General features: G+C 37.3%; 55 protein-coding genes and 7 long non-coding RNA genes across 126 annotated transcripts; 35 read left to right on the top strand and 27 right to left on the bottom strand.

Moving 5' to 3' along the window:
* Positions 1-14,171: 14,171 nt before the first annotated feature.
* Positions 14,172-14,686, top strand: LOC138134745 (uncharacterized). The gene is made up of 3 exons (XR_011160805.1): positions 14,172-14,438; positions 14,499-14,557; positions 14,648-14,686. It is a non-coding gene; the product is annotated as an uncharacterized lncRNA (long non-coding RNA).
* Positions 14,687-16,050: 1,364 nt separating this feature from the next.
* On the top strand, positions 16,051-31,341 carry LOC138134737 (uncharacterized). Of its 5 annotated transcripts, none has more exons than XM_069053211.1 (11): positions 16,051-16,200; positions 23,952-24,131; positions 24,182-24,379; positions 24,439-24,555; positions 24,631-24,678; positions 25,189-25,300; positions 25,352-25,611; positions 27,235-27,276; positions 27,567-27,816; positions 27,871-28,182; positions 28,651-31,341. In XM_069053211.1, exons 2-11 carry the CDS (start codon positions 23,969-23,971, stop codon positions 28,949-28,951), a joined length of 1,803 nt encoding a protein of 600 aa, XP_068909312.1. In that variant the 5' UTR covers positions 16,051-16,200; positions 23,952-23,968; the 3' UTR covers positions 28,952-31,341. The 5 variants fall into 5 exon arrangements, with proteins under 5 accessions (XP_068909312.1, XP_068909311.1, XP_068909313.1 ...); XM_069053210.1 differs by lacking the exon at positions 16,051-16,200 and adding an exon at positions 23,409-23,577; XM_069053212.1 differs by lacking the exons at positions 16,051-16,200; positions 27,235-27,276 and adding an exon at positions 23,418-23,577.
* LOC138134736 (prestin-like) lies at positions 16,822-22,976 on the bottom strand. Of its 3 annotated transcripts, none has more exons than XM_069053207.1 (12): positions 22,661-22,976; positions 21,734-22,026; positions 21,396-21,636; positions 21,239-21,345; positions 21,026-21,186; positions 19,506-19,617; positions 19,017-19,459; positions 18,727-18,860; positions 18,514-18,676; positions 17,855-18,459; positions 17,574-17,731; positions 16,822-17,526 (listed from the first exon to the last, which is right to left on the bottom strand). In XM_069053207.1, exons 3-12 carry the CDS (start codon positions 21,449-21,451, stop codon positions 17,396-17,398), a joined length of 2,070 nt encoding a protein of 689 aa, XP_068909308.1. In that variant the 5' UTR covers positions 21,452-21,636; positions 21,734-22,026; positions 22,661-22,976; the 3' UTR covers positions 16,822-17,395. The 3 variants fall into 3 exon arrangements, with proteins under 3 accessions (XP_068909308.1, XP_068909309.1, XP_068909310.1); XM_069053208.1 differs by lacking the exon at positions 22,661-22,976 and adding an exon at positions 22,171-22,189; XM_069053209.1 differs by lacking the exon at positions 21,396-21,636 and having other exon boundaries at positions 22,661-22,975.
* Positions 25,632-27,239, bottom strand: LOC138134740 (protein SHQ1 homolog). Its single transcript, XM_069053216.1, has one exon. The coding sequence runs from the start codon at positions 26,997-26,999 to the stop codon at positions 25,692-25,694; it is 1,308 nt and encodes a 435-aa protein (XP_068909317.1). The 5' UTR covers positions 27,000-27,239; the 3' UTR covers positions 25,632-25,691.
* On the bottom strand, positions 30,937-32,301 carry LOC138134743 (uncharacterized). The gene is made up of 5 exons (XM_069053220.1): positions 32,009-32,301; positions 31,847-31,959; positions 31,696-31,794; positions 31,509-31,610; positions 30,937-31,456 (listed from the first exon to the last, which is right to left on the bottom strand). Exons 1-5 carry the CDS (start codon positions 32,279-32,281, stop codon positions 31,360-31,362), a joined length of 684 nt encoding a protein of 227 aa, XP_068909321.1. The 5' UTR covers positions 32,282-32,301; the 3' UTR covers positions 30,937-31,359.
* Positions 32,302-32,490: 189 nt separating this feature from the next.
* vtd (RAD21 cohesin complex component verthandi) lies at positions 32,491-36,760 on the top strand. Its single transcript, XM_069053206.1, has 12 exons — positions 32,491-33,138; positions 33,193-33,376; positions 33,428-33,593; positions 33,650-33,812; positions 33,867-34,069; positions 34,235-34,455; positions 34,509-34,676; positions 34,727-35,068; positions 35,122-35,322; positions 35,372-35,500; positions 35,569-35,724; positions 35,776-36,760. The coding sequence occupies exons 1-12, from the start codon at positions 32,765-32,767 to the stop codon at positions 35,899-35,901; spliced, it is 2,433 nt and encodes an 810-aa protein (XP_068909307.1). The 5' UTR covers positions 32,491-32,764; the 3' UTR covers positions 35,902-36,760.
* A 122-nt stretch (positions 36,761-36,882) lies between these two features.
* Positions 36,883-40,034, top strand: CCT1 (chaperonin containing TCP1 subunit 1). The gene is made up of 7 exons (XM_069053215.1): positions 36,883-37,044; positions 37,170-37,411; positions 38,346-38,527; positions 38,601-38,865; positions 38,921-39,173; positions 39,226-39,316; positions 39,372-40,034. Exons 1-7 carry the CDS (start codon positions 36,972-36,974, stop codon positions 39,937-39,939), a joined length of 1,674 nt encoding a protein of 557 aa, XP_068909316.1. The 5' UTR covers positions 36,883-36,971; the 3' UTR covers positions 39,940-40,034.
* On the bottom strand, positions 39,562-41,006 carry LOC138134746 (uncharacterized). The gene is made up of 2 exons (XR_011160806.1): positions 40,499-41,006; positions 39,562-40,437 (listed from the first exon to the last, which is right to left on the bottom strand). It is a non-coding gene; the product is annotated as an uncharacterized lncRNA (long non-coding RNA).
* Positions 41,007-41,016: 10 nt separating this feature from the next.
* On the top strand, positions 41,017-54,208 carry uex (metal transporter uex). Of its 3 annotated transcripts, none has more exons than XM_069053202.1 (9): positions 41,017-41,754; positions 46,532-46,775; positions 46,933-47,595; positions 52,135-52,306; positions 52,368-52,706; positions 52,763-52,900; positions 52,954-53,216; positions 53,259-53,507; positions 53,561-54,208. In XM_069053202.1, the coding sequence occupies exons 1-9, from the start codon at positions 41,273-41,275 to the stop codon at positions 53,810-53,812; spliced, it is 2,802 nt and encodes a 933-aa protein (XP_068909303.1). In that variant the 5' UTR covers positions 41,017-41,272; the 3' UTR covers positions 53,813-54,208. The 3 variants fall into 3 exon arrangements, with proteins under 3 accessions (XP_068909303.1, XP_068909304.1, XP_068909306.1); XM_069053203.1 differs by having other exon boundaries at positions 41,018-41,754; positions 52,954-53,220; positions 53,275-53,507; XM_069053205.1 differs by having other exon boundaries at positions 41,019-41,754; positions 52,954-53,220; positions 53,278-53,507.
* Positions 41,764-43,853, top strand: LOC138134747 (uncharacterized). Its single transcript, XR_011160807.1, has 2 exons — positions 41,764-42,266; positions 42,318-43,853. It is a non-coding gene; the product is annotated as an uncharacterized lncRNA (long non-coding RNA).
* Positions 54,209-54,812: 604 nt separating the features above from the next.
* On the top strand, positions 54,813-70,942 carry LOC138134733 (probable E3 ubiquitin-protein ligase HERC1). 2 transcript variants are annotated; one of them, XM_069053201.1, is made up of 21 exons: positions 54,813-54,958; positions 55,021-56,925; positions 56,973-57,246; positions 57,299-57,605; positions 57,651-57,954; positions 58,010-58,475; positions 58,526-59,293; positions 59,343-61,063; positions 61,114-61,239; positions 61,661-61,832; positions 61,893-62,954; positions 63,006-63,538; positions 63,596-63,722; positions 63,775-63,882; positions 65,260-66,714; positions 66,769-69,369; positions 69,422-69,721; positions 69,769-70,007; positions 70,060-70,301; positions 70,357-70,510; positions 70,600-70,942. In XM_069053201.1, exons 2-21 carry the CDS (start codon positions 55,093-55,095, stop codon positions 70,801-70,803), a joined length of 12,996 nt encoding a protein of 4,331 aa, XP_068909302.1. In that variant the 5' UTR covers positions 54,813-54,958; positions 55,021-55,092; the 3' UTR covers positions 70,804-70,942. The 2 variants fall into 2 exon arrangements, with proteins under 2 accessions (XP_068909302.1, XP_068909301.1); XM_069053200.1 differs by having other exon boundaries at positions 65,260-66,717.
* LOC138134741 (alpha-tocopherol transfer protein-like) lies at positions 70,926-72,497 on the bottom strand. Its single transcript, XM_069053217.1, has 5 exons — positions 72,361-72,497; positions 72,152-72,311; positions 71,842-72,097; positions 71,682-71,792; positions 70,926-71,628 (listed from the first exon to the last, which is right to left on the bottom strand). Exons 1-5 carry the CDS (start codon positions 72,452-72,454, stop codon positions 71,371-71,373), a joined length of 879 nt encoding a protein of 292 aa, XP_068909318.1. The 5' UTR covers positions 72,455-72,497; the 3' UTR covers positions 70,926-71,370.
* Positions 72,498-72,848: 351 nt separating this feature from the next.
* Positions 72,849-73,972, top strand: LOC138134742 (methylmalonic aciduria and homocystinuria type D homolog, mitochondrial-like). 2 transcript variants are annotated; one of them, XM_069053218.1, is made up of 5 exons: positions 72,849-73,050; positions 73,114-73,271; positions 73,318-73,527; positions 73,580-73,802; positions 73,857-73,972. In XM_069053218.1, the coding sequence occupies exons 1-5, from the start codon at positions 72,906-72,908 to the stop codon at positions 73,919-73,921; spliced, it is 801 nt and encodes a 266-aa protein (XP_068909319.1). In that variant the 5' UTR covers positions 72,849-72,905; the 3' UTR covers positions 73,922-73,972. The 2 variants fall into 2 exon arrangements, with proteins under 2 accessions (XP_068909319.1, XP_068909320.1); XM_069053219.1 differs by having other exon boundaries at positions 72,852-73,050; positions 73,330-73,527.
* Positions 73,973-74,139: 167 nt separating this feature from the next.
* Positions 74,140-78,107, top strand: defl (Integrator complex subunit 7). Its single transcript, XM_069052811.1, has 13 exons — positions 74,140-74,311; positions 74,382-74,511; positions 74,564-74,848; positions 74,903-75,149; positions 75,198-75,378; positions 75,424-75,580; positions 75,944-76,149; positions 76,202-76,683; positions 76,735-77,033; positions 77,081-77,282; positions 77,329-77,622; positions 77,674-77,915; positions 77,966-78,107. The coding sequence occupies exons 1-13, from the start codon at positions 74,221-74,223 to the stop codon at positions 78,018-78,020; spliced, it is 2,871 nt and encodes a 956-aa protein (XP_068908912.1). The 5' UTR covers positions 74,140-74,220; the 3' UTR covers positions 78,021-78,107.
* Positions 78,040-81,070, bottom strand: Mocs1 (Molybdenum cofactor synthesis 1). Of its 2 annotated transcripts, XM_069052845.1 has the most exons (8): positions 80,726-81,070; positions 80,581-80,674; positions 80,363-80,530; positions 80,063-80,311; positions 79,809-80,011; positions 79,524-79,755; positions 79,300-79,385; positions 78,638-78,766 (listed from the first exon to the last, which is right to left on the bottom strand). In XM_069052845.1, the coding sequence occupies exons 1-7, from the start codon at positions 80,810-80,812 to the stop codon at positions 79,330-79,332; spliced, it is 1,089 nt and encodes a 362-aa protein (XP_068908946.1). In that variant the 5' UTR covers positions 80,813-81,070; the 3' UTR covers positions 78,638-78,766; positions 79,300-79,329. The 2 variants fall into 2 exon arrangements, with proteins under 2 accessions (XP_068908944.1, XP_068908946.1); XM_069052843.1 differs by lacking the exon at positions 79,300-79,385 and having other exon boundaries at positions 78,040-78,766.
* Positions 81,071-81,425: 355 nt separating this feature from the next.
* LOC138134504 (nuclear exosome regulator NRDE2) lies at positions 81,426-84,799 on the top strand. Its single transcript, XM_069052810.1, has 3 exons — positions 81,426-84,146; positions 84,197-84,393; positions 84,446-84,799. Exons 1-3 carry the CDS (start codon positions 81,569-81,571, stop codon positions 84,566-84,568), a joined length of 2,898 nt encoding a protein of 965 aa, XP_068908911.1. The 5' UTR covers positions 81,426-81,568; the 3' UTR covers positions 84,569-84,799.
* Positions 84,717-87,918, bottom strand: LOC138134515 (myotubularin-related protein 10-B). Its single transcript, XM_069052839.1, has 8 exons — positions 87,776-87,918; positions 87,676-87,718; positions 87,331-87,620; positions 87,150-87,274; positions 86,870-87,101; positions 85,978-86,344; positions 85,587-85,927; positions 84,717-85,532 (listed from the first exon to the last, which is right to left on the bottom strand). Exons 1-8 carry the CDS (start codon positions 87,830-87,832, stop codon positions 85,068-85,070), a joined length of 1,920 nt encoding a protein of 639 aa, XP_068908940.1. The 5' UTR covers positions 87,833-87,918; the 3' UTR covers positions 84,717-85,067.
* A 592-nt stretch (positions 87,919-88,510) lies between these two features.
* Positions 88,511-90,795, top strand: Dolk (Dolichol kinase). 2 transcript variants are annotated; one of them, XM_069052848.1, is made up of 8 exons: positions 88,511-88,651; positions 88,761-89,011; positions 89,374-89,594; positions 89,648-89,833; positions 89,896-90,105; positions 90,155-90,431; positions 90,484-90,561; positions 90,611-90,795. In XM_069052848.1, exons 1-8 carry the CDS (start codon positions 88,581-88,583, stop codon positions 90,748-90,750), a joined length of 1,434 nt encoding a protein of 477 aa, XP_068908949.1. In that variant the 5' UTR covers positions 88,511-88,580; the 3' UTR covers positions 90,751-90,795. The 2 variants fall into 2 exon arrangements, with proteins under 2 accessions (XP_068908949.1, XP_068908950.1); XM_069052849.1 differs by lacking the exon at positions 88,511-88,651 and having other exon boundaries at positions 88,877-89,011.
* Positions 90,796-91,015: 220 nt separating this feature from the next.
* On the top strand, positions 91,016-93,789 carry Aldh (Aldehyde dehydrogenase). The gene is made up of 4 exons (XM_069052847.1): positions 91,016-91,560; positions 92,027-92,272; positions 92,333-93,217; positions 93,268-93,789. Exons 1-4 carry the CDS (start codon positions 91,456-91,458, stop codon positions 93,571-93,573), a joined length of 1,542 nt encoding a protein of 513 aa, XP_068908948.1. The 5' UTR covers positions 91,016-91,455; the 3' UTR covers positions 93,574-93,789.
* Positions 93,790-94,236: 447 nt separating this feature from the next.
* Positions 94,237-98,002, bottom strand: Pi3K59F (phosphatidylinositol 3-kinase 59F). Of its 2 annotated transcripts, XM_069052812.1 has the most exons (10): positions 97,762-97,998; positions 97,519-97,707; positions 97,316-97,472; positions 97,117-97,266; positions 96,850-97,068; positions 96,117-96,570; positions 95,655-96,070; positions 95,039-95,606; positions 94,646-94,985; positions 94,237-94,586 (listed from the first exon to the last, which is right to left on the bottom strand). In XM_069052812.1, exons 1-10 carry the CDS (start codon positions 97,830-97,832, stop codon positions 94,355-94,357), a joined length of 2,796 nt encoding a protein of 931 aa, XP_068908913.1. In that variant the 5' UTR covers positions 97,833-97,998; the 3' UTR covers positions 94,237-94,354. The 2 variants fall into 2 exon arrangements, with proteins under 2 accessions (XP_068908913.1, XP_068908914.1); XM_069052813.1 differs by lacking the exon at positions 94,237-94,586 and having other exon boundaries at positions 94,699-94,963; positions 95,070-95,606; positions 97,762-98,002.
* Positions 98,003-98,277: 275 nt separating this feature from the next.
* LOC138134503 (arginine-glutamic acid dipeptide repeats protein-like) lies at positions 98,278-103,977 on the bottom strand. Of its 2 annotated transcripts, none has more exons than XM_069052809.1 (10): positions 103,520-103,977; positions 103,317-103,460; positions 101,831-103,263; positions 100,234-100,342; positions 99,794-99,995; positions 99,578-99,737; positions 98,970-99,229; positions 98,647-98,918; positions 98,471-98,594; positions 98,278-98,421 (listed from the first exon to the last, which is right to left on the bottom strand). In XM_069052809.1, exons 1-10 carry the CDS (start codon positions 103,717-103,719, stop codon positions 98,395-98,397), a joined length of 2,931 nt encoding a protein of 976 aa, XP_068908910.1. In that variant the 5' UTR covers positions 103,720-103,977; the 3' UTR covers positions 98,278-98,394. The 2 variants fall into 2 exon arrangements, with proteins under 2 accessions (XP_068908910.1, XP_068908909.1); XM_069052808.1 differs by having other exon boundaries at positions 100,234-100,354; positions 103,520-103,974.
* Positions 103,978-104,272: 295 nt separating this feature from the next.
* LOC138134532 (probable U3 small nucleolar RNA-associated protein 11) lies at positions 104,273-105,109 on the top strand. The gene has a single exon (XM_069052860.1). The coding sequence runs from the start codon at positions 104,365-104,367 to the stop codon at positions 105,073-105,075; it is 711 nt and encodes a 236-aa protein (XP_068908961.1). The 5' UTR covers positions 104,273-104,364; the 3' UTR covers positions 105,076-105,109.
* Positions 105,097-106,312, bottom strand: NANS (N-acetylneuraminic acid synthase). Its single transcript, XM_069052855.1, has 3 exons — positions 106,134-106,312; positions 105,512-106,078; positions 105,097-105,453 (listed from the first exon to the last, which is right to left on the bottom strand). Exons 1-3 carry the CDS (start codon positions 106,263-106,265, stop codon positions 105,097-105,099), a joined length of 1,056 nt encoding a protein of 351 aa, XP_068908956.1. The 5' UTR covers positions 106,266-106,312.
* Positions 106,313-106,331: 19 nt separating this feature from the next.
* On the bottom strand, positions 106,332-112,171 carry Upf1 (Upf1 RNA helicase). 3 transcript variants are annotated; one of them, XR_011160745.1, is made up of 8 exons: positions 111,102-112,171; positions 110,815-111,042; positions 110,589-110,768; positions 110,325-110,537; positions 109,882-110,273; positions 108,460-109,530; positions 106,960-108,038; positions 106,332-106,912 (listed from the first exon to the last, which is right to left on the bottom strand). XR_011160745.1 is itself a non-coding variant. In XM_069052806.1 (7 exons), exons 1-7 carry the CDS (start codon positions 111,279-111,281, stop codon positions 107,015-107,017), a joined length of 3,288 nt encoding a protein of 1,095 aa, XP_068908907.1. In that variant the 5' UTR covers positions 111,282-112,169; the 3' UTR covers positions 106,332-107,014. The 3 variants fall into 3 exon arrangements, 1 of the variants encoding a protein (XP_068908907.1); XR_011160744.1 differs by having other exon boundaries at positions 106,332-106,903; positions 111,102-112,170; XM_069052806.1 differs by having other exon boundaries at positions 106,332-108,038; positions 111,102-112,169.
* Positions 112,172-113,109: 938 nt separating this feature from the next.
* On the top strand, positions 113,110-114,895 carry LOC138135993 (sodium channel protein Nach-like). The gene is made up of 8 exons (XM_069055019.1): positions 113,110-113,270; positions 113,316-113,463; positions 113,514-113,644; positions 113,788-114,013; positions 114,070-114,250; positions 114,343-114,496; positions 114,556-114,656; positions 114,711-114,895. The coding sequence occupies exons 1-8, from the start codon at positions 113,131-113,133 to the stop codon at positions 114,893-114,895; spliced, it is 1,266 nt and encodes a 421-aa protein (XP_068911120.1). The 5' UTR covers positions 113,110-113,130.
* A 3,036-nt stretch (positions 114,896-117,931) lies between these two features.
* Positions 117,932-124,619, top strand: LOC138134529 (protein obstructor-E-like). The gene is made up of 3 exons (XM_069052858.1): positions 117,932-118,091; positions 123,416-123,835; positions 123,885-124,619. The coding sequence occupies exons 1-3, from the start codon at positions 118,052-118,054 to the stop codon at positions 124,187-124,189; spliced, it is 765 nt and encodes a 254-aa protein (XP_068908959.1). The 5' UTR covers positions 117,932-118,051; the 3' UTR covers positions 124,190-124,619.
* On the bottom strand, positions 124,285-125,890 carry LOC138134528 (uncharacterized). Its single transcript, XM_069052857.1, has 4 exons — positions 125,700-125,890; positions 125,396-125,641; positions 125,115-125,345; positions 124,285-125,063 (listed from the first exon to the last, which is right to left on the bottom strand). Exons 1-4 carry the CDS (start codon positions 125,745-125,747, stop codon positions 124,731-124,733), a joined length of 858 nt encoding a protein of 285 aa, XP_068908958.1. The 5' UTR covers positions 125,748-125,890; the 3' UTR covers positions 124,285-124,730.
* Positions 125,891-126,078: 188 nt separating this feature from the next.
* Positions 126,079-128,026, bottom strand: LOC138134523 (transmembrane protein 135). Of its 3 annotated transcripts, XM_069052851.1 has the most exons (10): positions 127,887-128,022; positions 127,590-127,757; positions 127,399-127,538; positions 127,225-127,348; positions 127,006-127,154; positions 126,898-126,952; positions 126,678-126,848; positions 126,470-126,610; positions 126,250-126,416; positions 126,079-126,195 (listed from the first exon to the last, which is right to left on the bottom strand). In XM_069052851.1, the coding sequence occupies exons 2-10, from the start codon at positions 127,752-127,754 to the stop codon at positions 126,147-126,149; spliced, it is 1,161 nt and encodes a 386-aa protein (XP_068908952.1). In that variant the 5' UTR covers positions 127,755-127,757; positions 127,887-128,022; the 3' UTR covers positions 126,079-126,146. The 3 variants fall into 3 exon arrangements, with proteins under 3 accessions (XP_068908952.1, XP_068908954.1, XP_068908953.1); XM_069052853.1 differs by lacking the exon at positions 126,470-126,610 and having other exon boundaries at positions 127,887-128,026; XM_069052852.1 differs by lacking the exon at positions 127,887-128,022 and having other exon boundaries at positions 127,590-127,880.
* A 260-nt stretch (positions 128,027-128,286) lies between these two features.
* Hsc70-2 (Heat shock protein 70 cognate 2) lies at positions 128,287-132,564 on the bottom strand. Its single transcript, XM_069052840.1, has 4 exons — positions 132,237-132,564; positions 129,090-130,241; positions 128,717-129,046; positions 128,287-128,663 (listed from the first exon to the last, which is right to left on the bottom strand). Exons 1-4 carry the CDS (start codon positions 132,408-132,410, stop codon positions 128,412-128,414), a joined length of 1,908 nt encoding a protein of 635 aa, XP_068908941.1. The 5' UTR covers positions 132,411-132,564; the 3' UTR covers positions 128,287-128,411.
* A 267-nt stretch (positions 132,565-132,831) lies between these two features.
* Positions 132,832-133,280, top strand: LOC138134541 (small lysine-rich protein 1). Its single transcript, XM_069052869.1, has one exon. It carries the CDS (start codon positions 132,996-132,998, stop codon positions 133,239-133,241), a length of 246 nt encoding a protein of 81 aa, XP_068908970.1. The 5' UTR covers positions 132,832-132,995; the 3' UTR covers positions 133,242-133,280.
* A 564-nt stretch (positions 133,281-133,844) lies between these two features.
* Positions 133,845-135,628, top strand: LOC138134527 (myosin heavy chain kinase D). The gene is made up of 6 exons (XM_069052856.1): positions 133,845-133,986; positions 134,351-134,470; positions 134,528-134,761; positions 134,816-134,951; positions 135,001-135,158; positions 135,232-135,628. Exons 2-6 carry the CDS (start codon positions 134,354-134,356, stop codon positions 135,463-135,465), a joined length of 879 nt encoding a protein of 292 aa, XP_068908957.1. The 5' UTR covers positions 133,845-133,986; positions 134,351-134,353; the 3' UTR covers positions 135,466-135,628.
* A 66-nt stretch (positions 135,629-135,694) lies between these two features.
* LOC138134508 (bone morphogenetic protein 1) lies at positions 135,695-192,473 on the bottom strand. 8 transcript variants are annotated; one of them, XM_069052818.1, is made up of 16 exons: positions 192,333-192,473; positions 180,908-180,970; positions 167,412-167,507; positions 152,864-153,041; positions 152,010-152,036; positions 149,651-149,862; positions 148,580-148,787; positions 148,314-148,522; positions 147,508-147,736; positions 146,087-146,283; positions 144,242-144,470; positions 143,787-144,190; positions 142,752-142,881; positions 142,450-142,631; positions 141,222-141,336; positions 135,695-136,396 (listed from the first exon to the last, which is right to left on the bottom strand). In XM_069052818.1, exons 3-15 carry the CDS (start codon positions 167,497-167,499, stop codon positions 141,257-141,259), a joined length of 2,373 nt encoding a protein of 790 aa, XP_068908919.1. In that variant the 5' UTR covers positions 167,500-167,507; positions 180,908-180,970; positions 192,333-192,473; the 3' UTR covers positions 135,695-136,396; positions 141,222-141,256. The 8 variants fall into 8 exon arrangements, with proteins under 8 accessions (XP_068908919.1, XP_068908915.1, XP_068908920.1 ...); XM_069052817.1 differs by lacking the exon at positions 135,695-136,396 and adding an exon at positions 140,922-141,063; XM_069052814.1 differs by lacking the exon at positions 141,222-141,336 and having other exon boundaries at positions 135,695-141,063.
* Positions 153,857-156,287, top strand: LOC138134542 (uncharacterized protein DDB_G0272530-like). Its single transcript, XM_069052870.1, has 7 exons — positions 153,857-154,031; positions 154,080-154,220; positions 154,334-154,945; positions 155,004-155,147; positions 155,363-155,503; positions 155,564-155,824; positions 155,883-156,287. Exons 3-7 carry the CDS (start codon positions 154,861-154,863, stop codon positions 156,122-156,124), a joined length of 873 nt encoding a protein of 290 aa, XP_068908971.1. The 5' UTR covers positions 153,857-154,031; positions 154,080-154,220; positions 154,334-154,860; the 3' UTR covers positions 156,125-156,287.
* On the bottom strand, positions 163,852-167,404 carry LOC138134545 (uncharacterized). The gene is made up of 2 exons (XR_011160755.1): positions 166,772-167,404; positions 163,852-166,722 (listed from the first exon to the last, which is right to left on the bottom strand). It is a non-coding gene; the product is annotated as an uncharacterized lncRNA (long non-coding RNA).
* A 216-nt stretch (positions 192,474-192,689) lies between the features above and the next one.
* Positions 192,690-195,254, top strand: LOC138134544 (uncharacterized). The gene is made up of 3 exons (XR_011160754.1): positions 192,690-192,953; positions 193,158-193,274; positions 193,673-195,254. It is a non-coding gene; the product is annotated as an uncharacterized lncRNA (long non-coding RNA).
* On the bottom strand, positions 194,027-223,800 carry Syp (synaptotagmin binding cytoplasmic RNA interacting protein). Of its 15 annotated transcripts, none has more exons than XR_011160749.1 (12): positions 207,831-208,124; positions 204,062-204,493; positions 203,729-203,970; positions 201,987-202,122; positions 201,152-201,507; positions 200,943-201,088; positions 200,782-200,876; positions 199,019-199,167; positions 197,950-198,015; positions 196,304-196,463; positions 196,132-196,232; positions 195,474-195,615 (listed from the first exon to the last, which is right to left on the bottom strand). XR_011160749.1 is itself a non-coding variant. In XM_069052827.1 (11 exons), exons 2-11 carry the CDS (start codon positions 204,489-204,491, stop codon positions 195,455-195,457), a joined length of 1,944 nt encoding a protein of 647 aa, XP_068908928.1. In that variant the 5' UTR covers positions 204,492-204,493; positions 223,580-223,800; the 3' UTR covers positions 194,027-195,454. The 15 variants fall into 15 exon arrangements, 13 of the variants coding, with proteins under 13 accessions (XP_068908928.1, XP_068908930.1, XP_068908931.1 ...); XR_011160748.1 differs by having other exon boundaries at positions 195,477-195,618; XM_069052827.1 differs by lacking the exons at positions 196,132-196,232; positions 207,831-208,124 and adding an exon at positions 223,580-223,800 and having other exon boundaries at positions 194,027-195,618.
* Positions 217,455-223,232, top strand: LOC138134509 (uncharacterized). Its single transcript, XM_069052822.1, has 7 exons — positions 217,455-219,151; positions 219,694-219,826; positions 219,877-220,042; positions 220,101-220,640; positions 220,691-220,979; positions 222,226-222,343; positions 222,401-223,232. Exons 1-7 carry the CDS (start codon positions 218,259-218,261, stop codon positions 222,662-222,664), a joined length of 2,403 nt encoding a protein of 800 aa, XP_068908923.1. The 5' UTR covers positions 217,455-218,258; the 3' UTR covers positions 222,665-223,232.
* Positions 223,801-223,937: 137 nt separating the features above from the next.
* Mpc1 (mitochondrial pyruvate carrier) lies at positions 223,938-225,007 on the bottom strand. Its single transcript, XM_069052866.1, has 3 exons — positions 224,608-225,007; positions 224,453-224,553; positions 223,938-224,397 (listed from the first exon to the last, which is right to left on the bottom strand). The coding sequence occupies exons 1-3, from the start codon at positions 224,736-224,738 to the stop codon at positions 224,225-224,227; spliced, it is 405 nt and encodes a 134-aa protein (XP_068908967.1). The 5' UTR covers positions 224,739-225,007; the 3' UTR covers positions 223,938-224,224.
* Positions 225,008-225,184: 177 nt separating this feature from the next.
* Positions 225,185-227,063, top strand: escl. The gene is made up of 7 exons (XM_069052850.1): positions 225,185-225,454; positions 225,504-225,637; positions 225,686-225,857; positions 225,914-226,213; positions 226,265-226,455; positions 226,505-226,706; positions 226,759-227,063. The coding sequence occupies exons 1-7, from the start codon at positions 225,383-225,385 to the stop codon at positions 226,957-226,959; spliced, it is 1,272 nt and encodes a 423-aa protein (XP_068908951.1). The 5' UTR covers positions 225,185-225,382; the 3' UTR covers positions 226,960-227,063.
* Positions 226,998-228,306, bottom strand: LOC138134535 (protein NDUFAF4 homolog). Of its 2 annotated transcripts, XM_069052864.1 has the most exons (5): positions 228,045-228,306; positions 227,702-227,987; positions 227,564-227,652; positions 227,295-227,517; positions 226,998-227,243 (listed from the first exon to the last, which is right to left on the bottom strand). In XM_069052864.1, exons 2-5 carry the CDS (start codon positions 227,844-227,846, stop codon positions 227,086-227,088), a joined length of 615 nt encoding a protein of 204 aa, XP_068908965.1. In that variant the 5' UTR covers positions 227,847-227,987; positions 228,045-228,306; the 3' UTR covers positions 226,998-227,085. The 2 variants fall into 2 exon arrangements, with proteins under 2 accessions (XP_068908965.1, XP_068908964.1); XM_069052863.1 differs by having other exon boundaries at positions 227,702-228,306.
* A 238-nt stretch (positions 228,307-228,544) lies between these two features.
* Positions 228,545-237,242, top strand: wts (serine/threonine-protein kinase warts). The gene is made up of 6 exons (XM_069052807.1): positions 228,545-228,858; positions 231,941-233,798; positions 234,087-234,783; positions 234,838-235,016; positions 235,070-235,341; positions 235,414-237,242. The coding sequence occupies exons 2-6, from the start codon at positions 232,118-232,120 to the stop codon at positions 235,840-235,842; spliced, it is 3,258 nt and encodes a 1,085-aa protein (XP_068908908.1). The 5' UTR covers positions 228,545-228,858; positions 231,941-232,117; the 3' UTR covers positions 235,843-237,242.
* Positions 237,243-237,363: 121 nt separating this feature from the next.
* On the top strand, positions 237,364-242,248 carry Rab11 (RAS oncogene family member Rab11). Its single transcript, XM_069052862.1, has 4 exons — positions 237,364-237,655; positions 237,993-238,114; positions 240,552-241,073; positions 241,123-242,248. The coding sequence occupies exons 1-3, from the start codon at positions 237,616-237,618 to the stop codon at positions 241,035-241,037; spliced, it is 648 nt and encodes a 215-aa protein (XP_068908963.1). The 5' UTR covers positions 237,364-237,615; the 3' UTR covers positions 241,038-241,073; positions 241,123-242,248.
* A 1,439-nt stretch (positions 242,249-243,687) lies between these two features.
* Polr1H (RNA polymerase I subunit RpI12) lies at positions 243,688-244,254 on the top strand. Its single transcript, XM_069052867.1, has 2 exons — positions 243,688-243,931; positions 243,985-244,254. The coding sequence occupies exons 1-2, from the start codon at positions 243,805-243,807 to the stop codon at positions 244,224-244,226; spliced, it is 369 nt and encodes a 122-aa protein (XP_068908968.1). The 5' UTR covers positions 243,688-243,804; the 3' UTR covers positions 244,227-244,254.
* Positions 244,255-244,373: 119 nt separating this feature from the next.
* CCT7 (chaperonin containing TCP1 subunit 7) lies at positions 244,374-246,476 on the top strand. The gene is made up of 3 exons (XM_069052846.1): positions 244,374-244,525; positions 244,634-245,544; positions 245,620-246,476. Exons 1-3 carry the CDS (start codon positions 244,520-244,522, stop codon positions 246,323-246,325), a joined length of 1,623 nt encoding a protein of 540 aa, XP_068908947.1. The 5' UTR covers positions 244,374-244,519; the 3' UTR covers positions 246,326-246,476.
* Positions 246,477-249,481: 3,005 nt separating this feature from the next.
* On the bottom strand, positions 249,482-259,854 carry LOC138134543 (uncharacterized). Its single transcript, XR_011160753.1, has 2 exons — positions 258,266-259,854; positions 249,482-255,278 (listed from the first exon to the last, which is right to left on the bottom strand). It is a non-coding gene; the product is annotated as an uncharacterized lncRNA (long non-coding RNA).
* Positions 259,855-262,590: 2,736 nt separating this feature from the next.
* LOC138134514 (RING finger protein 44-like) lies at positions 262,591-273,839 on the top strand. Its single transcript, XM_069052838.1, is given in 10 exon segments — positions 262,591-262,892; positions 262,895-262,924; positions 262,981-263,155; positions 263,205-263,332; positions 263,384-263,638; positions 263,691-263,902; positions 266,160-266,300; positions 266,365-266,906; positions 269,638-269,944; positions 271,999-273,839. Coding segments are annotated over 10 exon segments (1,917 nt in total). The 5' UTR covers positions 262,591-262,828; the 3' UTR covers positions 272,062-273,839.
* A 44-nt stretch (positions 273,840-273,883) lies between these two features.
* On the bottom strand, positions 273,884-274,843 carry LOC138134530 (3-oxoacyl-[acyl-carrier-protein] reductase FabG-like). The gene has a single exon (XM_069052859.1). The coding sequence runs from the start codon at positions 274,693-274,695 to the stop codon at positions 273,937-273,939; it is 759 nt and encodes a 252-aa protein (XP_068908960.1). The 5' UTR covers positions 274,696-274,843; the 3' UTR covers positions 273,884-273,936.
* A 1-nt stretch (position 274,844) lies between these two features.
* Positions 274,845-275,968, top strand: Roe1 (grpE protein homolog, mitochondrial Roe1). Its single transcript, XM_069052861.1, has 4 exons — positions 274,845-275,049; positions 275,099-275,279; positions 275,332-275,649; positions 275,710-275,968. Exons 1-4 carry the CDS (start codon positions 274,979-274,981, stop codon positions 275,812-275,814), a joined length of 675 nt encoding a protein of 224 aa, XP_068908962.1. The 5' UTR covers positions 274,845-274,978; the 3' UTR covers positions 275,815-275,968.
* Positions 275,969-275,999: 31 nt separating this feature from the next.
* On the top strand, positions 276,000-278,020 carry mus81 (mus81 structure-specific endonuclease subunit). 2 transcript variants are annotated; one of them, XM_069052841.1, is made up of 4 exons: positions 276,000-277,039; positions 277,098-277,521; positions 277,575-277,688; positions 277,742-278,020. In XM_069052841.1, the coding sequence occupies exons 1-4, from the start codon at positions 276,114-276,116 to the stop codon at positions 277,985-277,987; spliced, it is 1,710 nt and encodes a 569-aa protein (XP_068908942.1). In that variant the 5' UTR covers positions 276,000-276,113; the 3' UTR covers positions 277,988-278,020. The 2 variants fall into 2 exon arrangements, with proteins under 2 accessions (XP_068908942.1, XP_068908943.1); XM_069052842.1 differs by lacking the exons at positions 277,575-277,688; positions 277,742-278,020 and having other exon boundaries at positions 277,084-277,223.
* Positions 278,021-278,060: 40 nt separating this feature from the next.
* Positions 278,061-282,028, top strand: LOC138134511 (formin-binding protein 4-like). The gene is made up of 9 exons (XM_069052823.1): positions 278,061-278,244; positions 278,305-278,665; positions 278,717-278,792; positions 279,121-279,894; positions 279,954-280,087; positions 280,892-281,130; positions 281,183-281,310; positions 281,689-281,856; positions 281,908-282,028. Exons 1-9 carry the CDS (start codon positions 278,169-278,171, stop codon positions 281,998-282,000), a joined length of 2,049 nt encoding a protein of 682 aa, XP_068908924.1. The 5' UTR covers positions 278,061-278,168; the 3' UTR covers positions 282,001-282,028.
* A 480-nt stretch (positions 282,029-282,508) lies between these two features.
* RpS13 (ribosomal protein S13) lies at positions 282,509-283,346 on the bottom strand. The gene is made up of 3 exons (XM_069052865.1): positions 283,186-283,346; positions 282,917-283,044; positions 282,509-282,860 (listed from the first exon to the last, which is right to left on the bottom strand). The coding sequence occupies exons 1-3, from the start codon at positions 283,206-283,208 to the stop codon at positions 282,556-282,558; spliced, it is 456 nt and encodes a 151-aa protein (XP_068908966.1). The 5' UTR covers positions 283,209-283,346; the 3' UTR covers positions 282,509-282,555.
* Positions 283,347-283,495: 149 nt separating this feature from the next.
* On the top strand, positions 283,496-290,706 carry LOC138134500 (PHD and RING finger domain-containing protein 1). 2 transcript variants are annotated; one of them, XM_069052805.1, is made up of 6 exons: positions 283,496-283,956; positions 284,009-284,739; positions 285,735-290,017; positions 290,070-290,164; positions 290,215-290,343; positions 290,395-290,706. In XM_069052805.1, the coding sequence occupies exons 1-6, from the start codon at positions 283,747-283,749 to the stop codon at positions 290,524-290,526; spliced, it is 5,580 nt and encodes a 1,859-aa protein (XP_068908906.1). In that variant the 5' UTR covers positions 283,496-283,746; the 3' UTR covers positions 290,527-290,706. The 2 variants fall into 2 exon arrangements, with proteins under 2 accessions (XP_068908906.1, XP_068908905.1); XM_069052804.1 differs by having other exon boundaries at positions 285,735-290,023.
* Positions 290,707-290,754: 48 nt separating this feature from the next.
* Positions 290,755-294,152, bottom strand: LOC138134525 (lysosomal aspartic protease-like). The gene is made up of 7 exons (XM_069052854.1): positions 293,954-294,152; positions 293,780-293,900; positions 293,606-293,729; positions 293,378-293,496; positions 291,490-291,689; positions 291,075-291,438; positions 290,755-291,025 (listed from the first exon to the last, which is right to left on the bottom strand). Exons 1-7 carry the CDS (start codon positions 294,016-294,018, stop codon positions 290,864-290,866), a joined length of 1,155 nt encoding a protein of 384 aa, XP_068908955.1. The 5' UTR covers positions 294,019-294,152; the 3' UTR covers positions 290,755-290,863.
* Positions 294,153-294,305: 153 nt separating this feature from the next.
* Positions 294,306-298,027, bottom strand: Df31 (Decondensation factor 31). The gene is made up of 3 exons (XM_069052868.1): positions 297,868-298,027; positions 295,213-295,370; positions 294,306-295,137 (listed from the first exon to the last, which is right to left on the bottom strand). Exons 1-3 carry the CDS (start codon positions 297,891-297,893, stop codon positions 294,992-294,994), a joined length of 330 nt encoding a protein of 109 aa, XP_068908969.1. The 5' UTR covers positions 297,894-298,027; the 3' UTR covers positions 294,306-294,991.
* Positions 298,028-301,415: 3,388 nt separating this feature from the next.
* Positions 301,416-307,583, top strand: Pka-C1 (Protein kinase, cAMP-dependent, catalytic subunit 1). The gene is made up of 2 exons (XM_069052786.1): positions 301,416-302,869; positions 305,415-307,583. The coding sequence occupies exon 1, from the start codon at positions 301,796-301,798 to the stop codon at positions 302,855-302,857; it is 1,062 nt and encodes a 353-aa protein (XP_068908887.1). The 5' UTR covers positions 301,416-301,795; the 3' UTR covers positions 302,858-302,869; positions 305,415-307,583.
* Positions 307,584-309,190: 1,607 nt separating this feature from the next.
* Positions 309,191-314,288, top strand: LOC138135853 (uncharacterized). Its single transcript, XR_011161111.1, has 2 exons — positions 309,191-310,196; positions 313,891-314,288. It is a non-coding gene; the product is annotated as an uncharacterized lncRNA (long non-coding RNA).
* Dh31 (diuretic hormone class 2) lies at positions 310,486-346,899 on the bottom strand. Of its 5 annotated transcripts, none has more exons than XM_069054793.1 (4): positions 346,756-346,899; positions 319,298-319,414; positions 317,585-317,695; positions 310,486-310,936 (listed from the first exon to the last, which is right to left on the bottom strand). In XM_069054793.1, the coding sequence occupies exons 1-4, from the start codon at positions 346,872-346,874 to the stop codon at positions 310,801-310,803; spliced, it is 483 nt and encodes a 160-aa protein (XP_068910894.1). In that variant the 5' UTR covers positions 346,875-346,899; the 3' UTR covers positions 310,486-310,800. The 5 variants fall into 5 exon arrangements, with proteins under 5 accessions (XP_068910894.1, XP_068910895.1, XP_068910893.1 ...); XM_069054794.1 differs by having other exon boundaries at positions 319,301-319,414; XM_069054792.1 differs by lacking the exon at positions 310,486-310,936 and adding an exon at positions 313,376-313,656 and having other exon boundaries at positions 319,301-319,414.
* Positions 346,900-353,775: 6,876 nt separating this feature from the next.
* Positions 353,776-356,656, bottom strand: fsd (fates-shifted). The gene is made up of 2 exons (XM_069054787.1): positions 356,469-356,656; positions 353,776-354,975 (listed from the first exon to the last, which is right to left on the bottom strand). The coding sequence occupies exons 1-2, from the start codon at positions 356,518-356,520 to the stop codon at positions 353,963-353,965; spliced, it is 1,065 nt and encodes a 354-aa protein (XP_068910888.1). The 5' UTR covers positions 356,521-356,656; the 3' UTR covers positions 353,776-353,962.
* Positions 356,657-356,806: 150 nt separating this feature from the next.
* Positions 356,807-437,523, top strand: Liprin-alpha (PTPRF interacting protein alpha). Of its 17 annotated transcripts, none has more exons than XM_069054780.1 (19): positions 381,782-381,981; positions 389,658-389,915; positions 417,052-417,153; positions 425,930-426,094; positions 426,158-426,232; positions 426,298-426,411; positions 427,549-427,644; positions 427,748-428,035; positions 428,204-428,341; positions 429,164-430,108; positions 432,089-432,178; positions 432,383-432,537; positions 432,621-432,662; positions 433,248-433,446; positions 433,500-433,651; positions 435,685-436,158; positions 436,215-436,371; positions 436,429-436,545; positions 436,637-437,523. In XM_069054780.1, the coding sequence occupies exons 2-19, from the start codon at positions 389,757-389,759 to the stop codon at positions 436,718-436,720; spliced, it is 3,552 nt and encodes a 1,183-aa protein (XP_068910881.1). In that variant the 5' UTR covers positions 381,782-381,981; positions 389,658-389,756; the 3' UTR covers positions 436,721-437,523. The 17 variants fall into 17 exon arrangements, with proteins under 17 accessions (XP_068910870.1, XP_068910877.1, XP_068910876.1 ...); XM_069054779.1 differs by having other exon boundaries at positions 389,431-389,915; XM_069054769.1 differs by lacking the exons at positions 381,782-381,981; positions 389,658-389,915 and adding an exon at positions 356,807-357,423 and having other exon boundaries at positions 428,204-428,329.
* Positions 382,866-389,030, bottom strand: LOC138135847 (uncharacterized). 2 transcript variants are annotated; one of them, XM_069054785.1, is made up of 7 exons: positions 387,583-389,030; positions 387,000-387,451; positions 386,676-386,932; positions 386,363-386,559; positions 386,058-386,214; positions 385,859-385,998; positions 382,866-385,806 (listed from the first exon to the last, which is right to left on the bottom strand). In XM_069054785.1, the coding sequence occupies exons 1-7, from the start codon at positions 387,733-387,735 to the stop codon at positions 385,462-385,464; spliced, it is 1,701 nt and encodes a 566-aa protein (XP_068910886.1). In that variant the 5' UTR covers positions 387,736-389,030; the 3' UTR covers positions 382,866-385,461. The 2 variants fall into 2 exon arrangements, with proteins under 2 accessions (XP_068910886.1, XP_068910887.1); XM_069054786.1 differs by lacking the exon at positions 387,583-389,030 and having other exon boundaries at positions 387,000-387,467.
* Positions 437,524-437,582: 59 nt separating the features above from the next.
* Positions 437,583-438,453, top strand: LOC138135851 (acireductone dioxygenase-like). The gene is made up of 3 exons (XM_069054790.1): positions 437,583-437,856; positions 437,911-438,192; positions 438,240-438,453. Exons 1-3 carry the CDS (start codon positions 437,731-437,733, stop codon positions 438,372-438,374), a joined length of 543 nt encoding a protein of 180 aa, XP_068910891.1. The 5' UTR covers positions 437,583-437,730; the 3' UTR covers positions 438,375-438,453.
* Positions 438,454-439,889: 1,436 nt separating this feature from the next.
* Positions 439,890-441,190, top strand: LOC138135850 (acireductone dioxygenase-like). Of its 2 annotated transcripts, XM_069054789.1 has the most exons (4): positions 439,890-439,999; positions 440,063-440,198; positions 440,252-440,551; positions 440,960-441,190. In XM_069054789.1, the coding sequence occupies exons 2-4, from the start codon at positions 440,076-440,078 to the stop codon at positions 441,086-441,088; spliced, it is 552 nt and encodes a 183-aa protein (XP_068910890.1). In that variant the 5' UTR covers positions 439,890-439,999; positions 440,063-440,075; the 3' UTR covers positions 441,089-441,190. The 2 variants fall into 2 exon arrangements, with proteins under 2 accessions (XP_068910890.1, XP_068910889.1); XM_069054788.1 differs by having other exon boundaries at positions 439,980-440,198.
* The last annotated feature ends 4,990 nt before the right edge of the window (positions 441,191-446,180 follow it).

The raw sequence follows: 446,180 nt of genomic DNA, 5'->3' as shown, positions 1-446,180 counted from the left end.
AACTGCTGTTGCAAATAAATATACATATTTTCTTTTTGGTCAGCGATAAATAATAAATTTCGTTGGTCAATATTGTCGATGGGGAGATTCTTTTTTTCATTCATCAGGATTAGGTTTCGTCCAACGACGGGTGCGACATTGAGGTGGGTCGGCGCGGACCGCTTGTGGACTGGAAATAAAGGGTAATTTAATTTTCACCCGCCTTTGTTTATTAATCTCCAATTTCTTTTTTTTTTTAATTACAGTAGGTCCGATACTTTGAAGATGAGGGGACTCGTCGCAAATTGCGACAGAAGTAGAAGCCACAAAGGTCAGACGCTATTTTACTGTTATTACCTGATTGTTAAAAAAAAAAACTGGACTGGAAAAAAGTTAACCTACACAAATGAAAAACGGATGTGTGTGGGCTGAGTTCGAAATGCATTATTAATATTTCGAAACAGTTGAGGAAAGCAACTGGCTTTAAACAAATAATTTAATAGATTTCCTTTCGCGTTTCACGTATCAGATGCCAGCGAATAATGCTCCGTTGCTATTTGAATAAGCAATAACTCTCTGCTCTATTATCCGGAAGTTTGTTTGCAAAAATTGAACGCGATTTAGAGGCCGATTTCAAGTTGAATTGCAACTTGTATTGTCATGGTAACGGCACAAAATTGCAAGTTTGAGAAAGATGACGCATATTAGTAGTTAATGTGTAGGACAAAGATAGCTACACATTTGCGCCGCACCACCTATTTGTCACCCTGTGTGGCAACATGTATGGAAAAAATTGACGCTACTTGTAACTGCTGTTGCAAATGAATATACATATTTTCTTTTTGGTCAGCCATAAATAATAAATTTCGTTGGTCAATATTGTCGATAGGGAGATTTTGTTTTTTTCATTCATCAGGATTAGGTTTCGTCCAACGACGGGTGCGACATTGAGGTTGGGTCGGCGCGGACCGCTTGTGGACTGGAAATAAAGGGTAATTTAATTTTCACCCGCCTTTGTTTATTAATCTCCAATTTCTTTTTTTTTTTAATTACAGTAGGTCCGATACTTTGAAGATGAGGGGACTCGTCGCAAATTGCGACAGAAGTAGAAGCCACAAAAGTCAGACGCTATTTTTCTGTTATTACCTAATTGTTTAAAAAAAAATGGACTGGAAAAAAGTTCACCTACACAAATGAAAAACTGATGTGTGTGGGCTGTGATCGAAATGCATTATTAATAATTCGAAACAGTTGAGGAAATCAACTGGTTTTAAACAAATAATTTAATAGATTTCCCTTCGCGTGTCACGTATCAGATGCGAGCGAATAATGCTCCGTTGCTATTTGAATAAGCAATAACTCTCTGCTCTATTATCCGGAAGTTTGTTTGCAAAAATTGAACGCGATTTAGAGGCCGATTTCAAGTTGAATTGCAACTTGTATTGTCATGGTAACGGCACAAAATTGCAAGTTTGAGAAAGATGACGCATATTAGTAGTTAATGTGTAGGACAAAGATAGCTACACATTTGCGCCGCACCACCTATTTGTCACCCTGTGTGGCAACATGTATGGAAAAAATTGACGCTACTTGTAACTGCTGTTGCAAATGAATATACATATTTTCTTTTTGGTCAGCGATAAATAATAAATTTCGTTGGTCAATATTGTCGATAGGGAGATTTTGTTTTTTTTCATTCATCAGGATTAGGTTTCGTCCAACGACGGGTGCGACATTGAGGTTGGGTCGGCGCGGACCGCTTGTGGACTGGAAATAAAGGGTAATTTAATTTTCACCCGCCTTTGTTTATTAATCTCCAATTTCTTTTTTTTTTTAATTACAGTAGGTCCGATAGTTTGAAGATGAGGGGACTCGCCGCAAATTGCGACAGAAGTAGAAGCCACAAAGGTCAGACGCTATTTTACTGTTATTACCTAATTGTTAAAAAAAAAAAACTGGACTGTAAAAAAGTTCACCTACACAAATGAAAAACGGATGTGTGTGGGCTGAGTTCGAAATGCATTATTAATATTTCGAAACAGTTGAGGAAAGCAACTGGCTTTAAACAAATAATTTAATAGATTTCCCTTCGCGTGTCACGTATCAGATGCGAGCGAATAATGCTCCGTTGCTATTTGAATAAGCAATAACTCTCTGCTCTATTATCCGGAAGTTTGTTTGCAAAAATTGAACGCGATTTAGAAGCCGATTTAAAGTTGAATTGCAACTTGTATTGTCATGGTAACGGCACAAAATTGCTTAGTTTGAGAATGATGACGCATATTAGTAATTAATGTGTAGGACAAAGATAGCTACACATTTGCGCTGCACCACCTATTTGTCACCCTGTGTGGCAACATGTATGGAAAAAATTGACGCTACTTGTAACTGCTGTTGAAAAAAATATACATATTTTCTTTTTGGTCAGCGATAAATAATAAATTTCGTTAGTCAATATTGTCGATAGGGAAATTTTGTTTTTTTCATTCATCAGGATTAGGTTTCGTCCAACGACGGGTGCGACATTGAGGTTGGGTCGGCGCGGACCGCTTGTGGACTGGAAATAAAGGGTAATTTAATTTTCACCCGCCTTTGTTTATTAATCTCCAATTTCTTTTTTTTTAATTACAGTAGGTCCGATACTTTGAAGATGAGGGGACTCGTCGCAAATTGCGACAGAAGTAGAAGCCACAAAGGTCAGACGCTATTTTACTGTTATTACCTGATTGTTAAAAAAAAAAACTGGACTGGAAAAAAGTTAACCTACACAAATGAAAAACGGATGTGTGTGGGCTGAGTTCGAAATGCATTATTAATATTTCGAAACAGTTGAGGAAAGCAACTGGCTTTAAACAAATAATTTAATAGATTTCCTTTCGCGTTTCACGTATCAGATGCGAGCGAATAATGCTCCGTTGCTATTTGAATAAGCAATAACTCTCTGCTCTATTATCCGGAAGTTTGTTTGCAAAAATTGAACGCGATTTAGAGGCCGATTTCAAGTTGAATTGCAACTTGTATTGTCATGGTAACGGCACAAAATTGCAAATTTGAGAAAGATGACGCATATTAGTAGTTAATGTGTAGGACAAAGATAGCTACACATTTGCGCCGCACCACCTATTTGTCACCCTGTGTGGCAACATGTATGGAAAAAATTGACGCTACTTGTAACTGCTGTTGCAAATAAATATACATATTTTCTTTTTGGTCAGCGATAAGTAATAAATTTCGTTGGTCAATATTGTCGATAGGGAAATTTTGTTTTTTTCATTCATCAGGATTAGGTTTCGTCCAACGACGGGTGCGACATTGAGGTTGGGTCGGCGCGGACCGCTTGTGGACTGGAAATAAAGGGTAATTTAATTTTCACCCGCCTTTGTTTATTAATCTCCAATTTCTTTTTTTTTTTTAATTACAGTAGGTCCGATACTTTGAAGATGAGGGGACTCGTCGCAAATTGCGACAGAAGTAGAAGCCACAAAGGTCAGACGCTATTTTTCTGTTATTACCTAATTGTTTAAAAAAAAAATGGACTGGAAAAAAGTTCACCTACACAAATGAAAAACGGATGTGTGTGGGCTGTGATCGAAATGCATTATTAATAATTCGAAACAGTTGAGGAAATCAACTGGTTTTAAACAAATAATTTAATAGATTTCCCTTCACGTGTCACGTATCAGATGCGAGCGAATAATGCTCCGTTGCTATTTGAATAAGCAATAACTCTCTGCTCTATTATCCGGAAGTTTGTTTGCAAAAATTGAACGCGATTTAGAGGCCGATTTCAAGTTGAATTGCAACTTGTATTGTCATGGTAACGGCACAAAATTGCAAGTTTGAGAAAGATGACGCATATTAGTAGTTAATGTGTAGGACAAAGATAGCTACACATTTGCGCCGCACCACCTATTTGTCACCCTGTGTGGCAACATGTATGGAAAAAATTGACGCTACTTGTAACTGCTGTTGCAAATGAATATACATATTTTCTTTTTGGTCAGCGATAAATAATAAATTTCGTTGGTCAATATTGTCGATAGGGAGATTTTGTTTTTTTTCATTCATCAGGATTAGGTTTCGTCCAACGACGGGTGCGACATTGAGGTTGGGTCGGCGCGGACCGCTTGTGGACTGGAAATAAAGGGTAATTTAATTTTCACCCGCCTTTGTTTATTAATCTCCAATTTCTTTTTTTTTTTTAATTACAGTAGGTCCGATACTTTGAAGTTGAGGGGACTCGTCGCAAATTGCGACAGAAGTAGAAGCCACAAAGGTCAGACGCTATTTTACTGTTATTACCTAATTGTTAAAAAAAAAAACTGGACTGGAAAAAAGTTCACCTACACAAATGAAAAACGGATGTGTGTGGGCTGAGTTCGAAATGCATTATTAATATTTCGAAACAGTTGAGGAAAGCAACTGGCTTTAAACAAATAATTTAATAGATTTCCTTTCGCGTTTCACGTATCAGATGCCAGCGAATAATGCTCCGTTGCTATTTGAATAAGCAATAACTCTCTGCTCTATTATCCGGAAGTTTGTTTGCAAAAATTGAACGCGATTTAGAAGCCGATTTCAAGTTGAATTGCAACTTGTATTGTCATGGTAACGGCACAAAATTGCTTAGTTTGAGAATGATGACGCGTATTAGTAATTAATGTGTAGGACAAAGAGAGCTACACATTTGCGCTGCACCACCTATTTGTCACCCTGTGTGGCAACATGTATGGAAAAAATTGACGCTACTTGTAACTGCTGTTGCAAATGAATATACATATTTTCTTTTTGGTCAGCGATAAATAATAAATTTCGTTGGTCAATATTGTCGATAGGGAGATTTTGTTTTTTTCATTCATCAGGATTAGGTTTCGTCCAACGACGGGTGCGACATTGAGGTTGGGTCGGCGCGGACCGCTTGTGGACTGGAAATAAAGGGTAATTTAATTTTCACCCGCCTTTGTTTATTAATCTCCAATTTCTTTTTTTTTTTAATTACAGTAGGTCCGATAGTTTGAAGATGAGGGGACTCGTCGCAAATTGCGACAGAAGTAGAAGCCACAAAGGTCAGACGCTATTTTACTGTTATTACCTAATTGTTAAAAAAAAAAAACTGGACTGTAAAAAAGTTCACCTACACAAATGAAAAACGGATGTGTGTGGGCTGAGTTCGAAATGCATTATTAATATTTCGAAACAGTTGAGGAAAGCAACTGGCTTTAAACAAATAATTTAATAGATTTCCCTTCGCGTGTCACGTATCAGATGCGAGCGAATAATGCTCCGTTGCTATTTGAATAAGCAATAACTCTCTGCTCTATTATCCGGAAGTTTGTTTGCAAAAATTGAACGCGATTTAGAAGCCGATTTAAAGTTGAATTGCAACTTGTATTGTCATGGTAACGGCACAAAATTGCTTAGTTTGAGAATGATGACGCATATTAGTAATTAATGTGTAGGACAAAGATAGCTACACATTTGCGCTGCACCACCTATTTGTCACCCTGTGTGGCAACATGTATGGAAAAAATTGACGCTACTTGTAACTGCTGTTGAAAAAAATATACATATTTTCTTTTTGGTCAGCGATAAATAATAAATTTCGTTGGTCAATATTGTCGATAGGGAAATTTTGTTTTTTTCATTCATCAGGATTAGGTTTCGTCCAACGACGGGTGCGACATTGAGGTTGGGTCGGCGCGGACCGCTTGTGGACTGGAAATAAAGGGTAATTTAATTTTCACCCGCCTTTGTTTATTAATCTCCAATTTCTTTTTTTTTTTAATTACAGTAGGTCCGATACTTTGAAGATGAGGGGACTCGTCGCAAATTGCGACAGAAGTAGAAGCCACAAAGGTCAGACGCTATTTTACTGTTATTACCTGATTGTTAAAAAAAAAACTGGACTGGAAAAAAGTTAACCTACACAAATGAAAAACGGATGTGTGTGGGCTGAGTTCGAAATGCATTATTAATATTTCGAAACAGTTGAGGAAAGCAACTGGCTTTAAACAAATAATTTAATAGATTTCCTTTCGCGTTTCACGTATCAGATGCCAGCGAATAATGCTCCGTTGCTATTTGAATAAGCAATAACTCTCTGCTCTATTATCCGGAAGTTTGTTTGCAAAAATTGAACGCGATTTAGAGGCCGATTTCAAGTTGAATTGCAACTTGTATTGTCATGGTAACGGCACAAAATTGCAAATTTGAGAAAGATGACGCATATTAGTAGTTAATGTGTAGGACAAAGATAGCTACACATTTGCGCCGCACCACCTATTTGTCACCCTGTGTGGCAACATGTATGGAAAAAATTGACGCTACTTGTAACTGCTGTTGCAAATAAATATACATATTTTCTTTTTGGTCAGCGATAAGTAATAAATTTCGCTGGTCAATATTGTCGATAGGGAAATTTTGTTTTTTTCATTCATCAGGATTAGGTTTCGTCCAACGACGGGTGCGACATTGAGGTTGGGTCGGCGCGGACCGCTTGTGGACTGGAAATAAAGGGTAATTTAATTTTCACCCGCCTTTGTTTATTAATCTCCAATTTCTTTTTTTTTTTTAATTACAGTAGGTCCGATACTTTGAAGATGAGGGGACTCGTCGCAAATTGCGACAGAAGTAGAAGCCACAAAGGTCAGACGCTATTTTTCTGTTATTACCTAATTGTTTAAAAAAAAAATGGACTGGAAAAAAGTTCACCTACACAAATGAAAAACGGATGTGTGTGGGCTGTGATCGAAATGCATTATTAATAATTCGAAACAGTTGAGGAAATCAACTGGTTTTAAACAAATAATTTAATAGATTTCCCTTCACGTGTCACGTATCAGATGCGAGCGAATAATGCTCCGTTGCTATTTGAATAAGCAATAACTCTCTGCTCTATTATCCGGAAGTTTGTTTGCAAAAATTGAACGCGATTTAGAGGCCGATTTCAAGTTGAATTGCAACTTGTATTGTCATGGTAACGGCACAAAATTGCAAGTTTGAGAAAGATGACGCATATTAGTAGTTAATGTGTAGGACAAAGATAGCTACACATTTGCGCCGCACCACCTATTTGTCACCCTGTGTGGCAACATGTATGGAAAAAATTGACGCTACTTGTAACTGCTGTTGCAAATGAATATACATATTTTCTTTTTGGTCAGCGATAAATAATAAATTTCGTTGGTCAATATTGTCGATAGGGAGATTTTGTTTTTTTTCATTCATCAGGATTAGGTTTCGTCCAACGACGGGTGCGACATTGAGGTTGGGTCGGCGCGGACCGCTTGTGGACTGGAAATAAAGGGTAATTTAATTTTCACCCGCCTTTGTTTATTAATCTCCAATTTCTTTTTTTTTTTAATTACAGTAGGTCCGATACTTTGAAGATGAGGGGACTCGTCGCAAATTGCGACAGAAGTAGAAGCCACAAAGGTCAGACGCTATTTTTCTGTTATTAAGTACCTAATTGTTTAAAAAAAAAATGGACTGGAAAAAAGTTCACCTACACAAATGAAAAACTGATGTGTGTGGGCTGTGATCGAAATGCATTATTAATAATTCGAAACAGTTGAGGAAATCAACTGGTTTTAAACAAATAATTTAATAGATTTCCCTTCGCGTGTCACGTATCAGATGCGAGCGAATAATGCTCCGTTGCTATTTGAATAAGCAATAGCTCTCTGCTCTATTATCCGGAAGTTTGTTTGCAAAAATTGAACGCGATTTAGAGGCCGATTTCAAGTTGAATTGCAACTTGTATTGTCATGGTAACGGCACAAAATTGCAAGTTTGAGAAAGATGACGCATATTAGTAGTTAATGTGTAGGACAAAGATAGCTACACATTTGCGCCGCACCACCTATTTGTCACCCTGTGTGGCAACATGTATGGAAAAAATTGACGCTACTTGTAACTGCTGTTGCAAATGAATATACATATTTTCTTTTTGGTCAGCGATAAATAATAAATTTCGTTGGTCAATATTGTCGATAGGGAGATTTTGTTTTTTTCATTCATCAGGATTAGGTTTCGTCCAACGACGGGTGCGACATTGAGGTTGGGTCGGCGCGGGCCGCTTGTGGACTGGAAATAAAGGGTAATTTAATTTTCACCCGCCTTTGTTTATTAATCTCCAATTTCTTTTTTTTTTTTTAATTACAGTAGGTCCGATACTTTGAAGTTGAGGGGACTCGTCACAAATTGCGACAGAAGTAGAAGCCACAAAGGTCAGACGCTATTTTACTGTTATTACCTAATTGTTAAAAAAAAAAAACTGGACTGGAAAAAAGTTCACCTACACAAATGAAAAACGGATGTGTGTGGGCTGAGTTCGAAATGCATTATTAATATTTCGAAACAGTTGAGGAAAGCAACTGGCTTTAAACAAATAATTTAATAGATTTCCTTTCGCGTTTCACGTATCAGATGCCAGCGAATAATGCTCCGTTGCTATTTGAATAAGCAATAACTCTCTGCTCTATTATCCGGAAGTTTGTTTGCAAAAATTGAACGCGATTTAGAAGCCGATTTCAAGTTGAATTGCAACTTGTATTGTCATGGTAACGGCACAAAATTGCTTAGTTTGAGAATGATGACGCATATTAGTAATTAATGTGTAGGACAAAGAGAGCTACACATTTGCGCTGCACCACCTATTTGTCACCCTGTGTGGCAACATGTATGGAAAAAATTGACGCTACTTGTAACTGCTGTTGCAAATGAATATACATATTTTCTTTTTGGTCAGCGATAAATAATAAATTTCATTGGTCAATATTGTCGATAGGGAGATTTTGTTTTTTTCATTCATCAGGATTAGGTTTCGTCCAACGACGGGTGCGACATTGAGGTTGGGTCGGCGCGGACCGCTTGTGGACTGGAAATAAAGGGTAATTTAATTTTCACCCGCCTTTGTTTATTAATCTCCAATTTCTTTTTTTTTTTAATTACAGTAGGTCCGATAGTTTGAAGATGAGGGGACTCGTCGCAAATTGCGACAGAAGTAGAAGCCACAAAGGTCAGACGCTATTTTACTGTTATTACCTAATTGTTAAAAAAAAAAAACTGGACTGTAAAAAAGTTCACCTACACAAATGAAAAACGGATGTGTGTGGGCTGAGTTCGAAATGCATTATTAATATTTCGAAACAGTTGAGGAAAGCAACTGGCTTTAAACAAATAATTTAATAGATTTCCCTTCGCGTGTCACGTATCAGATGCGAACGAATAATGCTCCGTTGCTATTTGAATAAGCAATAACTCTCTGCTCTATTATCGGAAGTTTGTTTGCAAAAATTGAACGCGATTTAGAAGCCGATTTAAAGTTGAATTGCAACTTGTATTGTCATGGTAACGGCACAAAATTGCTTAGTTTGAGAATGATGACGCATATTAGTAATTAATGTGTAGGACAAAGATAGCTACACATTTGCGCTGCACCACCTATTTGTCACCCTGTGTGGCAACATGTATGGAAAAAATTGACGCTACTTGTAACTGCTGTTGCAAATAAATATACATATTTTCTTTTTGGTCAGCGATAAATAATAAATTTCGTTGGTCAATATTGTCGATAGGGAGATTTTGTTTTTTTCATTCATCAGGATTAGATTTCGTCCAACGACGGGTGCGACATTGAGGTTCTGTCGGCGCGGACCGCTTGTGGACTGGAAATAAAGGGTAATTTAATTTTCACCCGCCTTTGTTTATTAATCTCCAATTTCTTTTTTTTTTTTAATTACAGTAGGTCCGATACTTTGAAGATGAGGGGACTCGTCGCAAATTGCGACAGAAGTAGAAGCCACAAAGGTCAGACACTATTTTTCTGTTATTACCTAATTGTTTAAAAAAAAAATGGACTGGAAAAAAGTTCACCTACACAAATGAAAAACGGATGTGTGTGGGCTGTGATCGAAATGCATTATTAATAATTCGAAACAGTTGAGGAAATCAACTGGTTTTAAACAAATAATTTAATAGATTTCCCTTCGCGTGTCACGTATCAGATGCGAGCGAATAATGCTCCGTTGCTATTTGAATAAGCAATAACTCTCTGCTCTATTATCCGGAAGTTTGTTTGCAAAAATTGAACGCGATTTAGAGGCCGATTTCAAGTTGAATTGCAACTTGTATTGTCATGGTAACGGCACAAAATTGCTTAGTTTGAGAATGATGATGCATATTAGTAATTAATGTGTAGGACAAAGATAGCTACACATTTGCGCTGCACCACCTATTTGTCACCCTGTGTGGCAACATGTATGGAAAAAATTGACGCTACTTGTAACTGCTGTTGCAAATAAATATACATATTTTCTTTTTGGTCAGCGATAAATAATAAATTTCGTTGGTCAATATTGTCGATAGGGAAATTTTGTTTTTTTCATTCATCAGGATTAGGTTTCGTCCAACGACGGGTGCGACATTGAGGTTGGGTCGGCGCGGACCGCTTGTGGACTGGAAATAAAGGGTAATTTAATTTTCACCCGCCTTTGTTTATTAATCTCCAATTTCTTTTTTTTTTTTAATTACAGTAGGTCCGATACTTTGAAGATGAGGGGACTCGTCGCAAATTGCGACAGAAGTAGAAGCCACAAAGGTCAGACGCTATTTTTCTGTTATTACCTAATTGTTTAAAAAAAAAATGGACTGGAAAAAAGTTCACCTACACAAATGAAAAACGGATGTGTGTGGGCTGTGATCGAAATGCATTATTAATAATTCGAAACAGTTGAGGAAATCAACTGGTTTTAAACAAATAATTTAATAGATTTCCCTTCGCGTGTCACGTATCAGATGCGAGCGAATAATGCTCCGTTGCTATTTGAATAAGCAATAACTCTCTGCTCTATTATCCGGAAGTTTGTTTGCAAAAATTGAACGCGATTTAGAGGCCGATTTCAAGTTGAATTGCAACTTGTATTGTCATGGTAACGGCACAAAATTGCAAGTTTGAGAAAGATGACGCATATTAGTAGTTAATGTGTAGGACAAAGATAGCTACACATTTGCGCTGCACCACCTATTTGTCACCCTGTGTGGCAAAATGCATGGATAAACTTGACGCTACTTGTAACTGCTGTTGCAAATAAATATACATATTTTCTTTTTGGTCAGCGATAAATAATAAATTTCGTTGGTCAATATTGTCGATAGGGAGATTTTGTTTTTTTCATTCATCAGGATTAGATTTCGTCCAACGACGGGTGCGACATTGAGGTTCTGTCGGCGCGGACCGCTTGTGGACTGGAAATAAAGGGTAATTTAATTTTCACCCGCCTTTGTTTATTAATCTCCAATTTCTTTTTTTTTTAATTACAGTAGGTCCGATACTTTGAAGATGAGGGGACTCGTCGCAAATTGCGACAGAAGTAGAAGCCACAAAGGTCAGACACTATTTTTCTGTTATTACCTAATTGTTTAAAAAAAAAATGGACTGGAAAAAAGTTCACCTACACAAATGAAAAACGGATGTGTGTGGGCTGTGATCGAAATGCATTATTAATAATTCGAAACAGTTGAGGAAATCAACTGGTTTTAAACAAATAATTTAATAGATTTCCCTTCGCGTGTCACGTATCAGATGCGAGCGAATAATGCTCCGTTGCTATTTGAATAAGCAATAACTCTCTGCTCTATTATCCGGAAGTTTGTTTGCAAAAATTGAACGCGATTTAGAGGCCGATTTCAAGTTGAATTGCAACTTGTATTGTCATGGTAACGGCACAAAATTGCAAGTTTGAGAAAGATGACGCATATTAGTAGTTAATGTGTAGGACAAAGATAGCTACACATTTGCGCTGCACCACCTATTTGTCACCCTGTGTGGCAAAATGCATGGAAAAACTTGACGCTACTTGTAACTGCTGTTGCAAATAAATATACATATTTTCTTTTTGGTCAGCGATAAATAATAAATTTCGTTGGTCAATATTGTCGATAGGGAGATTTTGTTTTTTTTCATTCATCAGGATTAGGTTTCGTCTAACGACGGGTGCGACATTGAGGTGGGTCGGCGCGGACCGCTTGTGGACTGGAAATAAAGGGTAATTTAATTTTCACCCGCCTTTGTTTATTAATCTCCAATTTCTTTTTTTTTTTAATTACAGTAGGTCCGATACTTTGAAGATGAGGGGACTCGTCTCAAATTGCGACAGAAGTAGAAGCCACAAAGGTCAGACACTATTTTACCGTTATTACCTATTTGTTTAACGAAACAAACTATCCTTAAAAAATGGATCTCGTACTATAACAACCTATTTGATTGTTAACTAAGACAATGGAATGGGCGAGGTAGAAATAATGTTGCGTTGTCCTTAGTACAGAGTTGTTCTAGAATCTAGATGATTGCAGTCGAAGTAGGCCATGCCCATGTTACGAAATTTTTGCCGCTTTCATGTAAACTGTCAGTTTTTGTCGCTGTCACTGGCATTTTTTAGGTGAAAAGTGCGGTGATGAGTGTTTTATTTATTTGTTTTTTTAATTAACAATTGAATCCAAAAATGTTGCGTTGTTTAGCAACCAATTCTAAGAATATTGAGTTGTTTTGCACCCAGTTTAACTCCTGTGTGTGAACGATGTGTACTCACTTATTCACATCACTTTGATGTTTTTTATACGTTGCGGCAACCATAAATTTTACATTCAGTTTTTACGCCTACTTCGACTACAATCATTTAGAGTAACTCTGTATAAGGTTTCGTTGCTATTTGGAGTTTTTTTTTGTAGAGCGGCATTTCGTATTTTTACAAGGATAATGCAAAGGTAACTAGATGTAAATCATTTTATTCCACACTGTAGCTTTTATATGTATTAAAATTATGTAGTTTAATACACAATGCGTTCGTAAAGTTTGGAATAAATTCGATAAAACTGTAAGTATTAATTTCTGAGAAAAATATTCGAAGAGGTCAACTTTGTTTTTAACAAGTGCAAATTGTTCAGTACTTTACTTATATTGACAGCTTTTCATCTCCTAATAGTGACGTCATCAACATTTTTTTTCCAATGACAAGCGCCACTTTTTTTTCTTTTTCTGGTAGGCTTTCGTAGTAGCTACACAATGAATGAAAAAAGATTGGTACCTACCTTACATGACAATTTTTTTGAGAAAATGACAAATTTTACTTATAAAAATTTAACTTTTAATATAAAAATTTCTTTGTATGGGTTTATTTTAATAGCCCTGAATTATTGAGCGCAGTGTACAAAGTTCGGTAAGTGCCAAATACACTTACCGGCACAAAACACGACTCACTTTGAATTTTAAGTACATAATTACATAACATTTTTGTTTTATAATACAAAAATTTCCGATAATATTGCTGAATCTGGACAAGTGCCCCGAATGCTTGCAACGTTTCCACGTTGAATGGCAAGGGAAATCCTCTCGAAAAGGAATTTCTTTGATTTTGAATCGCCTGATTCCGCGATAAGTCGCTTTCCGATGACATAATTCATTGTCTTAGAAAAAAATTTTCGTATCATGTTATATTGATAAGTGTTATTTAAGTTATTCTTTGCCAAAGAATATCCGACATACAAAACATTAAACACAGCAAATAAGATTTTAATGAAAAATGATAAAGTAATTTTTTAGAAAAAAAATTATGTTATGAAAAATTGCCAAAATTTGAACACTACTTTGAATTAGTATATCGTATTGTCAAATTAAATCTTTTAACACCTAAGATAACCGACAAAAACACAACATGGAAGAAGCGCAAATTTTCTAATAATTTATTTAAACAAAACAATTCGGTAGCCATGGTGACCATAGCACTCCCGATCATTGAAAATATTCCAATTTAACTATTATTTAAAAAAATAAGCAAAAACATAATTTCAAAATTACTAAAAAAATCATGAGTCGCTTTTTGTTCCGGGAGTATAGTTGGCGGAAGGCAATTTCAACATTTGCGTTAAATTTTATTGTTGAACTTGGTTGCTTGTTTCGTCTTATTTGAGGTCAATGAAAATTTTTACATATCGTATTTAACATTTTTAACCAAGTTCATGGCGGAAAAACAGCTTCAATGATATTGTATTCTAATCGTGGAGGGAGAAAAAAGTCTTTTCTCCCTCCACGATTCTAATAGACCACGTGGCACGTGTTTACATCGTGTATGTGTATTCGTGTCCAATACCAACCGAAACTTGCAAAATGTACCAACTACAACTACCAAGTACGTATTATGACCATAACCTAACAACGTTCAACGGTTGAATGGGTTGAATCACAGAGGTTGAACGCAATTGACCACGTTGACCAGTTGACTTAGATCTGATCAATACGATTGCAGTCGGTTTCGGTTGCATTTGCACATTTGGTGCAATTTAGAACATAAAATTAGTGTTACAATTGTATGCAAAACAGGTGCTATTACGTTATTAAACTGCATTTGGTAATTGCAGTGTTCTTGATTGTAACGCCATCAGCCAAACGCCCGAAGAACTAAGTGAGTTTTTTCAGCGACGAAAAGTTAATTCTCTTATCTCTGTTTTTTATCTTTCTTCAGTTTTATTTGTAAAAGCCCTTTAATTGACGTACTTGTACAAATATGGAGGAAATTGATCAGTGAGTATATGTTATAATTGAATTGTACATTTTTGCTCATAATGTTGCTATTATTTTTTAAAAGTTACGAGGTTAATCATATATGTATAGGTGGTGTTTATTTTTTTTTAAGCCGCGAGGAAAAGGAGATTTGTCCTTACAACAATTCTCACCATATACGCAGATGCAAATTCTCATTTCATTTGGTCAGGTGTAGACGTAGTTATGGGCCCCAAAAAATGGTTCCCTGTGATTTTAACAGCACACATCTGGTGCCTGAGCCAGAAATTTATGTAAATAAATAAAGTTCTTGTGTGCCCACAACTACATGATCAATTTGTAGCATCATCACAAAGAATGTCCCGATAGAAAGAAAGTTGAGTCCAGAATTGTTCCACAAACCACAAATAAATTTCCAATAAGAAATGTCGCAGTTGTTGATGAAGAAAATTGGGATACTGTAAGTAATTTTTTTTGTAAGGTATGAGTTGGGTTTATGACTTCAGCTAATATACCTAGATGATCTTCAGAAAGAGGGCACTCTAGCGCCCTCAAGTGGTGTAAATATAATTTAATTAAACTTAAACACTGAATTTTGTTGTTTTTTTTGTGAAATATGCCAACATGTTTTAACATAACTTTATTTTAATTGTTTTCAGATGAATTGCCCATCATATGATCCCACCACATATGCTGAAAATCATGAAGTTATACGTGGGCGAGATGTTTTGTCAGAAGCAAAAAGGAAGACTTTTCGCATAAGTGAACGTCAACGACTGGGCGAGTTGAGTAAACAAACAAATCGACCAGAAAGAGAACATGGGGTTGAGATGGTAAAAATTAATATTTTTTTTTGTACCACAGTTGTTTTGAATATTTTTATAAATAGAATGTTGTAAAACTTCCTGCACATCGTCGGATCGCTGATGTAGTTGAAGAAACATTTGATTCATCAATGGCACGAGGAAAGTTGGAAACAGAGACTGGCAAGATATTTTTGCAATATGAACCAGGTACATCCAAAGACGATTTTTAAGACAAAATATTTGTTACTTATTATTTTGACATGCAAATTTTTGTTGTGAAGTTGTTCTTATGTTAGTGTGTTTTTGTTCTAAGGTTTTACTTGAAATTTATATTATGTAAATTACTTAATTTTGATTGCGTTATCGCGTTTAATTTTTTTAAAGGCCAGTGTTGAAATTGTATCTGGTTGTTTTCCATTTGTGTAAATGAAAAGAAAAAAAAATTAACACGGTACCCACAGTTGTTTTCCTTACATTAACCAAACAGACCAAATTTTAATTAACTTGAAGTTTTCATTTCTTTAGTTAACAAAAAATTCCATAGCATTCACCTTATTTCACAATCCTCTGTGTATAATTGTATTGTCATTATTTATCCATGGGTAGGGTGGGCAGAATAAATAGACTAGATATGTGGGCTAGATGGAATTACGCTTCACTTCCCGAAATACTAACATCTGCGGCCGCACCTGGAAAAGGTGTGCCGATAACTTTCGTTAAAACTCCATGAAATTTGTAAATGACATGCAGAAGCACAGTATATTCTTTTGATTTTTCTGTTACCAGTGTGTTAGGAGACTGTTACAAAAAGTTGAAACATCTCAAACTTTCGTAGTGAAACGAAGGATATGTAGATGCGTAAGTAAAATGATATAATTTGCATATTTTATTTAGTTTCAAATGAAAATGTGTTCTTGTATATGATTTGAGTTAAAAGCTGTACGTTGAGTGTAATCATTGACGCTACAACGGTCAGAACAATCTGAACCCTAGATAAAGAATCAAGATCTGAACTTTAAAGTTGCGTCATTATTACCAATCACATTTCCTAACAATGATGCCATTTCTGTTTGATTGTTGCGTAATGTGAATCAGTCATTTTAATCAGCATAGGGTGCGTTTTAAATAGGAAAAGAAAAATGAAGAAAAGGAAGGGAGATTTTTGTCGGCGGAAGACGCATTTTCTGACCATGACTAGATTTTTTGGCGATATTCGGCACACTGTTGGTCAATGTCAACTGTTTTCATAACATGAGGGAATTTGTCATATGTATAATATTTAAATAATTGAAAACCGGGCGTTATTTTTCTTTGAGCATGATTGGATTAAAGCTAAATAAATAACTGTCGAAATATAAATAATACAGAGAAAAAGTAGATTCCGGGGCTGTAAAACAAAAGAAAATAACCAAGTGAAAAATGTGAAAATTTTACGCAAGCGAAATTTTGTTGTAACAAGGATAATGAAAAAACTGTAACTAACGTGAACTAACTTTTATTTATACAAAATATAGAATTTTTTAGCGTTAACAAGACAAAAAAATAAATAATATTCACAATTAATAATTAAAGAAGTGTTGGACGCTGATAAAAGTGACAAAAATATATAAGTATACAACAGTAAATTAAACTTGTTTTGAATGTGCGTATTGAGAAAGGAGATAAAGATATGACTAACAAAAATAAACGCAATTTCTTTCAACATACTCGGCAACACGATAGCGATCTTGCTGTAAGCAACGCACGTTCGAGATTTCGTAATGGAGTACCTCGAAGCCTACTCTGTCCACTCCAGCGACTCGACTCAAATCGAGTACTGGAGCCAACATCCTGAACATTCCGTCGAGTTCGCATTCGTTTTCCTCCGTCACTGACAATTACAGAAAGTGAAAAAATTATTGCTTGCATATTGGATGAGATCGCACCCACAACTGTTGCTTGAGCTTTATGGAAACCTGATGAATAATAAATAACTGAATAACTGGCACCGTTTAAAAAACTCCTAGATAAATACTAGAAATCCTAGACGAGACGATAATACTTGACTTATTGCTTAGATCAGTTTAGTCCTTAACGCGTTACTTTGGGCGAAGAGAACGGCATCGTGGATGGTGGGGAATATCATAAATTTGCTCTCGATGCCTTCTTCTTGGTCGCAAATCACGAATTTCTCGTAGACCGGCCCTGGAAAACGAGTCAGTATGGAAAAGAGTGATAGGAGACGAACGTACCCGAACAGGCTGCGATGTAAAGTGCTATGTCCAACTTGGCGTAGTCGCTCTGTAGTTGTCTCAACTGGTCCACTCCCGAGGGATCCACGAAAGTCAACGCCGAGAAGTCCAAGATGATGCACCGGGTCAGGAGGTCGTCGTAGTCATCACTGACAGATCTAAAAAAAATTACAGAAGACATTTACAAATGTCTTTCATGGCGGACTACACTTGATTGATAAGGTGTTGTGCCATATGACATTGACATATTCTTAAAAAATGAAAAATAATGCCATCCTCACCTGGACGCCGACTCCTCCAGCCTTGTCCGCTTCCTGAGCAGACTGGTGGGTTCGAAGCCGATTTTCCTGCTCAACAAGTCCTTAAAGGCAGCTCTCGACGCGAAACTCAACCCTCCGGAGTACCGGAAGATCTTGATTCCAGGAATCTCTTGAGCTTTCTTGTAGCGTTTGATGTCAAGATAGAGGTCGGTGTTAGGAACTACCCCCAACAGACACGTGTAGGGTTTGTAGCCTTGGATGAAAACGCTCAAAAGTGAGACTGCAACCCCTGCGGCTAGACCGTACCCGATCTGGATGAAGAGGGTGGTGGAGAAGGTCACGATCCAGACGAGGGCATCCCACTTGCTCAACTTCCAGTACTTGACGATGGACTGGCACTGGAAGAGCATCCCCTTGAGAGCCACGACAATGATGCTCGCTAAGACACACCTCGGCAGACTTTCGAACAGGGGCCCGATCCAGAGCAGGATGACGAGGAGGATGCTGCAAGAGACTATGGAGGCGATTTGAGTGACTCCGCCCACGGCTTGTTGGATCATAGAGCGGGAGAGGGAGGCGGTGACTGGCATACATGCAAAAAATGACCCCATCGTATTGCTGAACCCCTAAAAATTGGTGACAGATTAAACAGGAACAAACGAAGAGGAGGGGTGACACACCAATGCCAACAACTCTTGATTCGAGTCCACCTCGTACATCAACTTCCGGGCGAAGATCAACGCCATCGACATCGTCACCGTGTAGGACACCATCGTGATAACAAAAGAATCGACGAAAACGGTGGGGATGAGCGAGAAGGCGGGCGGGGTAGCCGTTGGAAACCTATAACACTACTCATATACACTCCTACCACTTAATCTGAACAAGCCTACCCCGTCGGTATATGTCCCACTACTGATATGCCATATTCCGAATCCAGATTCAGGAAATAGCTCGCCGTAGTACCCAAAACTACCGCCACCAATTCGATCGGGAACGGTATCCTTGTCCGCTTAGCCAACATTGGCTGAAACAATAGAACAAAAGTAAGTACTTTAAGTCGCTAGACACAGCAAAGGCAATAGAAAGCTGTATTAAGTCGCGTAATCTTATCTTTAATAATACGTTAATCGAATCGTAACTACTAAATTACAACAATAAAAGCGTTAATAACATTACTTACCTTGAACAGTTCATTGTTGAGAATCAAGAGTACACAAGCGACCGCCGAGATGGCGCATGCGTATCTATTGGCGTTCGGTAACGCCATAACCGAGTCGTAGATGGTCAGAGGGAATCCGAAATTGCCTCTTCTCTTCTTTATCGGCAAACCGAACAGATCTTTCAGTTGAGACGACACCACGTGGAATGCTGAGGCGCACGTGAACCCGTTGACCAACGTCTCAGAGAGAAGAGTCGATACGACCCCCAACCGTAGCGAGTACATCATTAGTTGGATCATGGCCACTGTGAAAGTGACCGTTGTGGCGACTTCGACGTTGGTGTAAAGAGGTAGTTCCAGATTGGGGGACGGGGTCGTCACCACAGTGCCGTTTTGAAGGATCTCGATCGAGCTGTACTGGTTGACCACCTTGCCGGTCATCAGACAGACGATGGCGAAGGTGCCTGCAAATTGGTGATGTAAAAGGGGCGATCGGAGGCGGCGACTTACCGATCGAGACGTGGCGCGACGTGCCGAACAGGAAGTAGATCAGGACGGGGAAGAAGGCCATGTAGATGCCGACGACGGGGGGGACGCTGCCTAACAATCCGTACGCCATCCCCTAAAAAAATTAATATATGGTAATTTGATGACTCCAATGACATATTGTGTTTCTTGTGATTTATTCAAATTTAACTAATATTTTCTCGTGTACGTCGAATTAAATATCATTTTCTCAAATACAAGCTTGAGATTACGCAACTTATAATTTTGATAATCTGTTTTTTTATTATTGTTTGGTGCGGCATTATTTAGTAGATTATTCGAAACGTAAAAACCCCGTTTCCCGGATTTTTTGAATAATTCTTGTCATATTGGCTGGACTGTCAGTAAAAATATCAATTTGAACATTACCACGTGACCAACAAATAATAATTGAAGAAACGTCACAAAAATCGAAATTTTTGTTTTATTCCATATTTACTGAAATAATAAATATGATCTGTCACTTCTGACACAAACCGCCTAAGACGTGAACGAAAGATGTTATTCTTACAATAACACGTTATTAAATAATTATCTTTATGTAATAAAAACTAAATATCTTACAATAAACGACATTTAATTGTGGCTCAAATGTAATTCAGATAATCATAGTGACAATTCACTTGTGAATCTCATAGTAAACTGTTCCTAATTATTTATACATAAAAATTCAAAAATTGACTGCGTGACTGACAGAAAAGTTTAATTTTTGAATGTTAATCATGACAGTAAAAGCTGGTTTGCAGAAATTTTGTTTCCGCAACTGTGCGTGTTTAGTGTTTATCTGCGGGTTTTTCAATGTTTGCAAATTTTTAAGGTTTTTTCTTCAAAGGCCATTTTTTCTATTTAGAAAATTTTCAACTGTCAAGTACAAATCATCTAAAAATCAAATTTTTTATTTCAATCTCGCACCGCTGACTGGTTTAAAAAAAAGATACATTACTCGTGCCTCAGGTTTAAACATGATTGTCACATGAAATTTTGTTTCAGTTTTGTTTAGAAATTCTTTTGTCTCAAGTCAAATTTACAACTATCAAGTGTCAGATCTTTCAAACGTAAAAAATCAACTATTCAGTGACAAAGAACAATAAAATTTCATAATTATTTAGAGCAACTCTATGGCCATAATTTGGCAACACTATCACTGGTTAGAATTGAAATGTGTCGCACAACAACAAATTCATTAATTCAGTCAACAAACAACAACAAATTTTATCGCCAGTGAACTTAAGACGGGATATTTTACGCATCATGTTCTCAATTACTCGTGAGTAGCCCAATCGCTTCTGCCTATACGCCACCGTTTTTAATTATTCATTCAATAAGTTACAACAATATGGTAGCAGTTGATAGCGCCGTTGATTATGAATACAAAAAAACACCCAGATAAGCCACTTCAGATTGTAATAACCTTAGCTGATAAAAAATGACCTTTACCAATCGTCAGCGAAAAAATTTCCATGATGACCGCAAGAAATACACACCTGGGGTATATGCATGATGGCGACCGTGATCCCGCTGATGAGGTCCCCCAAGAAGTTCTTCCTGCAGCTGTACCTCGGCAGCCATTTCAACACCGGGATCGAATTCAGGACGCACGAAAGCGGTCTTATCTCTTTAATCTTCTTACCACACTTCTCCGTAACTACAAATTAAAAGAACAATCAAACGAACCAATTACAATCGGTGGACATTACACGTGGTATGCGGGGTCTCATATTCAGTGTCTCGGTTCAGATCCTCCAGTTGATAGACCGGCCGCCGCACGTTCAGCCCGTCGGTTCCGTGGCCGTTCTCGACGACGCTGCAAGCAAACACCCTGTACACCAGTCGAGCGAAAAACCAGGACCGTACCTGCCGTACTGACCGAAATTCTTCCGCAGCACCAACGGACGCTTCTCATCGCCCATTTCAACGCCAACTAGTCTCGGCTCTCGCCACAGACATCAATCATAAATCGGACATAATTTTTGATAAGGAGAACGACATGTGATTGATAACGAAGACACAACAGCCGCATTCTTTTTCTTGTTAAGTTCATGGCAGTTGGCGTATTTATGTAATTTTATTGTCCGGAGGCGTTAACCCGAAGTATCTTGGCGCAACAAAAATAAAAAATCAAATTTTGACCGTCAGGTGGCGCTGCGGAGTTCTCAAATCTTACTCAAATCGGCACCCCAACCGTTACTCACCCATTTCGATCGATTGCTTCCTTCTTCATGTCTCGAAACGTCTGCACATCACGATGGTTACCGACCAAATGACTGATCGACTGATCGATTTTTCCTTTATCTTCAGTCGATATCTTGAGCCGAGAGGAACAATAAGTTTGATACGTTTTGATTAACACGGAACGTGTGATTTTCACTTAAGTAGCAGATAAATCCCCTCCACTGATTGTTCGACTTAAGTACATAATATAATAATTAAGTCTTAATTGGTGCAATAGTTGGAATTTGTTTTATTTTCTGTCTGTCTGATCCGCCTGCAAAAAACACACGAACGATAAGAGTTTATCGTCGCGGACTGACATTTGTGGGGCATTTGTTACCGAGCACGCCCCCCACGACTTTTACTTTTACGGAGAACTTGAAAAAATTTAATTAAACGCGACAATAAAAAGGCGCACCTTGCTGTGGGGGCCACGCGACTCGATCAGAGCCAACCGACGACTGAATATTCTTCAGGCCACGTCGGACGACTCTGCAAGGTCGACCACAGCCACGATTGACACTTTTTCGTAATTTCGTTATCACGTTTCATTAGCGGTTGCTGTTGATCTGTAATTGTTGCGACTTTATGCCCTGAGCTGAGGTGACCACGCACCCATCGAGTGATCACTTCTTTCAATTGCACACCCCGTGGAATTCATGACGAATCACATAAACACAGCAAACAACCCCTCAAGGCAAGTTTTCGGGGCCCGGAAAAACTGAGGTCCGGCCCTGCCCATTCAAAAATTTCTGACAATGACATACAAATGAGGTAATTGTTTATCTGTTAATGCAAAAATGACGAATCACCTCGTTGGTGAACCTGTCCTATTACGTAAACCCACAGCAAATCACAAGTTTTTATTAGAAATCCCAAGCTAATTATCTTACAAATTAAAAACAAACCTTGTACGAGGACAGACTTTTTCTCTCGATTTTTAGGTTAGGACTGAAGGTCGTCGATTGTCAGTTGTCTCCTGTTTCGTAGTCGGCAAATTGGGCCCCCATGACTAGCGCATTTGAACACTATTAATACTTTTGCAATTGCGATTAAGTGCCGGAGAAATTGATCCGTTGCGAAAGCGGGTCAAACGCATAGTCGTTCAGATTGTGTTGTACACCCCGAGGAGACGATTGCATAGCTGGACTTGGCACGGAGTCACCATCCGCAGTGTCGTTGTCGTTACCGTCACCAAAGTATAAATAGAGACACATAACCGCACTTTTACATGCACCAAGTCGAGACCGGTAATGCAGAGTCTCGCAATACCCACACCCGCACAAAATCAGAAATGAAATGCGAAATTTACGCAAGTTCGAGTCCCAAATGAAAGAATTGGGTTGTTTTTAATAGTTGTATCTCTATCCAGAAGTTTTAATCGTGTTTCAATTTAATTTTACTTTGAATCATTACTTTTTCTACAAAAATGTATTTAGAGGGCTCAAAAAAGATGAACTTGACGGTGAATTGTCAATGCGGAAAAGCAAATTTTAATTTTGTTCTTACTTAATTCGTTTTACCAGAAATATCAAACTTAGCATCCAAAAAAATTACAGTATGAGTTTTATTCATTTGTTGCTGCGATTTTCCATTTTTTAAATGTAGGTGCAAGTATTTAAATTTGAAATTTACCGCTAATACTTCTAGAAGTAAGTCAGGTGTACTAGCGCATGCGCATAAGAAGTGACCGTGTAGTGTCGTCTTGTGCTTGTGCATGTGCAGTTATTCAGGCAATGAGTCAGTCAGTCAGTAAATCTAAACTAGCAGTGGTGTAGGTACTGTGTTTGGGTGCAGGATAATTGTGCATTATAGTCAACGAACGGTATGTTATTAAAAAGTAAAATGCATTTTATAAATAGTTAATGCGGCTTGCATATGACCGGACACAGATAATAGATACAACAAAGTGTTTTTAATCAACAAATTATTTTTAGAAAGTTACACGCCTTCAACATTAACATATTAATTGTGTAAAACACATGTTAAATAGTACATTTCCCGTTGGAACAAAACATTTAAACTGTTTTGTCAATGTACCAATCTGTACCAAACACAAAAAATTGATCTTTTCTGGCGTTCCATTCACTTCTTTATTTTATACCAGATTTATATTTATAGTACATGAGTCACTATCAATAGCCGGTGATATATACCATCACTAGAAAGTGTCCAGTTACGTCTATGAACTAATTTCAGAATAAATAACTAATAAAATGGAAACACCACAAGAACAAGTTGTGATGACTCCAAAATGCAAAACTGCCAATTCAACGACTCTTATAATCGAAAGACGGGCTGTGAATAAAACCAATGATAAAATGCATGTGGCTGGTGGAGAACACACCGGAATTATCATCAATAAGGAAACAACAAACGGTAGAATTGATAGAAGTCGCGAAGAACTTCATTATCACAGTAAATTTCAGAAAATGGTGTAACGTCTCCCCCACAGTTGTCTTTAGAATTCCGCGTGTTTCTCGTAAGCGCCCAAACTGGAAAAAACACTCAAGAATCTCGCGTTTTACGATTTTGGTTTAGGGAGGAACCAAATAAGACTGGAGAACAAGCGTCCATAGCACAAGATTTTTTCAAGGAATTGGTCAGCCCCCAAGAATTTCCCAGAGGTATGTATAATTTGCGTAAAACTATTAGGATTGTGGTATTAAAATAAATGGTTCTGCAGATTATGTAGGCTATATTAAAAAAATTATGAAATTGATGCAACACAATTATCAGAGCATCAATAAGCTAGAAGTCGAGTTGACACAGTTGGAGGAAGCGGCAGTTCCAACGAGACCACGTGAGTTTTTTTTTTTGCAGTAACGACACCTACATTAGAGTATTTTTCATTGGGTTAATTTTTAATTAATTATAGCTCGACCTGGTTATCTCCATTTCGAGCTAGCGCCAATGTGTAATTCAGGTTTGAAATTAGTGCAAATTTTGGACATGATTTTTTTTTTGTAGTACATAGTTAATTTTTGTTCTACGGTTGATTAACTTGTTTGCGTTGTTTTTTTTTTTTTTCAAACTGTAACTATTAAACAGCAAAATCAATTTTACGCTTAACTAAAAGCTAATACAATGATTTACATTTGCACATTTTACTGTATATGCAACAGCAGTACAAGCATTCGATTTTTGGTACCTACTTTAACCGTGATCTAATAAAATGTATTAATGGAATGAAAATAATCTTTTGTATGTGAACTTGCACAATTGTTACCATATGTGTGAATCCATGATTTCCATATATTGCGTTAGAACGTATAAATGTTTTGCAACACAGAAACAATGACGTCACTACTGTTTTTATTCGATTTTTAAGGCTACCATGTAATTCAAACAAACTAGACGGAGACATCACAAAATGCGAAATCATGAACTTACAATAAATGTTTCGTCAAGTAAATTAAAAAATGCAATGTTTTAGTGTCCGCTGACGAAAATTCTTTGGGTAACGTGATTCTCCTTACAAGAAACAAAGTCATTGAAATTATTGAATCCTCATACCCTAATCCTGTAACAATTCAGGATATAGCAAAGTAAGTAAATATTTCTTTTTGTGATATATTTATGTTTATTACATGAATAAGGGAGAATCAGTGGGATGAAGAAGAAGTGGCGCATCACATCGCCGAGTTGCAGTCAAGCAACATCGTTAAAGCGATGGATCATGGCGCTTTTACACGGCAGCAATCTCAAGATACTCAAGTGATTATTGTTAAGCAAATGCCGACCATGGTTAGTTCAAAGCAGCCTACAATAGCCATAATCACGGCTCAGTACTGCGAAAAGTTAGCTGTAGATGCAATGATAGAAAACAAGGAGACTTTCGTCAGATACACTACAGTAGGTAAGTACTCGACGTAAAAATAAAGAGAAAAGCGTTTTTATTAGGTCGTTAAAATTGACTTATTTTATTTAAACTTATAATTAGTCGCTGGTGGTGTCGCCACTGTCGCTAGAGGTCTCATCACTGTCGTCACTGGAACTATCGCAATCCGTATCGTCAGAATCATCCTCTTTGATGGTCAGATTAGCTAAGTTCCCTAATTTTTGGCACACGTCGTCTTCCATTTCTTGCAAATTTAATCCCAGGTCCGCTTTGTGAATCGTCGTTTGTTCAACTTGAGAAACCACTTCTTTCCATTTAATGCGATCCCATTTCATTATATAAACAATATAATCTTTAATAAACAAATTATTAAGGATGTAGCGACAACAATCGCCTTTTAAAAATATGTTGTGCATCTCAATCAGACACTTAATTATGTGTTTTTCACCTAAATTCAACAGCTGTTTCAAGTCTGTGAAAATTGTTTGGTTTAAGTCAAAATTGCGATACAGCGGATAAATTACACATCTTCTAAAACCACTCACAAGCGCATCTTTTGGAGTTTGAAAAACATCCAACCAACAAAACGACGCGGCAAGTTTTGCTATAGTCCAACCAGATTCAGATGAACCTTCAAATTGTGTAGTTCTTCTATCATAGCAGTAGGCAAATAAAATATCAATTAAAGAACAGTAGCAATAATTGATTTGTGTCTCACTAATGTTATAATGTTTATTTGGTAGATCTTTTAAAAAGTCTAGTTCTTGGTCACTGAATTGAATTTTATCTTCTTGTAAATCAACCCAAGGTGATTTTAAAGCTATAAGTTCCAATATTTCATCATTTTCAATATAATCACTTAAATAATGGTCAAGGTTGAATTTTCCTTGTTCATATTGTAACCGCATCTTATGTCTTTCACTCAGCTTAACTTCTCGAGGATCTACCTCAAACACATCTTTAAACTCTGATGCAATGTGATGGAAGTGCTGTTTTCCAGCCAGTGCAAAACCAAATTCTTCATCTAGTTTTTCTGAAGGTTTTTGCGTGTTGTCACTATCAATTTCGATGATGATTTTTCGGTCGGGATCTTCAGAATCAGTTACTTGAATTTTTGGCGTCAGTAATTTGGTGATTAAATCCAAATCCGGGAAGTGTTCGCCCGTTATGACTTTCTTCACACTGAATGTAAACTCTCCGGAATCGGAATTGAACGAACTTTCGGTGAAATCATCTTCGGCAAGCCGCCCTGGCAAGTGCAGACGTAAATAATAGGGACTGCTGAAGAAAATGAACACGTCTTCGTCGATGGTCACCTCTAAATCGCGTAAATTGCTGTATGGAGCCCTCACATTTATCGTTACTGTGGATTCGTTTTGTGATAGCTTAAATCGTGGTGTAATCATTGTAACAATGGTAATTGACACTTTTAGCACAGCTTTTAGGTTAACTTTATGACGTCATTGAGCCTCGAATGACGTTTGATAGGAGAATGGCGCCACATTTGAATTTTTTTTACATGGAAAATATAACATCTAATCACTCTTATACTTTAATTACTCTATTTTTATTTATCGATTATAAATTGTGTCGCTGTAAATTGTTTACGAACGTCTAAATTACACGTGTTGTAATGGATAGGTCCCACCAGCCCTACAAGCGACAGAGCGAGAACCAGATTTGGTAAGATTTACAAAAGAATGCATTCAAATGCTGGGGGATCACCTGTGATGTCACCATTTATTTGTGTTTGTACATAGATCACCATTCACCTGAATGTTTATTATGCGTAAACTGTTTGCAAAGTGCTTACTTCCACTAGATCACGAATTAATTTAATGCTAACACCCTAGACAAATCTGGTTGCCATTTGTAAAAATTTCACTGTACAAATTAAATTATCACCATACATGGTCTTTATAGGGGGAATGGATTGTATTGGCGAATTATTAAAAAAATATATATTATTCTAGGAGAATCCAACGTGTACACTTTGGGAAATATAGGAGCTCATCGGATTGTATGTACCAAATTACCAACTGTTGGACATACAAGGGAGGCAATGACCGCTGCTGGTAACACTACAACAAGACTATTAGGGACTTTCCAGAAGGTTGATTATGTATTTTTGGTTGGTGTGGGTGGTGGTGTTCCACACTACACTGATTATAACAAACACGTTAGATTAGGGGATGTGGTGATATCGCATCCTCTAAGCAAGAAGTGAGTTGTGTTTATTTAAAAAATGAGTGGTAGAAATGAATTACGATTTTACAGAGACGTGTATATTTATTGTGAAAGCGCCAAAGCTAGTGACAAGGGTTACGATTTTGAAGTAAAACATTACAGTCCCAGCAATTTCAGTTTGCAAGACATAGCGTCTCGTCTGAAATCATCAGATATTGGCGACAACGGAACTGTTTCACCATGGGTGAATTATCTCAGAGATGGCTTGAACACTCTCGGTTCTCAAATTGAAACTGATTTTAAACCCCCGAGTGTCGAAACCGATAAATTGTACATGACAATCGGTGAAAGAGATCTGATAGAAGTTGCACATCCAGTGCCACAAGATAAGACTGTTAAAAGGTAAATACATCATTGTTGTGTTTCTTGCTTATCTGTTATTTAATTTCTGTAATTATACTAATGTTAGTAACAAAAAACCGGAGATTAAGAGAAAACCGTTGATAACACCACGAAAATCTGTAATGTCTATGACTCGTGTCAGAACGACAAAGAAAAGAATAATTAGGTGGGTGGCGGTAGAGTTGTATTCACTGATTTGTCGTAATGCAATTCACATAATAGTATGTTTTACCACTAGATTTAGTAGTAAAGCAGTCAAACCAGCAGTAATTAGTATATTTCAATTTATAACACTTCGTAGAATAGACAAGGTCAAAGAAATTAGTATTTGTTTTAATGTACTGTTTCGGAAAGAACCGTATTTAATTTTAGGAATTTCTTTGATCGTACAGTATGACGCAAATATACACTGCCTATAATTGAAATGCTTGTGAAATGAAGTTATTTGAAGTTTTCGTGTTATTTTAGGCAGGAAGGATGCCCCAGAATCCATTTATCTACAATAGCTTCAGGTAGGCAAGTAGTAAGAGACGACAGGTTGAGGCAGCAGTTTGCGTCGGAGGTCGGTGCCCTCGCTTTTGACTGCGAATTTGACGCAGTCATCGAATCTGTCCTCGGGAATTGCAAGGACAGTTTCATAATCATTCGTGGAATTTCGGACTACAAAGATGGAACCCGGCGTAAAGAATGGCAACCGTACGCGTCTTTGGCAGCTGCTAGCGTAATGAAGGCTATTATCTGCGGCCTAGAGCCACCAACTAATGTTTAGTTTAACAATTAGAAGACCTAGGGACAATCGGTCTAATTTACGACACTTGCATGGGACTAATCTCTTCTATTATCTACTTGCGACGTGCAAAATCGCAAAGTTTACCTCGTACCTGTAGCAAAACAAATCAACTTCAAATGCGACGTCCTAACAGCGAAACTTCACAACATAAATCAAACATTTTACACCAAACCGAAAAACTAATATAAGTATAAGGATGTTATGGAAGTCCACGTAATAAATTTAATCAACAGTTAAAATTAAATATGATTTGAACCCTAAAATTCACACCCGCTCATGTGTTGTTTACACATCCATTCAAAACGAAACATCAAAAAAGAATTACTCGATTAAAATCCTCGAATGAAAAACAATAAAAACTGTTAGTATTAGAACAGCGATCGTTCTTTCTTCAAAAAACTGGTAAAGTTTTTACCGTAGAAAAATATTTTCACTCTGTTTCGTTTCAATTGATGATTATCCCATGAGCGAAGTGTTAAATTAGGGGTTAGAAAAACGTATTATTGAGATGGGTTAGTAATAATTTCACTGACCTGATTTAATCATAAATGTTCAAAATGACGGCCTTCATTATTCGTGCAAGCTTGTGTCTTTCGGATCAAAAAAGCCTGTGTTCGCACTAACGTTTCCGGATTTTCACGTATGTTTTTGGCCGTTTGCATCACACGGGCATGGTATTAACTGGATCATTCAGCATTTTTTTAAAGAAAATCCAAATCTGTACGCTGCGCCATTCAAGCGTGGAGTTAAATTACGGGGCCCAATTAAACGATTTCAATTTCGTCCGTTGTTAATAATCGACTCAGAAAATTTGGTAATTCGGCGATCTTCCGACCATGCCATTGACAAAAAGCAATCCTCCGAAATGGATCCCGATATTGAAGAGCTTGAACACGTTGGACATGGTAAAGATGTAGGTAATCCTTGTTCATGTAACGTGCGATAGACAATAAAAGTGAAAACACCGTCTTCTGATATTCAAATTTGGCTTGTAAAGATTCAGGTTCTATTTTCAAAACGTGGTCACTTCTTGGACGTCCCAGATCATGAGTTGGTGAATCAACTCGTTAAACTGTTGCCGAAAAAGTCCGCGAATCCGGAATTCTACGATTTGGAAATCGCTCCGTGTAAATCGCCGCGCTTCGACCGCATTACCTAAAGGTTCCCCATACAATAACACCATATCGGTTAATTAATTCGGCATTAGTGAAATTCACCATTTTAAAGAATTTTAAAACAATTATTAACTTCGGTTTAAAAATTGAACAGTTACCGTACCGTGACTTTTTAATGCTGATAACGATAACATTGGAAAAAGCGGTCGTTCTTGCTTCAAAAGAAACTGCAACCTTTTTATCGCACAAAAAAATTTTCGCTTGCGCTTTCGTTTCAATTGATGATTATCCGATGAGCGAAGTGTGGAATTAGGGGCTAGAAAAATGCAAAAAAAAACGATTAAAAAAGGATCAACGTATATTTAAAAAATGTTTATTTTAAAGGGTTCTATTATTGGTAATTAAATTTATTACGTGGTCTTCCATAACACCCTGTATTTATCGATGTTTGTGTTTTTGCACGTCATTTTTATTTTTAATTTATTCACTTTTGATAGGTACACAGATATCTTGAGATGAGTAGTTAACGTTACATAGTCTATGAAGTTACCATTTTTAGATTACTATAAAATTATTAAAATGTTGCTCTTATGGTGAGTAGTTTTAACGAATTAAGAGACTGGTTAGAGTTTCGTCACAAATTTACATATAGGTATTGATAGTAGGTACACGACTGCCAATTAGAGGAAACTGACGGCTAAAATCAAATTTTTATTGTGTTAACACAAATAATGTGATTTGTAGATATTAGATTCTACGATATTAGTGAATTATAACGAATTGTTCCACGTAACATTTCCATCAAAAAAAAGGGCGCGTATAATTTTCTTCAATTAACTTTTCGACCAATTTGATTGCTCATCAACGAATAAAACTTCCAGTGTACGCGCTTAGTATAAAAAAACTTTGCATTTATTATATAAAAATTGTGTTAAGTATAGACAACAATACAATTTGTTAAATGGCGATTTACCAAAAAACAAGAGAACAAAAAATTGTCGCCGTTTAATTAATTAATCACATGCTGTATTTTTATAAGTCCTTTTAAATTTGATTCCATTATCTACATTATATGGTTTTGTACAATGTTGTTTGTAAGACTTTTATAGGTGAATAGGTCGTATTTATACTTGCCATATTTTAGTCACGGAGCTGCATTTTTAATTTATTAATATTGTTTTTATTTATAATGAGTTTATTAAATTATTTTGTACAATTCATATCTTCTGTAATAAAGAGACATACAAGCATCAAGTGTTTCTTCAATTCATTTCAATCGCACGTGGTTAAAGCGACATCTTTCTGTTCAGGATTTATAGAAGTATTTTGAAAATTAAGACTCGAACAATCTCGGAAAATCCCATCGTTCCTGAGAGATCCATTGAATTAAAATATTTACCACTTATCATGTAGGTACCTACCTGCACAAGTAATTTGATATGCCACCAATTCCTTTCAAATACTCGTTTAATAAATATTGAACGTCCATATAGTTTGAATATGTTGCACACATTTCTCGTAACCTGGAACAAACACAGGCATATACGAAAAAAAATTAAAATATTAGTATCCTAGTAAGAAAGTTAACCGAATAGGGCTAGTACTGACTTCTCAGTCCATTTTCCATCCATTTTAGATCTAACATGTGTACTACACTTAAATTCGTCACTTACTACCTGATATTGTTTGAATTTTCTTAGGTCATGGCTAAAAAGAATTGTCAAGAGGTTTGAACTGTTTACTTTAAATTCAAATAAACTTTTCAAAACCGTGAGAACACAGATATTTGATATTTTCATTTAATAAGACTACCACTTCCGATTGCTTACTGCTTTTATTACTATCGCTGATTTCTTCAAATATTTTATCCATCTAGAAACCAATTGGTACGTATTCGGTTTACCACTTAACAATAACAAACCTCTTTTGCGATTGCCAAACACATACTGCACTTTAGACAAATGGATCCAAACGGTTTTGATTGAACGTAATTTCTTATTTCGTCTCTGTAAGGATTAATCACTTTTTTTGGGTTTGTCATGACAAAGTCACATTTGAGTGTAGATTTTCCCCTTGAATCGTGCGTGTGCTGCTGTTGATTATTCATTAATTTATGATTATTAGGGCATTCGTAAATTAACGATTTCCCGTAAAAAAAAAAGTTTAAGAAAGTAAGAAAAAATAAATAATTCATGTCAATAATGTGACAGGTCGAAATTTGAATTGAATTTTTATCGTAAGTAATAGAGGGTTACGAAGGGTTTTCTTTAATTGTGTGTTGAATTTCCGTTAAAAGAAATAGTTGTGGCGGGAATTTGGAAACTTTGAATTTAGAGCGTTTAGAACTGCGCATGGCCAGAATTGTCAAAATGCGGAGGCTTCAGTCGCCATCTTGATGGAAAAATAACAGTGCTTTTGCTTGTGTTTACGTTATAAACTGGGAAATTTTGTCTTGTTATGGAAATAATTTCCACACTTTTCGACGAGATCTACTCATATGTGCCCATAATTACTTAATCAAACATATTTTGTCAAGGTGAGATCTCCAGTGCATAAATTTCCAAGAAATAACCATTTCGGCGCCAACGCGCTTGTGTGCAGTACCGTATTGCAATGTAAATAACAGAATTGTAGGTCTGAGTAGTTATAGGGAGTAGCGTAAATCTAAAACGGAAAAATGTTTTACGCTCACTTCATTTTGGCCAAGAAAGGCCCCCTAGCTCGAATATGGCTGGCTGCTCACTGGGACAAAAAACTGACAAAAGCTCACGTCTTCGAAACAAACATTGAAAAATCGGTTGATGGTATTTTACAACCAAAAGTAAAAATGGCTCTGAGAACTTCTGGACATCTGTTGCTGGGTGTTGTAAGGATTTATTCGCGGAAAGCTAAATATCTTTTGGCAGACTGTAATGAGGCTTTTGTTAAAATTAAAATGGCCTTTAGGCCTGGAATGGTGGATTTACCTGAGGAACACAGAGAAGCTGCAGTAAATGCCATCACTTTACCAGAAGTTTTTCATGATTTTGACACAACCATGCCAGAATTAAAGTAAGCAAAATTTTTTTTTTTTTTTAAATAATAAATTATGGCGCTTTTTTTTAGTGATGTTGATATTGAAGCCCAGTTCAGTTTAAATCAATCTCGGGCGGAAGAAATTACAATGAGAGAGGATTATGGTAACATTTCATTAGTTACAAATGATGATGGATTTGGTGATATGGGGTTTGATACAGACGCCCCGGATCTCATGAGACACACTTCAGGTCTAGAACCGTCAATGGAACAAGTCAGTAAATAATTACAAAAGGGAAATACAACTTAAATGCCCTTGTTTTAGAGCAACCTACTTTTCAGTGATGGGGCTGTATTGGATGGCGTTGGTTTAGATAAAGAACGTGAACCAGTTCCATCCACCTCAGGTACTCAACATCACACTCCAATGGAAATAGATGCGTCAGTAAGAGATGACGGATTTGGTGCAAATTTAGATCAAAACATTATCTGTAAGATGATGAACAGTTTATATTGGCATTGACTTATCAATTTCTTATTTTTGTAGCTGGAGGTTTATTTGAAGGGGGCTTATTTGACGACGCCCCAATGGGTGACGTACCACCTGTGGATCACACAATACAGGATCCGCAAAATTTACCGCCTCCACCCGACAGCGACGATGATGACATGGATCATTTTGGAGGTCCGCCATCTGTTGGAGGGCACAGGTACTAACAACTTACGAAATGAGTGAAAACGGTAAATTATACGTTTATTTGTAGTTCTGACGATTCAAGACCGACCTCTGCCCTGGGGGGAGCTCCCACAATGCCGTCCCCTGCCCAAGTTGCACCTTTACAGCATCAGGAACAACATATAGAGCAACCAGAAGAGGCAGTGAGCACACCTTTGGAACAAACTACCTTGGTACAGAATGAAGAAGAAAGTTTCGCTTTAGCGCCAGTTGATGCGTCTGCTCTTAAAGGTAAATATTATTGATGAACCGTTATTTATCAACCATGAAAAACGTTATAAATTAATTTGTTATTAAAGTTTGATCTTAAATAAAAGTACTTACTTGGCGTTTAACAATTAAAAACGTAAAAATTGACGAAGTCAAATTTGAAGAAGATTCTCTTTATAATTGCAGGTTTTACGAAAACGAAACGTAAAAGAAAATTAATAGTAGATGAAGTCAAAAACATATCTGGTGAAGAAATGAAGAATCAGCTCTCAGACACTAGTGATATTATAACCACGTTAGATTTAGCTCCTCCCACTAAGCGTCTTATGCATTGGAAAGAAACAGGCGGTGTGGAAAAATTGTTTGCATTGCCAGCAAGACCTATTCCGGCTAGAACTCTCTTTAAGGTTTGACATTTATTAGTTTAATAACGCAAAGGTATATTGTGTCGTTAATTTAGAATTATCAACGCCATCTAACGTTACGCGCAATCGGAACTGAAGACTTTGCCATGTTGGGAGACGCGGATTCTTTAGCCTTGGATCAGATGAGAGACATTGAAGAACCATTGGCAGAACTTCCAACCCCAGCCAAACGAGGCCGCAAACGTAAAATCCAAGAAGATCCAGTATGTTCAATTTTTTACGTTTTTATTCTTATTGTATTGGCATTTTGTAGAGTCGAACACCGATGCATACATTGGAACAAGAGCCACCTCAAACACTTCAATTGCAGCAGGAAGAGGCTTTGGCGTCTATGATGCCAACACCGCTACCTCCACCTCCACCATCCCCACTGCCTCAACAACCTGCCCCTCCGTTAATGATGAGTCACGAAGACCCGCAACATGTCAGCATGCCCCCTCCATCAACTCCAGCTAGCGTAATGTTTCCCCAAACTCCAGTTCAATTGGGATATCCAGGTACACCAGCGCCCTCTGCGTTAGGGTATCCGAGCACACCAGCACCTCCCACACCTTTGCATCACATGGAAGAGATGCCTCATTTACCGCCAGATCAAGTAAATTTTGTTTTTTTTGAGGTTTTTTTGTTTTATTTCATTGAGTGTTACAGGTACATTCGATTCTCCAAGAACAAGAGAGTATGGGTGGATTGGTACCTCCGATGACTCCAGCGGCCGAAGATATTTTGGGTCACGGTATGGGAGCTCCAGCGACGCCACATCATGGATCGTTAGATCCGAGTTTGCCATTGGAACAGTTGGATAACTTGCAGCATCACTTACCCGCCATGGAAAATATGGGATACGATCAGGTTTGTATTGGGTGATTGTGCTGAAAATGTGTCATTGATCGGATGTCAGAATCAAATGCAGATGGCCAATATGGGTTATGATGAACACATGCCAGCGCAAACTCCAGCAGGAGGAATGTCTGAACGGGTCCATTCTCCATGGCAAGGTGATTACGATTTCCCGCCATCTGCCGGCCCAGTAAGTAAACCTTTTAGAGATTTAAGTAATCGTTACGGATTCGGAGTTAACTTAATTTGTCATGATAGGTGGAAGAACAGCAGCAAGACGAGACTGACGAACAGTTTGAAGAACGAGTTTTAAATAAGCGGGCTTACCAAATGTTTACAGTTGTTAGATCTAAACTTGAATCAACTAATCAAATTACATTAACTGAAATGTGTTACAGAAATACGAAGAAACAAGTTAGTACCATATTAATTTTATGTATGTCTGTGTGACAATATCTGTTCCAGGCGTCTCAGAAGTTTTACAGTTTGCTGGTGTTAAAGAAGTTCCAGGTTTTAGAATTAGAACAAGCAGAAGCATATGACGAAATATTTGTTTTGAGAGGTCCTAAATTTGACAACCCTGTATTGTAAATAACATCCTTTTTATCCGTACATCTTTTTTTCTCAATCTTTAATTATGTATTTTTTGTGTGACAACACAATGAGGGAACAAATTTTAAGCTTTTTACACCAAAGTATTTCTTTATTATTAAATTTTACAGTTTGCATACAAAGTAATATTTGTTTTTAGATACAAATGAAAATTTGTTTGTTTTATGTTTTATTTTTACATAAAAGAAACAAATTCTAGTCTGTTCGTTAATCTTACTTGTTTCAAATGTGACCTGATTTAAGTAATAAATGTATATGTATCACCTGTGTATATATACATGTATTTTTTCAGATGGCTTAGGAAATTATGTAGACTGTGATATTAACTCTACATTTAAAAAATTAATAATACGTGTTTCAGAATCAATTTCATTTTCACGAGGTATCAAACGTGCTTGATACGGGGGTTTAATAAAATACATGTATTTTTATTGAAACTAATGTACATAATGTATTATTTTATTATTCCCTCTGAACATTAATATTTTAAACAAGTAAGATGTATTTTCTGATTCATACAAATTAGGGTCAAATTAGTTTGTATAAAAACGTTATTTATTTACGGTATAGAATATTACAATGAGATAAAGTAATACAAAAAGAATTTGTATTGCTTACTTTTTATTTCTCTCTTTTTATTTTGTAAATTCATTGCTAGCTTTTAGGCTTAGAAAGTATGTGTAAGGTAAATTTATTGAATAAAGTAATGTTTAATATTGTTACTATACTGAGATTTTTTATTACCAACTATGTATCAATTTGTTATTTTGACTTTATTCACGGAGAACTTGTAGTAATATTAATAAAGAGAAACATGCATTTTTTTAACATTTCGTAATTCGTGTATATTCTACTCTATACCTAATTTTGCGCTATTTTACAGATTATTTTGCTTTGATCCGTTTTAGGAGACATCTCTATCTCTAATAGTACCTTTTAGAATGACAGAGCGACGATTGGCAACACTGATATTTGTGGTGTTCTGTCAATTGTCAAATAAATTGCCGATTTAAGAATTGCGGTGTGGTCGTTCCTCACATGTTCTAAAAATGTCTATTCTTGCAAGTCCTTTATCTGTTGCGGGCACCAGAACTTCTGGGGCTTCTGTCCGCACCCAAAATGGTAAGTTTATAACATTTTTTTTACTCCAAAATCAAACCTTCACTTGATCGGCAAGTCATGTGCGAAGCCTATATGACTAAGAATTGGAACCCTAAACCTCGTACAAAAAGACTCCGTATTTTTAGTGATGGCTGCAGCCTCCATCGCCAACATTGTAAAAAGTTCCCTGGGACCCGTGGGTTTAGATAAAATGTTGGTTGATGACATCGGAGATGTTACTGTTACTAATGATGGGGCTACTATTTTGCGCTTGTTAGAAGTAGAGCATCCAGCCGCTAAGGTGCTTGTTGAATTAGCCCAACTGCAAGATGAGGAAGTGGGTGATGGGACAACGTCAGTTGTAATTATTGCAGCAGAATTATTAAAGGTGATTTTCAATTGCATTTCACTAGGTAGTAAAATATATTAAAAAAATAATTATTCATTTGACCCACGAATTTTAGTCACTTTGCGAGGATGATATTGAAAAAGAAAATGTTTCCTTAGAAATTTTCAAATTTTGCCAGAAAAGTTTTATATGACCAACAATAAAATTGTATTTAAATAGTATATTGTACAATTAGTTATGAAAGTCATACTTTTTTTTCATGAATTTGCAGTTTGATTAACGAAGGCAGAGCCCGAGTTAGTCAGCAAATGAGTGAAAAAGAGACTTTCATAACGTGTTGTAGGTACACATTTTTTTTGCATATTGTTGTAAGTTGAGAAATTTGGCCTAAAAGGATTTGTGAAATTAAAAAAAACACAAATGCGTAGGTATTCATTGACAATGAATTGAATAAAATTATTATAAAAAAGTACTACTTTCATTACAATTTTTCGTTAAAAAAAGTGCTACTTTCATTACGATTTTTCGTTAAAAAAAGTGCTACTTTCATTACGATTTTTCGTTAAAAAAAGTCAACTTTCATCATCAACACTGGTGGTGTGTTTCCTTATTGTTTAAAAATTTAACAGGAGTAATAAATGTGACACTATTTATTTCATTGCACAAAATACGCTGTTATTAAACTAAAGCTGATGCGCGTTTTGCCAACAAAACTGCCAGCATCATTATCAGAGCGACGATACAAAAATACAAAAAAGTTTTGTATCGACGCTATGATGATAGGTTTTGCCGTCGAACGTGCGTCAGCTTTAGTTTAGTAATAAAGTGTTGGGTGTAAAACAGAGTGGTCCATTAAATTTACGTAACATCTGAAAAAGAGCAGAACTAAGGAGCATTTGAAAAAATAGATAATTACTTTATTTAATCGTTCTTACGTATTAATTTACAATCCATCCATATTATTTTTGTGCAGAATGCTGATGAATTGGTTAAACAAAAAATTCATCCTACTTCCATTATTAGTGGGTATCGTTTAGCATGCAAGGAAGCCTGCCGCTACATTCAGGATAATCTCACAATTCCTGTGGATGAATTGACCCGAGATTGCTTGATAAATGTTGCTAAAACGTCAATGAGTTCCAAGATCGTTGGAGCGTATCCTTTCAATAAATATATGTAGAAATGAAAATGATTTTGAATGTTCTTTTTTTCCTTAATATGTCATCAGTGATTCAGATTTTTTCGCAAAAATGGTGGTTGATGCGGCGTATGCCATCAAAGTTCTTGATTTTTCAAAAAATGCGATCTACCCCATTCAAGCTGTCAACATTTTGAAAGCCCACGGGCGCTCTGCTAGAGAAAGTATTCTTGTTCAAGGCTATGCTCTCAATTGCACAGTAGCTAGTCAGGCTATGCCCAAAAAAATTGTCCATGCTAAGATCGCATGTTTGGACTTCTCTCTCCAAAAAGCTAAAATGAAGATGGGAGTACAGGTGAGTAACCTTTCCAGTAATTTTTCAAAAATAACATCGTCATTATTTTTGGAAGGTTCTCATCAACGATCCTGACAAGTTGGAAAATATTCGCACAAGAGAATTAGACATAACAAAAGAACGAATTCAAAAAATACTGGCAGCGGGTGTTAACGTTATCCTTGTATCTGGTGGAATTGATGATCTGTGTTTGAAATATTTTGTGGAATGTGGAGCTATGGCCGTAAGACGAGTGAAGAAAGCTGATCTCAAACGTATTGCAAAAGCAACCGGAGCCGCGTTCCTTACGTCATTAACAAATATGGATGGTTAGATTGTGAAAAACTTTAAAATAAAAATTAAATTATGATTCGTTTGTAGGTGAGGAGTGCTTTGACTCTAGCATGGTGGGTGAAGCAGCGGAAGTAGTTCAAGATAGAATTTCAGACGATGAGCTGATATTAATTAAATGGTAAACTGTAAGAATCAAAATTGTAAGCTCAACTTATAATATGATGTGTTTTCAGCCCTAAAGCTCGCACCGCAGCCTCTATCATCTTACGCGGACCCAACGATTTCTATTGCGATGAAATGGAGAGATCTGTGCATGACGCTCTCTGCGCCGTCAAGAGAGTCCTCGAATCAAAGAGCGTTGTCGCCGGAGGCGGTTCCGTGGAAGCTGCGTTGTCCATTTATCTCGAAAATTTCGCCACAACGTTGAGTTCAAGAGAACAACTCGCAATAGCCGAATTCGCTCGAAGTTTATTGGTCATTCCAAAGACTTTGGCTGTCAACGCGGCACAAGATGCCACAGATCTGGTAGCGAAATTGAGGGCGTATCAGAATACGAGCCAAACCAAAGTAGATCTGGCCAATTTGAAATGGATAGGGCTTGATTTGATAGAAGGGACGGTCCGCGATAACAAAAAAGCCGGAGTTCTTGAACCCACGATTTCCAAAATTAAATCGCTTAAATTCGCAACCGAAGCGGCGATCACTATTTTGAGAATCGACGATATGATCAAGCTTGATCCTGAGCAGAAGGCGGATAAGAGCTATAAACATGCGATGGACAGTGGAGAGTTGTACGATTAATTCAGTAGTTTTAAGCGACTTTTCTATTTTTCACTGGTATTATTTAACACAGTAACTGGTTCATAATTGAAGTATCAATAAAAATTCACCTACTATATTCTGTTTTAATGATATACACCCTTATAAAAGTAGATATTTGGTAACAATGGTTAACTTATGCCGGTACAGCCGCTACCAGTTTAATTAACCAAGATTAAGGAGTTGAAGCAAGACAAAAAACATCATATTTGGGTAATTGCATTTAGGAGATTTTATATATTAAAAAAAAATACAAATTTATGATGTTATTCCATCATTTGCAAACTTCTATTTCATATATCTCGACGAATTACAAAATTTACTGTTTTTATATCGGGTGTGTCAAAAAGGGCGGACACCAAACAAGATGCCCTCAACAGATAAACATACAAAAATTCCTTTCACGAATACGTTTGAAATCCGTTTTTTCATCGGTGTTGAATATGATGAAATTCGGTGTGGGCGAGTAGTTTTTAAACGCTGCAACATAACATAATAGCAACGAAAAAAACACCATAATTTTTATCAAAATGAGTTTTACCGCAGATGAATATTGTATTTAGCTCTTGGTGTCGCACAAAATAACGCGGCATTTACACCATGCGTTTTCCAAACGAAGGCATCCTAGTGTGAATCACAGGTGTGAATGTGAATAACAACAATATTTACTGTACTACTGTATAAATACTTAGATTTAATTTTGTTTTAACATTTTAATAAGCATAACATGTTAGGTAACTGAAAAAAACCTGTTAAACATGATTTTTGTGGACTGTAATTTGTTGATCCCATAAAATGGCATAAGACGTTAGCACAGAAAAGAAATAATTGTTTCTCTTCTGTGACGTTAGTAAGATGCACATTGTTGCAAGGTTCAGCAGCAGGCTGACTCTCATTTTTTATTAATTAATAAATTTAGGGCCACGATTAAATTTATTGGTGTCCTTTTCTTATTTTATAAGATTAATTTTAATTAAAATGAATCGATGGTTTTATGACCTTCGACCAGAGACAGTTAAGCAAACAATCACTTTTGAATGGTAAAGTGATTCGACTTTACCAGCAGTGATTGTGTGGTTATATTTGTTTAAAAGAGAGACGCCCAGAGAAATAGACATGTTGATAAAAGTGAGAACAATTTTAAGCACCCTTCAGTTTACCGGTGATCAGTGTTGAATACCTGCGTGCCCTACGTAGTAACATTGCTTGTAGGGATTTTGTTTTCTATCGATTGTATAATTTTGACAACTGACGTTAATCATGAGGTTATAAGGAAACTTTTGTGTTTACTATTTTCAGTCGTGTTGCGAATAACATGGCGAGAGTGCCATGTACACTAACAGCAATTAAAATTATTATTTATTCAAGTTTACTTTTAAGTATAACATTAGCGGAGAGTCAAGATAAATTCCCACCTCAATTCGACAATTTAACAGTTGTTAATTTAACAAAAAATGAAAACTTCACAAACGTGTTGTTCGAAGTGCGCGGCAAGAATATTATTCCGAATTTACAAATTAAGACGACCACAAATAGAGCCGAAAGAAATACTCTGTGCATGGAAGACTTGAATTATCCCATCCGCGAAGTTGTCGCGGAGTTAAACAATGCCACTTACGAAATTTCAGTGCCGACAAGTGTGTCCGGCAATTTGTACTTGTGTTTACCACATGAAAATTCCGAATATAAAGGAAAATCGCCGGTTTTGCCGCCCAACATTTTCAGAGGAGGTCCCCATAGATGGTACCATCAAGGACAGGACATTGTCCTAAGAGTGCCCCTCGACCACACAACTGGGTAAGTCGCTTTCATATCGTTCCTTCCTCGACATCGCAGTTTATGTAATGGAGAAACCGTCCAAAATTAACAATCGTATCCGACTACCACCGTGTTCTATTCGATATTTTAACTGTCCCGAAAGAAAAATGTTTTTCAAGTTTGCTGGTTGCAGTCAGTTTTGTAAAAGTTTTTATTCCAGCAGTTGAAAAAGCGATTTTGTCCGAATCCAAATCTTGGCACTGATTCATCTTTCTGTGTAGACGCAGCGGGCATCGGGCATCCGCAAACGTCGGAATGCGTTTCTTTCTGGTTTAAGCCGGATTATCCACACGTTCCCGGCTACACCGCTAAACTGTGCATAGGAGATTGGCAAACCTACCTTGTCTGCTACTTTTTATCACCACAATAACTATTATTGTAGTCTGGGTAGAGTCGAAAAAGTACCAAAAAAAAAAAGAATGAAGAATGTTAACTTGTTTTGTCATCTAAAAGAAAAGCAAACATGGCACACTGTCATCCCGTAATAAAGAGTTAAGATTTATTATACATTTGGGATCAACTGTTTTTCATGTGTTTTTCAGTGATAAAGAAATGTCACCGGCAATATCCTTATGATATTTAATCAGTAACACCTCATCAATTTGGAAGTTCGCTTTAACGTGTTTTAAGATCTAATAATTTTAAAAAGGAAATGTGTAAATCGAATATGTATCATATATGTAAATAAAACAAGAAGGATTCGCCTTCATATTCTACATATTTTTTATTCAAAGTTCGTCACAGCCTTATTTTAGATTTTATACCTACATTTCTTCATTTTTAGTATCCGATGCATTACTTCTGTACCGTGTTTTTTTAAATTTTTCGTTCAAGATCCAATCCCAAGTCTAATAAACCAAAGTCGATCGAAACAAGCGGCCTTGCATTTTATGATTTGCCAAAAAAGTAATTTTGTTGATTGCTAAATATAGTACAAAAACATTAGCGAAATCAGTGCAGATAAGTTCGGCTAACAGTTTGTTGACATTATAATTTAACATTACAGTAACCACAATTTTGTGCATCGTTTTAATTATGGTGTCACCAAACACGCATTTCGTGTATGTGGTCCTTGATTTACAATGTCGACCGTCTGTTAATTATATTATTGTAAAAGTGCAAATCAAAGTAGCCCTTTACACTTGGTCTTCACCCATGACGTTGGGGCAAAAGTCGAGATAAATTCATTGATCCAACGTTTGACCTTAGCTTACAAACTATGTATATCACAAACCTGACATAAAATTTGCAATCGTTAAAACAAATGAAGTGTTAATTTAAGGGCGGGCTTATTCCCAGAGTGGTGACCACCCTTGTGCAAGAAGTGTGTCTACAACCCAATTTTTTTTTTTCGAATAAGCATCTTCAAATTATTTTAATCATGTGGGAACTCAAGTAAAATGATTATAATGAGTTGTTTATTACGAAGACTAAACTACAGGACGCACCAGAAGTTTGGAATAACGGAAATATTTTTTCCCGTTGAACATTCCAAAGAAAATCTCGGTTTTTCAGCCCCTTTTCGTTTCCGTCATTGCCATCTTTCAAAAATGGCAATCTGTTGCAGATTTGGATAAACAGTCTAAAGCAAAAATGTTTAAGTGAAAAATGGGAAATTTATCAGATATAAAAAATTAGGTCGTGTTATTTTTGTCTGTAATATTAGGTAATTATTTATTTATAATACAGTTATTAAAAACACAATTATTAAAAACAATTTGAGAATCTGACAGGAGTAGCATGCAATTTGAATCACTTTTGACAGATGACAGAGTAGTAGGACGTTTTAATCGTGATAAACATTTTTGATTGGATGAAAGCAAGCGCTCTGATTGGCTGAACACACACGTTTGATGTATGTATGTACAGTCGATGGACAAATAAAACTGGGACAAAAATGACAATCACATAAGTCAAAATTTACAAATTTGCATCGTTTAATTACGGCTTTATCACAAATAGGTTAACTTTGGTATGACATATTGTATAGACACTGACAAATATATTGACAATTCAATGGTCTGATTTACACAGATTAAATTTTAAGTGTCCCAGTTTTATTTGTCCACCGACCGTACGTGGAAATTAATCAAAACTATTCTGTTGATTACTTGCAAAGAAATCAGTTGTTTTTACTTTATAATGTTCGGCGCGAATGTGTTTTATTTTTCATGTAGGTATAAAACTCACCGTTGTTCATAAATCATGTAAGTTGCATTTACAAAACTGTGGCTGTTTTTCATACAAGTGCTATTATGGAATTAACAGAACTAATGCTTTTATGTAAAACAAGAAAAAAAAATCTAATAAATAACATCAAAGACAACAACAAACTTATTTATTTACATAAAGAAATTCCAAAATGAGACATTTTTTTACCTTTTCGTCCATAAATGCGATCGCGCGAAGAATAGTGTACGCTACATAAGGGAACGTTAAAAAAGTGGACTGTTTTTCGTTTTCATCGATTCTGTTGTATTGCACTTATCAAATCAACCTTGTAGCGTAATATATTATTGTATATATGTTTTGTAACACCGTCTGGGAAAATAAAACATTTCGAAGCACATGTATGTGTTGGCATGCTTTTTTCATTGAAATCATCGGTAACTGCCCTTCCCAAACCTCACTACCAGAGATGCTACCATCCAATTCTTCGATGGCCAAATGGTAGTCATCCATGTGCTTAATTTGTTAGGCGAATTTTTATTCAAGTTTGCTTGAAGTATCGTCTGTGAAGTTAAATTGGTTGGTACGATACTGTGCGGTATAGACGGAAAGTCGTCATAAGCGGGTTCCTAATAATTAATAAATAACCAAACAAAAATATAGGCTGTCTTATAGACTTCAATTTGCGACTTTTGAACTGATTCGCTGTAACCGGAAGATCGTAACAAGCGGGTTAGCTAAATCCGGTTTGTACTGTATTGTCAAATTAATGTTCATGTAGTATGTACGATCTTCGGCTGACGGTTGTGGAGATATCGATTTTTAAAGGTTAAAGCAGGGTGGTAGTGAAAGCTGTCACAAAAAGAACTTTAATAAGAAAGTGATACATGACTGAATTTCCATATTCAAATGTCAGCTAAGCAATTTTGACTATACTAAAACAAATTAATATAACGTCAATGATGGTTATTTTTAAACGTAAAAAATTAGTTGATTAGAATTTTCCTTTTGGAAGTCGGTACGCTAATCGTTCTTGGCACTCAGATTGTGGTGATTCTTCACATTTCATTCTTGATTCCTTCTTTTAGGTTCTTGGCACTTATACAGGGTGATTTTGAAAGTTGTGCAGATATTTTAATCACGAGCTACTGGCTTCATGTAGAACTCGGAAAAAATGTTTAAAAAATTCTGTGTCAAAAAATAAAATGACATTTATTTTTTGAGCTACATTTTTTTTATTGCTTTTAGTCTTCTACGTTGTCAAACAACCTCGTAGGTAAAATTTCGGCACAGTTTAAAAATACACCTGTATATCATATTTTATAAAACGCACACCAATGCGGTTTCCATGTTTTAAAGCATTTCCTATAGGTTACTTCGCATTGGCGTACATTTTATAAAACATAGTATACAAGGGTGTATTTTTAAAATGTGCCGAAATTTTACTTGCGAGGTTGTAGGACAACGTAGAAAACTAAAAGCAATTAAAAAAAAATGTAGCTCAAAAAATAAATGTCATTTTATTTTTTGACAGAATTTTTTAAATATTTTTTCCGAGTTCTACATGAAGCCAGTAGCTCGTGATTAAAATATCTGCACAACTTTCAAAATCACCCCGTATTGGTGGCGAGAGTTTACATTTCATTCTTGACTCCTTCTTTTAGTTGCTCGATTGTATTTGGTCGAGTGAAATAAATCTCGTTTTTGATGCAACTCTGTAAAAAATGTAATATGGGGTGCGATCGGAAGATCGTGCAGTCCACTTAATAAATTCCATTCTACCCTTAATAATACACGGATTTAAAAAGTTGTCCGTTTCAAAAACATGCATTTTAATTATGGATGTTCTTCAATTATTGTTCTAGTTTGATATCTTTGAAATGTCGAAATTCAGCCATGAGAGTATCATTTTCTTATTAAAGAATTTTCTTTGAAAATTTCCCTGTAAAATTGGAACATTACGGCACATTTCACATTTAAAAATCGATATACATATTAAGAACCGTCAGTACAAAGGTTATCGTGCTTCATGAGCATAAAACAATTTGATAACTTATCCAAATTTGGAAAAAAATAGGGATGATATTTCGGATACGGAAAAGGGTGGAAAAAAGTAAAATGATCGGAAAATGCTCAAAAGCTTAACGAGAAAGATAATATTCTCGACTTTCCAAACTTTTGTGTGTGTATCTGTGTCGTTCCACTGGCATTTAATTATAAAAATTGTAATTGCATTTTTTTTTTATGCAAATAAAATAGTGGTGGCCCTCGGTCCCCCTTGTGCGGCACACAGTGCTTGGCGCAGCCCTTTTAATACATTCCAGTAATAAATATTTGTGAAATCGTCCGGTGCACATTTACATAATTAATCAAACAGTGAGCTTACCAACAAAATTACCAGAAAGCCCATTCCCAGTGATTAGATTTTGTTTGTAAAAAAGTGCGTAGGATTTGCATTAATACAAAATGTCATCGTGTAAAGGGAAATCTGTTTTTGCTCATGATTCGTTATTTCATGAATGCGACCTGAGTAGTTCGTCCAATATCTCTTTTTTGCTTGGTGGAATGTAGCGTGTTCAATTTTCAGCGTAGGACTACGTAACAGGCGGCAAGGAAAAGGAACGCTTCAGATCCTGGGTATGCGTCTGGAAGTTCATCAGAAAGATGCCGAATTCGACGAAAACGGGGTACCGGACGTTTTGGCGAACGCCGAACACACAATCCGTCTCTTCGGTACCGGATTTGTCGAAGGCATGATCATCACATTTACCGACAGGAAAAGCAATGGGGAAACAACTTGCCAATTCCCGAAAAGTGGCATCGAATTTCCCGTAAGTAGGTCGCATAGTAGATAACAAAGTTTGACTGTTCGTTGTCCTTCAAAATTCGAAGTCAAGTGTTTTGTTATTCGAGAGGCGGCGGTGCGTCTGTGGATGACACCGCACTCGATCGAGTTTTCCTTCTGTAAACGTTGATCGTTTTATTCAGATCTTGGAAGATTCGTTCACGCCGGAAACGGTGCGAGCGAAGGTGAAGTTGCCCACCATGGGCGACGCCGACACCTTGTACCTGTGCGCCAAGGAGTCCAACGCGACCTTCTTCGTCCATCAGGGCGACGAAGTGTGGCTGCAGATGCGCAGCTACGAAAATCCCTTGCCCCTAGCTGTGACCATCCTGATCATACTGGTGTGCCTGATGTTCTCGGCCCTGTTTTCCGGCCTGAACTTGGGCCTCATGTCTCTGGATCGCACCGAATTGAAAATTCTCTGCAACACCGGTACTCCTCAGGAGCGAAAGTATGCCAGAGTGATCCAGCCTGTGCGCAATCACGGCAACTATTTGTTGTGCAGCATCTTGTTAGGGAACGTATGTGTCAACTCGATTTTTACAATTCTGTTAGACGGTCTCACATCCGGTCTGGTGGCTGTCATATTTTCCACCATTGCCATTGTTCTAATCGGTGAGATTACTCCGCAGGCGATTTGTTCGAGACACGGTCTCGCGGTCGGTGCTAGAACCATTTATGTAACGAAATTTGTCATGGCGTTGACGTTTCCGCTGGCGTATCCCGTATCCAAGATTTTGGATATCCTCCTAGGCGAAGAAATCGGGAACGTTTACAACAGGGAACGTCTCAAAGAACTCGTCAAGGTAAGGGAACAGGAAGAAATCAATAAAGAAAACCCAGTCGCAGCAGTCTAGGAACTTTTTTCCCTTGAAAAATGTTGACGTCAAGTTTGAACACAAACCATTCCTTCTGAAATCATTTTTTCTTCGAGATTGGGTGAAGTGGGGAATAGCCTGCTTCTGTGCAAATTTTCGTCGAAGAATTTCGCCCATCTGACAACTTGTCAAATATTTTTTAATAAAAGACATGCGTAAAAGAAAATTCACAGCTGCTGCGATTAGGTTTTTTATTGATCCCACTGTATCAATATATTTTAATTTTTTATTTAGTTCAAAACAATTTGATTAGTATGTTGTAGTCAAATTGGAATTTTTGTGTATTCTATTCTACTTACGTTACAGATAGGTAATGTTAGAATTTTATGTACAGGGTTACATCAATGACCACTTGAAAAACATGTTTATAATTTATCGCTTTTATTCTGTGATAGAAATCGTCGTCCAGTCTTATTGGATTTCCAGACGTGTATATTTTCATCCAATATCCGTGCAAAACAAGTAAACTGTGTCAGTTACTATTTTTATTCGAACGGTGGGGCAGGAATAACTGGTTGAAACGCGCTCATACTTGAACTAAATCATATTTTAAGAGTGGATCTATACCGATTGATCTATCTTCATCGGTATTACCTCATTATTGGATATTTATGTAACGCTACCTTTGTTAGGTAAGACGAGCGCATCTTTAGACCTTCACTCAAAGAAATAATTGCAATTTTTTATTTGAGCTCCTCTATCTCATAGTGATTGTTTTACAATGATTTTTAAATTGATTTCACCCAAAGACACCACGATTTAACATTTTTAAATTCACTGCTTTCTTCGAAATATTTGATCAAAAAGTTCAACTGACTGTGAAGGTACTGTAACAATAAACTTTAAGTGCATGTCTTTACGACAGACCTGTATATATTTCCTTCACCTACACCAACAGTTTTTTGTGTTATTTGTGTGGTTTAAATGTGACGGATATTATCGTTAATGTAATTTCCGTTAAAACTGGAACATTAAATTTACGATAATTACAAAATGGTATCATTCGTAATAATAAGAAGTTGGTCTGATTTCCGTTCTTTCATAAGTGCCATTTGTTTGAACAGCCTTTAATTTTTTGAGACTAGAATTACGTACGACAACGTTTTCTCGTTATGTTCTTATTCTTGCATATCAGTTTGCTCAAACAGTTCCAACTTAATCATTTATTATAATGTAATACTCGATAAAGTTTTATCTTTTGCGTTTTCTGCTTGATAACGTTTTTTGGTCTCAACATTGGTAATAACTCCTCCGAAGTTGATACACTAAAAGAGACACTGTTATCAATATGTAAACGTTGTACTTAGCATGCAACATGGTTATTTCATCAGTTGAAATATTCACGGTCACTCGCGAATCCGAAATGTTTTTAAACTTTCCACATTGTGCATCATGAATTGAGACTGGAATATCGCCAGATTTTATAGTATCATCGGTGGCCACGTTTAAATCGTAACATTAAAATCGGTTGAGCTAAATTATGAAATTCATAACAAGCTTATATCGCTAGTTGGCTAAATTTAATTTATCATGGAGCCTTGAACGAGCAGATAAATACACCATTTTTGTCATAATTATACACGACACATTTGCATACAACCAAGCTAGGATCATCATTAGATAGATATTCGATTGTGGGCTTTGTGTTGGCCACATTACATTTATCTTCTCAGTATCTGGTTAAAACAGCTTAGCCAGTACGTTTTCACTAATCAATACTTGTAAAAAGCAGGCGTGATAATATACTGGTAGAAGAATCGATCGAATTTGCGAACCCAAAATACCTTCTTCGGTGTGGAAGAAACAATCAAGTAAACAAGCAGTCGGTCAGAATCGATCGTCGTTGCACTGTGGACGAGATGATAGGAAATTTTTGAACTTGCCCAAAAACTAATTTCGGTTAAGTCTAGTTCATTAATAGATTGATTATTGGACTGGTGCCAGAAAAGAAATATTGTTACTCCTGGACAAAAAGTGCATGTTGTGTGCGCTGCAAGAATGTTATTTATTTTTTCAGTCGTGAAACATGTTAAGAGCCTTCGAAGCTGTACACAGGAAGTGTAAGTTTTGGCAGTTAAAGTCTGGATACTTCATTCATGGTTCTTGTCGGCGAAAATTGTAAAAAATGCATTTTGCGAATTGTTTTGTGAGGTATGTAGGTCAGTCTTTTGGCAAAAAAATGATTTCAAGCCGACTCACGCCGAACATAACTAGATAAAATATTAGTTGGCACACTCTGTCGAAAAGAGAAATTCGGAATGAAGGTGTGCCGTTAAAGTTGAACTCTCGCAATGAAATTGTGCTCGTAATGAGATGCTGTTATCAAAATATTTTCTTATCCCGTCGTTACATAATTATTTGCGAGGAGGTACGTTGCGAGACAAGATCTCGCGTTAAATTCGAGGAAACTTGTTATCGTTTTCCATCGGGAGTAATCAGTGATGTGGAACAACACTATTTTGTAAATAAATCATATAATCTTCCATTTCAGCGCGAAACGTAAGATTCTCCCACAGGTAATGAGTATTCGACGAACTAACGTTCTCCAGTCATGAAATCGTGGTGTCATGCCATCTAAAAATAGAACTTATTGGGCGATAAATCGTATACGGATTTACTTTTTAACGATATTGTTTGTTTTACAAATTAAGCGAAAGTTCTTCTGAAACGCTTTTGTTAACATTTTTATTGCCTCTTATTTTTCCCCAGTGTTAAGATGTTCAAATTGAAGCAAGATAACGCGTCGAGTTTTACTTGTTTGGTAAATGTCATGGTTGAACGTTCTCGATACAAAAAATTGTGTGCGTAACGAATATGATTACAAAACAAATACAAATTAGTTAGGTACCTACTCGTAACGAGCAACAGAGTTTACCAAAATTTCCAGAAAATGGCGTTTGCTAACTCGATTAAATAAACTACGTTGTGTAATGGATACCGTTCAGGATCATTTAAATTGAATTTAATACTTCATAAAAATAGCTTCCGTAATATTTGCCTTCGATTAGAGGTAGATCGTCAAGTTTTAATTTACGTTGTTTATAGTATTTTGCCATCAGTTTTCGCAATTGCTTTTCATCAAAGTCAGGTTGCGGTGGGGGGAGCAGTAAAACTTTTTTTGAACACACAAGGTTGGACGATATCCATGGATTTTGAAAATGACGTAAAAGATTGGATTTGTTTTGAAAACTGCAGAATTACAAGTCACGATTTTTCCTGAGTTTTAAACATACAAAACTAGAAAAAAGTAAAGCGGTGGGACAAGTGTGAATTGCAATTAAGCGATGATATCGTGAGATATCAAAGATAATTCTTTCAATAGGGTGTATTTGTAACATAATTATAATTTACGCACGCACCATTCGATAAATAAGATTCAATCACTTTAAAGTTTTATCATATTGTTGAAGATATTAACGACATATCAGTATCTTTGAGTAATTAGCCCCAAGTGTACTCACAATCAGTATCTCCCTTATCAATTCAATTTATCACGTGCAGTGGTCAATTAATGAGTATTTTTTTTACAATTATCTTAATTTTTAAACTTAAACGATCAGATTAATTTTATTTAAAAATTTGCATGTAGGTAATACACGGTTAATGAAAGTTTTGTTTAAAGATTGAACTGACTTAGTTTACGACCAGCTCAAATACATAAAACAATTAAAACATTATCTCAACAGCAATTTGTGACGAAACCTGTGTCACAAGATAAACTGACTAAAATTATAACAGTTTTTTAGAGAAATATTCGCCGACGAGTACACCACATGTTAGTCATGTATTTTTGTTGCAATAGACTTACGTTCTCACTTGTAATTGTTGACTCATAGAATTCGTCTTAGCTACTTACAATTCCATAATCATCAACATCAGTAGGTACTTGATTCTTCAAAGCAAGAATTAACTTTTGGGAAAAACGTTGGAAAAACCTAGACACAATCATCCGTTGTAAAGTCAAAATAAATAAATTCTCAGAAAAGTAGTTATATCTAATGCTATTCCCATGAATAGTTGATATATTTTTTGGATTTAATATGTGTTGACATTATTCATTTTCTATAAATTTTATCGGCGGTGGTGGTGTTTTTTGTCGTGTTTTATCTCGAAAATATGCTCCATTTTGTGGATGCTATTTCAGAATTCTGTTCGGAGAACTCTTGTTCGGCCGCGACACTCAAGCTGCATGCAAGAATCGAATACAGTTATTTTAATGTTCAATAATGAGTTGGAACCGATGCTGAACTCAATTCATGAATGCTAAACAGGCTTCAAACTACTAAATAGCTCCCCGCTGTTGCAATCTTTGTCATTGGTTGTCAAACAACCAAGAAATTGTAACAATAAAATAAGAAATGATTCTTTATTCTATTTAACAATAAGTAGGATAAGGCTTAGACAATTGTTTACGGTGTGATCTTTATTCCGTTAATAAATATTTATGTTTTATTAATTAATTGGCAGGTCACAACAGGAGAAAACGATTTGGACAAAGACGAAGTGAACATAATCAGTGGCGCTTTGGAGCTTCGCAAAAAGACCGTTTTGGATGTAATGACGAAAATCGAAGACGTGTTCATGTTGGACTACGACGCTGTACTAGACTTTGAGACCGTGTCGGAAATTATGAAGTCAGGTAGAAATTAATTGGTTCAAGCTTTTTGTTATTATTTATAATAAACAGCCTTCGATTTTAGGTTATTCACGCGTTCCAGTTTACGAAGGCAACCGTCAAAACATCGTGACTATGCTTTATATCAAAGACTTGGCTTTTGTCGATCCCGACGATAACACTCCGTTAAAGACTTTGTGTCAATTTTACCAGAACCCGTGCAATTTCGTATTTGAAGATGTTACTCTCGATGTTATGTTTAGGATATTCAAAGAGGGAAATAAAGGACACATGGCGTTCGTCCATAGGGTCAACAACGAAGGGGAGGGCGATCCCTTTTACGAAACCATAGGACTCATCACACTCGAGGACGTCATTGAAGAGTTGATTCAAGCTGAAATCATGGATGAAACCGACGTCTTTAGTGAGTGTTTGCGTTTTTAAATTGAACCAGATTGTGATCGATATTGGTTTTTACAGCTGACAACAGGAGTAAAAGGCGGAGAAATGCCGAAAGGAGACAGGATTTCAGTGTGTTTGCTGAACGCAGAGGCGAAGCAAATAGGATTCGAATTAGTCCTCAATTGACATTGGCAGCATATCAATTTTTGAGCACTGGTAAATTCTAACAATATTAGCAATAATGAGATTTAACGTGGAGATTGTCGTAGCTGTTGAACAATTTCTTCCCGCTGTTATTTCCGAGACGATATTAAAGAGGTTACTAAAACAGGACATCGTTTATCACTTGCGGAAAAACAAAGAATGGCGCACAGATCCCGCTTGTATCATCTACCAACAAGGAAAAAGTGCCGATTATTTCGTGCTCGTCCTAGAAGGTCGCGTTGAAGTAACAATTGGAAAAGAAAATTTGACGTTTGAAGGAGGACCTTTCACTTTTTTCGGAACTCAAGCTCTTATCCAAACGATCGGAGTTGGTAACATAGTTTCAACACAATTAAAAGGCTTAAGTCAGGAAGTACAAATTTCAGTAGAATCCCCGTCAGCTCCCACGTCTACTTTGGGAAGTTTAGAGTCATTAAATTTAGACGCCCTAATGCGTCACACTTTCCAGCCAGATTACACGGTTCGGGCTTCGACTGAAGTTATCTATCTTCGTATAAAGCGTAGTTTGTACTTGGCTGCCAAAAGAGCCACACTAATGGAGCGATCTCAACGTGACCAATCGCAAAGCAATGAACAATTTGATGAAGAAGTTGACAAGGTTGTAGGTTTCGCGGGTTAACCAGAGTAGAATGCTCACTTGAACTGTTGCAGCTTCTCCATTCGCTCGAGGAAGACGATACGGAAAGTGGAGGTCGGAGGACTCCGAGGAAACGGTCGTCCAAGAATTTACACGAGCCACAAGAATCAAATTTTAGTCCGAAAACGCAATCGCTTTATTGCAATGTAAGTCCCCCGCGCAGGATAAGTCAAAGGGATATTAACGGGTCGATAATATCGAGTCCTGTTGACGACTCTCATGTTGTCAAAGATGAAGAAGTTTCACTTCTGACGAAAAAGTCATAACAAAAACACTTCGACTCTGCAATGACAGGGTCACACGTGTACTTAATTTATTTGTTAATATGTAGCGTAGGGTAAAAAGAAATTCCGTACCTCTTTGTAAACAACTTCAGTAGGTGCATATTTATTAAACATTTTATTGTAAGAAAGTTGTTAAATTATTCAAGTTGATACTTACGTAACAAGTAGTGACAATTAATTGTAAGCTTTCATGAAGTAGAGATATATTTTTAGTTTGATGAAAACCATCCCAATTTTTCTTAATAATGTAGAGATAATAAAAATAGATATTTTAATAAAAGAAGAATGTAATCAAGTGGATAGGCGTACTTTAAACCCATGCCAAGTTGCCTAATATTTTTATATTACATATTTATTATTACAGACATGTTATTTACACTTGAATTCCAAAAAAACGATGTCAACTTTATGCAGTGAACATTTTGTGATGTTTTCTCTTGATATTTTACTTAGCTTTAAGTTACATTTACATAATTATTTGCTTTTGCTGTATTTTGTTTCGTTTCTTTGTTGTCTTATTAAGTTTAGTGTTGTTGAAAAAGTTCTCGTGAGGTCTTATGATGCGGTTTAAAATGTTATGAAATTATTGTTCAATCAAGAATTTGTATTGAAGTGCAAAACGTACAATTTTAACAACTGGTACCTAACTATAAACATAAGAGTATGTACTTATAATCAAATATCAAACTACTTAAGCCCTAACAACCTTAAAATAATCATTTACATGTAACGTAGCACTAGCGCTGTCAAATAACGAAACTGATAATTTTGTTACGTCAGTCAAAAGTGTATATTTTACATTTGTTACTTTTTATTTCATCAATGTTTTGTTATTGCATTAATAAAGAGATTCGAAAAAAATAGTGACTTTTTTATTGCAGGTGAGCGTGCGTTCCGTTAAAAGGAACAGAAATGTATTAAATAAAGTCTGCGACCCATTCAGGAAATCGTTCAGGACTTCAAGGTGTGGGAATTAATCAATTGATAAAATCTCGGTATATCGGTAAAACAGGAATCGACTTGCATCTGACATTTAAAACATTGACAGATGAGTGTTGATGTGACAATTACAGAAAAAATAAATAAAATTTTTGTGTTGTCATTAAGTAATAATTTTCTGTGTTGCAGGTAAGTTTATATTAAATGTTACGAATTTCCTTCCACTGGAGAACTATAATTTTCAATCTCAGACAATGCTGCCGCTGCACCAGCTGATCGTGGTAACACTAAAAATTTAAATAAAATTATTGACAACCCTCACAATGGAAAATTTGTCCGCTAATATCGAATTAGAATGGGTTGATCACACCAACGCCAGCTGGTCTTTAAAAGACTGTGATAGTATAGCCAACAGAGACCTAGTACACTCTATGTATGACTTGCTAATACAAAATAAGGAAGTACGCTTAATCCCAACCACTTTATCACTATTCAACGACGTTCAAATACTCCCAAGTTTTCAGTATGAAAGCGCCTCAAATGCCGAGCTTAATCATTACATAGCGACTCTGTTAACATCTCAGTTTGAATTGGCAAAAAATGTTTGTTCATCCAGTCAATTCGCGGTTATTTTAAAACAAAGACTTTTGATATTGAGACGGATTTATTATGCTTTAATAATAAAGTATCACGATAAGGATAAAAATGATCAGACAGTGAACGAAAATAATAGTTCAAATACTCTATCTAGAGAGAGCTTGTCAGGTTCGCAAGCTCTTCTAGAAATCGGCGTTAAAACAGGATTAAGTTTGTTGTTTTCGCTGCTGAGACAAAACTGGCAAGTAAGCGACATACTCAAAGTCCCGTCATTGTGTAATTCTGTTCTTGAAACTTCGTTTGAATTATTACAAAAACTTCCACCGCTATGTCTTTCAAACGATGTCCAACTCACAAACCTTGGCATCACTAGCTTGGAACAAGTTTCGGAATTTTTAAAGGATGCAGTACTACAGTCGGCCAATGCTGATTCACACGGCAAACTGTTATCCTGCAAATTGCTCCTTGCGCTCGCTTTACAACGAGGCTCTTTGAGGTACTTGCTCGATTGGATTGAAATGGCGCTAGACGCGTCTTGCAAAAGCGAAAGGATTATGTCAGACCCGTTTTTTAAAAACGCCATTTTGCAACTTGAGGGCGGCAAACATAAAACCAAGTCACATTTGTGGAAAAACGAAGATGATAAAGAAGTCGCAGTCTACGAAGCTGCGATTAATTTGATGGAAATATTGGCCAATATGGCGATCGATTTTGGGGGGGTATGTTCAGCGGTGGAGTCGACAAGCTCGGAATTCGAAGTCGGGGTGTACGAGAAGAGCGACGTCTACGTTTGGGGTAGTAACTCTTCGCATCAACTGGCCGAGGGTAACCAAGAAAAGATATTGCTGCCGGTCAAGTCCAAGATGTTTACTCAAGCGCAGCAGGTAGAGGCTGGCCAATATTGCACCTTCGCCATCCACTGGGACGGCTCGGTGAGCGCCTGCGGCAAGGGGAGCTACGGTAGGCTAGGTTTGGGGGAGTCCTCCAACCAGAGCCTCCCCAAACGCATCCTCCTCGACTCCGTCGTTAAAAAGTTGTCGAGCTCGAAAGGCAGCGACGGTCACACCCTAGCTCTGGCGGAGAACGGCGTCGTGTACAGCTGGGGGGACGGCGATTACGGCAAGCTAGGCCACGGCAACTGCAACACTCACAAACAACCAGAACGCATCACCGGTCCATTCTTAGGGAAAACGATAAAATACATCAATGCGGGTTACCGTCACAGCGCGGCTGTCACAGACGACGGCAAACTGTACACTTGGGGCGAAGGTGACCACGGCCGACTAGGCCACGGCGACAGCAACGGTCGCTACATCCCCACACAGGTGGCGGGACTGTCGGATGTGGGGTCGGTGGCTTGCGGAAGTTCCCACACTCTGGTGGTCTCCAAAGATGGGAAGACCGTCTGGTCGTTTGGGTCTGGAGAACACGGAAAACTGGGAACTGGAGATCTAGGCAAAGTGTACAGACCTCAGGTGATAGAGGCTTTGCAGAGTTTGACGATACAGAAAGTGTGCGCGGGGACGTCATTTTCGATGGCTCTCACCGCTTCCGGAGAAGTAACTCTCAAAAACCCAAGTAGACAATTTTTAATTTGAATTTGTAGGTGTACACGTGGGGTAGCGGTGCCATTTTGGGACACGGTTCGGCTGACGCTCTGTACTATTTACCGCTCTTCGTAGAAGACTTGGCCCCCCACAGGATTATAGATATTTCAGCTGGAGACAATCACTGTTTGGCTCTCACCGACGAGTACGAAGTGTTCGCGTGGGGGACTAATAGCATGGGGCAGTGCGGACAAGGCCACACGTGCAGCCCCATCACGAGACCGCTGAAAGTAATAGGTTTGGAAGGCGTGAATATTAGACAGATCAGTGCAGGTATCCACTCGCAACAAATTAAATTCTATCTCCTGAAAGCGTATTTTTCTAGGCACATCCCACTCGATAGCGTGGACCTCAATACCGGCAGAAAACCAACACATGACCAAGCACAAACCGTTTTGTTTAGATTTGCACGAGAAAACTTTCGATTTGTTAAAAAAATTTTTAGAAAAATACACGATTTCATTTTCTTACGAAACTCCTCCGCCGCCGTTCAAGACTGCAGCGGAACATCACCGATTTGCTTTGTTGAGTTTAAAGCTTCTCTGTACACATTTAAGTTTATGTATTAGTGGCAATTTGAGCGAAAATATTCTCAGCAAACACACCAAACAACTCAGGACGATTTTATTCAGGTTAGTTTACATCGTTTGTACCACTGATCCTAATCCTAATTACAGATTGGTAGATATTAAAACTCCTCACGAAATTCACTCTACTGTTATCGAACTGATAAACGTGGGAGCGTCTCTGCTTTTGCCGCAGCTGCACGAGAGGGTCGAGTTTCTTCACGAACATCTTCTGAAAGACGAAAATTTATCGCAGGGCCAACAGATGCTTTTAAATATTGTGTTGAATAGTTTGGAAGATCCGGCGCATATCGCGGCTCTGCTTCGTTGCAGCAGCGCACAAGAAATAAACAAACAACAACATTTGATCGAAACTTTGATGTATACTCTGCTTCAGTCCTTCAGTAAAATTACTGTGTGTATAATTTTTTTTGTGATATTTTAGCGTTACTATTTTTAATAAATTGTAGGAGGACACTCTGGAAAGTATAAAAATATACATGGAGACAAAGCCGAGTGGGGAATGGCGCAATAATGGAAATCCCAAGACTCTTCATTTGCAAAAGTTATTAAGTTCCTTGCAGAATCATTTGTTGGCTCACTTGGTCATAAAAGTCAAACAGACAAATAACTCGCACGCTTACGAAATACTGAACACTCACTTAAATCAGTTGTTCCCATTAATAATCAAAGTTTTAAACAAGTCCGCCGATATTTTGGAAGAACATCCTCCAAGTCTAGAGTTACTCTACAACGTTCTATTAGACTCCGTGGCTGGTTCAATGTTCCTAAAACTGTTGAGTTCCATTCTTTTGATGCCTGTTAATTTTGTAAAAAAATTGCTGCCCGACCTTTTGAATATTTTAGTACCTTTGGATCGATTCAACACACTTATGCCTCCAGGCATAATGAATGACTTCAGCACAGTTTCGTCGAGTAAGTCACGTTTGTAATTGCAAGCTCAAAATTGAAATAATAAATTCTAGGGTCTGAAACGCCAACTCTGTCGCAACTTGCCGATCAATCGTGGATTTGGATAATCGATTTACAAAGAACTTGCTCTCTACTAATCGGTCAGTGCTTGGGTGGTATCTTATTAGGAGAACCTCTCTCTTTGGAAGAAGTTTTTTGTCGCCACTGGCTCAACACTGAATTGTTTTCTTGCGGTATAGTAAACGAAGACATCGAAATTCAAACGGTCATCGACATGTCACATACCGCTTCGTTAAACTTACAAGACGCCCTTCTCATCAGTCTGGAGAACATGAATCCAACCGTACAAAACTACTGCAAGATGGCGTTCAGATTGCCCTACCAATATGACGAAGCGTGTGCGGTTGAATCTAACTTGTACGGAGAAGATACAGAGTTTTATCAGGCTCTCTTTGAGAGTTACCAGCTCGAGCTGTGGGATAACGACGGCAAACTAGCCGACACCGTAGTTCAGTGCTTTCTCATAACGTTGCTCAAACAAACAGGTTTGATCAAAGAGTCGCCGAGTCATCCTGCTTTTAAGGAGATTTATAAGTACACGTTCAAGCTAAGACAGAAATTAATAAGTTCCATGTGTTGTTACAATTACGAAAATGAAGACGGTGGGGGTTTCAACGACGACAATGACAGCGAACAGTCGGAGAAAAAAAACGAATTTGCTGGATTTCAAGAAGAGGACGGTGAGGATGAGCAGCAGAGGTTTGCCGCTACTTGCCGGAAAATACTGCAAAGATGTTTGTTTTTACTGATCTTCGTTAAAGGTTAGTTCGGTAAAGAGGGTTCGCGGGGCTTGATCGATGTCATTTTAAGGTTTGGAACTGGACTTTTCCGATGGCGGCAGCGGTTCAGACGAAGAAGTTGACGCCGACAAGAGCTACACAGATTTCTACAGAGACAGCCCCCACAAACACACTTTTAAGGAGTTCACGAAAATCTGCTCGCTTTGTTTAAGTTTTGTGTGCAACGAACCGGCCGAAAAAGTGCCGTTCATTTCGCGCGGAAGTAGCAAAAACAATTGGTGTACGGAACCGTTAATCTTCCACAAAGCGCTGCTAGCGCAGAAAAACCGTGCCCGCAGCAGACTCGAGAGTTTGGAGTTTTTGCACAAGTTGATCATCGAAAAAAAATCGTCGCCGACAGTGTCAAACATCATTCATCCGCAGTTGCTCTCCGGTTACTTCGGTTTTTGTAATTTCAAGTCGGAGGACATTTCCGCTCATTTGCGTCATTACTTGGAGAACGTTCAAGGGGCTCCTGTCAAGTTGCAACAAGAAATCAGAATCAACATGCACAAAATCGTCGAGTTTTTGATCAAATCTTTACATCAACAAATCAGTGCGGGTTTTGAAAATAAGCAGTTGTTGTTGACAACGTTGTTCACGTTGACCACAAAATATGAACCGGTTGATTTGAATTTCGCCATCAGAAAAACTCTGCTGTCATCGCTGATAACGGTGACTAACGATGACACTAACAAGACTGATATACTTAACGTTTCTGCCATAAGACTGATTCGAATTCTTGCCATGTGTGCCTGTGTGCATTCAAAAAGAATTGAACTGACCACGTTACAAAATATCGTCGATAGATTGCACGAACAGTTTATGTTAGCGATTGAATCTCACGACGACATGACCGAAGCGAGTTTGTTCTCGCTCTGTGACAAAAGCTTCGGCGATCTGTTGTTGTTCCTCAGGATAATTTCCTCCAGTAGACTGATCAAAGTTTTGTTAGCTTCCAAAAAGTGGTTGTACGCTCTTTTGTCGGTTTTAGACACTTCTGATTTGTTTTTGACATATACGATACAGTTGAAACTTCTTCGACCGAAGATGTTGGTTTTACAAATACTGCAGAACATTTTACCGGCACTCCAGTCAAAGTGGATATCGACGGATTTGAGAAAATACGTTGTCAACAAATTGTTTTCCCAAATGGGTAAAGAGTTGTGGAAAGAAACTACAAACGAGTCGCTTCCGGAGCACCTAGTTGAAGCCAATGACTTCAAACAAAACGATTTTATCGATAGGGACGAGGAAGAGAATATTCCCGTACACGACATGGGTTTCGATTTAGATAAATGTTACAATTGCATAATCGAAAGTAATCTAACTTTGGTTCACGGTTCTGGCGGTCGCGGTTACGGATTAGGTCTTCAAGCGATCCGTTCTGGTTGTTATCAGTGGAAAATATTGATAGTCAAGGAAAATCGTGGAAACGAAGGTACTTGCATCGGAGTTTCGAAATATCCGGTGAAAGATTTTAGTCACAGATCGACAAGCGATATGTGGTTGTACAGAGCGTACAGTGGTAGTCTATACCACAGCGGCGAAAGAGATACGAGTTTTCCGTGTTACACCCAAGGCGATTACATCACGATCGTTTTAGACATGGATGCGAAAACTTTGAGTTTTGGAAAAAATGGAGAAGAACCGAGAGTAGCTTTTGAAAACATCGACGCTCCAGAACTGTATCCGTGTGTTATGTTTTATAGCACTAACCCTGGAGAAAAAGTGAAAATCACCGATATGAAGGTTGGGTTTTTATTGAATGTGTTGCGAGTCGGTACCAATGATAGTTTTAGGTTCACAGCACACAGCGAGATTTATTACCGGGAGAACCTAATCTAGCACCCTTGCCGGCAGTCTTAACCGAAGCATACGTCACTTTAATTAGAAAACTCCATACTTCTAATGTTTGGACCGATGAGGTACGTAGCGATACGATTCAAAATAATAAGTAATATTTAAATAGTATATTGTACAACTAGTTACGAAAGTCATACTTTTTTTCATGAATTTGCAGTTTGATTAATGAGTTTATCAAGCAAATGAGTGAAAAAAAGAGACTTTCATAACGTGTTGTACACACTATTTTTTTGCATATCCAAGGAAATGGAATGATGCAAAAAAACTACTACATACTTTCACTACGATTTTTCGTGTAAAAAGGTGCTACTTTCACTACGATTTTTCGTATAAAAAAGTGCCACTTTCATTGCGATATGCAAAAATGATATTAAATACATTTTGTAATCGAGTAGGCTTTAAGTGACAGCCAAGAGTGACAATATAATAAGCGCCATCTGTCGGTGTACTATATTTAAATTTAAAAAATAATTTTATTTTTAGGTTAATTCTGCAATTATCGATAGACTAAATTGCATTGAAGATCTGTTTTCGAAAATCCACGTCCATAATGACGAGAGTTTGGAAACAGAAGATGGTGCAAATAATCGCGAAATATTTCTCAAAGTGAACGAGCTCTGCATGACAGTTTGGCCGGCTTTGGTCATAATCGGCGGTTAGCTTTAATATGTTAATGACCGTTTTGTTTTTTTTTTATTGGGTTTATTTTTATCAGGTTTAGACAGAGGTCTTAAAATTGGTGGATATTGCAAACACAAAGGCACAGGTAGAAGGGCCATCGTGTTGGGAATTTTAAAAAAGGGAATAACGACGGTTAACGTGCAGTGGGAATCAGACGGTAGCGTTGCAGACGTTTCTATTTCAAATTTGGAGCACATCGAAACACCCCCATTTACTAACGGTAAATTTTCTGGTTTAACTTCGAACATCTTACTACAAGTGGCACGACTCAGCGGGATAACCGACGAACTACCTTTCCCACAATGCAACTTGACACGAGACGAGGAAGAACTATTAAATGAGGAGAGTCACAACTACTCTAAATCAGATCCTTTACGGTCAAACTCTGACTCCCAGTTGCACAATCAGTGTTCGTTGTTGATTCGACAACCGGGACCTAGGACTATAGATTCATTGACCGACGAAATGGTATCTACGATTCTCGGAGAAGGGAAAAGGATAAGTGTGGAGAAAATAGTGGGCACTCAGAGCGAAGCGAATTTGTTGGACGTGAACGAAAAAAACAAAAGTAGAGGCAGCAATAATACGGAAGTAAAGTTACTGGAGAAGAAGTTGTTGGATTTGGAGGGCAACTGTCTTCAGATAGCTTTTCTCCAGTTTGCGGCGTTAAAAACTTTGGGAATTTTCTTAACATCTAATCTGTTTGCTGAATTGTTTTTGGTCGACGGTCAAGTCAAAGATGTGTCGAGAGATGAAAGTACGCTCAAACAGATCATGTTGGCGTTAGTCGAGAAGAGCATTCAACAGTGCAAGCTGAGAAGTGTGATTAATGCAGCGGAATTCGAACGTGCGCAAAGTGTTCTTCATTTGAGTTTTGTAAAAGCAATTAGTAATGAAAACGTAACTAATCCAAATGTGACAAATTATGCGGAGGCGAGTGAAGGTCCTTCGGTTTCGACAGAAGATTCGGGCGCACAAGCCAACCCTCCACCCAAACCACCCAAGACACTGAATCGATTGTCGCCGACTATGTTGACTTCGCAAAGGTCGTATCAGCCCAGACGGTTGATTTACCCCGAACATTCAGCGTATTTAGGTGGGAAGCTATGATCGAGTTGGTCTCGTGTTAAATCTATCTAACTTTTAGAATTTTTTGGATCGTTCTGTTCGCATCCAGGCTTCGATGATAATTTTAGAAGACGTTCGTATCCGCCAATAGCCTCTCATTTGTTAGAGATGGGTTTCCGACTACCTCACATCATGACCGCGATCAGAGAGACGAAAAGTACAGGCGAATTCAACGCCCAAGCGGTGAACATGTTGGCGGTTTGGATGTTGGAACATCCCCAAGCTGAGGCAAGCTCTGAAGAAGAAAATCCAACTGGACAGTCCAGCAGACAGAGATTTTCCAGACACTCTCAGGAACTTCTCAGACAACAAACTGTGGATTGTAGCGAGATTGAAAGGGCGGAACGTAGGAGTGGTCCGTTTAGAGTTAGGAGAGTATCAGATGTGGCAGTCTACGAAGATTGCAATAGCTTTCCACCGCATCGTGTCCCTAAGAGATGGATACAGAGGCAGCACATCCAGGACGAGGCTCAGTTTTCAGAGCGTGAAGACGCAACGTCGCCAGTTGAAGGGTTTTCGTTACAATTGAGTAGTAGCGCGGGATTTGTTAACGTAAGGCTCTTACGAACAGTCAAGAGTTTAAACTTGTAACGTGTATTACTGCTTTAGATTCAACGTTCGTGTGCAATTTGCCCTTATTGTGAACATCTGTCTCCCAATATTAGGGCTCACATGGAATACCATCATTCAGGATGCGGGGTGCTTTGGGGTCCAGGTTTCTGTGGAAGCGTCACCGGTAATATTTTGCCTTTAAATTTAGATCAAGATGATTTAAAAAGACAATTTAGGTTCCTATTACGTAATGTGTTACAAGTGTCAAAGAAAATACGTGCAGAAAAATCACAATGAGAATCATTTGCAAACGCAAGCTCCCGATATTATTTTCGACGAACACGGTAAATACAGATTTTATGTAATCCGTTAAATAACTATTTTTTTCTATTTTGTGTTCGTAACAGAGCTGTTACGATACCAAAAACAGCTGAAAGGGGTTATACAACGTGTCTCAGAAATAAGTACATTAATTTTAACTGGCAATAGAACTCGTTAATAGCAACAATATATTTAAATATTATATATTTTTTCCTAAACCTTATAGTTATCCAATTAAAATTATTGAAAGATTTGACACAAATTTCGTTACCCGCCTATGGGGATTACTTGCTTCGCCGTTGCCGATAAGCGAAGAACAAAAAACAAATGCAAGAAAACTTTCGCTTGTTTCTTGCGAACTTAAGTACAGCGGCTAATTGTTGCGCCCGTTGCTGTAACCTATAATGATAAGGGTGGAAGAGAAAAAAGGGAATGATATGGTAGATATTAAATGAAAACAATTTTGATAATAAATATTTTAAACTGACCCTAATGAAGCGCCCATACCCAAATAATGACCAAATGTCTGCTGAAGTTAGTGTATTAATCCGTAAAAATTCTCATGAAGTAATTAGAGTAACCAGTGATCACTGACCATTGCAAGAAGTGTTCAAAGTGACCTCCGTTATTGTCAATACTATAATGAAGGCGCCGACGAAATGATTCTTACACATTTTCCAGCATTCTTCTGTTATTGGAAATTGTTGTGACAGCATTTTCCACCCGTTTTCTTAAAACTTCAATTGGGATCGAATATACCAAGTGGCACGGAAATTCTCTAGACTGGAGGAGCACTCCCGACGCTTCACCATACACCACAATATCTATGTATTCACTACTCGAAAATAAACTCCCCATTTTCACAAAATTATAGCTTAAATCACAGCATCAACACGTAAACACCTGCCTTGTGTAGAGGACGAAACTAACTAAAAATTACGCCTCGGCCGCAGAACGGAAAAACTATATTCTAAAAACAATGTTTTGCGTTTATTTTACAAAAAGTATTATTTCACGGTCACTGTCATTGGGTTGAATAACTAGAAAATGCGAGTAAAAAGACAGCCCGTTCATTTATGGAAGAGGAGGAAGGGGAAATACTGAAATGAAAATTATAATTCGAAAAAATGATACATAAAAATTTTGTTATTCTTGACAAGAACTGCCACTGGTTAAAATTAATGTATGTACTTATTTCTAAGACACGTTGTATAAGAGCGATAGTACAATTTACGGCTCAAAAGGTGCAAAATAGAAAAAATAGTACAAAAAACTCGTTTCATAAGGCGTTTATTCCACGTCCTTTATAAAACTCGCGCTTCGCGACTCGTTTTATAAACTTGGACTCATGAAATAAACACTTATGAAACTCGTTTTTTAATATACTATTATAATTTTAGACACAACTGAGACTGACGTACAAGCAATGAAGTTTGTAATGCCCCAATGTGAAGATATCACCCAAATAAAATCATATTTGGGTCTGAACGAAAACGAATTTAATCTTGACAGCATCCCTTTTACAAACCTTGACCCTCTGGGTACGTCATCGGTTCCCAAAATAAGTAAAGAATCTGAAAATAAAAATGACAGTCATACTCGTTACGTCGGAAAGCAAGCCATGTCTCTTCACACGTCATTCGACAGGATATTAGCCCTGAAACACTTAACAGCGTCCATTCACATCTTGCTTTCCAGATCAGTCGTACTCAATGTCTTGTCCTTACTGTCAATGAGCACAAATCACGTGACTTTGATGAATCGTCTCGAGATGATCGGATTGTCGGACATACGAAAAGTTGTCCGTTTGATGACCCTCACAGCAATGAATCGTGTCGAAATTGTAAATATTCAAAACCCGGACGATTTCCCAACTTTCAAACTATCCAGTGTTTTCACACAACTGGCGACTCACCTATCACCCGAAGCCAATTCTTGTCTGAATCAACTGAGCGTCAGCATAGCGGCGCTGGCCCAGAACGACGTGAAATCTTCGAATTTGGTAGTCAACATGTGTACCAAAGATCTGATTATGTCAGCATTAGGTGTCGCTGTACCCAAACCGGCATTCGCCGTCACTCAGGCTTTAGTTAACATACTGTCGACGCACGGAGGCTGTTCGCTGCTAGACTTACCCAAAGAAGAAGTCGCTTCGAGTCCGTTGAACGATCCTAACAGTTTAGAACCTCTGACTCTCGTTAATGCACTGTCAGCGTACGTTTTGTCCTGTCGAGTGGACCACGAGAATCGCGAATGGGCAGCCGAACAACTGTTCAAATCAATCGCTAGCAAGATGCAGATGCTTTCGGGAGCGAATTCGGAGCAGATCAATTTTGCTGACTTGACGAATTTCTTGCCCAAAGAAAGCGTGGAGTATTTCGACGGACACGACAATAGAGTGTCGACTTTAGCGTGGCACGAGAACAGTAATAAATTGGCTTCGGCAGGTTACGACGGAACTGTTAGATTGTGGGTGTTCGAGACGAAAATCCAACTTTCACTGGACTCCACTCTGGTCTTCCACATTTCCGATGACATGTTTGGGAATGAGTTGCAAGGGAAATTAATCGGACATCTCAAGTGGTCTCCTTCTGCTGATTATATCGCAGCCGCCATGGACAACGTTATCAATATTTGGCCCTTGAAGAGATCCGAGTTGGACGTGGGCTACAAGGACTGGTTTATCGAAGATCAGAAGGAATTTATCACAGCTTTGACCTGGCCCAAATTCAAATCGAATGAGGCAAACGACAAGAATTTTTTGCTCGTTGGAAAAATCGACGGTTCCGTGTCACTGATCATAATAAACGAAGGAGAAAAACAAGTGGAGACGCTCATGAATTGTTCACTGAATTGTGGTCAGTATTGATTATTAAACGATTCCCTTAATTTATTTGCAAAATTTGCAGCCGTGGTCAAGGTCGACTGGAACAACGAAAGTCAACCGTTCGCAATTGGCTACCTGGACGGCACCTTAAAATTGGGATGGATTCACCAAAACAGTAACATCATAACCGTGAAGGCCCACGAGAGCGGGATTTCCAGTCTGGAGTGGGATCCCAAGGGCGTGATCCTCGCTACGATTTCAGCCGATTTGAGTTGCAAGCTTTGGCGAGAAAAAGAAGGAAAGCTTGTCTTGCTTCACACGTTGCTTCAACCCTACAAACCGGTCAGTCTAAAGTGGTCACCACTCATCGGCGAAAGCAAAAGTCCGCTCTTGTTGACAATCGGTACGTCGTACGGAAGCGTCTGCGCTTGGTCTTTACCGGACACCGATCACGAAGATATAATACCGCAGATGATGATGCACTCTCAAGGCCATGCATACAACGCTGTGACCGCACTTTCAGTGCACAGCAACGGGTTGTTACTAGCCAGTGGTTGTCCCAACGGAATAGTAAACATATGGTCACTACAAGACGGAAGTTTGGTTCAGACTGTTGTCGGCAGTGGCGGCGTAAACTCGAACGGCTTGTTTTGGTGCAGTTCTGAATGTCTGGCGGTTGCATTTTCGCGGTCGAAAGCTGTGGGGGTGGTAGAATTCGGTGTCAACAGTTTGTCTAAGAATTTATCTTTGACTTCGGCGCGTTGTGCTCTTATCAAAAATGGAATCAAGGGTCTAAAGACGGCACCGTTTTTCAAGACTCTGATCTTGTACCTTCCCAAGATAATCCTGGAACAGTTCAACATCGAGAAGTTGCCGGTACAGACTGGCACCCAGTTGGCTCACTCCACATATTTAAAGAGCTTGACATCTCTCGCGATTCTCCTAGAACTCGACAACGTCATTTGCTACAAGTTGAAACCCTTCAACGACCAGAACGATTCCGAAGTGTTGCCAGAAATGCAGTGGCTGCAGACTTTCAGTCTGGGAGCGCAGATCGCAGACAGTTTGATCAAAAGAACAAATCTCTCGGATCGAGTTATCAGTCAGTCTCAAGTTTTAGACAAAACTGTGAAGCCCTCCGCCATACAAAACTGTTTCTGGACGGTGAAGCAGGACGAGCAGATCATGCAGTGGGTCACCCAACGTCCTCAAGACTGGCAAATCGGAGGCAAATGCAAGGCGTACATGTGGGGCTCGGATCGTCACGGCCAGCTGGCCGAGTTGGGTTACAGTGCTTCGGTGCCGGCTCAAGTTGAGTCGTTCTCGATCGCCCGAAAAATAGTCTGCGGACAAAACTGCACCTTCGTGATACAATCCAACGGGACGGTTCTGGCGTGCGGGGAAGGTAGTTACGGGCGCTTGGGTCAGGGCAATTCCGACGACTTGCACTCTCTCAGCGTGATTTCGAGCCTGCAAGGGTTTGTTATTACGGACCTGGCGACGTCCGTGGGATCGGATGGTCACAGTTTGGCGCTGGCGGAGAGCGGAGAAGTGTTCTCCTGGGGGGACGGAGATTACGGGAAGTTGGGACACGGCAACCCCGACAGGCAGAGACGACCGAGACAGATCGAAGCGCTGCAAAACGAACAGGTGGTGCAAGTAGCTTGCGGGTTCAAACACAGCGCCGTGGTGACGAGCGACGGTAAATTGTTCACTTTCGGCAACGGAGACTTCGGGAAGTTAGGTTTGGGGTCGACTTCTAATAAAAAGTTGCCGGAAAGAGTGGTGGCTTTGGACGGGTATAAAATTGGACAAGTGGCTTGCGGATTGAATCACACAGCTTGCATTAGTAGCGACGGGATGACGGTTTGGAGTTTTGGCGAAGGTGACTACGGGAAGTTAGGTCTGGGGTATGCCACCATGAAGCTGATTCCTCAGAAGGTCGAGACCGTGTGCAACATCGGCATCAAGAAGGTCGGCTGTGGGACTCACCTGACAATATTTTTGACCAAAGACGGGAAAGTTTTTGTGTGCGGGATCGACAGGGTGCCGTGGCAGACGCTATTGAGAGAACGATCCGATTATAAACCCCAGCTTATGACATCATTGACCGACTATACCATCGAAGATTTCGCCATCGGAACTGAACACGTCTTGTTTTTGACGTCTTGCGGGAAAGTTTTCGGTTGGGGGATGAACAGCGAGGGTCAGTTGGGTCTGCCTCACGTTTCGCTGGTCCGAGAACCAGAAATCATAACCGAGCTGTCGGACAAAGGAATTCAGCAGATTTCTACCGGGCGGACGCACAGTGCAGCGTGGAGTGCGCCTCCCTTGCCCCAAAGAATTCCAGGTGTAACCAGATCTTTAACTTTCGGATTGCCAACAAAGATCCCAACACAGTACGACCATTTGCAAGGATTGCCGACCAGTTCGATTCAAGCGAGGTTGAAATTCCTCCATAATTTCTCCGACAAGTTGTATTCGTGTTGGACTTTCATGCCTTTGAGTAGTCAACAGTGTGACATGCAGCTGCCTCCACTCGAAGGTTTGATCTCGCCGAGACTGAGACCGCTTTTGGCACCGAGAGTCTATACTTTACCTTTCGTGAGGTGCATTGGAAAAACCATGGTGCAGGGAAAGAATTACGGGCCGCAGATCATCGTCAGGAGAATAAGCCAAGAAGGTACGTGCGCAATTGCGAATTATCAAATTGGGGTCGTAACAAACACTTTTAGGGCGTAAGTGCAAGCCAATTTTTGTGCAAGTTGCGAAACAAGTGGTGGATATGAAACCGCAAGATTTGAGACTGCCTTCGCGAGCGTGGAAGGTCAAGTTGGTGGGTGAGGGTGCGGATGATGCCGGTGGAGTGTTTGACGATACGATAACAGAAATGTGTCAAGAAATTACTTCTGGGGTTGTACCACTGTTGGTTCCGACCCCCAACGCCGTGAACGAAGAAGGGTTTAATCGAGACAGATATTTATTAAATCCACAGTTAAACACACAGCAGCACATTATGTGGTTCAAATTTTTAGGTAAATGGAAGTTCGTTTTTTAAATGTTTGTTTAAATAAAATTGTAGGTATATTGTTCGGTGTCGCGATTCGTACTAGAAAACCCCTAGCAATACCGCTGGCTCCGATGATGTGGAAGTTAATAGTAGGTGAACTCGTGAATATAGAGGATCTAGAAGAAGTAGACTGCATGTACGTCCAGAGTTTGCGTAGCATTAGGGACATTCATTTGTCCGGTGTTGCCGAAGAGAATTTCCACGACGTCATACCGCTGGAGTGTTTCGAGGGAACCAGTTGCACCGGAAAGGTATTACATACTTCATCTCTTTCTGTAATTTTTTTGGTGTTTTGCTTTCAAGATTGTACCAATAGTTCACGGTGGTCGAAGTGTACCCCTCACGTTTCACAACAGAGCTCAGTACTTTGAACAAGCGATCAAATTTAGATTGCAAGAATTCGATCTGCAAGTGGCAAGCATACGCGAAGGCATGGCTGGTATAGTGCCCGTTCCGTTGTTGTCTTTGATGACGGCAGATTATTTGGAACAATTGGTTTGCGGAATGTCACACATATCTATACCGATTTTGAAGAAAATAATAAGGTAGTCGGGACTCGTTTTACGAATTTTTAAACATCGGAGATTTTTTTGCGTTCAGGTATCGGGAGTTGGACGAGAATCACCAACTAGTCCAGTGGTTATGGAATATTTTGGAGAGTTTCACCGATGCGGAGAGAGTTTTGTTTATGAGATTCGTATCGGGACGGTCTAGACTGCCGGCTAATTTAGCTGATCTGTCTCAGAGGTTTCAGGTAAAAGTTTTTATACGTCAATCAGGTGTCTTTGTAAACAGTTTTAAGGATTTAGCGTTTAGTTGCGGTTTTTATTTTGATTTTTTTAGGTTATGAAAGTAGATAAGGCAGTTAACGGCCTTCCAACAGCCCAAACGTGCTTCTTCCAGTTACGATTACCTCTGTACACGTCGCAAGAAATAATGGCGGAAAGATTGCGTTACGCTATTAACAATTGTCGATCGATCGATATGGACAACTACATGCTAGCGAGGAATACGGATCAGGGGGTTGTTTCAGATGAAGAATATTAATTTGAAAAATTTAAGGCTGACTTTTAAAGTTGAGGTAACAAACTTTTTGAACAAAGAAGCTTTAGTTGATTTAAAGTGTTCATGTCGATTTTGTTGTTTTTTTTTACATAAAAATACATCAATGAAACAGTTGAAATAAGTTTAATTATAAAATAACCTACACACAATAAAATAGTCCAACATATAAAAATACTTACTTAAAAGTTAAGAGGGGTGTATAAAAATGAACCTATTTCAATTAAGCGTGAAAGTGGTTGGTAATGTCGATTAGCTAAAATAAATATCAATAAAATATTTTAAAAAAATGCTTTCATGTTATATGAAAAATTTTGCTTTTTTGAATAGTTCGACGGCAAGATAAAAAAAATTGTGTAGTATGAAGTCACGCGATTTATAGACTTCGATACCATGATGTAAACAAATCTCACGTCACGAAGAAAAAATCTAATCGTTTTACAAATCACCTAACTGCATTTTGCACAAGTGGGGATCAGTCTCAGACGTCACGGAATTTTTTGCGCAAGACAACAGATTTACTTTGGAATAATTCGTAATATCCGTTAAATTTTAATCGATTGTCAACGATCTAAAGGAACCTTGCATTCCAAAAAGTTGTTTTCCGTTCTGATTCTGAGGAGGTCGTTTTGACTCGTCGACTTTCCACTTGGATTGATCTGTGAAATAATCTCGTTTGCTGATCACTTTTTGCACCCAATCGTTTTTCATTTCTGACAATTTTCCAACATTTCCTCCGTACTCAACGGGCAAAACGTCTTTGGAAATGTAATCGTATAGTGTTTCCGAATTGGGGAGGTGAAAGTGCAGCTGTAACATAATTGTTAATAGTAACAAATTTCTAACGCTACGTGTAAATTCACCATTGAGGCGACTTCACTTTTCATGAAAGGTTTTAAGAGAGCCAGACAACGGTCCAAGAAAGGTGGGATGTTGAGAATGTGAATTTGTTTTAGTTTGACTGGATGAGCTTCCTTAAATCAAATTATAAAATTGATCATAAACGACAATATAAAAACATACTTGAGTATACAACATGTATTTTTTGAGGACGGGCAAGGTGACTTTGGTCAGGTGTCTCAGGGAAAAACCCTCCATGTCAAAAATAGGAACTTCTCCATTGTGGAATTGTTTTTCAAATATCATTCGAGTGTCGGCAATCATAAAAAACGTTCGAAGAGAAGCAACAAAATTATACTTGTCGGGGTCAGGGTCAGCCAAGCGGTAAATAAATAATTTATAATTCTCCTTTGTTGGGATCGGCAGTGGAACTATATCACTAGAAGAATGATGTCAAATGAATCTGACTAAAAAAAAAAAACAACCAACGCACAGAATTTTGAAATTTTCTTTCGTAGCGACATCTTCAGGATCACGGTTTCCGAATATTTCCGGTGCTTGAGATCGGATTGTAAAAAATAAGTCGATCAAATGTTTAGTTTGCTCTAAACTATAATTTAAGGTGTGCAGAAATCTCAAAAGTAACACGTCATCTAGAAAATGTATTTCTTAATTGGGATAAAAGTGGATGATTTTGTTTACCGATATTTTGGGGAAGATGCGGTTGCTTCGCTAGCCACTCTTTAATTTTTTCAAGATCTTCCTTGGAATTTTCGGAAAATTCTTGAGCAGGCATGATGCACACACAATTAACTGATGTCACTTGTAATTTGTATAGCGGCGAAGTGTTTTCTGTTGTGAGAAGATGTTTAAAATGGTTACTACTTGTATATGTTGCCCCACTTTCTCAACAGAAACAACTTTCTACAGGCTTTGAAGCAATTATGCGTTAAAGTACTCTAATGTTGGATAAGGTTTTTGTGCTTGAATAAAAGACGAAAGCGTATAATTATTTTTTTTAGATAAATATTAACTATAATTAATATTATTGTCTATATTTTCGCAGTTTCACTGTAATTAACACAACTTGTCCATATAATAAAATTATCAGGTGAATTTGTTCGTTATTCAATCAGTTTTTGAATAATTTTCAAAAAACCTTTTCCTCTACGACCTCAGTGACGTCACATCACCTTCATGACGTTTCTGTCAAAAACATGATGTGTCAAAGTATGTCTTGAGTGAATATGTCAATCCGAAACTTGTCTGTCTTGGGAAGATTGTCTCACAAAAAAATTAACAATGCTCTTTGGTCAACCAGACATTTTTCCAGAAAAACTAAAAACACAGAAGAACCATACGTAACTATAAAATCAAAACGTACTGTCAAAAGTAAGTAAATAGGAAAGAGAGAAAAATATGATGACATTTTCATGGTGCAATATTATATTTTAGATGAAACTAGATTGGCCCGTTTAGACCCGAATTTTGAACTTTTGGCGTCTACAACTGGTTTCCCTTTTATTTTACCTGGTAATGTAGGGATGGCATGGTATGATACTAACACAACAGCACAATCACCATATGACTTTGTTATGGAACAATTAGATGAAGTACTTATCTCAAAATGTTCCCAAAATTGAAACCACTCAACTCCAGAATGATTTTCAGCCTAAGACCATCACTGATGGGGATATAATATGCAGAATTCAGTCATGTCCAACTGTTTTACGTAAAGATGTCTATGATTTATTTCCTTATCGTGATCTTGAGACTTCAGAATTGTCAGTAGTAACAATTTCATTAAAACCAAATTTAAAATTATTGAGAAAGAATAATGAACTTGAGACAGAGCGTATGGCTCAGACTGTAAGTGAAAACTTTATATAGAGTATGGTACCTACTCAATTGTTAATTTTAGTTTGTTATCACTGCTAAAGGTGTGTGTGATAAATTGCGCAATGCAGGATATTGGGCTGATTTTATCAACCCTTTTTCTGGTAGGCCATATTTATATCCCACAAGTGGAGAGAAATTATATGAAGCAGATGAAAAATTTAGATGCTTAGATTTTCAAATATTTGACATACAGGATTGCAAAATTGTTTCAAATGAACAAGACTCTTCAAAAAGAAGATTTATAGGTAAAACTTAATTAATTTTATACTTTCTTGGTCATAATTTGTTCTAACTTGCAGGAAGTTTATTTACAAATGCTCCATCAAAAAAGAAGCATTTGAATGATATTTTTACGCAATTTTAGATTAATGTAAATTATTTGTTTTGTGTGAAATTAAAATAAAAATAACTGGAAGAGCAGATTTTTATTTTATAGATTTTAACGAAAAACGTATGCATATTTATGTATAAATAAAAATATAATATATGAAAAGTGTTTTTTTTTTCTTTTTTGAGTTGTGGAAGTTTCAATTTGTGAATTTGTTTATAAAGTAGTAGGCTTTGAAATTTGGGTAGTAGGTCAAATGTACTCGACTTGTTAGTGAGTTTATAGGTTATGTATAACCCTCAACTTATTTTTCCAAATAAGTTCCAAAACAAACAATGTTAAGTGTCCGTGTGAATACTTTTAATGAAAATGGGCTCGGAGAGCCGGAACAAGACGCAAATTCAGCCTTGACGGAACTCGATAAAGGTCAGTTCATTTTTTTTCACCGGTTTCGTTTTTTCCAAAATTATATCATCCAAATGTTAAATTTTTGAAGGTCTTCGCTCTGGGAAAGTTGGCGAACAATGCGAAGCCATCGTTCGGTTCCCAAAACTATTCGAAAAATATCCATTCCCCATATTAATAAATGCCTCACTACTAAAACTTGCAGATGTATTTCGAATGGGGTAGGTTCGCTCCTGACCTGTTGTTCCGGTTGCCTCAAACTCATATTTTTAGAAACAATTTTTTACGATTGTGCGTTTTACGAGTTTGCCAACAAAGCGAGAAACATTTAGACAAAATTTCAAGCGTTGATGAATTCGTCAGGAGAATATACAGTGTGATTCACAGTAACGATCCAATAGCACGCGCCGTCACTCTCAGAACTTTTGGTGCCGTCGCTGCTATCATTCCAGAACGACAGCAAGTGCACCACAGCATAAGAAGTAGTTTAGACTCTCATGATAATGTTGAAGTTGAGGCGGCAATTTACGCCGCTATTCAGTTTGCAGCACAGTCAAAGTAAAAGTCGTGTAATTTGTTAAAAAAATATAAACTTCATGTGATTTATTTTAGAACGTTTGCCGTTAGTATGTGCAACAAAGTGTCAGATATGATTCAGGGACAGTCTACTCCAGCCAGTATGAAATTGCAATTGATCCCAATCTTGCAATACATGCATCACGACACAAATACTGCTGCCATGGTTAGGACTTTATGCATTAGTTTGTTGCCAAGTTATCCCGCTCAAGATTTTGTATTAGTAACACTCAACACTCTTACCCAGTTGGCAACAGCCACTCTGGTGGATGTTCCAAGTCAAGTAAGATGACCAAAATATCACGAATTGTGCTGAAAGTCGTTGTTTTAGGTGAACTTACTTTTAAAATATTTACGTAATGACCCGAGATGGGAAGTGAAATCAAAGTGTTTGCAGTTTCTGTACCAGCTAGCTAAACCAGGCGCACATTTGTGGCCTCCCGGGGCTACAGATAATATTATCGATTTCACTTTGCACGCGCATCAACCCAAAGTGTTAACACTAGCGTTAGGTCAGTTGTTTTTTTTTTAATTACATATTTGTAAATTTGTGTTAGGAGTTATTCAGGTTCTGACCGAATCTCCGCGGATGTGTCACGATTATCGCGACAGCAGCTCCAAGTTGAGGGAATTGTGTACTAAAAACTGTTACTCACCTCAGCCAACTGTTGCAGTACAGTCCATACAGATACTAACACAAATTTTATGTTATTGGTGAGTCTTACGTTACGGTTTCGTTTTCTTTTGTTTTCAATAGAAAAACATTTTTTTGCATATTGATTATGAACGTTGACTTTTTTCAAACAAAAAATCATAATGAAAGTAGTACTTTTTTAAATCATTTTATTAAATTCATTGTCAAAGAATACGTATTATGAATTTCTGTTTTTTTTTTCATAAATCCTGTAGGCCAAATTTCTCAACTTACAACAATATGCAAAAAAATGTATTATACAACACGTTATGAAAGTCTCGTTTTTTCACTCATATGCTTGATTAACTCGGGCTCCGCCCTCGTTAACCAAACTGCATTGACTTTCGTAACTATAGTTTTACAATAAACTATTGGAATTTTAGTTATAAGGAAAAGATTGAGACTGAAGGGGCGGATGAAGTGATTTCTTCTTTAGAGACTTTGATCCTTTTATTAACGTTCTCAAATGACAAACATCCTGAACAGTTGAAACTAGCACTGAAGTGTGCTGTCAGATTGTGCGAATCCAAGAAAGAACATTGTGAAACTTTCGTAGAATTGCTCGGCACTAGATTGGACAACATTCACAGTAAATTCGAGTCACAAAATATGTTTCTGTTGTTACTGTGTTAACATTTTAGGCGATTGCACGATTATAATTTGCGAAACTCTCGGCGCAATTGGTGGATTAAAACCCGACACTCTTTTGTCTTTACTTGTCAACATATTAAATTTACTCCGTGCCCTTTCCGAAATCGAATCACCAACGGCTCAGCAAATAAGAATAAAAATCATGTTGTGCACGTTAGTTTTCCAAACTATGTCTGATTACACTTGGAACGAAGAAACCGAAAGCGCTATCTATTGCGTCGTCGAAAACAACAATCTTTGGGCAAATTATTGTATTGCTAGGGCAGCTGTCAGATACGGACACCACAAAATAGCACACAAGATATTCAGTCAACTGACAGAACAAGTGAGTTCGGAACATTTCCACTTTTGGTTGGTTTGTCTGAAAGAAATGTCAGAAGCCGAGTCTCACTTACTCAGTTGTGATGACATTTTGGTCAACAGGTTGGAGAAGTCGATTATTCATTATAACAAAGCAGTTGCCGCTTTGAAGGTAATCGAAGTAATCCGTGCGAGTGACAAGTATCATCACGTGTTATTTCAGGCTGCAAGTACCCCATCCCACAACCTTCAATTCCAAGCTGAGTACATGCGGATTCGTACAGAATTTTTACAATGTCTCATTCAGCTAATTTACACTTGTAACACCCTGTGCATCGTCCCACCACCCGCCATTGCGGCAACCATTGTGCAGAATACACGCGACGAGTACCAGAGACACGGTTACATAACCAATCAGTTGAGGAAGTGTGTCAAAGAATTTAGGAACTGCGGTGACCTTTACTGGAAGCTTTATCAAACGGCGTTCGATGCCGATCCCGCAACTCTAGAAAACATGCAAATGTGAGTGTTGCCAACTGTTCACGTCTAATGTTACGTCTATTTTATAGTTTACAGCAGATGTGTGTTCTTGTGGAGCAAGGTGTGGAGAGTGTTTGTGTCAATGGTGCCAAACTTAGAGACGAACCAATCGAGTTTGGGTCTCAGAATGTGAGACTGGAGTCGCAACAGCTCGTCAAGGGTTGCTGCAACGCTTTGAAAATAGCGCACGCCGTAGTGGAGGATTCTACAATGACCACGATAACACACAGGGTACTACATTTTGTTGTTGTAAACAGTGATAAAACTGGATTTGTAGCACGTCGAACTTATCAAGAAGATGGCTGAAGTATTATCGAATGCTTCGTTACCGATTCCACGGTATTTCTTCCAAGTGTTACAATCTACGAGTGTTAAATTAGCAATTTCTCCACAACCCCGAGTCATGGGGGAGTTTATCAGCGTGCAGGCCAATTCTCAGTTGGCGGTGAAGGTTGAGGGTGTGATACAACACGGTATAAAGCCGGGTTTGTTCAGAAAAATCGAAGAAGTTGTTGTGACGGTTACGTCTCAGATACAGAACAGTAGCAAAAACAAGGAATTGGATAACAAAGTTGTTGCGATTTTAGTTTTGACGGTTTTATTTAATTCGGTTTTTTTGCAGAATTTGGAACAAAGTTCGGTGCTAACTCAAGCCGTAACCCCACATAAAGATTTCTTCACGGCTCAGTTTTTATTAGCGTTTCCCAAAGGTGGTCAGTATTTATTGGTGGTCGAAGCTTCAGTGGTCGACGAGGATAGCAACACGTGGAAAACAGGACCGAGGTCAACTTTGACAGTGAAAGTGCCAGAAGAGGCGAAACTGACTCCTATCACGGTTCCCGGTATGGCATCCAACGCGAATGTGTAAGTTGGTTGTTATTTGATTAGACAAGAGTATTGTGAGCGTGTTTCAGGATATTGATGCCCGAGGATAATCTTTTCATCAGGCCCCATCAGAAGAAACCCTAGATGTAAAGTAAGCGACAGCTGCGTATATAAAATATTTATTCAAGTTTTATAACAAACAATAAAGACAAATCAACAGATTCAGATGAGGCCGACTCGTATTTCAGTGTCATCGAGTGGTTCACCAGTTTCGCGTAGTACGATTGGTCGTTTCTGGAAGTTGTCGCTTTTACCCCCGCTTTTGCTCATCAGCGAAATCTCGCTGATGACGATGTCATGAGTGACAGCTTTGCACATGTCGTAGACCGTCAAAGCGGCAACACTGACAGCCGTCAAGGCCTCCATTTCGACGCCCGTTTTTCCCGTAGAACGGGCAGTTGCCTTAATTTCGATTTGTTTCTTTTCGTAGTCGAGTTTGACGTCTACGTCGACTTTGGTCAGAGGAATGTTGTGACACAACGGAATGAGTTCGGAGGTCTTCTTAGCGCCCATGATGCCTGCCAGTTGCGCTACGCTAAGAACGTCACCCTTTTTAACGGTAGCTTGTTTGATCAACTCGGCCGTTGTGTAATTAATGCGGACTATTCCACGTGCCGATGCCGTTCTGATGGTGTCAGGTTTACTGGTAACGTCCACCATAATCGCTTTGCCTTCAGGGTTGATGTGACTGAGTTTTTCGGGGGGTTCGTTCGTCGAGTATGTTCGGACAGAGGCTTGAGTTGTTCTGGGGGTGAAAAGGAAGGGGATTTTTGTTGTGGGGAAGGTATAGGGAATTTTCAAATTGCGTGTCGAATGTTGATGAAAATGTACTGAAATGCAAAAAATATTTCATAATAGAGGAATAACCGTACGATCGAAAAATTAATAAATCCGATAAGTCATGAATTCATGACTATCATGGTTCAGTTGGCAGCCCTACTTATTGTTGTTGTCAAAAACTTGAGGGTTGTCAAATGCAGAAATTATTAAGCTGGCGCTGTCAACTCAACCGAGGCAGTCATGGCTTACTCGATTAATTTTTTTTTTTATCGCATTTTGTACTTTCAATCCATCCAAAACATACATTATCATTTTTATCAGGTCTTATGTATACTTTTGAACTTCGCCATTTATTATCTCGAGAACGTTATAAAACTGATTTGATTTTTAGATATAACAAATTGCGCTTTGGAACTTCTCAGTAATATCGTACTAGTTCAGTGCGTAATGGTGACTGTTACCTCATGTATCAAAGATCAAAACGATAACTTTTTTTAGCAATGAGGGGACGCCAATTATGCAAGCTCAACTGATTTCAAAAGGCAATAAAATCGCAGCGTTTTTTTGAATGAAATATATTTACCTTACAATGTAATTCATTTATTGCATTTAATTAGCCACCAATAAGAATCATTGGACGATTTTCCATATGAGAAAGATTCAGCATGCCTGCAATAAGTATTCGTATGCAAATAATTGTAAACATAAACCACAAACAAGCATGCAAATTCTTATGTCTATTAGTTATGTAAAATAAAGTAAACAGAAGTGTTTTTAGGTGATTTAAAAATGTAAATATTAACATACCTGCATGCTGTTTTCGTTTCCTTTTTACTGCTGCATTAATGAGCGCTACTAAGTCGTCTTCGCTACACCCACTACGCAACGCATCCCGTAACGAGATTTCGGTATTTCCAAATAAACAAACTTTCAAGTTGCCATCAGCAGTTACCCTCAGCCTGTTGCAAGACCCGCAGAAGTGTTCGCTCATCGACGTTATGAAACCGATTTGCCCTTGATAATCTGGAACTTTCCAGGCCTAAAGAAAATCCAGATTACAAATGTACCCAATTTGTTTACACTCGTTTTTACTTTAGATGTGTCGTTCGGTCCATTTTCTAGGGAGTGGAAGTTGGGAAATTCTTTTTTAATGGTAGTCACCATGTCTTTGTAAGACACCATTTTGTTAAATTCCCATTTGTTTCCCGTGAACGGCATATACTCGATAAATCTCACGTCCACATTTTTGTCCTTTGTGAAACTTACAAAATCTAAAACTTCGTCATCGTTGAAGCCTAAAAATTAAATGTAGAAAGTTGTGCCAAAGTGGTGGCTCGAGGGGCCACCTTTCATTATCACGCAATTAATTTTGACAGGGTTGTAGCCCAACTGGAGGGCTAAATCGATGCCCATCATAGCCCGCTCCCATCCTTTCCGTCTTGTGATGAATTCGTATCTGTCAGGTTTAAGCGTGTCAAGACTAATGTTGAGTATATCTAGGCCTGCTCTTTGTAAAGCTACTAATTGTCGAGTTAGAGTTAAACCGTTGGTCGTCATTGCTACTGCTTCAAGTCCTTTAATTTGTTTCAAATTACCTGAAAAATTTCGATGGCTTTGAGTTGGATTTTTCGCGGTTCGTCTTTTACCTATTATTGAGACTAGATCCCTTCGAACAGTGGGTTCACCTCCTGTTAGTCTGATTTTGGTCACTCCTTCATTCACAAATAGACGGGCTAAGTGAATGATTTCATCTGAGGTTAAAATTTTGTCGTTTGGGGTGAGTTTTACGCCCTCCGCGGGCATACAATACTGACCTACATTTTCACAAATTTTAATCATATTTACACAAATTCAAATGACATACATCTTAAATTGCATCGTTCACTTAACGATATTCTTAGATATGTGTGGTGCCTTCCGAATAAGTCTGTTAGTGGGTTTTCTGCTTGTTCATTTATCTGTGGAGTGTGTATAAAAAGTAATTTTTTCAGAAATATTACAAAACAAACCTTTACGCTGCCTTTATTTTGGATGGCTTCAACCGAAAAAGATCGACGACTTGCTTTCACTAAATTTTTCACATAAAATCGGAACATTTTACTTTATTTTTTTATGCTGGAAGTACACACGAGTGTAGCAGGTTATCAGTTTTGTTCTTTTTCAGTTTTTAAGATAATACTGATAGCACTGAGTGAGTGGTAATAACGAAAGTAAACATAATTAAAAACTAGTTTGACCTTGCACACATTATTAACACACATTCGTGTTGTTCAAATTACATATCATATCACATTAAACCAATTTTTTCAAGAAAGTGATAACTGCACCACATACAAAAACGTGAATAGGTCACTGAATTGTTAATGCCGGACGAAAATAAAATTGTTCCAAACTGAATTGACCTTTAATATTTATCCTCGAATCAGCTGATAACATAAACGAAACCCGCCAAAGTTCCAAAATTACATATTCAAAATTAAACCGGGATTCACAACGAATCGAAAAATGCATAATTTCCCGCCAAAATTGGATTTTTGACCATTCCATTACGTGGTAATTTGTGTAAAGAGTAAATTATCGACAAATTGTTCAGTTTCTTTGAAGTAAGTTTCGTATTTATTTATCTGAAATACAAATAATCAATTTTTTTTTTAAATTAAGTTACACTGTAAAAATGTATTCCTTGAGGATGAATCACAATGCAAAAACTGCATTTTTTGACTTTTTGAGTGTATTTAATTGGTTTTAGTTTAAAATGAAAAATTACTAAACAGTTGCTGTCATTGTAGTTGTATGTTTTGCAGCGTATAATTTGAGGTTAGAATTATATTTACGAAGTTAAAGCGACAAAAATGTCGCTGTTCCCAGCATTTGCGGCTGACGCAGAAGCTACACAATTTAAAGAACCACCTCAAGTAAATTGGCTTCAAAACACCAGTTTCCAAATAGATGTAACTCCACATACTGAAGAACCTGCTAAAGAGACTCCATCCACTCCAGATGACGAGCCCGAGCCGAAGAAACGAAAGAAAGAGAAAAAACACAAACACAAAACAAACAAAGAAAAGCGAGCTGCTGCTGAAATCACAGAATACAAAGAGGAAGGTTTTGCAATTGATAAAGTACGCAACAAAGAGTTCTTGACTGTCAAAACAATATCAAGACCTTCCGCTCCAAAATACAGTGTCAGGTATTACGTTAACAGTTTCAAAGCACGCCGCAGAAAAAAATTTAAAAGGTATTACCATCATGCGCGAAAAATCAATGATAAAAGTGACACAGAGGAGCAGCTTATAACAAAAAAGAATCTTGACGCCATGGGAGGAAGCAAAAAAGACGATAATTTCGCCGGATTTCAACAAGAAACAAACTTGTCACAAACGACAGCGACGTACAATCGGAAATTGACGGAAAATGTGCACGACATTAAGTTGTGGTTGGAATATGTGAAGTTTCAAGATACAGTTTATCAATTTGAAAAGACATACCGGAAGGGCAGTATCGCGAAAGGATTGCGCGTGTTAGCAGAGCGTAAACTCTCAATCTTAGACAAAGCCCTCACTCACAATCAAAACTGTGAAGAGCTGTTGAGGGAACGATTAAACGTTGCCGTCAATGTGTACCCCTCTGATGAGCTACAAGTTCTTTTGAAAGGTCTGGTAGATAAAGAACAAGGCAACATAATTTTATGGCAGGGCTACATAGAGTCAACTCAGTGTTCAATGTCACATTGTAACACCCCTGCTGTGTTAAATTTGTACATAAAGTGCTTGTCCATTCTACATAAATTACGCCGCAATTCTACAATGGAAAAAGCACAACTTGAAGAAAACATTTTAAAAATGTTGTACCAGTGTGGGTTGTTTTTGAAACAAGCCGGTCTGTTTGAACAGTTGTGGACGTTACTGAGATTATACCTCGAACTGAACCTTTCCGCAAGCGACAAGTCCAAATTTAATATCTCGTCAGGTTTCGAAGAAAAACAACTAGTCGAGTTCGAGGAGGTGGTCTTCAACTCACAATTACCTCTGCACGAGTTGTGGTTGAGGACGGAAAAACTGAGAGAGGCGTGCCACTGGTTACCCTTTGCAGAAGATGGTCAATGCGAAGATCCACAACGTCTGGTGTTCCCCGAAGACGTGGCGGAACTAATCCATCCAATCACAATGCCCGAAAACACTTTCAAATTGATAGCGACAATTCTCACACTAATGAAGATTCCTCTTCTGTTCTGTAGACACAGCACAATGCAGGACTTGGGTCTGGATTACGTCCCCTGGGCTCTCGATTCCATCGAGTCCTTGTTGCCAATTTTCTTACCTTTGTATCCGATCGATCTAAGAAACGACAATCTAATCATCGACAATCGACTATCGGTGGGACCTCAGTATTTAAAAGTGTTGCCAGGACAAGAAGAATATTTGAATTTCGTCCTGTCAACAATGAAAAGTTGTGCTGAATGCTTGACCGGTGACGATCGTACAGCTACGACAGTTTGGTGGCTAAGATTTCAAAAGCTGCTGATCATTTTGGAAAAAGAGAACAGATTCAAGCTGCCTCAAGGGTTCGGCAAGAAGATCAAATCTAACGTGAAAGCGTTGCTAAAGCAGGAGGAGAACAGAAGCAACATCATTTTTTATTGCGAGTACGCGTTGATCGAATACGAATTGGGAAACATTGAGACGTGTCTCAATATAATACGAACCGCCCTCTCCTTTAGTTCAAACAGAATGATCCTGGCTAGTACAGTCGACGAAGAACAAACCGCTCGCTGCTACCTTTACCGGATTTTGATTGAAGTTTATTTGAATACAAAAAAAGATTCGGAAGCTTTGAAGCACTTGATAGGATACGTTTTGGAGAGAAACGGTCCAGTGGACACCTTAAACGACGACGTATTCAATCAAGCAACTCTCAAGTTCAAACACGTAACACTGCAACTGTTACAAAAAGAGATGGACAAGCTTCCGGTTGCAAATCAATTTTTACCAAACTTTTTGACCGACTGGATCATTTGCAACGGTTGGTTTTTGTATCTGACCAAAGGTGCCATCCAGTGTGGCACGTTCATCGAAAATATCTTGTGCGAGCTGGAAGACAAGCAGCAGGGAATGATGTGGCAAAAAGAAGTTATTTTCGAGTTTTACGTCGCCGTCTTTTTCAAACACTGCACTCTCAATCCCGGATACGGAACTTTTAAAATTTTGGACGATGTGCTAAGTAGAGCCATCGAACAGTACCCCAACAATCTCTTTCTGCTGACGGTTCTCGCCAAAGAACAGAGCATCACGAGTTGTTCCGGCGCCCCCTGGTGGAAGTTGAAGTCTTTGTTGGTCAAAACCGGACGAGCCTTTCCGATACTGTTTTTGGTGCTTATAGGGAACCAACAAAGTGTGGCCGTTCGAGAGACATTCGTCGAAACATTCACAGGTAACAAAGTGTGGGACAAGGAGGACGATTGTCTAAAGTGCGTTTTTTAGGGAAAAAGTATGAGATGAGCGGAAGTCACAAAAACAGGATGTTGGCTTTATTCAGGCTCATTACCAGACCGGATATGTGTACGAGGAGATGCGGATTAGTCTGGAGGTTGTACCTGCAATTTGTCCACGCCCATTTTGATCCTGCGCTGTGCAGGAATGTCTATTATTGTGCGGTTGAAGAGTGCCCTTGGTTAAAAGTAAGTTCAACTGTATTTATTATAAGAAGTTTTTTTATCAATTTCATTTTAGGCGTTGTATATCGACGCTGCTATTTATATTCCTGCGGAATTGGCACAAATTCAGGATCTTCTGATCGAAAAACAACTTCGTCTTCACGTAACCCCCGAGGAATTGGATGTGTTACGTAGCTAATAAGTGTAATAACTGTGATAGTATTTTTGTAATAAAAAAAATACAGTGGAACGATCGCTTTTTGTCCGGTAACAACAGGTAGGTTGTAGGAAAAAAATTCGTTGACTTGGTTTTATTTTTGGATAAATTAAACAAAAATAACACTTGCTTCGTTAAAAAAATTAAATTAATGCATATTAATGTTGTACATTATACAGTGTAATAAAACTGAAAAGAATAATCAAAAACAAATACTGGGCATAAATTAATAATTAAATACATTAAATAAAACAAATTATTTGGTTTCCACTCGAATTGGACAGATTGCCTTACATACGTACATATTAAAAAATTTAAAGCTATTTGCTGGTGTTACTTTTAAATACCATCTTAACTTAAAATTATTCTCACAAATTATCACCGTAGGTAATGTTAGTTGAAATTAAAAAATGTTATTCTCATTAAAAAACCTGGAAGTTTCGCTTAAAAAATCTTAATGCAAATGTAAGACAGGCACGATTTAATCATTGTTTAAATTAAGTATGGATTGCGAATCCAGCAAATCTCCAGTAAGTAAAACGTTAAGAGGCAACATACCTGCGACCTGTCCACTATTTCGACTAAAGGGAAAGAAACTGTTCACCTTCCTTAACAACTCCAAATGTTCCTCTTTGTTCCTGTTCAACTTTCCGTTAACTTCCCCAGTCTGTATTTTCTCCTGCAATTCGAATATCTCCGCCACTATAAATCTACTACACAAATCTATTTGCGGTCTTCCCCCGTTGCGAATTTCTAAATCTGGTAACCATCGGAAGTAGCATTGCATCCAGACGTCGAGGTGAGAGACGCTGGTGGCGGGCCTGAGTACTCGTTTGAAGCTGTCGTCGAAGAGAGGATTACAGAACAAGGCGATGTCTTTCTCGCCGAACTGTTCGCTCCAATCCCACACGCTCCGTAAAATGAGCGAGCTGTGACCAGCACCGCCCTGCAAGATTTCATTTCTGAAATGAAAATGTATGCCGTGAAAAGCTTCACTTACGCTCTCGGCTATAATTCGGTCGTGCTCGCAGTTAAACAAAAACGTGTCAAAAATGGAAATATGGGCAGAGTCCCAGATAGTGGTGAGGTAAGTCTCGCTGAATTGGAAAGCTGTTGGGTACTGCTGCATTAATTGCCACACGCAGTCGAGAAACACCAAGAACACAGGCGATTGGTCGATGTCCTTGTTCAAAATGTGTCCTAATCTATTGGCGAAAGGGTGTCCCATCGCCACCCAATCTTTCTGGATCAACGACTGAAACCCGAACTTCGTTCGAAAATACGGGTCCAACATCAGCTGGGTCAGACTTGAAATGACGCAATTGAGGTCTTGACCGTTACCTGCAATGTCGGATTATAATATAACGCGAAATTAAACCGCAAGAGTGCACCTTCTTGCAAGACGACTGTCGACGTCTGATCTAATATTTGGTTGACAGCTTCGAGGGCTTTGGATAAACAGGTGGACACGTGACTCATCCATTTGGTCGAGTCGAGTAAACCGTAGAATTTAAAATCTTGATTTTTGAACGTTCGTAAATTTTCAGGTACACAAAGATCTCTAAGTTTGAGGAAGCTCGATTGGATTTCTTTTGGCGATGGACATTCTTTGCTGAGATCTATTATATATGGCTGCTTCTTTTCCGGGTGGCTCTTGCGGATATGTTCCAGTAACATATTTTCTTGAGTACGATCCTGGATTGTCGGCAAAAGATCGGCCATTCTGACTAGCGCGGCGCCTGTGGATGTACCCCAAACCTAACGCATAATTATTGTACCATTTTATGATGACGTAAGTGGTCAAGTTGGCATCACTGACAATTATTGACAATTGACCGTGAAATTGGTTAGACAATTGTACATTTTTATGAGATTGCTAATTTGATTAGTTCTTTTTAGTCATCAAAAATAACGGTTATCTCTCGTTTGAACAGTTATATAAGTTTACAACTGATGTATCAGTTAATTGATACAATAACGCCTACTATGTGTTTTTTAATTGTATAATATATTACCAAATTATTACTGATAAGCTTAAACTTTTTGAAGTAGAGCGTTTATATCGCTATCTCACTTCTTCCGTCAGATCCACGTACACCGTGTGGTTTTCATGAGTAATCATTTCATAACAATGTACTTATATTTATGTCAATTGAACTAAAAAAACAACACTGATAACAGTAAAAAGCAGTCAACAAAAGTTAACATTTTTAATGGACGACAACGTCTCGTTATCTCGTAAATAAGCGTCTCTATTGTCTGACTGTAAAATGCTTATCTTACCCATACTGGACAGCATCTATTTTGAAAACGTTCAACTGCCAATGTTAGAGAATTATCCATGAGAGACTGGGGTACAATTAAGGTGGACATCATTGCATGTGATGTTTGGAAATTCTCATTGACAACTGATGCCTTCCAATTTTTGCACTTTGTCCTCTCCAGTTCCTTTTTCCAGTTCTCTCTTTTGCGAAAAAGACATACTTCTTTCAATAATGAATTAAAACATGGCTCCCTAAAGTGTCAGACATTACATTTTGACATTTAAAATCATATGTCATACTTATAATCATAGGCAAATAATAAACTGTGCCTCTTTGGATAAGCATGATGCAATAGCGCATTTGTAATATTTTTACCGCTATCTTTCTCTCCATGTTTGAAACTGAATTCTAAGGATCTCATGTTCTAAGAATAAGAGACAAAAGAAATATAAAAAGCAATTTTAGATTAATTATCCATACTTTACAAATAACAAGCAATTCCTTGATTTTGCCTGACACATTTTGACCTGGAATTAATTTCTTTTTAGTTTTATCTCCAATCTGATAAATTGTATCAATGGAAGACAAGCATGCATCATTGGGACCTAACAGAAAATTTTGTTGGTAACAATTTTCTGCATCTCTATCTTCAGCACTGGCAAAAGATAACTTGAAAGTTGTAACTGTTAAAACGCCTAAAGTTGCCTTTTTTCTATCACTCAGTGGTGCAAATAACAACACTTTTTGTGCCTCACAAACTACTGTTTCACCTTGAATCACAAATCATGTCAATCAACTTTTAAGCCTTTGAAAATTTCAACTTACCATCGAGAAGTTTTGTCCTTTGTTCATCTGTGAGATTGACTGACTACAAATTTAAAAACATTACAAAAACCTCGCAATTAATAATGTAAGAGAATATTACCGCGAGCTCCTCCTCATCAATGTAACTTTTAAAGCGAGATTCTCTGAATTCAGTCATTTTGTCGCGCAATAATATTTATTTTTATGTTGAACAACTCCAGGTTACATTATTCGAAAAATAAATAATTTTGCCCATACCAGCACAATTAGATTTCTTGAAAAAAGAATTTAGAAGAAAAATGACGAATTGGTAAAAAATTTTACTATTTTTTGAGGTTATGTTTATGCCATTATACGATCAACTCCGACAATGCACGACACCAAAAGGTGTAGGCCGTGTAGGTAAAGCTGTGATTACGCTATACTGAAAAAGTGACAGCAAATGAAATTAATTTCTTGTCTACTTACTGATATTTTTCTTATTAACTCGTAACACCACATTTTGTCGGCTAATGCAAAATTTAAATTTTAAATTTTAGCGCTTTATTAATATGAGTCTTTTAATAATTTCGAACACATTTATTGCATGTTGGGTGTATGCTGACCTTAAGAGTTGTAGATTGACTTGACACATCTCAGCTGTTGGATCATAACAAAAGTCAGTAGAGGTTAGCTGTCAAAGTTAATTAAATCTTTTTAAAATTAAGAATCGTTTTTACTATTTTGCATGAATCACACTAATCTATCCACACAATATTTCTTCAATATAGTCGCATTTGGCATTACCTTTTTTTGATAACATCTTCAGGTTTCAATTATGCGGTCAAAGTTTAAAATTTATTTAATCTTAAGTTCGACGTGTGTCCGCTTTTGAAAAGTGCCTTTTATACCAACGAATGTAGTTAACGTTTATAATCTTAATACTAATGGTAAAAATGCAAATTATAAACGAGCAGAACGTTGCGCAGTTTTTGAAGAAACATAAAGTACAAACCAGGTGAGATTATTTCAGTAGTTCTGAAAATGTGGTTTAAAAAAAATCAAAATTAAATAAAGTTTTGCAAAGTGTAATTAAGCGAAAGTAATTTTTGTATACTTACTTGCAGGCCAAATGCAGGACCAGGTTTGTGGCTCACACTCTTGCTACCTTTGGCACTTATTATTTCTGCTGCAACACAACCAATAATATCCACTTCAACATATAAACTGTCCTCAATATTTTCTGTTGGGTTAATTTGCTCTTCTTTAGTGTTTCTATACCAAATTTCAAGCAATAAAAGACTGAAAATTTTCAATGCTTGGCTGATAGCAGCCTGTATCATAGTCACAGTCCTGTTTCGAATATGTCTTCACAGAGGTATGTTGTTAATTTTACCGGGTCTATTTATATTAATAAATTCGTAGTAGTGATGAGAGACCAAGTTCCATTATAATTAGTTCTCAGGAAAAATAAATGTGGGCTATTGTTCAACACATTTACAGTTATAATTTAGTTGTGTTATTTAGTTACAGGTCATTCTAAACGACGAGATTATGAATCCCCAATGTTTTTGTTAGTTTCAATAAAAAACAAAAATATGTGTTTCCTATTAGCACAAGTGTTTTTTAATAAAGCTCGCGCAATCACCCTCAAGGGCGTTTTAAATTAGAGTTAATCAATGTCATTAAAATAAGTAAAACATGAAGGTCTTGCATAATTCAAGATGAAATAATTTTTAGGGATGGCATTTTCAATATGGAGTGCAATTTTTTCTACAATACTCTACTACAAACTTTATATCTTCATCTTAGAAAAATTGCCAAAATGTTTTACTCTCGGTGAAGCCGCCGTGTGTACCCAAAGCTACACACTGTTGCTATACTTCACCCTCGTGAATGTTTTTCAACATGTTGAAAAAACCCCAACTACCGTAATGCAAATGTCGACTCTTACTATCCAGGTAGAACATTAAAATATTTTAAATAAATCTCTCGCATTTCAAATTTGAAACAGGTCGGCCTATTTGGAATATCTACAATAATATTTTTAACATACCTGTGCGGCATCAGAAGTCCTACGAAGTTTTACATATTAACGGGAAGCGTTTTTGTTTTTACGGTGCTCTTGCCGTTAGAAATTTTACTGAAGAAGAATGCACTTTTGTGGATTTTAAATTTATTTTGGGACGACCTCCAAACAGTAAGACACGTTATTACGAGTATTTAGATACCCAACCACAAACCTGAAACAAAAAATTTCAGAACAAAGTCGTACTATACTGGACCGTCTTTAGTCTTGTCGCAATTGTATCAGTCAACAAACGAATAAAAGAAGCCAAAAAAGCAACTACCGCTGTACGAAAAATCTTCCACGTTTTAACCGTAGCAGTTTTTGTACCTGGCCTCGTCTACAATTGTTCGTTTTTATATTTGGCAAGTGGTGTAATATTCGGAATATTTTTTTTGCTAGAGGTACGTCGTTATAAAAGCAGGAATTCCGCATGTTGACATAAACTTTCAGGTTTTAAGAATTTTAAATGTGCCACCTCTTGGACAAGCTTTGCAAAATGGACTTGTTATATTCGGCGACGAGAAAGACACGGGAATCATTGCGTTGACGCCGATGTATCTTCTAGCAGGTTGTGCTCTGCCTCTATGGATACATCCAGCACCTTGTGATGTTACAAATTCGGCCACTTTCAGTCTATTACCGTTATTAAGTGGATTGCTCACGATTGGAATCGGTGACACGGCGGCAAGCATTGTAGGGTCCAGATTTGGAACGCACCATTGGCATGGTAAAGTGTTGTTTGAAATGTTCTGTTTAATCAAAAATAAATCTTTTCAAAGGTTCCAAGAAGACGATAGAAGGGACGATCGCCTGTGTTGTTAGTCAACTACTGACGATTTGCTTTCTTATCTTCTTAGGTAGGTTGCCGTAGTTGTTTTCCATTCATTATTCATTTATATTTTGTAGATGTTTTAAAACTGCCAACTACTAAAGATCACGTTAAGACTGTTGTAGCGATTATAATGACTTCCATACTTGAAGCAAAAACTGATCAAGTTGACAATTTAGCGTTACCGTTTGTAATGTACTTAGTTCTTATTGTATAATCCCGTAATTTATTACAATAAAAGTTTTTACTATTGAATAATAAATTTTGTAGCAGCAAGTACATAATCATATCAAATTTTAATAAAAAAGGATATAAGCGGAATGACAATTCAATGTAATTGTAAATAGTCGAGTAATGTGTAGATTATGCAACACATAATACATCCAGTTCATAAATCAATTCTAAGTTATCTATATCGTGTTATGTAACTAATGAAATGATAATTTAACCAAATCTCGTTTCTAAAATTCTACAAAAAGTGCTATTAATATTACATGACGATAAATTTGTTATTATTCCAGTTCGGGATGTTAACCGTGAAATTTAAACGTCAATCCTTGAATGTCAAGTGTGATTAGTGTGAATGTCATTTTTGTTAAGCATTTTTTACAAAAGCGATAATTTTACTTATACTGATTATGAGACTTCAAAAACATATAGAAATTTAAAAGAATAAATTCTCGATTAAGTACCAATACGCTCCAAGGTCATTGGATAATTTTTATCTGTTGTGCTGCGCGTTCGCTTCTTTGCCTGTTTAGTTGGTTTACTTCGCGTTTCGTAGTTTTTGTTTAGTATTATTAATTCTTGTGCGGTGGAGTCACGACGCCGCTGTAGATATTAAAAGATTTAATACGCCTAGCAACAAATACTTTGAACAAAAATTAAATCAGTTTCGTAGTGACCACGTAAAAAAGACAAGATGCTGCGACTGGCTAGATCTGCCCTCACAAAAATTCAAAAATGCAGTTACTCACAATTAGCTGTACCTGCCCCACAAGAAAATCCAAATGTTCTCTATTCAGGGGTAAGTGAAGAGTCTATTTTACTTTTTTAAAGCGATGGTGTGCGTGCAAAAATTTAACAAATATTTACTTTATTGTGTTTTTATCTGTTTTTTACGCAGTACTGCAACATACCTACATAACGTTTGATTGCAATTCGGAATTATTATAAGGATCACCTTATCAAAACAGTCGCAAACAACGTAAAATGATGTAACATCTTGGTCGTTTTGAAATTCCTTTTTTTAATAGTTACGTTGGTGTGGAGAAAAATTACCGACTCGCCAAAATTTTTACCTCATTTCACCCTCTGAACCCTAAATTGAATTGTTATTAAATACAATTATACATTTAATTTTAATTAAAAACAATTACATCTAGTTAATCACACATCAAGTGGTTGTTGGTTTGTGTTTAAGCAATTAATAAACTGCTTTTTTAAAAGCCGGTTCGAGTGTTTTGCGCAACATTAATTCCGTTGTGTTAAAGGTATTCATTAACAATGAATGGCACAAATCAAAATCGGGTAAGACCTTCAAAACGATCAACCCCTCAACCGGGGAGGTCATCACCGAAATCCAGCAAGGCTCGAAAGAAGACATCGACATGGCGGTAGACGCCGCCTACGAAGCCTTCCGTTTTAACTCCCCTTGGAGGACAATGGACGCCTCCGACAGAGGCCTCCTTCTTAATAGACTCGCCGATTTAATGGAACGCGACGCCGCCTATCTTGCGGTACGTAATATGATCAAACGTTTATTCATCCGTTGCTAATAGGTCGCGTCGTTCTGACAGAGTCTTGAAACACTAGACAACGGAAAACCGTATCACGTTGCGTACCCCGTCGACATCATGGGTAGCATCAAATTTATCAGGTACATGGCAGGATGGGCCGACAAGAATCATGGAAAAACCATCCCCATGGACGGTCCTTTTATGTGTTACACTCGCCACGAACCTGTGGGAGTTTGCGGACAAATCATCCCCTGGAACTTCCCCCTCTTGATGTTGGCCTGGAAGATAGCCCCCGCTCTCAGTATGGGCAACACTGTCGTCCTAAAACCTGCCGAACAAACCCCTCTCACTGCTCTCTACGTCGCACAATTGATCAAAGAAGTCGGTTTTCCTCCAGGTGTGGTCAATATAGTCCCTGGTTTCGGCGACGCCGGCGCCGCCCTAGTCTCCAATCCAAAAGTCGACAAAATCGCCTTCACTGGATCCACAGAAGTGGGTTTGAAAATCCAGCAGATGTCAGGGGTGGGAAACTTGAAACGAACAACTCTGGAATTGGGTGGCAAGAGCCCCAATATTATTTTGGCCGACGTAAATATAGAGCAAGCCGTGGAACAAGCTCACTTCGGTTTATTCTTCAATCAAGGTCAGGTGTGCTGTGCCGGCTCTAGAACCTTCATCGAGGCCTCGATCTACGACGAGTTCGTCGAGAGGTCGGTAGAGAGGGCGAAAAAACGTACAGTTGGAAATCCCTTCGATTCGAAAACGGAGCAAGGGCCACAGATCGACGACGTCCAGATGGAAAAAATCTTGAGTCTCATCAAAGAGGGAGCCAGTCAGGGTGCCAAGTTGTTGGTGGGCGGCAAGCGGATCGGAGACAAGGGGTACTTCGTCGAACCCACCGTTTTCTCTCAAGTTGAAGACAACAACGTAATTGCCAAGGAGGAAGTAAGTTATTTTGAGGATATTGTATGGAAGTTAGTAATTTTTGTGTGCAGATTTTCGGTCCGGTGCAACAACTGATGCGTTTCAACCAGCTAGATGAGATCATCGATCGTGCAAATGATACCAATTATGGACTGGCCGCGGCGGTTTTCTCCAACGATTTAGATAAAGTCAATTATTTAGTGCAGGGAATCAAAGCTGGGACGGTCTGGGTCAACACTTACAACGTGTTGGGCGCCCAAACACCGTTCGGCGGTTATAAAGACTCCGGCCATGGGAGAGAAGCCGGACAATATGGAATAAGTCAATACACTGAGGTTAAAAGCATTATCACCGCTCTTCCAAAGAAAAATTCCTAAGTCATGACTGATAACCCCTGGAAGTAATATCCACTGTTATATAACTTTTGTCGTTTATCCAACGTTTATTGTTCTCATTATTGTTTATCATTGTATGTTTTAAGGTCGTGTAATTATAGGAGCCTGCTGATTATAAATTGCAAAGTGTGGTATTAACCTATCAGTTAACATTGCTATTTTTGTACAAATAACGAAATATATTTTCACCTAATCATGCACATTATTTGAATTTAGCCTCAAGATCCTCATATTGTGTGATAAAACAAATTAATATTTGTCCCTTTATTAAATTTATCAGGTTTGCAAACATTCCGCGATAACAGCTAAGAATATAAAAAGTAAAGTTAATAAATCGACACATAAGCTTGACACGTCAGGTATTGCCGTTATAAAAATACATTAATTATGAATGCACTAAATTATCCTTGTGCCGAGTCATCCAGACTATTTATATTTTTTGTGTATCAACAATATTCGAGTTTAAAAAATCTTTACGTTTATGTAACCGTATCAGTTTTGACTCGGTCAGAGTAAACAAACTTGGGCGATATAATTTCCGAAAGGATGACTTGAAGAATCTTATCAAACTGCATAATCGTTCTTAGGCAAAATCACGTCCTCATTGAGTGCATGTTGTGAAAATCGCCGAATATAAAACCGATCTCTTGATAATATTTATTTAAAACGCAAGCTTGTAAAAGATAAATAAAAAAACATATCTTTGACACATTGCAAATTGCGTAACTGGCAATAATGCCAAAAGAAAATTAAGAAAAACCGATTATTTTCTAATGTACTGCGTTATTTTATGAATGTGTTCGACTATTGCGGGCATAACAGCAGTCACCGAAGAGTCGATTAAATATTGGATGTAGTGCACAGCCTCTTCTTCGCCGAGATCCAAACGAAACTTTTCCTGAACTTTCTTCACAGCCTTGTCGGGCTCCAGGACGATGTCCGGTACGCTAGCGTCGATCATCAGCGAAAATAAATTCAGCATCAAATTCGCGTGCCTATAAGAGTCAAGAACGGTGAAAACAACTTTAAAAGGGCGTTTAGCAGATCAACAAACCTGCGCAAATGCAGAAAAGCTGTGTAACATTGCTTTCGGAACTCCTGATAATGTTCCGAATTGACTCCCCCCATCGCTTCCACCATTTCCTTGCTAAGCTTCATGGGTGGAGGTAAAGGTTTGGGGTCTCTGCCCAGAATATATCCAAAATCAATATGGAACAATTTCCCGCAAGGTGTCAGTAATAAATTATCTAAATGACGATCTCCCACCCCTAGCAGATACGTAATAACGCAATAACCGGCACAGGATCGTACGTAACTGTCCATAATATCCGGTGCAATACCGTAAGGGCCACTTTCTTGTGGATGATATTTTCTGAAATAATTATGAATACTTCCTGCAACACGTAAATGTTTATTATCGAAACGGGGAAAAACACGAAACTTGTACCTTCTGCAGCCACAGCTTCGGCTACACTTACAGAATCGATAAACTGGACGAATCCGTGTCTAGTGCTCGTCGCTAAAACCTTGTAAGGAGTTAGTTTGAGATCTAAATTCTCCTTTCGCAACAACTTATCCATTAGAGTGATCATTTGCAAAATCAACTGGTCTTGTCTCAAATCGTCGCCGTGTTTGAAAATGGCGACGTATTCTGTATTGTCAAGGGTTACCAAATGTAATTTGGAGGGCATAAGAGCAGACTTGAACAAGCTCGCCTTCTCCGGTATAATCCCTTTTATCGTTATATCAGGATCTAACGGGAACGGTATTGGTTCAAAATTGCTAAAATTAAATTTAAATGCGGTCGGATCGGAGAGTAACTGTTGAAGTTTTTCAGCTTTCTTTTTTCGATTGCCGCTCTCTCGTAACACAGTTTTTACCAATTTAACTAAAGTATCGATAAATTTTTGCTGCTGCGAGAGATTCGAGCGGTTCTTTTGCATTTGTAAGCTACCTTTGGCTAGAGTTTGTGAAAATGTCTTCATTACAGTCAAGTACAACTGTCTTATGACACCCTAAAAGAGGAAGATAGTGACATACAAGAATCGACAACTAATATTTACGTTTTGTTTTATTGTTGGCTCGGGATCTTCACATTCAATCAGTAAATACCAATATAAATAATTCGCAAGTTTTGCGTTTTTACACGCTCTCTGTATAAGAAACGCGGCTAAATCTTGTACCTCTTCTTCTTCGTTCATGTGATCTTGCAAAGTGTCGGTGTTGGCTGAATCAGTGTACACATTATGCAAAATATTTTCAGGCAAACTAGCAGCTCGCGGATCTGCGTCCACTTCGATAACACTATTTACGTTAGAGGAAGCGATTTGGTCGGCTTGATTATAACTCGACGACCGATGCATTACCGATTCGCTAGTTATCGTACTATTACTTTCTTTACTGTCTTTTTTCTCAAGTTGCGCTTCTTTTTCTTCGTTTGATATTATAATCTCCCTACCGGGAGATATCCTCGCGTAACCTAAACAATCACGTGAATCATAAACAACAACATCCCACTTTATTACCTTTTTGTATATCTTGTAAATTTTCATATTTCAGCGCTTGCACCAGCTGCAGTAGATACAACAAAATATCTTCATCTGGGGCTTGCTGCAATCGCGAAATCGCGTATTTCCTCACAGCCGGATGCGTGAAATTAGGAGAGAGCAGTTCGAGAGCGTCCTCCACGTCCATAGGAACCCATATTCTCATCATTGACAGTGCCTGACGGACTTCATTCTGCTGCGTCCAGTTGACGCATTTTAGGAATTTCGCCAGCGCTTTCTTCTGGGTGCTCAGATAAAAACGAAACTTCCAAACGTGGTCTTGTTCTTCGTTAGTCAAAGGTTTGGTGGAGGGGTAGGACACTATGTCGTTTAAAATGTCTCTGATAGCGGCGTTTGGTTTGGCGTCTTTATCGCAATGACCGCTTCGTAACGAACGAGCCAATTTGTGGTGTTTTCGTTCCACCAAATTTTCCTGTTTGCAAAATTGAAAATAAACAAGCAAACAAATTACACCAGCACATTATTGACATTCAACTTTTCCACAAACAGTACTGAGAATCCATATGAATGGAAATTACTTATTCAATTATTCTGACTTATTGGATTAAAATGACGTATTAGTTATGCAGCTGGTGCTTCTCCAGAGGCGAAATAGCAAAATTATATTATAAAAATCAACTAACAAAAATAATTGCATTTCGGGTGTATTGTGGGTTGCATACATTCTAGTTTGTCTAGATACATTACATACCCTCAATATTTCTTGGTCTGGAACCGTCACCAAGTCGCTCTGGGCCCGAAAAGAATGTATTTCTTCGCCATTTTGCTCGAAATACACCACATAATGTGGAATTCCATCAACCATCACTGTTGGAAATTCAATCATAAGATACATATATTCAGAGCAGCTCTTTTCATCATTATTGATCAGTCCCAATTCCCTAAACGTTAATCTATCAAGCCAGTCCACCTATGAGGCACAGATATTAAAAGAATCAACTTTCCATTTATACTGTACTTTTGTCATGTGACCATTTCTGTGTTTTTTAGTCAATTTAGTGAGTCTCTGCATTTGTTCCTTTCCATGATCTTTAGCTTTGCCTGAGGTTGTTGTAGGATAACTGCCATCTGCCTCACAGTTGGGAAACACACGTAAATCCACCATACCCTGCAATGCATGTTGTTGTTTTTTTTTTTACAATATTCTTGAAATTAACCTGTCTAAATAGTCCATGCTTGCTGAAGAGGGAAATTGTTGTGCCTCCTACTGGCCACAGTTTGTTAGGTCCAGTGCAGTCATAAATTGTTAGTGCTAATTGAGCAGTTCTAGGAAGGTCATTAAACTGAACTGGTAATGTAAGCCACTCATTCCAGCTAAAATGTAACATTATCATACATTCTACATTAAGAGATGACTAACCTCCAGCGGGATGTAAATGCTTTGTAGGAAGTTGACACTGGAAGAGCAAGGGGTTGGTTTTGATCAAATATTTGGCACATCACCATTAAATCTGAACAACCATCTGCACATAATCCTGAGTACTTCAGAATTGGGTCAGTTAAAAGTTTATCATACTCTGGTTTTTGGCGTTTACCCTCCAATGTTCCTCTACAATAAATTATTCGTAATTATGAATGTTCTTCCATGAGGTGGCTTACTTACATCTTAATTTGAATGCGATTTGAAAGTGATGAACTATAAACGTAGTAAAACTTGTCATTAAGTTCTTCCATCCTTTTTGAACTTGTACATTTATGATACTTAAATGTTGGTTAGTATTACTTTCATATACTTTTTAAAGCTAAGAAAACTACAAAAACAAACTTCCGTTTAGCTGAATCAGCTGTGCGCTGTTTTCTAAACACAAAACTGGCAGTATCAGTGACATTACACGGAACTACCAACACAAATACAAACATAAAGACACGAATTTCCCTGTTGCTTCCCTGTCTCCTTAACCCCTGTCACCCGTCTAGGTGTTTTGCAATTGCATTAAATTGAATGCGACTGAAGGTTTCCATTAGGATCACGCGAAACCGAGTAACGTTTCTTACTTCGTTGTCGCTACTTTATTTATTGTTTAAAATAAATTAATATTTTACAGTTTCTGCAGAAAACATTTAAAAATTGGAACAAAAGATTTGTTATCAGGATCATTTGGCATTAAAATAAATGGCACTTGCAATAATACGCTCTATTAACGTAATGACAAATAACATAATACTGCCTATTTACACTATACAAATTTACAGTGACAGTTGTTACACGATACGCTATTTACAGAGATTGCCCCATTTAATAATATGGCCTTCGTGGGTTGTTCTGAAAAATTGAAACTGTCAATCAATAACCGCTACACACAATCACTTACTAAAGGATTTGGCCTAAACCTGTATGCCAACATCATTCTTTTCCTGTACGCTTCATATTCATCTTCTTTGTCAGCATCATCGTCCCCTAAACCCAAACCTTGATTTTGTTCCCGTGACGCAGCTCTAAACAACAAAGCCAAAACTAAGGATATCTTCAGATCGATCAAATACTAACTTATTTATGGGTTCTACGATGCCAGCGCCGTTAGAACCGAGCCCCTGTCCCTGGGACCACCCCAATTTTTGCAGCATTTTAAAGCCGATATTATCCTCTTTAATTTTAAACTCTTTATAATCGGAAAAATTGGGCAATCGGCCTTCCTTATTCGCATTAGTTTTTTCCATGAAGCGTTTCAATTCTTCCGGTGGCAGGAAATCGCCGATATGATGTTTACCCTCGGCCTGACGAGTCAACTCTTGCGCCCAGAGCTGAGTTGCCATCATTTCCTAAAAATTCATTATTGCCTGACTGTTCTCGGGGAGTTCTTGACATTTTACTTTATCCCTCAATTTGTGTTCCCACGTTCCTCCTTCAATGTCTTCATCGGAATCGTAATCGTATTTATTTTTACCCGCTTGCTGAAGCTTCTCTAATTCCTCTCGTTTTTTCATCATATCTTGATACAAAAGGTTAATTTTATAGTGATCTTCTGCTTTTTTCCACTCATCTTCTGTCAAATTCGACGAACCGTATGTGTTTATAGTGTACTGTACCAGACCAGGATCACTCCTTGTTACTTTTGACAACATCACACCTCCTAAATGGGTAAATTGAAAACAGTCTTATTAATTTTCGTTTTATCTTAATCTACATACGTCTTTCATATTTTTTATCAAGTTAAAGTGTCTCTTCTATTAACTAAAAAACTAAATAAAACGAAAAAAACGTGTAAAAAGCTATTGTCGGTATGGATTGGTCGGCCGTAAGTACCCAGCTAAAAATAAAAAAGAAAAGGTCACAGTGATTACTAAAAAACGACAAAAACGACACTTTTGAAGAGTCTCTTCAATTTTCCCCCTTAGTGCACCTTGCTTATTAAGCTTATTAATTCGGACGCATTTATTTCATACGAACAACGAACAAATAATAAAAACAGGTGTCTTACCACACTGAGTTTGATGAATCAATGCTCCTGGTCTTGGCGGTAGGGCGGCGGGTGCAGTGTTTAAAATGACCGTAGGAGGAGGTATGGAAGGATCTTTATCACCCCATCTGCTCTTGCGTTTCCTTTTATTCGTCGTTTCACCTTCGTTGTCTCGCGGGCTCTGCACGAAAGAGTAACCATCACGACCCAAACAAAGAATTCACAATAATTAATTACATATGGTTCGCATCTCTTTTCTTGCTTCACGTTATGTTCATTGTCATCGTCGGTGGCCATTTCAGGTTCGTAAATATCTTCAGGCTTGTAGTGCACGTCTTTGGTTTCAGACATTTCCTTTTTAGCATTGATCTCTCTTTTGAACTGTTCGACAAGTTGCTGGTACTGCTGATAGGCGGCGGATTCTTTGTGAAATAGGAACCTATAAACATTTGAAATCGTAACAAATTAATCGTTGGCGCCATGCATTGAACGCAGGTTTAAGACCAAGTCCGTTTTGACTCAATCGCTTTGCTTTCGTCAATCAGATCTGCCCAGAGTGAATTGTTTGACGACAAGACAAACATAAAGACGGTGGAGAAAAAAATGCGATGGTAATGGCGAAAGCGTGCGGTATCATGACAATGGACTTAATCTGGTAGCGTGGTGTCCCTGCATACCACAGATTGGGGTCTTGAGTTTTGCGTTGTCTCACGACGTCCTCTATGCCTTGTCCGCATTGAGCCACCATGCGTCCCAGAGAAGCCATTGCTTCATAATCGGGAGTACCTGGGGGAAATACTTCACAACACATCACTAAAAGCCCCGCGCTCTGGCAGGGATGACTCGCGTGTGGTTTCAACTGACTGAACAATGGGCAAAACTTGACGGGAGTCGGGAGTCATCCCTGCAGCTAGGAATAGTAACACATTCAGTACTGCACTCCGGCTTATATGCACCTAAGAAATTGTCCTGAAATTTACTTAAATCTATCGTAAAATTACCAACCGTATTGGAACGTATGTTAGTCTAAGAATAACTTAGCACACTTAATACTAATTTTGTCCTGCTTTTTCAAAAATTCTGGTCTGTGTAACTTTGGCTCAAGTCCTGATCATACCAGCCTCGGGTCCAGTCAAATAACAGATTTTGCGCTCACAGTACTTGCAGAAGAAACAAAATCATGTCATCACGACTGTTTTAAAAGTCCATCTGATGTGACTGGACCGAATTTAAAAATAGATTTTTTTTGTAATTACTGGCTTGATCATTTATGTCATGTGATCACGAAAATTCGTAACTGAATCAACCATGGAAGTCTCGGTGATCTAATTGCACCGATAAATTGTCAAATAAAAGAAATAATAGAAGAAAAAACGTTCGGTAGGTGTTGGTTTTTAGATACGATTTTATTATTAAAAAAATGTAAATTTTCAAGAAAATTCTCTACACGGACATGTACTGCATGCATAAATTACAGCTATGAAACACGAATGCGAGAAAGGAAGGTTTCATTTAAAATGCATTACGAAAATGTTTCCGAGAAAGAGCCAATTTTCGCCAATGAGGGCTCCACAAAACGGGCGCTTCACGGTTAAATAATAATCAATACGCAATGTAACAAAAAACAATAACAACACTAAACACAAAAACAACAAACAATAAGGAAAAAATTCACGAATTTAATTCCAAAGCAGCAAAAAACAAGGAATTTTTTGACTTCAAATTCAAAATATCATTTGAACAAGAAAAATTCTTGGTGACAAAAACTTAAGATGGATAATATCCCCAAAAACCGCCCACACACTAGCGCTCTGCGGAGATCACTCAAACTACACTTTTGAACAGGCCGATTCTAGGGGCCGGTTATAATCATATTAATTGGAGAAACATTACGTTTGTTCTCCAAGGCTGACTCAAACAGAAATTTTTTTGATCACACAATAAAAGTACTCAACAATACGAAAAACACAATACACTTTAGTCACAACTGTACTTTCGTACTGTCGGTACCTTGCCAAATTTTCTTAATTCTTATAACGTTTGACTTCTTGTATAGGGTGAGTCTGTTAAAAGTAAAACATCAATTTAATTTCAATTCCTGGTGTAGACTGGTTCTTGATCGAAAAGTCGACAAAAAGTCTTCCAATGAAATTTTCAGTGACATCCACTTTTTTCGTGTGTGTACTCACCCTGCATATAAGCAGGACCCTAATTGGTAATGATTTTACAAAACTTAAACTAAACATAATACAAATATCAAAAAACGGCATTTACCTGCATTCACGTCTCGAAAGGGACCGCTGATGGGGGCAGGATTCATCATCGCCATCGTCGTGGGTGGCGGAGGAACGTTCATGGGAGGCATCTGATTTGTTATCGGTGGCGGTTGATTGACAAAATTGGGAGGTGGAGCTTGAAGAGTCGGCAACATCGGAGGCGGACAATTGACGTTGACGGTAGCAACCCCCATTCCCGGTGGCGGTAGAATCGGCTGAGCCATCAACGACGGAATCGTGTTGGTCACGGTGACAGGACTAGAAGGTACTACACCGACTGGAAGCGCGACCGAAATCGAAGACACTGAAGCGAAAGTGTTTTGGTTTTGCATATTGGGGGGTGGCACTCCCGTTGTAATGTTCTGAATGGTTTGGTTTGCTTGGAGATTCTGTAGAGTTTGGAGTTGAGGGGGTACGGTTTGTGGGGGCGGAATTGTATGCACGAGGATGTTTTGACACGATGCAATACTTTGCACCGTCAGGTTTTGGGGTAACGAGGGAGTGGTTATTGTTTGTGGCGGCGGGATGCTTACGGGAATGATATTGGGGGGCGGCAGACACGTCGACTGAACTGGAGTATTAGGCGGGGGGATATTGACGTTCGCTTCGGGTAGATTTGGGGGAGGAATCGACTTATTCGGGGGAGGGATGTTCTTGATAAAATCAGGATCAGAAATAGACTTATCTTCATTGGGGGTTGGTATAGCCAACAAGTCGAGCGGCTTAGGATTGGGTATTTCGTTCAGTTGTATCGACGTTGGCGTCGGAATATTTTGAACTTGTATGGGTGCTGGATGGGGGATGTTCAAAGTGTTTATGGGCTCAGGTTGGGGGATGTTTTGGACTTGAATGGGGTTTGGTGGAGGGATTGAGGCAAGTTCGACGGCTGGGACACACGGAGGTGGCACTGGTATGGCATTCGCCGTCGAGACTGTGACCGGTTGCGAAGATATTATAGAGGGTGGCGGTAACGTTACAGTTGTCAAAACACCTGAAGCAGGAATTGTCACGTTCACAGTTGGAGTTGACACCAGAACATTTCCTTGAGAACTTGGCAATAACAAAGCGCTGTTGACTTGATTTTGTACGATTTGAGGAGGCGGCACGTTCAGGAGTAGAGGGGGCGCTGCGATCACCGGCGCACTACTTTGTTGTGTGACAGTCGGGAAAACCACACCAGGTGGAGGTAAAATATTCTTCAGTAGGGGTTGTCCTGTGACGTTTTGGGGGCTGATAGGAATTTGGGGGTTGTCAAAATTGTGTTGAGATACTGGGTTGTTGAAGGACGTGTTTATAGTAATCTTTGGTTCGAAATTGTTTCCCTTGTCGGAAAAACGAGATATTCGAGATTTTAAATTGCGATCTTTTGGCGATGGTGATCGTCTTCTTTGGGACCACCTGCTATTTTTGTTAGCGTTACCACGTTGTTCGCTACAATTAAAATTAATTTACAAGGTCGTTCACGATATTGTCTTGCGTCTTACTTGTAGGATTCTTTGGCTTTAAAAGACTTAAGTTTAGAGTCCAATTTCTTGTCTTTCATTTGCTTGAAGGTATCTAAGAAAGAACCGTCGTTGCTGAATAAATTAAAACCAGCAGACTTCTTCACTTCTGGTTTCTTTGGTGGGCTAAAAGATTACCAACTGTAAAATCTCGACAAGACTGCACGATGAATTTTTTTCCATACCTCTTTGCCTGTTTCGATGGTGTAGGTGACGAAGCTTTTGTCGCATTTTCGGTGGTGTTTTTCTGTTTGGCTTCTAATTTTGCTTGGATTTCACGTTTCTTTTGCTCGATTACTTTTTCTTGATGAGACATTTGAGCAAATCGGTCATTGCGTGTGATTTTTGGTTGAAAAGGATCAGTTATCGCCAATTTTTTCGACATGTTTCTTTACTAAATTTATGTATAATATAAAAAGCCACTTTATCACTCGTGCTTTCGCGTTTTCGGAAAATTACATAATTACACTGGCAAAACAAGCGGTAACAATTAGTAAACAATACACTTTGACACAAAGAGGTACGCCATTTTTATTGGTGATGGGGATCATTTGATAATTTTGAAGGGCAGCGGGCAGCAACCTGTACATCAGAAGCATCTTCAAGAAAAATCAAAACTGTAATAAATCCAAGTGATAAATCAGTTGATGTATTTTTTATTAAACAAAATCATAAAATAAGGCCAAGGTTTTGCTATTATTAAAATGCAAATTGTACAACGTTGCCAATACATTACGTCGTACTTTTCTGTTGCGTTGAAAATGATACATGACAAACAAGATAAACTTCAATTAAGGAAAATGTCATTTTGCCACATAATTGTTTAATTTAATGACAACTGTACTTATTTATAACAAATAAAAGGCGAAACCTTAAAATGACAACAGCGCTCACGTCTCTAGAATGTATTTCTGGTTGCAGATGTTACACAATTTATGGCAGCTGCGCAGCTGTCATGTCATGTGAAAATTTGAGGTTAGATTTATTGCTCAGTTAACGTGTTGGTGGTTTTTTATTTTTTATTTTCACCATGTCCGTGTGGAAGAAGGCAGCGAAAGCTCATCAAAAGAGCCACAAAGAGCGTCATCAGCCAGAAGAACGCAAGCATTTGGGTTTATTGGAGAAGAAAAAGGATTATGTCCGCAGAGCGAAAGATTTCAATGAAAAGAAAGAAACTCTCAAGCTTCTTCATAAGCGGGCGCTCAATAAAAATCCAGATGAATTCTACCACCACATGATTAACTCGAAATTAGAAAATGGGGTGCATTTTGAAAAGGAAACTGAAGACGAGGACACGCCAGACCAAGTTCGTTTAATGAGAAGTCAAGATTTGCGGTACATTACGACGAAACGGACGCAAGAAGTGAAGAAAATTGAAAAGCTGCAAGCCCAGTTACATTTGGCTGATGTAGGTCATTCTGTTAAAAATAAACACATTTATTTTGGCAAGAATATCGATAAAGTAGAGTTAAAGAAGAAAAAATTGGAGCAGTTGGCAAAAACTGAATTACCATCAGTTGACTTGGATGATTTAGCAGAGGCGGCGAAAAAGAAAAAACACTTATATAATGAATTAGGAAAACGAATCAACAGGGAAAAAGAATTAACTGTGATCCAACAAAAAGTTGAAATGAAAAGACACATAGAAAATAAGAAAAACGTTTTACCGCCAAAAAGATTGAAGAAGGGTAACCATAACAGAGCACCAGTTTATGTGTGGAAATACGAGAGAAAGAAATAATGTCTTATTAATATTAATAAATTATTCTATGTAATTTTTGTTTATTGATTCATCTTCTGCAATATCAACAATAACACGTTTTCCGATTATGCTCCCAATTAAAGATGCGTCTAAGCCTTTGGGCTCTGCAACTTTGATTTTTAAGGCGTCCAGTTTTAATACGTCACCCTTCTTTAACTGTTTTGCTGCCACGATACTTTTTCCGAGCTTTTCAAAACAAGAAATTTCCGAGTTTTGAAAAACTTTTACGGGTTTTCCAAGAGCCACCTCCAAATCTCTAATCTTTTTAACCAAAGTTTCAAACTCTTTGGGTTCCAAAGAACATTTATGATCTGAACCCTTTTGATGTTTGTCAAGAGTAATGTGACGCTCGATTACCTACAAAGAATCACAATTATAAACACGTTCAACAAGACAACACATTTTGTGTTTTTACTTTTGCTCCTAACGCAACAGCCGCCAAAGTTACATCAATCCCGAGTTCGTGTCCCGAATAACCAACGACAATGTCTGGAAATTCCTCTTTATAAAGATTAATCACGTTAAGATTGACATCCGCGAGGGGCGTCGGATATGCAGAAACGCAGTGAAGAAGTGCAAATTTCTTATGGAACTCGGCGACGGTTTCGTACATTTTTCTGACACCCTTTAAATCTTGCATTCCTGTCGATATTATTAACGGAATATTAGTCGCAGCAGCTTCTTTAATTAAAATGAAATTGTTCGAATCGCCCGAACCGATTTTAATAAAAGGCACTTTGAGGGACTTCAGGAATTGTAACGAGTTTGAATCCATAGCAGAAGCCGTAAATAAAATGTCCATTTCGTACGCAAAAGCTTGAAGTTCGCGAAAATCCTCGTCACTCAGTTCTAAATATTTTTTGTGGTCTCCGTACGTCGCCCCCCACGAATGTTCGCTATTGTAGGGTCGGTTTAACGCGGCTTTGTTGAATTTTTCATCGAGACAGGTTTTTTGAAATTTGACGCAATCAGCACCACAATCCTAAAAAAATTAGTACCTAAACCTAAACGTACGTCTCAAAGAGTGTTCGTCTCACCTTGGCAGTTTTTATTAATTTTTTGGCAATGTTTACGTCACCTTGATGGTTTTGCCCAATTTCTGCAATAACAAAGGTCGGATGATCCTTGCCAAGGACGTATTTTGTTCCGATTTGTAATCGTACAGCCATTTTAGCGGGACCGAACGGACGTTATGAAGTGAATAATGGGTCTAATTACGATTAATAAGAGCCAACTCGGTTGGAAGGTTTTATTAAGATTGCGTTTAGAAGGAAAGGTTTTTCAAAATAGTACACCTGACATTAAATTTTCGTTTAATGTGTTTACAAGCAAAGTAATTTATATGGACAAAAATATACTATACCCCAAAATTAACCCAGGTGTTTCACTTATACCAAAAATTAAAATATGAAGTAACTAATAACTAGACAAAACAATAATTTTACAAGGATTAAAAATAGACACTAGAATTTTTTGTATTGATAATATTACTTCGTTAGTTTAAAAATATTCCGTGTGAGGGGACGAAGTACAAAAATACTCTTTCATACTTTGTTAGAAATTTATATTTAAACAATGTTCGTAATATTACCAATATGAAAATAATAAGGGAATAACTAAAAAAAATGAATGTTTGAAATAAATATGGAAAGTTTGTCACAGCAGAGGTGTGAAAACAATCATCTACAGGCTTCCTGGAGATGCATGTCGCGCTCTCACGATTGTAGAAGTCGTCTGATCTCATCACATAGGTGCGGCATGACATTGAACTTTCTCTGTTATTCAATCGGTATTCGACGTCATGGACCTGTGTGTGCTGCGTTACTGATAATTTGACAATCGACAATCAGATCAACCACTTACAAATTTTCATTAAACCGCTCCCGCGATTCTTGTAAACATCTCCGTGTAAACGTGATCAATATGGTTGGGAGAACTGGGCGTTTGGCGGATAGAATGCCGATCTGTCTCCCTGATAGGTCGAATCTTGCGACAATAGCCCGTCCATTTGCGACTGATACTCGGCCATGTACGGATCCTGGCTGAGTTCGGGCTGGCTAAGCCCCGGCTGCGACAGACTGAACCCCGGCTGGGACAGTCCGGGCTGCGACATGCCCTGGGTCAGCTGCAGACTTTGGCTGAACGGTTGCGTCTGCTCTTGGCTGAGCGTCTTGCCTTTCTGGCGGACCGGGGGCTTCCGGTTGCGCGGGTTTTGCTGTTGGCGCGCTTGCATGGCCTGCTGGTGTTGGTTGTAGAATCGCGGGGGGACGTCTGCCATGTTCATGAACACGCCCACCGGCACGGGAAGGTTCATTCCCGCTTGGGCTCTTTCTTGGGAAATGTAACTGATCGGATCGTGGGTGCGGCTGAATATATCCAACGGGACGGCTCCGCGGGGGTAATTGAACTGGCCGTTGATTGCCGTGTTCGTTCTGTCGTAAATCGAACCGGGTACCATGGCTTCGCGGGCGTCGAACATCGAAGTGGTCATGAAATGCGATCCCGGATTATCCGAATTTGTCAATTTCTTCGGCTTGGCGAACTGAATCAGAGATTCCTTCAGGTTCGTTAGGGGTCCTTCGACCAGCACCTTCTGCTCCTTGTAGAACGATAGCAGATGGTTCCACAGCGGTTGCTTCGACAGGACTTTCGGATTGCCGACTATTATAATTCCGTATTTGGCGCGGGTCAAAGCCACGTTGAGACGTCGAGGATCGTTCAGAAAACCGATTCCTTGATGTTCGTTCGATCGAACGCACGACATTATTATGATGTCTTTCTCGCGGCCTTGAAAAGCGTCCACGCTTGCGATCTCGATCTCCTGGTAATTTTTGCTATGGAGGGAACCTTGGTACTGCATGTACTGGACCAGGTACGCTCTCTGACCTTCGTAGGGAGTGATAACCCCGATCTGTTCGGGTTTGACGCCGGACCGCAAAAATCTGCAAATAAACACATTTTTCTTTCGTTTCTTAAATAAACAAAAATCGTATTCGCTTTGAGAACATCTGCTTCATACTTGACCGTTACATTAATATCGACAAATTTTGTACTTCACGCCTTTTAAAATAAACAATAATTGAAAAATAATCTTTCATCGGCTAAGTCGTTGCGTCAATCTTACACCCACTTGCGATTACAAAATGATGTACTCTTATCAAGAATCGAGATCAATATTTTCATTTTAGTTCTAACTAGAACTTACTGCAATCTCGTGAAATAATAAGAGGATTAATTTATCGACTATTTTACAAAAGAAACACTGATAACAAATTAGAACAATTTTTTACGACAACAAATTGTCAAAATATTATAGATCCGTTATTTGAAAAAAAAAAATCCTTTTGGTTATGGTAATCTTACCTGGTAGCGATCTTCTCGACGTTGGCGGCTTCGGTCCTATTCAAGTAACTGGTACCAGAACCGGCGATCTCCTCCTGTCCCTGAGTTACGTGAAAAAACATTGGCCTATCCGCGATCGGCCACGGAAAATCGATCTTATTTAATTTTCTCTCGTCAGCACACACCCCATTCTGCAAGCTCCCCTCGTAAAAGAAATTCGAAGGGAACCTCGACAGCTCTGGATGCATTCTGTATTGAACTTCCAAGCGGAAGGGCCGAATTCCCAACACGACTAGTCTTTCGAATAAACTCTGCGACAGTCCAGCTCTCGCGGCTTTCTTACACATGACTACTGGGCCCAATTGGCAATGATCTCCTACCAAAATCAGCTGTTTCACTCCCAGAACCACCGGTACCATGCATTCTGGTTCCGTGGCTTGCATACTCTCATCGATCAGAATCGAGTGGAACTTTAAGCGGACTAATCGCGGATCACCCGCCCCTACGCACGTGCAACAGATGACGTCGGCAGCTTCCAACAACTCCTTCTCGGCCAACTTCTTCAACATCCTGTACCTCTTCTCGTCCACGGAGCTCAATTCTCCGGTCTCGTCTTTCAGTTGTTGCAACTTCTGGAGTTCGGTGTTGGCCTCCATTTTGCGAATTTGATTGTGCAATGCCAAGAAACTCACGGGAGAATCGATTGCTTCGCGCGATTTCGCACACAATCTCACGACCTTGAGATTGGTCTTGTGGATCTTTTCGGTCAGTTGATCGACGGCTGTATTACTGGGGGCGCACACGAGGACGGGACCGCCGTTCTGCTTCACAAGTTGATAGACTATGGTGGCAGAAGTGACGGTTTTTCCGGTACCCGGAGGGCCCTGGATGAGGGACAGAGGTCTCTGAAGGGCGTGCTTAACGGCGTAGACTTGAGAACGATTCAGATCGGGTAGATTGGGGGCGGAGAAATGTTTGGGAAGGTGGCATCTGAACAAAACTTCCTCCACTTCGTGGCCGAGGAGCCGGTGGTAGATGTACGCGGAGACCGAAGTGTCATCGACGGCGAATTTTCGCAAAGCAAGTTGCATCCTGAAAAGTTCCGAGTCAGAAATTACTTCAGGATCGCGCATACCGACTTGTCCAATGTAACAAAAGATAAAATTTACGATTATAAATATTCCGTAATTATACTACGGAACCATATTACATAATAATATGAAGCTATAATTTTTTTCACATTTTTTTTCCAGTCAAGAATTCTCATTACGAATTTCTCTTTAAAACTGTAATATGTTTATTGTATGTACATGTATAAATAAAAATGCTATTGCGTTCAATGCGTAATCGATTTTTTCCCCCGTAATTATTAACAAATACAAAACCTTCAATGTCAAAATCAAGGTAACTGTGTAAGTTGTGTCTAAAGTTACCGTCATTTACCTGTCAAAACTGGTGCTTTTCCAAATGAAGTCAACAACAAAATTACTGTTACAATCGGTAGGTGCCCCATTTCCATTCTTCAACTCAATTCCTATATCTTCACCATAATTGTCAGGAACTTTGATGACGTGTCCCACACCCGCCCAGGATTTGTGCAGTTCACCCACATATCTGAGCCTCAACTCATCCCCATGCATTAATTTCATATCCCCATCAGTTTTAGCAAGGGTAAAATAAGCAATTGTTTTTTTGTTCAAACCAACATCCCATCTCACTTCTATATTTTCTTGAGTTTGGGACTCCTTCAGTCTCTTGTCATAATCTGCCTCTAATTTCACAAGGGGTCCAAAAATATTCTGATATTGGTAGCCATCCTCATATCTCAATAACACCTGATAAAAAAAAAGGGTTAAAAAATTGACATAACTGACAGGAAGATGTACTTGTTGAGGTTCTTCATCAACTCCAGGCCTTTCCAAGTCTTGAAAAGTGGCATCAACGTTGTCCTTCCACAACTCTTCAAGTTTATTGATTTGTTGAGCGGAAATTTGGCGGGCGCGCAGCTGTTCTTGTTCAGAGGGGATTTTAACAAGCCAAGTGAGGAAGCAGCGATCAGTGATGAGTGGCTTCCATTGATCTTGATCCCAGTTCATGTCCTAATACGAAAAAAGTAAGAAATGTGATGTGTGGGGTAACAAGCATATTACCTTTAGGGAATTTTGAGCAGCACATGGTTGTCTGCATAGTAACACCACAACAGAGTCAGCTTTAGCTGGAATAAAACCTAAAACAAACACATTGCGTACGCCACAGCTGTAGCATTCCAGGATTGTTTCCCCCAAAGGACCATCCTTGTGCAAGGTCACTTCCTTGTGTTTGGCCCTAACCTATATTTAGTGTTAGACAAGTGGATTTGTTAGGTGACTGATTTACCAGATGGTTGATTATGTGGCTGCCTGAGGTGTTCCCACGTCCATTGCAGAACCATTTCTTGCAGCAGTTGCACATGACGACGCAATTCGGCTCATGAATGCCGCAATATTTGCACGCGTAATTAGGCAATTCCTTGCTATTGAAGTATTCTTCATCTTCCTCTTCGAACTGCAATTCACCCAGAGTACTGGTGGCGCTTGCGATTTTATTGTTAATGTTGTTGTTGAGCTGGAAAACGTCATATGACACTGAACGCTGGGGCGACCTTGTGATGGTGGAGCACTAACCTGCACGCCCGATACTTTGGGGCCCGCGTGGTCATGTTGAGAAGCTTGCGTTTGCGATGGTATCGTGAAATCGGTGAATTCGCACTCCGAACCTTGGGTGTCAGCTCCGATCAAGTCATTTTCTTCGGTTTCCAAAAACGTGAGAGTTTGCGAACTGGGGCCGTATGCGTCGACACTCATGTTGGCGATTAACTTTATTCAAGCCAGATCAGGGAATTATTCACGTTTATTATGAAAACACTTTTAACACTTCAAATTATGACAAATCGACAATGCTTACTTTAAAATTTCTACATTTTTATCTTGGCAAGCGCCATATTTCCTGATTAATCATTTGTTTTTCTATCGTCATTGCTCCTTCCTTCCACTACCTACACAGTCGTACTGACGCGGCGGGAATTTCAAATCTTAACTTCCTATACTACGAGTAAAAATGTATTTATTTATAATTTTATTGTTCTTATTTGTAATCGGGGAAGTAGACGGCGCAGTTCAGACCGGAAGTACATTTTCATAGGGCCATCCCGTCACGTAGACGTAACTCAACCGAAGCGAGGTTTCTCAAAATCGAGACACGGTTCGATGTCGGGTTCTTACCGACGCTACCAATCCTCTACCAATATTCTATTTTGTGCCGAGCACAACGAAATTCCGATTTGGAACGTTTTTACTGTGATTTTTCATATTTGTCGGTGTAAAAACCAGTTTAGAGGAAAGTTGGCGACTTAAAACAACGATTTCTGTAATTGTTGCTACATTTTAATCCGAAATGAGCAAGTTCGACGACGTAATTCCGATTCGGAACGTTTTTACTGTGATTTTTCATTTTTGCCGGTGTAAAAACCAATTTAGAGGAAAGTTGACGACATCGATCTTAGTAATTGATATGTAATTGTTGCCTCATTTTAATCCGAAATAAACAAGTTCGACGACAAAATTCCGATTCGGAACGTTCTTACTGTGAACCAAATACTTCGAAAGATTTGTACGCGCTGTGGTACTTAGCCAAAGAACTGCGAAATTTTCCCACTATTTTCAGATTTTGCTCAATATCTCCTAAGATATGAATCTCGTAGAAAAAGTTGAACTTACCTTTTTTAAACTAAATTAAACCTACTAGAATTTGAGCCCTAAGTGAGCTCTGTACGTCCAGTAGTTTTCGAGATACACCTCTTCAAAAATTGCGTATTTTTTCCAAAAAGTGAAAAAGTTTTAGGTCTTTTATTTTGTTAAATATCGTAAAAAATACTCCTCCCATGAGAAAAGTAATGAACTTGAAGTATATTTATTTAGCTTTAATTTGAACTCCGACCCATTCCTACGGTCCACCGTGCTAGCACACTGTTGGAGATTCCACGTCAATGTGTCGATCCACCGTAGCTTTTCATAGACCGCATCAGCTTCTTCTAATAATGAAAAATTATTAACCAGCAGGAGAGAAATTCTACTTCTGGGTTCGGTTCAGGAGTAAATAATGACGCCATCTCAGACTAGTAGTGAAAAAAAAAAGATTATTCAAATATAAATTTAAAAAAATATTTGGGTGATAGGCAACCAATAAAACAACCGCGTTATGTAGTACGTCGATTTTAGATCTAATTTTTGTAACATTTTCAATCTAAACTGTTTATTTAAAATTTGTGAAAAATTATTAAATGATAACATGTTTGATCAATTCTCGGTTTTAGTATATGTTTAAATTTCGATTTGTTGTAAAAATGGATCAAATAAAATATTAAAATAACATGAAACCGCATAATGAATTATTAATACCTATTACGATAAAATTACAATTTGTGGCATGAGCAGGTTTTTCAAATCGACCATCGACAGTGAGTGAGTCATGGGAATTATCAAAGAATATTTTTTAAATTCCTCCTTACACGGTTTGCATTTCATAACTGATAAGAGATTTCACTGGACGGAAAGATTATTTTGGATAATTTGTGTTTTAGCATCATGGGTAAATTCTGCCAAGAGTACTTTAACAAGTTTAATTTTATTTTAACAGGGCGCTTCATTGGCATTGATGTTAAGTGCAATCGAGCAGTACCAGACACAGAAAATATCTTTTTCAGTGCACACCTCTTATCTAGACTGGAAAACAAATTTTCCATCGATCGTGCTCTGCGAAAAATCTAACGAAAAGATGGATGAAGCTAATGATCAGTGAGAGATATAAAAAATAATATTATTGATTTTTGTTTCTTGAAGGATATTCGGTACCATTTCAGAACAGTTACCCAAGTTGGAGCACTTCGTTTTCTTTGATGGCACCATGACAAACAAAGAAGTGTGTTTGCCTGGTGGTAAATTACGCGACACATGTATACTAGGAAATTATTCCGAATATATGCGCAAGGTAGAACCGTTTTCTCTATTAAATTAACAGCTGCAAACGTTTTCATTTAGTTCCGCAGCACTTGTTCGGAAGTAATTGGCTCATGTTATTACAACAACGAAAAATTTCCATGCTGCGACGAATTTTTACCGATAGGCACATATCACGGACCTTGCCTCGCCTTCAATTCCTTAGTTTCTGAGTACACTTCCTGAGATGAAACAAGACTGTGCCAAGTCACGTTTGACTTGACGACTAGAATTCACTTTATTGTATAAACACTTGGCACTTTTTTGTCTCAAGCTGTCATTTCAATCCCAATGTTTAATTAATGTGTATTTTTAGAAAATATTCAAACCAGAAGAATCTCCCATTTAAAATAACCCGCAGTCTGGCTTACGGTTACGGAAACTTAAGCGTCGAGCTTTTCCACGCAGGATTTTTTGTTTACGGCTTAAGTCAAGACGCAGTTCCCACTAGAGACAGTTCCAGCGAGTTTGCTTTAATTGAATCGTCCTCAGGCAAAGGCATCACAGACGATACTTATTACAAAACATTCTTGGCGGTTAAAGTAGGTTATCAAAATACGAGTAATTTAACTGAAGCTTACTAACTACTTTTCATCAGGAAAGCTTTACCGACGAAGATGCCAGATTAATGAATGTTGAGCACAGAGGGTGTCGATTTTACGACGAAAATAATCTGCGACACTCAAAAGTCTTCAGCATGTCAGCTTGCGAAAATGAATGTCTTGTGGAAGCGCAGTTGCACTTTTGCAACTGTACTGCACACACTCTTCCACATATCGGTAAAATTATAGTAAAATATTAAAATGACAAACATATGCTCTGCAATTCCAAACCCTGAATACCCCGTCACCCACAACATTTGTATTTCCAGATCAAATAAAAGATTGTGATTTCGACGGTTTACTATGTGTTATGGGGCGCGACGAAATTACACCAAAAAGTAAGACTTGTAACTGCACCAGTTCTTGTTTTGACGTAGAAGTGACTAATATTGGCTTTACAAAAACTCCATTGGACAGTAAAGTGTATTTACACATTTTGAAAATTTCTACATAATCGTATTGCTTGAATTGTTTAATTTTAGGTCGAGGGATAGAAAAAGTGTTGTTCGCATTGATTTCATCGTTCAATCTCCTACAATTCGCTTTGCCAGAACAGTAGTAAAAACTCCTTTATCTATGCTGGGCAAGTGAAATTTTAAAAGTTATGATCTCACGAATTAACACCATTTATGTTCAGTTTCAGTTGGTGGAACTGTCGGTCTCTTCATTGGTGCAAGTTTGCTCACGATCGTCGAAATCATCTATTATTTCATTATTCGCCCTCTGGGTACTAAATACAAGAACTACGAAAAAATAAAAAATGAATGCATGGACATTTTTGACCGAAAATACAACACCCATCATTACGACTTTGTCAATTGATTTGTCTTTTAATCTGAGTGAAGTGTGTTAAAGATCAGTCTTTTATTTTCATAAAAATGTAGAAGTTTCTAGACGTTGTAGTTAATGGAGCTTGCAATATGAAAATTTCAATTCTTCGTCACTGCATGAGCTCTCACGTCAATAACAACTGCTGTAAATCACATTTGCTGACTTTCACTGAATAAATGAATCATTGTAAGTAGACTTGACTTGTGTCGTTTTTCGAGCAGAGGAAAAAAGAAAACCATCTCTTGCATGTTTACCGGTTAAATCTTGTCGCCAAGGTCTTGTGGAATTAGCATTCTAGGCTTTTTGCAACGGTGGGATTTAATTTTGAATAATTCATGTTTCAGTTACAGACGGATACGTTTCATGGTCTCCAGAAGATGGGAATAGAGACAAGGCTAATAATCCATTGTTGGCTTTTATTAAACAGTTTAACAAGCACCGGCCTGCCGCTATCACGCGACATCCATTATTTAACCAAGATAACGGTTTCCTTGTAATAATTTGTTTTGCTATTGTAAGACTATACTTAGCTGCATCTCCGTGTGTAACGAAATTTTTCGATATTGACGCCAGTTACGTAACCGGCGTTAAAACAACAGGATTTATTCGTTTATCTCTGCTCGGCGGGTGAATAGGAGTACAGTAGGAAAGTCCATTGTTCTGGCTTGAATTAAAACGTTGCGAAATGTCGTTTAGACTGTTCAAAACTTCTGTCCTGATTCACAAAAGCAAAATTGGTCGCGGCCGTTTCGAAATTTTATTAAAGGCAATTAAGAAATGTTTGAATATTTCAGAATGGAACTGTTTCGAATTACAAGATCACGACGACTTGGTAATTAGCTAATTACATCGTTGCTAACTGGCAAAACAATGAACTGCAGGAAGAATCGTTTTGAAAATACCCACGGAAGATCTTGCTTCAAATAATTATGAGGAAATAAGAAAAACGAAAGTTTACAGCGATTGCCTTTGAAGATGGTGCAGTTAATTGGAGCATCGCTGTTACTTCGCTATTGTAAAAGATGAAATTCATTTCTTATTCGAATATTATGGAGGTTATTGACCACGCTAATTACCGGAAAAATACTAATTTTTTAAACAATGCACGTTACTTTTAACACACTCGAAACTGTGCCAAATTCAAATAGCAATAAAACACAAATTTACTATTTTATTGTACTTTCTACTGACAATGAGAATAAAATATAAGTATAAATAGCAGAGATATGCGAAATTAATTTCGCTCAAAGCTGTTTGACCTATTTGGGAAAATTATCGAAAAGAGCCAAAGTTTAATTAATTAGTGATTAGTCGAAACAACTTCGACTACTTTATGAGAAAGTAAAATATCAAATTTCAAGATTTGCTCGTAAATCTAGTATCAGAAATGGTTTTTAGTAAACGCCCATCTGTTGAAATATTAGGTTTTTTTATGGTAAATTAATCATAAACAAAATGACAAATTACTCTAGAACAAAATGATGACAGTTTTAGAATGCAAAAATTTTTTGAACAACCTGGGATAGGTTGCTAATTCTGACGAAACCTTGTTTCAATTTTTAAACAATTTAAATAATTTATGGACCCATTAGAGATACATTTCACCAATAGCAAACCCGTTCTAGTTCCAAAATTTTGAACTTGATGGCGTACCACAGAAGTTGCTCGAGGTCGTAAATTTTTTCCTAATCTCGTTTAGACAGTTTGGAAATAAATTTAGATTTTTCAAAATAAAAAAGTAGTTCTATTTTTAAATTTGAATAAAAACGTAATGTTTTTTTCTAACGATGATGATGTTAATCGGAAATGAGGTGTCTGTGATTAAATGCAGGTTTTATTTAGACACATCCTTATTAAATATCAAGGCCGTTTGAAAACACAACCGGTGATCCGTGAAAAATTCCATTTTAATTAATTAAGTATTGTATAGGTATTAAACGAAACAAAATGAATCTTGAGATAACATCGACGACATTGTGTGTCGAGATAAATCGCATCGACCAGAACGTAGACTAGTTTATTTATTTCTTGGAGTTGTTTTTCTACTTTGTTTTTTAGCGCGATCGTTACCAGTCAAGTTCTGGAGGACCGATTAGGAGTTGATTAATTGTCGATCTTGTCCATCGGACTCATTTTAATAAACAATTATGTAATATATCACCCATCTGTATTAGATAGTCGTAATTAATTGCGAAAGATGATTTCAAATCGGTTCGAATTTATGATTCTGAGGTGCGAGTGTTTGCTACTTTCTACGTGATCACCCACATACGAGTGCAGTATTTTGCTCAACCCTCTATCTAGAGAATATTTTTTGATAACTGACTACCTAGATGCAGTACGTATCAAACCCCCATCTTTGTGCAAATGTTTATTAATAATAGTGCAACTTTCATTGGAAACTGAGCAGAAAGTTTACCTGGTGAGCGGCTCGATCAGAATAATTACAATCAAACTATGATAATTATAGCAGAAATTGAAGTTAAAGTCACATGTAACACACACCATCAATTTTTCCGTTGAAAATGATCACTTTCGAGAACTCAACAGACGCTGTTTTGTCGAAAATGCTAGACCGGTTCTCGTTTATGCAAATTTACATCCTATTTATGGGTTTGCTATTGATAAAAGTTGTCATTAAGGTGGCGACCAAAAAAAAAATAATTAGATGAATCTTAATTGGTGGATCGTTTTCGTTTCAACTGGAACTTTCAACCTAGGTTTTTGAAGAGTCAAGGTTATGCCTTGACGAAGCCACGGAACGGATTTGTTGTACGATCCTGAGCCGATCACCCGTGAAGATTTGAAAGTTCAAAGTTAATGGCGTCGAGTTCCTCATTGATGGTTTCTGAGACGCAAAAAATCGCTGGAATTCTTTCTGTGGCATTTACGACGTTACAAATTACAAAATTTCGATGAATTACATCGCCGCGGGCAAAGGAGTTGTCTTCAAGACAGAGAGGTTATATCATCCTGGTCGCAGGAGTGAGGTGTGGTGGTGGCAGCCACTTTCGAAAGGGCCACCACTACCAAGTGCGGCTCTGTGTGGTTCTTCTGTCAAAACCAGAAGCTCTCGGCGGTGGCTCTTCAGTATCGGGCGAGAATCCGTACTAGTTCAATAGGTATAAGTGTAAAAAGTGCAAAGAAATGAAGAGTGAGGTGTGCGTTTTAGCTTTGGCACTCTTCGGTGAGCATTCTTAATCCAATTTATGTGATAATTATTTTTAGTTGCAATTTACGAGAAAATTGGCACAGATTTAATTAAGTGAGTGATCGTTTATTACTATGAAATCAGTCGGTTTCGACATTTACAGTGGATGAAAAAATAAGTCCTCTTCACGAGAAGATATTATAAATTTAAATTAGTGAAAGCAAAAGTCTTCTCCGTGTTTCAAGTAGCGCACTTCGGTGAACGCCAACAATGCTGCATTTAATTAGTTTAACAGGCCACACCATCATCTAATTATATAATTAACCGACTGAATTGTTGTATTGTATTGTTTACCTTAAAAACTTAAACCGAATTAGACTAAATCGTCCCAATTAATGTTACGAAATCAAATGAAATGGTACGGCGATTGTGATGACAAAATTCATTGAGCATGAAGAGAACTGTTAAGAATACTAAGAAAGGATTTTCGTAAAATTTTGCAACGGACAAAAGAAACAAATACATAATCTGTTAGCTTTCTATTTGTTTTGTTACGTTGTCAACCTGTTTAGTAATCTGACAAATCTCTCATCAAATAACAGACCTATGCTAAGTTAAGAAATTAAAAAATAACGGCGAAGGAAGTAAGATTTAGTTTCTTTACTACACCAAAGACCACTGTTATAATTCTTTTGTTGAAACTGCTCCTCATAATTTATTAATTTCAATTTTCATTATTATATAGCGTGTCCTCGAAATGCATGTCAAAAAAAATCGATAGTTGGTGACGATAAACAGAAGTTAAATACAATTTTTTTTTCTAATAAAAGTCTTTTTGTTTTTGAGATATTGGGGCATATTCTGTAACTGCTCCCCTAAATTTTAAAGGGCGTTAAATTAAGTTGTCATAGCAATGACCAATCAGGTCTTGAAATTTTAAACGACGCTAAAATTTTAACGCCCCTTTAAAAATTACAGAATACGCTCCATAAAGGATTGAAAATTGAGAAAAAAGAGTTAATAATACATACATATCAACTTCAAAATAATCGTTTAGAAAATTTTCAAAGATGATGATGCTAAAGACAAAAATAGTTAATACTTAAGAATTTAGAATAATACAGAATGTAGAGATATCAAATAATTAATGGTGACAGGAATGCATCAAAAGTATTAAGTAAATTTTAATGCATTCTAAAGTATTATAGCGTGATCTCGGTTTGCCATTTTTTTTAGTAATAGATAGTAGATATACATACATAACATTACATTTTTATAACTCAAACTTAAATTAAGTCGTGATGTAACGAAAAAAACGTGGAATTTGTTGCTGAAATGTCAATGGCAAAAATGTTTGATCTTTAAGGTGTTATAGAACCACAAGTAATAATAACGAATACATCATTCAACAATAATTATTAGTTAATGGCATAGTTCAATAGATTCATAATTGCAGGAATTCAGTAAACGCGAGAGTTATTAAATAATGAAAGATCTATTCCTTCCATTCTATTAATTTTTATGGAAAGTTTAGAGGTGTATGAAAACAAGCCAATTCCGGATTGTAATAAAATATGTAAATTACAAAAATAATGAAGTTAATTAATTATTCAGCAGATACATAATTATATTAATTAATTTCATTGATAAATGTATTCTTGACTTCATAAGGAACATTTCGACAAATACGTTCGTAGTCGATTTTTAGCCTTTAGTGATGTTAGAAAAAATAAACAACAACAGGTGGTACAATTCTCATTACTTTCTAGTCACAAAAAAATCGGTTGCATTTTGGACCTCGTTCATTTCACTATAAATAGAAAGTGGGAAAGACACATTTTCAAAATTTAATGTCAAATAGAAGAATATTATGAATAACCACTTTCACATGCAGTAAGAGTACACTATTCATTTTAGTATTAATTTTGTAAAAACATAAATCTCAAAAGTATCCATTATTTAGTTTGTTTTTGTTATTTGACACTTCCAATAATGTATTTACCTTGATGCGGTTAGCATCAATTCAACTCTCCTTGAGTCGCTCCTTTGCACGGGTGCATGCAAAATTGGTATCATAATATTTGTCTTAGCTTACTTCAGTTCCACCTGGCACAATGCCAAATGTCAAATGTCAAATAAAGGAGGAAGTTCGGAACACTTTGATCAAGATTTTTTTAATGTGACATTTTGTGATGCAATCACGTAAAAAAGGTAGGAATCGAAGACAATTAATTAATTCAATTGAGCAACTGTCATTATTAAAAGAGATGGGATGACCCGCGTTTATATAGAAATGCACACGTATGACATAAACTGAAATTACAAGTTACATAAACTGTTAGGTAAGGACAATTTCATTCGCATTAGTCACGGAAATAAGCTAAAAATAAATAGCCGTGTTATAAGAAAAACAAAAATAATTAAGGTTGACGTTGCTCATCTGGCCAAAGTTGGCTAAAGTGAAACTGAGAGGACTTTGTGGTATTTTGGGTGAGATGTGCCGTGTCGTTACAACGAGTGCCATCTTCAAATAAAGACTGTAATTAATAGCATGCGAGTCGACTAGAAAGTGACCCAGAGAAAGTGAGCATACTCTCACAATACACGTCTGGACCGATGCCATTTAGCAGTTTACACGCCCATTTTGCACCACCATATACAGACCGGACTTTTTACGAGTCCAGACCTCACGCCTTCGGCAAATCGCTTTTGATGAGAAGGCGACCAAGGATGATCAGTTGCCAAAACAGAAGATAAAACCCTGATGTTCCAGTGGAGAGAAAGTAGACCAAGAATCAGTGTGGCCGTGAACTTTCGACAACCACCACCGTGATCTGGTTCAGTGATCGTCCGTACACATAAGTTTCTATAATTTGCTAAATTCAACGGAAAAAGTCCACTTCGAGGTCAAGACCAAGTGTGTGCACCATATGTGGGCCAGTAGATGAGACTTTCCTGTTTTCGAACGACGACGTTCTCATTAGGCGGACATGCAAGAGGAATTAAAAGTAAAAGGATCACTCCGGCCTTGAAGATAAACGTTTAATTACGTAACGCCGTGTACCATTTTTACTGGGTTCTGTTCTCAGGGAAGTCAGAAATCCGCCCAGATAGCATAAATAACTTTCGTTTGGTAGAGAATTCATTAGGCCGGAATGTCGATGGTCTCCTATTCTATTTGCATCGGGAGTGATGTTCTTGCCCAATAACAATGCGAGAGAGCCGCTTATTATGGCCTATCGAATTTTAATTAGACGGTAGACTAGCCTTCAATTTGCGGCTAAATACATAATTGCTATATTATGAAGGTTCTAATAATAGGTATCTCTTGGCAGAGATAAGTGTTACCTGTATCGATACAACGATCTTTAAATTATGAAAAATTCGGATATTGATATCAACTGAACGTTCCATCTGTACGCGGATGGAATAATGGATTCGTAGGAAATACCGCATTTACATTTAGAATGTACAGTTGGATTGTTGAGTCATATCAAAGGACGTTAACCGCAATCACATGAAAATTATTCGCGAAGTTGTGAGAAATTGTTTGAGATTTGCAGTGGTGTCATTGTGTCAACGAGATTTATGTGGTTTTAGGAAAAACAGGATCAGAGAAGCGTGAGAGACGGTCATCGAAAGGTTAAAGTGTGCTCGTTTCCAAATTGAATTATGTAAAGAAGTAAATATTATTAATTATGATAAGCGTCAAACGGGAAAATTGCAAAACCAGTCAGTCGATAGAGTTGCAAGAGATCCAAATCGATTAATATTTGTAAAATTGGAAGATAAAAAAACAGCTTGTCAAATGTCACGTTGGTCACTCAATGATTTCAAATGTTGATGTGTGCGAATCTGCATGTTCTAGAACTGTTATACTTTGTGAATATTCACAGGGTTTTACAAGTCACGTCCGAGCTTAATTCGTCGATTTGGTCCCACGAGTGTGAGGCAATCTCGTTTGCCTTGTCGAGTTTGCAAATTTTAAAATAAAGTTTTTCGTTAATAGTGTACGAAATCAATAAAGTTCGCTGAAAACACTGTTATGCAGCCTTGAAGGCCACCTGAATGACTATGATTTCAAAGAATCTTTTACAACATCCAAACGAATATATTAAAAAGCAATAATCCGCATTGCGAGAGTTTTACAACTGGAATTCTTGTTTCGTCCTTATAATTACCCACGTTACAATGTGCTTCTAAGACATCAAACAGTTTTACAATTATTACATAAACGCTTGTAGCTGCATTATGAAGCCTTACAATTATGTAAAAATTCCGTGAGAGAATAGTTTTACGAACAATAAACAGTTAGAAAATGTTAATTTCAGAAGTGACGTAAGAGTATATTTTAGATGATGTGGTGAAGACAAGATGGTTAATTCATTCAACAGTTGATTTGTTGATCTCGATCCTTCGAGCCGGATTGTTGTTTGTTGAATGGCGAACTTGGTCCTTCGACGCGGATTGTCATTCTTCAGTTAAGTGTGTGGTCCTGGTCGCGAGACAAGTGCGTCAAATCGATTCGATCCGTCGTTTTGCCAACGGTGATTCAGCATTTCGTCACCTCGCGATGGTCCAAAAAACACACCATTAGCGGCTCACCTTTAACAACCAATTTACAAGAATGCACCTCGGTTATTTAAATTGTTCATTAAACGAAGATATTGCACATGATTAATATATCACGGATCGAATTTAGGTTGATTTTTTTAAAGGCAACTTTCAAATTTCAATGTTTGTGTTATTTACTAAATCAAAATTCCTGTTATCAAGTTACACATTTTATTTATTTAGACTTATGTAATACATTTACACATCAAGATTCTGCAAAAAAGAAAGTAGGATCATCGTTATGTGCACAATATACCCCGCAGGGACGTCAAAATTCAGGTCGTCTTCTTCACCGAACAAGAAAACAAGTCTTTTTATAAAAACCTGGAGAGGTTTCAGCCTTTTCACTATGTCTAGTTTCAACAGACAGTTCCACTATAAATCTCTTAAATGTAAACCGCCTATATTGGACGTTTATTATCATAACAATAATTACTGAAATATCAGAGAGAGTAGGAACTTAACATTTGCCGGTGGTAGATACAGGAAGGTCGCAAGTTCGTGACTGCACTCCACCCAAATTGCACAAGAACTCTTACTTTCAACTTTGACTTATACGGAAAAATTAGAAATTGTTCACATACTCAATAACCCCTTCTCATTCGACAGTCTTCGCCGTTAAAAACGTGCTTTTTTATCCAAGAGAAAAAATTACAAACCCTGAAATCTTTACGAAATGGGACATCACTTCTTGTTTGAATCCACAAAAATAAGTAAACACCTTTTTGGTCTATTTTTTTTTGTAGGTTATGTCAGTGCCCAGCAGTTGAAAGGAAACCAAGAAGATCCTTGCAAAGTAAAATCCAGATTGGCCGGAGACGAGACCTACTGCGACAGATATTGGGAATGTGTAAACGGTCAACAAGAATTATACGACTGTCCAAATGGTTTAGTCTTTGCTGGTAAAAACCGGGGAGTTACCGAAGGGTGCGACTACCCTTGGAGGTCCAATTATTGTGACGGCAAACAGCAAGCCAACCCACCAATTGGAACGGAACACTGCGACTGGCTCTATGGCATCTTCGGCCATGAAACTTCTTGCACCCGGTATTGGACATGTTGGAACGGAACCGCCACCGAACAACTCTGCATCGGTGGTCTCTTGTACAACGAACGCACTCATTCTTGCGACTGGCCCGAGAACGTTGAGGGTTGCCAAAAACATCGTAAGTGTCGTTGTTTCTTCATAAATTCCAGCTGATCCACGCTTTGCAGCTCTCTGTAACGACGACCCCAACGGAAACGTGCCTTTGGGAAAATCTTGCAACAGGTATTGGCAGTGTCAAGGTGGGTACCCCCGTCTGCAGAGATGTCCAGCCATGTTGGTCTTCGATCGTAGATCGTTGAGATGTGTCGTACCTCCAACTGAAGACTGTGACGTGCCGAGCACTCTGCCACCACCGCCTCAAGAAGAAGATGGCGAACTGAACATTCCCCAGAACAATCCCAAGAATAAAGCGGACTTTAATCTCCCACCTGGTGCTATCCCGGTACCGACCAAGAACAGACCAAGGAATTAGAACTGGAATTTTCGCTGCTTCGTCTTCACGTAAAATTTTATGTAGTTTTATTAACTGAACGAGAGAAATTTTGTACCTGAAACCGGGAGTTGCAGAAGCGGAACAATGGGTACAATTGTTGACTATTTCCTTGCTACATACTACACCACTTCTTTCGTTGACACGTTCGTTATGTAATGAAAATTAATTTATTTCTCTCTTATAAATTTAATCTGCGCGTACGTAAGTGCAAATTCAAACATACTTTCACTCGAGTTGTCTCTATCACCTTTCTCTATACAATTTCTTCTAGTGCCAGTATTTTTATTTTTCGTTTTCATTACTCTTTTGTTGTGTAACACGTTGTGAATAAGTAAATATTTAAGTTTGTATCTTGTAATAAGTTTATGTATAAGTGTAATCCATTGGAATATATTTTTAAAAAAGTAAACCCAACTATTGTTTGCCACCTGTATGAAATATTTATTTTCAAAATATTAAATCTCCTTCTAGTAATTTGATTATTTTAGGAAAGAAAAACTATCGCAACGAACAAATCACCTTATTTAAAACAATCAAAAGAAATTGCAAACTTTTCCAACTCCTTGCTGAGTTCTGGATCGTCCTGGAAATCTTTTGTCAGCTTATACGTCAACAACTCGTTTTTAGTTTTCTTGTTTTTGCTTCCAGGAGGTCTTCCTTGTCGTCGTTTACCTTCAGTAGTCGAAGAGCCAGCCTCGGAACTCGAAATACTCGAAATTGCAGTTTGTAGCTCCTTCGCCGAGTAACTGTTGCTACCATCGATAGAATCCGGAAGTGGAGGCAACTCTTTAATCCCACCCAATTGGGGGTTTACCATCAAATTACACTGAGGGAACCCAAACCTGACCAGAACCTAAAATGTTCGTACTCAACGGTGAAAAAACTCTGCTCTTCGTCAAAGTACCTGTGATATATAAAACTGCTTCTCCTGTACTCCCAGATTGTCCCAAGAATTGGCGACCGCCATTTTGATTTGTTGCTTAGGTGTGTTGGGGTACATCCAGTGATATAAAGTCCTGGTCCTTTTCGAAAAAAGAGATTTAGCCGCCTTTAAGATTTCCGCTTGCTTGGTCTCAGTTGCTTGCAGCTCTATGACATCTTTGAAGAATCCTTGAAGTTGATTTTGATCAGGCATCTGCAAACTTTGGTATCACGACGTGCTCGTCAAAACAAAACAAAAATTACATTATTTGGGCAGTACATTTTAGGGCGGCGTCCTCTAGGCTTTATAAAAAGTTTAGGAGAGGTAACTTCCGGTTTTTCGGTTTTTACGTTTCGGTTCGGACCTCGGGTCAGGTCGATGGGTTCATCGCACGGTTTTTGGTTGTAGCAAGTTTTTGAGTATGGCTGGATCAAATGGTAGAATTCCTTTTTGGGCGGGGAACGTAAATTTATGATGATGTTGGTCTTCGTCAGGTTTTCACATGTTAGCTGAAATTGGAGGTTAAGTGATTTTGGAATTAGCTTAGCGATTATGCGATCAACTTACTTCCTTGTTGTCGTATCGCTTAGCGAATAATCCTTCTGCGGTTTCCATTGAGAGAAGTTTCTAATTAATTATTTTCAAAAACTCGGAAACTATGATTCATGATCCGAATTTACGAAATAAAAATGTAAACAAACTTTGTTTTTTGCCCTACTAGATGAAGCATGTTGATCAGATTATAACGATACACACATTTTTTTTTTTTAGTTTTATGATGAGAATAAAACTTGTAGAGGACAAATTTAATTATGAAGAGAAGAAACAAATGTAGGTATCTAGAATACAATTTAAATGATATTTGACAAACTTAAAGAGAAAATGACAAAAATGGGTAATTTGGGGCTAATACAGGCTGCTAACCTAAAATTTAAAATGTCAACTGTCAATTTGCTTGTATATTTTATTTAATGTTTCTAATTAAAATTAACAGGAGCTTCAAAATTGTAGTTTTTAGGCTAATATATAATTTTTTATTACATTTAAATATAATTGGTCAATCCTACAAGTTATAAAAATTATATACTATACAATATTCTTAGTGATTCAAACCTACAATCCTCCTGATGCAAGTTTCAACATCTTGAGATAATAGTGTGGACACGTGACGGGAGCCGCAACTCTGTTGTGTAAAAGAAAACCATTGCTGACCATAAACAACAATTCGGTGAAAAAAATCCTTTCTGACCATTTTGGTTTTAATAAGTACTGTTTGCAAAGCATCTAGAAGAATCCGTATTAAATCTGTAGGTATAAAATGAAAAAAAAAAAATTACTTGTAAAGCGGTAATAATTGCGATTGTTAAAATGTTTATCGTAGGATTAATGTAATAAGCAATTCCAGCAATAAACCCGGCAATAGTGGCGTTAAGAGTTTTGGTACTTTGTGAAGATTTGTGAAGCGTGTAAGAAACAATCTTAAAAAAATATAATCGGAAATAATTAAAAAAAGATGATGCATTTTTTCTTATTTCAATACTTTACCCTAAACAAACCAGCATATGCACCAAAGACCAAACTAAATTTAAGATTATTTCGATCAAAAAGCGATCTAAATATAGTTTTAATGGGATTTTTAAACAGATTTGCAGTTCTTGAAATCAAATATCGTGCGTTACTTATTCCACATCCAATACCCAAATATTTAAAAAATTCCTAAAATATTATATTTTCGTTATAAAAATTAATAAGGTTTACAACATACAAGCACACAATCTTTCAATATATCATCATTTTTTAAACTGCGCGGCCTATAAAACCTGAAAAATAAATATTAGTAAACGAGTTATAGGTATAGAAAAGTTTAAAACACCAGATATTTATGGGAATTTTTTTCTTGTCAATTGTCATTAAAAGATGTGTTAAAAGAGCACTGGCAAACATAAATATAATAGTTTCTTTAACGGCGGAGCACTCGATAAACTTGAAATGATAAGCATTGTTAAATAATGCTTCAACTACCTAGAAAAAATCAAGAAGGATGTTAAGATGTCTATTAAAAATATAAAAAAAATTAACAATGTCTATTTACCATATTTAACCAGATTAATGTATTGAGGTGGCGATTGTCAGGATGCTCGAAAAAAATTGAAAGGCCTGACATAAGACCTGGTAAAAAACCAATGCCATAGTAGTAAAGTCGTCCTGTAAAGTTACTGTGGGACTTTTAATTAAAGCAACTCAAGAATTTTTATGTTTGACTTACGTGCTCAGGCATATGGTACTTGCCATCAGAGTACCAAGAGCAACTCCATACATCTGAGATTTGAGATAAGCCTTGATAACATTTTTAAAATAATTTTTATCATATTTATCAATTTTCCTGTGGTTGACAATGATTTTGACCTAACGATACGTCTTATAAAAGGTTCAAGTATTTCAGTAAAAAATACTTACTAGATAAATGGGCAAGTAAAAGAAGAATACACCTTTAACAAGATACCGCAAAATTATAGTGAAATTTGCGTCTACACAACTGTCGGTCCAAGAGTGTATTAAATTTTTGCACTTAACTTCGGGGCCTATTTTATCATAAAATAATGGTTTACTGATAATGACCATTGTCTAGAAATGTACAATGAAAGATGAACAGTACGAAGATAGAGAACGGGGTTTAAGAATTGGAGAAGCACCAAGAAAAGAAGGAAGAATATTTTATACTGCAGGTGACATAAGTGAAATTCGCAAACTCACCAAATGTGACGACGATACTGTCACTGTGACGATACTGTCACTGTTGGTTAATTGAATTGTTTATGCGTACTAACTGTTCATAAACCAGTTGATTAAAATCGTCGTACAGTTTTAGTTAAATTTTCTTTTGTGAAATACGATCAGTTTTGCATAAATATATGTATAACGTATTTATTATTCGAGGAATCGAAAACAATAAGGAAAGAAATTTAAAAGCAACTGGTGCTTGTTACTATTTATCAGTGGCATAGGTACGTTGTAAAAACATGATAAACCACGATTAGACAATGTTAAAATGAAAATAATTATTTAAGAACAATTCCTAGCAAAAATAAACGACGTTAAATTTCATATTTGAGATAATATCAGGATAAAATGTAGAGATAATAAAATTCAAACATTCAATAAAATGCCTTTATTAGGAAAAATAAATTATTATAACACAAACTGAGCTGTTAGCCGTAAATGCAATTCGATAGCGAAAATCTACAGACATTAAAATTTTCTAAAGCAAAATTTGTAAAGTTAATCGACTTCTTCAACGGTGGGTCCCTTGCCTCCTGCGCCTCCTGCACCTCCTGCGCCTCCTTGCGCCCCTTGGTGTAACTTCATCATAACAGGAGAACACTCCTTTTGTAATTCCTTCAGTTTATCCTCGAACTCCTCTTTCTCGGCCAACTGATTCGAATCCAACCAAGACAAAGCCGCGGAACATTTATCCCTAACGAGTTTCTTATCATCTTCGGTGAGTTTATCAGCGGGTGCGTCTTCCGTAGCCTAATCAAAAAGTGTAACAAACCCAACGAAAAATCTATTTCACAACAGTTTACCTGCTTGACGCTGAAGATGTAGCCTTCCAGTTGGTTCCTAGCGGTGATTTTTTCTTTCTGCTTCTCGTCTTCGGCCTTGTATTTCTCAGCTTCCGACAACATCCTGTCGATATCGGCTTTCGACAAGCGACCCTTATCGTTGGTGATCGTAATTCGTTCGGACTTTCCGGTACTACTGTCTTTGGCTGACACGTTGAGAATACCGTTGGCGTCCAAATCAAAAGTAACTTCGATCTTGGGGATACCACGTGGTGCTGGTGGTATTCCAGTGAGATTGAACGTTCCCAGAAGATTGTTGTCCTTGGTCATGGCGCGCTCACCTTCAAACACCTAAAGCAACATCAGCAATCTCTTTCTAAAAAAAATGTCTCACCTGAATCGTGACAGCATTCTGGTTATCTGAATAAGTAGTGAAGGTCTGCTGCTGCTTGCAGGGAATTCTCGAGTTCCTCTCGACAATCTTGGTCATGACCCCACCAGCAGTTTCGATGCCAAGCGACAGAGGGGCCACGTCCACCAGCAGCACGTCCTGGATTTGCGAACTCGTGTCTCCTGTCAAAATGGCGGCTTGGACGGCGGCACCGTAGGCCACAGCTTCGTCGGGGTTGATGGAAAGATTGAGAGGTTTGCCGCAGAAGAAGTCCTGGAGCATCTTCTGGATTTTAGGAATGCGAGTGGAGCCTCCTACCAGTACGATATCGTGAATCGCCGCTTTGTCGAGTTTAGCATCGGTCAAAGCTCGTTCGACCGGTTGCAGTGTCGATCTGAAGAAGTCCATGCAAAGCTCTTCAAATCTAGCTCTGCTGACTTTCGAGTAGAAGTCGACGCCTTCGTGGAGGGCGTCGATTTCGAGACTAGCCTCAGCACTGGAAGACAACGTTCGTTTTGCTCTTTCGCACGCAGTTCTTAAGCGGCGTACAGCTCTGGTATTCCCGCTCAAGTCTTTGTGGTGCTTGCGTTTGAATTCTTGGATGAAGTGGGTCACCAGGCGGTTGTCGAAGTCTTCGCCGCCCAAATGGGTGTCCCCAGCTGTGGATTTAACCTCAAACAACGAACCTTCGTCTATGGATAAGATAGAAACGTCAAATGTACCACCACCCAAGTCGAAAATCAAAACGTTCTTCTCTCCTTTCAGGTTCTTGTCGAGACCGTAAGCCAGGGCGGCAGCTGTGGGTTCGTTGATGATTCTCAAGACATTCAACCCAGCGATGGCGCCTGCATCTTTAGTAGCTTGTCTCTGCGAATCGTTAAAGTATGCAGGAACTGTAATTACAGCGTCTGACACTTTGTCTCCAAGATACGTCTCTGCTATTTCCCTCATCTTAATGAGAACCATCGAGCTGATTTCTTCAGGAGCAAATTTCTTGATTTCGCCTTTGTATTCAACCTGAATCTTAGGTTTGCCTCCATCGTTGATCACAGTAAAGGTCCAGTGTTTGATGTCTTCTTGTATTTTAGGGTCGTCGTATTTCCGTCCGATTAAACGCTTGGCATCGAAAACTGTGTTTTTCGGGTTCATCGCCACCTAAAACATTTTTTATGATAGGAATTGATAAAAATAACGGTGAATGATGAAACATTTTTTGAAAGTGTCCAGGCGGATTTGGGGCGTTTAGTTTAATTTTTCATTTTTTTAGTGTAATATTGTAAATATTTGAATCGTGAATATGATCTTGATGAAATAATTTTGATGTTGCGCCAACAAATGCGTGGGTGGTGAATTTGTGCGCTTATTTAATTTTAGACACGTGTTTTAAAATAGGTCTTAAAGTGTAAATAGAAACGTTTCTAGAAAGAATGATGAATCAAACATTTTATCACCTTTAAATCAATAATTCTTTTGAGGATGAGTGGAACATTCTTGAACAAATAGAACCCAAAAGTGATAACAATATGCCTATTGTGTCCATCTAAGTGTATTTTTTTTTTGTGATGTTTTATTACATTATTAAAAAAACAGAATGGGGTCAACTTTATTGCTGAATGTCATGGTTATAAAACTTGGCTGTAAATTATTTTAAACTTAGCATTGCTGGTAAATTATAAAAACTTAATAATAAATTATTTTGATTTACAAAGTAAGTCAACACTAATTTGACAAACAACTTGTCCCAATTTAAGATAGTTAAAACATATACAAAGGTATATTTCTGATTACATTAAAAGTAATAACTAAAAGATTAAAAGAAGATTATCAAGTACTCCACTTAAAAAAATTATTTTATTTTACAGGTTGAGTTTTTGAGCTACCTTAGACCATTGTTTTCGGTGACAGAAATCAAATATTATTCACAAGTGAGATAAAGTACTCACAAGTGAGTCAATTTGACAGCTGCCATTTTACTTGGGATAAAGTACTCACAAGTGAGTAAATTTGACAGCTGTCATATTACTTGAATGAAACTTCATTTCTTGGATTTTTGGCAATAGTTGCACCTGTAAGATAAAACGTCGCATATCACACGTGATCGAAATGCCATTATGAAACTCGTGAGAAGTGTCAAAATTCTCACTCTCGTATAATGATGCATTTCTATCACTTATAATATAATATACTATTAATTAAGAATTAAAAATTAAAACAGGACTCAATGTACATACTTTGGTTGTTAATCTGTTTGTTCTATTTAAAAATATTTATTTGAATTATTTTTTTTCCATCGTGATAAAGGAGAAATAAAAAAGTAAAAACGGTTTTTTTATTGTTAAACCAAATTTTTTATTAACTTAATTTTTTTACAATTATACTATTAACTAAATATTTATGTTTTGCAGTTTTTATCAACATTTTTAACTATATTGTCATAATCATAAACTTAAGAAACTGCCTACCAGATTTTATTATATTAATAAAAAAACATGTCATAAACTTATAATAAGAAAAAAACAGATGAATTGTGTTCAAATACCTAATTAAAGCTCTCATAAAAAAGAATACGTTTTTTAGGTGTTGTTCATGTTCCATAAATCAGAGTGACAGCATTGTACACACAACTTTAACATCTGTTACTCACGTTTCCTTTTAGAAATATTCATGTCATTGTTGCTTTTTAAAATATTAATCATAACAATTTACAGGCTGTTTACATTACGACCGTTATGGCATTCAGCCCACTTACATAACGTAATATAAGTTAGCGTAAGGAGCTCTTAATGGATTAAACCTTCTGCGATTATCTTATTTGGTCAAAATGTTTGTCATATTAGCGTTGGAGCAACTCCGCTCGCCAAATATGGTCCACGACCTTTCTCAACACGTAAAATTACCTCACGCAAGCACATTTTCTTGCCCAAGTAAGAAAATATTCCGTACGTTCTCAGCTTAGTTCAATGATTTCGAAAAACTTGTACAACTTCCTACGCAAAATTTTACAACAGAATTTCGACAATTCATTCAAAGGCTGCACTTTCGCAAATTCTGGCGGGCGTCCAAGCCGATTATTGGCGAATTTTTACTTTATCGCCTCGAAAATAGCCACGGGACGATTTTAGATTGATTCATCACCGAAGGGAAAAATACCTGACTCTTGGCGGCGTCCCCGATCAGCCTCTCGGTGTCGGTGAAGGCCACATAGCTGGGGGTTGTCCTGTTACCCTGGTCGTTGGCGATGATTTCCACCTTGCCGTGTTGCCACACTCCCACGCAGGAGTACGTGGTGCCCAAATCGATGCCGACCCCCGGTACTTTCCCCATTGTGCTGTAAGCGACTGTAAAACTGCAAGACTGAAACTTGACTAGTTGTATCTCTTCCACCGGCGGAGTCTCCCACCGAAGCGCGATACTCTAAATCTGTATTTCAAGCATTTGTCGAAAGTAGGGCAGCTGCAACTTTGGCACAAAATTTATTTTCTACGGGAAATTTATGGGGGACGTGTTAAACTCCCTCAAAATGACATATTATCACCAAATGGGCCCAACGAGCGCGTTAATTGACCAAATCGTCAAAACTTAAGCCAGTTTTGATACCACGAAAAAGTAGTTGTGTTTATTTTTTTCTGTGCGAATATCTGCCTAACAAGATGCACATGGCGGGTTTAAATATTTGGAAACTTACATCAATTCTGTTCGTCAATTATTAAATATTTAAAAGAGTAAATCCTCACTTAGGAATTTTTTTTTTCATTTCTCTACTTGTGCCAAACATGTTTTTTCATTTAGGTTCTCCACATTCACCCTGCCTTCCATAACAACGTTTGATCAATATTTATTGAACTAATTCTGCCGTAAAAATTTGACATCGAGTGGTAAAGTTCTTGTTTTTTTTTCTGTATTTGTGACATGGGTGGTAAAGGCAAGAAGAAGAAAGGTAAAGCTAAAAACGGTGAAAAGAAGAAATCCGTGAAGACGAAGAAAGGAGGCCGCAAAGGTGGAAGGGCGAAAAGTTCCAGATGTACTGTGGACATTTTTACGGAAGCGGCCATGGAAAACGCATATACGATTTGTCACAACGTTCAAGACCTATTAAAATCGAGAGGATTCCCTTGGCCTGATGCCCAGAAGAAAAAGAAGAAAGGCAAAAAGTAGTTAAATGTGTGGAATAAATGAATAAATTTTGTCGAGATATTTTGTTGTTTCTATTTGGCAGTACTTCCAGACGTTTTGAAATAGGAGAAAATATGTTGTGATATTTTAAAGAAAATGTTGGTTTTCAAGATGCGTTCAATATTTTTTACTTCGGTGTTTATATGGTTGTCTATGCAACAAATATTGAGTTTGTCGAAAAAAATAAATTAATTAATACAGGATGATTTACGAGGAATAATGAGCCCGACGGAATAGAAAATACAACCCACAATACATTGCAACAAAAAGCCGGACATCGAAGCGGTAAATGTCCGGGTTTTTCTCCTGATGAATTGCGGGTTGCATTTTCTATTCCGTCGGGCTCATTATTCCTCGTAAATCACCCTGTATTGAATGTTTAATTGATAAAGAGATTTGAAAAATGAGAAATCCAACAGTTTACAAGAACTAGCATGTTTTTACTTATAGAAAAATTGTTAAACTGCTCAAGGTTATTTTTGTTTCTACTTATTTGTTAGTTATACTTTTCACGAATTTCTTTCTGTTAATTTAACTAATAACATAAAAACAGTACCTACGTAGAACAGCGTTGGCATGCAATTGATTTAAAAATAGAAAGACGGGATCTATATTAATCTCCCGAGAAACTATCCATATAGCTGCGCTAAGTTGAGGTGAAAAGCAGACTGGTCCTAATAACATTGAAATTTGTGAACGGGTGTTGTTTTGCAATTGTCAGTAAGACGTAAGTAATATTTTTTGTACTTTATCGTGAAATTAGTTACTCTTACTCATAACACTTTTCGTTGAAATGAGATTTTAAATTTAGAAACGAATTTCCTGACAATTAAGTTAATACCTAAGTGAAGAACATTCTGGAAACTTTCGAACATAATATTTTCAATTGTTTATATTAATGTGTAGTCACTTATAATAAATTCTTTTGAAATATTTTTATAGTGTTTTCGTTTAACAAACACAATAATTTTTAAAATAATCTTGTTTACATTAAGCCGCATAATAACTTATCGCAGCACGAATAAAAGAATATTACATCGTTTACAACATTGCTAATCCCCATAACTATGAAAATCTTTTTCTGAGTTCAGAATATGCCTCTTCACGTAGCTTGCAAGGCCGACGACTCGAACAAACATGAGTACGACGTCAATCAAATCATCTTCCACAAAGGAAAACTTTTTACTGCTGCTGACGACGGCAAAGTTAAAGTACAATAAACACAGTTCTGTAGTTGACAAATCCAATTTTACAATTTACGCTTGAAGGTGTGGACTCCAGACTTGAAATTCCTTCAAGAAGTGCAAGCTCATCCGTGTTCGATATTTTCTGTAACTGCAAGCGACGACACTCTTTACACTTGTTCGAACGATGGCACCGTCAAAAGCTGGGACCTCAATACGCTCCAAGACAAGAAAACATTAGTCAAAGACGAGGAAGTAGAGTTTTGGAAAGTGAAGTATGACAAGGGAGTACTGTATATTGGCGACGATCAAGGCAATGTAATAACTGAATCCTTTAATTACAGTCTCGATTGTTAGTGTCTTAATTTTTAGATGAGAATTTACAAGAACGAGATATTTTTCGGATCAATCAATGTTGCCATACCTGTTAAAGATCTTGCGGTCAAAGAAAATCTCGTATTTGCGTCCAAAGATCATGACATTATCGTCACGGATTTGCATTTGAATGGTTTGTGTGGATTAAATTTCTGGACAATTTTCTTGAAATTGCGTTTCAGGAGAGAAACCGACTTTTGGTGTCAAGGCGACAATTGTAGGCAGAGGACCCATAATTTTAATCGAAGATAAGTCCATATTTATGAGTAGAACCGGAAGAGATATTCTTCTCAATCAAATTGGTGAAAATCAGCACATAAAAGAATTATCAACTGTTAGTGTAAGTCGATGAAGGAGTCGTAGATTGAGAAAAAAATATATTTATTTTGACGTGTTAACCTGGTTCTTTGTAGGAAGCTCACGACATGATCGTCAATGCAGGTGTTGCAGCAAATTGGGACGGTAAATGTTCGGTGTTCACCGGTGGTTGGGATAAAATTGTTAAGCAGTGGAAAGTTGAAAATAATTCTCTTAAAGCAGATGGTTCCTGCGCTATTGATTTTATTATAAACTCTATGATCGACGGTGAAAAAGGACAAGTGTACGTTGCTGGTAGCGATGGTCACATTGCTCGTTTAGATTTGTAGAGTGCGACAGTTTTACTGACGGCCGAGTTGTGTTCGTGAATTAAGGAATATGTGTTTTAAATTATGTTTTTTAGAAACTTTTAAATCTTGGCGATTGCTATGCGGATATATTTTTTAGAATAGTTGAATTATTGCATTATTAAAAATAAAATTTAAATGAAGACGGTGTCTTTGCGTCGTTAGTGGTAGAATTGGGGGGGTGTAAGTGTGTGCGGGTAGATGAAACACGTTGTAACATTTTGTGTTTTTAATTAGATCAACGAGATATTGCGCAAAACTCAAGTTTTATAAAACAAAGGTGGATTGGGCGAGCCCTTTGCTCGAAACCGCGAGGAGATCGCCTTCCGTTTCGAGCAGAGGGCGTTCGTGTCGACTAACTAAACCCTAAAATGTCCAGTGTGAAAAAAGGAGTAGGTTTACAGTGGAATACTCTTTATTTAGTCGAGCCTAGTCGCTGTGAGCATTTTGATACATTATGTTACAGAAAATGCGACCTCCTCTTATCCTTATACTTAACAGTACTTAACAGCTTTTTTTAATTTAACAAATAACATATTGATGGAGATGAGAATTCGAAATACAATCATGTGTATTTGTCGTTCTGAATAAGCAACAATTTTCGGATCATGTGGTACGGGGGTTTTCAAAAAAAAAAACAAAAATCAACAATCACTCGCCCGATCCGAAAACTATCGGTTAACCAGGTTCTTGTTGTTGCCCACCGCAGGCACGAACCGGTCCAGATTTGGATGTTGCATGAAAAATTACGGAACGTTTCAACTGATAAAGACCGACTCGTGCCACCAGTGACTATCTAGAGTCTCTACAACTCGTTATAACAAAGTGCGCGTACGCAGTTGCAGGTGTGGGTAGTATGGAAGCCGCGCAGTGCTCAGTTGGGTCAACTGCCAAAGAATTACCTCCCCCAATCCTGTGAAAAACAACAGAATGTCAAAAGTGGGGGAGCAGCCGCGACGCTGCAGCGCCCCCACGTCAATTAAGGCAAATAGAGACATTTTTGTTTGACAGTTGGCTGATGTGAGTGATTATATGTAAATGACAGTGACTAAATTACCTAACACCGTCACTTGGCAACTGCATATGTATGAATACATACATACAATATTTAATATCTATCGCGAGTGGATAATATTTAAAAATAATGATTTATCCTAAGTAACAATGTGTTGGCCGAGGCCTACTTAGACTGAGTGCATACGCTACTGCAACCAACCAAACCCACTACTTTCTTTACAGAAGGACTGTCCCAGCAAGCTGCGATCCTTCTTGTATTTTTACCGGACTGTCATCGTGACTGGTGGTCGAGTAGTATTTAAATCGCGGATGATAACGAGCGCCCTCTGGGAAAGGGAGGCGAACGTCACGACGTTTGCTTGAAACGGGGACGCAGCTTGCTCGGATGACGTTTGGAAAAATAAGGCAAACGGACAACGTTGCAGTATTAGGATAATTCGTTAAGCTATCCTAAAATACAGATTATTTATTTGCGAAAAAACACAATGACTGTTTGGGAAGACAATTACAATATATGCAGCAAATCATCAGTACTCTACTTGGTGTTCTGTTTATACTATACAATATACAGAGTTGACAGCTTCGAAATGAATCTCACTTACTTCGGGACCGGGTAAACCAAATTTGCTCAAAAACACACAGAACGTAGCATCAGTGTAAGAATTTTAACTTTAACAATCACTGTGTTATTTGCGGCGATTTTATTTATTTTACATATATTTTTACAATCATGTTTTACGTCAGCCCAGACGACTATATTTAACTAGTTTTTAGTACAACGTTTTCTGCAATGCCAATCAAACACAATGAAAATGTTATACTTTTTTTTTACACTCAATAGTTAGAAACATTTTGGTACCTAAAAAAATACTTCGACATCTTTGAGAACTTACGAGCTATGATTGGTGTGTGATGTGATTAAATTTTCTTTTGTAACAGATCACGGACACGAAGGGGGTTCACCAAAATGTTTCTCAAGTAGTGTATACTCAGTTAAATCACCAATGACTTCCGATCGTTGTAGTGTCTTAGATGACGGTCTATGTGCAGCAGCTTGCACTAATGGTAGACTGGATACGAACGAGACTTGTTCAAGTCTGTAGGAAGCCCAATAATAAGAAATTACAAATAACGCCAATAGAATTACATACTTTACAAAACGAATCGTGCCGACGACCCTTCGGCCGGTCCCGCATGAACGTCGCACGTATCCTATCTTTACTTGAATATCCTAAAATTTAAACGCAAGAGTGACTCAAGACAAAAACTTTGACTGTTTCTTGTAGACCAGCTCGCAAGATCGTCCGCGAGGGAGTGCCGAAGGGCGAGCGCCGATGCTACCAAATCGAATAGAAGTGTGTCTAATAAACAAGTCAGACTCAATTTAACTGAGCATATTCTGAATACATATTAATACAATATAGCTACATCAAAGTATTGTTTCCGAAAGACATCATGAAATAAAGTGCGTACATTTCGTCAGTAATATGTATTAGATTATAATAACTAATTGCACGAGTGTCTGACACACGATCTCAGTGTGACACTAACCGTCAGTCTCTGGATTATAAATAACAACATGTGAACAATTATGGGTCCGGGAAAGTCCCCGAGACTCGTATGTAAAGCAAATGTGATCTAACACGGCAGTAGATGTCGCAGACACACGCACTGGATCCTCTTCGCTACAACCTACGTCGCCATCTTATAGATCTACGCACCAGGAAGATGGATATTCGTTGTAAAAATAAAATCTAGAGCACCTGTTTTCAATTTTTTTTGTTTTCTTGTATATAACAATTTGAACGTCGATAGTTCAATAGCTCTGTTTGTGCGAATTTGTGCAAAACTATCTATTATTGCAAATGTATATTATATAAATATCGAACTTGTGATCAACGTAAAACCTATCGACGTACAAAATAGATTATTTTGCGTTTTGTTTCGATTAAATTAAGTCTCTAGGTTTAGGTTGTTTTCCAAACTGATTCATTCTTTCATCACCAACTTCCGTCCTCACGTAGTTCACGAACAATAACTCTTTTTTAACTACGTCTTGCGTATACATCGCACTAACATTTATATACTTTTATACTTTATTAAACCACGTGATTTGTTTAATTACTATTATTGTTTAAATATTGGATTATCGACATTGTTAAAAAATATCTTCGGGGGTGGGTTAGTGTAGTGAGTGTTGTTTTTTTCTTCACTGTTTATTGACTCCACAGGTTGCCGAGGCCGTTCGGTTTGCCGGCCAGCCGTCAGCAATACTGAGCTAGTGATTGTCCAACCAACAACTGAAGCCGACCCTGCGACGAACATCGCCAACCACCTAAACGACGGTGTTGCAAAAATTCGGTTATTGTCTTATTCGTTTTCGTACGAGACATGTTACAGATATTAGGACCTCCTGTGAATGTTCCACACGTCAATTAATTTACATTTTCCAAAAATCATTTATTCAAAACGGTCATAAAACGTCTGTTTCTAAATTCAAAAAATTTTCTAAGGTGGCTCGTTATTTGACATTACGCAATTTTCAAAATAAAGCAATGTTTGGATAATTTTTAGGCACAGGCGTTATTTTTATCTTAAATTAAATTGTTTATAATATACAACCAAAATTAATTAATCATTTTTACGGATAAGCTGTAAGATCGATTATAATAACGATCATGTTTGTAGGTGTTTTATATTTTGAGTGACAACGATGTAAAACCGGCGCATCCACCATTTTGATTTTGAAATAGTTTTTTTTTCTCTAAAAACGAAATTTGAAATTGAAGGATAATTGGAGGAGGCAATAATATTCCACTATCGTGCAATTTTTTTCAATTCTTATTGCATTTGATAATGATATTTCCTAAATTTAAATTGGTGAAACTGTAAATATCGTGTGATTACATAAGATTCGTGGAAATGGTCGAAATTCGCATATCACCAAAAAAACTAGTTTCCACTGCCTGGCGCGTGCTTATACCTGCAAGAACCTCACCTGCATCTCATCATTCAGACGCGGACTAATTTATATTCAGAAAAGCTGAAGAAAATCACAAACAAAACAACTAAGACTCACAACTGACCTAAGATTTCATAATTTTACAGTGTTAACATCTGATTTGACGGCTTTAACGGCTCGACACAGTTCGAATGATATTTATTTTTGGCAAAGAACGCTCATACGTCCCCGTGATCCTTCCTGGGAATTAACAGTTTAACTAACCGAGTGTTATTACTGTTATTGGCGAAATTCAGCTTTGAACTAACAAATTTAACAACAGACGCGTATGTAAAATTTTAAATAATTCATTACTAAATACATCTCTGTGTAAAGCGTGCCATAATGACGTCATGACTCGTACGTCGACGTCGCTTCTCTTTGACTCGTTTTTATAACATTTTGCGAATTTCGACCGTTTCGACGAATCTTATGTCTACCCAATCCCAATGTAGTTTATAAAAGAATTCACTAATCATCGTGCTCTAATTAGAATATACAAAATAGGCCACTTCCATTAACCCCACCACCAGGGCGGGGCAAAAACATTTTTCTCGCAGTCTACTGAGTGAACAGTTCAAACCAATCGATTCTTTACATTTGAAATTTAAAATCATTTCAATTAAATGTTGTTGCTCCAGTATGAATCATTTATTTCTATCTAATCTAAATTTTATGTTAGTAAAATAGAAAATTGCGTAAATAAGTGAAATTATTCAAATTTTAGTTTGAAAAGTATTAGCTAGAGATTGTAATAGACAAAAATAAATTTTGAGGTTAAAAAAGAATTAAAGATGTGCGAAATGAAGTAAGCGTCATATTATGTATTAAATAGCGTTAAAATTTGTCATGATCAATGTGGTAGGTATCTGTAAACGATTTTTGTGTACACCGCGTATGAACTGGAAGTGGGGTGGAAGAGAGGTGGTTTGTTGTAAAGTTTATTGTCCTTAACGCAAATACCGCACGAGTGAATGAAGATATGTACTTATCCGTGCATCGTAAACACCTGCGCCTGTCAATCGTTCCAACTTCCCCAACCCCGAACAGAAATTCTTTATCGTGACGACGCTGTCGAAGGGCGGCCATATTGCATATGCAAAAACATGATTTTTTTTGTAGCGCGACCCCGCGTTCGCCGAGGCCGCATCCGAACAACATTTATATGTAACAAACAACACGGTAGGCCAACTTGAGTTAGTCTGGTAAAGGTAACTAGATAAAACGTAGACGACGCGTCCGAGTGACCCTGTAAAATGAGCGTATTGCTGGCGGCGGCAGTAACCGTATGAGGAAAGAGTGCGGGTCCCGCGGGAGTTGAAGCCACCATCAGACACTGTCCACGCTGGCGTACCGCTCGCCCAGCTCCTCGCACACGTGCTGCGGGGGGCGCCTGGACGAGCCCGACGGGACGGGCAGCTGCAGGGGACGGTGCACGCCGCGTCGACGCCGCCGTCGCTTCCTGTGGCACAGCACGCACAGCGTCACCAACACGACGAGGATGGCGGCGATGGCGCACACGTACACCAACGTGTGGTCCTCCTGGGGCGGCTCCACGGTGCCTGCGCACACAAAACACGGTTCCTGGTGACGCTTCGGCCGGACGGACCGGCCTCAAGCGGGTCAACTCTACGCCAGAACGACTGATGTGGTGAGTTCGGCATGCGGTGAAATGGAGGGTGAGATGAGGCAGCGGTATAGTAGAGTAATAGAGACTCACGTGAGCGTGAGAGAAGCATGCTGTTCGGGAGGGCATCACGCCAGCCACAGCATCGGCAGCGTCGCCAAGAACAGTGGTGGCAGGAGGCTTACGGGACGCGAGGCGCGAGATACACCTGCACAACAAGACCGACCTGCCACCACTCGCTCACATATCAACAGAGATGAGAACAAGATCCACGTTCTGCACCACGTACGTTTTTTCTTCGATCACGAATTATATTTCTCATTCTAATACAAAATGGGCGGTCGTGGTTCGTACTCTCAGATTTCAATAAATCTGTTAGTTGCTCATAACAGAGTGGTGCACAGCATCTTCAAGTTGGTGAGGCATACAATTGGCAAAAACTCTTTTCATATGTGCAACCAACCGTTCATTAAAATTACTACTACATAATCTGGAATTGTCAATTCTACCTTTACATAAAAATGAAAGTATTTGAAACATTTAGTGGAAAGCAACCAGTCGAGTAACCAGGCATTGGCGACGATGAATTGATACATACATTTTTTTTTTAAGTTACTGACACTTCTGCAAAATTGTTTGTTCACTCATTATGACGATGGAAGATGTTATGCATGAATAAATTAATATTTATTAAAGAGGTCCTCGAGTTTAGAATTTCATATTTTTTGAGAATTAGAAAAACTATAAAACTTTGTACTGTCGTTCTTTTGGGTGCAAGTTCCTGATTCATTATTGACTTCAACTGTTAAGGCGCCATTAGGTTGGCACCAGTGCTAAAGTTACTAGCTATGCCGAAGGGTATTTTAATTTTTTATTGTGCTAGCTCTTTCTAGCTCCACCTCTGACTTATAAATTGTAATAAGTCTTCATTTAACTTGACCATTTTTATTTTGTCGAACGTCTCAAATGCCTAGTTGCACACTGAAAGCAACCAATACTGTTGGTGATACTGAAATATTTGACGGCAACACAATAAACGAAAAATGAATTCCCTAAGACAAAATGTTGATTTGTCAACATAAAGTGTACCATGCACTATTGCTCCTGAGCAATAAACCTATTCAAGATGACTACCGAGGTCGTTCAAATCTACTTGTTGACCTCTTGCAAAATCAACTCAATCGAAATAAAGAGAAAAAATGCTGAATAGGTGTGTTACTAGGCCGTATGTAAGATAGATTTTACTGAAAAATCGATTTTGCTTATAATGCAAATTTGGAATAAGATACCATATTATTATAGTAACCATTGCGTCACTCACAGTCGGCTTCGTCAGAATTATCATCGGCTCCGCAGTTGTTGACCATGTTGCACCTCAATTTGACCGGTATGCAGTAATCGTTTTTCTTACACTGAAACTCTTCACAGCTGGGCCCCTCCTGAACTTCGGTCCAGACGATTTTAAAACCCTGTGCTCCCACAGCCTTGTCCGCCGTTACGAAACTAGAAAAGAAGCAATTCTGAGGAGTTGCAAGTGCGGGAGATGAAAGAAAAAAGAGAGAGGAACGCTAAATTGGACTATTGGACCTCGGAAAATGCTTTGACCCACGATAATGTGTTTACCTAAATCGAACTGCATTAGATGTGGAAAGGTATTGCCATTTGTCCCCTGGTGATTTTTCGCCGCAGAGTTCTATGGGTGCAGTTGATAAGTCGGTCCACAGTCGCAGCACGGCGGCGGGACATCCACGGCCTAAAAATCACAACACGTATTGTCAACACCCTCAAAAACTCTCCCTTTTACTTTCACGGAGAGGACTGCAATTAATTCCGAAAACGGCAAATTAAGGGAACGATTTGCGTTCCGCGTGTTTCGTTGTTGTTTAATTTAGCACAAGACAAAAACCCCTTCTTTCTGGAGGAAAACAACTTCTCCCAAATGACACCAATTTAGCTTTAATCGTTCGAATTTGCGTAAAAAATTGTCTATCTGTAGTTGGTGGATTGCAGGGCACTTCGTCCCTGTCACGGATATTCCGCTCGCTTTTTCAGATTGGAATTTACGAGCGTATTTGGTGTCGGAGGCCACGTTTTATTTTTGTGTGTCGTCAGCACCGGAGAAGAGCTCGAATAGAGAGGTTATCAAGTACAAAGTCTATTTGGTTGAACCCCGCAACACTTCTCCAACTTGTCTTTTAAGTGGTCTTTTATGGAGTTGAACACTTGAGATTACTGTTTGAACTAGTAAAGACGGCAACTAATAACGTCAAACGTAGCTCTCGTAATTTAACAAACTTCCCCATTTACTATTAACCGCAAACTCAAACAACTCCGCGTCCTTTGCATCGACCAATATGAATAGTTTATACGAGCAGTCGTAACTTTAAAAAGCTTTCGTACATTACGTAATTGGTTTTCCTGTTTCGAGGGGAATTGTCAAATTTTATTAGTGCCGTGCCCGGAAGCCCGAATTCCCTCATTCGAAAGAAAATTTCTTGACTACATTCGAAAAGCACGGTCATCAAATGGAACAGCCTCAAAACTCCACGCGCCCTCTTCGGAGCATCAGAGCGCAAGTCCTCGCGACAAGCCTTCCACTTTCATGACCGAAAAATCCGTCGAGAAATGTTCATGATCCGACAAAGTGTGCACACTCACCTACGGGATCTCCTTCGACGGCAAACCTCTCAAAATTGAGCATGATTTTATAGCTGGGCCTGACGCTGACGTACCAGTTGCAGCTCTTCGAGGACAACCCTTTCAGGGGTCCCTCGTACTTCCCGGGAAACTTGGGACTGGTGATGACCCCCGAATCCAAATTACTCACGTTTCCCCCGCAATCGCCGAATATGGACTTGGCCGTTTCGAAGCTGTAGCGCGCTTTGAATCCGCTGTAGACGCCTTCGGAATCCGCGTGTAGGATTATCTTGAGGCCCATGGCGCCGCGATTCGACTCGATGGGACCAGGAGCCGTCATCCCGCAGTACCGTCCTACGATTTTCTCCGTGCCGTCTCGGTAAATGTTGTACACTTCTAACCAGTCTTCTTGGCATACGTATGCTCTGCGGGACGAGAGAAGTCACCCAAGAGATCACCACGACAGTACAACTCACCCATAGGAGCCAGACGTTGAATTCGCGGAGTCGGCACGGACTTTGAAATTATCAAAAACTAGAGTCACCTGTTCGTTGTTGGTGCCCAAAAACGAATAGGTGCAGTTGGTGTCACTGGGGTAATTGGAGGGGTATCTGGGCGAGTTGAATTCGCCCTTTTTCTTGCTAACGCTTCGGTATGTGAACGTGCAACTGCCGTCGGGTGCAGCCGTACCAGGAATTCGATATTCTGAAATTATCATAATTGTCTTGGTTTTATCCGACCATAATTTCTAATAAACGCAAGAAACACTGGCCTCTGTTTCGACTACTTTCAAAATTTGACTTTGTTAAAGAGGTTTTAAATAATTTATTTAGAATGTTTTATAACTTCTAGCAGAATGTCTAGGTAGTAGAGTGGTCTCGGATTCGAAAGTACATGTCGTAAAGATCCGCGTTAAACGAATTTTGCTTATGTTTATGTAGTTAGAATTCATATTCCAATACGGAATGTCAAGTCAGTAGCGTCGGTGAATCGAACCGTTCCTATGGTTACTGCTGCTGTTTGTATTCCGTGACGTTTGATTATTGTGGTAGTTCCTGGTCTTTCCTAATTATTATCTACTTATTAAATATTGATGGATTATTTCGTGCGTACGAACCATCGTTCTATTTTTTATGTTACGCCACTGGTATGGTTTGTCGCGCAGTATTTTGGTTTCGCCCACCTACTTTCGTACCCGAGACGACTATATCTTCTTTTTTCACCCAAGCAAAGATTTGAAACAACTAAAGAAAAAACGAAAAACCCCAATATCTGCAATATTTGAATTAAAATTGGTCCTATCTTTTTTAGCAGAAAAATCGAGTGATTACTGAATACTGTGTAAATGTTTTAACATTATTTTTTGCATTCTTTATATTCACTTTCATTTTTAGATTCAACAGCCATCTATCATCATATTTACGTTTCAGTGACCTTGTTATCTTTCAATTAAAAAAAAAAATGTCTATTTTGACACTTTTCACCAAAAACCATATCGTTCCTTATACAGGGTGTTATTGAAATCCACGGACAAATTTTAACCACGAGCTACTGACTTCATGTAAAACTCGGAAAAAATATCTAAAAAATTCTTTGTCAAAAAATAAAATATTTATTTTTTGAGCTACAATTTTTTAAAATTTCTTTTAGCCTTCTACGTTCTCCCACAACCTGGTAAGTAAAATTTCGGCACATTTTAAAAATACACCCTGTTTATCATATTTTATAAAACGTACACCAATGCGGTTTCCTTTTGAAGCATATTTCCTAGATGTTACTTCGCATTGGCGTACATTTTATAAAATGTGATACAGAGGGTGTATTTTTTAAAATGTGCCGAAATTTTAATTACGAGGTTGTGGGACAACGTAGAAGACTAAAAGCAATAAAAAAATTGTAGTTCAAAAAATACATGTCATTTTATTTTTTGACAGAATTTTTAAAATATTTTTTCCTAATTCTACATGAAGCCACTAGCTCGTGTTTAAAATTTGTCCGCGCATTTAAATAACACCCTGTATAAAATAAACTGTTGTTGTTTTGGTAACTCATAAAATGGTTGCTTTTTTTGTTTTACGTAACAGCGCTAGTGCTGTTATATTTCATAACCGTACTAATCTTTATTGTTTTCTATAGAAAGCAGGTAGGGTTTTGCAACTGCAACTTCATGGCAACAACGCTGGTAAGTAGGCGAAAACACTTTTTGTGCTGCATTTAGACATTATGCCTCTTGGAAATAGAAAGTGTAAATTGTTATTTAAAAAAATATCTTCAAGACGATTAATTTTACTAGATCACCTCAAAAATAGAACAGGACGTACCAGTCTCAAAAGTGTAGTTTGCTTTAAAACCTCGACCCATGAGGTCGCCGCTGCTAAAGACCATAACGAGTCGAGGACCATCTGATACCACCACAGAAGGTTTGCTCTCCTCCCCACACATCTCATAATCAAACTTGTCGTACGAATCTGTCGTTTCCTGACCTTTCAAATAGATCTTCAAGTAGCCATCTGAACAACTGAAATGCAAAAGTCAAATGTACTTTTAAAAATAGAATTTGAGTGTTGTGTGGGATTGTTTAAGCTTTAATGCAACGTATCTACAGAACACTAGAACAGGTACAAAAACGGAGCTGTGGGGATACCCATGCATCACCAACAAGTCGATAAAAGGGGTGTAGATTTACCAAACCACTAATTGAGTGTTGAAAACCACATAATATCTCAGGAAGCAAGTGATAACTAGAGTGGATGTTATTTAGGAGCGTCCATTAATCAAACGCGCCCATTAAAGAGAACTTCCACTAGGATATTTTTCCTTAATCACCTGGAGTTTTTACGTGTGTCAGTTGAGACAGATAGGGTTATATTAACGATTGTTTCCACTATTCAGACTTGTATTGCGGTCGTGAGAAGAAAAATACGTGAATCGATACATCAGCGGATGATATCGGCGCCACCCAAAAAAAAAGATTAACGAATTTGAAAGTTTAGGGAGAATTAGAATTAAACGGAAATCCACAACAACCGCCTAGAGCGAATTTATGATGCATCCGACGGCACCTTAATGTATCGGGAAAGCTTTTAAAGTCTGGCGTTAATGTGTTAACGGATCTTCGTCGAAGGCGGATGTCTCGCGGATTTTTGAATGTAAAAGTTTATGATGATATGGGGAAAATATGATGAGATATGAAGCCTAGTGTGTGCGATATTAAATATTAAACCAGATATCCGAGCGCATTCCTCCTGAAAGCGTATCGCAATATCGGAGGAGAGGAGCTCGTAACTCGGTTGTCTCGCCAGTAAGAAATCAATGTTGGCATAGTTGAAGTGGCACACCATTATCAACGTGCATTATTCGGAAAGCGAACTAGCTGTACGGCCACCTGAGTCCCTCGTTTAACAAACGATAAACCGCCAATTAACCGGTCAGAATCCTCACCAACCTCTGCAGTCACCTCCACAAAAAATACACCTGTCACTTCGATCCTAGCAGTAACTAAACATGAATAAACGCAAAGAAGACAATATCCACGAGGAAGAGAATATCGCATTGTCGACGAGTGCGACTTTTCAAATTTTGTTTTTAATATAACAGAAAGCAACGTGTGGAAGGACGGGTCGTGCTGGTCCAATTACGACCTACAAGCCTTTCATAACGCAGAAACACACACGGGACAGTAAATGGTGGTCGGTTATTGTTTGAGCAATCGATCTGAGAAGAAAAAACTTGTACTACTTACTCTCCTTTGGGTCCTTTCGGTATTTCGAATATCTGAAACTCGAGCCTGACTCGCTCCAAATGCTGAGAGTCCTGCATGCCGTAGATGAAGTAACGACAGACCAGTTTGGGCATGAAGGGAAACGGGTAGTTAGGACTGAACACGTACCCGCTGGATTGCTTCTTGCTCAAGATTTTCTGGTCACACTCTGTACCTCGTATATGTTCACCGTCGTTCTTACTTATAAAGTCTGCAAAAACACAAAAACTACAATTCTCAGGTGAATTACTTCTACTTGTTTATTCCGAAATGCCTGATTGGTCATCTTAGTGCGACACAGAAAGCAAACAACTTTTGTTTGTCGACGTAGTCGCTAAGAAAAATTCGGTGAAGTCGAATAACGCGTGACGGAACTAACCTACAATTCAGTCGATTTAGTGGCTTTAGTTCTTGCAAAGCGAAATCCAGAAGAAGCACGTATATAAAGAGGCGATCAAAATGCGCAAAGTACCACAATAATCTAGTTTACGAATGCCATCTATATTGTATTGGATTAGGATATCTGAAGTAGAAAAATTTGCTGGATTTATATGTAAATTCCGACTGCTCCGGATTTGAATATCATACGGAGATTCGGCGCTGGATCATTATTTCCTACTCATTTTTCATGCTAAACTAACACGGAAAGTAGGTGGGAATTCCGGTTCTTTCGGGGTGCGATAAATTGCTTCTGACCGAAGGGTAAAACCGATTTGACTTTAATTTCCCGATTAAAATGATCGCACAATAAAACATATCGAGATTTGTTCGATCCGGTCGTGACTGACCTAATTTGGTAAAAGAGTTTGAAAACTCAAAGATGCCCTTAAAGCCTCTATTCTGAGTATTGGCAGTGCGTGGGAGGGTGACGAACGTAACTAGAAGAGAAGACTCGGACGAGTAGATGACGAGATTGCGCTGCTGACCACAGTAAGTGCCTATTACGGCCGAACTGTTATCCTGACCGTCGTACACCTTCACGTAATCGAACGGACAACTGTCAACAGAAACAAAGTTGTTGATAAAGACGGTGACAGTTTACGGTGGGACTTACTGAGGACCGCCGAAAAACAGATCGAAATCCCTGAATTCCAAGCGTATCCGTTGACCAGGCACCCCGAGGAACTGATAGGAACAAAAGAGGGCCTTGGGGTAGGCGCCCGGATAAGTGGGCGACAGGATCATCCCCGTGGGCTTCACTCCGCCCTTCACCAGGAAACTGCACGGACTGCCTGCTACCGGAACACCAACCTCGTACTCCGCTGAAAAAAAAAACGGTCTTTAATGAGTCCCCCCACAGGAAAATTTCACAAAACAACATTTACTACGGCTTTGCAAAATTTTAATAATCCACTTCGTTGCGACTTTATGACCTCTTCGGATATTTTCGTCTCGCCCCCGCCCCTACGTTTTGGTTCTGCTGAGCGTCTTGCCGCAACATCTTTCTTCTACTATTTTTCAGTTTTTCAGTTTTATTCGACATCTGAGTGCCACTAAAACGCATTCTCCTGTTTATCTCCCGTCATATTTTTAAATTGTCGCATCTTTCCGTTTCCATTCGCCGTGTGTTTGTTCCTTTTTTTCCCATTTTCTGTTGAAATATCGATATTCGGATTTAATTTTCCTGTAGAGTCGTTAATATTATTACGCCCAGAATTCTTGAAATTTCTCCTTCTGTTTGTGTTCTTCTGGCAGTGTAATTTTCAGCTCCTCGAGTAACGCGGGCTTCGATCGCCTATTATTTTTTTTTTCGAACCTGTCGAGTTTTTGCGTGGCAAAGCATAAATTTGTATACAGTCCACGTCATTCCCTTAAGTGACATCATTATAAAACACAAAGAAAATCAGATGGTTGCGCACACATAAAAGCAATCGACCATTCTGCGGCCTCCGACGACAATAATCTAGGTGGGAAGATTATATCCCGGCGTTGTGTTTTTTATTTCGGCATCGGACATCTTTTAACAGTGGGAGAAACGAGTTTCCCGAGGATGATTAATTGCCGTCGGGAAAAACAAAAGATCGAGTAAGGAGAGCGAATTGGGGTGTTGGTTAGAAGCAGGAGCGAGGAACAAAAGAGGTGTCGACTGGTCCACCGTGCCGAGGAGAACAATGCCTAAACTTACAGTCATTGATAAATGTGTATCTGCCGGTGAAGAGGTCACTCGTTGAAACGTTCTTGTCGGTGTAAAAGGCGAGCGCAAGGGCGCGGTAAAGGGACACCCTTCGTCTGGGTCGAATCGGCCCACAGTACCGACCACCAAACGGAGAGTTGATCAGCTCCGCGGCGTCTGGTTGGACCACTTCGGAATATACATCCATGTACTCATGGACACAGCTGTGCAAAAAAAGACAATCAGCGATGTTGCCGAAAGGGCGCTGGGAAGTGTGTCGAAGAAGCCCATGCGACGAGACATGCACAAGTCAGACACTGGCGGATCGCATTCCAAAGGCGTTTTATTAGATTCGTATTATTACACAAATTAAAAGTCAGACCCGTCGAGTGTCGTACTGTATGAAACTGTGACTAAAAATAAAATTTCATTAAATCTTCCGCAGCGGCGTGTAAAATTTGCCGATATTTCATTCTGTTATTAATTCATTTATTGCATGTGAGAAAATATTGGCCAACCATTATGTTACATTTCATCGTAACAGATTACCTGTCAATAATGGTTGCGGCTATCTAAATAGATGATCGTGTCGTGATAGCACCGACACAGAAGTTCTTTCGGAAACTATTTCGTTACAGCACCGTTCTATTTATAAAATTGTTCACCAGGCAATTAATTCTCTAAATAATGCACGAAATAAACGGGACAAGTTCTAATAATAAAACTAATTAATTTCTGATCGAACTGTAAATAAAGAACATAGTTGTTCATCATTAGGGATTCAAGATCGTCCTCGATACAGGGACGTGGATAACGATCCCGCAGCCACTACAGTAGACACACAGACGAGAAACAAATGAGCAAATATTGAAAGAAGATTATGTCATCTTATTAAGAGTAAATTTGGTTTGTGGATGATTTCAATTCATGGAGCTAACAAGTGCACTCGATTAATCAAACGAGAACTTGAATGTTGCGTGTGATAAAATGGAACAAACACTATTGCTATAAATATAAAAAGGTGTGTGAATTTTGATGGAATTTGAGAATGATTTGTTGCGATTGATTACTTTGTGCAATATCAAATCTTGAATCTTGCAAAGGACTGAGATGTTATTTGTGTTTGTAGAAATAGGGTCAATACAGAAAAAGACGTTAAAAGGAAATAAATAAAACTGCATTATTTAGTTGGTTTTTAGACATTATAGTGAAGCCTAACGTCCATGCAACATTATAAAGTAAAAAACACCAATTCGATGTGACATATCTAAGCATCATGCACGATACATACCAAATCCAATAAAAGAGTCATACGATACCAATTTGAGAATTTAGGAAAAAGGAAAATCTAATTAAGGCAGCGTAAAAGCAGAGAGAAAAAATATTGACTTTCCAGGTCTCATGCATTTTTTCTTTTCAATTTATGATGCAAATTGACTGAATATAAAAAAGGCCACATTTTATAATGAAATTTTATTATTTGTTTTAAGTGGAAATTTATTAAAAATCATGAATTATGCAATTCTAGTGTGCGGCGATAAGAGAAAATGAACGTTTCAGTTTACATTGGACCAGTTGTTATTGCGTTGATATTATTACCTCGTAAGCAGCCATAGTAAGTTTTAAAAAAATCATCACAAGATATTGTATTTTCCAAGATAAAGCGACTTTGGCACCTGCCCACTGGTGATATGGTGATGCAATAAATTATGCACATACTTTAATACAGAGCAGATGAATTTTTAATAAAAATCTAAAATCTAAGTTATTTTGTCTTCTTGTGTTTTTTTTTTCTGTAATTAAAAGATAAGACACAAATTTTGAATTTTCTCTTCATCATTTTTGTCGTTGTTTACCAGTTTCTTCGTATCGATTTACTACAGAAAGTTTTAAAGGAGACGTCGTACTAGGGTTTGTTTATTTGCCGAGCAAAATTTTTCGTAGCATACTTTCTTTTTAAGATAACCCCAGAATCAGACGTACTCGTAGTTCAAAGGTTAGTATTTTCCATGAAACATTAGAGGCAAAAGTCGCCTCCAAATGTAACTCGTCACGACTTGGCCATCAGCAACATTTTCAACTCTTCGTAAAGACGTCGCGGTTTGTCACCTACCTGCTTCCTCAAAACATAAAATAAAAACATGTTTTCCCTTCCTTTTCGAAGGTAAAATTAATTAATGATTATTTTTTCCACTTAGTGCAGATTGTAAGCAACATACATACATTTGACAGGCAATTTTCGAAGAGGTAGATGTGCTGTCGAATGGGAAAAAGCGGCGTTGTGAGTGCTAAAGGTGCTAACTAGTTGGCATGGCGAGTGAAGGGAGTCGTCAAACACATCGAACCAGCGAGTAGTTCAGATGGTACTCACGCAGGGAGGTCTCCCACGGCAGCTCCACTGTGGCAGCGGCAACGGCAACGGCAACACAAGAACGATCAGTCAAACGGCACGTGCCACGCCACTGGCAATCTGCACGTGCAACGCACTTCTACCACGCACTCTGCACGTACACCCTAACGATAAGCCTTCGAAACGCTCAATCTTCCCTGATGCATTATCGGGAAATTTATTAGACAAATTGCAAAAAGTGAGGGCGGGGAAAGCGCCTCACTTCTAAAAGGAACCCAGGGAAGACGGAGTCAAAAATTGATTGTTAATACTGCGATTCTACTAAGTAATTCGTTTTAGTTTCTAAATAACTAATATTTTCATCCGTTCTCCCGGCGCATCCACCATTTGTGGATTTAATTTGTCTCTTAAGGTGTCAAAGGCGTATCGTTGTTTCTTTCGCTCTAGCAACTTATTCGAATTGTAACATTTACAAACCGTCCTATTTTACAAACTGCCGATTACCATGGCACAACCACAAATACAAATGCGTTGTGTTGCTACACAAACAACTACGATTATAAGCCCAATAAGTTACAATTCAGTACAGCCTACAGCCTAGACCGACCACTTCATAGGACGGTGTTGGTGTTCACAATCATCACCTGGATGCTCTATTCTCGTTCCAGACAGTTTCAACAACAACCAACCATCTTCCAAAAATAGAGCACATATAGAGTGCGTGCGATTCGGTGGAAAAATGTGATAAAACACAGAGCCTCAGTAGTGAAAAAGAAGGAATCAGACACCGAACCACCCAATCGCTCGCTAATTTACGAATTGACCACATTATAAACCTGTTGAAGGATTTAAATGTGGATTTGAATACTACGTACTCAGGTGGTGCCCCTCTGAGGGCGAACGAGGTGAAGACGATCTCGACACGCTGGCCAAGTCCTGCTAAGAAAGTGTAAATACACTGGCGCGAGTGTCCTCGAAGATTCACAAACTCTGGTGCTTGGAAGGTGCCGTTCAGCGGACCTCCTGGTCTGCTTACGAATGTCTGGTCACACTCTAAAACAGAGTAAACTGAATTACAAGACGTACTAAACAAAGACAATTATTCATAAGGTACGATTATCCACAACAAAAACTTAAAATTTTTGTATATTCCTGATTTTTCTGGACCTCAGCACTATTTTAAAATCCCAAATATCAAATCAGATATCTCTCTTATTAAATCTTATTTTAAGGGTATGCATTATCCTACTTTGTTGCATTTCACTGTCTTGGTGTGCAGGAATAATATTTTTGTTCTCTCATAATTGTAGCTAATTAAATACATTATTTCACTGTTTTTCTGTAAAACATAGTTTAATGAATAATAAATTATATGCACTGATATTACATTTTCAAATTCTAGTTCCAAAACATAACTCAAAGAAAAATATTACAGGCACCATGTTAATTATTTGAAGTTGTTCAGTATACTATTGGTACCCCTGCAGAACAATTCGCGCTGCCTGTCATTCTATATGCATGTGTTTTATCCCACAACTGTTTAAGTGAACGCATTTTCGACACAATTGTTTTTAATTGTTGTTGAAATTATTGATTCTTCTAACAATAAGATGAATAATATAATGAATTTTTAGACACTTTTTATTGCGTAGCTAAAACTGGTCACGCCTCTCCGTGTCTGTCAACAAATGTTAAATCTATCCGTGAATGGAGTTTACCCTTTTGCAAGCTTCTAGGGTAATGTGAAACGTCCTCTGTAACAAAATTGGTAATGATTTATAAATGTAACTAAATCACGTGAGACGTTTTCTGATAAATCGTTTCCGTTATAAACAAAGAAATAGATAAAAGCTTGTGGTGTTACCAACCATATCAGGAGTAGTAGGATTCATGCGGACGGTTACTAGATAGTATTTAAGTTAAAGCTGACAAACATTCAGTCATAGAGTGATATCCATTTGATCCATTTCACAATGAATTCGAAATATTTTATTTTTTTCGTAACATTATTCACCACGAATCATTGTCAGCAAATACCAACTCGTAAGTTTTATAACTGTCGTTTATTCGTTTTGCTCAAAAACAAATCAGCTTCAGGTTTACCCAAGTGTCTGACCGATGCAGATTGTAGAATTAATGCTTTTTGTTACGGCAACGACCACAATAAAGAGGGAAGATGCAGTTGCAGACGTAGTTTCATTCCAGATCCTGTAACTTACGACTGCCTACCAGGTATCCCTTAAACCATTAACCTAAATTTATCGAGTTATACATTTTATTAATCACTAATAGTTATGACACTTGATACAAGTAGATTTAATTTGACTCTAAAATGTTTATTGTAGTTGCAAGAAAAGTTGGTGACCCTTGTAGAATAGAGGCTCAATGTTCGATCCTTCTAGAAGGTATTTGCAATAATGGACAGTGCCAATGCCCTCCCGGTTTTAATTTTCAAGGAGATAAATGTGGTAAAGCAGGAGTTTTAAAATCTGCTGCTCCAATAATTAATGCAAATCTAGTCTTCATATGGATTTGTTTTAAACTATTGCTAATACAATCATTAGTTTAAAATGTTATTATTATGTAATTATGTTCATACACTGTTCTTCTTAGCATCAATGTGATCAAAATTATGTATAAGATAATATTTACAAATAAAAAATTTATTTGTACTCTTGACGCAGTAAATTTCATTGAAGACGTTAAATGGTAGAATCGCTAAAAAACGCTGATTTAATATGACTAATTATTTTATTTATTAATAATTTAGAGATAATTCTTACATCCGGGAAAAACCTAGTGGGGACTTTCGATATTTAAGAAAACAACCAGAGCACTCCAAATCGTGCTTCGATAATAATCGATCCTGTTGATGTCCACTACAATGAATTCAATTAAACGTTTTACTGTTTTTTTAATTTTGTTTCATTTGCATAAAGTTGTGCAGCAAACAGCACGTAAGTTTTCGTATTTCTTCCCATGACTCATTGCTTTGATAACATTTTCTGATTACAGCACTTTACGGAACATGTGACATTGATAAGGACTGCAAGAAAAATTCATTTTGTTATGGAAACAATCCTACCACAGCAGGAAAATGTAAATGTTTAGAAGGTTTCACGTTAATTACACTACATGGAAATGTACAATGCATAAAAGGTAAGAATTATGTTGATAAAAAAATGTTATCACTATGTTTTGCATATACATATGTATTTATTTTTAACATTTGTAATTAGATAGCAATAATCTCTCATTATGAAATAATTCGTTAATTTTGTGGGCTGCATAATTGACAAACTTAAGTTTACGGTGAAACCAGACAGACAATTTCAGTTACAATTTGAATGTTTTAATTTTTAATTGTTTTACAGGGGTCAAGTTAGGAGAAGCGTGTCAGGATGACATTGAATGTACACTAGAAGCTGGTATAGAGGCAATATGTGATAAGTCTAAAAAGTGCAGTTGTAATGATAAATCGCATGCCAAAAATGGCACTTGTTATAGGACGTCCAGTGAGTTTGATATGCCAATCAAACAGTTTATTATTTATTATTTATGGCAACAAATTTTAGATTTTGGAGAAAGTTGCATTACTGACCACAACTGTTTACTAAGCCCCGGTAATTATGGAGTCTGCGTTAACAATCGTTGTGCTTGCCGTATCAATCAAATGCTGTCAAAAGACAAAAGCCGTTGCTTATACCAAAAAAAACTAGGCGAAAATTGCGACTTTGATGAAGAATGTTCTTCAGTTTTGAATGCACAATGTTTGAAAACGTGTCAGTGCGTCACGGAGTTTATACCATCGACGGATAACACCTTATGTCTTGCAAGTGCGTATCAATACTTTTTCAACAAAACTGTAGAGCTTTAAACACTTTTGTACCGCAGTTGCCAGGCAGTTTTTTGACCCTTGTCAAACCGACAAGGAATGTTCTGTACATCTGAAGAACAGTATTTGCAAAAATGGACAATGCATTTGTTCACAGACTCTTCACATTGAAGGTAAAAGCTGTGTTGAAACGAAGATGGTTCCTACGTTACCAATACCAACAAGTGTCGCAGCTGATGCAACCATTTATATCAATTTACTTTTTACATCTATTGTTGTCACACTGCTGCCAAAATTGTAGTTAGCGTCGAATGCTACAAAAAAATGTTTTGCGTAATAAAAATTAGTAAATTTAAATTTTACACAATTCTTACACTTACATCTTGATAGATAGTTTTTATTTATTCTTATTACCTAATGTCTGTACGCTTTGTTATTAATATATAAAATAAAACAACAACATATACACTTTTTAATTTTCCTTTCCAATTAACGTTGACTGTGAGATGAGCAGATGAATAATTAATAATCATTGCACTGCTAGTGTAATAAATTTGTTTTAAACTAAAATTTGCATCGCCCTTAAAGGGTAAGGCATCTATTCTCCACACATATTATAATGTGTAATCTTATATTCGAAATTCATTACGCATTAAAAATTAAATCCCATACATAAATTTTTATTCCTTATTAATTTTAACTATGTCCTTAACTTTCCCTTTTTTAATTCTAAATTCCAACAAATTCATTAACGCAGAAGGTTCAATACTGTTTGCAGTTGAACAATGTTCTCTTACCCATTAATCCGACCATAGAGATAATATTTTCACGCTAATGCACCTTAACTTTGAGCAAATCTCATTTGCATGATGAAGGAGATAGTATCTGGGAGAATTATTGTAAGATGCATTAAAGTGTTTTGGACCGGTGCCATTGTAAACGATCAATGGCCGTTTTGGACTGACGCCATGGGAATGTAACTTTGTACTAAAAGTATAAAAGTATCGTTCGTCATTATTCTGGTGGTTCAGTGTACATAAATTTTACTCCATAATGATTTTTACTGATGTGTTTGAATGCTCTTCCTCATGGGATTTCAAAAGTAGCGGAAAGAAGCTCAAATAAGCTACCGTACATTTGAAAAAAAAATCGTTTGTCAAAAAAACTGTTCTTTGAGACGCAAATTAAAACCTGTAGTCAGTTGTGGAGGGAACGTTGTACAATCTTTGATGAGATGAAGTAAAAACTACAAAGAATGATTCATAAGATGACTTGTTCGCTATTATTTCATTAGTAAAAATAAATAAATACATTTTTTTATTTCATTAGTAATAGGTTTCCAAGCATTAATCAAATATGATACCACCATGGTGTCATCGCATAACGTGAGCACTCATTGATAAGAACTGACTCAATATTTTTGAGCACATGTTTGAAAAACTTCCTTTTAAATTCTTATCCATGCGAAGATGTTAAATCGGTCACGTGAAATCAGCTAATAATATATTGGGTGATTCAAAATGATTGTGGATAAGTATGGCAACTATGTACGAAAATTTATGTGGCAACTGTATGGATGGGGTAGAGTTGACATTTCTATGACAATTCATGAGCGTGCATTTGATTTTTTTTATAACATTCCACATTGATTTGACAATTTTCAAAATTGCGCGACTATGAACTGTCAAAAAAATATGAACTCTCTCCTACCCACCCAGTTCCCACATAAATTTTCGTACATAGATGCCATACTTATCCATAATCATTTTGAATCACCCAATTGGTTCGCATAAATTGAACTATGTATTTTCAATAGTGGTACAGTCGTTTTAAAAATTCTTAGGTGCCGTTTAAAGCAATTTGTAAGGATTGTGAATAGCAGACGTACGATTTCTTTGTTGCTCTGTCGTAAAACTTCTGATGCAAACTAACCATTCAAACAAAGCCTAATTTATAATGCTCAGCGTTGGTGAATTGTTCTGAAAAGAACTGTACCAGTCAAGCGGAAGGCACTATTTCAAAAAATTCAATTCATCCTCCGACAAAACAAACAATTCCATTTGTCTTTGTTCCAGCTTTTTAATTGAAAAAAATGTATTTTTCGCCACGAAAATCTCCGTCTAGTAGACGAACAAAAGTTTTTAGTCGGCTTTAATGTCGCTCATTCCTTGCATAATTTTACTAGGTGTGAATATCTCGAAACAAAAGATTTGCATCCAGACTTAAATTCATTTAAACTTTTAATACGTTTTAACAAGAAAACTTTTGCGTTTTATGTCATGTAAAATAAAATTGCCTTGTCGGAGATAAATGGCGATTTAAAGATGTTCCTTAAACTTTGGAATTTACATTCCGTTTCGGGGTTTATTTAATTTTTTCCCTTCGCGCTTATTATCATTTCGGGGGTGTTGATTGCGGAAATAGCACCGTACGATAATGATAAAGTAATTTCAGGAGAGCCGGGAGAGTGTTGTTGGTGCAAAGTCGTTTTAATTAAAGTGTTTGAACTCATTGAAATTCCGGGATGTAGCAAGAAGCAATATAGGGAGCTTCATGTTGTATACCCGATGTCGGTGCCTGTCTGCGATCAAGGGCGAAAGCGGGTCACGTGTTGGGATTTTTTGCGAAGGGCGAAAGGGGCGTGGCGCACTGATATTTCGCAATATTGACACCGAAGCGATTGAGACTTAAGGCGGCTTCTTCGCTTTCACGGTTGCTCACCAGAGAGTGCCCTTTTAGGTGGAGCCAAAACCCCGGAACCGCGTTCCAAGTTATTCGATATATTTAAGTAATTTTCAACACGCGACGGATGAAGAGCATTCCTCTTTACTCTGGATGCGGTGGTGTAGACGAGAAATGCGTTTGCCAGACAATTTCCTCAAGATGGCGATCCTCAACAACTTAAATACCTATGGCAACTGTGTACACCACATGTGCCGTCAAGCACACAGCTTTCACGATCGTCGCATTCCTCTCTACTTTTCATTTGTAATTTATCATTCTCGATAACACTGCTTCATTTATTGTTATAAAAATTTTACTAAAAACACGTCCCGAAACTTTCACAACTTTAAATTTATCATCAATGTTTTTAACAGTGATCTATACCAGGATTAATTTTGGACGCACTTTTAATTAGTTACATGATACTTCAAACATTCGGAGCTTTCCTAAAAACTTCAACAAAATACATAAGCAGGTTTAAGTGCAGACGTTTACCTCTTAACTGTTGAAACAACTTTTTGCCGTGTATCCATCTAACTTTTTAATTTGTCTCCTTGTCATTATAGTACATGAAAGAGTTCTTGCACAAAAATCCCACCAACGTTTAGAACAATTGGTTTAAAAAAATACAAAATATCAAAATTAAACACACCTAGATGTCTAAAATAAATCACAAAATCCGGCCTAGATGTCGTGTTCCCTTTTTAAATTAAAACAGATAAGGTGAATCATTTTCCGTTTATTTTATTGCATTATAATTTGCCTGGCGCATCCACCATAATGTTCTACATCGAACCGTACGGTACAGAAAAATTGATTTTAATAACACATTTAGAAAACTTTTTAATGTAATCAAAAAATGAAAGGTTTCCATATTAATATTTTTACATACAATAATTTATACAGAACAAAATTACAAATATCCATAAGTTAATTTGCTTGCGTCTATTGCAGTATTGGGGTCCTGAATTTTAACTTTGTGAAATCATCAAACATCTCCTCATCTACGTTTTCTGGTATATTTCAAAGGAAAAACGAAAAGCTGGCGTATATTTTTCCAAGTAAGTAATTTGATTACTTCTCTTAGTTTATCTCTCGTTAAATTTAACTGCCAACGTCTGCAAATAAATACCCCTCGCGATAATGTCCCGAACTAAGATTCTCAATTGATCGAAACGATTGACTGACACTTTGATTGGACAATTTTATGTCTTTCCAAACCGTCCGACTATTTGTCTCCATCTCGCTTTATCTTCAACCGTTTTGATACAGGCGCAGAGAAATGAGGATTATATTTGGCGGATCCCGGCTTTGATTAATTTCACCTAATTTATCTTTAACGATAACGAACTTTCCAACTGTATCAATTAAATATTTTTGCAAATGCTTCCGGACAAAGTCTCGTCTAATTTAGCCGAATTAATCGCGGTTTATTAATCAATATCACTAACGCCATCAAAAATTCCACAAATCCCCCGAAAATCGTCACACGCTTGCATCAATCAGTTCTGACGACACGAGCGACTTTCATGAAAGAGTTATCACGCAATTGTATCACTTAATTCAGTTACACGCACCCCAACCCGAAATAGAATTCCCTCATTAATTCTGGGCTCAAATCGATTGATTTTAATGAAATTTGATCGCGAAATGCACGAAGCGTGTGTAAAATTCTTCACGGCAGTTCCAAACTAAAGTCATAAGTCAGGGGCTGGCGGGACTTTGCTTAAAGTTGATTCACATGCTACCCCTCGGAAATTTCCAATGCAAACAACCGCCCGATATTGGAAAATCCAAGAGTGATTCAGCCCCTTTTCCGGGAGCGAACGCCCGGATCCCTGCACGTACGTCGGCCTTATCTCTTTCTGGGCAAGTGGACACCAAATCAGAGCACACAGTGATTTATAATTAATTCCGGCAATTACCGAAGCGAGAGTTAGCCGACTTTTAATTTTTGCTGTCGCCGAAAGGCTGCTGAGAAAACAAAAAATCAGATTAGAGCTTTCGAAAGTCCATTTTAAACTTTCAGCTGAACCCTCAGTAAAACCACATATTTATATTCAAGTGTAACGATCGGATGCTTCCTTATCAAACTCCCTCGAAATTAATTCGGTGAAAATTATTTTACATTTATTTAGGTGCTCGAATGAAGAATTTATTTTCACTGTACAAACAAAAATCGTGCACATGATCTGGGATAGATTAGATTAAAGTTGCGCATGTTGCCATTGTTCAATGAAACAATTTCAGTTGGGACTCGCTCAAGTTAATTATTTTCATGAAATGGTTTCAGTCGATTTCAGTTGAATACTTCGCGGCGATTGTATCTCCCTTTTCATATTGCACACAATAGATTTTTGATATTACTAGAGCAGAATAAATTAATTGGGTTTAGCCGATGCTAGTATCGACTTTTTTCGAAAGTGCAGTCGTCGACTAATGTTATCGAACCATCCGGAAAATGAAGCTTTTTGTCTCGGTTCCAACTTAATCATTCTTCTTGATATTGAAAATCGTCCTTATTATTTCAACCATCCAAACAAACTAATTTTGTTTACAAACAATATCTTATGATTCTCCCTCCAACGTAATCGCTCGATATTTCAAAACCACGTGAACTGCAATCTACATATTGGCTGCTACATTTAAATTGCACTTTATAGTCAAGGTTTAACACGAACAGAAACCACAAAGTTACGCGTGATTTTACCTGTCCTGGTACCAAATGCGCCATAAATTTATCCTAGACCTACTTTTCTTGAAGTTTGCTAAAAATGATTTATTATGATCTCACATTTCGTGATATTTCTTATTAAAACGTCAAAATCTAATCGATAAATCACTGTAAACCTCTTATCTTAGTAGTATCATATGTAATACACGAACTGTTTACGTAAAAACGGAAAAACTTGAGTTCTGTCCTGTTGTTATTTCTTGGCTGAGGTGCTGGAAATGAGTTAGAGTCACGCAGATACCCCAACCTCTTCAGAATTGGCTACAGGATCACAAATAACCAAAAATAGTTTTACATTTCAATTTTAATACCTACACTCCTAATATTATTACTGCTGTACATCTAGAGTTGAAACGGTAATGATAAAGAAGAACAAGTGTTGTCGGTGTTGATTTGTTCCTACCAAAACAACTGGGGTAAACAAGCATTTGATAACAAAATCCGGAAGAAACCTTTTTACGACGCCGAGAAACCTGCACCACAGCTCTAAAACACATCTGGAAAGCAAATATCCAAATAAATGGAATTTAACATGATTCGTCTAGTCCAACGTCAATATTTGAGTATACGTAAAGTTGGTAACAATCTCGATTGATCTCAATAAAAAATTAGTTAGTCGTACACAGTTACAATTTTATCTTGCCTAATATATAACCGGAGTAAAATGTGTTCACAGTTGAACGGTGATTAAATTATTAACAGACGACTGACATAATCTGTTGACAAATTTTAATTCGCATCACTGTCACTTTGTTCACGCACCTCAATCCATTGCCCAATGAGTGCACATCCATTGATTAGTTATTTTTAACCACATTATTTACCCTCGCCTACCGTTAATAAAGGACAACAGTTTCGTCAGTCTCGACAATAAAATCTCATTTCATGTCTCAAATCTCATAAATTATTTAATGTATCACAACATGTCCACCTATTATCCAACAAATTTCATTTCACTATAATCGTGACTATTATTAATCGCATTTTGAAACTTCCCTCGGTATATCCAGGCTTACGCTACACTTTAAATAGGTTTAATGATAATAACATTAATCGGGATCAAAATAATAACTCAGACAGTAATATTAGCTATAAAAGCTGCAATAAATCACTTTTTAACTCGCACTGTGTTCATAAATAGGTTTTCAAGACATTTTATTTTTGTGTGTTTGTTTAAATTATTAAATGTACAGTCGCGAGCAATAAATTTTGATCGTCAAGGTCATTCTTTGACACAATGGAAAATGCTCCATTGTAAAACAGTCGTAAATATCATAACCTATCATCATGTTGTATGACATTAATTGTCATTTTTTTTCTCATTTTTTTGACACTTTGTTGACATGGGCATAAACAGGCAGGGAAAATTGTTTAATTTGTGACAATCTAACCAAATTTTGAAATGACATTGACGACCAAAATTTATTGCTCGCGACAGTACTTGGTACGAAGCTGAATTAAGTAATGTCCTTTTTTATAACAAGATGATGCAATTTTTCATTGTTATCAAAACAGTCCATTTAATGTTTTTTAAAACTGTTCGAACTGCTCAAAAATTATTTTTAATAAGGTGCGTCATCTCCAGCATTACGTTATTTAATATAATTAAACAACTTTTAATCAGTGAAATCGAAACAACAGCAACCTGTTGCTTTGTAATAATTCAACAGTTTTATGACGAATGCAAATAAACTCATCGGTACTTTTAGTTTAAAAGATAAATAAATAATCATGTAACCTTTACATTTAACTGATGAGATCCCATGGAATGAAACAAAATCCACCCTGCATTTACGTTGTTACCTTAGGACTCGAGTGTCGGGGAGCTCAAAAGGTTAGGGGTTGTTGATTTTTACTCTTGACTAAGCTAACTTAAATGGATAATGGTAACCCAACAGAAAGCCTAGCTTTTGATGTTTGCACACTCTTAATCATAATTTTCCGATTGTCGGCAAAATCGTGTACGTGAAAAGTGAAGATGATTAATAGAACAGGTGGCTATCAAAAATATTTAAAGTGATTTGTTTAGAACGTAAACCGTTCATGATTCTTCGAAATGTGTTTTGATTGAAACTCAAAGTTCAAAGGAATATTGAAAAGCGGACATGCAAAGTCTAGGTGAACAGACAGGTGCAAGTGAAATAAAATATTAGACGTTGACGAAACGAAAGGTGTTAAATAATGCAAAGTAAACAAAAAAAAATGTGAATAAGGTGTCTCCCAGATATAGAAAGTTCTATAAATAGAAACGGTGAAGCCCAATATAGTCGATTATTTTAAGCTTAATTTCCTTGGGGAAGGTTCTGATCCAGTAAAAGATTACCGCTGTCTGTGCTTATTATATTAGAGATCTAGAATGGGGTCTAGAGCGATTGAAAATTTAATGTTTCACATGACGAAACAAACAATTTTTGGTGAATCGATAGAGTTGAGCCAGAACAGTGACATCCAGGAATAATTTAGTTTCAATCACATGGGAGTAGGGGATGGAGAGGAGAAATGAGCCGTATAGGAATGATGTTAAAATCGGCAAACAGTCGATAAAAACTGCAATAAAAATACACTTCGCATACTATAAAATAGTTTTATTTCTTCATTGTCGTCAATGAATACAAATATAAAATTTACAAACGACCAAACTTCTCTCTTGGTACATGGTCTACTTGTGGTGATAATTTCTCGAGGTACTCATCATCTATTGTCGAGATCCTAGACGTCCTAAGAGGTAAGCCACTAGATCGGTTAACACAGATACGACAGCGACAACAGCAAATAACGACAACGGTCTCTATATCACAACACCATCTCCACCGTGAGCATCACTTCGAGTCCTTGTGAAAGACATTTCGCGAGGACGGGGAAGACTTAGTGGAGAAGAGCGTTCGCTCTTACGTCCTCGGTCCCCCGATGCTCTGGCCGACGACGATGATGATCACAATGAACACGGCGAGCAGCACGAGGATGCAGCAGATCGCGACGGCCACCATGTTGCGTGTTGGTCTGACGGTTACTGGCGGCGGTGGAGCGCCACCGCCACGCCGGCTACCCGCGCGCCCTCACAGGGATGAAATATTGATTCGACGGCCCTTGGCCGAAGTTACAAGCCTGGGGCCGACGGTGACGACGTTGCCGGGCCGATCAAAAATCCGATTCGTACGGTTTATGGCGGGCCTTTACTGGCGAAACCCTGTACAGCTGATTCGGCAATAAACCATGAAAATCAAATAACGCCGGATCGGGTATGTGCACAGATAAAACACGACATAACTTTCTACGGGATGGGACCGCAACCCACGCGTATCTCCACCGTGGGATGAAACACCGACATCCAGACTGGATTTACAAAAATCATTCATGCCAACCATTTTACCTTTCACTTTCTTCCTTCCGCCAACAATCATTCATAAATATCATTACAAAGAAAAACAAAAAAATACATCTCAATTTATCAGCGACTCCACCTTCTTTCTTCAAACCCACGACCTTCATTAAATTTTTCTAGGCTCTTGTTTGCCACATCTATCTATTTCTTACGTAGGAAAGAATAAACACAACTAGTTATAAAAGTCATACTTTTTTTCACGAATTTGCAGATTAATCAAGCAAATAAGTGAAAAAAAGAGGCTTTCATAACGTGTTGTACACACTATTTTTTTGCATCTCGAAAAAAGTTGAGAAATTTGGTCTAAAAGGATTTATGAAAAATTACCAAAAAAAAAAATAGGTATGCTTTGACAATCATCTCCAAAGAGATGTAAAATGATGCAAAAAAGTACCACTTTAACTACGATTTTTTCGTGTAAAAAAGTACTACTTTCACTACGATTTTGCGTGTAAAAAGTGCCACTTTCATTACGATAGACAAAAAGAACAATTGATCTTATTTTTTTTCAAAAGTAAATCAGACCAGAAAAAATGGATTCGTTTTTAATGTATTAGTTCGTCTTCTGCAGTCTGGACAGTTCTTAGTTTTCTTTAAATTAGCTCTTGGGAATATCTCTGTAGAGTCAGCTAGTTTTCTTTCAGAAAACGATTACCCTCTTTCAAATTAAATGTATTCAATCGAAATTATTTCACGCTGAGTCACTACGAACTAGCCAAGTTTTCTTAGTCTCCACCTCCAAAGCCTCTTTCAGACATTTTAAATTTCTATTTCCTTTTGACGTCACTTCCTTTCAAGTGCCGTTCATTGATGTTACTTAAATCTACGCTTTGTGTATAATTACTATCCATAATTTAATTTTAAATGTTAATGGAGGTAACAGGCAATAAAAAGTCAAAATCGTTTGAAAAAAAAAGTTGTTTCAACGTGTCTAGGTAAATTTTGTGAAGGAAATTGTTTCATTGAATTGTTAAAAATGAAGGTGCAGGTGTGCAAGAAGTAAGTCGGCGTTTTCCTCTCTCGACGACGTTTGGATCGTTCGTCATTTCGGCTCTCCCTCAAGAGTTCGTTTATGTGGCGCAACTGACAGTAATTACACTCAAGATTTCCTTTTGCGGCCAAAGCTAGGGCGCTTCTGAATGCGCGTCTTCAGCGCGAGCACTGTGTAAGACTGGAGGATTACAAGCGTGGATTTGCAAGGGGGCACATATTGACGTCACCACTTTATCGGTTCGTAGTATAGCGCGGCGGTCCGGGGAGACGCCGCTCCCGACCTTAAGAGACTTGTTAAAGCGCAGTCACGCCACCTCTTAGTGGGGTGGGTGAATCCGCGCACACGAGATCCAGGGAAGATTGCACGCCACTTCTCCCACTGTCACCATAAATTTCTTTCAGATAGTTCTAATCATACGACGCCCCATTGTCGACGGTTCGGAACTAATTGCCCGATGCAATCTGCAAGACCGGGATTGAGGTTTTATATGCGAAGATTGCGAAGGAGAGTCGCGAACTAAAACGCATGGTGGCGCCATCGATCTCGCAGCGAAAAAGAAATTATACAAGATACGACGATAACTACAATTTTCGAGCTGAATTAATAATGACATGATGATCTGACCGGAAGAGATTATCTATCAATCACCTACAGATATTATAAAATGCCAATTAAGATGTTGTGTTATGTTAACAGAACTTGCAAAGCTAACCAAACGTCCTCAAACTCCACGTCATCGTTACAACTGTGTTGTTTCTTTTTTGTAGATTCAAATCAATTGTTGATTAGCATGTGTAAATTTTAGATGTTCGTCCTGGAGTTCTAGACGACCCTGTGTGCTCAAAAATAATATTAACTTGTTTAAATATTCATGACGGGGTGGCACAAGGACATATTTAAAGTCCCTTGTCGTTCATATTCATGATATATGTAAACGATTTACCTAAACATATTGTACAAGCCGGGCTGTATCTCCATATAGACGACAGATCACTGCTTTTAAGTCTAATGATATCAAGAAAAGGGGTTGGGCAAAGTAAAGCCGGGGGCTGCAGAATAGTACGCCTGTAATAAGCTTATGTCGTGTAATTCTCTCTGAGGAAATATCGCTTACCCTCTTTAATCGGATATCAGAAAGCAATGAAAATCTTTAATCTATCGGGACATCTTTTGTGTAGCAGAACCACAATAACCAGTTGAGCTGACACAATTATTCTAGTGGCGTTACGTATTATTTTTCATTCTGCTGATATTGTGAAAATTTTGTTTTTAACCTGTTATTTCAAATGAAATCTCGTGATCAATTTTTGCTGCAACCGTTCCAGCGTCCATATTTGGTAAAACCGCTGCTTCCATGTGTTGAAGTGAAACATGATGATGCGGCGAACGACTGATTTCATCCCTATTTGCAACATTCAGATAACAAGGTATGAAGCATTCAAAGCACCGATAACATGATAAAAGTTGTGCATCCTCGACCGAAACAGATTTTTAAAAGAGCAAGAGTCGGGATAGGGGTGTTCAAAATAGGCGAGGAAGGGTGTTCTTTTGTATGAGAAAAGCCGGACAGCACCTGTACACGGTTTTATCTTCGTTTAGCGTCTTTCATACGCGTCAACAACGGCTCAAATTATTTTTTCGTGGTATATTTTTTTGTTGCTTGGATTAAACACTGAAAAATAAATTGATACCCAGGGAGTGTATAACTGATTACATAATCATAGTAGCGGAAGTGTTGTTGATTAATTACTCACCACTGGTAACCTGAAGACATATAGCTTGGAGGCAGAGGATCGACAGAACAAGACTTCTCCCTGAGGTGTGCCGGTGTGCTGGGGCCATACTGTGTCCTGAAAAACGTCCAACAAACGTTACAACGTGTTGCCAGCGGTCATAATTTATCAATTAATTTACGACGAGTTGGACGGGGACAGTTTTTGGAGCTATTAATTTCAATCAATAGGGTGCGCAACGTATTTCCGCATAATTTATTCATTAACGGGCGGACCGAATGTGCGTTTAATACCGGCACACAGTCATTTTTGATAAACCACGAAATTAAATAATTGGATAGACGACACGTCGTCGTCGACGTGAATTATCACATCGACACCATCTGCTCCTTCTGAAAATACAACACAAATATTGGACAAGGGAGAGTTCAATTTCAACTCGAACAATATATAAACAGGATTTCTATTTGAAAGAAGAGATCGTAAATTTTAAGTTTAAATTGTACCTAGTCGCTTTTCGTTTTTTCGGCGATGTGTCTCGTACGATTTACAACAAACCAGATTTGTTTCAAAAAGTTCAAGAACGAACGGATCGTTTCAATACGAAACTACGTGGAAAAGTATGGGGTGTGTCAAAAGTAATTAACTTGTCAATGTGTTTAAGAAAGCAAAAGGAAAAAAATCAAATTATAACTTTAACACCCTTCGAGATTGATTAAGTTAAGGTCGACACGAGTTGTTTAATGCTTTTTAATTATGCAGCTGACAGATTGAAAGCATAAAACGACGACGTCAATCACGGAGGTGGTAGGTCAGTGGTTCATAATCGATTTAAACGTTATACCTATTTACGTGGCCATCGTTAATTTTCACCAACTGATTTTCATAAGATCTCGCTCACATCTACCAATAACGATGAAAGCTCTTCGAGTGTCCGAAGTTGTAACGATTACAAACAAGAGAATATTTCAAAAGTTGATCACAAAATAAAAGTTAATTGACCGCTTGTACGAGAGAGAGAGAGAACGAGCGAAAAAGTCCTAAAATTTATTGTGCTTAAACTGTGATAAGTGGTCCCTGCGTGCGAGTTATCAGTTTTGATACAAACCCAATTTACATAAATATCTCCGGTTTTCCAAAAACTAAGAGAAAGTTTACAACATGGATGAATTTAGTGCGATAAGATAGTTGTGATCATCAACGTAATCACGATGAAAATATTTAGTCGACCTGAACTAATCGAGTTTCGCGTCAAGAAAAAATCCATGAAATGTTTTAACAATCATCACAACATTATTGACTTTTATGTACAGATTTGTGAGTTTTGTAAACAAATAAAGCAAATATCCAGGCAAATTGATTAAATGATTAATTGAAACGTTCGCGAGCTGAAACGTATGAGCCAGGTCGTAAAATTCGACATAAAATAGTACTTAACTTTTTCGTTTAGAAAATAAAAAGGGTAATTCGGTAATTCCGAATTTCAATAGAGATAGATTCGACGTTGATTTAAGACAATCAAAGTGAACCAGTTTTTGAAAAGTTAGGACATTAATGGAATTAGTCCCATAAAATAAAATTACCGGCTTCATTTGAAAATGAGTGAGGGCATTCTCTTTTTAAATCCGGGGATTTATTTTGATAACTAAGTTTAGGGAGTTCGTGAAACAAAGAAAGCAAACTTTCCACCGAAATAAAACTGATAGCCAAGTTTTATCTAACAATTTTCTAACCTGCGAACTAATAGTGTTAGGGCAAAGAAACTTTGTCAATTACGAACATGAAACTTTCGACTCTCCGAGAAAATAAAACTTCAGTGTAAATACTCGGAGTGAAGATACACAGATGACAAAAATAATGTTAATGGAATAAGTGATTTTAATTTTCGCAACGCGGAGGTTTCATTAAAGTCTTAATGTAAAGAGACAAAGAGGGACGATAATTCATTGATAGAATAAAATATGACAGACGTGCCCTTCCATTTCTCGCCTAACGAAGTTAATTCGGTTAGAGACTGAGGTACTGCCATCTAGCAATGACACAATAGCTTAATGTACAGAATATTGTGGCAAATTAAATTGGGTCATCCATCGATTGACGTAACCGTAATCCCGATTGCAGGACGCACTTATTAAAAAAAATACGACCGCCGTACCAATAACGCAGTTATAAAAATATTAATAAAACTGTTTTATCGGATATCAATGAGGCGAAAGGCGAAATTTTTATGTTTACGGCTTGCAGGTGGCGATCCGCGCGAGGATGGGCGTAACCGTCACAGATAACGGAAAAAACCCGTAAATCCGATCCTGCAAAACGTCCTTTAAAAGGACGTCTCCGGCTCCTCGTAGATCAATAAGGTTTATCAAGTTTGGCGGAATCCCGAGAGGTGGTACTCTTGTATAACATACCTCGCGCCATCTCTTGATTCGTGCTACCACTTTTTGTTCGGACCACACCTCTCGACGAAGATATCGCGTGGAATCGTAAACATTGCAAGGGTAGGCGCGTTCGCTTGGTTGTCTAACCACCAGGGGATAGCCAAAAGCAAGTGGAGAACGTCTTTAATTCTCAAATTAAATTAATAAACAAATGGAAAGGAAATTTCACGATTCCTTCAAACAAAATGAAAACAAAAAAATGATTTTTAACTGGCTCTCTCTACTGGGCGTTCTTTTCTTGAATCGTTAATAATACATTTTAAAAAGGATAAAACAAACTGGCACATACGAGCATCGTACATCACCACTTGACAATAACCTCTTAACAAATTAAAAATGTTAATAAAACATTTTGCCGCAGTTGGCTGTATAAATAATGGTGGATGCCCCGGGAAAACATTGCAACCGTTACAGTTTTAATTACGATGCTTTCAACAATTTTCTGGTGCAGTTTTAGTAAAAATCTAAACCACGTAAACAAAACTTAGACAAAGCGCAATAAACACGACACGATATAGAAAATTGAGAAAATTTTGAATAAATCCAAACCTCACTGACTGCAAAATGTAATCAATAAACATTTAAAAAATATTTTTGTCGATGCTGCCGATTTGTACCCTTTTTGAACGGTCCGTCATTACCCCGACTGACTCTATATATTTTAATTTGCCGTCGGCTGAAATGGTGCGATGAAACAAAAACTACGTTCCGCATTGAATTTCAATTTCGAATATTATCCTTCCATCAAATGGCCGATCGGATTGAAATTAACATGTTTTTATGGTCCCTCGATGAAAAATCAAATAAGCTACACTTCGCAAAATGTAAAATTGATTCGTCAACGATCATGATAAAGCAATTCATTCGGCAACAATCAATTTAAAAGCACAAAAGACTCCCATAATCAACCGATTGATCGGTTTTAATAGCGTGGAATCACCGTGCTTTAAAATTAATTACTTGCCAGGAAATTGTGGCAGAGTGCCGCTAGATTTGGCAATTAAAAACATTTATTGACGATAATTGGTTTTCGAGTAGTAAAAATGTGTTGTTTTTTTTTTTAGTTGAAGCAGGGGTACGTCGATCGTAAATTATGAAACGTATGTTTTGGCTCATTTTTACATAAAACACGGTCAAAGATTGTATCGCATATAACCGTTAAAAAGCTCGGAAGTACCAATAAAACTTGGACAGCGATAAAAGGTGTGTGCATAATAAAACTGAAGACACATTTTAAAGGACCACAGTGAAGCTCCATCGAAATTATTACTTTTGATAGTAATCCATTTATAGAAATAATCATCAATAAACTTTATCACTAAGTAAAAATAAATATTTTACAGGTCATATATTTTTTATTCCAACTTTTATCACATGTTACAAAAATTGCATCGAAGGGGACAAATTAAAAGATTCTTTATAGGCCTCGACCACCATTCACTGGATTACAAATCTGATGGTCAATAAATTTTACGATCTTAATTAAAATAAATAAAGTTGCACTAGAATAATGGTCCACTTTTCGGGTTTATGAACAGTGGGGTAATTAAATTTTTTAGGGTCCACTTAGAGAGCTTTTTCGTTTGAGCTCCCTTTATATCACTGTACGTCTAAATTTTTTCAAGAAATGCACACAGAGTTGTCAGCGCAGTGGTGAGACGGATTAGAACTAGTCGTCCTCTCATTTTGACTTAGACTGCATTTGTTAAACTAACCTGAAAAAAAAAAACAACAACTGTATCAACCAAAAGAATCGATTAAGGTTCCTCGAGAATCGAAGATAAAAAAGAGTATGCATGGACCGACGGTAAATGGGCCGTCTGAGTGGTGACCGAGCGTGCTTAAGGAATTGTTAAATGAGTCAAAGTAAGCAATGACGACCTAAAGATAATAATTCTTTTGGGTGGGTGAAACCAAAACGCGCCCATCAGGGGTGATGACCCACGATCGGAGCGGTGTTAATGTGGTAGTGTATCATTAGTAGGACGCTCTCTTTGTCTGTTGGTGGCGCCGGCGCCGCGACGCTCTACCACGCCCCATTTGGGCCATTCACCGCCAACTCCGATACGGTTACGGCCGGTAATGCACTTTATATGTAGTCTAGATCTGTTATCTCGGCCTTGGCTAATGATGCCCTTTATGTTTTATATTAGCGAAAGCTGTCGATCCATGTTCGCTATTTGAAAGCTCTTCCAAGAGACGAGCTTAACGAAAACCGAAGGCTTTTATTGCCGCAACAACTGTTTGTTGTTTATAGTTTGCTTTTCCGATACGTCTTGTTGGAAGGCGCCTTTTCACCCCTGATTGCCGACGACGGCTGTTCGTTTTTATGTAAATATTTTCTTAAATGATTGCAGTTGAAAAACAGCCTTCATGCAAATTCGACGCCGACGAAAAGAATTTGTTTAGCACCGAATTTTCCAAACAAATAAATAAATAACAATCCTCACTTGAGAAAGCTCTCGATGATATCACCTGAGATAAACGTGATTTGAAAGAAAAAAACTGAAACGTTGACAAAACTTCGCAGCAAATGTCGATCGACTTTCTCGATTTCTTTGAAATTTTTCTAATGTAATGTAAATAATAATCAAAACTTCTATCACATCCTTGGGTTATCTCTTGCATTTATGTATTTAATTGGATCAAACTTGTTCCTACCCTACATAACCAGGAACATGCATTTATTTCAAGACTCACAAAATTTTTATTGGAACTCTCCCAATTTCATAACCTTGTGTTTACCCAACTTAACGTGAGTCTTATTGCAATCGTATTGTGTTCCATCTTAACTTGACCTACATACTGACGAAATGGGAATATCATATCCACAGTTTATTTCAATAGTGGTGCAGTAAAATTCGTATTGAAAATCAACAAGACATTATATTGTTGAAGGTTAAAGTCATTTTAATAACAGTAAAAAATATGTAATATCTTTTCACGTTCATGCATAACGGGTTTCTGTCTTAAAAACGACTCACTAAAGTAAAATTTTCGAAGAACTTTTACTCCTGTCGGAACGTTATAGATGTGAATTGGGGACTTGTCGTCGGGTTGGCACTACCAACCAAAGTAACTAGGCGCGCCAATAAGGTATTTGGAATTTATGACAGATCTCATTAACGTACAGTTCAATCATAAGTTTTAGCGGCCTTGAGTTTGACAATTCACATCCAAAACGTTTTTTTAATCAGTAATCAGGAGTTCTTATCAACGACTTAATAAAACAGTGAAAGTACTGTCATTTAAAATGTCTTTACTGATTGGAAAAAAATTAAGGTTTTCGTTATAATTACCCGATAAGCATCGAAAACGCTGACTTTTCAAGAATCTGTCATTACGGATGAACATTTCTATTAAGGAACTAATTTACGATTTGAACCACTGCCAACACTCCTATATATTATCTCCAAAGTCAAGTTACTACACGGCTCTGTTAGATTTTCTCGATTCTAATTAAACTCGACTATCCGCCCAGTTTAAATATGAATTGATAAGAAACGGAAATTCCCAGATCTGGAGAAATTTCTTTCGACTTGGCGGAATGAAGAAAACGTGATTGCTAAGCACGCCCTAATAAAACATTTATGAAGTTTGCGGAACCGGCTAGAAAGTGTTTTTAACAGTGGAAAAATTGCCGCTTAAATATCACATGGGTGTATATTCTTTTACTTTATTATGAACATCAATCTTGGCGGCGACCTTTTAATTTTGTCCCTTTATCATAGGGGAAATTACTTTTAAACATTGAAACGATATTTTTTAATGAAGGATCCGTAAAGAAAAACGATCGCTGTGACACCAAACTTAATTATTTTTGTATAAATTAATCGGAAGCTTCCCCTTCTGTCGCCGGATTACAAAGCCAAACTCCTACAGCTCGGTCAATATAAAAAGTACAAAAAAAATTAATAACCGCAATCTCGTGACGACGCCCCAAACATGATTTTCGTTAGATTCACGAATAATTGGGACAAAGGTCTTATTGTGTTTAGGAAGCTCCGAAAACGCGATCTTATCGGAGATTTCTGTGAGAATGTTGACCGAACCTGTGTAACAAATAAAGCTATGAATACAATTAAGAGGTTAATTAATTTTCGGTGGGTACGCAGGTAGGCCGTTATTCAAAAAGCCTGCATTAATACCCTCCGTCGTTTAAAAAGCACGCCGCAGGACCTCGCAGCCAGAGGCACAAAGAGCGGGATTATACGGATACCTCTTATTTACAAGTGATCCCAACATCCGCCTCTCCATCTAGTGGCGAATCGAAGTGATAAATTCAATTACCGAATTCCCGGGCACGCTTCTTGATTCCTAATCAAAGCAACTTGTCGTTGATTCTATTAAATTTAAAGTATTTTTAAAAGAGGCGGCGTTCCGCTGATTGAATCTTCGAAATTCAAACCAATAACGAAGGACTGCAGGAGAGGAAGTACATAGGTATTTTTGGAAGCGCTTTAAATAATGTCTCGCCCTGATGTTGAGTTTTCCTGGGATATTTACGACTCGAGACAATGGATGGTAAAAAAAGCGCTGGTCAGAATGCAGATACTTGCTATTTGTCTAGACGATAAAAAAGTTGTAACAGGGCAGAATAAAAGGAAAGGAATAATAAAGTTGTTTGGATTGTAGATTGGACGTCAGATCGACGTCTCAAGGTAACTCGAACACAAATTATCCAACCAATAAAATGATAATAGCTTCTTCAGCTCTAACTAGAGAGAGCTCGCTCCCGGTATGTAAGATTGACCAAAAATTATTTAGAATGAAGCGACAAATAATTGTCTCTGTACCGTACCAATTACCATCATCACGTCGATGATGTTTTTAACAGGAAAGAGAAAGAGGCAGCAACAATGTTGTCAGAAATCAAAGCTTATCGTGAGTCGTTTGTCTTCAACAGAAAGTTATTAAGTTGTGTCATAAAAACTTTAATACAAAAGATAAAATAACTTTTATTTCGAGTTTTATGTCAAAAAAAAATGTGGGATTTATTAGATGACTATTTAAGGACCCGTTACTTTTATGCAGACACTTTGAGTTCATATATTTTTTGACTAATTGCTTGGAACAATAGAAAAAAGATAACCGAGAGTTGTTTGAGTTTGTACCGAAATTTGAAACACTACGGGGTAGCAAAATGAATAACTGTTAACTTTGCTGTTGTACCGAATCCTTGAAATTAGAAGTCAATCAATTATTCAATCGAAAGACAATTGCCCCCCGCGACCAGTCAATTTTTCCATTACCAGAGTAATCCGTCACTGTCAATAAACAATGGCCTTTAAAAAAGGCGAACTTTTAAAGCCGAAGTGCAGTATCGGATGAGACGAGAAGAACCCACTTCGAAAGACTCGAAAAGAAGATAAGTTCAAGATGATGATAGATCATATAATAATAGCCATATTTAAAAACGCGTTAAGATATTCCAAGAGGCTCGCAACCTGCCCTCTCCTTCAACAACATGACGCTCTCGCAAAACTGGAATAATGAATAAAAATGCAAAAATCACCATATCATTATAACCTCGTTTACATTCCATGTTTTCCTAATTTAGTTTGACGACGCGACTTAAATTCGTTACGCTCTGGCGGAGAATCAACACCTGACTAGTTGGAGTTAAGCTCATTACGGAGCTTTAACTACCATTTTTATTAACGGAGCGCGCTTTAAGCCGACTTGTTTGCGGTGACGGATTTACCCCTTTTCATCGAACCTTCGGACAGGCCTGTTCAAATTGCGAAATCAAACGAATTTAATGTCAAGCAGATTTCTCCTAACGTTACAGATAAAATTTCACAATCGAAGGCTTGACTTTCGATGGTGTTTACACATCCATTGATAACGAAGCACGAAAAAAGAATTACCCGATTAATACTCGAATGAAAAACAGTAAAAACTGTTAGTAGTAGAACAGCGATCGTTCTTTCTTCAAAAAACTGTAGAGTTTTTACTACACAAAAACATTTTCACTTACACTTTCGTTTCAATTGATGACTATCCCTTGTCAAATTAGGGGTTAGGAAAATGTAAAAAAAAAAGATTAATATGTAAAAAATGTTTATTTCAAAGAGTTCTATTGGTGATTAAATTTATTACGTGGACTTCCATAACATAAAGTTTACTAAACGTTAGTTCAAATTTCTCTTGCTTGATTATCTATTATGTAATCCCACTTAATTTTTTTTATATGTCTTATCAATAATTTGCGGTCCTAACCGTTCCCATAAAAATTACGATCTATTTTTGTTTAATTGTTGTGAATATATTGTGTGAACAAAACAGCGAGATGTCCGTCAAACTCATCGCTAATAGTTTTACAAAAATGTACTTCTGTCTGCCAGTGTATTCCTCGGCATTCTCGGACTCCATCCCTTCGCTGAAATCCAATTTTCAATCTTTGAAGCCGCGGTTGTAGTAATTACCATAGGTCGTATCGATTGGTTGTCGAAATAGCTTTCACGAAGCGCTTGTTTTATTATTTCGTCAAGTGTCAAGCGGAGAATATTGCATCGGATAAGTAGTTACGTTGCGTCTAAAGAAAGGTCCCACCTCATGAATTATAATTGACTGATTTTGGTGCTCTTACGCCGACACCGCACAGATCAAACGATCGTTTTAGCACTCTCCAGCATTGTTATACGGCGGCACACTTATCTCCCCTAGGAGAAGCATCCAAGAAACGTTGACAAACTGCCAAGAAATATACCTAACAACCAGTGGCGGCTCGTCAGGGGTGGCAGGGTGGGCAGTGCCCACCCAAAACCAAATGACATATTCTTTTTAAATTTATGTATTTTAATTTTTAAATTTACCAATTATTTAATTGATGATTTGTTATTAGAAAGTAAATGTTTTTATAGGTACATCAAAACATTTCCAAGGCGAATTTTTGTCAGGGTAGACATGTCTTCCCTGAGAGGTGTTCGTTGAAATATGAAAGCTCTACGAGTATTATGGCTAACCGTGCGAAACTGCGAAAGAAAGAGACCGAAGTAGAAACGTTTGTTTAAGATTGAGTAATTAAGGCAAGACATGTCTGCCCTGAGTGAAAAGCATTCATTTGTACATACATTTTATTTAATTTCTCCCAACCTGTTCAATTGATTTATTCCAAATTTTGTGTAATAATATTTAGGGCTAAGATACATTGAAATAACTAGTAATTGTGAGAAATTATTCACTTAATTTTAAATAAAAAAAATATTAAAATTATTTTTCTTTGACCAAGATTTAATTTTTGCAAAACGCTGGCGTTATTCTTAAAAATATAAAAAAAAGTTATAAAAGAAAGTTGAATATCAGAGAAAAATCTTCAAAAACCTCCGCGACAGCATATGTCTAAAATAAACCATAAAGCTATTAAAACAATAATAAATAAATTCATTCGTATAATACTCGTAGCAGGCCAGACATGTCTTCCCTGTAACTTCGTCAAGAATCGGTACCTAATCGGTCACGTCCGCACAACTTAGTCGTTGGCAAGATCGTTGGTTTTCGCACAGTGTTTTCGTGTGGTAGTTCGTCAATTCGTCACGAAGAATTTGCGAGAATTAGTAAGAAATAACGGTGATTTGGTTAATTATTTAATGACAAACGCGTTTAATGAATTATCGTACGATGACAAAGTTTTTATTAAACAATTAGACAGGCGAACCCCTTCATTAAATTCATTCTAATCATAAATTTAATTCATCGTGTCATTGGCTGACGGGTAGTGAAATCAAAAGTAATTTTTTTTGCTGGCCCTGTCTTTTGTTCAACAATTCCAAATTAAAAAGCCCATCGTGTACGACAGGAGTCGATAATTTGAAGACGTTGCATCAATCGGTCGAAAAACACGAGAAATCTAAAGATCATACGTACGCGGCCTTAAAATTAAAATTATTTGGAAAGCAAAACATAGAAAATTCTTTAGAAAAGTAATCGGGAAATTAAAACGTCTCATCGATATGACAATTTTTTTGGGTACCCAAGAATTGAGCTTTCCGAGGTCACAATAAAAAAGAAGACTCGTCAAATCGCGGTAATTATAGGGAACTCGCGGAATTCTTGTCTTCTGATGATTCAACACAATAGATCAATTTCGACTAAATAATCTCAGTCAAATTTCGATAGAAAAAGAATTAATAAAATCATTGCGTAAAACGGATACATTTTTTGACCAGGTAATTGATTATTTCGCCGATCGATTTAATTTATAAAAAAATGCAACATCATTTTTTGTTTATTTAGAATTTATTTTATTTACTTTATTGAGAATTTATTTTTTGTTTATGTTTATGGAAAATTTGTTATTTTTGTTGACTCTATATTAACACTCTCATCACTTCCATAATAACAAATAACACTTCCTATTCCTAATTCCTTTCCCGGCAAGAGATTTTCTGAACCTTCCCGTAGGTTCTTGCTGGACACTGCAATTAGCAGTGACTAACACAGACATTCCTTTCCAGCAATTACAACAAACATAATAAAAAATGTAATAATAACATTAAAATGTCTGCCCACCCAGCCAAAAATATTACGAGCCGCCACTGCTAACAACCTAAGATATTCGCTGGGGAAATTGCAATATCACGCACTGTACGGCAAGCAACGACGGCTCGAATGTGTATTATTGGTTGCATATCTCCAAGAATACATCATAAACTCGTAAATACATAATGAAATGCATCTAAAATGTTAATAACACGCATAATAAACTTAATTCTACAAACAAAAATTTAACCAGGAAAAATAAACGACCCTAGCAGAGTTTCTTTTGTTTTCATTATGTCGGAAGCGCAATTTACTTATAAAAAGAACACCAAACAGAGTGGCGTAGTTGAATTAAATTGCGTCAGAATAAAACGGACAGCACTGTTTAGTTATTGAACGGAAACGTTTCAAGTGGTTTTTGATGGCGTTTGCCACGTTTCAAAGAGTTTCTAAAGACAGCTTATGACGCTATTCGACGTCGCTGACTCTGCTGTCATATCAATTTGTCTGTGACCACCTAGCAATGTGTCGACATCAGATAAGATCTTGTCATAAGTACGTGAAATATTGTCAGTCACTATTAAAAACGATCAGTTCGGTCCAAGTTTCCAATTAAAAATTTGTAGTGCAATAATCCAACTCACTACAGTACACTTTTATTCTCTAAAGTAAAGTTGTTATTGTTTTCTTCTTTGTCTAAAGAAGCTTGCTTGTTTGTAATTGATGTTTGCCAAAAATTATTGACCATTATTGAATTCCAAATTTTACGATGACTCAACGACGAGCCAATTTACGTCAAACAATATTGTCAATATCATAAATTCAATGCCGAAATTGGGAATAAGTGGAAAATGTAAAGAGAGATTACAGATTGGGAAGTGGCGAATGGGCTTTTAGTTTGAACTTGCCGACGCTGCGACTTTTTTAGAAAATCAATAAATTCACTTTCCAACATTATTACATATTTTTTTCAAATAATTCTTTTTGAACAAACGGTAAAGTTAAACTCGTATTTTTGTCAGTGTGGTTAAAACCCACGCGTCAGTATTGATGTAAAAATACTGGAAAAGTGCGTCATCAATAAAAAATAGTTACATGAGAAACAGTTACAAAATTCCTCGTTCAAAAGAATCAAGTCAAATTAAAAAGGCATAAAGTATTAAAGGAGGTACAATCTTATTATTAAACAACACATCCTGTATCTAGACAAATGACAGAATTGCAAATTTCTGTTTTGATTTTCTTTGTACTTCAACGGAACAATTTATAACAAACAGATGGACAAAACAAGTAATAAAATATTAACAGAGCTCCGCTGGGATTAAAATAATCTGTCCATCAAAAGTGACGTGTGTATTTTGACTAAATTACTAATCTTGTTCTAGTTTATAGAAACGGTTTTAATTGCTTGCATCCAATTCACTTACGTGACATATTGCTCTAACAGATTTTCGACGCTTTAGTGCTTTATATTGGAGCGAACTGACTTTGTAATTGTTCAGACTGTCTGAACTGTAAATGTGTCAGTTCTAACATTATGCACAGAATATTAGAATATTACCTAGTTTGTACTCATTGACAAAGTACTGTTTTAAAAATGGTAATAAATCGAACAACGTCGTAGTGAACCTTTCGATGAATATACGAACGTACAGATTGCAAATGACCCGTAAATCGATAGAATATGTGTCGGTTGGTGAATCTGAAAGATTTTCCCGATTCGGCGTTGAGTTGAATTTGATAAACAATCAGTCGAGATTTGTCCCGGCGCCTCCACCATTTTTACCGCTGCATGTTTTGCCTCTAATCCTTTTAAAATTTGACGGATTATTGGGATTTCTGGTTTGTTCGACGGTAATGCTTTGAGCCCGTTTTTTACAACTCGCAAACTGTCGCATCATTCCGCAAAATCGGAAAAAATTAATTCCTCCACGGAGCTTACGGACAGCTCCCGTCATAATGCACTGGCAATAAATGCGAAGCTCCTCTCCTTGGGGCGATGGCAGGCGCGGAATCGGCCTTTTATCCCCGCATTTAAATTTAGATTGGCCGGGCCTGATTTGCGGCGGAAGCCGTAGAGGTCGCTGCATTAGTCGGCGGCAGTGCTGAAACAGAAGGCGACTAGCGGACCAATCCTGAACTAAGCCCGGGTGATTTGTCGCATAATTTGAACGCTGGCTTTGTAATGCCCCACGAGCACGAACTGAACACGGCTAAATTGCAACAATCTCCCTAAGCTTTGAATAATGCAGGAGTCGACGGGCCGGCCGATGGAGGCGCGCCGCAAGGCGATATCGATACTTTCATCTTCCTTGGTTTTATTACGAGGCCTGTATGTGTTTACCGGCATCCGACCGATGGAAACTAATATATTCGAAGGATAACACGCAGGATTCGAGAAGCGGTTACGTCGTCTAACGCCGTGTCGATGCGGCCAAGTGGCAGGAAAATCGCGCGACGCCGGGATAATTGGAAAAGATTTGGAGAAATTTACAAAAAAATCTCTTGTCGTCGGTACTACGCTTTCCAAAATTTAATCACTTACGTTTCTTACTCCGGATTGCTAGTCCGACAATAACTTATCATACTTACCATATCGTCAGAGTCGGGGGCAAGGGCGGGAGGTAAACGACAGGCCCAAACCTCCGAATTCACCTGCAACAAACGAACAAAATCAGTTTGCGATCCAAAAACTGAACAGTCGCAAGACCCAATAGAAGATGACTGGAGAAAAATCTTCATTTAATCGACTCTTGAGGCAAAGTGAACAAATTACCACCTTTATTTCTAGTAACGTAAAGTCGGCGAAAATTACATCGACAGAAAAAGTCATTTCTAATCAAATATTTCCGCATTCCATCAAGATATTTCACCTCTTTTTACGCTATCGTGACTACAGTTTTCACATTTATGACATTATCTGACAAGCCCCAAATAAAACTATACAGACGAGGTGAGAACGGTTTTCCTGTGTAGGTATTTCAAAATTTCGCGTGAAAAGTTTGACTGTCGGAACAGATTAGATTTTTTCCACATTTTGCAGCTTTTTTAATTCTCACAGTTGAAACTAAACGGTGCGCACTGCCGCGACAAATCTCGAACCATTGTAATGTAGATGTGGAACCAGCTTAATACTGCATGTCATCTAATATCCGCATTATTCCTTTTTGTTATGCATTCTGAATGTAAATTAATAAGTCATAAGCTTTTGCCGCGATTCTGAATTTTCATACTGGTGGCTTGTTATTAGCATGTTCTTCTATCCCCATTTATGAATATTTTACAGTTCAATCGCAAAAATCTGATGAAAAATACACTTGCCAAATACTGATTTTCCCATCGAAAACTTGTCGATACTTTCCTCGCCGAGGATGGACTTAAGTAGCTAAGAAGACAAGTGACTGACGTAAAATCTTCTCTCAGGAAAGTCCGGCAAATGAAGTAGGTATTACACATTACAGTGACACCATAAAACCAGGTAGACTTAAAATCGACATAAAAAGAAACGTCAGGAAATTTCAAAACTGAAAGCTCTCAGCTTGCGGGAGAAAAGACGTCTTTCATTGTCATTACAGTGGCTTCTATAGTTAAGCCAAATAATTTCAAATTGTGGTAGCCAACAGTTGATCGCTGCATATGGTTATAATTCAAAATTCAGCACAATTATATTTCTGTTAAAATTCTGGTTTGACTGACATGCAAGAATTTAAATATAAAAAATTTGGGTCTTGCATTTGATGACGTGACTAGGAGAATGAGTTCGCATTGACGTTTTATGCATATTTTGGAATTTTCCGACCATTTCTACATTTTTTTTAAACTTTAGATGGAATTAAACTAGATATAAAACTTTCCTGAAGTACCTGAGCAAGTGATAGCAACAGTTTCTTAATCATTTCAAATACCACCGACCCCAAAAATGAATTCTAAGTGGAATCCTTTTGAATAAAATTTAAATACTGTAATGGGCCGACAAACTTCAATTCCTTATTTATTTAATAACGCATTCTTATGCAATATTGAAGATAAACTCGTTTATCATTATTTAATGGTACTCGTAATTCGGCTTGAAGTAACAAATTCACTGACAGTTATTTTGAACGTAAACTGTTATAAAAAATATTTATATTTTCATCATAATTACAGATAAAGAAATAAAGAATTATTTTTGAACTAATCTTTTTTCTGTTGATTTTTGGTGTACAACTTTATCATATGTGAAAAATTATGTTTTGACATTTTATTTGCAAACAAATAAAATTAGAATGAATCTTATTATAAACAATTAAGTACATCAAAAAGTAAGTTAAGTATATAAAAAAAGAAACGAATAAGAAAGAAAAGAATATATCTAAAGTCAAAACAATAGACTGATTTCGATGTTGTCAACTGTAAAATATGAACCAATCAACCCAAAAAGTCTCCAAAAACAATTTTCAAATTTATGCGTTCACCCGTATTTTACATATTAATTGAGCTTTGTCCACATTAGGGACATTTGCAAACCGCTAGTACCTTGATCTTGGTTTCTAACCTCACTTCTAAAGTTTCCAAGAAACCCATCTCACCCTCGTGAGGAACATTAATCCCGGCTGATTATGCAGAGCACCGTCTAATAGTGGGTCACATTTGGAACAGGAATTCGTTTGTACTTTTGCATTTTCTGTCAAAATGTCTGGCTTTTCAACCGAAATATCAAAGTGTGAATTGCCGCAACGTCGCCAAGTTGGGGTTGGGAAAGTTGAATTTTCGGTGACGTTGGCTTTCGCGGTTTTCTCATGGCCGGCGATTTTCCAGGAGGAAGCTCTACGTATATAATCCGCACAATTTTCTAGATGCAAATCGGAATTAAATTTCTCCCAGCATGCATAGATTCATGAGCGGAATTCGACGCACGTCCCGAAACTAGAAACAAATTTGTTATTGAAATGCAGACAAACAGCAGGCGGAATCCGCAGTTGTCTGAAGGTGCGGAGCGTCAGTTGCAGTCCTCCGATAATGAGAGGGATCAGCCCAAGAGCGGCCGTAAGAAGGGCGGCGGCGGCGGCCTATTGATCCACCCTCCAACCTCCCCTCGCCCATCGAACAGCTGTTTGACTACCCCATCACTTTATTAACTATTTACTCTGCTTACTCTACAGTCTAACAGCACCTCCACAACGCCGATACATAATCTCGTAACTCATCCCAGCCCATCTGCCCCATTTACTCTTTACCAGCCTAATTACTTCCATAGCCGACTCGCCATCGTGCAAATTAGAACACGTAATTATGTTTCATAAGACCCAGCTAAAATTTAAAGTAAATACTGCCGGAGACAATTTCTTCGCTGATGGCGGATGGAAGACTTGTTCAAATTACCAACAATGATTTTTAAACACACCTAATTAGGCGCGGAACGGAAATTCCGTAGGGAGGAGAAAAAACCGGCGCTGCCTTCTCGAGTTTTATTCCGGCTTCGTCCAAAATTAAAATCAATTCCTGTCTAAATCCACTTAATTCGGTCCGACCGATTAGATTTAAGGACAACAGTTCGAGAGTTTGCCTGAAGATGGACACAAGTCGAAACGTCGCATTTTAACCTACCATTTAATGAAAAACATGTGAAAATGAGAAAGCCGGAAAGTCGACCGAAAGGGGAGAAATGTGATAAAGCGTCTGTCACACGGTTGATTCTTCGGCCAATTTAAAAGCAAACCGTTAGAGAAAATGTTTAACTTTGAGATAAATTCAGTTCTCAAAACATTCAGCTTAAATCATTTGTCAAGAAAATCCCATTTTATCCCAAAGTTTTTCCGAAGCTTTAACATTCATTCTAGTTTGCTTAGTTTTGCCTGTTAAAGGCACTAAATACGAAACAATCGAAAACAATCAAAGAAACTTAAAAAATATACAATCGAATTGCTGTTGATGCTGATTTAATGTCACGCAAGATTACAGATTCGTTTGTCTTTTGGATAGTCATTTTTGCGTAATAACGAATTAAAATCGAATTAAAATACGGGAATACTTCCTGGATTAAGAAGTTGAGGACATAATACATTATTTCGATATTTTGTGATCACATAGATATTTGTAACACAATTGGTGAGACTGTGTAAACAACTAATCAAAACCTTAATTAAAATTAAACAGCAATTACTCCAGATACCATTTTACCTAATGTAAGAATTTTAAGAATTCATGAATGACAGACAGCGAGTCAGTTTAATAAATCAAACAGAATGAACAACAATCCCCCATTATAGTCCTTGATAAATAGAGGTATTGAAATCTAATTGTTTATTTTGGTGTATAGAACTATAATTGGTTGAACATTATGAACGTAATTGTTACGGTCTACCCCTTTCATCCCTCATCAAATTATATAAACGTCTCATAAGTAAGTGATAGTGATAATCGCAATACGACCTAAGCATGCATTCGTCTAAAGAAAATGAGAGGCGTTTATGCAACATTTTTTCGAAATATTTTTTTTTTGTTCGACACTGTCAAAATTTCAGATTGTTCTCCTGTGTGAACGGATTATAGGGAAAGTATTTTTTAAATGGGTCGATTATAACACAAAAATTTAGTGTAAATGAGCTCCACCATGTCAACTCTATCCTACCCACACAGTTGCTACATAAATTTTCATACATAGTTGCCATACTTATCCACAATCATTTTAAATCACACAATATCTTGACAGATAGCCAAACGACGTTCAAATTCTTTGAATACATTAGGAATAACCTGTTTCCTGAGTTTTATGTCTAACTCCCGTTCTAAGCCGTCAAAGTTATCGAAATGTCCTGATATGAATTTTTATTTACATCGAGGTATCCAAGAAATTATTTCGATACTGGATAGAAGCTAAAAAGACCTTTTAAAAATATAACATTTGACCTCTCCACTGCGCTGCTACTGGAAGGAAGAGAAAAGCATAATCTATGTCAAAAAATGACCATTTAGAAATACAAATTGATCTGTCGATGGATTGTTGCCAAAAATCAACGGTATAAATTTAAGGAATTTTATTCCTTCCTTTATACTCTTTATAGGAAATCATGCGAAGCTGTGCACCGCTAGTTTTATACCCATATGCATGTACAGTGTCGAGCAATAAATTTTAGTCGTCAATGTCATTCTTTGCCACAGTTAAAAGCGTTCTAGTGTGAACCGGATATAACCAAATATGTAGTTACATATTACGTTCCCTTTGTCAAATTTTAATGATGAAACGAGACGTACTATTCCGGACACGGAATCTTGGCCACAACTGACATTTAACTGACAAATATGTGTGAACTGGTCTTTATTGAATATAACCCTACTTTTGACTCGATAATGCCATTTTCCTGTTTTTCTGATGTCACAAGAACAACTTCAAAGTGATTTTTAATAATTGTCATTTATTAATGTCTAAAAAATGTTGGCCAAGATTCCGTGTCCGGAATAGTACGGTATATTGGAACAAAATTACTTACCTAATAAAATGATTCTTACTTTAAAAAAATTCGAGCCATGATTTTGAACAGTGACTTACCGGGTTAGGGCGGTAAGTTTAACTTACAGATTGTGTCAACAACAATGGTAAGTAGCTAGTAACAACCCGATTGTGCAAAAAAATTTAAACGGACATTGACGGCCAAAATTACTTCAGTCTAACTGCAGAAAAGCGGAGTACAGAATAGGATTCACATTTTCAAACTATGTATTTGTTGATTGTCTTGTGCTTTTAAATTTTAGAAACCAATTTAACTAATGTCAAAATTGTGATTTTTAAAGTAAAATGTAGTTTTCCGCAATTGATTTTTCCAAAATTATAAAATTAAATATAAATATGGTGGATGCTGCAGAAACCCTGTAAAATTACTTCAGCGATTACTTAGACTTCGTGAAAGACGTCGATACATTGTATACACCAATTTAAGTTCATCAATCATCTTAATTTATTTGTTGTTGCGTGTTATTGAGTAGTGACGTCAAGAAATCTCACCATAAATCTTAAACGAGCATCAACATAAATTCGGAAAGTTTTAATTGACCTATGCATTATAAAAGTTTCTTTTTATTTGATCGAATAACTGGGTAGAAAGATTTCCGTTGCAAATTTCGGGGTTCCCATTTAAATTTTAACCAACCTTCAGGTTTCAATCTATCTTTCGGGCAAGGTAATGGCACACAATGTATTTGTGTAGGTTTCCGCTCGAGCCAGTAACACGAAAAGTTTAATCTTGATCTCGGCTTTATAAATCATGAAATAATTTTCTTTTATTTATTCATCCCTCCACGGGCCGACAATTTAAAATCGGAGACTGATGGATGAGGCCGATCCATCACAACAAATTTAATAATTCCGTATCATTGAATTTTCGAGAAACAAACCGTTAGAAATTCCCACCAACAGTTGGTAAAACTGTTGTTTTATCCCCGGCCGACCGTTTTAAATGGGACTTTTGTGAATTTCGCCGGCATTTAAAGTTTAAGCTCATGCATGAGGCATTCATTGCTAATATAACATACGGACCTGTTTAACAATAGATCTTCAATTTGGAAACGCACCAAACTTTAGGTAATTAGCGGAACTAAAATCAAACTTTGCATTTTGATAAATCCGTCCCATTCTGTCGGAGGAACAAATCAACGCCCCGACCAGGAGCCAGGCATTTACCACTCTCGCAGATTTATTGCAGATAAACTACGTGACCCTACTTAAAATAGCTTATATCCAATTTATATAATGTGGCAACACTTATATGGAGATTAGAAGACCTTGGGGGCTAAATAATCCTTTTAACTTTAATGGTGACGAAATGTAACTATTTCCTTGTGATGTAATTGCGGAGCTCCTTTCTCATGCTGGATGACTGAATCGCCGCATCCCATTCGTATGCAAACACTTAAGACAATTCATACCGAAATCGCTTAAAAAACATCATATCGCGGCTCAATGCCGTTCAATTTTCGATTGTTGAAGGGATGGCTTTGTTCGCTCAAAAGATGGAGAGATTTACTGACGTAATTATGCCGCAACGAAAATGAAAGATTGAAGTTTCAAATAAAACTAGATAAAAGTTGTAATTGGAAATAGATCCAAAACTCGTTTAGACCGGGATTAATTATTCTTTGAACGGGATACGAATCGAATATTTCATTACCTGTCGGTGTTCCGATGTGATTTGTGCAAATTTTATTCAAAAATTCGGTTTCTCTTGTAAATTATTTTTGAATTCGTTACCGAACGGACGGATGTTTTGGTAATGTGAGAATCATTGTAAAGTTTGTGATTTTATTCGCCGTTCCGCCGATAAAAATTGACGTGTCTGAGATCGATTTTTCAAAATTTTCAACTACTCTGGGATTTTAATTTGTCGTAAAAAAAATAAAACCACATTTATTTAACAACGAAATTCTGTATTTTCAATTTTAATTACTTATAATACAATCATTAATTACAATAGTTCATTCATTGTAAGTTTTCACTCAAGAAAACAACAGTAAACCCTTTGAAATTTTGGAAGCCATATTTTTTGCATTTAGTATTTTTTTATTTTCCTTTTAATTGCTACATGATATTTAAAAAATGTCAAATATGTACATACTTTCTAGTATTCGAAATATGTATAATCTATTCCATCTTTAAAAAAAACGATAGGTTGCCATGCTTTAATTTTGTTAAATTGGCAGTATTGAGGAAAGTAGTAGTTATATTTCATTTCATTTTGGTTGTAAATCTTTTGTAACTAAATTTGAAGTGCTATGTTGCAAGATGATTCTAAAACAAAAAGTAAATAAAGTTATCAATAAATGTCATTTTGACGTTTTTCCAATTTATTTTAAATTAGACAATACAAAGTAATAATTTAAAGGGTTTACTACAAGTGCATAATGCCAAAAGTTGTATTTGTCGAGACAAAACGTGGTGTGTTGAAGGGCTAGAACAGATTGATGGATATCTTCAATGTGAGAACAATGTATTTGTATTCGATGAAATCCTGAACTGTATAATGAATTTATAGGTGGGAAGATCTGTTATATATTGCATAATTACGAAAAAGGGTCTGGAGGATACTAGAACTACAAAAAGAGGAAAATCAGAAAAGTGGAACCATTTTTTAAAAGAGATCTGAACGAAATTATTCGTGGGCTAAACATTAGAAGATGATTTGGAGTCTAATGATGAAGATGAAATAATGGAGGAGGTTAAAGTGTAGATGTCTTTTAAAAAAAGTGATTCCATTTTGGAGAACTTATCCGTTTTCTGTTTGTTAAACTAAAGCAAGCGTTCTTGAAACTCATTCAACGACTAAAGCCTCCACCAGATGTTTACATTTTGATTTGGATTTTTTTTCAATTGCTATTTTTAATAAAAATGCTGGGTTCTCTATTAATCTCTTGTAATACAGTTTCAATCGATTCGCAAAAAAGCGGAACATAAGTATGGCAACACTGTGCCTTCAAAATTTTCAAAATTCCTAACCAAACTTTTATTCAGATATACAGGATGAAATCTGTCAGATTGTCATGGCCAAGCATCGTTTTCTTAAAGTTGGAATACATTATATTTGAGAAATTCATGGACATTGTTCGTACCTTCATTTCCTGGAGTACATTTCTAAGAAATATATCTATTGTATCACATCCGTAGAAAGATAGAACAATTTTGGAATTTCACAGACACTTTTACAGACAATTCAAAAATTAACAACAAAAAATTTACCATAATAGGTATACAAAAATGCATATACAGTAGAAACTCGATAATGCGTCAGGTCCGGGACCAGTTGGGTGACAAATTATAGAAAATTCCATAAAAAATAAGTAAAACACATTTTGACGTATGTACATATGTACAGTGGCGAGCACGGAATTTCGCACACATTGGACAGTTATTATCTTAATTTTTTTTAAATCAGATACTGGCGGCATTTTCGTAACAGTTTAGGTGAAACGTCAGTCATGATCAGTGATCACATATGTCATGATTGATTATAATGACAATAAAGCTTAGACTAGATAGTTTTTTTTAAATGACATAGAAATTGGTGTACGAAATTCCGTGCTCCCAACTGTACCTATTGTTTTTATAATTTTTTTGCATATCGTAATGAAAGAGGCACCTTTTTACGCGCAAAATCGTAGTGAAAGTAGATAGCACTTTTTTACATGAAAAATCGTAGTGAATGTAGTACTTTTTTCGAGTTGCATACAAAATTTTATTATTCTTTTAAAAATGGTTTCGCATTTGCTTTTGACAGTTTTGACAAATTTTTCAAGACCTGTCAGAAATGTAACGTTGAATGTGTTGTCTAGGGCAACGGTTCGTTATCTGCTCATTTTGCTTTAGGGCAGTTAAGAGGAAGTTTACAAAGGAGAAAAATGAGAATTTATGACAGTTGAAAACAATAAATATACTTAATAGCGCTTTTTTCTGGTGGTTCATTACTAGTAGGGTTCATAAGGTCATACGGCAGTAGTTTCTCTATATTTTCATTGCCATTGTCATTATAGTTTGTTAAAAGAAATTGTTCATAATTTTTTGGCTTGAGAAAAAATGAAAACAAAATCAATAATCAATTTTCAAAATGCTCCCATTCTCTTAATTTTCAATGTATTTTTTTCTTTTACACATACAAATCAAGAACCTTATTTGTTTCATTTTGGAGATGAGCATTATTGCCGAAATTACGGAGCCATCATGCGAATTTTTTTTTTTCGCGGGCCTACCTGACGAACTATTACAACACCCCATTTTTAATAGTTATTTTTGGTTCTAGATTGCTAAATGCTAGATTTGCATCTTGATATTTTAAATCTCTGGTATGCTCTCATTTTTACATTTTTTTCAATGTGAAGATAGGTTAGAATTATGATCAAAATTCTATGAAAATTTAAAAACTATTTGACAGGAATTGTCAATTGACAAATGGACAAAACCAAATTTACATTAGGAAAATTTTCGTTTCCCGTTTTCTTTTTAACCAACTGTAAATTGTAATGTCAACATTTTTTATCAGTTCTCGGAAAAAATTATTTTCAAATTCATGATAGGTATAGCATAGGGAGAAATTTAGAAAGATTATTTTCATCTTGATATTATTTCTGGATGGATGGTATTGTTTCCTTATAATACTGGACCCACCACTCCACAAATTTCTTCATTATTCGCTCTTGAGAAGAATTTTCAGTTCGGTCCTGCTTGAGAATAAGTCTTTTTACCCCCTATTTGTCGGAAGTTGTGGCCTTTTCGAAGTAAACAGAGCATCGTGCGTGCTCAGAAGTACGGTAAGGAAAAAACGAAAAGGTGGCGTATTCACACGTAACAAAGCTTATTGAATGTAGATTTAAATGGTGCACTTAACTCATTTTCGCAAAAAATTGAGAGGTGGCCTTCTCGAAATAACCGATCAAATATTTGAAGTTTGAAAGTGCTATTTATCTCGAACTTTGCATTTAGACATTCGAAGTTTAGTACCCCTAAAATTATGACTATTCTCAAAACGCTTCCAACTTTCGAAACGTTTCTTTACATTTTTTAGGGAATGCCTCAAAGACAAGTAAATATTGTTCTTCTTGCAACCGATACTTTTAAATTCCCTCGGGGCTCGTAGATATATCCGAACAACTTGCAAGTTTTTCCAAAAGAAATTTAACTTATCTCACAAATTAAACCTTCAAATTATTAAATACACAATAGACCATACACCTGAGAATAATTTTGAAAGTTCTTCTCACGTTACTATAAATTTAACAACAAAAAATGTCAGCGCAAATGAAAAAACTTAGCTAGTAGCCCATTTAAAATCCTCATGAAAATACTCAGTAAAATAATATTTATATAAATTTATCCAAAATTCTACAACACGAGGAAAGAACTATTTTCAGTATCATTATTATTATAAAATAATCAAAATCTCTCTTCCAACTTAAGCTTTCATTACTACATTTACTTTTATTATTGCAAAAAAAAAGAAAAATCTAGAACATATTTACATATGTAAATAATAAGTAATGTAGTAATGAAAGCTTAAATTAGAGAGAGATTTTGATTATTTTTTAATAAGGACATCGTCGTCGAATAATATTAGATTTTCATTATTCAGACAAACTTTTTATTTTTCAAATTCGCATTGGTCATACATTATGCTACTTTTGGTTAGAGCGGTTTTCTGGTAAATCAAAACGACAATAAGGTACCTATTTATAAACAGTGAAGACCCCCGTGAGACTTCAAATAATTTAAAACATCTCTTCATCGATCAATATTATATCTTCGCGGTTATGAAAAATCAAACATAATATGTACTGGTAAAATTTCTTGTTAACCACAACATAAACGAAAATAGCCAAACACGTGCTCAAAACAATTGTCATACATACCATCAATAATTTTTGAACAAAAAAAAAAGAATGAATTAATTAGTAATGTTGACACCTATTTATTTATTCTTTAATCTGAGATTATAAAAACGTTTGGTGCAAATTTATTTTGAAAACATTGTAGGTGTTATTTTAATAAAAGTAAGGATAGGTAATGAAAATGACCAAACATGGGATACCTAATAAATAAGAGTAGAATATGGATGCTGAATTTAAAAAAGGAAGTGTAAAAGTACCACAACAAAGACAAGTTCAGTCTTGAGTTTATCAACGTGCTTCATAATTTTGAATGCAGGTCGATCGCTCACAAATACGATTATCGAGTGTCAACACGGTCTTTTTGTTAGAAAAACAAAATAATCCTGCCTCAGGTCAGCAGTCAGTAGCTGATTAGAAACCACGCCCCTTATCTTAACGCAAGTTGGTGCATGTCCTCGAATATTCGTCCACACAAACACGGCAACCCCTCGGCCGTAACGACCTCCTGGCCCCCTTCCCATGGAGACGGGGCCCGTAGCGGCAAAAAAGCGAAAATCGCGCGAGACCTCCGCGGCAGCGAGTCGATCCGCCGCCGCATCGGCTCGGCGCCCGCCAACTCCGCACCGGGACACGTCTCGCGTCCCATTTCCTCGTCCCAAGCCCCAGAACGTACCCTTGTGGACCAAAACGAGGGAAAGCCGCGGCTTCAGCGGCAGCCATCTTATCCAGCAGCACTCGCAACTTGGGGCAGCACAGCGGCTACGGTGATGTCTCGCGCGGTAATCTCTAGTCACAAACAACGGTGCACTCATCACACACTGGCACGCGGCGGCACGTTATCGGTAGACGTCAGGACACCCGACGGGTGACGGCCCGCCCCGCCCAGTCTCGTGACATCGCTAGACGGCCGCCCGCTCTCGCCCGACATGCAGCCGTCCCAACGCGCACCGACGGAATGGGAGCGGTCGCGACGCCGGCCAGGGCGGCGGCGGCGCGCGCCTCTCCGCAGGGGCGACGTCGCGACGCGCCAAACGCACCACCAGCGTCGCCGCAAAGGGCTCAAATAAGACTACCATTTTAAAATCTAATACACATGCAACTGTTTATTGAGACATACAATTCACCGCTACTCTCAGAATTAATTGTAGATGATCGTAACAGATCAAGTTCGAAGCTGGCGACTCCACCATTTATCAATACAATAACAGTCATCAACGGCGGATTTTTGGTTTACCGTGTGGAAGGTGGATTCTGCCATGGCGGTCGTCTACCGGAAGATGTTGCACAAAACCAGGTAGGTACCAGGTGTGCGCCTCATCTACCGAATACCTTCTACACCACCGCCGATCAGCTGGTTGGAGTGGTTGCAGTGAACGGCAATTGTGATACAATAGTCATAGTCTCATAGTATGTATTTAATTCTAATAAGTAGAGTATCATGTCAATTGATTAACTACATCACACTAAAGATTGAAAAGACAAATCAACTTTGTTACAGTGTACTGAAAAGAGACATGTCCGGGAAGTATCAAGTGAAAATAATCGATACACTACCCATGATCGGAAAAAATTCGACGATTCACTATCTCAGATCCTTCATGAGGCTCCGCTGAATGTACGTTTTTTTTAATTTGTTTTTTTTTCTTCATGAGGTAACTTTCGCTTTCATCTTTGGACTAATAATTCTTTTAGTAAATTCATTGTACACAAAAAATGTAGGTACATATTATGTATTTTGAAAAAAACAAACAATTTGTAGATATACTTTTAGAAGCATTATAAATCTAATATATTAATTTTGCTTTTGTAAAGATATTTCCATTTAACTTAACTTTCCAAATCTAACGTCTAACAAGACTTCCCTTCATTTTCCTTCGTGTAACGTAATTGTACGTTACTTAACCTGTTTTTTTTTTTAGTCAATTTTATACCTTTTCCATGAATTTATGTTTTGTTTTTCAGTCTACCCCCGTAGTTATTTTCGATGTAAGTGCGCTATAAGTCACTTTTCAGGTGTGTGGCCGAAATATGAAGCACGAGGCCTTAGCCGAGTGATCTAAAACAGACCTCTGCTATACGGCACTTACTCCATGGCACTCCTTGCAAGCGCGTCGTGCGCTAAACCCGTGCGTGCTACAAATGACATTGTTTATTGGGAGATTGGACCGATGAATAAGGTGTGTATGTATCGTTGATTGCATATCAATCAACATGTTTTGTAAAATAAAGGAATCTACATTAAAATATGAAACGTAGCAAGTAGCACAGCGGCTACAGTGATCTCTAGTCACAAACAACGGTACACTCATCATACATTGGCCACAGGGGCGAGCGACACTACCGCAAAGGACTCAAATAAGACAACCATTTTAAAATGTAATACACATACAACTGTTTATTGAGACATATAAATCATCAGTCCTCTCAGAATTAATTGTAGATGATATACATCATAACAAATCAAGTTCGAAGCTGGCGACTCCGACCATTTATTAATACAATACAGTAACAGTCATCAACGGCGGATTTTTGGTTCACCGTGTGGCGCGTGGATGCTGCGATGGCGGTGGTTTCCTGGAAGATGTTGCACAAAACCAGGTAGGTACCGGGTGTGCGCCTCATCTACCGAATATACCATCGCAACACCACCGCCGATCAGCTGGTTGGAGTAGTTGTAGTGAATGGCAATTGTGTTACTATAGTCATAGTATGTATATAATTCTAATACAGTATAATGTCAATTGATTAGCTACATCACACTAAAGATTAAAAGGACAGATCAACTTTGTTACAGTGTACTGAAAGGGACATGCCAGGGAAGCAAAAGCAAATCAAGTAAAAATAATAATCGATACAATTATTGTTAAAAAAAATTCAATAACCATGATATCTGAGCCTAACATTGCAAATGAGTGTTTTAGCTGTAATATTACCGTCTGGAGCGGAACTGTAATTGTTAATCCGGTGCCGGAAACAGAAGTATATGCTTGAACTCCTTAAATTACTGCTAAAATACATCACAATGCAAAAATGCATTTGCAGGAATAAAATATATAATTATATTATACATACAATAAAACTCACTCGTTTCATGAGCAACGGTCTAGTCAGGACACTGCATGAACCGAGTGCAGTCCCTCCATGCCCTGCCCGATCGGTGTCAAGTCCACCGATCGCGCTAAACAGTGCCAAACCCATGCTTCCATACAGTCAGTGTTAGTTAAAACAGCCAACAGACGAATTTTTTAAATTTACAAAACCACGACTATAACCGAATCTATGCAGTGATGTGACACCTGGGATGTCGGGTTGCAATTAAGTAATAAAAAGTAATTAAAAAAACACAAGAAAAAAATTAGAATAAAGCGCAGACCGCTCGTCCCGACCGTCAGCGCCGGGACGCCAACCTGCACCAAGACTATAACGACGGGCGACGTCCCTGCGATGTAATCTCCAGAGCAAGGGGACACATCACCCAAATAACATTAAAACATAATAAAAAAAAATAACTTATACAATTTAATTTTTAAATGAATTTCAAACGATACAGTTAAAAAATTTAGAAAAATCCAACATGGCATACGAAGTAATCAAATCAACAAATTATCAAAAAAAAAAACGAATGCAGATAGATATTATCAATGAATTATAATAGTATGGGGACACCATCAGCTGTTGGGTTCCTCTATGTAGGGCGCAGGCGCACACCAGCAGGCACTAGAGGGTGCGCCTACCCTTGCCCAGACGTAGGGCCACTCGCACTCAGTCCCACCGTGGGCTGCACTGTCCTATCACTTAGCTCCAGGACCCGTACGAATCCTGGTACCACGCCTGCTGCTCTCCGTTGACGTCCGCCCCCAGCGGCTGCTGCGGGAGGGGCTGGCTACCCCAGTTGCTCTGGTATCTGCGCTTTGTCTCCCCTTGGTTCTGGTGACCCCCGTCAAATTTCCGTTTACCTGCTAGAAAAACGTCCTTCAAGTACCAAGTTAACAACTTATCTCCACCGGCGGTTAAACCTTCGACCCCTCACCAGAGAATTAAAGCGGACGAAACGGGAAAGTTGTTACTTCGATTGACACCTGTTCATTTGTCGGCTCCTAATTTTATAAAAACTGTGCGACAGTGGAGTACAAACTGCCTCATATAAATTCAATACTGACGTCGTTCAGTTAATTCTCCTTATACGTGATCCATTCAAGGTATACATTATGTTCGAAACTATGTGATAAATTGATCATTAATCAATTTTCCGCGGTCGTTTACATCTGAAGTTTCCGATATTGTTGAGGACAATACGAAAACAATTATTTCGAACAATCGAAACCTGTTACACAAATCTGTAAAAAAAAACTTGAATCTACTTCCAAATTGTTAAAGCGTAGTACGCAGTTTATACGGTTTTAAATCAAGGTTTAACCGCCGCTTTACGAGAACAACAGGTCAATACTTATTTCGGTGTAGATTTAACGTACACAACATAATACAGGATTCTACTTTCAAGTTGGAAGAAACTGTTCTAACTCCATTCGCTGCATCACACACAAAAACTAAGCACAACTTAACAAAACTGAAACTGAAAGGAGACGGATGAGGATCGGCGGAATTGTTTTCTTTTTTGTAGTCTTTGGAATTGAATCAATTTACCTGGTAAACTTCCCTTGGCGCGGCCCACTCCACGAGCGGTTTGGCGTGCTGCCCCACGGCCCCCTGCTGCTCCTCCCCGGCCCGCTCTGTTGGCCGCCGCCCCACGGGCTGGGGGCCCACCGGCCCGGCCACGTGCCACCACCCCACGCCCACGGCCAGCCTGTCAACACATATCATCAATGCAAAAATTTCAAATGAAAATCGTGTGTTCATGTGTGAGTGAGTGCTCGTCGCATCCAACATCATGGGATGTAACCGTTCTTCAACCGGTGACATCCCATTTTTTCAGTAATTAATTAATAAAAAATAATAATCGGCGAAGAACGAATCGATTTAGGTTGGATCCTTTCTACCACTTTTCAAAACGGATGAGTGCAGTTGTGTGTTGTTGCTATCGCATTTGATGCCTCCAAACTAAAAGTTTCCCGTTTTTAGGATCAGTCGGATTCCTCAGGTTTTGTCGCTACCCACCAGCCCTTGAACCCGCTCTAATTACCCCAGAATATGGAAATTATGGGATAACACAGTTCGCAGGAGTGGCTGTGCGGAATTGATTTATTATTCATTAAAAAAAAAACTTTAAATCAAACATTTAAAAAAAATGTTTTGACCAAATTCATTTACGTTCATCTTGAGGTCTTATCGTGCGATTTATAACATGTGGCACACTAACAGCACTCAACAGGGAACGTGTCAAATGCATAAAATGCAGTGAAGCGGATAGGGTCTCGAAACAAGACAGAAATTTTGCAAGCACGGGACTCATAACAGTGGTCGTGAAAAGTAACCATTGACAAATCTTGCAATGTCACTTTCATTTGTCCAAGTAAAAAACAATCAACGAGGACGCTTATACAAAAAAAAAAGTATACAAAAGATTATGTTCGACTAAAATTGAATTTTTAAAATATATCGTTATAATATTAATGCAAAAAATGATGTCGGTTTTTATTTAGTTTCAAACAAAACTGAATAAGTTGTTTCCTTTTTTATATGTCCTTTAATTTTACAAATCCGATCGCTACTATGTTTGTATCGAAATTGTATTTTTTTTTTTTTGTTAATCAGTATCTATAATATATTAATTTGTATGTATGTAAAATTATATTATTTTTCGGCAAAACTTAGTGTGCAATAATAGATCAATTGTTTCAATGCTAGTGTCCATTTCTTCGTTTCGACCGAGCTAATTTGGGATTCATCCGCTACACAACACTCATGCAATGTACACGAGGTGGGTATAATGGGAGAAAGGTAAGTTTGTTAGTAAATATTACCCAGTTAGTTGTACGAGTAAGTTACATATGAGTCATGAGTTTACATGTAACACTGATAAAATTCATTCAGATTTATCCAGTTATTCGTGTTGATGTTACATGTTTTGGTGAAAGGATAAATCTGGTTGAACAAACCTACACCTGCATAATGTAGGTACGATGATTTTACTTTGGATTTTGTTGCTGTTCATAATGTGGACAAATTCATAGTACCTCCATAAAAATAAAATGCGATCACAGTAAAGATGAAAAAATAGAATCGGTAAGAAGCGACATCGATTTCAAAAGTACTATAAATTTGGGACGGTTCACAAGGAATGGAACAACGAGGAGATGAAACATTTATTGGTAGAAAGGATTGCAACAAACCTGATTCCCACTGCTAACTTCGTAGTACACGCTGGTCGAACTCAACGTGCCTCCTTCATCCAGTTCCTAAGTGTCAACATAAAAGTCAGTATCGTTCTATGACAACACTTAGCACTGGTTGCCTTATTTTTGATACGTAACGAAATGAAACGGGCTGCACTGTATACAGCTCGGTAAAACGGCCGTCGTCGAACAGTCCGATCCAACCAGTGCAGCCCGCCTCGCTCCTTCCTTAAACCTATCGATATGCGGAAGCTCTAGAAAAGGGTTATCCAAAAATCAAAGACTGGTATATAATAATGGAAGCTCGGCTACGGAGCATGGGGCCGCATATGGCGGCTAGGCCAAGCAAAGCAAATTAATATAAATAATAATAAAATAAACAAAAAAACAAAGCGAAAGCTTCTAATAAGCACTATAAGCGTAAAGCAAAGACACAAAGCGGATGCAAATATTTCAACGACACTGCTATGACACGAAACATGGACAGAGACTCAAGCTGCGGTCTTCTAGACACTTGCATTAAGCTCAACTTAAAAATATATATGTGTAATATAAATATTGATATTTGTATGACATAGGGTGAAAGGTTAGTGTCGGCGTGGCGGCGTCTCGTCCCTCGCCCCACTTTTGGATAACCCTGCAACTAAGAGCAGCGCATCATATCTGAGCCAGCCTACGCGCGGGCTGGCATTCGTGCATCATCTCCATATATCACCATCATCATCATCATTATTATCATCATCATCATCATTATCATCATCATCAACATCATTGTCATCATGACTCGTTCGTTCTCTGTGTTCGTGTATATCCGTCACTTTTCCCGGCGGCGCTGAATTTTGAAGTTGGCTCAGATATGATGGTGATTTGAATGTGGCAAGTGTTCGAGTTCAATTAGTCGACCATGCAAGCGGGCCGGGCAGTTAGGGGTGTTAGGTGCGGCTCGTTAGTGGCAAATGCCGACACTATGCCACAATCAAACTACCGCATTAATATTATAGAAGGAAATAATTAAAAAAATAAAAAAAAAAACAACAACGGAAAACAATTTCAATAGGCCACCCACCGGTTGTGGTTGCCGGCCTCTCCCTCGGGATTGCGTCGGCGCCGTCGGATAATCATAATAGTAATCTTCATACCGGTAATAGTCATCATAATAGGGGTCACTGTAGCCGCCTCGATAATCCCCGTACCCGTAATAGTCGTAATCATAATCTATAAAAGACAATAACAGTCCCAATTTAGCCAACTAAATCCAATCGAGATATTGCATGGAGGTTGTACTACTAGAGCATGCCGGGAAAAGAGTCAAGTAACGATTCTCGCCAATAAATAAAAATTTGCTTTGAATCACAATTACACAACACTACGCTAAAACAGAACTTGTTTCATCATTTGACTGTCAATGGAACGTGGCGCGCTGTTAGTGCGCCCTCTCTACTTGTTCACTGTCAACTACCAGGCGTTCGGAGAGAAGTAAAACAAAATAAGAGAATAAAGGTCAGTCCCTACACCACAGCGTGTACTTACCCGCTGCTCCTGGCTGTAAGCGCAACATTAAACAACACAAGTGACAGACAGATAGAGAAAGAGAAAGACAGGAAGTAGAGACACATGCATGTTAGAGTCGGAGCCGCGTGCAATGCTGTACGATGCCCTTGCCTTGCGGTGCCCCCGGCTGCCTCATGCGCACGTCCTATCACTCCTACGCTACTCGAATCACGCTCACGCGCACCATACACACCAACCCTCTATCGACTAGCACAATTAGTACAAAAAAACTCGACTAAAACAACGACTACAACAAATACGTTAAAATGTACAATCACTACATAAACTCTCAGACCTGGAATAAACAATTGTTTTAATCGAACAATATTATTGAACATTATTTATTAATAAACATCAGTAGGTACTCCTCGTCAACTTGCAGTCAGTCTGAACAAAATCACATAAAAAAAATTATTAAAATTCGTGTTAGTGGAATGCTGGAAATTTAATGCTTGTTAAACAGTTTTCTGGTGGGGGGTGGTGGTTAAAATTTAGCAGTTACTGGTTAATAATGGGCGGCTGTAGTGCAGAACATTAACCATTACAATATTAATGTTAATAAACAGGGACATGTGCCTCATACATTGATTTATTCAGTCATTTTTACAACTAAATTGCTTAAATAACACCATCAAAAACATTCGCTATTTTTAAAGCAACAACCAGTACATATCCTTCGCCCCAATATTCAACGTAATGGGCCTCACGGTCAATTGATATTTGGATTAAAAAAATATATTTAAAAAGAATCATTTTCCGTCCAAATCACTTCAACGAGAGTAGCTCATCGTTACATCAGAAGCAAATTCAAAATTGCTGTTGATGCTTTGTAGCCACACTTCACGTAGGGACGACAGACGCAATGTGACTTTGTAAAAAAAAACTTTTCAAATTGAAAGTGTTTAAAAAAAACAAAAACATTAGAAAAATATCATTTCAGTGCAAGAAACTGTACAAAAGCACATCTTCGAATATAATAACTCTGTACAACTGTGAAATAAAAAAGTGGAATAGTGTATAAAATATCTGAAGGGCACGTTTCACGTTTGCGAAAGAAACTTTAAAAAGAAAGACTTGAGCCACATTCCATCATTTATTAACACGATAAAAGATCATGAATGTATCACGATGTTGTCTTATTAAGAACTTCATACAAGTATTAGCATACTTTAAAAGTGTGGAATAGTTACTTGACTAACAAGCAGACTAAGGACCTCATCTTATTAATAAAAATGGGAAAGTAATCTGTTCTGAGGTGAGAGTACTCCCCGCACTTACCATAATCCCCACGGCCCATGGGTCCTCTCATACCGGCACCGCTCCTCGCACCTTGTCCAGGCTGTCCCCTCAGAGGCATACTACCTGGCATCATCCTAACACCGAAAATACGTTAGTATACGATTCGACAATTCGATTTCTCCTCTCGTCGAACAACTCACCCTCCACGAACTTGCATCATCTGCATCATTCGTCTCTCGCGCGCTCTCAAAATTTCTTCTTTTTTCTTTTTATCGGACGGAGGTTTGGCTAAAGATACTTCTATATTGGACCCTCCCATTTCTTTACCGTCTAATTCCTCCATGGCCTGGTACAAAAATAAAAAATCGGGTCTTAAATTGTCGATCCAAAGTCGCCACATTTATCTTACTTTGACAGCGTTCTCCCGATCCTCGAAATGTATGAACGCGTAATCTTTGATTTTCTTGACACGTTCTACTTTTCCGTACAATTCGAACGCCTCCTTTAATTTTTCTTCGCTTATTTCTTGCGTCAGATTTCGCACGTACAAGACTTTCACTTTAGACATGGTCTGCTCGTCCGGTTCCTCCTGAGGATCGGCCCAATCGACGATGATGTCGCAACCCCAGACCTTGATTCTTCCCGTGCCCAGGCGGCGTTTCGCCAACGACGCGGCTTTATGAGATTCATACTCGAGAAAGCAAAAGCCGCGATTCTTCTTCTTGTCGTCGGGGGAGCTGTAGATGATGACTTCCATGAGGCCGGCTGTACACATACAGAACGTTCTCGTTAAAAATTGACTGTCCGAACTGGAGAGGCGCATTGTCTGGACGAGCACCAAAGTCCACTGCACCGCGAGACCAGAATACAGAGGAACAAGAAGCTTGGGCTACTCGCACTGGACCTTGCTACCCTTCCGTGCTTGTAGCGGCCCTGCCCTACCCATTGCTCAGGCGCAGACTAACGCATTCCAGGGTTTAAGGGTATCTCAACTTACGTGCATGTTTGGAAAACTCTTCCAAGAGATCGTCTCGATCCCGGTTCTTTGGAATATAGCCCACAAATAACCGGTGATTGTTATAAGATATGGTTACGCCAATCTTTTTGCCTTTCCGTATCTCATAATCATTCAGCTGCAAGAACAGTGGAAGGGTAGCCAATTATGCCATGGGCAAAAGGGTGGGACGGGGCAGGAAAGGACTGAGCCCGGCAGCCGGCCGCCACTAGCTACTGATGCACTTTACCTGTTAATTTACCAAACTCTTCCAGTATCTCCTCTTTGCCTTTAGACTTTGGTATGTTGCCCACGAAAAGTCGGAGGTTCGGAACACTAATGTTAATTTTCAGGGTCTTCCCGGGTTTGATTTCGTGATTATCGAGCTGTGGGTCAAGAAATAAATATGCCAGAAATCGATTTAGACACCATCAAATCTTAAATTTAGTGTGGTATGCAGTCGGGCTGCTAAATGCCAAATATAAAAAAGGGAAACAAAAAGACCGTCAAAAATGGAAAACGAGTCGCCAAACACTTCCACAACACATCGCGTCGTCCTCGTCCGATCTTCCAACGACTTGTCGTTCTTCTATTGCAGTTTGGAGGAAAGTTTTGGTTAGCTGCCCGACAAGTTGAAAACTAAACAACTCAATTTAGTTACCAAAATTGACAATTTTGCACAAGGACCTTCAACATAATCAATAAGATGCATGTCTACTGGACAGGCATGCATGCTCAGCTTTCTTTTTCACTTTTTCGTTTTGAAAATCATAATTTTCGTGAGTAATTGCTGCCCGGAACCTGGAATGCTGAACTGTGCTCGAACACCACCGCTACACCCAAACCAAATTAAAATGTACACTACACCTGTGACTACCAGTGGCGTAACTAGGTATTGGCAACAGACACTTTGAAAAAAATAAAAAATAACCGATAAAAACCGAAACGACTCTTACGCTATCTTCCAACGCGTTTCATTCAATTTCCGACTTCGGTCTGTACGAACCATAAAAACAGAGAACATTCTTTTTTTCGGCGAATCTCGTAAAAAAATCTTTGCAGTGAAAAGTGTTCGGTCACGGTAACTTTTAATAAACGTTGCACAACATTAAAATAACATCCAAATCATCCTGTTTCCAACCGTGGATGAAATCGGATTTCGTAGAGCAATATCACCGTTAACATCGTAGACGGTGCGAATTTGCCATATACGCCAAACACCTAGTTACGGCAGTAGTGACTACTGATTGGAATTTAGATAATGACATGTCCGGTCTCAATTTTGCCCCCTTTTGCAAAGAGGAGACCTGTAAAGGAAAATTTTAAAATCCAGCCAAACACACCAGTACTTCTCTAGAGCCAATCGCGACACCCGCACTTTGCGTAGTGTCTGTGTCTGCATCTCAATTTGGTCGCGTCTAGGGCTCTGATGGAGGAGAAAGCTACAGAGGGAGAGAAGTATGCTCCGTGGTCAGAGCCGCTGCAACAAAAGTGAGTACTCAATTGCCGGCTGTGACAACAGTTGGCACACATCACTATAATAGAATTGCCAATTAAAAAAAAAAAGTTAGAAACGATCGGCTAGAAGACCACCCGGATGTCATCCTGATGCTCTCTCTGCCCGGACTACAGAGGACCACACAAAACTGATCCCCTGAAACCCGTCAATTTCAGGTCACAAGGTTCAAAAGGGTGCAATTTAAATAACTGTTCCTGTTTGGTCAGATCAAACGAACCAAATCAGTTTTCAAAAATGTACATATAGTGAATTTCCAAAATGCTATTTAGGGCCTTCAAGACAAACAAATCAACTAACCAATCACCGATTTCAAACTGACTGAAAACTAGTCTTATGATTACACAGAATAATAACTGAACTACTCTTACTACTTGAACGCCCCTCTCCATCACCTCAATCAGACATCTCTCTAAGACGGTCGCTTCCGTTAGAACAGTGATTTCTACACGACCCCAAACACCACTTTCACTTACCTTTTGGACGGCTTGCTGGGCTGCATCTCGTGTCGTGAACGTCACGAATGCATACCCCCTGTTCGTGCCCGTCATCGGATCCATCATCAATCTCAAATCCCAGATCGTTCCGCAAGCCTCGAATAACGGGATCAGTTCGTCCTCGTACATGTCCTTCGGAATCTTGCCGCAGAACACCTCACATCCAGCTCCAGGGGGCGAACCGTCCCAGCCAGGGGGTGGCCCACCGTACTTGCGTTGACCTTCTCAAACAAAACGAAAGATATTATTAAAACCGTCTCCACCCAGACTCACCACCACTGAAATGACAGACCTCTCTCCGTCAAATATTACCTGTGGTCACGTCCAACGTGTACCCCGTCCTGTCCAAAATCTGCTTGATCTTCTCTTCATCGGGTCCTTTGACTGGAGCCGGTGCGGGAGTTGTCGTGCCCTGACTCGAACCTGCGCGACTCTTCTGGCGGTAGGTCTTCATGACGCCGCACAGGTAAGCCGATTTGTTCGATACATGTTCCAGATTCGAATCGAGGAACTGGCCCAAAACGTTCAGGGCACCGTCAACGGGAAACTCCTTAAGAGCATCGAGAGCTCTCTCGTCGAGGTCGACATGTGCTAATTTACCAGTCTTGTATATCTCGTCTAACTTAGCCGCCACCTTCTCATCGAGGCCATATTCTATTAATTTTTGATAGTCTTCAGTTCTCTCGGGTTCCCCTTCAATTTTCATTGGCTCTTCTGATACTTCACCATTTCCTTCGGCCATAGCTAGAACAGACAACTGATTAAAAACATCGACAAAACGACGCGGTTCGGTCTCGCTCTCTTTCGCGCCAAAAACAACCACAACAAAATGCACAATGCCGCCTCGAGTCCTTGGGACGGTAAAAAGCGACTTATATTTAGAAAGATCCGTAAATACGATGTGTGCTATTTGCATATTATTTCAATAGCTTGATATTATCGCAACAAAGGAAAAAATTCTGAGTCACCTTCTAGACCAATTATGGTTTTTGCAACCGATAATGTCCAATAAGCAAAGTGACTACTACTGCATCCTGGTCAAATTATGTAATTTTTAGTCACGACTTTGGGAACCTCTGATTGATAATCCTATCGCGATCTATCAAAGTGTCAAAACCGACACTCCTCATTTCTCACTTTGACCCAACGCCCACATTTTGACCAACTCTAACTGACAGTTGTAACAATAGAAAATAGTATAAAATAACATTCTATAGTAGCGTAGAGGTGAGTGTTGTTACCGTAAAACTAAAATTAAAGCAATGTGTTATTATTGCATCATTAATTTATTATCATTAATGTTTGTTGACAATTAACGGTTCATATGACAACTGTTACTATGGTTATTATCCATTTTCAAAAGTCTACGACTATATCATGAATGAGGTTCACATCTTCCATATCATGGCCATAATTTTATGCAGATTTACAAAATGTCACGTTAGTAAACGGATATAAAGTGATAAACAATGAGTAATCGAATGCCTAATCGTATCAGCTAGCCTCGACAAGAGTAGCACATATTTGCCGCCACCTTGTCTGTGATAGTTTCCAAGCTCTCAGATACACGCCCATACCAAGTAATATACATTTATTTATCCGTTTTTTATTCAGATATGGGTTTTTCAGTATAGGTCAGATTACACGAGTACAACGGGATTAAAAGAATGAGAAATGTGAATATGTTCCTTCAATGAAAACCGTTTCTGTTTAGAGCTCGTTCGAAAAATCAATGGAGCCATGTTACCGAACAATCGCAAAAATTAAAATAAGCTCGTCCGTTACTGCACCTGGCAACAATTAAATGTTGATACTGACACCTTTAAAACAATACAAGTACTTCACATTGTTGCTTTTTTTAACCCAACAAATGAACACGAAGGAACACCAAGCCAACAACGCAACGAACTCGACTTAATGTCAAACCATCGTACAAAAATTAAATATTTCACCTAAACAGATCGTTTCTTGTAGTCTGACGTAAAACGTGGAGTGTGTGGGGCATCAACTTTGAGTAGCTGGTATAATCAACAACAAAACAATAACAAAAAAAAAACTCAGTTTATTCAGTGTTATTTATATAAATTTGGATTTCGTCCTAAATACTTTTAGAGAATGGCTGCGCTCAAATACACGTGGTTATACAAATTAAATCCTAACTAATACTGATAAAAAATAATATTTTTATAGTATGAGTAACAGTGTTTAATTGTAAACTTAATGCAACAGGTGCTGCGTAATTAAATTGTTAAAAAAGAGAACAGTTTAATGAGAAAAAAATCTGTTGAATAATAATCACGCTAAATCGGACAGGTTCGAGTTGTATAAAAAAATCTAAAAATATATTTTTTGCCTATACAGCCACTCCTTATACTTGTTCGCAGTAAACATTACAATCCCATGGGTTGCCCGAAATTAATTTTCTGTGCAAGAGTTCGATTAAATTTTTGGGTGGTGCCGCATTTTAAGATAATTTAAATGCTCGTTAAAGTGAACGATTCATTTAAGTTGTGAAAAATCACAACATGCAAAGACTTGGATTTTATTGCAATTTCACAGTTTTCAACTCTGCTTAGTTGGATCGATAACATGTTATCCCACTTTTTTACGTTTTATAATTCGTGTCGGTCGGTTAAAAACAATACTTTTAACACATCATACAAAAGTTCTTTAGTAGCATCAATTAATGACCTGAAAAATATTAGAACCCTACGATTGCAGCCAGCCCATTTTGTTCGTATTTTTATTCGCAAATACGTTGACCTTCTACCGTGTGGGTGTAACTTTGACAATTTTACCGGATTCGTAAGTTCTTTGAGGTCGACCCGCAAAAAGCACGATTTAAGGAAGCGAACCTGCGCCTAACCTAAAAAGAAACACTTTTGTTTATTTACCTAGACGAATTGCCTTCGACGCGAATATCACGACTTCCTTAATTGTAATTTACTAGAAAATAAGCAAACTTACGGATTTCGGATCAATCTTTAAACTGTCCAAACCTCAATGCGCGTCGTGTCTAATTTGACAAGATGCGGGGTCAGTTTCCACGGCGACAAATTGCCATATTTATCATATTTTCATTGTCGCATAACCGGCGAAAAGGGACGGAAAATTTCCACTTTTCGGTACGACCGGCATTTCGATTTTCCCGCGCAAAATTTAGCGACTTGCGCAAAGTGCACTTCACCGACCGGCTTTTGTTAACGGCGAATAAACAACGCTGCCCCACCGGAGAAAATAGAAAATTAAGCCGTTATCGAACCTTTCCAGCCTAGAAAACATTACCAAAAGCCATCTACACACTACCGGCAACTACAGAAAATTCACAACTACACAACCATTGTCGTACGACAACAAAACAACTCATATATCCACTGATCCAGCACAATCAGCAAAATACAGACATGAGGCGGTCAAAGGGTAACAAACAGGACCGGTCTAGCCTTACCCGTTCAAACGATATAGTAAAACGCACACAAAATTTACACAAAAAACCCTAAAAATAACATAAACTTTATATAATTTAAAATGGCGGCCGAGACTGCAATGGCAACGTCAACGTGACCCGGGTTTACACGGCGACGCGCAACTGTTCGGCCTCGAACCAATGCGCGTTCCGCGATATAAAGCCCGTATCACACTTGCACCATAACCAAAATAAATTATCGGGATTTTTATTTTGTTTTATTGCCGTCGATCTCGAAAAAAATCCGGCCCGTTGGCAACAGGAAACCGGCCAGATGCCGACGCAACAGCGATTTATTCGCGCGACGGGGCCCCCTTTTCGATTTTCGAAAAAACTAAAGGGTGTAACACACGGACGGGCGTCAGTTCGACGGGAAATGCACGAAATTGTTCAAAATGGGACGCCGGCATGAGTGCGTTTCCGTTGCTATGCCGGCCGGATCGGTTCGACATGTGAGCGACGCTTCAGCAAAAAGAAAAAATCAAAGCCGTTCTGCCTGGAATCCGTTGCCATTTTCCGAAGCGCATACGATAATATGCAGGACGGCGGTCGAGGAAATCCATGTCCGACTCGATCAAAATCCGCCAACAAAGGATCTTAAAAATAGGTACCTACCACTCACTTTAACTTATGCAAAATCACTTCACACTTTAACAAACACAACAAACATCGTTTAAAAATAAAAGAAACACTATATCGTTAACAAAACTAACTAGAATAATTGCTCGTAAAATATGTGAAAACAAAGTAAATAAATTAATGCGAAAACTTAAAACACAAACTTAATTTGGTCCTAGTTTTTACAAAAAAAATTAATAACGAATTTCGAGTTTTGATGTAGTACCGACTCCCGCGGTGTAATGCAATGTGCACTCTGCAGATTCCGTTGTTTTGCAAGCCGTCTAGTCGGCGCGTACTTGCTGCATTCAGGTTGCTCGCTCGCAACGGACATGCGCCTTTCGCGCTCAAATTGCAAACCAGTCTGGCATTTCGTACATTCTTTAAATTGCCTCCTATTCACCGTAATATTTAACGACTACGACATACCTTTCGTTCGTCATACGTCGACGATTAATCGGCCGACGCCAAAAATCGATCGGCGATCGATAGCGAAATTTGACGTCGCGGCCTGGTGCGTTTCGATTCGATTCCTGGCGGTACCGCCGCCGTCCCAAGGACTGCACGAACGATCGGCCAATTTAGCCAGCCGTCCGCCATCGCTGCCGCAAATTACGTGCCTGCATATTTGCTCATTATCGACAATAAAACAATAAGTTGGGAGCGCAGCGTGTGCGCGACGTTTTTGTGTCTCCCACGGTGGACGAAATTCGCAAGAAAACCATCTCGAATTGCGAATATTCCGTTCGGATGGTGGCCGAGCCGTTCCCGCCACTATACACGGAGCAAACAGGTTATTCTAGATTTATTCCCCGTATAAAAACTTAATTTCCAAAGGGGCGGAGGCGGTTAAAAATCTTATAAACTGGTTTGCGTGCGCTCCGAGTTCCAGCGGCGGCTCGTCCTGACTCGCCACGCCGCCGGACGTTCATTCATCGCTCGCTAATCAGCGTTATCGTTTTCAAAAATGTGTGGCACACGACGTGTGGATCGGTTAATTTTAGATTTTCCACCGCCGAGAACTTGGCTATTTATAGACTCTAAATAAATTATGCATACTTGTCTTTACACCGCTAAATACACCAGAAGGGTATCATTAATTCGAAGAGATTCTCGCTTTAATTAACAACTGACCGTAATTTATTGCTCTTTAGACCAAATTTTCAAATCAGTTCTGACACTCCCAAAATTTCAAACACGCAGTACTATCTCTCGAGGTTGTTTCTAACTTTTCGATTCGGTTTTATGTAATATAATAATTATGTCATAAAGATCAGTTAAGATATAGGTTTTATTTTTTTTAATCTATCTACAGTTATTACTCTTGTATTAGTCCCGTTAGCAAGGGTTATTCTTTGAATAATAATTTCAGTAAGAACGTGGAATTTAATTTCTACCTTGCCACAGAAGAGAGAATTCTTTTAATGATTAAAAATTTTGAAATCAAATGCATCAGGTGTTGACTAGACCTACTTTTATATTTTTTTGTTCGACACTGTCAGAATTTGAGAAATTTCTCCTGTGTGAGCGGATTTTGATAAATGTCACAACTTGTCAAAACGAAATGTCAAGCTAATTTTAAAGATTTTAAGCCATTTGGAGCGTTTAAGAGGCTCGTCGAACAAAAAAACGTTGTATTCAACTCATTCTTGTGTAAATTGGGTCTTTTTTGGCACTTGTGGGCCTGGCCCACTCATACCAAAAAACCCCCAATTTACACACGAACTCGTTAAATAAACTACTATTAAGATACAATATATTTTGCCATGTTAAACACATATTTATCAATATGTAGTTGCACTTTAAACTCTTATTTTCCCTCTTTTTGGAAAGTAGATCTTATTAAAACATTAGAACACTTCTCATGACTACCTCTCCAAGATCTTTTATTGACTTACGTCTTTCCATCTTTTCAAAATTTTTTGACCTTTTATATTCTTCCGATTATAAGTGTGTTTGTGATACCTAATACCATTATCCCTTCGCATCAATCGAGTTTCAAAAAACAGCTTAACACAACCTCAGTTTTTGCGTTGTTTGTGTTTTGTGGTTAATTCACAATCGACTCTTCAACGCCAACTTCGACGCCAAATTTAAAAAAAAACCTTATGTGAGGGTGAGTCAAGTTTTACCACCCGCACGATAAACCCTACTAAAAAATTAGTAAAAATTACGAAACGTTAAATGTGTGCAATCAATTTTCCCGTATCACTTCATTCAGAGCCATAAAATTTAAAAAATCGATTTTGAGCAAAAAAAATTTTTTTCTCATGAACGCTCATAATTCACAATTAAAATAAGTGGAATTTGATATTAAACTGTAAAATTTAGCTATGATTTATTATTGAATTGGGCGGTCACTTCCACAAAAGAGATTGACATGGGTTATTTATGGTACCATTTATGGAATTACTAGAAAAGGTCTCAACAGATGTTTGTTAGCTGTTTACCAACAATGAGGTTCTTTGAATTAATAACCGATGATGTTTTCATGATTTCAATGACACCAAGTTTTTCCTAAATGTTTGAAAAATTATATAAATTAATGTAGCGGTTATTGAATTAAAACGAAATATTTACCGTTTTTTTTTAATTTGAAATTTTTACAGAATGTTCTACAGTGATACACAATCATTCCTGAATTTTTTGAGAATTTAAATCGATTAGAAGTGGGTGTTTTAGATCGGGTGGTAAAACTTGACTCACCTGTAGGTAGGTACATACGTACCTACCATTTAATTTATTCCTTTTTACAATTTTCCTGACACTGTTTCCATAAAAAAAGTTTCATTTAGAAATTGCTTTTCTATAATTTGATAATTTGCATCAATTGCCGACCTTGACTATTTGAGAACTTTTGACTTTAACAAGCAAAACATTGTCGGTCAGGAGAGCTCTTTTCCCTGTTTAAATTTTTGGATTACGATGCAACAAAAAGTCATGATTTTCTCTTCATCTGCATCAGATAAAAAGACTTTTTGGCAATAATTATCACGAATTTCTCTAAAGGAGTGTGTAAACACCTGCGCCAGAGGCCTGAAGAAAAGTAGGTGTCCCAACAACCAAACGATTACAATCTTTCCCATCAGATGCCCCTATAATTTTTGATACAAAAAAGGAACAGGTTCAGACGATTGTATCAAATAACAAAACAGCCCGACCTCTCCGCCCTTTTGGCACATTTATCGATCTAGTCCGCCGTAAAATTCGCGAGTTATCTTCCCGCTGATCGTCCCCGCGAACGAACAGCACGTGGGTGTCGCGTCCGCACCGGTGTACATCCTCCGTCTCCTGAAGACCGATAAGCGACGCCAGGTGCGCCGCCACTGTCCTTAAACATTGGCGATGTTCGTCGTATGTCCGCTAAACCGAAGAAGGACAAGAGAGAGTGCGACGCGCCAGCTGGCTCGCAAAATCCCCCTCGGCCCCGCTTGCACCGAGCACTTGCCAAATGTAATCGCGAGGTGCCAGCAGCCAACAAAAGGGTTGGGTCTAGAGAGAGGACCGAGGACTGCATCCGCGCGTATCCTGCGTGTGAGCGTGTGTATTTTTCTTTATTATTATACATAGGCGTTCTCGTAACGGCCATCCGGCCGGGGACCTCCGCTCCTTCGTCCTTCCACGTCCGTAGGTTCCGCGAAGACAGCGGCGGCGCGTCCGATTTGCAGATTCGCTCGAGGATGCCGACGCACGGGCGCATTTTAAACTCCACCACGAGGAGCAACGGAAATTCAAACAAAAACGTCCGAGAAAAATAAATACAACACGGATTATTCTTTAAAATTCTGAAACTGCACTTGACTCGGCTGTTACAGAAATTGATGAGTAAAAATGTTCATGATAAATCCCAAACGCAACTGCCTTTGGCTCAGGAAAAAAGAATAATATCAACAGTCATCGCTTAACTTATTTTTAGATTTTATGTAAGTTCGGAAACACATTTCGCTGAAGCTGATGCAGAATTTAGAAAACAATTATTTCGGTGGTAAATCATGGGAACATCTCTAACAGAAGTGATAGATCCTATTACTTGGACGTTAGTAAGGAACAGTCCTTTAGTTTTACAAATACATACCACAAACAATTCGGCGATTAAAGTACGACATCTAAATAACAAAAATTACAAATGAAGTCATTTATAAAAAGCAGTATTAACTGTAATTCATATTGACATCCTTAGATGCAAATTGCATATTTTGCTACGGTGCACTTTATTCGCATTTTTAGGGCTGCTAAAAATTAAACCACTAACGGCCGTATTCACCAACGCCAGTTAACGTTAACTGTAGGTTAAAATACTTCGTTACTTTAGTTACCTATTGTTATAACAATGTTTTCGTATATTTTAACCTACAGTTAACTTTAATTGGCGTTGGTGAATACGGGCCTTAACTAAACATACCTACCTACTTTTTCTTCAGTTAGCTAAAATTTTGCATAGAATATACAGTTAATGACGGACGCTTAAATAGCTGTTAACAAACAATTATCTTTAAGTTTTGTTAAATCATCGATCAAAGCGTGAACAGATACTTCGCTATATTGTGTTTGATAATGTTGGTATATCCGGAACAGACTAAACCTAGAGTGTAACGAATGCAAGCCAAGGTTCCGGGCTTCAGAGAGATTTTCACACCAATCTTAATTTTGCAATTTGCAATAATGTTCGATTAAAATTTTGTCATTTAAAATGCAAGTTTTTGTCTTTCACTGCCACTCTTATACCATTTTAATTGATTGATCTTAAAAAAATCCTGTAAATCTGCCAGAGCAATTTTCATCTCATTCAGTACAGCGTTATTTATTATATACACGTGTTAAACTGATTACTACGAGATTACACACAACCACATTTGCTTGTCGGTTGCTCACAATTATCGCCAAAAAATTACAACTTGTAAACACCATCAAAACCGTCAACATCTTGGAAGTAGGAACAGTTAATTTATTTTGTTTTGGTGTTGTTCCAAGTCATAAAATAACAAAATGCAATAAAAAATTGGTATATTTGTCATCCGGCTAGGTACTTAAAAATTTTAAATATCAACATTGTCAATTAACAAATTTGCTTCATAATGTGTCTAGTGTTGTATCACGCAATATCAAAATATGTTAATGAATATATAAAAAGAGCACATTAATCCAACGAATAAGATTTTTAAAATCAATGTGTTATCGATTTTTCTTTTTCTTTTTACGACTATACGAGCATATTGCGAAAAAAAAAGTGTTACGTCGCTATCAATCAATATTATAAGAATTAATCTATATTAACTACCAAAACTAAAACTTCAAACGGAATGTTGGTGCATAAAATTGTTCATCTCTTACTACCATTGCAAATTTCGAATGAAGCATTACAGATAACAATAATTGTGGTTTTTCCAGTTTCTTATTTGACACTTCCAGTTGCTATTTTTAATAATGTAATGGAGAGAGATCATAATATTAGGGTAAAACGTCAAATACATATTTTTGTAACCACATGCATTTATGATAAGCAAAGTTGAATACAAATTCATAATAACTTTTTCTCTAATATAACTCTTTCATGTAAAAGATGCAGTTTACATTTACAAGATTTGGAACTTTCATAAATCATCGTGCAGGAAGACACCAAGTGATTTCAACGATCGACTCAGACACAAAAAGAATGTTTGTGGAATACGTTTTATTAGAGGAGAGTATTTTCTGAGAGATTGTATCAGTTTTGTTGTGTGGTTTTTCCGTTGGAGATTTACCAGAAACACCACTGACCCACTAGCGCTGCCTGCATCTGGCCAAGTTCGCGAAAGAGGCGATGGATCCGAGCCTTGTCAACGACCGGTTAGAAGGACCACTTGTTTCGTTTCGCGTTTCGGGGGGCAGAAATGGTATATGGCGTGTGGTTTGTCATCGCGGCTACTTGTCATCGATTCGCTTTATGGCTGCGCTCCTGATGCATTTAAAAGGAGTGGATCCTTTTAAAACCATCTTGATGGCATTTCAAAGAATATCGATTGTTCCGCTAGTTTACTCCGCTTTGGCGGTTAATTCGGTTAGGTTGGGTTTGATGCGCGATTCGTCGACAATTTGTAGGACACCGTTTTAAAGTTCGTCTACATTGGTGGAGTCTGGGAATCCCGAAATCTAACAGATAAGTTAGACGACGTTCAGCGGAAAGTAAAGGTTGTTATCTTATCAGAAGGAAGTCTCGATTATATTGCAGATATTTTCACTATTAATATTTATTTAAAAAATGGAGACGGAAAAATTTCGCAGAAATGATAAAAAGTATAAGAAACCATTCGACTAAAATCGTTTCGGCAGATTAATTAATGAACGGTTAAGAAAACAATTATCAGAAATATGTAAGACGGAAAAGTTAAATTCAGTTAGGAAAAGTTTTTAATGCATAAAATAATAAGACTTTAATTCCACTTTCCATTAAAATGTTATGTGTAATTGGTGAAAGTGTTCTGAACTGGTTTAAGGTAATTTCTGTAAAGATCAAGAAAAATAATTTATTGTTCAACCAAATTTCCATAAGTTTGCTATAAAATTATACTGATTAAACATACCTATGTGTATACTAAATAATTAATAACCAATTCTGAAAGATCAACAGTTTACTGATTCAGTTTGCTGTGATTTCAAGACACAGTTTGATAGATATCGCGTGTTCATTTATATTTCCGGTCAACGTTGGCGTTGAACAGTCGATTGTGAACACACCACTCGTGTAAAAACACAAACAACGCCAAAAGTGAGGTAAGATTTAAACGGCTGATCCGTTCACAATCTACTCTTCAACGTCAACTTTGACCGGAAATTTAAATGAACACACAAGATTGTACAATGGAACGAATCCGGACTTCAAAGTAGAGTTTTTTTTAAAGAACAATTGCGTAAAAATGTCTCCTTTTTGAATGTAGAAGATCGATTAAAGATCGTTTTACCAATAAATATGGATGAAGTCAGAGGTAAAAGTGCCTTAAAAATTAAAATGATCGAAAAGCTGGAAAAATGCCTCGTTTTAAAATTGAAATAAAGATTCATTATTGAAAAGATTGTTTTAACTAACTTACAACTACTGTTTAAAGCGAAATTTTTTCGTCGTTTTCCATCATAAGTTTTTCCATTTTTAGTCATTTTCATTTAATTAAGTGAAGTCTTATCGTATTTTGTTTATTCGTTAGTTTTAACAATTTACTATTATAAATACATATTTATTGATTGTGGTGGAGCCAATATTGTTAATTAAATAAATTCGTGTCAACAACAATGCGTATTATTAGAGTTTAACTGTTTTTGGTCAATTTTCGAAGTTTACCATAGTACGAACCCTTTATCTTTGGAATAAGGCTAATCTTGCAGAAACTGAAATACATAATACTACAAACTGACATTTTTGGTCTGTTTGTTTTTTAAGTAAGTAAACGTAAGTTAACACATACTTACAACAAAACAAACAAAAATTCTCTTAAGATTTAATCATTTTTTGGTTCGACACTGTCAGAATTTGAGAATTTTCTCCTATGTGAACGGATTTTGATAAATGTCACAACTTGTCAAAACGAAACGTCAAGCTCATTTTAAAGATTTTAAACGATTTGGAGCTGTTAATGGGCTCGTCGAACCAAAAAACGTTGTATTGAACTCGTTCGTGTGTAAATTGGGCCTTTTTTGGCACTCGCGTTTTAAAATGGCCCACACGTGCCAAAAAAGGCCCAATCTACACACAAACTCGTCAAATAAACTACTATTATAAAATAATATATAATGTAATGTAAAAAATATGATATTTGAGATTTGAAAATTTGAATTTATTCAAGTTTTACATCAATGATTAAATAAAATCAGTGTTTTACTATTACACATGACATAAAAATAGAAATAAGTATATAAACAATCAAAATGACGCAAATGCATATCTCGAATAAGTAGTAAAAAAGTTCATTGTTGAGTACAATGCAATTGTCAGATTTAACTTAAAAAATGTCTCCTTAAGATTAATTTTAACAAACGTTATGACAAGTGTTGACGGTACGAGTCTTTATTTTCATCAATCATCATATAGATACAACGTGAAGCCTTTTATAAATAAAATATTTTTGTTGCAAAAGGGAAGTGGTGGTAACCGACAAAGATAAAACAGCAGCTGACAGTTGTGTGCAAATGTCGCAAAAATTCAAATAAGCGGAGTCAAAGTCGCGTTTTCAGCATTTTCATAAATCGTCACACGTTTCGAACACGGTTTTTTTTATTGCAACCCTCCCCCAAATTAACAGCTCTAAATTTCCAATCGGCAATAAGCCAGAACGGTGAACTGACGCCTCGTTAACTGCCCAATAAAATTCCCATTACACGTTATCTAATGGTCTGGCTCCTCAATAGACCGTCTCACATTCGACAGCATAATGTCTGGTCGTGTTCTTGTGATGCTGTGCGCGGATTGCGTTGGGTCTACCCCACGTACTGTGTCTTAATTCAGTACATTCACCTTTAACGAACTTTCCGCAACTTTTATAGCGACGCAGACGAGACAGTTTTATATACAACTGGACCACGGCAGACCGGTCACATCAACCTCACGTGCGTACTCCTGTTCGCAAAAAAGACCACGCATAATCGTGCAAGGATGATACGCACATTTCGCACATGATCCATTGTTCCCCTTTTGCTGCTCCCATCAGACAGATAGGTACTGACTGGTGCGAAACGAGACGTGGGGAAAGTGGAACTTTTTCAAAATGGAACCAAAGCCGTGACAGATTTCCGTTTTGCAATTTAATATTGTCACAGGGAAAAAGATGAGAGGAAGGAAGCTCTTAAAACGTAACACATTAAAGGCTTCGTTCCTCGCAAACTCCACTCCCCTCGGCTTATTTTAATCACCATCCAAAAATAATTACCGCATCAAAATTAAATTAAACTCTTATCTGAACAAACTACTGAATGTATAAAAAACTGCAATCTTACAGTAATACGTATAAAACTACTCGAACAGCATGAAATTCCATGAAAGTGAGAAACTGTGTTAAGTTACAACCGTACAATTTGGCACTATTTGCAAACTTCAAAACGTTATGCATTGCTGATTTCATTAATAATCTAAGCACAACTGTGACCTGGGAAAGATGTAGGAAATGTTTCTCCAATAATGTGTAACTGTTTGTTTAATGACCCATAAAGTCTAATATGCTTTGTTGCTGTTAAAAACTTAAACCAATTAGAAAACATGCAAACACTTTGTGACCATGTTAAAACAATCAGGAAAAGCTTCAAGAATGTCCGAAACCAGTAATTTGTGCAAAACCGGCCAAGACTGATCCCAAAGTTGTACTGTCATTGTTGTAACCAACGACGCATGCATCTATTTTCATTAGAAAATTTTCACAGCTGTGCTAACTATAATTTATATTACAGTTATAACCGAAGTAAAATTTCACCCTAAACTAAAATTAAGCTGTAAGTGAAGTTTTATTGATTTTCTTGTAATGAATTCAGTGACAGTTTACAGTATATTGCCAGAATAAGAGACTGCTTTAAGTCGTTTTTTAGAATGATAAAATTGATTAAGTAAATGCATTTTTGAGCTGATGCTCTTTTCCTTCTTGTGTTGTGAGTTGTGACCGTCTCTGTAATTAGATCCTTCAACAAATTGCAATAATTCTCACTTTAGGATAATCACCGGAGTACCTAAATGAAATCAAATTATCTTATAAAAATCTGGTAACTTTTAATTTTAAGGAGAATTAAAAAGCGCCGTAATTTTGTTGCAGTAATATCTCGATTAACCCGATCACGACATCATTTAGTTTAGACGTGGTTAACATAATGTAAACAAATATAAAATTTATGTTGCATTGCGTTATATAGGACCCGGAGGCAGTTAATTAACGCAGTAATTTCTACATAAATTGTAATAATAATACAAAGAATGACAAATTATGAGACAGGTCACGCGCGTTTTCAGTTTGCGTATCGATTTTACCCGCCATGTTTAATAACTACGCTCAATATTTTAGCAGTGCCTAAAAACATAGCGTCTAATTATTAACACAACAAAGCATCATTCTGCTGTAGTACTTTCTTGTGATAAGTGTTCATTACGTGATGCTGTATAATTAATAAGTGAGTGTATATCTGGTTGCATATGTGGAAGGAACAAGATTCCGCAATGGTGAAACACCCAATGACCACTTGTTGACTCTTTCATTACCGCCCATCACCCACAACAATCGTAAACTACCATAGGTGGGGGTACATTGATGACTGTACCTGTAACGCCTGGTGGGTAGGGCAGTTTTAACGTAACCTAAGAATCTCGAATTGTGTTCAACCGTCAAAACAAAGAATTTCCGTGTAGCATTTCCGCCACCCCAACTCCGTGAAGATGCCGTGTTAACGTTGGATGCGTACAGTGTGTTAAAAAACGTGAAAATGTGGCGTCTTTGTGCTTTGAGTGTTTGTTTACTAGCGCTGGGCGTGATCGCACAGTACGAATGGCAAGCAAGGGATGCCTTCGACGAGGTGCGTCGTGCCATGGACAGGGTCAACAAATACAATTGCGAAATTCAACACGTTGGCGATTTGTATTTACCCGAAACTTCCGTGTCCCACATTCCCGACATCAAAGATGTCAATATCAATCCAGTGTTCCCTAACCGAACGCAACTGCTCCACATTCATAACATGGCCCTCAGCAGAGCCTTCTTCTGGAGCTACATTCTCCAGAGCAGATTTATCCGTCCTGCCATAAACGACACGTACGATCCGGGTATGATGTACTATTTCCTTTCGACGGTGGCCGACGTCTCCACGAATAAACACGTTAACGCCAGTGCGATTTATTTCTCCCCTAACGTGTCGTACTCTTCTTCGTACCGCGGTTTTTTCAACAAAACGTTCCCGAGATTCGCCCCCAGGACGTTCAGAGCCGACGACTTCAACGATCCAATTCACTTGGAACGCATCTCGACGTTGAACACGTTCATAGTTCAGGATTTAGGAGCCATCAAACCGGACACGAGTAACGATTACACCTCAGATTTCTTCAGGATAAATGAGTGGTACAAAAAATGGCTGCCAGACAATGTCTTTGATCGACATGATACAAAAACCACATATCAGATATACATCAGATACGCCAATAATACGAATGAAACGTTTACATTCCACGGACCGCCGGGGGCCGATGAAAATCCAGGACCTGTCAACTGGACCAGACCATATTTTGACTGTGGAAGATCGAACAGGTGGCTGGTCGCTGCGGTCGTTCCTATTGCCGATATTTATCCGAGACACACTGGTTTTAGACACATTGAGTATCCAACGTAAGTTGCCAGTTGCAGAGTAGATCTGCCATTAGTGACCGTCATTATAAGACCATTAAGTACTAAGACTGGGTCATTTACGACATCATTAAAAATGATGAACAGTAAATCATTATATATTATATAACTGCCATTTAGAACTGAAATGATCAATTAATGTATAATGGGTTCGTGGCGGTAGCTTCATTGAGGAATAGGGGTGGGTTATATTTGGTTGACATAACCTCAAATATAAATGTAGTACATATTGTCATCAAGAAATTATCTTGAACGGCATTTTTGATGAACTTGATAAATGAGGACACATGATAAGTTTAAAATAGTTGTAACTATATTTGTAACGACTTACACAGAACGGTTGCAAACAATTTATACAATAATTAGAGTTTCGAAAAATATTCAGATGGCGCTAGTTGTCAAAAAAAAAAGAAAAAAATATGATACCTTGTTTTTTCAAAATAGCATCACTTAAAAAAGACAACACATTCAAAAATAATGGTGAAAATTACATTTGTATCCGTATAGAAAATATAATATTGCAGCTACACCGCAGTTTCGGTAGTGGAGATGGATTATGATCGTATTGACATCAATCAGTGCCCTCCTGGATTGGGTAACAAAAAAGGAACAAATTTATTCGCAGACACAGCTCGTTGTAAAAAGCAAACGACAGAAGTAAGTTTTATTTGTCCAAATCGCGTACCGTCATTCATAATTATGTTTAGTGTGAGCCGATACACGGTTGGGGTTTTCGAAGAGGGGGCTATCAATGTCGTTGTAAACCAGGTTGGCGTCTTCCAATGCAAGTTCGTAGACCTTATTTAGGGGAAATAGTGGAACGAGCAACAGCCGAACAATACTACAACGGGTTCGATTGCCTCAAAATCGGATGTAAGCGAGTACCTACCACCGTTGTAAGTTTGATTTATAAGAACTTATTTTAATGCAGGGGTGCAAAAGATGCCCGTGCAATGGGAAAAAGCAACAACACCCGTCAGAAATTATTATCTTAACCAGTACATGGAATACCGCAACCCCGTGTCGGGTCCAGCGACGTTACGCCAAACTAAAATTAACATTCACAGAACGCTGGATTTCATTTTGGGCATGAACAAAGATAACTGTAGGAATTACAAACCAGAGGAGTTGATTCTCGACGGGGGAGTTCAATACGGCGCTTACGAATTTTTCCAAAACGAAGCCAAGATGGCGCTGCGACTCGCCAACTTCATCAGTGCTTTCTTGCAGGTCAACGATCCATATGAAGTTTTTTCAGGGAAAAGAGTTGCCGATAGGCCTCTCACCGAAGATGAGATGATCGGCGAAACTTTGGCTATTGTCATGGGAGACAGTCGCATATGGTCTGCAGGTACTTACTGGGAAAGGAACAAGTTCACTAACCGCACGTTATTCGCACCTTACGCGTACAAGGTACAAGAAAACACGCGGAAATTTAGCGTCGAGGATCTTGCCAGACTTAACAAATCGGGTACAGCATGAAGTTTAAAAAAAAAATCAAATAATTTCGAATGTTTTCAGATGAGGTGTACTTGAATAAACCGTGGTTTTTGTCGCTAAAGCAAAGGTGGTTGACCAACTTTGACAGTTTGGAAAAGTTCTACATGAAAATCAAGATTCGTTTTAATGAAACTGGAGAGACGACAGTGAAGTACGAGCGGTACCCCAATTTTTACAGGGGGGCCCAGCTGAATCATGGTCACTGGACGTCACCTTATTACGATTGCCAAGGGAAGAGGCCAATGTGGAAAATCAAGTACGCGGCGCCGTTCTTTGGCTGGGACAGTCTTAAGGTTAAACTAGAATTCAAGTAAGTTGTAATTTAGTTTTTATAAAATGATTTCAAATACAGGGTGTAATCAAAATAGGCGGAAATATTTGAAACCGTAGAGCACCAACACATTTGAACACGATTTGCACCGGCTGCAATTGCGAATTTAAAAATTCAAAATTCACCTCATTCCGGCGCGTGGTCGACGCTAATGTAGTGCCGAAAACGATTACCACGCAAGAAATTTGACATTGACACTGAATTGTGTCGAAAAAACGGACAAAACACTTTTACTTTTAGCGTACCTTATTCACAGTAAATGCTGAAAATATTGTCCTTGATGCGTGATGCACGCTTGTGCCCTCCGCGCCATTGATTCACGGACCCTATAAAAAACTACAATCTTCCCGAATTTGGGCACGAAGTATCACGACTCGTTCAGTTGGTTCTTCTACCGAATTTATCTGTATCGTATTTATTTAAATCCGAAGATCTTGGCGGCTAAAGCGTTGGAGTATTTCGTCCAATCCATCTTTCAGGGTACTTAGTTTTGGTTCCACCACTGCATAACTTGGCGAGCATAATGTGGTAGCGCGCCATCATGCAGATACCACATTCCTTGTATGGTGTCTAAGGACACTTCGTCCAACAACTCAGGCTAAGTATCACTCAAAAACCGAAGGTATTATTCACCATTTAAACAATTCGGCAAGATGTGTTTTCCAATTAAATTATCAGTATCACCAACAATAAATAAAATAACTATTCTGATCCCTATCCAGTGTTTGTGCTTGGACCGCATTGCTACCCGCGAGAACCATATCCGTTAATTCCACGTTTGCAAAATTTGGTTTAAACGATTTAATAACAAATACACGATTATTTTTAATACACTGCTACACTGCACCGTTTGTCGAGCTGCAACTAATAACTGACTTACGCCAACCGAACCTCCGATAAGAAGATCCTTTTTTTTGTCATACAAAAAGTGTATGAAGCGTGTAAAAAGCGAGAGTTCCCTTTTTCTTTACTATTGCTTTTGTGATTTCTACAATGAAACCAAGACAGTGGCGCGTCCACAATTTATTGTCTAAATTGACATGCCATTTGTTCACGTATCCTTACGTTTTTCAAAAAAACAATTTTTTCATTGACGCGGCAGTACTCATTACTTCCGTGTATTTTGATTACAGGCTGTGACTTAAACTAAAATGCCTCGACAAGTATCTCCGTGTACGCATCTTCAAACAAACAAATGTCTAACATATTTCGATTCTTTTCTTAGGGGAGTTGTCGCGGTAACGATGGATTTGTTAAAACTTGACATCAACCAATGCCCTGATAAATACTACATACCAAACGCGTTCAAAGACACTCATAAATGCGACGAAAGAAATTCATACGTAAGTTAACCGACGATTTCTTCTCTTCCTATTACATGTTGGTCAAATAATTTCCAGTGCGTCCCTATTTTGGGCAGAGGTTTCGAAACGGGAGGTTACAAATGTGAGTGTAAACAGGGCTACGAATATCCATTTGAAGATCTGATAACGTACTACGACGGTCAAGTTCTTGAAGCTGAGTTTAGTAATTTAGTTGACAATAACGAGACGCGTTTCGATATGTTCAAGTGTCGCTTAGCTGGAGCCAGCAGTGTACAAGTTAGCATGTTGACAGTTTTCTTATTAATATTTGTTAGTTTTGGTTTGTATGGTAGGCGATAAGACCAAAAAAAAACACCAATGACTAGTAACAAGGCTTTCTCAAAATTAGTGCCTTGTGATAAATCAAAACAGAAATGATATTATATTTTATTTTTTATTACCGTCCAATTTTTGTTGAACTGTACCTAGTTGTAGAGATTTGGTACAAAATGATGTAATTATAGATGTTGTTGTGTACTTGTGGCCTTCTGTTGTTAAGAAAGTACACTCTTGTAGTGTTTGATCGTACTATAGGCCGTGTTGCAATTTTTTTTTATTCGTTGGACGATCGTGAGTTTTATATAGGCAACTTTACAAATGTACATATATTTGATATTTTTGTACGGTATTTGTGACGAAAATACCTCAGTTATATTTTGGATTTTATTTTAGTGTTATTATTACGGAAGCAGAATCTGATTCCACAAGTGTTTCAGTTATGTGATTTATTTCTAATAACAAAATTTTGACATTCTACGATATTTTTATAAAGGGTGTTTTTTATATTTTTTTATTATATATCCGTCCGTTTTTGTAACATTTTCGTTCATAATATGTATTTTACTTTAATAAATTAAATTGGTATGAAGTTAATTTGTTTCATTTATATATTACCTTTCCACGTAAAATTATTTATACAGCATTACAACAGACGCAGCAAAAAGCATAAAATAAGACTCAGTGGCTGTAACACAGTAAAATAAAAACTAGTAGACAGAAAACGTTTTAAAAAAGTAAAAATTTTAAACGGGGCTGCGACGGTAACAGGAAAATGGGAAGGATTTTCTAATTGCTTGGAAACCAAGTTCCACTTCCTCCATTTAATATTTTTTAAATGTCAATTTAAGGGGATAGAATACCTCGTTAAAATGCCGTTAAGAATGAAACAAAGAGCAAAATATTTACAAAAGCGGGAAATCTAGATAGTTGACTTACCAAAAAATTTGATTTTCGTGAAAAACTTTTGAAAAATCCTCTAGTTTTGAATTTATTTAATGAGCATTGTCACAAAATGCACTACACAATTTGTTTTGTTACCCAAACAACCATTATTTGAATTAGCAACTAATAACACACTTCAGATCAGATATTTTCCTCCAAATAATTGTAAAGATACAGTAACACTTGCACAAACACTACATAAATGGCCAAGAAAAATATAGAATAAATTATAACAATCCAACTTATTATTTTCAAAATGCGCATCTAATTTTTGACATGAAAAAAATTTGACATTTCAAAAGTGCCAGCTTGTTCTTAGTCAACCTTAAACATGTCAAATGAAACACTCTCATATTTATTAGACATTTATTTAATTTCTAAAAATATACAAATATCTTCTTTTCCCCAACAAAAATAATATACTTCTACAAAACCATCAGTCATAGAGGTTACAATTTTGGTCTCACAAAGGTACATGAATTGAGCAAGAGGAGGCAGTGTAATCTCAACATTTCAATACAGATATAATCCCTTTATCTAATCACATAATACTACCAGCCACTTGACATACTTGATTTGATGATAAAAACAACAGTTTATTACAATTACACTATAAGGTTCCATTTGGATAATAATTAATTAATTAGTCATTTGTTTATCCTCACTTTTGGTACCATAGTTATAATTTACAAATCTAGTTAATTGCACCAACTGAGCAGATTCATTAGTAAAATGACAGGCAAAGAGCAACATATTTTGAGGTTCAACTTTCCATGCAAATCTCATAAACATAAGAGAATAAAGGCATAAAGCTATAAAAAAAAAACAAAATATAAAATAAAGTAATAAAAAGAAATCACATAATACCAAAGGTCATTTTTCCACTGATATATTTTGGATCTTTTGATATATCAGCTATACAAGCTATAGGTATACCCCAGTTTGCTACAGGCCCCCAGAAATGCGTGCTATAATATATTAGTAAGTGGTAAAACAAGTAAATATGCAAATAGTCTACAAACCTCATTAAATATTTCCTAAATTCCTTTGATTTTACCTGTTCAATCGCTTGTTTACTCAAGTTTGATATGCTAAAATGTTTACTATTCAATTTTGCCATAACTTTGGCCCTAAAAGTTGCAATTCTCGACATTTTCTTGAGCTTGAAACTTTCAAAAGCAATTTGCAATGCTAACTGAATGACCTACACAAAACACTTCAAGGAAGTCTGGTCAAAATATGAGTAATGTCAAGGTTAAGATAGGGGTATATTCATTTTCGTGTTCCTTCCCATTATTAAACATAGTTTACTTATTCCGCTTGAATTTTCTAAATTGTATTCTTGAACTTTTAATTCAAACACTCATTTTTTCGATTCAAATAAAATCATAAATGATTAATTTAATAAAACCAAAGAGAACAAAACATTTACACTTTTACAGATAGCTGTAGATTGGCGCGATTGGCGACTCTGATGTCCCCTCCACAATTTGTACATTGCGGGAAATTCAAATGCTGGCTATCATCACTTTCGTACAGTCTATCAATTTTCAATATTAGTCTGTCTCAATTCAAAATTTCCACCACCTGTTTAATTTCACTCATCCAATCAAACTACACTTTTGAACAGACAGGTTATAACTTATGCCGGTCGTGCTTTGAACTTATACATTTCGATTTCCTTCCTTAAAAATTAAAATTGTCGCCCTCTCCCCTCTACATTGACCAATCGAATCAATTTGACATAAATTTGTTTGTGTTGGTTTGAATTGAAATCTAACGATTGACGATTTAGTTATGAAGGAAAAAGCGAATCAACCCGTTAACGATTCAAATTCCAATTTAACGGAAGACTCTGGAGACGAAGGGGTAAACCAAAAGAAACTTGACTGGTCTATTGTTCACAAATTTGCTCCAGGATGAAACTTCCAGCGTTGGAAGCACTTCTACAACGTCCAGGAGCGCTACACCGACAAATAGAGTGCGTAAAGGTCGTCGGGGTAAAAAAAAGTACAACACACCCAAAGTATTGAAACCAATTTACAAATTCACGTGAGTTTACAAATTTGAGGTTAATTTTTTAACCAGAGTTTTGTGTAGATGTAGCATCAAAGAAGATCATGGCCAACCTTTGTTTGGAACCCAGTTTAATCATCATCTCAAAGAGGGCCAACCATTGATTTTTGCTGCTGTTGGAAGCAACAGAGTTACAATCTATGAATGTCCTGAAGGGAATGGTATAAAGCTATTGCAATGTTTTGCTGATCCTGATGTATGTTTTTTAAATTTAATTTATTTGGGTATTTAATTTTTTTTTCATATTTTCAGTTAGATGAAAATTATTATACTTGTGCATGGTCTTTTGATGAAGATACAGGAAAGCCTCTTTTAGCAGTGGCAGGTTCACGTGGAATTGTGAGGATTTTAAATCCTGTCACAATGACTTGTATTCGTCATTATATAGGTCATGGGCATGCAATTAATGAATTAAAGTTTCATCCTAGAGATCCTAATCTATTATTGTCTGTTTCAAAAGATCATGCTTTGAGGCTGTGGAATATTAAATCTGATGTTTGCATTGCAATTTTTGGTGGTGTGGAAGGTCACAGGGATGAAGTGCTAAGTGCTGTATGAGGTTTAAGTTATGAGTGATTTTTTTTTAACCACAAACTGTTTTAGGATTTTGACTCATTAGGTAATCGAATTATGTCTTGTGGTATGGACCATTCATTGAAATTGTGGAAATTAGATAAGGAAAGTATGAGGGAAGCTATTAAACAGTCTTATCAATGGAATCTTAATCGTAGTACAAGGCCATTTGATTCATTAAAAGAGCATTTCCCAGATTTCTCTACTAGAGATATTCACAGGTTGCCTTTCCTTTTTTTTCTAATTTTTTTCCACAAAAATAATTTTCAGAAACTATGTTGACTGTGTCAAATGGTTTGGTGATTTTGTTTTGAGTAAGTCATGTGAAAATTGCATTGTTTGTTGGAAACCAGGCCGCTTAGATGATGAAACTCTCAGGAAAGGTGAAACAACTTCAACAGTAATACACAGATTTGAATATAAGGAATGTGAAATCTGGTTTGTGAGATTTGCCATGGATTTTTGGCAAAAGGTAATTTATGACGCTCATTCTTGTAGCAAACAAGCAAAGAAATTTATTTTAGATCTTAGCTCTTGGTAATCAAACAGGAAAAATTTTTGTGTGGGATTTAGATGTTGCAGATCCTGCACATGCAAGATGTTACACATTGCAGCATCCTAGATGTGTGACAGCCATTCGTCAGACTAGTCTGAGCAGAGATGCAAATATTTTGTTATGTGTATGTGATGATGGAACAATTTGGAGGTGGGATAAAGTGGCCTAATTTATCCATTTTAATATTAACAAATTAGGTTTTACCAATTTACAAGTTTAAACTGTCAATTTTATTTTTATACTTACTATAAATAAACTATTATTTAAAATTAACTAATGTTCAATCATGAAAATATCATGTATTATCCTTTTCACCTTTTGCTGCTGCTAATTGCTTTTTTGGATGAGTAATTACTTTTATTCTAGGCACACTTGGTCCAGCAAATTTTGCCTTCACTTTTCTCTGTTCAGGAACATATATTTCATATACTTTAAAATAATTCAAAACATTGTCTAAAAATCATCAGTCAAAAACAATAAAATTAATTAACTGTGGGTGTTTACTAATAGTTTCTTCTGGAATAGCATATTCTTTTGCAATTTGTTCAGCAGAATGCAGCCTAGGATTTTTGTGATGATCAGTTATAAACTTAAGAGCATTTCTTAAAGTAGTTCTTCCTTCAGGAACTCTTTCAGGTTCTTTTACCCCATATTCAAAATCCTCTACTTGACTCTTGTTAACAGGGAGAGGTCTGTCAGGATTACTTTTTGGTTTTAATGTTGGAACCTGGAATAAAAGCTATTTTTTGTAAAATACAAATTTTACTACTTACAGGATCATGTGACTGAACATATACATCCCTTAAGTATTTATTTAATTGTTCGTGCTTTTGTTGACTCTCCTCAAACGCTTCAGGATATTCTTAAAATATTTTTTTTAATTGGTTTAATTATTTTAATATAAAACTAACCTTTCATCATACGCTCATAATCAATTTGGTCGCTTTTGTGCTTAGGAGCGGGTGTCGGTTTTTCCTTTGAAATTATTTTATGCGCTCGGTTTTCAATATTATAGTTTCGAAGTGGTCGCCCCATTAGCGATAGCACCTTTCCCATATTTGCGGCTTTTTGAAAATTTTCAGGTTATGTTAAAGCGTAATTGAAGAACTCGATTCAATTGACTTTGAGCAACTTGGAACTTATCATGCACACAACTTTAAAAAAATTAAATGGGTCACTTTTTACAGTTTAGTTAATCTAAAATAGTTATTTATTCATAAAAATGGGCATCATTTTTATATTATTTCCAGTCACATTTGAAAAAACAAAGACGTCAAACTTGTGCAAGAGAGATGCAATGCGTATTATGACCTTTTTTTGGTTTTTTAAATCTAGAAATATTTTAAATCATAAACGTAGTGTGACACAACTTAAAGTTATGTAGTAACTGTATGAAAATTCGTAAAAAGTAAATTCACGTAATAGATAATTAACACTTCATTTTGGACATGATATTTTTCATGAGAAAAGTTTAATGGTAACGTTAAATAAATTATTGATCTTTTGCGATAAATTTCGTACGCTTATGGTACAAGCGCTATCTTTATTGTGGCAAGCAACGTGCAACGCTACCAAATTAAGAAAAGGGAAGTAACTAGTTGGCGCATTAATTTCAACTTTAAATGGTCATAACTTTGAATTTTTCAATTTGTGAGTGATGCCAGTAATATAAATAATTATGGTTTGATAATAACAAGACACTGGAATTGTTTTTTTGTCGAGTAAAGGCCTAATTATTCTAAATAAATAATTTTCTAAGGTTGGCAGATTCTGGAATTTGACACTGTGTAAGATGGCTGGTATCTGAATCTTGGTAAATTGTCTTTGTTTTCATTACAGATTTAAGTGCCTTAAAAAGTGATTTAGCTTTAAATAACTGTACAGTTTCATGTAATCAAATGTTTGTTGTGTGGTGCGTGTGATATAATGTGGTGTAGAGGCCTCACGATGAAAATAACGTGTTAAGTGTTCATAAATTCCTCCACATAGAATGAGATAGATTGACAATTGACACTTCAAAATCTGTCAGTTCTTGCAGCAGATTCCATTTGTTTTACAAGAATAAAAGGTAATTGTTGGCTAGGTTGTTTAAATAAATTTAGCTGTGATGAGATGAATTGGTGTTAGACAGTAACAGATTAGATGTCACGCACAATGCCAAAGAATGTATGACTGGAATGCCGTGCGAGTGAGACATTTGATTGTAATTTGGCACATAGCTCTACTAGCGCCTGAAGCATTGTATCCCATGCACGTTGACAGATGCTATGCCTAATGTTTAACACCAAAATATTCCAACATTATCCTACGCTTCTAGTCCGCACCAACCGCCCCCTGAATTTATCTCGCATACCACAATTGTCGTACCGAATACGTTGATCTTAACAATATTTATTCATAGCCGTGCATTTTTATGAAAGCAAATCCCCAAACTGGATCATAAGAATGTAAATTAATCAATTAAAACATGCCATACAAAGACAGAACCACTCTTACTATGTCTTGCAAACCTCCTCACATAACAAGGCAGATAGATCCTTATTTGCTAAAATAGAAGTCACATGACATGATTGCTTCTTTTTTTAATGAAAAAGTGGAAGGTACACGTTCCGCAGTTATTTTTGAAGATAATTCAATATATTCTGACAATTTATCATTTTAGTACGATTGTTCTCGTGTGTGTATGCTGAAGCTACAGTTATAATTCCCTAGAATTAGAGATTCCTCATGGTTTATTTATGAACGTAACTATTTATTATTTCTATATTTAGGTATAATTTACACTTATTTTGATTCAGATTTGCTATTTTTCGCTGACCGATTATTCGAAAGTGTTTTTAAGGTGGCGAACAAAAAATTAACAGTAATCAACGTTGATTGGTCAGCAAACTTTTTTGTCATTCATTATTGGTGGTCATTACGTAATGAATTAAGTAGAAATTTACAGAATCATTGTTAAAACTTTGCAAATTATGAAACCGTAATTTGTGACTAAACGAAATAAATTACGATGAGATGTCATTATTGTTATTGACATTATACAGACTGCATATTTCTACGTGGTTTACGCATTTTTTAAATAGTTTTCTAAAAATATGTGTACAAACATTCACACTCTGTATTATTATTTTGCTTACGATTAAAAATAAGTCTTCGAATTTTACTGTCTCAAATATCAACAAACTTGTTTATGGGACAATAAAATCCGTATCTTCATTCATTTATCTTGGTGCATGGGTGAGCACGTAAACTGTTCAGGTACAGACTTGAATAAATAATTGTGGAGTGGGCGATTGATGTATAAAAAGGTTAAAACAAAGTTTTGTAATGGGAGATCGAAGAATTTCGTATAAAAGATTCCACGAAAAATTTATCGTAACTGAAAGTTTTACAGCTACAATAATAAAAAACGTACGCAACCTCCTTTGAAAATTTTACGTGATTTTAAAAGTTTTCCACGATGAATGTACGTATGTAATTATTAAATTGTGGAACGTTTTAATAAAGTTTTCATCGCTATTGTATAACATTTTTAAAATGACATTTTATTTTTGCGTTAATTAACTGTATTTTTTTGTAAAAAATTCTCCGAAAGAGAATAATCTGATGGTCAAAAATAGTGAAAATATGAAAAATCATGACATCGTAAGCGCTAGAGAAATCCACCGGAATTTAAAGCATTCTCTTCTCTTAGTAATTTGGACTTATCAAGCTAGGCTAGAGTATAATAGCTTAGAATGGATTTAAAATTTCAGTCTAGAATGCGATTAAATCGTGTATTAAATAATTGATAAGAAGAATTTAAGGAGGTGAAGTTGAAGATTACGATCATTCAGGAGTCAAATAATAAGATTAATTAGTAGGTAGTTATACGTATTTTTAATTAATCAAATGGGACCAACTGAATTTTGAATTGAAGATAATGATTTACATTATACGAGTTTTAAAAATAAATATGTATTAACAATTATTTTGATAACATATCGCATTATATTTTTGTTTCGATTTTTTTAAATACCAATAGTTATTTAATTTGTTATTGTAAGTGCATACATATTTAATTTTAATTTATATTAAAAACTACGAAAAAAATTAACAGAGATAATATTTTACTTTTGATTTCATAACGTTTGGAATTTCATCCTGCGTGCTAGTTTATTTTTAGTATGCTTTACCATGATAAAACGAACAAGAGTTTATTATCTAAAGACATGTTTTTTAATGGATTAGTTTTATTTAAATTCAATTTCCATTCTCACGAGACGAATACATATGATTAGCGACATTTTTTGATCTAACATATTTTATTGTATATTTTCAATAAGCTTTTAAATCGTTATTCACGAGCTTGGTTCAAACTTGCGAAAGTTGATTACTAATCGATTCAAATTTTTATTCAAAATTCTACGCTTCTAATATAGTGAAAGGCGTGTAGAATGATATAAACATGGGATATAACCCAAGTCTGTTATGTCCAATTGAATGAAAATATTTCAGTCAAAAGGTATTAATATTTCAGGATTAGGTATATACAATAATTCATATAATATTATATTTAACGATAGATAAACAACAACGACAAAAGGTGTCAGATGCAAAGATAAACCACTTCGTTGTACTAAATAAATAATCATTTAGATTAAATGCACTTTTAGAATAATGGAAAAAGTGATAGACATTTAGATGATTGTTAACGTTGATCGTTCAGATAAATGTTTTTTGGTAGTTACAGTGAAATATATCTATCAAATTACTTTCTAAAAATATATCTTTCATCAGTGCATTTTTCACCATTAGATATTTGAACTTAAAATTAAAACATTTGGTTTTGTTTTGCGGTTTAATTTTCTCATAAATTGCTATGGTGTAACGAAAAAAAAAAAAACAAGAAATCAAACTTATGTTGAAGCAACCTCTTGTTTGAGTTTGTAACGTTGAAGAATTAAAATGTCATTTTCACGTGCGTCTTTTAGGATCTCTTCCGCATTAACAGAGCGGCGAAGCATGATTTATGCATCCGTGAAAGCTCCTATTCTTCAATTTTTTGTAACCATCCGATCTTAAAATTTCCTACCATGTAAATCGTGAATATTCGCATGTCAAAAAATAGTTTGATTCGATAATTTCGACCGTGTTATTTCTCATTTCAGTTGTGAAGTTTGGAAAGAGTCGAACAGCTGCAAGAAGAAGCAGCTCGGGCAGCCTCCACGTCGATTTTTATATCAGAACCACATTGCAATGAATACCTATGTATGAATGGGTGTAGTCACAGTGCATACTCATGTGCGGGGAGCCATGTGAATCGCTAGTGTGTGGCAGGGCCCAGCATGGGCCAGCAGCCTCGGCCCCAGCTAAACATGAATCCCAGCGCGCCAGCCCGCTCGCCGGGCTATCATCAAAAGGCCATGGAGGAGATCCAGAACTCGCTGAGACCGTTCGCAAAGAGCGGTGGCGAAGCGGTCGGCTCCAGTGCGGCCAGTACCATTTCGAATTTCTCCGCGACCAGCGGCATAAGTTCGCTGAGTTCGACGTCAGGCACTAACGGCACCGACAAGGACGTTCTCCAGCTCAGGCACACCCTTTCTCAACTCATCAACATGGGCTACTCGGAGGATGTGTCGTTGCGAGCACTGCAACTCTCCAATTCTCGCCTAGATGGGGCTCTCGACTATCTCATGAAACAGCAGATCGATCCCGGCAACAAGTGCGGATACACCAAGCTGATACGTAAACCTAGTATAGAAAGGGAGCTGGTTCTGCCCAGGGGGAGTCCAGCTTTGGACAGTGGTGCCGGCAGCTCCCGATCGGACAGTCCGAGACTAACCGATATCCATTCGTCCGTCAGCAGATACTCTCCGAATTTCAGTGAACCCCCTCCGCCGCCTCCTCCACGTAATACTCCACCACCCCCGCCGCCACCGCACGTACCATCGTCATATCCCGCCTTGAATAACGTCCAGCAGTTGTTGAAAAGAATGTCACCCGCTCCGATCGTGCCGGCGAGGGCGCCTCCAGCCGTACCTTCCTACAATTCTCCAGCTCTCCAACAAAGAGGAACTAGTCCAGTCAGTAGTGTTTCCTCGTCTTCCGGTCGTCAACCGATGGTAGTCCAGAACGGCCCCCAAGTACAACAACAGCTTTCCCAACAAATCCAGGCTCTCAGTTTGTATCAGAGCAGCAGTGCCTCGACGGCGGAACCGCCTCCTCCTTACCCTTTGATCCCTCAAAGTCCATCGAACGCTCCTCCACCCCCGCCTTCTTATTCTGCTTCCATCCAGAACCGCCACAGCCCAACGCAAGACTTCAGAAAGAGTCCCTCTTCTGGCATATATTCGGGTTCAACGTCGGCGGGTTCTCCTAGTCCCATCCCGGTATCCACAACAACTCCTCCAGCGACGGCCAGACCCACCCCGTTACACGCGTGGGGCGCTCGACAGGCCAAAACGCAACCGCCCATCATCATGCAATCCGTCAAGAGTACCCAAGTACAGAAACCGGTACTGCAGACGGCCGTAGCTCCCACGTCTCCTCAAATTCCCACTTCACCGACGAGTACCAGTCCGTTAGTCACCTGCGCTCCACCTCCCTCGTACACCGCTTCCATTCAACAGAAAGGCTACACCAGCAGTCCCAAACCTGCGGCACCGTTGCCAGCCGGCGTGAGTCCTACTCCCGCCAACAATGCTACTTCAGTCATAGTACCGACAACAGAACCACCGAGTTACGCCAGTACCATGCAGGCCAAAGCTAAAGCTCAACGAGGTATGGGGTTGTCGCCGCATCCTCCACCTCCATATTTAGATGAAAGTCATGCTCAAGTTAACACGGTTGAATGCGCAATGTCGCCGAGAGCCTCACCCAATGTTCATCCTCCATTACAAAGGAAGTATTCACCGGTCGTGTCCTCGGAATGTGTGGCTTCCAGGTCAGATAGCCCCCAGTCGACGTCATCAGGGGACAGCAGACCGTCGTATCCGGATAATGGAGCTCCACCATTACCACCTACAGGTTTGTTTTGGTGTTTTATAACTTTTGTATTGTTATGTCAAAAAATACTGAAGTAAGAATGTAATTTGAGAATGTGTGATACGAATTCTAGAAAAAATAATTTATCGTTTGTAAGTTTATTGGTTAACTTTTGATAAAAAATGTGTAGGTGTATCTACTACGAATGTTTTATTGGATTATTAATTTAAATTGTTTATGTATAAATAATTGACTAATAATAGAGCTATTTAATGTCTCATAAGTTGAAAATTATTGTGTTACTAGTTTATCATTTAAATTTTTCTGCAGCATCGTCTTCCGTCAAAAACAACCACAACGCGGTAAATGGAAACGGCGAGAACAAGAACAACGATATCCCACCTCAGTTGCCTCCATATACTAAAATTAAACATCAATCGCCCATACCGGAACGAAAGAAAATTAGTAAAGAGAAAGAAGACGAAAGGCGAGACGGCAAAGTGAAAAATTATTCGCCTCAAGCATTCAAATTCTTCATGGAACAACATATCGAGAATGTAATAAAATCGTATAAGCAGAGAATGTCGAGAAGAATCCAGTTGGAGAACGAGATGACCAAGATCGGCCTCAGTTCTGAAGCGCAGAAACAAATGCGCAAGATGCTTTCCCAAAAAGAATCGAATTATATTAGACTCAAACGAGCAAAAATGGACAAAAGTATGTTTGTTAAGATAAAACCGATAGGTGTGGGGGCGTTCGGAGAAGTAACTCTCGTGAGAAAGATTGATACAAAACACTTGTACGCCATGAAGACGTTGAGGAAAGCTGATGTGTTGAAGAGGAATCAAGTGGCGCACGTAAAGGCTGAACGCGACATTCTCGCTGAGGCTGACAACGAGTGGGTCGTTAAATTGTATTATTCGTTTCAAGATAGTGATATACTGTACTTTGTGATGGATTACATACCTGGCGGAGATCTGATGTCGTTGTTAATCAAATTAGGAATTTTTGAAGAGCATTTAGCGCGGTGAGTATTTTAAAAAACGAGCTTTCGATGTTTTACGTTTCATAATACTTTTAGATTTTACATTGCCGAACTTACTTGTGCCGTCGAGAGCGTCCACAAGATGGGTTTCATCCATCGCGACATCAAACCCGACAACATTTTGATCGATAAAGAAGGACACATTAAACTTACGGACTTCGGTTTGTGCACTGGCTTTAGGTGGACTCACAACTCGAAATATTACCAACCTAACGGTAGAGTTTTCGCAAAACGTGCTATTTAGTTTTATTCGTTTGTGTCTTTAAAGGCGACCACAACAGACAGGATTCTATGGATCCCATCGAAGATTGGGGCGAGGAATGCAAATGCATGAAACCGTTGGAGAGGAGAAGACGCAGGGAACATCGATGTTTGGCACATTCGTTGGTGGGAACTCCAAATTACATAGCACCTGAAGTGTTGCAGCGTACAGGATACACGCACGTCTGTGATTGGTGGAGTGTTGGTGTTATCTTGTACGAAATGTTGGTGGGGCAACCACCGTTCCTCGCGAATACCCCAGCCGAAACACAACATAAGGTGAGAGAACGTTTTGTATAAACACATAAAGAATTGGAGAATGGGATTTTTAACGAGCGGTGTTTGTTGCAGGTGATTAATTGGGAGACGACATTGCAAATACCAAAGCAAGCGAATCTTTCCAAGGAAAGTACTGACTTGATATTGAAATTGTGTTGTAGTGCGGATAAACGTTTAGGTAAAAATGCTAGTGAAGTGAAGTCGCATCCGTTCTTCAAAGACATAGACTTTGACAGAGGTTTACGTCGTCAGCCGGCTCCGCACATACCTCGCATAGAGTACCCCACAGACACGTCTAATTTCGATCCGATCGACCCAGACAAGCTGAGAAATTCGGCGTCGCTCGATTCTAGCACGTCCGACGAACTGACGGACAGTTCAAAGCCATTCCACGGCTTTTTCGAATTCACATTCAGAAGATTCTTCGACGACGGAGGCGGTCCAGCTTTTAACAAAATCAATTTAGACGATAATGACAATCAAGGGTCTGTGTATGTGTGAAGTTTATCATAATTTTCTTCGAAATGTTCCGAGGTGGACCCTCTGAACATGGAATTTCGCAGGTTTTTGCTCTTGCCAACTGGAATTTGTATGCAAGATTTTCAGCACGAAATTCGCGTTTTATGTTTTGCTCTCGTGTTATGTCTGGTTAGTTTAAATGAGGACCAGCATGTAGCCCTTATTTAACGATGGTTTAGTGCCGGTTTCGGTACGTCATGTTTTTTCTCACGGAAGATGTGACTTAACGAAAGCGATGCTCGTTTTGCAACCAAAGCCTTAAAATAGCTGCCTTGTTCTATTTAAAGTAAGATGAAGGATGCCTTATCTGCTCAAATTTTCATACTTTGGTGAGACTTGAAGGATTTTATAGTACAATTTAATATTCACTTATTTGAATAAAAACTTGTATAGCGTATTATAAATTATTAAAAATTGAAAAGATGGTGCTAATTTTTATTCGTACGATAAATGTGATATCTACTGAATGTCTATAAAAATAGTTTCTAACATGTTGGAATGTTTATCTCCGTCATATTGCATTTATTTCTAATTAATTGTGAAGTGTATTTTTAAGTTTGTATTCAGCTTTACTTGTACTTAGAGCTTTTGACATGACTTACTTTTTAATTGCGGTGTCTCGTCAGCAACTTGTTCGTGTGCATTTAATTCAGCAAAATTGAAATGGAGGGTAGGTTTTTTTTGAGAAAAATTAATACATTGCTATGATGATGTTCAAGTTGTTCCGAAATATTTTTATGGATAATCAGTTGTATGCAACAATAAATTATTTTAATTGCATTTGTATATTATGTACAATACCCTAGGAATTTGTAAATATAATTTTGACAACGAAGTGAAATTGCAACATAATCGGTCTAGAGATACTAACTTCCTCTTGTGGGTTTATCTACAAGTGAAAATCTTAAGAAGGAAATTGTGACGTAGTTGAAGAGAGCAAGAAAATTAACAAGCACTGCCTTTTTTAACTAAAATGAAATGAAAACGTTATTAAATAATCTTGCAGTAAATCAAAATAGTTTTGTAAGAGCATTATGTTTAATTTTTTTCTCAGAAAAAAAAAATGCTGTGTTACAATTAGTTTTAACGATACGCTCATAACTTAATGCTTAGTTAAAATATTTATTACAATTCTCCCATTCTAAAATTAATTTGTAACACCCTCCTAGCTTAAGTATGGATTAATTTAGTGTATAATTTTTCTAGTCTATTGGATTTTTTTATCGTTTAAATATATTATTGATTTAAATGTTGTTTATAGGTCATAACGTTGTTCCTTAATTACGCAAGAAAATAGTAAAAATCGTATGCACCTAGGAAATTATGATTGGAGTGCCTACATAGTGTAAATGTGTGTAAATAATTATATATTTTTGGAAACACTCTGACTTGTGATTTTAAATCCCGTCGGTACGCCACTGGATCTATGTTGATAGACACGCCGCTGATTGACAATGTGGCATTTGAGACGCATGCGCAAACAATCGAAAATCTGACAGTTCGAAGGGGCGTTCTAATCTGCGAACAATAAAAGAAGAGTTGGTCGCCATTTTGTTCGTTATAAAATCAAAAAGATTTACCAAATTTATATAAAACATCTTGAACCGAAATTAAAACTTATCGGATGAAATGTGTCTGTGATATAAACGGTTGGGTGTAAATAGCGGTATATTTGTGATATGCACTAATCGTCTGTGTGTTTTTATTTTGGTATATTTTGGAGAGGGTGCGAAGGATCAGCTGAAAGAATAGAAAATGAGTACGAAAGACGATGAATATGACTATTTGTTCAAAGGTAAGGAACGGTTAATTTTGCCCTTTATTGTTAGAATTTGACGTTACGAACCTTGGAGGTAATTGACACTTGACGTAAATTTTGTTCCTGTGTATATGACAAGTCAGCAATGTCAGAGGTCAAGTTTTTAAATTGTTGCATGAAAAACCTTAAATAATCAATCGTAATGATTTAAATTGACTCCACGACCGTAGCCGCATTCTTGCATTCTCTCACAACGGTCACGAAATACATCAATTAGAATAATCAATGAAACTGTCAAGATTAAAGCCGTGTCAAACAAGAGATTCTTTCAAAATTCAAAGACACCGCTGTTTGTAATTCCGTCTATTTTCAGTTGTCCTTATTGGCGATTCTGGGGTAGGAAAAAGTAATCTGTTGTCTCGATTTACTAGGAATGAATTTAATTTGGAATCAAAATCAACAATAGGTGTGGAATTTGCTACCCGCAGCATGCAGGTGAGTTATTTGATTCAAAGTCGCACAACGTGAAAAGTTTGTGCCGTTTTCTTATTGCGCATCGTTCTCCCTGTTTAGTCATCTGTGGCGCATTCTGAAAAAAAAATCTGACTAATAGCCAGTTTGAAATATCAGAGATAAAGTAGTGGGGAAAACGCACAACAAAACTATTAGTTCCAGTTTAGATTTTATATTTATTTCAACATTTTGACGTGTGTCAAAACGACAATCAGCTGTGTAGAGATACCACTTATCTTTGATGGTGGTGTCATTGTTGACCTAGTGGCTGTGAAAGTTGCCATCAGTGCATGTATCACTTAAACAAATAGATTCATATATCATTTACCTGATTTATATTAAATGTGACAATACCCTCATTATAACATTCGATGAAAGCGTCAAAAAATGTTGTTTGTTAGTTAATTTCAAACTGTTAGGTATTGTTGTTGGCTTTGTTGAATTAGGTCTCAGATCTCAGTAAAAAAAAGTATACTACATTCAACCAGTAACTTATGCACTCTGGGGTTTTTGTGGCACACTGCTCTAGTTGTGAGTGACAAGTTTAAGTCATTCACCTAGAAATTCCAAGAAATGTTTCTTTTTTAAGTAATAAAAAAATTAATTTCTATGTCTCTGCTTTGTCTACAAGTGTTTATGCGTCATTTTTTATTAAACATTAAATTGAAATAGAATTTTTCTTTTCAATTGTTTACCTAAGTTACTGACGTAATACTTTTTCATACCTATAAATTAAAAATATAATGTATTGTGCTCGTTTTAATGTTATAAAACCATAAAAAGGCTAAATGTGACGTCAATGAAACTTTGATTTTAAGTACAGTTCCGGCCAAATAAAAGCGACCACTAAATTGACATTTTATGTCATCTTTATAAATTTTGGTAATTCAGGCTTTTAAAATGAAAGTTTCTGTGGTAACCAGATACCCATACCTGTGGCACAACATAACAGTGACGGATGATGTCAATTTAAAAAATAGTTTTTTATGTTATCTCCTAGGAGATGATTTTTCAGGTGATTTAATATTTAATTCCGATTTACAATAGAAAAAATAGCTGCACAGTTTTATTTGGCCGCAACTGTACATTTTTACATTATCGGCCATCTACACGTATACCTACTACGACTTCAGGAATAGGAACGTTTCCGTAAAGATAAATTTACTTGGAACTGCGTAAATATAAGTATAAAATATGCTTCCAAGTTGTTCATGGACTGTGCCGTAAATAAAATCACAATTTATTTATTCGAACATTTGAATATAATGTGTTGTCAGAAATTACGTAAACTTGCAATGCATTGAAGACAAGGATTTGCATCACTTAATTGAAACAAAATGAATAAATAAATAAATTGGAAGAAAACGCAGAGATAATTCTAGAGTTTCAATACAGCAAAAATGTTTCGTCACCTAACATTTAGATAGTCACCTGAATGAGAAAATTCTGGAATTGATATGAGTCATCGTTGTAGATCGATAACTGTGATGTTACATCACGATTGTCTAGAATGAAAAAAAAAAAGATAATTAAAAGAAACGTAAAATGTTAAATATGTATTGGCAAGGCTTTGAAGGTGTAGAATGTATGTTGATAATTTTAATTACATATTACTAAATATCACGATTTTGAGCGAAATCATGTTAAGGATGGCTTAATTTTCACTTGCTAATGATCACAAACGAACTAAAAATATCTCTTACAATTCTTTGTGAGACATATTCGCAAAATTTAAATGTTTAAATGATATTTTAAATTTAGGATCGATGAGAACTTGCGGTTTGGCTTTCTTATCTTTCTGTGAGAAACGTCCTATGGCTTTAATTTGGCGGTATAACAACCAGTAGCTGACATTAAAAAAAAAGACATTACACAACAAAGAGTAAATTTGAATAAAAGCTTAATCGATTGTAACATAAGTAATCGTCAATTAATGAATAATATTCAATGCACATTAAAAACCGAATTTTAATAACATTCATACATTTTTCTTTCATTAGAATTAGTGACCTACAATTGAAATTTGAAGTTTTCTGTGCCCTTCAAAATCACATTTTCAATTCGTGAATAAACATAATGAGAGGGGTATGTGGCCTCCAGTAATTCCACCTTGACGAAAATCGCTCAGCTATGCATAATATGTATAACGAGTTGTGTTTGACATGTTCGTAATAATTTGCTGATGCTACCGCATTATATTATTCCAAGAATAACTAATTATTATTGTTGTTATTTGAAAGAGTTTGTTTCTTCGTTCGAAACCTTCGCAGACCGTAAAATTGTTTGCACTAGTAGAATGAATAAATGAATCTGTATACATTTACCCACTTCGGTACCAGCCTAAACTTTTGCATAATAAATAGTACATACAGTTGCTATTTTAGTCTTGACTTTTGGCTATTGTGTCGATTTTTTTCAGGTGGACGGAAAAACAATAAAGGCACAAATCTGGGATACGGCGGGTCAGGAAAGATACCGCGCTATCACGGCGGCGTACTACAGGGGGGCCGTAGGGGCACTCCTGGTATACGATATCGCCAAACATCTGACTTACGAAAACGTGGAGCGTTGGTTGCGCGAGTTGCGAGACCACGCGGATCAGAACATCGTAATAATGCTGGTCGGCAACAAATCAGATTTAAGGCATCTACGCGCCGTCCTAACCGAAGAAGCGAAGGCGTTCGCAGAAAGAAACGGCCTTTCCTTCATAGAAACGTCAGCTCTTGATTCAACCAATGTCGACTTGGCTTTCCAGAATATACTCACAGAAATCTACAGAATCGTATCACAGAAACAAATCAGAGATCCACCTGAAGGCGACACGATCCGGCCACAAAACGTGGAACCAATAGATGTAAAGCCTACGATGAACTCGGATGGTGTCCGCAAACAGTGCTGTCAGTAGTGTACACACTGTAGCAATACACTAGCCCAAACACAGGTGAGGACGCAGCTTTATGAATCGCTCTTTCTGAAATTTGTTTTTGCAGAATTCTGCATCATGTAGTGAAGCCTCTGTACCACCCACCTGTGGCTATTTGTGTTTTGTTATTATTTACATAAATCTGAATGTCCTAATGCTAACATATTGTGACTTAGCGTGGAGCCTCCACATCTGTTTGCTGCGCACTTAGAAGCTGTTACAGTTTTTGTATACTATTATAATTTTCAGTAAATTTTTTCTATATAAAAATATAACTGTAGGTATTTAAGTAAAAATGTTTATTTATCTTTAATAATATATGCGTTAAGGCATGTGATCATATTTAACGATAGTTTTTTAAATTCAGGTACAGACCTAAGTTACGAAAATCTGTGTCTATTGCTAGATATTAAAACAATAGTCTTGGTTTTATGTTTCAATGAAGTATTGTTGTAAATGTGCTCTGTTATTTATAATTGAAAATTTACATCAATATAATAACCGTTATTCACTGAATTTGACTGTTGATTTGGTAAGTATGTGACAAGTTGTCTTGCAAAATAATTATATATTTTTTTTTGAAATTATACGTGTTTATTTAAAAACTATCATCTTCGGAATCGGAGAAAATTAGTAGTGACAGTACCATTCCAGTTTTTATTTATTGTTTTATATCTGTTGTCCTTAGTTTTTGCATAAATATCTTGAAAGACACTGTTACTTACGTAATTTGCTCAGGTTGAGGTATGATGGTGGTTAAAAATAAAGTTAACGAAATATACAAGCTATAAATTATAAAAATTACGTTTTCGTTACTATATCGTATAGTAGCTAGATACAGTTAATAGATATTTGAATTGTACACATGTAAGAACAAACAAAATAACGGTCTTTGTATGTAATATAAGCTTATTCAAAATTTATTATACATTTAGTTTTTAAATAAAACTTCTGTAATTCACCAAGACTTTTTTTCACAATTATAAATAACATCACATGGTTCCCGAAAGAATTCAAAACTACTAAATTGAGTGTTAACAGTTTCTGGATAATATTTTTTTACGAATATTTACAATCTTGGTATGGCTCATTTACTTATTTATGAGGCCCATCCTGTTTACTTTTACGCGTTTCAGTTTCTTGAAGAAATTCTACTGTAATAGCATTAAATGAATATAGTAGTACTACTGTAATTGCTGTAATTTTTTATGTTGTTTCAACACGAACAATTTATTTCTTCCTTTTCAGCCGTCGACGATCCTTTTATGGTGGCACTAATTCTCAGTTTATGCTGTAGAATTTGTAAGCGTTTCATTTCTATTTTGGGATACTTTGTTCATAAATTTCTTATTTTAAATTTTTTGTAAACTAATTTTCAATTGTTTTGTCGTCTGATTGTGTTTTACGATTCTTTTAATTCAAACATAAAGTAGAATTATTTTAGGAAATTTTGTGCGTCCTTTGTTTCTGGAACCTGGTCAAGGTATTTACTAGCAGAAGGAATTTGGTAAGTAAATAATTTTTATCCTATGAAGTAACTTCACTAAGGCCCGGTTTCTGGAAACATTTTATTTGGCCAGTTAGTTTACTCTCCGATAAATACAAAAATCATGTAATGTGATTGGTCACTTTCTAGCGTTTCTATAGCAACGCTTGATTTAACCGGCCGTTATGTTATAGGACCGTTCCAGAAACCAGGTCTAATTCGATTGTATTTTAATAAGCTACGTGGTGTTATCTTGGTTTCAGTTAAGAGCTAAATACTGACACCAGTGGCGTAGATAGCTTTTTGCTTTGGGGGGGTCCACATACTTTTGTATTAGGTACAGTTGCGGACACGGAATTTTAGACGTCAAATTTATGTCAATTCAAAAAGTGTCAATGTAAGCCACGCTTTACTGTCATTATGATTGACGTTTGAAACTATTTGACATTAGAAAGTTTTTCGCATCATCATTACAAAAATCGAAAGTGAGGTTAGTTGTACCTAAAGCCAGTTTTACATTTTTATGTCAATCGAATGATAAATCGTCCAAGATTCCGTGTCCGCCATTGCACCTATAAAAATTTGGTTTTTAATGTAGTTTGCTACATACAGCGTGATCAACAATGACTGAGTCTGTTGGCAATGAAACAATTGAAAAATATTGGTGTTTTTCAGTTTCGTAATTGGCACTGACCGAATGTTTTAACTTGACACGACATTAAAAAAAAATTAGGTTATGTCGGGTATGTTTATGCTAATACAAAAATGACCCTTTGATGGTAAAAAAATTGATTTTATCATTTTTCATTAAAATCGTATTTGCTGTGTTTAATGTTTTGTTTGTCGTATATTCTTTGGCAAAGAATAACTCAAATAACACTTATCAATAGAATATGATATACCAAATATACCAAAAAATTTTTCTAAGACAATGAATTACTTAAAATTCAAAGTGAGTCGTTTTGTGACTGTCAGTGTATATACTGAAAGAGTATTATTCAGTTGTAAAAGTATATGGATGAGCTCTGGGGGGGGTCCGGACCCCCTGGACCCCCCCCTTATCTACGCCACTGACTGACACCAACGAGTTTGCTTTTTCAAAAAAATTAAAACATTTGTATTGTTGGTTACATAATCTGCCATCACAAAGTTGGTAATTCTGTAATCTGCGGAGGTAATGAATTTCAAGGTTCAATGTTGGTATTGACAATTCCATGTGTTTAGGTTTTAGGTTAATTTTTCATTTAAGCAAAATAAAGGGAAATGAGTAGCAAGGATATTTTTGGAGCCTTTGGAAGTTTTTGCCCAGATTGTGGATCAATTTTACCTCCACCAAAAGAAAAAGGCGGAATAGTATGTTATACTTGTTCGAGAAAATTTCCAGCAGACGGTAATTATAATTGTTATAATTATTATTTACGTGACTTAATACCCCTTTTACAGTGTTTGAAGGCTATAAAGTTACTTATACCATTAATTTTAATTCCGGGCAAAAATTTGATTCTAAAAAAGATCATAAAAAAATTAAAGATGAAAATGAGGGTCCTGTCGTGGACCGAAAATGCCCTAAATGTGGTAACGACAAAATGTCGTATGCTACTGTCCAACTGAGATCAGCTGATGAGGGCCAAACTGTTTTTTATACTTGTATAAAATGTAAATTTAAAGAAAGTGAGAATTCATAACATATAATAAATCTTTTATTTAATAGTTCATCTTGTCTCTATTCACACCTTACTTAAAAAAAAGAATACAACTTTCGATTATGATTTTTTTACGGGTAAGGAAAGTTCAAATGACTATACAATTTGTTAGGGATTTTGTTCATAATCATAACGAAATTGGCAACACTGATTCTGCTGAAACGCCTAATTTCTGAACGTCGTGAAATCACGTTGTTGAAAAAATAAAGAAAGGATCGCTTAAATTTTAATAATTTGTGTTCACGAGTGTGTGTGATATTTATAATTCACCGAAAATGATGGTAAGCTTCACATTTCCCATTTATTTGTAGCTTAGATTCGTGCCGTTCAAAATGTATTCTTCTACCGGCATTGCACCTGCACCTAATTTTCTTAATTTTCACCAACAGCAACCACAGATTCTTTTGTTGAAAGAAGGAACCGACACTTCCCAAGGGAAACCTCAACTTATATCAAATATCAATGCCTGCCAATCAATTGTGGATGCCGTACGGACAACCTTAGGTCCTCGGGGTATGGACAAGCTTATTGTCGAAAAGAACGGCAAAGCTACAATTTCAAACGATGGGGCGACCATCATGAAACTCCTTGACATAGTTCATCCCGCCGCTAAAAGTTTAGTCGATATCGCTAAATCTCAAGATGCTGAAGTAGGTGATGGCACAACCAGTGTTGTCTTACTTGCAGGCGAATTTTTAAAACAAATTAAATCTTACGTCGAGGAGGGCGTACACCCACGCATTATAATTAAAGCAGTGAGACGCGCGTTACAGTTATGTCTAGAAAAAATTACTGAGCTTGCAATTAAAATTAATAAAGAAAATGCAGCTGAGTTTCATTCACTTTTAGAAAAATGCGCTGCAACCGCGATGAGTTCAAAACTGATTCATCAGCAACGCGATTTTTTTTCCAAGATGGTTGTTGACGCAGTATTGCTGTTAGATGAGTTATTACCATTAAACATGATTGGGATAAAGAAAGTTCAGGGTGGAGCTTTAGAAGATTCCATGCTTGTGGCTGGAGTGGCATTCAAAAAAACTTTCTCATATGCTGGGTTTGAAATGCAGCCAAAGGTCTATCACAACTGCAAAATCGCTTTACTCAACATTGAACTTGAGTTGAAAGCTGAAAGAGATAATGCAGAAGTCAGAGTAGATAATGTCAAAGAGTATCAGAAGATTGTTGATGCTGAATGGAACATTTTATATCAAAAGTTGCAGAAAATTCACGAGTCAGGGGCCAACGTCGTTCTCTCTAAGCTTCCGATAGGCGACGTTGCCACACAGTATTTTGCAGATAGGTGAGTGATCTGATGGTTGAAATATAATTTGGATGTTTTTGTTTTTACATTTTTAATGGTTAAATGTTAATTTAGGGACATGTTCTGCGCCGGCCGCGTTCCCGAGGAGGACCTCAAGCGCACCCTGAAAGCTTGCGGTGGCGCCGTCATGACCACAGTCAATGACCTCGCCGATGTCGTTTTAGGCAAATGTGAAAACTTTGAAGAACGCCAGATTGGCGGTGAACGTTTCAATTTCTTCAAAGGTTGTCCCAACGCGAAGACTTGCACCATCATCCTCCGCGGTGGAGCTGAACAATTCCTCGAAGAAACCGAACGATCCCTTCACGACGCAATCATGATCGTACGAAGAACGATCCAAAACGACGCTGTCGTGGCAGGCGGCGGCGCCATCGAAATGGAATTGTCTAGATTGTTGCGAGACTACTCCAGAACCATAGCCGGCAAAGAACAGTTATTGATTGGAGCTATCGCCAAGGCTTTGGAGATTATCCCGAGGCAATTGTGTGACAACGCCGGATTCGACGCCACCAATATTCTGAACAAGTTGAGGCAGAAGCACGCGCAAGGTCACTGTTGGTACGGAGTGGATATCAACAACGAAGACATCAGCGACAACATGGAGGCATGCGTTTGGGAACCGGCTATCGTTAAGGTGAACGCTTTAACGGCCGCCACTGAAGCGACTTGTCTGATTTTGTCAGTTGACGAAACGATTAAAAATCAAAAGTCGGGGGATGCTCAACCGATGGCCGGACGCGGAATGGGTCGACCGATGTAATTTATATTAATTCGAATTTCTTTCATATTTTAATTTTCTAACTTCGTCGATAATCTCACAAGTTGTAGTGGAGCCAAATAAGTTATTTTGTACTCTCGTGCTTGTTTTAATACAACACTGAAATCAGTAATAAATCGATTTAACACCCAAAGTTTTTTGAATCATTAGTTAACTAACTGTGTATCTTGCAAAGTCAGTGTCCCAGATATTTTTGCTACAGAATGTTTGTTTAGCGTACTTTTGTATTATCGGCCAAAAAAGCTTGTCAATTTATTTTCATCTAGTGTGATATAACATAGTTGATGTTTTTGAAAGTGTACCTAAACTAGGTTTTTATCTGTAACGTACGAGTACTTTGACTGCGAATATAAATCTTAATATACAACGTGTTTCAGAAATAAGGACAACATACATTAATTTTAACTGGTAATAGAACCCGTTAATAGAAACAATAGTGTGAATATCAAGTTTGGAACAAAATTCATGATAGCATTATGTGCTGGTTTTAAGAAAATCACTCGGACAGGTCGATTTTATTTAGAAAAATGCCATCCCGTGACATAATTGGTTCTTGCGCAATGACATCGTTACGATTTTTTTTAAATGACAACCTCCACTTTTTTCTTATCTTTCTGATAGATCTTCCTACTACCTGAACGATGAGTGAAAAAAGTTGGTACCTTACACAACAATTTTTTTGAGAAAATCACAAATTTTACTTCCAAAATTTAATTTAATTTTTTATGTAAAAATTTTAATGGACCTCAAACAAGAACAAATAAACATCAAAGATTAACAATAAAATTTAACGTAAATGTTGAAATTGCCCCCCGCGCACCATTTAGCACTCATACACACGAGTGTAAAGATTTTGTACACTGCCCCCAATAATGTCAAAGCTGATTTGTTTCATTACAGCGTGAATTCCCTCCCGTAAATCTTCTAAATTGTTTGGTCTATTAAAATAAACCCCCCGGTTATAAATACCCAATTGAAAAAAATTACAACAAAATTGAAGTAAAATCCGTCGTTTTCTCAAGAAAATTGTCATGCAAGCTACCAAATTAGGTAGTAGGAAAGTCTATCAAAAAGAGAAGAAAAAAGCGGGTGTTGTCATTTAAAAAAAAATAGGTGATGACGTCATTGCGCAAAAACCGATGACGTTATTTAAACAAGGCATGGCATTTTTCGAAATAAAAACGACCTGTCTGAGCGATTTTCTTAAAAACAGCACAACGCTATTATGAATTTTGTTCCAAACTTAATGTTCACACTGTACCGGTATATGTATTTCAATATATTTTTTTCCTAAACCTTGAAGCTATCCAATTAAAATTATTTAAAAACTCGCCACAAATTTCGTTACCCGCCTATGGGGATTATTTGCTTCGCCGATGCTGATAAGCAAAAAAGAAAAAACAAATAAGTACAAGAAAACTTGCACTTGTTTTTTGGTAACTTATGAACAGCCGCTGACTGCTGCGCCCGTTACTGTGACCTATAATGATAAGGGTGGAAGAGAAAAAAGAGAATAATATGGTAGATATTAAATGAAAACAATTTTAATAATAAATATTTTAAACTAACCCTAATGAATCACCGCTCCAATAATGACAAAATGTCTCCTAAAATTTGTGTATTAATCCATAAAAATTCGCATGAAGTAATCAAAGTAATCACTAATCGTTACACGAAGTGTTCAAAGTGACCGTCGTTATTGTCAATACAATAATAAAGGTACAGACGAAATGATTTTTCCACTCTTTCCAGCATACCTGTTATTGCGAATTGTATCAATTGGGATCGTGTACCCCCACAAGAAGAAGTCGCACGGAAACTCTCTGGGCTCGAGGAGCACTCCCGCACGCTTCACTATACACTAACACAATATCTATGTATTCACTATTCGAAAATAAACGCGCCATTTTCACAAAATTTTAGCTTAAATCACAGAATCAACACGTAAACACCTGACACCTAACACAAACTAACTGAAAATGTAATCGTCTTGTCTACCTCGGCCGCGCAGCGAAAAAACTTTATTGTAAAAACACGATGGTCTGCGCTGATTTTACAAAAACTATAATTTCACAGTCGCCGTCATTGGGTTAAATAACTAGACAATAGGCAGCTCGTTAATTCATGGGGGCCTAAAATACTGAAACTAAAATGATATTTCGAAAAAATGGTACATAACAATTTTGTTGTTTTTGACGAGATCTGTCACTGGTTAAAATTAATGTACATACTTATTTCTGAGACACGTTTACTATACAGAATTTTCAGTTCAAACTCACAAGAAACATTTATAATTTCAATCTGCAAAAACCTCACAAAAAATCAATATAAAAGTCATTTATCGTTCATGTCTCTGACAGAAACAAAAAGCTAGAAAAATTTAAACAAATTTATTCTCGACTAAGGTATTAATGAATTTGATGAAACACGCTGAATGTACTTATTATTAATGATTTTAAAAAATATTTTTTTCTGGGCTACCTGAAAATTACATTAAGAATTCTTTATTAGATTTATTTGTACCTAATTATTAATTGCAATTTGCAATTGAACAATTAGTGATGACACCAAAGGCTCGATGACTTGTAGTCTTACATTTTCCTCAATGTATACTAAAAGTACCTCCTCAGTTATTTCTTTCACTTCCTGCGTGGTTTCTATTATCACGCGGAACTTCTAAATCGTTGTTTTCGTAACTTACCGGAAATGACCTTTACTTGTCCTGCAAAGGTGCTGTTTCCTGACTTATTACATATCTAATCTATTTTTTTACCTCAAGCTAGGTCTTGGAATTGGATCATTGTTGTGATGTTTAATCTTAATTTAGCGTAGATAGGTCATTAGGTAGGTACTTTCTATGACCACGACAAGAGACGAGTACACTATGAAATAAGATAAATCACACTGGAAATGTTGCAAAAAGTAAGGGATGCATGTTACTGTCGAAAGAAACGGTGCCCATTTGTTGCATTAAATAGAATTCAACTTGGTGTCACTTGGCATTCCCTTACATTTGAAAAAAAAAGTTAGGGGTGGTTGCGCACTTCTGAGAGGAGATGTGCAAAAACCATATGCGCCAAAATGTGGGCAAGGAAAAACAAAAATCGACCTGTTTCGGGATTTTTTTACAAAAATCGCTTATGTCTAAGTTATAAATTTTATTCCAGTTAAAGTTTCCTATAAGAATCCTAAGAAACTGTTTTTGTAACTCTGCTTAAAATTTCACTGTGCCAAGTCTATCGTTAACCACATCGGTGTTTTCTTGTGTCACATTAGTTCTGGGGTTTCCGGTGACCACACAAGCATAAATTGCGGCGACAAATCTTTTTTACAAATGTAGGTACGTTGTTATCCTTGGATCTCGATTTTATTTATTTTGAAAGAAGGAAAACTTCAACGGACGATTAACCGGCTACTTCCTAGAAGCAAAAAAAGGCACCAATCAAATTTTACACATGCAAATATTGTTTTGTCGATAAATGATATAGGTACATATTAGTTTTTCATTTTTACTCAACGTTTTCATGTCAATAATAAATGCTAATTTGCAGCATAAAAAAAATATGTAGGTATGGTTCTGTCTATGATACAAGATTAGATGACATCCTGTTGTGCGAATGTTAAACCTCTTATATTTGGTTTTTAAATTTAAACGTTTTTTGAAAAAAAAAAACAGAATCTACTTCAAACTTAGCGATAATTTATTTGTACTGTTTAGTGTTTAATATTGGCAGTACTATACAGGTGTTATTAACACCTGCTTGGGGATCCCTTTTTAATTAATTATCAAGGTTGGTAAGGGACAGTCTACGCACTTTTTGCACCAATGATAAAAAATGATTTAAGTAATTTCTTTTATTTTTGTTGAATGTTACCCACCATGAAGTGACAACTGACGTCAAAATTGTCCATCATCGTTATTGCTAAACAACAAAGACTCGTAACTTCCAAGACATATCTGACATTGGCTTTGTTCGCTGGCAAATCTAGTTCAGATCGATAAATATGTATTTATATCTTTCACCACCTTGTATTTGAGTATATGTACTCGCAAAAGTTAGCTCAACTTCTAATATCACAAAATTCGGATGCAAAGATTAAAAAATAAGCAAGATACAGCGTCAAAGGTTTTTCGTCAGTTACCCGGTATATTTAATTAATCACAAGCTGCCTCTACCATCTAAAACTCAGGCTTGGCAAATTTTAATGGATTTTCAAAAACACACTGAATTATGCAGTATGGAAACTACCTATGGATTATGGAATAAATTCAGTAATTTCAAAACTAATGATGATATTTGTCGAAAATACTGAAACAGGTCAATTTTTATGTCTCATAATGCTTATTTTAAGTTGTTTCAGTTGTTCATGACATCATCCATTTTTGAGTTATGACGTCATCACAATTTTTTTTTAAAAGACAACCCTCACTTTTTTCTTCTGTTTCTGATAGACCTTCCTACTGCTTAAACGATGAATGAAAAAAATTGGTACCTTACATAACAATTTTTTTTTTTTGAGAAAACTACAAATTTTAATTTTAATTGACCTCAAACAAACATCTAAGGTTAACAATATGTAAAATGTAACGCAAATGTTGAAATTGTTCCCCGCCAACCATTTGGCACTCACCAACACTTTGTACTGTCGTGAGCACAAAAACTGGTCGTCAAAATCATGCTTTGACGCAATGGAAAATGCCCCATTGTAAAACTGTCGTAAATATCATAATTCATAACCTATCATCATGTTGTATGACATTAATTGACACTGATTGATTAATTTTTTTGACATTTTGTTGACATGGACATACCGAATTAGGCAGGGAAATTTTTTTAATTTGTGACAATCTAACCAAATTTTGAAATGACATTGACGATTAGAATTTTTTGCTCGCAACAGTACATTACGCTCAATAATGTCAGGGCTGATGCTGATTTGTTCCATTTGTTTGATCTATTGAAATAAATATTTTCTATTTTAAATAAACCCACACAAAATATTTTTTTCGAAAACTGATAAAAAAATGTTGACATTTACATTTACATGACCTAAATCTGTTGTCAAAGTGACTATTTTTTATTCACTGGATGTAAAAGTCTTTTACAATCTAGAACAAAAAAGACATTTACGTTCAGCAATTTTTGATTAAAGAAGAGGTCACAATTTCTTAGCTTTATATTCCAAATAAACAAATAATCACACTTTCAGACACGTTCTTTCATTTCTTAGAGCCACACCAATTCCTGAAATTCTTGTAAGCAGATTCTAGAAGACTTTTCCGGGACAAGCTGGAAACAGCACTTCGTACCGAGGACGCGCCACTATCTTGGTTTCATAATAGAAATAATAAAAGCAATAGTAAAGAAAAAGTGAACTCTTGCTTTTTACACGCTTCATACACTTTTTGTATGACAAAAAAGGATCTTCTTATCGGAGGTTGGGTTGGCGTAAGTCAGTTATTTATTAGTTGCAGCTTGCAGCTCGACAAACGATGCAGTGTAGCAGTGTATTAATAATCGTGTATTTGTTATTAAATCGTTTTAAATATTTTACAAACGTGGAATTAACGGATATGGTTCTCGCGGGTGGCAACGCGGTCCACACACAAATACTGTACCGGGAACAGAACAGTTATTTTATTTATTGTTGATACTGATAATTTAATTGGAAAACACATCTTGCCGACTCATTTAAATGGATTTAAAGAAGTACGATACAGATAAATTCGGTAAAAGAACCAACTGGACGAGTCGTGGCGTGGTAGTTATAGTTAGTGACCAAATTCGGGAAGATTGTGGAGTTTTTGCAAGGGTTCGTGCATCAATGGCGCGGAGGGCACAAGCGTGTATCATGAATCAAGAACAACATCTTCAGCATTTACTGTGAATAAGGTAGGTACTGTCGCGAGCAATAAATTTTGGTCGTCAATGTTATTTCAAAATTTGGTTAGATTCTCACAAATTTAAAAAAAATCCCTGCCTGATTATGCCCACGTCAACAAAGTGTCAAAAAATTGAGAAAAAAAATGACAATTAATGTCATACAACATGATGATAGGTTATGATATGTACGACTGTTTTACAATGGAGCATTTTCGATTGTGTCAAAGAATGACCTTGACGATCAAAATTTATTGCTCCCGACTGTACGCTAAAAGCAAAAGTGTTTTGTCTGTTTTTTCAACACAATTCAGTGTCAGTGGCGTGGTAATCGTTTTCGTTGTAGCTTTTTTTCCATTTCACTTTCGTTTGTTCTATATTAGCGTCGACCACGAGCCGGAGTGGGGTGAATTTTGAATTTTTAAATACGCAATTTCAGCCATCGCAAATCGTCGTGAAATGTCTTGATTATGATTGGTATTTTTTGGGTGGTAAATTTCAAAATTCGAAATTATCTTGTCACTTTCTACTACACAGAAAGTTTACCACAAGTTATCTATGTACTTACCTACGACCGCTATAGTACACTCAAAACAAAATTTTAATTTTATAGTAAATTGTGTGGCTGGTTTTTTGCACATTAAATAATGTCTATGTGGAACATATACATTTGTAAAGTTTCTTACCTGTTCGACATCTTGCAAACATGAAATTTGAATTGGTTTAAAATGTTTAAATGAATGATAACGTCTTAAAGGTAGATTTATTCTTTTGGATGTACTTTCAAAATTTTTGCTCATTACCATAGAAACATTTATTAATTCGCATTTTTGCCGCGGGACTTCTTACATTATTTTTACTAGATATAGGGCCATTAACCCATGAACCCGAAACTTCGATTGGTTCAATCGGATCACGTGTTTAGTTAATCTCGCATTTGATTACGATTAATTTCGCTTCTGTAAACAGGCCCAGAATATTTTTATTTTTCAAATAATTGAGCATTACCATTTCACCATAATGATGATTACAATAGGCCGTATCACGACACCCTTATTAAACTTAATCATGACTCTAATTTCCTTCGTGACGAATTCATCTCTTTTGGACAGGTTATACAGGGTGTTTGGTGTTTAAGGTAACAAACTTTTCTGAGATGCACAGCTAAAGGTTAAATGCTATAGATTATAGTGAAATTTTTTTAATAAACAATTGTCAGTGTCAAAATGAAGTAAAAAACCATACTGTACCACCCTAAAATTTGGACATATGGACCAGCTGTATAACAATTTGACACCAAATCATGGTTAAGGTTATGTTCACTTCACTTCCCGTACCTTTCTTCCGTGAATTCATTTTCAAAACAAATTTAATGAGAAATCAGGAGAAACCTTTTCGAATTTGAAATAAACTCTCGCTCGTTGGGGCGCAGGCTCAGTTACATAAAAAAATGTTGACACTCAATGTGACCAATCGTATTATCATGAAAATCACAGTTTGGCTCGTACCAACAAGACAACGTTTTGACAATTGTTTATTAAAAAAATTCAACTTATTCTATAAATGAACAACTTTTCTTAGTGACATTTTTTTCAATTTGCTTTTTTTTTATTATGCTGAACTAAACTGACTAAACTCTGTTTCCACTGTTTGACAGCCACTGTTCGTATCTGTAATTATTAATACCAAACTAATAAAGATTTGTAAAGGAAAATGCCTTAGCTGCCGCCTTTATAATTTAGAAATCCGGTGGATCTCACAAAAATTCTTCAAATTGAAAAAATTATTGCTAGAAAATTATAACACGTATCTACTAAAAAATGTTACTAGAATAAAAGTTTTATTTTGTCTATTTCTTTACATAGGAGAAGTTTGTTACCTTATACGCCAAACACCCTGTAATTGCATAAATCTATATCGTTTTATGTTTACTACGACTCTAGTAGTTAACGGCAACTTTATTAACGGTGTCGTGATACGGCCCAATGTCTTTATCTAAGAAATACCTTATTTAAAATGTAATTGTGCACATTTAATAAATTGTATTTAGGCATTGTAAAAAATAGTGAAAAATCAAAATTGTAGGAAATTTTCAACTTCTTGAGTGAGGACAGGTAGGTATTAAAAGATTTCACGTTGAAAAATTACGACCTGAAATGGTTCAAAGAAAACTCTTCCCACCGAAAGTATTAATCCCTACAAAAACATTTCTTAGAAAAAAATTTGGGTAGGTATTTGTTATTTATGTTAGAATGAGTCCGCTACAACTGATTCTCAATTCTACCTGCGCACGAATTTAACAAAACAACTTTAAATTTACTCGATGACTAATAAATTGAGGGTAATTGTTCACTTTAACTACTTCTGGAATTTTCGCGTTTTTTCTGGCTAGATAGCCTCAGGGCGTCCTCTTAGATCGTGTCCCACCATTCAAACCTTGTACAAATGCCTTTTTTTTCTCTCGTTATGTTTCAAGGTCGCGCCAAGTCTTAGTGTAACTAAAGGGTAAGGAAAATTTTCATTTGCACAAGGTTTGACTGGTGGGAAACGATGTAGGAGGACGTCCTGAGGCTGTCTAGCCAGAAAAAACACGAAAATTCCAGAAGTAGTTAAAGTGAACAATTACCAAATTGAGTTTTAAAGAGCAGAAGGAGCCTATGATTGAACACAACTCAAATAATTATATGGTATGTAATATTTGAACAAAAAATACGAGACTTATTTTCACGTAACAAATTACGTAATGTATTTAAAATCAAAAACTATCGTTTTGCCGCTTTCCAATAAAACGCAATCGCAAGTGTCATTGCATGAGACAAGTTTATACTCATAAATTGCTTTAGATATAAAATTTCTTTTGTAATCAAAGTTGGAGTGTTAATCATGTTGAATCGAGCCGGCTATACCTACAGATGCCCAATTCTACCTGCACCCAAATTTACCATAAACAATTTCAAATCCACTTGATGACTTGAGAATCCTAATAAATTGGGTACGGCCACCGCTGATGCAAGAGAAACCTTCCAGGATATTCCTCTGAATCGGTTCCACTCCTGAAAATATAAGATAATATGGAAAAGAACTTGATGCGAACGTGTGTTTAGTAATGATTTTAAACAAACTCCAAAGTCTCTTCGCAGCTTCAATGTAATTATTGACTTAAGACATAATTACATCAAATTTGACATGCATGGCTTACATCACTCGCAACGTTTTTTAATATTTTTTAGGTCTGTGACCGACATTTGGTGCGTACTCTCAAATATCCAGGAAGCAATGCATTAATTTTATCCACGTCGTTTGTTTATCCGATTTTTTTTATTTAACAATCATGAGAAATTCCATTAAAGTTTATGTTGCGTTAGATACACATGTTCTTGTGCCTGATAACGTCAGATATACGACTCACACCCGCTAGTTTAACACAAACAGAATAGTTTATTAAGATTAAGGAGCATTAATATTAACGGCTTGGAATTTGGAAAGGCATTTTCTGGCGCGACCGTAGCCCTTATAAATAAATCCCTACAACTAGTTTTTCACTGTTACGGTTTCTTTTATGTGCTTTCGACACTCCACAACATGTGAACCGAGCGAAAGCTATTGTTTGCAAGTCTTTTTATCACAGTGAATTATTCTATGGTCGTTTTTATGCCTGGACGTGGGCCAGCTAAGGGCAAGTGCTGTTTGTTAAAGAGATTTATTGTCCAGACGAGGCGTCACCTGACGACGATGAATAAAAAATAAAAGAACTTTGTTTGCGTGCGACGCTGTAATGTGTATTGACGAGCAAATGTTACATGTTCAATCAAATCCGGTAAAAATCTGGACTTTATCAAAAAAACAAGGTTTAATAATTACATATAAACAAATACAGGATGCGGACAAAGTCGCTGATGAATTAATAGACAAAGAAAGTGAAATCATCTATTGGAAAAACAAAACACGTTCAAAAATCGTAATCAAAAATCACACTCGCAAAACATTAATTATTAATGATAAGTTAGTGAAATGAAGTGGTCGGCATGTTACCAAATATGTATAATTAAATTGGTGCAACAAACAATGATAACTTTGTTTATTCCGTCGGTATTTATTGTTCGGCAGGACGCCCCAAATAAGTTGTTTTATGACGAAAATGTTCTTTGTTGACCCCATTTCCTCAGATAATTACTTATCGATTTTTTTCTTGGGCAAAAATAGTTTTAGGTAATTACTAATTAGTTCGCGGTGGCTGTTGTTCAGGTAATGCAACCTGCAACGCCCACAATTTGACCTTTCCGAATTAAGATTTATCAATTCTGGCTCCAAGATGTGGCAAAGATTATCGCTTGTCATAAACAAATACATTTTTTCTACTCCTATGTTTAAAACGCTATCTATTGCATATGTTTCCATGACGCTAAGTGATACCTTGACAAGTTGTGACTTTGTGCGCTTTAGTCACAAGGTGAAGTTAGCAACGGGCTTTTTAGTCACGCTCTGGTTTTTTTAATAGCAAAAATCATGTGACAGTGACACTCAAAATCAAGTTAGTTGTCACTTGACGTGTATCAGGTTCGAATTTTATGTTTAAATTAACGTTGAATAAGAAGTTAGATACGTGTTATATTTATTTGCATTGGTAGAAAAAGTATACTCGTAGTATGCAACTCGTTTATAAACTTATCTAGACATTCGTTTATTAAAGACTTGCTCCGCTACGCTTCGCTCGTGCCTAATAAAACTCGTGTCTAAAGTGGCGTTTATAAATCTTGTTGCATAATATACTAAAATGCGATTGCAACCTGGATCAAGGATGCCTTAAATGGTTTAGAATGATCACCTTCTATAAATTATAAAATACGAAATGTTAACTTATACATAATTATTATACCATTATAAAGCTTCTCAGGATGTTGATGTTAAAAAAAGTAAAGTTTTAGAGTTGTATTGATAGCACACAAAGAAATGTGAAATAAAGGTGATAATACAAACAGAAAATGAACTTACTATCTCTGCTGTGGGAGAGATGTAAAAGGGTAAACTCTGTCAAAATGTAAAAAAATAATTGGAAGAGCGATGAAGATGAAAAGTTGAGGTATATAAACTGCGTGTGAAAATTCTATCGATAGTCAAAAAATATGAAACGAGCAATAATGAAGTACAAAAGGGTATTGTATTGTACGATGATAAGAGTTATCGATGTTGCATTAAGCTTTAAAATGTGAAAACGTGATCAAGTGACGACTTTCAAAGAAATTGTTAACACTATGTACAAAACCACACGATACACGATTTCTTGGATACTTAACGCTTTCATAGTCGTTGCAAGACATTTCCATTATTAGCGTTGCACGTTTAACATTAAATTTAAAGAAAAAAGCTACACGAACAGTGTATAATTGAATTGCAAATTAAAAAAGATGTTTAAAAAAATTCGACCTTATCTGCATGGGTGAGCATGGAAAAATACGCCGTGCAGCGTTCCCGTTGCTGCAAATTCATTTATTTATAATTGCACATAATGGACATGTCTCTTTCGGGGCCAGAAATGCTGATGTCAATAACAGCTGCTTTTGCTTGTCGGTTTGTCCTCAACGTGCGAGCCTGTTTACAAATTATTATTTTTATGTCGTCGTAAATATATGTTCAACAATATCGCCGAATCGTTTTCTTCAAATGTAAATATGTACTTTTTATCTGTTTGTGAAGCGTATCGTCATTGCTTTTTATCGATGTTAAGTTGAAAAACAGTGGGATTATAGAGAATCGAAGCAAGTTCAATAAGCATGCCAAAAAAAACATTGAAATAACTGCGCATTTAGATTGTTTATCGCTGAGAAACATGTGACCCAAGTTTATATATAACGCTGTTTTTTGATAACTTTATCGCGACCTTTTGTAACTTCCTTCTGTATTTGTAAAATATGTAGGTATTTAAATGTTATGCAAATGTTGCGGAACTTGTTTACGTAAGACGAATCTAGGAACCATCACCTACGCGGCGATTTCCCCCATCACTAAGACTAATGAATGAGATTAGCAAGATTGTACTCACTCCGTTTGAGTGGCTGACGTAGGTCTCCGCTTCTGGAAATACCTGAAACGAAAATGATTGTAATAATTTGAAATAAAAAGGTGAACGTGGAAATATCTTGTAGAAACATCTCGTTGGATTGCAGTCATTTTTGTTTGAAATATTTGGCGGGGTTGGACCCCTGGGGTGGGAATGAAGGGACGTCGGGAGGGGATGGATGGGTTAAATTTAGGAAAAATATCTTGGGGTACAAGGATATTTTATTGTGGGATAGGAACGAGGTATCACAGATTCAAGGATGGAGATGACATATACATGATTTTTTTCCGTTAAAATACATATTGCTAATTAATGACTTTTCAAAAGTGAACATTATGAGATCCGAGATTCCTAATTAAAACTTAACGTAACCTAAAATTAGAGATCCTAAATACCCCTCTGGTATATAGAAACAAATAAATTTTGAATGAATTTTGCGCGTTCAACAAAAAAAAAATTAATTCAAAGGAACAAAAATAAGAATAGAATCTCTAATAATAAAAACAATTTTATCACCAAACTGAAACTTAAATTTTACAACAGTATTGCACATCACTGCAATTTGTTACTCAGGCATTTTGGAAGACTTTTGCATCTTGCTTGCCTCAGACAATATTGAATGATGATGAATTTGCGGTCGGTGTACAATTCAACGATAAAGTTTTAACGAGCGGTAAGAGGTGACTTGACAATGTCGTATTTTACAAAATAACGTTTGTCATGATGTGTGGATTTAGGATGTTGAATTGGACACCTTATAGCTAGAATGAATCTCCTTATCTTTATAGTGATTACACATTTGTACTGCGTTTTAACAAAAATACACGTCTTAATTGACGGTTCATTTAGATTAGATGTTCATTAAATTCTGGGTGGATATCAAAATAGCATCCAAAATATTTGTACTGTAATCCATACTGTTGATACCAATTGAATTGACATGATTACTGTTCTTCATACACCTACAATTACTTAAAGCTTTATTTTGTGTGTCTGAACGGAATTTGTTGCATTTGTCCCGTGTTCAGTCTTCCCTGTGGTAAAAATCCAAGGGTGGGAGACGAACGCTGCAAGTTCAGTTAAGGCACAAAGACTAGATATGGATGCTACCTTGCTATTGCAGAGTATTAAAAACTAAACATATATCGTGACACTTATTTTGAGCACTGCTCGCTCACAATCACAAATACAAACTCAAATTTCTCTTCTTTACAATTTTCAACAGTTTGAAAAAAATCACATTCAGAAATAGACTTAAGTAAAAGTTAAAACTATAATATATATCTACACTCTAATACAACCACTTGCTTTGTGGGTAGTGATTGCGTATCACAGTGCGGCTGAACAGGACAATCTCGGGAATTGTACGAAACCAGGACCATCACGATTAGTAGTAGTACCGTCCTTAGGCGTAATAAAAATAACCAGAATTTAGTATTGTCGTGTTCACTCGCTACCAACAGACTTAAAATTAAGTTTCAATAGTCCTCAATTGTTCACTCGTCGTAAATTTATATATAAAGATATCAAATGTCTCTTGAGGTGGCACCTGCGACTGGTCTCAGGTCAAGCCTGCACCTTGAGCAGCACCTTCAACTGATTCTCTATGTCGTGTTGCTCAAGTTTGGGCTGGCGGAACGGCAGAACGCGCGAGTGTGGCGCCTGCATCCAGTGCTGGGGCGGCGGGGGCAGTGCTGAGGGCAGTGGCGGCTCGGTCCACTTGCAGCCGGCGTAGTGCCCGGCCCCCGTGGGAGAGGCGCTGCTCCTTACGGGGCTGTGTCGGGGGGTCGTCTGCGGACCCTTGGGGCGACTGCGAGGGCCCCCGTCGGAATTCTTTCGCGCCATTGCCACACTAACACACTTTTTGACGGTTGCGTCTTTACTGCGGATTATGAACATTAAAGTCCTCGTTGTATCACAGACCGAGATGTCGAATTCTGCGTTAAGAACCCGCGGTTCTGCTCGGGTACGGCGCAATTTTGCTTTCACAAAATGGACGCGTCTGATTCGATTGCACCAAACAAAGGGTCATACGTCCTCACACAGCTGGGACGATATCTGGACTCCTCGGGAACTAGCTCTTGCTCGTGTCAATTTTGACCAACTTCTGACGGCTTTTTCACGCAAAATCCGCACTCACTCGCTGTTTCGCGAACTTTTCACGGACCACCTTGGTATCTACTGGCTTTCTCCTTCAACTACTCTATCAAAACAACAACGTTCCTAACATATATCTGATAGCTGCGTCACACGACTGCGTCAATCGATAATAATCTTGATGCCTTCTCATTGGCTCCCCCCCAGGGAAAAACAACTCGACGGAGACGGCGTCCACCACATCTCTGTTTAATCCACACCCACAGGAAGTGTTACACGTCCCCTCCATCGAGGCTCACTTTCTAGAACAAGGATCAACAGAAAACATTAGTGACGTCCACAAAAATTACATCGAAACGGGAATTTATCCAGGACCGAACTCGATCTTTTCCCAGTTTTTACTTTGTATCGTTCTTTTTTACACCCCATTATTTCCAAAACCGAATAAATCTCACTTAATCCGCTTCTCCTACCTTGAACCATTATAAATTTCGCAAAATGGAACCGATAAACTGTAGCGTTCTCGTCATGTGCGGTTTATTACATATTTTCTCGACAGGCCTTAATTTATTTTTAGTAAATGTTAATGACCCGGAGTACCGGAGGAGTTTGAACGAATTAGCAAAAAAACTAAAAGTTGTCTAGCAAGAAATAAATTGGAATAACGTTTTATAGACTATAAATAATTTGCACAGAGCCGTAATCACAAAATTCTTACGAAATCTGAACAATTCAATTGGAATAACTTATTTTCAGATACACTCCAGCATAATTATTTGTATTTTTGAAACCGTAAAATTTCTAAAATTATCACTCATGATCGTTGTTATTACATACTACGTTATGTATTATTGTTATTTAACTCCAACACAAATAAGCAGCTATAACATAAGATATTGCAAATAAAATATTTGGTAATATCTATTTTATATAAAGAATGTTTCTGCTCTTTTTGACAAAAACATTAAATGGTTTTCCCGGGGTGATTTTTTTTTGTCAACGCAATAATGGATAAAATAGCCCTAGGCTCTAGCACCATCCTAACCCCCTCTCTTCCTCACCAATGAAGTACAATGTACAATAAATTTGGTTTGGTATTTACTTGGGTAGTTGGGTATTATAGAATAGAATTGAACTTAAATTTGGCGGCAGTCTTGTTAATAAATTTTGTAAAACATAACTTCATGAACTGATTATAATTAAACGGAAGAAATAGAGAAATACAGACATGCAGATCAAGAATCAAAAGACAAACAAGCGAACGTTGCAAGTAAGAAATAAGTTGAAAATTATCTATATTGTTAAAGAAATGTCTTGTCACGTGTTGGCTAAGGTAATTGTAACAAAATGTCAAATTTGTACAGAAAATACAAAATGAAAAAGTGATTATCATAATAAAAGACAAGAATATAGTATAATTAATAAAATACAATAAGTATATAAGGATTAAAACAAAAAAAGACTTACTATTGGGAAAGCGAAATTCAAAGAACTCGCAGGAAATCACACAACTGTAGGTAACCACGTGCTAACCATGCTAACCTTCGTAAGCACAAAGAACCCCTAAGTTCGTAACTTGTCTCCCTCCACTGTAGTCGTAAAGTGGTAAAGTGGTGGTGATTGGTGAAGGATCAAGAAGTAGAGGATTTTAGGACATGTTTCGTGATTTTTCACTGATTTATATATTTTTCAAGTCCTTTTTTGCACATATACACACCACGTAAGTACGTGGTAAATTTATATCACGTAAGTACTTACATATTTTTAAAAACACTTAAAGAAAAGTAAAACAAATTATTATTTTCCTCAACTATTTATGGTAATTGCTGTTGCAGAAGCAGCAAATAAATTTACAAAAAAAAATAAATTAGAACGTTGAAAATGCGTCCTTCTTTTTGGAATTCCTGATTTATTACTTTGAAATTCCTGAAATCCTTCTATTTCAAGCTTGGTAAAAAATCATTGTCCCCTGCCTTAATCCGTCCCTGTGATAAACAAATCATTTGCCGCTGGCAATTCTTTCTAGGGTTTTTTGTTTTATCCCCAAGTAATGGCCGTCATGGCCACACTGTAACTCATATCTGTAAATAAAATAGCGAGCTCAATATCTAAAATTATACACCAACTGTTGTAATTTGGTTAAATTATTGTTGATTATTTGTATCGTGCTGTGCGTTTTTGTAAGTATAAACTTGAGGCTTTGATGGTAAACCAGTGAAATTATAGCAATTTTTTTAACATCTCCCATCCCCACCTTTCATCTTTGTTTGTGTTGGTGTTGTGACAGCTTAGGAGGGTGTACGTAGCTGATTTCACAATACTCAAGAACATATTTGTAGAAATTCGTAATTGTTCCCCACTCGTGTGCAAATAACATGGGGCGTAGTACCCAGCAGTCGTATTTGTGTCCTTATCAAAGACAGTTTGTTCAATAGTAGTGTATTGTGAATGTGCAATGCCCCTATTGGATCAATAGTGTACTACAAATTTATAAAATTACTCATTCTCTCTTACTCAATAGTGATAGTGTATATATGCTACAAGGTTGTTTCAATGTCTGTTGTCTCATTTGTGTAGTTACTGCAATAATTATGTTGCAGTTATTACTCTAATGAATTCCAACAACCATAACCAACCTCGAAGGAACTCCTCTTCCTTCAGTAGGCACACCAGCAACCATCCCAGTCGACCAAATCATGCACATGGCCACCAGAGGTGGCCCAATCGCTATCCCAAAGACTACAGCAGGGAATACGATAATAATTTTAATAGGGGGTAAGTTGCTGGATCCACTTTAGATCTCAGCTGACCTTGATTCCCACAGTGAATGCTCAGTACCCCCCAACACTAGCCCTAAGGATTCCAACTATGTGCATGGGTACCCCAAAGTACCTTCACAGCTTAGCCCGGTATTGAGGAACAGCCACATTCATTACAACAATGAAGCATCAGGTATGGAACCCTTTACCAATGTGTTAACAAATCAAGCACCTTTCATTTTAGGGCACCAACATCAAGACAGGCGCCACATTCCCTTATCGAATGCCCCCGAAAGGCGGCACGCTCCAGTTCAAAATTACCACAACGGCGGAGACAGGCGACACATGCCCAATTTGGGTGATCGCCGTCATATATCGCCACCCCTTCACATAAATATATGTGACAATTCCACAAACATCATCAGTAATTCTCCTCCTGACGTCATGCATCAAAGAAACATGATGGATTTTTCAAATTCTCAGAGGAGGCATGGCAGAGGTATAATCAGCTGTTTGATGTGATAAACGTAAGATGGTCTATCTTTTTACAGAAGTTCGAGTGAGTCCGGTCCATTTCCAGCAGCACTCGCCGCAGTTTTATAGGCAAGCAGGTGAAGAAAGTATTAAAAGTGAAAGTCCGTCCCGTAAACGCAGACGTTTGTCGCGTTCTGGCCATCATATTGAACTGAATGCTCAACCGGCCTCACCTCCAAGGAGGTCCCCTAGGCAGCATCCTCCTTCCACCTCGCATCATAACATGCAGGTAATTACATGCGTCGATCGTGTGATCGCGATTCTCAACTTAACAATGGAATAATGAACTCTATTTTTAATATATTTCATTATTCAAAGTGGGATAAAAAATATCGTAAAAAAACTAGGGCGTTTCAACAGATACGCAACGGTTAGAACGATCGGCCTTTGTTCAGTATTATTTTAATTGTACGAGTTCGTTCGTTTCGTCAAAATGCACACATGAACTGATAAGCGTTGAGATGTATTTGTCATTTGATAAATGGAATCGCAATCGAAGCATTCTACTAATTGTTCAGAACGAACCAGATAATATTCATTATTGCACGTCGCGTGCAATAATCATTCACTTTTTGCACTTGTTGCATAAATACACTATAAAAATTAGGGCTGGCAGTAAACTATTTTAAGTTACGGAATATAAAAGTGTCAAGTTTCTTTTATGGAAACAACCGAATAGTATATAAAAAATGAACATGATTATGTAATAAGTGCATATAAGGAGCTAAAGTACATATATGCCTTCACATTTTCGAAATAAATAACTTCAGATGTTTCATTTTCTAGGTGGATCAGGTGTGTTTTCTGTTCTATCAGTACATACTTAGAAATTTATTACGAAATAATTTATTAAAGTACAATACTTGAGTAAGCCTTTCTAAAGAATAAAAAATATGACGTAGTTTCAAATAGTCTAATTTAAATAATCTTCCAGTCTTTTTTTTATAAAGTAAGAATAATTACACTCAGTTTATCGTAATCACTGCCTCATGATGTTATCCACAGTTTACTTACGTAAATGTTGTCTCTTGAAAACTTGACAGTACGCAGTAGAACAGTTTTAGAATTTACTGTCGCGGCATTGATAATTACTTTTAACATATTATAAAAATAATATTGATAGATAATTGCATAGTGTGCAGTATTCAGTAATTATCTCTCAAGTCGAAGCTGTACTATTCCGTTATACGTAACTTAATCCGTCAAGGGGACGTAAGGTACACGGTTCACCCGAACTTAGATAAGATTTTTTTGTTGTATTGTCACGACTATTTCCAACGCCCACCGTCGTGAGGTATCAATAGGACGATCCTATTGTAACTGAAGATTATCTTTTTTGTCAAAGGTCAAAATTTAGTCACTCAAGTACGGTTTTGTTCGTTACTCTTTGGTATTATTCTCCACTTGTACGTTTTGATTTGATTGTTTTACTTAATTATTGCAGTATTTTGTTGTCACATAAAGCTTTAAAATGTTCGGAAGTGTACTTGTATTTTTGCAAATTCAAAATTTTTCGGAATTTTTCAAAACTAAGCTAAACCAAAATAAAGATTGCCGTTATAAATTTTACAACCAGACATTGATCCATCGTAATAAATGCGGTTGAGTTTTATCTGTCGCACCCACATCACGTAAACCTACGGTCCATGAACTGGAAAAATTGTTTCTCAACTACATATTTTAATTTGAACACTATTACGTAGACGATACTTATTTCAACCTCGTCTAGGGTTGTTTAGGTTCTTTGGATTTTTCGCCATGAATAAAAAATTGTTTCTTGTTTTTGTTGATATCACTGTTATTCAGAACTTATTTACTCATTTATTTATTGGAATACATAATGACAGCAGCATCAAGCTGTTTACATACACATATCAAAGGTAAGTCCATCAATGCGACGCCGACGTATGTATTTATAATAGCGTTATGTGATGTTTTTTGGAAAATCCCTCGGACAGGTCGATTTTATTTCGAAAAATCCCGTCCTGCGACATGCAACTTGTTTAAATAACGTCATCGGTTTTTGCGCAATGACGTCATCACCTATTTTTTAAAATGACAACACCCACTTTTTTCTTCTCTTTCTGATAGACCTTCCTTGTAGCTAAACGATGAATGAAAAAAAAAAATGATACCTTACATAACAATTTTTTTGAGAAAATGACAAATTTTACTTCAAAAATATAATCCAAATCAAATGGTAAATCTCTTGAAATTCAATATTATTATTTCTTCATCGGATTGTTGTCGTGTGACTCTAGCTTAATGGGTTTTTACTACAGTAATGCAGTCATGTAATTCAGTTTCAGTTTTGAACAGAGCTTTTGCTTATTGTTATTATGTATTTACTCTTTTTACGAAGGTAGAAAAAGAAACCAAACATGGAATTCTCATTCATTATACAAGTTGTTTTTATTTATCTTCTGGTTTTCAATGTGTATAAAAAAATTGAGTAGATAATTAAATAAATGTTTGTCATTCTGTAGGGGAGTCCTCCATTGCGGCGTCCCAGGTATCGAGATCGAAATGATTTCATCCACGGACACCACCAAACATTTCTCCCAAGTCCTCCTCCAGTTGCTCACGCCCACCCCCATCAGTCCACCGTGATGATGGACATCAACCAGGTTTGTGATTTCGGACGTTTAAAAGTTACAAATATTCTCTGTATTGTGCGTTTTATTTTTCCAGGTACCGGTGACAATTCCAATGAATCCCGAGGCGATGTGGAGCTACACCTCTCCTCCGCACATATCGTTATGTACGGCTCCGCCGGGTGCTCCCCCGCACATGCACAGTTGTCACATGCACAACATGTATCAAGCGCCCCACCAGCTCGTACCCCAACAGTTTCCCGGTTGTCTTCCACATCAGGGCTACGGAGGTTTTCCCACCCCTTCGAGTGCCCTTTCCGTCTCTAATCAGCACTACAGCCAACATCTCCCGCCTCAGAGACCGGACAGTCTCGAACTGGAACTTCTTAATGACCACCATTCCCACACCCACTCGGCCTTGCACGGACCTCCTTCCCTCCACGTGTCACCAATTCAGGTCACGCCACCGGCATCGTTGTTCTTGTCGGCGGAGACTAGAGGAAATCAATTGGAACTGTTGCATGCGAGGTCCAGACAACATAGGAATCCACGGTTGCAACCTCCGAGGACGCGCTGGCATCACAATGCTCCAATTATTTCGGCACCGGCGCAGTATTCAGGCTTCCTGTTACATTTCCTGTGAGTTGATCAAAAATAATTAAGAAAAATAGAATCAGGTTGTTGCACGTTTTCAAACAAATGCCACACTCTTCATGTGGAAAAGCACTTTTTTTTTTAGGTTTACGGATCATAATTTAATTTTTTTTTTTGCCGGTTAAAATTCATATTTACTTTCATTATACTTCATAATCCTTCTACTTTGGTACATCATTATACAGTAAAACTTCGATATAACGCTCCCGTTTGTAACGATTTCCCGCTTATAACGCTTCGATGGAAGGTGTAAAATTACGTAAACTAAAACCAGGAAAGAAACAACACGTACCATGATCTAATCGATTCTGCGAAAATAAATTTTTGCAAATTTTTTCTCCCCTACAAAACGTTTTTACGAATTTTCCCCTTGTGCTCAGTACTTTTCTTCCCCGGTCCTGTTAACATCGTATAAAATGTCTCAAAATTATTTTCATTAAAAGAAAAAAATGAATCAGCAATAGAGGTTGGAACGATCTACATTGAATCAAAAAGATTTTACTGCATCCAAAAATATAAGTGCGTCAACTTTACGAACGATACTAAAAAAAAGAAGTGAATTTGTTTCCATAAAGGAACCAGCCCTACAAAATACAATCTGCGAAATATTAAGAGCTGGAAACTACAAAATTGGTTCATCCAGACCAGGAGTTTTAACATGCCAAGTGGTCAGATTTTCTAAAAAAGAGTCCGGCAAATTTTTCCTGGTAATAGCGCTTTCCCGGCTATAGCGCTCTTTTTCTTCGGTCCCTGGAAGAGAGTTATAACGAAGTCTTACTGTATTTTCAAATGTTATTTTTGTTCTATATCTTTTTTAACACGTGCGCTGCGGGAGCTACTTTGCTAAAGCCGCCGTGAGTGCGAGGGGTGCTGTACGGGGGCGTATATATACCCCGTAAAGTTTTTAGATTATAGAGAAGACAGTTGAGCAGTTTTTAGAGTTTTTATTGTCTGGTTGCCTGTTTGAATGCACATGATTTAACGAACTAATATACCGATTTTTTCCAACATAATTTGTTAGAAAGGAAAAGTTTCTGATTGTGTTCTGCACTTTGTTTCATCCCGATACGATCTCAGGGAGATACACAGTAACAATTAATTTGTGCCCAATATGAGCGCGCCTCTCTTATTTCTGTTTTGCCGATTTTAATCTAAGCGGCGTGAAACGACGATCACTTCATGTCTTATGATTTTTTACATTGCAATTCTAAACGTTATTTATTGTCAGGTGAAGGTTTTTAAGATCCGCAGACACCCGGGGTGTCATGATTGGTGGGTCTACGAAGGCTTGAAGAAGTATTGTGAACTTTTGCAGTTACAATGAAAAGAAAGTTCATGATCCTTAATCTTGACTTAAGTTTAGTTACCACCTGTTACTCAGACGCCCCTGGGGTCCAACCCCGGTGGTTCGTAAGAGGTTAAGAGGACTTTAATTTATTTTAAAGGAAACTAATATCACACTACACTTAAAGGGGGGCCACACGAGAATAATATGACAAAAAGGGACACAATCGTGAAAAAGTTGAGAAGCTGTGTCCACAGGTAAGAATATTTGCCTGATTCTTGTAATTCCTTAATCCGTAATTAATTTCATCTCGTAATTTGTTAGATTCAATGAGTGGAATTTTTAAATGATTTAAATTTGTTTAAATTGATAGTAGCTATACCTATTTTTAATTTACAACGGTTCAGTAGTTGACAGGCAATGACAATGCAATGTTTTTGCAAATGTGTGCGATGGGTAATACAGGCGCTTTGAAAGTGTTAATACTCGTACACGCGAACAAAACTACAGACAAAAGCTAGTAACCAATAACTATTACGAGTGGCACAATAAGTATACTTTTTTTTCACTTTTTTATCAACTTCTCGACTTGTCATGGATTCCATCATTTTTTTTTCCCTTCACATTTATAAACAGTTATTCAAATTATATTATTGAAAAATAACGAATATGTAACTTCAGTACCAGCAGAAGAAATCATATTCTCGATGGCGCACTATAGTGGACTCACATGTCGTACCTCAGCCAACATGTTAAATATTTTTTCTTCAAACGTCCGTAAAATATGACATTGCACTGCTGCATTGATAAAGCAAAAGTGTCACGTCACTGTCATGGCATCTAACGAGCTGACCAGCGTCCGTGAAGTTATTATCTCCGCTGAGGAGCGTCCGTGAAGTTATTATCTCCGCTGAGGGCGTCCGTGAAGTTATTATCTCCGCTGATGACCGGCTGTAAAGTAAACTAGCTAAATCATGTGAAATTCCTACCTGATTTCTTAACATGTCTTAAATAATTTGTTATGAAGGTTTGAAGAAAAAATAGTATGTGTTATTCGGAGCAAAAACGGTTTTATGTGCTTTGGCATTTTTGCTCCTCATAATATAATATACTACATATTTTCTTTTGGCGTTCATTCTTAGTATGCCTTTCTATTTGCTCTTTATTGGTTTTTTCACCCTTGTTTTTTTGTTATTTTTTTTCTACCTGCTGTGTTTCAAATTGCTCACTTTCCCATCCATTTTTTATTTATGTTTTTTCCCCTCTCGTGATCACTACGCTTAACTGTTTCTTGCTCTGCTTGTTTAATAAATATTCTCGGACAATACAGCTCTGTTTATACTCGTACGTGCATACACATGAAGAGTGGTTTTTCAACTTCAGCAACAGGTGTTTTTTTTTTTTAATGAATACCAACGGATGATTTTTCAGCGCCATGTTTTCGAACCCGCCAATGTCTCCCTTCAGCCAAACCGATCTCAGTAGTTCAGATACGACGGAAACGGAGAACTACGAAGCTCTACTCAATTTGGCCGAACAATTGGGCGAGGCGAAACCTCGCGGTTTAGGAAAATTAGAGATCGAATCTCTTCTCAGCTATAAGTTCAACGCTGACACTCACCAGGGTGATCAAACATCGTGCGTCGTGTGTATGTGCGATTTTGAAGCCCGACAAGTGCTCAGAGTCCTGCCCTGCTCACATGAGTTCCATGCCAAATGTATCGATAAGTGGCTCAGAGTAAGTTGCATGTTTTTTTTTTAATGACGCTGGTAATATCTACTCTGGAGTTTAACGAATGTTGAGCCATGAGTACTTGTTATTCAAGTTTGTAATTTAAAGAGATATAATCAATCTGAGAGCAAGTGAACATTTTTGTCACGTGATTTCACGTCACGTCCTCACGTCATAGAGTGATCGTACAGTAACTGTGCGTTAGAACATAACGTGATGCCCTAACCCTAGTCAGCAAAAAGAAAATTTCTTCAATCACATTATACAGTGAGATCATTTAAATGTATAATTAAAGTAGGCTATGACTTTTAAGTTAGATTGGCAACACTGTTGATAACTTGATTTGAATGATCAAAGTGACGCTACAAAATTTAATACAAGATATGAAACTGCGAGTTCACAGTTGTACCCCTGGCTTGGACTTGGAACCAGGGAAAGGCACTACTTCAAACCAGGAGCTTTCGAATGACACCTAACTCGTTTACTTTGGGACTGTACTGACTACTCCCGCATCAATTGAAAAATATATACGTTTTTTGAACAAATTTAGACAATAAATTGTGGACGCGCCACTGTCTTGGTTTCATAGTAGAAATCATAAAAGCAATAGTAGTGCTTTTTATACGACAAAAAAGGTCAGTTATTATTACTTGCAGCTCGACAAACGGTGCAATGTAACAGTGACTAATTAATAATCGTGTATGTGTTAGTAAATCGTTTAAAAAATACTGTACCGGGAACAGAACAGTTATTTTATTTATTGTTGGTGATACTGATAATTTAATTGGATCTTCCCGAATCGTTTAAATGGTGAAGAATACCTTCGATTTTTTGAGTGATACTTTGAGTTGCTGGAGGAAGGGCCCTTAGACCGAAAGTCAAGTTACGCAGTAGTTGAACCAAAACTACCCTAAAGCTAGCGTGACACGATACTAAATTTCACAGAAAATTCTCTAAAAATGACAAAGACAGACTATGTTCCTGATCGTTCGTTGGTCCAGATCGAGGGTCTCTCTCATTTTGTAACAAATTTTCTGCAAAATTTAGCGTCGTGTCAAACAGCCTTTAAGGGTGGATTGCACGAAACGGTCCAACGCTTGAGCCGCCAAGATCTTCTGGTTTAAATAAATACGATACAGGTAAATAGAGTAGAAGAACTAACTGGACGAGTCGTGGCAGCTGGTGTCCAAATTCGGTAAGATCGTGAAGTTTTTTCAAGGGTCCGTGCATCAATGGCGCGGAGGGCACATGCGTGTGTTACGCATCAAGGACAACATTTTCAGCATTTACTCTGAATAAAGTACGCTAAAAGTAAAAGTGTTTTGTCCGTTTTTTCGACACAATTCAGTCTCAGTGTCAGATTTCTTGCGTGGTAATCGTTTTCGTTGTAGCTTTTTTACCATTTCACTTTCGTTTGCTCTACATTAGCGTCGACCATGGGACCACGAGGTGAATTTCAATTTAATACGCAATTTTAGCCATCGCAAATCGTCTTCAAATGTCTTGGTGGTTTACGGCATAAAATATTTCCGCCTATTTTACTTACACCTGTATGTAGATTATTGAATCAATTATTATCATAAAAAAAACCTTGCTACTATAACGTGACTGCATTGGTGTTTTTTTTTTTTTTCGGACTTTAGTGGTGGGCCGCTGTGCTACGTTCTAACGCAGAGTTGCCAGACAGTCACTTTTATGATAGTCAACTCTCATATAACGGTATTATAAAATGTTTGTGATGAGATTACGTGACAAAAATATTCACCGGCTCTTGTACTATTGCGGACAATGAATCTTGGACGATTTGTCATTCGATTGACATAAAAATGTAAAACTGGCTTTAGGTGCAACTAACTTCACTTTCGATTTTTGTAATTTTTATCATACTGACATGCCAAAAATAAACTTTCAAATGTCAAATAGTTTCAAACGTCAATCATAATGGCAATAAAGCGTGGCTTACATTGACATTTTTTGAATTGACATAAATTTGACGTCTAAAATTCCGTGTCCGCAACCGTACTAAACCAAAATTGATTGTTGCGATTGTTAATTTTCAGTCGAACAGAACCTGTCCGATATGCCGCGGGAATGCTTCAGACTACTTCAACACTAGTGATTAGATCCTCGAAAAAAAATGTCCCAACAGAAACAATAATCTCCTTTACAAATTTTGCAGAATTTGAAGTTTTTGTTCTGTCAGGTGCCATTAGTTTGCCAGTAATAGATTTATAATATCACTAATAAACAAAAATATATATGTGTTAACACTTCCTATTTTACTTATCTAGTAGATATCGTAAGCTTGAACTTGTTAGCATTTGTCTGTAAGATTTAGGTGAGCCACATTTTTGTTTTATAGTGTCTGTATTCATGTGTCAATGTCGTACACCTAATTCTTCATTGTAACTACCTCTAATAATACAGAGACGTCAAATTTTGCAATCAAACGAAACTTTACGTTGATTGACGTCGATCTGTATGTTATTATTATTATTATTATTTTTATTTGTTTACAGTTGCGTGAATGTACTGTGTACATGATCTTCCATGATATGTTGTTCGTTGTGTAATTTTTTTTGTTACTAACGTTTACGTAAGTGCTTATCGTTACATTAATTTTAGATAAGTTGCCTCTGTTTACATTGTATTTTGTAAAAGAGGCTTTAGTTTTAGTTATAATACTTTCTTAGCTTCATTCATCATTTCGCTTACCTGAAAATATAACAAAAAAAATGTTACGAATCTACGATGTCTTTGCACACATGCTTCAACTACACTATGCTATACGTAAAATTTGTTTACTTTAAAAAAAAACTATAGGGAAATTTGTACTTAATTATTTAAATTGGTACCAACACGTACTTTCTCGGTAATATTGCAGTACAATTCAACGCTTTTAATGTCATTTTCAACATTGTTAGAATAAATTAAAGTTTATCGAGTGGTAATTATTGTACAGAGAATAATTTAATGTAATAGGTGTGCCTTTATATTGTACAATTCAACATCTGCCATTCCGTTTGATTTGCACAACATTTTTTAGGAAGATATAAAATTAAAGTGGTATGCAGGACTGCCTCAAAGGCCAAACGGAATTTCTTTCGTGAGCTAAAGAATTGTTCTGTTGTATTATTTTTTATGTAATTTTTATTTATTAAGTTTTATTTTTTTGGGATTAATTATCTCTAATCGCACTGTAGTTTAGTTTATAATGAGACCTTTTGTGGCAGTTGGTATATTTACAACAACATTTCAAAATGGCCTTTATTTGTTATAAGCACCCTCGTTTGTTGTGGTTAATAAATGGATTATTGTCACAGAGTGCTTGGAAGTGCTGGCAATTTTTTTAGGTGGTTAAATGTCGCAGGTATTAATGGGAATTGTGAAAGGTTGTGATGTTTAGCGCGCTTTTTTTCGTGAAATTATGCTCGTTAAAATGGCTAAATTTGTTGTAATTGTTTATTTTGCTCAATTATGTCTGTATATGTTAGAAAGTGAAGTTGCTTAAAAATGAGCCATTTTTATTGATTGCGAATAAAATTGTTTTGGTTGATAGAAATATTTAAATTTGTATTTTTGTTTGGGTGTGACGTTTTATTGCAATTACACGAAATACTCAGTAGAGGGTGCCGTTGTTGTTCAGTATACACATATCTCAGACACAAGTGCAATATGAAAATCATTTTAGCATTTTTTCAAACATAAACTAGCAATATATAATATTCTAAGGCATTCACATTTAGCAATTGCTGCATAATCAAACTATAGATTGTATTTTTGTGAACGTGAATACCTAAGTGATACTTTTGCTTTTAGTGGATTTTAATATTTATGTATTCATAGGAGCTTCTAGTGGCTACTATACTAGTTCTTATTTCAATAAAACATTTAAAAGATATCTCTACCACTCTGTAATGACAATCCACAAATAACACACTCCAATAAAATATTTACTGACACCAATTATTTATTAATATGTGACAATAAATGCATAATTAACGAGGACACAGTAGTTGTCTTCCTCCATCCACAGGAAGAGTAGCTCCAGTTATAAAACTAGCGCCACCGCTAGCCAAGAACGCGATAGTTTTGGCAACTTCTTCAGGTTGTCCTGGTCTTCCGAGAGCATGCGTTGTCTTACATCTATCTAGAAATTCTTTATATTGCTCTTCTGACATTCCGCCTCTTTTATGCAATTCAGTTATCACAACTCCAGGGTTAACGCTATTCACCCTTACTTCTTTTGGAGCCAAATCCAATGCTACACACCTCGTAAATTGATCTAATGCCGATTTGGACATGCAATAAGACAGGAGGCCCGCTGAAGCTCTGAGGCCAGTAACACTTGAAACGTTAACGATATTTCCTTTGGTTTTTATCAAGTGAGGCACAGCCAACATCGTCATGAAATAAACTGATCTTACGTTAGTGTTGAACATTCGATCATATTGCTCCAGACTCGTGTTTTCAATCCCTCCGGACTCGATAATTCCTGCATTGTTAACGAGCACATCCAATTTTCCGTAATGTTTGATGGTGGCATCTATTATTTTACGAATGTCATCTTCTTTCGTTAAATCACCGGTGACTATTAAAGGTTTGGTGGCGCATTGTTCTGCTGTTTTCTTCAAGTTATCTAAATTTCGTCCTGCCAAGGCGAGTTTAGCGCCGAATTTTGAAAACGTTGCGGCTGTAGCTGCTCCGATACCGGAACTAGCACCGGTTACGAGAACTACTTTTTCAGAAAAATCCATTTTTCAATCACACTGTAGTGCACTCTTATATAACGATATGGAAAAAATAACTGTTCTGATACCAGAATTATGAGGACGCAATCAAATTTGTTGTTGAAAATGCAATCACACTTATCAATTACTAAAAATACAATTCATCGATAAATTCGGAACAAATTTTCCACGTAAAATCAAGATTACAATCTCTGGTTGGCGACACTGGTTTCATTCAATTGACGTAAGAAACTAACCTTATCAAAAAGTGAACGTTTCGGCTAATTAAGAAAAAAGTATTTTAATAAAAATGTCTCTAGTTGGTTTAAGGGGCATTTTAAAATGCGGCCAATTATTTAACGAGACTTTAGTGTTCAGCAGGTAACTTTTATCCAATGTTTTCTGATAAGTAGCGAGCATGTTTTTGAAGATCAATCACAATTATGAACATGAAGAGAAACAATGGTCCCGAGGGAATAGCGAAACACGAACGAGATTCACGGAACGCTCAAAGTAGTCCACCATCTGTTGACCAGCCAAAAGTTAATGAAGATATTGAGAAATTTAACAATGAAATTGCGCAATTAACAGAAAAAAATAATGAACTTTTAGTAAGGTATTGGTATTGCATAAAAACACAGTCATTAAAATTAATTTGAGCAGGACAAATATAAAAGAGCACTAGCAGAAGGAGAAAATTTGAGAAATCGTCTTACAAAACAAATTTCAGAAGCAAAATTGTTTGGCATTCAAAGCTTTTGTAAAGATCTTCTGGATGTTGCAGATGTTTTAGGCAAAGCTACTGAAACTATCCCAAAGGAAGAGATTAGTGACAAAAATCCACATTTGAAAGGTTTATATGAAGGTCTTAAAATGACAGAAGCTCAGTTGCAGTCTGTTTTTAAAAGACATGGACTAGAGCCTGTGAACCCTTTAAATGAAAAATTTAATCCAAATTTCCATGAAGCTTTATTTCAGCAGGTAAGATTTTGCAAAATGATGTAATTTGTGTTTATTTAGTGATTAATTAATGTTTTTCAGGATGTAGCTGGTAAAGAGTCAGGAACAGTTGTTGTGGTTTCAAAAATTGGTTACAAATTACATGATCGGGTAATAAGGCCTGCTCTAGTGGGTGTTTCCAAATAGGTAGTCTTATAATTATTGATTCTCATTTTGTACATTTAGACTTATGTGAATTGCGTACAGGAAATTTTTTGTTGTTTTATAAACTTGTGATTTCAATTATATTACAAGAGTCCATGTACGTTAATAAGATTGAAAAAATAAATTTTTTAGCAAGTGTCGTTTTTTATTTGTAGGTTAAGTGTACTTCGTAGTAGTTCAAATGTTCAATGCGAAGTGCGTAGAAAAATGCATAAATGTTCAAATATTTGAATTGATGCTGGTAAATTAATATAAACTGTATTTTCCACGTTTAAATTATCATGAGTGAAACGACTCGCAAACGAGTAACTGTGAAACCTAAACGTCCTAACCTGCTTTTTGAGCAATGGTTGACTGAATGGAGAGACAAAGCAAAACAGAATGAATCCAAAATGCAGTTTTGCTTTTCATTGGCCTTAAAGTCTTTGAAAAAATATCCCTTACCTCTAGAAACGGGAAAAGACTGTAAAATTTTAAATGGATTTGGGGAGAAACTGTGCAAGATGTTAGATGATAAGTTGATGCAGTATAAAGCAACAAATGGAAGTTTCAATTCTAATATAGTTGAATCACCTATTGAAACGAAAATTAAAAAAACTAAGGTAAATCCACAACAAGGTCATTCAAAAGAGTATATTCCTCAATATAGATCAGGGGCATTTGCAATATTAGTTACATTATATGAAAAAAATCATGAACAGGGTTTTGCAAGTTATTTAACAAAGAATGAAATAATTGCAAATGGACAACATTTGTGTAATGTGTCATTTACAAAACCAGAAGTTACCACAAGATATACAGCATGGTCAGCAATGAAATCTTTATTAGAAAAAAAATTAGTAACAAAACAAGGAAATCCAGCTAGATTCAGTTTAACTGATGAAGGAGCTGTTCTAGGGGATAAACTGTACATTCAACTAAAAATTGAAGAATTCCAAAAACAGGAAAATGAAGAAAAACCATCATGCTCAAATGTTTTAAGTATTGAAAAAACAGTCAATAGTGTACAAGAAGCTGCCAGCAGTTTGCAAAACAACATAAATAATATACAATCCTTAGATATTCCAATTGTCCCCAAAAAAACTAATTCTGTTTCACACAAAACATCAACAAATTCAAGTCAAAGCAGCATTAATAATGAAGCTGTTATATTAGCACCAAATTCTTTTGAAATAATTCTTTTAGTAGATACTCAAGAAGTGAGTGGGTAATGTGGGCATTTTAGTTGTTTTTTTTTTATATAAAGACCAGTTATTGATTTCTAGGAATAGAAACAGTGAAGATGATCCAACACTGGTAGAACTAAAAAAAAATAATGTTCAGCATGAAGTCAGAAACTTAAAAGTGGGAGATTATGTATGGATTTGTCGTGATAATACTTCTAAAGTTGAGCTAGTTTTGCCATATATTATTGAAAGAAAAAGAATGGATGATTTTGGCAAAAGTATTAAGGATGATAGATTTCATGAACAAAAATTTAGATTAAAGCAATGTGGTCTTCAAAAGTTAATTTATTTAATTGAAAGTTATGGGAGGAATGAACATGTAGGTCTTCCTATTACTACATTGTATCAAGCAGCTACAAATACTCTTATTCAAGATGGCTTTATTGTGAAATTTACAGAGACTGGAAAAGCAACTTATGAATATTTAGTCTGCCTAACGAATTTTATTATAAATTTGTTCAAGGTGGAGGTTTTTTCTGTTTTTTTTTTCTTAATTTTTCAAATAAATAATTTTAGAATAAAACTTTGGTAAGTTGCCAAAAAGAAGATTTGCCAGAATTAGCCGTAGATGATGATTTAATTCCATTGATGCACTTTCAAGATTTTAACAAAAGCTCCTCAAAAATCAGGGTAAGGTATTTATTTTTGTTAAAACTATATTTATTAGATATTTGTTCTTGCAGCATTTTAAAGTCAAAGAAATGTTTATAAAGCATCTTTTGCAAATTAAAGGAATGTCTGTGGATAAGGCTCTGGCAATTGTAGAAAAATATCAAACTCCTAAACTTCTGAAATTAAGCTATAGTGAAATGAATGAAGCTCAAGGGGAAAAACTGCTCTCCAATATTCAGTATGGAACATTAAGAAAGAATGTGGGTCCAGTTTTGAGTAGAATTGTTTTCCAAATATTTTGTAAAGACTTATATTAATACATTTTAAAATAAATTTAATTTTAAAATTTAGCGCTGTTCGTGATTGGCAGCTCTGATAAAGCAAAAGTCACTAATTCTATTTATCTCCAAAAAGTCGATAACTTAACCTCAAAAAATTGTAGTACTTCCAACGCAGTATTGTAATTTTATATTTACAAACATTGATAATTAAGTAAAAATGGATGCAAGAGTGAATGATTTTCTTAATGAAATTAACGAAATTGCCCCCTTAAGTGAAAACAAAGAAGAAAGCGGCAAGTTTTTAATCTTTTTACCCAAGAAAATTTTATATTCATTCTAATTTTACCTTATAGTTTGGGAGAAATGTTATGATGAAGACAGTGGATATTACTATTATTGGAATACTAACACTAATGAAGTAACGTGGGACATGCCTTCTGAGTATAGAGCATATAATAAAACAAAAACAAAGAAATCTTGTAACCTTTACATACCTCCAAGAACAGCACCTTTATTTCCTAGTACAAGTAGTTTATTACCGCCAGTTTCAGACGCCATAAAAATATATAAAATTGGAGAGTGTACAGATACTGTTGCTGGTGGTCCCCCTAAAGAAAGTAAAACTGTTAAAAAAGAAGTTGTACATAGTCCAAAGGAAGAAAAGAAAAAAGTAAACAGTAAGCCTTTTAGGAGAAGGAGTGATTCAGATGATGAGTAGGTTTTTTATAATTTTAATTGACTTGTGTCAAAAATTTGCATTTGCAGAAAAATTATTCTAATTTCATCTTATGGTGGTGAGAGTGAGTCAGAAGAAGAGAACCTACCAAAAGAGGATGCACAGGTTAGCACTAAGCAATATTTTATTTGCTTTGTTTTGTGTCATTTGTTGATTGTTTTCCACCATTTTTTGTTTAACTTTTTAAAATAATTTTATTTTAAAAGCTGTAATCGCATTTTGAATATCAACACATACATGTATGATGAAAAATCTGTTAGATGCAGCAGTATTGTTGCAAATGATCATAAAGTTTTCAATCTGACTTATCAAATATAATTTAGCCTTTGATGAATTACTGCTAGAGTTCTCCTTAGCAAGTTGAGAATTCGCAGTTTCTGAGGCTTTCTTTCCGAAAAATTAATTTTGTGTAACATTAATAAAATCATTGAAGGAAATCGATTCAAATAAACCACTCCAGTCGTCAACTCCGAATTCTGAAGACGAAGACGACGTCGACATTATATCAAAAATTCAAAAAAAAGCGTGTGAATTAAAACAGCTCGGAGGAGAATTGCCATCTGAGGTGAAACAAATTGTCAATAAAACAAAACTTGAAACCGCCATTTTGAAAAAACCTGAAGCCAAAGAAATATCAGGTTTCTCCCTTGTTGCCGGTTACAGCGACTCCGAAGAAGAACCGGAGGTGGAAGCGCCGAAACAAAATTTCTTGTTAGCGCCGCCACCTCATGAAAATAAAATTTCTCATAGTACCCTTTTCCCGGTGACTAAACCCATCGACGTTAAAGATTTTGGGGCGTCCCCGAAGATAACCGAGGGAGACGAAGGTTTTGATTCGAAAGCTTTTCAGCGTAAACGTCGCATCGGAGTAGCTTTAGTCAATACAGGAAAGAAATCGAAAATAGATGACGAAAACGAACGCAAAGGATTGGGATTTTCGAATGATAGTAACAGCGGTGACAATGTTATTAGCGGTGGAGGGAGTACCTATCCTGGATTTAAGTGTGGGGGTGTTATGTTTGTCAAAAGCGACGTTTTGAATCCCACGCCGGTTTCGACAAATGCCGGAGAAAATTTCGGGGAAAAACCGGAGAAGGTCCTGAGGGAAATTGAAGATACGTACAAAACGCTCAAGGAAAAATTAGGTTTCTTGAGCGAAGGACGAGAAGAGGTCTCTCCAGTACAAGTGATGCTCATTCAAATTGAGGTCTGAAGTGAATTAAAAGTTGAATGAAAATGATCTGATAGAAATTTTGTACTTTTTAGACTCTCTACACGGCCCTAAAATCTGGAGATTTAAAACAGAGTTACTTAAGAAAGTGGCTAGACGAAACGTGTTCAGATCTGGTGAAATTGGAAAAAGAAACCACGCCGGAAGGTTGGCTTCTGCAATGGGATAGGTACGAAATGTGTTATTTGTTAATTATAGTCCGAATTTTCGTCAACTTTTTATTACCCTGCGATTATCCCCTTCACCCTATCAGTCCCTTTTTGTTTCTCGTTTTTATTCGCCGCAGCTATTCTTCAAGATACCAACATTTTTACAGGTAAGAAATATTTTCTTTTTTATCGTTTAGATTAATTTTGATTAATACAGAAGCAGATCTTGTGCAAAAATGTATTGCGTAAAGATAATTTAGTTTTGCGATTTTTATTTATTGACTTAAAATCGAAGATGAAGTTATTCCGTACATATTTAACATCAGTGTTGAAGCTTTTTGAATGTAGTTAAAAAAATCCATTCAGGTTTGTAGATTTACATTCACGTAACAACCTAATTAGTAATTGTTTAGTATTTTATCGTCTTTCTTGTATTTTTATTAATCTTTTTCTGTATGTGTAGGACGAGAAGAACGATGCCGGCTTCAACGCACGTTTGGGGAGTGAAGAGGATTCTTTTCTTAAATTTTTATATATAACATTTATAAAAGTATTTTTTAAAGCGTGACAGGTATAGTATATGCAGGAAATAAACAAAAATTACGAAAAAACACTGCATTTTCCACTTATCAAAGATTACTAGAGGCAAGTTTCATCAATGACTCAATGAAATAACAGTGACATTTTGGTGAAGCCAGTCTCAAGACTTTTCTGGCGCCAAATTCAAACGTGTGCATTGCGTAATTCCCAATTACGCGCACATGAAAAATATTTTTTGACGAGTCTTAACTGTTTTCTGTGAGGTCGATTTGATGGTGTTTTAGGTCGCATAAGCGCTATTATTATCAGAACGCGGCGACGGGAGAAAGTCAGTGGGAGTATCCCCAAGCGGATGTTACGGTATGTGATGAGGCCATGGATATTTGCACTACTCCTCCTCCCAATGGAGCGGAGCCTACAATTCACATGTCACCTCCATTACCTCCAAACATTGCTAGCCCCAGTCCTCCCCCTCCTCCTACAATCAGTGATTGTAAGTCCAGCAATAATAAAAAGAAATGTGGTAAGGCGTTAATGAAAGGAGTCAAAGTTGGTTTGTAAACTTGACGTTGTAGATATTCCTCTGCCTCCAGAACCTAAAGAAGCAACCGCCGTGTTGAACGTGAGAACAGATAGATACGATAGTAACGGTGAACCTCTTCCGCCGGGTGTCGACGCCCTGGATGTGGCGGCGAAAGCGAAGGTTTGATTAGAGTCGATCAACATAATAGTTATTATGCAACAAGTGCAAAAAGTGAATGATTATTGCACGCGACGTGAAAATTGTCGCAAGAGCGATAACACTTTTTGCACGTGTTGCATACAACATTTTTTCTACGATCGAGCAAAAAAACGAGACAAAAACAACGATGAACAACAGTTCAGTCCTGTGCGTCGTGTGTGAAAAATGCAATAAACACTCACTTTTTGCACGATCGTAGACAAACTGTTGACAGATGCGTGCAATAAAGACTTTATTGCACTAGTGCAATTTAAAGGCACTTTTTCCACCAAAAACAATGCAATTAACTCACTTTTTGCACGATCGTAGAAAAAACAATTTACTTGAGAATAATTTTAGGAGAATGTCAAAGGTGACATGACTGACGTTTTGAACTCGTTTTATTCCGATATTGCTGCAATTGAAACCAGCAATTCACCACCAATTCCCAACGTTAACGAAGATGCCAAATTAGAAACTACCACAGACAACGTTCTGGAACCGTCAAAAAAAAAGAAGAAGACAAAAGTAACTAATCTTATTTAACAAATTGCTAACAGTTAATGATTTTTTTTTCAGGTGAAATTGACACAAGGGATAGCCATGAAAAAGAAAGGCGTTTCAAAACTAGTAGAAAAATGGAAAAATGTACAACTATCTTATAATGACTGAAAAATAAAGATTAGTAACCTTTATCGTATTTGTGGTCCATTTTTATTTATTGCTAAATTTTGTTACCACTGGAGCGGTCGAACCCATCTTCGGGGCCGGTGTCAATTGGGGCGGACCGAAGCCTCTTCCACGCCGGAGTGACTCTGGAAAGAACCGGTTGGGTATCGTCTCTCGATGCACGGGGTCTCGAAGAAGAGCATCGTTTTTTTGTCCAGCTCGGTTTTTACGGAGCCGCAGTCTTTTTTGTAGAGGGAGAGGAGAGAACGAAACGTACAAGTTTGAAGCGTTAACGAAAGTGGAAGAGTCGCGGCCGGCGTCGACTATTTATAGAAAAGTTGGGAGCAAGCGCGGCGCGAGCGAAGCCCTCTCATTGGTTGGCCAATGAGAGAACAGAGGGAACAGAGTGAGAGTACCCAGAACGAAACCGTGACGCAAACATCGCCCGGTGACAACTTTTAAAATTTTTACATAAAACGCAAAAACTAGAGCGCTTTGTTACAAAACAAAATTGAATTTCCAAAAAGTTTTTATTCTTATAAAACGTACATCTTAAAATTACGCAACCAAAGCTGAGGCTGTGCTAGACTCGTATTTCCAATTGGGCGCCAATACGCTCTTGGTCTTGTAATATCTTGCCAAACGATGTATACGCGATTCCACCAGAATCAACCTGAATTTGCTATCCTTGTCCTTACGGTTGCGTTCCAAATGTTTACGAATAGCGACAGCTTTTTTGATCAGATAGTACAAATCTTCTGGTAGATCAGGGGCAAGCCCCATAGCTTTCATGATGCGCAAAATTTTGTTACCAGTCACAAATCTGACTTGAGCAACGCCATGAGAATCCCTCAGAGTCACACCTACAAAAGAACGCAGCTTAAAATGAGTTGATTTAAGACAGTAGGTCATTATTTACCGATTTGAGATGGAGTCAAACCCTTTTTACCCAACTTGAAAATGTAATCTTTTACTTCATCAGGAGTGACCTTAAGCCATGTTGGAACGCTGCGTCTATAGGGTAACGCCGACTGGGCGATACCCTTTCTGAAAACGATCAAAATATGAGTGAACACGCCACGCGGTATTCTAACCTCAAAAATTAAACTTCTGACACGAAATTCGTTCGCATATGTGTTAAAATAAATTGCCTGCAACAAATATTCGTTACAATTTGTAATTACTTACCCAGGAGCGTGCATTCGACCCATTTTTAATCAAATATTAGCAATTCAACCTGCGTTCTTGCTACGGAAAACGAAAAGAGATCAAAAAGACTTTTATGAGTTGCTACGAATTGTCAAACTGCGCATGACCGTGGCTACGATTTGACGTTGCAAAGTTGGCACTAGTGCACTACAAATGTCAAATAATTGTAAGATAACGGAAAATACAAACATAAAATATACATTTTCTGGTCGGTGTGGAGTAATTAACTGTATTTAATGTACGGCATAGTATTGTACAGATAATAATAATTTTTAATTATTTCGCTAACTTCATTCGGTACTGGTGCTACGTTGTTAATGGCTACAGCGTAGCGCAGGGTGCTACGAAGTTTTGCTTTTATGTAGTAAACTGTCATGAGAAATCTTGTTTGTTATGAATAATAATCAAATAAACCGATTTTTGCTTTAACAAATCAATTCTTAAGTTTAATATTGTAAAATCTGTGAGTAATTAATCGCAGTTGGCACTAGCTGATTCATTACGAGCTTATTATGATTTTTCTCCAACTGAACCTGCAAAATGAGTGATGACAGTGATTTCGGGCCCCGAAACAAACGTAAAAGGAATATTCGCTGTTTAGATGATAGCCCCAACAGTACAAGCAGCTCCGCCAATACTTCTATTGTGACGACTTCAAGACGAAGGTTTAGACGCACACTTGTCGAAGATGATTCTGATTCAGACAGTGGAAGTTCAATTGAAGTCCACCCTAAAAGAAAAATCGTTCCGGTACGTACAAATGAATGCAGAGAACTGTTTCTGAAGTTGAATTTTTTTTTAGAGAGTGGTCAGCGATGCCGATTCGGACAGTTCCGGATCGGTGATAACCCAACGGTCCAAACGTCCCGCCAGAGTGGTCAGTGATTCAGAAAGCTCGGAGGATTCTGATCATGGCTTCGAAGGAAGCTCCAGCAGCCAATGGGAGACAGATTTTTCTGACGCTGAAACTCCCAAACCCACCACTGCCAAAGTACAAGACACTGGAGTTGACTCAGATTCGAGCGACGGCCAATCAGAAAAATGCCCGATCTGTCTCATTTCGTTCAGCAACCAAGAAATCGGTACGCCTGAATCGTGCGACCATATGTTTTGCGTCGAATGCATCCAAGAATGGTCAAAAAATATGAACACCTGTCCTGTAGACAGGCAGGAGTACCGCATTATTCTAGTTAGACGTAATATCAACGGAAGCATTTATAAACAAATTCCGATTCAACCGCCCAACCCTCAGAACGAGGTTGACATCGTCGAAGATCCGACGTTTTGCGAGGTTTGCGGCTTGAGCGACAGAGAGGACCGAATGTTGTTATGCGACGGGTGCGATCTTGGATACCATCTAGAGTGTTTAAATCCCCCGTTAATGGAAATACCAGCGGGGGCATGGTTTTGTAATGATTGCACTCCAGAGGACTTAGTAGATCCTGAAATAGAACTGCATGAGCTCCAGTTGCTTCTGGATGACGCCCACGAGATGGGGAGGCCTAGAAGCAGTCGCCGGACCGCGTCGTCGAGGTGAATTACACTATTTATTTCATGTTCAAGCTTTAACAAAATATCAAGTCCTATCCTGTACACTTAGTGTTCATTTTTCTGTATGACTTTCGACTTGAAGTTTTGGCAAATAATGTAATAAACATCCAGGCTTTTTGATTTTCTTTGTTTTCCAACTGCCAAAATCCTTAATCAAAATGAAAACCTTTTTTAACAAAGAAATAAAAACAATTAACTGAAGTACAGATTAATATTTTAAAATCAACAATTTTACAAATGTTAGAAAGCCTGGTCATTTTTTTTATTTAGAAAAAAGTTGAAAATTAATCTGCCTAGAAACTACGCTTAAAAGTTGAGCTTAAGTTAATCTTTTGATTTATTGCACGTTTTATTTTTTTCTGCTTGTACAAGATGCGTTAGAAATTTGGAAAAACTCCTTTAAAAAATTATTTGAAATTTGTGTTTTCACAATACAACAGTTTTTAGTGATATCGCGTTACTAAATACGGAACAACGCAATTTTAACAGAATTCTTCGTTTCACTGTTTTGATTACGTGAGCGATAATTTTTTTAAAACATAAATTGCATTCCGTACTTTTAGCGCACAAAACGTTGAACCTTTCAAACGTTTGTTTAAAAAAAAATCAAGTTACTAGCTCCATCTAGGCAAATTTTAAAGCTTTGGCTCGCCTGTGATACTCACACATTTCCATTTACAGCATTTCTATTTCCAGGTTATTAAATGAACTCATAGTCACAGATTTAATAGAATTTTTACTGATGCTAGAGATAGCGCACAATTTTGAAGAAAATTTCGAATAAAAGTTTTTAAGAAGTCGAACGTGACCAGTTTGTTGAACTTACAATTATTTGTGTAATTTGTGGCAATTTTTTTTCGAATTTATCAAAATAAATTACGGAAATTCCCGAAACCCGTCATTTTTATTTAAGCACGCTTGAACTTTTATCAAAACGCTAGACCGAAAGGAAGACAATAGTAATTTTTAATCGACAGATTAGTGCCTCGGACTCGCCATAGTGAGAGGGTGAGACGCCGGATCGTAAACAACCGAAACGTCAACCAAGCTTCCGCAAGTCCCACGGAACCCCCTCAGTCCGTTTCGAGTACGACGTCGCGTCGTGTGGGAAGACCGAAGAAGAAAAGAAGAAGAAAACCGCGTTACAGAGTGGTGTATCAAGTGGACGAGGCCACCGGCGAGACTGTTGCTGTGAAGAAAAGGGTGAAGCGACGGAAGAAGAAACGACGAAAGAGACCGGTGCAGCCCCCAAAAACTGCCAAGAAGAGACTGGCTTTGCAACTGGGTATGTGTGCCCCAAGACACCCCCAGCAAAGTTTGCCAGATGTGAGGGTACAGCCCCAAGTGAGCAATTTGCAGACGCAGCGTGTACAAGCTGGAATCCCCGCGTTGAGACTGTTCGGGGGGCAAGAGGATTTGGATTTCGTTTGGTCGGAGGACGAGGGGGACGGTTCGGGAGTGCTAGTCAGGAGAGGTGCGAGTCGACGAAGAACGTTGGTCAAAAGCGTGAGCGTCCCGAACTCGGTCTCGAGTAGTACGGATGTGTTGGGGAGCATTTTGGGCGAACAGTCCATGTTTCATTCCAGGAAAACGAAGTTTTCTCTGGGAAAAAACGGAAAATTCACGATGGAAACTTCAAACGATCGAGTGTTGAGAGAGTTGAACAGTTACGACCACTTGGTGAGGCGTACACCGACAACGTATTCTAGTGGTACTAGAAGCGACAGTGTACCCTCGTCTAGCGGTCGCAGAAGCTCGAGTCCTCATCAAAACAATGCGGCGCCAACATCGACGGTCGAAAACACCACAGCAACACACAGTTCCACGGGGGGCAACCAGGAACAGTTCAACAGCCCCCAAGACTACACCCAGACTAATTTGTGTACCATCTACGACGTAAATATGGACGACAAAAGAAATGACAAGAAGAAGCCGGAAAATGCGTCAGAGGACAACACTCCTCGAAGCGGTACTCCAGCGAGCGAATCAGAAATCGATATCTACAGCGACATCGAGACCGTCAGCACCAGTAAAGCCGACGAAGGCGATTTCAAGGCTCCGTCGCCACTTCCGACTACTCCAAATGCCGGAACTGACGACGACAACAACGACAGCGAACCAGACATGGTGATAGACACGGAAAAAACAAATCCCGAACCGGAAGAGAATACTAAAGAGGAAACGACTGTCACGTCAACGGTCGATTCGAACGCTGAAGCTGTTCCCGTTCCACAAGCGGTCACTTCGACTTCCGAGATTCAGTCCCAAGCGATTCAGTCGTCGAACCAACTTTTCGATGACAAAAATGTCGTCGAAAAGAATCACGAGGACGATGAAGACTCGGAAGATGGTTGTCCGAATTTCAGTATTTATTCAAAAGAGAGTATCACGATGGCGAAAAACACGGACATTACTCTGGGACCCGCCGAAGATGACGACCAAACGAACAACCAGGTAGGGGAGATAAGTTCGTCACCGGCTGACAAACCGGTGGAGCAAAATGTAGACAAGACGGAAAAGAAGCCGTCGATGAGCACTGGATTGTACAGCGATTCGGAAGATGAAAGCGTCGTGAAGAGGGGAGTGGAGAACTCGTTTGGAATCACGGACATACGTAACATGACCGAAGACATCAGCGAAGAAGAAAGAAGTTACACTCCGTGTCTCGACGAAAGACCTACAGTTTACCGGGAGGGAATCGAGGGTTTGGATACGGAGATGATTTCAGACGAGGATCGGAACGATTTTGACGAATCTCACGATTTAAAAACGGCGTCCGATGGAGACGCTCTCGAAATCAATGCGAAAGAATCGGAACTTGACTTCACGAGACCTGAAGATTATGAAGAAGGTGAGATCGTCGACAAGTTAAAGAACAAAAAGACAGAAGAGCCTAAAAAAGCGAAAGAGGAAGGTGGGAAGAAATCTGCCAAGAAAAAGGAAGACACTGATAAGGTTGGAAACAAGGAGAACGAGAATCAAAACAGTAACAAAGAATCTACTTTTAAGAAATTGAGCAAGAACAATAAGGAGCGTAATTATCGGGAGAAAGATCGGGAAAGAAGTAAGTCTCGCGAGAAGAGAGACAAGGATAGCAAAAAGGATAAAAAGAAGGAGAAACGGAAGGAAATCGAGCGTTACGATGTTAGAGCTTTGATAGCGGAAAAACCGAGACGGTTGAAAGATAAGTTCGGGAGGGATATTAGACGTAGTGCATCGCGATCGAAAACTCGAACGCCGAGTCCTCCTAGAAGGTCAGCGTCCAGAAGTAGGAGGTCGGCGTCTAATACTCGCCGTTCAGCGTCGAAAACTCGTCGTTCGCCCTCGAAGCGAAGGACCGTTTCGAGGGAAAGAAACAGGAAGAAGAGGCGACGTTCTAAGAATCGAAGATCGTTGTCTCGATCCAAATCGAGATCGGTCGAACGGAGGCGCTCTCGATCGAAAACGAAGAAGCGAAGACGGTCACCTAGTAGAGAAAGAAGGAGGAAATCGCGAGAGAGATCGAAAGGTAAATCCAAGAAGCTCAGAAGTCGCAGCAGACACCGATCGAGATCACCGACTCCGAAACGAACGAAAGAATGGAGCAGGAGACATTCGAGAGAATGGACACCGTCGTTGTCGAGATCGAGGAGTCCCGAACCGAGACATCTGACACCATCGTGGACGCCGCCGAGAATCATGGACAACTCGGTGAAACCGCACAATTTGACCGTGATCCTGACGAACGACGCCAACAAAAAGAAGAAAGAGAAGAAAAGAAAGACCGAAAAGAAGGTTAAAGAGAACGACAGGACGAAGAAGAGGAAACGAAACGAGAGGACGCCACCACCATCGAAAGAAGTTTTTGCGTCCGGGGATAATATCCTAGTTAGCGTGAGTTTCAACAAAGACAACGAAACGAGGGACGTATCTACTAAGAAAAAGAGAGAGGTGGAAGAGACCGCTAATAAAAAACCGAAGAAAGACAAAATCAAGAAGAATAAAAAGCGAAATAGAGACTTGACGGGAGTCAAACCTGTCGCTATAATAGATTTGGAGAGGTCGCCTTTTAAAGAGCTGACACCGTCTCCTAAAGATGTGATCGTGTTGAGCGACAGCGACAACGAGGAAGCTCGAAGTATGCAGAAAGGAATCTGCGACTCGTCTCAGCAGGTGGGGAGTCCTGAAAGATGCGTCAACAGTTATTCGACCGGTCCTAAAACGCCCCCAGAGCCTCAGGTGAAATTTACGCTGACTTCGAAGCAGACGCAAATGAGAGCGATCACAAACCCGCTTCACGAACCTGACGACATCGAGCCGGAGGGTGACACTCAGGAGGTGGTCGACGGGCCGCACAAGGGTCCGAACACTCCCCCGGAGCCGCCAAACTCACCTCCCAGTTCTCCGGACGCTTACGATCCTTTCGAACCGACAAAGTCCAGATCGCCGACGCCCGAACCCATACAAACAACGCAGTCCAACAGCACGTTGAACATGGACGATAACAGGGACGAGAGCAACACGGAGACTCGGACCGGAATAATCGAAATGGAAAAATCGGGCAACTCGATCGGCCAGACCCCCGACGCTCTGAAGTCGCACACACCACCGTTGGCGGACGTCCAACCGGCGGATTCGCAGAGCAGCATCCAAGTCACACCCGAGTCCAGCTTGGGGAAATCACCGGAGCGCTCCGCCAACACGACCGTGCAGACGCAAACCGTAACCGCGTCGAAACCCGTAGCTCAAACCATTCCGTTTTCGTCGTCCGTACCTACCTCGATGACGTCGACGCCGGTCAACTCGAGTTTAGCCCCGCCGAGGATCAACATACTAAACACGACGATCATAACGCCCCCCCACGTCGTCGCCTCGTCTATTCCGCAAAGGATCGTCCTGCCGAACGCGGTCAAGTCGAGTCCGGTGAAGATCTCGCCCACGAAACCGGCCATCAAGTCGACGCCGATCAAGCCGATGCCCTCCAAGGGGGCGAGGAAATCCAACAGCCGGAATCAGAACGGAAGCGACACCGTCGAGGCGAATTTGAGTTTCGACTCGCCGTACTCGCCAGGTTCCAGTGACTACGAGGATTTGTTCGAGCCGCCGGTGGAGACGGCGCCGAAGGCGGCGTCCAAGCCACCCAACAAAGTCGCGAAGTCACCAGCGAAGATACAAAACGCGTTCGACGCCCTCTTCGGGACTTCGCCGTTCAACAAAATCAAAGCCAAACAGGATAATAAGCCGCCGAGTAAATTCAATAAAAAACCACAAACTGTCTCTGGTAAAGGTAAGGCGGGGAACCGTTAAGGATTTTTGTAAGCATGTTGTTGTAGGTACAAAACAAGTGGGAGTTAAGCTGGATGAGGATAATTTGAAGATCTTGGACGAGTTGCCGAATTCTGCAGTCGAAATGCAAGTCAAGGATAAGGTACGGCGTAATAGTGGTGTAATAATGGTGTAAACAAATTTTATTTTCAGTTCTTGAAAAAACTTAACCGACAAGAAAGAGTAGTCGAAGAAGTTAAGCTGGTTCTCAAGCCGCATTACAATAAGAAACACATCAACAAAGAAGAATACAAAGACATACTGCGACGTGCTGTTCCTAAGGTATTGTGAGAATCGCAGCAATTCGTTTGACTCTGATTTGTGGTTTTGCAGATTTGTCACAATAAGTCGGGCGAGATCAACCCAACAAAAATCAAGAATCTTATTGAAGCTTACGTTAAAAAAGTGAGACACAGTAAAAAGGTGACCTCCAGCAGTAGCTCTGTCAATCCGCAAAAAGCTTAACGTTTAACGACTATTTTAATTTAATATTTGTGTACATATTATTTGAATTTAGAGACTCGTAAGGTTATTTTTTAAGAATTACAGTAGCAGATATTTTATTTATGTGACCCACTTCAAATGAATTTTGTGGACTTTTAAATGTATTGACCTTTTTAGTAAATATACTTCTGTATATTTCAATTAGTACGTGACTTACTTTTGTACCCAAAGTTCAAGTAAAAGTGAAAATTGTATTAACTGCAACAAACTTTATTGAGATGTATCTACAAGTCATCGAGCTAACACAAAAAAAACTATCACTACCATTAATCTTTGGAAATTATAAAAAAAGATACGATTAGGCGGCAACGGCAAAGCCAACTCTGTTATTTCCTAAATCAAATTCAGTGTAATATTTTCCAATGAATACATCCCCCAAAATCCACAGAGGTCCGTTTGGTGGGGGAATATCAATTCCCATAAATCCGGACAAGCAAATAGTTTTACCCATTTGCGACACCTGTAATTTATTTTAAAATTCGCCTCTCTCACCCCCTAAACTTGCTTACCCTCAACACGTAATCTTTGCCTTCCAGAGTGAAATTGTTTCCGCCTAGATTGAAGTCGATCACGGGAAGTTTGGGAATCAGATTGCAGTCGACCATATACTCGCCGCCCACGATGGGTGTAGCCCCGATGGCCTTGTTGATGCCCTGAACTTCACTGACGGGCCCCGCGATCAAACTGGTACCGGTGTCGGCTATGGCTTCGCATCCGTTCGCGCAGAACGTGTTTTTCCCTACTGTCAAACTGTCCATCTTGAACTGCCAGTACGCCTGTCGGTCCACGGGCAGATAAGTGAAGTCTCCTTTGTAATGCGCCGGATCCGAACCGCCCAAGATGATTTCGCCGCCTTGTGCTGCACTAGGGTCTCTGCACATTTTTCGTTTTAGTTTTTACTTTTACGAAAACGTTCAGACTGACCTGTTCAGATAGAAGGAAAATACGGGTTGCGCAACCAGGTTTTGCTGGAGCATGCTGTAAAAAACGGGAGTGACGCCATCCACGGAAATGCGGCTGTAGGCCATTCCCAAAATGCCGTCGAATTTGGCAGCAACGAAGGCCAATCCGGGCTCGCTCAACGCTTCGGCGAACGTTTGTTGTTGCACATCTAAACCGCCGACCTAGACGATTCGGACAATTACACATTTCGAAAAAACTCAAATTCTCAATAATAAAATAATTACATATCTGTATTTTACGTAACTTGGCTTGTTATACATATTTATCAAAAAAAATTTTACTTCCTATCCTCGATTCAAAAAAAGTTCATCCACGTAATCGCACCAAATATGTATGTTGAACTGGGTGTTCAAGTGCTTGTCAAAAATTTACATTTTTTCATTCTGTGATTGGCATTATCGCTTGTTAAAATAACGACATGTCCGACTCTCTCCGTTAAAGCTATTAAACTTTTTACCACTATCAGCACTATATGACATTCTATTATAATTGAATGTATTCTTGTCTATTAGTTACATTTAAATTTAACTGGTAACGTTCCTGATTATTATTTAACAAAATTACGGAAATTATGATTAATGCACACTGTACGAAGTACAATACACAGATAAAAACATAAAGAGGAAACCACTAATCAAGAAAATAATAGTCATTAACACAATATGTACAGAATTTAAGAATTTTGTTTGTCTGATATCACTTCCTCAATGACTATGTTATCACATTCTTTTATTTAAAATAAATAAATTCTAAACAATTATGCCAAAATAACAATAAAAAAATCAAAACATTCCTCGGTTTTTGCGTCTCGGCGTTGTGGTAAATATTTTGAAAAAAATGGCACAAAATATTTTTTCTATAATTGATTCAAAAAATTGAAATTCACGCATAGTTATCTGTGCCTGAAGTGGGTCATTTTCTGACGTGTATTTTTTTGCATTGTTAGTAAGATCGAAACCATAGAAACCATACAAAACAGTGTGTGAAATGCAATTTCACGCATACGACTATTTCTGTTTTTCATTTCACGCACTGTTTTTTATTAGTTACCTAGCAACATGGTCACTGCATTGAAATTTCAGAGTTCCTTCAAAAATTTGAATTTTTTGAATCAATTATAGAAAAAATATTGTTTATATTTCGTGTGCGAAGATGTTTTTGTGCATTCAAAGGCTTATACTGCCTCGACCTTCGTCTCGGCGTAAAAGACCTTTTCATGCACAAAAAACACTCTCTTCGCGCACTTAATATAAAAATAACTATTATGTGCCTATGAAGAAGACATAAGTATAAATGAAGATGTAATTTTTTAGTTACCTACTTTAAAAAATGAAAAGTTGTGTCATCTTTCAGTAGATGTGTGGCAAAGTTTAAATAGCGACATTTAGCTGTGACTATGATCGAATATTGCCAAATTAAAATATTGACTTTCAGATAATCTTATTGGATTTAAAATTTCCTGACCGTACCTTTTATAAAGTAGATATTCGTCGCATCTAAAAGTGAAAATTTGCCGGTAATAAAAAAGATAAACAAAAAGTGCGTTGAAAATTTTAGAGATGGAAAACTTGGAAAGACGTGTATTTAGAGCATAACAACACCACGTTGTTCTGTTGCTTTCACGGCAGAAAAAGAAATGGCTAGAAATGATACGGCAAAAATCGGAACTTTCACATTTGCAAACCCCAAAAAAATTGACGTTACATGAAAGTTTCATTGAAAACTTATTAGACCCTGTTAAAATTGAAATTTGTTTGGATAAATGTTATCTGTTATCGCCAATCCTCAAATTTAATTTCAAATACAGCTGGTACCAGCACAAAATGCAAATATTGAATCAGTTACTTACATTAACGACGTCGGTCGATAGAAACCCACTTAAACTTCCTGAGCCATACTGTATAGCGAAATCAGTGCCGTTTTTCTTGTAGGTCTTTGACTGGGATGAGTCATATTTATTGTGCAACACTGGAAAATTATTTGTATTAATGTCCCTTTCGGATATTTATAAAAACAAATATTTATCTTAGTGACCTGCGATTATCTGTGAACCCGCGTTTTTAAAATATCAACTTACAGCAGGCGATGTTTGTGTAATGGCATTTCTTCGAAGGCACCCATAAATTTGATGATCCTGTGTCAAAGACAACCTTGAACTTCTGTGGGGGGTTCCCGATCGAAATCGGGCCGTAATATTGGGCCTACAACGGAAAATCTTAACAAAACAACCACGCGCGTATTAAATAATTACATCTAGATAATTGGACAGAGGTTCAGGAGTTGGACCTCCATATCTCATACGGACTTGTTGGACATGGGTGCCCACTTCCTGTAAACTGCGCCTCGCCGATTTCACTTTATACAAAGGCACTCTGAAGAAATTTTTCTATTAAAAACGAACGCAATTATTTTTAATTCCATTTACCTGACAAATGCCTGAGTTGTAACGAGCACGCAAAAAATTAAAAATAACAAACTGCAGCGAATCATTGTTTAGAAACAACTGAACCTTTGCTCTGACTTTTGGGAGCTATTTGTATTTATAACTGGTCCCGCGATAATAAAAAGATAACAATGAACCAACAGTTTATCGTGGCGAAATTAATGTGACCGGCAAACTGCGGTATCGACAGGTACCAATACACGGACAGTAAAATTACTAGATTTCCAATCGATGGATGCTGTGATGTTGGCGATCATGTTGCCAGGCCTGTTAATCGGGGAAGGTGGAGAATTTTGAACGAAATCGAGTTCGCTTCGTCACGAAAGTAGAGAAGTTATTACTTATTACCGGAAACTAACTCTTTATTGCCATACCACTAATTAAATACAAACAGTTTGTACCATAGCAGTAAAACTCCAATCCGGAGAACCCTTTACAAAATACTGTTAGTTATCGAATTCACAACATATGTATAACTATGTTCAGAGGAATTTAGTATAAAATCAAAGCAGTATAAAATTAGTAATGTCTGATATGAACACATATTTAGAAACCAGTGTTAGTGAGGTAATGGCAGAGCTGGCTCCTAGAGATTCACCACATTTTACAATAACAAAATTCTTAAATCTTCTAGACACTCAACACGTGCCATAATATCTTACATTAAATTCACAACACAGGACAATTATTATTACTTATATCGAAAAACTATGTAAAAAAAAAAATGTATGTTTTAAGTACACAACTGCACCTCTAAATTGGCACCCACACTCTAACAATTAGATCATTAGAACAGAGCAACATTAAACTTTCCATATTGATGGGAATGTGTTAGTAAATAGTGTGCCAAAAGAAAACTAAAATATAAATGCATTTTTTCTAAAAAATAGTGGTGTCATGTAATATAACATGAAGTGCCATGCTAGGGTGCCAGCGCGCGTTGTTTTTCAAACCCCAGCATTACACAATTATGAAAACTAAATGATTAACTTAAAATTAAATTCGTTTTTTGTATTTTTTTTAAGCTGTCACTTCAGCTTCACCGTTCGATTCTGCTTCGGTGGTCTCGTCGAGCTTGGCTTTCTTTTCGGGAGTCGCCCCCTCAGCTGGGGCATCAGCGGTGGCATCTCCGCCCACGGATTTTCTTTTTATGCTGCACACTTTATCTGCAATTTCAAGCGCACCATGAGAAACATTCTTACCTCGACTCTCGGCCGCAGACCGAACAAGTGTCAACAAACCTGTGTCGTCTTCAGCCGTTTCCTCCTTCCCGTTCTCCTTCTCGACGGGTTCACCGTTTTCCGTGCTCTCCCCGTTTTCGGACTTGGTTTCCTCTTCGGCAGGAGTCGGCTCTTTGGTTTTGGTCTTGTCGACCTCCTCGGCGGTGGTTTGGGCGTCTCTGGTGGACAATTCGTTCGGGATTAGCTTTAGATTCGACGACAGTGCTCAGAAAAGCGCTCAAAAACCGACTTGACGATCCGCTCAACGAACCATGACTGTGAATTTCATACACATGCAATGACCTCCTTGCTGCCTACGCTTTTCAACAGCAACAATCGATTTTTTGCGTTCCAGTGAAAACTTGTCGTTTCCAACGCGAATCTAGAAAGCAGAAAATTTTCACGACGACTCAAAATTAACCTGGTGTGAACGCAAGTTTCTCGACTTGGGTCTATCTTCACAAAAAATTCTCTCCGACATTCTTCTAAACGCCGAGACGACATTCATTCCACTTGTGGCGCCCCGCGCCTTATCAAAAAGCGATTTATTTACACGTTTCGGACTAAAACGTGCTAATGAACTTGTGACCAGTAGAGATCCACCTTCAAGGTCATCGTTCAAGGTCGTGATGACTGAAGAATTTGAGCGGAACATTTCAAAAGGAAAAAAATCATTCAAATTGTTTCCAAACATATTTTTAACTCTCGCATTTTCACCTGAATTTAAACCGAACAAATGTGAAGGTACCTTAACCTCTGATCAGAATAACTGCCAAACTGAATTCCAAATTTTAAACTTATCTGAGAGCGTATTACACATTTTTGTAAAGATCACGAGTTTATCATGGAAATTACTAAAATAAAACACACCTAGAATGTATATTTGTACAAATATTAAATGCTCACGTTTGACAGATGATATTATTTTGACGTTTTAAGATGAATACGGTACGTTCATCTCTGTGATTTTTTTTACATTTTTATGATCGGTACACATTATATGTACGTATCAGCATTATAAAATACCACAATGTTTATCAAACAATGTCGTTAATGTTTACAATATTAGCCATCACTTGTCTTAAAATAAAAACGGCGTTGGGAACGGCGAAGACGTTAGTGACATCTTATTACGAAAAAAAATCAGATAAACCAGCATAATACGTGATTGATTGATTCTTATTTATGTGCGTTATCAATAGATAAATTTATACTACTCCGTTTGAGTATTTACCCACGACAAACTCTATACAGGTAATTTTTTAGGTGTTGCAAAGCGTCTTCGCAGAAAGACACAGAAGATAAACAAAATTTATCTTTGGTGGGTGGGAATTATGCAATATATTTGCTTTTGTCCGACGTAAGGTACAACTAAAGCGCTCGAACTCCACTAAAAGTGCAACACTGTTGTGATTCCCACTGTAATTTTGTATCGATCTGTGATTATTTCAGTACATTTTGTTATTTCCTGTAGAACCCTTTACTTTCAAAATCAATAAATTGAATAAATTTCAAAAGCTAGTCTACCGATTGTTCAGCAGTGTGAATAACGGTCAGAGCCTACTGACACTTCAATCTATATTTAAGTGCTGGATCTAGCCATCTGTCAATAATGGTAATGATCGCTTCCAGGGGGGACGAACGTTTAACCGATCCCCTTCGAAATTGACTCCGCCCAACATAACCGCGGCACGACTGCCGAGGGCTTTCGGTGTTCGTTGGGAGTTTCACGATTAAAAAGAAAATACTTGTTTGTTGACTTGAACGTGTCTTGGTTCGTTTCAGGTGCGCTTTAAAGATGGTCGGAGATTTTCTGTAGCTCACAGAGCACTGTGGCCAAGCGCCTAGCGCGCCACTTTACATTCGGGGGGTCCCGGATCCCGGATTCTAACCCCGGTGCCGCCTGGCCTTCCGCACCCATCCCGAATCTTCCCGTCAGTGTGGCTGAAAAGGCTCAGCAGCCCGCCCCCCTTCGGGGGGAATGAAAGATGTATCCTTTCCTTCTGTAGTTCCAAGTACCAAGTATCCAAGTAGTGTAGTTACGAGTCGTGAGAAGCCGACAGACACTGGTCCGCACTTCCGGGCCACGATTCCACGAAAAAATCTCATTAAAACGAGCGTTTTGTGGCGAATGTGCGGTCAAACGACTTGAATTAACCGGATCAAAAACTTAACGAATCCGAATTTATAATTTAATCAACGGCGTCCTTGATCCAGTGGCGCACGCGATTAGGCGACTCACCCTGTAGATCTAGTTAATTCGGGTCAGCGATTGTTTATTTACGTTTTCGAGGTAGGCGATCAGTCGATAAAACGCACTTAGCAAATCTGAAACGGTCGATTTCGTTGAAAATCTAATGGGAACGGGGTTGATTAGAGAGCACGGTGATAACCGCTTCGATAAGAGTGGAGAAACGGTCGTGATAATGGCGGAAAAAGCGCCAACTCCAGCGAGGAAAGCGCAAGGTGTGTGGCGCCCTTTGGTCGGTGCGAAGGGCGAAAAAGGCGAAAAATCGGTCGAAACGAGCGACCGAGCAGCGTTAACGAACCGGTCACGCCGGAATTACCGGCTTTTCTAACACCTTCCGTTCGCCATTTTGCCGCCAAAACAAAACCATGCCGATTTCGGCATTCGTCAATGAACGAGGCGTAAATCGAAAAAAAACTTGTACTCACTTTTGTTGGGCCGTCTTATCTGCCATGTTTTTGTATTTGTGTGGGGCGATTTGTCCAAAAAAAAACGAGCAAAACTTAAGAGCGTGCACACCAACGTGCGAAATGATAGAGAGAATACAAGACAAAAACGAGGAAAGGAAGCGCGCGAGGGGGCTCTGAGCCCCTGATTGGTCGGACGGCTCAAGGTGAGAGGGATCGGTTACATTCGGTCGAAGTCGGCGTGGAAATTTTTGTACTCCTATGACTAAATTTATTTTATTGCCGTTATAATTTTATTTAAATATAGAACTTGCACAATATTGATCGATACTGACGTTCGGAAAATGGACGCGGGTGCCCCGATTTGCCTCCGGGAGCGTTTCGACAGTTCACAGGGAAAAAACGAGTGCAAGCGTAGCGCCGGCTCAAGGAGGGAACGAAGCGCTTTTTTGAATTTCCTTCTCAAAACATCTGCCGCTCCTACCGGAACGTTTATCTCGATTTTTATCTTCCTGTCGGTTTATTACTTATCTCTAACACGTAATGTTCAAGAAGGAAGCTTCTTTCACCATTGCTGAAAACGCCGAGAACAATACCTCTAATACGGTTTTACTCGGGTTAACGCACTTTGTAAAACCTCGGAATAGGTGGAAGACAATAAAAAAAAGAAGGGGAAAGTGGTCTCAGGAAACAAGCTACATTTTATTGAAATGACCAAGATGAATCGAAAAACTAATAACTGAGAAGTGCATCGTTATATTATGCTAAGTTGTATAGTTGCACGGGAAAGGAAACCAATTAAGTCATCCGTTAACTTAATTTTTCACTTACGAAATAATGAAAGTAACTAACGTGCGCGTTGCTGTTGGTTGCTGCTTTGTAGACAGTCTTGGGTGAATTTAAATTAATTTATTTGTAAATTTTTACATATCTGACGGTTTCTTTGTCCTTGCTTTTATACTATTTCAGGAATTATTTACTTGTCAACTTTTTGACCTCCACATCGATTAATTGTTACATATGCATTTGATATACCTACATCACTCGTACCTATCCATTAAATAAATGAAAGCTACGGCACTGGTGGGTCATGGGTTACGTCGTTGATGAGTTCATCTTGTTTTATACACCAGAAATTACCTAACATATCCAACAAGTGTTTATTTTTCAATTAGAATCCAACTGTGTAAAAAAGATAACGAATTATTTTACATAATATGATGAAAGAATAGATTTTCTATTTTGCATTTTCAATTCTTACTTCTACAACAAAATCTTGAACAATGCATCAAACTAACGCGGCCGCCATTTCTATAAAAAATACTCGGGCGTTATAAGAATAAAAATCTACTCAAACTGTCTTGAAATTATTCGACTATAAGAACAATACCGAAGATTTTCCTAAAGAGAAGTTTCGAAACCGTTTAACTTTTAATTACCATTATATCAAATATCTATAATAAAAAGCAGTGATTATAACAATTAAGTACCTACATAATTACAGAGGTTCATAAACACTTGTAGAACTAAGCATTTAACATGTTCAATGTCCTACTTTCCTCTTCAATTAAAAGTAAACAATTAAAGTAGGTATCAATTAGAACGAAATCATTCTCAAATACTTTTTTTATTTTACACAGTCGTTTTTAAAAACAAATAGGTATACAGTTCTGAACAATTTGAGAGATCTAATTCAACAATTATAAATTACTCAATATGTTAAAAGTATTGCACCAAATATGTATGTGTATTGTAATAACCCAGATATCGCCAGTCTTTCGCCAAAATTGAAACATTCGAATTATCGAAAGAAACCCACGAAATTGAACAAATTGGCCATGGCGTGATCGTCATCGAAGCGGTAAAGCCCCTACATTGTGTGTTTTGTACAAAATGGCGGCAGACTAGCTCGGGATGCAAATCACATGCAAATGGTCAACCTGCGGGGTGGACAAACTTCGAAATAAAAATGCATAAGTCGGTGGGAGGACGCCTGTATTTATTTTTATGCATACGTTAATACATTCTCGTTTTCATTTACAGTGTTATTTGACGTGGGACAAGATTACATGATAAAGTAAACAGTTCAGCGGTGCTACTTCACATAACACAACAAGAAATTCATAACAACACAATAAATTTGTCTACCGACCTGTTGAGGGGGGTAGAAAAAACAGTTCCTCCTCTAATTGGGTTGGAACGAAAATATACAACAAATAAAATAACAACAACGGCTGCCCCGAACCTAAACCTGATATAACAGAACAAAGCGGCACCGTGTAACAAATGATATGATATTAGGAATAGACTAGACACTGTAAATGGATAGACCCTGTATATAGGATGTATCTGAAATACGTGTGTTAATTTCAACCAGAGAAAGAACTCGCTCTCTAATTCATTAAACTTTTCCCTATAACATTTTTACGAAAGAACATTACAAATTGATTTAAAAGTTGGAATAAAATAATCATCAAAGTGCATACCCGCCTGTGGGTAAAGGCGAAAATTTTCAGTTTTGATAGAAACGGAGCCTTGTCAAAAAGTTACATCGTTATAGAAAAAATTAAATAACGAAAATTAAAATTTTCATGGTTACAAAAAATTGAGCCTAGTTAATCACACAAAACGACGCGTTTGGTAAAAATTGGGGCGGCAAAAAATTTTGGAATACTTTTGCGAATTTTGCAAAATGTTATAAAGAAAAGTTTCATAAATTGGCGAGTTCTTTCATTGGTTGAAATTAACACACGTATTTCAGATAAATCCTGTATGTCAACGATAGAATTAAATGAAAGGAAATATAACCACATTTTGTGTTAAAATGTAAATAAATTGTTGCAGTGGATTAATTTACCGTGTTGGGTTATGCAACCAATAATACAGAGAATAAATAAAGTTTTCAAGGTTTTTTTCGTTTTGTATTCATACAACCCCAAAATAATATTCCGTGGACAAAAAATAATAATAACAACGGAGCGGTCCTACATTAATAAAGTTTTAGAACTTTAAATTATCGAATTATGTTATAAAGTTAGGTTTTGTGGTGTTTCCTGTATTTATTATTTTATTTATTTATCTTGTATGTTGCCATTGTAATGTTAGAACTGGGGTGCATAATTTTTGATAAAGTTATAAAGATCTTGTCTCCTGTGGCTGTTCTTGTTATTATGGCAAGGTGGGAACATGAATTGTGTAGAAAGGATATTATTAAAAATTAAATGTTAAAGAAATACAGTTTTGCAATCTTAGTTACCTGTTTTTCGTTTTGTCATGTTTGTAAAATCGTTAAAATGACAAACTTCTAAATTGTCAAATTGACATATTTTTTCTGTCGATTTTAAACGTCAAGAAATATGATACGTAAGGGTAAGTGATAAGAAGTATGGGTTCTTGCAGTTTTAAGTTTTAGTTTGCTGTGGTCGTCTGCAAGTTGTTCATCAGATTTGGAAACCGTCGGTGCAGGTTGTCTACGATTTGAAAATGATCATTGCGTTTTTGAATTTGAATCTCCCGGAGGTGGGTTCGCTTTCGCGTCGTTGTCGAGAGCGACGTTTTATCATCCGTGAGGTGGGGTCCTCTGTTGGAGAGTGCGGCAAGTGTGTAATTGACTTGCGACCGAGTGGCTGAGCTTCAATCTCCAAATGAAGTGAAAATCTGGGCACTTGGGTAGCCATTTTATCGTTTGATCAGTGGTTTTTTCACGTATTATCGCGGTGTATTTACTTTTTGCGTTGCATCTTTATCTGTCTAATCAGTGGCTGTGACTCAATAGTGCGTCTTTAATAGCCAATAGATAAAGAAACTCCAAACAGAAATGTGTGTGTACGGATCGTGTTGACACAGGACGAATCGCGACATCCGCTCTTGCATCCGAGATCATCCTTGGTGCTTCAGGCGGGGTGTAGAAATCAAACTCGAAGCCCTGGAAGGTTTACAAGTCCAAACCATGGGCAACAATGCCGCTACGGCGAACAAAAAGGTCGACTCTGCCGAGAGCGTGAAGGAGTTCCTCGACCAAGCCAAGGAGGACTTCGAGGAGAAATGGAAGAAAAATCCAACCAACACCGCCTGTTTGGACGATTTCGAGCGGATTAAGACGCTCGGGACGGGGTCTTTCGGGCGCGTGATGATCGTTCAGCACAAACCCACCAAGGAGTACTACGCCATGAAGATCCTTGACAAGCAGAAGGTGGTCAAGCTGAAACAGGTGGAGCACACCTTGAACGAGAAGCGCATCTTGCAGGCGATCAGTTTCCCGTTCCTAGTCAGCCTGCGGTTTCACTTCAAAGACAATTCTAACCTGTACATGGTGCTGGAGTATGTGCCCGGAGGTGAGATGTTCTCGCACCTGAGGAAAGTCGGACGCTTCTCCGAGCCGCATTCGAGATTTTACGCGGCCCAAATCGTGCTCGCATTCGAATACTTGCACTACCTAGATCTGATTTACAGAGATCTGAAACCGGAGAATCTTCTAATCGACTCGCAGGGCTACCTCAAAGTCACCGATTTCGGCTTCGCGAAGCGCGTCAAGGGCCGCACCTGGACCTTGTGCGGCACACCCGAGTACCTAGCCCCCGAGATCATCCTCAGTAAGGGATATAACAAGGCGGTGGATTGGTGGGCGCTCGGGGTGCTGGTTTACGAAATGGCGGCCGGATATCCCCCATTCTTCGCCGACCAGCCCATACAGATTTACGAGAAGATCGTTTCCGGGAAGGTGCGCTTCCCGTCACACTTCGGCTCCGACCTCAAGGATCTTCTGCGCAACCTCCTCCAGGTGGACCTCACCAAACGCTACGGTAACTTGAAGGCCGGCGTTAACGACATCAAGGGCCACAAGTGGTTCGCCTCGACCGATTGGATTGCCATTTTCCAGAAGAAAATCGAAGCGCCTTTCATACCGAGGTGCAAGGGACCCGGGGACACTAGCAACTTCGACGATTACGAAGAGGAGGCGTTGCGTATTTCGTCGACGGAGAAGTGCGCCAAGGAGTTCGCGGAGTTCTGAATTTTTTTATGTGTAAGTAGCCTTGCCATTTCCTCAGGCTATTGACGGACTTCCAGCCCTGTGTTTGTAAGGTTGGCGACTCTGCACCCCATCATTTCATTTCGTTTTAACACGGGGGACTCATCGAATCCAATACAAGTATTACGTGATGGAGATTTTAGTGTATATTTTATTGTAATTATTTTTATTTCTTAGTCATTGTAAATATTGTATAATAGCCGGGTTAGGTTGCACTATTTACATTAAATAGTGGGCAATTTTTTTTCTTCTTTTTAACACTTATCGAGTGCAGAGTGCCCAATCTAAGCTGTGAATTCGCATTATGGTACAAACCTACCTTTTAATTGTAAGATCAAGACCTCCGGCGACAGTTGCCTGTCTCACATTAACTTTCGACTTCCATATTACTCTGATTCAGTTATTAATAAGCTGACAAAGCATTTTAATTTCGATTATGAAGCACCCAAACACGTGTCCTAGTCACTACTATGTAGTTACTGTACAATTATTATTGTTTATAATAATTATTATCATTAATGTATACAATTACAATATAAATAGTTGGAAAGAAATTCTTTGTAATTTTATTTTGTAACTAAAATGTTTGACAGCTTAATAATGATTAGGAACCATTCACACAACATTACAAGACAACCTTTTACATGTGTGTAGATAAAAAAAAAAATTCTTTTTGTAGTGAAGCAAATGATCTGATTGATATTTTATTATTTATATTTTGCGAGAAACGGCAAGAGATGTTCAAAAAATAATTGTAAGGATGAGCAATAAAATTGTGGAAATCATAAATTTAATCAATGATCGGTCCCTAAAATCGACTGATCAATGGAGCGTCATAAAACAATAAATTAAGTCGTTGATAAATTTTAAAACGTTAATAGATTTAGGCGAATTTCTTGAAATTATTGAACCTTTCAAAATTGTGAGTGGTCACTGTTACGTAGAAATTTTGAAATTTATTCCTATGTATTTAGGTCGAAAGTGAAGTCAACTTTTTAACAAACTATCGTAGAATAGTTAATTACGTATTTCCTGATCCTTAAAATGTTCTTTAAAAGCCAACATTTCCAGAGCTCCACTTGCTAATGCCTTAAAAATAAAATAAAAATCTATACCGGTTTTAATAATGAGGTTGCAATTTGTCATCTGCACGTTGTACGTACTCCGCAGTTCGTTTAAATTTTGATAGAATAAAGGGAGATTCCAAATTTCGTGGGAAGCGATTACTATATTCCCGCCGTTGTCGCGACGAAATTACACCATTCTAACTTCCTGAGCTTTAAATTCTAACATTCGTACTATCATATTTGGTACAGGAAATGGATCATTGCGCGTTTTTCGGCGTGAAGAATTTCGAAAACTGGAGCAATTGCTACGTCAAATTTATTTTCGCGAAAAATTGCCCAACCTGTCCGTGCCGGTCGTTCACGTTTCAGACAAATAGGAAATCTGCGCCGACAAGAAGTATTTTTCGCGATAGTAAAGGAATTTACATAGGGGAAACCAGTTTGTTTGGAAAGTAGAACCTTTTACTGTAAGATCGCAAAATAAACAAACCTGCAAATTTATTCAAGATAAAAGTTGATCCATTTATGATAATTTCTAATTGTGAACGGACGCAGTGTAAATTCTTTGGTAATAATTTTTTTTTAATAATATTAATAGAAAACCGTTACGTAATCGAACCGGGGAGGAGGTGTTCGACGAGTTTCGCGAAACAGTTGCAGTGGGATCGGCATAATAGTAAACAGATTTCATCACTTCCAAACATGACAACTCGACTAAAAAATGTTAAAGTGAAATCTTGAATACCTTATGTGATATCGATTCAGATCTAACAGGGTTTGTGGTACTAAAAACTAGACAATTATGAAAAATGGGGGCACAGCCGTAGGAATATTTACTAATGACCAGATAAATAAGTGAACGAAAGGGAACAGTTATGTAAATTAATTTTGAAAAGATAGCAGGGATAGCTTAGCGACAGGGTAAATTATGGTGCAACCCGTTACAGCAACTGTCGAATTTTTTCTACGAATCTAGAGCGATCTGCGTGGGTTCTTTGAAAAGTTTCCTCTCGTTTGTGTAACTGGTCATCAAAGAATGAAACTGTCAATTGAATAAATAGGTGACACTTTATATAACCAGAAACGAGCAGAACGTGTTGGTTGGTTCAGAGTATTTATTTTTTCGGATCGGTTAAATTTACGTTTAATTTGTAATGAAATGAAAATTCAATATTTTTTTCTAGCGTTACTTTTAACTGTTCGTTCTAACTTCATAATTGAAATTGATTTATTTCCTCATGTAACAGTATTCTGTAACTGAATCTACCTATTACGTATTTACTAGGACTTTGCGTAACGTTTGTCACTTTAAACTAAAACACATCAAAAAGTTTACGTCGATTTGACGTCGTTCAGAAGCGACGCTGCTATGCAGAAAAGAATCAAATTAGCTTTTTTGTTTCCTCAGTAATTTCATAATGTTTATTTAATCTTGATGGGAGTGAAAGTCTAATACAGTGTTCTCGTTTCAGCTAGAGATTGAGGAAAAATTCAGGATTCAGGACACAGAACACGTTCAGTGACTGTTCTTGAAGTGTGTAGTGTTCGGCAGAATCCTCCACCCTAATTATATTTATTGTTGTGTCGAGTGGAGGTCCGAGTGCTGGTTCTTTTCTGCATTCGTTTTGATCGCGATTATTTGCGTTAATTGTCAGAAGAGTCGATCGGGGGAGAAAATTGAATCATTTTCATTGTGATAATTAATTTATTTGAGGAAAAACACCAACTGCACCGTATAAATAAACGGAGTTGATCGAGCAAACGCCTGCAACATTTATTTTTTGAACATTTACGAGCAATTCAGATCGACGCTGGTCCGTCCTTTGGTGGAAATTTATCGAGAATTGGGGCTCACGAGGCTGACGCCTCCGACTGCACCGATTTTTCGATAAATTCACACCTCGTGGAAAAGTCGACCAGTTCGATACGCGAGCAGTCTGTTGAATTTGCCATATTATATTTGTCAATTAGGTGTTTAGTTTGTAGTGATAGTACTGCGTACAATATTTGTTATTTTATTTATATCGAGAGCTACCGTAGGGAAATGTAAGAACTTTCCTGTTCTATCGTCACCCACGTTTGAGATTTCAGATTTGTATGTATTTTTAGTGTAGTTTATTTTTACGTTACCTGTGTTTGGTGCTTTGCGAAAATAGCTTTATTTCTATTATGAGATGTTGAATACATATACAGTGTTTAAGAATATGTCTTGACTATTCTTCATGGTACATCTCCTCGTATAGACAACTACTGATCATCTTTTCCCTTAGCGATTCGACCTTAAGACAATGCAGTGTTTCACAAAACCGGTAGGCGACATTTAACAGTGCGAAACTCGCCTCTATTTATAAAACAGACATCTATCCTAAATAGTAATGACACTTAATCGTTCTCCTACTCAGTCAGAATAACTATTTCGGTTGCAATGTGATTATAGAGACGTTCAGTTGGACGCAGTGGCGCGGTTCAAGGCCAATTCTGTTTCGAATTTTTCCAAGTGTCGCTACGACGAACATCTGCAGGGGTCGAATCGGCGTATGCGTTGCACAGCCGACAGAGGTTGGATGCACCCTCGGTTTGGGTCCAGGATGTAAAGCAAGCGACACGTTTAGTGCGAAATCGCGTAACACTCTCCGAACATTTCCACCCTCGAAAGGAAGTCTAGATTAGTACATTTGACTCCACTCAATCTTGATTTATTTAGTGCAAATGTCGGTACAAATTTGTCTGATGCAAAAACGTCCTGTTGTAGCCTTCCGTTTGGGGTTTGAAATGTTCGCGTAACGCGTTCCGCGTAGTAGCGTCAGCTGCTTTACATCCGACCAAGACCCGTTGATATTTTCGAGAACGTGTCCCCGGCGGACGGACTTGCAAGTGTTGTAAATATAATTCATGAAAATTCCTAAATCACGGCTTCGTTTCGATGTGCGACAAAAGTATGAATGGAAAGAAAGGAAGGTATGAAACCGACCCTCGGCGTTTGTTCCTTTCCATTGTACATCATGTAATCGTTAGAATCCGACTGCAAGTGCTTCTAGAGTATGTAAATGTATGTATTTCATCAACACTGTCACTCCATCGATCCACCACACCGCTCTTTATGGTTATTAATATTATTATAATTGATAAGTAATTGTGCTTTACAAGTCCCGTTGTGTCCAAAATGCGCTGATCGGTCTTAGTAGATAGCCTTTATAGGAATTGGAAACACATGTGTACATTTTATCTTAGATATAGGCCTTATTTATGGGGTTCGTGTAGCGAGGGTGCGTCTGTTGTGCAGTCCGCGGAGCGGACCGTCGACGCATACACGCACCGAAATAATATTCTAAAAAAATCGTTATCGTTTTCATCGTTTTTAATTGTTCCTCTGTTATCACATTACACGTTACCCGGACCTCATACTGGACGTTTCATAGTCGATCAGTAAGAGTACGTTATTAATGTATTCAGAAATTGAAGTGTTTTGCAGAGGATGTGGATTTTTATGTTTGTTGTATAATGTTGAGTTTACCTGTATAGATTTTTGTCCTCTAACTAATGCTACCTATGAAATATTGTCATTTAGCGCGCTGTTCTTTAAGAACCAGTTTTAAAATGTTGTTTTGAACAAATTAAGGAATAAAACAAAGACTATCCTACATGACGTCTTTCATTTCTCTTACCTCGCCGAATGTCGTGGTACGCATCAGTCAAGGGGATTTACCTGACGTCCCCATGCACACCCTTCAACTCGATGTGTTTCCTTTTGTTACGAAGGATTTTATCTTTCGCTACATGTTTTCATGTCAGACCAATTGCAACGACGACTTTGCCGGTGACGGTGATGGTTTTTTAACCTTAATGACGAACAAGTCGCGATGGGAATTGAAAAAAGCCAACATCTGCACCCATTGCGAAACTCGAATCGATCAAGAACTGCGAGTTTACGATTGCCTGATTTAATAGTTCGTTTCATCAGAACTTATCTACCGACCGGACCATCGAAATATTCTTATCAAATTCTACTTGATTTGTGTTTCAATGTTTATATTTGCATTCTTTTTCGCAACACTATTTTCTTAGCAAAAATAAATAGGATACGTGCGCACACAGAATCCATACATCTAGCTTGATGAAGTTCAGTTCAGATCCTCCATCAAATAGCCACGTGATATAATATTTGCCGTCTGATTGGATTTTGATACTGGGAGTTGCACGTGCCTTTACGTACAGCGTAACTGACTCTTTTGGGTTAAATTAGTGTGTATTAAATTACTCAAAGACCCTTTTTTTACAAGATATATTTATATTAGAAGAACCGCTTCCGTTTGCGTAACGAGTTTATTCAGGGTGGCAAGAGATAAATTTATTTTATTTTTTGCAGCTCGACATGTAAAGGAGACATTAAAAAACGTGATAGTCACGCAAATTGTAAGATGTGGGTTTAAGTTAAATAAAATGTCGCCTTTTGTTATTAAAATATACAACGTGTCTCAGAAAAAGTATATTAATTAGATGTTACATGAAACAATTTTAATAATAAAAATTTTAAACTGACCCTAATGAATCACCCATACCAGACCCAGGATAATGACAAAATGTCTCCTAAAATTAGCATATTAATCCGTAAAAATTCGCAAGAAGTAATCAAAGTAATCACTAATCATTACAAGAAGTGTTCAAAGTGACCGTCGTTATTGTCAATACAATAATGAAGGCACCGACGAAATGATTCTTCCACTCTTATTGCGTTATTGCGAATTGTTGTGGTAGCATTTTCCTCCACCCGTTCTCTTAAAATTTACCCTACAAGAAGAAGTAATCACGGAAATTCTCTAGACTCGAGGAACACTCCCACACTCTTCACCACACACTACACAATATCTATGTATTCACTATTCGAAAATAAATGCACCATTTTCACAAAATTTAGCTTAAATCACAGAAGCAACACGTAAACACCTCCCTTTTGGAGTCGCATAAAACTAACTAAAGATTTAATTCTCTACCTCGGCCGTAGAGCGAAAAAACTTTTTTTAAAACAATGTTTTGCGCTGATTTTACAAAAACTATTACATATTTCACGGTCACTGTTACAGAGTCAAATAATTAGATAATACGAGAAATAGACAGCTCGTTAATTTATGGAGAGGTAAAATACGGAAATGAAAATTATATTTCGAAAAAATGGTACATAACAATTTCGTTGTTCTTGACGAGATCTGTCACTTTTTAATGTTAATGTACTTGGTTCTGAGACAGAATCCGGTGATTTACGTATTACAAAAATTAATGTATTTATCTAACCGAGACAATTTTATTATTATTTGTATTTAGTCGAACAGAATTGTCGAGCACCGAAAAATGAGCGACACGTTTTATTAATAAGTACGGCGGCACTTGACAAAGGATGCACACAGGTTTATCATTTTATTTGTGTCACTTATCATAACCTGCATTTTTCATTTAGCAGTCTTGCGATTTTCAGTTATGATCCACTGCATATCATTTTGCATATTATTTTGTGTTTCATTCGAGGGAAAATACATTTTTTTTTGTAAAATTCATATGCTAACTACGAAGAAATATTTTGGATCGTGTACAGCTTGAATAAAAAACGGATGTGGTTCTGTTTGTATGTTTGGTTGCATATCGAACGTTTTAACTGTTTAGGACCATTTTGCGAGATTTGGTGAATGCAAGGGGCATGATTCATTGTATTATATTTGCATTACACGATCCTTATAAAAACATAGAATAACATAAACAGACTTGAAACCTAAACACGTCAAACATTACTGCAGGCTAATGAAAACAAACCACAAAGATCGACTTTCGTGTTTGCATCCGTGCCTTTATTATTTCAAAGAGGAATTTTTATAAAAATTTCGCATGTTTATGTTGTGTTTTATGGTGACAACAGGTGCTTCGACCTAAAGCGCTGCGATTTCGATGGGTCTCTATTAATAGACGAGACCGTGTGCTATATTGTGAGATTTCTGTTCTAATTTCGACGTTGGACAGCTCACTGAATCCGTTTTGTTAACGTAGCGAACTTCACCGAAACAACGGACACTGCGGTGAAATTTGTTTTAAACTGAAATTGATGGAACCGATCGATCAATATCTATCAAGCTCGATGGACAAGTCATAATTTGACTGGAGGATACTTATTTTTGCGAAACTATTTTCTCGTTTTTGTGCTTGGTTATTTTTGTTTGGTTCGCATTTTCGTATTGTTCCATCTGGAAACGGCAAAAACCAACGACAAGGTAGGTGATTAGTGTAGGTGATGAGGAAGTCTATTAGCGAACGGCTAATTTGAAAAATCAATACGTACGTAATTTTACACCAATTATTAAATGTTTTTTTATGGGCTAGTGGTTCAAGGATGAGTTCATCAATACTTGTAAATTGTCTAACGATGAGCCCTTAAATTTTTTGCGGAACAATGCTTTTTGTTCTAATTTTAACCCTGAAGGTCACCAGTGAAAAATTTGCAAGAGAGTTTATTTCGATTGCTGCTTAAAAATTGGCAGAGTACGAGCAAAGCACACAAAGTGATATTTTAAACTTTATTTAAATGAAATATAATTGCTGTACAATACATCTCTTATCTAACAAACAATAGATCACACGTTGAAAAATCAAGGTGCAGTTACTTCGACCTGTGCTTTATTTCCAGAAATATAGTCAGTATACAGAGGGTAGGGGAGGGGGTTATTACACATTGTTTTCCTTGTATCGTACAATTACTACGTCTAAGACTACAACGAGCGGGTCTCTACTATACACGACAGAAATGATAGAGGGGTTAAATTTGACATTAGGAACTGTGTTGGAAATTGAAGTATGTTAGTTAATTCTGTTGACCATTTATGCTTCTTCTTCGCTTCTACGCCTTCTGCCTGGACCACCGGCGAAGTTGGCTGCTGCCAGGCCCATCAGATGTTTGGCAGCTTGGGAACCGGAGAAGCCGCGGCCCAGGCCCAAATCCAGGCCGCGTTTCGAGCTAAAAAATTACATTCCAAGTTAGAATCGGCACAAACACGGTAATAATACGCGATTACGGTACATGCAGATTACACCCTCGTTATGGATTAATTCGCAGTCAGTTCACGTCGCTTAATGGCTTCCCGAATAGTGACTGATCCAAGATATACACATTAGCGATGTTAATTCGTGTGTGTGACAATCGCTTGAATATTTCAAGAATTTTTAAGCGACTTTGGAAACTTGTATGTACTTGTTTAATAGTGTCTGGATAAAAATTTCAAGGATGCTGTGAACAAAAGAATACTGCTTTTAACCCTCCTAAGGTTTAATTTGTAATTTAAGTACGGTACTCTTGTTGTCTGAATCATGACTTTGTCAGACACCAATTATTTTGATATCCTACTGCACTCCTTGTGATATTTTCAATTTAGTCGGGGTTAACTTGGATTTCTTTGGGTATATGAAATGTATTTCTTCATGATTCTCCACACTTGGTACATTAGAGTCATAGTTCTATTTATTTTTTGATACAGTAGTGGTTTCTTGAGCAGACTTGTGATAATTTTTATGGAAGGTATTTATTTATTTATTTATTAGATCTGTTTGATTTTGAAATCTATCAGCAAAGAGCTGACTTGTATTTGTTAAATTAAAAAAGAGTGTGTGCTTAAGACCGCACAACAGAAGTGAAAGCTTCTATGATACGATTGGCTTAAAAAAAAACGGGAACTGTCAGAAAAAGTTCTGTCAGATTTTATTAAATTTTTATAGTTTGAAACGGCTTTTTAGAATTTAGGTTAAAAAACTGCACTTATGTGTCAGAAATACTACTGTCAAACAGACACAAATTGACATAAATTGACAAATTAAATTTCCAATTCACATTAGGTCAAATTTCATTTCCCGTTTTTTTTGAAGCCAACTGTACCTACTCGTTACTGATTTTAAGTAATATGTACCTAGGTACAGTTAATTTCAAAATTATTGAGTACACCTCAAAAATCAAGAAGTCGATTTATTACAGTGTTTTCCACATGTAAAGATGCCTTTTTGAAATTTGAGCGTCATAGGTTAGGTAAGTTTGACAACATAAAATGTCACTGATATTTTAGAACACCATAATAGTGTGTATTTTATCCTCTGCACGGTGCTCTTAGCGATGTTATAATACGGGCTACCTCCGGATCGACCACCCTTCTTCTAATTTGGAAAATTGGAAAGAATGAGCACTTTCGCGTTTTCAGTTAGATCAGGCATTTTGTTTGTCAAAACTGACATTGATCATTGACAAAAAATGTAAGTGCATTTTACACTGTAGAAAATTAGGTGTACTCTATAATTTTGAAATTAACTGTACCTACCTATTCTATAAAAAATATATCATTGTGGATGACTTGGAGGAATAAGGAGGAAGGCATAAATAATTAATATTATTTAAATCCAATGCTGTTTTTAAATAAACATCAAAAATCTGCATGTTTCCATAGAAACTGCAAATACGTCCGCTTTTAGAGGTACACTCTGGCAAAATTTGTGAGGTTAGGTTTGGATGTTTAAATTTTATTTTCTTGACGATGATATTGAACACAACACAAGTTTTCATAGCAATACCAATACCCTGTATTATAATTTGTCCATTTTCCTCTTCACATTTTGCTACACAAATTTTTCCAATAGATGAAATGTTGAAGCCATATAATTTAGAATTACGTATTAAATCCTACATTCATCTGTAAAATTATAATATTTGTCGTGTCTTTATCGTTTATATTATATAAAACTATACAGGGTATTTCACGAGTGATAATGAGCCTAACGGAATAATAAATTCAAGCCACAATACATTTTCAAAAAAAGCCGAACATTTTAATTTCAGTAGCCAGTTTTTTTCGGAAATATAATGTGGGTTACATTTTAAATTACGTCAGGCTCATTATCACTCGTGAAATATCCTGTATTATATACAGTTACTCCTTCAGCTCTGCACTGAGGTCAGTCAGGTCACAACACAACGTACAATGAAAATTTAAAATTGACAAGTGACGCACAGTTAATTGTTTTTCGCTTTAAAAAAACTGACAAGAAGAAAGTTTTTATTTTAATTGTAAATTTTCAAAAATCAACTTCATTTTTCTTTACTACATATACTAGAAAAAAAAATATCTAAACGTACGGAAAATAGTTAGCTTCTGGCTAACTTAACTGGCAGAAACAAATCTATCGAGTTATCTTTTGCGACAAATTTTTACCAAATACATTTTGTAGGTAACGAATCAGTTGTACTTTTTGATTATTATATACGTCTACATTGACGTAACAAGTAACAATAAACTCGTTAATGTTAATGAAGCGTCGCAAAATGGGTGAACTGAAACACATTAAACGTATTCTTTTGTTGACGATGAGAAATGTAGCAACATTTCACGAGTCAACTTGAAAATAAATAAAAAAATAATTGATTACTTCAAACAGATTTATTGTTAGCGTAAAGTCAGTTCCCTAAGAGCACCGTCAATCCTGCAAGGAAAACCATGATTTTATTCTCTGCACGTGATCGTCCTCCTCTTCTCGTAACAATTATAAATAGTATTGAGATTACGCTTCTTTCGTCCTGGTCCGCAGGGAGAAGAAGCTCTAAACGCTAGACATCTCGTTAAATTCTCAACTTTTCCCGAACTTCCACGGTCAACTCCAAAACTTACAAATCGTTTAGCTACGCTCATATCCTCCTCGGAGCTGTAAACATGACTTTTTTAAATCTCGATTAGTATTTTTCGTGGACGCCACTCGAATCAACATTAACTGTACAAGAAAATCTGCACGGAAGCGTGTTATGTACATTTTATACAAGGACCTGTGCGTAATTACCGTTAAAGCGGCCATCGATTTTTCAGGTAATTAATTACGACATTAAATCGCCTTGAAACTATAATGCCGCATAAAATATATATTAATTGTATTTATTTATAGGACTATGGGATAAGGCGCACCACATGGCTACAATGATCCCGAGAATTAATTAAACAAAACGATACGTTTCGTTGAATTTTTGCTGTTGTTGTGATCTCTTGAGGAGGGGCAATGACGTCCGTCCATTCATCCTACAAAAGCTGGCGCCGTAAGAAGATATTTTGTATTTAATAATAGAAAATTCAAGCTAGCGATGGAGCGCTTTTGGAGAAGACAATAAATATGTGAACATGTTGGAATATCTGGCGCATTTATCTAACTTGTAAGCTTTATTGTTCGTGCAACAATGAAATGCAACGTGTTTTCAAGAATAACAATCTTATTATGTATGCTATTTATTATATTCAGTTTTAAATTATTTATATAAAATTTTATGTTTTTACTCCGGCTGATGCGAACTGGTCGACATTTTCTTTTTCAACCTCTCAAATCTCCATAATATTTGGCTAATAGTTGGGAGTTCTGAAGTTTTCCCGAATATCCTCTGTCCATTCCCAAATCTGGACCGCCACGTTTGATTGGCATTAAATTGGAACTGGAAATTCTTTATGGTTAGTGCGAATCATTTTTTGTGTTGTTTACAAAAAGGCCAATCACTAGACAGGACAGATTATCAGCAGAATATGTACAGCACATGAGTAATTGCAAAGACGATTTTTACGAAAAGTTAATTAACATGCGCCAGATATCAAATTCCACTTTTTATGTAAAGTAAAAAAAAAATGACGAAACAGGGTTGGTCTTCAAAGTTAACCTTCGATGTTATATTTTTCCGAAGTGATGTTTGCCCCGACCCCACGTTAAGGTATACTTAGTTACTGGCGTCAGAACGGAGTGGGATAAAAAATGTCAACACAGCATAATACTGTTATGTGAATCAATACCTATATGATTTCTTTTAGGGTTAGTGTGTATGTACATTGCGATCAGATAAAATTTAATCGAGAGTGGCGTGAAAATTCCGTATGTTTGTGATAGTTCTGCGCCTGTCGTTGTGGAAAAAATGAAGGGTAAAAACGAGGGAAACCTTCAACTTGACCATTCAGAAAGTTCTAGTCGATCGAATAAAAATTGTTTTTGTCTGTAGGACATGGAACAATCGTTGAAGCCGTTTGTTTTACGTTTCCGATAAGGGCTCCACGTGGGATGCAAAATTTCACTCGGGATAATTTTAAACGTATCGAATTTTGTTCGCCACAAAACGGAATGTATTAAGTATTATATGAGGTTAATGTGTGAATGTCACCCTAAAATTTGCCCCATACACCCTCTCACATTCCGGAATCTGCTGAAGTTCGCTTGTAAACGTAATCGTCGTCGCAGCTATTTCCATGAAAATGGAAGTTTTCCCAGCTCGGTTTCATTTAAAAAATATGGTTTTGCCTTGTAATCAGCGGGTTTGTTTGTGCACTTCAGAATCGTGCTTTTCATCAGATACTTTCATTCAACAGTGTCACATTTACATAACCTCTGTAATTACAATAAAACACTTTTGGGTCCCACGCCGAATGGATTCGAGTAAAAGTGAAAATGCGTCGGACGAAAACTTCGTTTAACCAATAAAAATGCAAATCGTATTTTCATCACTCAATTATTCGATAATTAATTATCAAAGAGCCTAAAACAGAGAGACCCAACAAACTTTTAATTAACCGCCGAGAATTGTAATCCGAATGAGACGAATTGTTCTGAATATGAACGTGGGCAGTGGTGAATTATTTTTGTAGTGTTGGCAACGTCAAATTATAAATTTAATAATATGTCGTAACACCGGCGTTATTAATGTGTACGTGGTAAATAAATTTGTGTGGTTATCAACCTTCTTTACTCGTCGAAAGCGTCTAAAACCATTAGTTAAGTTTTCATGGGTAATTACCAGGATGTGGGTAGGGACCCTCTACAATTTTGTTATGTTGATCATTCCGCTAATTAAAAGTGAAAATGGTTGGTCGTATGGAAGACGTAACAAGAACCAGTGGCGTCGACTTGAATGTCTCTCGTCGTCCAAATAGTACCGGAGCGCCGCCTCTGCTCCAGCCTCCTCTTATGAATATTTCCCGCATATTAAGGCCATGATACAGTTCGCCGCCGACTTGGAAGTTGCGTTAAATTTTGACGAGAACTCGGGAAGTTTCTGACGAAATCTCGTCCAGTCAGGATGATTTATTCATCCAGGTGAACTAATACCATCTCGGTCTAATATCGTCAAATGCAGTCACTTTAATTGAACTGGGGATTCGCCTTGGCGCCGGGATGACCCAACAAGTGGAACCGAGTTCATTGTAGTTATTAATGGGCACACGGCGAAATAGTTTTTTACTACAATATTTCATATTTTCAGTGTGAAGTCAATTTTTCAGGTTGGATGCAGTTTCGTCGGTTTCAAAAGAGTTTTCACGCCCGGACGCATCCTTTTTTGGGATGAACTTAAATTAAACCATTCGATACCATAATTGAATTCTCACTCAAAATGACGTCTAACCGCCAAGGGATATTCATCGTCCGCTACTGTGGCACGGATTTAGACGTGCCGCAATTTATTAAAAAATACTAAATTATATTTATAGCGTTATTCCTAAGCGCGATGTCTGAGAATTTGAAAAAACTGTCTGGCACAAATATTCGTATAAATATTTTATGACGGTTCCTCTCCTTGTAAATTAATCGACAACGGTTACGTCCCTATTTATTTAGTTATCTCTCGATGATCACCGATAAATTCTGGATTCATCTCCACGATAACATAAAAACATTTTTACTTGGCCGGTTTTTTATTATTTTTCACACCAATTTTTTTTAAATATAGACCAATACCACGAAACTGGAAATGTTTCTTAAAATATTTGCATTAAGAGCACTAGATTGTTTCTGAAAACTGAATGCGTTCGTGAATAGTAAAATACCCCTCGTGCTTATCAAATTTAAATTTTGCTGTTAACAGTTTCGCATCATCGAGATCCGAAAATAGCCAAGATTTTTATTGATTAACACGCATCGTCTGAGCCTTGGGCAATAATTTGCAAGAAATGGGGCAGTTAGAGGGCTTCAAGTAAATATTGTGATAAGGCTAACGTACGTTTAGTGCAAATTCGAAGGTACACATCGAAGGATATCGTCGCTATATACAGCACGTTCAGGACAAGTGCTATTATCGTTTAAGCTAACAGTTCCTTGCTTCACAATAGAATTCACATCTATACTATTAGCAGTGTGACGTCAGAGATTAACAATAATTATGGCGATAAGTAAAGAAGTTAATTTTATTATGTGACAATCGCGCTTCCATCAATTAGATCGAATTCCTGCCAAACTTTGGGAATTGACACTTGAGCTCCCTCCCAGATTTATTTCCGGGCTTTTAGCCATGTTTACTCAACAACAAAGAAATTTAATTAGTGGACTATCGTTTCGTATTTCCACATAATCGTTACTTTTAGTGACCCAAATAACATACAATTGTCTACACTAGTTGCGAAATTGATGAAAGTGCGAGTGACCAAGCATTTTTCCAATTATTCCACATTCCTCGGACGTGAATGTTGCAAAAATCTAGCATAACTTATTTCATCCATTAACTTATACCAAACAAACATATTTACATCAACACAAATTTATTGGTGTTTATCTGAACTTGAACTTTGTACAGTTGTGTGTGTGTCTTTTTTAGAAAGCTATTTCACGCATGGGGACTTACTTTTCTAAATCGTCGTCCGCAATCAGTGCTTGCCTCAATCTGGCAATCGTCTGGAGGAGGTATTCGGGATTTTGTCCTTCCATGGATAGGGGTGAATAGTATCCAGGATAACTGAAAAAAAATTGTCGATGTATCATGTTTGAAACGAAGCCATCAAGCTGGAAAATATGGCAATTAATCCGTCTCAAATTTATTATTAAACAAAGCTGTATTTATGGCGCTTGTAAAGTTTGATAAGTTTAATAACTTAATCTAGTCGAATTACAGGAAATGGTATTAATTATTAATCGAACAATTCCGTGAGTTTCCAGTGTCTTCAAAATTTTTAGATTCCTCGTCATATTTTGATATGTGCACGATTTAAAAAATATTTCCTTATAAATATAAATAGATATAATGTGAATTACTCAGCGACTGCGAATTTTTATTTTGAGAAGAGCTTATTTAAGCCAACGAAAAACATTACTTACGACATTGCGTAATTGTCGATAACGATTAATTGTTAATCCCATGTCATGTTTGTTTATTTATAGGTAAATTAAAAATTTTTAATTACAAAATTGCATTAGCGTAATTTAACAACGCATTTTTTATAACGGGGTCGGATAATGAAAATTGATGTTTACTGTGCTTCGAAAGCGACCGATTTTTAATGAAATAATTATTACGGCATTGTCGATATATGCAGATTACTAATATTTAATTAAAAAATCTATCATTTTCTACGAATGATAAAAACCAAATCGAATTTTCTGATGAACTATTTTGGTTGAAAAATGCATTCATTCTGTGATCTGTTGTAATCTCATTTTGTTGTAACACATTACCTTGCTTTTACCTACTGGGCCTCAAGATAAATGCGTTGTGTAACAACACGGTGCATTATATTATGTGTATTTACGTAAACTGCATTTTATCTTTATTGTAAATGAAATGAAGGATTTCCAACCAAAATTAAAACGATCGTGAAGTCGAGAACGCCGAGTAATTTTAAAATTCATTGTTCCCAATGGTTTAATTTATGGATAAGATAAAAATAAAAAGCTTTTAAACGTAATATTCATTTTATGGATAGAGTTGGTTTTAGTGAAAGATAATCTTTAAGAGTTCTGCTTCGTTTGCAGAGTGTAACAAGCTTCGTGTTTCGGAGGGTTTCCCGTTGTGGAATTAACTTAAACGTACAGGTAACAAAACAGATCGTCATCAGCGATACAGTCGATTTATAAATCCCACTTAAAAAAAATAAGCCGTTAAAGTAGGAGCATTCAATCGATAAACCATTAGCAAGCAACAAATGACTCCAATTTTAAATTATTTATGGCGAGTGCAATAAAGATAAGACGTTTTGTCTCCGCCGCGATTAACGTCGTTTTATAAATAGTTCGTTCTCAGAATCACTTTTCAATTTTCTGGACACCTTAAATTAATATTTCCTCCCCAGAAAATTGAAAATTTCATTTTCCATTAGACCAATTTAAAAAGTTACGATACAATTCACTTAGCGACTTAATTCGATTCGATTATAACGTCAAGTTGCCGGAGTGGAAGCTCGAAGGACAGGTAAATTATTTAGATAAATGGATGGATTGTTGTTGAGATTTGGAACAAAAAGCTGTGCATTTTGATTAAGTAGCTCGGAGGTACGTCGGTGTCGTTTGAATAGGATCGAGTACGTTGTGGGAGTTATTGAGAAGCGTTGTGGTAAAATACTACTACCTGGATGAATGGGGGGCTGCATAAGTCGTAGTCGCTTCAAACAGGATGATCCCTGCTGCGAGGAGCACCAAGAGGGAGACTCCATTGCTGTGAATCATTGATGGCTTCATCTTCCTGGAATTGAAAAGAGGCAATATTTATTTAAATCCGTCTTTTTGTTTGTTTTGTGTACGGACAAGGTCTGTGGGACGTCAAATTTTCTTCTTTATTTGTATTGTTTTTATTTTAATGCGACATGTGTGACGAATGAAGAAAACGCAGGAAGGGCTTTGTCTCCTAACTGTCCCAACCCCACTGTTTGTCTGCTAAACAGCAAACTTCAGTGAAGTTCGGCGGATTGTTTGTTTCACCCCTAAGCTTCTCACATCGTATTTAATTGAGACCGTGAAATATTGATGTAAATATAATAAAACCCAGGATTTGGCCGTTTATTAGATCGATGTCATAAAATATTATTAGAGTGTGAGGTCCTTGTTCACTTCATAAAATGACCTGGTGAGGACATAAATTGTTTGGATTGTCAAATCGGCGAAAACCGGCCAATAAAAATCCGCATTATAAGGATTAAGATCGGGATCTAACGCGCCGACATAATCCTGTCGTGAGCTTTCAGGAACAAGATGAGTGGACTCGCGTACGGGAAGGTTCGACATTTTTCATCTGACTTAATTAAGTTTGTTGCATTTGCATTATTTCTAGACGATGCTCACGGTGAAATCCCTCGACACGGACGTCTCTGTCGAACGGAGAAAAAGCTTTAAAGCTGCGATAAATATGTCCGTACATATCAAAGTAAACAAATTGAAGAGAAACAGTGTAAAAAATCTTCCCAAAAAAAAATACATCTTTTATTCATGACAAATAAATTTCAGGATTGAAAACGCACTAACGTTCTCATCTGTTTATATTAATAATTCAAAATATAAATACTCCAGACTTACTTCAGAGTTGAAATTAACTTGATTTTCCACCTAATTAATGAAAAAGACGAGATAAAATACAAATAATGGCTTCGCTTAAAGTTTTTAATTAGCATTAAACTTGTTTTACATTGTTTTCACTCAGCACCCAGTAAATGTGACAAAAATTCATTGAAAATTTTGTGAGTGCATTCACCAATGTTGGTTTCGAAATATGTAGTTTGGACCCGCTTTAAAGAAATCCACATCTTCGAGTGTTGAAATATATTGCAAATATTCATTTTAACTTTGCAAATAATTAATAATCTCAGCACGAAAAGGGCAAGTTTTGATTTGAGACGAATGAAAAATAGTCATTTCATGAGAAATTGACCACCTGCGGCTGCTAATTTTCGCAAAACATTAAAAATCGGATCGAGTTCCATCCCCTGCTTCGGTTTCCCTCTTTGCGTTTAATAAATCTCTGTGCGATTACGCAGCCTCGATTCATTAACCGAGACGATTTGAAGCGTTTTGTCAGTGGATATTTACGATTCCTCTCCTTCCCGTTCGCTTGAGTGTGCGGGAATAAGAATATTATAATTAAATGAAGCAACTTTTCGCAGGACGAATGCATCACGTATATCCTCGGGGAGCGAATAAATACGAACGGCGCGAAAGTTTATTACACACGTTCGAGTTCTCCAAGTCTCAAGAAAGTCCGATACGCGCGTAGGCGGCATCTTTTGCTAGTTTGTATGCACTTCCTAAACAGGAGTGCCATTAAATGAGCGCGATAAATTCACAAAATGAAATTGATTTCGGCTCGTTACGCACGGATTTATAATGAAGGAAAATCAATGGTAACGAGCTCGTCCAGGCGAGCATTAACAAAACCAACCTGGAAATTGCGTTTTATTCGCGCGTGGCGAAGAAACTTTGTTGGCCGAATTATCAAGGACTTTTTTTCGGAAGAATCTCCTAATTTATTGTACCTAATTTGGGCGTAATGTTTTGACAGAATTTGTAATTGACGTGAACTTGCCCTGCTTCGGAATAACAGCGCTCGGTATTGTGCCAGCTAAATCAAAACATTTACGAAAGGGTTGCAAGCTTAAAATAATACGTATTGGGATTTCCCGAGAAGAAATCACTTTGATGTCCGCCAATTACCGGACAGGAAATGCACGTTGATTAGACATTAATTTAGTGGCGGTTGTTATCAATTTATTCACAAACGAACCATTCAAGATTAAACTTGATTGATGTTCAAATATGTTTTTGCCCCAATTACGTGTATTCCAGGAATACGACAACCTGAATAACTTGTAATTAAAGTTTAAAAAATGAAATGAAATCGACATGTGGACACGGTCGTCATCGCCTTTTCAACAACTCGGACCAGGCAACGTCCGTCGCCAGGACCAGATTTGTACTTCTTTATTTATTTATTTATAATCGAAAATTGTAATGGAAAATTTGTTTCGGTATTGAAGTTTTGTTAGAGATATTTTCATATTTGGTGGCGGAAACAAAAGACTGAGAAATGTCACAAATTTGTATTGTCAGTGTCAAATTTCTCAAAGACGTTCGTGATTTCGACAGAAATGCAGCAAATTGGCAATAAGAAAGTTATTCATCGTCGAACTAGAGAAATAATTTTTAATACGTTTGATTATATGAGAATAACTTTTCCTTTTGAACCACTGACAAAAATTTTCCTTAGAATTTATTTTTTCAGTCTATTTAGCGAAAATTGAAATTTACCTAGACATTCCTTTTTACGGCGTTTATGAGAAATTTGACACTGATAATACAATTTTGTGACATTTCTCAGTCTTTTGTTTCCGCCACCAAATATGAAAATACCTCTATTTCTAATTTGTGCAACTGTGTATTCAACAGTGATGATTTTTTTGTGTTAGGTTGGCAGTAGTAAAACTGGTTGTCAGCATGTCAGCTGTCAATACTAGTCAACACTCATTGTCACATCCATTCACATTAAATTTAGATTAAGTAAGAAAAGTATACATAAATAGGTAATAAGAGTCGGTGTTGAGCTAAGTTTTGTAAGTAAGGTAATAATAATAGTCTGTCATTGAGTTACTAACGTAAGAACATCGAAAATCTTTGCTTGTAATCCATTTTTAATAACAAATAAAAATAAAGTAAGGCTGAAAAGAAAAAGATGACGATTGCAATACCTCGTAAAAAGAGTGTCATCACTCATCATAATTTTTTGAAATTTAAAATCATATTTTCCAACTTATTACACAAATAATTATTTCTTTAGTCTAAATTTTTAGCTTTTGCGTTTTTCAGCTACGGAATTTTCTACAAACAATTTCTTATTTAACTGATTTTCTTTCAAGCCTTTTCAGTATAAAACCGGCAAATATCTTGTACATGTGTTCACATATCGTGAATTTTTGGCTTTTGTGCTGTTTTATCAGCATTCACATTTCATAATGACCGTCCGATATTATTAATGCCAAGTCTGATATTAATAGTTCGTGTGTCCTATCTGGTGGCGTTCATGCCCATCTATATGGAGCGAGTAGATATTTGGCACATTTGTGCTATTTATTTTCACAAAATACGACTGTTCTATAATAATTAAGAAACATTGTGGATATATTTAAATTTATATTTAGTACTTTCAGTATAAACTTTGCATTGCTAGTCATGTGTGAATAAACGTATTAGTTTGATCAACTCATTCGCCTGCCAATTTAAATACTAAATTATACAAAATACAAACTGTTTATAATTTATTATTACGTTTAATTGGAATCGAAACTGTTTGCTCGCTTTCGACGATGCTTTTATGATACAAACGTCGAACAAAAATTACAATGTGAAACAGTAAGTTTTTGTTATTCGCTTTTATGCCTCTTTATTTATCCTCTTATTAATTCACTCAGTAGAAAGAGAGGAAAAATCTCTGCAAACCTAATTTACCGTTTGATTTTATTTTCTTCTTTTCCCATTTACTCAACAATAATATGCTAGAAGGAAAATGAAAATTTGTAATTTTCATTCAGTTGACTCGATACAATGTCAAGCAAAAGTTAACGGGAAATTGTTCAAACGGCAGGCAATTACACTACTTTAATTAATTTCTTGCATCAACGTTGCTCCAAACGTTGATAACATGTTAGACTACTACAAAAAGTTGATTTCACACAAAGCAAAGTTTGAATCCATCCGTTACTCTGCTTAAATTATTTATATTTTTCTGAGAAAAGCATCTCGGAACGCTTGTTTGTCTGTGATCATTATGAAAAATGTTTGTTTTCATCGACAACACGTTGCCAAAAAGAAATTAGCCCACATACAACAACGTCGAATTTAAAGTTAGGTTTATTTTAATTAAATTTTGATATTCGGTGTTCGAAAAGAATAGATCGTTTCAAGGAGACGTAATTAAATTCAGCTTCATCCTTATTAAGTCTGGAAGGGGCGGTTCGCGTTTTGCACAGTAGCATCACTTTATAAATAATAACAACGTAGCGCTATTAAAATGTTAATTTCGGAGAGATTTCAAAGATTTTATAAATCATTAAAGGGAAATTTGTCTCCAGACAATGAATTTTAAATAAAATTGGGTATTATATCAACACCGGGGAAGCGTCAAGTCAAAATTTCAAATAGCGTGAATTATTAAAACGAAATCCGGAGCCTGTTACTCATGAAACGGTAATTAATGAGTGGAAATGGGGGCTACAATGGAGAAATTCAAGTGGCAGTTATGTGTTACCGTTGAATCTATCTGTTATTTGCAATAATTGTATTATCTATTATTTAATTGAAATTTTAAATGTTTTAATTAGTGGGGAATATGCAACCAAAAATACACATGTGATGTCAGCGCTGTCGTAATTTGCAGCACCGACGTGAATATTAATTATTATTATCGAATTGTTCCGACATTATTCGGTTGTTCACTATGGCACAACAATAATCATAAAACAGAGTTTCTAAACAGTTTATTCGAGTATTAATACAAATTTCAGTTCTCTCCCGGCGCATCCACCAATTCCAACCAGTTCCGTTAATTGGTTTATAACGCTTTCGGTTCGATTATTTACCAAAGGATTTCGCTTAATATGAAAAGAAAACAACTAATTTAGTGTATTTTTGTAGACCCATTATCATTTCAAATGCACCCGAACGGAACCGTTTTGGATAAACTAGAGATAAAACTTGGAAAGAACAACAAGACAGTATAAATAATATATTAGCATTATCCGAGTCACATCCTGCAACGAAATTCGAATCTAATTTCAGAAATTAGCATTTCCCTTAGTGAAACAACGGAATCCGTTCTGGATTTTGTTTTTGGAATGCTAATTTTTTAATTTTTAAAGGGGGACCGAGATCTGGGAATTCGCCCAGAGAATGTACCCTGTACCACGTTTTTTTATCTCGTTTCGGGATCTTGTCAACAGTAACGGTTGCGGGTCATATGTCGGGTTTCTCGCGGGAATTGTCTCTATTTATTATTCAGTAATGTTTGTGTCTGTGGAAAGTAACACTGTCGAAGCGAGAGCCACTTGAAACGATCCCCACAATTGCGGCTTAGCCGTCCAAACTCATTTACAACAGAAATTGCATCTGTTTGTTATGGCAGACGCAATCAAACAAAACGGGCGTTGATTAATTTTTTTGTTTAATATTTGAGTGTAATTCGTCTGCTTGCAAATAGTTCAGGTGGCGGGCGGCGGGATTACGTCCATAATTCTTGCTTGTGTCCACATTTATCAGTTTTGCGTCAGAATTAAACTGCGGTAATCCCCAAAAGTAGTCTACGGTTGGACGAGGACAAAAAATAATTGAATCCTTTAAAGTCGATACCGAAGTCTTCTTTACTGTACCTACTAACAATTTAAACTCCTTTGTGTGATTCGAAATGAAATTTTGCGTTTGAAACTCGATAATAAATCGTGGTGAACATGTACAATGGGTCCAAATTGCCGGATGTGCCAATAAAGAATTTCGAATGATTCGTGGTCTTGATTGTGTAATAACTGGTTCTATGGAGAGAGACATTTATTGTTTTGGGGATGGAGCAAAAAATCTCTCATCACGTGGGGATTAAGAGCATAATATGTTGATTAAATATGTAACGAGTTTTAATTGGATCCAAAAGCGGGTTAAGCCGGTGAATAAAAAGGACGAGTGCGGTTCTACCGTATTACTTAAGTAACCGCAGCGAGTTCGGAGTTGTATTGACTTTAATGGTAATAGGGATTATTAAGACATTGCCGACGTGAAGCTGAACCTTTATGCAAACGGTGCGGTTGGAATCTTATTTGCTGAAATCATTTGGGACAGGGATATAATTTGTACTTATTATGTACAAGACGTATTTGCTGTAAACTCAGTTAAACAAGTTGCTAATTTTCAAGGTGGTGGCAGAAATCCTCCACACGTCAGGTGAAACAGAATTAGCAGCATTCCCCTAATAAAAACTTGGAAGCGAAGTTACAAGTTGATAAAATTCCACATTTATTAGATGTTCTCTGGGACTAGTTGAGTAGTTTTGGGAAAAAGTAACGTGAGACTTGTGCAAAACCAGCAACTAATTATAATAATTTGCTTTAAGTCGGGTGTTGTTGTTGACAATTTTAATTCCATGCATACAGTATTAGAAGAAAACTTTACTCAATTTAATTATTTAAATCTGTCTAATGGAGGTTGGCGGCTTTAATAGGCAACCTTGGATTAACACACGTGACAAGTTTATTACTTTGAAGGAACGATGGTGAAGTTCATTAGAACTCGCTGAATCAAATACCATTTAATTACGACATTAGGGATATGACTTCTTTCACTCGACGAATGTTTTATTGCCCCCTTTTAATAAAAATTGCAATTAATTTTGACGGGCAAATTTCAATTTGCCGCTTTAATGAAGTTCTTCATTTTTTATTTCAATGGCCGGTTTGTGTTTTTGGCGTTAATTGACGCCAGAATCCATGTTAATTTTCTTGCGGGTGAACATGTGCAAATGCGAATCAAATGGATTTGAAAGGTGGGTAATAAATATTTTATGGTGCAATCAATATTTCACGACGCATATGTGCCGACTTGAATCTGTTTAAAACTTTGTGCTTAATGTTTGTTTTAAAAGGAAATTCGCTCTCTGTGTGTGAATTCCTGAAAATCTTAAGTGAATCTTAAAAGGTACGATCTGGAAATTTGAATAATGTAGGAGTCAACGTTTCGTAAATTTTGATGCTGTCGAAATGCACATTCCCTAAGGAAGTGCAGGGTCTGCCGATTCCAGCAAAAATAGATTTAAATCCTAAAGGATCAACTTTTGTACTCTACAATTGGCAGTTTATCTTTGTACTTGCATTTCCGATAAAAAAAATATCCGAACTGTTCCCGCTGTAATATTCAGTACAACACATATTTTTCAGCTCAAAATTGTTGTTTTTTATTTTTTAAGGTAATGATCGAATACATAAAATTTAATTTGAGGTTTATTTTGTTTTAGTTAAATTTACGAAGGGAATATTTTACTAGAAAATATGGAAAAAAGAAGCACCGAAGCCTTCTGAATATTGAATGAAAATTTCAAATAATATTTGCTCCGTGCTGAAGAAAATACGGTGACTTAGTTTTTACTAGGGTTCTTTAATTAAAAGTTTACAATGAATTGTTAATAAAAAAATCACTTGGAACTGTTACATCTTTTGGGTTTGCCTTAAAGAAAATCTAATGTAAAACGTTCAATTATAAAATGAATAAAAATTGAAACATGTTATATACTAGAATAAAGAGCACAGGCTTGGCTAGATCCTTAGGGCGTGCCTTGATCCTGGAAGTGGGAGATCATTTTTCATGCACGTTTAATCAATTATAAAATCTTAATTTTCAAGTCGAGAGTTGCATAGAAGCAAATTCACCATTGAAAGAAACCTTATTTAATTATAAGTTTCCATTATTCCTTTTATGTCTGGACGCAAACTTTAACAACTTGTTGGACTTTGAAAGGAGCACCTTAGAAAACATATTTAACTCGGGCAGTGCTTTACTTTTACAAAGATAATTATTTCGAGTTTAAAATGCGTCCCATAAAAGTACATCGTTATAATAAATCAGGAAAGTTTGGAGTCCCGCAAGGATTTTGTTCGTACCCGGGAGATAAATTGTTTTTAATATATCCGTGTAAACATTTTTTGTGCAAATAAATACGAGGCGGGATTACGTATTCACGATAAAATAATTGGCAACAATGAAAACATGGCAATAAAGTTATTAATAATGAGCACTCGTGGGATGATTAGATAAGGTGTCTGCCGCGGATCCAGATCCGCAAATTTTTCCGTCGCGCTTATCGCGGCCAGACTTAAATTTGACAGAGTGGGGTGGAAGGGGGTTGATAATTTACTAGACGACGACAAATCCTATTCTGTTCCTATCAAACTCGAAACTTCCCAAAGGAAAGTGGCCGTAATGTAATAATAACGGTGCATATTTTCTTAAAATTATGAATGATGGATGCCCGTTGGATTTACTGTCAGGCCTTCTCCCTATCAATCTTCGCTAAATGATTTTCTAAAGTCGTGTTTGCACAATGAAATAGTCTCACCTGCACCGCGCCCATTATCAAAATTCAAATGGTATAGATTAAAAAATAAGCCCAGCAGCGAACTTTTCCGCGACTGACAGCCATAAATGACACAATTTACAAGAAATCCATTGCCGAGGGTGGATGATAACGCACCTCTTAACTTGAAGGAATATTGAATTTCGTCGACGTCGTTTCACCTCTCGGTGCAACATTCGATTAGAAAAATTGCGAACATAAAGGAAAATTGAACTTTTCCTGGGGCATTTCGGCGGGAAACAACAATTTTCCGATACATATTTATCGGAGGGGCTCGATCGCGTGCCACTATGACGGGGGGTTAATTTCTCGCACGACCGAAGCATCTCGCTCTGATTTCATCCCTCGCGCTCCTCTAATTCGATCATTTTTAATGGGAGTTGCGGTCTAATAAATTAATTGAGTGTTCTGTTTGGTTTCAGTTAGGGCATTAGTTGGCGTTAATCCGTCTTTGATTATTTTTACAGGCGAGGAAGGATAGTTGATAAAGTTTATCTTCTCGTCGAGTTGGTTGAGGAAATGGAATAAAAATAAAGTAGCCGCATATCGGAGGAAGTTATTCCATCATGTCGAGGACCCGGGAGTGTTACCTAACTTAAAGAGGTTTCGATGTTGTTGTGTCTGCGTAATTTCTCATCTCGGACGTTGCGGGGTGGATGGGGGCATCTGCCGACCGAAATGGGGTAAACTTGTCCGACTTTGATTTGTGCGTGTCGCCGACTTTTCATTAAAATTAAGTCTGGAAACGCTCTAATTAATAACGAAATGACAAAGTGAGATTCGGCAAATGGCAAATCACCGAGGGCGAGGTGGGTTTTAACTGCATGGAAGGAAAGACTTAACTGGAAAGTTTACAACTCAGTTAATCACCACGACTAGATCAATTTAAGTTATCAGCTGAAATCAGACTTTGTGTGATTTCAACACAGCGAAACACGTCGATTACAAATCAAAACTAAAACAAATATTAAAGGTCCAAAGAAAAATCTATTTTATTTGCGGGTAAAATTTATGAATCTTGTAAGGAAACATTCCCTAGAAAGAAGGTGCAGCACGAGAAAAAATAAAAACGAGAAAAAAATTGGTTATGTTTGAAGTAATCTGATAGATGACTGATAGTAAGGATGGAAGGCTTAGGTAAAATGTAGTTAGCCTGCAAAGTATTATATGCTAAGAAGAAAAAGAAAATATTTCGGATGGTTTGTTGGAAATTGGTGGACGAGGCAAAGCTAAGTCCAGCAACAGCAATGAGTCCGAAATATTGTTTTCGTACATTATTTTTTAGTTGATTGCAATAAAAATACTTGTAAAAATATTCATTCCCTTGTCAAAGTGACGTTTGATCCATAATAATTTTGAAAAAATGCGGGCTGATAAAAATTTCCTTAAAACAACCCTGAGTGTTGCCAGGGTGTTATTGATAACTTAACTCTTCTCGGTTGTTGAACGTTATTCATTGCTTAACAACATAGCGGACGAAAAATATTTTTCGGCCTAGGACGAAAAATAATGCTTTGACGAAAAGATGACGTTTTCGTCCAGATATTCAAACCTAAAAATATCACTTTATGATACAATCTACTAAAAAAAATATTTTTGTTTAAATTAAAGACAAAATGCTTTTATTTCTTTTTAATTTGTTTTCTCCTGTTGTATAAAAATTGCTTCAATTGCCGGAAGGTAGTTGCATGTTATCTAGATTTTATGCGAGGCTCTACCGCTTTTGCGAAGCCAGCGCCCAAGAGGGAATGTTTCCCTGTTATGTTGTCATCGAAATAAAAAAAGTGTTAATAAAAAATCATATGAAACTGGTATATGTATTTGAACGAAATAGTTTCTGTGCTTTATGCTTTTCTTATGTGTTGTTGGATCCAAACACAAAGTTGTGATTCTGCACGCAGCTTGTATTTTCAAATCAGGTTGTAAGTTTTCAGTATCTCAGTCGGAAGAATCTTTCAGCGAGTCTTAATTTTGTCATTCTTGTCTATTACGCCCACTTGTTTATGGAGTCGCCTTCGGCATTACAGTACAAACGCTCCAAGGTTCGAGTAAATACTTGACAAAGTCGAAATCTGAGGGCTTTCCAAGTTTCTGTTCCCTATCGATTGTATGCAAGACTCAATCTACCCTATATAGTTGCATCACATGACCGAAATTAAGTTTCGGTTTTATTTACTGGCTACATCTGCGGTTCGTTTGATTCAATTTAACCTGTCAGTGGTGCCTTAAAGCTTGTTTAGTTTGTAAATGGTTTGGACTAGTACACGAACGGTTTGCGCGTGCAAGTATGTGTGAGAGATTTGACGCTTGGAAGAACAACTTTTTAGTAAAACGTTGGATTTAGTTGGATAAAACAGAATTCCGCATGCGAGTTGTTTGACAAAAAAAACCTACAAGGCGTCACACACACGTGTAAGTCTGGCTTTGACCAATCAGGTGACAAATAAATCGATTCAATTAAAATGTGGTGGTTATTGCATCGTGGTAAGATTGAAACTGGAATTTAATGTGACAAGTGCGTGTGTGGTTGGCAGGGATGTGGAGCATTTTGTTGTTATTTTTTTAAATTAAAACTTCTTGTGTGTACTTGTGCGTGACGAACTCATTTCCCGATCCCATCTAGAAGTGAATTTAGAAATGTGCGTCATTTCGAAACAAAATTTTAAACATCCTGTAAATCCCGGAGGAAAGATGGCACATATCTCCACAAAAGAAATCACTTCATATTTAAACGGCTGTGAGGGTTTTGCGATTTCTCTCGAAATTTCAGGGAAATAAGTAAGAATTTTAGTGTCAATTTTACGTTCGCCAATTCAACGGGGGCATAAAGCGGATGGCTTTTGTACAGCCCGGAGAGGAACAAGAAAAAATAAGTCAAGGAGGCTTCATCCTCATTTCGTTGTGCTATTGTTCCTTATGAAAAACTTTACTAATATGATAAGGCAGCTCAAGTAATACGAGATGACATAAAAGAGAGCCGGCTGCCCGTTTTAGAAGTTTATCTCATTTCTGGTTTACTTTTACAATCCTATTGGTCCACAAGAATGGTTGGCTGAAAAGTGTCCCGGTGGACCGTTGTTCTTAACAGAGTTTTAACCGTTGACCATTTCGAATCTAATTCGGTTTGTGACATCCCCGATTGGGTTAGGGGCTTGTTTTGTCTATTACCTTGGGTTACCGAACTAGAAGAGATAAACATGCCAGATTATTCGATTCAAATTAAGGGATCAAGCGAAATTTCCCTCGAGTTTTATATTGGAAAGGAGACGGAGCGGCTAAAGGGGGTTGTTCGTCAGGATCAAGTGCCCGATGGATTTGAGCCGAAGTAATAAAACAATCTGCAGCGATGGCTCTTATTACACGTTACCTATTAAACTGTCACCTCTTGTCATGTGACAATTGTAACACCTAATACATTGATGCACCATCTCAACATCCACGTGCCACTCCAAACATTATTCATTAAAATGTTTCCAAATTTAATACGTACGAATACAGCCTAATAAATAACATTAGAATTTTCGTGGCACCTTTTTCTTTTTCTATCATTCACTATTTCTTCGCTGTATGAGATAATAAGGAGATGAAGAGGTTCCTTCAACTCATTAATGGGGACATCCTTATCTTGATGTCGACTAATGAGGAGGAGTCAAGGTGTTATGTTCTAGCTATTAATAGGTACACATCTTATAGTAAAACAGACATCCACGGAAATTACTAGGTCAATCACCATAATGCAGCACTTCCGTTTATAATACATACTCGTATCTCTTGCATTTGTCTTAGTCTATTGCAAACGAGCATAACTATAGGATGATCTTTTGATTTGTAAACGCTGTTCAAAAATCAAAAAACCATTGTGGTGCAAATGACTTATCTGTCACTGTGATAAGTAATAGGAAATGTCATGAAAAATGTACCACAATTTTTTTTTTAATTTTTGAGCAGCGTTTAGAAGATAATTAAAACTAATATCTATTCACTTTGATTGTGACCACAACGAAAAACATAGTAGGCGCTGTTTAGCTGTGTGCTGCATACGTTTTACACTAAATATTTGTGTGGTGTGAACATGATGTGAAAATGTCAGAATTGTCAAAACTTGACCATGGTAGTAAAGCAATGATTTTAATGTATTTATCAATATTAATAATGGAAATCAATATTTGAAGTAGGAGAAACTAAAAACGTCTGTCTGATTCTGTGATCACGTCTGTTGAAAAGTGGGGTTATATCCAGGTACAGATTATTTAACGTAAAAACTTCGAAATCACCTCATGCAATTCTCGATATTAATGAAGAACGAAGGAAATGGTCATTTGGCAATAAGACAGAACTTTCAATTAGCATTGATTTTGTTTTGATTAATACAAGTACGGGGTGATCAAGAAGGACTGTTTAAGTTGGTAACACTGGATCGCATTTTAAATCGTATAACAGGAGTAACTTCCGGTTGTTGGTGGCTTGTCGTTGTTAATGCTATACCTATATCAGATATTTGTCAAATAAACCAACAAAACATATCCAGTTGCAGTGTTATAAATAACCGAATTAAAAAATTTTCTCAATTGTACTGCCAACTTAAACAGTCTTTCTTGATCACCCGGTATTTTCAGATAAAAACTAATCAGACAGAAAGTTCAAAAAAATGATTTACAGGGGATGAAAAGGCAGAAGGTATCAAACTACAACACTCACTAGCCAAAATGTACAACAAAAAAGCACAAATAGAGTTAACTTTATCGGTGATGTTCGTCTTTGTGAGTTGTTTTCCCGTAGGCTTCAATAAATGTCTCGAAACAAGTCAATATTAACCGTTTAGTCCCAACTTTGAGAAGACGACGTGGCATTTTCTTTTTGAATTGTAAAATTTTGCACCAAAACGCAATTTTATAGATATGCGCACAGTGTACGTCGAAAAACGTTTGCGCAAGTCGTTCTCCGTTCTGTCTTCTGTGAGCGTGACGTTTCTGTCAAAATGGTGCCTCCGAGAGTTGCCAACTGCGACTGGATTTAGTGTTATCTAAAATTCCCTATCAATAACCTAGCAACTGAAAAGTTACTAGGGAGTGTGTTGGAGCGGCCGGTCCAATTTAGTTTATGACGCCGCTTCCAATATTCCTGTCGACAATCATCCCCGGTGCCGGTACGTTGGTGGTCTCTTTCACAATAGTGGGAAAGTCCCGCCATCTGGCTCATGCACATCTTGCAAAAGACCACCAGCGTACTACCCATGACGGAGAGGGGGTGCGAATTCACTTTTATACATTTTCGTTAGTTTTAAGTTAGTTGATAAGCAAATGTAGAACCAGAAACACCAATACATCTTTGCATTAATCTGAAGCATCTATCCTCATTTTGAAATCACGGTCCACATTGTGCGAAACCCCTACGCGTAAAAAGAAAACCCTATCGGACACGCAATTGGCGTGTCATAGGTTCAAACTCCTGGGTGCGGAAACATCCGTCAAACTTCGTAGGAGGCAATTGAACCGAAACATTTTTTGGTCCTTCGAGCCGGATGTGTATCAAAAAGTAGTGCTTCAGTGCAATCAAAGTCCAGTGCAACAATCGAGCGCCCTCGCAGCGAACCAGGATCGTAATCGAGATTGCGACGAATCCATCTGCAGGCCCAGAGGTTCCCGAGGCAGCGACGACACCCCCCGTAGAGCAAAGGAAAGTGCAGGTCAGTGGCTTCCTTCTCATCCACATTTCTTATCACTCACCAACCTTCCAAATTGTGTGCATACCTCAAATTGCGGTTTGAAGTAAAAACCATCGTTTAGTCAGAACGAATTTAGTCATTAAGGCGGTTGGTTACATTACATAACGTTCGGACATAACTTTCAAAATGCCTGAGCTATCATTAGCTGCATTAATCAAATCCAGAGGGGCATTGAAGGCCCGCCTCACAAAGTTTGTTTCGATGGTCGACGAGCTCAACCAAGAAAATCCGAATTTTGATCAACTACAAGTGAGATTTGAGAAATTCAAAAACTTAGAGAGCGAATTTGATAACGTCCAAAAACAAATCGAATTTGAGGTCGATGAAGGAGATGCGTTAGATGAGCAAATCAACTACCGCGAAGAGTTCGAAAACAATTTTAGCGCAGCGGTGGCTCGCGTCAACACAATTCTCAACGCGGCGAAATCGGAAACGCCAAACGCGAACACTCGTCATTCAAATCAATCGGTTACCAATCCGAATTTCGTACCGGTAGCGCTTCCGACTATGAGTTTACCTTCTTTCGATGGAAGCTGGGAGCAGTGGCTCTCATTTTATCAGAGATTTGATTCGCTAATTCACAGCAACGCATCTTTGTCGCCGATACAGAAATTTCAGTATTTAAATTCGTGCGTCACAGGAGAAGCCAGTAGCGTGATCAAATCTTTAGGCATCACCACCGAAAATTATCCAATCGCGATTGCTTTGCTGAAAGAAAGGTATGACGATCAACGTTTGATCATAAAAAATCACATTCGCGCGTTATTCGATTTACCTAACGTCACAAAAGATTCTCCCGCGTCTCTGAGGCAACTTATCGACAAGGTAGATTTGCACTTGAAAGTGTTAAACACGTTAGATGCGCCGACGGAAACATGGGATCTTCTAATAATCCATTTAATCGAATTAAAATTAGATGCATTTACCATGCGGGAATGGGAAACAACCAACAAAAAAACGATGCCAACGCTAAAGGACATGTACGCGTACCTCAAGGATCGCTGTCGCGTGTGGGAAGCGATCCAATTTCACAAAAACCCCGAAAAGAACCGTGACGTTCAATCCAAGTCAAATCCGCAACAGAAATCAAAAGCGCCGTTCACGAGATCTTCCTCCAACTTGGCTACGCAACAACCCTCGTGCAAGTTGTGCAATCAAAACCATTTTATGTATCAATGCAAACAATTTTTAAATTTGTCCGTTTCGGCTCGGATCGCCGAAGTCAAAAGATTAAAATTATGTTTCAATTGCTTGAGGAGCACCTCACATTCCGCGTCCCAATGCAAGTCAGGAGTTTGTAAAATTTGTAATAAAATGCACAACTCATTGCTCCATTTGACGGAACCCGCAGCACCTGTGACAACGAACGCGGCTGAAGACACCCCGATCGTAGCTAACCATCACTGTCATAGTTACGAATCGCAGGTACTTTTATCAACAGTAGTCATTCTCGTACGAGACAACACCGGCCAATATCAATCGTGTCGCGCATTGATTGATGTTGGGTCTCAATCCAACTTCGTAACGGTCGAAACTTGCAAACGTTTAAGGGTCAATTCGAAAGAAACCAACATCCGCGTCACCGGAATTGGTAATGCTAACGGCAGCATTGTCAATAAAATCGCCAGTCTGCAAGTCAAATCATTTCACAATGCGTTCGGTGCTAACTTGAATTGTCTTGTAGTACCGATCATAACTCATTCAGTGCCGGCGGAATCGATAAATGCAAGTCTCCTCCAAATCCCAAATAACATCAAGCTAGCGGATCCGCAATTTCATCGTTCCGGTCCCATAGATATTCTAATCGGTGCTGAAATCTTTTGGGACCTCCTCTGTGTCGGTCAAATCAAGGCCACCAAAGTGCACCCGGTTTTCCAAAAGACCCACCTGGGATGGATAGCCGGGGGCGCAATGCGTCTACCTGCCAAACTTCCGCAAAATTCCGTGACGAATTTACACGTCGTAACCAGCGCAGTGAATCCTCTCGACGCTCGAATTGCGAAATTTTGGGAAATTGAGGAAACTCCGGTTCACAAATCGCTAACTTCCGCTGAACGAGCGTGTGAGACACATTTCATCTCCACCGTTAAACGCGACAATGACGGCCGATTCACAGTCAGACTACCATTCAAAGACAATTCAAAACAGTTAGGGTCGTCTTATGACATCGCTTTGAAAAGGTTACACGGTCTTGAAAGACGATTAAAAAGATCTCCGGATTTGCGCGTTTCCTATCAATTGTTCTTGGACGAATATCAATCTTTGCATCACATGTCACCGGTAACAATTGAAGATCGCGAAATGTTCTCCAACGACGGGTATTTTTTACCTCATCACTCGGTAGTAAAAGAGTCCAGTGTTTCCACCAAATTGCGCGTAGTCTTTGACGCATCGGCCAAAACCTCTAACGGTGTCAGTCTAAACGACAAATTAATGGTAGGTCCGGTGGTACAACAGGATCTCTTTGCCATCATTACGCGTTTTAGGTTGCATAACATCGTGATATCCGCGGATATAACAAAAATGTATCGGCAAATACAATTGGACAAAGAGGACAGAAAGTACCAACGAATTTTATGGCGTCGCGACCCGTCCCATCCGGTTCAAGTTTACGAGCTTAACACGGTTACCTACGGCATGGCGTCATCGTCCTACCCGGCTACGCGATGCATACAACAGGTAGCGCTGGAAGAAGGCTCAAATAATCCCGAAGCTCAGCGGTCAATCATGCAGGACACGTATGTGGACGACCTGCTAACTGGAGCAAAAACGGTCCGCGAAGCGCGCGCGTTACGCGACAATATAGTGGCAATCCTTGACAAAGGCTGTTTCCCGTTAAACAAATGGGCATCAAATTGCCCCGAGCTATTGCCCACGTTAAGTGAAAATGAAGTCATGGTGAATTTCGATAAACATGGCGACTCCAAAACATTAGGTCTATTATGGAATTGCACACATGACGCGTTAAAATATTCCATATGTCAGATCCAGTCAGGAAATCGGGTAACCAAGCGACGAATCTTATCAATCACCGCGCAGATTTTTGACCCTCTCGGTCTTGTGGGTCCGGTCATCCTAATTGCAAAATTAATGATCCAATCGCTATGGTCGTTAAATGTTGGGTGGGATGAGTCCGTCCCAATAAGGATCCTGACTACCTGGGATTCATTCATTGCCAGCTTACCTGAATTGAATCAGTTGGAGATTCCTCGGCAGGTAACTTCGAATCAGAATCCCATTGGATTCGAACTCCACGGTTTTTGCGATGCATCCGAACGCGCTTACGGAGCATGCATCTATATCAGATCCTTAAACACCGCGACACCCCATCAAACCCGGTTACTTTGCGCTAAATCTCGAGTGGCACCCCTCAAGACAATAACTCTCCCTCGCTTGGAGCTCTGCGGGGCGTTGTTGCTATCAAAGTTAATTGCTAGCCTAAGACAATCTTTGAATTTGCCCATCGCGAAGACATGCTGTTGGACGGATTCTCAAATCGTTTTGTCGTGGTTAGCGGCCGAGCCAGCGACTTGGAAAACGTTCGTCGCAAACCGTGTTTCCGAGATTCAGGTGTTAACAAAAAATTGCGTCTGGAGTTACGTCAACACCAAAGACAATCCTGCGGACATAATCTCACGAGGCTGTTCACCCCGCGAATTGATTGATTCTCCATTATGGTGGCACGGGCCATCCTGGTTGTCAAACGAGGCACAGCATTGGCCGAAGTACTGTCAGACGAATCCAAACTTCGCCAACGATCAGGAGTTGCCGGAACAACGACGTGTGGTTGCTGTCGCGATAACTTCCGAGAAAATGTTACCACCAGATTTTTTGACTCGATTTTCATCGTTGCGCAAACTACAACGCGTGTTGTCGTATTGTTTACGATTCGCGGAAAATTGTCGAAAGCCCATCACGAAGCACACCGGTCCCTTGAAAGTGTCTGAATTACAAAGATCAATGCTTATCATTTTAAAAAACGTACAGTATCAAGCGTTTAGTACCGAAATCAAAAAACTCGAGGGCGGTCGTCAAGTCAGCAAGAAAAGTCGTCTGATATCACTCAACCCTTTCCTCGACGATAGCGGACTCATACGTGTCGGAGGTCGTTTAAGAAATTCCGGCGCTCATTCGGACAGCGGAACGAATTTTGTGGGTGCTCGTAATGAATTATCCGAACTTGGCGAAATGTTAAAGTCTCAAAAATTCGAACGCGATGTAATTGACCGGCTAGCCGATCGTACGGTCCGGTGGCATTTCATTCCTCCCCATAGTCCCCATCACGGTGGGATATGGGAGGCAGGTATCCGGTCCGTAAAGTCACACCTTAAAAGAGTGATTGGTCTGACATCACTAACATATGAGGAGATGCACACGGTATTAACACAGATCGAAGCCTGCCTGAATTCACGTCCTTTGACACCCATCTCCAACGACCCCAATGACCTAATCGCCCTTTCCCCAAGCCACTTCTTAATAGGTGATCTGCTCACTGCCCCCGTGGAGCATGACGTAACGCCTTTGCCCATCAACCGGCTGTCTCGATGGCAATATGTGGAACAACTTCGGCAGCATTTTTGGAAAAGGTGGTCCGTGGACTACCTGACGCAATTACAACCCCGCCGTAAGTGGAACCAGCGTCTTCCAAACATCGAAGTGGGCGAGTTAGCGGTCATCAAGGAAGACAATTCACCACCCCTTCAATGGCGCTTGGCACGTGTCGTTCGCCTACACCCAGGAAAGGATGGTTGTGTGCGTGTGGTGACTTTAAAAACTTCAAAAGGTGAAGTGACCCGCTCAATAAACAAAGTGTGTGTTTTACCCATGGCCTCTATGTGCAGTTAACCAGTGAGAGTGTTCGAACTTTTTTGAACTTTTAGTGATAGTGCCTATTTACCCATTTTTGTTTGTTTGTATTCATTTCGTTTTTTTTTTTTGTTTTTTGTTTTGTCGTTTGTTCTTTAGTCATAAGTTTCAATTGTACATGTGCACACCGATGTGTCATACATAATTGATTTGTATATACCGTTTAAATTTAATATTGAAGGAAGCCTTCAATGAGGGGCGGGATGTTGGAGCGGCCGGTCCAATTTAGTTTATGACGCCGCTTCCAATATTCCTGTCGACAATCATCCCCGGTGCCGGTACGTTGGTGGTCTCTTTCACAATAGTGGGAAAGTCCCGCCATCTGGCTCATGCACATCTTGCAAAAGACCACCAGCGTACTACCCATGACGGAGAGGGGGTGCGAATTCACTTTTATACATTTTCGTTAGTTTTAAGTTAGTTGATAAGCAAATGTAGAACCAGAAACACCAATACATCTTTGCATTAATCTGAAGCATCTATCCTCATTTTGAAATCACGGTCCACATTGTGCGAAACCCCTACGCGTAAAAAGAAAACCCTACCGGACACGCAATTGGCGTGTCATAGGTTCAAACTCCTGAGTGCGGAAACATCCGTCAAACTTCGTAGGAGGCAATTGAACCGAAACAGAGTGGTCACAATCAAAATGAATAGATTATATGTATAGTACATATATTGCCGTCATAACTTTTTATCTGCTCCACCCACATAAATTAACCAATGAGAATCAAAGCCAGGTTCAATCTGTATAATTTTTCATCACATCTGCCACGTAAAAAAGTTAAGGTTAGAATTTTGCTGTCAAGTCCACAATTATTGTTTTAGGTTTTAGGTTGTCCCTAGTATAATTATAAAATATTCGATTTTAAGAGATTGAATACTCGTACCACAGTAAGAAATTTTTAAGCGTTTTTAAATTTTTACATCTTGATCAGGTTAGTTAAAAGGAAAATATCTATATTTTTAACTTACTTTGTACTATTGCGGGCAAAAAAAGTGGGACATCAACGTCATTGTCTTGACTTTTAATGTGAAATAACCCTTACCTGATTCTAACCCTACTTTGAATTGATTGACGTTGTCATTAAGTATTGTAGGTTGTAGGGAATGATTGTAAGTAAGCACGTAGTGAATATTTATTTAAAGCAAAGTTCCAATCAAAATCTACCTTTATCAAAAGAAGAGGGCATTTGGAAAGGGAAAATAGGAGTATAAAATAAATTTTTAAACTGTCAGCTGGAATAGTGTAAAAAAAAATGACAATAAAGCTTAAACTACATCGAATTTTTCAAAACTGAGAGAAATTTGATGTCCCACTTTTTTTGCCCGCAATAGTACCTAACTAACCTTAAGTTCACAGTATTACTGTTCAGTTATTGCTTTTATTGTGCTTTATAATGAGGTCTCATCTCCGTCGTGTTTAATGAAATTTTCGTTTCGGTCTTTATTCTTGTTGCGCTTAATAAACATACCGAACACAAACTAAAAGTGCTCCTTTTATGTCCATATTTATTTGAAACGAATTTAAAAAGTTTAAATGTGAAATTTACGATGTTTGAAGCATTTACGACATAAACATAAGAGTTGCCCCGTTATAGTATATCTCGGAGAAATATAAAGTGAGTACTCTGTAAAAATTATATTGGTAGGATCAGGCATAAAATTTGCATGTCCTACACTAAAACTTATAGTCTGAAACAATTGCCTGGAAAAAATAAATTCTACACAAATAAATACATTTGTTTATAAAATACGGCGAGAAGAAATAATTAATGTTGCTTGATGTGTTTATATATTTTTTTAGACTGAACGTGGTCAGCAGTAAAATATGCTAGGTTGTAAAGCAGGTGTTTTGGGGGATTTACTGCTTAATCAATTTTAATCCGGTACGAATTAGTTAGGAGCTTCCTTTTTTGATTAACCCTCTAACCCTCCAGTATGAAGTGATGAACTCGGATAATTTGGTTAATTCCTTTTTTTAAATTTTAGTCTGTTTTAGAATTAAAATTACCATAATTGATTTTGATTTAAAATACTGAGTGATATTGAAACGCACGAACTTGCTTTTAGCTGTATTAATAATATAAAAGTAAAACATTTGCCGGCGAACAGGACCAAAATGAGTAGAAATATATATCAAAACAAATTTAAATATTCATTTAAAGTTGTATGAATGAAAATATAAGAACTTTTTTTTAAGCCAAGGTAAGGAATATAAAAATCACAAGCTATTCAGTACTTATACGGTGCGATCAATTAAAAAATAAATCGAGTCGGCTTGTTACCCATGGCAACCCATGCTATAGCATAGGCTCCAAAGCAAACTCGATTTATTTTTTAAATGATCGCTCGGTATAATTAGTTATTTTTGAGAGATCTCAAATTAACAAAAATGTACCAATATTTTACCAATTGGGTACGTTTAGAGCAGAAAATATGTTGCAATGTTTGCCTAACCAGTTTTTGATTAGTCCGTTTGTTTAATTTTTTTGTTGCAGTTTTCTTTTTTTTCAGATTTAATACGTAAAATTTGAATCTTATCAAACAATGAATTTTTTCCTCTGATTCTAATGGTATAAAATACTAAATTTCATTGTTAAATTAATACGTTTTTGCTTTTTACTTCAATAATTTATTTATTAATGATTTGAAATAACTCTCTGGAGTTCTAGACCTTGTGATATTCGAATTTGATACTCGAAGGAAAAGTAATATTCTTCCTGTATTTATTTCGCATCAGATACTGTTGCGTTTTACATAAAAATTTAAATAATATAATAAATAATAAATTTTTTTGTTCGACACTGTCAGAATTTGAGAATTTTCTCCTGTGTGAACGGATTTTGATAAATTTGACAACTTGTCAAAACGAAACGTCAAGCAAATTTTAAAGATTTTCAGCGATTTGGAGCCTTTGGGGGGCTCGTCGAACAAAAAAACGTTGTATTCAACTCGTTCTTATGTAATTTGGGCTTTTTTTGGCATGAGTGGGCCAGTTTAAAACTCGAGTGAAACGAGAGTTTTAAAGGCCCACGAGTGCCAAAAAAAGCCCAAATTACACACGAACTCGTTAAATAAACTACTATTACGGCCGGTTTCATAATCCGACCCTAAAGTCTCCTTTAATAAAATGCGCCTTTAAGGTAAATCCGACTTTAAAGCTAAAATAAAGGAGACTGCATTTCATAAACGCGGACTATCGAAACATTAGTTAAAATTTGCATTAGTTCGAAAACGAATCATCCACCGTGTTTACGTAGTCATTTTCCTAGGGAATTCTAGGGAATTTTACAGTAAACGTTTGAAAGTTTTGGTAACTCGCAACTGTTTTCCTGGGACTTTGAAATGTATTTCGAGTATTTAAATTTTTGTTTACATTCTGCATTTTACATTTTGCTAGTGGAGCAGCGCCAAATTAAAACATCCGATTAATAAAAGATTGCGACCAAAAAAGCCAAATCCAACTTTTCAAGTGAAGGAATAATTTTATAAATCTAAAACAAAACTTGTATAAAATAACATCCTACACTTGAAGAGAAAAGAGGAAAGAGAAGAACATGAAAGAAAAAAACTGTTATTATTAGACTTACAGATTGAATTAGCAAGAAAACAATTGAGCAAAAAAACTAATGAATTCATGGAATATCTTTATTTTCTAAATACCTATAAGTTTCCGAAATGTTGATTTATAATCAATTGAATTATTGGGTACCTACTAATTCACAAAAAAAGCAGCAATTTGTTGCAATGTACTAGCGAAATGTCACTTGTCATGTAATTGAGGTTATGTTCCCCATTTAAATCCACCTTTAACGAGATAAAAGGCCGCCAACGAGCTTTTAAAGTTAAAGTTAAAGTTAAGGAGTGAAAGACACCTTTAATTAATATGAAACACAATTTTTAGTTAAAGGTAGTTTTAAATTTAAAACCGCTTTTAAAATACATTATGAAACCGGCCGTTAATAAATTGTGTATATAAAAATATATATACTAAATTTTATTAACTAAATTAAAAAGACAAAAAACACCATTTTTAAAACAAAATAAATAATTATCTATTTGATATTTTGATATATTTCTCGCCAAAACACAACGTACGCCACTCAATTTCGTAAAAATTGCATAGCTTTGGTAAAAACATCAACCATTGAAATTGTTGGAGTTGATGAATATATGATTATATGGAACAAGTATGATGAAGCCATTCATTTTATTAAAAGTTTTTTCATAATAAGTGAATAAATAGATAGAGACGCCAATCACCCAAAATAAAAAAGAACTTAATAAATTAGTTTCGGTTTTTTCCGCTGCATCTAAATTTGTTTGTATCAACTTTACTTTATTAATTACTCAGCTATACTTGTACTTATTTTGTGATAGGTACTCTACGATCAAAAAACTTTCGAAAAAATTTCCCAAAATACATTTTCCTCCAAGTTTTAACCAATTTTCCTGTACCAATTACCAGAAAATCTTGGAGATTTTTTAGGTGCAATTTCAAGATTTTGTACATTTTTAATTAAAATCAGTTTAAAGTGTACGTGACATGTTGAAACTATTCGAACAATTCCGCTGGGGTCAAATCTGAAACGGGAAATCAACATGTGGTACAGCCAACCTACCCGGCTTATTGCACCGTCCACAATTTGCACTTTTAATTTAGAATAAAACTCACCACCATAATCGAGGGTCACGAGTGGTAGATTAAATTTTGATTAGTTCGCATACGGGGTTGCGTCCGAAATTGCTTTGCAAACGCCACACGGCTCTGCTCTCCCAATTGAATTGATCTAACTAGCCGTATCTTATGACGTCATTTGCCTTAACGATGCCATCCTTTACTGCAACCTTTGCCATTAAAATTTCCGCTATTTTTTTATTGTTATCCTGAGAGTTTTCAGGACTCTTTGAAGTTTTCGTAAGAGATACTGCGGTTGTTATGCATGGCTTGAGCCAGTGGAGCCGCGCCACATCAGGTATTTCAATAATTTAATAAAAATACATCTATCGGGTGTTGGTGGATGTTTTCAATCCGACTGGGGCAAATTGTCGTTATTGTGACGCGTGGGTGGCAGGAACTCTATTAACGTTTTTTTTTTTTCAGGAATTATGAGCCCGATTTTAATAATCTACATTCGTTATCAGTGCCATTGTGTACAAAGAGAATTCTGTTTGCCTTAGTGATGATGAGGATATTAATAAGAATTTCACCCACGAGAATTATTAAAAAACTTCATGCATTAGCGTTACGGTGAAAGTTGATTAAGGAATTTCGTGAAGTTTCGGATTTATAACAGAAAACTTAATTGTGGTCCTATTTTACAAACCTAGCTGCATGAGACACACATATCGTCTTTTTACAACATAACATAACTTTATATTACAGTTGAAGATACACAACAATATTTCTGCATGACGGAAGGAATTGTAATATTTTGTTGCAAGACCGGTTTTTTTTTTGGAAAGCAACATGTTTGTTAAAATTTAAAAAATTGTTTTCAAAGTATAATTACACAGTCAAAAGAATTACAAAGCCTTGTAAAATTTGCAACGGACAATAAAATCCTTTAGGGGCGAGTTGGAGATTGTACTTTTCAGCATAATTATTTGGAACATATTTGTAAAAAAAATTCACGATAAAAGAGCATATTCTGCCGTACTTTTTTATCGTCGGACTTTGAAAAAAAATCAGCATAACAGTGACGAGCCAATTAATTATTAAAAATTTTACATGAACGTAACATCGGACAAGGTAAAGGTAATAAATGTAAATTGATACGACACGTTATGTGCATGAAATATAGTGTCAAAAAGGAAAGCTTTCTGTCAAATGAAGGATAACAAAAGTTTGTGCGAGGATGGAATTTTAATCGTTGCTCTTTTAAGTGCAAACACGAGTGTTGATGTTTGCAGCGTTGCACAAGAAGAGGGTGTAATAGTGTTGATCGTATTTGAATAGATTCTTGATTGAACTGTGACGCAAACAATTTTTGTACCGTTTGATCGTAAAAAATCAAGAAACAAAATAGATTTCAGCGTTCCCGCATTCGCATTTTTGTCGCGATTCTCGTTTAAAAAATAAAATGTTGGCGTTATTAAAGTCCTTCTTGTATTATATCTGAGTACATATTTCGTAAAACGTAAAAAGATTCCCCAAACAAATTCCATTAAATAATTGTTTAAATTCCGAGTAGATCCTCGCCAGATAACATTTTTAAAAAGTGATTTGCATTTTTTCCAGTGTGCTTCTTTCGCCCCTAATGTTATTTAATTACGTTAGACGTGCAAATCTGAAATTACAAGCAGACGCACCTGAATCTACAACATCAAATTCAAAATCTTCACGAGCATTTAATTATAACATAAATAAATTAGATGAGTATCTTATATGCTTCGGGTTTATGAATTTAATTAAATGTATAATAAATAAATAATTTTGACGGTCAGAATCGAGGGCCGTAAATGTGTTAGTGGCTTTCATAAATTCCATTTAGATGGTAAATGTAATTAATTTTTAGTGCGGTGATCGTCGGATTTATATTAAAACTTCCAAAACCGATAGCCGATTATTAGGGGACGTAAAAATGCCTGTTGCTCTGACGATATCTGGTTTCGAAGAATTTTAATTGCGCCGATGCGATGAAGAAAACGCTAATTATAATCGTCAAATGTCAAGATCAAACATTTTTATTTAAAAACGCGGCGCTCATTATCAAGTACGAACCGCAAAAAGACCAAGAGTCTAGGAAACGTTCATTTGCTTTGAATCGAATTCCAATTTTGTTTCTTATTTTTGACAATTATATCAGCCCGTTGCTTGAGGAAATATTAAAGTGGAAATGTTCTACTGCTTTAGAAAATAAAAGGTTAATTATAATTTCCCGGAATATATTTTCTCTGTTGTTTAAGCGAAGGAAAGTCTAATAAAGTGGAAGACAATGATTACTTTAATTTATTTCAATTAAACAAATTTTAAATTAAATTACACTTTTACAACTTTTCGGACCCACTTTCTGCGTTTTACCCTAATTGAGTTTTAATCAAATTAACTCGATTTGCTCTTGCCTCTTTATTTAAAGATTTTGTCTTAACCGTTTGTAAATATTGTTGACTTGACAATTTTTTGCATAGTTACCTACTTATAATTTGCATTGGTACTCTGCCAGGTTTTCAGATACATTTTATGATTTAAAATTTATGAAAGTTAAAACATATTTAAATTTGTTATTTTGAATAAAAATTCTTGAAAGTAAAAATACTGACAAAAATGCGGACTGTAAGTCTGTGGGATCATTCCTACCTCTGAAAATTTTATTATCTACTTTAAATATTTAAACATAGTTGTAGGATATATTCCATACGTTATATTTATTAAAAATTGATGAAACCTGTTAAGCATCAGCGTACAAAAATAGTAAAAATATTTATGTTATAATGAAATATGGACATTTCATTTGGTTTGTTATAAATTGTTAGGGATGTAATGTAGTTTTGAATCATTTTGCTTCCAGCTACTATACATAAAGTGTCATATTTCCATTAAAATTTTCGTTTAATTATGAAAATTAATTACGACAGATAACAATAATGTAACGAAATCCTAATTTATAATCCTACAAATTTATTTCTTACAATAGGCGACACTTTCGACATCTTTCTGTGAAACCAACCCATCCGATGACACTGCCCCACGATTAATCACCCCCAAAAAGTAAGTGCTTTTTCAATGCACCAAACATTTATAAAATCGACATCGAAATCAATCATGAACGGCAGTGTTTACGAAAATTTCGCACGCCTTAAAATGGTTCTATCATAAACAAAACAAATATTAATAATACCTGAAGTTAGGGTAACTTGGGCGAAAGGTTTTTTCATCAAATAAGTAAAACACGAAGAAACTTTGCGCTCCTGGAAGCGTTTAACTTTCCCTTTATAAAGTTCCCGAAAAAATCCAGAGCCAGTCAGGTAATGCCAGATTATGAAGGTTTTGCGAAAATGGTGGATGCGCCGGGTTAGTCAATTATGAAATTGCAGGGCTTGATAATTTCATGCACTATTGGAGATGTTCTGCCCCCGTGTGGATTTATCATTAAAGATCAATGAGCATCGGAAAGGTTGTTTGTGCCAATTTTGGCCACTTAGAACTTTAATGACCGGAAATTGCTTTAGTGTTGACTTTGCCTGCGTCCAATTTTTTTACGAGGACGACTCCCCGGAAGCCCTCTCGGTTATAAATCGACTTTTAAATATAAATTGTTTAATTTGAGCGACGGCGAATTTGCAAAAATTGTGAAAATTCGGTGCGAAAAGTCATGCCAAAAGAGCAAAGCGTACTCACCACGTTATCACCTGTTGGTGGTGTCGGTCGTCGATGTCTAGTAGGCTGTGAAGTCGTTTGTAATGTGGGGTTGTAACTGTGAGGGCCACAGTATGAACGTGAACATCTTTTATAGGCATCGTGGCGTCCCCGCTTGCGTCCCGGCGCTCGCACCGCCCCCTTACCAATCAGCATCGGCCCGTTGAACACCACACTTATCACTATTCATCGATATCGTAATGAAATCCATTGACAATGCGTGACTAATTACATAGATTAGCGTGACATACGAGTCAACACTGAAAAGCAGGGGAGGCTTTTTGGATCATAGAAAAATTCCGGTTGTGGGTAGCAAGACGTCGCCGGAGGATCAAAATCTGCACCGGACGAGAACAAACAGAGAATTCGATGCAAGATTACAGAATCGAGTTTGACTGCCTTTTCCCCACTGTTTGCAAATTGTGCTTTTCGTGGTTTTTATTAGCTCACAGCAGCTGGCATTCAGCGTTAAGATTAGTTAGATAAAAGAGATGCTAAAATAATGTTATGATAAATTAATGTTACGGAATTCGAGACATTTTACTATTGTTCTCACGAGTCCTATTTTATGACAGCGATCAATGCAAAATAAATGTTTTAGTTATAGCGTCGACTAGTGGAACATTAATCAGAATTTATAATGCACGTTATTAAAATGAGTGTGAGACTTCTACTATATGATGGAGCTTTTAGTCAGAAACATTATCTCAATTTTATTTTAAAGTGCATATTGTCCTACTTCTACCTGGAGCTTAAATGACAACTATGCAGTAGGGATTAAACCTAAGAATTCAGTTTCACAATGAACTGTAAAATTTAAGCCTTAACTCAATTTATTTCAATTAATTTGATACATTTCTATAGCAAAAGCAAATAAAATGTTAGATATTTCACTTCAGAAATTGTAATAAAATTGAAATTTGAATTGCCTGGAGGGGTTCAATCTAGTCATCAACATAAAATTTGTGTATACTCACTTGAAAACAAACTATACAGAAATTTATTTATGCATGAGTGCATATGCATATTTGGCCCATAGTCGAATTTTAATATGTATTCTAAACAGTGGAATACCAATATGTATTACTGGAATTTTACTATGGTTTCGCAAAACATTAATTAATAAATATGCAAGTACCAAAATCAAGTGTTATCATAAAAGTAAAAATGAATGAATGAATTCTGAGAAGTAAATACTAAAAGAGTTGTGATGTTTGTGTGCAAAGACAGTTTTGTTTCACTTGTGATAGACATGATCGTTGATTCTGGGAAAACTAAATATAAATATGACGAAATTATGTAGGTGTACTACAATATAAGGTTTATGTGATAATTTTCTGTGTTTATTCGACAGACAATAATGATGAAATTTGGGTATTCAGCCAATTCAGATACTTTCTAATTTTGAAAGAAAGACAACTCACACAGAGCAATAAAATTATTTTTTCTACTCGTCCAGCGAGAGATTGGGGGAGATTTTAAATTGTATTAAATCAACCCAACACTACAAAATGCACTATAATACATTAATTAGAGCATAATTTCAGTTCAATTTTACGTGCGCGAGGTAGGTACTACTTTCTCTACGTAGAATTTAGGGATTTTTATGTCAACCAATCTCTCGCTGAACAAACTATATCATAAGTGAGTCTTTGTGAAACTAAAAGTAGTGTCACAAAGGAACTTTTTGTGAAACAGTTTTTGTTTTTTTTATACGTATTGCGTTGGTATTGCTGATTTCTATAACAGAGGTCAGTGAATAGCACGCTGGTCGGCGTCCGGCATCTCTAGTGAGCTCTTATTAACAATTAAAATATTTGAAATTTGACATCAATTTCACAGGAATACTGCCACACAAAAGTCCCTAGATTATTTCATAATTAGATTTTTGAGTTTTTATCGATCAAAGTAGAAAAAATAGTATATTGCACTCGTTTTATAAGACGCACTATGACACTCGTGTCACAATCAAGCGTCTTATAAAACTCGTATAATAATATACTAATTAGAAACTGTGTTAATATCGGGTGTTTTTTTAAATTTTACCTCGTAGTAAGCGTTGAAGAATCGATTGTGAACGCACCACTCGTGTAAAATGTAAGATTTAAACAGCTGATCCGTGATCCGTAACTTGTACAGAGTGGCTACGAAAATTGGATTCACTTTTCCACATTTGCCCAAAAGATGGAACTATAAGCAAAAATTAAATGAAATTGCTGGCAACATTGTTTTTTTTTACGTAGCTAAATGTTGGATGTAGTCAATGATCCTGCACTCTTAGAACTGCTGTTCTACCAGAACGACCTTCTTTAGAAGGATAATACCATTATAATATGTATTCGTTGCTCAATATTGAAATTCATGACAGTGACATTGACAATTATTGCTTAAAAATAGTGACAATTGCACAAAATTGTTGCCATTTATTTTTTTTATGCTTAAATTTTTTGTAAAAACCGCGACATCTTTTGGCAAAATGAAGAAAAGTGACTCCAATTTTCGTAGCCACTCTGTATAGTGCGTTCACAATCGACTCTTCAACGCCTACAATGAGGTGAAATTAAAAAAACGCCCGATATATTGCTCATAGAAGCTTTCAAAAAAATGTAAAATTTCAAAAGGCCACTTTGTAACAAGATGGTGCTTAACGGCATTACGAGCACACAATAAAAGGATCCTTAACCAGTCACCGTGAGACATGAAATAATAAAATAAATGATCTGTGAAATCTCTAACTAGTGGAAAATCTAGTGCTTCTGAACAGGGTTGTGATCACTAACTCAAGGAAATGTCACTTTAAATTAGGAGAAATAAACTTATAATTGGTGTTTTATTAAAAATTATTATTTGTTTTCTGGCTTTTTCTTTTTCTGACGTAAAAATTTAATTCTTGTAAGCTGACTGAAAAAACTAATTACGTTACCGAATATATTTTTTAAAGAGCTTTGCAACAATTATTTCAGCATAATGTATATGGAATGAGGGGCGGAAACCGAAAAAAAGTGGTATTGTTGAGTTTTAGCTGTTTAACATAATTTTTCAAATACTCCTCTATTTTTCAGATCGAAAAATAATGAATAAAGGGTGAAATCATTTTGTGCTCTCTTCCAAGCAATATACTTTTTTCAGTCCTCTGATCAAATACTATTTTTACTACTGTTTTTAATACTGTTTTTACTATAATATAATATTTTTATTATTAGTAATAATTGTACATATGTATTGTGTGTAAATACGAAAGTATTAATTTATCAAAAGTAAAGTATCCTCCGTATGGACTACTATATCATTTTTCAGAATAATTCTCAGTATAAATTTTTTTTATAGGATTTACCACACTCTAGTTGGACGATATTATTACAAAATGTGTACAAAATTGCGCATATTTCCAAAACAGCTGGTCCGATTGGCATCAAAGACAATCAAAAGTGATGCATATTTTGTAAAAAGAAACATTCACAATGGCGCTTTCTGGCAAAAGTTGTCGTAAACAAAGCAGAAATTATCGTGAACGAAAGAAAATTGTACAAAAACGTGTATATTTCCAAAATCACTCATTAGATTAGCATCAAAATCAATGGATCTGGAACTCTCACCAAAACAAATATTTTGTATAGAAAAAGATTGAGATCGGTGCATTTTTGCTTTCTTATGTTTTGAAGATTGTAAAATCAGAATCTGCATTGTCACCATAGTACCTCCGTTTTTTTGGGGAACATGGAAGTATAAAAACAACAGACTTCAAAATTTGTGACTTTGACTCAATTGTTGGATAACATAAACCGTTTTAAAAATTAATGAAAAGGAAGGAATAGATGTTGATTTTTTTATCTTTTTGTTTGTCCTTGTTACCTTCTTTTCTTTGATGTTGAGTAATCTGTTTACAGATTCACTAAATTTCAAATAAACCATAAAATGTTATATATATTGTTCATTTAATAGCAACAAAATTTTCGTTATAGTATGTCGTTAACATTGTACAACCCGTATGTTTTTTTACTGACACTTTTTCGAAAAATATGAAGAATTGAAGTGAGTTTTTACTGAATGAATTATAGTTCGTACTGATAAACCAATAAATAAAAAACAAAAAAAAGATGAAAACGATACTGTAATAATTCATCCTTTCTGGAATGAAAATTTAATAAAACAATAATTTAAATTACGTACACAGAAAAGAAAAGTTGTTGAAAATAATTTTGGCTACTAATAGCTCCATATCTACGTGTTTTGTTTTGAACTCAACCCACTTAATATTAAAAGGCAAACAAAACATTTATTTTCCCGGCGGTCCATTCTTATTCAACAACAGTGTATGCGTACTTTAATGAATTTTAATAAATGATGAGATGTAACTGTAAAATAAGCCTTTTGAAAATACAGACTAGCGGATTTCAGCACTGATCCAAAATTACTTGCACATTACTTTGTTAATCGAAACAGAGTAAATATTTTCCCAAGGACCAGATCCAATATTAACTTTCTTGACGGTGATACACATCTTCACATTTCCCGGACTAATAAATATTAAAGTACATAAGTGACGATTAAGGATTCGCATTAAATATTTACCGTGAAAAAGCAGGGAAACATTTCATGTGTAATGACATATGCGACCCAATTTATGCCAACATTTGTGTTTAACTTGTTCCGACGGTCAATTTTAATTAAAAATCTACTTTGCCAACTTTGAATTGTTGGAAAAGTCGCAACCATTAAGTAAATAGTCCAAGCAGGAACTAAAATAACTCTCGATTTATATTAATTGGGTAAATTTGATGTTTGATTAGTAACAATTATTGATGTTCGGGAGATTAGAACTATTTATTATATTAAACCTATTCAGAGCTTAGTCAATGGAACGCTTCCAGCATATGTTGTTATTACAAAATAATGGAATAATTTGACTGTCATGTGGAGTCGGTGCAATCAGCTACGTTCCCATGAATCTTTTTCAAATTTCACAATTATCTACTTCCCTTGCTGAATAAAAATAACTAACGTCAACTTGACTCCTCCTACTCCCATAATTAAAGTTCGCTTTCATTTATTGCATTATAAAATAAAAATTACTTAATTTTTTTCATTTCGTGAGCGCCGTCGACCGTCTGGTGACGATGAAATTACTCTGTTTATCAGTCACCCCACTACAACGTTGTCATTGTGCATTTATTCTGCATACGGTATACCGCGATGTTGCAGGACAACATAATAATGCCAAATCTATTATGATGTTTCAGTTGGGTGGGTTCGATCCTTTCAGGATCGCCAAATTAAAATGTTCACTGTTATGTTAGCCTGGCTACAAATCGAATTAGTCTGATACCGGGAGAACCCCTAACATATCTAATTCTATTTACTTCCCAATTTTGCGGTTCTCATGTTAACCTCTTACAAAAACAGTTTTTTCACACCTGTCCGTTCGAGTTACCTAGAAAATGATTTTTATTCGCAAGTTAGCCAGATTAAAATTGCCGTGTGCCGTCTCCGGTAAATATTATTTTCTTATTAATAAAAAATAAAATTCAGTAAAAGTGAATGTAGGAGAGTCAAATTAAAAAGTGGCGTGTCAGCATTTTGTTCTGGATGTTTTCAAACAACGTTCTACAAATTAGAGTGAATTTATTTTTATTCGATGAAAGCAAACCTTTTAAACGTTTCTTTCAGATTCCTTGAAAAAAATGTAATTAACCAAGCAATTTCGACTTGATAAAAATACGTCCACTGAAATATAAAGATGTTTGAATGAATAAACACCGGAAAAATTATTACTTTATCAAGTTGATTAAATTCATTTGACTTTTAACGGAGAAAAATCTATTTGTTTACAGATGTACTTCCGTTTTCATACACGAACCTCTCCTCGTAATGCGAAGAAACTGCGAGATAATAACTTTTATAAATCTGCTAATACTGGTAAACTTTACTAATTAATAATTTTTTTTGGGCTAAATGTAAATTTTGAAAGTATCCACATTTATTTGACCTTATGCAACATTTGTTGCGGGGGATTTAAATTAAAAAATTAAAGTAATTACGTGTTTCATTAGCTCCCCGACAGAGTTTTATTTACTTTTTATATTCTCTTGAAAAGAAAAACTGGTTACAGTTTTGATTAAAGTCCAGCGCTGTGGGATGACACAGAGAGTCTCACCAATCTAATTGTTGTTTTTGTATTATTGTTACTTCTGTGAGCAGTAAGTGAATTTCACTAACGATGAGTAAGTTAGTTTATTTAAGATTTAGTTTGTGGAATTTTTGTTTTCCTTGCTAATTATATACAAACACAGAACATTCCACGTAAACCCAAATTATATCGTGGTTTCGTCAACAGTTTTAAATTTTTTAGTATTTTTCTTTGACATGGTTTAACTACATAAATAAAATTTCTCGATAGAAGTATTAGTAAATGTGGACGATCAATATTCATATTCGACAATATGAATCCAGTCAGGTGTTAACCGGTTAATTAAATTGTTCAGAAAAATATGCTAAATTAAAAATGAATTTTTTTCCGAACGGTTTTGTAAACAACTGATTTAATATTTTGGAGACGGGTGCTTTTGTTAACTCTTTGCAGAAACGAAAATAAACTTTTAAATATAAACACAACTAAAGCAGGCTAATTTAGCAAATTAAATTCATGCTTTTAAAATTTGCTGACCGTTAATGAACAATTATTATCTGCGTCGAAAAAGGTAAAAGAGTGGCTAAGAGGAGTGGTGAATTAAAACATTTCGTATACATTCGTTACATTCTAGTCAGAAGAGAATGCATATTGGCCTCTATATACTGCGGAGACTTTAAACAAGAGAATGTAATCAATTGCAAACGCCTGAACGGCATCCCACATGACGCAGCTTCATTGCAACAATAAATCTGTAATTGATTATACCCGCTGGATCAGTTCGTTAATAATAACGCATCCCACGATGGCAATTTGGGTATTACCTGTGCGTTAAATCGAAATCGACGGTATTTCCCCCACAAAAAAAAACCAAATCAACTGAAAAAATTTATTTGTAAAAATAAATATAACACTTAAGCCATTAGAACTGAAATCCTCCCAACTTAAACCGAATGTTAGATCCTGTATGTAAAAATCGGGACTTGTTACCATCTAAACACACAGCTATCGGAACGGGGGTATGAAACGGGGTTAGCTTTGATCATCCATGCGAACATGGTTCTACTCTTGGTTGCACAAATATTCCATATTATGACTGTGGGGATAAAGAGGGTGCCACCAGTCTAGCACTTTAACATTGATCACAGGTTCCAGGATGATGAGGATGTTGCCGTTGCCATCTGGCGACGGTTTGGACCTCTGTATCTCAGATCCGAACCACAACTGCAGTTTGTAGGATCTCAGTTCTGAGGACAGGTTCAGTTGGGCAGATGTCAGTGTCAGCCCCAGTACCGGGACGATGGGAATGAGATGTTTGCAAGTAACTTGCAGGATCCTGCAGCTCTCGTCTTGGTTAGCGAACACGTCGTCTAACATCTCCAGAAGGTCGGGCTGATGGATTTCCTTCTGGGTTCTGCGATGGGGCGATCGGTGGACGTTAAGTTTCATTTTGAAATAGTAGAGGCACTGGCTGTCGGTCTTTTTGTGCCACATTAAGACGCACTGCGTCCTTTTCAAGATGTCAGGGTGCTGTTCCAATTTTTCGATGGACTTCAGGCGCGAAATGAAGGGTTTGTACATGAAATTTAGAGCCCTTATTACCGACGTTCGTATGCCGTATTTCCTGAAGAGGCACTCCGGATGGAGGCGCTCCGGCAGATTGGGAACGCTTTTGTAGTACCGTTTGTACATGGAAAACCAGAATTTTGCCGTCGAAACGACTTCGTACGAAGCTTTGCATATTCCCGCGAATCTGCCCACGTCTTCAGGTCGAATATATTCGGAGATCAGAAACCAAATGTCAATGGGATATTCGTTTCCGGTGTTGTCAGGTTTTCGTTCTTCACTGTTTGATACTGTTTTCTTTCTTCTGCGCGGTTCTAATTTTTGGATGACGTATGAAATGGTCCCGTCTTCGTTTTCTTGTTCGACAAAATTTCCCTCAAAATCCTCCGATTTTTCGTCCCAGTTTTTGTCGTCTTCTAGTTGCTTTAGTACTTTGTTGACATTGGTAGTTGATTTTTTCGTTCGGTTTTTGCACACTGATGAGTTGGCGAAGTCGTTGATTGTTACATCTACGGACAAATAAAATTTTTGAGAAAACGTTATACTTAGTGCAATGAACAATTTATGAAAGCCTTAGAATTATGATCTTGTTTAATAAATACTAACTTTGATCACAATGCAAGCTAATTCTATTTCTATTTGGGAAAAATCAAATATCTTAGACTAACACGCGTTCACTTTTCACTTAATGGGAATATCACATTGTTTTGGTGTATTTTCTATCGAGACAACGTTTTTGGAAGTTTGTACCGCTAGTGATAAAATTATCTTCAACACAATGAAACACAACTTAATTTCGCGTAGACTCGAAAATAATAAAATAAGTTTGATTTATATAATAAGTAGTATAGGGTGTTATGGAAGTCAACGTAATAAATTTAATCATCAAAAGAACTCTTTAAAATAAACATTTTTTACATATTGTTCTTTTTTTAATGGACGATTTTTTTTTAATTTGACACTTCGCTCATGGGATAATCATCAATTGAAACGAAAGAGTGAGTGAAAATGTTTTTGTGCGGTAAAAACTTTACAGTTTTTTGAAGAAAGAACGATCGCTGTTCTAATACATACAGTTTTTATTGTTTTTCATTCTGATAATTCTGTTTTCGTGCTTCGTTATCAATAATGGATGTGTAAACACATGAGCGGCTTCAAATTATATTTAATTTTAACTCTGGACGATTTTGCGAAAAAAATGATAAATAGAAAAAATGTTTAAGTCTTATTGGTCGTTAAATTTACTACGTGGACTTCCATGACACTCGGTATATTCTGCTCGAGTTAAAAAACAAAAAATATTAGTAGGTACAGTTGCGGAAACAAAATTTCGGGCAGTATTGTCAATGTTATAACATAAACTCTAAAACAACCTTTACATTAATAACCTCTCTTTTTACTCTTGTCATGTTTTTGTCTTTTTGACTTGCATTCAAAAAATTGTGATTTGTGGCATAATAACGGGTAGGCAACATATAAAAGCGATTATTTAATTACACAACTCAATTAAAAAAACTGTCAGCATGACTGACACCGAAAAGTTTAATTTTTGAATGTCAGTCATCATGACACTAAAAGGTGGTTTACAGAGACTTTGTTGAAGTGACAGAAAAATACTGCCCGAAATTTTAATTCCGCAACTGTACTTACTTACGTGATATTGCAAAATATTTTACTGCGGAAATATGAAGTACACCAAAGTTTTACTTATTAGTTTTTTAGTGATAAGACACTTTTAGTGTTTTGTGGATTTAAAAAGCATTGTGTCTTATTGGAACATGTCTAAAGTATTTACATTTTCTTAAAATCAAAAAACCATTTACGCTGATGATTTGTTCTTTGACCTTGAAATTACAAGAAAGTTTTCCTAATCGTAAATACTTTTTGATATCCTGATAAATGTAAGAACTTTTATATGTAATCATAAATCATAATTAAACTGGGTATGATGTTAAACAACGTAGAAACATGAACACAGTATGAAATTGTAAACAATGGTTACCTGCTAAACTAGTTGATGAATGTTTTTTGCCGGCTTTTTTAAGCTTGGACATTGTGGTGGTGTTGGTTGAATAATTGTCAAATCGTGGATGAAGTGCATGATAAAACTGGAATAGAAAAAATACTCAAATAATGATCAACGAGACCATCGCTATCACCAGCCATGATGGACTGGAGTTGTCAAAAATCTGTCAACTGTCAGCTGTTTCGGTTGTCACAATTTTCAAATAATTTTATTTGAAAGTTGTGCGATTTTACCATAGGTTCGCGTGCGCGTTTTAAATTGGTCCAAAGGGAGAATATATGAATTTTTAAGGGCGTTTGAATAAATAAAATAATTTTGAGTGGGCGCCATCTGCCGACGGCCCGATTGTAAATGCAGCATTCTGTGTTACCGACGTTAATAGGGCTTATTTGACATTGGTTTTAAAATGGCTGTCAGATCAGAAGTTTGTGTATGTAGCTAGGACGTGAGGGATGGAATTTGTAGGTGTGTCATAGTGAATACGGACTGATAATGTTAACATTTGAAATAACCGCAAATGTGACAATGTGCACGTGTTCCGTATCAGTCCGGTTAAGCGGTCGTACCGGGCGGTTTAGTTAATATAAATGTGAGGACGTTTCGTGAGGGGTTAGAACCGATACATGTAATTGTAGATATTGTATTAATTCCGGTGGGCAGTGCGTGATTGTAAATAGCAAGCATGTGGAACATGATGTGTGATGTGATGCCGACCATCTCGGAGGACAGCATCAGCCAGAGGAGTTCGCAGTTCTCCGGCGAGGATGCCAACTTCGAGCAACTCATGGTGTCAATGCTGGACGAACGGGATAAGCTGATGGACAGCCTGAGGGAGACCCAGGAGCGTCTGGGCGAGACGGAAATGAAGCTGGCGGACGTGGAGAAGGAAAGGGACTCCCTCCAGAGGCAGATAGCCGCCAATCTCCCGCAGGTAAGGAGGGCTAGAAGAGTGACATCTCGCGCTAGAGTACGACGTGTGACTCCGTTTCGCCGAGCGCTATGTCCTCTATGCACCGATTTGGAGCTTTATCGATTCCTCCCGGCAAAGCTCAAACGCCATTTTCATAAAGAAATTCCTCATTTTCTTACGTTTATTTACTAGTAAGACGTCCGTGAAGGCGGACCACCCCGGGGACGGTCCGTGCATCTATGAATTAACGATTGCGATGGGATCTATAACTCCGCCCTTAATGGTCTCTTCGACGGCCTCGCTGAACGCAGTCGTGGAGTTTTAGTAACCTTGGTTACCATCATACTGCCCTCAACTCCAAGTGCACTTGTCCGGATTACCCTTTTATGTAATTGGAGTTAACATTTATTAAACATAAACCATTGACCATTGCCGGAACCGGAAGTTGGCAAATGTACAAATTCGCAGACACAGAACGCGACCAGGATTACCATGCTCGACGCTTTACAAACCATTAAACTCGTAATCGAAAGAAATACTGCATTTTAAAACTTGATTCGATAATTGTTATTTCATTTGTGAATGAGTACAGTGGCTTGCACAGACATGTGGGCGGTCTGCTCTGATTCAACCATGTTATTTGTGGCCCGCTAAATAACACAACGAGATTTCGGCAGCTCGTTATGTATAATGGCTGTCTCCATAAAAATTTAAAAATTTTAATCGACATGTTCATTATACATATTGCTGAAGAATTTCTGGTCTTCATGCTCAAATGATCTCATTCGATTTAGACCCAGTGGATTGTTTTATTTTTTTTATCTCATGTAATGAAATGTATACCTATTTGAATACCTCAGAGCGTTACGTAAAAGCGTAAAAATACACACCGACTTAATTACAGATGAAATTTAACACATATAAATATAAATAAATGTCTTTGATATACAAAATACAGAATTTTGCCGTCTACAATAATTGTCCTCACGATTGATTCCAAATCCGAAAGACGGTTGGAGCCATTTTGTAGACACCCAACTGTAAAATACTTCACTTTACAGTCCAAATTCACCGGTCAGACCCTCATTGTTGGGGGAGAAATCAAGCCCACATGTATTTAAGCTTCGTTTAAGCAGCTTATACGAACAAAAATGATCGTCTTTAATGATCGTTTTTTTTTTGTGTACCAGTTTCGTCGAATGAGAATATTTTTTTAAATAGTTAACGAATGTATTTCATTTTTGGCTATTCATCATACTGTTTTATAAAATTTTAATCAGGGTGGTTTCACGTTGTTCATGCATTTTTTAACACAAGGTCTTTGAGGAAGTCAGATACAACATATCATTTCCTCATATTGTTAGCTAAATGTTAGTTGATAAACTTTAGCACGGAACATTGATCCTATTATACAAAATTGTTTTTATGTATTATGTATTTATTAGTGAAAGGATTTTTGAATTAACTCCACTGATTAAGAAAAAAAAAGGTTACGTTACTAAAAATGTTCACTTCTGCATAATGCATCTTTTATTTTGATTTTTTTGTTAGGTTTTTGATGTAGAGTTCTTTTGAACTTTCAACAAACAATGAATAAACGTATTGTTGCCAAGAATATTTTATTTCAATAAAGTCCAAACAAATGTGTTGTGGGATTTGCGGCGGCTACCGTAAATTTATGTCGAAAAATTTCGATGTTATTTTCTGTTGATTTGATTTATAACTTTTGTCAACATTTTTTGGGATTTTAAAAACATGTTGACGTAGCAGATTGCAAATATAAATTTTTAGTAATCGCGTTCCATTCTTGTTAAATAATTTTTTTCAATTACATAATTCCCGAGTTGAATTAGTACTGATTTAATATGTGGAGCTGCTTTCTGAGTTGTACGAAAGTGTCGAGTGAAACTCTTCCACCGTATATATATTTAAATGAACTGAATTCGGATTATCAAAATTTGCCAAAAACACCGCTTTCACCATGATAATTTGTGGCAATTCTTAAGCTTCTATTTTTAGTACTGTTGTTTCCCACAGAAGCCCGAAATAGAAACAACAAACAGCCATCCGACATGGCTGTCAAAGCCGGAACGGATGCGGTTGTTAATTCCCAAATGGCAGAAAACAATACGACAGATCAAGTAGGATTTCATTTCACTTCTAAACACTTTCATGGTATTAGATGACCACAAAAAATTAATAGCTGTATCATGGTTGTGATGACAATTTCTCAGGCTTTTTTTGTCGCCGTAATGGAGAAAAGAAACTTCTTTATGAATCTGATGACACTGTTTTAAAAATAAATTTATCATAATTTTTCTTTGTAGTGTCATCATCAGAAGGCAATTTATTCCCGTTCAACTATAAGGCCAATAAGAAGGCGAGGTTTCTAGCTCGAATACCAATATTTGTAGTCAGAGGTATAAACATCCAATATCACGGTGCTGACAGTGGGTATTTATAGTGATTAGGTGTGTGAATAATAAGTCATCTGTTTTCTTTTTTATGGTGATTCTGCGATTTTGGTGATCAGTCTGCTCGCATTAAATCTAGTTAAAGTGGGTACCAACATCCGTCGAAGCTGCCGTCCAATTTCGTAACGTTCGAGAGTTCAAAGCCTCAGCCGTTAATTATTAACAAAAACACTTCTTTATGAGTTTGTTTACCGATTTCATTTTAACGATTCGTGTAAACGCAGCGTAAGTGCGTAAGCTTCATCATTTAAACTGTCTCGAATTAGTCGTTTGTTGATGAGGACAGGAGCTGCAGTAGGGAATACATACCTAAAGAAAGTGGCCCGGTGTTAATACACCTAAAGAAGATAAATCGAAGGAGCGGCTCATTATACGTCTTACTCAACTGTGTGCCAATTAAACCCGTTGTTGGTTTAACTTTATTACGGTGGGCTAAGTGACATTGATAAATTCAGACAGCACAGGAATTCTGATTAAAATATCCCGGAAGAATGGGGCAAGAGCAGTCGGCATTCGCGGGGTGACATTTTTACTTGGCGAGTTACGTCTCTGTTAAGTTTTTTTCCTTTTTTGCTATTTCTTGGCATCTGTTGTGTGCTGCTTCAGCTCTCGACGTTCATTTCGTGGGTATTCACATGTTCGTTAATTTCTCTCTTTTTCTTGTTTTTCGCATCTGCTAAAACATCGGTTTGGTATATTTTTTCGCGGAAAGAACAGGACTCGAAAATACGCCAACAAGAAACTGGTCGTGATGTGACAGATATCGGCGAGAAGTGGTACATATTTAAAGATTTGATGTCACTTCAAAAAGAAAATAAGAACGTATTTATGAGGTATCGGAAATCGGAATGGCGCTTTTGTTATTTTTACGTCTCACTAAATTTATCTATTTCCAGTTGAGCATGCGGTTGATGCGGGTTCTGCTTCACTCTAAAACCATATGACAAACATAATCTACAGGCTTTGAGCGTTTCTGTTTTGAATGGACCAACGACGACGTCTCGAATCCTTTAAATCTGAAATCTGAACTGACGTTGATGTTGTGAGAGCTCGTCAAAAATAAAAAGAGGAATCGAGCGTTCTTCGTCTCGCAACCCGGCCACGTTTTCGCCGATGGCCATTCGGCCGACGTAAATAAAATGGTTTAGTTTCTTCCGAGTTGCGTGCGTGGGGGTTTGAGTGTTTTTTGATCGTCTTTAATTGGGTGAAATGACTGGAAGTCGTTTTTTAACGATTTAAATGTTGGTTGTTGTCGTGCACAAATAGAAAATTGCCACCAATCAAATCGAATTATGTAACTCGTAACGCGTGTGGGAAATTTTGTTTTTGTTTATTATACGGGAGCACCCCTTCCATTTTATTGAGGTAAGGGTTTATTGGGATGGTGAGTGTGGCGATACTCTAAAACCCGGATAACGTGTCATCTCTTGGCTGATCGTAAAGCGGAAAGTGTTTTACCTAAACTGTGGGTCCTTGCAGTCATTAGGGACCTCGTGATGATTGGGGGATATACTCGTACACGCTTGGTACTGCAATACGCCTCTAATAAATGAGGTAGACGTTAAATTTTATGTTACATATTTTTTTGTGGAGAAAATGCGGCTTCGTAAAGTTGTGGAGATGTTTGGTGAATCGTAAAATGAATACCAATAAAATTCGTGTCCAAGTTCATTGATCTTGCCTTTTTCGTAAGCTTAAATGAATGAAGATAACGAATCTTATTGATCCAATGTGTTTCCAATTTTAAGTTCATTATCACATGAAACTTGCTAGGAACAAATGAATCGTTGTTTACTAAAGAGTCGAAGGTTTTTCGAGTGGAATTCCGCGATACGATCATGACTTTTTATCTGTATTTTTTGTAGATGCTTTTTTTGCGGATACTACCTTGAATATTTTTGACCGTAATAGACTTTCCGAACGTTATTGGAATTTATGACGTTGTTATGATAAGTAGAACAACTTTAACGGCAACGCGAGGGGTAATAAATCCCTATTTAAATAATCTTATGATTAGTGCTTCCAAAAAAATAAGTTTTTTATTTCAAGTCCCGAAAACCGGTTGAGAGGATAAAGAGTCTTCTAAAGAGTATCAAGGATGATGCGCCTGGAGTAGCATTTTTCAGACGACAAACTAAACTTTATTTTCAAAGATTTCAACAGAAATTTAAATATGTAAAATGATCACTCGTAAGATTAGTTTAGACATTGCGAAACCTTCCAATGACATTAAAGTGCAGCTGTGTCGAACAAATACATAATTTTCAGTTGCAATATCACCGTAACTTGTTATGCAAAATTTCTGTTATATTCCCTTGTATTGTTGGTGTTAAATTTTTTATGGCTATGTAGTCAACAGCAGTCTGCGTCATCGTCATATCGACGTTAATCCAGATGTTTACATCAAATTAAAATATTAGAAGGAAAAAACTTAAAAACTGTCAACTGGTCTTCGCAGAATTCTTTTTGTGGTCAAGTTAAAATACGGAATTATTTTTATGTAACGAATATTTTTTGTTGGCAAAACTTTCAAAAAGTTCAATCAAACGTAATTTTTATGTCTGCCTCAGGTCATAAATAAATTTATGACATCACGTGACAGATGGGAATTTACAGTTTCGTGCAACTTTCTGGGCATGTTCCGTACAAGCGTCATCATGGGTTTTTCGCATTAATTGCTGTTAATGAATCTTTAATGGGGGCCAGAGTGATTCTTGTTGGAGACCATGAATGACTAAATTTTAGCCGGAACCGTTAACAACTTGAAGTGCAATAAAACATGTCGTAAATATTAAAAAGTGATACAGCTATCAGCAGACGTTTTGAAATTGAAATTTCACTATCCATGCCACCGTAGGTTGGTGTTATCAACCTGCTAAATTGTGTATTTCCATTGAAATTGAAACAAGTGTGTTGCAGTCGGTTTATTTCAACAATTGCCCCCTTAATTTGGTGTAATCGCTGCCGTGTCGAAGATCGGTGTTAATTGGTTAAATGGGCCACGTAGTTAATTAATTGAATCTGTAAATTTCGATTTCTGTTGTCTGCACGGACGAACCCGAAAAAAAAATAAAATAATAAAAATAACGATTGACAATTATTGTTTAAATTGTTCTAAGTAATTAAACAACCGGTTTTGTATTGTCGTAACAGGTTGCTTGTTTTTTCGATTATATGCTTAATGGTTGCATTCCAAGGTTCTGTAATTGTTACGGTAATGCTAAATACGCGGTGTATATTTTTTTCAATTCACGCTTGGACGATTGCAAAATTCCAGAAGTTGTTGCGGTTAGCTTCGCATTAATTTCAGATATAAACTCGGAGTATTTCTGATTAAAGTAATATTGAGCTTCAAGGGATGCACGGAGAATTTTCTTCGGTGCAAGACATTCCTTCCGTGGCGCATGGAAAGTCGATGAAATTTCGAGTTTTCCCCGGAACGCATCGGTGCGGTTTAATTATGCACTTTTATGTAATATGTAGTTGGTCGGGGTCCCGTAATGGTCATCCGTTACGTCTTAATTGCCTTGTTTATAATAAGGAACGATCGACCTTCCGGCCTGCTTCCTTGGACAGTATCATAGAGATAAACAAATTAATGGTTTGGTAGATTTGTAAATTCTGTTGCTGTCTAGTTTTCGGATGTTTTAGGGGTGATTTGCTGCCGCTACATAATTTTTGCGAATCTATATTGTAATCTTAAAACGGCGGTTAAAATATGGCAGCAGCTGGCAAGGCAACCATTGTAATGGAGTCACGCACAATGAGATGGTTAGTTAATATTTTCCCTGCATACCGACATTAAAGGAAACACGCTCCTTGCTCGTATGAATGAAATGGCGTGATCCCAGCTTTGGCATATGGGCACTAACTTAGGTTTAACGCGTAATAAATCAAGGGAGCCATTTTGGTCCCAAGTCCTTGCGATAAATTCGATCGGATGTGATAAATATCATCGGGGCTAAAGTGGTTGATTAAATCCCATCGACTTCCTAATTTATCTAACCGAAATAATGTTGTTTGGAGTGTTTGCACAATAATATCGGAAAATATATAAAGAGAAAATTTCGCGGGGACGACGTGAAACAATTTATTATCGTCATCCTTCGACCGTCGTGTGTAGTTTCTTCCAGAGCCAATTTGTAAAACTTTGCCGTTCAGTGTATTATCGATTCGGGGGTGAATAAGAAAACAAGCAATAAAAATTCAAATGTATTTTCGTGTATTTTTTTTTCCTTTCCCATCATTATTGGCCAGTTTGTTTGGTGGCATGTAATTAAATTGTCGTTAACGTGTGTACGACTCCCGAAAATCGTTGTTTGTATCATAGAAAATCGTTTTTTATTGTCGACGATAACCGTCCGTGAATATTTTGTCGGTTTAATTGAGAATGGATGAAGCAATTTATGCGAAACGTGAGATTGGCCGCGATACACTCGCTTTGCCCTATTTCTATCAAATGGAGGGTTAAATAGGGTAAAAGAAACTTCCGGTTGGAGCAGATCAATAAAAAGATGAACTCCGGGAAATATAACATCCTCAAATCTAACACAAAGGGATTAACCGTTCCTAATCAGAACGTCGACGCAAAAATGTTATTTCCGACATCTTTCAAAAGAAAAAAAAAAGCATTTCGTTAGCTGGGAAACAGATGCAACATGATAAGTTAACCCCTGACAGTCACATCGATCGAACTAAATTGAATAGAATGTAAATTTTGGTGCAGTAAATTAATTCCGAAAACATGATGTACAAAATAGCCAGAAAATGTAATAGAGAAAGCTGTATGCATTATGGTTTGATCAGCAGAGACAAGTGAATTAATAACTAATAATTGATTAATTAACTGAGTTAATTAATACTAATCCCATCGGGTGTTTGCAAGCCAAGTTTGTGGTTTGCACGTGACGTAAAATGTTTTCTACCAGTCGCTTGGTATTATCGAAAATCGTAGGTTATCGTCGTTCATGCAATTGTAAAATGCAGCTTGCTTACCGATAAAAGATAAAATGGAGTTTACCACTCTCCTGGATGTGAGTGTCTGGCAACTTATGTGTCGCGAGTGCAACATGAAATTAAATTGCTTTTAGGGAAAATTGCGGAGCCGGGAATGCAATTCAGGTAATTTTATATAGGCGGATGCACTACACTGGATTACCATCGTTTCCCGGTTTATCCCGGCGCCTCTCAAATAAATAATAAATTTCCACACAATGTGTGAGTTGGAATAAGTTGTGTCCTACGACATTAGCAGGCGACATCAATATTCATCTTGGCCATCACGTAATGCAATGTACGTTCTCTTTGATCACAGGAAATTAGGTTAGAATGTGATACATATTTATCGTGGAATTAATGGCAAACTGCATCCAGACGCTAGCGAACGTACAACGGCAATCTGGACACCCACCGATAAGCCATATAAATTGTGATACACGATGAGTTTAACGTCTGCATAGTAACGAGGAGCTTGTGCTGTTATACATAGATACTTTCTACACTGCACGAATATAAATTCGAATAGTTTAATAACTTTACCGGCAGCACGAAGCGAACACAGGTTTAAAAAAACGGCACAGATAGAAAATCGATTGATTAAATTTGATAAGTCTGATTTATATTGAATTGGAAGCAGACACTGGAAACTTCCTGGAATAACCGTTACAACCCTAAAATTATATTTATTGCTGATGGTGGAGTCTTAAATCATCGTTGCCTAGTCTCGGTTCGGTTAAGATAAAATTCGAGGTGTCAGAAATCGATTGTTGTCAACTGGTGGCAGATTCTTATCCGTTGCTCATCCGAAATTGATAATCTCAGCTAATTGTGTGAACGTAAACATTTGATCTTCACCTTATGCATACCTGATGATTCACGCGTTTTCATAAGCAAGAAGCTGGTAAACATTTCAACCACTAAATCAAATAAAACGTTTTAATAACATAACTTCACGGTGATAACGCTTAGAAATGTTCTTAGTGCGTCTAGGTGAGGTACGGTGAAAGATCACTTTCAGACGTCAGATTAGTTGACAGTGGAGTGGAACAAGAAATGTGCATTTTAACTTGTTAAATGTTCATCGTTCCTTTAGCATTTTATTGCCGTTCTGAGGGAAACTTCTTGGAGTTGGCAGATTTTGGCGTTTTCGGGATTATCGTATTTTGTAGCATTGTGTTCCATAAATAACCCATTTACTTGGTAACACCATTTCGGTCGATACACTTGTATCAACAATAGTAAAACACTCCACCCAAGAGAGTTCGCCGAAAAACTCCGTCCCCGTCTGCGTCTGGACGCAATAAACCACTTGTGGGTCATCAAAGCGTCGTTTCTACACCCCTTAACACGTTTATAGTTATTGTCATTAGCATACAGAAAGGCGAATTAACGAATGAAAAGTTTGCTAACAATTAACGTGTGTGTGTAGGAAATTCAGATTTCATTAGACAACAAACGAGTTCGTGCACAATGCCGTAGCGATAACGATACAGCAGCGCCGACTGTTGCTCTCATTAGGAGGGGACAATAATTAGTTAGAAGAGACGAAATCCGACCCTAAACAAGGCCAACCTCCGACAAGGAATCACGACAAGAAACCGAGATGAGTTAATCCTTTTCATGTACAGACGTCTGCTTGCACACAAAAACCATGCGGCGAAGTAGTTCAGCCATGAAGGGATGCTTCATAAGAAGCTTAATTAGTTCCGATTGAAAGAATTTAGGAAGATGGAGTTACATGTATCAGAGATGTTTTGGTTTCATTTGTACAACAAAAAGTCGAACGGTTCTACTTCAGTCGATTCGATAAGCGACTTGTGGAAAACCGCGAAAGAGTGTGTTCACCGTGCTTTACTAAATCTGGTGGTCACAGTGAGACGTTGGAATTTCCAACAGGAAAGTTTAACGTCTCACCACTGTTACTACATATGTATATACAATAACAAAATGGGCATCTTATCTAGAACATGCTGTTTTAAAAGTACGAGTAGTATTGAATTCGTTTTTTTGGGATAATTCATGTCATTAGTGACCGTTAATAGTAGGTATAAGAAAGGTTGCCTGAACTTGTTGAATGAATAACCAGTGAAACAAATCAGTCTGCAGTCGAAAATAAACGACTTCAGGATATTTGGGGCACCCGGTGAGGTAATTCCCAGAGAGTTGGCCATGATTTTGAAAAAATACGGTTTATAGTGAATTCCAAAAAGATCCGAACTATCAAAGTTCCGTCAAGTTGTCACACTGATTATTATTGACAAAGCAGTTCTAGTACTTTTCAATGTGCTTGGTTGACCACACTACAGCAATACAAACCCCGCCAAATTTTTATGACACAGTGTCAATTACAATTTGTCAACAATTTGAAAAAAATGGAAAAACAAAAGAGAACAGTACTTAAAGCCAGAGAAAAGCAAGCAATTGACTGTTCTAATGAGATTTTCTGATTTTTCTATTTAATGTTGCATGCCTTTTTAAAATTTAAACAACCCAACAACAGCCAGAATAAATTTTGATCTGACCGAAATTTGACAGAAACATCTAAATCATACATAACCTCGCATAAAATAAAGCATGGTACACTTTCAATCAAAAATTGTGTCACATCTTTCAGCCGGGTGCATTAGCAATAATAAATTGTGACACTTGACAGCACGGATGTTTATGGAATTCACTATTGATAAAGGAAAATGAAAGTACCTTTTCATAAGAATAAAAGTACCGCGTTAGCAACAATTACTGTTTGAGTTGGCAATAAAACTATGGTGACTTTTTTGCATCCCTGTTGGTTAAATTTGTCACATAACCGGAACTGACGTGAATTTGATAGATTGCCGAAAATTAGGTTATGTGTGATGCGAAGCAATGGTTTATGGAAAAATGAGGAGTTTTAAAAACAAACAAGTTAGAGCGAGGAAGAGGTTTTTTTTAAAGGGGCTGCTCCAAATAACTCCAATTTATCAATAAAAGATTACAAAAATCAAGACGATGAAGTTTGAAATTTATGTCAGCTGTCAATAATGGCAATGAAACAATTTCAAGAATTTTTTTTATTATCAACTCAAACAGCAATTGTTCCTCATGCGGTATTTGTTGTGTAGTTCTTTTTGATAGAACAAATGCTAAAAAAAAAAAACCAACAAACAAAACACCGGTTTGGAGAACCATGCATGCTTGACTTCCATTCCTTGTAAAACCACTTTTTAATATTGTTTTGTGACACCAGTGCGGAAAAGGCTTTATTAACGAGTATACAAGTTATGCACTGTTTTTTCTGTATAGTGTTCAAAATTAATAAAAAAAATTGTCAATGTTAAAATGACAAATTAATTTAAAATGTGAAAGTTATAATCGTGGTGGGATTTTTTAAATTAACAAATAATCAACAAAATTTTCCAGAACTTATACGATATGATTACATTTTCATAACGCGTGTTCAAAAAATTTTTGTGGTCAATTGGCCTGGTATTTGCTTCTGTACCTATAGCATAGTTTTATCTGTTGCCAAAAATCTCTTGTGGAAACGGACGACCATCAATACGTATTTCAGAAACCGCTGAAAGAGTTATAAAATGAACTGAAAACTTATCACAACAAATGAAGCTATGATCAAAATGAGATTATGCATCTGAAGGATTTGTCAACTGACAAAAGTGACTTTCGTTTGAAAAAGAGAGACGTAACCCCGCGGCCCGTTTGATTACACAATTATTTAAACACTCGTTAGGTACAAATTACGTGAAAAATTGGGTATACAGCCTGTCCTAGAACTGCCTCGCCATAGAAAACAGGCATGTGCCGATCGCAAAAGGCACTCCAAGACGATTAAAGTAAATTTTCCTGTAGCTCACATAAAGTTTCCAATTTCACCAGTCACAGAAGCTCGTCTTCAGTTATTACTAAAAAATCAGACAGATCGCTAGACAGCAAAAATAATTACATATTGATATCGCAACAATCAGCGAAAACTTTGCTTGGAATTTTGACTGCCAAACCCCGGCAACGCAAAATTGCGGTCATCCTACGTTGATGCTGCTCAACTTTGATTGGTCAAGTCTTTTCTCGATTATCGCTTCAGATATGACTTTTATCTTTAAAATTCAGATTATCACATTTACCCAAATACTCTCTTTTTTCTCTGGGGAGGCAGTTCTGGGACACCTGTATACGTATATCTGGGGAGAGGATGCTATTTTTTTCTCAGTGTTTTGTATAAATTACATCTCAGGAAAAATCATTAATTTAATTCTCTAGATATATGTACATATAATATACTATTTTTTCAAAAGCTTTCATCATTTACGCAACTTCACGTGGAAGTAAACATTTAGATTTGTGACCATAATACTTGGAAAAACTTGTTTTGCGTTTAAGAAATGTTTCTTAGTTGTTTGTATATAAATTCGCATAATTGGTCCAGGAGTTTAATTTGGATACAATCATTCCGCCCGGATGTGTCCCAATTAAACAGAATTCACTGTGTTTATCCGACTTTAGTTGAAAGATTTAACTAAATTTTCATTATAATTTCCAGTTAATTAGTGTAAAATTTATACCAAAAATAATGAAACTACAAATGTTATCATAAACCATTTTCCGTTGTTTTCGTACCGGATAATGCCTCAACCGATTGTAATGCTTTTACAGAGCATTTTCTTTCCCCCCGATCCATTCTCGCAAGCGACTGTTGTTTTTCACTTTAAATTTTGAAAACGAACACTCGTTCATTAATTTTATGTTTTTAATGCAACCGCCATTTTCCTGTTAGGTGCATCGTACGGAACATCGCTTCTGCATTTTCCGGTTCATTAATTTTAGCAAGTCGCACACACATTGTACACGAGGCGTGCATCTTTTAACGAACAACTAGTCAATGTATAACACGAGCAAATTCAGTGGTTTACTCTATATGTTACTCTGTTTTATGACAAAATAAAACCACTATCATTACAGTGTTTGGAAATTGCTTTCAACGAAAGATGTAGCAAGTACAAAATTTTCAACGGATACCTCTTAGCTAAGCTTTTTGTCTCCTGTGCTACGCTGTACTAAATAAGAAGTTATACAGAGTGTTAAGGAAGTTCACGTAATAAATTTAATCATCAATAGAACTATTTAAAATAAACATTTTTTTACATGTTGACCTTTTTTTAATCGCATATTTTTTTTTACAATTTGACACTTCGCTCATGGGATAATCATCCATTGAAACGAAAGAGTGAGTGAAAATATTTTTGTGTGGTAAAAACTGTACAGTTTTTTGAAGAAAAACGATCGCTGTTCTAATATACCAAGGGAAACGATAATAATTTGCGCTATAAATTCAGGAATGTTACTTTCCGTTTATTGTTGTAGGCACAATGTTTTGACATACCGTATTGGCTGCAGAAGGTACTGACATGTTTTATATTGCATAGCTTGGATGGTGATGAGTTTATTTAATAGGCAGATGATCCTGGTTCCATTCGATTATCGAAAATAAGACTAATATTAAAGTTGTATATGTTTTTCTTCAAGTAACTCTTGTGATGTCCTCGAATTGTATTAGAATGATCAGAACAGATTTCTGCTTGTTCCTCGATGAGGTTTACCTGAAACATCATTGTATTTTGACATGACGGTCGTTATGGTGTCGAATCGTGGTGCAGTTCTTCGGCGGGGTCTTCCTTGTGTCTTTCCGTTTTGTCTGCCGATTGAAAAACGCCGTATTTGGCGCGGTCACTGACGCAAGCGCCATGTCCTTGCAAGGTCGCGCGCGCAGTTCCCCTTTCCTCTCCGTCAAGTCTACGCTACTACACGGAACGGATTCCCACCACCACCTGCCAGGTAAATGTGTGTAACACGAGAAATTTTGATTCATGAATTCTTCCACGCTCGATCGCCTTTCGGGCGCACCGGCTTTTTGTGCAATAATACATCAACGGGGAAGCTTTGATGTTTTGTTTGACGAGCCTGTCGACGGGGGAATTGTTCGGAAGCGAACACAGGAGCTGTTTACTTAATAACGAAAGAAAAACTTATTATTCGCGAGCTGCCGGAATCTTATTTAATTTTCAGCAGGGGATGGGGCGCTTTTACAATAGATACTTGGATTAATTGAATTTTATTAAAGGATTGTTGAAAGTTACACTCGATTCGGCGAAAGGCCGCAGTTTGAAACTAATCAAGTAAACAGGGCAAGGGTCAGTGGTGCGTTCGTCACCGTTCGGTAATTGTTTCTATAGGACAATGCAATCAAGCGAAACTAGTTTGTAATGATAAAATACGTAATCTTACTACCATCGTGGTATTTAAGATAGTTGTTGGAGTTCAAATGCAAGGCTCTAAAGTCGGCTTTTGTCAGTTTCATAAATAACTTCGCAGTCTACAAACAGACTAGATCAAGTCTCGAGATCGCAAGAATGATAATATTAATTGCAACCATTATTTGCACTCAGGAACACTTCCGTCTCCGCCGTCTCCCCACATCACGTTTTCACGACCACCACTTTGCCACTTTGGGTATTACCAAGGATATCAGTTTAATGCGATGGCTTTCCAGACCCGAAGAAACATGTAACATCGAGATTTGTTGTTGAAATAAAATAATGTAAAATAAGGTTTTATGGGACATATGCAACCAACGTTACACTTGCGTATGACACTTGGTATTTTAGTAAAAAGTTTTTCCTTGCCAAATTAACGATAACATTATCTTAGGATGGTTTACGTCGTTTTCTGTGTTTTGTATTTTGTTTTTATTTATGCTGGTTGTAGCTCACGAAATAAAATAAGCTTTCGGTAAAATAACAAGGATGTGGGCAAAAAATCCGTGCCTAGTTGGTTGGTGAATTTTGAACGGGGGCGTTTTGGAATTTGATGCCGTTGGATAAAAGCGGAGATGAAGAATGGAGCGTAGGTGGTCAAGTCTCGGGGCGTTATTTTTTCTTGTTTCGTAACAACTTTCTATAACTGGGTAACCGATAATGGTCGATATCCTCACAGGACGGGAAATTTTGGGGTTGTTCGACGATGAGTGTTGTATAATATGGAACGGCAACGGTGGCGGTTTCAGCTCTGGCCGCGTATCGAGGTCAGCGCTCCGCCGCCAGCTATCGACCCCACGTTAACTACTGTTCCTCATGTCTTCGCCCTATATTTCAAGGCTGAATTATGGATTCCGCGGTCTGTAATTGGAAATCGCGCTCATGTATGCCCTAGGATGTGCCTTTGATACGCCGACCGAACTATTATGTGTGTCTTCTGAGCAAGATTTAACGAGCTTTTCGATGTAACCGAACCGACATGCTTCATCGATTTGCGGTTAGACGAGTTCACTCCGGCGCGAACTTTTTTCCTAAAGCATCCAAGAACTGATTGTTTAATTGTTACGATGAATTAAAGTTGCAGAAGTACATCAGCGTTGATACGGGTGGACCATGCATATTTCACGTCAGACTCTAAACATAGAATTTGCGACCTATCTGAATTTTGTAACAGCCGTGTCGGGTTAGATCTCGTAATAAAATGTTCCTTGAAAATTCTCGAAACCGATCGAATCGAATTTTTATTTAATACGAGAGATTCCCGTTCGTTGTTTCTGCGAGGATTTCTGGCAAAGAAAATGGGGGAAGACGCGAGATATCAGTTTAATCAGTTCTGTGTTGCGATTCTCCAACAGTTTTGCCCATTCATCACACAGAAAGAGAAATATGTTGTTGGGAAACGAGTTTATTCAATCTGTTTTGTGATTATACGATTTTAGTGTGTCAAGGCGGTGATAATCGAAAACGGGTGTTCATGTTGGGTATGCGAGGGGATCGTTCGATAATCGGAGCGTGAGTCGAATAGACCACAGCATATTCTTGAGCATTTAGGAGGTAATTATTAATGAGGAGAGATGAGAAACAGAAGCAGAGACGCCGCAAAAATTTCATCCCTAGTTCGTTTCAAACATATTAAATTTTGAGTTTTATCAGGCAGCACTTAACTGAATAATTGTGTTCTGTCGTTGTTTTGTAACGTGAAAAACGACAAGTACTTTATACAGAAAACTGAAAAATTCCATTTTGGTAATAAATTGCGGCTGTATAGTGTATTGTGCAATTTATATACGCCTTTTGCGTCACTTCCACTCTTGTAATTTATTAATCTAAATAACTTTAATTCATAATCATCATAATTTAGGTGCCACGTTACATTAAGTTGTTTTTCTATTTTTAAAGTTTTATCGGTGTCTGACTGAATTGATAAGGTGTGTAAACTTCATCTGTACCAAGGACTCTCTTTTATTTGCTTTTATCCTTTGCTTCATCTAATATTTATTCCAAGAAAGTCGAACAGGTTATTCGTCCAATCACTATCAACAATGAGTTGAAATTATTCACTCGTTAGATCGTCTAGGTAAGAACGTCGCCTGGAAAACTCTTCTCCTGTTCTAATCAAATTAAGAAGAGCACTGAAGGAAGCTCTATTTTCTTTGACAAAAATTCGTAGGTCAACATCAAAGCTTTTCGAGTGCCCTCTTTTAGACGGGACGAGTGACGATGAAGGTCGATCAAGAGCATTGTTGAGGATTTGGTGTTGTGCATCTAGCAGCTACTTCCGTCTCAGAACTTCCCAGACCTTTTACGACACGTCACTTTCGAAAAAAAAAAATCCATGCGCCAGTAACCCTCCCCGATTCCAAAAGTCGGATTATTCGCCCCAGAATCAAATTTAAACTTACTCCGAAAACGTGTCCTATGTCCCTTTTGTATATGCGGGGGTTGTGCTGTGCGAATGGTGTTTGAATTTAAACGAGTTGATAACGTTAACGTTTCGTGTTTACTTTGCTTGTTTATTGTGATATTTACTTTGGCACCGGGGGCAGTGTTTTACATAATATTTGTAAAATGTGTTGGTACAGATGTAGGAAATATCAAGTGAAAATGTTCGCGGAGGTTTTTATGAAGCGTACGTAATTCCGAAGCGAGGTTGCTTCATCTTCGGTGATATTTTCACGATTTACGATCACGTTTTGTAAATCAATCATAAAAGCTGAATGAAAGTTCACCTAAACGAATCTAGTGCACCGATCGGCGCAACGGAATTATTTATAGGTCTAGTCACGTTTTTGCATTCTACCAGTGGAAGTCCGTTTTCGTTTTTGTACTTTTGCTATTCAAGTTTTAATTATATTTACTTTGATTTGTTTCGGTGCATACATTTTTTTGAAGTTGTAAATTTTTAGCCACAGTTTGACCGTTCGGGAATTGTTCATACCGGAACTGTAACGTTGGCGCCCTCTTCCGGATGGTAGTTTTATTGATTCTTGCAATGGAGAGATTCATACTGCGCCGAAGAAACGTTAGTTTAGATCTACGGCATAGATGGCGCGGCACTGATGGTTGAAATAATTTACTACACTACACATTTCATTTACTATTTTTATTTAGACAATAAAACTAGGGATATTCTGGTGTCTCTCGTTAACATAAATTTTAGATATGAAATTTCCAATCAAATTTTATTTTTCTGTGGATGATCGCCACACCTGAATCTGCTGGCGCGTCAAATAAGGTCACCGAATTAATAGATCTTTCGAATAGGGAATTATAATAAAATCGTATAAATCAAATTTACGATTTGGCCTTAGAGAATCATGCATCACGATTGATCGACGGGTTCGTGAATTTTCCATTTCACGGTATAGAAAAAAACTCAGATTTAAGAAAACTTGACATAATTCAAATTATAACGTTCCGACAAATCGGTGTTGGATGCGAATATTTTGTGAGAGTGCCCTGGATAAGTTTTTAACGAAGCGACATCCGCGAATTGATTTTTCTTTTTTTTTCTAATTAATTTTTTTTTTGCTTGGAACCGTAGGAAAGGTCAGTTGGATTAAAAACTGTGGAAGATAAAAGTGGATGTCAAAAAAAGCCGTGTTCCAGATGTTGTGGAACAGGCTGCTTAATTAAAGCTGAACGGTGTTGGACAGCGAAACGGATGTGGGCTAATGTTTAGAGGAATTAGGGGATTTTTTTTGTGGCTACGGTGATGAGAGGAAAAACTAGTGGCGCCCAACGTGAGGCATTAAATTCTCCCTTCGCAAAGTCGATTTTTCATCTTACTATGTTCTTGCATTCCGTTCTAAACATTGTTAAGTTTTATAAAGCAACAAAAACCGTTCCGTTGTCAAAGTGAACAGGCAACCGGGCTTATTTCCAAGCGTATTACTTTCGGTTCATTCCTGACTTTACCGGCTTTTGAGCGCCAATCTTGTAAGTAAATCTTGATTGTGGAGGGATAGAGAAAATGTTTCGCCGCTTCTCTGTCAACCTGAAATTTTAAATTGAATGTTATAACGGGAGTATTGCGTTCGGACAAAAAAATAATGTGCTGATTCCAATCTGTGATGTCATTTAAGATCTACATTTGTGTTGGTTGACGGTGTGTCATTTAATTTGCAGCCGGACACAAACATGTGTTGTGTAATTTTTATTTTAATCGAATCGTTTGACTGGCTTTATTGTGTTTTTTGATTAAACTGAAACTAATCGATTTTGATTGAATTTGAATTGTGAAGATTTGAGCTGGCCTCACCGCTTGAATCCCGTTGAAGTTCTGCGGTCCGGCTAGAATTTCCGCTCATTAAAGAATTCGAGAAGCTTTCTTATGCTATCCAAACCACTGAATTTAATTTCCTGCAAAACTTCAAAGTACTATTTATAGTGCATCATCATTTGTAAAGCTCCCATCGTCCAGCGCCCGAAACGTTCTTGTTAGAGATAACAAGGTCCGGGAGGAAAACTTGCACAGTACGCTCTTTCTTGGTAGATCGTCTTTGAAAACGAACCCACCATGTTTGTGCAGTTACTTTCCACCCTGAAACAATAACACTCGGTGGTCCCGCGTGCGCTTTAATCGCAATTTGCAATTTAATTCGGGCTTCCGGTATGCAGATTCCTCTCATTATGTGGCAATCTCATTACTGGCATGCCTCGCCAACGTTTAAACGTCAACTCGGAATCGGTGTTGTAATTTTTCTTCTTTTTGTTTCAGGTGAGTCGAGGACGGGACCGCTCCATAAATAATTGCGTCGACAATTTAAAGAACCCTTAAGGTCAGTCAGGAAAGTAATCAGAAGTTTCGTACGAGCTCTAGTGTGACCGTTATTGTTCAACTCCCAGAGATGGGACCTTGGTGAAGGCGCATTCTCATTTGTTTTCTGCTCGAAGGCGAAAATGTTATGCTTAAAGTTTTCGTCTCGTCTCATCTAAATGTAAAATAGATCTTTTTTATTGCTGATATCTCGTCGGCTCCATCTATGTCTTGTGTATGATAAGAGTTTAAGCTGTGATAAATTGCGCGGTTGCAATCTACTTCTTGCAACTTGGACGAGTAATTTATTTTGCGACAACCATCGGTCTTCTTCTGATTTCGCTCGCAAACTGTCACTGTACCGCCGGTAAATGCTAATGTAATTGCGCTAATAAATTAACACACTGGACCCTATAATTAAAATACATTTATGGCATTTTGTTCCGCAGGAAGCGTTTCGACCCTACGAAAGTGTTTATTTTTGAATTTATATCAAGAGACGAAGTGTAGGAAGTAATCATAAATTCACTCGAATGAATAGAGGAGAAATGCTTTTATTACCTTAAAAGTTGTTAAAAGTTGACTGTGACAGATTAGACATCGTGATTTGAAAGTTGAATTTAGTTTTTATTAGACGAGAACTAAATTTACTTTTGAAATTTAAAAGGTTTTGTTTTTATCGATGATGAAATCGTTAGAAGAAAATGAAATCAAACATGATTCGGTCCGTTCGGAATAGGTATGTAAGGAGATACGTATCGAGTTTAATGAAATTTGTATTTCGCTAAAGTGGCAGCTGTTGGGTGCTTCTTCATAGGGCACGGATCACGAAAATGTCAACGTCCTGGTGGCACGTGTTCGGTTTTCCTCAACGGACGACGTTAGAGTTTATGAGAAAATAAGATTGTACGTAGATGAAATAGAGACCTTTACGGTGGAAGGATGATTAAGCTTTATGAGAAATCTATTCCGTCGCGGTCGAAAGGCCAAATAGCGCATTTATTCCACTCAACCAGTCGATGGGGCGCAAAAAATAAATAAAAGAAACCCTCCACCATCTGGCCGGGCGAAGTATAACAGGGAAATTGTCTGGAGGAGACGTTCGATCCCTTCGGGACGCGACTCGCTTTAAAGAACGTGTCGAATTAAAAGCTGCCATGCGCTCCGTCGACTGTGTTAATTTAATTTATAACGTGTCTGGCTAATTACTCTTCAAACAACAAAAAAAGTCGCGAAATTAATCGCACGGCTCGGGAAGGAAAGCGAAGGGATTGATGAATTTTCCACGACGAGCTTTATCGGAGCGTGGAGAATGTTAAGAAGTTTCGTTTCGTTCGCAGCGTCGTTTCCGGTTTGCCAAACGAACGTATTTGCATCGACGGCGTTGTTTTAGGAGCGTCATTTTATCACTTATTAGTCGGGATAATAAAAGGCAGAAAGTGGATCGTGAGTTGAAGTTTTGGCGGTCGGTTTCGGGGAGTGATTAAAGACGGGACCATTCCACCCTCGAAAACATTGAATCGCACGCTCGAAATTACCCCGGAGAGAGTTATCCGACTTTAATGGCCATATTTATCGCTGATTTGTTGCATATGTAAATGAAACGGTGCGTTATCTGGGAAGCCGCCAAGCACCTGGGTGTGGCGTCGTTTTCTAACCGACGTCAATCCGAAATGATCGAGGGTGATGTATCCCGACGGGCCGGTTTTTTTTTTTTCTAGAGCCGACGATGCAAAACGAAAGCTCCCACTTGCGGCAAAAAGCTCGTCACCGGGAGATAATGGAGCGTTCTGGGGCGTTAATGATATCAGACGCCCCCGATTGAGCTTCGACAGTTTTGGAACAAGATGTGGACGTAATTGGGAACGATAACAATAACATAAATAACATCGATAAGTAATGGTTGTTGTCTTTAGAAATGGACATCAATGAGCACAAAGGGGGGAGAAAATGCTGCGACTGACTTGGCACAATGTGCTCAATTAGAAACAGTCGAAATCAATAGATGCGTAGTGGACTATTGAGTCAATTGAGGATTTCTAATCTCATTGAAACTTGAAAAGAGTAGAAAGATTTTAAGTCCGCACACTAATTGCGGCTTTTTAGTGAATTTGTAATATTTGCTGTGGTGGCTTCTTTCTCGAGTGGAGGTAACAGAAATGGATAATAAAGTTGGATTGAAGGATTTGTTTGTTATAAATGATGTTTCTGAATTCTTAAGTTTGATCAATAGGTAATTTGACAGTTGGAGGGAGCGGTTTGAATTGGACTCGAGTTCCTTCAAAAGTAAGAAGCAGATTTGTGTGCGATCCCGGCGCCTCCACCATTTGCACGACGGCCACGTGGATGTCGGAGAACAAAAAGGGGAAATCAGTCGGCAACGCTTCTGGAATGAAATATAGGCAATTATACAGTACTTTGATTAAGCGGAGGCGACGACCCTCCAGCACCATTACTAGCGGTGTAGCGTTGTGAACTATGACCCGTGAATTCCCCATACCAATCGTGCTGACCGGCTACGCGCTACCAGCACGACACTCTTGGGTTTTGCGGTGGTGCTCGACACAAGTCTCTGCTTTCCCTCAGCTTGTTATTGAGCAAACAGCGACATTCCAGGCTACTGGAATATTCAATTAAAAATTTGAAAAAAACAACCTGGAGATTTAGTATGGAACGCGGCGTATCGTACTGCAGTCGTTTTTTGCTTCCGGGGATACAAACGAGATTGGGTTTAGCAATTAAATCTTAAGGATTTAATTAAGGACTTAATTGCTTGGATGCAGTACTTAATTGCTACGTGTACGACAACTATTTGTACGACGATCGTATTTACTGCTTACCAGATTTTTGCGGGTTCGAAGTAGGGGAGATTAGATCTATATATAACTGCCCATGTCTGAGACGAGTTATTGAATTGAGATAAATTTTGACGAGGCAACGTTTCTTTCGTAATTTATTACTCGAAAAGATTGATTGCGGTATCGGTCGTCAATAATCCATCTATTGGAGTGAACAGGTGGCGTTATCGGAAAGATATTCAAATTTGTTGTAATCTGGACGCGTATTGATGCACAGAATTTTAGAAAATTTTCTGTTGATTCTTAACACAATAGCAGCCAGCACTGTTAGTTTTAAGGGAGGGGAGTCGGTTCTAACAGCATCGGTCTTATAATAGCAAGGGGAACGTCCGTATAGATACTACAACAAAACTCGCAAGAAGTACGGCGAGGGTGCGAGAATTAAATGAGCCATGGGGCAAGAGAAGGGAGGCAGTGTTATGGTGCAACGTTTCTTAATAAGTGTATTAAGGAGATAAGAAGCAGACGCAAATGCAGTAAATGATTTATAATGAAATCAGTCGAAAGTAGCAGAGGGATTGATGAGATATTCCGAGTCTTTAACAGACCCCGCTCAGTTTATAATTACTTTTAACTAAATAAAGCATGGGTCCCGAAGCTTTTAAAAAAATAACGTTGACGGGGTTTTCTTTTTGAAGTTTCCTTTTTTCAAAGACATTTTGTCTCCTGCAGAAACCACCCATCTCGGAGGGACTACCCGTTGTTCATCAGAACCGAAAGGTTCGGGGTTGGGGCTTCTCACGTCCACATGTCGGATTTTCATCCGAATTGATGATAAGGAACTGTAACATGACGCGTCCAGTAATGAGCTTAGGTACGATCAGATGTGGTTTCAATATGAATGATGTTCTGCTTCGCTTGCGGTGATTAATCAACTAGAACACGGTCGGTATTTGCATTACGTATGAAGCTGGATCGTAGGAGATTCCTAAAATAAGTCTTCTAGTTCTCGAGAGACCGCAATCGTGTTAATACATATGCATCAGTTCTTTTATTAACTTTACGACGGTTTAAAATCAAACTGAAGTTTAGCACGAGCCTCATTATTCCGAAGAAGGCCATATAACTTGTCCGATTTTTCAACGTTAAACACACATTTTCTGTCGCGTAAACTCCGTCCTTTTTGCGGTTGTAAAAAGACAAGCAACGAGGAAAGGGGAGTGCTTGCATGACCTGAAGGAGTGACTTCTGTCAGTCGTATTTTCTCGTTTTGTCTTGATGTTTTGTTTTATAGTGGAACAATATTTATTATATTTCTCGTACATAAAACTGTTCCAGATTATAAATCGAGAAACGTAAAAAAATATGTCGTTTGCATTGATTGAAATAAAGTCCGGTGTCAAATTAGAAGTCATGCTGTCGTTCAAAAGTCACGCCATTTAATTCTCGACCCGGTACAATGCTATTACTTTAATTTTCATGATAAGGTGTTTTACTAAGACAGATGGAAAGCGTTAATTGTACGGGTAAAGCTGACACGAATAATTAACATATCGGAAGGTAACGTCTAATAAAGAAGCCAATAAAATGAGTAACAAAAGTGAGGTGAAATTGTATTGTTTTTTAAGTGATGGGTTGTTTAATGGTGCGGCTGCAGTTTTATTTTTATTGAATCATTAATTTCCTGGCTTGTTCTGCATCGTGCTTCTTTTTAATCCGTCTTTTCTACGTCTGCTGCAAGAGTGTTTTAATTGAATTTTGTGTCAGAGGAAATTATTTTGTTCGTTTTGTAATGAAATGGGCCGTAAAGACGGTATTTTTGTGGGAAGTACGTGATCTCGACGGCCGTGAATTGACAAAGGTGTTGTAAAGTTTCCTAGAGAAATGACTTAGAAGATGTACGACTCGGAGTAAGGTTTACGACGTTGAGAACTTCGTCTAATGTACCTACGTTGTATACGGAAGTGTTGAGTATATTATTTGTTTTCGACTTTCGTTTTATTCGTTAAATTTTAGTGTGTTTCATTGTGAGATACGCCGTGTCAAGACTTTTGACAACAGACTCTGAATAATTACCAAGTTCAAAATATCGTTTAGCAGTGGGTTGTGTCTCCGGAGATTTAAATCTTTAACTTCTAGTGAAAAGTCATTGAGAAACTAATTTCGAAGAGAAGCCTCTGTGGTGGAGCCTATTGATTTACTGTGTGTATTTGCAATCTTTAAAAATTAATGCCGAGAAACATGCTTCCATTAGGGAATGCCGAAGCATTTATTTTTAGAAATAAGGGACCACGGATTCTATAGATTTTATGTATTAACCTATTATTTCGGCCTTTCTTCCGAAAATTCGTGACTGCGTTTCGAGATTACATTTTATGTTTTTGCTTTAGTTTTAATTCAGGTCCTGCGGGTTGGTCCCGGAATTATTTATAATTTGCGTTCGGCAAACCTTTTGGGCTTCTACTTTTTTTTTTATTTGATTGCACTTACTTATTAAAACGAGAAGACGTTATTTTTGTAACATCTGCTATCAACAGCTCCCATTCGGAGGAAAGAAACGGAATGTATAACTGGTAAAAGGCGAGGTAATGACGTAGCAAGGACAATAATAATAAAGATGGAAGCATAAAAGAAAAGAAAACTGGCATTGATAGAAATAATCAAATAATAATCCGAGCCAAAAATGGTCCTTCTTAATTCCATCTCGGATATCTCCTAATGCCATTTCATAGTTAATGAAGTTCCCTGTAGTTCCCATCACGTATTTGTTCGGCCGAGTTGGATCGTCTTTCCCAGAAGGAGGCGAGTTTTATCGAGGCGTCAGTCGAAGCCTTCTTCGACGAGACATTTTTGTTTTGACGTCTGTCGGAATTAATTGCGCACCAATTTGACATTTATGGAGACATCAGAAAAATTGAAACTTTGTCTCTTACATAAATTTAGCGAGTCGTCTGGAAGCGTCGAACGTCGGTCGCAGCCGCGTCGTGATTGGGGCTGTTGCCGGCGTGTTTTGAGGGCAGCGTCTCGACGCTCTCCAGTAAGTCAACGCTGACGGTGCGTAGCGGTCCGACGTTAGCGATAGCGTCGCTAGATAGTCTTTCGTCGTCGATAACAATCGAAATAAAACTCAGTGCACCATGTAATTTCGACATTCGTCATTAGCATTACCATAATCCCTTGTCGATCGTCGTGATTGTCGTGGTGTTTTCATTTAGTGTTTTATTGTGAACCATGTTGGGATTTGGGTAATCTAATTAAGTTGTATCGTAAATTTATTTGATTAATCTCACAAGAGTCGGATAGATTTGGTCGTAAAATGATGGTCAGTTTTGATGTCGAGTTTGAAATAATTTGCCGCAAAACTTGTCGGGGTTGTGGATAATGGAGACCATACCCGCGTTTAAGTTCTTGAATTTTTAAATTGAATCCTATCTAAAGACAATGGAATTTTTGATTTTTTAATCTATATGTTAATTTTTACAGTATGTAGGTATTACAGTAGACCCAAAATTACTTTACTGCTTCGATCAGTTTCGCTATTGATTAACAATTTGGACCCCAAAATCTATAGGGTGAGAGCACACAGAGAACAGTTTATTTCAAATAAATAAAATTAATTATTCACCAATAAATGATTTCTTTACCGGCGGCGAATTAAACTTTTATTTATAGGAACTAAACCATTTAATTGCATTACGTTTGCTATTGACCACAAACGCTTAATTACAAATTTGGAGTTTTGCTTATTTGGAGTCACTTAAATTTGTTTGTGAGAATTAAAACATTGCGAACAAATTTCGATAGTTTTATTAGCCTCCAGTTGGCTTTACTGCGCACAACAAATGTATATTTTAATTTTCTTACCTTCTTTATTTATAAGAAGTTACAATTTATTTCTAGAAACTGCAAGTTTATTATGTACTCTAGCTTTACAGTTGCAGCAAAATGTGTGGATAGAACGTTCTATAGTTGTTTATTTCAGAGTATCAAAATAGTCTTCTGAAAAATTAATTATCGGCTGTTAGTTGTGAAGGATTTATTAATGGCAAATTTATTGTTTATTCCTGAAATTTACATATTTTATCTATAGGTGGTATGTAGGTACATATTTGGAAATTAAAAAAATATATTTTGCAAATATTTTTTTATTTAAGAAATACTTACGTACTGGTTTATGTATACATGGTAACATTGCAGTTCTAACTAAACTACTTAACTAACTATTCTAACTAGACTACTTAACTAAATTACGAACGGAAAAGCTTATAAAATTGCCGAAAAACCTTTACTGAATAATTTTTGCAATCATATGTGTTCCATCAATTCCTATATGAATGGATCGAGGAATAATTAAATGTTGTGGATTAAATTTTATAATTCTTTTTCTATTTTGTTTAGTTGAAATCTCGATTTCAAATGCTGCCATGTGACTGTTAAAACCCACAGTGACACAACTGTCATAAACAATGTAAACGCTACCGCTCCAGTCTGTGACAACATTTCGAATTACACCAAAAATTGGTTCACTTACGTCATTTGTTTTATCGTGAAAAGCATAACCGATCTTATAGAATATTCCATTAATTTTAGCCCAACTAACTACATACAAGTCACTGATGCAGTCTGTAGGAAATGCATCGTTTAAGTTATAATTCTGTAAAGTACCAAGGAATTTGCCAGTTTCAAACGAATTTTCGATTCCCTTATTACTCAAAAGTCTATATGCCAATCGCAATTGTAACTTTAGTGATAACGTATATGGCAAATTTATTCTAGAGTTAACAATGTGGGCATTAACTTTCGACAATTTATGCATAGCCTCATAACGAATGGACGATAGATGTTTTAGAGGACCAACACATAGCATAGTTGAAGGATAGTGAACTAAAAAATGATACTTGGGTTTCAAGCCTTCTTGGAATAATTCTTGATAAAGACTGTTATGCTCGGCAATTAAACATTTTAAAAGGCTCAAATTAGAAGTTGTAATTGCAGGACTCGTAATTATGTCGACTATATCATATAACAACAAATATAGCCTCCAATGTTCGTCTCCTTCTGGTATTTTGTCACCTATTATTATTCCAAAGTAAGTTACAAGAGCAGCCATTTCTGAAGCCGACATTATTAAACAACCCTTAGTTAGATGATGGTCAGAAATTGCTGGTATAGGATTGCCTATGTCAACATTGCTGTTATATTGGAAGTATTTCAATCGGTGATTTAAGCAATTTAGTGAGATATATTTTTTTGATATCAGTTGTTTTATAATTTTCGCCATATCATATCTACAAATACCCTCATAAATGTCATGCATTAAGTCAAATGTGATATTTTCAACATTGTGATAGTTTTTTAAACTGTTAAAAATACAGGAACCTTGAACCCCAAATTCTTTGTTAACGACGTCAAGCTTATAATTTTGTTGATTCCTCAAAGTGGAATAATTTTCAAAAATGGCCACCTGAGTTTCAGCTTTGCTGCTTCGACATTTACGACAAAAATAATGGCTGCTAAAAGATTCAGTAAATCCGAGCAAAGAGTTAAGTCCCAGATTATCTCCTAATACAGCAAATAAACAAAAGTAAACTCGCAAATTACCTTCTGGAAGTTGTAAAGTAACACCATTCGATTCTAGAAACTGTAATTCCTCAAGTAATGAATTAAATGCCTTTCTATTTCCAAACATTGACCTATCAGAGCTGTACATTAATTGACAAAGAAAAATATTATTTAACGTTGAAGAAAAAGAAGGTGGAATGCCAGCAATTGTATAGTATAAGGCACCAATTTTATGTATACCAGCTTTAGAACCTAAAGGATTATTCGATTCAAAATCGTCATAGTACAGTAAAATCGGCAAAACAATTTTTTCACCAAAAGTGTGTTGTAGATTTTTCCACAAGCTCCCACAAAAAATGCTAGACAATTCCTGATCCTTATTTGATTCACTGACAATAAATGATTGAATGACGGTAAAAACGCCAGGAAGTTCCAAAAAATTTTTTAAGCATTTTCGCATAGGAATTACTTGCGCCTCACATTTTCTTGAGCTCATGATTACTGTATTTTCCGGATTTCTACGACTGTCCGGCATTTCACCAATAACAACAGACTTTGGCTGTATTAGGTATTTTTCAGATTCCATGTATTTAAAACGTTTATATTCTGTTTTAAAGTTTTCAAATACACTGAAGTTAAATATCGGCTGTATTATTCCATGAAGGTTGGAATCCAAGGCTTTTGTTAACTCAATCTTAATATAGTTTAGTATGTCATCAATTAATTCAGAACTATGTGAGATTATCTCCTGGACAAGATTTCTTGTTATGGAGGGATTACAATATAAGGATCCAATAAATTTTAAGAGACATCGGGTCAGATCTGTGTCTGTAAGTTGAACTGGTATATCTTTAGTGTTTATTTCATCAAAATCAGAAATGGCAGCATTATCATCTTTGTCATTTTGAGATACATTACTTCGATTACTTAAGTCACTGTCCACGCAAACGTTCCTTGTCTTAATATGGTTTGAGGCCACAACCAAATGATTACTGCTGTTCATATGTTTCTTCAAACTGAATACATTGGAAAATTTACGTAAACAATATTGATAACCACATAAATAATTTTGCTGCAAAGGATGTTGTACTTTCAGATGAAAAATAAAAATATTGCATTTCAAAAAGGTTTTTCGACATAAAGTGCAACGTAACATTGTGATCCTATACTGATTTTTGATTTTTAATTTGATTGTGGAGTTGGAAGATCTGGGGCAGTTTTTTATCACTTTTTAAATGAATATCGTAAATGATCCACTGGATAAGAAACCATATATGTTCAGCCTCCAACGGATATTGTAAGTCAAAAACTATAAAAGACTTGAAACATACGTCAACGGCTTTCAGCAGAGTTGGCACTGTATATAAAATGTCATGGATGTAGAGATGAACAGTCTGGATGTCGTAAAATGTTGGGCCGACGATGATGATGTATGGTTGGACGGTCATCCCAAAGCTGGCCATTTTTGTCCTTTTCGCCTCAATGGCATCGTGAATGTTACTTGGAGCCTGCAATTGCTACTACTAATATACTTGTTTCAATATAAACAGAATGATATACCTTAACGTGAAGAATGAAACCCTCCTGAGATTCTGCCACCGTAGGTTTCCAATAAGTTTTTCCTCCTTTCTTTACCACTTTGCTAGCATTGTTCGAAACTGTTTCGAACAACACTAAAAACTTAATGACATCTTCGGAATCTACAGAAATCATATCGCACTTTATTTATATAGAACGCGCCAAGATAATTATGAATTACCCTTTTTAAGCTTTCCGCCATTCAGCAATTCAAACAGTATGCCGTTGGTCGGCTTCTTGTTTTTTGATACTTCTAACACGCTTTCAAATGTTGATGGCCAATGTTCGAAAAGCATGCAAACTTTGTCTTTATATAGTTCTTCGAAATCACTTTCTATCTGAAAAAAACAAGGGAACCTAATTATGAAAACGTGTGCAGGGGTGCCCCATAATTATTCGTTTAAAAAATTTCAACGTTAGGTTTTGTTGCGCAAACTTGTGAAATAATGGGTTCTCTACCAGTTATTTTATAATTTAAAGCATTACCAGTAAATATCCCGTGGATAATTTTAAAATAGGCCAGTCGTCATAAATCGATGATATCGTAATGGGGTCGTTATTGGGGTTAGGAGAAGAAAACTTTTTTCTTAGTTGGAATGATTTTTTCCAGTGCGCTAAAACACTTTCAAATGGCTCGCAATTGTTTTTGAGCCAATCTGCGCTTCTCATTACATCATTCAAATCTACAATGTAATTCGTTTTATAAATATAGATAATGTTACCCCATTTCCACTCATTATGGTATAAGCCCCTTCCCCACGCGGAAATGGGGGTACCTAATATGCATAGGTCTACATACCAACATGAGATTCATCTCCACTTCCTCCTTTATCGTCTTCAGAGGTATCCTTTTTGGATAGCATTTTGCATTTTCTTAAAAATTGTAACATGTTTCGATTTTTGTCTACCAGTTTACCTCTTGCTATGCCAGCTGTATTGGTTTTGGAGTACCTTTTAGGAACTGGAGCAGAGAAGTACACTTCTTTGCATTCTTTTGGAAATAATTCCACTATCGCATTGGCGACTTGTGACAATATGTCATTCGTGAGGCGGACGCTGGTGGAGAAAAATAATCATTGTAACACACCCACTGTTTACCACTTACGTAATTATAAGTACTAACTTTATATCGATATCAAAAAAGTTACAGATGACTATGTTCGTTAAATACCCTTGGCACTTAGGACTCAACCCTCTGTCATTGTATGACGCCATTATGGCTTGGCCAGTAACAGTTTTAGCAAGTAATTTCTTTAGGTCAAAATCCACCATGCACTGATGGAAAGTATTATCTCCAAGCTTCATTTTTTTAGGGAGAGGTTGATCTGATTGTTCATGTTCATTATTACTTTCTAGTATTAATATCTCAGCATTCAATATTGTGTTCGAGAGAGGTTGATTTGTTGCCGATTGAACATTTTCGGTATCGTTGTCAAATTCTATTTCAGCGTTCAATCTGTCATTGACATACTCGTAACTGTTTGCAGATAAATTTGATGTTGATGGTATGGTGATGGTGGAAACTTCTGAATCTGTAATGTCAGGTGTATCCTCTGACGGTCGCTGATAATCGCCCTGTTGAACAGGAACGTATTATTCTATAGTGCACGTGATCATGTGATTCACAAGAAAGATAAACACACAAAAATAGTAAGCATAATAAGTATACTCATTTAAACCAAAAAAATTAAACGAAATAAGCTTACATGTAACGGTTGTGCATTATGTATATTATGATGCCAATGTCTCTTTATTCTTAATCGTTCACCTATTGACGGTACAATTGTCGAAAATAATTCATCATTTCGTGTTAGTTGTTCCAACTCCTCTAGAGTAATTTGGTTTTCTACAATGAACATTTTTTATAATAATAAATTTTTCATTAATAATGCTACGAGGTATCTACATATTTTCACATTTACTTAGTTCCTATATACAGAACATTCACACAGAAAGTGCATAAGGATAGATAAAGAGAGAATGATTAGTTCTTTATATTGAAAGTAACAACTGTGCAAATAGACTCACTAATATACAATAACCATCAAAATTTTATAGAATATTATTGATGAGATAAAGAAGGAGAATTGATTATTCAATCCAGTATTTTTTTAATTCATAAATTTAGAAATTTAGAATGAGGTAATGTGTGTAATTAATACTTATTTATGTATGGTAAGATTACTCAATAATGGACCCAGTTATTTCAAAAAGTTTGCGACAATTAGTGGAAGTAACCAAGTGGATATTAAATTTTTGGCAGAAATTAACTCTGATAAAATAAAATCTCACATGCTTAGCTTGGGGTTAACCATGTTTTAAAAGAGTGTGGAAATTACCCAGTTTAGTGACGAGGAACAAAAATATGAAATTCATCTGTAGGAACGGGATGGGTGAGAACTGATAAGTGATAACTCTATCAGGATCAGGTGGTTACAAGCTGCTGCCCATTACTAAAGCTAAAAACGTGAAAATATGATAAAAATACTAAAATCCATTAGCCTTTGTGATTTATTCTATTTTAATTTAGTACTGCCTTAGAAACAATCCTGCTGCAGGGTTCGATATGTAATGTTGCGCAATAATAGGTAAAGGTAGGTACTCACCTGTGAAGACTTGCACCAAATGTTCTAGGTTACACTTTTCAATAAGGAATCTAGCTAGGTCCCAATATTGCTTTTCCATTTTGATTATTTTTACTAAATTCCACAATTCACAAGAACACACTCACATTAGACGTTGGCACAGTCGAAATGCCAATATGCTAAATGCATTGTCATCCTTACAAAAATTTACTACAAAAGCACGTTCGTCGATACCCGATATCGGAAGAACGTAATTCTATTCTTATGAATAAAATTTAATAATGGTAACTAAATTGTTCTTTCATTTATATCCTTTTTGAGTTGTTTGAAACAAAATCATTCCTCAGCTCATTCCCATAAAAAAATGTTATTAAACGCAAACAAATGTCTTACAGCATTCAAACAAATCTTTTTGATTTTCTTCACACAAGGAAGTATTAGTTGTGTATAATAACGATATTGCAAATAAATGGTTTGGTTGCAGGAAATTGTCGTAATTTTTTCTCATTTCTTCTAAGGAGTAAAGCTGTGTTCCGTGTAAATTTTCTTAATATAGAGTAACAAATGGATGTGTGTGCAACTAAATAATACACCACAAGTAAAAACAGGAACGTTTATTAACGTAAAGCAGAAAATTTTTCTGTGTGAGAGTCTCTTAAATTAAAAATCTCTTCGCTGAAAGTTTTTCGCGTATTGATTTTGAATTAAATTAATGAGTTCACGGTTCGAGATTAATAGATCAGTTCGTTGTTAATTACCACTGTCCATGATCATTAGATTTGGCAAATTATTTTAGACCTTCCAATCTTCCATCCGGTTCAGTTGAACAGAGATGGGTACTCGGACCTCGTCTGTTCACATAGAGATCCCGGAATTATTCAAATATATTCATTGTCTTTGGAAGATAACGATAATAATTAACATTCCATTGATACAATTTCACCATTTGCGGCTAATTTGGTGTTTCAGAATTTAGTCAAAATTGGCGTGTTAAACTCGTGAAGTGATCCTTGAAAAGGTCATTGTGGCGGGAACCTCTCGGTCCAAATATGCATTATAATCTTGAACGTTAAACACGCTAAATAAATTAGCGTTGTAATTTCGAGTGTCAAAAGTTGTGAGGGACATAGAGTTGGGAAAGTTGCCCCCGACATTCCACTAGCCGAGCATATTTAACCAACTTCATTTGCGTTCAGGTACCCCATCCGGCAACTTCCCTAATTGCAACTGTCTGTTTTGCGGGGACAATGTTGAACACATGTGTACGTTGTTAGTGTGGACAAAGTCGTGCCAACATGTTCTTTTCTTTGAGCAATATCAATAACAACAACCACACGAACAATAACAATAACAACGGTCGGAATGGCTACAGACTGCTTTCTGCCCAAGGAATGGAGACTCTGCAGACGTTCCTTCGAGAACACGGGAACGAATGCATAAAGCAATTCGTGAAGGTATATAGTCAGTGTTTTGGTTATGCATGAAGAATTCTTAGTTCCCCCCGTCTCCCCTCGACACAGACGGACAACATCTCGGGTTAAATCTGGGGAGGCGTCGCGGCTTCCCCATTTTTACACAAAACACAAGTACACTTCAGGTTAGGGTCACAATCCCGACTCCACTTTTACCGGAGCTTTGGATTGTTTTATGCGGCTTTTAGTGTTGTTTATTTATGTGTAATTTGCCGTAACTTTTGGAGGGGATTCATTTTTGATTACGGCGAAATTAAGGTGTTCCCTCCCTTTTCGAAGACGTCATTTAACATTTTAATGAGGCTTCTTGTGAATTACACGAGATGAGATACATTATGCATGTTCTTTGTTATTAGTTGTAGGTAGTTAGGAAGACGTGTCTTCTGTTTTAGCACAATCCTGTTCCTTTTAGTTAATGATTATCCTTAAATGTGACGTCGTGAATTTTTCTTCGCTCCGGAGCTACCTAGCGTATAATTTACAATGAATTACCTTATATTGCTGACATTATTTCGCCAGAAATACTTTCGGGAAGTGCACGGGCGAGGATATGAAGTAGAGCCAATATAAAGTTCTCAATTAATCTTTATCTCGAAGGAAACATTCGCCCTCAAAGTGCACGTTCTCGAAATTATACGTCCACCATCACGTTTTTCTCCTCGATTGAACTCGGTAATAATTCAATGAAATATTTTCGATTTTACAATCGCATTCTTTTGAAACAATCACCAAGAGCTGAAGCTTTCCTATGAGTCTTTATATTTGAAAGAAACTTAACAAGAATGTTGTTTCGTTCTTCAACAAGGATGTCCACTCGGAGATGCTTTACATACATTCGAATGAAAAACTTTTCGAATTCTTCCTCCATGGCCAATATCGGCTAGAAATGCGAAATAAGTAAACAGAAGAATTTTATTAACGAATCTGAATTTTTCGAAGCTCCATGTTCTCGACCGAATTTTATTACGAAGGCATCTGGCATGACCAATAAAAAAGTTCTTGGTTTAACGAGTATAAGTGTTGGGGTAGGAGAAATATTTAAGGGTTTGTTTGATGTTTTGAGGCGAATGGCACTTTTTCAACCGCATCGGAGTTCATTGTTTTCTAAAGAGGCGGCAGTAATGACGGATCTCATTGGTTTATTTGTTTCTGCCAGCCATATAAACCTACCCATTTCTATGGAGGTCGACGCTTTTATAGTTCTTGCAATTTTCTAAGGAGGCTCATCTTTTTAGAAAAGTTTTTTAATTTATCCACTAGCAAGTGAATGCCATTCAAACTTTGTGTTTTTCGATCAATGCTACTGTGTTGATTTATGGTAGCAAATAAGAAACTTGTCGGGATCGGCGTTGCTATATCTATTAATAGATGACCGGTAGAAGGACCTCAACGTTCCGAGAGAATCCTAAAATTTTCAAATCACATTTATTCAAGAACAATCGAGATGGCTTACCTACACCTTGTTTGGAATAATGTTGAAATTGTTGGGTTGCCACAAAGCCTGCCACGGACACACCCCACGATGACAAAAGATGTTGGAGCGAGGAGATTAAATCCATTTACAAAAATTACACATGAAATTGCGACTGTCACGTACGGTCTGGAGGGTCGTATGTTTTTTACAGTTCTTGTTTGTCTGTAATTTCTGAACTGTATTGTTCAACACCGGAGCCGTTGTAATCCGACGCCCGTGTGAGATTCATCTCAAACCTACAAGTTTAACGAACTTATAAATCTTTTCTGTGGTGCTAAATCGCCCGGATTAAAAAGAACAGATTTCGGTTTCGTTTCTACGAGGACACGGCGGTTTCTTCTTCGACCAAGAGCTGACTGAAGGCTTCCGATGGCCGTAAGTCGTTTGCATGTATTCTATGGGGAATTTCTGTCTCGTCCGTGGAATAAGTTAGGATTATGGCGTGAGTGGTTCTGGTCGCGTTTGATCGCACTAAATTCTACGTTTAAGCGACTCCGAAGTCCGCGACATCACGACGTTTTCCGCTAGATTTATCTTCGTATTTTATGACCCCGAGGTGTCCAACACTATCTCTTCTGCAGTGAGAGACATACATGGGGAATTTATAAGCCGGCGCGTTTCTCGCCAGGTTCGTAGCGTAAATATGAATATAAAGTTTTCTGCTTTTCTTGATTGCATCCATTGTTGTAAGCCGCCGGTGGAAGTCGTTTGTTCACAATAAAAATTGGAAATGTCGTTGTGATGCACGGTTTTCCGGTGCACATTGTATTAAGTTGTGTCAACGAAATAAAGGATGCCCGGAAACTGGATTAATTTTAATGTTGTGGAATTATTCTGCAATTCTCAGAAATTTATATGTTTATTCATTTATCTGCGTCAAGAAATATAAAGTAAGGAGGATGTGGAAGATTTGGAACTAATGGAATTTAACTGAAATTATGAGTTGATTTATTATAATCGTAAACTGACATCACACGTTGAATTTCTAACGGTTCAGATTAGATGAAGGGTAAACTATTTTCGCTTCAAGTGGGAAAAACCGAGAGTTGTTTTTCTCGTTTTTGTGCTGTATAATTTAATTAGTGGGGAAGTAAACAATTTTGGTGCTGCCTTAACAATTCCATTACTGTCGCGAGCTTTTCAATTATATATAATTACGTCTTGAAAATGTTGTTTTGCTTGTCATTTACAGACTTTATATGCGCAGAAAGCTTCTTGAAACCAAAATTCGTTACGCGTTGGTAACATTTACAAATCTCCGGCTGCTTTTTGCAATGCAAATAGACATCATCTCTCCCTAGAGCTTTCAAAATATCTTGAGTCGTCGCATTAAGATAAAACACCGTTAATTAAGCAAATTGGAGCTTTTTTTATCGTCTACAACTCATTTACGACTCATACTATCCAGCTTTTGCATTATTAAATTTAGCGGTAAATAATCTACGTGGAAAGTGATCTTCATCATATTTTTTCCGATTTAATATTTAAGAGTAGCGATGGCAGTTGTCAGTCCCGGGGAGTGCCATTAGAGATAATTTGAATTATTTACAGTTGTTTCAAAATTTCAACGCGCTGCAATGGAATCTAATCAAGTTTTATCTATGCCACAAAGTTTGTAAATTACAGTTGCATAAAAAAAACGAGAGAGCTTTTAAATGCAGTGGTGATTTACAAATAATTTGCAACCGCATTTTTCACCGGCAGTGTTAAATTTTAACTGGGGATCGCCAGTCTTCCAGAACTTGCACAAACAGAGATTCGTCTTCTTGTTTTTTGTTTCGTGGTCGAGGATTTTAAATTTTCACCCTCCGATCGCGCCGGTTGGTATCTCGGTTCTTTATCCATCGGATCAAATAGGATCAACGATTTAAATGTGTCCGGATGGTTGCTGGCCGATTTCACAAAGAGAAATCCAACTTTACCGCAGTAAGACGTCCTGATGTAATCTAGTTAGGGAGTTATCTCGCATCTGAAGTCCATCCCTCAAGCCATGGAAGACGCTGTAATTATTTCTTGGTTGGCTTATGCAAATTTGATCTGACCGTAAGATATGATTTAAGAAATGGAGCTTTTGTTTGGCGATGTTTGATTAATTCGACTGAATTAAAGGGCAAACCGGGAAAATATTTGATCATCCTGAATTATTATTCTGTTTGTTTGATAAAATTCAATCGTTTTGGAGCTTTAACGGAGGCGGATTCACATAGCCGGGAGCGGCGCCCATATCGGATTCTTATTTACCAAGGATCTATATTTTCTTTCGTTCGTGACTCGCGAAGACATATACAGGGCGACGTGGGTTGTTTACTCTGCTCATTGTATTTTATAAATTTCGAGTGCTCTTTGTACGAAATAAAACTTGAAACAATGTACGAGTACGCAACGAAACTACGACTTCACCAAAGTGATGACCTTTCGTTCATTTGATGTCAATTGGACAGTTGGTCAGTTGGAGAAGTAACAGTGGTTTTATTTTTGTTTTATAGCTTTCGAGCTCTCATCCTGGTTTGGGAGTGGTGCTCCACTAAAATGCATACAACTTGCGAAACAAGTAAGATTTTTCTCTAGGGTATAGCACATAGTTAGCGTAAAGCGTTGAATGGCTTCTGGTACAAAAACTAATGTACCCTGATTTATTAATTTGGAACGTCTCGGCTACCAAAAGAGGGGAATCGAATCGCTTTCAATTGCTTTCGTATTTTATGACATCGATAAAAAAGAGAGTGAAACAGGTCGAGAGAAGAAAACAATTTAAAAAATGGTACAGTAATCCGTTATACCTGTCGTATTTTTTAACGGTGTAAAAGGGTGACTAGTGAAAGAAGGAAAAGTGCAGTTTTTCATAACCTCACCTATAAATTTTCAGTTGTCGCTTTGGAGCTTTTTCCCATTTTACAACCTGGACCAAGCCTTCTTTGGAAGCTTTCTTTGTAATAAAAAGTAAATTGCTTGCGTATTACTTGAATGAGAAAAGCGTCGAGACAATCTGGGTTGGATTGTAAACAAAGCGAAAATCGGTGGTATCGATACAGTTTGAAGTTACTACACCAGCAACATCAGTATTTCATAATTTAGTAGCACAGCAGTTTGAGCTGAAGTCGCAAGGGATCGGCTGTAAAGGGCACAGGATCATAGATTATCATCAGCGACCTTCTGAGCCGTGACAAGATAGATAACGTTTGAATATTACAATAATTTAATTCCGTACTTCATTACGTAACAATAGAATCAAGTAATTTTTGAAAATCGATATGATCAGAGCTTTTAACGATTTTAATTAGTTCCGTCGGTCCACTCAACTATTTGAAATTTCAGCGGTAACATCACTCGAGCTTTCGCGTGAGCATAAATCAAGGTATTGCAGGATTTGCAGTCGTTGCCTGCCAAAAGAATGTCAGTTAATGTCAAGCATTTTCGTGACTCGGGATCACAACGGACGAAAAAATCTGGAGTTTGTGAGCTGTGTTCGTGCCACTTTCCCTAGAAACTTTCGCAATTGAATAACGGGCTTAAAATTTAAACGGCTTACAAAAGAAAGGTGACCACTTAAACTGCTCGAAAATCACCATGGTCGCTCGTAAGAGAAAAGTCCGAGTGGAAATTGCAAATGAGTTGAGTTCCAGGATTAGTCGTAAAACATTAGCACTTTCCAGAGCTAATTAACCAACTAGAGTCCATTACGAAAGCGAGGGACAGATCCTGTTTCGAAAAATAAAAAATTCTTCATGGCACACGTTTTAATCAAGAGGAACGGTCAGTTCGTTAAAGCGAGTTTTTTTAGTGGAGCGTGCGTTTTGAGAAAAAAAATCGCCTTGGATGGGAACAGCAATTTGCAGCCATCTGCGGCGGATGCGATTTGCTGAAGGCATCTCGAGCATGTGTAGCTAATTCAGGAATTTTATCAACACCTGGCAAGTTTCCCATTCTCGACGTTAATTAACAATTCGGCGGCACAATCGACGCGCCAACGTCCGCTTAAATATTAAAATGTCGGCTTGCTCCAGTGTGATGTCTTGGGATTTTACAGTTCCGTAATAAAGACGGATTGAAAATCCGTAATTTCCTCTCTTATTTCCGATAAAACTCTGGCTACAAATTCGTTTTTAAAGCGCACCAAACGTTCCAAACGAGCAAATTGGTGTTGTAAAAATAAGGGGTTCTTAGTCTTCATTCCTGCGGATTGGTCTGTTAAATATTTATTGGATTTCCTACGTCAGGGAGGCGACAACGGCGACAAGTTTACGCGTTTCTCACATGAATTATTTTGAATAAATAGACGAGAAGCGTAATGTATTATTGTAAAAAGAACGAGAACGGGAACGAAAAGAAGCAGTAAGAGAACGGAAGAAGATTCGGGCGTGCGTGATTAAACATACGGCAGAAAGAAAGAAAAGAATATAGCAAATTCATTGCGTTGACACGGAATGGTCGAGAAATAGATGAGAATTCTTTTCAAATAAATGGTAGCAACATGTGTTTGTCAAAAGGGTTTCAGAATCGAACGCAGTAGAGCATTTTATGTACAAGAAGAGGAAACAAGGACAGTACCTATCGGAAAACAGGAATGACAACTAGATATTCGTCTTGGTGGTGTCTGTGATTTCTTTAAAAGTGATATCCAGTTAACGCGAGCTGTAAAAATATCGGTCGCGATGACAGCTCTCTGGAAAAGGGTTAGATCCGGATGTCCCCACTCCACGCCTGGCTGCTGCTTTCGCCCTTCGATATGATTTTACAGCCCATATTCCAATTTTTTATTATCAAGTTGCCCCCATAAAACCGGCGATTTTTCATTTTCCAGGCGTAACCGATTAAAATAGTGCAACAAACTGTTCGATAAAGAGATTCCATCAATAACAGGTCACACGGCTGGAAACCATAAATTGTTTACAAAATCAACAGTAACCTATCGCAAAGCTCCACCGCACGTGAAACACGACGAAAACTTTTAAAGTACGACCCCTTCGCCGAACAGTTATTCACCTGTACCCGATGCCGTAAACTATAATGCTTGTCCACATTATGCTATCACGTTCGTGCGTCGTCTGTTCCGATCAATCGGACGTTTTTACTTCCGGTCGTAAAATCTGCCGCCACCATGGGCAACACGACCGTCCGTTTACGGCCACCGGGTTATGAGGAGTAATGACGGAAATGGCGAACACAATAACGCTACGGCCGTTTAATCTTGAGAACGAATTAAAAGGAACGAGGGTAGGAGATTTTAAGGATATTATTATTATTATTATTATTATTATTATTATTTAGTTAAGCTTGCCAACAGGTAATGACCTAATTACAGGCAAGCTATCATTAGTTAGGCAGTAAGTGGAATGAGTAGCAGCATGATACTACTCTCCCATTAGGAATCACACTTACTGCCAGCTTATATATATTCTTTTAGTCCGAGAGCTGATGACGAATTTGGAGAAGGTATTTTAGGCAATCAGAAATTAAAAAAAATGTACTATTTGAATGTTAGTGAATCTGGAATCGACAGTCGCTAAGGGCGTTTGCGGTTATTTTACTACTGCGCAGCATATGAAACTTGCAAAAAATTTATCCCAAAAAATATACTTTAGTCAACTTGAAATTATACTGATTTTTTAGTTTAGCATTTATAGATTACAGAAATAAAAATGCCAGATTATTTGGACGGTTTTAAAGTACAACCCGACTGCCCCAAAGTCATTTTTTTAGTATACGCAAAAAATATACTTTAGGCAGTCTGAAATTTTTATGGCAGATTCATTAATTGATATTAAAAATATGTGCAAAAGAGCCAGCCTAATACGAGGGTTTTAAATAATAACCCGACGCGAATAAACATTTTAAATAAGTGCGACAAAAAAGTCTTATGCGTATACATAGGTACGAGGGAGATAGTTTATCGATGTCTGCCAGCAGTAGCTAAGGAAGCCCTCGGCTCCGATAAAACTGTAACTATTAATATCTGAGAAAAATCATCGAAAAGCTCAACTTTGTTTGTAAAAAGTGCATATTGTTCAGTACTTTACTTATGTTGACAGCTTTTCATCTCCTAATAATGACGTCATCAATATTTTTTTTCAATGACAAGTCCCACTTTTTTCTCCTTTTTCTAATAGATCTTCTCACTACCTATAAAGGCATTCACCGTCTTTTTGGGACCGAGTTGGCTATGACCATCTAGTGATTTTGTTGGCAGTACCTCGGTGATAACTACATTCCCTAAAGGAAATTGACACTTTTTGTGTTAGGTTAGGTTGTTTTCAAATTAAGGTTATATTTTCTGAATAGGTACATTGTTGCCGGATCTCTTAAATCTGGTCTGTAAATTTATTAATGAAAATTCGAAAAATATTATTTCTAAACATAGCAATTTGTTTCTGTTAATCTGAAATTATTGATTTTTTTTCATATGTAACTTTAATTCAGACAATATTCATTCGCATATTTGAAGCAAATTTTTAATATTAGGTAATTAACATCACATTTATTTAGATAGAATATCTAAGCAGACATATGTATAAGCTCTATAGTAAAGAAAGGCGTTGCTGAAGAAAATATTTGTTTAACAATCTATTTTAAAAAAACGAGTCGGGGCCGCCCTTAGCTACTGCTGGCAGACATCGATAAACTATCTCTCTCGTACCTATGTATACGCATAAGACTTTTTTGTCGCACTTATTTAAAATGTTTATTCGCGTCGGGTTATTATTTAAAACCCCCGTATTAGTCTGGCTCTTTTGCACATATTTTTAATATCAATTAATAAATCTGCCATAAAAATTTCAGACTGCCTAAAGTATATTTTTTGCGTATACTAAAAAAATGACTTTGGGGCAGTCGGGTTGTACTTTAAAACCGTCCAAATAATCTGGCATTTTCATTTCTGTAATCTATAAATGCTAAACTAAAAAATCAGTATAATTTCAAGTTGCCTAAAGTATGTTTTTTGGGATACATTTTTTGCAAGTTTCATATGCTGCGCAGTAGTAAAATAACCGCAAACGCCCTTAGCGACTCTCGAATCCAGATTCACTAACATTCAAATAGTATAATTTTTTTAATTTCTGATTGCCTAAAATACCTTCTCCAAATTCGTCATCAGCTCTCCGACTATTTATTCTGTAAAGGATATTATCAAGTTTATCCGTTTGTATGGTTGAAACAGTGGGATCACGACGGGCGGTTGAAGGGGTTTGTGATAATGTTGCATTAAAGGTCAGGAATGGATACAGAGGGCAACGACATCGGTGGAACTAATTCCCGAATTCCGGGGGGGTTTGCGGTGGATTTTTAGAAAATTAGAAGCGGGGGGAGTGGTAGTTATGTGTAAACATCGAGAGAAAAGAATTACCTGGAGAGAAAATGCCCGCCAGTGGGGTAGATATTGGACGGTGATTCAGAAAGGCTAACAGGAAATTAGTTGCTGATATTTTAAAATGTAATCCGAAGGTGTTTTTGGAGGGTAACATAATCGTAAATTAAATTTTCCCCCGTGTTCTAGACCGGTCTATAAATCTTGGGGTGTAAGAAAAACCATCATAATTTATTCATGTGTAAAGTTTTTTTTCCTTCATTTTACCCGCCGCCGCTTTGCTCCCCTGCAATTGTTTCTTGTGTTCACTCTAATATTTGCAATTCATTAAAAGTTTCTTTGCTCCCCCGAGCAATCCCCATCCGACTAGGTTTTCACCGGTAAAATTGTTGACTTCCTTCCAAAAACAATTCCACAAGTTGTAAATAGAGTTGTAAATAGAGTTATCCGGCGAAACTCCACTGTCGGTACGTGGCAGTCCTTCCAGCGATCCTGAGAGTGCTTCGGAGATTTAGCTCTTCCGGTTGCTTTGTGAACGTGGCCGGTCCGCACCGTAGAGGACCGCTAATCAATTCAACCCTGCAGATCCATATATAAAATGCGAGATAATGAATGGGTCCGGCCGATTGTTGAGCACAACCCTTTTCGTTATGAGAGACCGCACAGTGCCGCTCCATAACCAGTACGGTATTCGAATTGTCTCGAGATTTATTGCGGATATATAGAAATCGCACCGAGAGTTTTCAGTGTCGGGAAATACTACACACACGCTCGGTACGTCTTGATTTATGTTAATGCATTTATTTCGTTTAAACTTGTCCCGTTAGAGCGTAACCGAACACAATTTCCGATCGCTTCGTTTTGCTCGTTTGGGGAACGCCTATGTGTGTTTTCTTTTTTCGGGGTCGCTTCGTCTCGAATGGAATTCGATGTCGTGTGAACTCTGACAACAATACGTCGCGAATGCCGATTGGCCGGATCGTATAACCCCTAATAGCTTCGCCGACGACGGGGTGAAATAGATCAGGTCTTGTTTACAACATGATTGCGATCCTGCAGACGTATCAAGTATGTGTGCATTAAATAGCTAAAAATAATCAGAGTTGTGCTTGTCCAGAGTTCACTTTGCAGTAAGAAATCTCGGGGACTTCCCCGAAGGAAATTTGGAGGAATTAGGCTGAAATTCATCCAAGACGACGCTCGGCAAGATGGGAGAAAACTGCGTCATGTATCAAGATAAATTGTTTAATTGTTGAAAAAAGTTAATAAATAACATTACATTTTATAAATAAGAAAAGAAAAATATGAGATTTTTTATTTTGTGCGAGCTTTAATCTTCGATGTTTTAAACTTTTAGCTTGTAATTAAGACCGGTGTAAGCTGCACCAAAAAATTTTTCAGCACAAATTAATTTTTAAATTTTCTGCATCCCGTATCTTCCAGTGCAGCACTATTATGATATCTAAACTTCAGATCGTGTTCGTAAAATTTCGTAGGTGTGCACTAACTAAAGTGGAGCTTTCAGGCTTAATAATCAGTAAATATGCTAATAACGTCAACGATCGGCACTAAAGATACCCAAACCCTAACATAAAGGTAAAACTGTTTTGCCATAACGTGTTGGACAAAAGTGTATATTGTGATCCGGGTTTTTGAGTAGCATCTTTCGAGGTCAGTCTGGTATAAAGTGAAGCCGGAAGATCGATCCGGTACACAATTCTGTTGGTCTGTCTGTCGTAATAATATTTTGCTTCACTTGTCATTATTTGGTAAAATCGCATTCGTGTCACGGTCAGATTGCTCAAATTTTGCTGCCGGTTGTCACAATCCAAAGCTGGCCCGACATTCCGTGGTCGCATCATGAGCAATGCATTCATTATACTCTCGAGATCCGGCGATAATCCGGTTAAAACTCGACCAAGTCAGGGAGCTTATAAATAATTCAGTCGCACACAACAGTTGCATCTGCATTCCGTACAGTTTGGTTTATCTCGCTCTTTCCTCCTGTAATTGAGATTGAAACGCGTAAATTCCGTCGGAATTTCCGATTGATTTTATTTTTCAATATAGACACGGCGATTTGGAGCGGAATAAGAAACCAGAGGGGCCCGGAACGGCGCTCCGGGGAATTGAGCTTTTTGGACATGATGCCTGAAAGCAAACATGGGACCACCTGAGTGTTTTACATTCGTCGGGAGCTTGCGGAATGCGAATCGGGGGTCCAAAGGCGACCCGAAAGCGTGCATTCTGAGCTTCATGCGGCTTTAGTCACCATGAATAAGAAAAGACTTCCTGGCGGTATTCATTCGCTGAAATAACAGACAAGATTCCACACTTCGACTCAAAAATGATAAACTAGTGTCGTGGGAAAGAAGTTATCATGTTAAAAGTTGGGGCTGCGAGACAGACAAACAAAGAGACTAAACAAAATATTTTTTGAACCGGGCTCCACATACCGAGATAAAGACGGTGACGTGAACGGCTGTCCCTTGATGTTGTTGTAGTAAAAAAAAAGAAATTATTGTAAGGGATTTTAGAGCAAACTTTTCGCTCTTGATGATGAGTTTACAATTTGATATAACTTCAAACTTCACGAAACCAATGAAGTTTAAGTCGGGAGTGTGGTAATTTCAGATAAACTAAATTATTCAAGACGAATATATGTAGTATACAACAGGTGCAATGGCTGCCATTTTAGTGTTTTATGAGCTTTGAGTGCATGTCATCTCAGAAGTTTTTCTTTGCTTACTAAGTGAGACGTCGACGTATGTATAATTCTTCATTCAATAATGCAGAAGTCAAGGATCGATCAACATTCTGCTCTAGTAGCTAAAAATATAACTTCAAACAATGTATTTATGCGTTCGTACAATGGTGCTGTAAATTTGAATTATTTGTGCGTCAAAGGCTGGCACCAGCTCAAGTTTGGATGGTGGTGCGAGGTTACTTTAACCGAATAAACTGTAATAACTCGCGATACGTTCATAAAAGTAAATTGATTCGGCGTCCTTGGTACCGGTAGTATCATCCGAAAAACTGAAATCGATGCTGTAAAAAGTGCGGAATATATGTCGCAATTTCATGAGTTACAGTATAGTAACATAATACCGAGCTTATGAGGTCGAAAATGTAGATTTGCTCGCTCTTATGTACATAGTGCTTGGTCTTTATGAAAAATGGACGTTTTATATATCCAGCAAGTCTTGAACGAAATATGAGCGGTCTCAAGCGCGACTCCTGAGGAACCCCTGGGAATTCGCGATGAATGAGTGTGATTTGTGTGGCCATTCAAAACGAACAAACTCTACTTTGTTAGGGTATTTGTTAATACCACAAGCGGGTTTTGTAAAACTCGGTCGGTGTTGGGGGATTTAATCAATCATCGGGGAAGATGTGCAGAGATGATTTTTTTTAATTAGGGGCTAGGTTCAAAGGGTTGTGTTTTGTTGGTGAACAATATTTCTTGGCCGTCGTGTTAGCATTGTTTGCTTAACCTTTCAGCATTGTTATGTTGGGTCCATGATTTATAACATTTAAGTAAATGCGATGTTATTCACATCTTATGTGGGTTGGATAATTTGAAACATCATTTTTCATCAGAATCCGCTGTTGGTGGGATATCTATCTAAATTTAAATACAGGCAATCTGGACTTCTTTCATAATTGGCTAATTAAATTAAGTTTTTTGTTCGTTCATTACGAGCGGAAGAATTGGAAAAAATATTAGGGAATTCAATTCTTAATATCACATTAAATAAACAGGATATATTTCTAAGTTGTATTCTGCGATCGATTGGTGTTGAAATAGGAACCGGAACATTTCAGCAAATGAATAACAAAATAATTATTGTTCCGTTGGTTTGTAAAGTAAAAGAAGAGGAGTTTTATTTATTTGAAAATCTTCTTGAAATGAAAACGCCTTCAGACTGATGTTATTGGAAGACGCTTTTACATCGTCATAAACGGATATACGACTGTTATCGTCAAGATTGCATTTGACGTCCAATTTCCTGTTCGCATTTTCTTCCAGTTTTAAAGGCACCTGTATGATGCACATAAGTGTTGTTCTAATTATTGCCAACATTTTTAATGGTCAAGAAGGGTTTACGCAAACATTAATCAAATGTTGCTAATATTGCACGCATGTTTGGACGTAACAGCTTGGAGATTGAGTAGATGATGCCGTAATGTATTAATGTACCGACCGGATCAGGAATTAATCATGAAATGACCGTGTATATTGCGAAAATTGCGATGTGGTTGTTAATGGGTGTGCAAATAATGCATGCATGAAGATCGAGTTTGGGCTCACTACTGTGCAGTTTTCCATAATTTAGATGGTACGTTTTGTAATGTAAAATAACGTCATTTTCAGCAATGTGCACCAAATTTTATTGTTGATATTAAAAATGTATTGAACGCTGAATTAGAATTGAAATTGCACGTATGGTTTGATACTGATGAAAAAGAAATAGCACTGAGCCGGCGCATCCACCAAAATTGTTTTTCCTTTTCAAAATTTTTAGTGTATCTATTTGAACTTTAATATCATCTTAAGTGTCTTTTAACTGAGAACCCAGACGTTTTAATTATTACAGTATTTGATTATAAGCAATTTTAAATGTGTTCGGGCAGTACTTTTTAAAATTTTGTAAGAATGATTTCTATCGAAGGGATTTGCAATTACACTAATTGAAGTACAACAAAGGAGCAACAAACGTTCGAAGAGCCTTTTGTGTTGTGTTCATTGTTTAACGGGTTTAACGGCAGCAGAACTGCATTCACAGAACAAACAAGTGAAAGCAATTCTCTCTTCGTTGCTTCAACGTTGTGATTGCGAGTGTAGTGATTTTTTTTATATAAAACTAATTTGATCACGTATTTTGTTTATTAAAGGATTTAGCCGAGTGAAATCTGTAGGTGAAGTTATAGATGTAATTTAATCAGTATAAAGAATTTTTTTTGTTTGCCTGAAGTCATGCACTTGACGCGAACTCACTCTTGTTTTCCTTTGATCTGTGATGCAACGAAATAGACGGATTCGCTGCGAAACCGTGCTCCTGAGAGGGTGCATTAAGTATGGAACTTCGTTTCATCGATTTTCAACGGTTTCATAAACCCAACTCTATCTTAAAACTTGATCTCTTATTCTAATGATCGCAGTAAATACACGTGCCCGATAATTAATGTCATATTTTTGAATTTATTTCATATTTACGGCCCAATAAAAATACAACGCGTTCTTACTCCCTAAATTTTTATGGGGGTTTTTGTTATATTTATGGGGCTCTTTAATTTGCCATTCTTGTATTCACGAATTTCGCTTGAGTTAATACAAAGGGAGGGCTGGTATTTGTTTACGATTGTGATATTTTAATTTTCTTCGTTTTATTAAAATTTGATCTAGTGCTTTTTTTTATTACAATTTTACATTTCTACAAGTGATTTACAGTCGTCGAGTTTTTAGATGCACGGTAAGACGTTAGAAGAAGACAGCACTTCAATTTATTTAATAGAAATAGAATCCGAAAATGATTACTTCTCTGAATCTCTCCTGAATACAAAAATCTCATTCACCATTGTGGTCGGCGAGCCGCAATTAATTCTAGAATCAGAAGGGAATAACCCTTGCCAGGAAGTTTTGACAAGTTCTTGTCGGCAGCTGATCAATGTGTAGCGAATAATGTATCTGTAACAATGCTCGTACTTCTGTTGGACGTTATGGAGGTGGCAAGAGCTTTGATATATTGTAGTTTATTAGCTCTAGTGTTGTACGCCATGGCTGAACGGACCGCTTGAGCCTGTGTCTTTGTTTCTTTTATTGTGACTCTGGGGGTGTCAGGCTTTCAAAGGATTGAGTGAGATGTCGGAGCAGCCGTTGAAACTTTCTCCCATTTTTTCCCATTACGTAAATTACATGTCGTAGTTGACGCTCTCGTCATCATCATCATCTTCCTGTCACTATTATGAATAAATCTCGTAACACATTACGTAAACTATAAACAAGGTTCGTTGAAATTAGGGTAAGCGCCGATAAAACATCTACAGTGCCACAGTTTATCACTTCGGTAACGAGGATGGGGTCCCTTTGAAGTAATCAGATTGTCCTTCGGTGTAGTAGTTTGTGATTATTGCCCTTGCTAGGTGTGCGTCTCCTGTTCTGCAATGCAGACGAGCTCCTGTTCTCGGGACAATATATGCAGATTGGTTAACTCCAAAACTAAAATAATCACATGGTGTTCTTGGCAAAGTATACTCTTGCATCGACGTTCTAATTTTCCGGTGGGCACGTGACGTCGCATTCTGCGACAGAAGTAATGTTAAATATTCACAGGAATAACTTGGCTAATTGGGTCGAGTACTTTATTCATGTCAGGTGGTGGAAGGTTTGCGAAGTGACAGTGCCACGTTTTGGGCTCATTCCAAAATAGTTGAGGGCTCAGTCTACAAATAATAACTGGATATATGACAATCACGAGCAACTATAGTACTTCCTTAAGCAGGACAAAAAGATCATCAAACACAATCATGTTAGTTCTTTGGTCCTTCAGAAAAGTATATAGCCTACTCGTGAGAAAATGATTTCAGATTTGCATTTTGCAGGAATGTTTTCCAATATTTTATATCTCTTTGTCGACGGCGTTTAATTTGGGACACTATGTAGTAACGTTGCCATCGCTTACGACTTGGTTCTTCAGCTGACAATTTAATGTTTCATGACTTCTCAAAGGCGGTAAACGTTACGTCGTCGGATGTTTTACGTCAAAGGAAACGTTTCATGCATGAATGTCTTAAATTGTCTAATGCTGCATCATGTAAGAAGTGTTCTCGTTGCCGAATATTCTCAAAGCTATATTCCACTATTTTCCGTTTCGATTGATGCATTATGTTTGTAATTTGCCTTTTTATCACATATTTCGAAAAAGTGGGTATGTCGAGACCTCTGCAGATACAGACCGTCCAGTAAATATCCCCTCGTGGGAAAGGAACTTTAGGGGGGACTTCGGTCATTGTTTGTCGACTCTCATTACACAAATTTTCGAGCTGAAATTCAATATGTCCGTCATTTGGTGCGTTATAGTCACATGACGGAATTTTGCTTTCGATTACCCCATTGTGCAGAGCATTTTGATAAATTATCCGACTGTAAATATCGACAAAATTGATGGATGCGTGTTTGATTTCGGAGCACTTAATTTCGCGTTTTTCGCCGCATGGAATCTTTTTTGCCCGGCATCCGTCTGATTAATCTCGATGTGTGTGTGTGTGTGTGTTAATTTTGGTCGCTACCAGTCACTGTTACCAACCTTCTCCAGCTGAATTTAATCCGCAGTCATGTTTGATCAAGAGGAAGGAGACAACTCGAAACAAGCTATCCGTTTTAGGTGGCGAGGATGTTGGGGAAATTTAATTATGGCCGGGAGTAGTTATCCGAAAAGTGGAGGCGAAGCAATAAAGACATCGACGTTTTCGCCGCTGTTAATACAAATATGCATTCCGATATCTATCGGAACCACCCCTCGTGGGGAATATCAATGGTTGTTATTCAGATATGGCCGCATGAGTGAATATGGGATGAAGTTGTATTAAACTCGGCGGTGTTTGTATGAGTTCGCAACGAAAATCGAAAAAGGAGTAGAAATGTGAAATCGAAAGACGTACAGATCATCGCTTCGAAGCAGCGTGAATCTAATCCAGGGTGAATTGTTTTGCCATCACGGTTTTAAGGGTTGTTATCTAATGGCATGCTTGAAAGTCGTTTCTTTCGATATTTATGTGCCGAGAAATAACCTAAATGATAGGAGTTATATTTTATTATCGTAACAATCATCGAGTCACCTTTCATTAAAAATTCGGTGCAGGTTCCTTAATCACCCCTTTATCGATCTACCCCACTTTAAAACTTGGACATGGAAATTGTTTCTGAAACATCAAAAACTCGGTTGACGACGTTTTTATCAAAAACTTGACTAAGTTGTAGATTTTCGGGTTGTGGGTGTTATCTGGATTAACTTTTCACGATACTACGAAACGAATTTGTTCCACATTAACACCTTTGACATTGTTTGATACTTAACTAAATCCTCGAGGCACTACAACTAATACAATTTGCTGTAACGTGGTTAGAGACAGCTCAACAAGGGAAATTATGAATTTATTTATCGTAAATTCAGAAAGGTGTTAGATGAGACAATTTCCCTTTAGCAACTTTAAAGTTTAGTTTAGTGATTTTTGTTGCTCTGCCATCCCTTCGAATTGAAAAGATGTCAACGCATTGACGACAAAGCGCTACATTTTCAGCCAGCACTTTTCGCTTCCGACGTTTAGCCACGTAAAAACACGAAAACCGCCTTAATTATTATGAACCACCTAAACACCTGTAATAAAGCAGAGCTGGTGTCGACCCCTTGTTAATAGAAACGAACGACCTCCTGTCGGCGAGTTGTGAATTTTCATTTGTGTACGGCAAACCATTTATGATCTGGGTAACGTTCTCTCCTGTGGTTTTTTCTTTTTTTTTTTTTTTTGAAGGGAACTTCGGGTCCTTTTTTATGAGAGTATATTTTATATAAATCGCATTACGGTGCCGGAAGCGACCGTTTCGTATTGTGTTGGTGACCACCTTAAGGATCATATTTTGCTATGTTTATCGCTATCGACGGAATCTGAAGGTGATCTGTATTCAAGAGTTGTACCGGATATCGGGGGGGTCGTAATCCTCCACATTTACCCTGCACACTGAGGGGATGCATTTGGAAATATGTTTCCTTCCAAATTATCGCTGGGGAGCTCACATGTGCACTTGGAATGTGTTCGAGGGGGGCGATGTCTTTCGGATCGGATGCATAAATCTACATGTAATTTTCGAGGTAAATCGAAAGTTTGCAGTAATTTATGTGGTGGAAGCATTAAAAGTTCAGTCGTTTAATAATTTATGACGGAGTTCGTGGCTGGGTTCATCGATGCGGTTTTATGCATTTATAGAAATCGGCGATTTCAGCAAAAGGAACAGAGAACAACAAGAAGAGAATATGAAATTTATGACTGACGAAGGATTCTTAAGAAGGAAAATTTGTTGGAAAGATCGAGAGACGTGTGCATTGTAACGAATTTCTTGAACTACTATTTTTAGATTAACGAGTACAAAAGACATTCTCGATGTTTTAGCCGTTGGGAATAATTTTTAAATTGACGTTAATTCCGCTCCATTGTTGTCAATTTTTTTTCGGAACAGTAGGTACTGTCACTTCGAACTCCCGGGATAAATTAAACATTTATTTAACCTAATCAATGACGAATGAATTTATGCAGCAGAAGCAAAATTTACGTTTCAATTTGGTTTGCTTTACTCTCCTAATGTTGTCTATTGACAGCGACCTTTTTCCGCGCAATAAAGCTCCCTGGTTCATTTGAATTTATCCCAAACCAACATTGCTAATGAAAAAACCTCGGACGGTGAGCGTCACACGAATTTCACTAAAAACCCCAGATTTTTTTGATATTTACGCATCGCATCTCACGTCTCTACATCAGCCGAATCCGTTATACGTATATATTATTCATAATTATGTGTACCACCCACTGTAGTCTGTGTAATTTATTATACTTGCGCACAACGTGAAATTTCAAACGGACGGACGTCCAGAAAAAACTCCGGCGTTTTTCGAGCGTCGAAAAAGGATTACACAGTCTCGTTGTTGTGCATTTTTGTTTTACTCTGTTGTCGGAAGAAGGCGCGGAACGACGCGAAGCTTTTTAACTAAAGAAAACGCAACAAGAGGGAGGAAATAAAAAAAAACAAGCGTCGGCCGTCGAGGGTGGCGAGGGGCGTGCAAACGCCAGGTCGTAGACAGGTCCGACAATACCTGCTCGAGTGTTGAGGGTTGGCGTTTTTACGATTCTGCAGAAATCGAGGGTGAGACTGATCGGCGATAGCGCCCGCAGAAGCGAAGATGCGAGATTGTCTGTCCGTCGACAAGGCAACAGGAAGTTGCGGACCACAGAGGGTGATTCCTCAAGCGAAACACGCGCGAGGGCTTCCGTATTGTATCTAGTTGTTACGTGCCTTTATTACAGACAAAAAGGTGAACTTGGGCGGATATTTCATTATTGTGGAAGTCTCCGACGGGGCGGACTGTATATAAAGAATCACTGTATACGCGCCATATATTCAGAAGTGGACTGTGCTTCTAAGGGAGCCATATTTCTGCTGAGGGTGAATTTTTGAGATTAATGTGGGTCGAGAATTCGTTTTTTTTTTGTTTACGAAATTTACATACCAGGAGATACAGATGGAGTCTCACAAGGGGTGCTCCGTGGACTCGTACTTTTCATCGGACGTTGTTTTCCAAAGGAAAAATATTTGGTGGAATAGGTTAGCTAGCGTTTAGACTTTTGTTGTAAAGCGGTGGGAGGAAAAAACGAATCTTTTTTTAACGACACTTAGTAATGGCAATTCTCATCGGACACGTGCCGTAAAGGTCGCGATATCAGCGGAATTCATTATGAAAGCTGCCACTTCGCCCTTATTGTTCTTGCGTTTAACGGTTTTAAATTGCCAGTCACGTTGCCAACATCGATGGAACTTTAAAGTGGAAATCTCACGCGATGCAATTTCAACACATCATTATTTTCTCCGCTGACAATTGCCCTAAGTGGAACGATAATTTTTCCCGTGATTTTCACAAGATTTACCGACCAATATAAAGTTCCGAGCTTACTTACGTATGTGGAGTTGTGATTTAACCACCGTTTATGGCGATGTTGCCACGAGACCACGACGGAATTTTAATTAGTTCCCTTTGTACTTGCCCATAGTTTTGGAGTTATCGCGTACAAATTTGACAGGCACATGGTTTATAAACAAATGCAAATGTTTTCCGGAGTTAATTCCCGTTATCTGGGGTAAGGGTAAACGTTCATTTGCATGATGTTATTAGCCGTAGCTTTAGGCTTTTCGAATTGCTTTCCCCCACGGCTATTTTATTTATTTCCCGTCATTTTCGCTTTTATCGCGTTTGTGTCAATCCAACGTTTTCGTTTTAATTGTTTTGACGCCGCGATTTCTGTTCGGATTTCTTTGTTAGCTGAAAAAGGTTGAATTACATTTTCGATTCGGAAGTTGGGAAAAAATACAGCTGTATTTCGGTCTGATTGTTTTTCGTTATTTTATGCCAACGCCTGTGGAATTGAATTACCGGGACTATCCTTGTCCGAAATGTGGCGCACTAATCAAATTTCCCTATGAATCGAGTCGAAGGTACCTAACTACACCAAATCAATTTAAATTGTTGTATCTAATTTCTAAACTAATTCGCTCCGGGGTGTTTCGTTGAGGGCAGTTATTAGGTTGATTTGCCATGGGCGAGTTGCATGCAGACTTATTAGCACGAAATTGCCAGATCAAGTTGTTACATTAATATCTGTCAAGTGGGAGTGAGTTTAAATGTTTAGCTTAATTATTGGTGTTTACTTGTACGTCCAGCGTCACTGACTAATTGCTTATTCTACATACACTGTCGAATAGTGTTTTATGCAAATGCCCCTAATGCACGACTGATTAATCTTCAAAGATATCTCACGATAAATCATTGCACGTTATTATTGAAGATTAATTAACACGTACACTTTTATTTTGGGATAATATTCTCATCGTTTTGCAAAACTCGTTTATATCAAAAAATTATAAAACTCTAAAGTCATCTTAAGTATTGTTTGTTTCGTTACAGCAAATTGGGCATTTTGATCACGCCCATTAACTAGGCAAAAAGAATACACCAAATACCGTACGAGATTAGTGGTCGGAACAGTCTTTGCAGCATTTCTGAATGTATATTTTGTGCTATTAAAAAGTCATTTTATGAATGATTACAACTTTAAACAACTTTCTTATTATCCCATTGTTCCCTAAATTAACGTAGTGGGTGCAGTTTTTGTTCCTTATAATTGTTACTGTTCCCGTAAGAATCGTGATTCGGGTGAAGTAACAGTTTGAAATTAATTAGAAAAAAAACCTTCCTCCGTTCTGAACAAGACGAATTGAATTTATTATTTTCGACTCGCGTTAATTAAAAAAGTAATTTCAATGACTGCAGAATGTGGATGAAGGAGTAGACAGATACATTTAGACAGAATTAATTTTAATAAGGCATTAATGAGACCGTCGTTTTTTGTGTAAATCCGGAACGGGTGCTAACTTTTATCATTAAGATGAAAGTTTTTCAGGAGAATCTCTTGGTATCTCTCTCATTAGTAATTTCTACCGTTTGAGAAAGCACATTATCCCACCGTCATTTTAAAATCTTTGTTTCAATGGGAGTTTACCAGCTGTGCAGCAGATCGCATGATCGTCGATCATTTTGGCCGCAATTGTAAGAAACGAACTTGAATTCACTGTTGCATGTTAATTTGTTTAAGATGTAACATGTCGTCCACTTTTGCTTACGAGCTGTGTGAAGTGAAGAACGAGACAGGTTATATTCACAGCGTCCGGTGCATCTTCCGCAAGGAAGTTTCCGTGTTAAAGGCGGAGTACATGGCGGCGTGGCACGCGATCCAAAAATTTCCCGGCTAGCATTCATTGGCATTCAAAGTGCTCGAAGTTCGCCATTAATCATTCCGAGTTAATCCCAAAACCTGTCAGAGAATCGAGTGTTTTTTACCTTCAGGCGCAGATATCGCAATATGCAGGACCCTTAAATGAGTGAACGGCTGTTTTCTTTGTGCTTTGCATCCATATTTATAGGCGACCCAACCCTGGCGGCTTTGAAGTGCTCTTCTCGTCGACGTACGTGCAATAGGCGGTGCCGCGACTCCATAGAGCATTCTGGGGCCCGTCACACGCGACTTGCCCTCATACAGGGCGAGCGCTAACAGCTTCCGTGCATCAATTTCAACCCCCCTTTCTCGGTCTCGTTAGGACCCGACCCCTACGACAGTGATGTATTCGAGTATACCTAAAGAAGAAAAAGGGTCAAATTCGGAATTACGTACAGATTGCGACGTTCTCGACGGAGCTTTTTAACGCGTTGCGGATAAAGCGACCGTGATGTAACAGTTCGGCGGTGCACATATTAAAATGGGCAATTCGTGTAAAGAGCCGCTCCCCGTGACACGTTGATGGTTTGGGATTTTTGCTATGAAGGAAAATGCGGATTGGTTGCGCTCCTCGAGATAAGTGGAGATTTCGGTAATGCCGTCCCCATCACTCATACTGTTGCTGTTCGGTGGTCATTCGAGCACGACCGATTGTGTACAGATTCACATTTTCTGCGAGAAAGCGCCGATCTGGAAATTGGGTTTGACGCCCCATCAAAGCTCGCCCGCCTTCCAATAATAAAACAAGTCGACGAAGAATCGAAAATTTCACTTTAATAAAAAGTCATAACGAACGTGGAATGGACGGGCCAGTCGGCAGTTTTCTCGATGGCCGATATTGACTTCGTAACATGTGCTAGAAATGTGTATATTGTTCATAGAAGGGGAAAGTGATGTGCGAGGAACTTTCTGCATTCGACTTTCCTAAATCGCAAACTTGCCGCTGTCTGCACCGGCTCTCATATTTTCGACAAAATTGCATTGTCGAACATCACCGGCCGGGAACGTGAACTCTGAACCTTATCTGGAGATTGTTCGCATTTTCTTCTTTTATTTCTTCGTGCGGTGCAGTAGAGAGCACGCACTTATTTCGTCCAATGGGACTTTACAGCAGTAAGTCTGCTAACGTCGTTTGTTGAACTATTTTGACCCAATCAAAGTGACACGAATTTCACGTTGGCACTTCGTACAAAAGTTCGAGTTGGAAAAGCTTTGCAATGTTTTTTTGCACACGACGGGGGCGGCGTTATATTATCTGTTATTATTTCTCCTTTGTTTTGTAGCAATTGTGACGGCATCATTTGATGAACTTAGTTGCATCGATTTTATACGCTCAGTATTTTTATTTTCGTCGTTCTTTTGTGCGAAAATGAAGAGTAAATGTGTAGCTTTCGTCTGGAAATTCAATTTGTATCTCTGCTGGTGCTCTCGATTAGATCAATTTGCGAGGATATCAGTGGTTTAGCTACAGATAATGGCTAGTAAATTGATATATAATGCCCATTATAAAAACCTAAAATGATGCCTTGCGCTGGTCGCTGTAATAAACAGTAGTTTCGTGTGTTAGAACTAACGACTACTGTTTTCAACTATGTTAACTGAAGTTTGTAGTACACCAGCGTGGTGTAATTACTGAAATTCATTCGAACTATCCGCAAATTCATGCCGGGGGCGGTTAACGAACTTGGATTATTACGCCCGCACAAAGTGACGAGCTTTTCGTAACGTGTGTTCAAAAATCGCCCAAGAACTTTTGTCGGTTTCACGCCGGGGACGATATTCAATATTATATAGTTAGCTGGGGATAAAGCGGTTTTCCGCTTTTTATAGACAAGCACTCACTGATTCCGTCGTACAAAATCCACTTTGGATTTACATAATATACGTTGAAGAGTTTTTTGAGAAAATGAAAAGTTGTCGGCGGCACCAAGATTAGCCCGGGGGTTTATAGATAAGGAAAAAATCAGCCGAACGTTTTCCAGAATGGCAATCAGAAGTCGGTCGCGGTTGACGCTTTTCAAATTCATTCCCCATTTGCAGGGTCCCACTTCATCATTCCGAAGAAAAGGAGTGGCGTCTTCGCGAAAACCGCATCACTTTGTCGACCGACTAAGTGAATTGTACGAAACCACCTCCCGAGATAAAATTAAACAGCACAATGTTACAAACACCCTCCCGCTGTTGCAGCTTTCTTGAGCAAAATATGAAAATTAGCCAATATAAATTCCAGAGGGTTGGAGTTTCGCTATTGTCTAACCTTTTCTCTACCTTGAGATTTCTCGAGAATTTAATAAACAATAATAAATTTATTAAAGGGCACACGTGTTTCAAAACTGTTTCACGTAAAAAATTTTAATTTTGATCTGCGAGAGCGGGCTTTGATCTTTAAACGCGAGTTACTAGTAGAAAGCGCGAGTCGTGGTGCCGTTGAATACGCCATACAAGAAAATCCTCTTTGAGAGGGAAGGGGAGAATGATTGAAGATCCCATCCGGGTGCGAAACGTCGTTACGTTGTCTAATATTTCCTAATAAAACGGCACGTGCTGGCTAATTTGCAGATAAACAGATAAAGGGGGAGTTTGAATCCCAAGAGGGCGCATCTGCATGGATCGTCTATTGGCCGATGCAATTCGCAAAGCAACAGTTGCCGAATTGTAAGGGTTCGGTGAACGGACGGGAAACTCTCAACCACCCGCTCTAATTAACGTCAATTCCATTTTGCCAATTAGACCTATCCTCTCGAGATCTGAATATGGTCGTTTTGGTCAATTTTACTTGGTGTGTTTATCGTTATTTTTGACGTGGAAGCATCATTCGAACCGCCACTTTCTCCGCCCGCACCATTTTGTTAAGTCAGACTTTCCCTTCAAGGGGTTGTAAATTCGGGTACTTGATTATTGCGGATTAATTTTGGACGCGACCCGGAGATTTGAGATGAAAAATGTCGGCCGGGAATTACAAGACGGAGACGGTTGCTCATTAACGTCACGGATAAATTAGATGTTCGGTGGAATTTCTTTTTCCGTACATTTCAAGATTGCTTAAGTTTTTATTATTGCATTAATTTTGGAAAATTGGAATCCTTTGATGTCGATGAAGCATTGTTATTTTTGCGCAGCGACTCTCGTAAGGCTAAATTTTATTCAATGAAAAAAATTAAAATTCTGTATAGTCGGTGAAGTACAGTTTTGTCGATATTCTAGCTCAAAGGAAATTTAATACAGAAGGAATATATTTCTTTTGAAAGGCTAGAAATGGACAGTTCGTTTCTCAAGACCCATCTTTATTGAGGAGAGGCGGAGATGACTGGTGTTCCCGAAGGAATTGTGTGAGCAGTTGACTTCGGAGGTTTGGTATCTATGTCGGCAATTACTCCTTCTATCACACGATTTAAGAGCACCTCGTTTTATTCAACCCAAATAAGAACTCTCGGACAGAGTTACGTGTTACGTGTGCTATCCGTATATTCTTGTTTCTAGAGTGCGATTTTAAAAGAAATTTGTTATTTGATGACGACTGACAAACATATTTGACGTTTCACCAAAGAAAAGCTCCCTTAAACGAGGTACGTATTTTGGGTTGCCTATTTTCCTCGAATTTTATCCCATTTCGTCGGCGTTTTCGGGACGAGTTATTGATTGCAATCGTAAATTCAATTAAGCAAACACTAAATGTTTTCGTAATATAAATTGTAGTCGTTTGCCGAGGGGCCCGGGTTAGATTTAATGCGGTCTGGACCTTGAGCCGCGGCCTGCGCCAAACCGCAATAAATCTCGCACCCATTATTACCTTCAGAGATTAATAATCGGCCAACAAACAGCGTGCTAGAGTCCGGCCAGCTGAAAATGTCTACATTATCGATATGCCATTTAGAGTATATCGTATCCGATTGTAATTTATGGTCATACAAGTTGATTTACTGTTTGCTACATTATCATTATCCTTCCAAATTGTTAACCAAGCGTATATTCCTTTTTCAATAATTAAACAGCAAAAGTTCGATTCCGCAGCTGATTAATATCGACGGCTGACAACGACGGTGAAAATTTTCCATTCAAATCACGATGCGTCCTCTAATTAATAAAAGACTGCTTTAGGGGAATGATGAAGCGCAAATGAAACATGTGCCTCCGGAAGGAACGTGCCAGAGTTAGTAAAGAATCACGCGAGTCGATAATACGGCAAACTTTCGACGTCCGTAAAAGACACATTTTTTTATAAATTAATTAGGCGACTCCCTTAATGGTCCCTTCTACTTTGCGCTTTCTCTCGCGAGCGGCCGGCTACCTTTTCCATTTTCTCGCGTCCCTAGTAATTTTTTCTGTGTGATTGATGATAATTGAAATGGAGTGTTGAAAAGGGAGCCATACCGCCAGAAAAATGCTTTTTAATTCAGACCTTCCTCATCGTCAGTTCTGCGATCGTTTCGATAATTCTTCAACTTTCACGTGATTTAGACGCCTTTTTTAATTCTTTTAAAAGTTACTTTCGGATGTATCATCAATAGTTACTTTTTTTAAAATTCGCAAAGAACGTAGTAACACTGGACTTTATGCAGATGCAAAAGTTTGAACGATACAAATTTAATAACTACATAATTATCAATTACTCATCACTTACAGTATTTCAGTACATGTGTACATGACATGCTGAAAAAGTGTGCGATAAAAATGACTTAAGTATTTGACTTTTAGAAAAACATTATCAAGCGGATATAGCACTAGAGAATGCTAATGAATCTTCATTCTTCACATGAAAGGTAATATCAACAATTCGATAGAACTTATCTGTCAGGTTTTATTTTTAAATTGTTCTTAGAAAAAAAGAAGTATTTCAATGTTCAACTGAAATAAATGTTTAAAGTTAAAGTAAAAAGTACATTTACGTCATTCTTTTAATTTATTTGAATGATTATAAAAACGTTTTAAGTCGAAATATATTCAGCTATAATATAACAAGTGGTATGATTATTATCGATGATATTATGAGTGAAATTGTGCTGGAGATTTCACGAGTCCGAAGGACGAGTAAAATGTCCTGCTTCAATTTCACGAATTTAATATCATCGATGATTAATCATACCACGTGTTATATTCGATGAGACAATATAATGAATGAAATACAACATTATTCATTTATTTGTAAAATTGACAAATTTACTTCAATCAAAAATCGTAACGACGAAAGTAAATAAGAAAAAAAATTTTTTGTTTTTTATAATCGCTGTGATAGCCATGCAACTAAGGACTTTTACGCGTTTTCATTGGATCATTCAGGATCACGTGATACATGAATTATATTGTCATGTTTAGTTTTGTTTTATTTCCAATAATATCGATGAGGTCCAGAGTTTTGCAGAATTTTGTACGTATATCAATATCTGCACTGGAACAATTTGCATGTGCAAAGCAGATAACAACGAATCCAAAAATATTTCTTTTTATTTCTGTCAGGTTATTGTGCCTTGTGCGAGTATTTCGCTAAGCTCGGTTCTGGATTTGATTAGGAGCTTCGTGGTTTCAGCAGTGAAATAGTGGCGGTAATTAATTTGAAATATGAGGGCTAGACGGCCACCGTGCCGAGTATAATATTATTTTTGATCAATTTTTTATCCCGACGAAAATTGTTGTGGTTAAGGATGCCTATATATTTTCAGGACAATCAAATTATAGAAGGTTATAAAGTTTTTTTTTTTTTGTTGGTGTCAATCAAGCCTGGATAATAATATCATACCTCGTTTCAGGAATTCGCAACGCTCACGAAGGAACTGAATGCGGCGCGAGAGCAGCTTCTGGAAAGGGAAGAAGAAATATCGGAGCTTAAAGCGGAACGAAATAATACGAGGGTGAGTTTGCATCATTACGTTCATCCCGAATAATACTTCAAATAAAAGCCATTTATTACCCCGTCGACATTATTTATACGTCGGCAAAGAAACAACATTTTCAATCGTCCGCCTTGCTGAAGATACAACATCACATTTTCTCGCTCCGGATTTATTTATATCGGCAAGTTGGCGTGTTCGCTACGCGTGATTTTGTCCAGTCAATATAAACATTCGACTTTGCAAAAGGTCATGTAGTTCTTTAATATGTATGTTGTTTGGACCTCAGTCAAGATTGAAAAACCAAATTTGCAACTTCGAAAGACTTGTGCGCGTTGCGTGGTAGCCAAAGAACAGCAAAATTTTCGCACTATTTTCAGTTTTTACTCAATAGCTCCTAAAGCTTGTTTGACACGATGCTAAATTTTGTAGAAAATTTGTTAGAAAATGAGAGAGACCCTCGATCAGGACCAATGAACGATCAAGATCATAGTCTGTCTTTGTCAGATCCTGATCGTTCATTGGTCCTCTCTCATTTTCTAACAAATTTTCTACAAAATTTAGCATCGTGTCATACAGCCTTAAGATATGAGTCTCATACAAAACATTGAAGTTACCTTTTTAAAACTAGATTAAATTCACTACAGTTTGAGGCCTAAGCGAACTTTGTGAATCCAGCAATTTTCGCGAGAGAGCTCTTCAAAAATTGGGTATTTTTTCCAAGAAGTGAAAAAAAATTGTTTTTCTTCAAACGTCCGTAAAATATCACATTGCACTGCTGCATTGATAATGCTAAAGTGTCAGTTTATTGTCATGGCATCTAACGAGCTGACCAGCGTCCGTGAAGTTATTATCTCTGCTGAGGTGTCCGTGAAGTTATTATCTCCGCTGATGAGCGGCTGTAAAGTAAACTAGCTAAATCATTTGAAATTCCTACCAGGTCTCTTAACATGTCTTAAATAATTTGTTATGAAGGTTTGAAGAAAAAATAGTACATATTATTATATGTTATTCGGAGCAACAATGGTTTTATGTGCTTTGGCTGGTTTGTCTGCCTCACTGCGTTCGGCAGCCAATCAACCAGCCGCAGCACATAAAACTTCATTTTTGCTCCTCATAACATAATATACGGTGCGATCAATTAAAAAATAAATCGAGTCGGCGTGTTACCTATGGCAACCCATGCTATAGCATAGGCTCCAAAGCAAACTCGATTTATTTTTTAAATGATCGCTTGGTACTATTACGTCTCTTATTTTATTAAATATCGTCAAAAATACTCCTACAAGAAAAGTCATTGGTAATGAACTTGAAGTAGCAGCTGTCCCCCAGATCTCAATTTAAAGCTAAATATATATAGTTCAAGTTCATTATCAATGACTTTTCTCGTGGGAGGAGTATTTTTGACGATATTTAATAAAATAACAAACGTAAACAAATTTTTTTCATTTCTTGGAAAAAATACCCAATTTTTGAAGAGCTCTCTCTCGGAAACTGCTGGATTCACAAAGTTCGCTTAGGCCTCAAACTGTAGTGAATTTAATCTAGTTTAAAAAAGGTAACTTCAATGTTTTGTATGAGACTCATATCTTAGAAGCCATTAACCAAAAACTGAAATAGTGCGAAAATTTTGCTGTTCTTTGGCTACCACGCAACGCGCATAAGTCTTTCGAAGTTGCAAATTTGGTTTTTCACTCTTGGCTGACGTCTAAACAACATATTAAAAGATCAGAACTACATGACCTTTTGCAAGGTCGGACCCTTTTTTATGTTTATATTGACTGGACTATAAATAAAGCTCTGCCGAAAACTTCTCAATGCACGAATCGCGACAATAAAATGTTATAACGTAACCCATGCCCGGAATGCGTAATCGGCGGGAGGTTTATTATTTTCAGGAACGATGATTGGACAACACGCAACAGTTTATTATTAAATGAAAACGTCAAGTGATTCGATTGACTTGCTGATTTTCAGAAACGAAGAAGATAAAGAGAAACAAACATAATAAATAATATGATATATCGTTTCTGGTGGGGAATAACGCAGTCTTGGCTTAATTTCGCCAAAGTTTTCCTTTTGTGGCGGTGTATAATTTCACTTAATTTGAATATTCAGCGAGGGGGTGCCACCGAGCCTTATCTTGCGGTCTTAGACTTTACAGAATAGGAGCCATATTCAAATTGTATTATCGTATATTAATCCATTAAAAGTTCACTCTACACACGAAATTATTACACGAGGACTGCAGCAGCGTTTAAGATCGTATCGCGGTGTAGATGCAGTTAGGTTTATTAGACGTTAATGTGGACCTAGAAAGTGCTCCATGAACAAGTAAAATACAGCACAGCCGCTGGGATTATTAAGATTATTATATGTAATACAATGTTATGAACTGGAGTAGTCACGGAATAGTTTTAAATTTCTCATGTTATACTTGGGACTAAGTCAAGAAGAAATTGTTATCATGCATGATGAAGCTACGAGAAATAAAATTGTTTCCGTTTGAATTAAAAATTGAAGCAAATGCTGTCGTCGTTAAGAAAGTAAACCTTTCAGGGGACTTCACGATAAAAACATAAATTTTTTTGTTATTATTTATCTTGTAATCCCATTTAAATAAGTAACAGAATATGCTTGAACTTTTGAAATATTTAAGGAATGCATTGTGCAACAACAATAATATTTATGACAGCTCTTGTTTGTTTTCATCAACGACTGAATTCGCAGTTCCCAGTTTCTTTACACCGGGAGTCATAGTTTGGGGGGCGAGGGCTACATGCCATGGCAACAGGTCCCTTTTGGTTTTTATTTCTGGCAATTCGAATCCTGCTCGTTACATGCTGCAATTCCATATCTTCATGGGTTAAATAACCCATCTTCCAGCAGGACAACGTGCACCCTTTAGCAAGGGTAACTACAACACGCTAACGTAGTAGTGTTGCCGTGGCCTTTTTGTCCCCCAGATTTATCGCTAATTGAAAATGAGTGGCGACCCCAAAGAACTTGGAGCAACTTCGACTACGGATTAAAGAAACTTGGGATGAGATACTTCGTAATGACACAGACCATCTCATTGAGAGCATGCCTTCGAATAAATGAATGCATCAGCAACCGCAGCGGGGCCAGTCATTATTAAAATTCATATCTTTTGTTAACACAATTTTTTAATAACGCTTTCTTCATTTGTTTGTCACAAAACAATACAGTGAAAATTTCAATGAAAACTGGTCAACAGCTTCTCGGTGTTTCGTTTTTTATGGAAACGGGTATAGTTACATGTGATTATGAATAAAACATTAGAAATTTATTTTAGCATGAGAATTCATTTAGTAAAATAATGATTGTGGTCCTGGAAAGACCGGTAGAAATCCCTCAGCACTGAGGGGTGGACCATAAACCTTAGCAAATTCTATTGTCGCCTGGATTTACGACCATCGAGATTACCTACCGCATCATAAGTGACTAATTAATAATGCTAAATTAGGGTTTATTTGAAATTTCATTCATGTTTAAAATTCGTCGTTCGTATTTAAAAACAATACTGTCACCTGGTGTGTGACAGACGCATTTCGTTATTATGTATAACGAATTGATTTTATTTGAACAAGTTGGTCACAATTTGTTGAAAATGTAGTTAAAATTGACAAAATCGTGTTTCACTAATTGAATCGGTGCGCCCCGATTGCAAAAACGTTCAGATTCCTGGCAGGACAAATACGTATATTTGCATAAAAAGGCCACGTGCAGCTTGTTCCACCTATTTAAATGTATTTTATAGCTTTGTTTTTTCGTCCGAGTGGAGACCTCGTTTTTCATATTTTCCGTTGCCGAATTACCCCTGATGGGATTCCTGATTGGGTAATTTATCTTTATTAGGATAAAATAGCATATCCTGATGACCCCGCGTGCTCCATTTGAATCCCACTCGTGAAGTTTAAATCTTGCAGAAAAAAGAATCAATCTGGACACCAGTGATGGATCTTCGCGATTCGTGTAATCTTCAGTTTCCGTCGGGGTACATCCATTCCTGTTTGTCAGCTCGGATCACAACGGCGCTTTTACAAGTTTAATCCGTTTTATTTCGCAGCAAGGGTAAAAACGGGCGAACGTGTGTACCGTTTTTGTCCCGTCCCTCCGTAAACTTTTTTAATTTGATTGCATCGGTATTTTTGTCCCGTGCACCACGAGATTATTTAGGCCGATCTCGTTTGTGTGCCCCGGTTATTAATTTGTCGCCCGACGTGGCTTGTCGTTAATCGTGCACCCTCTCGCGCACCATTTCGCTAACCCGACTTGGTGCACATCGATTTTACCTGTTAATATGTTCACCTACTTGACGTCTGCTTCATGCATCCGTGATTACGCTCTGAGGGAGGCGACTTTCATTTAATTAGGGCGGATGATGTGTGCATGCGGTCCGGGTTGATGAACCCTCGTGGAACTTGCACGATTTGCCTAAAAAGTTTTATCCCGGATCAAAGTGAAGACGGTTCGAAGTCGACGGCGGCCGTTCACTTTTATCTAGGGTCCATTTGACACGTTGCGGTTGTAAATCAATAAGATAAGAGGGTTGCTGCAATGCTGCTGTTTTGTAATGGAGATGAGTTACTTGTAAGATGTTAGCGGGGTCGAAGGAAAATTTGTTTTCCAGGTGCGGTTGCCACGTCAAAATCGAGACATGAAATTAAATGAAATGAACGTCTGCCGTACTTAATATCTTAATCGCGGGTTTCGAGTTTGGAAATGCAAGACTGGCTTTTCAAATACTCTCCAACTCGTAATAAATTGCACCGCTCAGATGGAATAATGGCATGTTCTTGAAATTCTGGTGAAATATTATTGCAAGGCAGAAGTGACTAAGAAACAAGTGGAGACTAAAGTTTTGTTCTTTTATCTTCGTTAACAACGGATGTATACATTTCATGATTTTTATAAATTGCAGATATTAAAAATGTGGTATAGTAATTTTTACTTTTTCTTAAATTTTTGAATTTGGATAGTTCCAGTAACACCACGTGTGATATAAACTAGGCCAAAATGAATAGGGAATTCCACAATTTTTCTTGGAAAGCAAAATAATTGCCCTAATCCTCCTACGTAATCTTAAACACTGGGTAAATTTAAAATGTTACAGGTACTTGAAACATTACATTTAATGTGTATATATTTATATTTCTAACACATTTCATTACAAATTTAAAACTGCATTTATAAAAAATTCAAAAATGCAAAAATTCCCTATTCATTTTTGCCTAGTTTATTTTATCTTTCCAATGAAAACATGATTTTATTTGTAATATTTTCAGGCATACATTAGTACTTTTTCTTTCACGTACGGTTTTTTAAGAAACGAATTGTCTATTTTGTTAAATTTTCGAATCAGTGTCCATTAAATTTATTAAAAATTAGAAAGCTGTAGAGAAGTTGAAGGTTAATTATTGTTGTTTTGTTAAGAACGGAGAACAAAAAGTGTCATTAAAATATCTCAACACAGATCTTCACGCTGTGAAATATTCTCTTTTAATGTTGTTTCTTACAACTATCAATATTGCCCCGATTTAGAATAAGATGACCACATCTGCAATATATGTTGCAATGTTGTATTACTGGAATTAGAAGTGCGGTTTTGACACGCTGGATTTACTTATAATTGAATAGTTGTGAAATGCAGTGAGTTAATCATGGGAATTCTAGACATTCAAACAGTTTGGAGGAGTTTAAAGTAAAAGCAAATCCACTGTTTCTTTTTTAGCATCTTGAAATATTTTATTTCAGGATATGGTAATCTACGGATTTTGCCGTAATTAACTTATTTGTTGCTTTTGCGGGAGGGTTATTCTTAAAATAATAATGAGATACGCCATTAAAATAAATAACAATAAAATTGACCAACTTGTGTGTGCCTATCAGGGGGATAAAATTCAGTAAGGATTATTATTTGTCTGGACTGTTCGTGGAGCTAATTATACTTTTAGATTTATATTTAATTAATGAATATTTCTCAAAATGGGGTTTCCGTTTATTATTTAGCATATTAAGGGTTTACTTAGACAATATTTTTATATGCCGTCTGTTCAAATTTAAATTTGATTTTTTTTATATAAAAAAAATAATCCCATTTGTTCCTACCAAGTTTTTTTTTCATTTTTGCTGCTAATGATAAGTTTAAGAATGTGGCATTATTTCATGTGAATGTGAAACGCGTTGGAATAAGATTTACCCTATTCGTGTTGGTTGAAATTGGTTTCGGTTTAGACTTAAAATGTTCTGGGAAGGAGAGTTGCAAAGGTGCTTTTCTTCAGTTTGAAGAAACACTCGGTATTTGTTAAAACTGACCCGAGACGTTCGTGTTGGAAAAATGCCGCACACGAAGAGTTAATGGAGGGTAAAGCTGCGAGCGCATCACCTTTCCGTAATCCCGGCTACATTGAAGGGTTTAAAGAGGCTTTTACTTGCTAACCCCTACTTGAACTCGCCTCCTCCACATTATGCCCTCAAGAAATCTCGACTGGAGGAATTTTTTCGATACGCATGCACATCGACGGTTTACGACATTTGGTAGTCAGGCCGCGTAACATCCCCCATTAATAATTAACGCGGCTGTCGCCAATTTTCTCCGCAGACAGAGAGCTTCCCTTTCGGCTGAGCCTTTTGAATACTTTATAGCCCAGCTAAGTAGAAATGTGGTACCGGAGCGATATTTCTTTCGCAATCCGGTCGTGACGAGCGATTATTTAATATTCCCGGTGAGCCTCCAGGTGGTGTCTTTCTTTATTCACGTTCTTATAATGCCGTCCGAGATCCGAGTCCTCGAGTCCGTAATTTAATTTAATTGTCGATGGAAATCAGCGGTATTTCCGGAGGCGCGACGTAGACGACGATCCACCTAAAACCGGGGCTTCGCGCATTACATCTGCGAAAATGTGTTTAAGATGTGACGAGGACACGGTGGCTGAATGCAGATTCGCACGGCAAGAGGACATTGTTTGCGGCCGAGGGGATGACACCCTCGTTCGAATTAATTTATCGTCGGACGCTTTGTCCGCACACTTTCGGCCAAAACAAGTAATCATCACAGGGCGGAGTTCTCTCGAATTCGGTTCGGCCAGCTCGCGGTGATAACGCCGATTTTGTTTAAACAAACATGGGGGCTCTAATTTAGCGGACTTTTGCCTATCGCGAAATGTAATCTGCCGGTGTGTTTAACGAACGCATTGATAACAGTGTAATTTTCCGCATGTGAAAATGCAGAGTCCGACCAAAATTCGTTCGCCGAAGAGTGCAGAAATGTTTTCCTCGAAATGCGATTTTATCCGAGAGCCTCCCGGACATTGTGGAATATTGTGTCATCATTTTAATAATAGGACGGCTGAAACTCGACAGAAGGAATATACGGCGCATCTCTTTTATCTCAAAGGACATACGTATATCGCATAATCTTTCCATAAGTATAACACTTCCAGGTCTTTTCGAGTACTCTTTATTGTTTATTATAAACGATCACTTAAGATCTCATCTCGATTCTGAAAAAATTACCAACATTATCCACCTAATACGGACGGATTATTCTATTGGGCCTTCAAATAAATATATATTTCGAGTAGGCGTAGGCGACATTCTAATTCTGTTAACAGTGTAAAGTAATTTTTGTAGGTAACCAATTATTCTCCGGAGTTACACAGATTACATAGTAAGCTTTTTCCCAATTTCATATTGTCATATTCCGTGGAGGGGAATAGGGAGAATGCACTACAAAAATAAAAAATATTTTCTAACCTGATTTTATTTCGTTAAAATGTCAGACGTTTCTTGTGTCATTTTCTACGCTGGAAAAATGTTGCAAACAATTGAATTTCCATAGGTTGCTCTAAATATAAATTTATTTGAAGGTCCGTTACTTGTTTGTGGTGATCGAGAACGCTAAAAAACTTAAAGGCAGTTTTTGCGTTACACAAATTAAAATAATTATTCACTCGGATTTATTCATATGTTGGCATTTTAATTTCCGGGAACAAATAGGTAAACAGTTCATGAATTTTAACTTTAATCCTGATTTTGTGTTTACAGCGTTATTATTACATAAATATGGAAAGTTTAGCTCATCGCTATGAAAGAAGAAATTAATTATCTAAAAGAAACTGCAGCTTTGCGACTGAGGAAAATTTTTCATTAAAATTTAAATTATAAATAAATTAAAAAGGAGTAATATGAGAACAAAGATGCAGTTTCTGTTGAAACTCAAAAGAATTTTTATTTATGATTTTACCTTTACCTGTAACAAATTTAATTTTTCGTAAGAAGCTGTATCAAGTCTTTGGTAGATGAATTAATAAATTATAATAAAAAATGGTATATTACTTCAAAAACTGACAGCAAAAAGTTTAAGAAGAATCCTCACAAGGGATTAAATATCCTAACCTAGACTAAAATACCCTTCAAATAAAATTTTCTCCAAATTTTTTAACTTTGTAAATCAGTTTTATTCACTCTGGTTACTAAGTTGCACTAACAACAAGATTAATGTCTCTCGATTTGTTGGTATATTGAGTTTTTTTTTGATTTTTCAAAGACCCTATTTGACAATAAATATGTGTAAAACAGGTTATTTACCGGCGTCGTGCGTCCGAAGTTTGAATGAGGATTGATGAACTCATCCGGAGTTTATTGGGCGCGATTTACGTGTCGCATTCTCTCCCGGTTCGCCCGCCCATTTCTATCAAACGCCGAAGCAATTTAATAACTAAACGAACAACCACCATTCGACTTTCTAATGAAACGTTATCGCAACTTGCAGCTACTGTTGGAACATCTAGAATGTCTTGTGTCAAGACACGAAAGGTCGTTGAGGATGACGGTGGTGAAGAGACAGGCGGCCGCCCAGTCCGGAGTGTCGAGCGAGGTAGAAGTTCTGAAGGCACTTAAAAGTTTATTCGAGCATCACAAAGCTTTAGATGAAAAGGTGGCAAACACTTGCAACAGGAAAAAAACAATACATCATAAATTACATGTTTATGGTTTTTAGGTACGTGAGAGACTGAGAGTAGCGTTAGAGAGAAATTCGAGTCTAGAAGAGGAATTAGCTTCAACCAAAGAAGAGGTGAGTGTTGTTCGTTGCCGTGATTTATGGTGAATTTATTTCTTTTCTTTTCCTTTTTGTCTTAGTTACAACAATATAAACAAGGAGTGATACCCTCTAATGTACCTGCCGTAGAAGATAAACCCAAAGAGAATGGACAAGTTGAACTAGGGGACCAAGTATTAAATGTTAACAATAAGGTGAATATATTTTTCTCGTTACGCGCTTTTGCGAAATATAATAGGCATGTCACGACTGCTTCAACATCGTTTATTTGAGGCATTTTTTTCTTTATTTCTTCTGCTTAATTAAAATTCTATTCAGAACTGAAACTTTGTCCGTGCTATCTTTTTATTCTGGAGCGACTTCATAAACTTGACAGTTTTCAGCGAGTTCACCTCTTTTGTAGTTGTATAAATGTAGCTTATCACATTTTTTAATGTACCTACTCGTTGTTTAAAATTTTACCGGAATTCAGAGCACTTCACTTAATCGAGGACAACCAAGATGAGGGGTAATCCGCTTCGTAAATTTGCCACATTTGTAGCACGAATGCGCCCATTAGCATCAATTACTTCCACGTCACTAATGAAAATTTATCTTTGAAGAACATTACCGAAATGCTGATATTTTGTCTGCGCGAATAAATATACATACATATAATCATTTACCGAGAGGGACAAATAAAGCTGACCGAAAGGTTTGGCCAACAGGTCTTTCGCCATCAATCGGTCGATCACAGAAGCTTTCCCGGTCGGAAAATTTGACGTAAATTGCATGAACTGATAGCTCTGCACTTGTGGAGGGCGCAAAGTGATTACTTCTTATCGTGGTTTCCCTCGACTGCTAACTCACCTAAGGGAAAACGCTTGGAAAAAAGCCGGATTGAATTTGTTTGCTACTCATTAGTACTGTAGGTGTATATCTGGTGAACCTTTTTTAAGATATTGAAAATGCTGTGGGTACAAATAGAGTGTCTAGGTTGGTAATTTGAAATGTTATGCTGCTCATTAACGATAACGATCGATTTGGTTTTGGTTTTTCTCGATTATTCAGTCAGCGGAAGTTTGGAGTTACGGACTCTAATATCTCAACATTTGAGGAGTCGAATGTGTTTTTATGTGTGGTTACTTCTCGAATTGTTTGCTGTAGGTGGAACATTTGGTTAGAAAAATGTTGAATACTTCGAAGCTTGTCGGCAGCTTTTTTAAGCTTTTAAAAGCCGCAGCGACTTAACAAGAGGGGACATTCTCATGTATAAACTGTTATAATTAATATATTTCGTTGCATGTTTAATAATAGATGTTGTGATGTGGCATGTTGTTGTGGGACTTTAGGCAGCGTCGAAGCCGCGGCTCACAAACGGAGGGGTGGATCCGGAGACTGACACCGCGGCCAGGATAGCCGATCTTCAGGCAGCACTGGAACAGCAAGTGAGTCAAATCTGTCATAACTAAAAACGAGCATTCACGTCACACAATAATTTATCGTCACGACCAAAAATCCAAACAATAAATGGCGTCTCGTCTCGAACAGACTGGAGAGATCAGCAACTGGCAAAGGCGAGTGGCGGAGATGCAGAACCGCCTGGGCGAGCTCGAAGACAACCTGGCCAAGTCCCAGAAAGACCTCCTCAAAGCGCAAGACGCCAATTCGAAGCTGCAGCGGGACTTGAGGGAGAACGTCGCCCAGAAGGAAGACCAGGAGGAGAGGATCGCCACGTTGGAGAAACGCTACCTGAACGCCCAGAGGGAGTCGACGTCGCTGCACGACTTGAACGAGAAACTGGAGCAAGAGTTGCAGCACAAAGAAGCGCAACTGAAGGTATTTTATAGATGCTAAAGTGCACAAGTAAATTTTCCAGTTCGATAAATAAGAGTTATTATCTGTTCGGCATGGAGAATTTATAAACTCGCTTAAGTAAACAGTTATTATAATTAGATGTCGACCTTGCAAAACAGATACGTTTTCTAATAATAATCTCGCGTGCAGTTGCAAGAGGAGAAGATCGCTGCAATACAAGAGAAATTGGAATTGGCCGAACAGAAACTCGCCCAGTACTCGAAGTTACCTGAGATGGAGGAGCAGCTGAAGCAGCGCATGGAGGCGCTGACTCAGGTGAGACCTCAGGTACGAAGCTCTCAGCTCACTTCTCTTTTTCTCCTTGTAATGTGTCTTAAATATATTAGCACCGTTTATCGATTGGTACCGAACACGTTGATAGTTGTTTTCTTTTGTGTAAATGTGCACTCGTCGAAGCGGGTCTTTCAGAACTACTCTCAGTTTCGTCGGACCTTCCAGGATGGCAACGTAGAATGGTGCTAATGCTGGAAGGTCGGGATGAGCAGCGCCGACACGTTTTCTATGTCCGATAATACGTCAGTGTTGCCAAAATAGTGCTTTCGATGTACTAGATGAAATTTTGTTTTAGAACAGTTGTAGCAAGTGAGCCTTGAGCATTATCGATGATTTTTCTTGTCGCTGATTTTTTGTCATCACCAAGTGACTTTAGGAAACTTAAATTTTAACATCTAAAAGTTGAATGCCGATGTTGCATGTTTTTAATCAGGATAACAGCGAGGAAATAGTTGCCTGGATTTAACAGCAGGATTGGAGTTCGGTAAATGTTTCTGTAGAGCATGAACGATGAACACCAATTGTGACTGTTTAAAATCATGCGAAAGCGATGGCATGTTCGACGAACTTTTCTTGATCTTCAAATTTGACGTGTCAGTGTGATTTTAGATGTTTCGGTTTTGTTTGCTTTAATTGTTCTTTTGGAACTCACTTGTTTAGTGAATTTTAGATGATTATATTGGTTTTAAATATCTGGCACCTATTAGAGGACACTGTATAGAGACTCACGTCGAACATGAACTTTAACAGACAGCACGAGGATGACTAAACGTTTCCTGTGCAAACAGGATCGTGCTATTTGTATTTTAATTGTAGGCTCAAGAAAGACACGGCTCCGCCGAGGACCGAATCCAGAGGCTGGAAGCGAACCTGGACGAGAAGAACGCTGAACTGATGCGCCTTAACCAAAGACTAAAAATGAACGAAGACCACAACTCCCGCCTTTCAGCGACCGTGGACAAACTTCTGTCTGAATCGAACGACCGTCTTCAGGACCACCTGAAGGAACGAATGCACGCCCTCCAAGAGAAGAACAACCTGACCCAAGAGCTCGAAAAAACCCGCAAAATGATGGAAGACCTCGAAACGCAAAAGTCGGAAATCATGAAAGAACTGTCTAAGTCGCGTCTCGAAATCGACAACGTCAAAAGACAAATGTTACAGCAGGAGATCGCGTACAACATCCAACAGACGGACGCGCTGACGCGGTCGCTGTCGCCTAACGCCGTCGATCCGAACAGTTTTTCGCGTAGCGCTAGTCATTCCAGCTTCGACACGCATTCCTTGCCCCGAAGGCCGAACAAAAGCAGAACGCCCATCGAAGAGGACCCCAATAAAATGCCGTTCGGTTCGCGCTCGATGGCTGAACACGAATGGGAGAAATTGCAGCAAGCGCACGTCCTAGCCAACGTCCAGCAGGCCTTCGACGTGTCGAGCGACGCCGAGGGTGACGACAACGACAGCATCTTCAGCACGGCCGACATGCTCTCGCCGTCGGGACACACCGACGCGCAGACCCTCGCAATGATGCTGCAGGAACAACTGGACGCCATCAACAACGAAATCCGGCTCATACAGGAGGAGAAGCAGAACACCGAAGCGAGAGCGGAGGAATTGGAGTCGAGAGTGGGGAGCATGGAGCACATGAACCTCCTGGCGAGAGGGAGGAGTTTGGAACGTCAGAGTCCACCTGTAAGCGGTAGATCTACTCCCAAATCGCATCACTCTCCTCAGAGGGATTATATGCATAAGTATCACACGGTGAGTTGGGGTTTTTCACTTTTACGGCTTTCTGGAAGGACTCACCGCGCAACGCATAACATTTATCAGCACGCGTAAGACACCTCCCTCACGACCAGTGTGAGAACTCTTGCACTTTTTTTACTAGAACGGCAAATCTTACTGTTTCATGGGCTCGTGCACTAAATTGTTTGACGGGAAATTGTTGGAAAAGCTTCACTTCAAACGCACTCTGCACATTGCTACTAAAAACAAACCGCGGCTATTTATGAATCTCCAGAGATTAACAAGGCATTCAACCGTTAATTTTACGCGAACAAACGCATTTAAACTGTAATCAGAACAAGCTACTAAAAGGCTTTCTTTGTCAGTTTCAAGACGAAAACGAAAAAAGTGGTTTTCAACTCCAGACTGCTTCTTGTTTATTGACGCGAAACCGAAATACACTTTGTGTAAATCGGAGACAAAAATAAATAACAAAAATGTCTGTTGGGTTGAGGTGTTGCCTTCTTCCAACTTTTTTTACTCGCTGTGGGCTGCGGTGGTGGTTCCTTCTCTTCTGGTGCATGCCTTACATACTCATCGCAGTAGATGTGTTTATACCAGTTTTGGCTCGAGTATAAATCCTGCAGGATTTTTTTAAAATCTCAAAATGTAGCCATATTTTAACACATTTTAAAATCAAATTTGATTATTGATTTTATACGAAACTAAGATTAAAAAAGGCGTGATTTTAATACTACATATTTTGTAATTACCTGAATTTTAATTGATTTTACGTGAAAGTCATAACAAATCTTCATAATTCATCAAGGTTTATTACAACTATTCAAATTTGGTACAAAAAAAAAATGTGCAAAACATTTGCCTGTTTTGTTCAAATTTTCCGACTCTTTCGCTTTAAAAGGTTCAGTTAAATAAATTTGGGTCAGATGGTAATGAAATTAAAATTATATTTGATTACCTCATAAAAGACGGGATTAAATTTAACCATAATGAAGGTTTCCGGTACCCTAAGAAATATACACATTTAAGTTAAGCGTTATGGAAGTCCACGTAATAAATTTAATCACCAATAGAACTCTTTAAAATAAACATATTGATTTTTTTTTATCGATAATCTTTTATACATTTTCCTAATCGCTAATTTGACACTCCTCTCATGAGATAATCATCAATTGAAACGAAAGAGTGAGTGAAAATGTTTTTGTGGGATAACACGGTTTATAGTGTTTTTTTTTTTTTGAAAAAAGAACGACCGCCATTCTAATAAATACTAACAGTTTCTACTGTTTTTCATTAAAATTATAACTGTGTTTTGAAGAATTTGCGGAAAAAATGATTTAAAAAAATGTTTATTTTAACGAGTCCTGTTACTGGTTGAATTCATTACGTGGATTTCCATAACACCCGGTATAATGATTTTATGATAAAACTCGGGGACATGATATTGGTAGTCTGTCTATTGAAAGAATTTATAAAGATGGAAATGTATTTACCCTTTTTATGGGAAGCTAAAATGAATGAGGATTTTTTAAAATTTTGTGGAACTTCATCTACAGAGTGTATTTTGGAAAAGAATTATTCGATGGAGACTCATTAGAATGTACGCTTAAAGGGCCCGCAAAATGCATATTTTATCACGAATTGGATTATTACTTAGCCCAGAGACACCAGAATCAGAAAAAGATTTGTTCGTAACAGCTAATCGGTCTTGTACATTTATATCAAAAAGGTTTTCAAACTCTAAAGTGGATAATTCCGAAAAAAGAGGTCGAAAACAAGCAATATTTGTTAAAATATGGCTAAAATGTAATATTTTTTGAAATGGGTCGAAAATATAGTAGTTAAATTTTGTAAAATTGTGGCCAAAAATTGAGATTTTTTTGAGCCAGAACTGGCATCAACCCATCCACTCATCGCACTTTCACGTCGCCATAAAGCCAACTCTCGAACGGATAACAGGATAGAATTTAGGTGTGTGAACATGTGATGTTGTAGGCACCTGCATCTATGTCACCGGCGCATTTGCAACAATATCATTCGACCTTGAGCCCTGGCGCCCTCTCTGAATCGTTGCCTTCCAGTCAGGTTTGTTATTTAACATGTCCGTCGGTACTCTATAATGGTAAACGTTCATCAGATTTATCGATTTACCATTGTACGGAACTTATTTTGTTGGCTTTAACAGACATCACACGCACATTAATCTCTACTCACTAGCAGCATGTGTATTGTATTAATTGACCTGGATCGGTCGTGATCACCTCCGTGACGATGATGTTTTTCGTACAGCTTCAATTGGCACCGTTGTCGTCGGAAATGTCGAGGGAGGAGATGCACATGGGCGACAGCAGCAGCGGGGGTGGAGCGTCGCCGTTGACTGCCAGGTCTCTGAGGCTCGAAAGGGTGGCACAGGCTCTCGCACACAGCCAAGAAGAACTTAGAAGGTTTGTTTTTCTTCGAATACGCTACGAACTCGGTGCGATTTTCTTTAATTCCACACTAAACACGTTTTGAATTTTGCGCGCAGACGAACCGGCGGAAGCAGTTTACCACCAGGAGTTACATACAGGTTATTAATGTTGGCTAGTCACCGAATTTCGCTTTTTTTGTTTTGCACTGGTTTTATTTTAATTTTTTTCAAAAGGAAACGAATTAGTCGCTTATGGTTGGATCAAAGTGCTCGTGATCAAGCAGAACGATTTAGTGTACAATTAGGAATAAAAAAGTTAAAGAGGAAATCCAAAGAAGTTGACATTTCAGTCATTAGTTATTTTAATGCCGTGTTAAAGGTCACCATTGTTTCACCGCGAGAAAAAGTTATTGTCGTAATTTATTTCGTCTGTTTAACATGTCAAAACGATATAAATTTTTTTTTCTCGCTAAAATGACGGACAATTTTTTTCTGCAACGAATAACTAGCTGCACCGTAGCCACCATAAATGTATTCAAAATATTAAAGAGTTAAGTAATGTAGATTCTGTCCTTGGAACCGTTCGCGTCAGTAAAATGCATGTCCACTTTCAACGTTGGGTCATTTTTAAACGATCGCGAATCTATTTTCTCCGACACATTAGCTCAAAAATTGCCTACACATACGGCATGTCTGCTTGGAGATGCATGCTCTATTAGTCATAGTTTAGACAGTAGAATGCAGTGTGTTTAGGCAAGGCCAGACGCACACACCTCCATCACCTCTCTCCTCTCGTCACAGCAGTCAGGAGAGCCTGCACAAGAACACGATCTCCGGCGTGCCCAGAGATGTATCGGCAGCAGCAGTGGCAGCGGCGGCGGCAGCCCAGAAGAAGAAAGGCATCAAATCGTCGTTGGGTCGCTTCTTCAGCAAGAAAGAGAAGGTGAGGAAGTGGTGACGGAGGTTTAGGGTTGCTTACACTCTTTTGTGTGATAGGTGAAAGGTAAAGAAGTCGGCAGCGAGAGCACGTTGAATCTGAGCCAGACCAGCATCGGGATGCCTGACGGGGACCTCAGCGATTCGATGAGCGTGTCAGGCAAGCTGGGGCAGAAGGGAGACTTCGACCGCAGACAGAAGAAGAAGTGGGTGTATGATCATTTTAACATGGGCTCTCATTTCATAACGCTAACGTTTTTCACGTTTCACACTCGCCACCACTTTAACGACAGAATTTGCGAAATTTTAACCTATTCAAAAGAAATATTTTCGATCCAGAAGGATGTAACTGAAACACGACTTTCCTCGATGAGAGGATGCAAGTTTTCGCGACAGCTATCCATGAAGTTTCTGGGTTTGCCGTTGTCGTCGATGCTAGCCGTGGAGAAGTTGGCAGCATAACTAACGAAACGTCAGAACTTACTCGTACACATCGACGACTGCGGCGTCACCCGGAAACCATTAACTAGAACAACTTTCCGCATTTTGTTTAAAGTGCTTTGTGTTTTTTTTAAGTGATGAATCTTACTTTTTCAGCACCAATAAATTTGTGCTACATATTTCAGTTACACCCGAGATGTACAGAATATAGTGTTAAAATCTTTAAAGGGGTTAACTATTAATTGTACCTTAAAGTTTTAACTTAAATACGGCCTATTCACATATCGAAGATCCATTACCTGTTGATTTATGTTGATTAAACAATAAAATATCCCTGAAATCGTACATGATAACTGAAGACGATATAAGTTGGCACAACTGAAATGACAGTTTAATTTTGACAAATTCACTCATATCCGTTGGAAAAAATTTAAATTTAATGCGCTGTGAAAAAGAAATTGTGTTAATACGATATTTAGATGAATAAAATAATTTAACCTAATTTTTAATTTTCCCCGAGATCACAATTCAACAACGTAAAGGTGCTGGTGGATCTTTGATAATTATGTGAACAGCATATTCGTAGTTTTGACAATTTTGTTAAGAACACTATTTTCAAGTGCCATTTTCAAAAATCACAGTCAAATGAAAAAGTTAAATAAAAACAGGTACTTACTCTTTTTATACACATCGATTCAAAAACTAGAAAATAGCTCGTGTCTCTGGGCATTAAGTACGAGAAACTTGTGATGGATTAAAATTGCAAACGCAATTGATGTTGAAAAAATCTTAAAGTTTGAAAAAGTTTGGATAGTTTCGGACATTTTTCATAAGAAAAGTTGTTGCCACGATTTCTTTTTTCTTCTTCCCTTTACGCAAGAAAAAAAAAGATAGTACATCGAGCAATTTCCGCCACTTTAAAAAATCATCTCAAAACAAACTATGTACAGTTGCGCAATTAAAATTTTGGGCACTATTTTTCTGTCACTTCAACAAAATCTCTGTAAAGCACCTTCTACTGTCATCATGACTGACATTCAAAAATTAAACTTTTCTGTGTCAATCACCCAATCAATATTGAATTTTGAGATTTCAGTTAGTTGCACTGAGTGTAATTAAATCATCGCTTTGATATGTTACCTACCCGTTATTAAGCCACAAATGAAAATTTTTGATAACCAAAAAGACAAAAACATGACAAGAGTAAAAAATAAGTTTATTAACGTAAAGGTTGTTTTAGAGTTTATATCATGACATTGACAATATTGCCCGAAATTTTAATTCCACAACTGTATATACTTTTTAGAAATGCTTTCCAAAAACATGTAAAGTTGATTACGAAACGTATAATATCTTATGTTTCTTTTACGTTTACAAAGAAATATGTATTGATCATTTACATTAGCTACTTGGGGTGGGATTCTTCACGCACTGTACATATGTCCAGTCACCCTCAACACATACGCCATTGTCTCTGTTTCACAGTAGTATCACATTGCCTAATATGCTATATTGCAGTATCAACTAGCACTTTGCAAAGCTGGGAGGTTTCATTACGGTCATTTTACGAGCTTTTCGCTTTGTTAATTGTCAATCAGTCTGTCACTGCTTAACTAAAATTCATTTAAATCACAAGAGCAACGCCGTCGATTAAAACAATCGAAGTAAACACCACCTCATGAAAAATACCGTAAACGAAAAACTGCAATATAAAATATTCCGTAATTAGAATATGTGCATGTTAGATTTTTTCCAAGAGATTTCTAGAGGTGCGTGTATTAATCTGTGCAATCTTCTCTGTAAGGGAGCGTGATTACAGACACGAACTCCTCGCCGAAGCAATGAAGGCCGGAACGCCATTTGCCTTGTGGAACGGGCCTACGATCGTCGCCTGGTTAGAATTGTGGGTGGGAATGCCGGCCTGGTACGTGGCAGCGTGTCGAGCCAACGTCAAATCGGGGGCGATTATGAGCGCCCTCAGTGATACAGAAATACAAAGAGAAATCGGCATAAGCAATCCACTTCATCGTTTGAAATTAAGACTGGCCATTCAAGAAATGGTATCGCTGACGTCGCCCTCGGCACCGAAAACCTCGAGGACGACGTTGGCTTTCGGCGACATGAATCACGAGTGGATAGGGAATTCGTGGCTGCCTGCTTTAGGGCTTCCCCAATATCGTACTACTTTCATGGAGTGCTTGGTCGACGCGAGGATGCTCGATCATCTCACGAAGAAGGACTTGAGGGGGCAGTTGAAAATGGTGGATAGCTTTCACAGGTACCTATCTAAGATGGCCGAAAACACAAACAGACAATAACAATTTTTTTTTTCAGAACTAGTCTTCAGTTTGGCATATCATGTTTAAAGAGATTAAATTATGACCGTAATTTATTAGAGGAGAGGAGAAAAAATTCCGAAAATACTTTGCAGGACGTTATAGTCTGGAGCAATGAACGCATAATCAGATGGGTTTCTAGTATTGGCTTAAAGGTTATTTAAATCGTTATTTAAAGAAAATTGTTGTTTTGTGACGGTCGATTTTTGCAGGAATATGGGAATAATTTATTAGAATCAGGAGTCCATGGTGCTTTAATTGCATTGGATGAGAGTTTTGACGCGAACAGTATGGCTCTCACGTTGCAAATTCCAACCCAAAATACACAAGTGGGTCTTTTTTTTGTTTTCGTTGCTGTTCTTATATTTTTGTTGTTGCCGTCGAAGTATGATTTTGACACTTGTTTTTGGCGTATTTCAGGCAAGACAAACCTTAGAAGTAGAATTCAGCAGTCTCATCCGCGTGGCGACAGAGCGACGAGCAGACGATCTAGTCCGGTCTTGATATGGCCCCGAACTCCGTTAAACTGACCATGTAGTGTTCCGCTGCTCGCAGTCATACGCAGCCCGTGCTACCTCCCTTCTCGTCGATATTCGCTGCAGAAATCATTTGTACAAAGAGAAAACCTAAGTAAAAATCTGACTTGTGTATGAAATGACATAAGAGCTTTAATGAACTAACCTGTATCGTAAATAACTTATAGTATTATTAATTGTACATTGAAGTTGTTGTTTATCTGTTGGATTACCAGCGAGTATATTGTTGAATGTGGCAGCGACAGTCAGTATTATCCCATGCGTGCCTGCACTCGGTGCTGCCATCTGTTGAGCTTGTAGACACTGTTAATTTGCTGATTAGCTAGTACAAAAACTACCGGTGTCCTCGTAAAGCTTCTGGATGTGGATGGTTTGTATCCGACTTGTACTCAGCTATTTCACATCTTGATTAGCGAATCCGATTCTGAGTGACAGTTATTTCCGTTATTCCAATAGATACTACCCCCATTGAAATCAATGCAGTCATTAGTTTGTACTACTCTGTATATATTATACAGACGATATATATAATATATATATATTTTTAAGTTTTTATTACATTTAGTATCTTTTATACAACATTTGTAATATATTTTTACCTGTTATTTATTTTAAATCTAAATATAACTATTGTGCTTATTATATTGTTATTAACTACACGGAGTTGTGCTTACGCTCCGGGAATGATTGTCATTATTCGTATTTGATCTAATAATAGTGTTAATTTATGTACATTGCATTATACATAAATATAACGAAAATCGAATCATTCATCCAGATTTTATTTCCAACACCATCGTCAAGGTCGTACTGGTTTTGACGATTTTCACTTAATTATGCTTCATTAGATCCATTAAACTAGCGTTAAGTCAAACAAACGATCCGGGTAGATAAACATCCTTGAGTAACAAGATAAATTTATCGCCAATAAAACAAGACTAACATTTTTACACAGTTTTGTGCTGATACATCGTCACGATGGTACGTGCGTGGTATATAGAGGGCGACGGATTGGAAAATCCAAGGGATGAACATCAGAGACTGCCTCCGAAATTCATCACTTTAGAAGATTTGTACAAACTGACCGGAGTTGAGCATTATTCGGTATTGTCGTAAGATATTATGTGAATTTTTTTACAATTGTGAGGCGTTGTGTAGCTGAACGTTGACACCTACCAGACCGACGGATCTTTGGAAAAAATAAAAGAAGAACGAGGTTACCAGTACGAGGATGAAGTTGAAACTCCAGGAGAAGGTGATCTGCAACAAATGTACGCGGAGCACCTGCACGAGAACGAAGAAATTCGCTTCATTCTTGAGGGATGTGGTTATTACGATATAAGGGATAATAACGATGAGTGGATAAGAATTGAAGTTCTTGGTGGAGACCTGATAGTCGTGCCCAGCGGTTGCTACCATCGTTTTATGTTGGATCATACGGTAACAAAAGTTAATTCGATATCAATAAATGACCGATTTTGTTTTAGAATGTTTGCAGAGTGAAGCGCATTTTCCTGAAAGATCCTCAATATACAGCTCACAAGCGTCCCGTAGATAATATGGATTGTCGCAAAGAGTATCTCAAGAAACTTGAAAATGGGGCGTTCGAAAAAGAGCAATAACGATGTTAATGGTTAATTATTTGTTAATTATATAGATGTAAATATGTAATCAAAATAGTGAAGTTGGTACTGATACGAACGGAATGTTTCATTTTTTTAAAATTCATGTGTGACCAACCACTATCGGGGACAAACTGATTAAACTGGAGCCAAAGCTTAAAAGAATTATTTTTTTTAAACGGAAACGTTATATTATATGGTTTGCAAGCAGTGGTGTATAATGATGTAATTGATTACCGTTCGATTTCGATTACTTTTATAATTCAACAAAAAAAAAATTACAAAATTAACTTGTCACTTTATAAATAAAATAAAAGTATTACGTCACCTAATCAGATATGTAAAGTTTCTGTTTTGTATGTAATCATTTAAAATTCAAAAAAGTTAAGTATTTCGGAAGTTTTTCTATTGACACTTGCCGTTTTAAGAATTTCAAGTCCAGAGTACATTACACAGTTTTTATCGAAATAAAAATTCCTTATGTTATTCTTTATGAGCTTGGGCTTAGCCTCAGCACATACTCATAAATCCTCATTTTTGCTCCTAATAACAGTAATAACATAATCTCCTATTATTTATTTTTGTATTTCATGTATTTGTCCAGTGCAAATTAAAATAACAAACATTAAAAAGCTGAAGACTTGTTCTTCTTCATGTTATCCTAATAGAAACCTTCTTTCGATTTCTCGAATGTTTACATTTTCCAAAAACAATTAACAAGAGACCAACCTTCTCATTTTTCTGTGATCCTACGTAAAGATGTGTTTCATTCTTGGAATTATTATTATGTTTTTCGCTAAAAAATAGTGCTCGGCGCTCAGAAACCAAAAAACCTCTTCGTTTTATGTAATCCTAATACATTCTTGAAATAATTAAATTTTCGAAAACAATTTTAAAGTGTCAGGCGACAAGAAACTAAAAACTTATTCGCTCTCATAGAATCCTAATACAAACCCACCAAATTATTCTGAAATCATCAGTACCATTCTTCGTAAGCAATTAAATGTGTCAAACAAAAATGTCAACAGACAAAACACCTCTTCGCTTTTCTGTGATCCTAATGTAAACCGCCTGTACCGTTTTCCCAATTTTAAAATTTACTTCGAAGAGCAAACGAATATGACAAGCAAGCCGAAACAAACGTCAGTCATAAAGTTAAAAAGAACTCCGCTGTCAACGTCAAATTTTTGTAATGCACGGGGCTGTCTATCGAATTTCCTTCCATCCAGGATTAAATTTTTCATGAAAGCTAATCAGACCAGTCACAGGAAACGACTTCCGTAAATTTAACTATTTTTTAAACAGAAATTTGTTTTAAAACAAATTTAATTTACAATCAAAAGTTAAGCCCTTTCGACGGGTTCTCGTTTTTCCAATTTTTTCTTGATAATCTCTCGTAAGATACTTTCCAGTCTTGCAGCTACTTTGAACGTTCAACTTTTAATTCTAAACTGTTGTTTAGAAGAGCAATTTAGTTGGACATTAGTTTCATGATTTATCTATTTTCATTTTGTGTTTTGCGATAGCTATATCGTATACATATCTGCAACCCAAAATACACACACACGTCCTTTTATTTTGAATTGAGGTTATGTTTAAGTTTTTCATTAATTAATTACGTTGTGGTAAATATCTCGTTGACCTTATGATCCTCACTAATCTTTGTTTTATTCCCATCATTTGAACAGTTAGCTTTTTAAAATGGTTCGTGCGTGGTACATGGACGATGACCCCGGCGATCAAAGAACCGAGCACCATAGAAATCCACCGAAATTTCTTTCCCTTGAAGAACTATACAAAATATCCGGAGTGGAATATTTTAAGGTAACTGTAATGTTGACGCTTCGAAATAAAAATATTACACAAAAAAATTGTAGCTAAACGTAAAAACTTACTCAACAGATGGAGTTTTGGATAAAATAAAAAAAGAAAGAGGATATACATATGAAGATGAAACTACCTGCTCTAAAGAATGTTTGCCTAATTACGACGAAATGCTGAAAAAGTTCTTCCAGGAACATTTGCACACTGACGAGGAAATTCGATTTATTCTGGATGGGTCTGGTTATTTTGATGTTAGAGACAAAAATGATGAATGGATTCGAATTGAGGTGGTAACTGGTGATATGATTATAATACCGAGTGGAATTTACCATCGCTTCACGTTAGATGTCAAGGTGAAATAGAAATTCCGTAAAAATATTTCATCTTTAATTTTATACTACAGTACCTACCATCTTTGTTTTGATTCTTTTTATTACTAAAAAAACGGTGCCGTGACTGATATAACAAATTAAATGTTCATGGATCACATTAATTTTGACCTATACTGACCTGCTTGTTTCGTTAAATCAACAAAAATATGTAAAGCGATCATCAAAAATACATTTTCAATTTAATCTCAATTTCTGAATCTCATCAATTCAACTGACAAATTAATCTTGCAAATCAAATTTGATCAAAGAAAAAAGTTACTATTGACTATGTTATTTGTACTGTCCTGTTACTAAAATGGGTTAATTCGTTAATTAAGTATGTTAAAAATTATAAGGCTTAGTTAACAAGCGCAGCAATTTTTTTTACAGAACTACGTAAAGGCCAAAAGATTCTTCATAGGAGAACCAGTTTGGTTACCATACAATCGACCCGCAGATGATATGGAATGCAGAAAACAATACTTAAAAAAGTTGGAAGCCGATTTTAAGTCGATTTAATTGTTCCAAAGTACTCATTGTTACAGTTGTCTTCAAAATTAAAATTTATATGTACGTTGTGCAGATTAAAATAAGTCTTAATAAACTTTATTAATGATGGTATTAGATAGACTTTCGTTTTGTGAGCCCTAAAGTTTCATGCCTGTTACGAAAATAAAATATACAGGAATCATTATTACGTTGGTGTTCATTATGTAGTCCCACGAAATGAAGATCATCTGTCATTTTTAACCAGCGATTATTTATTTTGACCGAATGTCGATAGTCCCCACTTTGCATATAATTTAACGCTTGTAAAGGGAAAAGAAAATTTACATTTCCGTTGAGGTTTGTCCTCGCTTTCAGACCCGCACCTGAAATAACAACTTTCAAAAGACTCCGTTGTCGACATAATCTGGTATGTTTGACGTAACATCTAACATCAGTACAAAGCAAAATCAAGATTTTTATTAAATTCTTGTTGCTCTTGAATAAAAAAGAAAGTGTAACACTCTAACCTGAGCCGGAGTGGATTTCGATTAGTTTCCTTTACGAGTATTTTTGTGATAAATGGCTTCAAAGAACGCAGACGTAATAAAAGGTCTGTCTACATGAAATCTTCTATTTTGTTTTCAAATAATGGATAAAATTCCTCCGCTGTCAGATCCCGCGTAATCTGATTATTACACGTCTGCATCTTTGTTTTAATTGCGAGACGCGCAAAAAATATGTCAACTGATACTTGGAGAATAACACGAATGTAAACGAGCAAATCGAATAAAAATTTCTGCCTTAATAAAGGTCGGCGTTATCGAATTTGAGGTGGTGGTGGTAGTGTGCGACGTGCTCCATATTTTTTATTTATACTAGCAATAAAACGGATTACATTAGGCACGGCTCCCCCATCTAAGAGGAAATCGAAAAGACGAGGAGGAAGTCGAAGATTTTCGAGCGGCGGTTTTGTGTAATGCACTGATCTGACATTCAGTGAAAAGCAGAAGAAAAGGGGAAACTCCGGTCGGAGCGGTCCTGCCGAGATATTCAATCAATTCTTAAAAATAAATTCCGGCCAGCTTTGATAGCTCCGGATCTAAGTGCCGCTTTTGCATATCTTTAACCGGAGTGTTCCGGTGTTGGCCGTATTGACCCGGTTTTTCCGGCCGTGGGGGATTCACAACGCTCGCACCGTCGCCGTTCGCTTAACAATAGCGAAAATCGAGAGACGTTATTGTTTACGTTTTGAGTAAGATGTGTTGTTTTCTCGGCTTGTATTGTTTGTTCGTCGGTATCAAAACAGCCGTAAAATTGTAGAAAACTTGAGCTGGGGTCACAGAAGTCGAGGTGCTGTAGTCTAGACCAGTAAACCATGGAAATTTTCAAGATAAAAATTTAATGGTGAGGCGGCAATCTCAGAAAAGAGGCCTTAAAAATAAATGGTGAATAAGTAAAGCCTTCACGTGTGTGGGGTGTGCATTTATGTTTGATGTACGAAGAAGCTTTGCCACTCACGCTCCGCAAAGATGGCAGTTATTTGTCCAAACTTGTATGTGGAATTACACCAGATTACAGGAAGTGTTCAATGCGGCCGGGAGGAATCGAGTGTCGTTGTCGTTCCCAATTTAGAGAATTTGCAAAGGTCGATGAATCGGCTTTCAACTCCAACGTTGCCAATTACCAGACTTTCGCAACGAGGAAGAGCCAATATTGCAACGATAATTGCGAGAAAAACTTAAAAAGGCATAAAAGTTTTAGCCGTTTAGCTAGCTCCATACGTCATTAAAAGTTGGTGAAGTTTTTCGATTTAGCTCGATTATCCACTGAAATTGTTGAACTCTGAACGTGAACCCGACCGTATTTCGTTCTTGATAATGTTGTTAACGTTAACTGCACAAGAGTTGATTTTTGCTTGATGAGAAATGCACTACATCAAAAGAACACGAACGGACTTATTCATTTCACCTTTAGGAAAAAAACTTAATCCACAAATCAAACGAGACTTTGGTTGTTGAAACGAGGCAACTAAATTAAATTTCTCGCGCCAATTAACGCTTTCTTTTCACTTTATTACATTGAAATTTTAATTATGGAAGGAGATTATAATTATTATTTGTTACCGGAGGGAGATTTATATTCAGATAGTTTGATATCGTGAATTAAAATTGATCAATAACAGCGTTACGCTTAAAGCGCAAGGGGAACTCAAATTTATTATTTTATTAAACACCACCCGACTCAATTAATTTCACAAAGTTACAGCATTAACTTGAGTTATAGTAATAATATTTAGGGTAGAGTGAGACATTCATTACGTTACGAAACAATTGTTTAATATTTTTAGTTTGTGTGAAAGCGATTTACAATGTATTTTTCAAAAATTACTATTTTTTGGTACCTATACATTTTGATTTGGGCTCTCGAAAAAATGTCTGCTAATAAATCCTGAAAACATAAATGCACTATGACTGTAATGCCGTATTTACATGGATAGTTCGCCACAGAGAATAAGAAGTTTTGGAAGACGAAATTATTTAGTTGTCGTTTTGTTGTTGAAGTTGTAATAAAAACGTTTTATTTTTTTGCGAATATTTTGCCAAACTTTTCTACAATCTAATACATTTTTATTACCAGTCCTCAATTACTTTTGTGTTTTTCGTTTTACTGTTTGTTATTTGTTCACTGAGAATCAATAACGTTAGTATTACTTGACTTGGGAGCCCGATTTTGACCTACAGCTTTTATATATTTTTTTTCATATTCTTTTTATTAAATAAATAACCAATACAATGAAATAAATCATTTCCTATTTTTTATTTTCATTAAATTACTTTCACATCTAAGTATCTTTGGATTTATTTTTCACATATAACGGGTGACTATTAAAATTTTCACTTAGGGTTGGCTATGGATCATTCTTTGTTTTCCGTTGCACCTTAGACACTGACAAGTTTGACATTTCAATAAATGTTTTTCTCTTAATTTGGTTATGTTTCAATTGTACTGACTGACATTTGTCGTTCGTTCTTGCGTGTGTCTAAAGTAACAGAAAAAATAAAAACCCGTTCAAAGCCAACTCCAAGTGAAAATTTTAATATTCACCCGTTATAACATAATACAGTAAAATGTTCACGCAATCTTACAAAGTGTCTCTAAAAGAACGTCCTATGGAATTGTGCTGCTCTATAAATGTATTATGTCGAACTATGTCGAGCCGTTAAAGCCGTCAAATCAGATGTAAACAGTCAAATGTCAAATTATTAAATCTTAGTCTCAGTTGTGAGTTCGACGTCTTAGTTGTTTTGCTTGTAATTTTCTTCAGTCACGAATTGAGTAATTGAGACACACTGTTTTTATTGTTGTTATGAACATTTTCACTCTTCGGATTTTTGATTCACTTCTTATTATGTCTTTTCATTATACGTCGTACAAGTCACTGATTTCTCCTTTGTTTTATAATTTCCCATTTTCGTTTTTATTTGTTTTCTCCCTATTTGTTTTTATTTATTTTTTAAAACTGTTAATTAAAATGTCCGGAGTTAGTTAACTCAGCAAAAAAATGTCTCCAGCCTGCTGCATTGGTTTGCATAATATAATTTTTTTCTCATGTACAGTGGCCGGCAAAAAAAGTTTGCCATCATTTAAATGTCAGCGTCATTAAAGCATTAATTACACATTTGGATTTTGACGCAACAGAAAAGTGATGGCTAGTTTTTCTTGCCGGCCATTGTACTAATTATTTTTTAAAATAATGATCGATAGTAGGTAGATAAAACGTGGTACGATATTTGCATCATACCTTTCTATTACGATACTCAATGAGTTATCCTTATCCAACATGTATCGTAATTTGACAGTTTTGACACGTTACAATTGTTACATGGCAAATAAGTATTTATGCATTTTTAAATAATATATTCTGTGTTTTTAAGGAAACTGTATACGTTGTCTTCAAGATAAATATGTTTAAATTGTCAAAGATTCAACTTGTGTTGATACAATACAACATTGTAGAAAGCTTTCTTAGAACTTTACAAAAATAGAATATCGAATATCGAATAATACTACAGTGAAATAAAATAATATCGGGAGAACAAAATGTGAATCGTGACAATCATTTATTTATTTGTATTATCTTTTTTATAGGAAAATTTATCAGTAACGTTTCGCAAATATGTCATTTTCGACCGGTAATAATGCGCGTAACGTAAACGTTTATTCTGATAAAGCGAATGTGTAAAAGTTTTCCCGCAGGTAAACAAAACATCATAATTTTACTGCGGTTGAATATTATTAAAGTTGAAATAACAGTATCGTCAATAAAATAAAAATAAAATATAAAACTGTATAGTCCACAAACTAAAGGTAAAGTGATGTGATTATTTGGTTGCCTAGAAACAAAGAGCTTTAAAAAAAGACACTGCAACGACACTGCTTCATCTATTTTCAAAAATGTTTTCCCCATTGTCTGATGATCAATATTGGGCTAGCCTTCTAATTTTTTATTGTAGGCTTTACTGTCGTTCAATTACTTGGTCATTAAAACATCCAAATAAAGGTGACTCAAGTTGCAAAAAACCACTTTGCATTTGCAACAGCACTTTTATGGCATTAGTCATTCATTGGAAATTACTTAAAACTGTACTTATATGGAAAATATTCAACTCAAACTATGATTTTCTGGTCCCTTTGTGCCTTTATTTGGTTCAAAAATATGAAAAAAATGCTGTTGCAAATGACAAGTGGTTTTTTGCAACTTGAGTCAACTTTATTGCAAAATATTTAAAGGTCAGTCTTTTAATTCCGAATTCTTAACAGGTTCCTCAGATTCTGGAAACCTTCCAATACTCTTTCCATTATTTATACTTACAACGGGTGACTATTAAAATTTTCACTTGGAGTTGGCTTTGAACGAGTTTTTATTTTTTCTGTTACTTTAGACACACGCAAGAACGAACGACAAATGTCAGTCAGTATATACGGGGTGATCAATAAGGACTGTTTAAGTTGGTAACACTGAATCGAATTTTAAATCGTATAACAGAAGTAACTTCCGGTTGTTGGTGGCTTGTCGTTGTTAATGCTATACCTATATCAGATATTTGTCAAATAAACCAAC

Source organism: Tenebrio molitor, chromosome 7, assembly GCF_963966145.1.
Source record: "Tenebrio molitor chromosome 7, icTenMoli1.1, whole genome shotgun sequence".
In the NCBI taxonomy this organism is placed as follows: domain Eukaryota; kingdom Metazoa; phylum Arthropoda; class Insecta; order Coleoptera; family Tenebrionidae; genus Tenebrio; species Tenebrio molitor.
This window is presented reverse-complemented; position numbering and strand designations above follow the sequence as displayed.

Excerpts from the sequence above, each read along its gene's own strand:
- LOC138134736 (XM_069053207.1), bottom strand. The coding sequence starts at position 21,451 with ATGGGCGATGAGAAGCGTCCGTTGGTGCTGCGGAAGAATTTCGGTCAG. Across the intron at positions 21,187-21,238 it reads TGAGACCCCGCATACCACGT|TTACGGAGAAGTGTGGTAAG; the intron begins GTAATGTCCACC and ends TTTAATTTGTAG. Across the intron at positions 18,861-19,016 it reads TCAACAATGAACTGTTCAAG|CCAATGTTGGCTAAGCGGAC; the intron begins GTAAGTAATGTT and ends CTATTGTTTCAG.
- LOC138134737 (XM_069053211.1), top strand. The coding sequence starts at position 23,969 with ATGGAAACACCACAAGAACAAGTTGTGATGACTCCAAAATGCAAAACT. Across the intron at positions 24,380-24,438 it reads CCCCCAAGAATTTCCCAGAG|ATTATGTAGGCTATATTAAA; the intron begins GTATGTATAATT and ends ATGGTTCTGCAG. Across the intron at positions 24,679-25,188 it reads AGCGCCAATGTGTAATTCAG|TGTCCGCTGACGAAAATTCT; the intron begins GTTTGAAATTAG and ends GCAATGTTTTAG.
- LOC138134740 (XM_069053216.1), bottom strand. The coding sequence starts at position 26,999 with ATGATTACACCACGATTTAAGCTATCACAAAACGAATCCACAGTAACG.
- LOC138134743 (XM_069053220.1), bottom strand. The coding sequence starts at position 32,281 with ATGAATTATTTATTTTTTCTTACTTTCTTAAACTTTTTTTTTTACGGG. Across the intron at positions 31,960-32,008 it reads GTTTGGCAATCGCAAAAGAG|ATGGATAAAATATTTGAAGA; the intron begins GTTTGTTATTGT and ends ATTGGTTTCTAG. Across the intron at positions 31,611-31,695 it reads GATGGAAAATGGACTGAGAA|GTTACGAGAAATGTGTGCAA; the intron begins GTCAGTACTAGC and ends TGTTTGTTCCAG.
- vtd (XM_069053206.1), top strand. The coding sequence starts at position 32,765 with ATGTTTTACGCTCACTTCATTTTGGCCAAGAAAGGCCCCCTAGCTCGA. Across the intron at positions 33,594-33,649 it reads TTTAGATCAAAACATTATCT|CTGGAGGTTTATTTGAAGGG; the intron begins GTAAGATGATGA and ends TTATTTTTGTAG. Across the intron at positions 33,813-33,866 it reads CCATCTGTTGGAGGGCACAG|TTCTGACGATTCAAGACCGA; the intron begins GTACTAACAACT and ends GTTTATTTGTAG.
- CCT1 (XM_069053215.1), top strand. The coding sequence starts at position 36,972 with ATGTCTATTCTTGCAAGTCCTTTATCTGTTGCGGGCACCAGAACTTCT. Across the intron at positions 37,412-38,345 it reads TTGCAGCAGAATTATTAAAG|AATGCTGATGAATTGGTTAA; the intron begins GTGATTTTCAAT and ends ATTTTTGTGCAG. Across the intron at positions 38,866-38,920 it reads AAATGAAGATGGGAGTACAG|GTTCTCATCAACGATCCTGA; the intron begins GTGAGTAACCTT and ends TATTTTTGGAAG.
- uex (XM_069053202.1), top strand. The coding sequence starts at position 41,273 with ATGGCGAGAGTGCCATGTACACTAACAGCAATTAAAATTATTATTTAT. Across the intron at positions 52,307-52,367 it reads GTCGGAAATTATGAAGTCAG|GTTATTCACGCGTTCCAGTT; the intron begins GTAGAAATTAAT and ends CTTCGATTTTAG. Across the intron at positions 52,901-52,953 it reads ATATCAATTTTTGAGCACTG|CTGTTGAACAATTTCTTCCC; the intron begins GTAAATTCTAAC and ends AGATTGTCGTAG.
- LOC138134733 (XM_069053200.1), top strand. The coding sequence starts at position 55,093 with ATGGAAAATTTGTCCGCTAATATCGAATTAGAATGGGTTGATCACACC. Across the intron at positions 61,833-61,892 it reads GGCTTTGGTCATAATCGGCG|GTTTAGACAGAGGTCTTAAA; the intron begins GTTAGCTTTAAT and ends TATTTTTATCAG. Across the intron at positions 63,539-63,595 it reads GTAGCGCGGGATTTGTTAAC|ATTCAACGTTCGTGTGCAAT; the intron begins GTAAGGCTCTTA and ends TTACTGCTTTAG.
- LOC138134741 (XM_069053217.1), bottom strand. The coding sequence starts at position 72,454 with ATGCCTGCTCAAGAATTTTCCGAAAATTCCAAGGAAGATCTTGAAAAA. Across the intron at positions 72,312-72,360 it reads GCATCTTCCCCAAAATATCG|ATGACGTGTTACTTTTGAGA; the intron begins GTAAACAAAATC and ends TACATTTTCTAG. Across the intron at positions 72,098-72,151 it reads AAAGAAAATTTCAAAATTCT|TGATATAGTTCCACTGCCGA; the intron begins GTGCGTTGGTTG and ends TCATTCTTCTAG.
- LOC138134742 (XM_069053218.1), top strand. The coding sequence starts at position 72,906 with ATGTCAATCCGAAACTTGTCTGTCTTGGGAAGATTGTCTCACAAAAAA. Across the intron at positions 73,272-73,317 it reads TTATGGAACAATTAGATGAA|AATGATTTTCAGCCTAAGAC; the intron begins GTACTTATCTCA and ends ACTCAACTCCAG. Across the intron at positions 73,528-73,579 it reads CAGAGCGTATGGCTCAGACT|TTTGTTATCACTGCTAAAGG; the intron begins GTAAGTGAAAAC and ends TGTTAATTTTAG.
- defl (XM_069052811.1), top strand. The coding sequence starts at position 74,221 with ATGTTAAGTGTCCGTGTGAATACTTTTAATGAAAATGGGCTCGGAGAG. Across the intron at positions 75,581-75,943 it reads ACACAAATTTTATGTTATTG|TTATAAGGAAAAGATTGAGA; the intron begins GTGAGTCTTACG and ends TTGGAATTTTAG. Across the intron at positions 77,034-77,080 it reads ACTCTAGAAAACATGCAAAT|TTTACAGCAGATGTGTGTTC; the intron begins GTGAGTGTTGCC and ends TCTATTTTATAG.
- Mocs1 (XM_069052843.1), bottom strand. The coding sequence starts at position 80,812 with ATGTTCCGATTTTATGTGAAAAATTTAGTGAAAGCAAGTCGTCGATCT. Across the intron at positions 80,531-80,580 it reads TGAACGATGCAATTTAAGAT|GTCAGTATTGTATGCCCGCG; the intron begins GTATGTCATTTG and ends GTGAAAATGTAG. Across the intron at positions 80,012-80,062 it reads TAATTGCGTGATAATGAAAG|GCTTCAACGATGACGAAGTT; the intron begins GTGGCCCCTCGA and ends TTTAATTTTTAG.
- LOC138134504 (XM_069052810.1), top strand. The coding sequence starts at position 81,569 with ATGTCGCTGTTCCCAGCATTTGCGGCTGACGCAGAAGCTACACAATTT. Across the intron at positions 84,147-84,196 it reads ATTCGTCGAAACATTCACAG|GGAAAAAGTATGAGATGAGC; the intron begins GTAACAAAGTGT and ends TGCGTTTTTTAG. Across the intron at positions 84,394-84,445 it reads AAGAGTGCCCTTGGTTAAAA|GCGTTGTATATCGACGCTGC; the intron begins GTAAGTTCAACT and ends ATTTCATTTTAG.
- LOC138134515 (XM_069052839.1), bottom strand. The coding sequence starts at position 87,832 with ATGACTGAATTCAGAGAATCTCGCTTTAAAAGTTACATTGATGAGGAG. Across the intron at positions 87,102-87,149 it reads TTATTTGCCTATGATTATAA|GGAGCCATGTTTTAATTCAT; the intron begins GTATGACATATG and ends CTGACACTTTAG. Across the intron at positions 85,533-85,586 it reads ACCGAATTATAGCCGAGAGC|GGCGGTGCTGGTCACAGCTC; the intron begins GTAAGTGAAGCT and ends GAAATCTTGCAG.
- Dolk (XM_069052848.1), top strand. The coding sequence starts at position 88,581 with ATGGTAAAAATGCAAATTATAAACGAGCAGAACGTTGCGCAGTTTTTG. Across the intron at positions 89,012-89,373 it reads TCGAATATGTCTTCACAGAG|GGATGGCATTTTCAATATGG; the intron begins GTATGTTGTTAA and ends AATAATTTTTAG. Across the intron at positions 90,432-90,483 it reads TGGAACGCACCATTGGCATG|GTTCCAAGAAGACGATAGAA; the intron begins GTAAAGTGTTGT and ends ATCTTTTCAAAG.
- Aldh (XM_069052847.1), top strand. The coding sequence starts at position 91,456 with ATGCTGCGACTGGCTAGATCTGCCCTCACAAAAATTCAAAAATGCAGT. Across the intron at positions 91,561-92,026 it reads CAAATGTTCTCTATTCAGGG|GTATTCATTAACAATGAATG; the intron begins GTAAGTGAAGAG and ends GTTGTGTTAAAG. Across the intron at positions 92,273-92,332 it reads GCGACGCCGCCTATCTTGCG|AGTCTTGAAACACTAGACAA; the intron begins GTACGTAATATG and ends TCGTTCTGACAG.
- Pi3K59F (XM_069052812.1), bottom strand. The coding sequence starts at position 97,832 with ATGGAAGAACTTAATGACAAGTTTTACTACGTTTATAGTTCATCACTT. Across the intron at positions 96,571-96,849 it reads CAGACCAAGAAATATTGAGG|GAAAATTTGGTGGAACGAAA; the intron begins GTATGTAATGTA and ends TTTTGCAAACAG. Across the intron at positions 94,986-95,038 it reads CGAAGCTGTGGCTGCAGAAG|GAAGTATTCATAATTATTTC; the intron begins GTACAAGTTTCG and ends TACGTGTTGCAG.
- LOC138134503 (XM_069052808.1), bottom strand. The coding sequence starts at position 103,719 with ATGTCGAAAAAATTGGCGATAACTGATCCTTTTCAACCAAAAATCACA. Across the intron at positions 100,355-101,830 it reads CTTTCGAGACGTGAATGCAG|TATTTCCCCCAGGTACTCCC; the intron begins GTAAATGCCGTT and ends TGTGTTGTGAAG. Across the intron at positions 99,996-100,233 it reads ACTCAAGACCCCAATCTGTG|GTTCCTATTTCACAAAGAAT; the intron begins GTATGCAGGGAC and ends AAATGTTTATAG.
- LOC138134532 (XM_069052860.1), top strand. The coding sequence starts at position 104,365 with ATGTCCGTGTGGAAGAAGGCAGCGAAAGCTCATCAAAAGAGCCACAAA.
- NANS (XM_069052855.1), bottom strand. The coding sequence starts at position 106,265 with ATGGCTGTACGATTACAAATCGGAACAAAATACGTCCTTGGCAAGGAT. Across the intron at positions 106,079-106,133 it reads AATTAATAAAAACTGCCAAG|GATTGTGGTGCTGATTGCGT; the intron begins GTGAGACGAACA and ends TAATTTTTTTAG. Across the intron at positions 105,454-105,511 it reads CTGTTGCGTTAGGAGCAAAA|GTAATCGAGCGTCACATTAC; the intron begins GTAAAAACACAA and ends GATTCTTTGTAG.
- Upf1 (XM_069052806.1), bottom strand. The coding sequence starts at position 111,281 with ATGAGTGTCGACGCATACGGCCCCAGTTCGCAAACTCTCACGTTTTTG. Across the intron at positions 110,538-110,588 it reads CTGCTCAAAATTCCCTAAAG|GACATGAACTGGGATCAAGA; the intron begins GTAATATGCTTG and ends TTTTCGTATTAG. Across the intron at positions 110,274-110,324 it reads TTGATGAAGAACCTCAACAA|GTGTTATTGAGATATGAGGA; the intron begins GTACATCTTCCT and ends TTTTTTTATCAG.
- LOC138135993 (XM_069055019.1), top strand. The coding sequence starts at position 113,131 with ATGTTAAGTGCAATCGAGCAGTACCAGACACAGAAAATATCTTTTTCA. Across the intron at positions 114,497-114,555 it reads ACTCCATTGGACAGTAAAGT|GTCGAGGGATAGAAAAAGTG; the intron begins GTATTTACACAT and ends GTTTAATTTTAG. Across the intron at positions 114,657-114,710 it reads AACTCCTTTATCTATGCTGG|TTTCAGTTGGTGGAACTGTC; the intron begins GCAAGTGAAATT and ends ATTTATGTTCAG.
- LOC138134529 (XM_069052858.1), top strand. The coding sequence starts at position 118,052 with ATGAAGAGTGAGGTGTGCGTTTTAGCTTTGGCACTCTTCG. Across the intron at positions 118,092-123,415 it reads TTTAGCTTTGGCACTCTTCG|GTTATGTCAGTGCCCAGCAG; the intron begins GTGAGCATTCTT and ends TTTTTTTTGTAG. Across the intron at positions 123,836-123,884 it reads TGAGGGTTGCCAAAAACATC|CTCTCTGTAACGACGACCCC; the intron begins GTAAGTGTCGTT and ends CACGCTTTGCAG.
- LOC138134528 (XM_069052857.1), bottom strand. The coding sequence starts at position 125,747 with ATGGAAACCGCAGAAGGATTATTCGCTAAGCGATACGACAACAAGGAA. Across the intron at positions 125,642-125,699 it reads AGCGATACGACAACAAGGAA|CTAACATGTGAAAACCTGAC; the intron begins GTAAGTTGATCG and ends CTCCAATTTCAG. Across the intron at positions 125,064-125,114 it reads AGCAGTTTTATATATCACAG|GTTCTGGTCAGGTTTGGGTT; the intron begins GTACTTTGACGA and ends CGAACATTTTAG.
- LOC138134523 (XM_069052851.1), bottom strand. The coding sequence starts at position 127,754 with ATGGTCATTATCAGTAAACCATTATTTTATGATAAAATAGGCCCCGAA. Across the intron at positions 126,849-126,897 it reads TATTGAAAGATTGTGTGCTT|GAATTTTTTAAATATTTGGG; the intron begins GTATGTTGTAAA and ends ATAATATTTTAG. Across the intron at positions 126,196-126,249 it reads AAACTTGCATCAGGAGGATT|GATTGACCAATTATATTTAA; the intron begins GTAGGTTTGAAT and ends TATAACTTGTAG.
- Hsc70-2 (XM_069052840.1), bottom strand. The coding sequence starts at position 132,410 with ATGGGGAAAGTACCGGGGGTCGGCATCGATTTGGGCACCACGTACTCC. Across the intron at positions 130,242-132,236 it reads GGGACGCCGCCAAGAGTCAG|GTGGCGATGAACCCGAAAAA; the intron begins GTATTTTTCCCT and ends AAAATGTTTTAG. Across the intron at positions 129,047-129,089 it reads AGAATGCTGTCACGATTCAG|GTGTTTGAAGGTGAGCGCGC; the intron begins GTGAGACATTTT and ends ATGTTGCTTTAG.
- LOC138134541 (XM_069052869.1), top strand. The coding sequence starts at position 132,996 with ATGGGTGGTAAAGGCAAGAAGAAGAAAGGTAAAGCTAAAAACGGTGAA.
- LOC138134527 (XM_069052856.1), top strand. The coding sequence starts at position 134,354 with ATGCCTCTTCACGTAGCTTGCAAGGCCGACGACTCGAACAAACATGAG. Across the intron at positions 134,762-134,815 it reads TTGGCGACGATCAAGGCAAT|ATGAGAATTTACAAGAACGA; the intron begins GTAATAACTGAA and ends CTTAATTTTTAG. Across the intron at positions 135,159-135,231 it reads AAGAATTATCAACTGTTAGT|GAAGCTCACGACATGATCGT; the intron begins GTAAGTCGATGA and ends GGTTCTTTGTAG.
- LOC138134542 (XM_069052870.1), top strand. The coding sequence starts at position 154,861 with ATGTCCACTACAATGAATTCAATTAAACGTTTTACTGTTTTTTTAATT. Across the intron at positions 154,946-155,003 it reads AGTTGTGCAGCAAACAGCAC|CACTTTACGGAACATGTGAC; the intron begins GTAAGTTTTCGT and ends TTCTGATTACAG. Across the intron at positions 155,148-155,362 it reads AAATGTACAATGCATAAAAG|GGGTCAAGTTAGGAGAAGCG; the intron begins GTAAGAATTATG and ends ATTGTTTTACAG.
- LOC138134508 (XM_069052814.1), bottom strand. The coding sequence starts at position 167,499 with ATGGCCCCAGCACACCGGCACACCTCAGGGAGAAGTCTTGTTCTGTCG. Across the intron at positions 148,788-149,650 it reads ATACACATTTATCAATGACT|CGGAGTACGAGGTTGGTGTT; the intron begins GTAAGTTTAGGC and ends TTTTTTTTTCAG. Across the intron at positions 142,632-142,751 it reads TCTAATGCAGTTCGATTTAG|TTTCGTAACGGCGGACAAGG; the intron begins GTAAACACATTA and ends CTTCTTTTCTAG.
- Syp (XM_069052827.1), bottom strand. The coding sequence starts at position 204,491 with ATGGCCGAAGGAAATGGTGAAGTATCAGAAGAGCCAATGAAAATTGAA. Across the intron at positions 198,016-199,018 it reads GAGGCCGGCAACCACAACCG|GAACTGGATGAAGGAGGCAC; the intron begins GTGGGTGGCCTA and ends GTTGACACTTAG. Across the intron at positions 195,619-196,303 it reads CGCCAAGGGAAGTTTACCAG|CAGGTAAACGGAAATTTGAC; the intron begins GTAAATTGATTC and ends ACGTTTTTCTAG.
- LOC138134509 (XM_069052822.1), top strand. The coding sequence starts at position 218,259 with ATGTGGCGTCTTTGTGCTTTGAGTGTTTGTTTACTAGCGCTGGGCGTG. Across the intron at positions 220,641-220,690 it reads TGCCAGACTTAACAAATCGG|ATGAGGTGTACTTGAATAAA; the intron begins GTACAGCATGAA and ends GAATGTTTTCAG. Across the intron at positions 222,344-222,400 it reads GCGACGAAAGAAATTCATAC|TGCGTCCCTATTTTGGGCAG; the intron begins GTAAGTTAACCG and ends AATAATTTCCAG.
- Mpc1 (XM_069052866.1), bottom strand. The coding sequence starts at position 224,738 with ATGTCGAGAATTGCAACTTTTAGGGCCAAAGTTATGGCAAAATTGAAT. Across the intron at positions 224,554-224,607 it reads TTTAGGAAATATTTAATGAG|CACGCATTTCTGGGGGCCTG; the intron begins GTTTGTAGACTA and ends AATATATTATAG. Across the intron at positions 224,398-224,452 it reads CAGTGGAAAAATGACCTTTG|CTTTATGCCTTTATTCTCTT; the intron begins GTATTATGTGAT and ends TTTTTTTTATAG.
- escl (XM_069052850.1), top strand. The coding sequence starts at position 225,383 with ATGAAGGAAAAAGCGAATCAACCCGTTAACGATTCAAATTCCAATTTA. Across the intron at positions 225,455-225,503 it reads AAGACTCTGGAGACGAAGGG|GATGAAACTTCCAGCGTTGG; the intron begins GTAAACCAAAAG and ends AATTTGCTCCAG. Across the intron at positions 225,638-225,685 it reads AAACCAATTTACAAATTCAC|ATGTAGCATCAAAGAAGATC; the intron begins GTGAGTTTACAA and ends AGTTTTGTGTAG.
- LOC138134535 (XM_069052863.1), bottom strand. The coding sequence starts at position 227,846 with ATGGGAAAGGTGCTATCGCTAATGGGGCGACCACTTCGAAACTATAAT. Across the intron at positions 227,653-227,701 it reads TTATGAGCGTATGATGAAAG|AATATCCTGAAGCGTTTGAG; the intron begins GTTAGTTTTATA and ends AAATATTTTAAG. Across the intron at positions 227,244-227,294 it reads TATTCCAGAAGAAACTATTA|ACAATGTTTTGAATTATTTT; the intron begins GTAAACACCCAC and ends GATGATTTTTAG.
- wts (XM_069052807.1), top strand. The coding sequence starts at position 232,118 with ATGGGCCAGCAGCCTCGGCCCCAGCTAAACATGAATCCCAGCGCGCCA. Across the intron at positions 233,799-234,086 it reads TCCACCATTACCACCTACAG|CATCGTCTTCCGTCAAAAAC; the intron begins GTTTGTTTTGGT and ends ATTTTTCTGCAG. Across the intron at positions 234,784-234,837 it reads TTTGAAGAGCATTTAGCGCG|ATTTTACATTGCCGAACTTA; the intron begins GTGAGTATTTTA and ends TAATACTTTTAG.
- Rab11 (XM_069052862.1), top strand. The coding sequence starts at position 237,616 with ATGAGTACGAAAGACGATGAATATGACTATTTGTTCAAAG. Across the intron at positions 237,656-237,992 it reads ATATGACTATTTGTTCAAAG|TTGTCCTTATTGGCGATTCT; the intron begins GTAAGGAACGGT and ends GTCTATTTTCAG. Across the intron at positions 238,115-240,551 it reads TTGCTACCCGCAGCATGCAG|GTGGACGGAAAAACAATAAA; the intron begins GTGAGTTATTTG and ends GATTTTTTTCAG.
- Polr1H (XM_069052867.1), top strand. The coding sequence starts at position 243,805 with ATGAGTAGCAAGGATATTTTTGGAGCCTTTGGAAGTTTTTGCCCAGAT. Across the intron at positions 243,932-243,984 it reads GAGAAAATTTCCAGCAGACG|TGTTTGAAGGCTATAAAGTT; the intron begins GTAATTATAATT and ends CCCCTTTTACAG.
- CCT7 (XM_069052846.1), top strand. Across the intron at positions 245,545-245,619 it reads ACACAGTATTTTGCAGATAG|GGACATGTTCTGCGCCGGCC; the intron begins GTGAGTGATCTG and ends ATGTTAATTTAG.
- LOC138134530 (XM_069052859.1), bottom strand. The coding sequence starts at position 274,695 with ATGGATTTTTCTGAAAAAGTAGTTCTCGTAACCGGTGCTAGTTCCGGT.
- Roe1 (XM_069052861.1), top strand. The coding sequence starts at position 274,979 with ATGTCTCTAGTTGGTTTAAGGGGCATTTTAAAATGCGGCCAATTATTT. Across the intron at positions 275,280-275,331 it reads AAAAAAATAATGAACTTTTA|GACAAATATAAAAGAGCACT; the intron begins GTAAGGTATTGG and ends TAATTTGAGCAG. Across the intron at positions 275,650-275,709 it reads ATGAAGCTTTATTTCAGCAG|GATGTAGCTGGTAAAGAGTC; the intron begins GTAAGATTTTGC and ends AATGTTTTTCAG.
- mus81 (XM_069052841.1), top strand. The coding sequence starts at position 276,114 with ATGAGTGAAACGACTCGCAAACGAGTAACTGTGAAACCTAAACGTCCT. Across the intron at positions 277,040-277,097 it reads GATACTCAAGAAGTGAGTGG|GAATAGAAACAGTGAAGATG; the intron begins GTAATGTGGGCA and ends ATTGATTTCTAG. Across the intron at positions 277,522-277,574 it reads TTATTATAAATTTGTTCAAG|AATAAAACTTTGGTAAGTTG; the intron begins GTGGAGGTTTTT and ends AAATAATTTTAG.
- LOC138134511 (XM_069052823.1), top strand. The coding sequence starts at position 278,169 with ATGGATGCAAGAGTGAATGATTTTCTTAATGAAATTAACGAAATTGCC. Across the intron at positions 278,245-278,304 it reads TGAAAACAAAGAAGAAAGCG|TTTGGGAGAAATGTTATGAT; the intron begins GCAAGTTTTTAA and ends TTTACCTTATAG. Across the intron at positions 278,793-279,120 it reads TACCAAAAGAGGATGCACAG|GAAATCGATTCAAATAAACC; the intron begins GTTAGCACTAAG and ends AAATCATTGAAG.
- RpS13 (XM_069052865.1), bottom strand. The coding sequence starts at position 283,208 with ATGGGTCGAATGCACGCTCCTGG. Across the intron at positions 283,045-283,185 it reads GGTCGAATGCACGCTCCTGG|AAAGGGTATCGCCCAGTCGG; the intron begins GTAAGTAATTAC and ends GATCGTTTTCAG. Across the intron at positions 282,861-282,916 it reads TTTGACTCCATCTCAAATCG|GTGTGACTCTGAGGGATTCT; the intron begins GTAAATAATGAC and ends GTTCTTTTGTAG.
- LOC138134500 (XM_069052804.1), top strand. The coding sequence starts at position 283,747 with ATGAGTGATGACAGTGATTTCGGGCCCCGAAACAAACGTAAAAGGAAT. Across the intron at positions 283,957-284,008 it reads CTAAAAGAAAAATCGTTCCG|AGAGTGGTCAGCGATGCCGA; the intron begins GTACGTACAAAT and ends ATTTTTTTTTAG. Across the intron at positions 290,165-290,214 it reads AAATGCAAGTCAAGGATAAG|TTCTTGAAAAAACTTAACCG; the intron begins GTACGGCGTAAT and ends TTTTATTTTCAG.
- LOC138134525 (XM_069052854.1), bottom strand. The coding sequence starts at position 294,018 with ATGATTCGCTGCAGTTTGTTATTTTTAATTTTTTGCGTGCTCGTTACA. Across the intron at positions 293,497-293,605 it reads TTACACAAACATCGCCTGCT|TGTTGCACAATAAATATGAC; the intron begins GTAAGTTGATAT and ends ATAATTTTCCAG. Across the intron at positions 291,439-291,489 it reads TTTTCCTTCTATCTGAACAG|AGACCCTAGTGCAGCACAAG; the intron begins GTCAGTCTGAAC and ends AAAAATGTGCAG.
- Df31 (XM_069052868.1), bottom strand. The coding sequence starts at position 297,893 with ATGGCAGATAAGACGGCCCAACAAAA. Across the intron at positions 295,371-297,867 it reads GATAAGACGGCCCAACAAAA|AGACGCCCAAACCACCGCCG; the intron begins GTGAGTACAAGT and ends ATTGTCCACCAG. Across the intron at positions 295,138-295,212 it reads AACGGCTGAAGACGACACAG|ATAAAGTGTGCAGCATAAAA; the intron begins GTTTGTTGACAC and ends TTGAAATTGCAG.
- Pka-C1 (XM_069052786.1), top strand. The coding sequence starts at position 301,796 with ATGGGCAACAATGCCGCTACGGCGAACAAAAAGGTCGACTCTGCCGAG.
- Dh31 (XM_069054792.1), bottom strand. The coding sequence starts at position 346,874 with ATGCCTATAAAAGATGTTCACGTTCATACTGTGGCCCTCACAGTTACA. Across the intron at positions 319,415-346,755 it reads CACCAACAGGTGATAACGTG|GAAGATGAAGCCATCAATGA; the intron begins GTGAGTACGCTT and ends TTTCAATTCCAG. Across the intron at positions 317,696-319,300 it reads GCAGCCCCCCATTCATCCAG|TTATCCTGGATACTATTCAC; the intron begins GTAGTAGTATTT and ends ATTTTTTTTCAG.
- fsd (XM_069054787.1), bottom strand. The coding sequence starts at position 356,520 with ATGTCCAAGCTTAAAAAAGCCGGCAAAAAACATTCATCAACTAGTTTA. Across the intron at positions 354,976-356,468 it reads TTCATCAACTAGTTTAGCAG|ATGTAACAATCAACGACTTC; the intron begins GTAACCATTGTT and ends ATTTGTCCGTAG.
- Liprin-alpha (XM_069054766.1), top strand. The coding sequence starts at position 357,175 with ATGTGGAACATGATGTGTGATGTGATGCCGACCATCTCGGAGGACAGC. Across the intron at positions 426,233-426,297 it reads TAGCTTCAACCAAAGAAGAG|TTACAACAATATAAACAAGG; the intron begins GTGAGTGTTGTT and ends TTTTTGTCTTAG. Across the intron at positions 428,342-429,163 it reads TGACTCAGGTGAGACCTCAG|GCTCAAGAAAGACACGGCTC; the intron begins GTACGAAGCTCT and ends TTTTAATTGTAG.
- LOC138135847 (XM_069054785.1), bottom strand. The coding sequence starts at position 387,735 with ATGTTCATTGTAGAAAACCAAATTACTCTAGAGGAGTTGGAACAACTA. Across the intron at positions 386,560-386,675 it reads TGGAGATGAATCTCATGTTG|ATTTGAATGATGTAATGAGA; the intron begins GTATGTAGACCT and ends ATTACATTGTAG. Across the intron at positions 385,807-385,858 it reads GTTTCATTCTTCACGTTAAG|GCTCCAAGTAACATTCACGA; the intron begins GTATATCATTCT and ends TAGCAATTGCAG.
- LOC138135851 (XM_069054790.1), top strand. The coding sequence starts at position 437,731 with ATGGTACGTGCGTGGTATATAGAGGGCGACGGATTGGAAAATCCAAGG. Across the intron at positions 437,857-437,910 it reads CCGGAGTTGAGCATTATTCG|CTGAACGTTGACACCTACCA; the intron begins GTATTGTCGTAA and ends GGCGTTGTGTAG. Across the intron at positions 438,193-438,239 it reads GTTTTATGTTGGATCATACG|AATGTTTGCAGAGTGAAGCG; the intron begins GTAACAAAAGTT and ends ATTTTGTTTTAG.
- LOC138135850 (XM_069054789.1), top strand. The coding sequence starts at position 440,076 with ATGGTTCGTGCGTGGTACATGGACGATGACCCCGGCGATCAAAGAACC. Across the intron at positions 440,199-440,251 it reads CCGGAGTGGAATATTTTAAG|CTAAACGTAAAAACTTACTC; the intron begins GTAACTGTAATG and ends AAAAAATTGTAG. Across the intron at positions 440,552-440,959 it reads GCTTCACGTTAGATGTCAAG|AACTACGTAAAGGCCAAAAG; the intron begins GTGAAATAGAAA and ends TTTTTTTTACAG.